The sequence below is a fragment of the Nycticebus coucang genome, chromosome 2 (assembly GCF_027406575.1).
Source record: "Nycticebus coucang isolate mNycCou1 chromosome 2, mNycCou1.pri, whole genome shotgun sequence".
NCBI lineage: Eukaryota > Metazoa > Chordata > Mammalia > Primates > Lorisidae > Nycticebus > Nycticebus coucang.
Genome location: NC_069781.1, coordinates 141588782 through 142165497, shown reverse-complemented (window position 1 = coordinate 142165497; position 576716 = coordinate 141588782). Strand labels below are relative to the sequence as shown.

At 41.6% G+C, this 576716-nt stretch overlaps 1 protein-coding gene and 2 non-coding genes across 4 annotated transcripts; all 3 read left to right on the top strand.

Annotated features, from left to right (window-relative positions):
* Nucleotides 1-63265: 63265 nt before the first annotated feature.
* LOC128580015 (U6 spliceosomal RNA) lies at nucleotides 63266-63372 on the top strand. The gene has a single exon (XR_008378378.1). It is a non-coding gene; the product is annotated as a U6 spliceosomal RNA (small nuclear RNA).
* A 59058-nt stretch (nucleotides 63373-122430) lies between these two features.
* On the top strand, nucleotides 122431-404735 carry GABRB3 (gamma-aminobutyric acid type A receptor subunit beta3). Of its 2 annotated transcripts, none has more exons than XM_053582017.1 (9): nucleotides 122431-122510; nucleotides 123338-123429; nucleotides 123645-123712; nucleotides 339597-339817; nucleotides 366098-366180; nucleotides 368885-369022; nucleotides 381185-381337; nucleotides 388422-388666; nucleotides 400222-404735. In XM_053582017.1, exons 1-9 carry the CDS (start codon nucleotides 122431-122433, stop codon nucleotides 400561-400563), a joined length of 1422 nt encoding a protein of 473 aa, XP_053437992.1. In that variant the 3' UTR covers nucleotides 400564-404735. The 2 variants fall into 2 exon arrangements, with proteins under 2 accessions (XP_053437992.1, XP_053437991.1); XM_053582016.1 differs by lacking the exon at nucleotides 122431-122510 and adding an exon at nucleotides 123040-123208.
* Nucleotides 185165-185271, top strand: LOC128580039 (U6 spliceosomal RNA). The gene has a single exon (XR_008378400.1). It is a non-coding gene; the product is annotated as a U6 spliceosomal RNA (small nuclear RNA).
* Nucleotides 404736-576716: the final 171981 nt, after the last annotated feature.

The following is a 576716-nucleotide window of genomic DNA, read 5'->3' as shown; positions in this document are numbered from 1 at the left end:
GTGCTTTGAGGTTTCTCCATACTTCCTTCCAGAAAGGTTGTACTAGTTTGCAGTCCCACCAGCAGTGTAAAAGTGTTCCCTTCACTCCACATCCACGCCAGCATCTGTAGTTTTGAGATTTTGTGATGTGGGCCATTCTCATTGGGGTTAGATGATATCTCAGGGATGTTTTGATTTGCATTTCTCTAATATATAGAGATGATGAACATTTTTTCATGTGTTTGTTAGCCATTCGTCTGTCGTCTTTAGAGAAAGTTCTATTCATGTCTCTTGCCCATTGATATAAGGGATTGTTGGCTTTTTTAATGTGGATTAATTTGAGTTCTCTATAGATCCTGGTTATCAATCTTTTGTCTGATTGAAAATATGCAAATATCCTTTCCCATTGTGTGGGTTGTCTCTTTGCTTTGGTTATTGTCTCCTTAGCTGTACAGAAGCTTTTCAAATTAATGAAGTCCCATTTGTTTATTTTTGTTGTTGTTGCAATTGCCATGGCAGTCTTCTTCATGAAGTCTTCCCCCAGGCCAATATCTTCCAGTGTTTTTCCTATGCTTTCTTTGAGGATTTTTATTGTTTCATGCCTTAAATTTAAGTCCTTTATCCATCTTGAATCAATTTTTGTGAGTGGGGAAAGGTGTGGGTCCAGTTTCAGTCTTTTACATGTAGACATCCAATTCTCCCAACACCATTTATTGAATAGGGAGTCTTTCCCCCAAGGTAAGTTCTTGTTTCGTTTATCAAAGATTAGGTGGTTGTAAGATGTTAGTTTCATTTCTTGGTGTTCAATTCGATTCCAAGTGTCTATGTCTCTGTTTTTGTGCCAGTACCATGCTGTCTTGAGCACTATGGCTTTGTAGTACAGACTAAAATCTGGTATGCTGATGCCCCCAGCTTTATTTTTGTTACAGAGAACTGCCTTAGCTATACGGGGTTTTTTCCAGTTCCATACAAAACGCAGAATCATTTTTTCCAAATCTTGAAAGTACGATGTAGGTACTTTGATAGGAATGGCATTGAATAGGTAGATTGCTTTGGGAAGTATAGACATTTTAACAATGTTGATTCTTCCCATCCATGAGCATGGTATGTTCTTCCATTTGTTAATATCCTCTGCTATTTCCTTTCTGAGGAGTTCATAGTTTTCTTTATAGAGGTCCTTCACCTCCTTCGTTAGGTATATTCCTAGGTATTTCATTTTCTTTGAGACTATGGTGAAGGGATTTGTGTCCTTAATTAGCTTCTCATCTTGACTGTTACTGGTGTATCACAAAGGCTACTGACTTGTAGACATTAATTTTATATCCTGAGACATTACTGTATTTTTTGATGACTTCCAGGAGTAGTGTGGTTGAGTCTTTGGGGTTCTCTATGTATAAGATCATGTCGTCAGCAAAGAGGGAGAGTTTGACCTCATCTGCTCCCATTTGGATTCCCTTTATTTCCTTGTCTTGCCTAATTGTATTGGCTAGAACCTCCAGCACTATGTTGAATAGTAAAGGTGACAGAGGACAACCTTGTCTGGTTCCAGTTCTAAGAGGAAAAGCTTTCAGTTTTATTCCATTCAGTAAAATATTGGCTGTGTGTTTGTCATAGATAGGTTCAATCAGTTTTAGAAATGTGCCACCTATGCCTATACTCTTCAGTGTTCTAATTAGAAAAGGATGCTGGATTTTATCAAATGCTTTTTCTGCATCTATTGAGAGGATCATGTGATCTTTATTTTTGCCTCTGTTAATATGGTGGATAACGTTTATGGACTTGCGTATGTTAAACCAGCCTTGCATCCCTGGGATGAAGCCTACTTGATCATCATGAATGACTTTTTTGATGATAAGCTGTAATCTATTGGCTAGGATTTTGTTGAGAATTTTTCCATCTATATTCATGAGTGAGATTGGTCTGAAATTCTCCTTTCTGTTTGGGTCTTTTCCTGGTTTTGGTATCAGGGTGATGTTTGCTTCATAGAATGTGTTGGGGAAGATTCCTTCTTCCTCAATTTTTTGGAATAATTTCTGCGTTACAGGAATAAGCTCTTCCTTGAAGTTTTGATAGAATTCTGGAGTGAAGCCATCTGGACCAGGGTATTTTTTAGTTGGAAGCTTTTTTATTGTTTCTTTGATCTCAGTGCTTGAAATTGGTCTGTTCAGGAGGTCTATTTCTTCCTGGCTAAGTCTAGGGAGAGGGTGTGATTCCAAATATTGATCCATTTCCTTCACATTGTCAAATTTCTGGGCATAGAGTTTCTGGTAGTATTCAGAGATGATCTCTTGTATCTCTGTGGGATCAGTTGTTATTTCCCCTTTATCGTTTCTGATTGAGGTTACTAGAGATTTTACTTTTCTAGTTCTAGTTAGTCTGGCCAATGGTTTATCTATTTTATTTATTTTTTTCAAAAAACCAACTCCTTGTTTCATTAATTTTCTGAATGATTCTTTTGTTTTCAATTTCATTGATCTCTGATTTGATTTTGGGTATTTCTTTTCTTCTACTGAGTTTAGGCTTAGATTGTTCTTCTTTTTCCAATTCCATAAGATCTCTTGTGAGATTGTTGATGTGCTCTCTTCCTGTTTTTCGAATGTAGGCATCTAAAGCAATGAATTTTCCTCTCAAAACTGCTTTTGCAGTATCCCACAGGTTTTTGTAGCTTGTGTCTTCATTGTTGTTATGCCAAGGAAGTTAATGATTTCCTGTTTTATTTCTTCCTGCACCCATCTGTTATTCAACAGAAGATTGTTTAATTTCCATGCCTTTGGGTGGGGTCGAGCATTTTTGTTAGAGTTGAGTTCCACCTTTAGTGCCTTATGGTCTGAAAAGATACAAGGTAAAATTTCAATTCTTTTGATTTGTTGATATTTGTTTTGTGTCCCAGGATATGATCAATTTTGGAGAATGTTCCATGGGGTGATGAGATGAATGTATATTCTTTATCTTTGGGGTGGAGTGTTCTATATGTGTCTATCAAGCATAGTTGTTCTAGGGTCTCATTTAAATCTCTTATATCTTTGTTTAATTTCTGTTTAGAGGATCTGTCCAGCTCTGTAAGAGCTGTGTTAAAGTCCCCTGTTATGATGGTATTATCAGATATCATATTGCTCATACTGAGTAAGGTCTGCTTCAAGAATCTGGGAGCATTTAAATTGGGTGCATAAATATTTAGAATTGAAATGTCTTCTTGTTGTATTTTTCCCTTGAGCAATATAAACTGACCATCTTTGTCTTTTTTGACTTTAGTTGCTTTAAATCCACATGTATCTGAAAATAAGATTGCAACTCCTCTTTTCTTCTGAATTCCATTTGCCTGAAAAATTGTCTTCCAACCCTTGACTCGGAGCTTTAATTTGTCTTTTGAAGCCATGTGTGTTTCTTGCAGACGGCAAATGGATGGCTTGTGTTTTTTAATCCAGTCAGCCAATCTATGTCTCTTCAGTGGGGAATTCAATCCATTAACATTTATGGAGATAATTGATAAGTGTGGTAGTATTCTATTCATCTTATTTGGTGAGATTCCATTGCTTAGTTTTATCTTTTGCATCAGTGTGGAGGTTAGGTTCTGTCCTTTGATTTCTGAGTTCTTACTTTGCTGCTGATCCATTGTGGTGGTCAGTGTGCAGAACAGGTTGAAGTATTTCCTGTAGAGCTGGTCTTGTTGTGGCGAATTTCCTCAATGTTTGCATACCCGTAAATGATTTGATTTCTCCGTCAATTTTTAAGCTTAGCTTAGCAGGGTACAGAATTCTGGGCTGAAAATTGTTCTGTTTAAGTAGATTAAATGTAGATGACCATTGTCTTCTTGCTTGGAATGTTTCATTAGAGAAGTCTGCGGTCACTCTGATGGATTTGCCCCTGTCGGTCAACTGGCGCTTACTCCTGGCAGCTTGCAGAATCTTTTCTTTTGTCTTGACTTTGGACAGGTTCATGAGAATGTGTCTTGGAGAAGCTCGGTTAGAGTTGAGGCGACCTGGAGTCCGATATCCCTCTGAAAGCAGTGTGTCAGAATCTTTGGTGATGTTTGGGAAATTTTCTTTTATAATATTCTCTAGTATGGCTTCCATTCCTCTGGGGCATTCTTCTTCCCCTTCTGGAATTCCTATAACTCGTATGTTGGAACGCTTCATAAAGTCCCATAATTCTGACAGTGAACGTTCTGCTTTCTCTCTCTTCTTTTCTGCCTCTTTTACTATCTGAGTTATCTCAAAAACTTTGTCTTCTACCTCTGAAATTCTTTCTTCTGCATGGTCTAACCTGTTGCTGATACTTTCCATTGCATCTTTAAGTTCCCTGATTGACTGTTTCATTTCCTTCAGCTCTGCTATATCCTTTTTATATTCTTCATATCATTCATCTCTGATTTGATTCTGTTTTTGGATTTCCTTTTGGTTATTTTCCACTTTATTAGCAGTTTCCTTCATTGTTTCCATCATTTCTTTCATTGTTTTCAACATGTGTATTCTAAATTCCCTTTCTGTCATTCCTAACATTTCTGTATAGGTGGAATCCTCTGCAGTAGCTACCTCATGGTCCCTTGGCGGGGTTGTTCTGGACTGGTTCTTCATGTTGCCTGGAGTTTTCTGCTGATTCTTCCTCATGAGTGATTTCTTTTATCTGTTTCCTTGCCCTAATTTTCCTTTCACTTCCTCTTTCTCTTTATGTTCTTGTGCCTGTGGAAGTTGTGGGCGGGTTTAGATGGATTTAACACACGCGACCGCTTGCGGTTTTCCACTGTTTTAGTCCTCCTCTTGGGGTCCAGAAGTCTCTCGCTGACTCCCTGTATCCTCATAGGAGTGATGATAGGCAGTTCCCACCAGCCAGAGATGCCTGGAGTCCTATCTCCCCAGACTCACGGTGCCCAGATGCAAGGAAGCTGTTACTCGGCTGCCATCTTGCTCCGCCTCAGGCAGCACAATTCTGAAATAAGGGGAGAGCCAGATAGGTTATTGGGCTTGGGCACAACAATTCACTGACTAGAACTTCAGTCTTCTCTTAGCATTTGATTAAACTTTCAGTCCCTAACTCATTATCTTTGAGGGAACTTTTATGCACAGTCTTCCATGACTGGAAATACCTTTCCATTTTTTTTTTTTTAAAGCAAAAGTGTTATGCAACGAATTACCCAAGAAGAGTGCCTACATTAAGAAGTCATTAAGTTACTAAATTACTTCCAGATCCATTTTCTGAAGAGTAAAAAGTTATAAAGCACAAAGGTAACATACCTTGGAAGGAAGCAGGCTGCCGCCTGTATTCCCACAGGGTATTCCCACCCTGGGGCAGCACAGGGTGTCAGGACCCTACCCGAGTCCTTCCTGGGCTGACTCTGACTATGAGCGCAGGTGCCCACAGCCTGGGCACATTCATGGGCCTCACCAACCAAAGCATCCACCATTTTCCATTCCCCCATCCTGCAACCTGCCCTCTCTGTCCAGTTAGAGTTCTGTGGAAATGTGGCTGTGCATGTTGAAGGTTCCTTGGACTCTTGTCAGGGTTCCTCCTGACACTCACTGGCTTGGGATGGCAGAAGGCGAGGCGAAGGGCCATCCCTGAGACAGTGGCGACTGGTGTCCTCTTTCTCCTTTGAACTGGGCACTCTGCTCTCTCCCAGAAACCTCAGCCCCCCCCCAAAAAAATATTTTCCAATGGTAGAATTCAATGCACTTTGTGGGATCTAAATCAGGAAAAGACATATTTTTAGGGAGGAGTTCTTTCTTAATGTCCCCAAATCATAGAGGAAGTTGGTCTTTAGTTTTTTCTATCCATGAGGCCAGCTTTACTGTTCGCTCATTGTGTGGAAACAATCCTCAAACTCTGACTCTTTGAAATTGAATTTTTAAGTCATTTTTCCCCAACACAAAGTTAATTAAAATTTAAAAATTAATGATGTTAATAATTAATAAATTAATAATTTTATATTTAATGTATATTATAAATATTTAAAACACTTTAAAATTAAATTATTTTATTTTAATTAATAATACATCTGATATCTATTAATTTAACAATTAATCAAGTTACTAATTTTCATCTTATATTTACTTTATATTCCACTTGTGGTTCTCGTAGGTCATATTTTTCAAAGGTGTAATTTTCTAAATTTTTTTATTTTCCTTTTAAATCAAACTTTTTAAATGGGAAGATTGTTAAGGTATAGGTAGAGAGATATGATGTTATTTGTTTATCTAATTCTTTTCTAGTTTTATTGCATGACACATTATTTCTTTCTTCATGACTTACAGTTTTTCTTTTTCTTTCTTTCTTTCTTTTTTTTTTTTTTGAAACAGAGTCTCACTATGTCACCCTGGGTAGAGTACTCTTGCATCACAGCTCACAGCAACCTCAAACTTTTGGGCTTAAGAGATTCTCTTGCCTCAGCCTCCCAAGCAGCTGGCACCACAGGTGCCCACCACACTGCCAAGCTATCTTTTTGTTGTTGTAGTTGTCACTGTTGTTCAGCAGGCCTGGGCTGGGTTTGAACCCACCAGCCCTGGTATATGTGGCCAGCGCTCTACTCACTGAGCAATGGGCACCGAGCCAACTTGCAGTTCTAATGGCAGAGTTTCAAGAGTAACATATTTCCATTAGAGTAACTGTATTGCATAATTTTATATCTTTTAAACCCTACCTAATGTTTTGACTCTTTAACCTGGTTTTGTCTGAGTGAGGTGTTAATAGCTCTTATTATTACTTTCTATTTCTCTCAAGATCTCTCTAACTTTTTGTGTTAAAAATTTGTTGCTTTTTTATTTGGTGCACAGATTTGTTTCTTTTTTTTTGGTGTACAGATATCAATAACTTTAATATATTCTTAAGGCAATGTAGCCTTTTATAAAAACACTCTTCTTTTTCTTAGATTGTATAACTTTTCTGATATAAAAGTCACAATTCTCCACTTAAAAACAATTAGTATATTTCTTTTTATGGAGCAGTTTTATGCTTACACAAAAATTGAGCAGAGAGGACCTGGTGTCCCTGGTCTCCCACATTACTGACATCTTGCCTTGGTGAGGGGCGTTTGTTACTTCTGATGAACTTGCATTTACACATCCTCACTGCCTAGAGTCCTCAGGTTACACTAGGGTTCACTCTTGGTGTTTCCTATGAGTTTGAACAAATATGTAGTAACACTTGTCCTCCATTACAGCCCCATGCAAAATAGTGTCACCCTCCTAAGAATCCTCTGTGCTCCACCTGTTCTTCTCTCCCTGCCCCTTGCAACCACTGATCTTTTTATTGCCTCCATAGTTTTGTCTTTTCCAGAATGTCCTACAGTTGCAAACATATAATATATATCCTTTCAGATTGCCCTTTTTAATGTAGGCACTGTTTTCAATATACAGATCAAAATATAATTAACTGTATCCCACAAGTTTAATAGATAGTTTTCTAATATAAGTCACTTCAAAAAAATACTTTTTATTAAATCACAGCTGTGTACATTAATGCAATCTTGGGGTACCATACACTGGTTTTATATACCATTGACATATTTTCATGACACTGGTTAACATAGCCTTCCTGGTATTTTCTTAGTTATTGTGTTCAGACATTTATATTCTACATTTACTAAGTTTCACAGGTACCCTTATAAGATGCACCGTAGGTGTGATCCCACCAATCACTCTCCCTCCACCCATCCTCCCCCCTCCTTTCCATCCCTCTCCTTCCCAATATTCTTAGGTTATAACTGGGTTATAGCTTTCATATGAAAGCCATAAATTAGTTTAATAGTAGGGCTGAGTACATTGGATACTTTTTCTTCCATTCTCAAATACCTTACTAAGAAGAATATGTTCAAGCTCCATCCATGTAAACATGAAAGAGGTAAAGTCTCCATCTTTCTTTAAGGCTGCATAATATTCCATGGTGTACATATACCACAATTTGTTAATCCATTCACGGATGGATGGGCACTTGGGCTTTTTCCATGACTTAGCAATTATGAATTGGGCTGCAATAAACATTCTGGTACAAATATCTTTGTTACAATGTGATTTTTGATCTCCTGGGTATATATGTATTAGAGGAATTATAGGATTGAATAGCAGGTCTATTTTTAGATCTCTAAGTTTTCTCCAAACATCTTTCCAAAAGGAATGTATTGGTGCGTATTCCCACCAGCAGTGTAGAAGTGTTCCTTTTTCTCCACATCCACGCCAACATCTCTGATTTTTGGATTTTGTGATATGGGCTAATCTTACTGGAGTTAGATGATATCTCAAAGTAGTTTTGATTTGCATTTCTCTGATGATTAAGGATGATGAGCATTTTTTCATATGTCTGTAGGCCATGTGCCTGTCTTCTTCAGAGAAGTTTCTCTTCAAGTCCCTTGCCAAGCCTGAGATGGGATCCCTTGTTCTTTTCTTGCTTATGCGTTTGAGTTCTCTGTGGATTCTTGTTATTAAACCTTTGTCGGACACATAACCTGGAAATATCTTCTCCCATTCTGAGGGCTGTCTTCTTGCTTTACTTACTGTGTTCTTGGCTGTGCAGAGCTTTTTAGTTTGATCGGGTCCCAGTAGTGTATTTTTGAAGCTGCTTCAATTGCCCGGAAGGTCCTCCTCATAAAATATTCACCCAGACCGATTTCTTCAAGAGTTTTCCCTGCACTCTCTTCTAGTATTTTTATAGTTTCATGTCTTAAGTTTAAATTTTTAATCCAGTGAGAGTCTATCTTAGTTAATGGCGAAAGGTGTGGGTCCAGTTTCAGTCTTCTACAGGTTGCCAGCCAGTTCACCCAGCACCATTTGTTAAATAGGGAATATTTTCCCCATTGAATGTTTTTAATTGGCTTGTCAAAGATCAAATAATGGTAAGTAGCTGGGTTCATCTCTTCATTCTCTATTCTGTTCCATACATCTACCTCTCTGTTTTTGTGCCAGTACCATGCTATTTTGATCACTATCGATTTATAGTGTAGTGTGAGGTCTGGTAGCATGATTCCTCCTGCTTTGTTTTTATTTCTGAGTAATGTCTTGGCTATTTGAGGTTTTTTCTGATTCTGTATAAAATGAAGTATGATTTTTTCAAGATGTTTAAAGTATGACAGTGGAGATTTAATAGGGATTACATTGAAATTCTATATTGCTTTGGGTAGTATGGACATTTCCACAATGTTGCTTCCTCCCAGCCATGAGCATGGTATGTTTTTCAATTTGTTTAAATTTTCAGCCATTTCTTTTCTTAGAGTTTCATAGTTCTCTTTATAGAGATCTTACACATCCTTTGTTAGATAAAGTCTCAAATATTTCATCTTCTTTAGCACTACTGTGAATGGAATAGAGTCCTTAACTGTAATTTCATCTTGACTACTGTTGGTATATATAAAGGCTACCGATTTATGAATGTAGATTTTGTAACCTGAGACGCTGCTATATTCCTTGATCACTTCTAAGAGTTTTGTAGTAGAATCCCTGGCTTTTTCCAGATATACAATCATATCATCTGCGGAGAGTGAAAGTTTGATCTCTTCTGACCCTATATGAGTACACTTGATCACCCTTTCTTCCCTAATTGTGATGGCTAAGACTTCCATTACAATGTTAAAGAGCAGTGGCAACAATGAACAACCATGTCTGGTTCCTTATCTGAGTGGAAATGATTTCAGTTTAACTCCATTCAATAGGATATTGGCTGTGGGTTTGCTGTAGATGGCCTCTATCAGTTTAAGAAATGTCCCTTCTATACCAATTTTCTTTCTTTTTTTTCCCCCTGAGACAACATCTATTTATTTATTTATTTTTTTCCTTTTTTTTTTTATTGTTTGGGATTCATTGAGGTACAATAAGCCAGGTTACACTGATTGCAATTGTTAGGTAAAGTCCCTCTTGCAATCATGTCTTGCCCCCATAAAGTGTGACACACACCAAGGCCCCACCCCCTGCCCTCCGTCCCTCATTCTGCTTTTCCTCCCCCCCATAACCTTAATTGTCATTAATTGTCCTCATATCAAAATTGAGTACATAGGATTCATGCTTCTCCATTCTTGTGATGCTTTACTAAGAATAATGTCTTCCACTTCCATCCAGGTTAATACGAAGGATGTAAAATCTCCATTTTTTTAAATAGCTGAATAGTATTCCATGGTATACATATACCACAGCTTGTTAATCCATTCCTGGGTTGGTGGGCATTTAGGCTGTTTCCACATTTTGGCGATTGTAAATTGAGCTTCAATAAACAGTCTAGTGCAAGTGTCCTTATCATAAAAGGATTCTTTTCCTCCTGGGTAGATGCCCAGTAATGGGATTTCAGGATCAAATGGGAGATCTAGCTTGAGTGCTCTGAGGTTTCTCCATACTTCCTTCCAGAAAGATGGTAGTAGTTTGCAGTCCCATCAGCATTGTAAAAGTGTTTCCTTCTCTGCACATCTACGCCAGCATCTGTAGTTTTGAGATTTTGTGATGTTGGCCATTCTCACTGGGGTTAGATGATATCTCAGGGATGTTTTGATTTGTATTTCTCTAATATATAGAGATGATGAACATTTTTTCATTGTTAGCCATTCATCTGTCATCTTTAGAGAAAGTTCTATTCATGTCTCCTGCCCATTGATATATGGGATTGTTGGCTTTTTTAATGTGGATTAATTTGAGTTCTCTATAGATCCTAGTTATCAAGCTTTTGTCTGATTGAAAATATGCAAATATACTTTCCCATTGTGTAGGTTGTCTCTTTGCTTTGGTTATTGTCTCCTTAGCTGTACAGAAGCTTTTTAGTTTAATGAAGTCCCATTTGTTTATTTTTGTTGTTGTTGCAATTGCCATGGCAGTCTTCTTCATGAAGTCTTTCCCCAGGTTAATATCTTCCAGTGTTTTTCCTATGCTTTCTTTGAGGATTTTTATTGTTTCATGCCTTAAATTTAAGTCCTTTATCCATCTTGAATCAATTTTTGTGAGTGGGGAAAGGTGTGGGTCCAGTTTCAGTCTTTTACATGTAGACATCCAGTTCTCCCAACACCATTTATTGAATAGGGAGTCTTTCCCCCAAGGTATGTTCTTGTTTGGTTTATTGAAGATTAGGTGGTTGTAAGATGTTAGTTTCATTTCTTGGTTTTCAATTTGATTCCAAGTGTCTATGTCTCTGTTTTTGTGCCAGTACCATGCTGTCTTGACCACTATGGCTTTGTAGTACAGACTAAAATCTGGTATGCTGATACCCCCAGCTTTATTTTTATTACTAAGAAGTGCCTTAGCTATATGGGTTTTCTTCCAGTTCCATACAAAACGCAGAATCATTTTTTCCAAATCTCGAATGTACGATGTTGGTATTCAAATAGGAATGGCATTGAATAGGTAGATTGCTTTGGGAAGTATAGACATTTTAACAATGTTGATTCTTCCCATCCATGAGCATGGTATGTTCTTCCATTTGTTAATATCCTCTGCTATGTCCTTTCTGAGGATTTCATAATTTTCTTTATAGAGGTCCTTCACCTCCTTCGTTAGGTATATTCCTAGGTATTTCATTTTCTTTGAAACTATGGTGAAGGGAGTTGTGTTTTAATTAGCTTCTCATCTTGACTGTTATTGGTGTATACAAAGGCTACTGACTTGTGGACATTGATTTTATATCCTGAAACATTACTGTATTTTTTGATGACTTCTAGGAGTCTTGTGGTTGAGTCTTTGGGGTTCTCTAAGTATAAGATCATGTCGTCAGCAAAAAGGGAGAGTTTGACCTCCTCTGCTCGCATTTGGATTCCCTTTATTTCCTTGTCTTGCCTAATTGTATTGGCTAGAACTTCCAGCACTATGTTGAATAGTAAAGGTGACAGAGGACAACCTTGTCTGGTTCCAGTTCTAAGAGGAAAAGCTTTCAGTTTTACACCATTCAGTAAAATATTGGCTGTGGGTTTGTCATAGATAGCTTCAATCAGTTGTAGAAATGTGCCACCTATGCCTATACTCTTCAGTGTTCTAATTAGAAAAGGATGCTGGATTTTATCAAATGCTTTTTCTGCATCTATTGAGAGAATCATGTGATCTTCATTTTTGCCTTGTTAATATGGTGGATAACGTTCATGGACTTGTGTATGTTAAACCAGCCTTGCATCCCTGGGATGAAGCCTACTTGATCATGATGAATGACTTTTTTGATGATAAGCTGTAATCTATTGGCTAGGATTTTGTTGAGAATTTTTCCATCTATATTCATGAGTGAGATTGGTCTGAAATTCTCCTTTTTGTTTGGGTCTTTTCCTGGTTTTGGTGTCAGGGTGATGTTTGCTTCATAAAATGTGTTGGGGGAAGATGCCTTCTTCCTCAATTTTTTGGAATAATTTCTGCAGCACAGGAATAGGCTCTTCCTTGAAGGTTTGGTAGAATTCTGGTGTGAAGCCATGTGGACCAGGGCATTTTTTGGTTGGAAGATTTTTTATTGTTTCTTTGATCTCAGTGCTTGAAATTGGTCTGTTCAGGAGCTCTATTTCTTCCTGGCTGAGTCTAGGGAAAGGGTGTGATTCCAAATATTGATCCATTTCCTTCACATTGTCAAATTTCTGGGTATAGAGTTTCCGGTAGTATTCAGAGATGATCTCTTGTATCTCTGTGGGATCAGTAGTTATTTCCCCTTTATCATTTCTGATTGAGGTTACTAGAGATTTTACTTTTCTATTTCTCGTTAGTCTGGCTAATGGGTTATCTATTTTATTTATTTTTTCAAAGAACCAACTCCTTGTTTCATTAATTTTCTGAGTGATTCTTTTGTTTTCAATTTCATTGATCTCTGATTTGATTTTGGATATTTCTTTTCTTCTAGTGAGTTTAGGCTTAGATTGTTCTTCTTTTTCCAGTTCCATAAGGTGGCTTGTGAGGTTGTTGGTGCGCTCTCTTTCTCTTTGTAGAATGTAGGCATCTAAAGCGATGAATTTTCCTCTCAAAACTGGTCTTGGAGTATCTCACAGGTTTTGGTAGCTTGTGTCTTCATTGTTGTTATGCGCAAGGAAGTTGATGATTTCCTGTTTTATTTCTTTCTGCACCCATTTGTTATTCAGCATAAGATTGTTTAATTTCCATGCCTTTGTGTGCGTTGGAGTGTTTTTGTTAGAGTTGAGTTCCACCTTTAGTGCCTTATGGTCTAAGAAGATACAAGGTAAAATTTCAATTCTTTTGATTCTGTTGATATTTGTTTTGTGTCCCAGGATATGATCAATTTTGGAGAATGTTCCATGGGGTGATGAGAAGAATGTATATTTTTTATCTTTGGGATGGAGTGTTCCATATGCATCTGTCAAGCACATTTGTTCTAGGGTCTCATTTAAATCTCGTATATCTTTGTTTAATTTCTGTTTAGTGAATCTGTCCAGTTCTGTAAGAGGAGTGTTAAAGTCCCCTGTCATTATGGTATTATCAGATATCATATTGCTCAGACTGAGTAAGGTCTGGTTCAGAATCTGGGAGCATTTAAATTGGGTGCATAAATATTTAGAATTAAAACATCTTCCTGTTGTATTTTTCCCTTGACCAATATAAAGTGATCATCTTTGTGTTTTTTGACTTAGTTGCTTTAAATCCACATGAATCTGAAAATAAGATTGCAACTCCTCTTTTCTTCTGAATTCCATTAGCCTGAAAAATTGTCTTCCAACCCTGAATCGGAGCTTTAATTTGTCTTTTGAAGCCAGGTGTGTTTCTTGCAGACAGCAAATGGATGGCTTGTGTTTTTTAATCCAGTCAACCATTCTATGTCTCTTCAGTGGGGAATTCGAGCCATTAACATTTATTGAGATAATTGACAAGTGTGGTAGTATTCTATTCGTCTTATTTTGTGAGAGTCCATTGCTTAGTTTTATCTTTTGCATCAGTGTGGAGGTTAGGTTATGTCCTTTAATTTCTGAGTTCTTACTTTGCTGCTGATCCATTGTGGTGGTCAGTGTGCAGAACAGGTTGAAGTATTTCCTGTAGAGCTGGTCTTGTTGTGGCGAATTCCCTCAATGTTTTTATATCCACAAATGATTTGATTTCTCCGTCAGTTTTTAAGCTGAGCTTAGCAGGGTACAGAATTCTGGGCTGGAAATTGTTTTGTTTAATTAGATTAAAGGTAGATGACCATTGTCTTCTTGCTTGGAAAGTTTCATTAGAGAAGTCTGCGGTCAATCTGATGGATTTGCCCCTGTAGGTCAACTGGCGCTTACTCCTGGCAGCTTGCAGAATCTTTTCTTTTGACTTGACTTTGGACAGGTTCATCACAATGTGTCTTGGAGAAGCTTGGTTAGAGTTGAGTTAACCTAGGGTCCGATATCCCTCTGAAAGCAGTATGTCAGAATCTTTGGTGATATTTGGGAAATTTTCTTTTATAATATTCTCTAGTGTGGCTTCCATTCCTCTGGGGCAATCTTCTTCCCCTTCTGGGATTCCTATAACTTGTATGTTGGAACGCTTCAGAAAGTCCCATAATTCTGATATTGAACGTTCTGCTTTCTCTCTCTTCTTTTCTGCCTCTTTTACTATCTGAGTATCTCAAGAACTTTGTCTTCTACCTCTGAAATTCTTTCTTCTGCATGGTGTAATCTGTTGCTGATACTTTCCATTGCATCTTTAAGTTCCCTGATTGACCGTTTCATTTCCTTCAGCTGTGCTATATCCTTTTTATATTCTTCATATCATTCATCTCTTATTTGATTCTGTTTTTGGATTTCCTTTTGGTTATTTTCCACTTTATTAGCAGTTTCCTTCATTGCTTCTATCATTTGTTTCATTGTTTTCATCATGTGTATTCCAAATTCCCTTTCTGTGATTCCTAACATTTCTTTGTAGGTGGAATCATCTGTAGTAGCTACCTCATGGTCCGTTGGTGGGGTTGTTCTAGACTGGTTCTTCATGTTCCCTGGAGTTTTCTGCTGATTCTTCCTCATGAGTGATTTCTTTTATCTGTTTCCTTGCCCTAATTGTCCTTTCACTTCCTCTTGCTCTTTAAGTTCTTGTGCCTGTGGACTAAGGGTTAGATGAGTCCTTTTGGTACAGGACCAGAAGGGTGAGAAGTTTGAAGAGCAAGAAAGGGATGAAAGAAAGGAGGACCGAGTGAGAAGAAAAAGAAATAGAGAAAGGAGAGGGGGTGGGTAAAAGGAATATTGACAAAAAGAAGAGAGGCACAGAAAGAGGGAGACAGAGCAATATAGGTGTACCATAGGGTATTTTGACACAACTTAAGAAAAAAAAAACCACCTCCTGGGTGTGCCCAGTTGGCTGGTTCCCTTGAGGTCAGCAGCTCTTTGCTAACATGATCAGACACAGTACCCCACCTCCACCAAGTAGAGAGGAAAGACAAAAATGCCATAAATCAAAGCAAAGCAAGAAAACAGAGAACTTTATGGGATAAAATTGGGTGAAAAATGAAGTAATAGTGGTAGAAACACAAGCAAAAATGAAGTTCTAATTATTGAAAAAAGCAGCAATGGGAAATTATAATTACACTAGAAACAATTGAGAAAGAAATAAGATCTGTACAGAAAGGGTTGAAATTAAAAAACAAAACAACATCAACAACATCAAAATAAACAAAAAAACAACAAAAAACCCCCCAAAAAACCCACAACCAAAAACTAAGGAGTATGTATATGTTGTTGAATATTGTCTGGGCAATACGTGGTCTTCTGGAGTGCAAGATTTTAATCACAGTTCTGTTACGACTGGAGAATGCTGATTTCTCAAACCCCAGGAGGTACACACCCTAAATCTCTCTTCAGCCCACTTAAAAGGCACTTTGAACTTGTAAACTTACTAAGCAGAAGCTTTCCCAGGAAAGTGCTTGTTTGTGGTATCACTGCTGAAGTGGCTATCCACTTACCCAGTGTGCCAAAACTCATCTCACTCTGCCCCTGAGGGTTAGGGCTGTAAGGCGGCTCAGACCCCACCCTTAAGCTGCTCAGTTGCTAGGTTACCAGTTCCTACCTGTTTCTAGCTCTGCAACCCTGAGGGCGGAGCTTGCCAGGGCAGATCACTCACAATGTCTCCCTGTGGCCCACAGCCAAACACTATTAGATCCGTCTGGCTCAGCGGCTCAGATGGGGGCCCTAGACAACGGCCAAAATTCTCCGCACTCCCTCTCAGGCTCTCCCCAAGGCAGTTCAACTGAGTGCCAAGTCCAAAGATCCCAAAGCAGTTCACAGGTAAGGCATTTCCGGATTGTAGTCTCGCTGCTACTGAACTTACACTTACGGGCAGGTTTAGACTGATTGAACACACGCGACCACTTGTCGGTTTTCCAGTGTTTTATTCCTCCTCTTGGGATCCAGAAGTCTCTTGCTGACTCTCTGTTTCCTCACAGGTGTGATGATAGGCAGATCCCACCAGCCAGAGATGCCTGGAGTCCTATCTCCCCAGATTCACAGTGCCCAGATGCAAGGAAGCTGTTACTCGGCTGCCATCTTGCTCTCCTGCTACTCGGAACAGATCTGCTACACTGTTGTTCTATCTGTCTGGACGTTGTTTTCTTCACCTGTAAAATATATATACCAATTTTCTTAAGTCTTCTGATCATGAAGCAATGCTGGATATTATCAAAAGCTTTTTCTGCATCGATTGAGAGAATCATATGGTCTTTGATTTTTAATTTGTTCCTGTGCTGAATCATATTTATAGATTTAGATATATTGAGCCAGCCTTGAGACCCTGTGATAAACCCAACTTGGTCATGACGTATAATTTGCTTGATGTGTTGCTGGATTCTGTTTGTTAGGATCTTGTAGAATATTTTTGCATCTATATTCATTAGTGATATTGGTCTATAATTTTCTTTTCTTGTTGGGCCTTTTCCTGGTTTGGGGATCAGGGTGATGTTTGCTTCATAGAAGTTGTTGGGTATTCTTCCTTCTTTTTCTATATTTTGGAACAGGTTGAGTAATGTAGGTACTAGTTCCTCTTTAAAGATTTGGTAGAATTCTGACATGAAGCCATCTAGTCCCAGGCTTTTCTTTTTAGGGAGATTTTGTATGGTTGATGCTATTTCAGAACTTCCTGTTCAACATTTCCATTTGATTCTGGCTAAGTCTTGGGAGGTGACGTGCTTCCAAGTATTGGTCAATTTCCTTCAGATTTTCATATTCTTGAGAATAAAGATTCTTGTAATATTCATTAAAGGTTTTGAATTTCTGAGTAGTCTGTTGTATTTCATCTTTGTCATTTCTGATTGATGAAATTAGAGATTTTATTCTTTTTTTCCTGGTTAGGTTAGACAAAGTTTTATCTATTTTATTGATATTTTCAAAAGACCAACTTTTTGATGTATTGATCTGTTGTATAATTCTTTCGTTTTCAATTTCATTTAATTTTGCTCTAATTTTGGTTATTTCTTTTCTTCTATTGGGTTTGGGGTTGGAATGTTCTTCCTTTTTCAGTTGCTTGAGAAATCCCATTAAGTTGTTGACTTCCTGTCTTTCCATTCTCTTGAGGAAGTCTTGCAGTGCTACAAATTTCCCTCTTAGGACTGCCCATGCGGTATCCCAGAGGTTCTGATAATTCGTGCCTTCAGTGTCGTTTTGTTCCAAAAATTTGGCAGTTTCCTTCTTAATATCATCTATGACCCAGCTATAATTAAGCATAACATTATTTAACCTCCATGTTTTTGTATGAGTATGCAGATTCCTGTTGTTAATGAGTTCAACTTTTATTCCATGGTGGTCCGAGAAGATGCAAGGAATAATTTCTATTCCTTTAAATTTACTGAGGTTAGACTTGTGACCTAAGATGTGATTGATTTTGGAATATGTTCTGTGGGCTGATGAGAAGTATGTGTATTCAGTTTTGTTGGGATGAAATGTTCTGTAGATGTCTGTGAAATCCAAGTGTTGGATGGTTAGGTTTAAATCTAAAGTTTCTTTGTTCGGCTTCTTATTAGAGGATTTATCCAACACTGCCAAAGGAGTGGTAAAATCTCCGACTATTATGGAGCTGGAGGAAATCAAATTACTCATGTCTGTTAGAATTTCTCTTATAAGTTGAGGTGCATTTGTTTGGATGCATAAATATTAATAATTCAAATCTCATCATATTGAGTGTCACCCTTAACAAATATGAAGTGACCATTCCTATCCTTCCTTACTTTTGTTGGTTTAAAGCCTATCGTATCTGCAAATAGAATTGTAATACCTGCTTGTTTTCTGATTTAATTTGCCTGAAATTTGGACATCCATCCTTTCACCCGGAGTCTCTATTTGTTTTTTAATGTAAGATTAGATTCTTGTATTCAGCAAATATCTGGCCTGAATTTTTGTATCCAGTCAACCATACTGTGCCTATTTAGAGGACAGTTTAAGCCATTCACATTTATAGAGCATGTTGATAAGCCTGGTAAAATTTTGGGTATCAAGTTTTTCAAAAGTCCAGTGAACATTTTTAATCCTTTCACCACTGTGGAAGTTGGAGTTTGATCAAAAGTTTCTGAGTGAGCTCACTTTTGTGGTAGAGGATTGGGCTGGTCTTTATGGAGGATAGGTCTGAGAATATCCTGAAGAGCTGGTTTGGTTATGGCAAATTTCTTCAACATGCGAATGTCATTAAAGTATTTAATTTCTCCACGATAAATGAAACTCAGTTTAGCTGGATACAGGATCTGGGTTTGAAAGCTATTTTGTTTTAGGAGATTAAAAGTCAACCACCCTCTTCTGGCTTTAAAGTTTTCAGCAGAGAAATCTGAAGTCATTGTAATATTCTTTCCTTTGTAGGTTATGGTTTTCTTACATCTGGCTGGTTTCAGAATTTTCTCCTTCTTACTAAGTTTAGTGAAGTTAATTATGATGTGCCTGGGGGATGTCTTATTCTGGTTGAGTCATGCTGGGGTTCTGAATCTGTCTGCTGTCTGAATTTCAGCATCTCTTGGCATGTGTGGACAATTCTCTTTCATAATTTCATGCAGAAGAGCCTCTGTGCCTTGCGATGCCACTTCATGGCTTTCAGGGATTTCATTGAGGCAGATATTAGCCTTCTTCAAATTATCCCAGAGCTCTATGAAGGAATGATCTGTTTTTGCTCTCCTTTTCTCTTCCTCTTTGAGAGTGTTGGAGTGTTCTAAAGCTTTGTCTTCAATGTCAGAAATCCTTTCTTCTGCTTGCTCCACTCTGTTACTGAGGGATTCTACTGTATTTTTCAGGTCTTTCAGGGCTGCAAATTTTTGCTTCAATGTGTCAAAATCTTGGTGGTTTTGTCTTTAAATTCATTGAATTCTTGAGACAACTTTTGAATTGCTCCTTGAATTTCTAATTCCAACTTTTGAATTGGTCCTCAAATTTCTAATTCCAACTTTTCCTCCATTCTATTGATATTGTTTGCAATCCAAATTCTGAATTCGATTTCTGACATCTCAGCCTTCTGTTTGTGAATGGGATCTTCAGTTACATCTGCCATATCTTTCCTTGGTGTGTGTGTGTGTGTGTGTGTGTGTGTGTGTGATCTACTCTGGTTATTCATGTTACCAGAGTTTTTCTGCAAATTCTGCCCCATGATTATTTTACACCATTTGACTAGATGAGTGGATAAAGCAAATTTGGTTTTGGTGCTCCAGGAGTAGTGATTAACCAGCTCTTTGCCCAGAAGCTGTGACTGGTTTCTGTACCTTTTCCCCTGGAGCTTTGCCGAGGACCTGTACACATCTATGGCCTGAGAAACTGGGGACTTGCTTGATATGGTGGGTCTGTGTTCGACCCTAGTGAAACAGTTACTCTGGGTTGAAGTCTCAGCTGTGGAGAAATACCAGCAATTAAGTCACCCTGCCCCTGACAGGCAACAATTGGAAAAGGAACATCAAACCTTCCTACAACCACACACCCAGGGCACCACTTGGATAGTCCTCAGGCAATTGGCTCAGTTCCAAATTTTCAAATCAGTTGTCTCAGTCAGTATCTGTCTCAGGTGGGAGAGTTTAAAAGGTCTCTGGCAACTAGATTGCAGGGGTCTGCTGAAAACTCAAGTATGACTTACAAATAGATTAGTCTGGGAAGGTTGATTCCTCCTTCCCCATCTTGTACCTCTGTCACACCCAGTAACTGATAACCCTGCAGGGCTGTGACCCATTTGCCTCCAATGAGCAAATGGGAGTTGCTCAGGGGGTTGTGATTCAGGGGGTTGCACCTGCCTGAATCACAAGGAGATGTATGTCTCCTCAGTCAGGCTGCTGCTCTCTGCCACTATCCAGCAGCGGGAGGTGAGACCTGACAACCCTGGACACTTGATTGAGCCTGGGGCTGTTCACTGAGTTCCAGCCCTGCCCCTGATTGATGTTCTGAACAGTGTTGCAGAATTTGTTTTTTCCCAGCTAAATTCCCCTACAGAAGAGAAGCTGTTTTCAGTTCACAAAATTTGTGCCTCAGGTCCTTTCTTTGCTGGTGCCTGGTAGTTTGTATTCATAGCATGGTTAGCTGTCAGTTCTAGCCTCCTGCCCTCCTTTGTCTAGGCTGATGCTCCCCTGAGGGCTGGGTGCGTCTTAGGCTCAGTAAAGCAGTCCTCTGGCTCAGCCCCACCCTGGGAGTCTGCTGGCACTGCATGTGCATTTTCTAGTGCCCGTGCTCCACCCAGGACTGTACCACCTCAAGCAAACCCTTTACTCATAGGGCCTGCATTTATGTCCCAGATCTTTTCTGCCAGTGGCTGGTACCAGAGAGGATGCCCGGCCTCCTCTGGTTGCCCAGAGAGACAGTGGAGAATATCTGGATATTCCAGATATTCTCTCTGGAATATCCAGGGGTGAGCTCTATTGTTGCCAAAAATGGCTGCTGCTCTGGGCCTCAGGGCACTGCCTCTCCTTGTGTGGTTCCCTCTCAGCCAACCATCCTCTCTTCACTCCTGTGCCACAGAATCAGCAGTGACCAGCAGCAGTCCAGGCCCTGTCCACACCTCTCAAGAAAACACTCAAGAATCTGGACTCCTCGGGGACAGGCCTCCAGACCTCAGAGTGAGAGTGGAAGGGAGTGCTGGGAGCTCAGAATTGCAGGTGGAGAATATACAGTTTTACACAGTTTTATGCCTGGCAGGAGAGCACCATGGCACCCTACTAGGGGAAGTAGGTCCAGTTTTTAGAGGGTGTCTCCCGTGGAGTATAATGGGAGGACTTTTGAACTCTGCTTGATTGTTTATAGGGTACTCCAATCCGTTTTCATGGGGGAGGGGACTCCTGTCTGATTGGTGATGGATTATGTACCTTTTGTTTTTATTTTTGGGGTCACAGCTCACCTCAGCAGAGTTGATGTGCATTCTTCAACCTTCTCTCTTTGCGCAGCTCTAATCCCTCAGGTTACTTGCCAAATTTCTGTCCTTTAACTTTCCTTCTGGACGGGAGCCGCTCTCTTTCTAGCAAAGATCCAGTTTTCTCCAAGTGGGACTCTCCCTCTGGGTTTCCATGGATGGGGATAGGGTGGGTGACCACCTACCCGTCTCCCTAGTGTGGCAAACAAGCTAGAGATGCTCTTCACTTCAAATTTTTAAAAATATTTAGTTTTTCTTTGATCCATGTGTTGATTTCCAGCCAATTAACAATTTTGTATTCATCTTTTGCTATTGATTTGACTTTGTTTTTAATATGTTAATTAACTTTAAAATTAATTAATTTAGGGAGATGTTTAGTATTTCTTCTTCCTTTGAAATGTACTGAGGTAGGCATTAAGGAAGTATAACACATGTACATGTTCCACGTGACCTTGCAGAGAACATGTACTGTGCTCTTGCTGGGCAGAGTGTTCTGTCTACACTCATAAGGTCAATCTTTTAAGCATAGTGCTTAAGCTTTCTCTAGCTTCACTAGTATTTTGTCTGTTTACATGCATGGATAGAGTAGTGTAGTCACATTCTCACATCATTATTATAGATTAATCTGTTTTCTCTCATATTCTGTAAATGTTTGCTTTATTACATCCATGAATGTGATTTTACATGAATAAAAATTTTAGAAAGTTTATCTTTTCAGTGAATTGGACAGTTTTTTTATTCTAAAATATCCATTTGACTTTCAATAATGATTTTGCCTTGAAGTCTACTTTATTTTATTGAAATATGGCTATACCAGTTTCCTTTTGGAGAGTCATTCCAGATTTATCTTTCTTCTTTATTTTCAACTTTCTATTGAGTTGAATAAAAGTAGAAATAGCCACATGTATATGTAAAAATAATTAATATTGATAATCAATATATCCTATGGCAGAAGTGTCTTTTATAAACCTTATGTTAGATATTGCTGTTTGTAAAATGTGCAGTCAATCTGAGGATTGTTTCCTCTTAAGAGGATTATTTATGGGTTTCTATTGAGGATATTCCCACTGTCTTTTAGTAATATTTTAGATGCTCCAAAGCATTAAAACAAGAAAGGAAAGGAAGGGCAAGTGTATTATCTTCAAGCGCTGTGATTATATACAGAGAAAGCCCAAATGCTGAACTAAATACTGTATTCGAAATTATTTTTAATAGTTTACAAAGATGCTAGCTACTCAGCTAATTTATGTTTTAGGGAAACCTTGTAAATTGTCCAGAAGCATGTAAAAATACAAAGAGAATAATCTCCTTCACATTCAAGGCATAATTAACAAAACATATTTGGCTCAATGTACATGTGCTACGGTATGAATGACTATAATCACAGACTGTCATGAAGATGTAAATAACTTGACAAAGGAGTGAGAGTGTGTATATTTGAAGGGGAAATCATTGAAAGTATGTTGATTTTCTTAAGTTTTATTTTACTACATCCAATAGGTGAGCAAGGCCTAAGTTACATTATTAGTAGTACCTTCCAGCACGTTCTTTCAATGTGTGCCACATCACTACAGTAAGCTGTATATTAAACAGCACGTTAGTTAGAAGGGGGAAGCCTTGCTTTTAATACTTTGTGCACTGCACACGCTTTCTGAAGCATTAACACTGGTCCTTTCAGATATGGGTATGATTCTGTATCTTACTATAATATTTGACATTTATTAGAACACAAAAAGGAGGGCGAAGGAGAAAATGCTCACAAAGATGCAGAAAAACTGTCCTTTTGGAGAATGAAATTCAGCCTGCTAAGTTTCACCTTGTTGTCATCAACTTGAATTCTGTGGGTCTGGATCTGCTGTTCAATCCTAGTTAGCCCCTAACTAGTCTCTCTACTCCTTGTTCACGTCCCCCACCCCCACTCTCTCCTTGAAGAATCCAGTGTAATCTTTACAAAACAAATCACATCATTCCCCAACCTAAGAGCTCCCAGTCACACTGAGAATAAAATGAAAATAACCATGACAGCCTCCTAGGCCCTTTGTAATTTAGCCCCGGTCTTCGACTCCTTCCTCTCAGCTTCCCAGCTCTCAGCCACCTGTTCTGGGCCTTCCCTTGAGGCCGCGGCGGCATCTTCTGGGGCCACCTTGTGGCCGAGGGGAGAACCAGGCTGAGGATGCCCCGACACCCTCCGGCAGGCGCACCAAGGCAAGAGCTACCACCCAACCATCCAGCAGACGCCCTCGCTCCTGCCCTTGGCCACGCAAAATTGTAGCGTCTCACAGAACAAACAGAAAGATTAACGAAGAGACTCTGGGCCCTTGCAAAGCAGAAATAGCAAAAGGCAAGAGTGAGAACAGGGGCAGAAATTAGGATATTAGTTATGCTTATGAAAAAGCCACCCCAAATAGCCCACAATCAGACATTTCCATAGAGGCAAAAGAACAAAAACAAAAACAGGAGGATCATTCACTAAGGTAAATGAACAAATAGACATAAATAGACACCTATTACTTATTTGTGCAAAAAATGACTATTTGCTAAAAGTGATTATATGCTAGGCCATCAGGAAAAGTAACTATGTTGAGTAGTCAAAAAAGTCAGGAAGAATATATCAGGTTTGAAGAAAAATAACTAGATTCAGATATCTAGAGAATGCTTCCTGTGAAAATTCCAGAGTAATTGCCAGCCACATGCTCTGGAGCTGGTGGGTTCAAACCCACCTGGGCCGGCTAAACAACAACAACAACAACAACAACAAAAGTAGCCAGGCATTGTGGTGGGCACCTGTAGTCCCAGCTACTTGGGAGCCTGAGGCAAGAGAATCACTTAAGCCCAAGAGTTTGAGGTTGCTGTGAGCTCAATGTTTCAGCACTCTACTAAGGGTGACAAAATGAGACTGTCTCAATAACAATAACAATAAATCCAGAATACAGCCAGGCATGGTGGCAGTACCTATAGGCCTAGCTAGTCCAAAGGCTGAGCAGGGAGGCTGGACCTGGAGTTTGAGGTTGCAGTGACATGATCAGTGGTATATGAGCACATGACTGCATTCAAGCCTGGGGGACATAGTGAGACCCTGTCTCAAAAAAAAAAAATCCAAAATATACATTCTTTTCAGGGACACATATAACATTAACCAAAATTTTCAATACAATAGCAGAGAAAGAAAGTATCAATGAATTTGCAAGAATTAGATCACACCGTTTGTGGAATTAAATTAGACGTTAATACTCCACCCCAGTTTCCCAAATCACTAGAAAGTATTTACATGTTTGAGAATTAAGACAATGTTTTAAGCAGTGCACGAGGGAAATAAAAAATCACAATGGAATAAAGAAAATATTGTGAGCAAAATGATAAAATAAAGAGTATCAAATCTCATGGTATGGACCGGGTGTGGTGGCTCACGCCTATAATCCTAGCACTCTAGGAGGCTTAGGCTGGTGGATTGCTTGAGCTCCCAAGTTCAAGACCAGCCTGAGCAAAAAAGAGACCCCATCTCTACTAAAAATAGAAAAACTGAGGCAAGAGGATCACTTGAACTTGAGTTGGAGGTTGCTGTGAGCTATGATGCCACGGCACTCTACCTAGGGTGACAGCTTGAGACTCTGTCTTAAAAAAAAAGCTCATGGTATGTAGGTAAACATTATGCATATACAAAAATTTATAATTTTAAATACATAAGTAAAACAACAAGAAAGGCGAAGATCAATAATTCTGTCAGGGAACTTCTGCTTCCAGTCAAGATGGAGTTTCAGAAATCAGATTTAACTTTCTACCTAAAACAAAGAAAATCAGACAGAAAAGTATGAAAATATTATCAAGGGATATATCTTATAAAAGAATTGGATGAAAATATATAAAGATATTTCAAAACTTAGTAATAAGAAAATAATCAAATAGAACAATGGGCAAGGCCGGCTCACGCCTGTAATCCTAGCACTCTGGGAGGCCGAGGCAGGTGGACTGCCTGAGCTCAGGAGTTTAAGACCAGCCTGAGCCAGAGTGAAACCTCCTCTCTAAAAAATAGCCAGGCATTGTGGCGGGCGCCTGTAGTCCCAGCTACTTGGGAGCCTGACTCAAAGGAATCACTTAAGCCCAAGAGTTTGAGATTGCTGTGAGCTGTAACACCACAGCATTCTACCAAAAAACCAAAAACCAAAACCAAACAAACAAAAAAAAAACAACAGCATAACAAAACAAAACATAACACTTAAATATGTACTTTATCAAAGAAGATATGTACATAGCAATTAAGCATGTCCACATCATAGGCATTAGAGAGATACACAGTAAAACCAGAAGGAGATACCGCTACCCATCTATCACAATGGCTAACATTTAAAAGACAGACTATATCAAGTGTTAGTGACATTGTGAAGACACTGGAATGCTTATATATTATTGTTAGAAATGTAAAATTATAGTCATTTTAGAACACAGTATGCCAGTTTCTTACTGAATTAAACATACTCCTGCCATATGGTACAGCCTTGAGTATAAGATCAGAATGTGGCTATCATTGGGCGGCACCTGTGGCTCAGTCGGTAAGGCGCCGGCCCCATATACTGAGGGTGGCCGGTTCAAACCCGGCCCCGGCTGAACTGCAACAACAAAAAAAATAGCCGGGTGTTGTGGCAGGCACCTGTAGTCCCAGCTACTCGGGAGGCTGAGGCAAGAGAATTGCTTTAGCCCCGGAGTTGGAGGTTGCTGTGAGCTGTGTGATGCCATGGCACTCTACTGAGGGCCATAAAGTGAAACTCTGTCTCTACAAAAAAAAAAAAAAAAGAATGTGGCTATCATTACTTCTACTCAACACTCTATTGGAAAGTTCTGATGATAGCAATAAGGGGAGAGGAAAATATGTTAAAACCACAGAGGAAGAAATAACATGGTTGTGTACTAGGAAAAAAACAAAGAAAGGATAGATAATTAGAATTAATAAAATAATTTAAGAAGCTAGATACCAGTTCAGTATAGAAAAATAGATTGTAATTGTTTTATAGCATCAAGAAAAAATTTTTAAATCACTTGTAATATCAGAAAAAATACATTAAGTACATTGGAATAAACCACCAATTAGACTTAAAACAATAAAGAACATCTCCATGCCCCCCCAACACCAGGCAAGTAAGCATTCAGTATCGAGTATGTTGTGAGAGCCTGACCCTCTCTGGGGAACACTGCAAAGCAACTTGAGACCAAGATCCGGAGCCATAGGGCCCACCTGGGAACATGCCTCTGGCAAACCCACCCCTACTCCAAACATAAGCTATCTCTAGAAGAATTTGAAGCCAGATTTTGGTATACTAAAGCAAACCGTAGCAAGAAGAAACCCTACATTCACCTCAATTCCTGATTAGCTTAACTCAAATCAGAACAGTAATGCTGCAACAAAAGGAAAAGCATACCTATTTCCAGGAATAAAATGCATTTAACTAACATTCAACTGTCCTACAAAAGTTGTCCAACTATTAGCGGAAGGAAGGGAGGGAGGGAGAGAGGAAGAAAGGAAGGAAGGAAGGAAGGAAGAAAGGAAGGAAGGAAGGAAATCATGAAAAAGTAAAAAAAAAAAAAATATATGTATATGGTTTAAAGAGACAAAGTCATTATTAGTTCCAAACCCATAGTTTAAAACTATCAAATGGAATTTAAAATGACTAAGATTACCATGGTAAAAGTTGACAATGGAGAGGATATACAGCTCGTAAGATCAGATTGGTCACTGGAACAAAGAGATAGAAAGTATAAGAAAGAATCAAAGGGAAAATGATGGAAGTGAAAAACACAGTAATAAGAATGAAGAATGCCTTCACTGGGACCATCAGTGAAGAAAGACTCAATCAAGGAACTTGAAGATAGAGGCATAGAAATTACCTGAACTGAAACAAAAAGAAAAAAAAAAGAGTGAAATAAACAAAATAAAAGATCCAAGTTCTATAGTATAATATCAAATGTTCTAACATGTTAATAATTGGAAGATAAGGAGAAGTGAAACAGAATAGGACAAAAGAAATATTTGAAGAAATAATGGCCAAGGTATTTCCAAAATAAATGAAGATACCAAAAGACATATCTAAGAAGCTTAGAAAATATTGAGCAGGAAAGAAAACAGAAACAAACCAAGAAACAACTAGGCATGTTAAAGCCAAAGTGATAAATGTGAAAGATGAAGAGAAAATCTTCAAGGTACCTGCAGGAAAAAAGGCAAGAAGATGAACCTGGCAGCAAACCGAGAGACAGTACAGCTAGAAGACAGTGAAGTGACACTTTTGAAGTGCTGAGAGAAAGGAAGGATGAGAGGGAGAAAGAGAGGAAGGAAAGAAAGAAGAAAGAAAGGAAGGAAGGAGAAAGGTATAATCTATTACTGGCTATCCAGTGATAATATTATTAAAAATCAAAGTTGGTATAAAGACTTTTTTGGTAAGAATTTTTTTGCTAGCAGATCCCTGAAAGAAAATTTAAAGAAGATATATATATCTATATCTATATATCTATATATATATATACAGCAAATAAGCATCTCCAAAGTGATTTGGAGAAAGGAATGTAATACCGAATAGAAAGTAATATACTCAAAGAAATAAAGAACACTATAAATACAATAAATGAAGATAAAATAAAATCATGTATTATTTTCTTTTCTTTTCTAAATTGTTCTATTAGATGACTGACTACCCAGATCAAAAGAAATAAAATATATATTATATTGGTAGCTCAGGAAAAAATAAAACTTAAAACAGTAAGACAAAGGATATGAGAAACATACTGAGAAAATATTTTAATTTTTTCACTGTTTACAAAATGGAATAATATTATATGGCTACAAACTGAATAATTGATGAATATGGAAAAACCCTATAATAAACTGTAAGAGTTGAAATGAGGTATAAATAATATGTAATAAAGAAGGCAAAATGAATAATAAAAATGTTCTAATAACATAAGAGAAGGAAAAAAGTGAGCAAGCACATTGTACCCCATAAATGCATTAATGTACAAAGTTATGATTTAATAAAGAAAAACAAAATAAATCGAAATATTCCTTTTTTTTTTTTGTGACTTTACCGCCTTCAGTAGAGTGCCATGACATCACAGGACTCACAGCAACCTCCAGCTCTTGGGCTTCAGCAATTCTCCTGCCTCAGCCTCCTGAGCAGCTGGGACTACAGGCGCCCGCCACAACGCCCAGCTATTTTTTGGTTGCAGTTCATCCAGGGCTGGGTTTGAACCTGCCACCCTCAGTATATGGGGCTGGCGCCCTACTCACTGAGCCACAGGCGCCACCCAAATCAAAATATTCTTTATAAAAAAGAAATAGGAGAAAACTCACAAGATAGTAGATTTTATATCAGCCATATCAATAATCACATTAAGTGTGAATGATCTAAGCACAATATTTAAAGGAAATTAGCAGATTGCATAAAAATGAACAAGACACATCCATATACTTGTGTATAGATAGACTGAAAGTAACAGACTGTGAAAGACACACCATGCAAATACCAAAAGAAAGAAAACTAGAGTAGCTGTTAACAAACTGGATGTAAGAATGAAGGATGTTAACCAAGATAAAGGGCATCATTCTTACATAAAGAAGCATATACCTCCAAGGAGACAGAAGAATTCAAAATGTGTATGTACCTAATGGTAGAACTTCGGAATATATGAAGCTGAATAATAGGATTAAAAATGAAATAGACACAGCCACAATTCTACTCGAGACTTCAACACTCCTTTCTTAGTAGCTTATCTATTGAACAACTAGGCAGAACACTGGTGAGGAGCTAGTTAATCTGAATAACACTATCAAACCACGTGACTCAATTGGTGACTGTAGCACACTGTAACCAACACTAGCAGACACGTGGCAACCCCTACTTCTCTCCGGAAGTTCACAGACAGCAGAGGAATGGCGGCAACAACTCTATGCCTATCAACTCACCAAATTAGCTGAAATGAAACAATTATTTGAATGACACAAATTATTAAAACTTGCTCAAATGGAAATGTATAAATGAATAGCTCTCTACTAATTTGAGAAGTTGAATTTATGGTTCCAAAGTGTAAGTGAAAGAGAATTCCAGCCTTGTTATTTGCATTGTCAGATTCCATAATCATTTAAGGAAGAAATAATATGAACTCTATAAAATCTTCTCCAGTAAATGGTAAATGAAATAATACGCAAGTCATATTTTTCAGGCCAGAATCACCCTAATATCAAAATCAGACAGTGAGATAAAAAGATAACTATAGGCCAAGATCCTGGTAATATACAAATAAAAAAACTACTAAGGAAATATTAGCAAATAAAATCCAGAAACATATTAAAAAGATTTTACATCACAATCATGGTTTTTATTCTAATGATGGAAGTATTTAAATATCTATCGATGTAATTTATTATACTAACAAACTAACAAGAAAATCATATGATCATCTTAATAGATGCAGAAAAAGCATTAGGCAAAACTCAAAAAGCCATTTATGATAAAAAAAAAAAACTCAACAAATTAAGAATAGATGGGAACTTCCACAACTTCACAAGGGCATCTGTGAAAAAAAATCACAGTTAACATCAGGTAAGATCAGGACAAGATGATCATGTCCCTTCATGCCATTTCTACTCAAAATTTTACTGGAATTTCTAGCCAGGGAAATTAGGCAAGGGGAGAAAGGCACCCAGACTGCAAAGGAAATGAAACTGTCTTCATACACAGATGACATAGTCTTACATGATATAAATATAATATTTATGTAAGTCCTAAAGAGTACACATGCACACACATACCATGAGCAAAATTTTACCTGTACTTCTATACAATGGCAGTAAGCAATCAGAAAATGAAATTTTGAAGGCCAGGCATGGTGGCTTACGCCTATAATCTCAGCAGTTGGGAGACTGAGGCAGGTGGACTCCTTGAACTCACGAGTTGGAGACCACTCTGAGCAAGAGCCAGACCTCATCTCTAAAAATTAGCTGGGCATTGTGGTGGGTGCTGGTAGTCCCAGCTATTTGGGAGGCTGAGGCAAGAGAATTGTTTGAGCCTACGAGTTTGAGGTTGCTGTGAGCTATGACAGCACAGCACTCTACCGAGGGCAACAAAGTGTGAAAAAAAATGAAATTTTGAAAATGATTCTATTTGTAATAGCAGTGAATGGAATAAATACTTTAGGAGTACATTTGTCAAGAAAGTGAAAGTCCTGTACACTGAAAATGACAGAACATTGTTGAAAGAAATTACAGAGAATCTAAATAAATCAGAAGACATTTCAGGTCCATGGATTGACAGATTTCATATTGTTAAGAGGGCGATACTGCGAAATGTGATCTGCAGATTCAATGTCATTCCTGTAACAATTTCAACTGCCTTTTTTTTTTTTTGCAGAAATTATCATGTTTATCTTAAAATTAACATGGAAATGCAATGGATCCCAAATATCCCAAGACAACTTTGAAGAACAAATGTTGAGGATTCACATTTCCTGATTTCAAACCTTACTGGAAAGCTACATTAAGCCAGACTGTGTAATACTGACTCAAGACTAGACGTATAGATCAAAGGAAGCAAATTGAGAGCCCAGAAATAAATCCATTCATCTATGTCAGTTGATTCTTGACAGGGTACCAGGAACATTCAATGAGGAAAGAATAGTTGTTTTCAACTAATGATACTGGGACAAATAGATACCCACATGCAAAGAATTTGGACACCCATCTTACACCATATGCAAAAACTAACTCAAAATGTCCTAAATCTATAAATAGGAGCTAACACTATAAAATTCCTAGAAACAAATGTCTAAATATTTGTGATGTTGGATTACAAATAGTTTCTTAAGCGTGATGACAAAAACATAAGTAACCAAAGGAAAAAAAATAGACAAATTGAGCTTTATCAAAATGAAAAATGTGTGCACCAGTGGATATTATTAAGAAAGTGAAAAGACATCCCACAGAATGGGAGAAAATATTTGCAAATCCTTTATCTAATAAGTGTCTAGTGTCAAAGGTATATAAAGAACTCTTACAACTCAACAATGAAGAGGTGAATAGCCTAATCTTAAAATGCACAAAGGGCTTGAATAGGCATTTCTCCAAAGAAGTTGCACAGATGTCCAGCAACCATGTGCTGGGATGCTCAGTGCTTTTAGCCACTAGGAAAATGAAATGAAAAGTATGATGAGATAGCATTTCACACCCACTAAGATAGCTATAATAATTTTTAAAAGGTCAGTAACAAGTGTTAGAGAAAATACATGTAATTTGCAATACACACATGCCTTGCTGGTAGGAACATAAAATGGTGTATCCACTGTGGAAAATAGTTTGATGATTCTTCAAAATGTTAAAAACAGGATTGCCATAAGCCTCAGCAACTCCACCACTAGATATTCACCCAAAATAATTGAAAACTTTTGTTCCTATAAAAATACGAGTACCCCGAGCTTTTTTATAGATTCCTTTGAATTTTCTGGACTGTCATTATCACATGAGTGTACGTAGGATTTATTTTTTCCTTTACAAAATTTAGGCCTATTCTTTACTTATTGTACTGGGTAAGACTTCCAGGAAAACATCAAGTAGGGATATTGGGAAGGGCCCTCTTAGCACAGTTTACCTCTAAGGGTGGAAACGTTCATTTGTTCTCATTAAGACTGTTGGTACCTGTAGTATTTTTTTGCAGATGCCCTTGTTCAGATTAAGGTAGTGTCTGCCTATTAGTAGTTTTCTGAGAGTGTTGTATTTGCTTATTTATATAAAATTTACATAACCTAAAATTCTTCCTTTTAACTAATTTGTAGTATATGATTCAGTAGTTTTTTAGCATTTTTTTTTTTTGAGTCAGAGTCTCACTTTGTCACTCTTTGGTAGAGTGCTGTGGCATCATAGCTCACAGCAACCTCAAACTCTTGGGCTCAAGTGATCCTCTTGCTGCAGCCTCCTGAGTAGCTGGGACTACAGGCACCTGCCACAACTCCTGGCTAGATTTTTAGAGATGAGGTCTTGCTCTTGCTCAGGCTGGTCTCAAACCTGTGAGCTCAAGGATTCACCTGCCTCTGCCTTCCAGAGTGCTGGGATTACAGGCATGAGCCACCAAGCCAGTGTAGTTTTTAGCATTTTCACAATGTTGTATGACCATCACTGTCATCTAATTCTAGAATATTTGTATATCTCCAAGAGAAACTCATATTTTCCAATCTTCCCTTCCCCAGTTCCCTGTCAACCATGAACCTATTACTACTTCCTACTTGTATGGATTTGCATGTTCTGAACATTCCAGGTGAGTACATTATACACTACGTGGTTTTCCGTGTTTGTCTCCCTTCACTTAGTGTAATGTTTCCCAGTCTATCCTTACTCTACCATGTGATGGGACTGTGATGCTTGCTAAGACATGTATATTCCATTATGTGGATTTGTCACATTTTATCTATTCATCACTTTATGGACATTTGGGTTGTTTTTACTTTTTGGCTATTATGAATAATGCTGCTATGAATATTTACATACCTATACATACGTATATACATACATACATACTTATATGTGCTTGGTTTTGGAAAAATAAATTTTAGATATGATATGATATTAAAAGCACAATTTATAAAAGGAAAAGTTGATAAATTGGTTTTCACTTAAAATGAAAAATTATATTCTTTGAAATTCACTGTTAAAAAAACAAACCACAAGCTGACAGAAAATTCTTTTAAAACCACATATCTGTTAAAAGAATTTATCAGAGTCCAAATCTAACCAGAATTTATAAGAACCTCTCCAAACTCAAAAATAAGAGAACAGAAAAAACAATGTTAAAAAATGGGCAAATAATCTGAACAGACGATTGTTTTACCTAAGAAGATACACGAATGTCTCATAAACATATGAAAAGATACTCAACATCATTAGTCATCAGCAAAATACACAGTAACCTACTATAAGATACAATGGTACAACTTTTGGACTGACTAAAATTTCAAAAACAAAACAAAGCAAAATCAAAACTGAAAATGTGAGGTCCTGGTGAGGATGCAGGGGACTGGAGCTCTCACACATTGCTGCCACTTCCGAATTAAACAGCACTTGGAAGGACAGTTTGGCAGAGTCTTAAAATGAAACACTCTGCCACAGAACCCAGGAGCACACTTCCCGCACTTATGCAAGTAGGATGAAAACTTAAATTCACACTATGCACACACAAAACCCTGTACATGAATGTTTATAGTGTTGTATTTTTTTCTTTTTGAAAGACAGAATCGGCTCTATTGCCCAAGCTGGAGGGTGGTAGCTTGATCACAGCTCACTGCAGCCTCAAACTCCTGGCCACATGCCCCCTCCTGCCACAGCCTCCCAAAGTGCATGATTACAGGTGCGAGCTCCCACACACAGCCTATAGCAGCTTTTAGGTTTTCTGTAGACTGAAACAACCCAGATGATCTTCAGCAGATGGCTGTGTGTGGCACACCTGTAATGCAGAGCACAGATCAGCCATAAAGAGGAACACCACCTCGACACAGACATCAGTGACTCTGCAGTGCATTTTGCTAAGTGAAAGAAACCCAACCCCAAAGACTACTCATTGTTTGATACAATTGGCAGGACATGCTGGAGGAGGAAATCACTACAGGGTCAGGGAATGCTTAGGGGCTGCCTGGGGCTGAAGGGGAAGGAGAGGTGACAGCCAGGGGCAGAGCAGGGATAACTCGGGAGTGCTTTATCTGTTCTGCAGAGGACTTTGCTGGTGTATATATAGCCCATAGAATTGCATATTACAAAGAGTGAATGTGTATTTCGTTGCAATTTTTAAAATTACTCAGGATGCTGATAGGTGTAGAAGTCAAGATTGGATGCAGACTGTGATTAGTGAATCTAATTCTATTAGAAAGAAATGCCTTAATCACATTGAAGGGGAAGGAAACAAAGAGATGTATCCCACCATCTGGCTGCGCTGAGGGAGTCAGTTGTGAGGATGCTTAGAATGTGGAGAAAACACTTTCTCGGTTCCCTTCAGGATGGAGAGATATATGTGTTCTGCCTGGAGACTTCATTTAGTGTGTTCCCAAGAGAGCATTCAGCCTGAGAACAGAAACATCCGAAGGAGGGCAGGGTAGAGAACCCCAGAATGATGGCACAAAGTCTAGATCCAAATGTGTCTCCCACCTGTCCCACTCACAGACCCTTTAAGTAAATAATTATTAAATCCCCATTTTTCCCTCAAACAAATTTAACTACTAGTAATCCAAGCCAACCTATCAAGATTCACCTTCCCTAACCATTTTGAGAAATTTACTAGAACGTATGCTTCTGTTAAACTGGGGAGTAAATCAAGAGAAAAGAAGCCTGAGATTCAGGAAACCGTATCCAACAAATGAATGCAATGATAGGAAGTCCTGGGATCATACTGTGTAGCAGCCTGAAAAACAACAAGTCCCAACAGGAGCAGGAGGCAGGGATCTGGACACGGTAGGATAGTATGGATTACCCTGTTTCCCTGAAAATAAGACAGTGTCTTATTTTAAGGTGTGCTCCCAAAGATGCGCTAGGTCTTATTTTCAGAGGACGTCTTATCTTTCCTGTAAGTAGGTCTTATTTTCGGAGGATGTCTTATTTTCGGAGGATGTCTTATTTTCGGGGAAACGGGGTAGATAGTACATCTCAGGGTTTGATCATGGCAAAGAAAGGATCATATTTCTTAGGAGTCAAATGTCTTGCAGAAGATGCCCTGAAACCCTCCTCTGAGGTTGCAGTGGTAAAAACTGGGTCATAAACTTTCACCTAAACCAGCCGCAGCCAGGGGGACCTCACTGAGCAGAAGCCTAACATCCTTTGACCTTACAGGAGGCTGAACACCCTAAATAGCCATCTGCTGCCATCAGGAAGGCAAGCAGAAGAGGTCAACACTTTCTGTGGCAGCATTTCACCACCATGCCTGAGAAATAAGAGAAAGACTGCAGACTTGGGCCAGAGTCTCGCCCTCCCACAATGCCAGGACAATATCACCTCCCAAACCTCAGGTCACCCCAGGAAACAGGACAGAGAAGGGATGTGGCTCTCCCAGAATTAAGTGTATTTGAATTCCTAAGAGGAAGTTACAAAAGTGCCTGATGGATGTTATAAATTGTTATATATTAGATAAACTGTGCCACTTGAAAGGTAGGGATTTGCAGCCCAATTCATAATTGCCAAGTCATGGAAGCAGCTCAAGTGCCCATCGACCCATGAATAGATTAACAAATTGTGGTATATGTATACCATGGAATACTATGCAGTCATAAAAAATGGAGACTTTACCTCTTTTATGTTTACATGGATAGAGCTGGAACATATTCTTCTTAGTAAAGTATCTCAAGAATGGAAGAAAAAGTATCCAATGTACTCAGTACTATTATGAACCCAATATGTGATCATCCACACTTTCATATGAATGATAAAACACAACCATAGCCCAGAATGAAGGAGTGAAGAGGAGGGGGAGGGGAGAGATGGGGGGAGGCCAGGTATAGGGAGAGTAATTGGTGGGACCTCACCTATGATGCATATTGCAAGAGTACATTTCAAATCTATTAAGAGTAGCGTATAAATGTCTTAACACAATAATTAAGTGAGGTGAAGACTAAGTTCACCAGTTTGATGTAAGCATTCCAAATTGTATATAAAATCAGCACATTGTACCCCATAAATGCAGTAAGGTACACAGTTATGATTTAATAAAAAACATATAAATTTCAAACCTTTTATGGAAATCTCAAAAAAAAATGGTAGAGATTTAGACAGGAAAATTAACTTGAATGAGATATAGAGAAGCTTGCACACTAGAGCCTGTGACCATAAAGTTCATACATAATTCTCCCATAATAAACATGAATTAATTTTATAACTGGAAAAAACGGAGGCCATTTTTAATAAGGTAGCAAGGGGGTTGCAGAAAAAGCCAGAGCTAGTCGTGGAAGTGGAGAGAGAGGATGGCTTTCTACAGATGAAGATGGCAAACAGTCGTGTGCTTCTGTGAAATGTGTTTGGAGAAAGCTGTATCATGCATTAGTACTAATTTCCTTGGCAATAAGCTCTCGTTACTTTAGAACAAATATTTCCATACCGAGATTAATTTTGCAGCCTGACACGTGATGCGTTATAGCTGGTGCTAGACTCTCAAAGGTGGCTTGCGCTCCCACTGCAATTGATTGCATTAAGAGGGCTTCACTAGGCAGAGAAATTCACTTTGCTAGTCATTTACTCCAAAGATATTTTCCTGAGCAAGAAAAAAAAAGTCAAAATGTTTCTCATCACTGAGGCAATTAAGAAAAGTTTCACAGCCTGGGGAGAAAATGTACAATGAGATGGGTCAAGGAATCAGAACCGACATTAGTGAAGAGCGGTTCTGCAGCAGCTATCGGGAAAAGTCCTGATCACTGTTGATTGTCTGACGTGTCTGAAAATTCTGCAGCTTTTGGTAAAAATAAATCCCAGCATGATTGCTAACATATTTGTTTGGGGCTGCACTCATTTTATTAAAAAATACAATTGCTAGTGACAATTGTATCCCCTAATTGTTTTATTTTTTCTGAATTTATGTTTAAAATTACAAGAGTTGTAAAAAATTTCTGAAAGATATTTTCTTGTAATACGTTCAATTCCCTAAGGTTTATCTATAATTTATAGTCACTTTATTATAATGAAATAGCATATGAATTTGGGCACCACAAAAAATAGCTCAGTATTTCCATTCTCAGGAATATGCATTGTTTAAATTTCATCTGTTTACCAACTGTGCATAGGCAAGGTTTTGTATTATGGTGTCATTTAATATTATACATGTACAATGAACATTTTCTCAAGTCATTAAAGATTATTCAATTAGATGATATTATGCCTGCTTAACATGCTATTTTAAGTCTTTACTGTATATATATATATTTTTTAACAATTTCTGTATTGGCTGGGCGCGGTGGCTCACACCTGTACTCCTAGCACTCTGGGAGGCCAAGGTGGTGGATTGCTTGAGCTCACAAGTTCAAGACCAGCTTGAGCAAAACTGAGACCCCTCGTCTCTACTAAAAATAGAAAAACTGAGGCAAGAGACTCGCTTGAGCTGGAGGTTGAACTGGAGGTTGCTGTAGGCTAGGATGTCACTGTGCTCTACTCAGGGCAACAGCTTGAGACTCTGTCTCAAAAAAAAAAAATATCAACAATTTCTGTATTATTTCTGATATTTTAGTAGTAATCATACTTAAATAAGTACTGGCTATTAACCTCTTTAAATTGGGAATTAAATCGTACAACTTTCTATGGACAGAATCCCACATTTGTAATTATTACCCATCTGTTCATTGCTTGCTTTCACCTTTGTTAAATTAAATTTAGCCTAACCTTGTTCCTGACATATTTAAAGTTTGGCCTCGCCAAGAGGTTTGCCTGTAGGGAGTGAAGTGTAACTTAAGTGGGTGTGTGAACAGACTGTAACCTGCTCCTGTCAGCAGCGCAGGCCCCTCCCCACTGTTGAAACCCTGCTCACCCAAACCTGAGCTGCAGCCAGTCCTGCTGTTTCCGTACCTCACTTTCCGTCTCCTGGGTCTCTTTCCTTTTTTTGTCCCTAAATCTTTTGTGGCCAAAAGGCTGCCCTAGAGTCACTCAAACCTACTTTGGTTTGAAGATTGGGGTAGGGGGTGCAGGATTCCTGAATTATTCTTTGTTCAATTAAACTCTGTATAGTTTAATACAAAATTTCTCTTTTAGCATTTTAAATTATTTAAAAAAATATTAACAGTTCAAGATATTCACACATCTTTTCTTTAATCATAATTACTTGGACTATGAAGAAAGTAAAACAAAGATGAAAATATAAATATATTTATTGTGTTAAAATAATAAAAAAAACTCCAGTCCTTAGTTTATTAAATTTTTTCCTAAAAATTAAGAAAAATAAGTGATCAAATACCTCTTCTGGAGCTACTGAGGTAATGGCATAGTTTAGTTTATTTGCTGTTTTGAGGCAATATGCTGTATTGTAAAATCTTTACAATAGCAAACAAAATCATTCATTCAAATAAGCTCTATTTGGTTGTTGAAAATTCTTCTGTAGGCCAGACACAGTGGCTCACTCCTGTAATCCCAGCACTCTGGGAGGCCGAGATGGGTGGATTGCCTGAGTTCAAAATTAGCCTGAGCAAGAGTGAGAAAAACTAGCCAGGTGTTGTGGTGGGTGCCTGTAGTTCCAGCTATTGGGGAGACTGAGGCAAGAGGATCACCTGAGCCCAAGAGTTTGAGGTTACTATGAGCTATGATGACACCATGGCACTCTACCCAGGGTGACAGGTGAGAATCTATTTCAAAAATATATACATAGATGAATGAATAAATAAGTAAATAAAATTCTTCTTTAAAATTATTAAATCAATGTAATTATTTTTAGGATTTTTGTCCAAACAAAACAAAACAAACAAACAGTGTATTTCTTTTTCTTTGGAACTATTGTTACTGGAATTTCTTTCTTCAGTAGGTCCTTGGTCTTGGGGATTTGAAGAATGAATCCATGGATCACAGATCAGTGGTAAGATAGGATTTATTAAACAGAAAGGAATATAGAAGGAATAAAAAAGCATCAGAGCTTTAGGACGGAAGGACTAAAAAGCACCAGACCTTCTGGTAGAGGGAAGAACCCAAGTGTGGACACTCCACATGGGTCCTTTGTCTAGGGGTATAAGGCCTTGAGAATCACACTTGGCCAGGACTTTATGTTAATGAGTTTATTGACAAATAATTGAAGGTAGTCTCTCCAGCTCAGGGCAGAAGGTCAGGGTGGTCCCTTTATGAAATTGCCCAGGTCTAGGAAAACTGGGGTGCCCTGCCCAGCCTTGAATGGGGGAACTCTGTATCACCGTGCTGAGTTTTTGTGTCTTAATAAAATGAATTGATCAGCTCTCCAACCTACTGCATGCTTGGAAACACAACATACAATGTTCTAGAATAGTTGCAAAAAGATTGCCCATGAGGTTTTCCAGACCTAGAATCCATGGAAAGTAATTTTACCACGTTTTTTTTAACTTCAGACCAACTTCAAGGTGATGGTGTCCTTGCAAAACTCCTCTTCTTCGCACCCAGTGAGGACAGTGCATGGGGTCACTTTCTCCCTCCTCCACACCTGAACTCAAACTCTCGTGCCCTGCCATAGGTAGCCATTCAAGTATACTTGATATGCAGTCTTTAATTTGTATTTGTTCTTATAGAATGTGTAGCATTGCTTTCTAAACATGTATTTTTGAGTTCAATGCTGGCTTTCTTTTTTTTCTTGAGACAGAGTAAAGGGCCGTGGTGTCACAGCTCACAGCAACCTCAAACTCTTGGGCTTAAGTGGTTCTCTTGCCTCAGCTTCCCAAATAGCTGGGACTACAGGCACCCGCCACAATGCCCAGCTATTTTTGTTGTTGTTGTTACATTTGTCATTGTTGTTTTTTGGCTGGCCCAGGCCAGGTTTGAACCCGCCATCCTCAGTGTATGTGGCTGGCACCCTACCTGCTGAGCTATAGGTGCCGCCCCAATTCTGGCTTTTGATATAGACCTTAACCTAATTCTTATTTTGCCTGCCAAATTGTGTTCAGAAAATCTGTCTCACATGTCAGGCTTGCAGCTAGTTTCTGTCCTCACTGTACAGTATTTCACAGTATGGAGCCGTCGGGTCTTAAATGTCCCCAAGTTAGTCACACCTTGATAGTCTCTGCCCACAGCTCCACTGTACATGTCCCATTTTCAAAGTGGGGGAGATGTTCTCTGCAGGGGCACAGGAGCTGGGCACGTTGAATTTGGGCAGGGAACCCCCATTCCCTCCAAAGTGGTTACACCTATCCCTATTCTTATTTGCCGTAGATTAGGTTTCCTCAATCTCCTGAATTTTTCTAACACTGCTATTTTGCTAACAGAGCTATTTTTGCCAATCTCTCATGCATAAATTGGTATCTGCTTATTGTTTTAATTTGCATTTTAAAATTTATTGTAAAGTTTAACAACTCTCCAAATACTCTTCAGCTTTCCTGGCTTCTTTTTTGAATTACTTTATCTGCTAATATCTTTTGCTGTAGTATTTTAATGGATGTGCTTTTATTTCTCATTCATTTGAGGGGTCCTTGTGTAATCTAAGCACAGTTGCTTTTCAACATTAGACACAGCAAGCAGGTCACTCCCATCTTTGATCTGTCTGCAGACTTTGTCAGGGGATCCCCTCTGCAGCAGGATTTTTTCCTTTTGTTGTAATCACATGTTCAACATATCACTGTTCTAGTTTATGATTTGGGCTTTTGCCATTTCATTTATGAAGGCTATCCCTGCTTTTAGGTTACAGATGCAATTTTTTCCCTTTAAACACTTAAGTTTTTAATCTATCTGCATATAAGCTTATTGAAAACAACATCCATTTATCGCTTTGTTTGTTTTGAATTATGCTGGGTTTCTGTGCATCAACTGTCTTGATAAAATGAATTGAGTGGTTTTCCCACTTACTGCACGCTTTACAGCACAATATAGATTGTCCTAGAAGAGTGGTCAAACAACTATTCATGAGGTTGTCTAGACCTAGAACCTTATTTTTAAAATATTTTCAGACTAGTTTTAAGGTAATCATGAAATTGGATCTCTGTTGGCAGGGAGCCAATTACAATTTTTCCTCATATAATGACTCAGTTCCCCAAAACTGTGTGCCAGAACATCCTTTGGACTTTAATGTCACTTCTTCCAGATTCTACATACCTATGTGCACCAGTGTATGTCACTGTGACCTCTCTCTGTCCCAGGAATCTTTCCGTGTCTGTGAGAGCCCATACTATACTGGCCTTCCTTTGTAACTTCACAGTGTGTCCCAGTGTCTGTCATGCTTAACCATTATCCTTTGCTCCTCTTTTTCAAAAAAAGTCTCATTCTTCAAAGACATTCTTTGGCTCATAAATTTTTGAATTAGTGCATTGAGGTTCTCAAAAAGCCCTGTGGGAATTTTGATTGGGCAGACACTGAATTTGTAGATTAATTAGAAATTATGAACATGTTTATATTATTAAGTTATGTTATTCAGGTACACAGATGTCTTTTGTCTTTAAAAGCATTTTATGTTACTTTATTTTATGGTATTTCACTTTATTTATTTATGATTCATATGAGGGTACAAACAATTAGGTTAAAATGTTTGTATTTGTTAGGTAAGGTCCCTATTGTAGTTGCTTCCAACACCCAGGTGTGCCCTGTACCCTTACATTATCCCCATTACATGGGAGCACACCAATCCCCCTCCATTCTCCCCTCTCCCTTTGGAAACATTTTGACTGTCACTTAAAAGAGGTTTTTTTGGTGTTTTTTTTTTTTTGACAGTGGTTGTATTATTAATTTTTTTCCCCAGTATTTGTAATAGAGTCTGATTCTAATTTTTGGATGTTTGACTGCTGAGACAGCTTGTAAACCACATCCTTTCCCCTTACCCTGGTTCCTCACTTCTGGGACAGCTGATAAAACAAACAAACAAACTGCCGCTTCCTCATGAGGCACCAGTTGGAGTTTCAAACCATGCAATCACCTGCCAATGTACAGAATTCCTCATGCAGCCCCTGCTCTCCAACCACACACACAAAAAAATCCTCAGCCAGTGCAGGGTATTTGGAGGCTGAGCAGGGAGGACTGGCTGAGTACAGGGGCTGGAGTCCAGCTTGGGCAACTTAGTGAGACCCACCCCTATAAAAACACAACACAGAACAAAATCCCAGCCAGGCTTCTTTCAGCTCCAGCTTGGGAAGGATGCCACTCGCTCCCCCAAAAGCCTCACCATGTGGTAATAGCCCGACTCTGTGTGTGAGTGTGGCTACAGCCAGACCTGATTTTGGAGGGGGTCTCAGTTTCTTTCTGCCAGGCAATAGCAACAATTTCTTGGTAATGGTATTTTTTCTATTATGGCTTTACAGTTTTATTTATTTATTTATTTATTTATTTTAATTTTTTAATTAATTTATTTTTTATTGTTGGGGATTCATTGAGGGTACAATAAGCCAGGTTACACTGATTGCAATTGTTAGGTAAAGTCCCTCTTGCAATCACGTCTTGCCCCCATAAAGTGTAATACATACCAAGGCCCCACCCCCCTCCCTCTGTCCCTCTTTCTGCTTTTCCTCCCCCCCCCCGATAACCTTAATTGTCATTAATTGTCCTCATATCAAAATTGAGTACATAGGATTCATGCTTCTCCATTCTTGTGATGCTTTACTAAGAATAATGTCTTCCACTTCCATCCAGGTTAATATGAAGGATGTAAAGTCTCCATTTTTTTCATGGCTGAATAGTATTCTGTGGTATACATATACCACAGCTTGTTAATCCATTCCTGGGTTGGTGGGCATTTAGGCTGTTTTCACATTTTGGCGATTGTAAATTGAGCTGCAATAAAGTCTAGTACAAGTATCCTTATGATAAAAGGATTTTTTTCCTTCTGGGTAGATGCCCAGTAATGGGATTGCAGGATCAAATGGGAGGTCTAGCTTGAGTGCTTTGAGGTTTCTCCATACTTCCTTCCAGAAAGGTTGTACTAGTTTGCAGTCCCACCAGCAGTGTAAAAGTGTTCCCTTCTCTCCACATCCACGCCAGCATCTGCAGTTTTGAGATTTTGTGATGTGGGCTATTCTCACTGGGGTTAGATGAAATCTCATGGTTGTTTTGATTTGCATTTCTCTAATATATAGAGATGATGAACATTTTTTCATGTGTTTGTTAGCCATTCGTCTGTCATCTTTAGAGAAGGTTCTATTCATGTGTCTTACCCATTGATATATGGGATTGTTGGCTTTTTTCATGTGGATTAATTTGAGTTCTCTATAGATCCTAGTTATCAAGATTTTGTCTGATTGAAAATATGCAAATATACTTTCCCATTGTGTAGGTTGTCTCTTTGCTTTGGTTATTGTCTCCTTAGCTGTACAGAAGCTTTTTAGTTTAATGAAGTCCCATTTGTTTATTTTTGTTGTTGTTGCAATTGCCATGGCAGTCTTCTTCATGAAGTCTTTCCCCAGGCCAATATCTTCCAGTGTTTTTCCTATGCTTTCTTTGAGAATTTTTATTGTTTCATGCCTTAAATTTAAGTCCTTTATCCATTTTGAATCAATTTTTGTGAGTGGGGAAAGGTGTGGGTCCACTTTCAGTCTTTTACATGTAGACATCCAGTTCTCTCAACACCATTTATTGAATAGGGGGTCTTTCCCCCAAGGTATGTTCTTGTTTGATTTATTGAAGATTAGGTGGTTGTAAGATGTTAGTTTCATTTCTTGGTTTTCAATTCAATTCCAAGTGTCTATGTCTCTGTTTTTGTGCCAGTACCATGCTGTCTTGACCACTATTGCTTTGTAGTACAGACTAAAATCTGGTATGCTGATGCCCCCAGCTTTATTTTTGTTACTAAGAACTGCCTTAGCTATACGGGTTTTTTTCTGGTTCTATACAAAACGCAGAATCATTTTCTCCAAATCTTGAAAGTACGATGTTGGTATTTTGATAGGAATGGCATTGAATAGGTAGATTGCTTTGGGAAGTATAGACATTTTAACAATGTTGATTCTTCCCATCCATGAGCATGGTATGTTCTTCCATTTGTTAATATCCTCTGCTATTTCCTTTCTGAGGATTTCATAGTTTTCTTTATAGAGGTCCTTCACCTCCTTTGTTAGGTATATTCCTAGGTATTTCATTTTCTTTGAAACTATGGTGAAGGGAGTTGTGTCCTTAATTAGCTTCTCATCTTGACTGTTACTGGTGTATCACAAAGGTTACTGACTTGTGGACATTGATTTTATATCCTGAAACATTACTGTATTTTTTGATGACTTCTAGGAGTCTTGTGGTTGAGTCTTTGGGGTTCTCTAAGTATAAGATCATGTCGTCAGCAAAAAGGGAGAGTTTGACCTCCTCTGCTCCCATTTGGATTCCCTTTATTTCCTTGTCTTGCCTAATTGTATTGGCTAGAACTTCCAGCACTACGTTGAATAGTAAAGGTGACAGAGGACAACCTTGTCTGGTTCCAGTTCTAAGAGGAAAAGCTTTCAGTTTTACTCCATTCAGTAAAATATTGGCTGTGGGGTTGTCATAGATAGCTTCAATCAGTTTTAGAAATGTGCCACCTATGCCTATACTCTTCAGTGTTCTAATTAGAAAAGGATGCTGGATTTTATCAAATGCTTTTTCTGCATCTATTGAGAGGATCATGTGATCTTTATTTTTGCCCTGTTAATATGGTGGATAACGTTCATGGATTTGCGTATGTTCAACCAGCCTTGCATCCCTGGGATGAAGCCTACTTGATCATGATGAATGACTTTTTTGATGATAAGCTGTAATCTATTGGCTAGGATTTTGTTGAGAATTTTTGCATCTATATTTATGAGTGAGATTGGTCTGAAATTCTCCTTTTTTGGGGGGTCTTTTCCTGGTTTTAGTATCAGGTTGATGTTTGCTTCATAGAATGTGTTGGGGAAGATTCCTTCTTCCTCAATTTTTTGGAATAATTTGTGCAGTACAGGAATAAGCTTTTCCTTGAAGGTTTGATAGAATTCTGGTGTGAAGCCATGTGGACCAGGGCATTTTTTGGTTGGAAGATTTTTTATTGTTTCTTTAATCTCAGTGCTTGAAATTGGTCTGTTCAGGAGCTCTATTTCTTCGTGGCTAAGTCTAGGGAGAGGGTGTGATTCCAAATGTTGATCCATTTCCTTCACATTGTCAAATTTCTGGGCATAGAGTTTCTGGTAATATTCAGGGATGATCTCTTGTATCTGTGTGGGATCAGTTGTTATTTCCCCTTTATCATTTCTGATTGAGGTTACTAGAGATTTTACTTTTCTATTTCTAGTTAGTCTGGCCAATGGTTTATCTATTTTATTTATTTTTTCAAAAAACCAACTTATTTCATTAATTTTCTGAATGATTCTTTTGTTTTCAATTTCGTTGATCTCTGATTTGATTTTGGATATTTCTTTTCTTCTACCGATTTTAGGCTTAGATTCTTCTTCTTTTTCCAATTCCATAAAATGGCTTGTGAGATTGTTGATGCGCTCTCTTTCTGTTTTTCGAATGTAGGCATCTAAAGCGATGAATTTTCCTCTCAAAACTGCTTTTGCAGTACCCCACAGGTTTTGGTAGCTTGTGCCTTCATTGTTGTTATGCTCAAGGAAGTTAATGATTTCCTGTTTTATTTCTTTCTGCACCCATCTGTTATTCAATAGAAGATTGTTTAATTTCCATGCCTTTGTTTGGGGTTGAGCATTTTTGTTAGAGTTGAGTTCCACCTTTAGTGCCTTATGGTCTGAGAAGATACAAGGTAAAATTTCAATTCTTTTCATTCTGTTGATATTTGTTTTGTGTCCCAGGATATGATCAATTTTGGAGAATGTTCCATGGGGTGATGAAAAGAATATATATTCTTTATCTTTGGGATGGAGTGTTCTATATGCATCTATCAAGCACAGATGTTCTAGGGTCTCATTTAAATCCCTTATATTTTTGTTTAATTTCTGTTTAGTGGATCTGTCCAGCTCTGTAAGAGGAGTGTTAAAGTCCCCTGTTATTTTGGTATTATCAGATATCATATTGCTCAGACTGATTAAGGTCTGTTTCAAGAATCTGGGAGCAATTATGAATAGGGCTGCAATAAAGATTCTGGTACAAATATCTTTGTTATGATGTTGTGGTATATGTACACCATGGAATACTATGCATCCTTGAAGAAAGATGGAGACTTTACCTCTTTCATGTTTACATGGATGGAGCTGGAACATATTCTTCTCAGTAAAGTGTCTCAAGAATGGAAGAAAAAATATCCAATGTGTTCACCCCTACTATGAAACTAACTTAGGACCTTCATATGAAATCTATAACCATGTTACAACCTAAGAACAGGGGGAAGGGGAGGGAGGGAGGAGGAAGGTAGAGAAAGGGGGATTGAAAGGATCACACCTGTGGTGCATCTTGCAAGGGTACATGTGAGCCTTGGCAAATGTGGAATGTAAATGTCTTGGCAAAGTAACTAAGAAAATGCCAGGAGGGCTATGTCAACTAATGAGATGAAAATGTGTCAAATATTCTATGAAACAAGTGTATGGTGCCCAATGATTGTATCGATGTACACAGCTATGCTTTAATAAAAAAAAAAAAAAAAAAGAATCTGGGAGCATTTAAATTGGGTGCATAAATATTTAGAATTGAAACATCTTCTTGTTGTATTTTTCCCTTGACCAATATAAAGTGACCATCTTTGTCTTTTTTGACTTTAGTTGCTTTAAATCCACATGAATCTGAAAATAAGATTGCAACTCCACTTTTCTTCTGAATTCCATTTGCCTGAAAAATTGTCTTCCAACCCTTGACTCGGAGCTTTAATTTGTCTTTTGAAGCCAGGTGTGTTTCTTGCAGACAGCAAATGGATGACTTGTGTTTTTTAATCCAGTCAGCCAATCTATGTCTCTTCAGTGGGGAATTCAAGCCATTAACATTTATTGAGATAATTGATAAGTGTGCTAGTATTCTATTCATCTTATTTTGTGAGAGTCCATTGCTTAGTTTTATCTTTTGCATCAGTGTGGAGGTTGAGTTCTGTCCTTTAATTTCTGAGTTCTTACTTTGATGCTGATCCATTGTGGTGGTCAGTGTGCAGAACAGGTTGAAGTATTTCCTGTAGAGCTGGTCTTGTTGTGGCGAATTTTCTCAATGTTTGTATATCCGTAAATGATTTGATTTCTCCGTCAATTTTTAAGCTGAGCTTAGCAGGGTACAGAATTCTGGGCTGGAAATTGTTCTGTTTAATTAGATTAAAGGTAGATGACCATTGTCTTCTTGCTTGGAAAATTTCATTAGAGAAATCTGCGTTCACTTTGATGGATTTGCCCCTGTCGGTCAACTGGCGCTTACTCCTGGCAGCTTGCAGAAGCTTTTCTTTTGTCTTGACTTTGGACAGGTTCATCACAATGTATCTTGGAGAAGCTCGGTTAGAGTTTAGGCGGCCTGGGGTCCGATAGCCCTCTGAAAGCAGTATGTCAGAATCTTTGGTGATATTTGGGAAATTTTCTTTTATAATATTCTCTAGTATGGCTTCCATTCCTCTGGGGCATTCTTCTCCCCCTTTTAGGATTCCTATAACTCGTATGTTGGAATGCTTCATAAAGTCCCATAATTGTGACAGTGAACGTACTGCTTTCTCTCTCTTCTTTTCTGCCTCTTTTACTATCTCAGTTATGTTAAGAACTTTGTCTTCTACCTCTGAAATTCTTTCTTCTGCATGGTCTAATCTGTTGCTGATATTTTCCATTGCATCTTTAAGTTCCCTAATTGACTGTTTTATTTCCTTCAGCTCTGCTATATCTTATTTTATATATAAATTTATATTTTTATATTTATAGCAGATATATTTATATTTATAGCAGATATATCTGCTATATCCATAGTTTATATTCTTCATATTGTTCATCTTTTATTTGATTCTGTTTTTGGATTTCCTTTTGGTTATTTTCCACTTTATTAGCTTTTTTAGCTTTATTATATTCCATTGTTTCCATCATTTGTTTCATTGTTTTCATCATGTGTATTCTAAATTCCCTTTCTGTCATTCCTAACATTTCTTTATAGGTGGAATCCTCTGCAGTAGCTACCTCATTGTCCCTGGGCGGCATTGTTCTGGACTGGTTCTTCATGTTGCCTGGAGTTTTCTGCTGATTCTTCCTCATGAGTGATTTCTTTTATCTGTTTCCTTGCCCTAATTTTCCTTTCACTTCCTCTTGCTCTTTAAGTTCTTGTGCCTGTGGACTAAGGGTTAGATGAGTCCTTTTGGTACAGGACCAGAAGGGTGAGATGGTTGAAGAGCAAGAAAGGGATGAAAGAATGGAGGACCGAGTGAAAAGAGAAAAAAAATAGAGAAAGGATGGGGGTGGGTATAAGGAATATTGACAAAAAGAAGAGAGGCACAGAAAGAGGGAGACATTGCATTATAGGTGTACGGTAGGGTACTTTGACACAACTTAAAAATAAATCACCTTCTGGGGGTGCCCAGTTGGGTGGTTCCCTTGAGGTCAGCAGCTCTTTGCTAACCTGATCAGACACAGTACCCCACCTCCACCAAATAGACAGGAAAGACAAAAATGCTATAAATCAAACTAAAGCAAGCAAACAGAAAACTTTACGGGATAATATTGGGTGAAAAACCAAATAATAGTCGTAGAAACACTAGCAAAAATGAAGTTCTAGTTATTAAAAAAGTCAGCAATGGGAAATTATAATTAAACTAGAAAAATTGAGAAAGAAAAAAGATCTGTACAGAAAAGGTTGAAATTAAAAAACAAAACAACATCAAAATAAACAAAACCCCAAACCAAAACAAACCAAAACAAACAAACAAACAAAAGACCCAACAAAACACAACCAAAAACAAAGCAGTATGTATATGTTGTTGAATACTGTCTGGGCAACACGTGGTCTTCTGGGGTATGAGATGTTAATCACAGTTCTGATATGCTGGAACCTGCTGATTTCTCAAACCCCAGCAGGTAGACACCCTAAATCTTTCTTCAGCCCACTTAAAAGGCACTTTGAACTTGTAAACTTGCTGAGCAGAAGCTTTCCCAGGAAAGTGCTTGTCGCTGGAATCACTGCTGAAGTGGCTATCCACTTACCCGGTGTGCCAAAACTGGTCTCACTCTGCCCCCGAGGGTTAGGCCTGCAAGGCGGCTCAGACCGCACCCTTAGGCTACGGTCGCTGCGTTACCAGCTCCCACCCGATTCTAGCTCTACGACCCTAAGGGCGGAGCTTGCAGGGGCAGATCACTCACAATGGCTCCTTGTGGCCCACAGCCAAACACTATTAGCTCTGTCTGGCTCAGCAGCTCAGACTGGGGCCCCAGACAATGGCCAAAGTTCTCCACATTCCTGCTCAGGCTCTCCCCAGGGCAGTTCAACTGAGTGCCAAGTCCAAAGACCCCAAAACAGTTCACAGGTAAGGCCTTTCTGGTTTGCAGTCTTGCTGCTACTGAACTTATAGTTGCGGGCGGGTTTAGACCAATTGAACACATGTGACCACTTGCCAGTTTTCCAGTGTTTTAGTCCTCCTCTTGGGGTCCAGAAGTCTCTTGCTGACTCCCTGTATCATCACAGCGGTGATGATAGGCAGATCCCACCAGCCAGAGATGCCTGGAGTCCTATCTCCCCGGACTCACGGTGCCCAGATGCAAGGAAGCTGTTACTCGGCCGCCATCTTGCTCTCCTCTCGGCTTTACAGTTTTAAGATATTATATTTTCTAGTAGAAAAGCTTTTGTAGAAAACTACTTGTTTTGGGTAACTGACCAAAATCTAAAATTTTGCCAAACTCTGCTGTTTTAATAATTTGTTGATTTATTCTCTTAGTTTTTCTAATCAAATTAATATGACATCTGTACATATCATATTTACCTGCTCCTTTCCAGGGCTGACACCCGATAATTCTTGTTTTTTCCTTTAACTGTGGTCCAGGTACTGTAGCTGGCATCTACAGTACCTGGTGTTCATCTTACTCTGCTCTTAGAAGACATTAACATTCCCTGATCAGTATTGTGTACATTATAGATTTCAAGTGCTATAGATTTTGGACCATATTGAAAAGTTTTCTTCTATATCTAACTTGCTAACAGTTACATTTTAATATCATAAATAAATAGGCGTTGAACTTTTTAAAAGTTTTCTTTGTCTCTCTTTTTTTTTAATTGCTGAAGATTTATTAAGGGTACAATAAACCAGATTACACTGATTGCATTTGTTAGGCAAAGTCCCTCTTGCAATTGTGTCTTGCCCCCAAAAGGTGTGACACACACCAAGGCCCTACCCCACTCCCTCCATCCCTCTCTCTGCTCTTCCTTTCCCCACCCCTCCCTCTTCCTTTCTGTCTCTGCTCTCCCCTTACCCCACCCCCACCATGAACTTAATTGTCATTAATTGTCCTCATATCAAAATTGAGTACCTAAGATTCATGCTTCTTCATTCTTGTGATGCTTTACTGAGAATAATGTCTTCCACTTCCATCCAGGTTAATATAAAGGATGTAAAGTCTCCATTTTTTTTTAATGGCTGAATAGTATTCCATGGTGTACACATACCACAGCTTGTGAATCCATTCCTGTGTTGGTGGGCATTTAGGCTGTTTCCACATTCTGGCAATTGTAAATTGAGCTGCAATAAACAGTCTAGTACAAGTGTCCTTATGATAAAAGGATTTTTTTCCTTCTGGGTAGATGCCCAGTAATGGGATTGCAGGATCAAATGGGAGGTCTAGCTTGAGTGCTTTGAGGTTTCTCCATACTTCCTTCCAAAAGGATTGTAAGTTTGCAGTCCCACCAGCAGTGTAAAAGTGTTCCCTTCTCTCCACATCCACGCCAGCATCTGCAGTTCTGAGATTTTGTGATGTGGGCCATTCTTGCTGGGGTTAGATGGTATCTCAGGGTGGTTTTGATTTGCATTTCTCTTAAATTTAAGGCATGAAACAATAAAAATCCTCAAAGAAAGCATAGGAAAAACACTGCAAGGTACTGGCCTGGGGAAAGACTTCATGAAGAAGACTGCTGTGGCAATTGAAGAACAACAAAAATAAACAAATGGGACTTCATTAAACTGAAAAGCTTCTGTACAGCTAAGGAGACAACAACCAAAGCAAAGAGACAACCTACATAATGGGAAAGGATATTTGCATATTTTCAATCAGACAAAAGCTTGATAACTAGGATCTATAGAGAACTCAATCCACATGAAAAAAGCCAACAATTCCATATATCAATGGGCAAGAGACATGCATAGAACCTTCTCTAAAGAAGGCAGATGAATGGCTAACAAATATATAAAAGTTTTCTTTTAATTTATTGAAATGAACATATATATTTTTTCTGCCTTTCAACAGGGTAAGTTACACTGATAGATTTTCTGATGTTGAATTACCCATGTAGTTCTAGCCTAAATTAAATATTGTCATGTGGTGTATTCACTGCCATTCGTTTCTAGTGTTTTATAATCCTCCTAAATTTTTTTTTATACTAGGGATCATTTTTCAAAAATATGAAAGATTTTAGCCAGAACATATTTCATTGTATTTAAAAACCAATTTGGTTAATACTGGTTTTTTGGACCTAATTGAAGGTTTTCCTTTATGGCATAAATAATGCATGCTTCACAAGATCATGTAATCTCTCTGTGCCAGATACAACATTCAAGATACACCCACTGGTTCAAGTTTACAAGTGCCATGATTTAGATATTCTATTTCCTTTTTTTTTTTTTTTGTTTGAATTCTGAAAGGAGTGAGTTAAATAGTTGATTCACTCGTTAATCTTACAATTCAATCAAATATTGCTATATACATTAAAAATTTGTATATTTTGGGTGGTGCCTGTGGCTCAAAGGAGTAGAGTGCGACCCCATATACTGGAGATGGCAGGTTCAAACCCGGCTGGGCCAAATATTAACAACAACAACAAAAATTTATATATTTGGAGTATAGGTATTAAAAATGGTAATATCTTTTTTCTAATATTTTTTTAAGAATAAAAACATTATTTTATTATTCAATACCTTTTTGATCATATAATATAGAGAGTTAAGAGCTAAATATCCATGTTTACCTGAAAATCTAGTTGTGGGCTCGGTGCCTGTAGCACACTGGTTATGGTGCCAGTCACATGCACCAAGGCTGGCAGGTTTGAGCCACCCCCCCACCCCACTCCCAGGCCAGCTAAACAATGACAACTACAACAAAAAATAGCCAGGGGCGCCTGTAGTTCCAGCTACTTGAGAGGCTGAGGCAGGAGAATCACTTAAGCCCAACAGTTTAAGGTTGCTGTGAGCTGTGAGGACATAGCACTCTACCGAGGGCAACAGAGTGAGACTGTCTCAAAAAAAAAAGAAAAATCTAGTTATTTATTATATATTTATTTCTGAAACTAGTATTTGGGCTTTGTGATTTTATTCCTTTCAAACTTGAGCAGTTGCAGAATTCAGAAATAAATGGGGTGGGACTAGTAAAAATTCATTTTTATGAACAAGGCAAGAAAGGCTTGAAATTACACTTGGGACTTTTAACTTGGTAGGGACCAAAAGCAAGCCCCAAAGAGTTATGGGATCAGGGGAGAACCTGACAGGCTCTGATTGGATGGAGGTAGCAGCAATCTGGTAGGCATTGGCTACACGTGTGGCGTGAGCTGTTTGCCTTATCAAGCCCCCAGCCTGTAGTAGTAGCTGTTTGTGGAGCGCCACACCAGTCTGTGCAGCTTCCTGACAAGACCAAACACCACAGCCATCTCCTCAGCTATACTTAAGTTGAGTAAGAGGGGGGTTGAAAGCTGTGGGAGCGTCTCTGCTAAGGGTGGGACTGGTGGGGCAGTGACCCCTCCATCTGAGGGAAGTGCAGGTCCAGCGAGGAAAGCCCACAGACCCAAGCTGGAAATGAAGAAAGTTTCGCCACTTTGGTTGATAACGTGTTCAAGGTTAGAGAAGTTGCAGTTTCCCAGGATGTCACTGTGGGAATAATCAGACAAGCAGAGAGGGCTCAACATTGCATTCTTTACAAAATTGATAATATGACCTCGAAGCCGATCGAGGACCGGCATTGGCTTGGCAGAGAGGAAGCCAAGCAGATGACTTCGCTACTGGTCGGAATATATGCTAAAGTGTTTGGTGTCCTTCAAGGTTCTGCAGAGGTGAGTAGTAGACATATTAATAATCCGTGTTGTGAAGAACATGAACGTGGTAACCATGAATATTCTAGACACGCTTAATGCACACATGATTCTGGAGAAAGCTGCTCAAAATACCATTGAGGGAAGTGGGGAAGCCGCTAGGGAATAGACAAACATCACTTCAACTTCCTCCAGAAGACAGAAAGGCATCTGCGAGCTCCAGTGTAAGATCCGCGGCCTGAGCATTAAAGCTATCAAGGAAGCGATTGAGATCATCTAGGGCCACATTTGCTGACTGAGGAAATGAAAGCATCATTTTCTGAAGCCCCTTACTCCAGCTGTTGAGTTATTTTTTTCTGTTGACTTTTAGGAAGTAGAATTTTTCAACAACAAAAAAATCTAGACTGGCATCCTTAGGCAATTTGCTGCTTTTCCAACTGCTTTGAACTCTTTCATTTTTCTAACCATATTTAAAGTTCCGTGGGATATGTCAATGGACAAATTGGACTCTTTGTAGACTTTACCAACAAGATAATGGAAACACTCTAGGATGGATGATTTGGGCGGGAGTGGGGGGACGGAAAGGTTACAGAAAAGATTGAAATTTATTATTTGACTTCTTTTTAAAAACAAAGCTTGGGGCTTTTTTTTTTTTTTTCCTTAAATAGCTATATTCTAGGAGTAACTATTTGTAGTCGGGGAGCCAGCTCTTGGTCTTCATTTTACCCTGACAGGCAAGGAGGTAACCCTGTTGTTTTGTTTTTCCCCCTCCTTTTTTTCTAGTTTTTTTTTTGTTTGTTTATGAGTACATGATATTTATCTTTGCCTATTGACATTTTCACATTGACTTTATTCTACCAGACATTAAAGTTGTTATCATGCCTGGTATATTTTTTCTCTGTATTTTTATTTATTTATTTATTTATTGTTGGGGATTCATTGAAGTTACAATAAGCCAGGTTACAACGATTGCATTTGTTAGGTAAAGTCAGTCTTGCGATAGTGTCTGGCCCCCAAAAGGTGTGGCATGCACCAAGGCCCCATCCCCCTCCCTCCTTCCCTCTCTCTGCTCTTCCTTTCTTCACCCCTCCCTCCTTCTTTCTCTCTCTGCTCTCCCCTTCCCCCACCCTCACTGTGACCTTAATTGTCATTAATTGTCCTCATATCAAAATTGAGTACATAGGATTCATGCTTCTCCATTTTTGCGATGCTTTACTAAGAATACTGTCTTCAACTTCCATCTAGGTTAATATGAAGGATGTAAAGTCTCCATTTTTTTTCATGGCTGAATAGTATTCCATGGTATACATATACCACACCTTGTTAATCCATTCCTGGGTTGGTGGGCATTTAGGCTGTTTCCACATTTTGGCGATTGTAAATTGAGTTGCAATAAACAGTCTAGTACAAGTGTCCTTATGATAAAAGGATTTTTTTCCTTCTGGGTAGATGCTCACTGATAGGATTGCAGGATCAAATGGGAGGTCTAGCTTGAGTGCTTTGAGGTTTCTCCATACTTCCTTCCAAAAAAGTTGTACTAGTTTGCAGTCCCACCAGCAGTGTAAAAGTGTTCCCTTCTCTCCACATCCATGCCAGCATCTGCAGTTTTGAGATTTTGTGATGTGGGCCATTCTTGCTGGGGTTAGATGGTATCTCAGGGTGGTTTTGATTTGCATTTCTCTAATAGATAGGGATGATGAACATTTTTTTCATGTTTGTTAGCCATTCGTCTATCTTCTTTAAAGAAGGTTCTATTCATGTCTCTTGCCCATTGATATATGGGATTGTTGGCTTTTTTCATGTGGATTAATTTGAGTTCTCTATAGATCCTAGTTATCAAGATTTTGTCTGATTGAAATGATGCAAATATCCTTTCCCATTGTGTAGGTTGTCTCTTTGCTTTGGACACCCTTAGCTGTACAGAAACTTTTCAGTTTAATGAAGTCCCATTTGTTTATTTTTGTTGTTGCAATGGCCATGGCAGTCTTCTTCATGAAGTCTTTCCCCAGGCCAATATCTTCCAGTGTTTTTCCTATGCTTTCTTTGAGGATTTTTATTGTTTCCTGCCTTTAATTTAAGTTCTTTATACAGCTTGAATCAATTTTTGTGAGTGGGGAAAGGTGTGGGTCCAGTTTCAGTATTTTACCATGTGGATATCCAGTTCTCCTAACACGATTTATTGAATAGGGAGTCTTTCCCCCAAGGTATGTTCTTGTTTGGTTTATCGAAGATTAGGTGGTTGTAAGATGTTAGTTTCATTTCCTGGTTTTATATTCGATTCCAAGTGTCTATGTCTCTATTTTTGTGCCAGTACCATGCTGTCTTGACCACTCTGGCTTTGTAGTACAGCCTAAAATCTGGTATGGTGACACCCCAAGGTTTATTTTTATTACTAAGAATTGCCTTAGCTATACGTTTTTTTTTTTTTTTTTTCTGGTTCCATACAAAACGCAGAATCATTTTTTTCCAAATCTTGAAAGTACGATGTTGGTATTTTGATAGGAATGGCATTGAATAGGTAGATTGCTTTGGGAAGTATAGACATTTTAACAATGTTGATTCTTCCCATCCATGTGCATGGTATGGTCTTCCATTTGTTAATATCCTCTGCTATTTCCTTTCTGAGGATTTCATAATTTTCTTTATAGAGGTCCTTCACCTCCTTCATTAGGTATATTCCTAGGTATTTCATTTTCTTTGAAACTATGGTGAAGGGAGTTGTGTCCTTAATTAGCTTCTCATCTTGACTGTTATTGGCATATACAAAGGCTACTGACTTGTAGACATTAATTTTATATCCTGAGACATTACTGTATTTTTTGATGACTTCCAGGAGTAGTGTGGTTGAGTCTTTGGGGTTCTCTATGTATAAGATCATGTCGTCAGCAAAGAGGGAGAGTTTGACCTTCTCTGCTCTATCGGATGCCCATTTTTCCCTTGTCTTGCCTAATTGTATTGGCTAGAACATCCAGCACTATGTTGAATAGTAGAGGTGACAGAGGACAACCTTGTCTGGTTCCAGTTCTAAGAGGAAAAGCTTTCAGTTTTACTCCATTCAGTAAAGTATTAGCTGTGGGTTTGTCATAGATAGCTTCAATCAATTTCAGAAATGTGCCACCTACGCCTATACTTTTCAGTGTTCTAATTAGAAAAGGATGCTGGATTTTCTTGCATGCTTTTTCTGCATCTATTGAGAAGATCATATGATCTTTATTTTTGCCTCTGTTAATATGGTGGATAACATTTACAGACTTGTGTCTGTTAAACCAGCCTTGCATCCCTGGGATGAAACCTACTTTCATGATATGACTTTTTGGATGATAAGCTGTAATCTATTGGCTAGTATTTTATTGAGAATTTTTGCTTCTATATTCATGAATAAAATTGGTCTGAAATTTTCCTTTTTAGTTGTGTCTTTTCCTGGTTTTGGTATCAGGGTGATGTTTACTTCATAGAACGTGTTGGGGAAGATTCCTTCTTCCTCAATTTTTTTGAATAATTTCTGCAGTACAGGAATAAACTCTTCCTTGAAGGTTTGATAGAATTATGGTGTGAAGCCATCTAGACAAGGGCATTTTTTGGTTGGAAGCTTTTTTATTGTTTCTTTAATCTTAGTACTTGAAATTGGTATGTTCAGGAGCTCAATTTCTTCCTGGCTAAGTCTAGGGAGAGGACGTGGTTCCAAATATTGATCCATTTCCTTCACATTGTCAAATTTCTGGGCATAGAGTTTCTGTTAATATTCAGAGATGATCTCTTGTATCTCTGTGGGATCAGTTGTTATTTCCCCTTTATCATTTCTGATTGAAGTTACTAGAGATTTTACTTTTCTATTTCTCATTAGTCTGGCCAATGGTTTATCTATTTCATTTATTTTTTCAAAACACCAACTCCTTGCTTTATTAATTTTCTGAATGATTCTTTTGTTTTCAATTTCATTGATCTATGATTTGATTTCGGATGTTTTTTTCTTCTACTGGGTTTAGGCTTAGATTGTTCTTCTTTTTCCAATTCCATAAGATCATTTGTGAATTTTTTGATGTGCTCTCTTTCTGTTTTTGGTATGTAGGCATCTAAAGCGATAAATTTTCCTCTCAAAACTGCTTTTGCAGTAACCCACAGGTTTTGGTAGCTTGTGTCTTCATTGTTGTTATGCTCAAGGAAGTTAATGATTTCCTGTTTTATTTCTTCCTGCACCCATCTGTCATTCAACAGAAGGTTATTTAATTTCCATGCCTTAGTATGGGGTAGAATGTTTGTGTTATAGTTGAGTTCCACCTTTAGTGCCTTATGGTCTGAGAAGATACAAGGTAAAATTTCAATTCTTTTGATTCTGTTGATATTTGTTTTGTGTCCCAGGATATGATCAGTTTTGGAGAATGTTCCACGGGGTGATAAGAAGAATGTATATTCTTTATCTTTGGGATGGAGTGTTCCATATGCGTCTATCAAGCACAGTTGTTCTAGGGTCTCATTTAAATCTCTTATATCTTTGTTTAATTTCTCTTTAGAGGACCTATTCAGGTCTATAAGAGGAGTGTTAAAGTTCCCTGTTATTATGGCATTAATAATGTTATCATATCAATGTTATCATATTGCTCAGACTGAGTGAGGTCTATTTCAAGAATCTGGGGGCAGAGAGACAACATGGCTGAATGAAGCTAGCTTTCCACATAGGCTCCCATCCAGAAGGAGAGTTAAAGAACAGAAATTTAGCAAGTAACCTGGTGGAGTAGAACTGCACCAAGAGAGAAGTTTGAAGAACACACATCAGCCCTGCTGAGGCAAGGTGCGACCCTAAGGATACAAACGAAAGGTACACAATCCATCACCAAGTGGATGGGAGTCCCCTCCCCCATGAGAACGCTTGGAGTACACCATAAACAAATGAGCAGAGTTCAAAAGTCTTCCCATTATACTCCATGGGAGAGACCCTCTAAAATCTGGACCTACTTCCCCTAGTAGGGTGCCATGGCACTCTCCTGCCAGGCATAAAACTGTGTAAAACTTTATATATTCTCTACCTGCAATTCTGAGCTCCCAGCACTCCCCTCTACTCTCACTCTGAGGTCTGGAGGCCTGTCCCCCAGAAGTCCAGATTCTTGCATATTTTCTCAAGAGGTATGAACAGGGCATGTACCACTGCTGGTCAGTGCTGATTCTGTAGCACAGGAGTGAGGAGAGGATGGTCCGTTAAGAGGGAGCAACACAGGAGCAGCAGTGCCCTGAGGCACAGAGCTGCAGCCGTTTTTGGCAATATTAGTGCTCACCCCTGGTATTCCGGAGTCAAACCCCCCTGTTTCTCTGGGAAACTAGAGGAGGCCGGGCATCTTCTCATGTGGCAAGCACAGGAGGACCATATTTGGGACAGAAATGCAGGCCCCATGAGTAAAGGGTTTGCCTGAGGCAGTACCGGCCTGGGTGGTGCGAGGGTACTAGAAAATGCATGCACAGTGCCAGCTAATTCGCATGGCAGGGCTAACCCAGAGGACCGCTTTATTGAGCCTAAGATGCACCAGCCCTCAGGGGATCATCAGGCTAGACAAAGGAGGGCAGGAGGCTAGAACTGACAGCTAACTGTTCTGCAAATACAAACTACCAGGCAACAGCAAACACAGGGCCTGTGGCGCAGGTTCTTTGAACTCAAAACAGCTTCCTTTCTGCAGGGGAATTTACCTGGGACAGAAACAAATTCCACAAATTGTTCTGCTCTGTCCATAACATCCATCAGGGGTGGGGCTGTAACTGAGTGAACAGCCCCAGCCTCCAGCAAGTGTCAGAGGTTGTCGGGCCTCACCTATCCCTGATAGATAGTGGCAGAGAGTAGCGGACTGGCTGAGGACACATAGATCTCTTTGTGATTCAGGCAGGTGCAAACCCCTGGAGTATCTGCTAAATGGAGGCAACTGGGACACAGCCATGCAGGGTTATCAGTGACTGGGTGTGATGGAGGTGCAAGGTGGGGAAGGAGGCATCAACCTTCCCAGACTAAAATATTTGCTGGGTGGGTCCTCCTGACCTCATGGAGCACCAGAGCAAGTCATATTTGAGTTGTCAGCAGACCCCTGCGATCTAGTTGCCAGAGCCCTTTTAAACTCTCCCACCTGAGACAGGTGCTGACTGAGACAATTGATTTGGACCTTTTGAATTGAACCAATCATCCGAGGTCTATCCAAGTGGTGCCCTGGGTGTGTGGTTGTAGGAAGGTTTTATTTTCCTTTTCCAATTGTTGCCTGTGGGTGGTGGGGTGACTTAATGGCTGGTCTTTCTCCACGGCTGAGACCTCAACCCAGAGTAACTGTTTCACTAGGGTCAGATAGAGACCAGCTGAAAACAAGACGGAGCCACTTAGCCCCACCACACCAAGCAGGTCCCCAGTTTTCATACACTGTATGAGTCCTCAGCAAAATTCAACGGTAAAAGGTACAGACACTAGTCCCAGCTTTTCGGCAAGACGCTGATTAATCACTACTCCTGGAGCCTCGAACCCAACTTTTCTTTATCCACTCATCTAGTCAAATGATGTAAAAAAAAATCATGGTGCGGAATCAGCAGAAAAACTATGGTAACATGAATAACCAGAGTAGATCAGCCCCACCCCCAAGGAAAGACATGGCAGATGTAACATAAGATCCCATTCATAAACAGATGGTCAAGCTGTCAGAAATCGAATTCAGAATTTGGATTACAAACAAGATTAACAGAATGGAGGAAAAATCGGAATTAGAAATTTGAAGAGCAATTCAAAAGTTGGAATTAGAAATTCAAGGAACAATTCAAAAGTTGTCTCAAGAGTTCCACGAATTTAAAGACAAAACCACCAATGATTTTGATACATTGAAGGAAGAATTTGCAGCCCTCAAAGATCTGAAAAATACAGGAGAATGCCCCAGTAACAGAGTGGAACAAGCAGAAGAAAGGATTTCTGACATTGAAGACAAAGCTTTTGAACACTCCCAAACTATCAAAGAGGAAAAGATAAATGGAGAGCAAAAATGGATCATTCTCTCAGATTGCTCTGGGATAATTTGAACGTGCTAATATCCACCTCATTTGAATCCCTGAAAGCAATGAAGTGATTATGCAAGGCACAGAGGCCCTTCTCCATGAAATTATGAAAGAGAATCTTCCAGACATGCCAAGAGATTCTGAAATTCTGATAGCAGACAGTTTCAGAACCCCAGCATGACTCAACAAGGGATGCTAAACCAGCATCCCCCAGGCACATCATAATTAACTTCACTAAAGTTAATATGAAGGAGAAAATTCTGAAAACAGCCAGACGTAAGAAAACCATGACCTACAAAGGGAAGAATATTAGAATGACTGCAGATCTCTCTGCTAAACCTTTCAAGCCAGAAGAGGGTGGATATTGACTTTTAATCTCCTAAAACAAAATAACTTTCAACCCAGGATACTGTATACAGTTAAACTGAGGTTCATTTATGATGGAGAAATTAAATACTTTAATGACATTCTCATGTTGAAGAAATTTACCATAACCAAACCAGCTCTTCAGGATATTCTCAGACCTATCATCCATTATGACCAGCCAAATCCTCTACCACAAAAATAAACTCCCTCAGAAACTTTTGATCGAACTCCAACTTCCACAGTGGCTAAAGATTAAGCATGTCCACTGGTCTTTCGAAAAACTCGATACCCAAAATATTATGAGACTTATCAATATTCTCCATAAATATGAATGGCTTAAACTGTCCGACTAAAGAGGCCCAGATTGGCTAACTGGATAAAAAACTCAGTCCAGATATCTGCTGCATACAAGAATCTCATCTTACCATAAAAGATAAATATAGACTCAGGGTGAAAGGATGGTCATCCATATTTCAGGCAAATGGAAATCAGAAAAACGGAGGTGTTGTAATTCTATTTGCAGATACAATAGCCTTTAAATGAACAAAAGTAAGGAAGGATAAGAATGGTCAATTCATATTTGTTATGGATAATACTCAATATGATGAGATTTCAATTATTAATATTTATGCACCCAACAAGAATGCGCCTCAATTTATAAGAGAAACTCTAACAGATGTGAGCAACTTGAATTCCTCTAACTCAATAATAGTCAGAGATTTTAACACTCCTTTGGCAGTGTTGGATAGAACCTCTAATAAGTACTGAGCAAAGCAATTTTAAATTTAAACCTAACCATACAACATTTGGATTTAACAGACATCTGCCGATCATTTAATCCCAATGAAACTGAATACACATACTTCTCATCAGCCCACAGAACATAGTCCAAAATCGATCACATCTTAGGTCACAAGTCTAACCTCAGTAAATTTAAAGGAATAGAAATTATTCCTTGCATCTTCTCGGACCACCATGAAATAAAAGTTGAGCTCAGCACACTCTTGGAAAAACATGGAAGTTAAATAACCTTATGCTGAATGATAGCTGGGTCATAGATGAGATTAAGAATGAAATTACCAAATTTGGGAACAAAATGACACTGAAGATGTGAATTATCAGAACCTCTGGGTTACCACAAAGGCAGTCCTAAGAGGGAAATTTATAACACTGCAAGACTTCCTCAACAGAATGGAAAGACAGGAACTTAACAAATTAATGGGACATCTCAAGCACCTGGAAACAGAAGAATATTCCAACCCCAAACCCAGTAGAAGAAAAGAAATAACCAAAATTAGAGTAGAATTAAATGAAATTGAAATCAAAAGGATTATACAACAGATCAATGAATCAAAAAGTTGGTTTTTTGAAAAGGTCAATAAAATAGATAAAACTTTGGCTAACCTAACCAGGAAAAAAAGAGTAAAATCTCTAATTTCATCAATGAGAAATGACAAAGATGAAATAACCACAGACTCCTCAGAAATTAAAAAAATCCTTAATGAATATTATAAGAAACTTTGTTCTCAGAAATATGAAAATCTGAAGGATATTGACCAAAACTTGAAAGCAAACCACCTTCCAAGACTTAGCCAGAATGAAGTGAAAATGCTGAACAGGCCTATATCAAGTTCTGAAATAGCATCCACCATACAAAATCTCCCTAAAAATTAAAGCCCGGGACCAGAAGGCTTCACGTCAGAATTCTACAAAACCTTTAAAGAGGAACTAGTACCTATATTACTCAACCTGTTCCAAAATATAGAAAAAGAAGGAAGACTACCCAACATCTTCTATGAAGCAAACATCACCCTGATCCCCAAACCAGGAAAAGACCCAACAAGAAAAGAAAATTGTAGACCAATATCACTAATGAATATAGATGCAAAAAATATTCAACAAGATCCTAACAAACAGAATCCAGCAACACATCAAGCAAATTATACATCATGACCAAGTTGGTTTTATCCCAGGGACTCAATGCTTGTTCAATATACGTAAATCTATGAATATAATTCAGCACATAAACAAATTAAAAAACAAAGACCATATGATTCTCTCAACTGATGCAGAAAAAGATTTTGATAATATCCAGCATCCCTTCATGATCAGAACACTTAAGAAAATTGGTATAGAAAGGACATTTCTTAAACTGATAGAGGCCATCTACAGCAAACCCACAGCCAATATCCTATTGAATGGAGTTAAATTGAAATCATTTCCACTCAGGTAAGGAACTAGACATGGTTGCCCATTGTATCCACTGCTCTTTAACATTGTAATGGAAGTTTTAGCCATCGCAATTAGGGAAGAAAAGGCAATCAAGGGTATCCATACAGGGTCAGAAGAGATCAAACTTTCACTCTTCACAGATGATATGATTGTATATCTGGAAAAAGCCAGGGATTATACTACAAAACTCTTAGAAGTGATCAAGGAATATAGCAGCATCTCAGGTTACAAAATCAACATTCATAAATCGGTAGCCTTTATATATATCAACAATAGAGAAGCTGAAAAAACAGTTAAGGACTCTATTCTATTCACAGTAGTGCCAAAGAAGATGAAATATTTGAGAGTTTATCTAACAAAGTGTGTGAAAGATCTCTATAAAGACAACTATGAAACTCTAAGAAAAGAAATAGCTGAAAATGTTAACAAATGGAAAAACACACCATGTTCATGGCTGGGAGGAATCAACCTTGTGAAAATGTCCATGCTACCCAAAGCAATCTACAATTTGAATGTAATCTCATTAAAGCTCCACTGTCATACTTTAAGGATCTTGAAAAAATAATACTTAATTTCATATGGAATCAGAATAAACCTCAAATAGCCAATACAATCTTCAGAAATAAAAACAAAGCAGGAGGAATCATGCTACCAGATCTCAGACTAAACTATAAATTGATAGTGATCAAAACAGCTTGGCACTGGCAGAAAAACAGAGAGGTAGATGTATGGAACAGAATACAGAATCAACAGATGAACCCAGTTATTTACCCTTATTTGATCTTTAACAAGCCAATTAAAAACATTCAGTGGGGTGCTCACTTCAGCAACACATATACTAAAATTGGAACCATACAGAGAAGATTAGCATGGCCCCTGTGCAAGGATGACACACAAATTCGTGAAGCGTTCCATATTTCAAAAAAAAAAAAACATTCAGTGGGGAAAAGATTCCCTATTTACCAAATGGTGCTGGGTGAACTGGCTGGCAACCTATAGAAGACTGAAACTAGACCCACACTTTTCACTATTAACTAAGATAGATTCTCACTGGATTAAAGATTTAAACTTAAGACATAAAAGTATAAAAATACTGGAAGAGAGTGCAGGGAAAACTCTTGAAAAAATCAGTGTGGGTGAATATTTTATGAGGAGGAACCCCAGCCAATTGAAACAGCTTCAAAAATACACTACTGGGAACTGATCAAACTAAAAAGCTTCTGCACAGCCAACAACACAGTAAGTAAAGCAAGCAGACAGCCCTGAGAATGGGAGAAGATATTTGCAGGTTATGTCTCCGACAAATGTTTAATAACCAGAATCCACAGAGAACTCAAATGTTTAACCAAGAAAAGAAGAAGTGATCCCATCGCAGGCTAGGCAAGGGAATTGAAGAGAAACTTCTCTGAAGAAGGCTGTAGGTGCACAGCCTACAGACACATGAAAAAATGCTCATCATCCTTAATCATCAGAGAAATGCAAATCAAAACTACTTTGAGATATCATCTAACTCCCATAAGATTAGCCCATATCACAAAGTCCCAAGACCAGAGATGTTGGCGTGGATATGGACAAAAGGAACACTTCTACACTGCTGGTGGGAATGCAAATTAATAGATTCCTTTTGGAAAGATGTCTGGAGAACACTTAGAAATCTAAAAATAGATCTGCCATTCAATCCTATGATTCCTCTACTAGGTATATACCCAGAAGACCAAAAATCACATTATAACAAAGATATTTGTACCAGAATGTTTATTGTAGCCCAATTCATAATTGCTAAGTCATGGGAAAAGCCCAAATGCCCATTGATCCAAGAATGGATTAATAAATTGTGGTATATGTACACCATGGAATATTATGCAGCTTTAAAGAAAGATGGAGACTTTACCCTTTTATGTTTACATGGATAGAGCTGGAACATGTTCTTCTTAGTAAAGTATCTCAAGAATGTAAGAAAATGTATCCAATGTACTCAGCACTACTATGAAACTAATTTATGCATTTCTTATGAAAGCTATAACCCAGATATAACCTACGAATATGGGGAATGGGGAGCAGAAGTGGAAGTAGAGGGGAGGATGGGCAGAAGGAGGGTGATTATTGGGATTACACCTACGGTGCATCTTACAAGGGTACATGTGAAACTTTGTAAATGTAGAATATAAATGTCTTAACATAACAACTAATAAAATGCCAGGAAGGCTATGTTAACCAGTGTGATGAAAACATGTCAAATGGTATATATAATCAGTGTATGGTGCCCCCCCACAAGAAAATAAAAATAAAAATAAAGAATCTGGGGGCATTTAAATTGGGCACATAAATATTTAGAATTGAAAAGTCTTCTTGTTGTATTTTTCCCTTGAGCAATATAAAGTGACCATCTTTGTCTTTTTTGACTTTAGTTGCTTTAAATCCACATGTATCTGAAAATAAGATTGCAACTCCTCTTTTCTTCTGAGTTCCATTTGCCTGAAAAATTGTCTTCCAGCCCTTGATTTGGAATTTTAATTTGTCTTTTGAAGCCAGGTGTTTTTCCAGCAGACAGCAAAGGATGGCTTATGTTTTTTAATCAAGTCAGACAATCTATGTCTTTTCAGTGGGGAATTCAAGCCATTAACATTTATTGAAATAATGGATAAGTGTGGTAGTATTCTATTCATCTTATTTTGTGAGAGTCCATTGCTTAGTTTTACCTTTTGCATCAGTGTGGAAGTTACCTTCTGTCCTTTAATTTCTGAGTTCTTACTTTGATGCTGACCCATTGTGATGGTCAGTGTGTAGAACAGGTTGAAGTATTTTCTGTAGAGCTGGTTTTGTTTTGGTGAATTTCCTCAATGTTTGTATATCAATAAATGATTTGATTTCTCCGTCAGTTTTGAAGCTTAGCTTAGCAGGATATAGATTTCTTGGCTGGAAATTGTTCTGTTTAAGTAGATTAAAGGTAGATGACCATTGTCTTCTTGCTTGGAAAGTTTCATTAGAGAAGTCTGCTGTCATTCTGATGGATTTGCCCCTGTACGTCAACTGGCACTTACTCCTGGCAGCTTGCAGAATCTTTTCTTTTGTCTTGACTTTGGACAAGTTCATCACAATGTGTCTTGGAGAAGCTCGGTTAGAGTTGAGGCAACTTTGGGTCCCATATCCCTCTGAAAGGAGTGTGTCAGAATCTTTGTTGATATTTGGGAAATTTTCATTTATAATATTCTCTAGTATGGCTTCCATTCCTCTGGAGCATTCTTCTTCTCCTTCTGGGATTTCTATAACTTGTATGTTGGAACGCTTCATAAAGTCCCATAATTCTCTCAGTGTACATTTTGCTTTCTCTCTCTTCTTTTCTGCCTCTTTTACTATCTGAGTTATCTCAAGAGCTTGGTCCTCTACCTTTGAAATTCTTTTCTTCTGCATGGTCTAACCTGTTACTGATACTTTCTATTGCATCTTTAAGTTCCCTAATTAACTGCTTCAGTTCATTCGGCTCTGCTATATCCTCTTTATATTCTTTATATCACTCATCTCTTATTTGATTCTGTTTTTGGATTTCCTTTTGGTTATTTTCCACTTTATCAGCAGTTTCCTTCATTGTTTCCATCATTTCCTTCATTGTTTTCATCATGTGTATATTTCCTTTCTGTCATTTCTAACATTTCTTTATAGGTGGAATCCTCTGCAGGAGCTACCTCACAGTCCCTTGGAGGAGTTGCTCTGGACTGTTTCTTCATGTTGCCAGGAGTTTTCTGCTGATTCTTCCTCATGAGTGATTTCTTTTATCTGTTTCCCTGCCCTAATTTTCCTTTCACTTCCTCTTGCTCATTAAGTTCCCATGCCTGTGACTAGGGTTTCGATGAAACCTTTTGATACAGGACCAGAGGGATGAGAAGGTTGAAGAGCAAGAAGTGATAAAAGAAATAAAAATAAATAAATAAATAAATAAAGAAAGAAAGAAAGAAAGAAAGAAAGAAAGAAAGAAAGAAAGAAAGAAAGAAAGAAAGAAAAGAAAATAGGGAAAGGAGAGGGAGTGGGTAAAAGGGAATATTGACAAAAAGAACAGAGGCACACAAAGAGGGAGACAGAGCAATATAGGTTTATAGTAGGGTACTTTGACACAACCTTAAAAAAAAAACCAACATCTGGGGGTGCCCTGTTGGGTGGTTCCTTTGAGGTCAGCAGCTCTTTGCTATCCTGATTGGACACAGTACCCCACCTCCACCAAGTGGAGAGGAAAGACAATAATGGTACAAATCAAACCAAAACAAGCAAACAGAAAACTTTACGCGACAAAATTAGGTAAAAAACCAAATAATAGGGGTACAAACACTAGCAAAAATGAAATTCTAATTATTGAAAAAGGCAGCAATGGGAAATTGTATTTAAACTAGAAAAATGGAAAAAGAAAAGAAAGCAAAAAAATAGAAAAGAAAATATCTGTAGTGAAAAGGTTGAAATTAAAAAAACAAAACAACAACAAAGAAAGAAATAACCAAAAACAAAGAACAACAACAACAAAAATAAACAAAAATAAAGCAGTATATATATCCTATTGAATATTGTCTGAGCTACAGGTGGTCTTCTGTGGTATGAGATGTTAATCACAATGCTGATATGACTGGAGGCCTCCACTGATTTCTCAAACCACACAGGGTGGAGACCCTAAATCTCTCTTCATCCCACTTAAATGGCTCTTTAAACTTCTAAGCTTGGCTAAGCAGAAGCTTTCCCATGAAAGCGCTTGTCACTGGGATCTCTTCTGAAGTGGCTATCCACTTACCCAATGTGCCAAAACCGGTCTCACTGTGCCCTGGAGGTTTAAGACTGTAAGGCAGCTCAGTCCCCACCTTTAGGCTGCTCAGTCACTAGATTAGTAGCTCCCGCCCGATCCTTGCTCTGCGACCCTGAAGGCGGAGCTTGCTGGGGCAGTTATCTCACAATGGCTCCCTGCGGCCCACAGCCGAACACTATTTACTCTGTCTGGCTCAGGGGCTCAGTCTGGGGCCCTAGACAACACCCAAAGTTCTCCGCACTCCTGCTTAAGCTCTCCCCAAGGCAGTTCAACTGAGTGTCAAGTCCAAAAACACCAAAACAGTTCACAGGTAATGCCTTTCCAGTTTGCAGTCTCACTGCTGCTGTACTTACAGCTGCTGGCAGAATTAGACTAATTGAACAAACGCAACCACTTGCCAGTTTTTCACTTTTTTGTCCTCTTCTTGGGGTCCAGAAGTCTCTCACTGACTTCCTGTGTCCTCAAAGGGATGATTATTGGCAGATCCCACCAGCCAGAGATGCCTGGTGTCTTATCTCCCCAGACTCACGGTGCCCAGTTGCAGGCAAGCTGTTACTCGGCTGCCTCTGTATTTTATTTTTAAACTTTTGTTTCAAGAGAGAGAAGTAGAGATAAGACATTTTTAGATATATGTATTAAAAATAAATTGAATCTGAAAACATTCGTCTTTGAATTTTTGTTTTTTCTCCATCCGCATTTATCACAACACTTTAAAAATTATCATTGAATAAAAGCAAATTTTACATACACAGTTTTATAAATTTTTATATATTTCTGGGTTCATGCAACCACCACCATAGTAGTACACACAGTTAGGTGATGCCTCTATCATCACTTGGTACAGATTAATGTTTGTGTTCTTTTAAAATTCATAGGTTGAAGCCCTAACCCATCATGTGTCTGAGTTTAGAGATGGGTCCTCTAAGGAAGTAATGAAGGCTAATCAATTAATATGAGTGGGGTCCTGAGCTTGTGGGATTAGTGTCCTTATAAGAACAGACACAGAAGTTTTGCTCTCTCTCTCTGTGTGCCCACACTGAGGAAATGCCAAATACAATCGCGGAGAGAAAGCAGTCCTCAGCAGACCCCACTCTGCAGGACTCCAGCACTATGAGAAAGTAAATTTTTGTTGTTTAACGTACAACAGCTTGAACAGACTAAGATGCCACTTGAACTTGGGCTATCCCCAATCTCTGAACCCCAGCAATCACCAATTTGATTTCAATGACCAGAGTTCAGGCTTTATGAAAATGTCATGTAAATGAAGTCAGATAGCACATAACCAACTCAGGCTTGTGTATCTTACTCAGAAATGTGCCTTTGGTGTTACCAGCCACTGTCCACCTGAATGGCCATTTCCTGTGGGATGTTGCTGGTCAGGCCCTAACAAGGCCAGAGGAGCCCTCGTGTTGACATCTGGAGATTGTTTACTCACTTCCAAGGCTGCTGTCATAAAGTAGGGGGGACTGGACTCCGTGGTACCAGGCAAGGACCCAGGGCATTCTGCACACCCAGCGAAGTGTTGACTAACTATGAATTAATCTACAGTAAGAATGCTTTGAAGATAGAACCAGTTTAACATAGGAAGATATTGTGTAACTTTGGATCCTGTGAGGAGGAATCTGTTTGATGAGTAATAACATTGCTTATGTTACTTTTACTGTGAGAATGTAAGTATCAAAGGGAAAGAGGGGCCGGAGCAGCTCATTGGGGGGATATCCCCGCTGCTCTCTGGAATCGCTGGCTTTTCTATAAATAAAAGTGAAACTGATTTCTCATCTGCTTCTTTGTTCATTGGCTCAGGTGGCAGGTGGACGGACTCCTGGGTCCACAACAGCGAAATTCATCCAGTTGCTGTATCAAGGGCTCATTTCTTTTTGTTACTGCCTAGTAGTCCATCAGATGAATGCAGCACAGTTTACTTAGGAATTGCATTGTTACCAGGTTTGGGTGATTATGAATATAGCTACTAAAAAAGGTGTGTGTGTATGTGTGTGTAAGAGAGAGAAAGAGAGAAACAATGTTTTTATTTCTCTAGAGTAAATACTCCTCAAATGTAGTTACTGCTTATATGTTTTTTTTTAATCAGTGTAATCTGGTTTAATGAATCTCCAACAATAAAAAAAAAAATTAAAAAAACTGCTAGAAACATCCTGTGCTGCTTAGAACAAGGTGTGGACATATGTTAACAACTCTATTGGCTGTGTATTAAGGAGTATGATGCTGGGTTGTATGGTAAGTGTGTGTTTAGTTTTTTAAGAAATAGCCAAATTGTCTTCCAAAGTGGCTGTATCATTTTGCATTCCCACAGCAATGAGTGAGAGTTCCTTTTGTTCCACATCCTCTCCAACACTTGATGCTGTAAGTTCTCTGAATTTGGGCCATTCCAAAGTGTGTGTAGTGGTATTCTCATTGTTAATTTAATTTTCATTTCCCTGATGACATATGATATGGAGCATCTTTTCATATGCTTATTTGCCATCTGTACATATTCTTTGATGAGGTGTTTATACAGACTTCTACCTATTTTTAACATAAAATTTTATGGTTGGTTTTTAAGAGTTCTTTGTATGTTTTGAATAACAATCCTTTATCAGATATGTCTCTTGGGAATATTTTTTCTCAGTCTGTGGCTTCTATTTTTATTCTCTTGACTATCTCTTGCAGAGGAAAAGATTTTTATTGAGGTCTAGCTTGTCAAATTTTTCTTTTATAAATTATGCTTTTGGTATAATATCTAAAAATTAATTGTCAAAGTCAAAATCTTAGATTTTTAATATTATCTTTCTTAAGATTTCTTTTTGTTTCTTTTTTCATTTTATTTCCTTGTTTTTTTCTATTTTTTTCTTTTTATTTCCTTGCTTTTTTTTGTTGTTGTTGTTGTGACAGAGTCCCACCCTATGCCCTGAGCAGAGTGCAATGGGATCATTGCTCACTGCAACCTCAGACTTGGGCTGTGGGCATCCTGCCTCAGCCTCCAGAAGCTGCTGGGATTACGGGCGCTCACTGTGGTGCCCTACTGGGTTTTTCATTTTTTTTATCAGTCGGGGTCTTACTCTTGCTTAGATAAGTCTCAAACTCCTGAGCTCAAGCAATTCTCCCACGTCAGCCTCCCACAGTGCTGGGATTACAGCTGTGAGCCTGTGCTGGCTATTTCATCTTTTAAAAATTTTATAATTTTGTGTTTTACATTTAGTTCTGTGGTCCATTTTGAGTTAACTTTATGAAGGGTGTAAGGTCTGTGTCTCGATTCATTTATCTATGAGTGGATGTCTGGTCATTTCAGCAGCATTGGTTGAAAAAAACTATCTTTTCTTCATTGTATTCCATTTGCATTTTTGTATAAGTTGACTATGTTTATGTGGATCTATTTCTAAGCTTTCTTTTTTATTCCATTGGCCTTTATCTTTTCTTTCACCAATCTCATACTGTCTTGATTATTGTAGCTTTATGGTAAGTTTTAAAGTGGAATATGTCAGTCCTCCAACTTTGTTCTGCGCTTTCAATAGCTATTCTGAATATTTTTCCTGTCCATATAAACTTTAGATTCAGTTTGTTGATACTCACGAAATAACTTCCTGGAATTCTTATCGGGATTACAATAAATCTATAGAACAGGTTGGGAAGTACTGACATATTGTTCTCCTACCCATGAACATGGAATTTTTTTTCCATTCATTTACTTTTTGGATTTCTTTCATCAGAGTTTTGTAGGTTTCCTCATAAAGATCTTGTACATATCTTGTGGGATTTACACCTATAGATCTCATTTTGGGGGGTGCTAACGTCAATAGTATTTCATTTTCTATTTTTTTTTTATTGTTAAATCATAGCTGTGTACATTAGTGCAATCAAGGGGTACAATATGCTGGTTTCATATACAATCTGAAATATTCTCATCAAATTGTTCAACGTAGCCTTCATGGCATTTTTTTAGTTATTGTATGTAGACATTTGTATTCTGTCTTTAGTAAGTTTTGCCTGTATCCATTCTAAGATGCATCGTAGATGTGACCCCATCCATTACCCCCTCTCCACCCTAACCTCCCCCCTCCTTTCCCCTCCCTTGGCCCTTTCCCCATACTCTTGTGCTATAGTTGGGTTATAGTCTTCATATGAAAGCTATAATTTAGCTTCATAGTAGGGCTGAGTACATTGGACACTTTTTCTTCCATTCCTGAGATACTTTGCTAAGAAGAATATGTTCCAGCTCCATCCATGTAAACATGAAAGAGGCAAAGACTCCATCTGTCTTTAAGTCTGCATAATATTCCGTGGTAAACATGTACCACAATTTGCTAGTCCATTCATGGGTCAATGGGTACTTGGGCTTCTTCCATGACTTAGCAATTATGAATTGGGCTGCAATAAACATTCTGGTACAGATGTTTTTGTTATATTGTGATTTTTGGTCTTCTGAGCATAAACCTAGTAAAGGAATTACAGGATCGAATGGCAGGTCTATTTTTAGGTCTCTAAGTATTCTCCAAACATACTTCCAGAAGGAACGTATTAGTGTGCATTCCCATCAGCAGTGTAGAAGTGTTCCCTTTTCTCCACATCCACGCCAACATCTATGGTTTTGGGATTTTGTTATCTGGGCTACTCTTACTGGGGTTAGGTGATATCTCAAAGAGGTTTTGATTTGCATTTTTCTGATGATTAAGGATGATGAGCTTTTTTTCATGTGTTTGTAGATCCTGCATCTGTCTTCTTTAGAGAAGTTTCTCTTCAAGTCCCTTGCCCACCCTGAGATGGGATCACTTGTTGTTTTCTTGCTGATACATTTGAGTTCTCTGTGGATCTTGGTTATTAGACCTTTATCGGAGGTATAACCTGCAAATATTTTCTCCCATGCTGAGGGCTGTCTGCTTGCTTTACTTACTATGTTCTTGGCTGTGCAGAAGCTTTTTAGTTTGATCAGGTCCCAGGAGTGTATTTTTGATACTGCTTCAATTGCCTGGGGAGTCCTCCTTATAAAATATTCACCCAGGCTGATTCCTTCAAGAGTTTTCCCTGCACTTTCTTCAAGTATTTTTATAGTTTCATGTCTTAAGTTTAAATCTTTCATCCAGTGAGAGTCTATCTTAGTTAATGGTGAAAGGTGTGGGTCCAGTTTCAATCTTCTACAGGTTGCCAGCCAGTTAACCCAGCATCATTTGTTAAATAGGGAATCTTTTCCCCACTGACTGTTTTTAATTGGCTTGTCAGAGATCAAATAACGGTAAGTAGCTGGATTCATCTCTTGGTTTTCTATTCTGTTCCAGACATCTACTTCTCTATTCTTGTGCCAATAGCATGCTGTTTTGATCACTATCGAATTATAGTACAGTCCCAGGTCTGGTAGCGTGATTCCTCCTGCTGTGTTTTTATTGCTGAGTAATGGTTTGGCTATTCGAGCTTTTTTCTGATTCCATATAAAACGAAGTATTATTTTTTCAAGATCTTTAAAGTATGCCAATGGAGCTTTAATAGGAATTGCTTTAAAGTTATATATTGCTTTGGGCAGTATGGACATTTTAACAATGTTGATTCTTCCCAGCCATGAGCATGGTATGTTTTTCCACCTGTTAACATCCTCGGCTATTTCTTTTCTTAGAGTTTCATAGTTCTCTTTGTAGAGATCTTTCACGTCCTTTGTTAGGTGATATTTCATCTTCTTTGGCACTACTGTGAAAAAAATAGAGCCCTTGACTGTTTGTTCGGCTTGGTTATTGTTGGTATATATAAAGGCTACAGATTTATGGGTGTTGATTTTGTAGCCTGAGACATTGCTGTATTCCTTGATCACTTCTAAAAGTTTTGTAGTAGAATCTCTAGTGTTTTCCAGATATATGATCATATCATCTGTGAAGAGTGAAAGTTTGATTTCTTCTGACCCTATGTGGATACCCTTGATCACCTTTTTTCCCCCAGTTGCAATGGCTAAAACTTCCATTCCAATGTTAAAGAGCAATGGAGACAATGGGCAACCTTGCCTGGTTCCTGATCTAAGTGGAAATGATTTCAATTTAACTCCATTCAATATGATATTGGCTGTGGGTTTGCTGTAGATGGCCTCTATTCGTCAAGAAATTTCCCTTCTATACCAATTTTCTTAAGTGTTCTGATCACGAAGGGATGCTGGATATTATCAAAAGCTTTTTCTGCATCAGTTGAAAGAGTTATATGGTCCTTATTTTTTAGTTTGTTTATGTGCTGAATTACATTTCTAGATTTACGTATGTTGAACCAGCCTTGAGACCCTGGGATAAATCCCACTTGGTCATGGTGTATAATTTTTTTGATGTTTTGTTGGATTCTGTTTGTTAGGATCTTATTCAGTATTTTAGCATCAATATTCATTGGTGATATTGGTGTATAATATTCTTTTCTTGTTGGGTCTTCCCCTGGTTTGGGGATCAAGGTGATGTTTGCTTCGTAGAATGTGTTGGGTAATATTCCTTCTTTTCATATATTTGGAAGTAGTTTAGTAATATAGGTACTAGTTCTTCTTGAAAGGTTTGGTAGAATTCTGACGTAAAGCCATCTGGTCCTGGGCTTTTCTTTTTTGGGAGATTTTGTATAGTTGATGGTATTTCAGAACTTGATATAGGCCTGTTCAACATTTCCACTTCATTCTGGCTAAGTCTTGGTAGGTGGCGTGCTTCCAGGTATTGGTAGATTTCTTTCAGATTTTCATATTTCTGAGAGTAGAGTTTCTTGTAGTATTTGTTAAGGATTTTTTTAATTTCTGAGGGTCTGCTGTTATTTCATCGTTACCATTTGTGATTGATGAAATTAGAGATTTTATTCTTTTTTTTCCTTGTTAGTTTGACCAAAGGTTTATCTATTTTATTGATCTTTTCAAAAAACCAACTTATGGATTTATTGATCTGTTGTATAATTGTTTTCTTTTCAATTTCATTTAATTCTGATCTGATTTTGGTTATTTCTTTTCTTCTGCTGGGTTTGGGATTGGAGTGTTCTTCCTTCTCCAGTTGCTTGAGATATCCCATTAAGTTATTAAATTCCTCTCTTTCTGTTTTTTTGAGGAAGGCTTGCAGTGCTATAAATTTCCCTCTTAGGACTGCCTTTCCAGTATCCCAGAGGTTCTGGTAATTTATGTCTTGATTGTTGTTTTGTTCCAAAAATTTGGTGATTTCCTTCTTAATCTCGTCTATAACCCATTTGTCCTTCAGCATAAGGTTTTTTAGCTTCCATGTTTTTGTATGGGTATGCAGGTTCTGGCTGTTATTGAGTTCAACTTTTGTTCCATGATAGTCTGAGCAGATGCAATGAATAATTTCTATTTTTTTAAATTTGCTGAGGTTAGATTTGTGGCCTAGGATGTTGTCAATTTTGGAGTATGTTCCGTGGGCTGATGAGAAGAATGTATATTAAGTTTTGTTGGGATGAAATGTTCTGTAGATGTCTGTTAAGTCCAGATGTTGAATGGTTAAGTTTATGTCTAAAATTTCTTTGCTTAGCTTCTTTTTGGAGGATCTATCCAGCACTGCTAAAGGGGTGTTAAAATCTCTAACTACTATGGAACTGGAGGAAATCAAGTTGCTCATATCTGTTGGAGTTTCTCTTAGATATTGAGGTGCGTTCTGGTTGGGTGCATAAATATTAATGATTGAAATCTCATCATATTGAGTATTACCTTTAACAAATCTGAAGTGTCCATCCTTATCCTTCCTTATTTCGTTGGTTTAAAGCCTATTGTGTCTGCCAATAGGATTGCAATGCCTGCTTTTTCCTGCTTTCCATTTGCCTGGAGTATAGATGACCATCCCTTCACCTTGAGTCTATATTTGTCTTTTAATGTAAGATGTGATTCTTGTTTGCGGCAGATATCTGGTTGAGTTTTTGCATCCAGTCAGCCAACCTGTGACTCTTTAGCAGACAATTTAAACCATTCACATTAATTAAAAATATTGGTAAGCCTTTTGAGAGTCCGGTGGACATTTTCAATCCTTCTGTAACTGTGGAAGTTGGAATTTGATCAAAATTTTCTGGGTGGTTTACTTTTGTGGTGGAGGATTATGCTGGTCTTTATGGAGGATAGGTCTGAGAATATCCTGGAGAGCTGGTTTAGTTATAGCAAATTTCTTCAACATGTGAATGTCATTGAAGTATTTAATTTCTCTGTCATACATGAAACTCAGTTTAGCTGGGTACAGGATCCTGGGTTGAAAGTTATTTTGTTTTAGGAGATTAAAAGTCGATGACCATCTTCTTCTAGCTTGAAAGGTTTCAGCAGAGAGATCTGCAGTTATTCTAATATTCTTGCCCTTGTAGGTGATGTTTTTCTTTTGTCTGGGTGCTTTCAGAATTTCGTCCTTTATATTAACTTTAATGAAATTGATTATGATGTGTTGGGGGATGTCTTATTTGGGTTGAGTTGTTCTGGAGTTCTGAAACTGTCTTCTATCTGAATTTCAGAATCTCTTGGCATGTCTGGAAAGTTCTCCTGCATAGTCATGCAGAAGAGACTCTGTGCCTTGTGAAGCCACTTCATCACTTTCAGGGAACCCTATAAGATGAATATTGATTTTCTTTGAATTATCCCAGAGCTCTCTGAGAGAGTGATCTGTTTTTGCCCTCCATTTCTCTTCTTCTTTGAGAGTTTGGGAGCATACGAAAGCTTTGTCTTCAGTGTCAGAAATCCTTTCTTCTGCTTGCTCCATTCTGTTACTGAGGGATTCTACTGTGTTCTCAGATCTTTGAGGGCTGCAACTTCTTGTCTCAATGTGTCAAAATCTTTGGTCATTTGGTGTTTGAATTCGTTGAATTCTTGAGATTTCTTTTGGGTTACTGCTTGGAATTCTAATTTGATCTTATTTGCTATCCAGATTCTGAACTCGATTTCTGACATCTCAGCTATTTGTTTGTGCATGGGATCTTGTGCTGTGTCTGCCCCATTGATCCTTGGGGGAGTTGATCTACTCTGATTATTTATATTGCCAGAGTTTTTCTGTTGATTTTGCCTCATGATTGTTTTTCACCATTGCCTCTGGGCATCCTCAGAGTTGGGGAGGTGTCTCTCCAAGATTAGACACCAGTAGGATCACTCTATTATTGATGGATCTTTGTAGGGGGTGACCCTCTGTAGTTTCTCTGGGGATGCCACAGCTGAGGAGTTCTCATTGTGAAAGCAGCTCTGGAGTGTGTCACACCCGGATCGAGCAACAGGCATAAGGTGGTGCACACAGTTCTGGAGTGCCTGGTGCCCTGTGACTTTGGCACAGAGAACTCAAGGCTCCAGCAGTCTCTGGCCAGGAGAAGGGCTCTGCGCAGAGGCAGGGAGTGCTCCAGAGGGCACGCGGCTACCAGAGTTTCTGGCCAGATGAGCAGGCCACTGTTGAGGCAGGGAGGTGACCATGCAAAAATCACAGGTGCTACAGAAGAGCCAGCCACTTTCTTATGAAGGTGGAGATCCACTTAACATATAAGCAACAGGTGGAACAAGATGGCGGCCGAGTAACAGATTCCCTGCAACTGGGCAGGGTGAGTCTAGGGAGATAAGACTCCAGGCATCTCTGGCTGGTGGTATCTGCCTATAATCATCCCTTTGAGGATACAGGGAATCAGGAAGGGACTTCTGGATCCAAGAGGAGGACAAAAACAGTGGAAAACTGGCAAGTGGTTGCATGTGTTCAATCAACCTAATCCCACCGGCAGCTGAAAGTACAAGCAGCAGTGAGACTGCAAATTGGAAAGGCCTTACCTGTGAACTGTTTCAGTGTTTTTGGACTTGGCACTCAGATGAACTGCCTTGGGGAGAGCTTGAGCAGGAGTGCGGAGAACTTTGGGCATTGTCTAGGGCCCCAGACTGAGCCACTGAGCCAGACAGAGCTAATAGTGTTCAGCTATGGGCCACAGGAAGCCATTGTGAGAGAACTACCCCAGCAAGTTCTGCCCTCAGGGTCCCAGAGCAAGGATCGGGCAGGAGCTAGAAACCTAGTGACTGAGCAGCCAAAAGGCGGGGACTGAGCTGCCTTACAGCCTTAACACTCAGGGGCAGAGTGAGACCAGTTTTGGCACACTGGAGCCTTGGGCCATTGCCCTGGGTAGAGTGCCATGGCATCACAGCTCATAGCAACCTCAAACTCCTGGGCTTGGCACTGCCTGGACCTCCACAACAGCTGCGCCGTGACCTCCGACCTGCTACCTACGCCCGCTGGGCCTCTGCATGCCCTGACCAGGATCTGCGGGAGCTGCACAACACTGCATCCTCCCTCCTGTACCCTCCTGCATATATATATATATATATACATATATATATATATTATATATATATATATATTTAATTTTAGAGTTTCTAATCGTTAAGTAGTAGGCTACACTGTGGCTGACCATACATGTCTCTAATGGTCCATGATCCCACACCTCTCCTGTGCCATCTGTGCATATTTAGTGTGGTGTCTGCTCAAAGTATTGTCCATTTTTAATTAGGTTGTTTGATTTCTTACTCCTGAATTTTGAGATTCTTTATATATGCCACATTGAAGTTCTTTGCTGTATATGTGACTTGCAAATATTGTCTGCTGATGCAGACCTTGTCATCTTACTTTCTCAAGTGAAATTTTATTTTTTAAAACATTTTTAATTTTTATTAAGACCATATGATTCTCTCAATCAATGCAGAAAAAGCCTTCGATAATATCCAGCATCCCTTCATGATCAGAACACTTAAGAGAATTGGCATAGAAGGGACATTTCTCAATCTGATAGATGCCATCTACAGCAAACCCACAGCCAACATCATATTGAATGGAGTTAAATTGGAATCATTTCTACTCAGATCTGGAACGAGACAAGGCTGCCCATTGTCTCCATTGCTTTTTAACATTGTAATGGAAGTTTTAGCCACCGCAATTAGGGAAGAAAAGGTGATCAAGGGTATCCATATAGGGTCAGAAGAGATCAAACTTTCACTCTTCGCAGATGATGTGATTGTATATCTGGAAAACACTAGGGACTCTACTACAAAACTCTTAGAAGTGATCAAGGAATACAGCAACGTCTCAGGCTACAAAATCAACATTCATAAATCAGTACCCTTTATATATACCAATAATAGTCACGTTGAAAAAACAGTTAAGGACTCTATCCCATTCACAGTAGTGCCAAAGAAGATGAAATATTTGGGAATTTATCTAACAAAGGACGTGAAAGATCTCTATAATGAGAACTATGAAACTCTAAGAAAAGAAATAGCTGAAAATGTTAACAAATGTAAAAACATACCATGCTCATGGCTGGGAAGAATCAACATTGTTAAAATGTCCATACTACCCAAAGCAATATATAATTTCAATGCAATCCCCATTAAAGCTCCACTGTCATACTTTAATGATCTCGAGAGAACAATACTTCGTTTTATATGGAATCAGAAAAAAACCTTGGATAGCCAAGACATTACTCAGAAATAAAAACAAAGCAGGAAGAATCACGCTACCAAACCTCAGACTATACTACAAATCGATAGTGATCAAAACAGCATGGAATTGGCACAAAAGTAGAGAAGTAGATATCTGGAACAGAATAGAGAATCAAGAGATGAATCCAGCTACTTACCGTTATTTAATTTTTGACAAGCCAATTAAAAACCTTCAGTAGGGAAAAGATTCCCTATTTAACAAATGGTGCTGGGTGAACTGGCTGGCAACCTGTAGAAGACTAAAACTGGACCCACACCTTTCACCATGAACTAAGATAGACTCTTACTGGATTAAAGATTTAAACCTGAGACATGAAACTATAAAAATACTAAAGGAGAGTGCAGGGGAAACCCTTGAAGAAATTGGTCTGGGCGAGTATTTTATGAGGAGGACCCCCTGGGCAATTGAAGCAGCTTCAAAAATACACTACTGGGACTTGATAAAACTAAAAAGCTTCTGCACAGTGAAGAACACCGTAAGTAAAGCAAGGAAACAGCCCTCAGAATGGGAGAAGATATTTGCAGGTTATGTCTCTGACAAAGGTTTAATAACCAGAATCCACAGAGAACTCAAACGCATTAGCAAGAAAAGAACAAGGGATCCCATCACAGGCTGGGCCAACGACTTGAAGAGAAACTTCTCTGAAGAAGACAGGCACACGGCCTTCAGACATATGAAGAAATGTTCATCATCTTTAATCATCAGAAAAATGCAAATCAAAACTACTTTGTGATATCATCTAACTCCAGTGAGACTAGCCTATATCACAAAATCCCAAGACCAGAGATTTGGCGTGGATGCGGAGAAAAGGGAACACTTTTGCACTGCTGGTGGGAATGCAAATTATTACATTCATTTTGGAAAGATATTTGGAGAACACTTAGAGATTTAAAAATAGAACTGCCATTCAATCCTGTAATTCCTCTACTGGGCATATAACCAGAAGACCAAAAATCACATCATAACAAAGATTTGTACCAGAATGTTTATTGCAGCCCAATTCATAATTGCTAAGTCATGGAAAAAGCCCAAGTGTCCATCGATCCATGAATGGATTAATAAATTCTGGTATATGTACACCATGGAATATTATGCAGCCTTAAAGAAAGATGGAGACTTTACCTCTTTTATGTTTATGTGGATGGAACTGGAAAATATTCTTCTTAGTAAAGTATCTCAAGAATGGAAAAAAAAGTACCCAAAGTACTCACCCCTACTATGAAACTAATTTAGGGCTCTCACATGAAAGCTATAACCCAGTTACAACCTAAGAATAGGGGGAAGGGGGAAAGGGAGCGGAGGGAGGGGGGATTTGGGTAGAGGGAGGGGGACCGGTGGGATCACACCTGTGGTGCATCTTACAAGGATATATGTGAAGCTTAGTAAATGTAGAATGTAAGTGTCTTAGCCCAATAACTGAAAAACGCCAGGAAGGCTATGTCAACCAGTGTGATGAAAATGTGCCAAACGGTTTATGAAGCTAGTGATCATATCAATGTACACAGCTATGATTTAATAAAAAATAAATAAATAAATAAAATAAAACATTTTTAATTTTTATTAAGTGCATTTTGTCACTTTATAATGAATTTTGTTTTTGGTGCCATGCCTAAGAATTCTTTGCCTAACCTCAATTCATAAAGATTTTTCTTCCTGTATTTCCTTTTAAAAATTTCTAAAATGGAAAAATTTTTGTATATGAAAATTTAGATATAAGACTAATTTTGAGATAGTTTTTATATAAGATATGATGTTTGGTCAAAATTTGATTCTGCACATGGACATCCAATTGTTCCACCACTATTTGCTGAGAAGCATGTCCACTGTCAAAATCCTTTGACCAGATTTGCTTTTGCATATTGCTGGACACTATCTTTAATTTATTTGATTAATGTGTCTGTCCCATCACCAGTACCATATTGTCCAGGCTTATTATCTGTGGGATTTATGGTAATTCTAAAAATGTAGTGAGATTTATTCACCTTTATTCTTCTTGTTCAACACTGTCATAGCTATTGTATTTCCTTATTTTTTGTGTGTAAGTTTTAGAATAATTTATCTACATGTACAAAAAAAATCACACTGGGATATTGATAGAAATTGCATTATACCTATATTAATTTGGGGAGAATTCACACCTTAACAATATTAAATCTTCTAGTCCATGTATTTACATATTTTTATTTCTGTTTTATAGTTTTATCATATATTCTGTACCTATTTTGCTGCATGCATGTATAAATGTCATATTTGAGAAGGTATTACAGTTGCTATTATTTTCTTAATTTTCGTTTCCAATTGTATGATGCTTATGTAGAAAACTATGACTGAATTTTAGCATATTGATATATCCTGTGATCTTGGGAAACTCATTGGTTTTTGTATTGTTTTTAAAGATTGTGTGGGATTTTCATTTTCATTCACTTTGCAATGTTTTCTAATTTCTGTAGATACTTTCTCTGTGATCCATATGTTATTTTATTTATTTATTTATTTTTTTGAGACCAAGTCTCACTATGTCACCATGAGTAGTGTGCTGTTGGGTCACAGCTTACAGCAACCTCAAACTCTTGGGCTTGAGTGATTCTCTTGCCTCGGTCTCTCAAGTAGTTGGAACTACAGGCACCCAGTTATTTATTTAATTTTTAATTTTTTGCAGTTTTTGGCCAGGGCCGGGTTTGAACCCACCACCTCCAGTACATGGGGCTGGCGCTCTACTCACTGAGCCACAGGCAACGCCCTATTTTTTTTTTTTTTTTTAAGTTGTAGTTGTCATTGTTCTTTGGTGGGCTGGGCTGGATTTGAACCCGCTAGCTCCGGTGTATGTGGCTGGTGCCCTAGCTGCTTGACCTATGAGCACTGAGCCCCAGATACTATTTAGATATGCTTTATTTAATGTTTGAACATATTCCTTTTATTTTACTGTTTTTTTTTTTTTTTGTTGTTGTTGTTGTTGAATCCTACTCAGCTCAGAGAACATATTTTTAACTTGCTAAGTTATCTTTAATGACAGAATATAAGAATAATACGTATTGTGCTTCTGTTGGATGAATTGTTTTATAAATTGGTGGTTGAAAGTGTTGTTGAGTTTTATATCTTTAGCGACTTTATGGCGCCTCTGTCTATTTCTGTAAGAGTAGTGTTAAAGTCCCACTGTATCGCAGATTTGTTTTTCTTTTTTGGGTTTTTTTTTTTTTTTGCAGTTTTTGGCCGGGGCCAGGTTTGAACCCGCCACCTCTGGTATATGGGCCAGCCTCCTACTCCTTTGTGCCACAGGCGCTGCCCATGCAGATTTGTTTATTTCTCTTTTAAGGCTGTCAGGTTTTGCTGGCTGTGTTCTGCCACTCTTGTTCTTAGTTGTGTGTCCATTTAGGATTCTCATCTCTGCTTGATGAAGAGACATTGTTTCTATCACTGGGAATTTTCTCTGCTACAAAGTCTACTTTGTTTGATACCAGTGTAGCTATTCCAGTTTCTTTTTGATTGGTGTTTGCTTGATATATCTTATATCATTTCACTTTAAAACTATTTGTGTTCTTTGTTTTTTTTGCTTTTGTTTTTTCTTTTTTGAGACAGAGTCTCACTTTGTTGCTCTCAGTAGAGTGCCTTAGCGTCTCAGCTCACAGCAACCTCAAACCTTGGGCTTAAGGGATTCTCTTGTCTCAGCCTCCCACGTAGCTGGGACTGCAGGTTCCCACCCCAATGCCTGGCTATTTTTTGGTTGCAGTTGTCATTGTTTAGCAGGCCCAGGCTGGGTTCAAACACGTCTGCCTCAATGTATGTTATGTGGCTGGCACCCTAACCACTGAGCTATGGGTGCCGAGCCACTATTTATGTTCCTCGATGTAGTTTCTTGTGGGTGGTATATACTAGGGTCTTGTTTTATTAATCTATTCTGATAATTCCTTTCTTTTAATTGGTGTGCTTAGACTATTTACACTTAATGTGAATATTTTTATTCCCTGTTTCTCTTTTGTGGCCTTCTGTAGAGTTATTAAACTCTTCTATTTCATATAAAATAATGTTTTAATTTTGAATATATCTCTTTAGGTATTTTAGTGATTGCTCGAGGGATTACAATGTTTATACTGAACATTTTACAGTCTAGTTACAATAAGAATTTCCTGTTCAAATGGTCTTTATTGGTCAGAAACTTTACTGATCTTTTTAACCTCATTTTTGTTTGGGTATATCTGTCTTATACATTTTGTGTATTGTACAAGCCCATTTAATCTAAGATATTTCTCAATGGATTTGGGAAATTTGCTCTCATTTATAAATACCATGTAATTTATTTCATTTTTACCCCCTGCACTTCTGGTACTTTCCATTATTCACACTTTGTCATCTGTGCCTGCACATTCCAATTCTCTTTGTTAACCTTACCTGCTTATTCTTTGGTCCTGCCTTTAAGATTCCTTTAAGTGTGATCTTCCAGCCCATTCATTTGTTCTTTAGTCATTCACATCTTATTTAACAAGTTCTGTATTTCATCATTCACACTTTATCAGATTCCTTTTAATATCTTATTTTCCATGTTACTAATGTTCTTCTGTCTCTTTGATATACTTGTTTTGCTTATTTTATTTTATTGCTCCGTTTTCTTTTCACTAATTTCACTTCATGTGGAAAATGTCCCCTGGTCTATTCTTCAATGTGGACACATTTCTTAGATACCCAGAAATGTGCATGTGTCTGCACGCTCTGTGGACCTGCAGGCCTCAGGCTGTATCCTTCCACACTACTGACACATGTTTATCCACTGAGAGTTATGATTTTACTGGCTTCAATTATAAATTTTTTTCTATTGGTTTACTTGTATTCATTTTTCTTTTTCTTTTCTTTTCTTTCTTTCTTTCTTTCTTTTTTTTTTTTTTTTTAAGACAGAGTCATGGACTGTCACCGTGGATAGAGTGCAGTGGCATCATCTAAGCTCACAGCAACCTCAAACTCCAAGGTTTAAGGAATCCTCCTGCCTCAGCCTCCCAATTAGCTGGGACTACAAGTGTACAATGCCATGCCCGGCTAATTTTTTCTATTTTTAGTAGAGATAGGTTCTCACCCTTGCTGAGGCTGATCTAGAATTCCTGACCTCAAGTGTTCTGCCTGACTTGTCCTCCCAGAGTGCTAGGGTTACAAGCATGAGCCACCTTGCCCAGCTACACCTTTTTTTGGAGAAAAGATCTTGCTCTATTGCCCAGGTTGGAGTGCAGTGGCATGATAATAGCTCATTGTAACCTTGAATTATTTTTCTTATTTTAAATGACTCTTCCAGCATGAGAAGTGCAGTGCCTTCTACGTGGTAATCAATACATAATTTTTTTGTTATGTATGATGACAACAAAGTTGTTGATGACTTTTCTTTCAGACACTACTGGCTCATTCTCACCCTTAGAAATTTTGAACTTTGTGTATTGCCTCTGTTTCCTTACAAATCTTCCATAGCTTAAATTTCAATTAAAAACTTGTTTCCCCAAAGAAATGTTTTTGCCATTCTATTTAATGTGGCTTCTTTCAAGTAATTTACTGTTATATTGCTTTCTTTTATTTTTATCACCAAATATCTACTATTTGAAATTATTTCTTTTTTGTTTGTTTTCTAACTAACATTTAAGCAGTGGTTCAGTAACTGTTTTAGGTGTGATTAGAGCAGTAACCCAGATCTAGAGCTTATCTAATATGATACCTTTTACTTTAAAAAATAGGTGCACAGTTTTAAAAAATGCTATTTCTTGAATTTTACAAATAGCTAGTGGAGATATTTCACCAAGTAGAGACAGTTTGAAAGCATGTTAAAACATATTATTAAAGATATTTTTGACTTTAGCAATAATTTTGAAGCTTTTATTTTATTCCTCTTTGCATCTCTTTTCAGGAATGCAGTCAAAGAACACAGAAAACTTTATGCCATTTATGAAACCAGGTGAGTCTGAAATAATTGCAGTTTGCCAACTAAAAGCTTTCACTTCTCCCTAATACTGTGAGTATTAATGGTCACTGTAATATGAGTCTATAACTTACCTTGCTCTATGTATTTCGTGTTTGAAACATCTGCCAAAATTATTGTGAAGGACATAAAGAGGCTAAGTGATGATGATGATGATGGAATATCACTTGTATAATTGGTATAATTTTAAATACAACTTTCATTGAATTCTATTAGAGTATCTGAATCTAGAAATCAGTCTACCCAAGTTTAAAATACAGTTGTTTCGTGCTGGACAAAGCTTCAGAAATTCTTATTCCACATATTTGGAAAAGAAAGTGAGGCTTGCCCAACGTCACACAATACCCAGAAGGAGGATAAGACAAGAAAATACGTCATTTACCTTTATCATCAAGCTTTCCATTACTCCACATTGTCTGGGAAAAAAAACCTCTCTAACAATTTTGTGCATATAAAGTCATGTTCTCCAATTTTTATTGTCTTAGAAAGAGATTCTGACAAAATAATCTTGCAGCAAATCTTTTGAAGTTATATATTTAAAGGAAATGAACTATCTATTCATTTTTTGAGCCTTAAAAATTAAATTAAATTAATTAATTAATTAATTCATTTATTTTATTGAGACAGAGTCTCACTATGTCACCCTTGGTAGAGTGCTGTAGCATCACAGCTCACAGCAACGTGAAACTCGTGGGCTCAAGCGATTCTCTTACTTCAGCCTCCTAAATAGCTGGAACTACACGTGCCCGCCACAATGCTCAGCAATTTGTTTTTGTTTGTTTAGCAGGCCTGGGCTGAGTTTGAACCCACCACCCCCAGTGCATGTGGTGGGTGCCCTAACCACTGAGCTATGGGTGCCCAGACTAAGCCTTAAAATTTTAGATATGGGCTTGGTACCTGTAGCTATAGGTGCCAGCCACATACACTGGACCTGGTGGATTGGAACCTAGCCCAGGCCTGCCAAACAACAATGACAACTATAACAAAAAAATAGCTAGGCATTGTGGTGGGCGCCAGTCTGAGGCAAGAGAATCACTTAAGCCCAAGAGTTTGAAGTTGCTGTGAGCTGTGATGCCACAGTACTCTACTGAGGGCAACATAGTAAAACTCTGTCTCAAAAAAAAGAAAAACTTTTAGATATGACACAACTTCACAGTTAAAATTGTCCGGACACCAGTGACTCTCAACCTCCAAACTCAATCAGTCTGCATCCCAGGCAGAGTTCATCCTCCCCTGGTCCCACTATTTGTTAAACATTAACAAATAGTGGGACCAGGGGAGAATGTCCAGCCTGTGGCCTGTGGGCCACGTGTGGCCCAGGATGGCTGTGAATTTAGCCCAATACAAAATGGTAAACTTATTTAAAATACCATAAAACTTTTTTGTGATTTTTTTTGGGTGGGATTTGATTGAAAGATGACAATGTGGTGTTGCGATGTCACATGAAATAAACATAAGCACACGCTGGCTGTTTTGTACCCATGTGTGGCTTCAGTTTCCTATGTGATCTTTCAAGAACAGACAGTCAAATTGACACCATCAGACGTGATTTGTGCTTGTGGTGACTTGGCGGGGTAGTGATTGTCAATACTATTTCAACCTGTCATTTCGATGTCGGGCGTTCAGTGTGATTTAGCAGTCAGGTGAGCATTCTTATTGATTATTGAGGACTTCTGCACCATGGGGTGCCACACACATTGCCCGTGGAGATTTAAAGTTGGCCTAAGCCTCGCCCTGCATTGGCAGCCGGGATGTTGAAGGGCCCAAACTTTGCTTTCTATTTTACTGTCAACTGATTTTCATAATAAAAGTAAATATAGTCCCTTATCTATTATTTTTTAAATCCCAAAATGACTTCTACAATGTCTCAAAAACAGAACCCCCCAAAAGAAAAATTATACATGAAGATAGATCATTGAAAAGTGGATAGATAATTACTTTTTTTTTTTTTTTTGAGACAGAGTCTCAAGTTGTCACCCTGGGTAGAGTGCCATGGTGTCATAGCTCACAGCAACCTCCAACTCTTGGGCTCAAGCGATCCTCTTGCCTCATTTTTTAATTTTTAATTTTAGTAGAGACAGGGTCTCACTTTCTGCTCAGGCTGGTCTTGAACTCATGAGCTCAAGCAATCCACCCGCCTTGGCCTCCCAGAGTGCTCTCTCTCTTTTTGTTTTAATGCACCCCTCCCCCAGCTCCTCCACCCCAGAACCTGGACAGAGCTCAACTAGGAGGCCCAAAAATCTGTCTTCTCAAAAAAAAAAAAAATTCAAGTTACAACTCAGATGGATTACATTATAAAAGCTATTTTTGGGGTAGCTCATTTAATAGCAAAAAAAATCAAAACATTGATTGATGGTGAGTTTATTAAGCAATGTATGGAAAGCATGGAAGATATAATTTGCCCTGAAAAAAAAAGGGGGATATTTCTAGAATCAGTTTGTGTTACCAGACAATAGCCAGGTGAACAGGAGAAACTGGAAAATGTATTGAAAGAAGTTTAGAGAGACAGCTGCTAATTTAAAAGTTTATGCTTTGGTGATGGAAAATAGCGCGGCAATGATAAACATGGCTCACTGTGCCCATTTTTATCAGAGGCACCTTGTATTGATGAAAAATACGGTGTCACTGAAGAAATGGCTTCTTTAGTGCCATTAAAAGACATAACTAAATCAAGAGATTTATACGGGACATTAACAAAATGTGCTGAAATGATTTTCTTTGTCCATTGTCAACATATGTGGCACAGTCCGTGATGGTGCCCCAGCGATGGGTGAAGGCAGGACTTGTAAAACTAATGGAAGACAATGCAGTTGCCACCCCAAACTCATATTTGATTAATCATCATTGCACAGCACGTCAGGAAAATTTACGCACAAAAGCTTTAAAAATGGTTAATGTCATGCAAATCGTCATCAAGACTGTGAATTTCATAAGGGCCAAGGGGTTGAGTCATTGTCAATTCCAGGAATTTCTTAAAAGTACTGATGGTGACTATGGTGACATCACTTTCTGTTCAAAAGTAAGATGGCTAAGTTGAGGCCAAATGTTGAAAAGATTTTATAATTTGGGACATGTTATCGACTCATTTATGGTATTGAAAAATAAATTTGTGCCAGAACTTGACAATGAAAACTGATTTACAGATTTAGCATTTTTAGGGGATTTTTAACCAGTCATTTAAATGAGTTAAACATGCATCTTCAAGGTGAAAACCAACTTATCAATACAATGTTTCAAAGCATAACAGCATTCCAAATGAAACTGAAATTATGGCCAGCTGAATTTAAAGCAAACAATTTTATGCATCTTGACACAGTTCACAATCATGTGAACTGCAAAAAATATGCAGCCTTGTTTTTCAGTTTGATACAAGAGTTTGAAAACAGAGTTCAAGATTTCTGGGAAAATAATATTTTGTATTTTGGTGCATCTGCAACTCCATTTTCACTTGACATACATGTAACATATACATGTCACTTGCCAGTTTTCAAGTGGAATCCATAGAACTGCAATTTCTGACATTCAACTTAAAGGAAAATTTGATCATGTCCCAATTTGATCATGTCCCTTTACCAGACTTTTTTTTTTTTTGGAGACAAGAGTCTCTCTCTCTCTCTGTTGCCCAGTCTAGAGTGCCGTGGTGTCAGCCCAGCTCACAGCAACCTCAAGCTCCTGGGCTCAAGCCGCCCTCCTGCCTCAGCTTCCCCAGTAGCTGGGACTACAGGCACCTGCCACAACACCCGGCTAGTTTTTCTGTTTTCAGTAGAGACCGAGTCCTGATTTTGCTCAGGCTGGTCTGAAGCTCCTGAGCTCAAACAATCCACTGCCTCTGCCTTCCTGAGTGCTGGGATTACAGGCTTGAGCCACCGCACCCAGCCTCTTTACTGAACTTATTTATATAGGTACTGTATTGCCAAGGACAAATATCCCTCACTTCACAATCACGCCTTATTCATGTCATCACTTTTTGGCAGCATCTACATCTATGAACAATGATTTCCAAGAATAAGGCATGTTAAGAGTAAAATTAGAACCAAGATATGTGATGAGCACCTACCTTGAGAACTTACTGAGAATCGCAGTTACTTCCATCAAATCAGATATTGATACGTTAGTTTCTCAAATACAATGTCACTTACCCTACTAGTTCTATGTTGCTCACTTTTCTTTTTCTTTTATAATAAAAGATATCAAAAGAAGGTGTTTTATTACTTAGATATGCACATTGCCTATATTAGTGATTACAAACTTGGGACCTGTTCGAAGACTTTAAAAGACAGAATTAGGATTATTATGTGAGGACTTTTTTGCTCAACTCTTGTGGTAGGAATCATGAAAATTATGCAGAGACTTCTTCTTTTCTGCTCATCAGCTTTCACTAGTGTTTGTGTATTTAATGGTGGCCCAAGACAACTCTTCTTCAAATGTGGCCCAGAGAAGCCAAAAGGTTGGACACCCCACGTGAAAGCTTTTTAATGTAAAGACCTAGTAATTCGTCTCTGCCTCCCTTTCTCCTTTCCGACTTTCCTTCCTTCCTCTCTTCCCTCCTTCCCTCTCTCCCTCCTTCCCTTCCTTCCCTTTTTTTTTTTTTTTTTTTGGAGACGGTGTCTAAGTAGTGTAATTTAATCTATTGTAAGTTGTTTATTATTTGGGGTAGAATTCATATTAAATATAATTTAAATGTATAATTTATTGAATACATATAATTTTATTTACTCATCCAAATATTTTCTTAAAACAAAAATTTAAAAGCAGACTTTTAAGGTGAAAGAATAGGCTCACTTATGCCTTTTTAAACTTTTACATAAATTTATACAGAAGTATACCCAAATCACAGGTGTAGAGCACTGGGGTTCCCAGGGAAACACCCCCAGGAGACACCCATCACATTCGGATGCGGAACATGAGAGGCACCTCTGCAACTTGACTGCAGCCTGCCCCAGTCCTCTCCACCCGATGATAACCAACATCCTGATGCCTCTCACTGTCTCTCTCAGGTTGAGTTCCCTACAAGCAAGGTTCTTTCCAAGGTGAGGATTCTTTTGCCCAGGATTTCTTGGGGCACTGCTATCAAGAGAAGATTGTGGGTGTGATAAACAGGCAGGAAAGAAGGAGGGGAACTGCACAAAGACGTGTTTTTGAGAGGTCCAGCTTTTACGTGATCCCACAGGCACTCTGTGACGTGACTCGCAGAAGAAAAACGCCCACCACAAGGCCTGGAGGCCATCCACTTGCATCTTAGGCCCAGAGCAAAGGCCTGACCCTGGGAAGGCACGTGGCTGCCCAGGCATCTGCAAGCCAAGGCAGCACCAGGTCATCTTCTGAGGAAGGGTGCAGGTTAGAATGATGATCAGCAAATGTGGCCTTGAGGGATAGCGAAGCACCACCCATTGCAGCTTTGCACCATGCAGATGTGCTTTGTTCTCACCTTAAGTCTACTCTCTCCAGCCACCATTTCTCAGGGATTCTGACAGTTTCTTAGAAAGCTTACCAGAAGATGCCTTTAGGACAAACTTCAGCCACTGTTGGTATGAGTCCTCCACAGCCCCCTGCCCATGTTCTTAGTGACCTCAGCCACCACCCTGCTGGGCCAGACCAAGTGGGAGGAGACCCTGGCCCCTGAGGGGTCTGAGCCCCTGATTATCAGAACCCCACCAAGCCATTTAGGCTGTCCTTGTCATTTGATAGTAAAAACTTGGCATGTGAGAACCCAGGAGCAGCTCCAGGAGATTTTCTGAAAATCAAACCTACTCCTGTCTGCGATCTTCCTCTTCATGAAGACCTGGACAATTTCCCTGCCCACATGGCAAGTTCAGTTTTAAGCATCTTGTTTACCAGCATGAAACTGCCCAAGAGACTAGGCAACAGCGATGGCTTTATTTTTAATGAGCTTATTAATGTGCCCACTGGTGGCAGTGTCCCTTCTCTGGGAACCAGAACGTACACCTGCAATATTGATTTTTTTTTTTTTTTTTTTGTAGAGACAGAGTTTCACTTTATCGTCCTCAGTAGAGTGCCGTGGTGACACACAGCTCACAGCAACCTCCAACTCCTGGGCCTAGGCGATTCTCCTGCCTCAGCCTCCCGAGTAGCTGGGACTACTGGCACCCGCCACAACGCCCGGCTATTTTTTTGTCGCAGTTTGGCCGGGGCCGGGTTTGAACCCGCCACCCTCGGTATATGGGGCTGGCGCCCTGCTCACTGAGCCACAGGTGCCGCCCTTGATTTTTTTTTTTTTTTATTATTAACTGTTAACTACAATTCATAGTTCACATTAGGGTTCCTTCTTTGTGTTGTACATTCTGTGTGTTTTGACTGATGAATAGTGACATACGTCCACCATGACAGTTTCCAGTCTATCCATCTCTCCTTGGCTTGCCCTGAACCTTTCAGAAGCACTGATGATTTTTCGGTCTCTACCACTTTGCCTTTTCCAGATATCATACGCTTGGAATCATATGTTGCGTAGCCTTCTCAAATGGATTATTCCATTAGCAATGTTCCAGATGTCATACACTTGGAATCATAAGTTACGTAGCCTTCTCAGATGGATTATTTCAGTTAGCAGTGTGGAGTTATGGGTCCCATGTCTCTCTGTGGCGTGATACCTTGTCTCCCTCCATCTCTGAATAATCTTCCCTTTGCATGGATGCACCACAGTTTGTTTATCCATGGTTGCTTACAAGTTTTTACAATCATGGATAAAACTATTATAAACATTCCTGGACACAGATTTTCAGTTAAAAGGAATAATTACTAGGCCAGTCATAGAAGATTGTGCCTGTAATCCCAGCACTCTGGGAGGTAGCGGTGGGTGTATTGCCTGAGCTCACAGGTTCAAGACCAGCCTGAACAAGAACAAGACCCCATCTCCAAAAATAGCCAGGTGTTGTGATGGGTGCCTGTAGTCCCAGCTACTCAGGAGGCTGAGGCAAGAGAATTGCTTGAGCCTAAGAGTCTGATGTTGCTGTGAGCTGTGACGCTACAGCACTCGATTGAGGGTGACAAAGTGAGACTCGGTCTCAAAAAAAAGGAATAAATACAAGGAAGGACAGTTGCTAGATTAGATGGTAAGAACATGTCCAGTGTGTGTTTAAGTGGCTGTGCTGCTCTGTCTCACAGTCTCCAGGGAGTCAGGGCCCCTGCACACCCTTCCTGTCACAGGTGTTCTCAGCGGCTCAGACCTAGCTGTCTTAACAAATACCTGAGGACAAGTGACACTGAGCATCTTTTCATACACTTATTTGTCATCTGCGTATCTTCTTTGGTTGGGCATCTGTTCAGGTTTTTTGCCTGTTTTTAATTGGGTCATTTGTTTTCCTGTTGTGGAGTTTAAAAAGTTTATATATAATATGTGTATTTTGGATAACAGTACTGTATCAGATGTGTGTTTCACAGAGATTTTCTCCTCGTCTGTGGCTTGTCTTTTTATTTTGTATTGTAATGCTTTTATTTTATTTTATTTATTTATTTATTTATTTTTGAGACAGTCTTACTTTCTTGGGTAGAGTGCCATGGCGTCACAGCTCACAGCAACCTCAAACTCTAGGGCTTAAGCGATTCTCTTGTCTCAGCTTCCCAAGTAGCTGGGACTACAGGCACCCGCCACAACACTTGGCTATTTTTTTGTTGTAGTCGTCATTGTTGTTTAGCTGGTCTGGGCTGGGCTCGAACCTGCCAGCATCATTGTATGTGGCTGGCGCCCTACTCACTGAGCTATGAGCGCCAAGCCTATTTTATTTCATTTTTTTTTTTGAGACAGAGTGTCACTATGTCGCCCTGGGTAGGGTGCTGTGGCGTCATAGCTCACAGCAAACTCAAACTCCTAGGCTTAAGCAGTCCTCTTACCTCAGCTCCCAAGTAGCTGAGACTAAAGGTGCCCTCCACAGTGCCCGGCTATTTTTTGGTTGCAGTTGTCATTATTATTTAGCAGTCCTGGGCCGGGCTTGAACCTGCCAGCCTGTGTGTATGTGGCCGGCGCCCTACCCACTGAGCTACGGGCACTGAGCCTGTAATGCCTTTTAATTCTTTTACACAGTGTCTTTCACAGGCCAGACATTTTGAATTTTAATAAAATCCAACTCACTATTTTTTTTCTTTCATGGATTATGTTTTTTTGTGTTTTATCTGAAGAGTCAACACCAAAATTTGAGATTACCTAGATTTCTTCCTAAGTAATCTTCTAGAAATTTATATTTTTTGCATTTTACATTTAGATTATCCATTTTCAAGTTACTTTTTGTAAAAGATATAAGATTTATGCCTAGAACTTTACCTATCTACTTGCCTATATATTTTGAACGTGGTTGCCCAGTAGCGTAAGTATCGTTTGTTGAAAATAGTCTCCTGTCTCCACTGAAAGGCCTTTGCTATTTTGTCTGATATTAGTTGACTACACTTGTGTGAGTCTACTTCTGTTCCCTGTGTCTGATTATTCTTTCCTAATATGCAACCCTAGAAATTGGACAGTGTCAGCCTTTGTTCTTATCCTTCTATCTTCAGTTGGCTATTTTCAGTCTTTTCACTTTCCATATAAACTTTAGAATCAGGCAGTATTTACACAAAAAGAATTTTCTGGAATTTTGACTGGTATTGTGTTGAATCTATAGATGAAGCTGGGTGACATTTTGGCTATGGTGAGTCTTCCTGTTTGCACACTTGGAACATATATTTAGATTGTCTTTAATTTCATTCATCAAGGTGGTAGTTTTGTAGTATTCCTCAGACTGTTTATATATTTCTTAGATTTATCCCTAACCATTTTGTTTTATGCTAATGATATAATAACTTCCTAGTCTTACTGTTTTATCACCATAGAAATTATAATAAAATTTCACATATAATTGTCATTAATATTAATTCTGTCTATATTTTAAACCCCAGTACTATGTTTTACACATTAGCATTAATTTAGATTTACTTACATATTTACCATCAATGTAGCTCTTAATTTCTTCCGACAGTATCATGTTTCTGCTAGCAAGTCTATTCTGTCTGTGGGAAGGACTCCTTTTAGCATATCTCTTATTGTCAGTGTACTGGCAACTGTTTCCAGTTCCTTAATTTTTTTTTATCTGATACATCTTTGTTTTTCCTCCAAAAGTAAAGAATGTTTTCACTGAGTACAGAATTCTTTGTTGGCACACATTTTCTTTCATCACTTTAAAGATTTGATTCTAGAATCTTAGTTTTCCTGTTTCTATTGAGAAGTCACCCACCCTCCGTCTTGTTCTCTGGAGTTAATTTGTTCATTTTGGAAATGTGTTTGCTACTTTTTCTTTTACTCTGATTTCCAAAACCTTTACTACGATTATTTGATTGTGATTTTCTTTTTGTTTAAACTGCTTTGGTTTCATAGTTTTATGAATCTGTGGCTTAATCTCTATTACCAATTTGAGAACTGTTTTAGCCAATACTTCTTCAACTAATACATTTGTTGTCTTCTTCTGGAACTTAAATTACAACTATTGTTACACTTATTTTATCATAGTCTTATATTTTTCATTCCATTTTCAGCTTTTCCCATACTTTTTTTTTCCTCTGTGTTTTCATCTGGTTATTTCTTACCTGTCTGTCTTCATCATATTTCATCTCCTGTTTGAGCCATATTTTGCATTCTTAATTTATCATTTTACTTTTCAGTTCTGGATTTCCCATTTATTTCTTGTATATAGGTTTTGATTCTTGAGGTCTTTCTACATCTTGTCAGCTATGTCTTAATCATTTCAATCAAAGTTGGGTCACTATGGTGATCTTTTCCTTGTGCGCTTTTTATTGAGTCTACCTCTTGGTATGCATTTTAAAGTTGATTAAATGCCAGACATGTGCTTTAAAATGTAAAAACCCCAGGTCAGTGCTGCCCAGTAGAATTTTTCACAAAGATGGAAATGTTCTACGTGGACATGGTTCAAATACAGAAGGTACTAGGCACAGGTAGTGTGTGAACATGATGACTAGTGTGACCGAGAAAGTAATTTTTAATTTACTTACTTTTAATAAATTTAAATAGAAGTAGCCACATGTGGTTTGGGACTGTCTGCACAGTATCGGATAAAGTTTTTCACCTGGCCTTGTATGCTCAGTGCTGCAAATGTTCTAGCTGACGTTTCTCCCACTAGCTCCTCTCAAGTAATGGGGCAAATCGCTTTACCACAGTCTGACACTGAGCTAGGCATCAGTGTGTCCTTGCTCTATCTCTGATCCACACTGCCTGGCAGTTTGCAGCCCCCATGGAGTGTGGACCTGGGCCCTCTGCCTTGTCCTGCTCTGGGGCCCAGTGTTTGTCAGGATGAGAAGCATCTGCATCTCTGTTCAGCCCCAGCCTGTGTCTGCTGGCTGCCGGCTGCTCTGCCATCCAGCTCTGCTGCCTGGGAATCATGGGCCACACACTCAGAATCTCTTCTCTGAACATCTCTTCTTTCCAGGATCTTGACCTCTCAGGTGCCAGCTCTTTGGGAGTTCTGATCCTCAATTTCTGTCTCATTCATCCCATGACAAGTCTGAAAGCTCAACCACCTTTCTACCCCTTTGCAGCTGCTCTCTGCTCGGCTTCACAGCCTCTGCCCACCTGACTTAACGAATCATCATCTGGGCTGCCTTGGTGCAGACCCCGAGCTGAGTATTAGAGTGGAGGTCATCCACACGGAGCATGCGGGAGAAGCCCAATGTACCTGACTGAGCCAGTTATCATGGGAGGCAACTGCAGCTGAGTCCTCCAGAACTTTTGGAAAATAGTGCAAAACATGTATCTCATTTTTATCACACACTGTAGTTCAGGGGCCTATGGTATTTTTATACCAACTCCCCAGGGATCCTTTGGGAGGAAGGCAATGTCCATATCCACCCCTCCCACCTGTGTACAGCCTACCACCTTTAGAGACCCTAAAAATCCCAATTGTCACACACTGAGATGCACACACAGGCAACTTAACATTTGCTGTAGCCCCCCCCAAAAGGCTGACAGGTGAGCAAGAACAGACGTGGCATGGACGGTCAGGGTCACCTCAATGGGTTTGTTTTCTTTCCAGGATTTCAGTTACCTTAATACCTCCAGTTCTGGCTACCTTAATAGCTCTCAAATGCCTGTGTGTGTGTGTGTGTGTGTATAATTTTTTCTATTTTTATCCACTTATTTTCTGCCGGTTCTTAGTGGGAGGATTTGTCTCCTGAAAGCTACTCAGTCTTAGCTGGCAGTGGAAAGTTAGGTTAGTAGATTTTGGACACTGAAAGTATTTTACTGCATGATTTATGGGTCTGGACCCTAAAATATCTTTTTATTGATTGGAATTTGGATAACTGTTATCCAATTCCACCAGTGAAGTGAAGGTATTTTTTTAAAGACCACCAAGCAACCCTCAACAAACATGGACCCTTTGGAAACTCCCCTTCTCATTTCCATGCTGTTATCTAGGGATGTTCTTTCCAATTACAGTGGTCTTGTCATGTTTATCATTCTTTTCATATATGATTATCCATGAAAGATTAAACAGAAGAAAATTCTGCTCCAGTATCATCCTTCCACACAGTTCATTGATGGAATTACTCTGAAAACAAAATGGAAAATGCTAAGTAAGGGGCTGAGCAGGATGGTCTACGCTTGCAGAATTTGAATGTCCTCGGGCTTGGTTCCAGACCACACTATCCCCTGTTACTGAAAGATCCTGGTCTTGATCTTTCTGGGAGCTCGGTTTCCCTTTTGGGTGCTGCTACTGGTATCAGTGTTCGTGCTCTGGGAAGCATTTGCTGTATCTCACTGAGTTTCACACTGAGTAACATGTGTCAACGTACATCTTCATTTGGTGTCCCTGAAACTCCCCACTTAGCTACCTCCTTGTTCCCCCAACAGGCTGCCTCCCCCTGCAAAATCCTGTCAGCGCAGAGCGTGCCCAGTGATGTTTGAAGCTTCTGTGGACTGTCTGAGCCCACTGGGCGGCAGTCCCCACAGCAAGCTCAAGGAATGTGATTACGGAAGGAAGAACTTGATGGACCAATTGCCACCAAACATTTTTGATCGCACATACTAACAATAAAAATAACTCAGTACTGCCCATATATGTGTGTACACTTTATATTCTTTATAAAATACTTTTATAAAGCAGATGTCTCAAATTTCAAATCTCTTATTTGAGATTTTTTAACCTCAAAAAAAGTTCTCAGTCCTCCACCCCACATAGTGGACCATTTTACTGACTTCTTGTGGAAATTATTAATGTAAATGAGAAGAAATCTGGGAACCAGGAAACACACAGGCACTGCAAGTAGAAGAGACCTATTACAAGGGCATCCCAAGGTCATTCCTTGGGATGAAAGGCCCAACAGGGAGAAGACCAGTGTATGCTGAGTTCCGTAGGAGGGGTTCACCAAATTAGTTTCCCCCAGGACAGAATCCAACTTCAGATGACCTTAACCAAGCTCTGTAAGCAGAATGGTTAATAAGCAGCTTTGAATGGAAGTGGAATATTTAGAGAATTAGGGTCGTTTCCAGGGAGCAAAAGCAAATAGATCCCAAGCTTGTGATGAGTTAGTTTCTCTACCTTTAAAGCCCCACATTGAGTGCAATATGTCTGCCCCTCTGCAGATATATTTGTGTCTATTGAACAACACTGAACATACCGGTGAATGTTCTGTGTCTTGTGATGCAATTTAATCTAATTTTACTTACAGCAGAAATGATGGATAGCGTGGCTTTTATAACATTGTTTGGACTGAACGAGTCAGAATCTGATAGGCTCTTGCAGTTAATGTTGAGTTGGGAGAAAAACTGAGCAGTGGCTGAAGGTTGTAATTGCCAGCACAGATTTGCAGGGGAGCTTTGCCGGGACGCTTCAGTCCTGGGTTTCTCACATCACCCATGCTTGGCAGCAATAGTGAAGCCGCAAGTAATTCCACAAAGGTGCTAACAATATTCGTGCACCTTCATGCCACAGGCAGAGTCTGGTGCAAGCCGTCTGCAGGAGGACATGTTTCCAAGGCTGCTTGCAGATACCATGCAGATGGGAGCACCTGATGCCCCCTGCCACCTGGCTTGTTCTCCCTACATTGAAAGTTAGAGCATCAGGTAGCTTCTGACTTTTATTTATGTATTTATCATTGTGAGAAAAAGTCTCAAACTATGGCCCCTGGCTAGAGTGCCGTAGCATCATAGCTCACAGCAACCTCCAACTCTTAGGCTCAAGTGATCCTCTTGCCTCAGTTTTTCTATTTTTAGTGGAGACAGAGGTCTAACTTTTTGCTTAGGCTGGTCTTGAACTCGTGAGCTCAAAGCAATCCACCTGCCTCAGGCTCCCAGAGTGCTAGGATTACAGATATGCACCACCGCACCAGGTCAGCTTCTGAGCGTTAGGGCTGGTGCCTGTAGCTACTATGCTCCCAACAGTTTGCCATCAGCAGGGCCCTGGAATGAGAACTCTTACAGTCACCTCCACCCAGAGCGCCGGGCCGTGAGAAAGTAGCCTCTGGTTCACCCGGCATGACTGTCTGACATACCATCACAGCATCTGAGGGAAAGTCTAGTCTCGACCTTAGAAGAGTGTCTGCTTTCCCCTAGCTTGAAAGTTTCTTTGCATATGTGGTTGAGATTAAGCAAAAAAAGATTTGTGATTACAGCAATTTTTGTGTATGGCTTTTTCTCACTTTCTCTCCACCTGTAAATTTTGCACCTAAAAGTTAGAAAATGAGAGTTCTGTCTAGCTCCTATATTTGAGAGCACTAGGAAACCATCCATAGAATGCACCATAAGGGTTTTGTGGTTCTACACTGGCAGGGGTCCTCAAACTTTTTAAACAGGGGGCCAGTTCACTGTCCCTCAGACCGTTGGAGGGCCGGACTATAGTTAAAAAAAAAAAAAAGCTATGAACAAATTCCTATGCACACTGCACATATCTTATTTTGAAGTAAAAAAACAAAACGGGAACAAATACAGTTGCACTGCCGCATGTGGCCCACGGGCCGTACTTTGAGGACCTCTGTTACAGTCTCCCTCTGTCATCTGATCTGTGTCATCTGAAGCATGTGTGGTGGAATGATGTGGAAGACGTGTTTCCAGCGCAGAGCAGCCAGACGGAGCTGAGTGGTGCCCACACACTCCAGGGAGAGATCCACGGACTCAGTACTGCAATTCCTGAGAGAGTACTGGAAAAGGGGCTGAGACCTGTGATCCCTGAAATTTCTGCCTCAAGTAATTTCCAGGAAAGGGCAGTGTGAAGTGAATCTGGCAGCCTGGCTGAGTTGAGGCACAGGCCAGGGAGTTTCTGAAAGGCTGAGCTTACCATAACTTGAGGGCAGCAGTCTCGGAACAGGGCAGGCAGGCTGAGAAGGAGATTCAGAAATGCAGGGAGGGTGCATGTGAGTCCTGGGCTTGAACATCAGTATGCATGTGCGTAGGGTAGGACTCCACACGGCCAAAGGAAAACTTGCAAAAAAAGACTAATTAATGGGGGATTATCCATTAAAATAAAAAATCTTCAGAGATCATATAGGGCCAAGAATCATCTGAATTCCCCAAATCCAGAGTGGAGAAAACGGCTTGAGTATATGAGGTAGTCGGTAGACCTCAGAGAGATGTCTCAGTAATGGAGCTAAACTAGGCCTGCAGGAAAACCCACCTACACCCAACATGAAAAGAGCTTAGATGCAATTCATAAAAGCATCACACTTATCCTGTGAAGGTAGCCAGACAACAAAGCCAGAACTGAAAAACATAAAATTCACATTATGTGGCATTTCATTTCTTATAAATTATACCTCAATAAAAGTTGATGTTAAAGAGAGAAATTATCTTTAAAAAATTGGTAAAATTTAATATTGGCTCTTAAAAAAATAAAAAATCATTTAGCCATCTAGCAATAGGCTATAGATTCCTAAACCCTGTAAGGGCCATGTGGCTCTCCAACCATCACAGTTAACAATGAAGGATTAAACACATTGTCTTTAAATAATTAATAATTGCTGTCAGCATTTTATTTAGCAGAATACTGATTACTGACCAGCACACTAAGATGATAGAAAAACATTCAAGATAAAGGGAAATGAGATGAAGCATGAAAACTTCTTCTGTGATTATTTTTATGCATATAAAGTTACACATTAACTGTCATACTTTAAAGATCTTGAAAAAATAATACTTCGTTTTATATGGAATCAGAAAAACCTCGAATAGCCAAGACATTACTCAGAAATAAAAACAAAGCAGGAGGAATCACGCTACCAGACCTCAGACTATACTATAAATCGATAGTGATCAAAACAGCATGGTACTGGCACAAAAACAGAGAAGTAGATGTCTGGAACAGAATAGAGAACCAAGAGATGAATCCACCTACTTACCATTACTTGATCTTTGACAAGCCAATTAAAAACATTCAGTGGGGAAAAGACTGAAACTGGACCCACACCTTTCACTATTAACTAAGGTAGACTCTCACTGGATTAAAGATTTAAACTTAAGATATAAAACTATAAAAATAGTAGAAGAGAGTGCCAGGAAAACCCTTGAAGAAATCAGTCTGGGTGAGTATTTTATGAGGAGGACCCCCGGGCAATTGAAGTAGCTTCAAAAATACACTACTAGGACCTGATCAAACTAAAAAGCTTCTGCACAGTAACTAAAGCAAGCAGACAGCCCTCAGAATGGGAGAAGATATTTGCAGGTTATGTCTCCGACAAAGCTTTAATAACTAGAATCCACAGAGAACTCAAACGTATAAGCAAGAAAAGAACAAGTGACTCCATCGCAGGCTGGGCAAGGGACTTGAAGAGAAACTTCTGAAGAAGACAGGTCTACAGACATATGAAAAAATGCTCATCACCCTTAATCATCAGAGAAATGCAAATCAAAACTACCTTGAGATACCATCTAACTCCAGTAAGATTAGCCCATATCACAAAATTCTGAGACCAGAGATGTTGGCATGGATGTGGAGAAAAGGGAACACTTCTACACTGCTGGTGGGAATGCAAAGTAATACATTCCTTTTGGAAAGATGTTTGGAGAACACTTAGAGATCTAAAAATAGACCTGCCATTCAATCCTATAATTCCTCTACTAGGTATATACCCAGAAGACCAAAAATCACATCATAACAAAGATATTTGTACCAGAATGTTTATTGTAGCCCAATTCATAATTGCTAAGTCATAGAAAAAGCCCAAATGCCCATCGATCCATGAATGGATTAATAAATTGTGGTATATGTACACCATGGAATATTATGCAGCCTCAAAGAAAGATGGAGACTTTACCTCTTTCATGTTTACATGGATGGAGCTGGAACATATTCTTCTTAATAAAGTATCTCAAGAATGGAAGAAAAAGTATCTAATGTACTCAGCCCTACTACGAAACTAATTTATGGCTTTCATATGAAAGCTATAACCCAGTTATAACCTAAGAATAGTGGGAAGAGGGAAAGGGAGGGGAAGGAGGGGGGAAGATGGGCAGAGGGAGGGTGATTGGTGGGATTACACCTGCAGTGCATCTTACAAGGGTACATGTGAAACTTAGTAAATGTAGAATGTAAATGTCTTAACACAATAATTAAGAAAATGCCAGGAAGGCTATGTTAACCAGTGTGATGAAAATGTGTCAAACGGTCTATAAAACCAGTGTATGGTGCCCCATGATCGCATTGATGTACACAGCTATGATTTAATATTAATAAAAAAAAGTTGAAAAAAAATAAAGTTACACATTAAAAGTAGAAAAACTGGGGTGTAACCTCAGAGGGTCTAGCTCCAGAGTATTTGAATTCCCTGGTGACAATTAGAAAGTTTATTTTAAAGAAAAGGTACAATTTCTAGTAACCCCCTTACAAGTGAGGAACACACGATCGCTAAAGCACATGCAAAGACCTTGGAGGAAAGATGGAAATTTTATTGAAAGTCAGAAACCAGAATGAATGGAGAAATGTGTTTCTGCTCATTGATGCAAGCTGGCACTCCTCCTCAAGATGACGTAAATTCGACACACACAATTCTAATTATTCGACAAGGCTCTTTATGAAACCTGAACTGAGCTGGTGATACTAAAATGTAAATGAGAAAGTGCAGAACCAAGAATAAGACAGGATAACTGAAGAGGAGGACGTGTGCGGGGGCCCCTCTTACTGCGTTCTGGTCTTACAACAAAGCTATGGTGACTGTGAGACGTGGTATGAAGATGGCAGGAGGGTGGATGAAGTAAGCAGAAAACCCAGTAACAGAGCAACAGGATGACATGGACATGGGCTGAGAGAGAGGTGGTTCACAAATCAGAAATTTTGGACTTTTAACAATGTGATTCTGGGATGACTCCATATACATGGAGAACGATAAAGTAGGTCTTTATCTCACACCTTATGTGAAGTCAGCCCCAGGGGGACTGTGGCCGAAGGGCGGAAACAGATTGCAAAACTCTGTAGAACACAACATTAGAGAGAATCCGGAGGACAGAGTTGGAAGGATTGAGGTTTCTGAACTAGACATGTACAAGCAAGCACACATCTTAAAAGAGAAGATGGATAAATGTGACTTGCCCCAAAGCAACAACTTCTGTGTCAAAATTTTGAAAAGACAATCCCCACTTTAGATGTTTGCAGGTCAGCAAGCTGTGAGTAACAGTATCCACAATATGCACACATATATATGTATATATTTAACTGTTATTTGTTTAATTTATGTTGGTTCTACGCACATATGTAATTGTGCTAGGTTACTGTTTTCTCCCAGGTACTCAAAACTCCTAAATTGATATTTAGAAACTGTATTAATGTCCCCCATTAATTGTATGGGTTTATCAATTTCTGCTGCATTATTTATCATCTCTATTATTTGCATCGCACACACTATATTAGCATTATTAGAGAAGCAAAAGAGGAAATAGAACCCATGTTTTAAGAATATGTTGCAGATTACTCATTTCCAAGATGTCTACCTATTGCTTATTTTTTAGATAAACAATTAGTGATCTTAGAAATAAGGCAACTATTCAAATTAGAAATAATAAAAGCAACAGGCTAAGAAGCAGAATGGTCTCAGCTGAAGAGTGGTGATGTACGTGTGTACTAGGTCAGTCAACTCCATGGTGTATTTTTTCTTTTTTAAGTGTTAAAAATTTACTCTTCTACATGAAAATGGCATGACAAGAACATGTGTGCTAGTATTTAGACACTGACCATTCAGTGACGTGGAGGACAGGCTTTGGGTATTCAACATTGGCTCTGTTTCCAGATACCGTGAGTTTTCCAAACAGCTTCTTTGGACAGCCAGTTTAGGGGAGCTGCGATCCTGCTCAGAGACTGATCACCTGGATGCCAGCACCCGTGACTGTGTCGGCCACCAATCAATCCCCTAAACTATTTAAAGCCTTTCTGACACAGATTTCATCGTCTCGAAAGGTTCTTGCAAATCGGTAAGAAAAGCTACAAACACAATTCACAAATGAAGTACAAATAAGAGGACTGAGTATGTGAAGAAACATTTGTGTGATACACATATAATAACAAATGGATAAATAAATAAGTAAAAAACAGATGCAATAATACAAAGACAAATGAAAACTACAATTCAATTGTACGGGTGATATATGGACTATGCCTTGATAAAAGTGTTATCTCTTTATTTCAAATATGAGTAAAACATATGCATTCACTTTTTGCATGAGGAAAACTGTCAGCTGCCTTCTGGGGCATCAAGCCAATACCTTCTGGAAACTTCTGGAAGAGGCACATCACTTGAACTGGAACTTGCAGTGCCACTTTCAGAAAACTTCATCTCTGGGAAATGAGGGGTCAAGATGGAAGAAATGTTTCCAGAGTGATGACATCATGATGTGGTGGGAAAAGACTGGAAGTGAGCTGTGTGCCAAGCCAACCACAGGAAGTTATTAAAGCAGTATCAACAATGACTTTCAAGTGTATTAATTTTTAAATCCCTATAAACCTCCTTTTATGAAGAACAAGTTATATATTGAAAGTGTACATTGAAAAAAATAAGAATATACACTAAAATGATAATTATTCTGTGTTGGGAATAAGAGCAGTTTTATATTATTTTTTGTTTTTCATGATACTTGTTATTTTTATAATTAAAAAAAGACTAAATGAAAGTAAGATTATATAAAAAGATAGGAGTATATACATTGCGATAGTTTGTTTTCACAAATAATATTTTGCACATCATTTCTTTCCTTTCTTTTCTTTCTTTCTTGTTTTTTTTTTTTTAAGACAGTCTCACTTTGTCACCCTCAGTAGAGGGCTGTGACATCATAGCTCAGATTAACCTCAAACTCTTGGGTTCAAGTGATCCTCTTGACTCAGCCTCCCAAGTATCTGGGACTACAGGCACCCACCACAACACCCAGCGATTTTTAGAGATGAGGTCTTGATCTGGCTCAGCCTAGTCTCAAACCTGTGAGCTCAGGCAATCCACCTGCCTTGGCCTCCCAAGTGCTGGGATTACAGGTGTAAGCCACTGTGCCCGGCCCTTGCCTTTCAATTGTAAATAAAATGATATGTTGGGATGGCAGCCTAGTAACAGCTTTCTTGCAACTGGGCTCGATGAGTCTGGGGAGACAAGACTCCAGGCATCTCTGGCTGGTGAGATCTGCCTATAATCATCCCTTTGAAGACAAAGGGAGTTAGTGAGAGACTTCTGGACCCCAAGAGCAGGACAAAAGCAGTGGAAAACTGTCAAGTGGTTGCGTGTGTTTGTTCGGTCTAATCCCGCTGGCAGCTGTAAGTACAGCAGCAATGAGATTGCAAACTGGAAAGGCCTTACCTGTGAGCTTTTTTCATGTTTTTGGACTTGGCACTCAGTTGAACTGCCTTGAGAGAGCTTAGGCAGGGATGTGGAAAACTCTGGGTGTTGTCTAGGGCCCCAGACTGAGCCGCTGTGCCGGATGGAGATAATAGTGTTCGGTTGTGGGCTGCAGGGAGCCATTGTGAGAGAACTGCCCTGGCAAGCTCTGCCCTCAGGGTTGCAGAGCAAGGATCGGGTAGGAGCTAGTAATCTAGTGACTGAGCAGCCTAAAGGTGGAGACTGAGCCACCTTACAGCCTTATTCCTCAGGGGCAGAGTGAGACCAGTTTTGGCACAGTGGGTAAGTGGATAGCCACTTCAGAAGAGATCCCAGTGACAAGCGCTTTCCTGCGAAAGCTTCTGCTTAACTAAGTTTAGAAGTTTAAAGTGCCTTTTAAGAGGGCTGAGGAGAGATTTCAGCTCTCCACCCTGTGGTGTTTGAGAAATCAGCAGAGGCCTCCAGTTGTATCAGCACTGTGATTAACATCTCATACCCCAGAAGATCACCTGCTGCTGAGACAATATTCAGCAAGATATATATACTACTTTGTTTTTGTTGTTGTTGCTGTTTTGTTTTTTAATTTCAACCTTTTCCCTATAGATTTTTCTTTTCTTTGTTTTCCTTTCTTTTCTTTCTCCATTTTTCTAGTTTAAAAACAATTTACCATTGTTGCCTTTTTCAATAATTAGAACTTCATTTTTGCTAGTGTTTCTACCTCTATTGTTTGTTTTTTTCCTCCAATTTTATTCTGTAAAGCTTTCTGTTTGCTTGTTTGGTTTGATTTATAGCATTTTTGTCTTTCCTCTCTACTTGGTGGAGGTGGGGTACTGTGTCCAAATAGGCCAGCAAAGAGCTGTTGACCTCAAGGTAACCATCCAACCCAGCATCCCCAGATGTTGGGGGATTTTTAAGGTTGGGTCAAAGTACCCTACTGTACACCTATATTGCTCTGTCTCCCTCTTTCTGTGCCTCTCTTCTCTTTGTCAATATTCCCTTTTACCAATCCCCTCTCCTTTCTCTTTTTTCTTTTCTTTCATTCTTTCTAATTTTTTCCTTTCTTTTATCCCTTCTTGCTCTTCAACCTTCTCATCCTTCTGGCTCTGTATCAAAAGGACTCATTGAAACCCTAGTCCACAGGCATGGAAACTTAAAGAGCAAGAGGAAGTGAAAGGAAAATTAGGGCAAGGAAACAGATAAAAGAAATCACTCATGAGGAAGAATCAGCAGAAAACTCCTGGCAACATGCAGAACCAGTCCAGAGCAACCCCTCCAAGGGACAATGAGGTAGCTACTGCAGAGGATTCCACCTATAAAGAAATGTTAGAAATGACAGAAAGGAAAGTTAAAATACACACAATGAAAACAATGAAGGAAATGATGGAAACAATGAAGGAAACTGCTGATAAAGTGGAAAATAACCAAAAGGAAATCCAAAAACAGAATCAAATAAGAGATGAATGATATGAAGAATATAGAAAGGATATAGCGGAGCTGAAGGAACTGAAGCAGTCAATTAGGGAACTTAAAGATGTAATAGAAAATATCAGCAACAGGTTAGACCATGAAGAAGAAAGAATTTCTGAGCTAGAGGACAAAGCTCTTGAGATAACTCAGATAGTTAAAGAGGCAGAAAGAAGAGAGAGAAAGCGGAACATTCACTGTCAGAATTATGGGACTTTATGAAGTGTTCAAACATACAAGTTATAGGTATTCCAGAAGGGGAAGAAGAATGCCCCAGAGGAATGGAAGCCCCACCTCATTCTGTTTGATCAGGGAACATGGAGACTTTGTTCTGAGCCTCCCTGACCCAGGCAGCACTGCAGGCCTGCCCGCAGTAATCCCCAAAGCAGAACCTGCCAGTTCCTTGTCTTAGAAGAGCTCAGAGTAGTCATTGCCATCCTTGCAACAGGAAAAATCTGAACGATCTGAAAATTAACAATTGGGTTTGGGTCCATAACAGAACTTGGGTCACAGGGCCAACCACTTCCCAGAAATCCACAGAGGCTGGGAATTCAGAGGGGCATGTGCTGGAGCCAGAGGCCTGGGATTTCTGTTCCATTGCTGGAGGCCGAGTGTGGACTCACCTGAGTGAGAGAGTCCCGGGGGCTGCAATTGGGGGTGGTGGCCACACTCTTGTGGATTTTATCGTCAGGAGTGTCACCAGATTCTGAAAGGGAAGATCTGAGAAAGATTCGCTAGTGTTTGGGCAGGATGAGTGGAAACTAAATCTGACAAAATATACCCAGAGCCTTCTCTTTAACAGAGCCCTATCCTCCAGCAGAAGATTTTATCAGGATCTTGTCCTGGCTGTGAAAGTACTCATCCCACTAGCCTCCCAGATCAATGCAGTGGGTTAGAAAAAGCCCTTTACCATTTCAGGAAAAAAAATAATAATTGTGAAAGTCATAGCCTTTATACAGGCTGGTAAAACCCGGAGATTTAGTTGTAACATTATAGAGTGTTTACCCCTTTTCACACCTGGCTCCTACCCCCCGCAGGCAGAATAATAGTGAATTTCAGAGGGAAAATCTGGAAAACACTGCTTCTGTCTAGGAAAGAGTAAATAAAGAACCTAAAAACCAAGAGGAGAGACAAAAGCAAGAACCCTGGAAGAATTTGAAAACCCTGGCACCTAAAGCCACAGCATGAGTTAAGGCCCGCTGCCATTCAGATTAATATGAATTCTCACACAAAAGGCGTGTTTATCTCATTTACATATTACATGATACAGGTTCAGCTTCAACAAAAAAACTACAAGGAATGCCAAAGGCAAGAAATAAAGCACAGTGTGAAGACGCAAAGCCAGCAGCAGAAGCAGACCCGGGTACGACAGAGGTGTTGGAGCCACGGGCGGGGAATTTGAATGAGTATGATTGACACAATCCAGTGGAAAAAGTAGAACCTGTCATGGAAGTAGAGAGATGGAGACTCTGAGAAGGAATCAAAAGGAAATGCCAGAAATCAGAAACACAGGCACAGAATTGAAAACTGAACACAGTTGAAGATGCTTTTGCGATGGGCTTTTCAGTACACTGGGCACAGTCGGGGGAAGAGTGGGTGAGCTGAAAGAGGACATTAGAAACTTTTCAAACTGAAAGGCAAAGAGAATAAAAATAAACCGAACAGAACATTCAAGAACTGTGGGACTCTTTTAAAATGTGTAAATACACATAATTGGAATACCAGAGGCAGAAGAAAGAGAAAACAGAAAAGAAGAAACATTTGGAATGAGAATGTCTGAGAATTTTCCAAAATTAGCCACCAAACAACAGATCCAGGAAGCTCAGAGAACAGCAAGAAGGATAAACACCCCAAAACTAAAATAAACAAAAAAAAAATAACCAAAAAGAAACAATAGACTATACCTAGGCATGTCATACTCAAACTTCAGAAGACCAAAACAGAAGGAAAATCTTGAAAGAACTCAGAAGTGGGGGAAACAACTTACCAGAAGAGGAACGAGGTTAAAAATTACAGTGTACTTCTGTTCAGAAGCCATGCAAATAAAAAAGGGAGGAGGAAGAAATATTTACTGGTAACACATTGAACAACAACAGCAAAATCAACCTAGAACTCCATATTCATTGAAATTATCCTTTAACTATGGAGGAGAAATAAATATTTTTGAGACAAGCAAAAATACAAAATTCATCACCAGTAGAGTTGCCTTGCAAGAAAATGTTAAAAAAAATTCTTTAAGGAGAAGTAAAATTATATAGGCTATATTAAGGGTGACAAGTAAGTAAAAAGAGATCACAGAAGTAATAAATAAAGATTAAATAAAATATTTTACTTTTTATCTGTAATCAACCTAAAAGATAACTGTTTCATTAAGGTGATAACAGTAACCACATACTGAGTGATTATAGCATGCAGATAACTGTAGTGACTGACAGCAATGTTATAAAGGAACGGAAAGTATTCAGTATAAAGATCCCTGCATTATACATAAAGTAGGATATTGTTTTTGAAGGTGGATTTAGATTAGTTAAAACATATATTGTAAACTTCAGGGAAACCCTTAAAAATTTTTTTAAAGTAAATAAAAGTGATATGCTAATAAAAGAGACAAATGAAATAATATAAAATGCTCGATTAAAGGACAAAAAGGAGAAGAAGAAACAAATAACAAATGCCATGAACAGAAAACAGGTGCCAAGAGCAGAGATACGAATCCAAGTACTGACATCAGTAATCACTTTCAACGGGAATGGTGTAAAATACCAGTTAAAAGAGAGAGCCCCAGACTAGATGGAAAATCAATACCCAACCATACGTTGTACACAAGAAACCTACTGTAAAAATAAAATCACTGGTTAAAAGTTATACTTTTAAAAAGATTGAGGGAGTAGCATGCTGAATAGTTGATATAGTATTCTCCACAAACTCACTTCCACACAGATCCTCAGAATGTGACCTTGCTGGGAATGGGGTCTTTGCAGATGTAGTTAGTCAAGATGAGGCCACACTGGATGATGGTTGCTCTAAACACAAAGGCTGGTGTCCTCATAAGGAAGACATTTGAATATACAGGGCACAGAGACACAGGGAGAATGAAGGGATTCAGCTACAGGCCCAAGGATGCTGAGAACCACCAGCTGCCAGCAGAGGCCAGCAAGTTCTGCCGTCCAGACTGCAGACGGAGCACAGCCCGCCAGTGCTGTCTCAGACATCCAGCCTCCCCAACCAGGAGGGAAGACATTTCTGTTGTTTCTAAGCAGCAAGTTTGTGGTAATGTGTTACAGTCTCAGGAAACAAGTACTGTGCTAACAATCATGGAAATAAAATTGGAGTAGCAACAGTAATTTCAGACAAAGTGGACTTCAGAAGAAGAGAAATTATCAGGGCTTTTGTAAAGAGTGGGATCATAGGATGACAAGCCAGTGAGTTTCCACAAAGACAGAAATCCTCTACTCTGAGAGCAGTCTAAGGAGATGTGACCACTAAAAACAACGTGGTGTTTAGATGGAATCCTGGCACAGAAGAAGGACGTCAGATAAAACTAGGAAAAAGGCCGATGAGGTGGCTCATACCTTAATCCCAGCACTCTGGGAGGCCAAGGCAGGAGGATTGCTGGAGGCCAGGAGTTTGCATGAGCAAAAGCGAGACCCTCAGAAAAATTAGCTGGGGGTTTTGTTGAATGCCTGTAGTCCCAGCTATTTAGAAAGCTGGGGCAGGAGAATTGCTTGAATACAGGAGTTCAAGGCTGTGACCTGTGATGAGACCACTGTCCTCTAGCCCGGGTGATATAATAATATAACCTTGCCTCAAAAAAAAAAAAAAATTAAGGAAAACTGAATAAAGGATAAACTTTCTGTAATGTATCAATAGTGACTCATTAATTATAACAAATACACCTACATAAAAGTTAATGGCATAGGAGACTGGGGTGGGGGTTACAAGGTAACTTTCTGTACCTTTTTCACAGTTTCTTTAGAAATCTAAAACTGTCTTTTTTGTTTTATTTTGTTTTTGAGACAGAGTCTCACTTTTTTGCCCCTATAGAGTGCTGTGGCCTATTACCTCACAGAAACCTGAAACTCCTGGGCTCAAGAGATACTCTTGTCTCAGCCTCCCAGTAGCTGGGACTACAGGTGTCCGCCACAACGCCTGGCTATTTTTAGAGACAGGGTCTTGCTCTTGCTCAGGTTGGTTTTGAACTCCTGAGCTCAGGAAACCCACCTGCCTCGGCCTCCCAAAGTGCTGGGATTACAGGCAAGAGCCACCCAGCCTGGTTAAAACCGTTTTAAAATCAAGTGTGTGTCTGTTCTTTAGGAGCATATGACTAGATAATTTAAGAAAAAATACAATTTTTTTTTCAATATTTTAAAGGCATTTTACCGCAAGTAGAATATGGTAATTGAAAAAACTTAAGTTATAAATTGTGGTATATGTACACCATGGAATATTATGCAGCCTTAAAGAAAGATGGAGACTTTACCTCTTTCATGTTTACATGGATGGAGCTGGAACATATTCTTCTTAATAAAGTATCTCAAGAATGGAAGAAAAAGTATCCAATGTACTCAGCCCTACTATGAAACTAATTTATGGCCTTCATATGAAAGCTATAACCCAGTTATAACCTAAGAATATGGGGAAGGGGGACAGGGAGGGAGGGAGGGGGGAGGATGGGCAGGGGGAGGGTGATTGGTGGGATTACACCTGCGGTGCATCTTACAAGGGTACATGTGAAACTTAGTAAATGTAGAATATAAATGTCTTAACACAATAACTAAGAAAATGCCAGGAAGACTATGTTAATCAGTGTGATGAAAATGTGTCGAACGGTCTATAAAACCAGTGTATGGTGCCCCATGATTGCATTAATGTACACAGCTATGATTTAATAAAAAAAAAAAGAAAAAACTAAAGTTACTATTTTTCCCATAAATTGGTGAGTGTCATAATTTCTCATGTTAACAAACTTAGGAATTTTGGAAGAAACAATTGGCAGTATTTAAAGACCACTGTTTCAATGTCTATACCATTTGACTAATTTCATTTCTTGAAATGTTTCAGAAGGCAAGTGTCAAAATGAACACAAAGGTTCTGGTCCTAAGATGTCAGAAATGAGGCTTATTCACAATTTTGAATGTTAAATATGACATGCCTTGTATTGTGTCTAGACAGCTAACATTTTCCTAGGAGAAGGCTGCTGGGTTCTTAATATTCTGTCTTTATAGAATATATGTCAAGAGCTGAGCTGAGGTAGAGGGATGTGAGGGCCGGTCGTCAGAACAGTCATTTAAGACAGGCCAAAGTGAAGGAAAGAGGCTTATCGGTGTGAACGGCAGGCTCCCCTCCCGGTTCTGTTTTCCCTTCTGAGCAGTGTCAGGTGAGGGGCAGGTGCGTCAGCTCAGATGTGGAGGGTCATCCCTCTGCCCCCTAGAAAGGCTGCAGGCTTGTGTGGACCTGGGGACTGGGGGTGGAGAAGCACTGACCCTGTGGCAAAGTGGAGAAAATGTCTTCATCTTCAAGTCATCCTCTCCCAATAAGCCACAAGGGGACACCTTAGCTGATGTCCCAAGGTGGGGCCTCCATCTGGAGGGTCCTAGGGTGGAAGTGGAGTCATCTGCTCTAGCAGAGTGGGCCAGGGGGTCCAAATTACTGAGCACAGCCCCCATCAGAGGCTGCCTCACATGGGCAGCTTCCCTACCAGGCCTGCCTGGTAAAGACGCGGTTGGTCGGAAAAATCACACACTGGATTTTTTGGCCAATAATTGTGTTCCTCAACATGTTTATCTCTTAAGATAATGCTTTTGTGTTGCTGTTTTCATGGGAGGTTATGTTTTCAAGAGCAGTATTTTTAAAAAAACGACGTGTGATAAAATTCTTAAGTGATATTCTTGTTACAGTGGACACAACACTAGAATCAAATGTCCATGTTTTGAAATAGTGTTAAGAATAAAAAACCGGGTGGTATCAGGCAGGTGTTGTATTAACTGAGTGCAAACAGCTGTTAGTTAAAAACTGTACTTCTCGCTGGTGGGCGCTGTGGCTCAGCGTGTATCCCAAGCACTCTGGGAGGCCGAGGTAGGTGGCTCCCTTGAGGTCAAGAGTTCTAGACCAGCCTGAGCAAAAATAAGACCCCATTTCTACTAAAAATAGAAAAACTAGCTAGGCTTTGTGGTGGGTGCCTGTAGTCCCAGCTACTTTGGAGTCTGAGGCAAGAGAATTACTCAAGCCCAAGAGTTTGAGGTTGCTGTGAGATGTGATATGCCGGCACTCTACCCAGGGTGACAGAGTGAGATTCTCTCGTAAAAACAAACAAACACCAAGAAACTGCATTTATGGCTATCAAGCACAGGAAGCAGTGTGATAAGCATTTCACATCCTGGAAAAAATAGATGATAATAGCAATAGAAATGTTTAGCAAATCTTTCTCAGATCTTTGCAGAAGAGGTAGGCAAAAATAAATGTCTAAAATATATATCTGCATAATAAAGTCAATGAGTTTCTGCCTAAACTTATCAACTTTGATAATTCAAAAATATTACAAAATTATCTCTGAAGGTGCTCTGAGGCATTTATAATTGTTATTATAAGACAACAATACATTGAAAGTAACAAAAATATTGACCACATTTTCTTTTTTTTTCACATTTTCTGATTACACTGCCAGAATCTGTTAAATAAATACTTACATCATATATTTAAAAAATTAAAACAAAAAGCAAAGTAAAAACTGTCACTTGGTAATCTTTAAAAAATGCATTTTGGATCAAAGATAGAATTGTCCATTACAGAGTACCATTGCCCACAGAATGCTGTTAACATAGCCAGACTCAGAAGAAACTTCATAGCCCTGGACGCAGAAACAAGAAGTAGAAGTTTTAATGATTTTAACATGTAAGTCAGAAAGTGGAAGGAAGTGTAATGACAACTACACACAAGGAAGAAATTAGTGAAAATAATATAAATTACTAATTTAGAAAGCAAAAGAAGACTAGAAATGACATACGAATCTAGTGTCTCTTTTTGAGAAAAAGAAAAGAAGCAATCACAAACTTCTAATTAAAAAAAAGAAAACACGAAATACATGAAATTGCATATGGACACTCTTCCAATGTGTTCATAATTGGAAATCCCGAATTCATAAATCAGTGACTCTACCCACATCACATTCATATACCCCCCCCCCAAATATAATTCAAGATTCATTATCCAGGACTTAAAAAAAGAAGAAAACTTACAATGATGTTTAAATAAACTAGTATTTCCTTAATATGTTAAATAACATCCATTCCTTCACTTAGTGTGTAATACCCAATCTTCATATGAAGAATATCTTTTCTAAGTCCTGTTTATGGTGCACATTAGATTATCAAGAAACCATCAAAGCAAGATGACAAGAACGTCTTCAATTATTAAAGATGTATAACACAGTTCAGCAAATTTGAGGCAATGTGATAGCAACTGGAAAAGAGAGCATACATTTGTCTTATTTCAGATGTTATAAATATTCACCCGATACACCAGGAAGACTAAATTTAAAACATTTTTTGAACTAAATAAAAAAAAAAACTCCGTAAGTTTTTTTCTTTTTTTGACTGCAAAGCTGAATTTTTTATTAATTTTTTTTATTAAATCATAACTGTATACATTGATATGATCATGGGGCATCATACACTCGCTTCATAGAACTTTTGACACATTTTTATCACAATAGTTAACATAGCCTTTCCGGCGTTATCTCAGTTACTGTGCCAAAACATTTACATTCCACATTTACCAAGTTTCGCAAATACCCCTGTAAGATGCACCACAGGTGTGATCCCACCGATCCCCCTTCCTATACCCACCCACCCCCTTTCCCACTTCCCCCTATTGTTAGGTTGTAACTGGGTTATAGCTTTCATGTGAGAGCCCCAAATTAGTTTCATAGTAGGGCTGAGTACATTGGGTACTTTTTCTTCCATTCTTGAGATACATTACTAAGAAGAATATGTTCCAGCTCCATCCATGTAAACATGAAAGAGGTAAAGTCTCTTTTGAAAACTATGAGTTCACTTTGTCAACATTTGACTGCAGTCTCACACCATGGGGAATGTTTGTTACTTGCAACTCCCATCTTGAGGCTTCTACTCTTCTTAACACAGTCCTTCACCTGACGAACCTCCCGCTATGTAGCCACTCTCGTGTTGCTGCCACCACCTCCACATCCATCCCTGTGGCATTCTCCTCTTCCAGCTCACGTTCTGACTCTCTACTTTGTGGCCATTCCAGTGTTTCCACGCCTTCCTCACCCTCCGTGGGCTCTGTTTGACAGTGACCAGTCACCTCCCACGTGGATGCCCACCCCACCTTCTGACCCTGCTTCTGCCCATCTGGGAGGGCTTCCTAGTCTCGCTTCGACTCTCCCTGCTCATTCCAGGCTGCCCCACCCAGTAAGGGTGCTCCACGCCCTGCTCTGGCTTAGACCCTCATGCACAGCAGCTTCCACGAATAAGGAAGAGTCTTCCTTGGCCCTGAAACGCTGACTGCCACGCCAGACCAAGCTTGCACACGGATGTTCTCTTTGCTCTGGTTTGGCTCTGATCTCAGACATAACCTGCTTGCCCACAACGCCTTCATTGTCTCCCATGGTCTCTGATCCCTTGCCTGGATCTCCAGTCCCACCCCTCCTTGTTTTGCTCTGGCTGTGATTTTCAAGCTGAGCCTTCCTTGCAAATTGATGCCTTTATGGACTTCTCAAGCCATGAAGCCTAATTCCCTCAATTGGCTTGGGTTCTGACACCCTAGCCAAAACCTCTGCCTAGGGCATTGCCTGTGGCTCAAAGGAGTAGGGCGCTGGCCCCATATAACGGAGGTGGTGAGTACAAACCTGCCCTGGCCAAAAAAAAAAAACCCAAACTCTCTATCAAGATACACAACAAGCACTTCCCTGCACTAAACCAGACACATACCACGCCCTTCTCGACTTTACAGAGACACACACCACGCACTTCCTCACTCTACAAAGACACACGCCACGCACTTCCGCACTCTACACAGACACACGCCACACACACCCCACTCTACACACACACATGCCACCCGCTTGCCCACTCTACACCAGACACACGCCACCCGCTTTCCCAATCTAAACAGACACACGCCACGCGCTTCCCGGCTCTACACAGACACACGCCACGCGCTTCCCGGCTCTACACAGACACACGCCACGCGCTTCCTGGCTCTACACAGACACACGCCACGCGCTTCCCGGCTCTACACAGACACACGCCACGCGCTTCCCCGCTCTACACAGACAGCCGCCACGCGCTTCCCGGCTCTACCAGACACAGGCCACGCGCTTCCCGGCTGTAGACCGACACACGCCACGCGCTTCCCGGCTCTACCAGACACAGGCCACGCGCTTCCCGGCTGTAGACCGACACACGCCACGCGCTTCCCGGCTCTACCAGACACAGGCCACGCGCTTCCCGGCTGTAGACCGACACACGCCACGCGCTTCCCGGCTCTACCAGACACAGGCCACGCGCTTCCCGGCTGTAGACCGACACACGCCACGCGCTTCCCGGCTCTACACAGACAGCCGCCACGCGCTTCCCGGCTCTACCAGACACAGGCCACGCGCTTCCCGGCTGTAGACCGACACACGCCACGCGCTTCCCGGCTCTACACGGACATGCAGCACGCGCTTCCCGCTCTACACAGACATGCAGCACGCGCTTCCCGCTCTACACAGACACACGCCACGCGCTTCCCGGCTCTACACAGACACACGCCACGCGCTTCTCCGCTCTACACAGACACACGCCACGGCTTCCCCGCTCTACACAGACACACGCCACGCGCTTCCCGGCTCTACACAGACACACGCCACGCGCTTCCCGCTCTACACAGACATGCAGCACGCGCTTCCCGGCTCTACACAGACACACGCCACGCGCTTCCCGGCTCTACACGGACATGCAGCACGCGCTTCCCGCTCTACACAGACACATGCCACGCGCTTCCCGGCTCTACACAGACACACGCCACGCGCTTCCCGGCTCTACACGGACATGCAGCACGCGCTTCCCGCTCTACACGGACATGCAGCACGCGCTTCCCCGCTCTACACAGACACACGCCACGCGCTTCCCGCTCTACACAGACACACAGCACGCGCTTCCCCGCTCTACACAGACACACGCCACGCGCTTCCCGGCTCTAGACAGACACAGGCCACGCGCTTCCCCGCTCTACACAGACACACGCCACGCCCTTCCCCGCTCTACACAGTCACACGCCAAGTGCTTCCCATCTCTACAAGGACACACGCCACGCGCTTCCCCGCTCTACACGGACACACGCCACGCGCTTCCCCGCTCTACACGGACACACGCCACGCGCTTCCCCGCTCTACACGGACACACGCCACGCGCTTCCCCGCTCTACACGGACACACGCCACGCGCTTCCCCGCTCTACACGGACACACGCCAAGCGCTTCCCGGCTCTACACGGACACACGCCACGCGCTTCCCGGCTCTACACGGACACACGCCACGCGCTTCCCGGCTCTACACGGACACACGCCACGCGCTTCCCGGCTCTACACGGACACACGCCACGCGCTTCCCGGCTCTACACGGACACACAGCACGCCCTTCCCGGCTCTACACGGACACACAGCACGCGCTTCCCGGCTCTACACGGACACACGCCACGCGCTTCCCCGCTCTACACGGACACACGGACGCGCTTCCCGGCTCTAGACGGACACACAGCACGCGCTTCCCGGCTCTACACAGACACACAGCACGCGCTTCCCGGCTCTACACAGACACACGCCACGTGCTCCCCGGCTCTAGACAGACACACGCCACGCGCTTCCTTGCTCTAGAGAGACACACACCATGCAGTTAACCGCTCTACACAGACACGCAGCACGCGCTTCCCGCTCTACACAGACACACGCCACGCGCTTCCCGGCTCTAGACAGACACACGCCACGCACTTCCCCGCTCTACACAGACACACAGCACGCACTTTCCCTCTCTACACAGACACACACCAGGTACTTCCCCATTCTACACAGACACACACCACCCACTTCCCCATTCTACACAGACACACACCACCCACTTATCTACTCTATACAGAAACGCACCAGGCATTTCTCCACTCTACACCAGACACACGTCATGCACTTCTCCTCTCTCTGCAGATACGCACCACCCACTTCCCCACTGTACATCAGAAGCATACCATGCACTTCCCCACTCTGCACAAACCCACAACCTGCACTTTCCCACTCTACAGAGACACACGCCATGCACTTCATGGCTCTATGCAGACATGCACCATCGACTTCCCCACTCTACAGCCGAACCACACCATGCACTTCCCCACTCTACGCAGACGCACACCAGGCACTTCTATTCTCTACACAGACATACGCCATGTACTTCCCCACTCTCGGAACTAAATTTTCCAGAACTTTTAAGCAAGAAAAAAAAAAAAAAAGAAGAGGAATGTAAAGGAGAGAAGGAATAGGAAAAAAAAAAAACCCAACACATATTGATTGTAATATTATTCTTAATGGTGAAGGAAAAAATCAATCCAACACTATAAGAACAAAACCTGAGCATTACCCCCAATATGGGAACAAGACTAGCTGTCTCTTCTTACCAGTCTCTTTTTATACTAGACCCCAGCCAGAGCTGTAAAGTGAGAGAAGGAAATTAAAAATATCTAAGAAGATAGAGGAGGAAGAAATAAAACTACCTATATTCACAGCTGACATGAGTTTTTTGTATATAGTCCTGAGGAATCTACAGAAGGATTCTTTAAAATAATTTGTACAGTATAAAAGGTTGCATGGCAGGGTGCAGTGGCTCACATCTGTAACCTTAGCACTCTAGAAGGCTGACACAGGTGGATCACCTGCGCTTAGGAGTTCAAGACCAGCCTGAGGAAGAGTGAGACCCTGCCTTTACTAAAAATAGAAAAACTAGCTGGGCATTGTGGTGCATGCCTGTGAGCTACCAGACCTGGAAAAGAAAATCTTAAATTTTGATTAGAAAAACATTTCTTAGGTAGAATACCAACAGTCTGAACCATACAGGAAATAAAATGGACAAATTGAACTTAATCTAAATTAAATTCTTCTGTCTTTTGAAAGACTCTATTAAATAAATGAAAAGCAAGGGTGTAGAGTGGGAGAAATACTCAGATTGCATATATCTGACAAGGGACTTATATCCAGAATATATAAAGTACACTTATAATTCAATAAAAAACTAAGAATAACACTAGAGATGGGCAAAGGTTCCAAAAAGAAGACATGAGTACCCAACATGTAAATGAAATCTGCTTACTTACATACTTATATGTCACCAGGCAAATGCAAATATAAACCACAGTGAGATACCACTCTATACCCACCAGGATGGACAGAGACAGTGTGGAAGCAGCTATAATCCTCATGTGTTTTTGGTGAGACGCAAAATTCTCCAAGTACTTTGGAGTAATTTGGCAGCTCCTTATAATGATAAACATGAACTCACCATAAGACTCAACCATTCTGCTCTGAGGTGTTTACCCAAGAGAAACGAAACCATGTCTCCATACAAGGACCTGTGTATGATGCTTTATTCATAATCACTAAAACTAGAAAGGTCAAATCTCAAAGGAGTAAATAAACAAGTTGTGGAATAGCTGTACAATGGAATACTAGTCAGCAACAAAAAGGAACCAACTGTGGATCTGCAGAGATGTGAATAATCTCATAAACTTACTTCTCTCTCTGTCTCTCTCTCTTTTTTTTCTTTTTGTTAATTTTTTGAGACAGTCTCACTTGGTTACCCTCGGTAGGGTACCATGGTGTCACAGCTCACAGCAGCCTCAAACTCTTGGGCTCAAGTGATTCTCTTGCCTCAGCTTCCTGAGGAGCTGGGACTATAGGTGCCCACCACAATGCCTCCCTATATTTTAGAGACGAGTCTCACACTTGCTCAGGCTGGCCTCAAACTTGTGAGCTCAGACAATCCACCTGCCTCGGCCTCCCAGAGTGCTAGGATTACAGGCGGGAGCCACTGTGCCTGGTCTCTCATAAACTTTCTGAATGAAATAATATAGACAAGGCTGGGCACAGTGGCTTGCACCTGTAATCCTAGCATGCTGGGAGGCCAAGGTCGGAAGACCACTTGAGTTCAGGAGTTCAGAACCAGCCTGAACAAGATTGAGACCCCGTCTCTACTTAAAATAGAAAAAACAAACAAACAAACAAAAAAACAAAATACTTCAAACTAGCCAGGCATCCTGAAGGGAGGCACCTGTAGTTCCAGCAACTTGTGAGGCTGAGGCAAGAGGATCGCCTGAGCCCAAGAGATCGAGGTTGCTGTCAACTATGATGATGCTTTGGGACTTTACTCAGGGTGACAGAGTGAGATACCACCTCAAAAAAAAAAAAAAAAAAAGGAAGGGGATGTAGAAAGAAAGACGCCAGACATAAAATAACATCCATTGCATAATTTTACTCATATTGAATGCTTATAATAGACAGAAACATTAAAATCTGTAATGACAGAATATAGTTCAGTGCTTTTCTGGAACTGTAAGTGGCATGTGGGTTAAAGGGTCACAAGGGAACTAAGGGATTATGAAAATGTGCATTAGTCTGTACATTTGTGAAGACACAGCTAACCATGTAACATTTTATTCAGTATGTTATACCTCAAGTTGATAGAGGTTTTTTTTTGTTTTTAAAGAGCTTTAAAATTCATTGTCAGAAACTTTGAAACAGCTTAGAAAGATAAGTTGATCCTGTAGAAGGCATAACTATGGCTGAACAATGATAAGGTAGTGTCTCCTAGCTCTCTCTTTCCCTTCCTTCTTCCCACCTTAAGGGCCCCCAAATATTCTATATCCCATTTAAAATTACTTTACTACAAACAAAATGGCATCTACCTCTTTTTTCTTCTGCCATGAAAAATTATCTATGTGGGATTCATGGAGGCTTTTTCTCTTTTAGTAAAAGACAAATAAATGAAAGTAAGAACTGAATGAATGATTTCCTGCTGATTTGGCTAATACATATCACTATCTAGTCAAGGCAGGGAGAGGGTCATGGTTTCAGGACTCCAAGTACAGGAAGGCAGGTATGTGGGGTGCTGGGTGTTCAGTGCTCAAGCATCCTGCCTGATGGCTGTCTGTGTGGCAAGGAGCTGAGACGGGGGAGGCCTGAGTGGTCTCAAGCCTGGATTTCATTACAAGTGCAGGTGCGAGCTGGATGGCAGTTGTGATGAGCAGGAGTCTGCAGGCCCAGGTGTCTTATTACACCTGTGTACATTTAACAGTCTCTTTGATTTTTGCTTCTATATTTTAAAAAGACTTTTAGGTAACACTTTTTAATGACTTGCCAATTGGCACAAGACTTAGCCTGGGTTCCCCAGAAAAAGTACAATTTAAATGGTATGACTTTATCGGGGTGTGCAATACCAGTGAAAACAGGAATGAAAGCAAAAAGGATGGAAGTGTGGAAAGAGGGAATGGGCAGGAGGTCTGTTGTCAGGAGGAGTGTGAAGGAGTGTGAAGCACAATGGTCCACCCGTCTCTGTTGACCATTGTTGATGGTAACTCAGAACACCTCTTAGGAGAAAATGAAGGAAGAATCTTTATGCACCAGGGCTACATTAAATATATCAGCTAAAAGTCCACCCTGGGGCTTTCTAACTTGGTTAGCAGACCCTGTGGCATCTTAGAGCTTGATGTCAGTTTGGAAGCTGAAGGGTGGGAAGTCAGAGACCAGCCCTATGGAGATGCGGTGAGTGGTCAGGGCTTGCTCCCAGGGAAAGCCCATCTCAGCTCCTGTAGAACTGGGTGCTGAGGCAGCAGCAGGGGCAAATACAGCCAAGAGCCCAAAAGATAAACTGAAGCCAAGAAGGGCTGAGGTGGTGCACGGAGGTTGGCTGATAATGTTTGAAATGTGGTTTTACAAGTGTTAGAACATATAAAATAGTGTGTGTGTGTGTGTGTGTGTGTGTGTGTGTGTGTGTGTGTGTGTGTGGTAATTCCTGCTATGTTTTTGGCTTTATTTCAAACTGTTTTCTTTTTCTTCTTCTTCTTCTTCTTTTTTTTTTTTTTTAGAGAGAGTCTCACTTTGTTGCTCTTGGTAGAGTGTCGTGTGTCACAGCTCACAGCAACCTCAAACTCTTGGGCTTAAGCAATTCTCTTGCCTCAGCTGGGCCTGCAAGTAGTGCCTATGGTCCCAGCAAGTAGCTGGACTACAGGCTCCTGCCTGCCACAATGCCTGGCTATTTTTTTTGTTGTTGTTGTTGCAGTTGTCATTGTTGTTTAGCAGGCCAGGGCAGGGTTCAAACCCGTGGTGTATGTGGCTGGCGTCCTACCCACTGAACTATGGGCGCCATTGTCATTGTTTACCTTTTATAGCCATGACTCCCAGCAGAGTGTTTCTCCAAGCCAAGTGCAGGCAAATAGGAGAAATGTGCTGAACTGTGAGTGTGTGAGTGTGTGTGTGTGTGTGTGTGTGTGAGAGAGAGAGAGAGAGAAACAGAGAGAGAGTCGGTATCATTTTTCCAGATAATTCCATTGTACATTAACAGGACACAGAATACAAAGCCATTGTGAATGGACTTTTCCAGAAAATAATTAGGGAGCTATATTTATCTCTGAACCTTTCAGGTACTGTGGTCATATTTTCTGTTCCAAAAATAAAATTGCTGATTTTTTGAAAAGGCAGTGGTATTTAAAATTAAAGAAACGTGCCAACTTGAGAATAGGATCTAGATTTAGATATTGATGATAGAAAAGAACGGCTTAAGCTTTTAAGAAAAAAACGAGTCAATACAGGGAAGTAGTTATCTGTTGTTAACCATTCATTAAGTTCTGGAACAACCGGAAGAAGAATACAGAACACAAAAAAAGAGCCTGATTTGTTACATTTGGTTGGTCCACCGCGGGTGGGATTGCATGCCCACCTCCCTGAATACTGCAACTCTGAGGTACAGAGAAACTTTACTGAGGATTATTCACGAAAACAAACAAATATATATATTTGAGAGAGAGAGAGAGATGTAAATATATACGTGTACACAGACACACTACCTATGGTCTCAGGTGAGCAGCGGATACACAGGGCAGACCTTTTTGGTCACTGAACCCTAGGTCTTCTCATGAGAGAAAAGGGTGTGGGCCTGTCACAGGGAAAAGAAGGACCGTTGCTTTATATAAAGACCTACAAACAGCTGTGGGCTGCACCAGACAAGGAAAGTTATTTTATTTTAAATCCCAGGAATGTCATCGGGTTTGTGTCTAATCGGGTTTCACCTAACCACTCATTATAATTGCGTTTATTTGAGCGGGAAGAGCTGGGGACTCCAAGACACGCTCAGGAGTTTAAAGAATAGATCTCGCAAAATGGTCATTTTTGTAAATAAATGTTCCGGCCGCCATGCAAAGGGCTGGGAGATGGGTCAGGCAGGAAAGCCCGCGGGTGGGGGCGGGGGCGGGGATCCCCACTTCGCCATTCGAATGCTCGGTGGCTGTTGGGGCGAGAGGCTCCCACCCATGTTAGGCCGGAGGAACAGCGCTATGTGCTCCGGGCTCCTGGCCTTCCTGCTGCCAATCTGGCTCTCCTGGACCCTGGGGACCCGAGGCTCTGAGCCCCGCAGGTGAGCCGCAGCCTCCCACCGGGCGGGTGCGGGAGGGCGCAGTGCCGCGGGCGGAGGCAGCGCGCCGCACCCACCGGCCCTCGGGCCGCGCCGCAGCCGGGCGGTGGTCCAGGTGAGGGGCCAGAGTGCAGGTTGTGCGGAGCAGCCGGGAGCGTTTCCGTCTCCGCGGGAGCCGGTGCCCCTCGCTCGCACGGCTGCGGGGTGGTTTCGCGGCAGTCCCCCGGCCCTGCTCGCGCGGCCCCCGCTCGCGGCGTCCGGCCCCAGCCGGCCCCAACGCTTCACGCTCCCCGCGCTCCGAATCCGCGCCGTGGCCACCGAGGCGGGGGTGCGCGCCCTGGGCCCGGGCCGCGGGGCCGCGGCGACCGCCTGGGAGGACCGGGTGCGCGGCGAGGTCTCCGCCCCCGGCCGGCTCTGCTTCTTCCTCCTCCCCTCCTCCGGGGCGCCTGCTCCTCCCCTCCCCGCGCCCGCTCCGCCCCCTCCTCCCCTCCCCCTCTCCCTCCACCCTCCTCCGCTCCCGGCCAGCGCGGCGGCGGCAGCGGCAGCAGCAGGAGCATCCCCGGCTGCTGGTCGCGACGGCGGCGGGGCGCCCCCTCCCCCGTGCCGGGGCGCGGCGGAGGGATGTGGGGCTTTGCGGGAGGAAGGCTTTTCGGCATCTTCTCGGCCCCGGTGCTGGTGGCGGTGGTGTGCTGCGCCCAGAGGTAGGGTCGCGGGTGTGTTGACGGGAAGCGGGCCCGGCGGCGGGCAGGGCGCGCGGTGTGCGCGCCGGGCGCTGGCGGGTGAGCCGCCGCCTGACCCTGTTCTCTGTGCCCCGTGCCCCCCTCCTCCAGCGTGAACGATCCCGGGAACATGTCCTTTGTGAAGGAGACGGTGGATAAGCTGTTGAAAGGCTACGACATTCGTCTGAGACCCGACTTCGGGGGTAAGTGGGGTGCGTGCGGCCGCTGCGGGAAGCGCGACCCCCCGCGCCGGCGGCCTGGGCGGAGGAGGGAGGCGGGGGCCGCATCCGCTGAGCTGCGGTGGGCGCGGGGTGGGAGGCACCTCGCCCGCGCCCCCTCCCGCGGTAGCCCCTCGTCCTCAGAGCCACCGCACCCCACGCCGGAGCCTGGCTGACGCCGTGTCGCTCGCTTCCCGCAGGTCCCCCGGTCTGCGTGGGGATGAACATCGACATCGCCAGCATCGACATGGTCTCCGAAGTCAACATGGTGAGTGCGCGCCCTCCCCAGGGCTGTCCCCAGCCCCTGGCCCGCTGTCTGGGGTGGCAGGCGTCCGCAGCGCAGGGCCGAAGGCCTCCTCAGCCGGAGAGAGCTTCCCCGGCTGCAGAGCTGGGCGTGCTCCGGGGCGCTGGCCTCCGGCTCTCCGGCTCCCTTCACTCGCCGGGGTGTATGGGGGGGCGTCCGGGGCGCGGGAGACGAGCGGAGGGTGCGCCCTTCCTCCGGAAGGGGTCCTGGCTGGCCTCGGGCCCCGCAGTCACGGTCGCCCGCGTGCTCCCAGCTCCGCCAGCTGCTGTCACCTGGTACTGTGGCTTCCTGAGCGCCGTCTCGCCTCCTTAGCAACAGGCGCTGGGGAGAGAGGCGAGCTGTGGGGGTGGCTGGTGTATTCTAGGTAAGAGGTACTTAAGGTTTCCTTTGTTGTAGTTTGGAGAGCGGTGCCGGCGGCTGGGAGCACGGGGGTCTGCGGGCTGTGTGTTCCAGGGACGCGCAGGTCGGTGCTCCCGGGCGGGCACCGGGCTGTTCCCCGGCGCTGCGCCGGGCTCTGTCCGAGGTGCTGACGGCCCGCAGGCTCTGGGGGGCCGCCCTGCCGGGAAGGTCCAAGGCTAGTGACCCAGTGTCGCTTAGGGCTTCTGTGAATAGTGACAGGATTTAATATTCTGACCTGTGGAAAGCACAGGTCAGTATCTGGAGGCGCGGAGCCGGCTGGTGCTGCGACAGCTTTAGAACACGGGGATAATGAGAAAAATGACTCCTTTCCTTTGTTAATTGAGCTGAAAACACCAAGGGATTTGAAAACAGGTTTAATTTTCTGCTGAGGGGCACTTTAGAAATCCTAGGAATGGGCATTGGAAAACATTCTTTGGAAGAACGGACAACATTGAGAGTCTAGCGAGGTGGTTTCAGATACAGGCCCGATTTCCAACTTCGGTGCACATCAGAATCACGTGGCAAACTTGTTCTAAACGCACACTCTCGGGTTCCCCACTTCAAAAGATTCTGATCAGTAGGCTGGAGTCTTGGGGTCTCTGCATTAAAACTAGTTCTTCAAATTATTTTAAAGCAGTTGTTTTGTGGACAGTATTTTGAAAAACATTGCAATAAGTTATAGAAGTAGGGACATATACACGTAGAAATAAACTAAAACTATTATTTTAAGTAGACGTTAGTGAGATATGTTTTTAAATATATACTGCTGAGGATTTTGTAGAAAGAAATCTTTGATCACACCAAAATATTTTCATTGATTTTTCTCTTTTAACTTTAAGATTTTAAAATTACAGTGTATACCTTAAGACAAATGTAACTTTCTTTCAAAGTATATCCTTTAGGACTTTGCATATCAAGGTATTATAATAATAAAAAACTTAGAAACACAGAGGAAATGTGACTTTACATAAATTACCTTACAGTAAAAATTAACATGTATATTTCACTTTTCAGTTTTATAAAAGAATTCATCCAAAAGGTATGTTTTATGGTCTGGAAAAAATAAATTATATAAATTCAAGGTCCATAGTCTGTAATCTGTGATTTTCTCAATTGAGAACTTCATATTAGATAATTTAGTACAGTATTTAATTGGATGTATACATATTTAGTGGATTATTATGTCAAAAATCATTATCTTGAATGTCAAATGGCAGAGAACGTGTTTTGATGTGGTCCTCAGTGAACACTATACAAAGTTAAAACAACCAGCAGAGTGTTCTGTTGGAGTCATTTTTTAAAAATAGTTATCCAGTCATTATGGCATCACACCAAATTTTGGCATATTTAAAAACTTCATCAGTACTTGCCTAATTCATGGACTGTGAATTGAGGGGTCTCCATGTTCTCTGAACCCAATGATGGGAAGACAAATTGAAGATAAAGGCCATTATCTTGAACGGTCTGTAAGTGCATATCCCATATCTAGTAACTATTCCCAACAGCCATAGCATACTTGTATGCATTCTTTTTTTTTTCTTTTGCATTCTCATGATAGCTTTTTTGGCTCTCTAAGTAAAAATTTATTATAAACAAAAATTGAGGATTAATAGGATTGGATAATGCAGGCTGTTGGGCAGATGTGACTGACAGACATTTAAAATACCTTCCTCCCACAAGCAGATTGGTCTATGTCATGTTCTAGAAAAATCTGATTTTTCTTATATTTGTGCATGATAATAGGTATGATATTTCACCTGTTATTATAGGCTACTCATGTAAAGCAATGACGAAGTATCATTCTGGGGGCCACATTGGATAGGGAATGAGCAGAGACTGTGTGAGCATAAGATTATAGCCACCACTCAAATCATGTTGTTTAAAAACAATAAATTCTATTTACGAGCTTTCTTGATAAAACTAGTAAGTTGTTATAAGTTGTGAAAATTATTAAGAAGTGGTCTCCCTTAAAGGGTATTGTAACTATTACAGGAGATTATGTCAAACGGTCCTAACAAGAAGTAGGAAGTGTGAGTGTCATTAGGGAGCAGAGGACAGGGACCAGCAGAAGAGAGAGAGAGGTGGGGGTGGGGTGGGAGGAAGGGAGAAGCTGGAGAGGGAGGTTAATGTTGCTGTGGAAAGCTTCATGTAAGAAATTCTATTTCAATTGGGTGAGGGGGATGAATAAAATCCTGACTGTCATATGCAGAAGATATTCTGGGTTAGGAAAGAAAATAGCAAAGATGTGGATGAAAGGCTGAGCAGGACCAGGGACTGTGAAGTAGAGATTTGAGAGCTGAAATTGGAAGAGCAGGAAGGATTAAGCCCAGTGCACTCAGGACCCTTCTGGGTGACACCAAAAGTATGTCAGACACTGATTTCAGGAAATAAAGAGCCATACCTAGTAAATGTTTTAAATTCAAATTTGATTGACATAATTTGAGATGTGCTTTAAAATAAATGTTTTGTCAAAAGTGTAAATTTAGGGCGGCGCTCATAGCTCAGTGGTTAGGGCGCTGGCCACATACTCTGAGTCTGGTGGGTTTGAGCCGGGCCGGGCCTGCTAAACAACCATGACAACTGCAATGAAAAAATAGCTGGGTGTTGTGGCAGGCGCCTATAGTCTCAGCTACTTGGGAGGCTGAGGCAAGAGAACCGCTTAAGCCCAAGAGTTTGAGGTTGCTGTGAGCTGTGATGCCACAGCCCTCTACTGAGGGCAATGTACTAAGACTGTCTCAAAAAAATATTAAATAAATAAATAAAAGTAAATTTAGACAGAGGAGTAAGGATGCTAAAGTGGAATAAAAAAATTTAAAAGAAAATTAGGGATAAATGGGGCACAGAAGGTCAGGTGTTGGAATTTCCTAAGTTTTCATAGATACGTTTTTGAAAATGTGTATTAATGAAACAAATAAAAATTAACCAATATTTGAAATAAGGATGTTAAGAAACAGGTATTTTAAGGGGGAGAGCTATGTCTATGCACATTGATGAGTTTTTTAGAGGTGATTGCAAAAAAACAGTGGCAGATTCTACACAGTAGAAAGGCTTAGCTTTTTCTTTAAGAAGTTATAAAGTATGACTGTATTTCCTGGTAGGTGATGCCTCCCCCAAAATGTCTTTGACCTCAAATAAACAAACATACAGATAAATTATGTGTGTTCATGTGTATATCACACTCATTTTGGTGTTTTGTAAAAACAATGTAAGAGTGGATTTGAATGCTTTTAATATTTAGCCTTAGGTTTTGCATAGCTTGTTCCATGGATAGTGGAGATATTTTACCTTTCTGTTTTTTTCTAAATCTTTCTATTTTTGTTTTCATAGACTTTATTTTTTTTCTGTTTAAATTAGCTGGACTGACAGTGGTGAAGGTATTTGTTTCATGTCACTTTCCTTGTTTCTCTTAGCTCTTGTTTTAAAATTTTGGATAATCTAAATTATGCATGGTCAACTAATTATTCAGATTTAGTCCATATATTTCTTTAAGTGAGAATGTATATGTGCAAGAACATGGTGTATTGAAAATTATTGCATGTGTGTTGTAATGGTGCTTATTAGCAGTCCTAGTATATAATAATTGTGTTGAATGGATGAATAAATGGAAGAAAATTATTAAAAATATAGTATGCATAAGGAAATATTAAAAACAAAGCAGTTAAAACATTTTAATTTAAAAACAATACTTTAAAAAATAAGTTATTTTTTATATTTACTAGAATGAGCCATTTGTTTGATTTGTTAATTCAGAGCAGAAGTTACATATACAGACTTTTTACTTAATTAACTATAAAGTATCAGGGATGTAAAACTAGATTCAAACTCTAGTAATATTGATACTAATTTCTGTGATTTAACATGGGCCTTGTTACTTTATACTTAATCAGTCTATTAAAATTAACCTTAATGAAACTGCCATTGTAGTTTTTTTTATTTCAAGCATATAAATCATACAGTATTTTCCTTTTTGAAAAATTACAGTTCCTTTTGTGTAACATATAATGTGTATTCTTAATTATTATGAAATGTATTTATTTATTTATTTTTGAGACAGAGTCTCACTCTGTCACCATGGTAGAGTGCTGTGGTGTCACAGCTCACAGCAACCTGAAACTCTTGGGCTTAAGAGATTCTCTTGCCTCAGCCTTCCAAGTAGCTGGGACTACAGGCGCCCACCACAATGCCCAGCTAGTTTTTTGTTGTTGTAGGCATCGCTGTTTAGCAGGCCTGGGCCAGGTCGGAACCTGCGCCCCCGCCTCCCCCCCCCCACCCCACCCCCCGTGTATGTGGCTGTAGCTGTAACTACTGTGCTATGGGTGCTGAGCCTGAAATGTATTTATTATGTTAGTTCTATTGTATTCATTTCTCACTTGTTGCATTTTCTTCTCAAAAAAATCTACTTTTGGTGGGGTCTAGGTGTGAAGTTAAATGTGGTACAAAGAACATAGTTTTAGTACTTTTCAAGAAGCTGTTTTGTAGCTGCAGGGCTATTAAATTGATACGCTATTTCTCACGCTCAGACACACACATTTGCAATATCTCTTTGTGTCTCATTTTCAGAAGGAGAGGGAAGAGAAGAGGGTTGTTCTGGCTAGAGGAAGCTAGGATTAGAAGTTTGGCAGCTTTTAGGCCTTTTAATTTTTTTTTGTTAAGAAAAAAAAATCACACTTATATTAATCAACCCCACTTTCCTGCATGTTAGAGGCCAGAAGTTGCTTTGCCATTAGTGAATGCCAAATGCCGGCTAGGTTCCCCGGAGGACCTGAATTCCAGGGGTTAAGGTAGTGCTCTTGGAAAGAGCCTTATAGGATTGGGAGCTGTGGGTTCTACTTCCAAGTCTGTGGGAACATCTGGCCTTAGGCAAGTCAATTAATCCTCAGTAATTCAGTTGGAGGCTACTGACACAATGGATGCCAAAGTGATATCTTAAAGAGTTTAGCTCTGCAGAGGAAATCACAAGAAAGGAACCTACACAATCATAGGTGTCCAGAAAGTGGTCCTTTACTGATTCCTTCCAGTGGGGCCTGCACCATAGTCAGAGTTTGCATATGAATTGTTATTAGCAGTTTAAGGTGGGAAATGTACTAATGCTCTTATTAGGGAGCAAGCTGGGGGATGACTCAACAGAAAGGAAGAACGTTTCCCTGACCCAGTTGGGACTAGAAAACTATTTACCTGGAAGGTGCTCCGGTGCTCCGGGGTGAGGTCCAGGGAATGTGCTGGTGTTTGGCTCCAGGTTGCAAGCCTTTTGAGACAGGGCTGTTTACTGAGGGCATTACTTTTCACTGGCAGTCTGTTTCATGCATAAGTTAGGATCAGCGCCAGTGCTGGGGCACTGATGAGGAGGCATGTAGTGAACTTCAGAGGTGGATGACAATAATACCTTACATAATGTACTTTTCATGAAGAGAGTTTGTGTTTAATATTAGAATGAATGGTGTGGAGAGCTCAAAGAGAATGCTTTTTGCCTTCCCCCGAGGGAGGTTGTAAAGCTCATGTTGTTACATCTTTTAAAAAGTGGATCTTGCCAGCATGGTCCTGTGGGGAAGGGCCTCCTGCTTGAGCCAGTCCTGAGCTCAGAGCTCTTATGGTGTGTTGCATTCAGCTTGAATTGATGGTGCAATTCACTTATTTATGTGTAGTTAAAGAACAGTTGGGTCTATTAGGTAATTCAGTTTGAGTTGATGAATTATGACTGGTTTTTATCTTCAACCAATGTTTGGGTTTTCCAAAGGAAAAATAGGCTGCTTATATTTCCTTAGATAATAGTAAAATGAGTTAAGAAGTAGCTGTTGCTTCTTGGGCCATTTGCCAAATGAATTTGGTGAGATGAAAAATAGCCTAGATTAGTGGTTCTTGACCTTCCTAAAGCAGTTCCTTCCTAAATATAGTTCCTCGTGTTGTGCTAACCCCCAACCATAAAATTATTTTTGTCGCTATTTCATAACTGTAATTTTGCTACTGTTATGAATTATAATATGCAGGGTGTATTTAGGCGACCCCTGTGAAAGGGTCATTCGACCCCCAACGGGGTCATGACCCACAACCGCTGACCTAGATGTTAATAGAGAGGCATTGTTCTTTAAATGATTTGGAATGTGAAGAAATGCAGAGGTGTCAGTGGCCAGTGTAGAGTGGTGGTCTCGGGTGGTCTCTTTTGGGAAAAAAATAAAACCAAGTCTTCTGGATTTTCACAAGGAAAGCAATATGGGTTCAGTCCCTGATTTTCCACAATCTTCCAGGTGTGCTAGCTCTGAGTTTCATAGGTAAACAGAACCCTTCTTCTTCACATGTGTCTGCCTCTCAAGATGCTTGCCCATCATTGCATTTTGAAGAGTTCTAAATAATTGGAATAAATAAACGAAACCAGGCGGTGCCTGTGGCTCAGTGGGTAGGGTGCCGGCCCCATAAACCCAGGATGGTGGGTTCAAACTTGGCCCTAGCCAAACTGCAACAACAACAAAAAAATAGCTGGGTGTTGTGGTGGGCGCTTGTAAAGTCCCAGCTACTCTGGAGGCTGAGGAAAGAGAATCACCTAAGCCTAAGAGCTAGAGGTTGCTGTGAGCTGTTGGTATATTGGTATTCATGTTGGTATGGACACGATGGTACTTTACTGAGGGCGACAAACTGAAACTGTCTCTAAGAAAAAGAAAAACAAACGATAAAATAAATAAACAAAACATATCAAACATCTGGAATCTTTCGTAATTCATGTTGAAGTTTACCTTAGGGAGTTGATAACTAACAGTTTACACCGGTTTGCAGTTTGTAAAATGCTTCCTGTGTTATGTCGTATTCATCATCGAAACCTGATCATCAGTCTGCTGGAGTAGGTAATAGAGGTGGTGACCTCATCTCCATTTTTCAGATGAGAAAATAGACTGAGGAATAGGACTGACGTTCTCATTCTTACTGCATGGCAAAGCTGGGACTTGGTCATGCAAGCGTGCTGGAGCTTTAAACTGTGGGATCTTGGGAAGAATCCAAAGACACAGCACTAAGGCACGCAGAGCCACAAAAGCAGACTAGGATGGGTGACCGTCCCTTGTCAACAGAGAGCCAGAAAAATATCGCTGCCATCTTCACGGGCTGTCTGTCCACATACCTGCCAGGGAAGTCCTTAAAGCCACAGTAGGGTGTACCCTGGCCAGAGGCTTTTAGTTCACACACCCCTTCTCAGTGGACAGGACAACCAGGATGGAATAAAGACTACATGCCAAGTTAGAGTATTCAGAGTTTATTCAAAGGCATACAAAAGTTAAGACAAAGCTGAACAGCAGAGGGGTGGCTGAAATGGCTCACCAACCTCTACTCAAATCTTTACTTCTTATATACCCAAAGCTACCCTTTTTTAGTGTGGTATTCTTTTTTAATTTTCTTAGTCTCAGCAGCACCCTTTCCACTCCTCTACAAATCCTTCAAAGGCTGTGTTCCTGGGGAGCGCCAGAGTCTCCTGCTCTGGTCCTGGCCCGTATTTGACATAGGCCTTTGTTACCGGGCAGAATAGGGTCTGGCTGCCTGTTCTGTCAGCCAGTATGCAGAGAGGGGGATAGGTCCACAAACTTTGTCAGAAGCCTGGGATTCTGGAGAACAGTGAGAGTAGCCTCCCTAAGACTGTTCTGTTCTTCCATTTCTAAAATCATAGTTTTATGTATAAAAATTCAAAGCAAAGACCACATGAACCCTTAGCATAACTCAGTGACTTCTTATAGCAGTCCAGTTCAAAAGGTAATCTCCTAAATCAGTCCTCCTGAACTACTCAAGATAGGTGTCTTTGGGATGGGAGCTAAATTTACAAAGCAGTAAGAATGGAACATGGAGTGAAAGTCCGGCAGGACCCATACCAGCTGGACCAGCTGTGTGGTGTCGGCCCTGGCGACCTGTTTTGCGACTTCCGTCTTTCTGTGTTACCATGCTGTGGAGCAACTCAAGATGCTGTGCTGGGGCTGGAGGACTTTTGTCTTCTTCGGCCACCTTCACTGCGATCTAAATTATGTCCTCTGCTTTTACTTTTCCTTACTCTTCCCCTGTGAACCCTTACCATAGTGTTGCATTTTATTAGGGTGTGTTTATTTCCTTCCTCTTTCTCTCATTTTCTCTCCTGTGAGGCAGGGCTGTGTCTATAAGCTGTCCTTGCATAGGGTCCAACACTTGATAGGGACCTGCTAGATATTTGTTGAAAGAAAACTTGAAGAATATGAAGAAAGAATAAATAAATGTAGTTTTTCTATGATATTAGGAAATGTACATCCATTTCAGTGCAGTAATATTTACTATTAAAGACTAATACTTTCGAAAAGAATAGATATACAAGTGCATTATCTAATTGTTACGTAAATTTCCAATGAGATAATTTTTGTAACTCTGAATTTGGCCTCATGACTGAGAAGAAACTTACAGACTAAATGTGATATATACAGTTTTTACTTTAGGGGGCTTAATTGAAGCAGAACTTTTGTGATTGTACCCAAAATAATGTCATCAAATGTACCTATTACCCATTTCACTGGGAAGCTTTTATGCTGATTTCATGGCAGAAAGACTGCATGGTCCCTCAAAATTAAAAGGATCAGTCCCTGATCCTTTAGTATATACTCAGAGTTTGGGGTCTGCTTACAAAGTATATATGGGTTGTGGGTTGAGCTTTTCTGTATTATGGGGAAGTTTTGATTGTTCTTTGTGTAGTATGGAATTCGCTGGGTTCTGTCTTCTCTTTCCATCAACCATTCAGCAGTGCAGTGGAACAGTAGTGGTTGTTTTTTTTTTTTTTCCTATCTTTTCAGTGCAAGTTACTTCTGGGCCATTAAAAGAATTCTCTAGATGCACAATTTGGAAGAACAGGGCTCCGATGAATCTTCATCCATTCACAGCACAGAGTTTAGCCCCTTGTTCTCTGTTCCTGATTTGGTTGTCAGGCGACCACTGTTAAAAATAGAAGTTAGGTGAAAGTATTAACTAATATATCTCTCTTTACCTTTTTCCACTGAATTCCAGCATCTCACAGAAGCATTTAATACAATTACCAAAAACCTTGTGCATGCCTGGTGCTCCCATCTCAGGTGAACTCCAGCTCTGAAGGCCCTGACCCGTGTGCTTCTCCTCTCAGGCTGATGGAGGGGGTGGGTTCACCCCAGTTCTACAGTGAAAGAATCTCTTTTATGTAAAATCTTTGCCAAATCTACACGCTATGATTCATGACACGAAATACATTTGTCTCATTTTATTTTGTATTAACTTTAAAGATCACAAAATTTGCTAGATTAAAGCTGTATAACTCTGTATTTTATGCATGTTTCTATGTATAAATATTTGTTTATTAGTTCAACATCACACCACTATTCTTTTAAAATGTAGTTTTTTGAATTAAGAAGTTAACAGTGGTTAATTTTAATGAGTTGAAGGCACAAGTTTTCTTGGTCACTTACTATTCCATGGTGTGTGTGGAGAGTGTGTGTGTCTGTGCAGATCAAAAATTGTTATACTAGAAAAAGCAATTCGGGTAATTTTATTATAATATTATAATTGTTGCCAATCAAACTGACTCTGAGTATCCATCTGAGAGAAAAGTCCCTATGTCAGGTTCAGAGTAGACTAGGATGTTTACAAGCACACTGCCTGCTGTGTAGGATATGCTGGGAAATATTTGTTAAATGAATTTTTGGAGCAAAGGACTAGGTCATCAAGCTGCTTCTTTGATCTGTTTTAACTGCAGAGATTACTTTATTTGGGTATGTTTAGCCCATAAAGTTAACCGTACTTTTAAACATGCGGATCCCTGTGAACCTGTCACAGAAAAATCATCTGAATTATGGGCAATAGTACTATCCTTGCTGTCTAGATCAGTGGTTCCAACTGATGACCCAAGAACCCTTGAGTGGTGTGGACATTACTGCCAGGGTCCAGGCAGCTAAGTGCCTTCCAAGCATAACTTCTCACCATTGGTTTATACTCAGTGTAAAGTCCACAGTCAGAGGTTAAGACCCATAGAAATGGTTTTCTACATGCTAGAAAAAAACGTTGGAGAATGTGTTTGAAGACGGAGAGGTCAAAGACTTAAAATGAAAGATTATTCTGAACCGTGAAACGAAGGGAAACAGAGTCCAGGTTCTGTGTGGGCAGCGTCGGCCGGGTGGGGTGAGCTGTGCTTGAGAAGGAAGTCAACACGTGGGTTAAGGTGGATGGGGATTTGAATGGTCAGAAGGGCAGGGGTGGACACATTCCCTTTTTCTCAGGTGGGGCATTCTATGCATTCATTTCTTCCTGGGTGGGTACCTCCGTTTGACTCTATCAAAAGACCAAAATTGATTGTGTTATATTCCTTTTTAATGCCGTTAAACTTTCTGCAGATAACTCCTTGTTAGAATATTTTTGATTGTACCGTTGAATGAAGTTTTCATATCTGAATCTTTATTTTGGTTTTCTACATCAAAATCCCTGTAAGCTCGTTGTTTCATGTCGTCTGGGCTAAAATAGTGGTTGTTTAAGAAAGCGCCATCCCCTCGAATGTTAATGTGTGCCTCAGAGTCAAAGCCTTTCTGTTCCAGCAATACTGGGAATTATGGTAAACACACACCTAGAACTCTGTGTTGTAGGGATTGTTGGGTTCTTTAATATGCTAATGATTTTGTAAATCTTCTAGAGAGAAGTGAAGAATTCAGCATTTCCAGATATATTTTGTGAGAGATGTTTTGCTTTGTGAGGGGTGCTGTTAACACGTCATCACAAAGTTGTCTGTCGAACACAGTTTAGGAGTTTATGTGCTGCTGAAGGACTGAATCAGAATTGTCTTTTCCATGTCCAGTCCTTGTGAGTGATAACGAGCTGGGAAGACGTGCCAGTATCCACAGTGTGGAAACCGAAATTTTGATGTATTTATCAGTTCACATGGAGATGAGTGATATTTTCTGGAAATGAAGATTAAACACCTGTCACGATCGATTACAAAAATGACATAAATTTTGTTTTACAGTAACAGTCTCTGTCACATTGAAGGGAGATCTGTGTGGGTTAAGGCTCCTTATTTTCTGGTTATAAGACGAAATGGTAAAGAGGCAGAGATGTGTGTGGAAGAGAGTTGTGAGAGGCGCTTGGGTCAATAGCAGTAACTTAATTTGGAGAACAAATCATAGCTCAGGGAGAGTGTTGAACTTGGTGGGGGGGCAGGAGATTTCATCTTGTGGCTGTAATAGCCGGGGACAGTGGCCCGTGCGTGGACACGGCATCCCATTAGGGAGAGTCACTTCCCTCTCTGAGTAGTTTACATTTCACACACAGATATTATGATCTGTAATTTACATTATGTATAATGAGTTATATAGTAGCATAAATAATATCATTTGCATGCCTGTCATAGTTACATGCAATGTAAGATTTTTGTCTACATGCCACACCTTCTGGGGGCAAGACATGATTGCAAGAGGGACTTTACCTAACACATGCAATCAGTATAACCTGGCTTATTGTACCCTCAATGAATCCCCAACAACAAAACAAAACAAAACAAAACCAAAAAAAATTAAATTTCACCTGGAGGAAGTAATCTCTAAAATTCCTCATATAATCTTGTGTAATTCTTTGGAGAGTGTATTCCTATTCATGAATGACCAGTGTCCGTAGCTCACAGGGCAGATGGATTCTCTGCATTTTCTGGACTGTTTCTTAAGGGACAGTCTTATCATAGAGAGCAACATTGATTAAGCACCACTGCTGTGGCCCCTCTGAGGACTTGACCTGTGCTTGTCTCAGGGATCGTAGAAGGCTGGTGATCTGAGTGCAGTAAATAAAAGTAGATTCCCCCCAAATCTAAAGACATTAAAAAATGCTAATTGATTGTAATTTTTTTTGGCTTGCTTATGGGTTTTAATTAATTAATTAATGAATTAATTTTTGACGTTTACAAGCAGATAAAAATGTTTTTTTTTTTTTTTAAATCTGCTTATAAAACAGGTTTTAAACAGGTTCTTGTTTGGGAAAGATAGTGCTTGTTTTTCATCTATCTTTCCTTCTCTCCTAGGCCATGTTTTATTAAGTATGATGCTGTATTGTTTCAGATTTCATCTTATTTTATGATTGAAAAGTGGCTCCCCAAGCTTGAGATTTTAGTTGATCATCATAAACTGGGATTTTAATGATGCAGGTAATTTCTTCCAAAATTTCTAGGGTATTTTGCCTGTAGAGACAGCAAGGGGGATTGACTTGCAGGGATGCCCTCTGCAGTAGACAGGTGATTTGTCAGAACGCTTAGATCCAGGGAAGGGGTTGTGCAAACTTTGGCAGGCCGTCAGACTCAGCAGCCCTCGATTTGATGAGGTGCTGAAATGGATGTTCTCTTAGTTGCCTTGAAGTGCTGGCTTTTGTGTTTCTCAAAGTCAGTGAACAGTTTGAAACCTAAGAGGGCCTTCTATTCACCTTACACAGACTGCTACTTTTTGTCATTTGATGCTGAGTGTGGTTGAAGGTGGTCATCGGTGGCACGGAGCCACTCTGCTCTGGCAGCCTGCAGTCTTGTTTTCACACGGCTGGTGTGAATCCGGGACTGTTTTTTCAGGCTCCCTGTGCTGCATGGTATGAGGCTCAGACGTTCTGCACATAAACTGCAGGGATTTTTAATTTGTGTCCATGCTCAGTGATTTTCAGACCTCAAACATAGTAGTGATTGAGACTGAAACCTGCAGTGGACTCTTCAAATGCATCTTTTGTATCAAAGCATCACTTTTACCATCTAAGGAGAACTGTCTAAGGCAGAAATGTCTTAGTAGTGTTGGATACCAAGTGGTCCTTATTAGATCTTTAAAAACTTTTACAGAAGTTTAATTCATGTGCCATAGTTTGAGTTTTCTGTGGTATTTCAGTAACGTGAGTTAACCTTGTTTGAGTTTAATGTATTCCCAGAGGTAGAAGACGTGGCTTGGTCAATGTCACCTGCAGTGTTACATTCAGCCAACGTGGATGATAAGCCTGTGTGTAACGAAGACAGTTATTTATAAGCTTGAGACCTCAATGGTAGATTTTGGAAGATTATATACCATCTCTACAAATAATAAAGTTTTGCCACTTCTACTTTTTTCTTCATTTCTAGTCTCATTAATAATGAATTTCATAGACATAAAATCCAAGCAAGTGAATCATTGTGGGTGTTGATATGAAGAATATTACTTTCTGGTACTAGAGATATGCAGAGAGATAAAGAAAATTGTTTAACTTTATTCTGGAGGAGGAAAAATGTGGATGTGCAAATCCGCAAACAATTGGGAAACCTATTTAAGATTATGTGGATCAAAATGCGCAGTGTGACCCAAACTCGGAAGTAGTTAATGACCAAAAAAAATCGAAGAGTTTAGTCCACTTTTTCCCTTATAGATGAAATCTAGCTAATAATTGTCTTAGTATTTGGTTAGGGGAAATTATTGCACGGTCTAAAGAGAGTCAATAAGTGACTTGTTAATTTACCTCTTTGACATAATTTGTCTACAGTGGCCCCACACGTATATTATTTTCTTCTTCTTTATCTTCTTTCTCTTTTGGGTGGAAGTAAAAGTGGAATGGCTGCTTCTTGCAAAGTTCAGACATTGAAAGGGGGTGAGGGTTGTCCTAAGCATGACCATATTCTCACACCTGGGGCAGAATCAGCTCTGAGAATGGAGGGGTGGGTGGGCCATGGCATTGCCTGGTTGACAGCATGAGGGAGAAGGCCCCACGGTGTGTTGCTTCTCAGCTGCCCACCCCTGTGCCCTTTACCTCCCTTAGGAGAGCATCTGTAATGGTGTTACTGGCCAGTCTCTCCAACTTTGGATACCTCAAGAGTTCAGTTTGGCTCGGTATTTTTCCTTTTATCATCTCTCAGTTTTTAAAATGATGAACGAAAATTCTCTTTTCTTTCTTTTCCAACATCCTTCAGAGGAAAAATAGGTGAAATTTGTTAAACAGAGGCTGATGGGAAAGCAAACATCTGTTAATTGACGTTCAGTTTCCTGATATGCCAACTTTGCCCAGGATTGTACTTGATTATGCAATAATGTGCAAACAGAAAGTCGTAGCCCATTCAGGTTTTGATAGGAACTGTCAGTTGGCCAGAAAAGGGACTTACATGTCAGCCTCACGTGCTGCTGAACTATTTCCTGTTGTATTATCCCTTAAGTGTGAGTGTTTCTAGATTGTGCTTCTATGGAGCTTTTTTTTTTTTAATTGGTTTGGCTGCCAGCATTTTTACTTTTGCATGTAACTTTTTTTTTTTTTTGAGACAGAGTCTCACTCTGTCACCCTGGGTTGAGTGCTGTGGCATCACAGCTCACAGCAACCTCAAACTCTTGGCTTTAAGCCATCTTCTTGCCTCAGCCTCCCAAGTAGCTGAGACTATAGGCACCCGCCACAACACCTGACTAGTTTTTCTATTTTTAGTGAGATTGTGTCCCTCTCTTGTTCATGCTTGTCTCAAACTCCTGAGCTCAAGTGATCCTTCCGCCTGGGTCTCCCAGAATGCTGGGATTACAGGCGTGAGCCAACTCCCTGGGCCTACTTTTGCATGTAACTTTGAATTACTGAAATTTCCATGCTATTAAATGTATTTCACCAAGATTTTAAGACCTGTATTTTATTGCTTTGCATGGCTGAATAATATATTTGACCTACTATTTTCCTATTTTTGCATATATAGATTATTTGGTCTGATTTGCTGACTACTGCTTTGAATATTCATATGCAGAAATTATTGTATGTATTATGGATTCTGTCCTTGAGATATATTTCACTAAATGGGATTACTGAATCAGATAGCATTAATGCTTTTTAAGGTTTTGAAATGTATAAGCAAGTAGATTTCAAGAAAAGATCTCTTCCTTTGGGTTCCTATTGAATTGTCTAAAAACGTTTATTATTTATAATGTAATATTAGAATAAATTTCTGTTCATAAGTGGAAAGAGAACTGTAGACAACAAAATACTAGCATATAAGGCTAAAATTCAACCCCAAATTATTCTTACTTTTGCCATTATTTTAATATAATCTCATCTAAGAATACAAAATATACAAATAATTTGGCTTTACGTTAAAATTTACTGTATCTTAACTTAGATATTTGGTATTCTGACAGGTATAAACAAGATAGTACACAGGTATAAGTCATTGTTTTGAATGAATCAAGATTAATTCTAATTCCCCAAATAAATCTTAGAATGGGTTAATAAAAATTTTCTGAGAAGTTGAGCTAAGAAGTTGGAAGTAAAATTATTGTTGGATGCTCTGAGGTCACAATGGACTTTTTTAAAGGGGTGGTTTGGGGAGGCTCACTTTATCAGATTCTATCAAGGCATTTTAATCTCCATATGATCATTCATTCATTCATTCATTTCTTTAATACACCCTGGGTAGTGTGCTGTGGCATCGTAGCTCACAGCAACCTCAAACTCTTGGTTTAAGCAATCCTCTTGCCTCAGCCTCACCAGTAGCTGGGACTTCAGGTGCTCCCACAGCGCCTGACTAGTTGTTTCTTTTTTCCATTTTTAGTAGAGACAGGGTCTTGCTTTTGCTCAGGCTGGTCTCTAGCACCTGAGCTCAAGCAGGTCCACTTGCTTCAGCCTCCCAGAGTGCTAGGATTGCAGGGGTGAGCCACTGTGCCCGGCCTATTTATTTATTTTTTGAGACAGAGTCTCTGTTATACTGGGTAGAGTGCCCTGGCGTCATGTTGCACAGCAACCTCAAATTCTTGTCCTCAAGGGATCCCCTTGCCTCAGTCCCCCAAATAGCTTGGACTACAGGCAGGTGCTCCCACACCTGGGTAATTTTTTTCTGTTTTTAGTAGAGACGGGGTCTCATTCTTGCTCAGGCTGGTCTTGAACTCTTGAATCAAGGGATCCTCCCATCTCAGCCTCCCAGAGTGTTAGGATTACAGGCATGAGCCACCACATCCAGCCTAATGCCGTGTATAATCTCAGTAACCGCTGAATCTCAATCTTTTCTTTGAGTATACGGGAGAGCCTGAGGAGCAAATGTGGGGACACTGAGGCGCCCAGTGTGGTGCCAGGAAGAGCTCGTTACCACTGATGTTCCTCCCTGGGAGGGGGGTCCTCAGCATCATAGCCCTCCTCCTTGTCAGGGGTGCAACAAGGTTAAGGAAGTGAGCACCTGGTTTATCAGATGTGCTATTTAATGCATCATTGATTTATTTTGCCCACATGAGTAAAATTTTAGAGGAATATTTTCTATATAGTGAATGAGAAAAAATGTCAGATGTCGTTAAATGTGATTCAGAGAGTTTGGTCTACTGATGCAGAGAAAAAAATGTTAACTGGCTGTTAACATGAAAGGGCATTTGGATGAATTTGGATTTTTCCACCCTGATTATGAAATGAATGGGTGGCCATTTTCCCTCCCTCCCCTGTCTCTGAATCCTTCCAGCCTGCCCAGAAATAGCAGCCCCATGGTGGAGTCAGAGACAACTCCACCTTTCCTCACATTTCTCAACTACTGATTTATTTTTCTTTTCTTTTTTTTTTTGAGACAGAGTGTTACTTTGTTGCCCTCGGTAGAGTGCTGTGGCATCATACCTCAGAGCAACCTCAAACTCTTGGGCTCAAGTGATTGTCTTGCCTCAGCCTACCGAGTAGCTGGGACTACAGGCGCCCGCCACAACGTCTGGCTATTTTTTGTTGTTGTAGTTGTCATTGTTGTTCAGCAGGCCCGGGATGGGTTTGAGCCCACCAGCTCCAGTATCTTTGGCTGGCGCCTTAGCCTGAGCTACAGGTGCTGAGCTTTCATTTCTTTTTTTTTTTTTTTTTTAACATCATGGTAGTGCATTTGACCAGAGGTGCCAGTCTGCTTTCCACAAGAGCCTTTCCTCTGGGCTCCTGTCTCTTTCTCTCTCCCATCCTTGCTGTTCCTTCTGTCAGAAAGCTTAATTTCACTCATCTTCAAGGGCCTTTTTCTGTCTCCCACCCTACACACAAAGAAATCTATTTCAAGGTTCTTTAGTACCTTAAGATCATGGGTGTGCGCAGCTTGTGTCCAAGAATTTGGGGAAAGTGACACAAAGAAGCCTGCCCTTTAGGGAAAAATGGTCTCTCCAGCTACAAGAAGTCTCCAGAAAATTAGTCTCCACCACCACAGACATTCCCTGTTCTTAAAGCCTCATTTCTAACTTCCCATCTTTCCCAATGGTTGTCCAACTCATATTTTGTTTCCTGCAGGAGCTTCCGAGGGCAGGTTTTCTGGCATCCTGCTCATGCCTCAGCCACAGTGGATTAGTCAGAGACACTTCTCCTTTTTGGAATTCATCTTTACCTGGAGTTTGCATTTTGGCTTTTTTTTCTACTTACTTTTTTTTTTAGACAGAATCTACCCTAGGTAGAGTGGGTCAAGTGATCCTCCTGCCTCAGCCTCCCCAGTAGCTGAAACTACAGGCAACGACCACGATGCCTGCTAGTTTTTCTATTTTTAGCAGAGATGGGGTCTTGCTCTTGCTTAGGCTGGTCTCAAACTCCTAAGCTCAAGGGATGCACTTGCCGCAGTCTCCCAGAGTGCTGGGTTCATGGGCCTGAGCCACTGTGCTGGCTTCCTCTACCCCCCTTCACTGTCTTCTTTTTAACATATCTTCTTCTCCATTAGATTTTGTTTCCTTTTGTCTTCATATGGGAAATAGAAAGTGTCTGTGTTTAAAAGACACACACTAGTCCCTTCACTTGACCATCCTGCCCCTAACCATTGAGTTATTTTTTACAGCCATCTTCTATGACTACAGGCTCTTGGACACTATTTCTAGGACCAGTGTTGACCTACCCTGCCCGACCCTTGCTGTTGGCTGACCTCCTGAAGTGTGCTTTACCTGTCTCTCAATCCCAAAGATAATTTCATCTCTTTCTTTTCTCCAACATCCTATAGTTCCCCCAGTCTTGCTCAGTAACTTTGGTAGTAGAGTGAAGATCCATCCTTTTTCTCTGTATCCCTAGTTTGGAGCCTGCAAATGCAGCAATCTGTGTCTGTCTTTAAACTACGATTCTCTTGTGTTCTCATGGCCCTGCAGAGCTGCGGCTCTATTCTTTCTGCTGTTCCCAGGATGGGCACCTTGATGGCTCTCGAGTGCCTGCTTGGTGGGTAGTGATGAGGTGATGGGAGCCAGTGCCTTAAGCAACAGGAGGCTAAGAACAAGGCCCAGGTCAGTGGTCTGGGGAGGAGCGCCTGTGGGTCATGGCAGAGATACCTAGAGAAACTGTAAAGTTAGCACACAGTGGAGCACGGAGCTTAGAAGGGAGCGGCTAGCAGGGCCCTCACCATTTGGTTAGAACAAGGTAAAAGATTTAGGTTTCTTTCTGAGAAAATGTTGTAACAAAGGAAGAACTGTAGACATCTTAAGCATGAGGTTTGATAGCAATGATATTTTTATGGGAAAATCATCACCAGAGAAGACACAGCAGGACAATCCTAGAACTGGATATTGGTCCAAGGGTACCAAGTTTCGGTTAGAAGGAGAAAGTTCTAGAAATACCATATACATCATGTCATGTACCATCAATATGCATGATTTTTATTTGTCAATTATAAATATTAATTGAAAAGCACTTATCAAAGAAAGCAAATGATCCATTGGTGTAGAAGTAAGTCTGAAATTGTAAGAGTGGGCAGGGATTGTGTCTGAGGACTCATTGTTATGCTGACCACTCTTCCCTTAGGTAACTGTGGTGCAGAGGAGGACCAGAGAGAAGAGATGGAACGAGAGGGAGTTGGGAGGAGGCTCTTGATTGCTAGTTCAGTAACACTAAGTTGTTGATTTTTAGAAAATATTCCAGAGCCTGTTTTTTTTTTTTTTAAATATATAGAACAATTTATTTCTTAGGATGGCATCTCAGCTTAATGTCTGTATTTAGTACTTACCCTTCCTCCTTGCCAAGCACCCATGAAAAGTCATGTTATTTAGGGTCTCTGAAAATTAGGGTTGTGTATAAGGTCTCTAGTGTACTGAGTGTGGTTCAAAAGTGTATCTTTTTTTTTTTGCCATTTTTGGCTGGGGCTGGGTTTGAACCCACCACCTCCGGCCTATGTGGCTGGTGCCCTTCCCCTTTGAACCACAGGCACTGCCCCAAAAGCGTATCTTTAATTGGTAAAAAAAAAAAATCTGAAATTAGCTAGAAAAGGAACAAATTTGACAATACAAAACCTAGAAAAGTGATAGCAAGATTCACACTCTTAATAAAACATATTTCCTGGGATGCTAAATCAATAGCAACCCATGGCACCCAAGAAAAGATTCAATGAGTTAGATATACCATTGAAAATTAGGAGCCAAACATCAAACTCCAAACTGAGAGGAAGTGGTGCAAGTGGTTGCTCTTAGATCCTTTATCTCGTGACCTTCTTTGTCTAGAGAGCTCTCTTTTTGTAGAAGGAAATCTGATCACGGCTCTGTTATTACTGTCGGGACTTGTTCCAAGAGTTGGAAGCTGTCGACTTCGGAACAGCGCCGCGTTCCAGATGCAGTTGTTCTGGACCCATTCCTATGCATTTCTGCTTAGCATTTCCACAATGAAATTGTTGCCAGTTGATATTTAAAAGGTTATTATTTTATTTTAAATATTTGATTAACATGAATTGTAAAATGTGCCTTGTTAAAGAAGGAAAGGAATCCTGTGAATTCTGGATAGCTTTATCATCAAAAGATGTTTTTCTCCAAGTTTATTAAAATGCAAAATACAGAAGTTCAGAATTTGAGGAACTCTTGTAAAGACACATTACATAAATCTCAATGTTAGTAGTTCCTGTAATCTAGAAAACTTATAAAAATCTAGAGATTTTTACTATTTTACTATTTCCAGATGCTAACTGCATTTTATCATATGTAATTTTAGAGGAAAAAAGAGGACCAAATACTACCTTGTTAGTCAAAGAACTTAAGGAAAAAATAGGTTACATTATACTGAAATCTGAAAATAAATAAGCTTTGGAACATTTTTAAAATTCATGATATTTTTGAGTTCTATTATGTTATTAGCAAAAAAAATGTACTTTTCTTAGGCACTCAGTATAGTAGCATTACTTTGACCTCTTCACTTTCTAACATACTTCACAGGCTTAAATAGGCTGTTGTGTCTGTGATGGTTCTCTGCCACTTAGCAGGTGAGCATTTCATGATATTCTGTTTTTTCAGTTTATTAGAGCCATCTTACCATAAAGTAACTCCTTGTATTAACCTTTCTTTTCAAAATCAGTAATAGCTTATTTAAAATAGATTTTAGTTAATCTTAATTCTCTCCTCTCTGTGTAACACCATATTACCTGGTCCTTTTGCTTGGCACAAAGCAAAGAAAATGTTAAAAACACAGTTTGTATTTTCATATCAAAAAATGACATGTCCATTTTGTCATGTGGTTTCCATGGAAACCATGGAAAACGCCAGTTTGAGTTGGAAACTCAAACCCATATACTTCTCTGAGCAGTGGTATCTGAAAAGCATTTGAAGGGCAGTCTCTGGGTAGTGAATGGGGTCTAAGCCCTTCTATTCCACAACTGCTAATTGAGGTCTTAGGGCGAATGGACAATTAACACCCACAGTTTACTGGGAACCTCATTTTAGTAAGTAGTTTCCACTTCTTTTTTCACTGAACCGCTTCCAGAGTTGCTAATGAGTAGCAAAATAGACTGATTTGAATTCTAGTTCCTTTTATTTCCCTGCCTCCTTCCTGGAGATGCTAATAAGCTGGAATATAATTGAAGTAATCGAAAAACATGAAGACCCAGGGGAGAGGAGATGGGGAGAAGAATTACTATATATAAAAGAAAATTTCTAGGCTTTGTGCCCGTTGCTCACTGGTTAGGGCGTCAGTCACATGCACCGGGACTGTCAGGTTCAAACTCAGCCAGGGTCTGCTAAACAACAATGACAACTACAACAACAAAAAAAATAGTCGGGCCTTGTGGTGGGCGCCTATAGTCCCAGCTACTTGGGAGGCTGAGGCAAGAGAATCGCTTGAGCCTGAGAGTTTTAGGTTGCTGTGAGCTGTGTCACCATGGCATTCTACCAAGGGTGACATAGTGAGGCTGTCTCAAAAAGAAAAAATTTCTAACAAGATTTCCAAATCTGAAAAGAAAAAGAAAAAAAAAAAAGATTTCCAAATCTGGACAAAATGAAGTAATGTCATTCTTCGCAGGTCCTCCCATTTGTAACAACAAAAAGAACAACCACCATCCCTGCACACACACAAAAATAAACATGGGATGAATCTGAGGGTTAAGGCAGCTTGACTGAGGACCTCAGAACTCGAGGACTGATGTTGTACTGAGTTCTTTCTGTGTGTGTCTTTCCCATCTCCCATCCCTGTGCTAGAAAGTCTGTAGTCTGCCAATGGCGATTGACAGACAAAAATGCCCCCTAAAAAGCCCTGGACAAAGACCCCAAAAAGTGATGGTCTGAGAGTACGGGGAGCTTTTGGATGCTTGCCCTGCCCAGCCAGGTGCTGACAGAAGACTGTGCACACTTCCTCCCTTTGTTTCATCAGAGCAAAGTGAGAACTAATCTTTTGTCCACCACCCTCTAGGAACCGGAAGGTGTGCTCCCAAGATGTGTGAGAACTGAGCAACATCGCCATTCAGTAGGATCTGACTGACGTTTATAGAATGCTGTCCCCAGCAAGAGCAGAATGCAAACTGTTTTCGAGTGACCACAGAACATTCTCCAAGATAAACCATATTTGGAGTCATAAAACAAATTTAAGAGAATTACCATCATACACTTTATGTTTTTCTAAGAATAGTGGACACAAACTAGAAATGAAGGATGGAATGACAACAGGAAAATGCCTAAACACTTGGAAATTAAACAGTAAACATTTACATAATCCAGGAGTCAAAGAGGAAATCTTAGGAAAGAAAGGAACATAACACTGAATGAAAATGAAAATGTAGCGTCTCAAAATTTGGGGGGACACAGTTAAAGAAGTGTTGAGAGGGGAAAGTTATAAAACTAAATGTTTAGGTTAAAGAAAAGCTCACAAATATAAGTCCTCAAAAGCTACAAAAGCATGATCAATATAACTCCAAACCAAGCCGGTGTAAGGACATTAGGTAAGAGCCCGTAAGGGAAGAGCAGAAATAAATGAAATTGAAAACAAGCAAAAAACAATAGAGAAAGTGAATCAAATAAAAAGTGGGGTCTTCTGGAAAACAATCAATTAATTTGATAAGTCTTGAACAAAAAGAGAGAGAAGACCCAAATCACCATCAGGAACGAAGCAGGAACTATCCCTCTACATCCTGCACACATGTAAAAGTAAACAAAGCAATGCCATGCTCAACTTTACACATATGAGTTCAACAACTTGGAAAAAGAATAGCCCCTTAAAACCTATAAATTCCTAAAACTCGCCTAAGATGAAATGGGTATCTGCATAGTGTATTAATGGCTAAAGAAATTAGGAGTTTAAAAAAAAAAAAAAAAGAAAGAAACCAGGAGTTCCCTAAAAAAAGTAATTTCTGGGTTGTGGTGATTTCACTGTAGGATTCTCTAGGGCATTAAAAAAGAATTAACCCTAGTTGTTCATAGTCTTCTCTAGAAAACAGAAGAAGCAGGAACCTTGTGGGCTTATGAAGCCAGCATTACCCTGCTACCAAAACCAGACAAAGACAGGGCATTACAGGGAACTAGAGAACAAAATTTCTCAAGAACACTGGTGAAACACTCCTGGCTGAAATACTTGCAAATCAAAGCCCAGCTGAATACCAAATGAGTCACTCACCATGGCCAGTGTGATTACTCCAGGTAGGCAGAGTGGGTTTGAGGACCAGGATGATTACTCCATAGGTACACAGGGTGGGTTCCAGGACCAGTGTGATTACTCTGGGTACACAGGGCGGGTTCGAGGACCAGTGTGATTACTCCAGGTACACAGGGCGGGTTCCAGGACCAGTGTGATTACTCTGGGTACACAGGATGGGTTCAAGGACCAGTGTGATTACTCTGGGTACACAGGGCGGGTTTGAAGCCCAGTGTGATTACTCCATGTACGCAGGGCAGTGCAAGAACTGAAAATCAACCAACGTGTCTGCCATTTTCATGGGCTGAAGAAGAAAACAACACAGATGTAGAAAAGGCATTTGAAAAACACAGCAATTGTTCATGACACAAGTTCTTAGTGAAGTAAACATAGAGGAGGATTTTCCTTAATTTATAAAGACGGTCTGCAGAAAACCTACATCTGTCATCATAGTTAATGGTGAGTGACTTGTCAACAAGGCATTTTCACCTTTCTTATTCCATTCACTTTAGTAAAGCAAGAAAAAACAGCTAAAAAGCATATAGATTTGTCCCTGTTTGCAGATGACAAGGTGTAAGTAGAAAATCCCAAGGTATTTACATAAAAGTTTCTAGAACTTCTAAGTGAATTCAGTAAGCTTATAGAATACAGTATCAACACAAAACCAACCACACCTATATTACCAACACTTATATTAGCAAGCATATGGAAAGTGAGATTACAATAAAAACTTAACATTTGCAGTCACACCAAGAAAATGAAGCACTGGGGTATAAACTTAATCAAACACCCACAGAACCTGCATGGTGAGAATTACAGAATGCTGATGAGAGAAACGAGAGAGGAGCAGCTACATGGAGAAGTCGCCTGGTTCTAGGAGTTGGAAGACTTCCATAGCAAAACATTGGTTCTCCCCAAATTGATCTATAGTTTTATGGAATTCCTACCAAGATCCTAGGAAAATTTTTCATAGATATAGACAAATATATTCTAAAGTTTAAATTGAAAATCACACATGTAAGAGTAGCTAAAATAATTTCCAAAAAGAACACATGAGGGGTAACACAGCATGGTAACTCTGCTGACTGTGTGGCCAGAGTGCTGGAGGCAGTGTGCTGTGGGTGGGGACAGGTGTTGTGTATGTAGACTGAGGGAGCAGGACAGTGAATTCAAGAATGGACCCACACTCGTACATCCAACTGAGTTTTAAGAAAGGTTCAAAAGCAATTCAGTGGAGTGTCATTTTAACAATGGTAACACAGCAAATGTCTTTGACCTACACTTTAGATTCATGCAAAAATTCACATAAAATGGACTTACATGTAAACGTAAAACTTAAGAAGAAAGCATAGAACATCTTTAGGACCTGAGGCTACAAGAAATGTTCTCAAACTTAACATTAAAAGCATGATTCATAAAAGGAATAATTGATGAGTGGACCTCAGGAAAATTAAAACATTTGTTCTGGCAAAGGTTCTGTGAAGAAGATGAAAAGACAAATGGTATACTCAAAGAAAATAGCAGTAAACTCTGTAGTTGATGAAAGACTTGGATCTGGAGTATATAAAGAATTCTCAATATTTAGCAGTAAGGAACAATCTGGTGAGAAAAATGGGAGAAATAAATGGGCTGATATTTCAGGAAAGAGCTCATACAGGTGTTAAGTATGCACGTGAACAGTTGTGGAACATCATCAGCCATTAGTAGACACAATTAAGTCACAAGAATATCTTTCTAAATACCTATCAGCATGACTGTAATAATAGTAGAAAAAACTGACACCATCTACTTCTGGCAGGGATGTGGAGAAACTGGATCACTCAAATGTTGCTGGTGAAATTGTAAAATTTTTGGAAAATAAATTGGCAATTTCTTATAGAATTAAATATGCAAAAATACTTTATAACCCAGTAACTGAACTCTTGGGCATTTGCTCTAGAGGAATAAAAACCTGTAGTCCCACAAAATCTTATAAACAAATGTTCACAGCATCTTTATTTTTAATAGCCCCAAACTGAAAACAAGTCAGATTTACTGCAGTGGGTGGGTTGTTACACTAACTGTGGTATCTCTGCACCATGGAAAACTACACGGGAATTAAAAAAGGAAGGAGCTATTGATAATAGGCAACAGCTTAAATGGATCTCATGGAATTGTGCTTATCTGAAGAACCTGATATCAAAAGGTAACCCACTGTATTTTATTTACATAATAATTATTATGAAACAATAACATTATATAGAGAAAAGTCACAGTCATGGTTGCCAGTGGTTAGATGTGGCCGAGGAAGGGCAGTGGTGGGTGTGGGTGCAAAGGAGAGCACCCTGGGGTGTTAGAGACTTGCTTATGGTGCCAGGAGTCTGTGCACCTGATATGAATTGCACAGACCCATCATCCCTACAGGTAACAACACAACGCCTGTCTAACTGGCAAAAATCTGAATGAGGTCCTAGATGATACCAGTGTCAGTTTCTTGGTTTTGATATTAAGCTGTAGTTACTCAAGATAGGACCCTCGGGGGAACTGGGTGAAGGATACACAGAACCTCTCAGTACATTTTTTAATTTATATTATTTACTATTATTATTTTTTTGAGACAGAGCCTCATTTTGTCACCTTTGGTAGAGTGCTGTGGCATCACAGCGCACAGCAACCTCAAGCTCTGGGCTCAAGCCATTCTTTTGCCTTAGTTTCCTGAATAGCTGGGACTACAGGTGCCCACCACAACTCCTGCCTGTTTTTTTAGAGATGAAGCTCTCAAACTTAACATTAAAAGACAAGCGGTATACGCTTAGGCTGGTCTCAAACCTGTGAGCTCAGGCAATCTACTTGCCTCGGCATCCCAGAGTGCTGGGATTACAGGCGTGAGCCACAATGTCCAGCCTCAGTACGTTTTTTAAAATAACTTTCTGTGAATCTTTTTTTTATTCCTTTTATTAAGTCATATATACATAGATCGTGAATACATTTATGCATTCAATATGCATAAATGGGATGCAATATGTTGATACATTTGGAGTGCTTACATCAAACTAATTAATATAGCTTTCACCTCATTTACTTAATTAATGTGTTATAAGATATTTATGTTCTATACTTGATAGATTTGACTTGTATCCTTGCAATATGCTCTGTAAGTGTGGTCCCACCATTTACCCTCCCTCTATCAAATGTCCCCCTTCCCTCCCTTCCCACTCCATTTCTCTCCTTCCTCCTGGGCTATAGTTGTGTTCTTTCATAAGAAAGAGTGAGTAATTATAAATTGATTTCATAAAAGTACTGAGTACATTGGATAATTTTTCTTCCATTCTTGAGATACTTTACTAAGAAGAATATGTTCCAGCTCCATTCACGTAAACACAAAAGAGGTACAGTCTTCATATTTTCTTAGTGCTGCACAGTATTCCATGATATACATATACCACAATTTATTAATCCATTCATGGGTCGATGGGCACTTGGGCTTTTTCCATGACTTGGCTATTATGAATTGAGCTGCAATGAACAATCTGGTGCAAATATCTTTGTTGCAAAGTGATTTTTGGTCTTTTGGATATACACCTAGTAGAGGAATTGCAGGATCAAAGGGCAGGTCTACTTTTAGACCCCTGAGTGTTCTCCAAACTTCTTTCAAAAAGGAACTTATTAGCTTGAATTCCCACCAGCAGTGCAGAGGAGTTCCCTTTTCTCCATATCACGCCAGTATGTGTAGTTTTGGGGTTTGTTATGTGGGCTGCTCTTACAGGAGTTAGATGATATCTCAAAGTAGTTTTGATTTGCATTTCTCCGATGATTAAAGATGATGAGCATTTTTTCATGTGTCTGTAGACCATGCACCTGTCTTCTTCAGAGAAGCTTCTGTTCAAGTTTCTTGACCACAATGAAATGGGATCATTTGTTCTTCTCTTATGAATAAGTTTGAGTTCTCAGTGGTTCTGGTTATCAGACCTTTGTCAGAAACATAACCTGCAAATATCCTCTCCCATTCTGAAGGCTGTCTGCTTGCTTTACTTACCGTGTTCTTGACTGTACAGAAGCTTTGTAATTTGATCAGATCCCAGTAATGTATTTTTGGTGTTGCTTCAATTGCCTTTGGGGGTCCTTCTCATAAAGTATTCTCCCAGGTCACTTTCTTCAAGGGTTTCCCCTGCACTCTCTCCAAGAATCTTTAGAGTTTCATGTCTTAAGTTTAAGTCTTTTATGCAGTGAGAGTCAATTTTTTTAGAGGTGAAAGGTGTGGGTCCAGTTTCAGTCTTCTACAAGTCACCGGCCAATTCACCCAGCACCATTTGTTAAATAAGAAATCTTTCCCCAAATTTATATTTTTGATAGGCTTTTCAAAGATCAAATGATGATAAGTGTCTGGGATCACCTCTTGGTTTTCAATTCTGTTCCATATATCTACCTCTCTATTTTTGTGCCAGTATCATGCTGTTTTAATCACTATAGATTTATAGTATAGTCTGAAGTCTGGTAGCATGATTCCTCCTGATTTGTTTTTATTTCTGAGTAATGTCTTGGCTATTCAAGGTTTTTTCTGTTTCCATATAAAATGAAGTACGAGTTTTTCCAGATCTTTAAAGTATAACAGAGGTGCTTTAATGGGGATTGCATTAAATCTGTAGATTGCTTTGGGTAGTTTAGACATTTTAACAATTTTGATTCTTCCCAGCCATGAGCATGATATGTTTTTCCATTTGTTAATATCTTCAGCTACTTCTTTTCTCAGAGTTTCATAGTTCTCTTTATAGAGATCTTTCACGTTCTTTGTTGGGTACACTTCCAGATATTTCATCTTCTTTGGCACTACTGTAAAAGGAATATAGTCCTTGACTGTTTTTTTCAGCTTGACTATTGTTGGTATATATATAAATGCTACTGATTTGTGAGTATTGATTTTGTATCCTGAGATGCTGCTGTATTCCTTGATCACTTCTAAGAGTTTTGAAGTTGAGTCCCTGGGGTTTTCCAGATATATAATCATACCATCTGTGAAGAGCGCAAGTTTGATCTGCTCTGATCCTATACATGGATACCCTTGTTCGCCTTCTCTTGCCTGATTGCCATGGCTAAGACTTCCATTACAATGTTAAAAAGCGGTGGGGACACTGGAACCATGCCTGGTTCCTTATCTGAGTGGAATTGTTTTCAGTTTTACCCCATTCAATATAATATTGGCTGTGGGTTTGCTGTAGATGGCCTCTATCAGTTTAAGAAATGTCCCCTTCTATACCTATTTTCTTAAGTGTGCTGATCATGAAAGGATGTTGGATATTATCAAAAGCTTTTTCTGTATCAATTGAGAGAATCATATGGTCTTTGTCTTTTATTTTGTTTATGTGATGTATTATATTTATAGATTTATGTATATTGAACCAGCCTTGAGACCCTGGGATAAAACCCAGTTGGTCGTGGTGCATAATTTGTTTGATGTGTTGTCTAGGATTCTGTTGTCTAGGATTTTATTGAATATTTTTGTGTCAATATTCATTAGGGATATTGGTCTATAATTTTCTTTTCTTGTTGGGTCGTTTCTTGGTTTGAGTATCAGGGTGATATTTGCTTCATAGAACGTGTTTGGAAGTATTCCTTCTTTTTCAATGTTTTGGAAAAGGTTAAGTAATATAGGTGCTAGTTCCTCTTTAAATGTTTTGTAGAATTCTGACATGAAGCCATCTGGTTCCTGACTTTTTGGGGAGATTTCATATAGTTGATTCTATTTCAGAACTTGATATAGGCTTGTTCAACATTTCTACTTCTTTCTGGCTAAGTCTAGAAAGGTAGCGGGCCTCCAAGTATTGGTCTATTTCGTTAAGTTTTTCATATTTCTGAGCATAGAGTTTTTTTTTTTTTGTAATGTTCAATAAAGATTTTTTGAATTTCTGAAGAGTCTGTTGTTATTTTGCCTCTGTCATTTCTCATTGATAAAATTAGGTATTTTAATGTTTTATTTCTGGTTAGGTTAGCCAAAGGTTTATTTTATTGACCTTTTCAAAAAACCAACTTTTTGATTCATCAATCTATTTTATAATCCTTTTGTTTTCAATTTCATTTAATTTTGCTCTAATTGGTTATTTCTTTTCTTCTGCCGGGTTTGGGGTTGGAGTGTTCTTTCTTTTCCAGTTGCTTTAAATGTCCCATTAAGTTGTTGACTTCCTCTCTTTTCGTTCTCTTGAGGAAGGCTTGCAATGCTATAAATTTCCTGCTTAGGGTACCGCCTTTGGGGTATCCCAGAGGTTCTGGTAATTCATGTTTTCATTATTGTTTTGTTCCAAAAAATTGGTAATTTCCTTCTTAATTTCCTCTATGCCTCAGCAATCATTCAGCATAAGATTGTTTAGTTTCCACATATTTTTGTGAGTATGCAGATTCTTGTTGTTATTGAGTTCAACTTTTATTCCATGATGGTCCGAGAAGATACAAGGAATAATTTCTATTCTTTTAAATTTGCTGAGGTTAGACTTATGACCTAAGATGTGATTAATTTTGGAGGATGTTCCATGGGCTGATGAGAAGAATGTGTATTCAGTTTTGTTAGGATGAAATGTTCTGTTGATGTTGTAAAATCCAATTGTTGAATGGTTAAGTTTAAGTCTAAAATTTCTTTGCTTAGTTTCTTATTGGAGGATCAATCCAACACTGCCAAAGGGGTGTTAAAATCTTCGACTATTATGGTGCTAAAGGATATCAAGCTGCTCATATCTGTTAGGATCTGTCTTATTAATTGAGGAGCATTCTGGTTGGGCTCATAAATGTTAATAATTGAAATCTCATCATGTTGGGTGTTTCCCTGGAAAAATATGAAGTGACCACCCTTATCTTTCCTTACTTTTGTTGGTTTAAAGCCTATTGTATCTGCCAATAAAATTGCAACACCCGCTTTTCTCTCATTTCCATTTGCCTGAATTAGAGATGTCTATCCCTTCATCCTGCGTCTATATTTATCTTTTAAGGTAAGATAAGATTCTTGAAGATAGCAGATATCTGGCCTGAGTTTTTTTATCCAGTCAGTGAACCTGTGCCTCTTTAGAGGATAATTTAAGCCATTCACATTAATTGAAAGTATTGATAAGCCTGGTAGTATTTTGGGTGTCGATCTTTTTGAAAGTCCAGTGGACATTTTTAATACTTTCGCCATTGTGCAAGTTGTATTTGATCAAAAATTTCTGAATGAGTTTACTTTGGTGGTAGGTGGTGGATGATTGTGCTGGTCATTGTGGAGGATGGGTCTGAGAATATCTTAGAGAGCTGGTTACGGCAAATTTCTTCAACATGTGAATGTCATTAAAGTATTTCATTTCTCCATCATAAATGAAACTCAGTTTAGCTGGATACAGGATCCTGGGTTGAAAGTTGTTTTTCTTAGGAGGTTGAAGGTCAATGGCCATCCTCTTATGGCTTGAAAAGTTTTAGCAGAGAGATCTGCAGTCATTCTAATACTCTTCCCCTTGTAGGTCATAGTTTTCTTATGTCTGGCTGCTTGCAGAATTTTCTCCTTCATATTAACTTAGGTGAAGTTAATTATAATGTGTTTGGGAGATGCTTTATTTGGATTGAGTCATGCTGGGGTTCTGAAACTGTCTGCTATCTGAATTTTAGTATCTCTTGCTATGTTTTGGGAAGTTCTCCTTGATTATCTATTGGGGTAGAGCATCTTTGCCTTTTGGAACAACCTTGTCCCCTTCAGAAATTCCTATAACGTGAATGTTTGTTTTTTTGGAGTTATCCTACAGCTCTCTGAGAAAATGATCCATTTTTGCTCTCCACTTCTCTTCCTCTTTGAACGTTGGGAGCGTTCAAAAGCTTTGTCTTAAGGCGCTGCCGTGGCTCAAAGGAGTAGGGCGCCAGCCCCATATGCCGGAGGTGGCAGGTTCAAACTCCCCCCAGCCTACCTCCCCCCCCAAAAAGCTTTGTTTTCAATGTCAGAAATCCTTTCTTCTGCCTGTTCCATTCTGTTACTGAGGGATTCTACTGTATTTCTCATATCTTGGAGGGCTGAAAATTCTTTTCTCAATGTGTCAAAGTCTTTGGTGATTTTGTCTTTGAATTCATTGAATTCTTGAGACAACTTTTGAATTATTCCTAGAATTTCTAATTCCAACTTCACTTCCATTCTGTTATAATTTGCCATCCAAATTCTAAATTCGATTTCTGACATCTCAGCCATTTGTTGATGAATGGGATCTTCTGATGTGTCTGCTTTGTTGTTCTTTGTGGGGAGTTGATCTACTCTGATTATTCACGTTGCCAGAGTTTTTCCTCTGATTTTGCTCCATGACTGTTTTTCACCATTGGGCTAGATAAGCATGTAAAGTGAAATTGGAATGAGGGCTCCTGGAGTTGTGATTAACCAGCCATTTGCCAAAGAGCTGGGACTGGTGACTGCAGCTTTTCCCCTACAGGTTTGCAAAGGACCTGTACAGTACTACAGCCTGAGATTCTGGGGACCTTCTAGGTGTGGTGGGGCTAGGTGGGTCTGTGTTGTATCCAGCTGGTCTCTGTCCAATCCCAGTGAATCAGTAACTATGGGTTAAAGTCCCCCAAATTCTTAATTTTGATAAGGAAGCATAGCTTAGATTCTTAAAAAATTACAAGAACAAAAGATGTGGGAGTTACAAGAGTAGTTAAATGTTCAGACAGCCTATGTGTTTTCTAAGTGAAACATCTGGGAATTCCCATACTTGATCTTGTATCAAATGCAGTTACTCAACTGTGAAGTCCTAAGCCATGTGAATAACAGCATGTAGATTTGGATGTTTTTATGTGCCTCATTTAGAACCTCACCCTGTGTAAAATTCTTTCTCTTTAAATCGTGTTAAGCTGGGCTAGTGTTTTAGTGGGAGGAGAATTAAGTAGGTAGGATTTGGTGTTTGGTGATAGTCCTGTTCTATTCTCTTACCTTCCACTCCTGCAAATGTTTTGTCTTTCCGTCTTAGTGGGGAGAGTTGAGAAAGGAATGTATTTCAAATAAGCATGAAATGTACTTTTCCTAGAGGCACCTTCTTGAAGCATGTGGTTTGCGTCCACACTCATTCATCTCTGGCGCTCAGTCTAATCACAACTCTGAGTCAGTGGCTTGTTGGAGTGATAGAAATGGAAGTGGTGCAAGGTGAAAGTTCATACAGGAAAGTGAATTGGCATCTGGGGGAAGAGAATTGCTGTGGTGGCAGAAGATGGCCTTCCCTTGCTGAGGCTGTCAGATTATATTTTGCTCAGGAACAAAACAGAAAAACTAATGTGAGCTTAACTTTTCCTACAATTTTGGATTTTCATTGTGCTGGATGAGAATTTCCATTGGTCTAATAAAACATTTATAATAATGCACACCAATTACCAAACACCTACAATTTATGGCAGGTACAAGATTATACAGTTAAATATTTAATGGTCATCGGTCACAGTAGAAAACTCAAAGAGATTAAGTAAATTGTTTCAAGCCATATAGCTTGCATGCAACTGGAATTCAACCCGAATCTGAAATTTCCTCAGAGCTGAGAATGCTGGATGGGGGGTGGGGAGCTCTAGGAAGAGCAGAGACAGGAGACGAAAGAAAAGAATATTGTCCATTTTGTGTAGCATTTTCATGAAGAAAAATGAAGTCCGATGACACCGCAATGAGAGATGAGAAGGCTTAACGTACAATGCCAGTCATTTCCCAATTAGCATGTAACTAAAACAGAATCCCAAGAAGAACCTAAAAAATTGGTAATGTTCACAGGACAGAATAAATGGGTGAGAATAAAAATTAAGGTTTTGGAGAAAAAAGATTAATTAGAGAACTTTTCTTATGAGGCTTTTAAATAAAATTTGGAAACGGGCCGGGTCATTCTCAGCAGGGATGTTGTGGTGAATAGGTGGACCAGAAAAGAAAGTTCAGTAGCAGACACATTTGTATCTGGGAATTTAGATAGTTAACAAAGATGGTGTTTCAGACCTGGGGCCAAGGGATAATCTATTTAAGGTTTTGGGTGAAAACATTAGACACTTGACTGTCTGCCTCATGCTGTGTATAAACTGTCTGATGGAATGCACATTTTAAAAGTGTTTGGGATGAGAATACAGGAGAGTATTTGGACTACATCTTGAATATAAGTTATAATCCTAGAGTGGAAGAGGCTTTTGTTTTTAAAGCAAAGTGTAAATACCAGACACTGTATGGAAGAACAGAGTTGAAACTAAAAACTGGGTAAATAATGCAATGGACAATATTTACTGCAGTAAGAGTTCTCCTAGACCTGGAGGTCATCAGAGGGTCAGACCTTGTGAAGGCCCAGGAGGCAAATGGTAGCAGAAACACAGACAGTGGTAATGGATGGGCAGTCAGTATTGGTGACATGCTTAGAGAGAAACACGTGAGCCTGTAAGGATAAGTCACTTTGACCCAGCAGTATGAAGCCTGTGGGAAATGTGCCTTTCAACTGTCATGTAGGAGAGCAGGGGTTGCAACCCATAAGGAGATAGTATAAGAATCCTGTATTCTTTTAACCCAGAGATTGCATTATGAGTATTTTCCTCTGGAAACATTTGCACACTTGTTAGAAAGATGATAATTGCATTATTGTTTTGAACATTAAGAAACTGGTAAGTGACTACATGCTCATAGTAGGGGAGACTGGTGAGAACACACACACACACACACATCCACCTCCCTTAGCCCTAGGAGGTGAGCACCATCATTGTGCCATTTTATAGGTGAAGAAACTGAGGCACTCTGTGAGTTCTGATGCTCCAGCTGGACTTCAGACTTATTCTTCTCATGAGCCTGGCTGTGTTGCCCTGCCATGTATTTCCAGGAACATGTGTGTGTGTCTTGGGGAGTCGGGGAAGATTCTTCATAGCATCTCATTCAAGCCAGGGACCTTGAGACAGAAAGGGGGCATTGTCGGGGCCAGCTTGGGACAAGGCAGGAGTGAGCTGTGGCTGTCCCAGATGAGCTGGGGCCACCGATACCTTCGTCCGTCTGGTGTGTCATTATCTGATGCAGTGTGAGTACATTTTATAAACACAGATTAGAAAATGTCCTGCAAAGATTCAAAGGAGGGACAGTGATGCCCCAGTTGTGTGAGAGGGGAGGCTCTGTGTGGTGCCCATGGGCAGTGTCGAGAGTGTCCAACATCCTGGGTGTTGCAGAGCCAGAGTGGGAACACTTCTGTGAGGGGCTGCAGATGCAGCATAACCAGAATTTCTGCCATAGGTCCTTGGTCTCGGGGATTAGAAGAATGAACCCATGGATCACAGATCAGTGGTAAGATAGGATTTATTAGACAGAAAGGAATACAGAAGGGGTAAAAAGCACCAGAGCTTCTGGCAGAGGGGAAGAGCCACATGAGAAGTCTCCAAGTCGGTCCTTGTCTAGGGGTGTAAGATCTTGAGAAGTACATTTGGCCAGGCTTTGGTAGATGGAAACACTTTTTCAGTGTTAATGAGTATTATTGATGAATGAATGTAGTCTCTCTAGCTAAGGGCAAAAAAGATCAGAGTGCTCCTTTTATGAAATTGCCCAGGTCTAGGAAAGCTGGTCCCCTGTCCAGCATTGAATGGCGGAGCCCTGTGTCTGAAAGACTTCTTTGGCCTTACACACCCTATTTCTCCTTCCAGTAACTCGGCCCAATCCCCACATGCCCCAGCACCATCCTCCTTATCTGCTGGGATGTCTTTTGATTCTGGAAGAACCAGCCTGTCTTCTAAACTCACTGCAGCTCACCCTCTAACTCAGTCAGAACACACCGATGACTCCTTGGGCCACTGAGCCCAGTATTCACCCCACTGCACTTTTCATGGTGTGTAGTGAGTGTTGGCTGGCTGGAGTGTGTCCCCAGCGGGCCAGTTGAGCCTGGGCCCCAGCCCACAGGCAAGGGCAGTGTCCAGGGGGAACGTCGAGTCCCTGAGTCAGCCCTGTGAGGCTTCCCATGTTGTTTGAAGAAGAAAGAGAGGTGGCCTAGACAACCTGGGAGGAAAATTATTTTGTTGACAAGTTGATTAGAAACAAGGAAGTCTTGGAGACAGAGACAAATGAATATCCCCTGCAGGTGTGGAGGCAGGCGGTGGCCAGGTCTGTGTTACGACCATGCTGGCTGGAGGACACCCTCTCACATGCATCTGCTTTAATTTTCTGAATGTAGATTTTATTCAACCCCATTTTCCCCCTTTCTATTTATTAAATCCTTTCTTAGCATAAAGAAAAAAATTAATATTTAAGGTGCTGGATATTCCAATTGCCTGATTTGATCTGTACATGTTGTGTAAATGTATCAAAGTTCATACCCCCCAAAATATGTATTTCTATTATGTATCAATAAAAACCTTTTCCTAATAAATTTTCATATTTCACATCTCCAAATTTATAGTCTTAGCACACCAAATATTTATTTTTTAGAAATAAATAGTACACCTCCAAAAAGACATTTTTCCACTTCTATGAGAAATCACCAGAGTGAGAGTTGATGCCACATAAAGGGTGGCATAACAGAGGAAGAGAAGGTGAGTTTTTCACATTTGTCAAGGAAAATAGACAAAAGGTTAGAAGAACCTAGCATGTGCTCAGCATAGGCAATTCTTTTCTAATGACATGTCTTATTTAAATTAATTTTAACAGCCCTGACAGGTAATTTTCAAAGATAGGAGCTCCAATTTGGCCTTACTGGCCCAAGGTGGCGGTCTCTCCCTGTGCGGCAGCCTCCTCCCGTCCCAGATCAGCTGACCCAGGAGGTGGCCAGGGACCTCTCTGTCCAGCTGTGTTCCACCCATCCCCCTCCATGCCATGTGGCCAATCATGGTCCTGCATCAATAAAACATAAAGGGTGGCATAACAGAGGAAGAGAAGGTGAGTTTTTCACATTTGTCAAGGAAAATAGACAAAAGGTTAGAAGAACCTAGCATGTGCTCAGCATGTTTTATTGAGATGTGTGGCTGGCCAGGAGCGGCGGCTCACACCTGTAATCCCAGCACTCTGGGAGAGCAAGGCGGGTGGATTGCCTGAGCTCAGGAGTTGGAGACCAACCTGAGCCAGAGCGAGAACTCGTCTCTACTACAAATAGAAAAAAATTAGTTGGGCGTTGTGGTGGGCACGTGTAGTCTGAACTCCTTGGGATGCTGAGGCAGGAGGATCACTTGAAATCAAGAGATTGAGGTTGTTATGAGCTATGACGATGCCACAGCATTCAACCCCAGGTGATAGACTGAGACTTTGTCTCAAAGGAAGAAAAGATATATGGCTAATCATTCATGATTAAACACCTGTAACACTCAGGCTGTGATAGCTTGGGGAATTGGCTCTGGTCATCCTGGGAAGTGAGCTGCAGCCTCTCTCATAGTTGTGACCATGTTGCACTTTGGGAGGGAGTCCCAGGTAGGGATGGGGGTGACCACAATTGGCGGAGGGTCATGGAGTCCATATAAACCCGTCAGGTGGCTTGTCAGAGAGCCGGAGCTTTCAGTCTGGAAACTCAGTGTGCACTCTATGAGCCCAGTGCATTTTCCCTGCCAACATTTTGTGTTCTTTATTGAGATCTTTTTACAAAGTTTCAACTGAAAAAGGAATTATTAATATACTTGTGTCTGAAGACAAGAGGGAAGAGACAAAGGCTCTCTCAGACACAGCTGGCAGAGTGACAGATCCCTCTTCCATGTCAATAAGTCCAAGATCCTTAAACAAGTTAATACGTTGATATGAGGACAATTAATGACAATTAAGTTTGGGGGGGGGAAGCAGAAAGAGGGATGGAGGGAGGAGGGTGGGGCCTTAGTGTGTGTCACACTTTATGGGGGCAAGACATGATTGCAAGAGGGACTTTACCTAACAATTGCAATCAGTGTAACTGGCTTATTGTACCCTCAATGAATCCCCAACAATAAAAAAAAAAATAAAAATAAAAAAAAAAAAAAACAAGTTAATACGTTAATAATGTTAATATCCCCAGTCTAGTGATTTCTCTTCCCACTGGCTACCTCACAGGAACATTCAGAAACTTAGTCACAGATCCATGCTACCTTGTAGTTTTAGTAGCAAAAATGCAGAAACAAAGTTAATGTCCAATGAGTAATATACACATTGAAATTTTACATAGTGATAATAATTAATGTCTTCAAAACTATTTCCTGATTGGGGGATGGCTGTATAATGTTAGGATAAAAAGTGGGATGTGAAATTGTGTGAACAGAATGATCCCCCAATTTTTAGGTGTGTGTATATATATTTATCCATATATATCCATCCATACATACATACACTGCAAAAACTCAAAATATAATAGAACCTCCCTAGTTGACCACCTCCCTACATTGACCACTTCTGATTTCCATGGATTGGACATGTACCATGTGTACACTGTCAGTATGGTAGGCCTACCAAGGCCTTGTTTCTATGTTTGCCACCTCTGTATATTGACCAGTTTGTTACAGTCCCTTGGGTGGTCAACTTGCAGAGTCTCTACTATGTTGACACTTCCACCTGGATAGATCACAGGGAGCCTATGTTTTATTCTGTGTAGCTCCTTATAATTTTCTATATTTTTTTCCCCTTCCTTTTCTTGCAGCCACACAGTAATTAAGCACATATATACCAGCAGGTGCATGAGAACTGACCAGACGCATCTCTTTTCATTGGTCTGCAAAGTTCGTCTTTACTTTAAGTTTTTATCCTAATGAAAGTGTAATAGAGCCTCTGTAAGTTGACCACCCAAGGGACTGGAACAAACTGGTCAACACACAGAGGTGGTCAACATAAGGAAATAGGCCTGCCGTACTGGTACGTACACATGGTGCATGTCCAGTCTGTGAAAATTAGGTCAGCTTAAGGAGGTGGCCAGTGTAGGGAGGTGGTCAACTATGGAGGTTCTGCTGTATTTTCTGAAACAAAACTCAGCTTGTTTCAGTCATTTCAGTGGTTGATTTTGTGATCCTTTTATTTTCCATGTTCAGTCCTCTTGCTTGGCAAATTCTTCTTTCCCTTTGCTGGAAAGTCATCCCCACCTCTGAGTTCTCAGCCTTTTGAAGCGAGGCAGCAGAATCACACAAACAGGGATGGCTTCTACAGTCAGCTGTCCACAAACACATCAGGAGGGGGGCAGGTTCCCTCAGCTGTGTTCACAGGGCAGATGTGGAGGGTTTCTCTCATTGTCTGCGGGTGAGACAGCACTTTGGAGGGCAGTGATGTCCCTGGAGGCCTGGTGGTGACATAGGAGGCTGAGAGAGAAAATCAAGAAGGTTAAACCCAAAGGGAATTTGCATTTCTCTGATGATTAAGGATGATGAGCATTTTACATATGTTTTTAGGCCATGCCTTTCTTCTTCAGAGAAGTTTCTATTCAAGTCTCTTGCCCACACAGAGATGGGATCACTTGTTCTTTTCTTGTTAATACATTTGAGTTCTCTGTGGATTCTGGTTATCAAACCTTTGTCAGAGACATAACCTTCAAATATCTTCTCTCATTCTAAGGGCTGTCTTCTTGCTTTACTTACTGTGTTCTTGTGCAGAAGCTTTATATTTTTATGAGATTCCAGTAATGTATTTTTGGTGTAGCTTCAATTGCCCGGGGGTCCTCCTCGTTAAGTATTCTCCCAGGTCAATTTCTTCAAGAGTTTCCCCTGCACTCTCTTCAATATATAATCACCCACACTTCCATATGAAGGGGGAAGGGGGATGGGGGATTAGTGGAGGGAGGGTATCAGTGGGACCACACCTATGGTGCATTTTACAAGGGTACACGTCAAATCTATTAAGTGTAGAGTATAAATGTCTTAACACAATAATTAAGAAAGTGCGTTGAAGGCTATGTTAACCAGTTTGTTGTAAGTACTTCAAATTGTATATAATAACAGCAAGGACATTGTACCTCATAAATGCTTAAGTGCACACAGCTATGATTTAATAATAATAATAATAATCATAAAAGGGAAAAGCTGTGCTTGGCCAGTTCCCCTCTTTGTTGGAAAACGCATTCTTTGCAGACCTAACCTGGAAATTGCTGGGGACTGCATTTCAGAGTATTCCCCTCCAGCTGTCCCAGCCTGGACTTGCTCTGGCTCCTTACTGATTCATTCAGGACATGCTCCTGACTTGTAGTCCTCTCACAAGGACCCCCCTTCTGTGAGGCTGTTGTGGAAACACATGCTAGTGAGTTACTTGGTGTTAGTTTCCAAAGCTGCCCTGTGTCCCTGACCGTCGCCCTGCAGTGTCCCAGTGCAGGAACGCCGACTGTCGGCCCTTCCCTGGAGGAACTGTTCTTCCTTCCTGACCCCCAGGTCTCCACCAAGCAGAGGGGTGGTCGCAGAATGACACAGCCGATCTGCTTTTATCCAACTCCAGATGGAAGTTGGCTGATGGGAACATTTAGCTAATACTTTCAGAAAGAGCACTCAATTTCTGTTGTGTTTTATTGTTTCCTGGCCCACTAACTGTTGTGTTGGGTAAAGGAAATTCTGTTTACTTCAGGTTAAAACAAAGCGTAAATTATGTCTCATAATTTTACCAGGTTATTGGGTAGTGTGTTTCTTATCCGCTTGGTGCCAAGGGGAAAAGGCTTTATGTAATTCTACTGCCTAATGTAAGCAGCACATTTTTAGAATTTAATTTGCCCTGTATTTTTATTGTGATAAAATTTACCATCTTGACTATTGTTTTCAGTGGTATCACATACATTTCTCGTGTTGCGCAGCCATCACCACCAGGCGACCGCATCGCTCTTCTCCTCTTGTAAGACTGAACTTTCTACCCATTAAACACTGACTCCACGTTGTCCACTCCCCCAGGCTCTGGAAACCATTCTGCTTCTCCTCTCTATGATTTTGACTACTCTGGGAACTTCATTTAAATGGAATCACACAGTATTTTCCTTTTTATGATTTCATGCCCTCCAGTTTCATCCACATTATAACATGATGTCAGAGCTTCAAAGAAGAGCTTTTTAAGGTGGAATAATAAATATCACATGATATGGATATTCCACATTTTGTTTATCCATTCATGCGTCAGTGGACACTGGGATTGATTGCACACTTTAGCCACTGTCAGTAATGCTGCTGTTCTATTTTAAGTAGAATTAGTTCCTGAATTTTCTTTTCAGATTGTTCATTGATAGTGAATAAATATGCAACTGATTTTTTGGGGGTGACTGCTATGTTGTTGAATTTATTTATGAGTTCTGTGTGTGTTGTGTGTGTGGGTGTGTGTGCAGTCTTTAGGGTTTTTCATTTAGAAGATTATATCAACTGTGAACAGAGATGATTTTACTTCCTCCTTCCCAATTTGGATGCCTTTTATTTCTTTTTCTTGCTTAATTGCTTTGGCAAAAATTTCTAGTACTGTGTTGAACAGACGTGGTGAAAGTGTGTATCTCTGTACACCCCCGACCTCTGAGTCAGTCTCATCCTTGTGTGTGGTACTCCCTGTGGGGTTTTCCTATATGACTTTTATTATTAATTAGCTTCCATTTGTTAAGGTTCTTCAAACATGTCAGAAGTATTTGTGTTAATGAACAATCACTTTGGAAATTAGACTACAGAAAGAAGTGCAGTCAGGGGCGTGACTTGTCGGCCTGTTTGTCTGTCTGCCCATCTGTTCATCCTCCACACAGCAGCAGGGCAGAGATCAGAAATTGTTTTTATCTTGTAACCTACTCAAATTTTATGTTAACCTTTTCACAAGGAAATAAATGTAATCGGTACATGGATGTCATTAATTCCTTATTTTAACCACATTCGTTTTGTTGAGAAGGCTGAGGTTATCTACTTATATTTTTAAAAGCACAGCTAAGTAGGGTGCGGGGCCTGTTCTTCCCCGTGGAGGACTCTCCTGGGTGTGTCTTCACTGCTTGTTTACTGAATCTATATGTAAACTTTTTGCATTGTGTATAATATTATATGCAGAATAAAAATGCAGAGTGTGACAATGCAAATATGGGGAGGAAAATACCATTATCTCTTTTATTTCATTTATTCTTTTGAGACAGAGTCTCACTCACTCTGTCACCCTTGGTGTCTGTCACAGCTCACAGCAACCTCAAACTCTTGGCTTTAAGGTATCCTCTTGCCTCAATCTCCTGAGTAGCTGGGACTACAGGTGTCCATCACAATACCCAGCTATTATTTCTATTTTTTAGTAGAGATGGGGTCTTATGCTTGCTCAGGCTGGTTTCAAAGTCCTGGCATCAGGTGATCCACCTGCGTCAGCTTCCCAGCATGCTGGGGTGACAGGTGTGAGCAACTGTGCTTGGTCAAGACCATTCATTCTCTTGTGACCTCTGATCTCCTGATCTAGCCAAGTTTCCCAGGAGGATGCAAAAACAGGTCTTGCTTGGGCTGCCTGCCTTGTTTGCAAGCGGCACAGACCCTGCTTGCTATGTGTCCCTAGGAAGAAGGAATGGATTGAAAATCCTCTATTTAAACTCCAGTGTGAAGTTCAGGGAGTGGGTGAAGATTCCAAAAGGTTTTTTTTTAGGTCATTTCTTTTTTTATTATTATAGATCATAAATACATTTATGCCCATTTCAGTGTGTTGATTATTTGTACAAATTGGAGTGCTTACATCATACTAATCAGCCTAGCTTTCATCTCATTCACCCATTTATAGCATTAGGACATTTGTGTTCTACACACGATAGAACCAACTTGTACTTGCAAGGTGCTCCATAGTTGTGTTCCCCCTACTATTCCTCCCACCCCCTCCCCATTCCTCACCCTCCCCTTCCCTCCTTCGTCATAGCCTAAAGTTGTGTTTCATTTTTCATATGCAGTGTGAGTTATCCAAAAGGTTTTATTCAACTCAGGAATGCAACAGAATATCCCTTTGGCTAGAACTGAGCACAGTGAAAAGTAACTGTCTCACTGTTGGGGAGGATTCTTTTGAAAACATTGGTTGAAACGCTCATTGTGGTGAGCAGTGCTTGTTTGTGTGTCTGCTAGTTTGTTTTCTACCTGAGGTTTATTTTTATTATATCATTGTGTAATCGTCTCCTTTGTCATTTTACTTAATGGATAACCTATGTCCTGCAAATTATCTCATTTTTAAACTGGTAGAACTGTGAAATGTATGTCAATCACTGACATAACCTTTCAATGAAAACAGTTATTGATTGGTTAAAAAGATGAAGGGATGTGGTGACAGAGATTGCATCGTTCTTGTGAGTGTTGCTGACAGTGAAAGAAGGCAGGACTGCTACCTGAGGCACCCCTGCAAGGCTGAGCATTGAACCTGAATTTCCTTGTGATTGTCTGATCAGAGCCTGCAGAGGCTCCTTCTGCAGGGTTTGCCAGCTTCTCATGCTGAATTCATTCATTGCTTACAGCTCTCTATGCGGAAAGTATTTCACTGTTACCACTGTTTTATAGATGAGGAAACTGAAGTGGAGTGGAGTGAGAACTTTGTGCCAGCAAGTAGAAGGAAGATTTAACTGTGGACGTTTGGGTCCGACTCCTGTCTTTACCTTCTGTAACACACTACTTCTTACTAGGTTATTCATAAATGCACATGCAAACCCAGAAGAGAATTTTAAAGAACTAAAATGACCTTAAAACATAAAGGAAAAACAGTGGTCTGTGAGGCTCAGCCTCCATGCTGCGGTGTACACTCTGGCCTCTGTGGGCTCAGCTCCCTTCTCTCTGCGGGGCTGTGTCCGCGGCACCCACAGGGCTGTGCCAGGCTGTGCATCTGCGCTGGGAAACCGTTGCTGCATCCTACAAGTTTGACTGTCTCAGGTCTTCCTGGTCCCTGACTTTATGAGCATCAGCGTCTCGGGAAATGGGATGCCACCAGGAGAGGAACAGCGTACTTTCTCAGCTTGAACTAACAAAGCACAAATTTTGGGGCCAGGTGCCGTGGTTCACACCTGCAGTCCTCTCACTCTGGGAGGCTTAGACAGGTGGATTGCCTGAGCTCATAGGCTCGAGACCAGCCTGAGCCAGAGTGAGACCCTGCCTCTAAATAAAATAGCCAGTGTGTGGCAGATACCTGTACTCCCAGCTACTTGGGAGGCTGAGGCAACAGAATCATGTGAACCCAAGAGTTTTAGGTTGCTGTGAGCTGTGATGCCAGGCACTCTATGGAGGGTGACATAGTGAGACTCTGTCTCAAAAAAACAAAAACAAACAAAAAACCCAAAGCATATATTTGCTAGATTCCTCAGAAGTTCAGTAGCTTTGAAAGCCAGGCTTTTTGTGAACTTTGTTCACGTATCTTAGCATTCCTTATGTAAGTACGGAGGCAGTCCACTTTCCTGATATGGCCAGGCCATTGTGTGTTCAATAAGAAGTTTATACCACTTAGTGAGCACCTCCCACATCCCAGCCCTCGTCCAAGGGTTCATGGGGGGCACAGTAGAGCTTCTGTGGGGCTGGAGCTGACTCTGTGCAGAGCTGGATGGCATCAGTGTGCTGGTAAAGCCCACGTGTGACCTGCTGGTGACCTTGCAGGAAATGCAGGGCTGGTGGTGGACTGCTACAGGAAGGGAGGGGCTGAGCCCTGCGGCCACCTGGAGGAAGTGGACTTAGGGGACAGGGAGCAGAATGGGTGAAACGTTCCACCCTGAGAAAGGGAAGCTTGCCCTGACCTGGCTCAGGAGGTTATAGGGAGAAGTGAGATTTTTGAGAATGTGGAAAGTCCCTCCACTTCCACAGGGCATGCTGGAGCCTGGTCCTTGGAGGCCTTAGACACACCTGGAGTGGCCTGATGGCTTCTTCTGCGGGGTCTGTGAACAGAGGCTGTAGGTCATCAGGGAGCGTGGCCACTGGCCTGTGTCCAGCACGGTGTGTGAGGACAGTGTGGCCATGGCAGCTGCTGGGTGGATCAAGGCATGTGTCATAGTCCTCCCTGGCCTCCTTAGATCTGTGTGCTGCCCAGGGGTGCTGTGGCAGAGAGAGATTGGCAGGGGTGCAAGACCGAGGGTGTCCCTCCTGGGACCACATGTGCCTTGTTTGTGGTCTCCAGGCAGAGCAGTCTGAACAGACCATGCAGCCGAGACCACTGAGAATGAAGAGCCCCCAGGCCCTGGTCCAGACCTCATTCCCTCAGTGGGATCAGCAGACACCGTCTTGGAGAGACCAGGGAAGAGCTGGTGAGGCCCGAGTGACTGTAGGGTCCAAGTACATGTCTGGCGGGTAAATGACTGAATCAGACTTATTTGACTCAAGGGTGTTTCTGTGGTACCAAAAGGTGGATGGTGTTGAGGAAAAATCACATTAGGAAACTACACTCTAACTGCACAATGGAGTGTTGTGAGCAGATTTATGTAACCATATGCATTTAACTTGCTTAACGTGGATGTGGAGAAAAGGGAACACTTTTGCACTGCTGGTGGGAATGCAAATTTTTTTTTTTTTTTTTTTTTTTTTTTTTTTACATTTAATCAAGAGTTTTATGTGACATGGAAGCCTTCAGAAATGATAACCCAAAGACTAAGGGAAAAACATCTATTTTTATGCTTAGGTTATATGAAGAAAACACAGGTGTGTAGAAAAGTGATTGGACAGAATCGTGTGATCTGATGGTAATAGAGAGAGGAAAGCTATCAGGATGGGTTCAGATTCTTCTTGGCCCCTCTTTGCAGCCCTCCTTCCTCCTGGGTATGAGGCAGGCCCCCTCTGGAATGAGTGTCTTATGACCTATGATCAGGCCAGGTAGGTCTGAGAATTTCCTCATGGCCAGCTCCTACACAGAAAAGCAGGGGAAAGTTATTGTGGTTTTTCTTCTGAAGCTGCTTCTGAGGCATTCCTATCTTCTCTAGTTCAAAGTACTCAGATGCCAAAGTGCCATACTTTGGAGTATCATTTTCTGTGCCCCAACATCTTCATTATCATTATTGCTATAATCTCTTGCCCTTTCTTTTTTTTTTTTTTTTTTAACAGTTAAGTACATAATGGTATATTTATTTATTTATTTTTTTTTTAATTTTTTTATTAAATCATAAGTGTATACAATGATATGATTATGGGGCATCATACACTCACTTCATAAACCATTTGACACATTTTTATCCCAGTGGTTAACATAGCCTTTCCGGCGTTATCTCAGTTACTGTGCCAAAACATTTATATTCTACATTTACCAAGTTTCGCAAATACCCCTGTAATATGCACCACAGGTGTGATCCCACCGATTCCCCTCCCTCTACCCACCCCCCCTTTCCCACTTCCCCCTATTGTTAAGTTGTAGCTGGGTTATAGTTTTCATGTGAGAGTCCCAAATTAGTTTCATAGTAGGGCTGTGTACATTGGATATTTTTTCTTCCATTCTTGGGATACTTTACTAAGAAGAATATGTTCCAGCTCCATCCATGTAAACATGAAAGAGGTAAAGTCTCCATCTTTCTTTAAGGCTGCATAGTATTCCATGGTATACATATACCACAATTTATTAATCCATTCGTGGATCGATGGGCACTTCGGCTTTTTCCATGACTTAGCAATTATGAATTGGGCTGCAATAAACATTCTGGTACAAATATCTTTGTTATGTTGTGATTTTTGGTCTTCTGGGTATATGCCCAGCAGAGGAATTACAGGATTGAATGGCAGATCTATTTTTAGATCTCTGAGTGTTCTCCATATATCCCTCCAAAAGGAATGTATTAATTTGCATTCCCACCAGCAGTGCAGAAGTGTTCCCTTTTCTCCGCATCCACGCCAACATCTCTGGTCTTGAGATTTTGTGATATAGGCTAGTCTCATTGGAGTTAGATGATATCTCAAAGTAGTTTTGATTTGCATTTCTCTGATGATTAAAGATGATGAGCATTTTTTCATATGTCTGAAGGCCGTGCGCCTGTCTTCTTCAGAGAAGTTTCTCTTCAAATCCCTTGCCCAGCCTGCGATGGGATCCCTTGTTTTTTTCTTGCTGATGCGTTTGAGTTCTCTGTGGATTCTGGTTATTAAACCTTTGTCAGAGTTATACCCTGCAAATATCTTCTCCCATTCTGAGGGCTGTCTGCTTGCTCTGCTTACTGTGTTCTTAGCTGTGCAGAAGCTTTTTAGTTTGATCAAGTCCCAGTAGTGTATTTTTGAAGCTGCTTCAATTGCCCGGGGGGTTCTCCTCATGAAATACTCACCCAGACCAATTTCTTCAAGGGTTTTCCCTGCATTCTCCTCTAGTATTTTTATAGTTTCATGTCTTAAGTTTAAATCTTTAATCCAATGAGAGTCTATCTTAGTTAATGGTGAAAGGTGTGGGTCTAATTTCAGTCTTCTGCAGGTTGCCAGCCAGTTCACCCAGCACCATTTGTTAAATAGGGAATCTTTTCCCCACTGAATGTTTTTAATTGGCTTGTCAAAAATCAAATAGCGGTAAGTAGCTGGATTCATCTCTTGGTTCTCTATTCTATTCCAGATATCTACTTCTCTGTTTTTGTGCCAATACCATGCTGTTTTGATCACTATCGATTTGTAGTAAAGTCTGAGGTCTGGTAGTGTGATTCCTACTGTTTTGTTTTTATTTCTGAGTAATGTCTTGGCTATTCGAGGTTTTTTCTGATTCCATATAAAACGAAGTAATGTTTTTTCAAGATCTTTAAAATATGACAGTGGAGCTTTAATAGGGAGTGCGTTGAAAGTATATATTGCTTTGGGTAGTATGGACATTTTGATAATGTTGATTCTTCCTAGCCATGAGCATGGTATGTTTTTCCATTTGTTAACATTTTCAGCTATTTCTTTTCTTAGAGTTTCATAGTTCTCTTTATAGAGATCTTTCACGTCTTTTGTTAGGTAAATTCCCAAATATTTCATCTTCTTTGGCACTACTGTGAATGGGATAGAGTCCTTAACTGCTTTTTCAATTTGACTGTTGTTGGTGTATATAAAGGCTACCGATTTATGAATGTTGATTTTGTAACCTGAGACGCTGCTGTATTCCTTGATCACTTCTAGGAGTTTTGTAGTAGAGTCCCTAGTGTTTTCCAGATACACAATCATATCATCTGCGAAGAGCGAGAGTTTGATCTCTTCTGACCCTATATGGATACCCTTGATCGCCTTTTCTTCCCTAATTGCGGTGGCTAAAACTTCCATTACAATGTTGAAAAGCAATGGAGACAATGGGCAGCCTTGTCTGGTTCCTGATCTGAGTGGAAATGATTCCAATTTAACTCCATTCAATATGATATTGGCTGTGGGTTTGCTGTAGATAGCCTCTATCAGTTTAAGAAAAGTCCCTTCTAGACCAATTTTCTTGAGTGTTCTGATCATGAAGGGATGCTGGATATTATCAAAAGCTTTTTCTGCATCAATTGAGAGAATCATATGGTCTTTGTTTTTTAATTTGTTTATGTGCTGAATTACATTTATAGATTTACGTATATTGAACCAGCTTGAGACCCTGGGATAAAACCAACTTGGTCATGATGTATAATTTGTTTGATGTGTTGCTGGATTCTGTTTGTTAGGATCTTGTTGAATATTTTTGCATCTATATTCATTAGTGATATTGGTCTATAATTTTCTTTTCTTGTTGGGTCTTTTCCTGGTTTGGGGATCAGGGTGATATTTGCTTCATAGAACGTGTTGGGTAGTCTTCCTTCTTTTTCTACATTTTGGAACAGGTTGAGTAATATAGGTACTAATTCCTCTTTAAAGGTTTGGTAGAATTCTGACGTGAAACCATCTGGTCCCGGGCTTTTCTTTTTAGGGAGGTTTTGTATAGTTGATGCTATTTCTGAACTTGATATGGGTCTGTTCAACATTTCCACTTGATTCTGGTTAAGTCTTGGAAGGTGGCGTGCTTCCAAGTATCGGTCTATTTCCTTCAGATTTTCATATTTCTGAGAATAAAGTTTCTTGTAATATTCATTAAGGATTTTTTGGATTTCTGATGAGTCTGTGGTTATTTTGTCTTTGTTGTTTCTGATTGATGATATTAGAGATTTTACTCTTTTTTTCCTGATTAGGTTGGCCAGAGGTTTATCTATTTTATTGACCTTTTCAAAAAACCAGCTTTTTGATTTATTGATCTGTTGTATTATTCTTTTGTTTTCAATTTCATTTAATTCTGCTCTAATTTTGGTTATTTCTTTTCTTCTACTGGGTTTGGGGTTGGAATGTTCTTCCTTTTCCAGTTGCGTGAGATGTCCCATTAAGTTGTTAACTTCCTCTCTTTCCGTTCTCTTGAGGAAGGCTTGCAGTGCTATAAATTTCCCTCTTAGAACTGCCTTTGCGGTGTCCCAGAGGTTCTGATAGCTTGTGTCTTCATTGTCATTTTGTTCCAAAAAATTGGTGATTTCTTTCTTAATCTCATCTCTGACCCAGCTATCATTCAGCATAAGGTTATTTAACTTCCATGTTTTTGTATGGGTATGCAGATTCCTGTTGTTACTCAATTCAAGTTTTATTCCATGATGGTCCGAGAAGATGCACGGAATAATTTCTATTCCTTTAAATTTACTGAGGTTAGACTTGTGACCTAAAATGTGATCAATTTTGGAGTAAGTTCCATGGGCTGATGAGAAGTATGTGTATTCAGTTTTGTTGGGATGAAATGTTCTGTAGATGTCTGCTAAATCTAAATATTGGATGGTTAGGTTTAAATCTAAGATTTCTTTGCTCAGCTTCTTTCTGGAGGATCGATCCAACACTGCCAAGGGAGTGTTGAAATCTCCAACGATTATGGAGCTGGAGGAAATCAAGTTACTCATGTCTGTTAGAGTTTCTCTTATAAATTGAGGTGCATTCTGGTTGGGTGCATAGATATTAATAATTGAGATCTCGTCATATTGAGTATTACCCTTAACAAATATGAAGTGACCATTCTTGTCCTTCCTTACTTTTGATGGTTTAAAGCCTACCGTATCTGCAAATAAAATTGCAACACCTGCTTTTTTCTGATTACCATTTGCCTGAAATATGGATGACCATCCTTTCACCCTGAGTCTGTATTTGTCTTTTAAGTTGAGATGTGACTCTTGTATGCAACAAATATCTGGCTTAAGTTTTTGTATCCAGTCAGCTAACCTATGCCTCTTTAGAGGACAGTTTAAGCCATTCACATTGATGGAGAGTATTGATAAGTCTGGTGGAATTTTGGGTATCGAGTTTTTCAAAGGTCCAATGGACATTTTTAATCCTTTCGCCAGTGTGGAAGTTGGAGTTTGATCCGAAGTTTCTGAGTGAGTTTACTTTTGTGGTATAGGATTGGGTTGGTCATTGTGGAGGATAGGTCTGAGAACATCCTGAAGAGCTGGTTTACTTATGGCAAATTTTTTCAACATATGAATGTCATTGAAGTATTTAATTTCTCCATCATAGATGAAACTCAGTTTAGCTGGATACAAGATCCTGGGTTGAAAGTTTTTTTGCTTTAGGAGATTAAAAGTTGATGACCAGCCTCTTCTTGCTTGAAAAGTTTCAGCAGAGAGATCTGCAGTTATTCTAATATTCTTACCTTTGTACGTTATAGTTTTCTTTCGCCGGGCTGCTTTGAGAATCTTCTCTTTCATGTTAACTTTAGTGAAGCTAATTATGATATGTCTGGGAGATGGCTTTTTGGGGTTGAATCGTGCTGGGGTTCTGAAGCTGTCTGCTATCTGAATTTCAGATTCTCTAGGCATGTCTGGAAAATTTTCTTTCATAATTTCATGTAGAAGGGCCTCTGTGCCCTTGGCTGCCACGTCATCAGCCTCCGAAATTCCTATAACCCTTATGTTATGTTTTTTCGAATTATCTGAGAGCTCTCTGAGTGAGTGATCCGTTTTTGCTCTCCATTTCTCTTCCTCTTTGAGAGATTGGGAGCGTTCGAAGACTTTATCTTCAATGTCAGAAATCCTTTCTTCTGCTTGCTCCATTCTGTTACTGAGGGATTCTACTGTATTTTTCATATCTTTGAGGGCTGTAAGTTCTTGTTTCAGTGTGTCTAAGTCTTTGGTGGTTTTGTCTTTAAATTCGTTAAATTCTTGAGACAGTTTTTGAATTTCTCCACGAATTCCTAATTCCATTTTATTAATCTTGTCTGCAAACCAAATTCTGAATTCGACTTCTGACATCTCAGCCAGTTGTTTATGAATGGGATCTTCAATCACATCTGCCGTATCTTTTCTTGGGGGGGTTGATCTATTCTGGTTATTCATGTTACCAGAGTTTTTCCGCTGATTCCGCCCCATGGTTTACTCCCTTTGGTTTTTCCCCTGGGGTTTTATCGAGGGCCCGTACAGTGTTGTGGCCTGAGAAACTGGGGCCCTGTCTGGTGTGGTGGAGCAAAGTGGTTCTGTCTTGTTTTCAGCTGGTTTCTGTTCGATCCTATTGCAACTTCTACTCTGGCTTGAAGTCTCAGCTGTGTGGAAAAATCAGCAATTAAGTCACCCCGCCTGCCCACCTCTGGCCCCAGTTGGAAAAGGAGAATCAAACCTTCCTACAATCGCACACCCAGGGCACCACCTGAAAAGTCCTCAGTCTATTAGCCCAGTTCAAAAGGTCCGAATCAACTGTCTCAATCGGCACTTGTCTCAGGTGGAAGGGTTCAAGAGGTCTCTGGGAACTGGATCACAGGGGCCTGGTGACTCCTCTGAGACAGCTCACTCCAGTGCAGCGTGGAGTCAGGAGGAGCCACCCCGCAAACAGAGCAGTCTGGGAAGGTTAACGTCTCCTTCCCCACTTTGCCCCTCCGTCGGACCCAGTCACTGGTATCTCTGCAGATGGCTAACCCAGTTGCCTGCAGTGAACAGACACTCCAGGGGTTTGCACCTGCCTGAATCGCGAGGAAGTCTGCCAGGCCCCCGCAGACTGCCGCTATCTAGCAGGAGGAGATGGGGCCTGACATCTTTGAGTGTTTGATGCAGGTGATGGGAAGGAGGTGTTCACTCAGGCTTAGCCCCGTCCCTGATGGATGCTGCTAACAGAACAGAACAGAACAGACAACTTTGTGAGGTTCTGTCTCTGTTCCTGTCGTCGCCTACAGGAGACGGGCTGTTTTGAGTTCAAACGTCTTTGCTGCTGGAGAATTGCGTCTGAACACCTCTCTGGGTCGGCCCCGCCCTGGAGGCTTCTGGGTTTGTGAGTCGTGACACAGGTGGCCTCCTCTGGTTGCCCAGGGAGACAGGGGGTGTGGCCTCAGAATATCCAGAAGTGAGCGTTCTGCCGTTAAAGAAAAAACGGCTGTTGATCTACCTCCAGGGAACTGCTGCTCTGGTGTGGGCACTCAGGCGACCCTTTTCTCCTCTGTCCCGCGCCCCAGAGTCAGCACTGAGCGGCCGCAGTTTGTGCTGGGTCCACACCCCTTAATAGATCCCCCAAGAATCAGAACTCTTGGGGGATGGGCGCCCAGACCCGGATTGGGAGTGGGGCGGGGGGAAGCTAGAGTTTCATTCAGTTTCACGCAATACTACGGTCCGGGGAGGGCTCCTGCACTGCACCGCAGGGAAGTGCCGCCAAGGCTTGATTTCCCCTCAGTGGAGTGCCCTCTCCTCGCTCACGTATCCCAGAGTCAGCGCTGACCTGACGCAGCTCCGGCACTGTGCACTCCCCTCGAGAAATCACCCAAGGAGCCGAACTCCGGAGGGATAGGCCCTCAGACCCCGAGTGAGAGTAGGGGCTCTCAGCTCTCAGTGGGGAGGCCAGAGTCTTATTCAGTCTTGTGCCCGGGGAGGGCTCCTGCACTGCACTGCAGGGAAGTGCCGCCAAGGCTTGATTTCCCCTCAGCGGAGTGCCCTCTCCTCTCTCACGTGTCCCAGAGTCAGCGCTGACCTGACGCAGCTCAGGCACTGTGCACTCCCCTCGAGAAATCACCCAAGGAGCCGAACTCCTGGGGGATAGGCCCTCAGACCCCGAGTGAGAGTAGGGGTTCTCAGCTCTCAGCGGGGAGGCCAGAGTCTGATTCAGTCTTGGGCCCCGTATGCCCGGGGAGGGTTGGTGCACTGCACCGCAGGGAAGTGCCGCCAAGCCTTGATTTCCCCTCAGCGGAGTGCCCTCTCCTCACTCACGTGTCCCAGAGTCAGCGCTGACCTGACGCAGCTCAGGCACTGTGCACTCCCCTCGAGAAATCACCCAAGGAGCCGAACTCCTGGGGGATAGGCCCTCAGACCCCGAGTGAGAGTAGGGGTTCTCAGCTCTCAGCGGGGAGGCCAGAGTCTGATTCAGTCTTGGGCCCCGTATGCCCGGGGAGGGTTGGTGCACTGCACCGCAGGGAAGTGCCGCGAGGCGTGACTCCCCCTCAGCCCGGTGCCCTCTCCTCACTCGGCGCGCCTCAGAGTCAATGCTGACCAGACGCAACTCGGGGACTGTCCACTCCCCTTGAGAAATCACCCAAGGATCCGAAGTCCTGGGGGACAGGCCTCCAGACCTCAGTGGGCGGGAGGGGAGCGCCGGGGATTCAGGGTTGCCGGCAAAGGATTCCCAAAGTTTTATTCAGCCCTATGTCCGGCAGGAGAACGCCACGGCACCCCAGTAGGGGAGGTAGGTCCAGTTTTTAGAAGGTCTCTCCCGTGGAGTGTAGTGGGAGGGGCTTTAATTTCTGCCCACTTGTTCAATTGTGGGGCTACAGAGCCGGTCTCATGGGGGAGGGGGACTCCCGTCCGCTTGGTGGTGGATTTTGTACCTTTTGTTTGCGTCCTTGTGATCACAACTTGCCTCAGCGGTGTTGATGTGCGTTCTTCAGCCTTCTCTCTTGGTGAGGCTCAAGTCCACCAGGATACTTACTAAATTCCTGTCCCTTAACTCTCCTTCTGGACGGGAGCCTTTGTTGAAAGCTGGCTTCAGTCCGCCATCTTGTCTCTCCTCCCCCGGGAATGCAAATTAATACATTCCTTTTGGAAAGATACATGGAGAACACTTAGAGATCTAAAAATAGATCTGCCATTCAATCCTGTAATCCCCCTACAGGCATATACCCAGAAGACCAAAAATCACACCATAACATAGATATTTGTATCAGAATCTTTATTGCAGCCCTATTCATAATTGCTAAGTCACGGAAAAAGCCCAAGTGCCCATTGATCCACGAATGGATTAATAAATTGTGGTATATGTACACCATGGAATATTATACAGCCTTAAAAAAGATGGAGACTTTACCTCTTTCATGTTTACATGGATGGAGCTGGAACATATTCTTCTTAGTAAAGTGTCTCAAGAATGGAAGAAAAAGTACCCAATGTACTCACCCTTATTATGAAACTAATGTAAGACCTCCACATGAAAGCTATAACCCAGTTACAACCTAAGAATAGGGAGAAAGGGGAAAGGGAGAGGAGGGAGGGGGAAGGAGGGGGATTAATGGGATTACACCTGCGGTGCATCTTACAAGGGTATATGTGAATCCTAGTAAATGTGGAATGTAAAGGTCTTAGCAAAATAACTAAGAAAATGTTACAAAAGCTATGTTAACTAGTGTGATGAAAATGTGTCAAATGATCTATGAACCAAGTGTATGGTGCCCCAGGATCATACTAATGTACACAGCTATGATTTAATAAAAATAAATAAATAAATAAATAAAAAATAATAAAGTTATAATATTAATGCATAAAAAAAAAAACAAAAACAAAAACACAAAGCCTCTCCGTATAAGGCCAGCTGCTGGTCCTTAGGCCAATACATCTGGAGAGGACCAGAGGAATTTTGGGAAACAGCACACAAATGAAAACAAAAGATTCCTTGGAGCTGAAAGATTGGGTGCCCTGGAACAAAGATGTGATGAGAGTTCATGTAATTTAGCAGCAACTCTCAAAGGCCAACGCCCTCACCAGCATTTTGGAAAGGCCATTTATGTGTCTCTCCTTCAAGGGTGTCCTGTGTGGACAGTGTGTGCAGTCTGGCCTGCTCTAGAACCATCAGGAGAGATGAGCCCGTCCTGACCACAGCCCAGGAAGACCCTGTGGGAGGGTGAGCTGAAGTGGAGACCGTTCTGAGACAGGCACTGAAGAACACAGAGGCTCCATGTGCGCGGGAGACAGCATGGGTGGCAGGGACCACCCTGTCCACTGCTGCCCTTGCCCAGTGCTGTGACTTAGGGAAGAAGCGACCTTGATGGTGTCTGTGTTTCTCACTGACTAATACAGTTCTCAGCCTAAGCTAATAAAACAAGATTGTAAAAGCCATTTGACAAGGCATCCTCTGCTTTTCCCTTGTAACAATGTCTCTCCTTCTTATTTAAATGCTATTATATCTTTAGATCCAATGTAGAGAATCAAGGTACATAACTGTGAAAAACAGTTACCATTCTACTCAACTCTTAACATTCCAGTTAGTATAAATATGATATTTGAATTTCTCACTGGGGTTTGTGTTAGAATTTCTGAAAACTATGTGTGTTCTAAATTTGAGGAAGTAAGTAAATATGTTAGGTAATGAGGCAGGTATTCATTGTCAAAGGAGTGATAGATGAAGAAGTCCGGAAAACTGGAATGAATTCACAATGCTGGGTTAGAATCAGGCCCACTGGTGTGAACACACTGGCTCATAATATACACGTATAGAGAGGCAGAGGAATGGAGGTGGCTGTGTGTGCAGGTTGGATGTCCAAACTTTGTCCACTGACATCCCAGCATGACCAGCTTCCATATCTTGGGTCCTACACACCCTTCAGTAAATTGAACCAGGGGTCCTTAGAGTAATGGCTGGTTTTAGGGCTGGAGCCTGGCATATCCTTTGGTACCGTAAGTAAGGGAATGCTTGAAAAGGATGGGCATCTATTGAAATAACATAGGAACTAAGTTGAAGGGTCTCCCAGGGGTCAAATCTGGGGCAATTGGAGCACCAAAACAATGACAGTGTTTTGGACCATAATCTATGGAATGAAAGTAACATGTAAAATAAGGTATTCATGAATCCAGACCGGAAGAAATAAATGATTGAAGATACGAACACGTCATAAGTAAATACTGAAGGGAGGAAGGACATCTCTTTCTTATAGTAGGGGACAATGGAGACAGAAAATCACCATTTGACAGGTGTAATAATAATAATTGTCTCAGGTGAGAGTTACTAGTACACACCAAGTTAGTGTGTGAAAGTTTGCTGAGAAACAAAATACAACTATTTGCACAGTTTCAAAGTGAGATACTTCTTAATAGCAAAAAGAAATAAAGTAGTAACTTTACGGTATAGAAACCCAGAAGATCTTCATCAGCTTAACCTAGTGACAGAAGCTAACTGGGCTGATCGTGGCACACAGAGGCCTCATGTGCCTCCTGGTACAGTGTTCCGGGAAGGGCACAGAATCACCTTAGTGATGTACTTGCCAAAAATGTATAAGATCAGATGAACCTAAATCGCACACATTCTGCAAGATACTCCATAGAAGTGTCGAGAGCAGGGAAGACAAAGCTGAGGCCATGCTACGGATTCAACAGGGCTGCCCAGGGCCTGGTGGTCCTGCCCTGTGTCCTGGTCCAGAAAGGGACAGCTGTGAGGCTGGCAGTGACATTTGACTGAGATCTGTAAATTAGTTGATAATGGAGGACCATTACCGATTTCCTAGTTTTGTTCATTTTTCTGCATTTATGTAGGATGTTAACATTTGAAGAAGCTAGCTTTTAATAAAGGGATTTGTTCCGTGCACCTTGGATCCAGTCAGGGGGCTGCATTTGGGGATCTGGGGGGGCCGCATGTGGCCTTGTGGCTATGGGCTCCAAACTCCCAAATGGGAAATCTTTATACAAGTTGAGCTCCCCTTATCTAAAAGTCCAAAATTCGACATTCTCTAAAATCTGAATAATTTTGAGTCCTCTCGTGATACCACACATGGGAAATTCCACATTTGCCTTTGTGGGATGGATCACACACAGTTTATTCGGTGTCCTCAAGGGAAAAAAGACCCTCCCAGTCTCCTCCAGCTGTGATGTCTTTTCTATGCATACCCAGACCCCCCCATGCATGCACACCCACACAGATAATGAAATGGCACATTTCAGGTTTGATGTACCCACGGCAGGTTCCCCTGTGGTGCCCCATGGAGGGCCAAGACCTGCATGTGTCACTCTGTGTCCTTTTGATGCCCACAGCCGCCATATGGCTGTGACAGCCTGAGCCCTCCATTGTCTGCTGCTCAGAGGACGCATACATCGAGACGGGAGAGGCCACAGAGACATAAATATCACAGGTGCACGTGAGGAGATGGAAGGAATTTCTCAAATCCATCTCTCTGATAATGTGGGAGAAGGGGTTTTTAAAGAGAGTTTGGGAAGCCAAAGGGCTGGGGAAATGGGTCTGCTCATTGGCTGGGGGTGAACTCATAGGGTTGGGAAGCAGGAATTGTCTTCTTTTTCTGAGTCAGTTCCCAGGTGGCAAGACCAGTGGAATTGGCTCCTTGCTTTGGGCTCTGGTCTGTGTGGGTCAGCTAGTCTACCACAATGCAGGGTCTTGAGGATACCTGAAGAACCAGGCTTAGGCTTCACAAGGGTGAGGCTATCTATGGGAGCAATGAAGAGAGCTGAGACTCTTTCTGACCATCAGCTGTGTGGCTCCTGAGCAGTGAGCAGTTATAGGAAGGCAAGAGAGGGGACAGCGGCTGGTTTTTATATACATGAGGTTAGACAGTTAGTTCAGAAACTCATCCTAGAAAAAGTGCTATATGCCTGATTACTGAATATTATTACTATGGTCACTTTGGAGGTACTCCCCTTGGGAAGCTGTCCACCAGCTCCAGTGCCTGGTCCACCCTTCAAAGCAATTTCGGAACTCTTTCTGGAATGGCCATCTGGTGATTATGGTAATATTCAGCACTGAGGCATGTAGCACTTTTTCTAGGATGAGTTCTCAAACTTAACTCGTAGACCTCGTGCAATGACAGCTCTGATGACCATTCCAGAAAAAGTATTCCAAAAGTGCTTTGAAGAGTGGACTAGGCCCTGGCATTGGTGCGTAGCTTCCCAAGGAGCATATCTTGAAGGAGTCACACATTCTGATTTCCAGCAGTGAGGTATGCAGCACTTTTTCTAGGACAAGTTTGTGAACTTAATTGTCTGATCTTACGAAGTTTGGAGATACACTAAAATCAAGAAATGTAACATCCTGCGAGGACAGGAACAAATGAACCTTCCCAACAATCTGTTGAGCGGAGCAAGCTGAAACTTATATGGGTGTATCGGATCAGATTCTGTTGTAGACTGTTGTTTCTTAGAAGTGGAATAATGGGCTGTAACACAGTCTGTCTTAAAACTTTCGTAGTGACCCACGTATACATAGATGTATGTATTTAAAAAACAATATATGTATATACGTGTAAACATAATATATGCCTTTATGTACATGTATTTGTAAACATACACACACACTCATTTTAACTATGCCTTCACCTTTGCAGAGTTCAGACCCTGACCACTGTTCCTTACCGGCTTTTATTAATTTTATAAGGGAGGTTCACAACCACAGATTGTCCGCGTGGGTGACTGAGATAGTGACACCTTTATTTTCTGATGACTCAATGTCCACAAACTTTTTGTCATTCACAAAATTATTATTTTATAAAATTCCTCTTCAGACTCATATAAGGAGTATATGAAGCATAATTAAATTTTGGGTTTAGACTTGGGTCTCATCTCTAAGACATGTTATTGTTTATATGCAACTATTTCAAAACCCTAAATCTGAAACACTTCGGTCCCACACATTTCTGATAAGGGCTAATCCACCTGCACTAGATGTGCAAAATTTTTGTAAGTTTGAAATCATTTTAAAATGGAGAATTAAAAATTATAAAAATTAGAAGGAACTCACCTGTCTGTCGGCATTATTACCAGTTACTTGCTATGTGGTAAAGCCTCAGCTCTTCTTTTGTTCTGGAACCCAGCATGTATCTGAACACCTCGCACAGGATAATGGAAAGACAGCTAAAGTTGTAACCGCTTAGAACCTTTCCAAGAAAATATTTGACTAGTTGAAAGCCCTCACAGGCCAATGAGAATCCAGGCTTTCTGTGTGTATTTGAGGGAATGAGGTACCTTTTCCTAAGAATCAGTTCATTCTGCAGATTTATGTGCAGTGTTGTAGCCTGGCAGGAGTCACCATGAGAGACAGGGATGATAAGAAATGGTGTCTGTCTTTAAGGAGGTTATACCATCCCTCCTTGAATGAGTCCTGGCCAACTTCAGAATGACGGGTTGTGCTACGTGTGTGGTGGACTGTCACGGCCCAGGAGAGAGGGGCCACTGTTAGATTCGTTTTGCAGGAGAAGAGAAGGGTGTCAGAGCAAGTGGCAGAGCAGAAAAATGGGCAAAATGTTCCCTGACAGAAGTGTGTTCTGGGTGAAGAACTCTGTGTAAGTAAAGATAAATGAATACGAAATAGGGAAAGCTTGGTTGTGGGACAGATGTCCAGGAGGACAGAGTGATGTACACATGGACTGCGGCAGCTGGTGACATGTGCAGAAAACCCACACAAAGTGAGTGCTCCAGATGGTGAGATGCCCTGCTCAGGCATTTGCTCATTCCTTGGGGCTAAGTAGGTTCCATTCTTATTTTCAACATTCTTTTTTCTTTTTTTTGTGAGACAGTGTCTCCCTCTGTCACCCAGGTAGAATGCCACGGTGTCTCATAGCTCACAGCAACTCTTGGGCAACTCTTGGGCTCAAGTGATCCTCTTGCCTCAGCCTATAGCTGGGACTACAGGTGCCCACCACAATACCTGGCTAGTTTTTCTATTTTTAGTGGAGACAGGGTTTTGCTCTTGCTCAGGCTGGTCTTGAGCTCCTGAGCTCAGGTGATCCACCTGCCTTGGCCTCCCAGAGTGCTGGGATGACAGGCGTGAGCCACCACACCTGGCTCTAACATTCTTTCTTACTGACAAAGAATTCAGGGAATACTGGCATAGTTGTTCTGTGTCAGGTGTTTGATCCATTTCTTTTCTTTGTCAAAAATCAATGGAGCATCAGGAATTGTGGGCACTGGTCTGCCTCTGAGCAGTCAGAGGGAGATGGTAAGCTGTGACATCCTTTTTCCTGTTCAGCAGTGTGTTCCTTACATTCCTGGTGACGTACCATCATTTTCCTTTAAATCTCAAAGGTTTCCCGAGGCAGGGAGATTGCTTAAGGCCTGGAGTTTGAGAGCAGACTGAGCAAGAATGAGAGAGACGCCATCTGTACAAAAAATAGAAAAATTGGCCAGGCATGATGGCAGGCTCCCGTAGTCTCAGCTACTTGGGAGGCTGAGGCAGGAGGATGGCTTGCACCTGGAAGTTTGAGGTTGCTGTGAGCTGTGATGATTCCACTGCACGCTAGCCTGGGAGACAGAGTGAGACTGCATCTGAAGAAAAACAAAAAAAAAATAAAGTTTTCCACCTAATGTGGTCAGTGAACTAGAACTCTAGGAGAATTCACAGAGACAGTGGCGATAACAAATGAGGCCAGGTGTGTGTCCACATTTTCACAGTTCACATCCCCGGAAGCACGCTCAACTCTGTCTGCATGCATAGGCACATTCTATCTTTGTATGTGTGGAGATAATTATTTGCTTAAATTAAACATGAGTAGCTCATTCTTTGCAAAATTATAGCTGACAAATGCCAAAATGTGGGACTTCTTAGTGTGAAAATAGCTACCCTAGGTAGGGGTTATATTCTAAGTTCTGTACCTACCAGGTACAGCAAGGCAGAATCCAACATTCGAGAGATTCACGTTACTTGAACATAGGAAAAGTTATAAGACATGTATAACTTGTTCAAACCACACATAGTTTTATATTGTGACCTTCTAAAGACTGTTAATGATAAATTAGTTCAACAGATTTCTTTCACAGATTGAATAGTATTCTCCTGAGTTTTTTTTCCTCTGATTTGTGTAAACTTCAAGACTTCCACCTCCTTTTACCCCCTTCTGCTTATCATGATTACAGACTGTAGAACCTTCTCAAGGGAAGTACAGGGGCCCATTTTGAGCCACATTTTGGACGCTAACCTAAATGTCTTAAGGTTGAGAGTTTTTGTATTATTATTATTTTTTTATTATTAAATCATAGCTGTGTACATTGTTGCAATCAAGGGATACAATGTGCTGGTTTCATATACAATCTGAAATATTCTCACCAAACTGTTTAACATAGCCTTCATGGCATTTTCTTAGTTATTGTATGTAGACATTTGTATTCTGCCTTTAGTAAGTTTCACCTGTACCCATTCAAGATGCACCGTAGGTGTGGCCCTACCCATTACCCTCCCTCCACTCTAACCTCCCTCCTCCCTTCCCCTCCCTTGGCCCTTTCCTCATAGTCTTGTTCTATAGTTGGGTTATAGCCTTCATGTGAAAGCTATAAATTAGCTTCATAGTAGAGCTGAGTACATTGGATACTTTTTCTTCCATTCCTGAGATAATTTGCTGAGAAGAATATGTTCCAGCTCCATTCATGTAAACATGAAAGAGGCAAAGTCTCCGTCTTTCTTTAAGGCTGCATAATATTCCATTATTATTATTATGTATTATTATTAATTATTAATAATTATTATTAAAATGAAGTCACTCTCTGGCAAATGAGTAGGAAGCTGATGTGTCCCTGAGATAGTGCAGTGGGCAGAGGCAGTCATAATATCAGCTTCCTAGAGACACCCGATGGAGGGGGGAGTCTAATTGGGGCACCCAGAATCGGGATCAGAGGTGCACCCTTTGGACCCAGCAACCCATTTGAATGAGTAGAGAGAGCATTATAGAAAGTCAGAAGACCCTGATTTTTATGACTCCTCAGCTCTTCATAGTATTCCTGAATGAATAACTTTGCCTTGGGCCTTGGTTTCCTCATCTATGAAATCAAAAGTGTTGTCAAGAAGAAGAATAGAGATGGGGCTGTTGCCAACCTTGAAACCCCATCAAATTACAAGGGCTGAATGTTGATGTAAAGTTCAGTGAATAAACTGCCTTAGAGTTTCCCCTGTCAAATCTGATCATGAAGAAGGGAAGGTCAGAGGCCAGTTTTGGTGGCCGCACCACACCTGTGGTTTACTTTCAATCGAGTGCCTGTTTCACCAAGAACCTAAGCAGGACAGGGCACCAGAAGGCTTCAGTGTCTGTGTCCTCAAATTCCGTTGGTTACAAACAAGAAATCTAAACAGGAATCCAGACGTCGTCCTTCAACTTCACAGAGCATGCGGTGGCACTCAGGTTTCCATGTTGATAAATAGCTCTGAAGTCCTAAAACCATCTTAAAATGGATCCCAATCCCCTGGTTCCACCCCAGCCCAGGTGAGTCCAGTCTGTGGGGTGAGACCTGAGCCTGTGTAAAGGCTCTGCCGGTTCCTGCCAATGAGCCACCCTCATTGAGGCGCCTATTCCAGAAGGAGCAAAAGTCTGAGCAAAGGGAAAAGGAGCAGCTGCAGTTAGGCGAGGCGGAGTCCCGAAGATGCATTGCATGGGGCCTGCATTTGCTGGGGCTCGTTAAAAATTAAATTGCATTCCTGCTCGCTTCGGCAGCACATATACTAAAATTGGAATGACACAGAGAAGATTAGCATGGCCCCTGCGCAAGGATGACAGCCAGATTCGTGAAGCGTTCCATATTAAAAAAAAAAAATTAGGTTGCATTCCAACTTAAAGAAGGTAAAACGTTTTTCCTATCAATATGAGTAGATGGAAAGGCCCACTGCTATGGGCCACTGGTCTCTCTTTGGCGTTTTTAAATACTGCTGAGTCCGTCAGGAGCACGGGTGGCCCCGGCAGTCTCCTGGGTCAGCTCCTCTGTGTGTTTCAGCTGATGTCCTGCCGAGTCTGGTGTAATCTGACTCGGGGTGTCCCACAGGAGTATTGCAGGCTCTTTCCCCCAGGTCAGGAGGATCAGATAATTCTCTCTTTCCCTTTCATAGTTCTTTGCAGACCCTGTAGCAATTAGACAGATTAGTAAGAGAAAAACACACAGAAATTGAATGATGTGTATACTCAAGGGATAACCCAGAGAAATCAGAGCATCTCAAAGAGGTGGCTCAGACCTCAGGCTGAAGTAGCATAGTCTGTTGAAACCGAGAAGGACGGGCGTGGGGAGGTGGCCAGGCAGAGCGAGAGTGAGGTTTGTTACCGGGTTTAGGATTTTATGTAGATTAGGGTTGGTTTAGAGTCATCTTTCTGTTTCTGGTACAGAGGAGGAGATACATGTATATAAATGGAGATTTCCCTTCAAGACATGTTTCCCTTATAAAAAAGTTACTCCTATGTCTGCAGTTTCTCTAACCGGCTCAGAGTAATACTGGTGCCAGAGAGGCATATTTTGGGGTGCACCTTCTCATAGGCTGTGGAAGGTTCAGCTGCTGTGTTCCGCAGCCAGAGCACCCACATATTTAACATTTGGAATGTTGGGGTGTTCTGCCCATCACCTCCCTTGAAGGACCCCATTCCCGTCCGTGTTTGAGTGCTTTATTTGACTCGAAATTGAAGTTCTTTTAATGCTTTCTGGTAAAACAAAGTAAATAGAATCTTGGAATATCATCAGGTCAGGACGATTCACTGTATTTATAGTTCCCGTGTTGCGGAATTTAGGCTTTATTGTTAATTCACCAATTTTTCCTTCAACTTCTATTTCAGTTTCTGTTTTAAGGGCTCTTTCTTCCTTTTGAAGTAACTGGAAAATCCTCGGGACTAAGAGAAAATATTGATGGTTTCAGGAAAATGTGTTGCCTTTTGGTGGGAAGAGGGGGAGGAAATTGGTCAGTTACCAGTTTTTTTTTTTTTTGTTTGTAGAGACAGAGTCTCACTTTATGGCCCTTGGTAGAGTGCCATGGCATCACACAGCTCACAGCAACCTCCAGCTCCTGGGCTGAAGTGATTCTCTTGCCTCAGCCTCCTGAGTAGCTAGGACTACAGGTGCCTGCCGCAGCACCCGGCTATTTTTTTGTTGCAGTTTGGCCTGGGCTGGGTTTGAACCTGCCACCCTCGGCATATGGGGCCGGCGCCCTACTCACTGAGCCACAGGCGCCGCCCAGTTACCAGTTTTAAAAAATGAACCCGGCCCCAGCCAAACTGCAACAGGAAATGGCTGGGTGTTGTGGCGGGTGCCTGTGGTCCCAGCTACTCCGGAGGCTGAGGCAAGAGAATCGCCTAGGCCCAGGAGTTGGAGGTTGCTGTGAGCTGTGATGCTGGGGCACTCTACCAAAGGTGACAAAAAAAAAGTAAATAAATAAAAATAAAAAAAAAATCACTCTTGAGGTTTCTGAGTGCTCTGAAATAATGCCTGCTTGTCCTGGCCCCTCTTCCTCCTCATGGCACCTCTGAAGCCCTATCGTGTGGGCATTTCAGACTCCAGATTCACTATGCTTTGTGATTGAAGCAGTGACCAGACAGCAAAGAGAAAAGTGACCAAATGCAGCTGGTCCAGGTGACAGGGAACACAGATTTTGATGAGCAGTCAGGTTTGGGAATGGCCAACTTTGGTTATGATATCAGCTATAGGTGGTTTAAGTTTTGGATTTAACACTTTCCCTTTCGTGCCTGCGTACCCTGAGTTCTTGAACAGGTGTGTGAAGTTGTAATAAAGGCTAACCCTCCTTTGAGTAGCTGTGTCCGGCTGATAACCTGGCATTTGTCGTGACAGAAGCAGTCAGCATGGAACAGGAAGGCACAGCAGAGAATCAGGGGTCACATCTGGAGGCATTGAAAATTGTGTGTGTGATGATAAATATCTGTTAAGTGGTGTTGTCAGTCATTCACAGCTGAATATTTAAAACTTAGCTTTTACACAGGGATGTTGCAGAACTGAACACGTTAAAGTGTGAGTAAAATGTGAATATCAATGATTTTAGTAGGTCGGCAGTTGTTGGAGTTGCTGTGCCATGGATTTTCATACAATGATTTTATGCCTGATTTGAAATGTGAAATTGAAACCAAGAACATTCAATTTGTGGGGTGCCAATCAGAGTTCCTGGAGAGAAAGATAACACCCGTCAGTGTGTGCGAAGCTTCTGGAGCAGTCCACAGCACACAGGGGTGGTCCTTCCTCCGTGCAGCTGACCTTTGGGGGCCCCTGTGAGCCTCAGTCTGTGTGGAACGCTTCTGCTGGCCGAGGGCATATTTTCCTATTTCCCTCTCAAGGATCACTGAAGAATCAACTGACAGAAGGCAGGTTAATAGAAAAGGCAGATGGATTTATTTGGTTATAGTCTTACCTGATATGGGAGCCTTCGGATTTGAGACACACAGATACAGGGTAACTGTCCATCTTTATGCCTAAGTTCAACCCAGGATGGATAGCCATATAACAATATGATTAGACAAAAATGGTATGCTGTGATGTTAATAGAATGAAGTGGGGGAGCCCCACAAGGGCTGCCTGTCTGGATCCTTCTCTGGATGTGCATCCCTTCAAGCTGGGTGTGGGGCAGGGTCTTCCCTGGAATGGCACTTTCGTGACTTACAATTGACAAGGTTGGTCAGATCATTTCTTTATGACCAGTTTTTACATGGAAAGGTGGGGGGTATGGAGTTAGAGTATTTTTAGGTTTCATGGCTGGCTTTGGTTAAAAGGGTTCTTGTTTCTATGACCCTCCTTGGGGAAGAAGGATTCTAGTTTCTGTGACTAGCCTCAGGAGAGATGAAGGGCCAGAGCAAGTCAGAGAGGAACTTTTGCTTTTGAAGCTGCTTTAGGTGCTTTCATTGTTTGAGCTCCAACACTGGCCTGTGGAACAAAGGCCAGGAAGCTCACCATGTGTCTGTACAGGTAGCGGCTGGCAGGCAGGCTGCTTGTGGGAAGGTCCACTCGCCAGGTGGGTGGATGGTTGGTCCAGAGGGGATGGACCAATGGGCCTGGTGGTGGAGAATGGAGAGGACGTCTCATCTCAGCACACAGCAAGGGTGTCCATGTCCTTAGCAGAAAGCTGGCATCATGGCTACAGGCTAGAGGGGTGGTGTGGGAGAGGCTGGTGGAAGACAGTGGGCTTGTGAGCTGAGCCCAGAAGGACCACCACGGTCATCAGTGTGTGTCCCCTATGGCAGAGCTTCAGGAGGAATAGGATGAAGCTGGCATTTTCCAAAAAAATCATTCTGGCCACTTCATGGAGGATGACGGATGGTGGGTGGTGTTCTGAATATTTGAGATAGCTACAAACACCCAAGGAAGAAAAGTGGGTTATCTAGACCAGCTGGGGAATATCTATAGACGAGGGTACCAATAATAAAAAAAATCCAACACATTGAGCATCATATTAAGCCTCAGTTTGTACGGAAAACGTTCTGTAATGTCAGCATGAGACCTTACAAGTGTTCACAGAAACACCTTTATAGGAGCTATCATACGGCACCCTTTGCCTGTAATTTCCTTTGACTAGGTCTTTAGAAGAATTTATTATTTTTGGCTGTTGGTGGGACCAAGAGCTTCCAAGAAAGAACACCAAACATGATGCTGCTATAGATAGGTTGTTAATAAGACAAATTCAGGCTGGTTGCTTGTCTTTTTCCAAGGTGGAAAAGAGGAAAAGAATGAGATAGAATTAGAGATAAACTTTAACTGATTATGGAGATACTTGGGCTGTGTGTAAGTGAGAATTCTACTGCTTTTAAAATGATTAACAAAGGGTAACATCATTTGGAGAGATTGAGGGAACTCTATGCCTTTGGCCCAGGAGGCAAATGGCTTCGGAATGCTTGAGTTGGTTGTGGCAACCAACCAATGTCTGTTGAGTGCTCATTGGTTAAGGCCAAATGCTAGACTGACAAGACTAAGATCCACTTGTACAAAGAGATGCCTGTTCTGATGGGAGAGAAGAAAAACACAAGGTGCAGAAAATAATATAAGTACTCTTGAGAGAAGCATGAAGCTTTACATCTGCTGGGCGAGAGAGAGTTGGTGGGAGGGGAGAAAGAGAGCTCCCATCAGTAATCAGATCTGAAAGACCATCTTAAAAATGGGCCAGCCTCATGTAGTTACAATGTAGACAAGGGGAGAACTCTAGGTGGCCATCTTCCTTTGGAATCCACAGCATGTCAGCAGTATGGTGATGAGTAAGTCCTGGGTGCTAGGATATGTGACATTCACTCTACACAGGGTCCAAATTGCCAAGTCACTGCTAGCTTTGACAGTTTGGCTGTGATGAGTGCTGGGCTGTCATTGGAAAGATACCAGAACTGAACTGTTATTGGATGGATGCGAGCAGAGCTGGGCTGTCATTGGATGGATGTGACCGGAGCTGGGCTGTCATTGCATGAATATGATTAGAGCTGGGCTGTCATTGGATGGATGTGACCGGAGCTGGGCCATCATTGCATGAATGTGGTTAGAGCTGGACTGTCATTGGATGGACGCGATCAGAGCTGGGCTGTCATTGGATGGATGTGATCAGAGCTGGGCTGCCATTGGAGAGACATTATCAGAGCTGGGCTGTCATTGGATGGATGAGGTCAGAGCTGGACTATCATTGGAAAGATGTCATCAGAGTTGGGCTATCATTGGAAAGGTATCATCAGAGCTGGGCTATCCTTGGATGGATGCCATCAGAGCTGGAAGGTCCCTAGGGTGTGTGTCAGCTGGATGGATATGGACCGCCTGAGAGTGAGAGGGAAGCAATTGGTGCAGTTGGTGATTGACAACATTGAATGGTTCTCAAGGAAGTAGAAGAGACTTAATGGTGGCAGTGTGAGCAGACAGGAGTCTCTGTGGGAGATGGGATTTGCAAGTTGATATGAGGCAGGCTGTGAGAAGATGGTTTATAGGGTTTGAGTCTCGAGCAGCAGAAAAGTGATCTGGTCTTGTCCACTTTGGGAACTTGGGCATATGGCTCAACTCTCCTGAGCCTGCAATCTTTTTCTTTTCTTTCTTTTTTTTTTTTTTTTTTGAAACAGAGTCTCACTCTGTCACTCTGGGTAGAGTGCAGTGGCATCACAGCTCACAGCAACCTCAAACTCTTGGGCTCACCTGAATCCTCTTGTCTCAGCCTCCTAAGTAGCTGGAACTACAGGCACCTGCCATGACACCCGGCTAGTATTTTTATTTTTAGTAGAGACAGGGTCTCTCTCTTGCTCAGGCTGGTCTCAAACCGTTTAACGCAAGGGACCCAACCACATTGGACTCCGTGCTGGGATTACAGGTATGAGCCACCACACCTGGCCAAGCGTACACACATGCATTCTTCACGGCAGTTGTGAGGATGAATCTATTACTGTATGGTGAAACAGAGACAAACTCCGAGTTCTGAGGGACTTGCATGTGCTGTGGCACAAGACGAGAGGGCTCAGGGGATGAACTAGGGGTCTGGGAGGCTGTGGTTCTCTCTAGATTTTTGCTTGATCGCTCCATCTTCATCCACATCCTGATCAGTATCCTGCTCCCTTGGTGGGTGTGCTTCCTTATTCCTCAGGGTGGGGTTCCACCTTGCCTCCTGCACACACCCCATGTCCAGGGGGAAGAGCATCAGGAAGTAGTGTTCAGCTGCTGAGAGTTATTTTGCAGTTTGTATCCTCTGGGCCCTTAGGAGAAAAAAAAAATCAATGACAATCTTACACTTTGAAGATGAGACTTTACTGTTTTCCTTGCTTCAATTCGGAGTATTGATCAGCTCATGTATAGCTGGAGTAGGGTGTATTTGCTTCAGGTATGGGGATTCCTTCATGGCTTAGATTTCCATTCTAATTGAAACCCAGGTCTGTTTTGACAGTGGTTCGGTGTGCTTAACTGCGGCTTGTTCCCAATGCATTTTGCCTTTTGTGTCTGTAAGATGTAGCAACTCTAGAAATTTTAGAGTAATCTGTCTAGTGTTGAGGTCACAGTCTACATTATAAATGAGTTGCAATAAAGAAGGCTCATATGCCGAACCACGGATATTTTTAATATTTGTGCTGATGGCTGGACCTACTTTGCGTGCAAGGCAACAGATGATTCAGGCCATGGAGACATCAGAGTAATCTACTTACTTATTGTGAGTATATGACATTATCGTAGGTCCAATGCAACCAACCAGTGTACACTAACTACATTTTCTAACATTTCACTGTCTATACAGTATAACCTTTGTAAGCTGACCACTTGGACTGTAACAAACTGGTCAGCATATGGAGGTGGTCAATGTAAGGAACTCCATTGAGTACATGTGATGTCTGTCCTGTCTGTGAAAATTAGGTCAACTCAAGGAGGTGGTCAGTGTAGGGAGGGGATGGAGGTGGGGTCAATTGTGGAGGTTCTACTGTATTTTTATTTCAAGAACATAATTTTATGTGCTTTATAAATGGTTATTATTTCATAATTTGTTCAACACAATCACCAAATGCTAAGTCCTGTCCTTTTAGTTCCTGACTTGGCACTTAAGGACTTATTGTCATAATTTGGCATCTTTGTGCAAGTCTTATTACACTGTGTGGGTTTTCTCTCCTCTCCCTCCTGGATGTAGCACATCCCACACGCAGCTGCAGGGGAAAATTCTGTCACCATGATATCTGCTGCTCTGTTTTCTGCTCGGTTCTTAGAGAGGCTCCTGAGGACCTGCCAGACTCAAAGTTAACTTTGCAGCCTGGAAATGGTTGCTTCAAATGATTGCTTTTTTCTGTTCTTTCTCAGATTTTTTTCTGTCCTCCTTAATCACCAGCTCAAGGCTCCCACATTTTCTGCTGCCCGGGTCTGAGGACGGGGTGGTGAGCCCAGCTTGCCGGCCTCAGAGAGCCATGGTCTGTCCTGGCACTCTGGCTGTGTCGTTCGACCTCCCTCCTCCCTGGTCTTTGTGGAACTTCTCACGGTTCTCCCCTGACTTCTTTTTCTCTTGTCTGCGCGCCCTGAGTGCAGACTCATCTAACCAGACATCGTTTTCTGTACCTAACTGCTGTGTGGCTCTTTGATTTTTTCACCTGCTGCTTTGTGGGGGGATGTGTTTTCTCTCCTTTTGAGGCAGTGATGTTTTCTTTTCTCTGTTCTAGGTGTCCATGTTAAGTTCTTCATGGCTTCATATTTGTCTTTGACTAATGTTTATCAAATTCCCCTTGTTCACTAGGGACAGTCCTAGGGGATTTTTTTTAAATGCACCTTTAATAATTACTAACAGTGATAATGATTAACACAATAGATTGGGACATTATTCTATTCCAGACAGTATATGTCATCTCACTTCATCTTCAGAACAATGCTACAGGCAGAGACTTGGCTGAGGCTCTTTGTGCAGGTGCAAACTGAGGCTGAGAGCAGCACCGTGCATTGCTGCGGGGGATGCAGGCCGCACACCGAGTGTTCCCTGTGTGAATGATCACCTGGCGGCCTGTGTTAGGATTTCCTTCTGGGCCAGAGTCTCCCAGGGTGGCCACCTCAGCCCTGCAGGGCAGGCCTACCTCAGGAACACGCTGTGGCTATGGCCTGCGCTGCTGTTACCCCCGCAACGGCCTTGTCTGATCCCCAGCCGCTCTGCTGCTCTCTCCTCCTCCTTGGTCTCCTCACTGGAGGGTTTTCTTTGTTTTTCAGGTATAGACGTGCAGTAAGAGGCTGCGCACTTGTGCGTAAGCTCAGATCAAGGCAGAGTTGTCTCTCCCAGCACAGGGCCGTCACCTGTCCTCGGGCACTAGTGTATCCCCTGATGTGGCCGAGAGCCCCCAGGTGCCCTGGAAGAACTTTTTCTTTTTTGTGAGACAGTGGTGTCACTGTTGTTGCTGCCCAGCCAGCTTCATCTACCCGCTGCCTAGAGAAAGCCAGCATCTGGAGACAGCAGAGTTTACAGCAGAGAAAGAGTTTATTCTGCTAAGCGGGAGATGGGAGACATTGCTCAAATCCACCTCCCTGAGAATTCTGGAGACAGGGTTTTTTAAGGCAGTTCGGTGGGTAAAAGATTAGGCATTCAGGCTCTGCTGACCAGCTGCTTTGAGGTCAGAGCCCTTAGCCCCTTTGGTGTGAACTGCTGTCTGAGTGGTCAGTTACTGGACCTTGGGTGGGGGTTCTAAGACCAGCTGAGTCAGTTCTTTGGTCTGGGTGGGTCCCTTCCTGGAATGCAGGCCCTGGAGGATGTCTCAAGAAACTATTCTAGGTGGGCGGCGCCTGTGGCTCAGTTGGTAAGGCGCCGGCCCCATATACCGAGGGTGGCGGGTTCAAACCCAGCCCCGGCCAAACTGCAACCAAAAAATAGCCGGGCGTTGTGGCGGGCGCCTGTAGTCCCAGCTTCTCGGGGGGCTGAGGCAAGAGAATCGCTTAAGCCCAGCAGTTGGAGGTTGCTGTGAGCTGTGTGAGGCCATGGCACTCTACGAGGGCCATAAAGTGAGACTCTGTCTCTACAAAAAAAAAAAGAAACTATTCTGGGTAAAGAAGCCAATTGAGGCAACAGTGGTTATTATCAAGCAAATGAGGGGACAGCGGCTCCTTAATCTCATTATTTCAACTAAGCCTGCTCCTTCACAGGGTTCTGGGGGTCCTCACTCTTGTTCTTGCCTTGCACCCCTTCATGGCAACCTCCAACTCTGCCTCAGCTCTCAAGTAGCTGGGACTGCAGGTGTCTGCCATCCACTTGGGTAATTTTTCTGTTTTTTTTGTAGAGACAGGGTCTTGTGCTTGCTCAGGCTGGTCTCGAACTCCTGGTCCCAAGTCATCCTCTTGGTCTCTAAGAGTTCTAGGATTATCAGCACCAGCCACGGCACCAGCCCTTGCGGAACCTTTTTGCTGTACCACTCTGATATCTGTCCAGCCTTTCCCCTGCAGCCCCTGGGCGGAACTTTCTGGTGGCCTCCTGAATTCAACACAGCACTCTGCAGCTGGCAGAGATGACTCACCGTACTGGGCCAGCCTTGTTGGTCAGGTCTGTGTCCTCTCTCAGCTATGGCCACGGGCTCCAGGAGGTCCTCTGCCTGCACTATCCGGAAGGCTGCCCTTTTCTTCATCCCATGTCCTTGGTGGGTGGCCTTGGGCTCCACAGAATGAAAAAATAAGGTTTTCTAAAGAGAGTCCCCTTGCGGTCTCCTCCTCTGCCACTGGCCCTTCCTCTACAAACAGGACTTCTTAGACATGTGTCCTGTCCCTGTGGCAGCCTGGCTGGGCTACTCTCAGCTGAGAGGTCACCCTACCTGTAGTCAGGAGGACCCAAAGCCTGTTCCCACTCATGTCCTCAAGCCCAGGACCTTTTGGTTAGCGAGCCTGGCTCTCTGACTTCTTATAAAGCTGAACCCTTCTCTATGCTGCCCCAGCCCTGGAATTCTGCCCTGGCATCTTCCTGCCTCCGGCCAGTGGCCTTGCCCCTCCCAGCCCCTTCCAGCCTCCTGTGTGGCCAGCATGGTGCAGCCTGGGATCGTGCAGCCCAGGGTACTGGGCTTTCGTGACTGGCATTACGTTTCCCTCTGAAGCCTGAGCTTCCTGTCCCTCTCCTCAGATTGTGCTCTGGCCTCTGTGTCTGCTCCTTGTGCTGTCTGCTGGTCTCTGCCAGGGCACCTCCTCTCCCTGCCTAGGTGCAGAGGCAGGCCTCTGCTTCCTCTCCACCCCTCCCGGCCTTCCCCACCACATCCTGCATGCGGATAATACCGCTAACTCCTGAGGGCCAAGTTCACATCCTAAATGGCCAAGTGGAGGTTTGAGCACTGTAAATATAAAATAGAACTCGGGAGTCATTGGCTCTGGGCTCCCTACTCTCTCCAGTCCTTGTTAGTCAGAGAGGACGGCCTTGGGGATGCCTGCAGCATCTGTGCAGACTGGGTCCTGCCTCACCCCAGTTGCAGCATCTCCATCTGGACCCTCCTGCCTGACCTCCTTTCTTGCCCCCCTTGCTTTTCACATGGGAGCCAGAGTGACCAGAAAATCATTCTATTCTCTTTTTCCCAGCCTGTGACGTGGACATCCTCCCTATCCTTTATGTGGTCTGCTTGCTGTGCACCCCCATCCTGGCTCTCAGCTCTCACCTGCAGTCTCACTGATGCACGGAGTTTGCACCCCTCAGGGCCTTCACACCTACTCCCGGGCCTCCCTGCATGCCCTGTGCTTGATCAACGCTAAGCTCTCTGCTTCTCAGTATTCAGATCTCTCTGCAAATGGCTCCTCAAGGAGCCCTGCCTGTCTCTAAACAGCAGCACTGCTCCATCCAGTCCCCTCTCCCCACTCACTTTGCTGTAGTTTTCTTGAATTGACAAGTGTCAAAATTGCATTATTTAATCCTTTCTTTATTTCTTTATATTCTCTGCCCCATTGGAAGATGATGCACTGGGGCAGGTGGTTCCTCCTGCTGCTGAGTAGAGTAAAGGCTTCCTCTACTGTAGCTGCTGCGGGAACAACCCAGGGACGGGCTCAGGTCGCCTCCACAGGTTTGGGGGCTCACACTGGCTGCTCCCACTGTGACGTTGACCTGGTGAACTTTGGCTGAGAAGGAGGTGGGGTGGGGGGCAGACGAGGGGGCATAGGCAAACCTGGGTAGGAGTCAGCACTAACTGCTGTCGTGCAAACACAATAGCACACATCCATGACCAGGAACAAAGAGCCGTGAGCAGCGGAGCTGGTGGGGTTGGGACGTGCCGCATCTGTCATGAAGCTGTAACATGTGTGATCTGCACGTCACCATCCCAGGTGCCAGAGAGCCAGCAGAGAGGAGAGAGTCCCTGTTATCTGGCCGAGTCTGCAGGGAAATCTAACCTACTGCTCAGGAAATGCCCAGTAGAAAAAAAATTCTTTAGCCATATGAACAATGTCCCCCCAAACATCTTTAAAACAAACCTAGGGATGCACTTTATTGGCCCTTCCCCATTAACATAAGCTGGTGGCATCCTTCCAAAAGGACATGTGTGGAATCCTTTTGCCAGAGGCACTGGCTTTATGATGGTCCAGATTTGTTCTGGAGTAGATTTTCTTGAACTTAATAGAATGCACCAAAAATTCAAAAGGTACTGGCAGACTGCAGCCAAGCTCACGAGGCATAATGCATGCTTAGATTAAAGGCCATGACAAAAACAGTCTTCTCGGGGATCTGAGCAATGCAGGAAAACATCGAAGCATTATCCATTAATGAAGTGAAAAGACAGCCTCTTCAGTGGGAGAAAAAAAATCCAAATTGCATGTCTGATAAAGGATTTGCCTCTAGTAGGTAGCACATGGGAAGAACTCTTAAAACTCCATAGTAAGGTGAACAACTGAGTTGAAAACCAGATCTTTCTATCAGTGTTTCCCCCAAAGGTTGGCAACACCGAGTGCTGGCAGGCGTCTAGGGGGATGGGAGTCTTCATGCATTGCTGGTGCAAACATAAGATGATTGTGAAACACTGGACAATTTCTTAAGAGCTTAAATGCAGCGTTACCGTGTGACTCTGCAATTCCATCTCCAAGTCTCTGCCCAAGAGAAATGAAAATACGTGTCCGCATACTAAGGCATCTGTACAAATGTTCACCACAGGGTTATTTTTTAACAGTCCACAACTGAACGACACCAATGTTTATCACCTGATGGACGAGCAAACTAGCACACGGCACATCTGTCCAGTGCGGGACTGTCTAGCAGTGAAGGGGGTGGACACGCAGCAACGTGGAGCTCTGGGAGGGAAGCCAACACACAGAGACCGCGTAGCGTAGGTCCCTTTACATAAGGAAGGACTTGCCTGGGGATGAAGGGCCAGAGTGGCTGCAGAAATGCCTGAGGGAGCTTTTCTGGAGTGATGAAAAATTTCCAAAACTGGTGATGGATGCCGGACTGTATATATTTATAAGAAATTACTGGACAGCACTCTAGAAGGGATGACTGCTGTGGCTATAAACTATACCTCAATAAATTATTTTACAGAAGTAAAAAAAGTTCGTATGGCCATTGACTTTCAACAGAGAGGAAAAAAATTAATTTCATGTGGAAACAGTACAAAAGATCAGAATATGTGACAGTCATAATAGTAATAGCTAATTGGTATCAGGTGTGTGTTGGCTGTGTGTCCTTAACTTGCTCTGTCTAATTAGCCTGTGGAAAAGGTGCTATAGTTACCGTCGTTTTACAGATGAGGGCCCTGAGGTACAGAAAATCTGGCTGGGAATCTTGCCTCAGCGCATACAACTTGTAAGTGGTAGAGACAGGATTTGAACCCTGAAGGTCCCAGCATTTTGGCTGGCGGTCAGGGACTGCATGGACTAACCATGCCATCTTCCACCTCAGGGCTCTGGCGTGTGACTTTTCCTCTGCTGAAACTCTTGCAGGCCTTGCTTCTCTGGGGTGATTCAGCCCACTTTGGAGTTGAGTTTCACTGCCTGTCCACTGGAGATTGCTTTCATCCCTCCCGGTGTGGGACAGTCCCCTCGTCCTGCAGTGCCCAAGGACCCAGGACTCTCCTGTGTGAGGCGGCAGCAGACCTGTGTCCCCTGGAGCGCACTGCTGTGCCCAGGCTGTGTGATGTGTGCCTGTGCTGGGTGTCAGTGGATGGCTTGGTCACTGTCCTCTGCTGACCCTGTCTTTCTGCACCATCATTTTTAGGGAGCCAACTGGGACATAGCATGCATTTCTTAAGGGTGGTTGTCATGTAGAACCATCATTTTACTCTTTCTGTAAAAGATGAAAACTCTAAAACAGTGGTTCTCAACCTTCCTGATATTACTGTGATGTATTTTCATTGTTACAAAGAGGTTGCGACCCACAGGTTGAGAACTGCTGCGCTAGAAGAATGTGAACATTTTTCTCCTGTAGAGCGCCCCTAGGGAAAACTAGTATTTTAGGAATTTTCTTGGAAGTTCTAATCTGGTAATGTGTAAGAGACTGGGCATCCTAGTCTTAAAATCTGAAATCCAAGCTCTGATAGGCTTCAAAGTCTGGAACTTTTAGAGTGTCAGCATGATGCTCAAAGGAAGTGCCCACTGGAGCATTTCAGATTTCGAATTTAGGGGTTGGGGATGTTTCAATAGGTAGAATGCAAATATTTCCAAATCTGAAAAACCTAAAATCTGAGACATTTCCGGTGCTAAGCATTTCATGGAAGGGTGCTCAGGCCATATGGCATTTTACAGGAAGCTCTTTCCTCCCCTCTTCTGTAGCCTTCTCGTCCTGTTAACTTCTGCCCCTTCATTACCCTGAAACTCTTCCTGCTAAAATTGGTTACCTATTTGCCAAATCCAGGGATGTCGTTCAGGCTTGTAAGACTGGATCCCTCTCGGAGCATTTGACACCTGATCACATGGCAGTGAACCCTAATTAAGTCTGCGGCTGAGAAATGTGCCTTGCTCTGTGTGGCCTTAACCATCTCAAGAGCTTCATTTCCAATAATAAATTTATCCTTTTTTTCCTGGATCCACATTCTCACCTTTTCTGTCACCTAAGACAGAAACTCGGGACTCCCTTGACCCCTTGCTGTCCCTCAGCCTGTGTCTCTAATTAAGACATTCACTCGGAGTGACTCAGTGTCCTAGATATTTCTGAAGTCTCTGCCCTCTTTTCTGCCATAAATGACATTTTGTTTCAATTCAACATGTTGCCATGTCTTACCTAGGTTTTATAGCCATTTCCTGACTGGCTCCTTTGCATCTGGGTGTGCACTCTGTCCTCTCTGCTGACATCAGAATATAACTGCCATTCAAAGAGACTTCTGGGAACACAATGTCCAGCTCCTCAGACTGGAACCTCATCCACACTTCTCAGTGCAAATCCCCCTTCTCCACGAACCTCCTCCAGCTTCCTCCACAGATAATTTCTCTTCTCTGATCCTATAGCACAGTGATTTTCAACCAGTGTGCTGAGAAAATATTTAAAGATCATTAAGTAAGTTATTTTCAAAAGAAGTTCAAAGCACAGTAAGTATGATTTTTAACTTTTTTTTTTTTCCTGATCAACATAATTTCAGTGTGCTGCGGAAGTTTAACTATAGGTTCAAGTGTGCCGTGAGATAAGATGACAGACGAATGGCCAACAAACACATGAAAAAATGCTCATCAAAAAAAAAAAAAAGAAAAAATGCTCATAATTCCTAATCATCAAAGAAATGCAGATCAAAACCACTCTGAGATAATCACCTAACTCTTGTGAGATTAGCCCACATCACAAAGTCCTGCCTCTACGGATGCTGGCGTGGATGGGAGAGAAGGGAACACTTTTGCACTGGTAATGGGTCTGCAAATTAATACAGTCTTTATGGAAAGAAGTGTGGAGAATTCTCAAACAACTAGAAGTTGACCTTCCATTTGATCCTGCAATCCCATTACCCAGAAGAAAATTTTTTTTTTTTTTTTTTTTTACCACAAAGACATTTGCACTAGACTGTTTATTGCAGCTTAATTCACAATCACCAAGATGTGGAAGCAACCCAGATGCCCATCAACCCATGAATGGATTAACAAGCTGTGGCATATGTACACCTTGGAGTATGATTCAGCCATAAAAAAGAGGGAGACTTTACATCTTTTGTGTTTACCTGGATGGAGTGAAAACATTCTTCTTAGTAAAGTATCACAAGAATGGGGAAAAAAGTGTCCAATGTACTCAGACTCATATGAAACCAATATATAAACGACTACATTCCTACATGATAGAAAAACACAATATAGTCTAGCATGGGGGATAGGAGTGGGGGTGTTTGGCGGGGTCTCACCTACTTTTTGCACACTTGTGAGGGTGTTCAGCACACCCCGGGTGAAGGGCTCAACTACAACTTGAACTTCACTTTGGAAATGAGAATGTAACCTAAATATTTGTGCCCTCCTATTAATCTGAAATAAAATAAAATATACAAAAGGGTGAAAAACTCTGCTATAGCATTTGGTACATTTTTGTTAACATGTATCTCTCTCCTCTGTGCAATCTCATGTTTCCCTGATTCTTTTCCCTTGATTTTTGTGGGAGCCTCCAATGTGAAAACTACATCCTCATCTTTGCTGGTATTCCCAACTTCTTGCACACTGGCCAGCACATAGCTCGCTGAGGTGTGGATAGAGGAGGATGGTTGGGAGGCTGAGCCTCCCTTTTATTTTCATGCAGAGTGTCTGTATACACGGATTTAATACATATTGGCTGAAAGGATCTCCACTGAATGAATGAACAGGTGATAAATGAACGGGTGAGCTCCACCTTTTCTTCCTTGTTGATCACTTCATCTCACTCATCCCAATTTTGCTTTGTTGGTCTCTTTGCGCTTGGTATTTATGTTTATAAGTAAAGTAAGTGCATTTACTCTTATCTTCTGGTCATTTTATTTTATGTTGTATAAAAAAATTAGCAGATTGCATTTTTTTGATGCAAACTTTTTTCTCCCTAACTGCAGTTTTTACATTTCTTTGTACACATTAGGTGCTAAATGAATGCTTGGTGAAGAAATGAACACATTAACAAAGTATACTATGCCATAGCAGGAAAAGAACTGGAAAAAAAGATTCTAAAGCTGTAGATGAATGTTACCTGGCTTTTTGAAAATAACAGCTAAGTACGAATTTCTAAGGAAGGTTATCTGGGCTCTTGGAATACCTCTGTGTGAAGAACTCTTGTGTATGAAGATTTCATGAATAAGTATATGTCACGTTTAGTTTCTTCTACACACATGGGGAATATTGCTTTAGGGGCTGTGCCCAGTTCAATTTTTGTGCTGAGACCCCAGTTTTGAAGGTGGGTAAAGCCTGAGGCTTCTTTCTATAGAAATGGACTAACATTGAATGGAGTGGGGCATTTTTTGTTTTATTTAACATCTCTCTTATTGTGGGGAAACTGCAGGCTTTCTGTTGTTTGTTTTATGTTTTTAAGTTTTTTTATGAATAATTGTGCATATTTAAATAACACCGTGTTCATAACATGGGAGTTTTGAACACCCATGTAACTGTCTCCCGTCAAGGAGCTGAACGCATTTATTGCTCCCAGAAGATTTCTGTTGTTCCTTTGTAATCTTTTCCTCTCCTGTTTCCACCCCACCTCCTGTCCACACTGACTGGTGATTCCTAGCAATGTTTTATGTATTCAGTCATATAGAATGTCCTCTTGTGTGTCTGGATTTTGGGGGAGGTTGGAGATTTATCTGTGTTTGAGTGTGCACCCGTGGTTTGTGCTGTTTGGTGAAGGGTGTTTTGTTGTACAGGAATACCAGAGTTTGTTTATCCATTCTTCTGTTGGACATTTGGGCTGAACTATGTTTGTGTCTCCCTAGAGAGACAAAAATTCCATATATTAAAATTTCAACTCCAGCGTGATGGACTGTGGTCTGAATGTTTCCCTTTCAAAATTCAGGTCTTGCCATATGAAAGTGTTAAGAGGTGGTGTCTGTGAGACGCAATTAGGCCTTGAAGGTTCCTCCCCGTGAAGGGGATTAGGTGCCCTTACGAAGCTTATAAAGGGTCTCGGTGGTGGAGGGGGTGGCTCTCTCATGCTCTGCCCTCCTCCAGGTACAGGAGGGAGCCCTTACCAGTGCTGGCATCTTGACGTTGGACTTCCAGCCCCCAGAACTGAGGAAATAAATTTCTATTGTTTGTAAATTACCCAATCTTAGGCATTCTGTTAGAATAGCGCAAATAGTCTAAGGCAGAAGTTGGCACCAGAAGAACACCATGTTGCTCTAACAAGTATCCACCCTGGCTAGGCATCTGTGGTCCCAGTGACTCGGGAGGCTGAAGTAGGAGGATCATTGGAGGCCAGTGAAGGCTGCCGTGAGCTGTGATTATGCCACAGTACTCCAGCCTGGGTGATGGAGCAAGACCGCCCTCATCCCCAAATAAATAAATAAATAAATAAATAAATACAATTAAGAAAAAACAAAATACCTAAAAATGTGGAAGTGGCTTTGGAACTGGGCAATAGGTAGAGGCCAGAGCAATTCTGAAGTGAATGCTGGAGAAAGCTTGGGTTGCTGTGAATGGAGTGTTAATGGTGAAGGCTCTGGAGGAAGAAAGAGCAGCAGGGAGCACCTCCTCTTTCTCAGAGATTAGTTATCTGGTCCTGATGGTTATAGTCACTCAGATGAGGTCTTGAGTGGAAATCAGAGACTGAAGGAGAGGCCACTTTGTCATAAAGTGGCAAAGAACTTGGCTGTATTACATCCATGTGCTAGGACTTTGTCCAGGGCAGAAGTTGAGAGCAGAGAACTAGGACATTTGGCAGCTTGGCAGAGGGTTCAGGACCCTGCATGGCTTCTCTCAAGTGTGTACAATAAAATTTAAGAAGAGAGAAACTATTTAAAGAGAGAATTTATAATTAAAAAGGAAGCGGAAAGTAAAGATTTGGAAAATTCATAATGTGGCCATTTATATTACAAAAATAAATAAATAAAAAATAAATAAATAAGTTTAGGGGAAAAAACCGAGGGTGTGGCCAAGCGACTCTGATAGGCTGCGTGCAGTAGCACATGCTTATAATCCCAGCACTTTGGGAGGCCAAGGCAGGAGGATTATTTGGGTCCAGGAGTTTAAGACCAGGCTGGGAAATATAGCAAGACCCTTTCTCTACAAAAAAATTATTTAAAAATCAGCTGGATGTGGTGGGTATACGTCTGTAGTCCAGGCAGGAGGATCCCTTGAGTCCAGGAGTTCAAGATTACAGTAAGTGGTGATTGAGCCAGTGCGCTTTAGCCTGGGCAACAGAGCTATTCCCATTCTCTAAAACAAAACAAAACAAAACAAAACAAAACAAAACAAAACAAAACAAAACAAATAAGGAGATTAGTAGGGTTACGAGAAAGCCAGGTGCGTTCCTCAGGACAACAAGAGTGTAACCCCAAAGGCAATGCACAGATTTCCAAAGCATTCCTTCCATCACAGGCCCACAGTGCCAGAACCTTGAAGCCAGAGTAGTTTTGGGGATGAGTCCAGGGCATCTGTGGGACCTTGTGGCTCACTGCCCAGGGCTTCCTGGGCCTCTGCTCCCTGCAGTCTGGCACAGCACCCTCCTGCCACCCACGCCATTCCTCAGGCAGGCCCAGGTATGTCTCAGGCTGATGCCCCAGACCTTGGCAGTGCACACGTGATACTAATTTTGCAAGTGCACAGAACCCCTGTGCTGTGGAGGCTTGGCCTCCTCCACTGAAATTTCAAAGGACATCTAGGATGAGGCCTTGGGGCCCAGGTTGAGAACTTCCCAGGGACAGGACCACCACAGAGTGTCCCCACTATGGTGGTGCCTGGTGGAGTCATGGGGTCTGGGCTGCCCCTGAGACCCCATCTGCACAGCCTCCCATGAGCAGTGCTGGCCCGGGGAAGCCACATGCATGTGCCTGGAATGTGTGGGAGCTGGAGCGTGGGCTGTCTCAGCTAGCCAGGTGGCAGAGCCTTCCGGGGCCTGGGGCATCTACTCCTACTACACATGGAGTCAGAGATTATTCTTCAGCTTGAAGATTTAATGTGCTTTGCCCTCTTGGGTTTGGGACTTCCTGGAAGCCTGTCACTCCTTTCTTCTTTCCTGTCTCTTTTGCAATGGGAACATCTATCCTATCCCTGCTACTATGGTATTTTGGAAGCAGAGAACTTGTTTGATGTCAGGCTCTCAGCTGCAGTGGGATTTGCCTCAGGGTGAATCCTACCCTGCGTCTCACTCATATCATGTTTGGATGAGAATTTGGACTTTAAAGTTGGTGCTGAGGTGAGACTTTTGGATCTCTTGGGATGGAATGAACATATTCTGTTTGTGAAAAGGACATGAACTTTGAGGGGGCTAGAAGCAAAGTTCCCACATGGTAGTATTGAGAGGTGATTAGATCGTGAAGGGTCCTAACTGGAAGAAGGTGCTCTTATAGAGGCGATTTGAAACAGGTCTCTTCCCCCCTCCCCTGGGAAACTCAAGCAAAAAGATGGCTATTTATAAACCTGGGGGCTCTCATCAGACACCAAGTCTGTTGGAGCCTTGATTTTGGACTCTTGAGCCCCCAGAACCCTGAGGCATTAGTCTGCATTGTTTGCAGATTATCTGGTTTGTGGTGCCGTGTCCCAGCTGTTTTGTTATAGCAGTCTGCGTGGGCTCACACAGGCCATTTCCTTGTTTGACTAGTAAATTTAAGTGTCTGCTTTGAACATCGTGTGCAGGTCTTTTTCCTTTCCCCTGGGTAAATACCTAGGAATGTATTGGTGGATCATAAGGAGGTGCTCAAAATTTAACTTTTTCTGAACTGACTCAATGTTTTCCACAGTGGCAGTATCATTTTATATTCTCACTGGCAGTGGGCGTTTCAGGTCCCCTGTCCCAGGAAATACTTGGTAATAGTAGGTCTTTTTAATGTTGATCGATACAGTGGATGTGCCATTGTTTTAATGTGCATGTCCCTCGTGAAAAGTGATGTCAGACTTCTGTTCATGTGATCATTTGGGCATCTGTGTCTTTTCTGGTAACTAAAATTACCGTATGTTTGCCCGTTATCTTTGGAATTGTTTTCTTATTGTTGATTTTTCAGAGTTTCTTAAATATTTGTAAGTTCTTTATTAGAAATACACTTTACAAATACTTTCTTACCATCTATCTTTTCATCCTATTAATAGTGTAATTATCTTTCAAAATACAGAAGTTTTTCATTGTGGTGAAGTCTGATTTGCTGTGTTTTTTGGTTTTGTTTTGTTTTATACAGATTGTGCTTGTGGTATGGAATCAAAGGTATCTTTGCCTAACTTGTAGAAGGTAGGTCATCCTCTGTGTAGAAGTTTATAGTGGCGGGTTTTTACACTGATGCCCATGATTGTTTTCAATTTTTGTACAATGTAGATGGGACTGGCGGAATTTTTTGCCTATGACTGTTTTTGTCTGTGGATATAGAGATGTCAATTATAGCACTATTTGTTGAAAAGTTAGTTCTTCACTCAACTGCCTTTCTCAAAATGAGTTCACATATGTTTGGATCTACTTCTGGACACTATTTTGTTCTTCTTTGATTTATTTGCCTGTTTGTATTTATGCCAAGACCACACCATCACAATTACTGTAGCTTTAAAACAGTTCTCGGAAAAAAAGGAATGTTAGTCATCAGACTTTGTCCTTTTTTAAAAATCGTTTTGGCAATTCTAGGTTCTTTGCCTTTCTTTGTGAATTTTAGAATATATTTGTCATTTCCTACAAAAAAAAAGTTCTATTGAGATTTGGATCCAAATTGTTTTGAATATATGGGTCACTTTGGGAAGAATCGGTTTTCTAACCCATGAACATGGCATATCTGTATATCCAGGTCTTAAACTTTCTTTCAGATATTTACTGATTTCCATTGTATAGGTTTTTCATATCTTCTGTCATATTTATCTCTATTTTCTGTTTTCGTAGGCTATAATATATGGAAGATTTTCTTTTCTTTTTTTTTAACAAACTCATTTATTTCCTTACTCCACAAACTTTCCTTTTTATTTATTTTTTATTAAATCATAGCTGTGTACATAGATATGATCATGGGGCACCATACACTAGCTTCATAGACCATTTGATATATTTTCATCACACTGGTTAACATAGCCTTCCTGGCATTTTCTTAGTTATTGTGCTAAGACATTTACATTCCACATTTACTAAGTTTCACATATGCCCTTGTAAGATGCACCACAGGTGTAATCCCACCAATCCCCCTCCTTCTACCTCCCCCCTCCCTCCCCTCCCTTTCCCCTTCCCCCTATTCTTAGGTCGTAACTGGGTTATACTTTCATGTGAAAACCCTAAATTAGTTTCGTAGTAGGGCTGAGTACATTGGGTACTTTTTCTTCCATTCTTGAGATACTTTACTAAGAAGAATATGTTCCAGCTCCATCCATGTAAACATGAAAGAGGTAAGGTCTCCATCTTTCTTTAAGGCTGCATAATATTCCATGGTGTACATATACCACAATTTATTAATCCATTTGTGGATCGATGGGCACTTGGGTTTTTTCCATGACTTAGTAATTATGAATAGGGCTGCAATAAACATTCTGGTACAAATATCTTTGTTATGATGTGATTTTTGGTCTTCTGGGTATATGCCCAGTAGAGGAATTGCAGGATTGAATGGCAGGTCTATTTTTAGATCTCTAAGTGTTCTCCATATATAATATATGGAAGATTTTCAATGGTGATTTTCAGTTGTTTATTGCTAGGATATAGAAATAAAGTTGGTTTTTACATATTGATCTTGTATCTTGTAATCTTATTAAATTTATTTAGCTTTTGTAGATCCCATTGAGGAAGGAGAAATAAATCTCATACTTCTTAATGATCCTGAAAAAGCACCAGGCAGCTGTAAAAGAACTTCTCCTCTAAGGATAAGAACAGACTTTATACTGAGCTGAAATAACCTTGAAAAGCAAAAGCAAAAAAAAAAAAAAAAAAAGAGACTGTAACTAATAACAATACCCTGGTTTCTAACATCTGTAGCTGTAACTATGTAGCTGATACTGAACTGAAGGGGAAAAAAAGGTATAAAAGAGTTTGGAAAAAAATCTTTTCCTGGAACTCAGCATTTCACACCTTGAGGCACCTGAGTTCTCCCTGGCAATTAAATGTTCCTTCCTCTATATTGTTGGTGTAAGGGTCTGTTTTAATTCACCGTTCTCTTCTAATACCATGGGATTTTCCAATCATTTGTTGCTAGTATATAAAAATAAAATTTGTTTTTGTGCATCATCATGCATCTGCTATCTTTTAAAACTTATTAGTTCTAGCAGCTTTTCTGTAGATCTCACTGGATTTTCATGCCATCTGTGAACAAAGACAGCGTTACTTCATCATTTCTAATCTGGATGCCTTATCACGCTGGCTGGAAACTGTGGATCTATGTTGAAAAGAAATGTCCTGAACAGTATCCTTGTCTTCTGATCTTAGAAGGAGAATAGTCTTTCCACCGTCGATTCTGTCTGCAGGAGTATTTTTGTAGATGGTTTTGTCAAGTTTAGAAAGTTCTCAATTCCTAGTTTGATGACATTTAAAAATAAAGGAATAGGTGTTAAATTGTCAATTTTTCCCTTTTCCTCTATTGGGATAACTCCATGGGTTTTTTTGTTAATATGTTGAATTACATCGATTCATTTAAAAAAAATGTTGTACTTACCTTGAATTGCTGGAATAAGCTTGACTTGATCAAGATGTATTACCCTTTTTTTATGTTGCTAGATTTGATTTACCAGAATTTTGTGAAAAAAATTTGCATGAATATTCATGAGGGAGAATGAACTATAGCTTTCTTTTCTTGAGATTTATTTGAGATTTGGATATCATGGTAATTTTGATGGCAGAATAAACTGGGAAGTGTTCCCTACTTCTATTATGGAATAGTTTGCCCAGAACTGACATTAATTTTTCCTTTTGTGCTTGGCAGAATTTAGCCTTGAACTCATCTTGGTGGGTTTTAGGTTTTTAACCAAAATTATATTTCTTTAGCGGTTATGAGGTTATTCTTGTTACCTGTCATTTCTTGAGTTAGCTTCAGTTGATGGCCTTTGTAGAACGTATCAGCATTAAGTTGTTTACGACATTCCCCTAGTTTTCTTTTTCTTTTTATTTAAATTATTTATTTTTATTTATTTTATTTTATTTATTTATTTATTTATTTTTTGCATTTTTTTGCCGGGGCTGGGTTTGAACCCACCACCTCCAGCATATGAGGCCCGTGCCCTACTCCTTTGAACCACAGGCACCGCCCTACCCTGGTTTTCATTATATGGACATACTGAGATGATGTCAGCTCTGTCATGCCCAGTGTTGGTTTGTTTTCTCTATTTTTTTATTCTTATGCTTTTTTTTTTTTTATTCTTATAAGTCTGGTAAAAAGTTCATTGATTTTTTTTTTTAAGAACTAATTTGTCATTTTATAGATTTTTCTATGTTTTGTTTTCTGTTTCATTATTTATAATCAGGTCTTTATTATTATCTTCCTCTGCTACCTTTGTGTTTAATTTTATTTCCTTTATCTGTTCTATAAAGAGAAACCTGAGGACAGTGATTTGAAAACTTCTTGTCTGAAAAGAGACATTCTGTAGTGATACATTTCTCAGGTCCTTCACTGGTGCATGTTTCCATTTCCATTCAGTTGGAAGAGTCACTGCGCTCTGTTTTATTTTGAGTTCTTTCTATTATTACGTCTTCACATACACTGATCTTTTCTCCTGCAATGTCTAGTCTATAGCTATTCCCATGATGCTTTTTTCATCTCTGATATTGTCGTTTTCATTTTTAGAAGTTCAATCTTGGTCTTTTTTTTTTTATATCATTTCTATCTCTAATTAACTTTTTGAATACCTAAAAAATGGTTCTGTAACTTTTTAAATGTCCTTGTCTTCTAGTCCTAACAGTTTTTACAAGCTTGGGTCTGTTCCATCTTGATTCACTGATAGAATTCTCTTATAGGTTGGTAATTCCTGTTTAGATGCCAGACACTGCAGATTTTAACTCACTGCATTTTGGGTATTTTTGTCTTCCTGTAGCTAGTCTGGCTCTTTGTGCTTAACATAGTTAAGAGATGGGGACAGGTTTATCCTCTTGGGTCTTGCTAATACTGGGTAGGCAGGACGGGAGCATTGCTACCTAGGTTTAATCATTCCTGTACTGAGACCAAACGTTTCTGCCCCTGTCTCATGCCCTGCCTATGCTCACTGCTCCCAGCCCTAAAAGTTTCTTTTAAAACTCTGACAAATATTCCTCTTGTATTTGTATTCTTGCTTGCTAACTGACTTTAGGTCAGCTCTTCTTTCTTTTGCTATTTTAATGCATTATCTTAATGCAAACTCAAAACTCATTGCACGTATGAAGAATGGCATTCCTCTTCTTAGCTTTAGCACGATTCCAGCGCTTTAATCTACACTCGCTTGACAATTACGTCGTCGCTATTATAGAGGCTCTACCTCACTCTCTCAGAAGTGAGTGTTACGTTTTTGTCATTGTTGTGGTTGTTGGATCAGATTTACTGTATCAGCTTCCTTTTCTGCAGTCTTCTAAACTAACATTTCAACAGATGAAGTTTCTGACAGCTGAGTACAGAGAGAATAAACACGGATCTGCTGACACAAGCTGGGTGGGAGCCTGGGGGAGACACAGGGAAAAGGCGTAATAAACTTGAAAGAGGGAGGACTGGCCCCTAATACTGCTCATCTCTCTTCTCATCCCTCACTGATACTGGTGTTACAGGTTCTTGGTCTCGGCAATTCAGAGAATGAATCCACGGACCACAGATCAGTGGTAAGACCGGATTTACTGACAATACAAAAACTACGAAAACCAAAGCTCCTGGTCCAGGCAGAGAGAACCCAGGTGGGGAACAAGCTCTCTCGCTCCCTCTCCGAAGTCTGTCTCTGGGCTCTCTGCTCTGGGGTACATGTAGTTGCTGGGAGTTGTTTTGCCCCAACTCAATGTTTATTTTTAGGGTTTAGTCTTCTAAAGTTACAGCCAGCCTTCCAATTAGCAGCAGGGTGCTGGAACTCTCAGGCCTTGGAAATGCATGAAATAATTGACCAGCCCTAGAAAAGGTGGGGTTGCCCCTTCTGCAGGGAAGGAGACTCCAAGGCTGCAGGTGTCTCCTGTGCAGTTGTCTGGCCCCTCTGGCTAGTGGAGCCTCCTAGGGCTCCCCTGCCTGCCCTCCAGCCCGCTGGCTCCTCTGCAGGCTGCCACTGCACTGCAGAGGCGGCAGGCGCCACCTGTCCTGTGTCATCATCCGACCTTCTCCCAACATTCCTCTCCCCTCTCTTCATTCTACTTTATTCCTTTCTTGGATGTGTCTAATTTTTAAATCACTTTTTATTTTCATTTTTCTCTTTTCTGTTTTTATTCCTTTGAACATTTTAAGATTTTCCTCCCCCTTTTTCTTGTTGTGGGCCCTTATCACCACACTGTTTGAATTCAGAGAGCAGTACCCTGTGCGTCTGTAACAATGGTGATTCCCAGATTGTTTGATCTTAGCCAGAAGCCTGAGAAGCGATTTACGCAGTGATCATTGAATTCTAATACGTTCCACCCTGGAATTCTCAGCCAGTTCACAAAAGAAATGTAGGAATCTGTAACAAATAGTACATACATCTTTTAGCAAGAAACAAGCCAAAATATTACCCAACTCTAACCTTGTGAAGTCTATGGGTAATACTTTTGCATTTTCTCCCTCTTTCTGATCCCCAGAGGCAAACAGGCTAATGGCATCAGTCACGTCAATCCATCTGTCCCCTTTTCCTCATGGGGTACAATCAGTTGACATTTCCTTGGCAGGCAGGGAGGCTAACCTGGCAGCTCCCTTGGCATCTGTTTTCTCTGCAGATTGCACGGGGGCTGTTTTGTCTTTTTTGCTGGGTGTGATTCATGGATGAGCTGGGTCTCCTTTATCAGCTTTCAGGTGATGAGGGATGTGGGGTGAACTGAAATGCCAAATTATTTCTAAATTCTTTTCTAGGTCTGTAATTCAATGGAAAAATAAAAGCATTCGGTGGTGCCTTTTTAACAAGCGCCCTGAGCCACACCAGGAAGAAGAGTGAATCTGGAGGTAGCAAATGTGAGCAGAACCACATGGTCCTCAAGAAGCTTATGTTTAAGGTTTCTTTCAAGGTGTGGGGTTTGTAGCATTTACCAAGTGAGTGACTAAAAAAATGTTTGCACTAGGGGTATGAGTCTCTTTTCTCAACCTGAGGGAACATACTAGGCTTTCTGCATACCCTCTCTGAAGTCTGGGCTTGGGAGAGGGATGGGTATGGGTTGGCATGTGTTTCCCCTCTGTGCTGTGTTACCTGAGGCCCTATGACCTTGCAGGACTTGAGAAGTACTTGGAAGAATGCTAGTCTAGAGAGGAAGAAGGAGTCTTCTTAGCAGGGGACAGAGGCTTGCTCTTGGTGGTCAGGGGCTGACAAATTAATTGGTCTCTGAACAGATTGTGCTGTATAAACTTCGCTTCTTCCCAAATTATGCATTGTCAAGCAGAAATCCAGTAGCGTGGCTTTTGTTTTTATTGTACAAAAGCATGTGTAAGTAATGTTTGTTTCCAAGGAAATCACATCACTATTTGAGCAGGATAATTATCTCTTCAGAAACATTTTCCTCTAACTGTATGCTTAAAAATAATTGAAGTTTTAGAATTATACTTTTTATGTATTCTGCACTCTAAAGAACGAGACTGGGGATGGTGGCTCTTGCCTGTAATCCCAGCACTTTGGGAGGCCCAGGCAGGTGGATTCCCTGAGTTCATGAGTTCGAGATCAGCCTGAGCTAGAGTAAGACCCCATCTCTAAAAATAGCTGGGCCTTGCGGTGGGCACCTGTAGTCCCAGCTACTTGAGAGACTGAGGCAAGAAGATCTCTTGAGCCCAAGAATTTGAGGCTGCTGTGAGCTACGATGCCATAGCACTCTCCCAAGGGGGACAAAGAGACTGTGTCTCAAAAAAAAAAAAAAAGAATCTTCGGGCATCTGAAAACTGTGAGGCCCACCGTGGGTGGAAATATCTAGAAGAGCCTCATATGCTAACAATGTGTGTTGGTTTGACTGAAATTTGTTTTCAGTAGGTGTTTTCTTGTATCATCTCTCTTTTTTTAATCCCTAAAATTTGATTCCATTGTTCATGCTGATATTCCCTCAAAATCATTGCATGTTGGCCGGTTTCTGGGTACACTTACTGGTGTCAGAACAGGCACAGCAAGGCACTCAAGTACGTGCCTTTCTGGGGAGCATTTTGAGATATAAGTCCTCCACCTGCAGTAGGGTTCAGGCCCTCTCAGTTACATTGTGAGCTCCCCAAGACTCCACTCCTCAGGGCTCAGCCAGATCAGGCTACTGCACAGGGCAGCCCAGCTGTGGGTTAACAGGGACCTGAGAGTAGGATTGTGTGGGGCCCTGCATGGATTGAGGCAGGTCTCTGCAGTGTCCGGTGAGATTGTGCACTGATTTGTTGCACATCCATCCTGACTGTGCACATGGGGTCACACTGCACGTGGTGTGGTTCCACCCCTTGGATGAGGTGCGCCTTTGGGACATAAGATTAATTCTGTACCTTTTGAGCTCCACCCCATTGGGCAAAAGTCATAATTACTTAATAATGGCAATAGTACCTACTTCAAAGGGGTATGTGAGGTTTAGATGGGAAAATGTGCACAGCAAGCCAGAAAAACAGGTGGCTATTATAAAATAAAAAAAAAATAGACAAAAGTATGACATGAATGAACCCACAGTAGAGTGTGAGAGGAGCATGTACTTTATCAAATGTCTTTGCCCCTCGGAAGGAGTTGCATGAGGGAGAGAGGACGGAGGACATCCATGGTTGACCCCTGAAGGTCTGATTAGGGAAAGAACCTTCACTTGGATGGTGTGGAATTTCCACCTTCTGGAGAAATAATTTAAACTCTGAGACACTGTTGGTTTCTGTTTCTGTTTCTGTTTTGTTTTGCATTTCCTCCTGTAGACTTTACTCACTAGCTTCTTTCTTGGACCGTGGAAGGAAAGACTTTGGGGAGTTTCAAAAGCACCGAGAAAAGGCAAATTTTGTTTTCATGCCTGAAGATCTTTTCTTTGGATTTACTGTGTCAGTATCAAGAAAAAGTATCCGTAGTCTCATCAGGTTCCAGGATCCAAGAGAAGCAACCAGGAAGATTGATTTACTTGACCTGTCTCTAAGGTGTCATCACTTAACCCATGGCTGTCGTTATTATTCTGAGCAGTTATCTGTTGGATCAGTTAAGAATAAGAAAAACTAAAGGCTTTATTTTACCATCATCACTTGTCTTTTCTCTAATACTCTCTCTTTCTTTATGTAAACCCGAGTTCCTCATTCTGTATCAATTTTATTCTCACTAAACAAAGTAACATTTCATCATTTCTTACAATGCAGGGCTACTGGCAACAAATTCCTTCAGTTTCTGTTTTGGTTGAGAAAATCTGTTTCTCCTTTGCTGGACAGTTTTGCTGGCTGAAGAATTCTAGATTAGTGGTTCTGTTCTTTGGTGATAAATGTTTCATTCTTGTTCTTAGGGTTTCTAAAGCCAACAATCCCGTATATCAATGGGCAAGAGACATGAATAGAACCTTCTCCAAAGAAGACAGACGAATGGCTAACAAACATATGAAAAAATGTTCATCATCCCTATATATTAGAGAAATGCAAATCAAAACCACCCTGAGATACCATCTACCCCAGTGAGAATGGCCCACATCACAAAATCTCAAAACTGCAGATGCTGGCGTGGATGTGGAGAGAAGGGAACACTTTTACATTGCTGGTGGGACTGCAAACTTTCTGTACAACCTTTCTGGAAGGAAGTATGGAGAAACCTCAAAGCACTCAAGCTAGACCTCCCATTTGATCCTGCAATCCCATTACTGGGCATCTACCCAGAAGGAAAAAAATCCTTTTATCATAAGGACACTTGTACTAGACTGTTTATTGCAGCTCAATTTGCAATCGCCAAAATGTGGAAACAGCCTAAATGCCCACCAACCCAGGAATGGATTAACAAGCTGTGGTATATGTATACCATGGAATACTATTCAGCCATTAAAAAAATGGAGACTTTACATCCTTGGTATTAACCTGGATGGAAGTGGAAGACATTATTCTTAGTAAAGCATCACAAGAATGGAGAAGCATGAATCCTATGTACTCAATTTTGATATGAGGACAATTAATGACAATTAAGGTCCTGGGGGGAGGGAAGGAAAAGCAGAGAGAGGGAAGGAGGGAGGGGGGTGGGGCCTTGGTGTGTGTCACACCTTCTGGGGGCAAGACATGATTGCAAGAGGGACTTTACCTAACAAATGCAATCAGTGTAACCTAGCTTATTGTACCCTCAAAGAATCCCCAACAATAAAAAAAAAATAAATAAATAAGAAGAGAAGTCTGATGTAATTGTTATCCTGTTCCTCTATGGTTAAAGTGTTTTCCTCTGACTTCTTCTGAGATCTAATTTTGGGCTTTGGTTTTCTGCAGTTTGAAGTGTACTTTGGGGGAGTTTCTGGCTATTTATTCTGTTTAGCGTCCTCTGAGCTTCCTGTGTCTAGCATAGTGTCTGTTGTTAATTTCTGAAAAATTCTCACCCATTGTTACTTTCAACATTTCTTTCTTTTTTTTTTTCCTTTTTTTGTTGAGGCAGAGTCTCACTGTGTCACTCTTGGTAGAGTGCTCTGCCGTCACAGCTCACAGCAACCTCAAACTCTTGGGCTCTAGTGATTCTCTTGCCTCAGCCTCACAAGTAGCTGGGATTACAGGTGCCTGCCACAACGCCCAGCTATTTTTTGATTGTAGTTGTCATTGTTGTCTGGCAAGCCCGGGCTGGGTTCCAACTCGCCGGCCCGGGTGTATGTGGCTGACGCCCTAATCCACTGGGCCTGCTTTCAATATTTCTTATTAAGTTCCTGTTTTTATTCCCCTGGCCTTAACATTATGGGTATTTTATGCTTTTAATAATTATTCCACATTCTTGGGTTTCTGTTTCTTTTCTGTCTTTGCTTTTCAGTTTGGGAAGTCTCTAGACATATTTCAAAGCTCACTCATTCTTTCCTTAGCTACGTCTGGTCTCCTGATGAGCCCATCAAAAGGCATTCTTCGTTTCTGTTGCAGTTTTTTCTTTTTGTTTCTAGCCTTTTTTTTTTTTTTTTGAATTTCAGGTTAATGTGAGGGTACATATGATTAGGTTACACTGGGTTTCTAGCATTTTGTTTGGATCCTTATTTGAAGTTTTTATCTCTCTGCTTATATTAATCATCTGTTCTTGCATGTTATTCACTTTTTTCTAGTAGAACCCTTAGCACATTAATTTATTAATTAAAATATTTTAAATTTCTTGTCTGATAATTACAAAATCTCTGCTGTTTGAGTCTTGCTCTGGTGCTAGTTCCATCTCTCAGACTGTGGTTTTTTTTACCTTTTAGCAGGTCTTGTAATTTTTTTTTTTTTTGTAGGCTAGACATGTGCTGGGTGAAAGAAACTATGTTAGATCAGCCTTTAGTGTAAGATTTTGTGACTAGGAGTTTGACAGTGTTGCTCTCCCCTGTGGCTGGAGATATTAGAGGGCTGCCACTTCAGAGTTCTTATTTCTCCTCTTGTCTTTGGGTTTTCGTAGCTACTCCTTTTGAAATAGAATCTGAGCCTTTCAGTTCCTTTAGTTGCAATGTTTCGCTAGCATACAAATACCCTGGTGTGGTCTTGGTAAGGTGTCAGGGAGGAGGAAGTGTTCTGTACATTTATGATTAGGTCTGAGGTTTTAGTGAGCCTGTGCCCCTGGCCGTGACCTTTCCAGGTGCTTTTCAGATGTTTTTCTCCTCCTTCAGGGAGGCAGGAAGGCCAGAGCACTCTATAGTTATCTATTTCCCTTCCTCTATATAGGGTGGGCTCTGGGAAAATAGTTGTCCTTGAGGAGTGGCCTTTGTTTAGGGGAAGGGAACACTGGGTGAATTTCTAGATATTTTCTTTTCTGCTCCCGTCTAGAGGCACAGGGATTTTTCTGCAGTCTTTACTCTGAGAACCGATGACCCTATTGCTGATTAAAATCTGTGGGCTCCCCTGAGACTGGGCTCATAAGAGTTCTTAACTCCCAAGGTTGGTCACGCTCACTTTCTAGCAATTCATCCATACCCTTTCTATCTTCCCAACAGTTGCTAGCAACAGTGGCAGTTTCTGCTTGTAATAAGCTGTACTTCTCTGTATCCATCTGCTTCTCTCTCTGGTTCCCAGAACACTTGTTTGTCCTGTGGCCTCTGTTTCTAGATTCATCTAATGAGAGCTGTTGGTTTTGTTTGTTCAGTTTTCTTCTTGTGAGAGCAGAAGTGATGAATTACCAGCTCTTTACATACATGCTGGAGTAGGAAGCAGTAATCACTTCAGGATTTAAACGCTCTCGCTCTTTTTAAATTTTAGGCTAATGTGAGAGCATAAATAACCAAGTCACAAGATTTGAATTTATTAGGTAGAGTCCCACTTCTAGTTACGACCTGAACCCCAAAGGTGTGCCATACACCCCTACACTGTGCTCATCGAGTGGGAGCACCACAAACACCTTCCCTTCTTCCCCCACCTTCATTTCCCCTCCTCCCAACTTGAATTGAAATGAGTTTTTCTTCTGTGTGGGCATGAATTAGCTCATCTACTGGCTTCATGTTAGAATTGAGTAAGTTGAATTCTTGCTTCTCCATTCTTGTGATACTTTACTAAGAAGAATATGTTCCACCTCCATCCAAGTTAACACAAAAGATGTAAAGTCTCTGTCTTTGTTAGTGGCTGAATAGTATTCCATGGTGTACATATACCACAGCTTGTTAATCCATTCCTGGGTTGGTGGGCATTTAGGCTATTTCCATATTTTGGCCATTGTAAATTGAGCTGCGATAAACAGTCCAGTTCAAAGGTCCTTATGATAAAATGATTTTTTCTTCTGGATAGATGCCCAGTAATAGGACTGCAGGATCAAATGGGAGGTCTAGTTTTTGTCCTCTGAGGATTCTCCATACTTCCTTCCAAAAAGGTTGTATTAGTTTGCAGTCCTAACAGCAGGGTAAGTGTTCCCTTCTCTCCATGTCCACGCCATCTGCAACTTTGAGTCTGTGATGTGGGCCATTCTCACTGGAGTTAGGTGGTATTTCAGGATGATTTTGATTTGCATTTCTCTGGTGATTAGGAATGATGAGCATTTTTTCATATGTTTGTTAGCCATTTTTTTGTCTTCCTCAGAGAAGGTTCTATTCATGTCTCTTGTCCAGGCATATGAAGTGTAGCATTTATGTGACAGAAATACCGCACAAGACCACCTCCATAGCACCATCTCATAGGAGAAATTCACTTCTAGCTCCTTTCTTGTGTTTCCTCTTGCTGTTTTAGTGTTCTGGGAATGTGGGCCAGCTTGGGACTCTGCTATTAATCTTCTGAGTGAATTCAGGCACCACAGTGATTTCTCTGTGCTTTGGATGTTTCTGCCTGTGAAAACAGTTGTTGATGTTTGTGTTTTTCACCTGGTTGCTGTGAGAGTGGAATCAAAATGTGTCTGGTCTCTTTAAGATGGCCGTGGATTTCTCTGTGGCCATGCATTTCCCTGTGGCTATGGATTTCTCTGTGGCCATGGTTTTCCCGGTGGCTGTGGATTTCTCTGTGGCTGTGGTTTTCCCCATGGCTGTGGATTTCTCTGTGGCTGTGGTTTTCCCTGTGGCCATGGATTTCTCCGTGGCCATGGTTTTCCCTGTGGCTGTGGATTTCTCCATGGCTGTGGATTTCCCCGTGGCCGTGGATTTCTCTGTGCTGATATTTTTTTGTCAGCTAGAGCTGTTGTGACATTAGTTCCTCAACATTTGACAGGCAAGCAAGGCCTTCCTGTGATGTCCTGATCTTCTTCAACTCTTCTGCTTTTGCATAAATTCTGCCCCCAATCCCTTGTGTGTGACCTACAGTTCTTCTCAAAGTTAGAATTGAAATGCCCTGCTCTATAGGGAAAAATTTTTGCTAATAAAAAAAGAAGTGAACTTTACTCAAAATTGGAAATCTTAGAAATAGATTAAGTAAAATGATCCTATTCTGATTGTGCATGGTTATAATTCAGAAAGCACTTTGGTTTATGTGAATTTATTTACATTGTCTCATTACGGAAGTGGTATAAACAGTTTGGAAAAGATCACAGTTTTCATCCTCTGCCTTCATTGAAAAAGCTATTGATATTATCACAGGAAGATCAGGGTCTCAGGTAAATGTGCACATATGTTTATTAACTAGCCTCAGATAACAGCCAGCCATGTCAGATGCAGAGCATAAGCCTTTAACTGCTTCAAGGGCCTCCAAGCTAGGGTCAAATACTTGTTCTTCTCAGTTGACTCCAGTCTTAGAGGGATAGAATTATTATTTACCAAATACTTCTACCTAAAGATTTTGCAGAAATATAAAGGAGAGCTTTGTGAAGTGCAGGCATGGGGATGATTGCCATCTAAAAAGGGTCTTGCTGCCAGGAAGGAAAAGTAACTTAGCTGCTGCTATCTTGCATTTGGTGTCTCATTTCCATCTGACATCACACTGTGTTTTAGTTAGTTACTCTATCACTTAGACTACCACAAACCAGGAAAGGGATGGTCTCTGAGAGGAAGCTCTCTGTGGCATCAGGGCATGTTTGTGGAAAAGTGGACTCATGTGTCTTGAAGACAGGCCACACTGAGATGACCAGTGAGGGAGCTATTCAAGCAGAGGTGAGAGGTAGAAATAGAATGTTACTTTGGGTCATTTCTCAGTGCCATTTAAAAAATAATTATATTGTCTTTAGTTCAGTTTACTGTAGATGATTTACACCAGACTACTGAGAAGGATCAGTAAGTGCTAATCATAGCCACTTAAACCAACATGTGACCCTTCTGGTAAGGTCAGTGAGCAGGTTTGTTATAACGGGAGTAACACAAACAATACATTTTTTATTAAGGATGGTAAAACTGGAAGATAATTTCAGGATCCACATACCCTCATTAGTGGATCGGGAGGTGCACGTAAGGAATGGGGCTGAGGGGGTAGATTGTTGGGTCATTGGCAAGGCCTTTGTTTATTTGTTTCTTTTCTCAACTTGGTGAGAATTTTAAAATGACCTATTGGGACCTGATTTCAGTAAGTAGGAAATTAATTAAGTACAGGGGAAGAACGCTAAGGGAAGAGCAGATAAACAGCCTCAGTCCTTGTAATTCCTTTTTTGTGAGATTGGGTCCTTCAGCAACTGGATTCTTTCTTCATCCCCTTCCCCAGACACCCTGCTTGCACTGTCCCTCAGCTGTGGTCATTTATACCTCTGATCTATCCTCTCCCCTCTGAGGCTGCTGGCCCAGCTGGGATAGCTACCTGGACACAGAGTGGATGAAGTGAACGGCAGTGATATTTGGTGGGGCCACAGGCTTCCGGGGGTGGTTTTTTTGGGGATTCGGTTCTTGTTTCTTTCTTCTGCCCGCCACCCCCCCCTTGGCTTTTTGGTGTGCTCTTTCCTTCCATTTTAGGGCATTTATTGTTTATCTTTATTTCAGATTAATATGAAGGTACAAATGATTAGTTACAATATTTGCATTTGTTAGGTGAAGTCCCTGTTGTAGTTGTGCCCCTCACCCAGGAGGAGGTGTGGCATGTACCCTAACATTGTGGCCGTTAGGTAGGAGCAAACCCATCCCCCTCCCATTTCCTACTCCCCAGTCCCTCATTCCCCTGCCCCCCACCTTGAATTAACTTGCGTTTTTCTCTTCTGTGGTGTGAATTAGATCATCTACTAGCTTCATATTGGTATTGAGTACTTTGGATTCTCGCTTCTCCATTCTTGTGATACTTCACAAGAATGTTTCAACTCCACCCAGGCTAATATAAAAGATGTAAAGACTCCATCTTTTTTATGGCTGAATTGTACTCCATGGTATACATACACCACAGGTTGTTAATCCATTGATGGGTTGGTGGGCATTTAAGTTTTTTGCCTATCTTGGTGATTATAAATTGAGCTGCAGTTAACAATTCATTGCAAATGTCCTTATGATAGAATGATTTTTTTTTTTTCGTCTGAGTGTTAGGCCTAGTAGGCCAAGGCTTAGACAGAAAAGTGTCAGGCCTAGGCTATAATCGCAAATTTCTGGACTGCAAGTTTTCAAAAAAAAAAAAAAAAAAGAAAAGAAAAAGAAAGAAAGAAATAAGTCTAATTCACTCCCAGGATAGATGGGAAAGTACTAATTGATTTCTTGTTCTAGTTCATTCCAAGTTTCTTGCTTGGCTAACTCCCTGGGAAACAGACCAGGAGGTACCAACTATTCCCAGACTGACTTTTAAATAATACCAGGTGGGGAAAGTCCTGAAATTGAGATGTACAGGGGAAAATATTAAAACAAATATGTATAACATATGACTAACTAACTGCAAAATTCTGCTTCTATACAATGCTTGCTTGCTACCCTACCCCAATGCACCTGGACAGCATGTGTGCCAACCAAGATGCAGACCAAGCCTTAAAAACCCAACCCCTTAAGCACTTGGGGCTGCTCTCAAAAACCCCATGTTGGGACACTGAGGCAGCTTCTGGCTGGCTCTTCAATAAAGGGACACCTCTTTAGATTTAACTTGTTTGGCAGTGTGGTCTTTGTGGAACTCCTGTGCATAACATGAGTAGATGCTTAGTCATGGGATTGCAGGATCCAATAGAAGTTCTTTGAGGATTCTCCATACTTCCTTCCAAAGAGGCTGTTAATAGTTTGCAGTCCCACCAAAGGTGTACACATTAGGATATTTATAACTAAATTGTCATTGCTCCACATCGCTGTAAAACTTGTATACAGAACAACAGAGAAGATAGCAAAAAACAAGTGGATGCCAGAGGCATACAGGGACCTTTGAGCAGATGAGCAGAGACGGAGCAGGGAGCACAGGCTGCCATCTCTGCATCCCAGTACCTACTGAAGAGGTGTCTGCTGTCAGCCCCGGGCTAAAAATGTCCCAAAGAAAGTGGAAGTGGGGGGAGAGAAGGGGACGCAGGGTGGCGATGGGAAGGTCCTCTGAGAGGAGGAAGATGAGGAGAGGGGAGATGGGGCTGAGCCATGCTGGATGTGAAGGAGGGGGGAGTCTTGAGAACAAACACATTTGGTCATGACTCTTGCCTTACAACTGAAGTGGTCAGGCACCTGATGAGGCAGGTTTGGCTCAGTTCCTCACAACAGAGATCAGAATTCTCATTCCCTTTATCTGTCCCCTTGCTTGTGTCCTGAGAACGTCTGCCACCTGGTCTGCATTTGGTCCCAGTGTTCATGCTGACACAAACCAGCACGGCAGGGCTCTGAAGGGTGATGAGACTTGGCTTGGTGCTTGAAGAACCATTTCTCTGTCACTTGCCTACAATAAAACTGTTAGTTTCTCCTGTAGTTTACCTGTTCCTAAGTCTTTGTACTGGCTCAGTGTACTGTCTCTTTTTCCAGACTGGTACAAGTTAGAGCTGCGTCTGGGGGTGTGTGGCCAGTCTTCTATGGCAGGTGTGTTTCAGAGCTGCTGGTTTGGGTTCAGTTGTGCGGCGATGCGAGGCTGAGTGAGTGTTCAGTTTGCACCCTTCCTGTGGCTGTGAACAAAAGCATCTGGGGCATCACAGCAAGCCTGTAACGGCGGTCACAGGGGGCTAGATGGGAATATCTTCCCAAGCTGGGTATTGGGAGACCTGGCTTCTGACACCGGCTGTCCTGGGTCAGTGCCGTAAGGGACAGCCCCCTGAAGTCATTCTGTAGAATGGCCTTGGAATTCCACCACCCCACCCTCATTCTTCAGGAATGTTGTGAGAACAGATATGAGTTAAAAGTCTCTGAAAGACAATTCTATAAGAGTGATCCTGTTTTAGCACTCACACGAGAAGTGGGGCTTTAATAAAGATGATGAGAAGCAGGAAGCTGGTGTGTTACCACAGGCTCATGCTTTGTAAGGCTTATCAGCGGCAGAGACAGGTTCTGAGGTCTGGCAGAGCAGCTAGACAGCCTAAGCTATTCATGTAAACCGTTTTAGGGTTTTTAAAATATTAAAATCTGTAGCCAACCATCTGTGGCTAGTTTTACTTATCAGAATTTCTCAGCTACTCCTCGAAAGGACCTAGTGTGATTCCTGCCTCCTAGAAGGAATTCAGTGAATGTGGGTTACTACAACCTTTAACCCCTAGGGTTAAAATCTGACTTGGAATAGGCATTAATGGGAGATGGGCCACCGAAACCCCATCAGTGGCATCAGTGGCATACCTTGTGGCACTCACAATTTATTAATTCCTTTGGCACATCTTAGAAGAGTCTTCTACGCCTGTGATTTCCTCATGGTCCTTCCTCGAAGAAACACAAGAGGGAAACAATTCACAATAAAACCAGCATTGGTGTAAAGTCACAGAAGTGCGGTTCATGGAAAGAAACCCATGAGGAGCTAGATCAGCTTCCATCAAATGAGCTCCCCTGGAGGGCTGCAGTGGCCAGGCTGTCTGGTGCACAGAGCTGGTGTGAAGAGGGGCACCTCTGGGCACCTGGTGCCTGTGGCTGGCCTTCATTCTCTCTGTCCAGTTGACAGTGTGGCTGATGTTCCCAGTCACCGTTTGTCATGTGGCCAGTCAAGTAGTCTGCCTGATAACAAGGACTTTGGGGCAGGAAAACGTTTGCTGTCGCCTCTGAACTATGCTACATTTCTGATTTTAGTTTATGATTATCAGTGACTAATTCTGAGCTTCCCCTCACATTACCAGTCTTGTGGCCATTATGTAATAGAGCAAAAATTCATTTTCAATTTGAGTTTCTTTTCTTTGTTGGCTGAAGATGATATCTAATAAAGTCAGAGTACCTCCTCCGGGAATGGATCATCCATTAGACACAAAAAGAATGTTTTTCAAAGATGGAATTGTTGTTAAGGTTCAGTAATTTGTAACCTACTGAAAATTAAAATAATATGTGCTTTTTCCAGATAATTATTTGGTTTGAAGCAAGGCTTCTTTTTAAATACACCTCCTCTAATGATGTGAAAGGAACATTCATTTCAAAAGTGTTTATTAAAATGCTCAGCAAGCACGTGTAACGAAACAGGTCCAGTCGGGCTGCAGGCCGCAGAAGCAGCTCTGAGTGAGGAAGGCAAGACCTGCTTTCTTTTCATCTTGTCAGTCAGGCTTTTATCAATTAAATGAAGAACAAAAGACTTTCGAGTGTGATGGTTGTAAATATTTTATTATTCAACATTTTGAAAAGCACTTGGGAAGGAAGGAAGAAAATGAAGAAGAAAGGAGGAACAGAGAGAAAAGAAAAAGGAAGAAGATAAAGACACATCAGGTTGCTCAGAGGCGGGCATTGCACTCAGTTTTTCCTGTTGGCTTTTTCTTTCTTTCTTTTTTTGCAGTTTTTGGCCGGGGCTGGATTTGAACCCACCACATCTGGCATATGGGGCTGGTGCCCTACTCCTTTGAGCCAAAGGCACCGCCCCTGGTTAGCTTTTTCTCTCCTTCTGTAACTAGAGGGTTTCTTCTATGAACAGTTAGTTGTTTGTATGCCTGACTTAATAAAGCACTTTGAAATTTTAAAATCTTCAGCAGATTCTGAATCTCACATGCATATATATAATCTTGGTCTTCCAAAAAAATGGCACTGATAAATTTCATGGCAAATAAACTTCAAAGTAAATTCTTAAGCTTAGTCTGAAACAGAATGCTAAATAGGGACGAATTCAGTCTAGACCTGTCCGAGTGCAGTGGAACGAAGGAGGAAGATGTGGGTCTGGGCCAGGCTCAGGACACCTGCAGAGATTCCTCTCAGCACACCCAGCCCCAGCCTGGCTAGGGGAGTGCCCCCCAGGCCGAGAGCACCTCGAGGTCCCACCACATCTCAGGACACCTGCAGAGAGTCCTCTCAGCACACCCAGCCCCAGCCTGGCGAGGGGAGTGCCCCCCAGGCTGAGAGCACCTCGAGGTCCCACCACATCTCTTGTATGGAGCTCTGTGGTGCCCAAAAGCTGTTGATAGCTGTGTAGTCATTGAATTTTGGCCCTTTTGCTGAGGTGGCTGGTTCCACCTTAGCACTTTCCCAGATGTAACTGTCATCTAAAAAAGATCTTCTGTTTAGTGAAGAGGTATAATGCTACAGACGAGCTTTCATTAAACTTGGTCTTTCCAGGCCAGGTGTGGTGGCTCACACCTGTAATCCCTGCACTCTGGAAGCTGTGGTGGAGCTGATCCACCAAGGCAGGTGGATCACTTGAGCTCAGGAGTTCAAGACCAGCCTGAGCTAGAACAAGACCATGTCTCACCTAAACAGTAGAAAAACTAGCCCAGCATTGTGGTGGGCACCTGTAGTCCCAGCTACTCTGGAGACTGAGGCAGGAGGATCTCTTCAAGGTTGCTGTGAGCTATGATGCCACAGCACTCTACCCAGGGTGACGGAGTGAGACTCTGCCTCAAAAAACAAACAAGAGCTCTCTCTCTCTCTCCTCCTCTCTCTTCTCTCTCTGTCTCAGTCTCTCATCTCTCTCTCCCCCTCTCTCCCCTTTCTCTCTCTCTCTCTTTTCTCCCCCCTCTCTCTCCTTTTCTCTCCTCCTTGGTGCTGCTCTGCAGCATCCCTCCCTCACCAATAAAACCTTTCATACAAGTAAAAGCAAAAAAACAAAACAAAACAATAATTAAAAACCTATTCTTTCCAAAGCAGTATTGGTGTGAATTGATTTATAGCCACCCCTTGGTGGTGTCCCAGGTGAGTCTGCCCTGTCCCCTTAGTGTAAAGGCGCTAGTTAGCACACCGACCATGCTCTTGTACATGCCATTCCAGCACTTTCCCTGGGACATTGCCAACTCGTCTAAGGCAACACCGCTGATGTGTTCTCTTAGCTGTGTGAAGATCCTTTGACCTGGGGTATGTTTTCATGAATTACTTATCTATCATCAAATTAGTTGTTAAAGTTACAACAAAGTATGACCGTCTGGATGTTTTGAACTTGTCAATGCTATTACGGCTCCTGAGGGAAGTCGTGTTGAGTATTGTGAAGGATTTCATGCTCTCTTATTTACCAGTATAAATACTTCTGCTGGGGGAACTAAAATATTCTCACCAACAGCAAAGAGCTGAAAATGTCCCTGGAAACTCTAATGATGTATCATCCTCCTCACCTGTTGTTTAAAATGTATTTTTATATCCTGTTTATTTTTCTTAAAATAGTTGAAGATGTTTCTTTTCTGTGTCATTTTTATTTTAGGAACATAAGAACCACCTTACTTCTGAGATTGTGGTGGAGCTGGTCCAGTATCCCAGGCATCAGTAATGCTTTTATGGCTCTTGCATAGTGGTGATGCTGACCTGCTAGAGGTCTGCTCCTGCTGTTCCTAGATCTATGTAATCATATATGTGGGGTAAGCTTTTTCATAAGTGTATAGAAACTGTTCTTGAAAGTAATTTCTTTTATCCTGGACTACCTTTTGAGATCATCTCTGCTACTGCCTAACTTTTTTTCTAAATTACATATACATGTATTTATTTTGTTGAGACAGAGTCTCAATCTATTGCCCCAGGCTAGAGTGTTCTGGTGTCACAGCTCACAGCAACCTTGAACTCCTGTGGTCAAATGATCCTCCTGCCTCAGCATCCCTATAGGTGCCCACCACAATGCCTGGCTCATTTTTCTATTTTTTAGTAGAGATGGGGTCTCACTCTTGCTCAGGCAGGTCTCAAACTCTTTGTCTCTCTCTCTCTCTCTTTTTTTTTTTTTATTAAATCATAGCTGTGTAAATTATTGCAATCATGGGGCACCATACACTGGTTTTATAGACCATTTGTCATATTTTCATCACACTGGTTAACATAGCCTTCCTGGTATTTTCTTGGTTATTGTATTAAGACATTTATATTCTACATTTAGTAAGTTTCACAGGTACCCTTGTAAGATGCACAGTAGGTGTGGTCCTACCAATTACCCTCCTCTCCACACCCCTCCCCTCCCTTTCCCCATATTCTTAGGTTATAACTGGGTTATAGCTTTCATGTGAAAGCTATAAATTAGTTTCATAGAAGGGCTAAGTACATTGGATACTTTTTCTCCATTCTTCAGATACTTTGCTAAGAATATGTTCCAGCTCCATCCATGTAAACATGAAAGAGGTAAAGTCTCCATCTTTCTTTAAGGCTGCATAATATTCCATGGTGTACATATACCCACAATTTATTAATCCATTCGTGGGTCGATGGGCACTTGGGATTCTTCCATGACTTAGCAGTTATGAAATGGGCTGCAATAAACATTCTGGTACAAATATCTTTGTTATAATGTGATTTTTGGTCTTCTGGGTATATACCTAGTAGAGGAATTATAGAATTGAATGGCAGGTCTATTTTTAGATCTCTAAGTGTTCTCCAAACATCTTTCCAAAAGGAATGTATTAGTTTGCATTCCCACCATGAGTGCAGAAATGTTCCCTTTTCTCCACATCCATGCCAACATCTCTGGTCTTGGGATTTTGTAACATGAGGTAATATTATTGGAGTTAGATGATATCTCAAAGTAGTTTTGATTTGCATTTCTCTGATGATTAAGGATTATGAGCATTTTTTCATGTCTGTAGGCTGTGCACCTGTCTTCTTCAGAGAAGTTTCTCTTCAAAAGTCCCTTGCCCACCCTGAGAAAGGATCACTTGTTCTTTTCTTGCTAATACGTTTGAGTTCCCTGTGGATTCTGGTTATTAAACCTTTGTTTGAGACATAACCTACAAATACCTTCTCCCATTCTGAGGGCTGTCTGCTTGGTTTATTTGCTGTGTCCTTGGCTGTGCAGAAGCTTTTTAGTTTGATCAGGTCCCAGTAGTGTATTTTTGATTCTGCTTCAATTGCCCGAGGGGTCCTCCTCATAAAATATTCTCTCAGGCCAAATTCTTCAAGAGTTTTCCCTACACTTTCTTCTAGGATTTTTATAGTTTCATGTCTTAAGTTTAACTCTTTAAACCAGCAAGAGTCTATCTTAGTTAATGGTGAAAGGTGTGGGTCCAGTTTCAGTCTTCTACAGGTTGCCAGCCAGTTCACCCAGCACCATTTGTTAAATAGAAAATCTTTTAATTGGCTTGTTGAAGATCAAATAATGGTAAGTAGCTGGGTTAATCTCTTGGTTCTCTATTCTGTTCCATACATCTACCTCTCTGTTTTTGCGCCAGTACCAAGCTGTTTTGATCACTATCGATTTATAGGATAGTCTGAGGTCTGGTAGCATGATTCCTCCTGCTTTATTTTTATTTCTGAGTAATGTCTTGGCTATTTGAGGTTTTTTCTGTTTCCATATAAAACGAAGTATTATTTTTTCGAGATCTTTAAATATAATAGTGGAGCTTTAATAGGGATTGCATTAAAATTGTATATTGCTTTGGGTAGTATGGACATTTTAACAATGTTGATTCTTCCCAGCCATGAGCATTGTATGTTTTTCCATTTGTTAACATTTTCAGCTATTTCTTTTCTTAAAGTTTCATAGTTCTCTTTATAGAGATCTTTCATTTCCTTTGTTAGATAAACTCTCAAATATTTCATCTTCTTTGGCATTACTGTGAACAGAATAGAGTCCTTAACTGTTTTTTGCAGCTTGACTATTGTTGGTATATATAAAGGCTACCGATTTATGAATGTTGATTTTGTAACCTGAGATGCTGCTGTATTCCTTGATCACTTCTAAGAGTTTTGTAGTAGAATCCCTGGCGTTTTCTAGATATACAATCATACCATCTGCGAAGAGTGAAAGTTTGATCTCTTCTGACCCTATATGGATACCCTTGATTGCCTTTCCTTGCCTAATTGCTATGGCCACAACTTCCATTTCAATGTTAAAGAGCAGTGGAGACAATGGGCAATCTTGCCTGGTTCCTGATCTGAGTGGAAATGATTTCAATTTAACTCCATTCAATATGATATTGGCTGTGGGTTTGCTATAGGTGGCCTCTATCAGTTTAAGAAATGTCCCTTCTATGCCAATTTTCTTAAGTGTTCTGATCATGAAGGGATGCTGGATATTATCAAAAGCTTTTTCTGCATCAATTGAGAGAATCATATGGTCTTTGTTTTTTAATTTGTTTATGTGCTGAATTTTATTTATAGATTTATGTATATTGAACCAGCCTTGAGACCCTTGGATAAAACCCACTTGGTCATGACGTATAATTTGTTTGATGCGTTGCTGGATTCTGTTTGTTAGGATCTTGTTGAATATTTTTGCATCAATATTCATTAGTGATATTTTGGTCTACAATTTTCTTTTCTTGTTGGGTCTTTTCCTGGTTTGGGGATCAAGGTGATGTTTGCTTCATAGAATGTGTTGGGTAGTATTCTTTCTTTTTCTATATTTTGGAACAGGTTGAGTAATATAGGTACTAATTCCTCTTTAAAGGTTTGGTAGAATTCTGACGTGAAGCCATTTGGTCCCAGGCTTTTCTTTTTAGGGAGATTTTGTATGGTTGATGCTATTTCAGAACTTGAAATAGGCCTGTTCAACATTTCCATTTGATACTGGCTAAGTCTTGGAAGGTGTCATGCTTCCAAGTATTGGTCAATTTTCGTTAGATTTTCACATTTCTGAGAATAAAGTTTCTTATAATATTCATTAAGGATTTTTTGAATTTCTGAGGAGTCTATTGTTATTTCATGTTGGTCATTTCTGATTGATGAAATTCGAGATTTTACTCTTTTTTTTTTTCTGGTTAGGTTAGCGAAAAGTTTATCTATTTTATTGACCTTTTCAATAAACCAACTTTTTGATTTATTGATCTGTTGTATAATCCTTTTGTTTTCAATTTCATTTAATTCTGGTCCTATCTTTTTTTTTTTTTATTAAATCATAGCTGTGTATATTGATATAATCATGGGGCATCATTCACTAGCTTCACAGACAGTTTACCAAGTTTCACATATACCCTTGTAAGATGCACTGCTGGTGTAATCCCACCAATCCCCTTCCCTCTACCCACCTCCCCCCGCCCTCCCCTCCTTTTCCCCCTTCCCCCTATTCTTAGGTTATAACTGGTTTATAGCTTTCATGTGAAAACCCTAAATTAGTTTCATAGTAGGGCTGAGTACATTGGATACTTTTTCTTCCATTCTTGAGATACTTTACTAAGAAGAATATGTTCCAGCTCTATCCATGTAAACATGAAAGAGGTAAAGTCTCCATCTTTCTTTAAGGCTGCATAATATTCCATGGTGTACATATACCACAATTTATTAATCCATTTGTGGATTGATGGGCACTTGGGCTTCTTCCATAACTTAGCGATTATGAATTGGGCTGCAATAAACATTCTGGTACAAATGTCTTTGTTATGATGTGATTTTTGGTCTTCTGGGTATATGCCCAGTAGAGGGATTACAGAATTGAATGGCAGATCTATTTTTAGATCTCTAAGTGTTCTCCATATTTCTTTCCAAAAGGAATGTATTAATTTGCATTCCCACCAGCAGTGCAAAAGTGTTCCTTTTCTCCACATCCACGCCAACATCTCTGGTCTTGGTATTTTGTGATATAGGCTAGTCTCACTGGAGTTAGATGGTATCTCAAAGTAGTTTTGATTTGCATTTCTCTGATGATTAGAGATGATGAGCATTTTTTCATATGTCTGAAGGCAGCGCGCCTGTCTTCTTAAGAGAAGTTTCTCTTCAAATCCCTTGCCCAGCCTGCGATGGGATCCCTTGTTCTATTCTTGCTAATGCGTTTGAGTTCTCTGTGGATTCTGGTTATTAAACCTTTGTCAGAGACATAACCTGCAAATATCTTCTCTCATTCTGAGGGCTGTTTGCTTGCTTTACTTACTGTGTTCTTGGCTGTGCAGAAGCTTTTTAGTTTGATCAAGTCCCAGTAGTGTATTTTTGAAGCTGCTTCAATTGCCCAGGGGGTCCCCCTCATAAAATACTCGCCCAGACCGATTTCTTCAAGGGTTTTCCCTGCACTCTCCTCTAGTATCTTTATAGTTTCATGTCTTAAGTTTAAATCTTTGATCCAGTGAGAGTCTATCTTAGTTAATGGTGAAAGGTGTGAGTCCAGTTTCAGTCTTCTACAGGTTGCCAACCAGTTCACTCAGCACCATTTGTTAAATAGGGAATCTTTTCCCCACTGAATGTTTTTAATTGGCTTGTCAAAGATTAAATAACAGTAAGTAGCTGGGTTCATCTCTTGGTTCTCTATTCTTTTCCAGACATCTACTTCTCTGTTTTTGTGCCAATACCATGCTGTTTTGATCACTATTGATTTGTAGTATAGTCTGAGGTCTGGTAGCGTAATTCCTCCTGTTTTGTTTTTATTTATGAGTAATGTCTTGGCTATTCGAGGTTTTTTCTGATTCCATATAAAACGAAGTATTGTTTTTTCAGGATCTTTAAAGTACAACAGTGGAGCTTTAATAGGGATGGCATTGAAATTATATATTTCTTTGGGTAGTATGGACATTTTAACAATGTTGAATCTTCCTAGCCATGAGCATGGTATGTTTTTCCATTTGTTAATATTTTCAGCTATTTCTTAGAGTTTCATAGTTCTCTTTATAGAGATCTTTCACGTCCTTTGTTAGATAAATGCCCAAATATTTCATCTTCTTTGGCACTACTGTCAATGGGATAGAGTCCTTAAATGTTTTTTCAACTTGACTATTGTTGGTATATATAAAGGCTACCGATTTATGAATGTTGATTTTGTAATCTGAGATGCTGCTGTATTCCTTGATCACTTCTAAGAGTTTTGTAGTAGAGTCCCTAGTGTTTTCCAGATATACAATCATATCATCTGTGAAGAGCAAAAGTTTGATCTCTTCTGACCCTATATGGATACCCTTGATCGCCTTTTCTTCCCTAATTGTGGTGGCTAAAACTTCCATTACAATGTTAAAAAGCAATGGAGATGATGGGCAGCCTTGTCTGGTTCCTGATCTGAATGGAAATGATTCCAATTTAACTCCATTCAATATGATATTGGCTGTGGGTTTGCTGTAGATGGTCTCTATCAGTTTTAGACATGTCCCTTCTATACCAATTTTCTTAAGTGTTCTGATCATGAAGGGATGCTGGATATTATCAAAAGCTTTTTCTGCATCAATTGAGAGAATCATATGGTCTTTGTTTTTTAATTTGTTTATGTAATGGATTACATTTATAGATTTACGTATATTGAACCAGCCTTGAGACCCTGGGATAAAACTGACTTGGTCATGATGTACAATTTGTTTGATGTGTTGCTGGATTCTGTTTGTTAGGATCTTGTTGAATATTTTTGCATCTATATTCATTAGTGATATTGGTCTATAATTTTCTTTTCTTGTAGGGTCTTTTCCTGGTTTGGGGATCAGGGTGATGTTTGCTTCATAGAACGTGTTAGGTAGTCTTCCTTTTTTTTCTACCTTTTGGAACAGGTTGAGTAATATAGGTACTAACTACTCTTTAAAAGTTTGGTAGAATTCTGATGTGAAACCATCCGGTCCCGGGCTTTTCTTTTTAGGGAGGTTTTGTATGGTTTATGCTATTTCCAAACTTGATATGGGCCTGTTCAACATTTCCACTTGATTCTGGCTAAGTCTTGGAAGGTGACGAGCTTCCAAGTATCGGTCAATTTCCTTCAGATTTTCATATTTCTGAGAATACAGTTTCTTGTAATTTTCATTAAGGATTTTTTGGATTTCTGAGGAGTCTGTTGTTATTTCGTCTTTATTGTTTCTGATTGATGAGATTAGAGATTTTACTCTTTTTTTCCTGATTAGGTTGTCCAAAGGTTTATCTATTTTATTGACCTTTTCGAAAAACCAGCTTTTTGATTTATTGATCTGTTGTATTATTCTTTTGTTTTCAATTTCATTTAATTCTGCTCTAATTTTGGTTATTTCTTTTCTTCTACTGGGTTTGGGGTTGGAATGTTCTTCCTTTTCCAGTTGCTTGAGATGTCCCATTAAGTTGTTAACTTCCTCTCTTTCCGTTCTCTTGAGGAAGGCTTGCAGTGCTATAAATTTCCCTCTTAGAACTGCCTTTGCGGTGTCCCAGAGGTTCTGATAGTTTGTATCTTCATTGTTGTTTTGTTCCAAAATATTGGCGATTTCTTTCTTAATCTCATCTCTGACCCAGCTATCATTCAGCATAAGGTTATTTAACTTCCATGTTTTTGTATGAGTATGCGGATTCCTGTTGTTACTCAGCTCAAATTTTATTCCATGGTAGTCCAAGAAGATGCATGCAATAATTTCTATTCCTTTAAATTTACTGAGGTTAGACTTGTGACCTAAGGTGTGATCGATTTTGTAGTAAGTTCCATGGGCTGATCAGAAGTATGTGTATTCAGTTTTGTTGGGATGAAATGTTCTATAGATGTCTGCTAAATCCAAATGTTGGATGGTTATGTTTAAATCTAAGATTTCTTTGCTCAGCTTCTTGTTGGAGGATCGATCCAACACTGCTAAAGAAGTGTTGAAATCTCCAATGATTGTGGAGCTGGAGGAAATCAAGTTGCTCATGTATGTTAAAGTTTCTCTTATAAATTGAGGTGCATTCTGGTTGGGTGCATAGATATTAATAATTGAGATCTCATCATATTGAATATTACCCTTAACAAAAATGAAGTGACCATTCTTGTCCTTCCTTACTTTTGTTGGTTTAAAGCCTATTGTATCTGTAAATAAAATTGCAACCCCTGCTTTTTCCTGATTACCATTTGTCTGAAATATGGATGACCATCCTTTCACCCTGAGTCTGTATTTGTCTATTAAGATGTGACTCTTGTATGCAACAGATATCTGGCCTGAGTTTTTGTATCCAGTTAGCTAACCTATGCCTCTTTAGAGGACAGTTTAAGCCGTTCACATTAATGGAGAATATTGATAAGTCTGGTGAAGTTTTGGGTATCGAGTTTTTCAAAAGTCCAGTGGGCATTTTTAATCCTTTCGCCATTGTGGAAATTGGAGTTTGATCCAAAGTTTCTGAGTGAGTTTACTTCTGTGGTATAGGATTGGGTTGGTCATTATGGAGGACAGGTCTGAGAATATCCTGAAGAGCTGGTTTGGTTATGGCAAATTTCTTCAACATATGAATGTCATTAAAGTATTTAATTTCTCCAGTATAAATGAAACTCAGTTTAGCTGGATACAAGATTCGGGGTTGAAAGTTATTTTGCTTTAGGAGATTAAAAGTTGGTGACCACCCTCTTCTGGCTTGAAAAGTTTCAGCAGAGAGATCTGCAGTCATTATAATATTCTTCCCTATTAAGGTAATGGTTTTCTTTCTCCTGGCAGCTTTGAGGATTTTCTCCTTCATATTAACTTTAGTGAAATTAATTATGATGTGCCTGGGGGATGTCTTATTGGGGTTGAGTCATGCTGTCCGCTATCTGAATTTCAGATTCTGTAGTCATGTCTGGAAAATTTTCTTTCATAATTTCATGCAGAAGGGCCTCTGTGCCCAATGAGGCCACTTCATCTGTTTCTGGAACTCCTATGATTCGGATATTCACCTTCTTCAAATTATCCCAGAGCTCTCTGAGAGAATGATCTGTTTTTGCTCTCCATTTCTCTTCCTCTTTGAGAGTTTGGGAGCATTCAAATGCTTTATCTTCAATGTCAAAAATCCTTTCTTCTGTTTGCTCCATTCTGTTGCTGAGGGATTCTACTGTATTTTTCGTATCTTTGAGGGCTGCAAATTCTTGCTTTAGTGTGCCTAAGTCTTTGGTGGTTTTGTCTTTAAATTTGTTAAATTCTTGAGACAACTTTTGAATTTCTCCTCGAATTCCTAATTCCACTTTGTTAATCTTGTCTGCAATCTAAATTCTGAATTCGATTTCTGACATCTCAGCCAGTTGTTTATGAATAGGATCTTCAATTGCATCTGCCATATCTTTCCTTGGGGGGTTGATCTATTCTGGTTATTCATGTTACCAGAGTTTTTCCACTGATTCCGCCCCATGGTTGTTTTACTCCCTCTGATTTTTTCCCCTGGGGCTTTGTCGAGGGCCTGTACAGTGTTGTGGCCTGGAAACTGGGGCCCTGTCTGGTGTGGTGGGGTTAAGTGGTTCTGTCTTGTTTTCAGCTGGTTTCTATTCCACCCTAGTGAAACAGATACTTTGGATTGAAGTCTCAGCTGTGGAGAAATATCAGCAATTAAGTCACCCCACCCCCCACCGGAAAACAATTGGAAAAGAAAAATCAAACCTTCCTACCACCGTGCACCCAGGCACCACCTGATTTGTCCTCAGGGGATTGGTTCAGTTCAAAAATGTCCAAATCAATTGTCTCAGTCTGCACCTGTCTCGGGTGAGAGAGTTTAAGAGTTCTCTGGGAACTGGATCACAGGGGTCTGGTGACTACTCTGGTGTGGCTTGCTCCAGTGCTGCATGGAGTCAGGAGAAGCCACCCAGCCAATTAATCAGTCTGAGAAGGTTGCTGCCTCCTTCCCCACCTTGCACCACTTCACACCCAGTCACTGACAGCCCTGCAGTTGGCTGACCCAGTTGCCTGTAGTGAATCGGTACTCCAGGAGATTGTATCTGCCTGAATCACAAGGAAGTCTGCTAGGCGGCTGCACTCTGCCTCTCTCCAGCAGGAGGAGGTGAGGCCTGACAACCTCGGGCGCTTGATGAAAGTTGAGGGGTTTTCACTCAGGTCCAGTCTCACTCCTGATTAATGTTACTGACAGAACAGAACAGAACTACTCTGCATTTCCCCTGCAGAAGAGAAGTTGAATTGAGTTCCAAATCAGCTTGTCTTTGCTCTTGTATTGTCTATAGGCTGATGATCCCCTGAGGGCCAGGGGCATCTTAGGTTTAGCAAAGCAGACCTCTGGGTTAGCCCCGCCCTGGGAGTTTCCCTGGTTTGCAAGTTGGAGTTGCCTTAGGCAAACTCAGAGTCTCTGGTTGCCCAGGGAGACAGGGGTGTGGCTTCAGAATATTCAGTAGTAAGCCGTATTGCTAGCAAAAGAGGGATGCTGTTTTATGGCTCAGGCAACCGCTGCTCCGGTGTAGCTCCCTTCCGGACAACCGTCCTCTCTCTGCTCCTGTACCCCAGAGTCTGCACCGACTGGCTGCAGCGCAGCACTGTCTACACCCCTTGAGCAAGCACCCAAGAGTCTGGACCCCTGGGGGACAGGCCTCTAGACCTTAGAGCGAGAGCAGAGGGGAGTGTGGGGAGTGCTGGGAGCCTGGGGCTGTGGGCAGAGAACACACACAGCTTTATACAGTTTTATGCCTGGCCGTATTGTCACCAAAAACGGCTGTTGCACTGTGCCTCAGGGAACTGCCACGCAGGTGCGGTTCCCTCTCCGCCAACCCGGGACTGGCCTCCAGACCTCAGTGTGAGTAAAGGGGAGCGCTGGGAGCTCAGAATTCCAGGTAGAGACTATATACAGTTTATACAGTTTTATGCCTGGCACGAGGATGCCGTGGCACCCTAGTAGGGGAGATAGGTCCAGTTTTTAGAGGGTCTCTCCTGTGGAGTGTAGTGGGAGGACCATTGAACTCTGCCCTATTGTTTGTGGGGCACTCTGAGCCGTTCTCATTGGGGAGGGTACTCCCATCCGCTTGCTGATGGATTTTATACCTTTTGTTTGTATCCTTGTGGTTGCAGCTCACCTCAGCGGGGTTGGCGTGCGTTCTTCAACCTTCTCTCTTAGTGCAGCTCAAATCCACCAGGTTACTTGCTGAATGTTTGTCCTTTAACTCTCCTACTGGATGTGAACCTCTGTGGAAAGCTGGCTTCAGTCAGCCATCTTGTCTCCTCCTCTCCAATTTTGGTTATTACTTTTCTCCTACTGGGTTTGGGATTGGAATTTTCTTCCTTTTCCAGTTGCTTGAGATGTCCCATTAAGTTATTAACTACCTCTCTTTCCATTCTCCTGAGGAAGGTTCACAGTTATATAAATTTCCCTTTTAGGACTGCCTTTGCAGTATCCCAGAGGTTCTGATAATTCTTGTCTTTGTTGTTGTTTTGTTCCAAAAATTTGGTAATTTCCTTCTTAATCTGATTTAAGACCCAGCTATCATTTAGCATAAGGTTATTTAACTTCCATGTTTTTGTATGAGTATGCAGATTCCTGTTGTTACTGAGTTCAACTTTTATTCCATGGTGGTCCAAGAAGATGCAAGGAATAATTTCTCTTCTTTTAAATTTACTGAGATTAGACTTGTGACCTAAGATGTGATCGATTCTGGAGTATGTTCTGTGGGATGATGAGAAGAATGTGTATTCAGTTTTGTTTGGATGAAATGTTCTGTAGATGTCTGTTAAATCCAAATTTTTTTTCCTTTTTTTTATTGTTAAATTATAGCTGTGTACATTAGTGCAATCGCCTGTACCCATTCTAAGATTCACCATAGATGTGGCCCCACCCATAACCCTCCCTCCACCAAAACTTCCCCCCTCCCTTCCCCTTCCTTGGCCCTTTCCCCATAGTCTTGTGCTGTAGTTGGGTTATAGTATAAATGTTGAATGGTTAAGTTTATATCTAAAATTTCTTTGCTCAGCTTCTTATTGGAAGATCTATCCAGCACTGCCAAAGGATTGTTGAAATCTCGGACGATTATGGAGCTGGAGGAAATCAAGTTGCTCATGTCTGTTAGAGTTTCTCTTATAAATTGAGGTGCATTCTGGTTGGGTGCATAAATATTAATAATTGAAATCTCATCATATTGAGTATTACCCTTAACCAATATGAAGTGACCATTCTTACCCTTCCTTACTTTTGTTGGTTTAAAGCCTATTGTACCTGCAAATATAATTGCAACACCTGCTTTTTTCTGATTTCCATTTGCCTATAATGTAGACGACCATCCCTTCACCCTGAGTCTATAATTATCTTTTAAGGTAAGATGAGATTCTTGTATGCAGCAGATATCTGGCCTTAGTTTTTTATCCAGTCAGCCAACCTGTGCCTCTTTAGAGGACAGTTCAAGCCATTCACATTAATGGAGAATATTGATAAGCCTGGTAGAATTTTGGGTATTGAGCTTTTCAAAAGTCCGGTGTACATTTTTAATCCTTTCACCACTGTGGAATTTGGAGTTTGATCAAAGATTGATGAGTGAGTTCACTTTTGTGATGGAGGACTTCACTGGTCATTGTGGAGATAGGTCTGAGAATATCCTGGAGAGCTGGTTTAGTTATGGCAAATTTCTTCAACATGTGAATGTCATTAAAGTATTTAATTTCTCCATCATAAATGAAGCTCAGTTTAGCTGGATACAGAATCCTGGGTTGGAAGTTATTTTGTTTTAGGAGATTAAAAGTTGATGAGCACCCTCTTCTAGCTTGAAAGGTTTCAGCAGAGAGATCTGCAGTCATTCTAATATTCTCCACTCTGTAGTTTATGGTTTTCTTATGTCTGGTTGCTTTCAGAATTTTCTCCTTCATATTAAATTTAGTAAAGTTAATTATGATGTGCCTGGGGGATGTCTTATTCATGTTGAGTTGTGCTGGGTTTCTGAAACTATGTGCGCGCTGAGTTTCAGAATCTCTTGTGATGTCTGGAAAATTGTCTTTCATAATTTCATGAAGAAGAGCCTCTGTGCCTTACGAAGACAATTTGTCACCTTCAGGGATTCCTCTGAGGTGAATATTAGTTTTCTTCGAATTATACTAGAGCTCTCTGAGAGAATGATCCATTTTTGCTCTCCATTTCTTTTCCTCTTTGAGAGTTTAGGAGCGTTCAAAAGCTTTGTCTTCAATGTCAGAAATCCTTTCTTCTTCTTGCTCCATTCTGTTACTGAGGGATTCTACTGTATTTTTCATATCTTTGAGGGCTGCAAATTCTTGTCTCAATGTGTCTTTGATTTTTGTATTTTTGTCTTTAAATTCATTGAATTCTTGAGACAACTTTTGAAATGCTCCTGGAATTTCTAATTTCAACTTTTCCTCCATTCTATTAATTTTGTTTTCAATCAACATTTTGAATTTGATTTCTGATATCTTGACCATCTGTTTATGAATGGGATCTTCAGTTGTGTCTGCTATATCTTTCCTTGGCAGGGGTTGATCTACTCTGGTTATTCGTGTTACCAGGGTTTTTCCTCTGATTCTGTGCCATGATTATTTTACACCATTTGAGTAGATGAGCTGATAAAGAGAAGTTGCGTTGGGGGCTTCAGGAGTAGTGCTTAATCAGCCCTTTGCCCAAAAGCTGGGACTGGTGTCTGTACCTTTTTCTCTGGAGCTTTGCCAAGGACTGGTACAGTGAAACAGCCTGAGAACCTGGGGACCTGCTTGGTGTGGTGGGGCTAAGTAGCTGTGTCTTGTTTTCTGCTGGTGTCTGTCCTACTCTTGTGAATCAGTTACTCTGGGTTGAAGTCTCAGCTGTGGAGAAATACCAGCAATTACATCACCCTGTCCCCCATAGGCAACAATTGGAAAGGAAACTCAAACCTTCCCACAACCACACACCCAGAGTACCACTTGGATAGTCCTCGGGTGATTGGCCCAGTTCAAGAGGTCCAAATCAATTGTCTCAGTCATCACCTGTTCTAGGTGGGAGAGTTCAACAGGTCACCGGCAAATAGATTGCAGGAGTCTGTTGGCAACTCAATTATGATTCCCTCTGGTTCTCCGTGAGGTCAAGAGAACCCACCCAGCAAATGGATTAGTCTGGGAAGGTTGATGCCTCCTTCCCCACCTTGTACCTCTGACACACTGAGTAACTGATAACCCTGCAGGGCTGTGACCCAGTTCCCGCCAATGAGCACATACTCCAGGGGTTTGCGTCTCCCTGAATCACAGGGAGATCTATGTCTCTTCAGTCAGGCCACTGCTGTCTGCCACTACCCGGCAGGGGTGGGTGAGGCCTGACAACCTCGGGTGCTTAATGCAGGCTGGGGAGGTTCACTCAGTTCCAGCTCTGCCCCTGTTTGATGTTGCTGACAGAACAGAACAAGTTTGCAGAATTTGTTTGTGTTCCGGCTATATTCTCCTGGAGATCAGACACTGTTTGAGTTCCCTGAAACTGCGACTCAGGCCCATCTGTGCCGCTGCCTGGTTTTGGCTGCAGTTTGTATTGGGCTGGCAAGGTTAGCTGTCAGTTCCACCCTTTGCCTGCCCTCTTTTGTCTCAGCTATGATACCCTGAGGGCTGGGTGAGTCTTAGGCTCAGTAAAGCTGTCCTCTGGGTCAGCCTGTCCCTGAGAGTCTGCTTGTCTCTGCACATGTGTGTGTTCTAGTCCTCCCACTCTGCCCAGGCTGCTACTGCCTCAGGCAAACCCTTTACTCATGAGGCCTGAGTTTCCGTCGCAGATCTGTTCCACCAGTGGCTGCCACCAGAGGAGATGCGCCGCCTCCTCTGGTTGCTCAGAGACACAGGGCATGTGACTCTGGAATATCCAGGGGCAAGCCCTATTGTTGCTGCTGCAGCTGCTACTCTGTGCCTTGGGGCACCGCCATGCCTGTATGGTTTTCTCTCAGCTGATTGCCCTCTCCTTACTCCCATGCTGCAGAATCAGCACTGACCAGCAACATTCCATGCCCTGTCCACACCTCTTGAGAAAATAACCAAGAATCTGGACCCCTGGAGGACAGGCTTCCAGACCTCAGTGTGAGAGTTGAGGGGAGTGCTGGGAATTCAGAATTGCAGGTAGAGAATATATACAGTTTTAGACAGTTTTATTCCTGGCAGGAGAGCACCATGGCACCCTAGTAGGGGAAGTAGGTCCAGTTTTTAGGGGGTTTCTCCCGTGGGATATAATGGAGGACTTTTCAACTCTGCTCGCTTATTCATACATAGTACTGTGAGCCATTCTCTTGGTGGAGGGGAGTCCTGTCCGCTTGGTGATGGGTTTTGTACCTTTTGTTTGTATCTCTGGGGTCGCAGCTTGCCTCAGCACGGTTGATGTGCATTCTTCAATCTTCTGTCTTGGCTCAGCTCTAATGCACCAGGTTACTTGTTAAACTTGTGTCCTTTAACTCTCCTTCTGGATGGGAGCCTCTGTGGAAAGCTGGCTTCAGTCAGCCATCTTGCCTCCACCCTAGGTCTCCAACTCTTGAGCTCAGGTGATCCATCCACCTCAGCCTCCCAGAGTGCTGAGATTACAGATGCATGAGCCACCCTGCCTGGCCAAATTATATCTTTTTAATATGTAGGTGGGGTAACCCATAGTCAAATATTTTCAAAAATATGCAAAACAAATCTGAATTCACCCTAAGGGAAATTGTTCTGTTGTGAACTTGGGTCATTTCTCTCCATCTTCCACTGTTCTACTCATTAGCCATGAGTGCATTTGTCCTCTCATCACAACTCTGTCCCTGGAAGGCTTAGTTAGCCTGTGTCTCATTGCCTTAACTCTGGTATTACTTATATGAGTTTGGCTCCCCTGTAAGTAGACCCAGAAATGACAATCTGAGAGAAAGTGGCTTTATTGTGGAGGCCCTTAAATGCTGACAGGGAAGCTGGGCAGTGATGCAGATGGAAAGGCAGGCAAACAGGCCTCGTTACTAATCCATTTACCACTGAGCATGACTAGTAAGTTGTCAAAGACTGAAAGTAAAAGATTATTCAGAAACATGAAAGGAAAGGAAAGGTTCTGTGTGGGCAACATTGGTCTTTATTCCACCTGGTTGAGGTGAGCTGAGCTTGAGAAGGAAGTCAGCACATGGGTTAATGTGGATCAGGATTTAAGGGGTTGTAAGGGTAGGGGTTGGGCACATTCCCTCTTTCCTGCGTGGCATATTCTGTTTGGGCAGGTCAATTCTATTTGGGTGGGTCCCTCCACTTGACTATCAACTGTCACTTAATTCCACGGGAGACCGGGTTAAGGTGTAAAAGCCGTGCCTCAGAGGCACCGTACTCGGAAGTGGGGGGATGACCTGCAGGTGCACCTCAGTGGGAGCAGAGGGGGATGACCTGCAGGTGCACCTCAGTGGGAGCAGAGGGGGACAACCGGTGCACCTCTCTTTGCTGTGCTCCCCTTTATTGCACTTCACTGAGACTCCATTTTTTACACATTGAAGGTTGTGGCAACTCTTCCTTGAGCAAGTTTGTCGGTACTATTTTTCTAATAGCCTGTGCTTACTTTATGAATGTGTCATGTTTTGGTAATTCTCTCCATATTTCACAATTTTTCATCATTGTTACATCTGTTAGGGTGATCTGTCATCAGTGACCTTCAATGTCATTATTATAATAGTTTGGGGGCTCCATGAACTATGTATAAGGCAGTGAACTTAACCTGTAAAGGCTCTGTGTGTTCTCACTGCTCTGCCAACTCCGCCATTCCCCCACAGGCCTCCGTATTCCCTGAGACAGAATAGTATTGAAATTAGACTAATTAACAGCCCTACAATGACCTTTAACTATTCAAGGGAAATGAAGAGTCACACATCTCTCACTTTAAATAGAAAGCTAGAAATGAGGTTGAAAGCTAGACTTCTAGCACTAAAGAGCCAAGTTGTGAATGCAGAGGAAAGCAGAAGTGCTACTGCAGTGAACACATGCATGTTGGGAAAGAAAGACAGCCTTGCTGCTGATGTGGTGAAAGTTTGAGTGGTCTGGATAGAGGATCAGACCAGCAAAGGATTCCCTTAATAAGCAAAGCCAAATCCAGAGCAAGATCCTAATTCTCCTCACTTCTCTGAAGGCTGAGAGAGGTGAGCAAGCTGCAGAAGAAAGGTCTGAATCTAGCAGAGGTTGGTCCATGAGGTTTAAGGAAAGAAGCCGTCTCTATAACATAAAAGTGCAAGGTGAGGCTGGGCAGCCAGCACTTGGGGAGGATTGCTTGAGGCCAGGAGTTCAAGCCTTGCCTGGGAAGTGTAGCAAGGCCTGGTCTTTACTCTCTCCCTCCCCCAAAGTTAGCAGGATATGTTGGTGGGCACCTGCAGTCCCAGCTTTTTAGGAGGCTGAGATGGGAGGATTCATTGAGCCCAGGAGTTGTGAAACAGCACATGTTGATGTTGAGAAGCTGCAGCAAGTTATTCAGAAGATACAGCTAAGATCAGGTGAAGGTGGCTGCCCCAAACAACAGACATTTCAATGTAGACAAAATCATCTTCTGTTGGACAAAGACAACATCTAGGATTTTCGTAGCCAAAGCGAAGAAATCAATGCTTTATTTCAAAGCTTCAAAGAACAGACTGACTCTGTTGTTAGGGCCTAATCTATATGGTGACTTCAGTTTGAAGCCAATGATCATTTATCATTCCAAAAATCCTAGGGCCCTTAAGAATTATGTTAAATCTCCTCTACCTATGCTCTATAAATGAAACAAATGTTGATAGAATGGTGTACTGAAAATTTTCATAGCATTGTTGAAACCCATTATTCATAAAAAATAATTACTCCTTTCAAAATATTTCTGCTCACTGGTCACCCAAGAGCTCCCATGGAGAGGTATAAGGAGATTAATGCTGTTTTTTCATGGCTGCTGACACAGCATCCATTCGGCAGCCCATGGATGAAGGAGTAATTATGACTTTCAAATCTTGTTATTGAAGAAATTTTTGTAGGGCTATAGCTGCCATAAACAGTGATTCCTCTGGATATGCAAAGCAAATTGTGAACCTTCTGGAAGGGATTCACCATTCAAGATGCCATTAAGAGCATTTGTGATTCATGGCAGGAAGTTAAAATATCAACAATACCTACTACTCATAACTTAGTAGCATGATAGGAGACTAATGTGAAGAAGTTGATTGCATTCCTCATGTTTAACTTTGAGGAGTTTAAGATGAGGTGGAAATAGTAAGAAAACTAGAATTAGAAGTGGAGCATGAAAATGTGACTGAATTGCTACAATCTCATGGTGAAACTTGAACACATAAGGAGATGTTTCATATGGATGAGCAAAGAAAGTGGTTTCTGGAGATGGAGTCTACTCCTGGTGAAGATGCTGTGAACATTGTTGAAATGACAATACAAGATTCAGAGTAGTAACTAAACTTCATTAAGAAATGGGCAGAGTTTGGGCAGCGCCCGTGGCTCAAAGGTGTAGGGTGTTGGCCCCATATGCCGGAGGTGGCAGGTTCAAACCCAGCCCTGGCCAAAAAACTGAAAAAAAAAAAAAAAAAAAGAAAGAAAGAAATGGGCAGAGTTGGAGAGGACCAACTCCAATTTCAAAAGAAGTTCTACTGTGGGCAAAATGCTGTCAAACAGCGTCACATGCTACAGAAAATCTTTTATGAAAGGAAGAGTCAATTGATGCAGCAAACTGAATTGTTTGCTTATTTTAGGAAAGTATCACGGCTATTTTAACCCTTTAGGAACCACCACTCTGATTGATCAGCAGCCATCAAGGCAAGACCCTCCACCAACAGAAAGATTAGGTCTCGCTGAAGGCTGAGATGATGGTTTGCAATTTTTTAGTAATAAAGTATTTTTTAATTGAGGCTTTTTTTTGGCATATTGCTATTGTGCACTTCATAGACAACTTTTATTTGCACTGGGATACCAAAAAACTTGTGTGACTTGGTTTCTGAATGTTATTGCAGTACTCTGGAACTGAACTTGGAATGTCTTTGAGGTAGGGCCATACACAAGTGAGGCATTGCCAGGCTGGCTATGATAGTCTGTTAACAAGGAAGAAATACATGATTATGTGGAAGATACTCTGAATATGAAGGGTCTGGCACATGGCCGAGTGCTCGATATCTGCTAACTGTTAGCATTGTTCACTTTGAATTTGTAGCTGTTTATAAGAGCTGTGCATATCTGTTGAATGCCAGTGTAGGCAAACACTCTGTAGGATCTTATGATTACCCAAATAATTAACTGTATCTACTAAGCTTATAACTGAATGAGGAGACAAACCTGATAAAAAACTAATGTGAAAAAAAATGAAATAAAAATTTAAAAAAATAAAGTGATTTTGCCCAATAGATTAAAAAAAGGGAGGAGATTAGTGTGGTGACTTCTAAGAGAATAGAGGCATGACATTCTGTCTGAGAAGAAAATGAAATCCTCCTTAAGACCTGGGGTACGGAAGAAGGGGTATTCACGGCTTCCTAGGGAAAGACCACTGAACCTGGCAGGGCTGGGGAAGGTCATATTGTGCAGAGAACACAGTAGGACAAATATGGAAATGTGGCAAAGATGCCACGTTACAAGCCAACAAAGCTTTTGTCATGGTTGGAGCAGTGAATTTGTAAAACCAAAGAAAAGAGTTAGCTTCAAGGGCGTGTGACCCATGCAATTCCCCACAACCCATGTTTGGAAGAATTCCACTCTTTGGCTTAATACTCTGCTCTCACCATCTTAAAATTCTCAATTTTTGAACAAGAGACCTTTTATGTTAATTTTCACTGGGCCTTGTGAGTTGTGGGCCCAGCTCTGTAGAACATTAATTTTGGCATAGATTATAAACCCAGCTGTGGTGGTTAATTTTATGTGTCAACTTGATTGGGTCATTGTGTGCCCAGATATTTGGTGAGACATTATTCTGAATGTGTCCGTGAAGGTATTTTTGAATGAGATTGACATTTGAATAGGTAGGCTGAGTCGAGCAGACTGTCCATACTCTGTGGATGGCTCCCAACTGATCAGTTTAAGACCTGAATAGAAGAAAAAGTGCATGTGAGAGGGAAGTACTGTCTGCCTGCCTGCTCAAACTGGGACACCAGTCTTTTCCTGTCTTTAGACTCAAACCAAAACCTTGGCTCTTCTTGGGTCTTAAGCCAAATGTCTTTTGGACTAGAACTTGGACCATTGGCTATCCTGTTTCCTAGTCTTTGAACTCAGCCTAAAATTATACCACCTGTTTTTCTAGGTTGCCAACTGCATGCAGATCTTCAGATTTTCCAGTCTCCAGAATCGCGTGGGCCAATTTCCTATTACATGTGTATCTCCATTTCTGTTGGTTTTGTTTCTTTGGAGAACCACCAACCAATTCCTAATGTATCTGCACATGAGTTGATAGTTTTCTGTAAGAAATATGGTACCATTTAAGATTTTTTTTGTATAAGAAAGGGACATGTACCCTAGATAAAAATGCAACGGGGGGGGGTTGCACATATTTTCTGTCAGTGTCAGTTCCCATCCTGATGGGTGATCAAGCCTTACGTGCATGCATGTTTCTGACTTAAGGAAACGTTAGAGCAGCGATTTTCAACCATTGTGCCCTGAGAGTATTTTAGGTGTGCCACAAAATTTTTAAAAGATTATTAATTAAATCATTTTCAAAAGAAGTTTGAAGCACAGTAAGTATATTCTTTATTTTTTTTTAACTCTTTTAAATCAACATAATTTAAGTGTGCTAGGAAGTTTAACTCTAAGTGTGCTGTATGATTAAAAAGGGGGGGCGGTTAGAAAACACTGCATAAGAGTTTTCATGAGGCATCTTGAGAGTATTCCTTACTTCTTTTCCTGGATGGAAAAATGAGAGCTTGAGGCCATTCATTTGCTAAATAAGTATACTACCCTAAACATGCATTTCCTAGAAAAGATCTACTATGTCTTTTTCCTGCCTCTCCTTCTCTAGGGTTCTCCTGTGGTTCTTACTCTGATCAGGTGTTTTAGTTCCCACAATAACTCAGTAGCATCTGAAACTGTGCCCTCCTTCTAGGTCAGTTATGAAAATGTCAAAACAATCTCCACACCTCCCTTGAGAGTTCTTACATTGACGGGTCTCTATCCAGAGACATTCAGCATTAAATTAATAATTTTTATTGGTTTCCCCCGTCTTTGGGCTCCAGGAAACAGGAGTAGCAGAATGTCTGCTCACGGAGATTAGGTCTGCTTAGGTCATCTCTCCTATGGCAATCACTTCTGCATCTAAAGGTCAATGGAAAAGTGTTAATTTCATTCATCAACAGTTCAAAGCATTTACCATATATCAGAAGCTGGGCTGGGGCTGCTGGAAATGAGCCATTTTGTCACCAGGAGTCACAGTGACATCAGGAGCTCCGAAACTTCAGGTAGGAACCTGCTTCAGATATCTAGAGCAAGTTATAGGCCACAAATGTTGTCAGTGTTTTTATTATTTGCTGCTACAGAGAGCATATCAGTATAAGAGTGCTTCTATCAACAGAAAAGAAGCCAAACTCTGTAAAATAATTTAAAGAGGTTTATTCTGAGCTGGATGTGTGTGACCGTGGCCCGGAGAGCCATGCCCTAGATGTCTTGAGCAAATGCTCCTGCCATGGTTGGGTTAAAGTTTGGTTTTATACATTTTAGGTAGATAGGAATCCTATGTAAAACCATAAATCAATATGTGGAAAGCATGTATTGGTTTGGACCCAAAAGGCAGGACATTTTAAAGCAAGGGCTTACAGATTATAGGTGGATTCAGAGAGTCTTTGATTTGTGATTGGTTAGAGAAATGAAGCTTTCTCTAAAGGCTTGCAATGTTTAAAGTTAAGGTAAGGAAGTCTGTTAATCAGAGAGACAAGCCACTGGACATTTACTGAAACTCATGATCCATTAAGTAAATTGATGGCCTGAAGTTGTGGTTTAATCTTTGTCTTACATGGCCTTAGGCTTGTTAATGATTTAATATCTTACTGTTAGAAAGAAGAACTCTAAAAGAGACAGGGCATAACCAGATTATGTCTGACTTTCCTTCTCCTCATGGCTGGCAACTCTGTTTTAGGGTATTTCTTGGGTTCCCTTGGCCAAGGAGGGTGAGGAAAGTCCATTCACTTGGCTGAAGGGCCCAAGATTTCATTTTAGTTCACAAAGCCACATGATGCAGACATGTCGTGTTTGCAGCCAGCAAACTTGTTGATCTGGGTGTTTTTTGAGCATCTGTCACCCTGTTGGCTTGGGATGCCTGTTTGGAAGCAGAGACCAGGGCTAGGTACTGGTGCCTTTTCTCAGTTTAAACCCAGTGCACTTGCTGCCTGGTACTCTGGTGGCTGACTGTCATCTGGGCCACAGCAGCATGAGCCCTTGGATTATAGGGCTGCAGACTAGTGGGCAATGTCCCAGCTCCCAGAGGGTCCTACAGAGGCTGAATAGTGTGTATGCAGGGTGGTGACAGGGCTCCAGGGTGGTGCCATGTGTATAGAGAAGATAGGGAGGTGTCTTTTCAGAGCTTCTGTCTTCCCACCTCATTGTCTAACAATACTAGGCCTCCAGGCATCAGGGATGTAAACACTGAGTTGGTACATGCCTGCCATCATGTCGCATGCATTAAGGTAGCAGAGATGTGACCTGTCCCATGTCACCTTGCTAGTTATTGGCAAAGCCAGGACGCAAAACTCCCTCCTTTCACTATCAGGCTCCTGCCAGCTAAAGCATGAGTTTTCTATGATGCTGAGTTTATATACTCCTTCATTTTGGTGGGAGTTGAGGGCCTCTGGGGAGGTCTCACCATGCGTGGAGCCTGCATATGCTTAGGTGAGTGCTAACCTTTTCATGGGCTGCTCATATTTCATTTTGCTCCATGGTGAGATGAATGCTTGCTGCTTATGGAAACCCGCCTGGGCTTTGTTCTTTAGAATAACAGTGAAGAGGGATCATTGCGCTGGGAGAGCCAAGGGGGAGGAAGATACTGAAACACTTGTCCCAGGATTTTATACAAACTTTATTGAGGACGCTGTGAATGTGGAGGTGAAAGTAGGCTCCCGCTCACTACCAGTGAGTCATCACTGCCCTCACATAAAAGTAGGAAAATACAAGAACCTGACAATCGGATATCAGCACAAACCTAAGGGTAGAATATTTGCAGTGAACACTCAGTAAGCTTTCTTAAGAAAAATGCAAGGACTCGGGAAGTGTTCAGGGGAAACAGAAACAAGTTCACAAGTAATTTTGAGGTTATTTCTCTCCATGTTGTGATCATTTTATATAAAAAATTCTTTTCTGTCAGTAGAAATATATTTCCGAGTGTCAAGACCTGGGAGTGTCTGATGCTAATTAGAACCAACATAAACATATGGTTTCTGTTTTGTACTGTGGAAGACTAGACAGAAAGGAGTAATCCATGCTGTGTCACACATGGAGAGCAGGGGTACAACGTAAAGGGGAATTCCGTTTGTGGTCAGATGGAGCAACTTGGATATAAAACTATGCCTACATTTCCCATGCTGGGAGGCAACTTAGTCTGGATATTATTTGTGTTTCTAATATTCTGATTTTGAGGGGAAATAATAGGTGTTTAGAAGTTTACATCGATTTTTTTCCCTGAAGATGGAAATGGAGAGGAAAAGTATCATTGCTTAACCTTAGTTCATTTTGAATCTATGTTCTGAAATAAATGAGCAATGAATCTAGGGTGATTTTATCCAGTAAGGCTAATATTAGAACTACTGATGGCCATTTTGATTCGTTTTGCATTTCATCTGAAAGGTTTAAGGCAGCTTACAAAAATATATAATGAGCAATAAGATTTTTAAAAGGAAGAGATTTGAAATCAGGTCTAAATAAAAAAGTAATATGAATCCATGAGGAAGGTTAATCTTAAAAAAAAAAAAAATGCATGCATTAGCCAGACACAATGGCTCATGCCTATAATCCTAGTACTTTGGGTAGGCCAAGGGAGGATTGCTTGGGAGACCAGGAGTTGGAGACCAGCCTGGGCAACATACTAAGGTTCTGTCTCCACCAAAAATAGAAAAATTAGTATGTAGTTGCAGCTACTCGGAGGTCTGAGGCAGGATGATCAATTGAGCTCAGGATCTGGAGGCTGCAGTGAGGTATTTTGATGCCACTACACTCTAATCTGGGTGACAGAACAAGACCCTGGCTCACTCCTATAATTCTAGCACTCTGGGAGGCTGAGGTGGGTAGATGAACTGAGCTCAGGAGTTCAAGACCAGCCTGAGCAAGAGCAAGATCCCGTTGCTACTAAAAGTAGAAAAAGTTGTTGGCTGTTGTGGCAGGTGCCTGTAGTCCTAGCTACTCAGGAGGCTGAGGCAAGAGGATCTCTTGAGCCCAAGAGTTTGAGATTGCTGTGAGCTATGACACAGGAAGAGAGAGAGAGTGAGAGAGAGAAAGAAGGAAAGGAAAGAAAGAAAAGAAAGAAAGACGTGTACTAATGGTTGCTAGAGGAAGGATACAAGTTTGACTTTTCTTAGTGTTTTTTCTGGCAGAGAGCACAAAAAAGGACACAGGGAAGTTATTCAATAAGAATGTGGTATTTCTGGATCCGGTCTCGGGAAGGCCCATCTGTGGGGTTCATGCATTTGTGGAAAGTGGCACTTCTGAAATCTGCAGGGCAGGTTGGCAGGCTGGTGCCCAGAGGGGAGATGATGTTGCAGCTCTAGCAGTCTAAGGGCATCTTCCTTGTGGGGAAGCCTCACTTCTTTCTCTTAAGGCCTTCAACTGATTGGATGAGGCCCACCTACATTATGGCATGTAATCTGTTTTATGCTATCTAAATATAATCTTTCTTTTTGAGACAAGAGCCTCACTGTGTCGCCCTCAGTAGAGTGCTGTGGTGTTACAGCTCACAGCAGTCTTGGGCTTAAGCGATTCTTTTGCCTCAGCCTCCTGAGTAGCTGAGACTACGGGCGCCTGCCACAACGCCCGGTTATTTTTTTGTTGTAGTTATGGTTGTTTAGCAGGCCTGGGCCGGGTTTGAATCCGCCAGCCTGGTGTATGTGACCAGTGCCCTAACCACTGAGCTATGGGTGCTGTGTCTAAATATAATCTTTGTAGCAAAATCTGGGCACTATATCTTACTTGAGTTGATACATAAAAATTAATAATCATGCCATGTTATGAAGGTACTGGAGGGAAGAGGCTAAGAATCTGCATGTGTGGAGTAAACCTCATTGGCCTCAAAGAGAGCTAATTTTTTCTTTGAAGGGTGTCTCAGGGTTAGGGCTGAGCAAGGAGCTAGATTTACACCATGGACACCACAGGGAACCTAGCCAGTGGGTACTGGCTGCAGGTCTCAGTCTGACAGAAGGAAGAGCAGCTGCCCTGCTTGCTGGGACAGACTGATTTCCCTATCTCTGGGAGCTTTCCAGAAACAGTGCGATTGGCCCTGGGCTTTTGTGGAAGGAACCATGTCTGGCTCTGGGTGGGCCTAGGTCTGGTTCTCATCTTAGAGAATGGAGTAGAGCCTCTGTGAATTGACCACTGAGGGGCTATGACAAACTGGTCAACATATGGAGGTAGTCTACAGAAGGTTGACCATCACATTAAGTGCATGTGGGACATTTCCAGTCTATGAGAATTAGGTCAACTTGAGGTGGTCAGTGTCGGGAGCTGGTCAGTATGGAGAGGTGCTCAATTGTGGGGAGGTGGTCAGTGAGGGGAGGTGGTCAGTGTGGGGAGGGGTCAGTGTGGGGAGCTGGTCATTGTGGGGAGCTGGTCACTGTGGGGAGGTAGTCAGTGAGGAGAGGGGGTCAGTGGTGGGAGGTGGTCAGTGAGGGAAGGTGGTCAGTTATGGAGATTCTACTGTATTTAACTTATGTCTTGTAATGATCAAAAATTCAATTATGTCTATCCAAAATAGACTTGGTTGTGTGGGGTAGTCAGTGTGTGGAGGTGGTCAGTTATGGCCAGTGTGGGGAGGTTGTCAGTTATGGAGGTTCTACTGTATTTAACTTAAGTCTTGTAATCATTGAAAATTCAATTATGTTTATCCAAAACAGACTTGGGTAAGTGTGCCACAAATGCAAATGAGATAAATAGGTCAAACCCCAATTTGAAGACGGGAGGTGGGGTGATGTGGGAACAGAAAACTGCGTTGTTGTTGTGACGTGAGCATGTGGCAGGCAGCACCACAGACAATAGCTTGGCCTCAGCAGGGCAAAATGCTAGCGAGGATGTGTGAATTCTCAGGTGCAGGTGAGTGTGAGTCTCAGTTTTTTTCTGAAAGTCCCGGGAAGGTATTTCAGAAGTGCTGACATCAGCCAGTGCTCACCCTAATGGGGCCAGAAAGGCAGCACCTGTGGCTCAAGGAGTAGGGCGCTGGCCCCATATACCGGAGGTGTGGATTCAAACCCGACCCAGCCAAAAATTGCAAAAAAAAAAAAAGGAAGATGTTAGTGGGCAGTGCAGCTACATTTATTAATTGTGGGATGGAACGTTCCCCTGGAAAAAAAGTCTGTGTGGTTTTATTTATGTTATTTAAAACAAGACTAATAAGCTGTACCCCATGTCCCATAAGACACCAGTGAAGTGTTTTTATCACCGGCTATGTGGGCAGGAATGGAGGCTGGTGGCCTTCATGCTGTCTCTGAGGCCATGCAGGCTGCCCGGGAGGTCCTGCCCCTCCGGGCTGCAGGAGGCACTCTGCCGTCCAGGGGAGGCTCACCTCACTCCTTGTGGCAACTTGGGCTAACATTTCATGGGTTTCTACCTAAGGAAAATTTTACAAACTAGGCTCTTCTGGCTCTTGAAAGGAGCCTGGCCTTGTTGAGATGCGGTTCATCTAAGACAGAGGGGCACCACCCGTGACTGCCCTGTACTTCCAACAGCCAGGGCTGTAGGCGAGCAGCAGTTCCGTCCAGAGGGTGCATCCTGGCTGTCCATATCCTGCCTTCATGGGCGTGTGGGGTTCACCTCAGAGTTGGTTCACCCACAGTTCTTTCAGACTCTCTCTCCCTGTCGCTCTCTTTCCCCTGTCCTTTGTCCCCTGTTACTCTCTCTCCCTCCCTCTCTTCAGCACCCACCCAAATCCCCTTCCTATCACTGTGGCTTTCTATATATACAGAAGAGCTTCTGTAAGTTGACCACCCAGGGGACCAAACTGGATCAATGTATGGAGGTGGTCAACAGAAGGAACCAGGCCTAATGTGCTGATATGTATATGGGGCATGTGGCCTGTGAAAATTAGATCAACTTAAGGAGGTAGTCAGTGTAGGGAGGCGGTCAGTGTAGAGAGGTGGTCAGTGGGCAGGGAGCTGGTCAGTGTAGGGGCATGGTCACTGGGGGGAGCTGGTCACTGTGGGGGCATGGTCATTATAGGGCATGGTCAGTATAGGGAGGTGGTCAGTGTAGGGGCATGGTCAGTGTAGGGTGTGGTCAGTATAGGGAGGTGGTCAGTGTAGGGGCATGGTCAGTGTAGGGAGCTTGTCGGTGTAGGGACATGGTCAGTGTAGGGCTTGATCAGTATAGGGAAGTGGTCATTGTAGGGGCATGGTCAGTGTAGGGCATGGTCAGTATAGGGAGGTGGTCAGTGTAGGGAGCTTGTCAGTGTAGGGACATGGTCAGCGTAGGGCTTGATCAGTATAGGAAGGTAGTCAGTGTAGGGGGTGGTCAGTGTAAGGGGTGGTCAGTGTAGCGCTTGATCAGTATAGGGAGGTGGTCAGTGTAGGGAGCTGGTCAGTGTGGGGAGGTGGTCAATATAGGGACATGGTCATTGTGGAGCCTGATCAGTATAGGGAGGTAGTCAGTGTAGGGGGTGGTCAGCTATTACAGAGGTTCTATTGTATTTCTCTCTCCCTCTCTTTCTCTCTTTGCAACTCTTCCTCTCTCTTTCTCTCCATCTTTCCCTCTCTCTCTTCCCCTCTGGCTGCCTCTTGCTTCACTCTCACGCAGTATGGTTCTGAGAAGCAGGAAGGACAAAGGGCCTGGGGAGGATGTTGCCAAGATCTTCCTTACATTGTGCAGCTTCCTCACACAGTGCAGTGTCAACACAGTGCTTGCCTCATGCAGGGAAAACAACACTCCCAGGAGCGTTAAATAAGAGTCATCTGCAGAGGAAGCACAGAGGTCCACATGGCCAGCTCACTGTCTCCTTGGAGTCAGCCTTCCCAGGTGGCAAGTCATGATAAAGGCCTTGCTCTGGTGGGTGAAGATAGAAACCAGAGGATGGGGAGGGTCTCACGAAAATGTTCCAGCAGAGTGTGAGTGAACGCAGCCCCGGCGTGACTCCACTCTGCCTTTCATTTTGGGTTCTCTTTTGGTTGGTACTACATCTCTCTTTTGTGTGTGTGTGTGTGTGTGTGTTACTAGCACAAATCAAATTGCTGAGATGCAAGTCATGGAAGCAGCCCAAGTGCTCATCAACCCAGGAATGGATTAACCAATTGTAGTATATGTACAGCATGGAATACTATGCAGTCGTAAAAAAGAATGGAGACTTCACATCTTTTATGTTTACTGGATGGAGCTGGAACATATTCTTCTTAGTAAAGTATCTCAAGAATGGAGGAAAAAGTATCCAATGTACTCAATACTATTATGAAACCAATATATAATCACCTACACATTCACACAGATTATGAAACATAACTATAGCCCAGAATAGAGGGAAGAGGAGAAGAAGAGGAGGGGGGAAGAGGGAGGGTATTTGGTGGGACCTCACCTAATGTGAACAACACAGTGGTACATTTCAAAATTATTAAGAGTAGAGTATAAATGTCTGACCACAATAAGTGAGTGAGGTGATAGTTATGTTAATCAGTTTGATGTAAGCATTCCACATGGTATATCAAATCAGCACATTGTACCCCATAAATGCGTTAATGTACATAGTTATGATTTAATAAAGAAAAAAAATTGCTGAGATACCCACACTGCCCACTTTTGCCTCGAGCTACCTCCTATCAGTGCTTAATTGGAAGGTAAGTTCTTACCTATCCTATTACAGATGGTGGGTACTTTTTTAGATAACTTAGTCTCTCTTCCTTCTGTGTGCTGATATCAGGGTGAAATTGGAGGACAGTTTTATTTTTCTGATTTACAAATTCTTATGGGAACTTCACTATACCTCTTAAATAAGGACTAAAAAGGAACCCAAACTATTAATTATTTAAGCAGTTTCATAAGTCAACTTCAAAGTAAATAAGCAAGAATTTAGAGCAAAGAGATAGTTCAAAAAGAAAATGCTCCATATTAATATGTTGTTGCAATTTTTGTTCGCTTTACTGTTAATTTTACTTTACTGTAATTTGTCTTTCTTTTCTCTTCTTTGGAATATGGAAGGAAAACTGTTCTCCTTTTCTTCCTTCTGGAAATGTGGTGGGCTTACTGACTTCAAGTTTGAGCCCTAGAATTGAGTTAAGTACATACATGGTATCTCCAGGGCTGGGGACCCACAGAAGAGGCAGAGCCGGTGGTTTCCTGTTTTCTCTCTTCCACAAACTGGCTGACTTTTAAGAAAGGTTCTGATTAACTCAGTCTTCAGCATACCAGTGAAAGAGAAAACTTAAAAATTTATGAATGGTGAACTCTTTTTTGGTGACGGACTCTCACTCTGTTACCCCGGGTAGAGTGCTGTGGCGTCACAGCTCATAGCAACCTCCAACTCCTGGGCTCAACCTCTTTCTGCCTCGGCTTCTTTGAGTAGCTGGGACTGTAGGCACCCGCCCCAGGGCCTGGCTAGTTTTTGCATTTTTAGTAGAGATGGGACCTCACTCTTGCTTAGGCTGGGCTAGAACTCATGACCTCAAGTGATCCTCTTGCCTCCACCTGCCAGAGTGCTGGGATTACAGGTGTGAGCCACCACCTTGGCCAACCATAAATAAATGAACAGTGTTTGTGTTATCTCTTCTCTAGCTATTTGCATTTCAGTAGTCCACGTTAGAAGTAAACTGAGGGACTGTGTTCTAACTGGGCAACGGGGGCATCTTTCAGCTAACAAGGAGTGTATTTGGGAGACAGAGCAGCTTTTCTATCCTGAAATTGCAACCTTTTTCTCTTTTGCCTTTTGAACAGAAAGACTTAACTTCTGGATGTTTCAGGTGAACCCCTCCCCTCAGAAGTGAAAGTAATATCAAAGACAGAAGAGGAAAGTGGGACATAGCTAATCAGTGTGATGTCATGTCTGGCTGCTCCAGTTAGGGTAGAGAGTCCTTCCTTGAACAGGGCCGAGGCCTGTAACACCCTGTGCGCTCCAGGGCACAAGCCTGGAATTAATGGGCAGGAGCTGATAGTCTAGTTGCTGTCATTTTACTAGAATGTTTCTTTAACTGAAGTCATTACATACGTTAAAAAAATTCACTGAAAAAAATATTCAAGTAAAACATTGGGTGCCATATGGAAATCTTAATCATTTATTTTATCTTGAAATTGTTATTTAATTATACTAGTCATACTTAGGTCTCTTAGTGGGAAAGGAAAGTGTGATGTAAGTGATGGTACAGGCAGTCCCCAGGTTCTGAATGGGATGTGTTTTGTGTGTTTGGTGTTGAGTTGAATTTGTACCTAAGTTGGAACAGTAACAGGTATATTTACCTAATACCTGTGCAGACCTCCGGTCTAAGGGTGAGTTGCTGGATGTTTGTAAGCTGGGGAATGCCTAGGTTCACAAGACTGATTTATTTGAAACCTATTGGAGATGATGAAGGTGGGGAATTTAGGAGTGTATGTCCACGAAATTGAAACCTACCATAGTAGGATGGACAAGCTCCCCAGGTTGTAAGCTTTTTAAATTCTTGTTTTAGTAGCTTGAGCTTATTTATGTTTTGGTGAGAACTTTAGCACTTACAGAGGCAGGGCACATGCGCCTGTGCGTGTGAGCCTGGTACTCTGAGGCCCTGTGGTCTGTCCAGATGATAGTTTTAGCCCCACCAGGTTCGGTTTGGTCGCTGGCAGTGTTGCCTTTGTGCGTTCTAAGCAGGAAACCCGTCCACCCGAGTCATTCCACCCTCATCTCATCAGAAAGACAGACAGACGATGGCCAGGAACCACAGTCTTCCTCCACTGTGGGTTTGTCAGGAATGGAAAGAGCACTGTCAAACCATGGACAGTGTTAGAGACTCAATTTTGTGTGAGCCAATCAAGATGCAGTCACGAGAAGCCAGGCTCTGGGACAGAATGAGGAGCCCAAGCAGGTGCAAGCAAAGGTGGGGTGCGTCCTATGGGGTGGGGTTAATTGGTCAGCAGAGGTGGGGTCAGAGGGTGTGTCCTACGGGGTGGGGTTAATTGGTCAGCACTTTTCTTACAGAGACTGTTGTGCTGTGTGAGGTCTGAAACAGTCTCTTCCTCACCAAACTCCAGTCCGACTCTGGAACTCTTTGTCTTATCTAGGCCTTGACTTTTGGGCATCGCTGTTCATCTCTGTGTTATTCAGTTTTAGCAAGAGCACTGCTGAGTCAGCGTAATGAGAAAACACACATACCCCACCCACCCCCAATCTGATCACCTTCCACGTCTGGCTGGGTCCTTCATCCTCCACCACCTCCAGGTGGTGTCTGCTTAGTCTGGTCCGTCTTCAGCAAGAATCCTGTTAGACCAGTTTAGTCTGAAGCCGCCTCACCCCGATGTTAGCCCTTAGAATTTTCCTTCCCCTGATCCCTCTACCCCCATGCTCTGCCCTTTGCTGTAAGTCCTTGTCATGTTGGGAAATGAGCCTTTCTCTCCTCCTGCGTCACCCATTGTAGTGGTCCCTGTTCCTGCCCCAGTGCTCCTGAATAAAGTCTGCCTTGCTGGTGTTTAGTCTCATGAATTTTATATATGTGTGTATATATATATATATATATATTTTTTTTTTTTTTTTAGACAGAGTCTTGCTCTGTCAGCCAGGCTTGGCATCATCATAGCTCATAGCAACCTCAAACTCCTCAGCTCAAGCAATCCTTCTGCCTCAGTCCCCTGAGTAGCTGGGACTACAGGTGCCCACCACAATGCCTGGTTAGTTTTTCTATTTTTAATAGAGACAGGCTTTCACTCTTGCTAAGGCTGGTCTTGAACTTCTGAGCTCAAGCAATCCACCTATCTCAGCCTCCCAGAGTGCTGGGATTTTAGTAGTAAGCCACCGTGGCTGACCAATGAATAAATGCTAACACTCTTCCTCTTTTTTTTTTTTTTTTTGCATTTTATTTTATTTTATTTTTTTTATTAAATCATAACTGTATACAATGATATGATTATGGGGCATCATACACTCACTTCATAAACCATTTGACACATTTTTATCACAGTGGTTAACATTGCCTTTCCGGTGTTATCTCAGTTACTGTGCCAAAACATTTACATTCTACATTTACCAAGTTTCGCAAATACCCCTGTAATATGCACCACAGGTGTGATCCCACCGATTCCCCTCCCTCCACCCACCCCCCCCCTTTCCCACTTCCCCCTATTGTTAAGTTGTAGCTGGGTTATAGCTTTCTTTTTTTTTTTATTTTTTTTATTAAATCATAACTGTATACAATGATATGATTATGGGGCATCATACACTCACTTCATAAACCATTTGACACATTTTTATCACAGTGGTTAACATAGCCTTTCCGGCGTTATCTCAGTTACTGTGCCAAAACATTTACATTCTACATTTACCAAGTTTCGCAAATACCCCTGTAATATGCACCACAGGTGTGATCCCACCGATTCCCCTCCCTCTACCCACCCCCCCCTTTCCCACTTCCCCCTATTGTTAAGTTGTAGCTGGGTTATAGCTTTCATGAATCCAGCTACTTACCGCTATTTGATTTTTGACAAGCCAATTAAAAACATTCAGTGGGGAAAAGATTCCCTATTTAACAAATGGTGCTGGGTGAACTGGCTGGCAACCTGCAGAAGACTGAAATTGGACCCACACCTTTCACCATTAACTAAGATAGACTCTCATTGGATTAAAGATTTAAACTTAAGACATGAAACTATAAAAATACTAGAGGAGAATGCAGGGAAAACCCTTGAAGAAATTGGTCTGGGTGAGTATTTCATGAGGAGAACCCCCTGGGCAATTGAAGCAGCTTCAAAAATACACTACTGGGGGGCGGCGCCTGTGGCTCAGTCGGTAAGGCGCCGGCCCCATATACCGAGGGTGGCAGGTTCAAACCCGACCCCGGCCAAACTGCAACCAAAAAATAGCCGGGCGTTGTGGTGGGCGCCTGTAGTCCCAGCTACTCGGGAGGCTGAGGCAAGAGAATCGCTTGGGCCCAGGAGTTGGAGGTTGCTGTGAGCTGTGTGAGGCCACGGCACTCTACCGAGGGCCGTAGAGTGAGACTCTGTCTCTACAAAAAAAAAAAAAAAAAAAAAAATACGCTACTGGGACTTGATCAAACTAAAAAGCTTCTGCACAGCTAAGAACACAGTAAGCAGAGCAAGCAGACAGCCCTCAGAATGGGAGAAGATATTTGCAGGGTATAACTCTGACAAAGGTTTAATAACCAGAATCCACTCTTCCTCTTAACACACGCACACACTCACTCATGCACGAGGTGGATGTGTGTGTGTTCAGAGGCTTCAGAGCCTCGTGGGAGGAGCCTGAGCATGGCCTGGCCGTAACCTGGACTCCCTGCTGGGGTTCCTTCTTTGCCCCAGTACTCCACTCTTGAGCAGAATAGGGCGCTGAGTAAAAACCAAAGCTTTGACTTTATGAGCTGTGAAAGATCTCTAATATTTTTGTTGTTCAGAAAATTGGGAAAAGCAGTGGTTGTACATGAGAAATGAGCTTCACGATCTTAACTGGAGCCCGGGCTCTGGAGTGTAATTTAATATTCAGTGCCTCATTAAGAGACCCAGGGGGACTCCTGAGACTTCTGAAGCCACACATGATTATTGCACAGGAAGGTCCACTAGCTAGATCAGTTTGAGCCTCTTTCTCAGCGAGAAGGAAGGCAGACACTCGATTACACAAGGTTAACTCTTTGTGACAACTTGGTTTCATTCGATATGTTATTCCCTTGCCTTCAGGGAGAAAACATTGCATCTAAAATGGAGATAGCCTTTCCATTTCGGCAGGAGTGTAATACTGGTCCTGTGAGCCTTGCCTTTCTTAACGCTGGCGTTCTTCTGTTGAAATCCTCATCCAGAATTTTGCAGCAGTTCTGTTCTAATTTCACTACTTTAGGCTTGTAATTGGACACACGCCCTCAGTTCTCTGCTCACAGTTGTTCCCCAGAGAGGCACCTGTCAGGCTCGTCGTATATTCCATGCTTAGTTATTTACTTGTTTCTCATCTTTTCATAGAATCTCAGTGCCCCTAGAGCAGAATCTTACAACCCTCTTCGACATGGCCCACAAACGGGGTCTCAGGAAACACCAGCAGACAAAAGAAGGAATGATAGTGAATTAATGCAGTGTCGTGTCCACTCCTGGAACTCGATCTAGCTTTTGCTGCCAGATAACACATTTGATAGATCAGGTATATATGTCCTTAATAAGAGAGGGCTTACATAAAGATACTGTTCAGGTGAGAGATAAAAATAGAAAAAGAAATCTGCTTTAATGTGGAGTTTTTCCTATAATGGGTCATTAGTTAACTTGTCACGTTCTATTTCTATTTCATCTCAAGAATAAAAGCTTTGGATAGAGGTTTTTAACACTACAGTGTATTTCTAGATTTATACCTATGAGAAGTGGCCAGGGGGTGCTGACCCCTCTGTCCTCTTTGGGACTTGTGTGAGGCTACTCCTGGGGCTCTCATGGGTACCATGGCTGGCTCTTTGGGCCTGCTCTGTGGCTAAGAACTGCAGAGTCATTTGCTTCTTCAGTGGGGCTGTGTGGCCAGGTGTTTGAGGATATTGTCACTTCTCACTGCTCCATGTGTCTTCTGGGAGGAAGCAGAATTTTAGGTGAGCAGGTGCCACCGCTGACACCGTTCTGTAAGCAGCGGAGATAGTGGAGAAGCCGCCAGAACTCACCTGCCTGAGAGAGGATGTGAAGGGAATAAGTACGCTGAAGCCTGAACTCAGCTACTCAGTCCCCTTTGGTTTAAATAAGTATTCAAATAAACATGCATCTGTTCTCTAAGAAAGAAGGACAGAGAGAAGAAGTGAGATATAATTTGACCTTTTTTTCCCTAGCAGTATTAATGAACGTTGCCTTTCGGGAATTCCATGAGTTTTAAGAAATGCCTACATCTGTGCCAAGCTTGTTTTCTTCAAAATGAGTTGGAATTTAATCTCAGCAAGAGTGGCCCCAGGAAAACACCATGGGAGGTCAATTTGTAGCTTCCCAAGGAGGACATGCCCTGATTTTTGCTTAAAATGAAGATTCTTCCATTTTGAGTATTGGCTTTGGACATTTAAATGTTACAAACTCTTAAGATTTTCTTATGGACTGGAGTTTAAGACTGGGTCACACTAGTTACTGAATCCTAAGAGGAGCAACTTGCCCCCCCCTTCTTTAATCCCTTTTCATCATTCTTCCCCTGTCATGTATTTTTCACCTATTTTCCTAAACAACATATCTCCGTGCCAGTCACACAGTTTGAAGCCCAGGGATTTTTCCCATTGTGAAAACTTTACTCGGTGTGTGCAAATGGAAAGTTACGGCAAGAAAGAGTTAAATGGAGGGCTGTGAATTCAAGTGACAGACAACAGACATGTGAACAGAAGAAAAGGCATACGCATTTATAGGGGACAAATGCCCAAAGGGCAGGTGAGATTTGGGTGCTTACTCTCGGGTTAATAGGCGGAAGGCAGAGGGGACAAGGCCACTTATGGGGGAAGCACATGATTTTTACGGAAGATAAAAGGGCCTGAGGAGAACAGACGAAGTGTGGTCTGTGAGGATGGGTGTCTGCCTGGGTACTGGCCTCTCCTCTCCTGGAGTAAGATTCAGTCTTCTCTGGTTGGTGAAATCCTGAAGAGGGATTTATGATGGTGTGACAGTTGAGCTCTTTTTTGCTGGGAGGAGGAAGATCTGTTTTCAGGTAAAAATAAGAATATAGAGGAAGCCTCTTTCTGCATGTATTTATTGATTCTCAAATGTCTTCAGCTCAAAGACACCTTTATGTCATTGTAGCACATTCTGGAACCTTCTGGTGGTCTATGAAGTTTTAAGGACCCCCCCCTAGAAAGGTAGTGGAGATGGGAGAGGGAAAGGGGAAAGGAAAAGTATAGCAAAGGAAAAAGAAAACCACACACACATTAAGCAAAATGAGTAGGACACAAGGTAATTATTCCAGATTTCTCTTGGTAATAACTTCCTGCTCCTACAATAAACCATGTGTTGATATGAATCAAAGTAAATTAGTGAATTTATAGATGTGAAAATGAAAACATAACTTTTTTTCCCTTGGATGAGTAAGATCAAACTTTTCTAGACAGTGATGTGGAGAGAGAAAATGGAGTTTCTGGCATGTGCTCTGCGGGGAGTGCTTAGAGGTCTCCCTCCCTGTCCCTGTGGCACTGGGGGTGGGGTGGGGGGAAGGCATGAGCATCCACTTGCAGAAACTCATTTCAGCTTTTTAATAGTTAAAAGCAAATCGAAAGCATGTCAACCATAAAATTGATGAAGCATAATAAAAATCATTCTGAGATTCTAGCAATAGAGCCTACCCAAATTGATCAAATAAGAAATGTATAATTCTTAAATACGACTCATCTGTAAAGCACCCCCAGCATTTATGAAGTGTACAACTCTATTTCAAATTCTCTTCGTCTCTGGATGAATGCACTTTCAGAACAACCAAGCAGGGGCGCAGGCCTCACTTAGAGATGCTTTCTCAGCAGGGAACTTGGAGGAGGAATTCGTCCTGAATCCAGCCTTGTTCAATCTTCTGCCACTCCCAGTACAACCAAGGTCATTGATGCCACTTTTTCTTAGACATATTTGAAAAATGAATTTGCATCCTTCTATGAATTTGTGAAATATTTGAACAGCGTAATGAATTCTGTTTATTTCAAACCACATAGTGATGGAAATTTCTTCTGATTTGTTTTATTATGGAAAAAAAAAAAAGTGAAGACATCAAGAGCCCAAAAGGAAAATTATCACTTATTTCGATTCTGTTTTCAGCACATTTTTCAAAGTAAAGCCCCAAATTGCTATTCTTGGCATAATGTCAGGGAAGATTTTATTGTCTGTTCTTCTTACATCACGATATTTTATACTTCAGTTTATGACCTTGGTATTGCAGCATGTATCTCGGAGTAACTGACCGATGAGGACCTTTCATTGGGAAAGGTTTTTGGAGGAAAAGGTGAGGGCTTAAAAGTAAGAAAGGATGGTGGCACATTTTATTTTATATTATTTTATTTATTTATTTTTATTAAATCATAGAGGTGTACATTAATGCCATCATGGGGCACCATACACTGGTTTTATATACCATTTGACATATTTTCATCATACTGGTTAACATAGCCTTCCTGGCATTTTCTTAGTTATTGTGTTAAGACATTTATATTCTACATTTAGTAAGTTTCACGTGTACCCTTGTAAGATGCACTGCAGGTGTAATCCCACTCTACTTTGAGTTAGATGGTATCTCAAAGTAATTTTGATTTGCATTTCTCTGACGATTAAGGATGATGAGCATTTTTTCATATGTCTGTAGGCCATGCGCCTGTCTTCCTCAGAGAAGTTTCTTTTCAAGTCCCTTGCCTAGCCTGCAATGCGATCACTTGTTCTTTTCTTGCTTATACGTTTGAGTTCTTTGTGGATTCTGGTTATTAAACCTTTGTCAGAGACATAACCTGCAAATATCTTCTCTCATTCTGAGGGCTGTCTGCTTGCTTTACTTACTGTGTTCTTGGCTGTGCAGAAGCTTTTTAGTTTGATTAGGTCCCAATAGTGTATTTTTGAAGCTGCTTCAGTTACCCAGGGGGTCCTCCTAATAAAATATTCACCCAGGCTGATTTCTTCAAGTGTTTTCCCTGCACTTTCTTCTAGTATTTTTATAGTTTCATGCCTTAAGTTTAAATCTTTAACCCAGTGAGAGTCTATCTTAGTTAATGGTGGAAGGTGTGGGTCCAGTTTCAGTCTTCTACTCGTTGCCAGCCAGTTCACCCAGCACCATTTGTTAAATAGAGAATTTTTTCCCCACTGAATGTTTTTAATTGGCTTGTCAAAGATCAAATAACAGTAAGTAGCTGGATTCATCTCTTGGTGCTCTGTTCTGTTCCATACATCTACCTCTCTGTTTTTGTGCCAGTACCATGCTGTTTTGATCACTATCGATTTATAGTATAGTCTGAGGTTTGGTAGCATGATTCCTCCCACTTTGTTTTTATTTCTGAGTAATGTCTTGGCCATTCCAGGTGTCCATACTACCCAAAGCAATATACAATTTTAATGCAATCCCTATTAAAGCTCCACTGTCATACTTTAAAGATCTTGAAAAAATAATACTTTGTTTTATATGGTGGCACATTTTAAAGTTAAGGCTTGTGACGGGTAGCGCCTGTGGCTCAAAGAAATAGGGCACCGGCCCCATATGCCGGAGGTGGCGGGTTCAAACCCGGTCCCTGCCAAAAATTGCAAAAAAAGACAAACAAAAAGTTAAGGCTTGTGTGGTGTGCTTCTGGATACCAGTTTTACCGACTTTCTCACAATGCAGTTACTGTTCCTATTGATTTTTCTCAGCATCAATAGTTGTCATCCTCCTAAATCCAAGGAATTGTAATTTCATTGTGTCAGTATTTATTGGAAAAGTTAGAGGTAGGGTGTGGGAAACACACCCAGAGAGCTCCGGGAGGTACAGGCCCTTCTCGGGAACAGACCGCTGCTCCTGCTGTCCTGACCTTCTCCGAAGCTGTTTCCTCATGTCTCAGTTAGCAGTCACAACTGACCTGCACCAGGCATCTCCCAGTCCCTTCTCTTTAACCAGACCTGCCCCTGCTGCTGCAGGCTCCATACCAGGGGCTCTCTCTTTCTCTCCCCCATCAATCTCCCTCTCTCTCTCCCCTGAGCCTCCACTGCCATGTGGAGAAATGTCTCCTTGGCCTCCTTCCTGCACCCCACACTGCAGTCCCTGCCCCACTCTGCTTCCCAGTAGGGCATCTGCCCCTCACTGCATCTGGGGCAAGTCAGCCTCTTGACTGGATAGGCCCAGCCTCCTGAGCGCTCCTGCACGGCCTACTAAACGAGGTTCCCAGAAGCTCCCAGGTGAGGTTCCCATTGCTCCCAGGTGAGGATCCCAGATGCTCCTAGGGGAGGTTCCCAGATGCTCCCAGGTGAGGGTCCTGGATGCTCCCAGGTGAGGTTCCCAGTGCTCCAAGGTGAGGTCCGGATGGTCCCAGGTGAAGTTCCCAGATGCTCCCAGGTGAGGTTCCCGGGTGCTCCTAGGGGAGGTTCCCAGATGCTCCCAGGTGAGGGTCCCAGATGCTCCTAGGGGAGGTTCCCAGTGCTCCAAGTTGAGGCCCGGATGGTCCCAGGTGAGGGTCGAAGATGTTCCCAGGCGAGAGTCCCAGATGCTCTCAGGTGAGGTTTCCGGATGCTCCCAGGTGAGGGTCCCGGATGTTCCCAGGTGAGGGTCCCGGATGCTCCCAGGTGAGGGTCCCAGATGCTCCAAGGTGAGGGTCCTGGAAGCTCCCAGGTGAGGTTCCCACATGCTTCCAGGTGAGGTTCCTAGTGTTCCCAGGTGAGGGTCCCACATGCTCCCAGGTGAGGGTCCAAGATGCTCCCAGGTGAGGTTCCCAGATGCTCCCAGGTGAAGGTCCTGGATGCTCCCAGGTGAAGGTCCCGGATTCTCCCAGGTGAGGGTCCCAGATGCTTCCAGGTGAGGTTCCCAGATGCTTCCAGATGAGGTTCCCAGTGCTCCAAGGTGAGGGTCCCGGATGGTCCCAGGTGAAGTTCCCAGATGCTCCCAGGTGAGGTTCCCAGATGCTCCTAGGGCAGGTTCCCAGATGCTCCCAGGTGAGGGTCCCAGATGCTCCCAGGTGAGGTTCTGGGGTGCTCCTAGGGGAGGTTCCCAGAAGCTCCCAGGTGCGGGTCCCAGATGCTCCCAGGTGTGAGGGTCCCAGATGCTTCCAGGTGAGGTTCCCAGTGCTCCAAGTTGAGGCCCGCATGGTCCCAGGTGAGGGTCCCAGATGCTCTCAGGTGAGGTCTCTGGATGCTCCCAGGTGAGGGTCCCGGATGTTCCCAAGTGAGGGTCCTGGATGTTCCCATCTGAGGATCCCAGATGCTCCCAGGTGAGGGTCCTGGAAGCTCCCAAGTGAGGTTCCCACATGCTCCCAGGTGAGAGTCCCGGATGCTCCCAGGTGAGGGTCCAAGATGTTCCCAGGCCAGAGTCCCAGATGCTCTCATGTGAGGTTTCCGGATGCTCCCAGGTGAGGGTCTCGGATGCTCCCAGGTGAGGGTCCCAGATGCTCCCAGGTGAGGATCCAAGATGCTCCCAGGTGAGGGTCCCACACGATCCCAGGCGAGGGTCCCAGGTGCTCTCAGGTGAGGTTCCCAGATGCTCCCAGGTGAGGCTCCCAGATGCTCCCAGGTGAGGGTCCCAGATGCTCCCTGGTGAGGTTCCCAGATGCTCCCAGGTGCTCCCAGGTGAGGGTCCCAGGTGCTCCCAGGTGAGGTTCTGGGTTCTCCCAGGTGAGGGTCCAAGGTGCTCCCAGGTGAGGGTCCCAGGTGCTCTCAGGTGAGGTTCTCAGATGCTCCCAGGTGAGGTTCCCGGGTGCTTCTAGGGGAGGTTCCCGGATGCTCCCAGGTGAGGGTCCCAGATGCTCCCAGGTGAGGGTCCAAGGTGCTCCCAGGTGAGGTTTCCAGGAGCTCCCAGGTGAGGTTCCCAGGTGCACAGTTCCCTCCCTAATTGGCTGCTTCCCCGAAAAGAGCCCTTTTGTTGTGGCCAGAGCACCAAATGAATGAGCGAAGCTAGTCTCTTTGTTTTTTTTTTTAAAGCTGAAGATGATGGTTCTTTGTTTGCGTATTTGTTCTTAAAAGCATTGCCCATGTTTACTACATGCTGGCTGTGTGTGAAATGCCTGCCAAGTAAGATCCAGTGAGGCTGGAGGAGACAGGTCTGTTCTCCTCTGGGAAGATCATCCTCAGTTGGTGGCAAAATGTATGGGAAGGTTTTACTTGAACTTTGCTCAACATCTGTTAGCAATAAAGACTCCAAACCATCTGTGTGCAAAGTTCATTGTTGGCAAATGGCAGTTGTCTGAGTACCAATGGATTTTGTGTAATTAGCTGATTTTGCTTTTCCTATATGCTTTATTATAGTAAGTTTCCACAGTCAGCCGAGATGTTTAGGTACGTTAGTCTCATTATCTCCAATCTGTATGTGGAAAATCAAAACAAATTTCATCTTTCAGTCCCAGATAAAATCTTTTGAGAAAGATTAGGCATTTAAGAGTAAGGTTATATTAAGTTAGAAGTTTTAAAACTAAGTTTTATGTTAAGCTTGCAGAAGCCCACTTAAATAGACTCCATTTAAATAGCATCTGAAAGTATTTCACATTCATGCGTCTCTCACCTAGAGCTTCTCTCCTGTGCAGGGAGCTTCGAGCTAGTTAATACAGTTTAGGAAAGCGTGAACTTTATCTTGCCGAGTTTCTAAACATAGCAGAAAAACTCTAAAACACGCTGAGTTGTGAGGCTAAATGTAAACTTGTTTCGTCTCCATGGCCCCTTTGCATAAACGACCAATGTTCCCGATGTCCCCCACACCGGCTGCCCGTTGCAGGCCCTCTGGCAGGCCTCTTCTTTGCTCTGTTCCTCCTGAGCAGAATGAAGGGATGACTCGGCGTCTGGGCACATCGTCTCTGGAAGTGACACTGTGGATCTAGATGTGCACAACGGAGGTGCCGTGCACAGGAGAGACGAGATCAGGGCTGAGGAAGGAGAACCCGGGGGACTCAGAACGCCCAGAGAGAGGCTGAGCCGCATTGGTTGTAAGAAAGGAGACACTGAAAGGAGGTCTTGGGCCAATCTTTAAGTTGTAAGAGAGGGACATTTTATATCAGAGTAGGAATACTGAGGGAACACAAGCTGTGGAGGAGGGAAAGGAGAGGGGAAGACAGGGAGATATCTAGAAAGGGCCTCGGAAAGAGGTATGTGTGTGTTGGGAGTGTGACAAGGACGTTATGCACCCTTACCTTGGGGATGCAGGGTGCACTGTGGACTCTCAGTAATTAAGGAAGCGGCATGATGATGGTCAACACTGATGGAACACTTACCCCAGGGCAGATGCTTCAGGAAGATGGTAACACTGAGCGCTCCCAGCAAGGCAGCTGAGAAGGCATCATTACGATCCCAACAAACTGATGAGGATGCCACACACTCAGAGAATATGTAGCTGGGATTTGGAGTTGGAAGTGCTTCCCTGAGCAGTAAAGACATCATGGAAATGAAAGAGAAGATTCCTGTGAGGAGGAAAGGCCAGGTTACAAAGCAGATGTTCCAGGGGCTTGGGAGGTGGAACAAGAGATGAAGAAGCCAAAGGAAGAAGAGCAAGCAGGGAGAGGGAGACAGACGGGCAGTGGGCAGGCCTGAGTGTCGGTGCCCGTCCGGCTGACCCCGGGACCGGGACTCACAGTTGCTGTCAGGGAGGGGCAGGTGCGGAGGCTACCCAGGTCCAGACCTGCCCTTGTGTTGAACATGGTTTGATTATTATCCCTAGCCTTGCTTCTTACCAGAGGGTACTCAGAAGGGGATAGGCTCAGTTAGGAATGAATCACCCCTGCATTTGTTTAAACTTTGTTTGCATTGGTTAAATCATAGTCCTGTATAACCTTGGGGAAGACCAGGGTTGGTATTCTGAATACCTACCGTGTACAGTTTTTGCATAGAGGTTTTATCACTTACTTCCTGAGATGATAGGGTCGTAGAATTCACTGCCCTTGATTAGTGAAATCTGCGGACATATTTTTTAATCTTAACTAGGTATTATTCTCTCAGATAAACGTCAGTCCTTCAGTAGCATCTATCAAAGAGCTATGTCGTGAAGAATGTTGCTTGAAAAGGGAGAGGGCTTAGGGACTTCCTCCTCTGCACAGGTGGCTGTTCCAATTGATAGATAAAGCGCACAGAAATGGCATCTGTTCTGTAGGGAAGGCCGGGTGTGGGGTTGAGGAGTCACAAGAGGAGCTGGAGCCGTGGGCTGATGAGCGGCTGTCTGCCCTGCTGAGCTGGGGACATTCCCAGGACTCCTCTGGGGTTTCTGACTGTCCTTCTGCAGGGCCACCTTCTGTGGTGGCCCTTACCTGTTTTTCTGTGGCCCTTCACCTGCCTGCCACATTTTGATTCATCCTTTAGTTTTCCTTCGGGGACTGGGGTTTGGATGTACCCTTGGGTTCGCAGGGATTTTTGGTAGACTGCTTTGTCAAAGTTTCATGCCTTAGAACCAGCGCAGTTAGATGATGCCCTGACATGGAACGCAGAGAGTGAAAGAGGAGGGAATAAACCTTCTTTCAGAGAATCGAAGGGTAAAATGAGAGAAGCCTCCTGTAGCACACAGAACCCGCTCCACAGCCTGTGGTGACCATTCTTCACCTGCAAAGTGAAAGCCTTGTCTTTAGAACTAAAAACCTCTCACCAAACAAAAAAAACTAAAATAATGCTTCATACAGTAAGATCTTATACCAATTTAGTCATAGCATATTTTCTTTCTACCAATCATAGCATCAAATATTATTTTCCCATTTTCTAGAGCACATTACATAAAAATATCCTTTAAAATATCTTAATTCCTATTAACTTCACTAAGTTGAGCAACTACATTTATTTTGAGGAGGCATTTTCCTTACCTCCTTGTTTACAAAAGCCAGTGGCGAGGTGGGGACCAGGTACCCTCCTATTTTACAGGTGGGGAGACTGAGGCTCCTGGAGAAAGGGCTGCATATGGACAAAGGAGCAAAGGTGGCACTCTGACACTCGTCTGGGGGATTCCAGAGACTGTGCTCTTAAACCACCGTTAAGCAGAACCTCTTGTTTCCTTTTTCTAGAATTGTCTTTCTCAAAGCTGGTTTTGATTATTTTATTTCCCCGCTGGAGATAGCTGTAGCACATCATGAGTAGGTTCACAGCCTACTGCTCTGAGCCTGAACCCAAGCTTCCTACCTCATACTTGATTCTCGGAGTGAGGGTTGCTAAGCTGAAGCTTGCATTCTGGGTCACCTGGGGGGCTTGTTAACACACAGCTTGCTAAATCTGACTTTCAAATAAACTGGTCTTGGGGAGGGCCTAAGAATTTCATTTCTAGTACCTTCTTGGGGAATGCCAATGATTCTGGTCTGGAGACGTCACTCTGAGAATCACTGTGACCGTGGCACAAACAATTAAAATAAGACTTTTTCAGGCAGGGCGTGGTGACTCATGCTGTAATCCCAACACATTGGGAGGTTGAGGCAGGATTGAGGCCAGAATTTAAGTCTAGCCTGAGCAACATAGTGAGATCCCCCATCACTAAAAAAAAAAAAAAAAAGAAAGAAAGAAAGAAAAATCAGCCAATTGTGGTGGCCTGTGCCTTGTAGTTCCAACTACTTGGGAGGCTAAGGCAGGAGTATCTCTGGAGCCCAGGAGTTTGAGGTTACAGTGAACTATGATTGTGCCACTGCACTCCAGCCTGGGGGACAGAACAAGACCCTGTCTCAGAAAAAAAAAGACTTTTAACTCAATAATTAGTGGCGGTCACATTTTTAGTGTAAAAGAGAATACATTATGAATTTATGAATTTAAAATAAGCCTGACTAACTCATGCCTTTTGCAGAGGACTGATGCAGTTTAAAATAGCCACTGACGTCACCCTGTCTTTGAGGCTGCGTGTTCTGGGGAGAACTGAGTTGTGCTTTAGGGGTTACTTTCCTGAACTGGCCCCATGCGGCCAACTGTGCACTCCACTCCGGGGCCACTGTGGCCACAGGTTATGATGAAAAGCAGCAGGTGAAAGGACCTGGAGTTGGTCACGCCCAGATCCCACCAGACATAGAAAAGCCCTGCTGTGGTCCTGGAGGGCCGGGGGCTGCACAGCCCAGTCGGGCACCCATGGGCACAGTGGCTGGAGGCTTTAGCTTGAATCCTGGTTCTCCCCTAGCCTGGCTGTGAAACATGCAATGTCAGTCCTCTGTTTTCCTTCATTATAAAACAGGGACATTAACACATGATGCTTTAGGAGCCTGAGGGGAGACAGTGCTTCTGGACCACAGGGTGGGGTGTCGGTCAGTAACTGTCCTGGTGTTTACACACCAAACCATACCCCACAGTGTGCACAGGCCTGCAGTTCTGTCCTGGCTGCATCCTTTTAAGGAGATCGGATGAGCCCTGAGCCTGCCTGGGAGAGGGCAGAGATGAGTGTGCAGGCCTGGGGCGGCTGTGTGGGAAACAGAGAGCCCTGAGTCTTCTGCCCAGTGCTGTCTGGGCCTTGAAGTGACCAGCTCCCTGCTGCTTCTTCCTCACACGTCGTCCCTCTCCCAACTCGGGCTGCCTGCGTCTTCTCTAGGACCAAAGAACACTGCCCCTGCACACATCCTTTGGCTTTCGGGGAGGGAGGCACCCAAGGCCTTGAGCCCCACAGATGTCCTGAGTCTCATCGGGGACCCAGGCCTGCAGGTGTCTCAGGAATCCCCGAGGAGACATGAGCTTGTCTTCCCTGTTCCTGGCACTGCCTTCAACACGTGCTCATGATTAATAGTGTAAGCAGCACCTGTTAAGCTCTCTGTGCCTTGCAGACCATCTCATATGCCTCCATGTTTGCCTGTTGCTTCTGGATGGCCTCATGCAGAGTAGCTGATGGCCCATGACAAGCCTGGCAGGGGTCACCACAGCCCTCCGCCTACCCCTCCTTTACGACCCTAAGTGACCCCTGCCCTGTGAGTACAAGAAGCTGGGTGTGCTGCTGGCGAGCGGAAAATACATCACTGCTGACAAATTACTTTTCAGAAAGACTTACATTAAAAATATTCAGTTCTTGCTTCCCATCTGCCGAGTAATAGAAATACACTACTCAGTGGAAACTGTTTGACCATAAGTAATGTGGCACTTGGGTAGCACAGAGGAGTGATGCTTTCATCCGAGCGGTTCATTTCCCCATAAACCTAAAAATAGCATCGCACTTGGACAGATCATTGAGGAGCTTCACAGAGGCCATTTTTCAGTGCTGTTGCAATACTTATATAACCCTGCTTTCTCTTAGACTGTGGCTTCAGGCTGAAGAGCAACTCAGTGTGTGTGTGTGTGTGTGTGTGTGTGTGCGTGTGCACTTGATAAAGTAGCGGTCTAAGGTCAGAGGGTTTCAATTTTGAATCGTCCCAGATAAAGGTCTTACACTCATCTCAGTGGCTCACCATACATGCCGTTCTGTTGTTAATCTTCCACTTGAAAGAGTCATGTTTATACTTTTTAATTACACGTTTATAGTTTTCCTGATGCTGTCATATCAAGTAGCTCATTAGCACCTTAAACACACACACCCATACATCTATGTGGCAGTGAGATGAAGTTTTGCCATTTCCATTTTGAAGATTAGGCAATAGTGACCTAGAAAGATGAAACAACTCATGAGACGTCTCCAGCCTTCCAGCATGGGTGCTGGTGTGGACGTTTGGGGTCCCATCCGAGCTGACACCGTCGCTTTCTCCTACCTTCTTTTCTGTTCCTCTCTTGTCTTATGTGGGAAACAAGAGGTCATGTTAGTAAAAGGCAATAGATTATTTTATCTGAAGAGAAACTACCATATAGCAGAAGGTCATTTTAGATGGAACAGGGGGGTAAAAACAAAACAAAACAAAACAAAACAAAACAACAACAGCAAGAACAAAAAATATATATATATTTAGAGACAGAGTCTTACTTTGTCGCCCTTGGTAGAGTGCTGTGTCATCATAGCTCACAGCAACCTCCAACTTCTGGGCTTTAGGCAATTCTCTTGCCTCAGCCTCCTGAGTAGCTGGGACTACAGGTGCCTGCCACAACACACAGCTATTTTTTTATTTTGTTGTTGCAGTTTGGCTGGGGCCAGGTTTGAACCTGCCACCTTAGGTATATGAGCTGGCGCCCTACTCACTGAGTCACAGGCGCCGCCCCCAGGGGTAAATATATATTTTAAGAGATTTTATTTACTATTATTACTACCATTACTAATACCATGACTACTACTATTTAAAAGATACTCTTAGTCCTTTAATTCTAATTCTTTAATTTTGTATTTGTATCTGGCCTTTTAATAGCACTTTGATAACCTACACTGCTTTTACAATTTTGCTTTATGATTTGGTTTGGCATTTATTTAAATGAAAAGATTTAATTCTATGATCTTTAAGTTTCCTTCTCACAGTAAGAGGTACAGTATGAAGATCGCATGAATTTATAAATGAAGACTAGCTTCCGATTCTGTCCAAAATAGAGTAGCCCTGTTCCTCCTCATCCTGCCTCTCACAGCTAGAACACGCTGGACATCACACAACCAAAGCGTAGGGAGACTCTGATAGGTGGGAAAGGTAGTGACTGCTTTGGACATCGGGCCTGAGGAACACTGTGGGGTGAGTTGCCTGGGGGTTTTGTTGTTTCCTCTCCATCCCAGACAGGGAACTGGAGAAGACCTCAGTCTGGAAGCACTAACAAAATAACAGCTCCAGTCGAAGAAGCCTAGTTTGCCAGGCAAAGAGCCAAGAAAAGGGTAGCCTTATAGAACAGAAAACTTCTTTTTTTTTTTTTTTTCTTTTCACAGCAACGTCAAACTCTTGGGCTTAAGCAATTCTCTTGCCTTACCGTCCCAGATAGCTGGGACTACAGGCGCCCACCACAATGCCTGGCTATTTTTCTGTTGAAGTTGTCATTGTTGCTTAGCTGGCCTGAGCTGGGTTTGAACCCGCCAGCCTTGGTGTATGTGGCCAGCGCCCTAACCACTGTGCTACAGTTGCCAAGCCCAGAAAACAGTTTTTGGTAATACTTCCCCTGGTCCAGGCAAACACCAACAGAAAATCTTCCTCTTCCTCATGGTTACATTGTGGTGGACCTGGAAGCAAATCGTCCACCTGTTCCTAAAGCAAGAGAAACAGCAGCACCCTATGACTCCCCTGCCCTGCCAGGCAGGGTCAGTGAGCAGAACAGAGAACTGACCTTCCATCCCTTATCTGGCTGAGCTGACGGGCCTCAGGAGGACTTTGATTTTCTATCCAGTTCCCCAGTAGGGTAGAGTCAGTAAAGTCCAGGAGGAGACAGCTAAACTCTACCCTGGCCCAGCAGCCCAGAAGATATTTGTAAAAGATCTAACACATGAATCAGTAGAGAATTAGGGGAAAGGAGAATGGGCCCGAACAATTAAAAACAAAGATATAAAAGCTGGAAAATACCCCACATTTGGCAAAAGGGATAAACCTATATGTTGAAGAAGCTGAGTAAATCTTGAACAGGATAAACATGAGGAAATCTACACAGAAATCATCATCATTAAACTTCAGAAGGAAAAAAAAATCTTAAAAGCAGCCCGAGAACAACAGCCAAAGCAAATAGACACCCTACACCCTGGGAAAGGATATTTGCATATCTTGAATCAGACAAAAGCTTGATAACTAGGATCTGTAGAGAACTCAAGTTAATCCACATGAAAAAAGCCAACAATCCCATATATCAATGGGCAAGAGACATGAATAGAACCTTCTCTAAAGAAGACAGACGAATAGCTAGCAAACATATGAAAAAAATGCTCATCATTCCTAATTATTAGAGAAATGCAAATCAAAACCACCCTGAGACATCATCTAACCCCAGAGAGAATGGCCCACATCACAAAATCTCCAAGTTGAAGATGCTGATGTGGATGTGGAGAGAAGGGAACACTTTTACACTGCTGGTGGGACTGCAAACTAATGCAACCTTTTTGGAAGGAAGTATGGAGAAACCTCAAAGAACTCAACCTAGACCTCCCATTTGATCCTGTAATCCCATTACTGGGCATCTATCCAGAAGGAAAAAATCTTATTATCATAAGGACGCTTGCAGTTCAATTTACAATCGCCAAAATGTGGAAACAGCCTAAATGCCCCCAACTCAGGAATGGATTAACAAGCTCTGGTATATGTATACCATGGAATACTATTCAGCCATTAAAAAAATGGAGACTTTACAGCATTTGTATTAACCCGTATGGAATTGGAACACATTATTCTTAGTAAAGTATCACAAGAATGGAGAAGCATGAATCCTATCTATTCAATTTCTATATGAGGAAAATTAATGACAATTAATGACATGGTAGGGATGAGGGAAGGGGAGAGCAGAGAGAGAGAAGGAGGGAGGGGGTGGGGTCTTGGTGTGTGCCACACCTTTTGGGGGCAAGGCACAATTGTAAGAGGGACTTTACCTAACAAATGCAATCAGTGTAACCTGGTTTCTTGCACCCCCAATGAATCCCCAACAATAAAAAAAAAAAGCAGTCAGAGAGAAATAAAAACTTTACCTATAGGAGAAAATCAACTTGAATGATGGTGAATTAGTTTCTTAATTAAAGCCATGGTAGACATAAGGATGAGACACAGCATTTTCCAAGGGCTGGGAAAAAACAAAGAATGTCAACCATGAATTTTATATCCAGCAAAAATATTCCTCTAGGAATGAAGGGGAAATAAAGGTATTGTAAGATGAAAGAGAATATAAGAGAATTTGTCCCTGGCAGATCTGCCTACAAAGAATGCCTACCAGGTGTGGTGGCTCACACCTACATAGTCCCAGTGCTTTGGGAGGCTGAGGAACATTGCTTGAGGCCAGAAGACTAAGACCAACCTAAGCTTCATAGTGAGACCTTCTTACATAATGTTTTCTAAAAAAATTACAAGAAAAATTAGCTAAGTGTGCTGGCATGCATTTGTAATCCCAGCTACTTGAGAGGCCGAGGCAAGATTATTTATGCCCAGGAGTTTGAGGCTACTGTGAGCTGTGATCATGCCATGGCTCTCCATCTGGGGCAGCAGAGTGAGACCCCATTCTTAAAAAAAAAAAAAAAAAAAAAAGAGAGAAGAGAAGAATGCCTAAAAGGATTTTGGCATATCCTGAAGGAAGACAGAATAATGGAATGAATAAATGAGGGGTAAATATAAAAGGCTACCCTTCACCTAATTTATTTTTAAAAATTATGAGTCTGTTTGAAGGTTAAGGTTGAAGCAAAAAATTAATGATACCACCTTATGTGGTGCTTCATGACACTAGAAGAAATGGACATTTCTATTAAAAGATGGGAGAGTAAAAGGACTTAATAAAAATAAAGTTTTTACATTTTGCTCAGTAGACTCTGATGTCTTACTTACATATGTGTTAAAACTTAAGATAATCACTAAAAACCACACAAAAACATGTCATCAGAAACACTACATGATCAAAATAGACTTCTAATAGATGTTTATGTAATCCAAGAGAAGGCAAGAACAAAATTAGAGATATAGAAAATAGAACAAACAGAAAACAAGAAATAAATTGGCAGGCTGAGCCCCACCTTATCAATATTTACTTCAAATATAAAATGTCTAAACATCACAATTATTTAATAAAATGGAATGTCAGTGTGGATGTGACCCACATACCATACATGCTTTGTAACAAGCTCACTTCAAATATAATGGCACAAGTAGGTTGAAAGGAAAATGATAGAAAAGATATATCATCCAAACACTAACTTTAAGAAAAGCAGTCATGCTTTTTTTCACATTGACATCAGATAAAGAGCAAAGCAAAGAGGGACTTTATATAATAATTATTATAAAATCAGTCTGTCAGTTTAGACATAGTAATCCAAAATGTGCATAAACAAAAAAACAAGAAATTCATGAAGCCAAAGTTAATAGAGCCAAAGGAAGAAACGGACAAAGCTGCAACTATAGATGGAGACTTCAACACACCACTCTTAGTAGTCTGTAGAGGTATTAGACAGAAAATCATACAATGTCCCTAAAAATTAAAAAGTTGAAGAATGAATGTGTTAGTCAAAGTGGGGGTTAGGAATGGAGGGCAGAGAGTTTGTTGTGGCTACAAATGGGCTATGAGGGAAAGCTGTCACCCCGACACAATCTGTGTCGATTATGGTGGTTGCACAAATCTACACATTTGGTAAGATTGCACAGAATTGCACCCCCACTTTGGATAAGATTGCACAGAACGGCACACACACACTGGACAGGATTGCACAGAACTGCACATACACACTGGACAGGATTGCACAGAACTGCACACACATACACTGGATAGGATTGCACAGAACTGCACACACAGACTGGACAGGATTGCACAGAACTGCACACACACACTGGACAGGATTGCACAGAACTGCACACACACACACTGGATAGGATTGCACAGAACTGCACACACACACACTGGATAGGATTGCACAGAACGGCACACACACACTGGACAGCATTGCACAGAACTGCACACACACACATTGGACAGGATTGCACAGAACTGCACACACACACACTGGATAGGATTGCACAGAACAGCACACACACACTGGACAGGATTGCACAGAACTGCACACACACACACTGGATAGGATTGCACAGAACTGCACACACACACACTGGAAAGGATTGCACAGAACTGCACACACACACTGGACAGGATTGCACAGAACTGCACACACACACACTGGGTAGGATTGCACAGAACTGCACACACACACTGGACAGGATTGCACAGAACTGCACACACATATACTGGATAGGATTGCACAGAACTGCACACACACACTGGACAGGATTGCACAGAACTGCACACACACACTCGATAGGATCGCACAGAACTGCACACACATACACTGGATAGGATTGCACAGAACTGCACACACACACTGGATAGGATTGCACAGAACTGCACACACACACACTGGATAGGATTGCACAGAACTGCACACACACACACACACTGGATAGGATTGCACAGAACTGCACACACACACACTGGATAGAATCGCACAGAACTGCACACACATACACTGGATAGGATTGCACAGAACTGCACACACACACACACACTGGATAGGATTGCACAGAACTGCACACACATACACTGGATAGGATTGCACAGAACTGCACACACACACACTGGATAGGATTGCACAGAACTGCACACACACACACTGGACAGGATCGCACAGAACTGCACAAACACACACTGGATAGGATCGCACAGAACTGCACACATATACACTGGATAGGATTGCACAGAACTGCACACACACACACTGGATAGGATTGTTCAGAACTGCACACACACACACTGGACAGAAGTGCACAGAACTGCACACACACACACTGGATAGGATTGCACAAAACTGCACACACATACACTGGATAGGATTGCACAGAACTGCACACACACACTGGATAGGATTGCACAGAACTGCACACACACACTCTGGATAGGATTGCACAGAACTGCACACACACACACTGGATAGGATTGCACAGAACTGCATACACACACACACTTGATATGATTGCACAGAACTGCACACACACACACTGGACAGGAGTGCACAGAACTGCACACACACACACTGGATAGGATCGCACAGAACTGCACACACATACACTGGATAGGATTGCACAGAACTGCACACACACACACTGGATATGATTGCACAGAACTGAACACACACACACACTGTATATGATTGCACAGAACTGCACACACACACACTGGATATGATTGCACAGAACTGCACACACACACACTGGACAGGATTGGACAGAACTGCACACACACACTGGATAGGATTGCACAGAACTGCACACACACACACTGGATAGGATTGTACAGAACTGCACACACACACACTGGACAGAAGTGCACAGAACTGCACACACACACACTGGATAGAATTGCACAAAACTGCACACACATACACTGGATAGGATTGCACAGAACTGCACACACACACTCTGGATAGGATTGCACAGAACTGCACACACACACACTGGATAGGATTGCACAGAACTGCATACACACACACACTGGATAGGATTGCACAGAACTGCACACACACACACTGGATAGGATTGCACAGAACTGCACACACACACTGGATAGGATCGCACAGAACTGCACACACACACTGGATATGATTGCACAGAACTGCACACACACACACAGGATAGGATCGCACAGAACTGCACACACATACACTGGATAGGACTGCACAGAACTGCACACACACATTGTATAGGATTGCGCAGAACTGCCCACACACATTAGATAAGGTTACAGAGAATTGGCTGTGTATGCGCACACATACCCACCATTGCCCAGATAGCTGGTGAAATCTGAATAGAATCCGTGGATTGTACCAAGGTCATTTCCTTGTTTTTGTATCGTACTGGAATTATGCCAGGTGGCAGCATTGGGGAACACGGTGCTTAGTGGACATGAGACCTTCTTGTGCTTTTTTGTTATTCCTCTCAACTTTTTTGCAAATTCCTGTAAATCTGTAACTACTTCAAAATAAAACAAACAAGAATGCTGACACTGTAGGATGCCGGCAAGTGTCATGGTAATGCTTTTCTTGTCCTCACATAAATGTGTCCCTCTTTCTTGACTCTATTGGGGTTGGAGTTGTAATGACACTGCCCTTCAGTGTGCTCCTCTCAACTGTGAATTAGAAGTGATTCCAGGGGCAGAGCTGCCTGAGTGGGGACTGGGGTCAGGGGCTCTGCTGGCTCATTGGAGAGCCATGGTGGCGATAGAACTGCTCGCAGTAATTAGGCCTAATTGTTGTGGGGTTTCACTCAAAGCCTGGGAAGCTAAAAATAGGGCCATTTGTTTCCTGATGCAGGTGTGACAGCTGTGGAAATGCCCCTGGCTGTGAGAGGGATAGCGTAGCTCCGTGAGGAGGACAGGCAGCTGGACGTGTCTATGGTTGACAGGGGCTGTGGCCGAACATCCCTGCTTGGATAAAAACTCCTCTGTGCCACACCAAATAGAAAGCTCACCGTTTATCAGGCCAGCCCACTGCTAGAGCTGTCTTTGAAAGCACAGAATCTTTGAAAAATGTAGCATTCATGCTTTGCTGAAATAACAAATGCCTATTTTATTTGTACGAAATATGGATAAAGATGAAAAGGGGTAAGCAAATTAGATGAGGAGATGTGTTGCTGGCCAACACACATTCTGTGTCTGTACTTCACAACTTCTAAAGTGTCTCATTCAAATGGATTGTATTTTGCTAATTATTAAAGATGGCATCTGATTAAAGTTGAGAAACACAATGGTGGTGAGTCACTCCGTAGGTTTCATTTTTGTTTGACTATCTTGCCTGAATTTACTTGGATACTTAGTGTCTATTATATAACAAATTTTCACGTGGTTTGTGGCAGTCAGGGCCATGCTTCAGGTGGTCAGATACCATGTTATGAGCTTAGCACTAAATGTAGCCAAATACGGTACTTGGGCTGAGAACTGGGAAGCCACTGTGCTCTGAGCTGGCCTAGGTCTGCACCTCTGCTTCCTGCCCTCCATCTGGTTCAATGCGCTTCTTCTTTTCCATGGGTGTCCCGACTCTGGTAGCCTCTCCTGCTCCCACCCCTATCTCTGAGTCCTGGATGTGTCCCCTCATCACACCTGGAACGCTGAGCTGTACCTGGGTGAATGGGCCAGGTCCTATTCACTGCTGGGCCTGTCGCAGGGTGTACAGGCGCACTTGGTCTGTGAGCACCAGCCAGGCCTCTTCTGAACTGCACAGATGCACTGGATAGCATTGCACAGAACTGCACACACACATTAGATGAGGGGCCTGTCCCAGGGCGCACAGGCGCACTTGGTCTGTGAGCACCAGCTGGGCCTGCTCACAGCTGGGCCTGTCCCAGGGTGCACAGGCACACTTGGTCTGTGTTATCCAAGGGCATCACGGTATGCCTGGCCCAGAATAAGTGTCCAGTGTACTTTTGCTGACCGATGAGCAGATATGGTGAATATACTGCTGGTCCTCCGGGTGGGTGTCCAGCAGAGGTCTTGCCTGGAGGTACTCAGAATTGAACGAACCTTCACTTGGCTTGGATTTCAGGTACCGTCTTAGTCTGTCTCACTTCATGAGAAGTTTACAAAGCATTAGTGTGAGGAAGAGAATTGTGTGTGTGCACGTATGAGTGTGTTTGGGTGTGTGAGGGTGTTTCCGTTTTCCCCTGAGTGTATCACTGCAGAGAATTCAGGTGTCCTTCATTGTGCTCATCTCACACAACTGGATTCACCTGTTTCACCTCCCCTGTTTGTCAGGGAGGAACTATTTCTTTAAATATATATATGTATATATACATATATATACATTTTTTTTTTTTGACCGGGGTTGGGTTTGAACCCACCACCTCTGGTATATGGGGCCGGTGCCCTCCTCCTTTTAGCCACAGCCGCCGCCCTAAATATATATATTTTTTGAGAGAGGTTTTCCTTCTGTCACCTAGGCTGGCCTGCACTGGTATCACCACAGCTCGCTGCAGCCTCAAGCTCCTGAATTCAAGCGATCCTACTGCCTCTGCCTCCCAGAGCTGGGATGACAGGTGTGAGCCAGCATGTCTGTAAATATTTTTATAATTCTGTACTGTTTACCAAGTGTGGCTACTTTGGCACTTCACTTTAACATTGAGCAGATTTGTGTGGTGGGCACGGTGGTCCCCACATCACTCTCCTGTGAGGAAACTGAGACTTCAGGAGCTGTGACTAGAAAACACAAAACCTCCTCAAGAGCCCAGGCCCTCTGCTTCCCAGGGACTCGTCCCAAAATGTCTCACAGGGTTTGACTGCTGTGTGGTGGTGGTTCTCTTGTATGATAAACAGGCCTGGGCTTTTGCCAGGTTTGGGGAATAGTCCCCATTGTCAGAGCGTTTTGGATAGCTGCCAGTCACTATTCCTTCTCAATCAGGCACCAGTTCTTTCTCACACGTGTGCCCTCTGTGTGTGGACGTTCAGAGAAGAGCGAGGGGACTTGGGACTTGGATACCATCTCATGTCTGAGGACCAAGATGGCAGTCCACAGACTTGCTCGCAGGGAAACCGTAGTTCTTACGGCGCCCCGCTGCAGCCACACCTTCAGCCACGTGTGTGTTTTCCTTTCACACTGCCCGCTACGAGCATGCTGGCAGCAGGGCACGTTGGCAGGCTGCTTTCTGTGACTGTGTGTGTCCCTCCCTGGTGTGCACACGGGGTGCGGGGCATTTTCTCTCGGGCAGTGCTCCAGGTTGTGCTTTTCCTTTGGGTAAAGAGGACTTGTTTCTTTCTCGTTTCTACCTTCTTTTTCCCACATGCTATTCAAACCACCAGGTGAACCCATTTGGAGGATGTAATGGCTTTCACCTCAAAACGTGCCCAAGCTAGGTGTCGCTGCCTCTAGCTGCCCCCCACCCCTGGCCAGGCAGTCACATGCTTCGGAGGGCACTGTGATCTCCCCCACCCCCAGGTCACAAGAGCAAACAGAGTGGACATCGGCTCTGTGTTCAGGGGGCTAAATGTGAAAGTGAAAATAAATTCCAGGGACTGAAATGGAATTGCTTGTACAACAGTTTAACCAGTTTCCCTTAGCATAGTTACTCTCACCTGTGACATACTGTCAAGTGAACATCCTGACACCTTCTCTGTTGATGAGTTCTAGTTTTCTGTGTTCCATTTCAGCTGGCAACATAGTCCTGGGGATGTTCAAGATCAGGACATCCAATTTTCACTCAAATGCAAACCAGCTGGGTGTAGCAAGTGTTAGAGCAGGTCACAGATGAGCGAGTACCTGGCAGGTCTGCACTCACCTTACCAGCAGCATCATGCAATCAGTGACTATGGGATTTGGAGGCCGGGCTGGGTGGCTCACTCCTAGAGCCCCACTCTGGGAGGCCAAGGCAGGTGCACTGCTTGGGCTCAGGAGTTCGAGACCAGGCTGAGCAAGAGCAAGACCCCATCTCCACCCAAAATAGAAAGATTAGCCGGGCATCATGGTGGGTGCCTGTAGTCCTAGCTACTCAGGAGGCTGAGGCAGGAGGGTCTCATGAGCTCAGGAGTTTGAGGTGCTGTGATGATGACATGACACTCTACCCAGGACAACAGAGTGAGACTCTGTCTCAGAAAAAAAAAAAAAAAAAGAATATGGGCTTTGGAACCAGATATGTGTGTGTGTGTAGGTTTGGACAAGTTTGTATTAACCCCATAACATAGGTTAATAAAACTCTTTGCAATTCAGATACCTATGAACTGGAAATGATGACACCCCTCCCTCATATGTCTGCTTTGAGATTTTAATGAGACCATCCATAGAAAGTTCCTAAGACAGTGTCAGGGATGTCCCATGTTCTTGTTAATATTCATTTTTCTGTTTTTTAGCTCATGGTGTTTATTTTCTGCAGTTTTGCTCACACTTGGGTATACTGGGCAGCTAGCTTGTCACCCAACATCCCACCCTACATTTGCCATAGGTCTCTATTACTGTGCTAGAGCCTGTGAGTAATGTGTTACCATTTCATTGTCCAGATCACTTTGGATTCCATTTGGCAATTGGAATTCAAGTCTGACAATTATAAGTCATAGATCACCAGTTTTCTCTGTCATCTTCTGAATATCAGTGGGGAGAGAGAAGGCACCTTTAGATACTAAAGCTCAGAGGTGAGGAATGTTCTGTTAAACAAAGGACAGAGTGAGAACAGCTTCTCTGCAGGAGACTAAAGGTCAACCTCAGGGAAGCCAACGCCCCTGGTCTTAACACCACCTGCCCATAATGAACTTGGCACTTAAGCTGAAGGGAGAAGTCATTGTTTCCTGGAGACCACCGTGAAAAAGCTGAAGAACACACCAAAGTGATGGCCTGTGTTCTCCCTTCTTCCTAAGTATGAAAAGAGAGGATGTTGCTTTGCACCCTAAGATGAGCAGAGCTCTAAGGCAAAAGCATCATTATTGGTGATTCAATCCCTATTTGAAACATCGTTTGCTGGGGCCTAGATCAACAAGGGTCTCAAAACTCAGGCAAGAATTAACCAAAAAATGTGTGTTTCATGATAGTCAAGTGTAAAATTAACAAAGGCCAACCATGTGTAAGGCACTTACAGAAGGATCTGGTTTGCAGCAAACAAATCATACGCTCAGTTTTTCTGAGGTCTCATTTTAGCAGTGACCTTTAATACTTATTGACAACATTGTTATTTATGAAGTTTGGGAAGGATGAACTGAATTTTGCTTCTCATGCTGCAGTCACCATATAGCTCATCCTTTTGGAGCTGAGAGGGAAGTGACGCGTAACTGGCTTTCTTGTTTTACAGTCGAGGACGCTGAGGCTCAAGCAGGTGAGTCCCATCCTGCAGGCAATGCCAAAGCCCAGCTCAGGGCTGGCCCTGGCACCGTGAGGCCTCACAGAAGAGGCAGGCTGTTAAAACATGCGTGTCCAAGAGTCACAGAAAGATGAAAGAAGATAACACAAATGGAATACTGACTTGCCAGCGTGTGTTAGTCAGAGGTTTAATAACCGTAAAAGTGTTCCCATAACAATAATCCCAAATCTTGAGAGCAATCTAGCCAAAGGAATCATTTTGTCTACTCACAGAAGAGAAAATAGTGGTACAGATTGCCTGTACATGGTATAATTTTTTGAAATGCAAATTAAAACAATAATGAGCTTTCTTTTAGTTTTGTTAAATGGGAAGACTTAAAATGCAGATGCCTGAGTGGGGAAGCTGCGCTATGTACTGGGTCCATACAGGGACCAGGGGGCAGTCCCTGGAAGGTTTTTCCATGTGATCCTAAGCCAGAGCACATGCATTCACTTCCACTGTGCACCCTACAAAGTCATCGATAGCATGGAAGCCTATCTTTATCTCTGTGAATGTTTCATCATGATGTTATTTAGAAGTTAAAAGGGGAATGGGTTAAATAAATTATGGTACATCCATAGAATATATTATGCCTGGAAAAAAGTCATATTTAAAGAATTTTTAATGTAGAAAGATGTTCAAATGCAATTTCATGTAAAATAGGTTACAGAGCACAAAATTCACTATAAGCATGAATAATTTATTATATTGAATTATCCACATGTACAACAAAAAAATATATGGCAGTTTCACAGCTGTTACCCTGCAGTAGTGGGGGTTTTGATTTCCTTATTTTTCCAGACTTTTGATAACAGGAATCATTTTACAATCAGAAAAAGTAATATATTTATTTTAAAATCATTTACAAGGCTTAATTTAAATTAAACTAATTTTTAAAACACCTTGATTTGCCACATATTGATAAGTTTTGAAGCTGTTGGGGCCCCTCTTTCTCCTCCTCCCCCTTCCTCATCCTCTCCTAGAAGAGAAGGCCTACTTGGCATCTCCCCAAGAGTTCCCTGGGTGGAACTTCTGCAAGCTCTGGAATCTTCCTCCCCCTATGCCCAGTGTAAAAAGAGGCCTCCAACCACCCTTGGTGCAGACACCATCTTTGAGTTCTCAGTCCCGACCCATCAGACTTGACCTGAGCCCCTCCTGGGCTGGTGTCTGGGCCCCCCTGCACCCCTTTCAGAAGTTACTAGCTTTCTGTGTTTATGGTGTATCTTCTGTTAGGTGCGCAGAAAGGCTCTCTCACACCCCATGCTGGTGTCATTACCTGCTAGTCCATCGTATTGGGGATTTATTGTTTTAACATTTATGCAGTTTACCAGTCCTAATAAACACTTTCTTTCTTTTCTTTTTTTTTTGAGACAGAGCCTCACTCTGTTGCCCTGGGTAGAGTTCAGTGGCGTCATCATAGCTCACAGTAACCTCAAACTCTTCGTCATCCTCTTGCCTCAGTCTCTCAAGTAGCTGGGACTACAGGCACCTGCCACAACACTTGGCTAGTTTTTCTATTTTTAGTAGAAAAGTTTAAGCTGATCTTGAACTCCTAAACTTAAGCAGTCCACCCACCTTGGCCTACCAGAGTGCTGGGATTACAGACGTGTGCTGCTGCGCCCCACACCAGTCCTAATAAACATTATATTCATAACCTGGTTGAGTACTTTTTCAGGCTGCTTCCCAAATTTTCCATGACTCTTAAAAAGGGAAACTTATCTAAAAATGCAAATACTGCAATTTATTCTTTCTTCGCTTCTACATTTTTTTTTTTTGAGAAAGGCTAATGACCAACATTTATTTGGTGTACCAAGAACTTCCCATGCATAATTTTATTTAATACTCAAAATAACCCAGTAAGGTATACTCTTGTTACCCTAAAGATGAGGCAGGGGAGTTTCGTCTTCAGGCTGCCCCTCCCTCCCTTTGCTGTCCCACACTGTTCATTCTCTGTTTTCCGTATTCTGGGCACAGAATAAGTCAGTGGGCACAGAATAAGTCAGTGCAAATAAATACATTCCTTGTTGCTGTACAGATACATGCATGACCCTCCATCCAGGAGCCCCTGGACAGTCCAGGAAATTGCAGAGCTCCACGACTTGGTCTTTCAACATATATGTTGAAGGGGATGGAGAGTTTTCACCTATCCTGAAGTTCAACTTCAATGTGTGAACTAAAATAAAATCTTATTTTCCCCCCCAGGAGCTGGCTGACTGGACTTCCTCTTGGCCAAGGGGATCCCCTAAAACTGAGTTGCTGGCCACGAGAAAGGAGATCAGTTGTCCCTCGTGGTGTCCCCCTCCCTCTTAGAGACCATCTTCGTGACTCCTTAACAGGCCCACCCTGACACTGAGTGCGTATATCGTTTGCAGTGAAGGTGATGGGTGGGCATTCTTCCCAATAAAGACTTAGTGCTTCTCTCCCAGAAAAAAAAAAAAAAAAAACAGGCCCAAGGCTCTGCAAGACACCCAGCGGGTCCTCAACACAAACCACCTCAGTCTGGACACAGGTCCGGTAGTTTCTCTCTGATTAACAGACATTTATCTTAACTCAGCGTTCTTTTTCACTGACTCCTACTTCATTAGAAGGAGCCTAACTCTTTTAGCCAATTGTCAGCTGAAGAATCTTTAAACCCACCTATAACCTGCCCCCACCATCTTGAGATGTCTCACCTTTTATGTCAAACCATAAACCAAAGTACTCCTTCTGTGTCTTGATTTATGACTTTACCTGTAATTCCTGTGTCCTGGAAAAGTATAAAACCAACCGTCACCCCACCACAATGAGTCCACTATCCGGGTATGGTCCTCAAATTTGGCTCAGAATAAACTTCTTTAAACTATTTTACAGAAAATGGCTTCTTTTCCATCAACAAATGTCTCCAAGTAGGGCTGATGGCCTCTATTTATACTTCTATATATACATTTATATTTTAGTATGTTTCTATTAATATTAAATAGACATTTGTATTATCATGGGGTTATGGATTAATCTATTTTTACTGTATCACACAGTTAAAATTCTGGCGAGGCTTAGGTTGTGTTTCTCATTATCTTTGTTTTTGGTAGTGTGTCATCAGCTTTGGGGGCAGTAACAGTGTATAAGAATTATTTCTCCTTGTAATAGACTTCAAATTCTCTCTCTTAACATTACTGATGTTTCCTCAGTTGGAAACAACCAATACAAATAAACAAGATTTTTATAGTTTTGAATATACTTGACTGTTCCTACAACTCAGTACCTTTGATTATTTTATAAGCAGGTAGCTGAAGGCAGAAGAATGGGACCTAACATTGAAATTAGAGGAACTATTTTCATTTGCTTCTGAAGACAGAGGGATCCTCTGAAAATGTGCTTCTCTTTCCCTAACATTTAATCTTACAATAGCATTATACAACATTAGTACAATTAGATAGAGTGTGAAGTCTTGTTTGCTGTGTATATTTTTACTTAAATGCACTGATCATACAAAAAAATGTTCATGGGTTGGGAGTTTATGAGGGGAGATTGAGCTCTGGTCTCCAAGCCCAGAATCCATATCTTTATTTATTTATCTTTTCTTTTATGGCTGCAGATTCCCCCTTCAAAGTTGTAAAAATTGGCACACACTTCCCTGCAGGCCTGACTTCTACGTGTAAAGTAAACGATCTTAGTACACAGTGTTGGTGGAATTTCTTTCTGCAGTAGGTCCTTGGTCTGAAAGATTTGAAGAATGAACCCACGGACCACAGATAAGTAGTAAGATTGGATTTATTAGATAGAAAGGAATACAGAAGTAATAAAAAGCATCAGAGCTTCTGGCAGAGGGAAAGATCCAAGTGGAAAATCTTGAAGGGGTCTCTGTCTAGAGCAGGGGTCCTCAAACTTTTTAAACAGGGGGCCAGTTCACATGTTCCTATGCACATTGCACATATCTTATTTTGAATTAAAAAAACAAAATGGGAAAAAATACAATATTTAAAATGAAGAACAACTAAAGTTAAAGCAACAAACTTACCAGTATTTCAATGGGAACTATGGGCCTGCTTTTGGCTAATGAGATGGTCAATTTCTGGTTCCATATTTGTCACTGCTAGTTGTAACAAGTGATGCAAGTGTGCATGAGTTAGTCCCGAGACTGAGAGGAGTCGTCGAGAGACAGAGAGGAGGGGAGTTGGAGAGTGCAACGACACAGCACATTCCACACATGCACACTGTAGCAGGACAGGCAGCGGTGGCAAAAACACCCAGAGGGCCCTAATTTGAGGACCCCTGGTATAGAGGGATATAAGGTCTTGAGAATTCTCTTTGGCCAGGACTTGGAAGATGGAGCCACATTTAGATGTTGATTAGTCTATTAACAAATGAATGCAGGCCCTGTAGCTCCAGCTGCTGCTGTGGAAAGTGGTTGGGTTTACTTCAAAGGGCCCAGGCCTAGGAAACTTACTTGAAATTGCCCAGACCCAGGAAATGGAGGTCCATGTTCCTGTATCAACAGGACAGACCTCCTTTGAAGTTTCCTCCTTGGTGGTGTGAGATCTACCCTGCTGAAGTCATTTAAAATGCAAATTGGTGAAGTTGGGTAACAGAGAATAGCATTTACAAGATAATCCCATAAAATTTCCTGGTTTGGATTTAGGAAGATTCCCAAAGGTTAGGAGTTGGAGGAGAAGAGAGGGAGATAGTCCTCAGGAAGGGAGCCTGCCTAGGTGGGTGCAGGGGTGGTCTGTGTAACTGACCACCTGGGAAGCCTGGGGACTGTGTGTGGTCTTGGCAAGAGCCCTGGTCTGGGGTGGCAGCGGAGGGGTGTGGTCGGGGAAGGGGCTGGACAGGCCCGTTGCCCTTGCTCTGCCCCCTCAAGTGGGCTCACTTAGGGGCCAAACACCTAGTTTGCAGCCCTGGGAGCAGGGCAGTGGGAGAGCACTTGCCTGAAATATGCGGGCTAATGGATTCCTCTAGGATAGAGAGCAGGAGATGAAAAAGAAAATACCAGCAGCCACAGGGGAAAGGCCCTGTGTGGAACAGGTGACAGTTTTCACACTTGGATCTGACTTATCAGATATGCCTTTGCTGGATATCTCCTTGTAAGCAGATTTTCTAGAACCCCCCCCCCCATTTCTGTGCAAGAGAGGCTTCTTCTGCAACACAGATCCTCACTTTGAGGAAGGGCCCAGGGCTAGAGCCAGAACTGGGGTCCACGCAGAAGGTGGTTCTGGAATTTCAGTTTCCGCAACCTGCAAAATGAGAATGTTGTACCTAAAAGAAGAAACCATGGCAATGGTGATATAAGTAGAGTGTATTTGGGCCAGGTTTGAGAATTGTAACCAGGGAGATAAAGATTCAAATGCCCTGAATATATGCTCTGATTAGCAGCGGTAACAAGAGGATTTTTAAAGGAAAAAAGAAGGGGCAGTTTTTAAATTCTTTGCCAGTAATTTACATTGGCTCATTAAAATAACGTAAGGTACTTATTGGCTATCTATATCTATATCTGTATCTGTATCTATATCTATATCTGTATCTGTATCTATATCTACACTGTTCTTTGTATCACAAATGCCAGGAACTTGCAGGTGAAGGGTGAGGGTGGCATTGTGCACCTTGTAACATTTTAGGTGATTTATCAGCTTGTCTGGAAAGCACAGGGAAGGAAAGGAAAAACCAAAATGCCTTTAAATAATAAATCCAGGGCATGGGTTCAGGGGTGGGGTGGAGGGAGGCATAGCTGAATTCTTACTCTTTGTCTGGGCCTCACGGATTTTTTATGCCTTTCATTTCTCTCACTGCCCTTAGCCAGTTTCCTTTCTCACCAGTTATAGTTCTAACGGTGCAAATGGTGTTGTGGGGAAATAATCCAATCACTTCAAATATGTTGATTTTGTTGCATGAAGAATTGTTTGGAAAATGCCATTGTTCCCTCTGCAGAACACAGGAAAATAGTCTCCTGCTATGTTTCTTTGTCTGTTCTTTAAAACCCTCTGCAAAGTCCATTTAAGAGTTTGATGTTGCAGTATTAGAGGCAGTATTGCAGTATGGAGGCAGTATTAGAACAAGATGTGTCAGTGAGTTTAAGAGCAAGTCTGTTATCTTTGCCTGAAGAATGTTAGTTTTTAAATGGGATAATCACTGTTTGCTTTTTACCTGCGAGTTCTAATTGGGCATGCTGAATACAGTTCTTCTTTGGGAGTTCTGATTCTCAAAGGATTTTGAGCAACTCAGTAATTTTCCTATAAATTGCTGAAGCAGAGGATCTTTTTGTTCTGCTCTGTTGAAGGAAACTTTGAGAATGTGTGGTGTCCTTTCCCACTGTTGAAGTTACTCAAATTATTATCCCTTAGGGTTAAAAAAGAAAGGAATGAGATGACTCCTAGCAGTTATTTGATATTCTTTGTTATACGAATACATTACAAAATATTTTTACTATGACAACACTTTCATATTTTCTTGTAGGTGAATTTAGAAAGTGTTTGGTCCCCCTCAACATGAACTTAAAAAAAAAAAATGAATATCCGAGGCTCTAGTAAGGAAAAGGTAAGATCTAGAATGCCTGAGCAAGACTGGTATTTGTGAGTGGGGCCTGCTAGAATGAGCCCACGCTCCCTAGCCACGTGTGGGTGGCCAGTGTCCAAATAAGCTTATCATTCCTCTGTGTGCAGAGCAGGAGTCGAGGGACCAGAGGTGGTTCTGCAGGCTGCCCAGAGATCAGGATGGCTGCAGGAAGGGCCCCAGGGCACGAGCTCCAAGGATGGTGCTCTGGGAAGGGGATGAGAGCTTTGGTCTCAGCTGGGGTCCTCATTTTGGGGCCTTGGTTTCCTTCCTGGAGGAGATTACTCCTGAGGTCCCAGGGATGTTCTGCAGTGAATCTGCCTTCCTCTTGTTGAGAATGGTGGGAGAGCCAGGCACGGTGGCTCATGCCTCTAATCCTAGCACTCTGGGAGGCTGAGGTGGGTGGATTGCCCGAGCTCACAGGTTCGAGACAAGCCTGTGCCAGAGTGAGACCTTGTCTCGAAAAATAGCCAGGTATTATGGCGGGCACCTATAGTCCCAGCTACTTGGGAGGCTGATGTAAGAGGATCACTTTAGCCCAAGAGTTTGAGGTTGCTGTGAGCTATGATGCCACAGTACTCTACCAAGAGCAACAAAGTGAGACTCTGTCTACCAAACAAACAACAACAAAAAAACAAACAAACAAATAAAAGTGGTGGGAGAAAATCCACAGACAACACACACAAGCCCTGAGATGGAAGCCTTGTCCCTGGAAGTTCCAGGGGGCAAAGTTTGTGCTGCTTCATGTTGTTGGGGCCTTACCTGGCCTCTGTCTTCCTCATCGTGTAGAAATTCCATTCTGAGGTCATGCTGGACACCTTCAAGACTAAGAGAAAGATGGACCATCCTCCCCTCTCCAGTCCTGTGTCCCCAGCGCCTCACCAGCCACTTGCTCTGTTCTTTTGGGATTCCCGCTTCGAGTCAGATCCAGAATCCTGGCCCTGGCCTTCACAGCCTTATGCAAGCTGCCCTGTTCTATGCAACCCCAGCTTCTGCCCTGGCAACTTGCTTTGTGGTCTTCTCAGCTTCTGGTGTGGTCCCCTGCACCAGTCCGAGGGCCCATCGTCACCCCAGTAGTGCTTAACTGTCGCCTTTTCAGAGGGCCTTTCTCTGACCACTCTGTCAACAATGGCATTCTTCACAATTATTCTCTGCTTTGTTTTAAAGCACCTGACCTATACTCTGGTCTCTGTTTGTCACTGTGGTTGATCTGTCCGAGCAGCTTCTGCACTGGGCCCGGCCAGCAGGGTGTCTCTTGAAACTGATACTTTAATGAATTATGATTGGCCGCCTCAACCTGATGTGTTATCCATCACTTCTGTTGAAAAGCTGAACTTGTATCCCTTAGCTCATGTCTGTGTGGAAGTTACTACAGGCAGCCCTTAAAGAGCATGGGTCTGGACAGTGTGGTTCACTCACACACAAGTGTTCTTTGGCCTCCGCCGCCCCCGAGTCAGCAAGGCCAGCCCGTCCTCTCTCTCAGCATTCTCAGTCCTGCTCAGAGTGAAGACAAGGATGACGAAGGCCTTCACCATGACCCACTTCCACTTAATTAACAGTAGATGCATTTTCTCTTCCTATGGTTCTAATGACATTTTCTTTTCTCCGGGATAATTGTAGGAGTACATAGAACACACACAACAGGTGTTACTCGGCTGCTGATGTTAATGCTGAGGCTCCCAGGGGTGGGCTATTGGGAGTGTGTGTGGGGGGGCAGTAGCAGATTTGGCCTGCACAGGGGCTTGGGTGCCTAGCTGCTGCTTGTTCAAGGCGCACCTGTACTTCCCTTCCTACTCTTTTGTTTCCTTGCCATTTCTGTGATTCACCAGCTCTGCAAAAGTCTAGCCAGGTGACATCCCTTTGGTGGAGTGGCCTCGCCAGGCGGCCTGTGACATCCCTTTGGTGGAGTGGCCTCGCCAGGTGGCTTGTGACATGTCTTTGGTGGAATGGCCTCACCAGGCAGCCTGTGACATCTCTTTGGTGGAGTTGCCTCACCAGGCGGTTTGTGACATTCCTGTGGCGGAGTGGCTTCCCCAGGCGGCCTGTGACATCCCTTTGGTGGAGTGGCCTTGCTGGGCGGCTGGTGACATACCTGTGGTGGAGTGGCCTCACCGGGCGGCTGGTGACATTCCTTTGGTGGAGTGGCCTCGCCAGGCGGCTTGTGACATGTCTTTGGTGGAGTGGCCTCGCTGGGCAGCTGGTGACATTCCTGTGGTGGAGTCCAGGCAGCTTGTGACGTCCCTGTGGTGGAGTGGCCTCTTTTTTCTCAAGTGTTCTCTGTCCAGTGGGACAGTCTTTCTGTCCTTGTTTCTGCTGCTGCCAAGCCCAAGACCACTTTTAGCACTTCCTGCACTGGTGCAGGACGAGTCCCCAGCTGTTCCCTTCTTCTCTTGGATTTGGTTTGCAGCTCCCCTCTGGGGCTTCCGGGTGTGGCTACAATTCACTATGATGCCTGTGCTGCCGTGACCTCACACAGCTTCCTCTTGGGGTCAGTCCCTTGGCGGTGTTCATTACTTCATTCATTCACCAGGAGACAGAGATCAGCCCCTAGGCTGGAGGTCAAGGAATCAATAGGGCTTTTCTACTTTTTTTTTTTTTTTTTGAGACACAGTTTCACTCTGTCACACTGGGTAGAGTGTTCTGGCATCTTAACTCACATCAACCTCAAACTTTTGGGCGTGAGCAATCCTCTTGCCTTAGCCTCCTGCGTAGCTGGGACAACAGGCCCCACCATCACGCCTGGCTAGTTTTTCTATTTTTAGTAGAGATGAGGTCTCACTCTTGCTCAGGCTGGTCTTCAAATCCTGAACTCAAAGGATCCTCCTGCCTTGGCCTCCCAGAGTGCTGGGATTATAGGCCTGAGCCACCGCGCCTGCCTCAAAGGGGCTTTGGATGGACAGTCAGGGTCCCTCCAAAAGATCCTGGTCTAACAGGGAAAGCCTTGGTGATGAGTCTGTGCAGGATGCTACTAGTTGCTGGAGGGGCCCCAGCTGCTTCTGGGACCCGTGGAGAGTGGGGGAGCTTGGCTGGTCCTCAGGGGATGGACACAGTAGGTGAATCTAGGGGGCCGGTTGAAATAAAGTTTTAGAGACCCCACTCCACGATCTAGGTCTAGTGGGTTTAGGTCAGGGTATGTGTATAGCATTTTTTAAGCAGAAAAAGGACACTCTGGTCATTCCATGGGCATGCAGCCTTCCAGACCACCAGTGACAGCTGACCACAGGCATTTTGTCAACTCATGATTCATAAAGGAACGGCCTGAGTCACATTCAGGAGGAGGCGTGTTGGGTGGGCAGCTCACCTGCAAACTCTCCATCTAGTCATCAGATTCTGCTAAAAGCAAAGATGATTTTGTGATGTAGATTAGGAGAGTATAATCTGCTTTTTGAGAACATAAGTAGGGGATTCTATATACAGTGGTTTTCAACCTTCCTAGTGCCTCCTAATGCCACGACACTTTAATATAGTTCCTCATGTTGTAATCACCCCCAACCATAAATTATTTTCATTGCTACTTCATAACTGTAATTTTGCTACTGATATGCAGGATGCATTTTCATTGTTACCAAGAGGTCACAACCCATAGGTTGAGAACTGCTGATATACAAGGTATGATTTCTATGTTCAGACAGACGGAGATGTAGAGCTCTCTGTCTAACCTTGATGAAAAATCAGTTGTAGGTCATAAATTAGTATGGGGGAAATACTTCCCAGAACATGGCAGCAATGTCATGGACATAAAGTATAAAATTGGAGGAGAATATAGCACATTTACAGAAGGCACGGGGCTGAGCTCACAGCTTCTGGGCAGACCCGCAGGCAGGGTGATGTGCCCAAGTGTTCCAGCCCTGTCCTGTGCCAGCTGCCCTGCCTCCTCCCCTTATGGTTCCCGATGCTCATTTGTGATGTTTAGTTGCAGTGCTTTTGTTAATTTTTAAATGCAGTTCATTACCCTATGGCTTCTGTTGGCATAAGTGGTTCTAAAACATCTTTTATTTTTGTGACTTAATTGCATGAAGTCATAAAACATGTTGAGTTCTGCAACTATCACTCAAAAAGAAGGACCTTTTATTCGCTATGATTTTAAATATAGGTATTAGGTTTTTATTTTTCTTTCTCTCATTCCTTTGTTATATATATATAAGAAAGCTTCTCGACTTACAGTGAGATGATAAACAGCATTTTTAATTTGAAAATAATCATGGTTGAAAATGCATTTAAAATACCTGACCTAGCAAATCTCACACTTTAGTCTATCTTTTTTTTGGTCGTGTTTTGCCATCATCTTTTTGTTAGTTAGGCTCAGGTGAAGTTCAAATCTGCTGCCCCTGGTGTGTGGGGTCAGTGCACTAACCACTTAGCACGGTGCCCAGCTAGCCTAGCCTATCTTGAACATGCTTGGAACACTTACATTGGCCTAGAGCTAGGCAAAAATTTTCTAACACAAAGCTTATTTTATGATAAACCTTTGACTATTTAATGTGATTAATTGGAAAGATCAAAATTCTATGTGTGATTTTTACTGAATGTGTATCCTTTTTGCGCCATCATAAAGTTGGAAAGTGTTGAACCATCAGCAGTCAGGGCTTCTCTCTATCTGCATGTGTGCAGTCTACGAGCACAATTTACGTCCCCAGCTCAGTGGCCAGCGAGAGTCACTCTGTCATACACTGGCCACATCTGTTGGTTGGAAGGAAGAACCAGATGAGTAGGTAGCTGGGCCAAAGACACCCCGTGGGGGGACCTGTGGGGCTTTAACTGTGGGTGAAGAGAGTTGAGTAGGTTTAGAAGTCAGAGGGAAAGAAGGCAGAATAAAGAGATGAAAGTTACAAAGAGAACCCTGAGTGAGGAAGGGGACTGGCGCAGGGGACGGTTTCCCGACTCTCCTGCCTCCTTTTCGTAGGTCCCCACTTTTGTCACTTGCATTTCCCTTGCATGTTACACGTGAAAGTGGGTGGCTCACGGTCCTGAGTCATGTGTGTGGTGGCTCACGGTCCTGAGTCATGTGTGTGGTGGCTCACGGTCCTGAGTCATGTGTGTTATTCTTCACCTGCCAGCTACACACGCTTACAGTTGCCCAAAGCTCAGCCTGCATGCTGCCCTTGTCTCTGGAAGGCTTCCTGACACTTGGGACACAGATCCACCCCCTTTAGCCTGAGTCCCTCTCTCAGGACAGTAGTCTCTTCCTGCTTTGTTGTGTACTTTTGTGCATCTTCCACACACGGACAGCTCGATACTGGAGCGTTTACTTCACATCTCAGCTTGGCTTCTGTCTCCTCTCTGAAGTACCTGTGTCCACATGGCTTCTGTCTTTCTCTGACATTTCAAAACTCATTTTTTTTTTAAAAAAATAATGAATTCTCCCCTCTTCCGGCAGGGATCACAATCCGTCTTCACTATTTCGGATATTTAAGATTGTCGCCCCACGAACTTCTGAGCTCAGGGAGAAATTTTAGCCACTGACAGCTCTCAATACGTGCTTGAACCCAAGATAGCCTTTAAGATCATTTTATTTATACTTGTATGTCTACTGTTCTAGGAAGACTAATAAGCAATCTGCAGAACCAGATATTTTAGTTACTATCCTTTGAAGATTCCACTGAAATGCTAGATTAAGGGACTTAAAAAGTAATCAACTATGGTAGAATCAACTTAGAGTGTGGTAACGTCGGTGCGTCATTTCGTACCCGTATTACTAGTCATGTGTGTAATGAAAGAGGATGCAGCCTGTGAAAGGATTTCCTGTGTTGAAGAAAAAGGTGGGGGCCTGTATTTGAAGCAGTAAAGGTCTGTACATTGACAACAGAAAAAGACCTAAATAAACTCTGTAAAATAATTTAAAGACAGTTATTCCAAACAGAATATTTGTGACCATGGCCTAGAAAGCCACACCAAAGTAGCCTTGAGCAAGCCATCTCTGTGGTTGGGTCCCAGTCTGGCTTTATACATTTCAGAGACACAGGAACTACATGTCAAGTTGATAAATTAATACCTGGAAGGCATGTGTTGGTTTGGCCTCAAAAGGCAGGACATCTCCAAGCAGGAGATTACATGTTATAGCTGGGTTTGAAGATTCTTTGATTTCTAACTGGTTAAAGAAATTGTTTTGCCTAAAAGTTTGGAATGTTTTAAGTTGAGGAAGTCTCCTGATGAGACAGCGGGCGACTCCAGGAGCCAAAGAGGCCACTTCAACACCCAAGCACAGAGGCAACTAAATTAGCTTATAACATTTCTACTCAAGTAAGTAGCTGTGGGATTCCATAAGGAAAGTAAGAAAACAAACAGAGCCACCCCCTGTGATTTACAGGGCCAAAGGAATTTTTTAAGAGCCCCTGAGTATTATTCTGTTGCTAAAAAGAACCATAAAGATTTTATTTGGAACTTTCCTGTATAGAGAGAGGCTGCTTGGGAGTAACCATGGCCCGGTGAAGCAGATGTCTCCTCTGCCTACTTTGAAGGCCAGGATGTGTCTATCTCTCAGGTGCATGGTTTGTTCGGCCTTTTTAAGTGGCAGAGCCCTTGACTTTGTTTGGATTCAGTATGTTTTAGTTGAACTCATGGAAACAGAGTAGAAAGATGGTTGCCAGGGGCTGGGGAGGTGTCAGAAATGGAGAGATGTTAGGTGTTGGGTAAAAGGGTACAAACCTTCAGTTGTAAGATGAATAAGTTCTGGGGGTCTGTTGTGCAACATGAGGACTGTAGTTAGTAATAACGCATCATCTGTATATGCTGGAAATTTGCTAAAACAGTAGATATTAGGAGTTGCAGTGAAGTGGCACCACACAATAAGCTAACTATGCGAGGTGATGGGCATGTTAATTAGCTTGATGCTGTTCATTATCTCATAATGTATATGTATATTAAAACATCATGTTATACACTTTTAATATGTACAGTTTTTACTTGTCAGTTGTAGCTCAATAATGCTGGGGAAAATAAATTCAATATATTTTTTAAAATTAAAAATACATATTTCTTGGAGACTAGGTTGCCATATGTTACCCAGAATGGCCTCACACTCTGGGGCTCAAGTGGTCCACCTGCCTCAGCCTCTTGAGTAGCCAGGACTGCAGGTGTGAAATTATATGTTAGCAGACCCTTTAATCTCTTCAGAATTTCCGCATAATAAATAACGGCTGAACATCTATTTTAGCCTGAAAACAATAATCTTTAGTTTCCTCAAACATTAAGGTGCTTCTTAGCATCATCAAAGACTTTTAAATATCCACAGAAATATTTGGCTTAAAATGAGTAGAGGAACAAGGTTACATGAAAGTCCTTTAACATATTATGTTTCGTGAGTCAATTACCTGATTCTTTTGTGCACACAGAGGGAGGGAGATCTATTCTGCTGTGCTAAATAAATGATCTGTTCTGATTTGTAAAAAATGTATTTGCTATTTCATAATTTCTCTTCTCTCCCTAAAAACGTTTCCTCCTTGCAGCTTTGAATGGCCACTAAGATGTCTGATGTCCTTAATGCTGAGGCACTGTGGTTGCCTGTGCCCTAGAAAGCAGGGACCAAGTGGGAGCTGTGGTGAAATGGAATGACACTGTTGTTTTGTACTTGGGAAAGCTGTGTAATGATGGCACAGGCAAAGAAAGATCCTTGGTGCTTTCAGAATACAAACAGGAGATACAGGTGTGTGTATACAGGTGGTACTTAGCGGGTACAATGCCTTGCCATCCTCCTGAGGAGACCCAGATGCAAAGACAAGAAGCTGAGGCCCAGCTCAGCTCTGCTCCCCAGCAGCCCTGGTAACTCATGTTCAGCTCAGTGAGCATTATATTATCCGTGCATGATTAGAGGGCACCTGCCCAGGGTTCCTCAACAGTGTCCTTACTGCCCAGGTGCTGAGCAAGGTGTACCATCCTCTCAAAGGAACCTTTATCTAATTCTTAAGATAATTTTTCGATAAACATTTCATGCTAAATCTGTTCATGGTAATTAAGCCACATTCTGTACCCAAACCAGCCCGCATGTCTGCACCGCTGAGGTGGCCCAGCCTGTGAGGATGCTGTGGGGACGCAGAGCAGAGCTGATGTGGTTTGAGGGGTTGGGAGACTGGAGAAGGTGCAGCAGTGCCTGGGAGCTGATGAGCTAATGATCTGGCTGTGCAGGGCCCCTCCTCTCCCAGATGACATCAGCAGACACGTGGCATCCAGGATGCTGCAGAAGGTCTGGCTCAGCAGGGAAGGGCTTTGTGCATGCTCCCGCCCCTTGCAGTAGCTCTTGTGATGGACCTAGACTTAGCAAGGCTGTGGGGAGGGGTAGGTTACCAAGCCAGCACCTTGCCAACTTCAAAAACACCTCTGCATATTCACAAGGAAAACAAAAATCAGAAACTATGCTTTGCTAAATGGTTGAATACCCTGTGGTCACCAGTCCTATGACCACACCTGACTTATACCTTTTTGTCTGACACTTAGAGCATGCCTATTTGGCCTTCTCAGCCTCTGTTTCGTTACTTGGTATTTATTAATAGTTGTTCATGTGTCAGGAACAATCTTAGATAAATTGGTAGGTAAAAAACAATTCACATAAACAAGCCAGGTGATTTCAGATTCTTGATACTGAGCGCAACATTACTTGATGTGTTCTTACTGAAGCAACGTGTGTGATTATCAAACTGTGTCTAGGTGTGAGTGTGTGCAAATGTGGGGACAGGTGAAGAGCCTTCTCCTGGCTCTGTTTGCCTAGTGATGCTTAGTTCTCTCCTCTCTAACTAGGGCAATCCATTCCTAAACACACAGGACTTTCCTATATAACAGCTGTTCTCAACCTGTGGGTTGTGACCCGCAGGAACTGTATTAAAGGGTCGCAGCATTAGGAAGGTTGAGAACCACTGCTGTATAAAGTGCTTTTTCTGTTGTTCATCTACACAACATACGTGAAAGATGAAACTGATGCAACATGTGCTCCCATGTGCATACTGGAACCAACTAATGCCCAGTCCATGTGGTGGAGATTTGGGAATTTCTACTGAACAAAGTGTGACACCATGCCCCTGGTTATTTACACTCCACACACAGGGATCCAGCAGTTCTGAGACTACTGCAGGCTGGGCCAGGCCTGGACAAGCCACACCCTTGTGACTGAAACTGGCAGCCAGAGACTTCCCTCAACTGTCTACAGGATTGATTTGTGAAATAGCTCCTTAATCCACCTCCTTGGTTGATAAGGAGAATCAAATCAGATAAAAAATATAGATATGTTTGGAGAAAATACAGAATCTGCTAAAAATGGAAAGAACATAATTAAATTATAATGATTCTGGTAATAGACAAGAGGAAGTAACAAGAATGGGATTGGTTGTTTGTTTTCTTTTTCTTTTTTTTTTGGTGAAAATAAAACAAACCCTCTAAAAATAAAACATATGAAATGATAACACCTGTATTCGAGGCACTGAACAAAGATCGTGGTACTAAGAGACAAGAAAGAACTGAGTGAGCCCGGTGATTGCCCCTGCTCGCTGCCTTGGGAGAGTTTCCAGGGTGTGGTGCAGGGAGGCAGCCCTGTGGGCTGTGCTGGTCTGCATAAGTGGAGAAGGTAGAGTGGAGAGTTGGGGGAGGACAAGACATCTACTGTTCATGAGACAGTACAAACAAGCAGAGAGTTGTCCAGAGGATCCTGGAGCTCTGCAGAGTATTACTCAAAAGAATATTCAGATCAGTGCACCCATGTAAGAAAAATACCTGAGACCAGAGAAAGAACAGCCCCAAATGAGCCTGCAAGCTCATTTGAGATGCCTCAACTCTGAGAGATGCCTGCCCCTACCAGCCAGACTGGAAATTTCATGACAAGTAGGGTATGGGGGACAGAGTTTAACCTCAGTTATGGGGGATAATTAACCATAGATTGAGCTCTACTCTAGTCTTACCTAATAAAATTTTTAAAATTTTACTTTTAGTTGACAACATTTAATAAATTTTCAAAATGAGATTCAGACTGTTTGCTAATAAATAAACTGCATCTCAGAACAAAGATTGAGAGTATTTAGAGGGAAACAAAAACATCTGGCACTCAGCAAAGTAAAAATCTTAAGGTCTGGAATTTAATCAGATTTTACCAACCATGCACAAAAGCCTTAAAATATGAACCATAATAAGGGAAACAAAATCAACCAATCAGAATTGACCCAGGATTGACACAGACGTTAGGATTAGAAAACATGTGCATTAAACCAGTTGTTGTAGGACTTCTTGTTCAGGCCAAGATAGAAGCAGCCCTGTTTCTCCAAAGTTCTCTTTCTCACAACTAAAAATCCCTGAACATAATACAACAAACACACATCGGAAGTCTCTGAAAGGGAGAAGAAAGAAGTAAGGCTACCTAGAGATCGTAACAAGATAGCAGGAGTAAAGGTTAGTCTCCGCTCTGCCTCGCTCCCACACACTGGGGAGCTGGGCGTCCTTCCATCCTGTAGCAGTAAAGCCGCATGTAGCCCTCTGCATTTCCCCTAACCAGTGTCATTGACAAGTAACAGAACTCTCATCTTTCATACCAACTCACAGCCAACAAGACATTGTGAGCCCATGTTCCTTTATTCCCCAAGAAGATTTCAATGGGACCAAGAAAGGAGCAAACTTCTACTGCGATCTATTCTCAATGTGGCACTGTGGGACCAAGAAGAGAGCTGAACTTCCACTGCAATCTATTCTCAGTGTGGCCCTGTGACTCAATGTCCCACTTTTGTTGGGTAGTTTAGATGGGACCCAGTAGGAAACTGAACATTCACCGGACCTCCTTCTATACCAGTGCATGAGAACTGTCTGCTGAGAAGTGAGATTAATAAGCTCTAAAGTGTCTCACTAAAATACCACAAATATGCAGGATATATTGAAAAATTTCTCATCATTCCAAGAATAGGACAGTCACAACTTGGGGATGAGAACAATCAACAGATAGCCAATACTGAGATGAATTTGATGGTGGAACTATCTGACAAGGATTTTAAAGCAGCTGCTGTAAAAGTGCTTCAAAGAACAAGGGTAGAGATTCTTTAAATAAATAAGAAAATAGAAAATCTAATGAAAGAAACATACTTTTTTTAAAAAGGAAATTATAGAATTGAAAAATATAATAACTAAAGTGAGGGAAACAAAACATGCTGGGTGGGCTCAGTAGTAGAGTGGGGATGATGTAAATGAAATCAGTGATCTTGAGGACAACTCTGCAGAATTACCCAATCTGAACAGCAAAGAGAAAATGTACTAGAAAACAAAAAGCAGTGTCACAGGGACCTGCGGATAATAACAAAGGAGATAACATGCATGTTATAGGAGTTCCGGAAGAGGAGTAGCGATGAGAGTTGGACCAAAAAGTATTTGAAGGTATAATGGCTGAAACAACTTCTTTTTTTAAGGGTCTTTTTGGTTTATTTATTTTTATTTACTTGTTTTTTTATTATTTGGGATTCATTGAGGGTACAGAGAATTAGGTTACACTGATTGCATTTGTTAAAGTCCCTCTTATAATTGTCTCTTGTCCTCAAGATGAAACTTCTTAAGTTTAGCCAAAAGTATAAACATACAGATTAAAGACTCTAATCTGATCCCAAATAGATAATCCCAAAGATGCATCATAATTAAATTCCTAAAAACTAGAGATAAAGAATACATCCTGAATGCAACCAGAGATGAAATGACGTGTTACTTGTAAGGGAAACATGAATTCCAATCACAGTAGGAAGTGGTACTGAAAAAATAAAGAACTGTCAACTGTGAATTGTGTGTCCAGTAAGAAGATAGTTCAGGAATGAAGGAAAATAAATACGTTTTCAGACAAAGAAATACTAAATGAAGTTCTCTGGATAAAAAGGAAATCACATATTTTAGAAGCACAGAAGGAAAAGAATGTTGGAATAAATTAAAGATAGGGATAAACATAATAGATTATACTACCTGTGATTATTATCCTAAATCTTATTAGATGGTTGAAGCAAAAAATTGTAACACTATTCAATATGAGGCTTAATGTATGTAGAGGAAATATTCAAGAAAATTGTGTTTTAAAAGTGAGAGGAAAAAGGAACTTACATGAAACTAAGATTTCTACATGTCAGCTGAGGTGATAAAATGTTGACATGAACATACTGAATGTATGTTAACTTGCATTTGTGTATTGCAGTATCTAGAACAGAGGACCTCAAACTTTTTAAACAGGGGGCCAGTTCACTGTCCCTCAGACTGTTGGAGGGCCAGACTATAGTTTAAAAAAACAACTATGAACAAATTCCTATGCACACTGCACATATCTTATTTTGAAGTAAAAACAGAATGGGAACAAATACAATCACACCGCCTCATGTGGCCCCCACAGTTTGAGGACCCCTGATCTAGAACATCTACTAAGAAAACCACAGAATGTGTGTATTCAAAAACACTATGAATATATTCACATGGAATTCTAAAAAATTTTTACATAACCCACAGGATAGTAAGAAAAAGAGGAAACAAAAACAATAAAATACCAGACTTAAGTTTTAACATCAATAATTTCCTTTCAATGTGAATTGTCTGAATAAACCGCCTAACAGGCAGGAATTGTCAGAATAAATTAAAAAAGAAAAAGTGATATAATAATGTAATTCATACAGGAAACTCACTTTAAACACAATATTTACATGGGCAGGTTGAAAATAAAAGGATGGAAAAAGATACACCACACAGACACAAAGAAAGAAAGCAGGGTTCCCTACGCTATCATGTAAAATAGAATTTAGAGTAAAAAAAGCACTTGAGGGGGCGGCATCTGTGGCGAAAGAGTAGGGTGCCGGCCCCATGTGCCAGAGGTGGCAGGTTCAAACCCGGTCCCGGCCAAAATAAGAAAGAAAAGTATTTGAGACAAAGAAGCCTATTATATAAGCAATCCAGCAATGAGATATAATAGTTCTAAATGTATACACCTCAAAATACATGAAACAAAAGCATAGAGCTGAAGAGGAATATAGATCCATAGTTAGTTACAACTGGGGGGTTTAACACCCCATTCTGTAGTAAAGAGGAAACTTGCTAAGGATATAGGTGAACTGAGCAACTCCGTCGTGTTTTTTAGCATTTACATGTACTACAACACACCACCCAGCAAAAGTGGAATACACACTTTTTTCAAGTACCCGCACAGCATTCACTAAAATAAACCATACCCTGGGTCATAAAACAAACCTTAGCAAATTTGAAAGTACTGAAATCACATAGATTATGTTCCCTCACCACAATGGTATCAAAATGGAAAATCTCCAAATATTTATCAATTTATTAACAAGTTTATAAAAATCCACAGATCAAAAATGAATTATCAAAGGAAATAAAAATGCATAAGCAAATTAAAAATCTAAATATGATACAGAATTTGGGGGATGCAATTAAAGCAGTACTGAAAAAGAGAATCCTAGCACAAGATGCTTATGTCGGAACAGGGTCTCCAGTTAATGATGTAAGATCCTACCTCAGGAAACTAAAATAAAGAATAGCAAAGTAAACCCCAAACAAGCAGAAATATGGGACTAACAAAGGTAAAAAGCAAAAGTTAATGAAATAGAGACAATCAGTGAGCTAAAAAGATGACTCTTTGAAAAAAGGTTAATTGGATAATCATTTGTCAAGACTGATAAAGAGAACACACAAATCATCAATATTATAAATAAAACAGGAGCTATCACTACAGATCCTGTAGCCATTGAAAGGAATAATGAAGGAATAATGTAATATAAATGACCTTATATTCCTTGAAAGCAAGGAATATAAGGAGCTGTGGAAGGGCTCCAACCAGGGGAAAACCTGTTCAGACTGTCTGAAAGTGTTTACTGGGAATGGTGTGGAGTATGGATGTGTGTTTCAAGAAGTGAATTGAAATGCCCTGGAAATGGTCCAGCTGAAAATGTCAGGGACCTGCACTGAGGAAGCCTGAGAACAGAGGAATTGATTGGAGAAAATGGGGATGGAGAAACTCATGGGAATTTGAAATAGTGGTTGAAGCAAGAGAGAGTGATGAATGATCCTTTCTAGGTTTGCAGCTGATAGGAATGGAAAGATGCCACTGCTTAACACAGAACTCAGGAGGGCAGGCAGGCTTCAGGAGGACCACGGCTCCATCTGAGGGTAGGCTGCAGGGTTTTAAGTGTGCTGCAGAGACCCAAACACACGTCTGCTAGAGTCTATTGAAAACAGGATGCTGCGCTCTGGGAAGAGGTCAGGGTAAGCTTGCAGCAGGCCTCAGTGTATGGTGGGTAGCGGGGTCTCGAGTGGTTCTCCAGGAGTAGCAGTGGACGTACAGTGCAGGGGGCACTGGAGTTTATCCTCTCTGCAGAGGTCAGGAAGGTGCAGCGTTCCAGATCGAGAAACAAGGGCCTTTCTTTTTGTCGGTAACTGTGAAGGAGGTGAGTTTTCTGCCCTGCCTTACTGAGCAGGACATCAACTGCAGAATGCCAGACTGGTGAAGCCGCGCTGGGACGCACCTTTGAGGATAATCCCAGCTGGAGCCTCTTCTTAGTCACAGCTTGAGCCTCTGCCCCTTCCAATCTATTTTTCATTCTCTTCCTGTAGTGAAGCCAGGAGTGCTGATGTCTCACAATGTCAGACACGTTCAGCTTGGCTCAGGTGCTTTCTCTCTGCCTCCCTGAGGTGGGCCTGCCTGAGATGGGATGTACTGGGGCAGGCCGCTTCTCCTTTCTCCCTGCAGCCTCAGCGTTCGGCTCTGGCCCCCTCCCTGTCCTGGAATGTTCTTTTTCATCCCTCTCTGCACACCCCTTCCAGCCTGGCCTCTCCTTTCCTCCGAGCCTTCAGCACTGTACAGGAGCCGAGGGTCCTCCAAATCCCTACCTTGCTCTGCGTAGGCCCACAGGGCTTCTCTCCCCCATGACTTCAGAATCAGCTAGGAGACACACTGATCAGGAGATGGCCAGGTGAGCTTTAATTAAGTTTGGCCAGAATAAGCAGACCTTCCCTAGCATGTATATGTTGGTCTGATCTGTGTCCAGACCTTATGTACTGCCTTGTTCAGGGTAGAGGGTTTGTCTTCACTGTAGATAAGGGAGACAGTGTATGGGAAGGAGATTCCTACATAGCGGTTGAATTAAAATTGTTGGAACAACAGCGGTTGCCTTAAAAGTCTTTTTTTTTTTTTTTTTTTTTTGCCCTGGGGCCTTATTTCTTCACTAGTATGACAGATAAACAAGCTGCTAATGATACTGACTTCAGGGTTTAGATCTTTGAGATCCATCAATGAATGGCAGAATTAAACATCAATTAACCTCTTTAATTACTTCAGCTGTGAAATTAAGGACCTTCCAAAGCAACTTGTAACAAACTTTTATTAAAAAACTGAATATACACACACACACGTGTATATGTTCAGTTAAATGCAATGGACGATGGAGAGTCACAAGGCAGCTTTTTAATGCCTGTGCCCTCTGCTGTGTGCACCTCTATGTCACATTTGAAAACACGAAATTTAGGACTGGGGGCAAATGGTGGTGGAGATGGTCAGTGTGACTGCTGGACAGGCTCTCCTATCCATCTGGCTCCCTTTGTTTACTCACCCTTCCCACCTCATGTTCCGTTTTTATAATCAAGAGAAGGAATAAAAATGACAAGTAGTGTGCGCTAACTCTGTGCAAGCACCTGTCTGAGCACTTTGTATGTGTTGTCCCCACAACATGCGTCTGAAGAATCAGGCAATGTTGGCTCCCAGCCACGTCATCTTCCTTCCCATATGATTGGCTCACAGAATCCCATGTTTGTTCATTTCTTACCCACTGATAAGCAGGCTCTGTCCTCACCTCTGGTTTAAATTCTGTGTAGTCATGGCCCCCGTTCCCCTTGCCAGTGATTTTGTTAGATGATCACCATACAGTGCCATTTTAACCAGAGATGTGGGCAGTCTGATGGGCTACCCGTGCCATTCATCTTTCTTTTTATGTTATTTGATTATTTAATTTATTTAATTTGATTATTTTAATATTTTTTGAGTCAGAGTCTCACCTCATCTGACAGGATGTTGCTGTCATCCTGGGTAGAGTGGCTGTGGTGTCATCATAGCTCACAGTACCCTCAAACTCTTGGCCTCAAGCGATCTCCTTTCCTCAGCTTCCCCAGTAGCTGGGACTACAAGGTACCTGCCAGGATGCCCGGCTACTTTTTTCTATTTAGTAGAGATGGGATCTCACTTTGCTCAGGCTGGTCTTGAACTCTTGAGCTCAAGTAATCCACCCACCTCGGCCTCCCAGAGTGCTGAGAATATAGGCGTGAATCAATGTGCCCGGCCTGTTTGTCTTTCTTTTAAATGTAAGTCAAGAGGAAGACCTGGTACTGCCCGTGGGAAGCTGTGACGTGTCTTGATGTCCCTGACCATACTACAGCCAAGCAGGATGCTACCCTAAGGAATAACACAACTTCTGGGAATGAAGAAAAAAGAAGGACCCCAGGTCTTTGATGATATCTGTGGGCCCTAATGAAAGAACTCGGATGCTGTCCTACTTCAAGACTTCTTATGGGAGATGACCAGTTAGCTATTGACCTAATTATGCTGCATGATAATCTGCTTAGAGCGTGGTGGTTTCATGCCACAATCATTTCATCCACTTCACATGTCTGCAGGTTGGCAGATCTGGACTGAGCTCCTGTGACCTTGGCTCCCACCTGCGAGTTGAGTGCATGTCATCTTCTATCCACTGGGCTGATGGGTCCAACATGGGCAGAAGTGCAAGAGAACAAGGCCAGCTCTGCCCACACATTCCCACGCTTTACTTGGGTCATGTCCCCTGGTATCACAGTGGCCAGAGCAAGACCTGTGGCTGGCCTCATGTCTGGTGGCAGGTGAGCATCCATGGTGAAAATCTCTGAACGTGATGGGGAGAAAAGTTGGGAACCATAATGCAGTCTACCAGAACAAACAAGTTTTCTTATTGTTTAAGCCAAAGGGCATAGGCTGTAATGTTGTTAGCAGCTGGAGGAATCCAGAGGTAGGTGTTGCGAGTTTTTTGAGTTGTAGCTGGGAAAGGCGGCAGGGATCTCACCCTGTGCCTGTGCTTTCAGGCCATGTTGAGTGAGATGAGGATGACCATTTCTAGGGCAGTCGCCGAGCCCCATTGTATAGATTCCTGTCCACCCACTGACTTCTTAAATATCACTTGGGGCAATAAAGAAAAAGGCATGTTTTATAAAGAGGAGGAAATGGGGGAGAGAAAGTATCAGTGAGGGTAAAAGAAACACGCAGACAAATGTGCACGCGCGTGCACACACACACACACACACACACTGAGGGATGATGTAAGAAAATGCATGCACAGTCTGAGCCATCCTGAATTGGATGTTCTGCTGTTACCTCCTGTTAGATTAGAAGTTCAATAGAAGACCCCCTTCCTTTCTTTCTGGGGACCAGTTGAGAAACAGATTAAATTAACTGAGTAGAAATCAAACTTTCAGGCTTATTACTGGTGAAATCTGAACTGGAGAACAGCCTTTGAAATGCGAATACTTCTCGTGGCTTCCTGACACACACCTGCTCCTAGGAGGGAGGCAGGGCTGGATGACCCACGTGTCTCTGCCCTGAGCTCCCACGGGAGGCCTGATAGCAGCCTGGCTCGCGATGTTGAAGGGCCCAGGCAGAAATTTTTCTCCTGGCAGCTGGGGGTCAGAAAGTCCAGAATCTGGCAGAGAAACAAATGAAGAAATACAGGCCCAACCTAAACAAGACTATCTTTTTAAAAAAATGATTTGGATGGGATATATAGCAGTAGTAGTTTTAGGAAGTCTTGTAATAAAGATCACATTTTAAGAAAAGTTAACATGATTATTTAGGATTGAAATTTAGGTGGAGGGTTTATGCTTCATTTTTGAGCTACGGGATCAAGTATGCTAAAAACTGAGGCCTGTGTCTTGGGTTGGGGACTCCAGCGTCCCTGACTATGGTCTTCATCCCCCCTTTTAGCCCCTTCTCTCCCTGGCCCGATTGCATCTTCAGTTTGACATCTTCCCCTCCAAATGTCAGTCCCTCCCTCAGCATCAGCCCCTCCAGCCTCATTTCCCAAGTCTCAGAATCAGTCATCTGTCCAGGTAGAGATGAGGGCACAGGGCTGGGGTTAGACCGCGTGGGGTTGACTTCACAGGTGAACTGCTGGGAAATGTGCAGGGAGTGTGTTGACCCCATATGCAGTTTTCTCACTTGAGAACTCAGACAATAACAGTGTGAGCCTTGGCAAGTGACAGGGGTGATGTATGCAGAGCATGGGGCATGGCTCTGGATGTGAGTCTTGATTGTCTCAGAAGTGTACAGTCACGGCCTGGCAGTTATTACAAGCTCATTGTCGGTAGGCTGCTGATGGTAGCTGAAAAAGCCTCACAGAGTTGCTGACTGGCTCCACTACAAATGTACAGTGTTAGTCTCCTTTGGTTATTCAAAGCTACTCAGCATTTTGTTTTGGTTTTGTGCCCAATTACCTCTAAACGTAGAACTGGACTGTTTTATCTCACTAATAAAATATCCCCTTTGTAGAAAGTTTGGAAATTATGAAACATTATTAAAGACTAAAATTAAAACCCATGATCTCACTCCTCAGATAGCTATAATTCCGTATTTCTATTGTTAGGTCTAGGCTAAAGAAGAAAAATACCAGTCAACTCCTGACAACTTCCTGGGCTGCAAGCCCTCAACAAAATGGAGTAAGTCTGGTTCACTCCCAAGATAGATGGGAAGTACTCACTAATTTCTTGCTTGACTAACTCCTGGGCCTGGGAAACAACCTCACTATCCCCAGACTGACCTTTAAACAATGTCAGGAGGAGACAATACTGAGATAAAATGTATAGAGGAAAGTACTGGAACTAAGATGTATGGGAAAATATTAAAGCAAAGATGTATGATGTATGGCTGACTAACCACACAATTCTGCTGCTGTACAATGCTTGCTTGCTACCATTACCCCCCTCCCCCACCTCAATGCACCTGGACAGCCTTCATGCCAACCAGGATGCAGACCAAGACTTAAAAACCTGACTCCATAAGCACTCGAGGCTGCTCTCAGAAACCCCATGTAGGGGCACTGAGGCAGTCACCAGCTGGCTCTTCAATAAAAGGACTCTGTTGTAAATTTGACTTGCTTGGCAGTGTGGTCTTTGTGGAACTCCTGGGCACATCAATATAACTTCAGTCTAATTTCATATCTATGTCTGTGTAACTATTATTTATCTATATGTTCATTTATCTAACCATCCATTCATCCATCCATCCATCCATCTATCTCTATCTACCTATCAATCTATCCACCTGTAATCCATCTATCAATTTATCTATCCTTCCTTCCTTCCTTCCTTTCTTCCATTTGTCTATGTCTGTCTACCTACCTATCAATATATCTACATATCCATTCATCTATCTGTCTTCTCATTGTCCATCCATCCATCCATCCATCCATCCATCCATCCATCCATCCCTCCCTCTCTACCTACCTATCAGCTATCTGTCTGTCAATTCATCTATCTATCTATCTATCTATCTATCTATCTATCTATCTATCTATCTATCTATCTATTCATCTATCTATGTATCTCCTTATGCATCCATCTATCTATCTATCTATCTATCTACCTACCTACCTATTCATCTATTTATGTATCTCCTTATGCATCCATCCATCCATTTCTAGTTTCATCCTGCTTTTTTTTATGGGCTCAGCAGATTTTCCTTTCTCTTCTTCAACTCACTGTTCAAGAACCTGGAATGTCTTTTTAAGCAATGTGCATTCATATATGTCTTTGTCTGTTTCCTTCCACTATAACAAAATACCTGAGACTAGGTAATTTATGAATAATGGACATAAAGTTTTCACAATTCTGGGGGCTGGGAAGTCCCAAGACCAAGCTTCCAGCAGGTTTGGTATCCGGTGAGAGCTGCTTTGTTGCTGGGGAGAGAGAGATGATACGTCCTCCATGGCGGAGAGACAGAAGGGTAGAAGCAGGACTATGCTAGTTCCCTCAAGCCCTTTTAAGGGGATGAATGCCATTTATGAGGGCAGAGCCCTTATGACCTAATCACCTTTCAAAGGCCATACTTTCCAAAACCGTCAACAAGATGAGTAGGCTTTAAAACACGAATTTTGGTGGATCCATACAGTCAAACCCTCACAGTACTCCCACCTTACCAAACAACCCAGCTTCTTGATCCACCAGGAAGATACAGGGAGACAATCAGATGGTTCTGCCAGCTCCCTGTCACCTAGACCCTCTGTTATCTTTTCTCACCTCTCAGCTCTTTGGCCTTCTGTTTTCACACTTGCAGGACTCAGCTCCTTCTGTCAGGAGGTACCCCATCCAGCAACAACAGTCCCCATCTGCCCACCCATCTGATGCTCAGAATCTCAGCCCATCAGAGAGGAGCCACAGTTTCCACTTCATGATTCCCTTTCCCTTCTGACCTGCTTGGGCTTCTGCTTAATGGTTTTGTTCTTACTGAGGCCTCCTGCATCCTCCATGGGGCCCCAAACCTATGGTCTCTTTCCAGACACCATGTCTCAAATTTTCTGCCCTGTGAAATCTGGACTACCAGAGATTCCCACTGCCTGGTTCTCCTGTTGCTTTGTCACTGTTCCCTTGCAGCATTTTAAATTAATGGGTCCTCCTCTGCCCCTTTCTTCAGGGTCATAAGGTTCTCACCCCACATCTTCTTCGTGATTATTTCAGCCACATCAAAGGCTCCTCCTATTTTCATTTTAAAGCTTTAGAGCTTCCATATCCACAGTAACTGCTGCTCACTGCCTTGCCCCATTGGAACCTGCAAATTTCTGCATGCTAGACAGAACATTCTTATCATACATTATTATTGAGCCTTGAACAGGAAAGAAATTCTAATACCTGCTACAACATGGACGAACCTTGAGACATTGTGCTCCATGAAATAAGCCGGCGGTCAAAGACAAGGATTGCATGATTGCACTTACATGTAGTACCCAGCGTGGTCAGAGTCAGAGACACGAAGTGAAATGATGACTGGGGGTGGGGAATGGGGAGTTTTTTAGTTTAGGAAGATGAAAAAGTGCTGGTGGTGATGGTTGCACAATGGTGTGAATGTGTTTGATGCCACTGAACTGCACATGTAGAGATTATTGAGCTAATAAATCTGAATGGTTTTTATTTTTATTTTTTTACCACTATTGGGATAAAACTGAGAATCTATTTATTGTAAAAACAATTTATCATCAGGATCTTCTGGGCTGGACATGGTGTCCTGTAATCCTAACACTCTGGGAGGCTGCCACGGATGGATCCCTTGAGCTCAGGAGCTCGAGATCAGCCTGACCAAGAGTGAAACCCTGTCTTTACTTAAAGAAGAAAAACTAGACAGTTGTAGTGGTGGACACCTGTAGTCCCAGCTACTCAGGAGGCTGAGGCAGGAGGATCGCTTGAGCCCAAGAGTTTGAGGTTGCTGTGAGCTGTGATGCCAAGGCAGTCTAACCAGGGTAGAGTGGATGGAGGTTTTTCCTTGTCTTCTGATCTGTTTACTTCCGTGACAGTGTAGGGAAAGTCTGGGTTTTGAGTATGCTGCTGACTGTCGTGCTCTCACCCAGCATTCCTGTCTCTCTGTAGAGGGCCTGGTCCTGATCTGCGCCCTTCTCTTCACCAGGACACAGTACACATTCTGTTTTCTGTGATGTACACGTGATCAACACACATAAACAAACTCTGGATGCATCCTCCACATAAATGAAAGAGCCAAAACTATAAAACGTTTAGAGAAGAAAACCTTGGATGAAATCTTTCTGATCTTAGCCTCAGCAAGGATTTCTTAGATACGTGTGACATCAAAAGCCCAAGTGATAAAAGGAAACATGGTAATTTGGGCTTCATCAAAATTTAAAACATTAGCTCTTTGAAATACAGTTAAGAGACAGAAAAACAATTCACAGACAGAGAGAAATATTTTCCAAGAATATAACTGATGAGGGGCTTGTTTGCAGACAACATAAATACTCTTACAACTTACTAATAAGAAAAACAAATTTTAAAATAGATTGGCAAAGGACCTAACTAGACATTTTGGACAAAGGAGTTATATGAATGGTGAACGAGCAAAAGACAAGACTGTCAACATCATTAGTCATTAAGTAGATGCAAATTAAAAACCACAGTGAGTTACTGCTTTATAGCCACTATGTTGGCCATAATTAAAAAAGAAAAAACAATTGCAAGTTTCAGCAAGGCTGTGTAAGAAACTGGAAACCTCATGCATTCTGGGAGAAATGTGGAATAATGCAGCTACTTTGGAAAAACAATTTGGTGGTTTCTTATGGCACGTTTACCATTTGACTCAGCAATTCAATGCTAAGCAAGAGCCTCCCAAAAGTAAAAACATTCGTGCACACACAGACTCATAATAACCCACAGTGGAAAAAACCCACATGTTCAATAACTTGGCAAATGCCTGAATTAACTAGCTGTAATCCATGCGATGTAATGGTGCTTGGCAGTGGAAAGAAGGGAAGCAGTGATGTGTGTTTATACCCAGACGTGCCTCAGAAACCCCACGCTGTGTAAGAGTGACAGGACACAGAGTGCCTCTGCTGTGGGACCCCGGGTCTCAGTGTCCAGAAGGGCACATCTATAGGAAGAGGTGATGGGGGTGAAGGGAGAGTCACTGCAAATGGGCCCATGGTTTATTTCGGGGGTGACAATGTGTTTCAAAATTAGATTGTGGCGATGTGTGCACCACTTTGTAAAGTAATTTAAAAAATGATTTAACTGTACCCTTAAAAATAAATGAATTGGGGGAGAGGCGGAGCAAGATGGCGGCAGAGTAACAGCTCCTTGCATCTGGGCACCGTGAGTCTGGGGAGATAGGACTCCAGGCATCTCTGGCTGGTGGGATCTGCCTATCATCACCCCTGTGAGGATACAGGGAGTCAGCGAGAGACTTCTGGATCCCAAGAGGAGGACTAAAACAGTGGAAAAACGGCAAGTGGTCACGTGTGTTCAATCCGTCTAAATCCACCCGTAACATCCACAGGCACGAGAACTTAAAGAGCAAGAGGAAGTGAAAGGAAAATTAGGGCAAGGAAACAGATAAAAGAAATCGCTCATGAGGAAGAATCAGCAGAAAACTCCAGGCAACATGAAGAACCAGTCCAGAACAACCCCGCCAAGGGACCACGAGGTAGCTACTGCAGATGATTCCATCTATAAAGAAATGTTAGGAATGACAGAAAGGGAATTTAGAATACACATATTGAAAACAATGAAAGAAATGATGGAAACAATGAAGGAAACTGCTAATAAAGTGGAAAATAACCAAAAGGAAATCCAAAAACAGAATCAAGTAAGAGATGAATGATATGAAGAATATAAAAAAGATATAGCAGAGCTGAAGGAACTGAAACAGTCAATTAGGGAACTTAAAGATGCAATGGAAAGTATCAGCAACAGGTTAGACCATGCAGAAGAAAGAATTTCAGAGGTAGAAGACAAAGTTCTTGAGATAACTCAGATAGTAAAAGAGGCAGAAAAGAAGAGAGAGAAAGCAGAACGTTCACTGTCAGAATTATGGGACTTTATGAAGCATTCCAACATATGAGTTATAGGAATTCCAGAAGGGGAAGAAGAATGCCCCAGAGGAATGGAAGCCACACTAGAGAATATTATAAAAGAAAATTTCCCAAATATCACCAAAGATTCTGACACACTGCTTTCAGAGGGATATCGGACCCCAGGTCGCCTCAACTCTAACTGAGCTTCTCCAAGACACATTGTGATGAACCTGTCCAAAGTCAAGACAAAAGAAAAGATTCTGCAAGCTGCAGGAGTAAGCGCCAGTTGACCTACAGGGACAAATCCATCAGAGTGACCACAGACTTCTCTAATGAAACTTTCCAAGCAAGAAGACAATGGTCATCTACCTTTAATCTACTTAAACAGAACAATTTCCAGCCCAGAACTCTGTACCCTGCTAAGCTAAGCTTAAAAATTGACGGAGAAATCAAATCATTTACGGATATACAAACATTGAGGAAATTCACCACAACAAGACCAGCTCTACAGGAAATACTTCAACCTGTTCTGCACACTGACCACCACAATGGATCAGCAGCAAAGTAAGAACTCAGAAATCAAAGGACAGAACCTAACCTCCACACTGATGCAAAAGATAAAACTAAGCAATGGACTCTCACAAAATAAGACAAATAAAATACTACCATACTTATCAATTATCTCAATAAATGTTAATGGCTTGAATTCCCCACTGAAGAGACATAGATTGGCTGACTGGATTAAAAAACACAAGCCATCCATTTGCTGTCTGCAAGAAACACACCTGGCTTCAAAAGACAAATTAAAGCTCTGAGTCAAGGGTTGGAAGACAATTTTTCAGGCAAATGGAATTCAGAAGAAAAGAGGAATTGCAATCTTATATTCAAATACATGTGGATTTAAAGCAAGTAAAGTCAAAAAAGACAAAGATGGTCACTTTATATTGGTCAAGGGAAAAATACAACAAGAAGACATTTCAATTCTAAATATTTATGCACCCAATTTAAATGCTCCCAGATTCTTGAAACAGACCTTACTCAGTCTGAGCAATATGATATCTGATAATACCATAATAACAGGGGACTTTAACACTCCTCTTACAGAGCTGGGCAGATCCTCTAAACAGAAATTAAACAAAGATATAAGAGATTTAAATGAGACCCTAGAACAACTATGCTTGATAGATGCATATAGAACACTCCACCCCAAAGATAAAGAATATACATTCTTCTCATCACCCCATGGAAAATTCTCCAAAATTGATCATATCTTGGGACACAAAACAAATATCAACAGAATCAAAAGAATTGAAATTTTACCTTGTGTCTTCTCAGACCATAAGGCACTAAAGGTGGAACTCAACTCCAACAAAAATGCTTGACCCCACCCAAAGGCATGGAAATTAAACAATCTTCTCTTGAATAACAGATGGGTGCAAGAAGAAAGAAAGCAGGAAATCATTAACTTCCTTGAGCATAACAACAATGAAGACACAAGCTACCAAAACCTGTGGGATACTGCAAAAGCAGTTTTGAGAGGACAATTCATTGCTTTAGATGCCTACATTCGAAAAACAGAAAGAGAGCGCATCAACAATCTCACAAGAGATCTTATGGTATTGGAAAAAGAAGAACAATCTAAGCCTAAACTCAGTAGAAGAAAAGAAATATCCAAAATCAAATCAGAGATCAATGAAATTGAAAACAAAAGAATCATTCAGAAAATTAATGAAACAAGGAGTTGGTTTTTTGAAAAAATAAATAAAATAGATAAACCATTGGCCAGACTAATGAGGAATAGAAAAGTAAAATTTCTAGTAACCTCAATCAGAAATGATAAAGGGGAAATAACAACTGATCCCACAGAGATACAAGAGATCATCTCTGAATACTACCAGAAACTCTATGCCCAGAAATTTGACAATGTGAAGGAAATGGATCAATATTTGGAATCACACCCTCTCCCTAGACTCAGCCAGGAAGAAATAGACCTCCTGAACAGACCAATTTCAAGCACTGAGCTCAAAGAAACAATAAAAAAATCTTCCAACCAAAAAATGCCCTGGTCCAGATGGCTTCATTCCAGAATTCTATCAAACCTTCAAGGAAGATCTTATTCCTGTACTGCAGAAATTATTCCAAAAAATTGAGGAAGAAGGAATCTTCCCCAACACATTCTATGAAGCAAACATCAACCTGATACCAAAACCAGGAAAAGACCCAAACAAAAAGGAGAATTTCAGACCAATCTCACTCACGAATATAGATGCAAAAATTCTCAACAAAATCCTAGCCAATAGATTACAGCTTATCATCAAAAAAGTCATTCATCATGATCAAGTAGGCTTCATCCCAGGGATGCAAGTGTGGTTTAACATACACAAGTCCATAAACGTTATCCAACATATTAACAGAGGCAAAAATAAAGATCACATGATCCTCTCAATAGATGCAGAAAAAGCATTTGATGAAATCCAGCATCCTTTTCTAATTAGAACACTGAAGAGTATAGGCATAGGTGGCACATTTCTAAAACTGATTGAAGCTATCTATGACAAACCCACAGCCAATATTTTACTGAATGGAGTAAAACTGAAAGCTTTTCCTCTTAGAACTGGAACTAGACAAGGTTGTCCTCTGTCACCTTTACTATTCAACATAGTGCTGGAAGTTCTAGCCAATACAATTAGGCAAGACAAGGAAATCAAGGGAATCCAAATGGGAGCAGAGGAGGTCAAACTCTCCCTCTTTGCTGACGACATGATCTTATACTTAGAGAACCCCAAAGACTCAAACACAAGACTCCTAGAAGTCATCAAAAAATACAGTAATGTTTCAGGATATAAAATCAATGTCCACAAGTCAGTAGCCTTTGTATACACCAATAACAGTCAAGATGAGAAGCTAATTAAGGACACAACTCCCTTCACCATAGTCTCAAAGAAAATGAAATACCTAGGAATATACCTAACGAAGGAGGTGAAGGACCTCTATAAAGAAAACTATGAAATCCTCAGAAAGGAAATAGCAGAGGATATTAACAAATGGAAGAACATACCATGCTCATGGATGGGAAGAATCAACATTGTTAAAATGTCTATACTTCCCAAAGCAATCTACCTATTCAATGCCATTCCTATCAAAATATCAACATGGTACTTTCAAGATTTGGAAAAAATGATTCTGTGTTTTGTATGGAACCGGAAAAAACCCCGTATAGCTAAGGCAGTTCTTAGTAATAAAAATAAAGCTGGGGGCATCAGCATACCAGATTTTAGTCTGTACTACAAAGCCATAGTGGTGAAGACAGCATGGTACTGGCACAAAAACAGAGACATAGACACTTGGAATCGAATTCAAAACCAAGAAATGAAACTAACATCTTACAACCACCTAATCTTCGATAAACCAAACAAGAACATAACTTGGGGGAAAGACTCCCTATTCAATAAATGGTGTTGGGAGAACTGGATGTCTACATGTAAAAGACTGAAACTGGACCCACACTTTTCCCCACTCACAAAAATTGATTCAAGATGGATAAAGGACTTAAATTTAAGGCATGAAACAATAAAAATCCTCCAAAAAGCATAGGAAAAACACTGGAAGATATTGGCCTGGGGAAAGACTTCTAGAAGAAGACTGCCATGGCAATTGCAACAACAAAAATAAACAAATGGGACTTCATTAAACTGAAAAGCTTCTGTACAGCTAAGGAGACAATAACCAAAGCAAAGAGACAACCCACACAATGGGAAAGGATATTTGCATATTTTCAATCAGACAAAAGCTTGATAACTAGGATCTATAGAGAACTCAAATTAATCCACATGAAAAAAGCCAACAATCCCATATATCAATGGGCAAGAGACATGAATAGAACTTTCTCTAAAGATGACAGACGAATGGCTAACAAACACATGAAAAAATGTTCATCATCTCTATATATTAGAGAAATGCAAATCAAAACAACCCTGAGATATCATCTAACCCCAGTGAGAATGGCCCACATCACAAAATCTCAAAACTGCAGATGCTGGCGTGGATGTGGAGAGAAGGGAACACTTTTACACTGCTGGTGGGACTGCAAACTAGTACAACCTTTCTGGAAGGAAGTATGGAGAAACCTCAAAGCACTCAAGCTAGACCTCCTATTTGATCCTGCAATCCCATTGCTGGGCATCTACCCAGAAGGAAAAAAATCCTTTTATCATAAAGACACTTGTACTAGACTGTTTATTGCAGCTAAATTTACAATCGCCAAAATGTGGAATCAGCCTAAATGCCCACCAACCCAGGAATGGATTAACAAGCTGTGGTATATGTATACCATGGAATACTATTCAGCCATTAAAAAAAATGGAGACTTTACATCCTTCGTATTAACCTGGATGGAAGTGGAAGACCTTATTCTTAGTAAAGCATCACAAGAATGGAGAAGCATGAATCCTATGTACTCAATTTTGATATGAGGACAATTAATGACAATTAAGGTTATGGGGGGGGACAGAAAAAGGGACGGAGGGAGGAGGGTGGGGCCTTGGTGTGTGTCACACTTTACGGGGGCAAGACATGATTGCAAGAGGGACTTTACCTAACAATTGCAATCAGTGTAACCTGGCTTATTGTACCCTCGATGAATCCCCAACAATAAAAAAATAAAATAAAAAATAAATAAATGAATTATTGTTGTTATATAAGTTTTACCTCACTAAAGCTGTTAAAAAAAGATCTGATTGTTTGGTAAGGTATTGAAATGTGGAAAAAAAATTAGTATGTGCCTTAATGAAAATCTCAGGCATGTTGGAGACGCAGTTTAGTCTCTGTTAACAAGTCACTTTCTTTGGGTTTGCACATCCTGCCACACAGAATGGACCAGAAGGCTGCTCATCAGAGCAGGAACAAACGTAGTTTTTGATTGGAGATATTCGAGATGTTTTTCATTTTCTGTCCTCTTAGCTCATTCGTAAATTTTGCTACAAATCTATAGATTAAAATTTTCCTTGTGGCTCCTTCCTGTTGTGATGTGACCCTGAGATAGAATGGGTCTCACCATGGGCCGTCTGTTCTTGAGGCTTTGGTCCTCAGCCTATGTATGAACCCCAACCAAGGCCTTTTGTGTAAACAAAAGAGGTTATGGGGCTGGAAGTGTGAGACCAAGGTGTCATGGGCAGGTCCCTTCTTGGGAGCTGGATTCCAGGCCTCTGCCCTGCAAACCAAGGGCTTTGCTTGGGCCCTGGCTTTCCTCGACTTGCGGAAACTGTGCCCCAGCCTCTATCCTCTTCCTCACGTGTGTGTGCTTGCTTCCAGAGTTCCTCTTTTAAAAGCACACCAGTCGCCTTGAATGAGGGCTCACCCCAACGCTGCCTCCTAACTCAAGCTCTCTTTAAACACTTTATCTCCAAATAAAGTCCCATTCTCTGAGGTTTCCAGGGTTAGGACTTCAATGTATGAATTTGAGGAGAAGACATTTCCAGTCATAACAGGCATTTACCTCTATTTCCCACATAGCAGCAAGACAGATTTTCAGGGCAAATTAAAAATACCCAGTAGCTTCTCAGTGCTCTCCAAACAAAACCAAAAATCTTATGGAGCTTCTAATCCCAGAGTGACTAATCCTCCCTCCTCCTCTGGCTTCAACAGCCACCCCTGCACCTGCCCCATGGGTCCACTGGCCTGGAATTCCTGCCCTCCCTTCCTGCCTGGGTGTCCCCAGACCTTGGCTTCAGCAAGCCACCTGACCCCCCATCTCCTCCCCCTGTGTGACTGTTCTATGGGTGCCTATCAGTGCCCGGCTCTCCAGGGGGAGTCCGTGAAGCCCTGCCAGGTCAAACAAGCATCCATCGTCTGCAACACACGTAGTGGCAAAAACTTGTTGAGTGAGTGAGCAAAGGAGGGGTTTGCCGTTTACATCTTCACATGTTCTCCCCTTTTGCTAGACTGTGAGCAACATCCTGACAATGTCTTATTTTCTTCTTTTAATGCAAATCCCCAGCACCTCTCCCAGATACTGGCAGTGGTCCATCAGTAATGTCTGTTGGGTGAATAAATGAAAAAGTAACGGAGAAGTGAGAAAGTTTGCACTTTGAAGTTCACATTGAGGTCTTAGCAGGACTGACTACTCCTGTGTCAGAACTGGGGGTGTGAAGTTCCAGGACTGCCCCCACCCCTGGCCTTTCATTAAACCAACAGAATGTGTGTTGAGTTGCACATTGGTTCTGTCACATCCCCCTTGTTCAAAGGGAATGTCAAAGAGAGCAGCATGCACCTCCGCGTGCTGGAAGGGACTGCGTGCTGGAGGGGGGACAGCAGAGTGGAGCTCTGTGTGCTGGAGGGGGGACAGCAGTGTGGACCTCTGTGTGCTGGAGGGGGGACAGCAGCGTGAACCTCTGCGTGCTGGAGGGGGGACAGCAGCGTGGACCTCTGCGTGCTGGAGGGGACCCTAGCGTGGACCTCTGCGTGCTAGAGGGGACTGCAGCGTGGACCTCTGCGTGCTGGAGGGGGGACAGCAGAGTGGACCTCTGTGTGCTGGAGGGGGGACAGCAGCGTGGACCTCTGCGTGCTGGAGGGGACTGCAGCGTGGACCTCTGCATGCTAGAGGGGACTGCAGCGTGGACCTCTGAGTGCTGGAGGGGGGACAGCAGTGTGGACCTCTGCATGCTGGAGGGGAGACAGCAGTGTGGACCTCTGCATGCTGGAGGGGAGACAGCAGTGTTGACCTCTGCGTGCTGGAGGGGTGACAGCAGCGTGGACCTCTGCGTGCTGGATGGGGACAGCAGCATTGACCTCTGTGTGCTGCAGGGGGGACAGCAGCGTGGACCTCTGCGTGCTGCAGGGGGGACAGCAGCGTGGACCTCTGTGTGCTGGAGGGAGACAGAAGTGTGGACCTCTGCGTGCTGGAGTGGGGACAGCAGCGTGGACCTCTGTGTGCTGGAGGAGGATCAGAGACACCACATTGTGAAAGTCTGTCCCGCCCACAGTGGAAGACCACACTTTGGCTGATGGTTAGACAAGGGCTGTTTCTCTGGAATTTGCTGTTCTAAATGACTCTGCCCTTGAGGACTTAAGACCACCTGGTGAATGTGCTGCATACAGGCTGTTCCATCTAGGATTGCTCCTTGTCTCTCTGCATTCTCTGCTGCTCCACTTTCTAGCACCCCACAACACTGCAGCGACATTTCAAGGTGATGACAGTCAGACTCCTGTAAGTAGGATGGATGCAAGGCGGGGCACTCTGTGACAGGGCTTGCGATGTTGTGGAAAAATCACAAAATCTTGGGGTTGAGAAGAATCTTGCTGGTCATTAAGAATAATCTTATTTTAGGCAAGGAACTGACCAAGCCCCAGGATGAAAAAGAAAAGCTTGGTGGTGGTGAAGGTGGCAGTTGGGGGTCCTTTGCAGTGACACGGGAAGGTGGGGAAGGCAACTGATGAAAACATGAGGATGGAGGAGGGAAGAGGGGAACAGGAGAAACACAGGTTTCCTCAGCATAGCCAGTCTTTTATGGATAAAATGGCCATGTCAACACTGTAGAGAATTCAAACTCAGTGTCGGCCTGAGTTTACAGCTCATGTGTGGGCAAGGGAACAGGTGTTCAGCTTGACAGGGACGTGCTGCAGGCCAGGGATGTACAGGTGCAGGGCAGGTCAGTCAGAGCCCAGGGAACACTAAGGGCTTCAGGAAGTCTCTGGGTGTGCAGCAGGCAGGCGCTTCAGGAGAAGAGACCTCAGCCTGCTCCTCTGTCTTGCCTAAGATGCACACCCAGAGTGAGCTGGGGCTGACTAGCAAGATCCCCGGACAGTTCTCACAAGGTAGCCTGAGGCAGGGGGATGTCTGTGGGCTGCACTGCCTGGTGCAAGGAGTGAGGGCACCAGCCTGGCGGGGGCAAAGGGAATGAAGGAAAGATTCTAATGGAAGATGACAGGGCTGAAGCGTGTCTACGTGAAAATATCAAATGCCTGTGACTAACTCCGTAACATGCGTTTCTTTTATAAAGTTGGTGAGGCAATTTTATAATGAATAAACGAATAGAAAATGATGAATGAATAAGCCAATAACTGAATGACTGGGTTCATAAATCATGGAATTTACTTAATCAATGCTTCTGTGTTGACTGATGATCTTTCCTGCAAATAACTCACAATATTTGAGAATTACATGTCCACACAGCTGTCTGTCACTCCCTTGGTGTTGATACCCACACATGTGTGCATTTTTGTGTAGCTCGGTGGGAAGGCAGGTATAGACACAGGATAGTAGTTAGATTGTTTTTTTTTTTTTTGCAGTTTCTGGCCAGGGCTGCTTTTGAACCCGCCACCTCCGGCATATGGGGCCGGCACCCTACCCCTTTGAGCCACAGGCATCGCCCAGTTAGACTGTTTTTTAGTGAAAACAATAATCCCAAGTGTCCTTTTTGCTTCTCATTTCTTCCTGCACAGCTAGGAGTCAGCCACTGTGAGCTCTAGGTGTTTGCAATGGACCGGCTAATTCAGTTGTTTCTGGATACACAGGAGATTGGTCCTAGGACAACCCCCGCCCTACATAAACCAAGAGTCTGGCAGTGGCCTGTGTGTGGGAAATGTTGGCCCTCTGAATATTTTCTGAGTTTGGTTGTGGTCGTGGGCCTCACAGGTATGGAGGAGGGCCTGCTGTATTCATTGAAAATAAATCTGTGCATGAGTGGACCTGTGAGGTTCAAGGGTCAACTGTATGTCCCCCCAGTTTTTACTCTCAATGTCACGTCGCTGCTGCAGCGTCCTCTGTCACCACGGCCAGGGATGTTAGGTGGCATCTGGCCCTGGCCCTGATGGGCAGGCTGGTGTTAGCGAGCAGTGTGGCTCACGGGCAGTGCTGGTGGAGTTGGCCAGAGGCACACGTGGTCTTCCTGTTGTGTCCAGCCCCTTTAGTCGTGGACAGTTAGGGGCAGAAATGAATGCCAGGGACCTTCATTCTGACCAGGGGTTTGTATTCCACAGGAATCCTGATCCTAAAACCTCAGTGCCCCATCCCTTCATGTTGTCTTTGAACGTCAGCCATGTGCTGGTCTCTTTCCTCTCCCTTCATTCTCTGCCCTCCCCTGGCCAGGGCCACCGGAAGGCCTCTCTGAGAAGTGGGAGCTGGGTCTCTGCAACACGCCCCTCCTGACGTGAGCTGGAGCCTTGGGACGTCAGAGCAGGTAGTGACAAGTTCTACATGTCATTTCTCCAGCTGATGTCCTGTATCCAAAGGCAATCAGGTCATCACAGGGGGCTATGCAGAAATGGCTACAGGGACTGAGAAGGGGGTCTGGTTCCTTGCACGTGTCTGCCATCCCTGGTATCGGTCTGCTGAGCCTTGCTCCACCGGCCTCCTCACGACAGAACCCAGCAGGAGGCAGACAAAAGGGTTGTAGCTTTTGTGACACCACACCCTGTACGTTCATTCGTTCTAGGTGACAATGGCTCCACCATCTTAAAGGTGAATGCAAACCAAGTGAGTCGTGACTGATTAAATTACCAGCTGTTGATTGTATTGCTGATTGTAAATATAAACCTTAACTCTGATTACCACAGCAGCTAGTGGACTACATCTTTGGTTACGTTACAGCTGAATCAGGCACACACATGATTCCAAACTCAAGGGAAGGAGAAAGTTTGTCCGTAGGCTGAGCAGTCAGCTGCGTGGCGGCTGGATCCTAGCTGTGCAATTCCAGCAAAGGAATGAGAGACGCAAAGGACATTCTGAATTATTGTTCTCAGGCTAAAAATAGTCTAGTTGCTGTCCAACCCAAGGAGCTCACATATGGAAAACCTATATTTTAATATGCAGCATTACTCACAAAATCAGGAAAATGTACAATTAACTTGATGGTTGATGCCCTAACCAGTGCCTTGGTGAATAGAGACCTTTTGCTACTTTAAATCACCATCTGGATGCTGCATAAAATTTTGCTTTCAGTTGTCTCCAGGCGGCTTGGCGGGTCCACAGCGCTGTGTCAGAACTGCTCTGAGCTCATTTGAATATGAATAGCGTCAGATACTGTGTTTAAGTTTAACAAGACCACAGCTCTCAGCGAGGGAGTGCCCTGGCTTTGTTAAAACAGTGCTCTTCCTTTTGAGTAATTTACTAGTTCTTGTTTATTTGTCAACTTTTCAAACCTAAATATGGGCATTTTTACAATCAAAGGCATCCATTCAGGATTCCTGTTGGCACCAGGGAGGTGAAACACCTCCTTTTTGTGAACCCCAAATCTTCTGCCTCCATACAGGAGACGTGTGCATCAGCGCTGAAAGGGGATAATTAGAAACATCTGTTTATATTTACCAGGAGCAGTTATTAGAGGAATTAAAATAGAAATAACCATCACCCGACAGCATAACGTAGTTGTGTGTATGAGAATGTCTGAACATCCTTAGAGGCATGGATTTCTGTATGAATATACCGTAGCAATACACCATGCCTCTGTGGGAGTACAGTGTATGGTATGCAAAGTACAAAATGTATGTAAATGTACAAAATGATATAAAGAAGCAAGCGAAGTTAAAGTGTCCTGAATAAATACAGTTATCCCTGGATATCCCTGAGAGATTGGCCCCCTGACACGTCTTGGCTACCCAAATCCACAGATGCTCAAGTCCCTGATATAAAATGGTGCAGTATTCACCAGAATACTTTAAATCATCTCTAGATTCTTTGTAATTCTGAGGGCAATGCAAATGTTATGTAAATCATTGTTATATTCTATTGTTTAGGGACAAAGTGACAAAAAATTCTGTGCATGTTCAGTATGACACAGCCATCCCTTTTGTCCTCAAATGTTTTCAATTAAAGTTGATTGAATCCATGAAATGTGGAACCCATAGTTACGGAGGGCATACTGTATTCAGAACTATTTGTTTCTGTTCTTAATTTTACTGAAACAGCTAGTCAGTTTGGAGTTAACAGCCGTGTTGGGTTGGTGGCCCTGGTTATTGATAGCCCGAGGCCCTGGACAGAGGCTGAACGCAGACACCTGTGGTGTGGCAGGCCCTTTCTGAAAACTTGTGATGCCACAGCTGTGACCCGTGTCTTCCTGCTGTCAGGTCAGATGTGGACAGAGAGTTGATGGTTTTTTTGAAACGTGCTTGAAGTGGTTTGCAGCAAGACCACTCTGGTATCCGCTAGAACCCTGGAGCAAGCAGAAGACTTGGAAGACTGTGTTCTTATACTTCACCCAGCACAGGCTCCCGTCCCTGGCAGACAATGGCCCCACCCCATTCAGGACATATATGTGTGTGTTGTCTAAATACAGACTGTTGATTTTAGGAAATAAAGTTTCCTGGTTTTGATGATTGTGAGAGGTTTAAATCAAAATAGTGACCAGAATATATAATAATGTAAAAAAATGAAAAAATAAGAATTGCAAATAGAACTTAAAAAAAAAAATACTAGATACCAACCCTGGGCTCTTCCCTTCTGGAACTCTGACACACTACAGCTAGAATGGGTCTTAGAACTGGATTAGGGAACAGGGGAAGAAAAACAAGACAACCAAGAGACTACAAAACAGAGCTTCAAGAAAGCTGTCAGCTCAGGAGGTGGTGCTCAAATGGGAGTCCTCAGCTGTGGGTTTTGTTGAACATCTTTGTAATGAATGAGGTCAGCTTGGAAGAGAGGCAGGAGGGGAGAAGCCGGGATCTAGCCTGAGACAGTCTGACTAACGTCTTAGACTTGGGGGCGGGGACCAGCCTAGGGACCCTGAGCAAAGCAGCCAGTGGTATGGAGAGGACTCTCAGTCCTGGGTCATCTGCCTGGACGAGGACAAGAATTCCCCTTGGAGGTCATCCCATGACCTTTCTGGGACCAAGTAGAAGGCAGAAGCAAGTCCCAGGTGACCTGATGAGGGATGGGGACACCTGTGTCCAGTAATATGGGTGAATACGAATTCTAATTCTAATTTATTTTCCATGTAAAGCCGCTAGAAATGGCAAATAAATTATAATGTACACTATTTTACTGCATCACTTAATTCACAGGAAAATAACAGAAATCCCTAAGGGAAGGGAGTCTTCCAAGAGGAAGCTGGAAATGAAGGCATTGTGAAGTTACACTTGGAGGCTGGAAGGCCGGGGGCTATTCGCCCTTGGTAACCAAGCGGCCTGCTGTTGGTGGCCAGGTGGAAGTGGGAGCCTAGGGGATCCACAAGGCAGAGGGTTGAAATGCAGCCTTCACAGAGCTGCTGCCCTCCACGGCCAGATAGGGAAGGGCTGCTCTAGAGCAAATATCCGGCCATCCAATGGATATGACAAGGAAATGTGTCTGTCTCATCTGGGCCTCAGGTGGCCACAGAAATGTCTGCCTTGAGCATTTGTATCAGATGCCCGTCTGATCTGGATTTGAGGTTTGACTTTAAAGTACAGAGAGATTTCCATTGAAAGTGATCCAAAGCTGACCAGCTGATCTGGAGTACTTGTGAAAGGGACACGTCAGCAGCCTGGGTACATAGGACTTGTGCTCACTTGCTCTGCTCGTGTTTATGCAACTTCTGTTCTGTGCTGGGCGCTGTCCTGCATGCTGTGGGCACACTGGCACTTCCCATGCTCATGCAGCAGGGGAGAAAGGAAAAATCATGATAAATAAATGCAATCAACAAACATTTAGAACAGTGTTTTTCAACCTCTTTATCTCACGGTACACTCGAACTTATAATTAAACCTCTATGGCACACTAAAACTATGTTGATCCAAAAAAAAAAAAGAGTTAAGAAAAAGAATATACTTACTGCGCTTTGAACTTCTTTCAAAAATAATTTTATTAATGATCTTTAAAAATGTTCGCCACACACCTAAGATCCTCTTGCGGTACATTGGTTGAAAATCACTGATCTAGAACATAATGACCAGGACGTGAGGGTTAAAAGGATGGGAGATGCAGGGAGTGAAGGTTGCCACCATCACGAAAAGCTTGCTGGAAAGGTGGACTTGAGCAAAGACTCGACTGAGGTGAGGAAGTCAACTGGAGGATTGTTAGTGGTGAGTTTGAGCCAGAAGGACCAGAGAATGCAAGGGTGGGAGGATGTCTGGGATGTTTGAGGAGCAAGAAGGAGGTTGCCAGGGCTAAGTAGAGGTAACAATAGAAAGACGTGAGGCCGGTGGAGTGGTGAGTGGTCCAGAGCACGTGGCCTTGGGCTTTACTTTCTACAAAGCAGGGAGCCATTGTACTGTTCTGGACAGAAAAGAACAAATGATCTGTCTGAAGTTGTTCAATCACTCTGGCTGCTCTTGGAGAACTGGACCTTGGGAGGAGGGCGAGGAACCAGTTAGGAGGCTCCCAGAGCATGGGGAGCTGGGGGGAGGGTTTGATTAGGGTGTTGTCGGCCCCTGTGATGAGCTGTGGTGGAACTTCGGTCTGTGTCAAACACAGAGTCAGCGGAATTTCAGATGGATTGGTGTAGAGAGTAAGAGAAATAATGAGTGAAAAATCCTCCAGGGATTTTAGCTTGGGTAATGCAAAGAGGGAATGCCCAACTGGGAGACTGGAGGGGGGGGAGGGGGGTTTGAGGGTGAAGCCAGCAGTCCGTTTGTGCGTGTTCAGCTGGTTGTAGAGTTGGGTTTATCAATTTGGTTGGAGATAAAATTTTGGAATTCTAAGCATACAGATGGAATGCAAAGCCAGGAAACTGATCCCCGAGGGAGGGAGTACAGAGAAGGGGGCTGGGCTGGCTGAGTGGTTGGTGGGTGGCGGTACAAGTGCAAAATGAACTAAAAGGCTGTTTGTTAAAAAAATAAGAATAAAGTGCCATCACATCCAACCTGAAGGTTAGCACCGTGTCCCCCCTTCTCTGGGCACCGTGCTTGTTGGGGTGTATAAAACCCATTTTTTAGTTTCTCTCCGACTACCAAGGCTGCTCTGTGCAATTCTCCACAGAGATATGCATCTGAATAATATTTTTGTGGCGATTAGTAGTCATTCAGAAAACAACTGTCAAACTAATATTTTTCAGTTATGTAAAGTTGCACTGTAGTTAATATTATGAGTTCCCTGACTGCCTTAACCTCACGAGTTCCAGGCAGAAACCAGAAATAGACATGATCTCAGAAACGAATGGGCTTGATGTCTAAAAATAGCACATTTTCTCAGACATTGAAAATGTGTGGCATCACTCATCCTCATGATTTGTCTTTGAGATGAGGAAATCCATTGATAAATCCTGATTTAGAGGCACATATATAAAATCAAAGGGCAATTGAATTCTCACAGCAAAAGTATATAAGATGGGCCCTGGTTTAAAGCAGAAATATTCATTTTCATTTTATGATAAATAAATGCCCTTCTTTCTGTTTAAGCATTTTTTTGCCTTGTCTTCTCTTGTGGAGGGATTCAGAGAGCTTAAGTGATACTCAGTTCAGCAAATCTAATAATGGAAACTCTATAAACCATATCACCCAAGAGATGACTGTCACTGAGAACTTAGAATTCTTAACCTTATGGTCATCTGCAGGCACTGTGCTTGAACGAGGGCAGAGCACAGCAGCATTAGCTAGCGCAAGGAATGTCTCACGGTCAGAAAGTGCAGGAGTTGTTCAAGTGCCTTTCAGATATAAAGCTGAAGAAGCTTTGTCCAAGAAACATGGGTGTTTACCAGTCAGTTCTCTGAGCACCTTTGGAAGAATGATCAGTTCAAGAGTGATCGTATTCCCTTTTGGAAGCCTCTTCATTGAACTTAGGTGTTGGAAAATGAAACCATAGAACTGATGAGACACACACGTATATTTTGCAGGCAGAGATACATATGCATATGTGTATGTATATACAGAGGGCACCAAAACTCTATACACATTTTAAGAGATGTTATACATGTATTAGATTTCAAATTTGAATTGAAGATACTGTTACTGGTCAAGTATACCCAGACATGCCACACACATCTGTTTTACCTGGGATTCATATACCTTTTGACAATGACTAGTTTTACTTCCAACAAGATCTCTTAAAATGTGCATGACATACATATACCGCCCAGTTTACCGCTGTGTTCCCAAAGTTCATCCACACCGCACCGTGTGGGGTTGGAACATCTATTCCCGTAGAAAGGAGTGTGAGACATCTATCTGATCATCCCACTTCTTTTGATTTGCCCATGCTGTGCCTCAAAGTCTGCTGTTAGGCCTGGGGGGTAAGAGTTCTTCCTGGGCTACAATCTGGCAGTCCCGGACCTTGAGGGCTTATCTGTTGCTATGGCAATATCCATGACAACATTCCAGCCCGCTGTGCTGTGGCTGTTGACCTTGTGATCTGCTTCTAGACATGGAAGACTTTTAGGAAAGTATCAATAGGACATAGTGACTGATTGAGATTGGAGTGAGAAACAAAGGTGAGGCTGGCATACTGCTTCTTTTGGCTTTGGTTGAGTGGGTGTGTGGATGGGGCAACAGATTTGGGGTAGGAAGATAAAGAGTTGATTTTGGACATGCTTGGGTTGCACATCTTGGGTTGCACATGGGGCTTCTGGGTGGAAATGTTCAGAATGAAGCTGGACCCATTCATTGGGCTCTCAGGAAAGTAGCATGAGCCCAAGAGACTGATGCTTCCAGGGACCTGGAGGGTAATTGGGAGTAGGAAAGTGGGGATGCTTCTCTCTCTCAGCTCCTTGGTGCCTTGTTTGGGAGAATAGGTCTGCAGTAGGGCAACAACTCACAATGGAAAGAGACTCCAGAAGGGCCGTTTGGTGGAAGGGCCTTCTGACTGTAGGATGGAGCTTTCCGAAGGCACAGTGGGGAGGGTGTTCAGGGAGGCCAGCCCTGGAAGCTGGCAGGGTGGCCAGGCTCGCAGTCAGCCACAGCAGGCCAGGCTTGGGCAGGGTGGCTGGTGGTGTTTTCATCAGCCATGACAGCTCTTTTACAAATTTCTGCTTAATTTTAATTTGTGGTTTCAAAATAATTCACAGAAGAAAAGCAGTTTGATGAAAAAAATCTAATAACCTCGTACATTTCAGGAAACAAGCTTGTGTCTGTGCTGAGTTTGGATATTGGGTGGGAGAAGGGGCTTGGGATTCAAGCTAAGGGTGGAGCCTGTTTCCAATAGTATTGTGAATTCTGTACCAAAGCCTTAGGCTGAGTTTTCTTTACCTGCTTCTCAAGAAAACAGAACATGTTTTCCTTTGTGGTTTGGTGCTATGGAACAAAGGGGTTGGGGGTTCCACTGATAAAGAGGGTGTTGGGGGGGGCTCATCTCAGGGGCGACTAGCCCTGTTCCCAGATGCGGGAAAGGAAAGTAGAATTTTCCAAATGCCTGTTATGACTCCAGCACTGTGCTAAGCATTGTTAGCTCAATTAATGGCCATAGCTTTTTTGCAAAATGAGCATTTTTCATCTCATTTTTACACAAGAGGTAGCTGAGGCTCAGAGTGATTAGGTAACTTTCCTAAGTAAGGCACATGGTGCAGGGTGCTGCCCTGCTGAGTCTGAGGCATCCTGCTCCACTCCCCCCTCCACAGCTGGCCAACCAGCACCTGCTCGGAGAGTTGATGTAGCTAAAGGCAGCTCTCTTAACATTTTCCAGGTTCTCATTGACTTAGGTTCAATTCTCCCAATTTCTTCTGATATTACAATTTATTTGTCCTTTGACAGTACAGGTCAGTACAGTCACTCCTTGCTTTTAAAACTTTATTTGGCTCCAAAAAAACATCTGTGGTATTTTTACATACATAAAAAGAAAATAATGTTTTCAAAATAATTCCTATCCTATGCTAGTTTTTCAGGTAGCTTTAGGGGCCTGGGAGACCCTGTATCTATTTCCACCAGCCCTTCCACATTTACATCAGACAGCAGTGACTATTTCATCTTCTGAATAAATTTCACATTTAGAGGATGAAGGCAGAGCGGGAAATCTCCGTGCACGGCTCCTCCATTTGCATCCCAACCTGCTCTCTGCTGGCCTGAGATTAAGTGAGATGGCCTTTAAACAAATATACAGGCTTCTGCACTTTGCTCCCCCTCTCCCCCTTGCTAAGGGCTGCGGAGTGTGGCAGGCTATCTTTACAGATGGAGTGGCCTGGTTTGGGGCAATGAGGTGGTTCCCTGCACTTGCCAGGCCAGAAGGACCCTGACTTGACTCTGACATGTTGGGGTCCACAGTTTATTCTCTCCACCACTCTAATCTTCTTTGGCTCCATTTTCTGTCTCCTCACTGGACTGTGATTGGCTTAAAGGTACCAAGTCTGTCTTCCTTATCTATGGGACCCTCACTCCCACTGTGGTTCCTGGCCCATGGTTAATACTCAATGAATCCTTGAAGCAACAAGGGAGCAGAAGCGTGTGGATCATGCTTTGTTATTAAACGACACTGCATAGATTCAACAAATAGAAACCTGGGTGCTGTCCAAGTCTTTTGTAGGAAGAGAAATGGTTGCAATATCAGGTGTTTATTTCTTGGTCATCAAATGGAATAGGTTAGAATTTCCTAAACAAACTTCGTTAATAGCAGTGCCAAGATCCACCCTAGCCTAACCTGAGTTGTGGCCATGTCTGCAGGGGAAGTCACTACCACCTAGGGTTTACCTAAGCCTCTCAGAAGGCTTTTCCATCTTCCCTAACCTAACAACAACTTACCTGCAAGGTTTTGTATCATAAACTTGCTGAACCAGATGCAAATGCAGGTGTCCTGTGGTTTTCACAGCTGCAGTTAAATATTTAAATTTGGTCTGGTGATTGCATTTCCTACTTCGGGAATAGTATATTTTTTTCTTCATTTCCTGTGCTGAGGAGTGTAGTCAATTTCTTAATTGCAGAATAATGAGCAGTATTTCCAGTTTCAAATATATATATTCTTGTCATTTTACTGTGATAAATGCCAAGAGATTTGTAGGAGCAGGAAGAAGCTTTGTTGTTTAGGCGTTAACAATGCCTTACTGCCGTTCATCTGAGCTGCTTGAACTACACACCTAAGGGTGAGCTGGGGTTTCATTTTGTTTCTTTGTTTTTACTATTTGTCAGTTTTCAGGAGATTTCAAAGGACAGTAACTTGTGAGTGGGTCATAGTCAAAAGAAATTCAAAGCACTTCTTTTGAAGAATATATAGTAAGTATATTCTTTTTTTAAATCAACATAATTTAAGTATTCCATGGAAGTTTAACTACACATTCAAGTGTGCTGTGAAATAACAAAGGTTGAGAAACACTGACCTAGGGCCATCCAGGTGTCTGGTGCCAGCCCCATTTCAGGCGTGGGCCTGCACCTCAACCAAAAGGCAAATCCTTCTCCAGCTGTTGAGAGACCTGCTAACAAAATGGGTGTGAGTGCCCATGCTCACGCACTTAGTGTATCCACTCATTAGTTGATTGAGGGATATTTCATAAATGCTTGAATGGCTGCGAATATCAGTGCTCACTCGGGTATATAGTCTTCTCTTTTATTTTGTAGAGACAGAGTCTCACTGTACCGCCCTGGGTAGAGTGCCGTGGCGTCACACAGCTCACAGCAACCTCTAACTCTTGGGCTTACGCGATTCTCTTGCCTCAGCCTCCTGAGCAGCTGGGACTACAGGCGCCTGCCACGACGCCCGGCTATTTTTTTGTTGCAGTTTGGCCAGGGCTGGGTTTGAATCCGCCACCCTCGGCATATGGGACCGGCGCCCTACTCCTTGAGCCACAGGCGCCGCCCCGGTGTATAGTCTTCTAAAAATCAAGATACGACCAGAAGGAGCTCAGAAGGAGTCTGGGGCGGTGAGGGCAGTGGGGTGTTCTTCTCCTCCCTGTGCTGGCCCAGCCTCAGCAGGAGGGGACTCTGTGTCTCCTGGGCCAGGGGCTGTGCTGCTACAGCCCCACAGGCAACTGCTATTTCTGTGAGCTCTGACCTCTCGGTCAATACCCCATGCTCCTTCTACCAGAACTTTCTGTCTAGGTAGGCTGACAGGGCTGCCTGTGCCAGGAGGCAGTGCCAGCAGGCAGCCTGTCTTCTCATATGTGCTGAGCTACTCGCCCCTCCCAGAGCTGCGCCCACCGTGCAGCCTGCCCTGTGCCCCCCAATGTCAGAGCTTGGGTCTTACCTATAAAAGGCCGGGATGGGAAAGGGACTACAGTCACCACTTCCTGCTACCTGTGCCCTGGTGGTGGCTCTTGGTGCCTCGGGAGCTCAGAGGCCCGAATGCCTGAAGAGTCCTCCTTGCTCTCATGGGGATCACAGCCAGAACAGAAAAGAGAGCAGGGACATGGGGACCTCAGTGAAGCCACAAGCAGCAGAGACCAACACCATCACCAGTGCGCCCTGATTCTAATTTCTGTGACATTAGGAACCTCTGGAAGAACCACACTTGGGGGCTTTAACTGTGTCCGTTAGCTGCACCACAGTTGGGGTAGGGTAGCCACCCTTGTTTGGGAGCCCTCCTTGTCTGCCACCTCCATCTAGTACTTTTTGTTCATATAGCTGTGGTGTTGGTGCCTTCAGGAGAACCTCTGTAGGGCTGGCCTAGGGCAGCACTGCTCTGCCCTTCACACAGGTGGAACCTTTTTCTTCAAGGGTTATGTCACACGATGCTTTTTCCAGGAAGTCATCCTTGGTCATCCTACCCAGAAAAGCTTCTTTTTCTGACTTTTATATCCCTTCATGTTTAGTATCACTTCACCTAGATTGCTTTTGAATTATGGGTTCCCGCATCATTTGCTCTGCTGCAGGCCCAGATTGCCTCCAGCTCATCTCTATCTCCAGACATTGCCAAGCACGCCCTGGGCACTCCATAAATACTTGTTGAAGGACTGAATAAATACAGGCATGCCCTCAGAGATACTGTAGGCTCAGTTCCAGACCACTCCAATAAAGCAAATATGGTAATAGAGTGAACTGCATAGTTTTGCTTTTTTTTTTTAATTTTGGTGTCTAAGTGCATAAAATGATGCTTATGCTATACTACAGTCTATTAAGTGTGTGGTCACATCATGTCTAAAGAAGGTACACATCTCCATTAAAAAAACCGTTTGCTAAAAATTACTTACAATCGTCTGAGCCTTCAGCAAGTCCTATTCTTTTTGCTGGTGGCTGCTGACTGATCAGGTTGGTGGGTGCTGAAGTCTGGGGTGGCTGTGGCCATTTCTTAAATTTCTTAAAATAAGACAGTAATGAACTTTGCTACATCAATCGACTCTTCTTTCTTGAAAGATTTCTCTATAGGCAACCAATGCTATTTGATAATATTTTATTCACCATAGAATGTTCAAAATTGGGGTCAGTCCTTTCAAAGCCTGGCACTGCTTTCTCAACTAAGTTTATGAACTATTTGAAATCCTTTGCTGTCATTTCAACTATGTTCGTGGCCTCCTCCCCAGGAGCGGTTTCCATCTCAAGAAACCTACTTCTTTGTTCTTCCAAATGGAGGAACTCCCTATCTGTTCAAGTTTTATCCTGAGATGGCGCAATCCAGCTACATATTCAGGTGCCACTTATAATTCTGGTTCTCTTGGTATTTCTGGGATATCGTAGGCTCTTACCTCCACTCAAGTCTTCAACATCATCCATGAGGGTTGGAATCAACTTCTTCCAAACTCTGGTTAATATCCACTCCGGTGGATATTTTGACATCTTCCCACAAATCATGAATGTTTTCAATGGCACCTAGAATGGTGAATCCTTTCCAGAAGATTATCAGTTCACTTTGTATACATCCGTCAAAGGAATCGCTACCTATGGCAGCTGTCGCCTTAAAAAAGGTATTTCATAAATAATAAGAGTTGCAAGTTGAAACTATTCTTTGATCTGTACGTGGGCTATAGAAATTCATATTGTATCAACAGACATGAAGACAATTTAAAACTCTACATACATCTGCAGCAGAGCTCATGGGTCAGTAAATAGTAATATATTGAAAGGAATCTTTTTTTTTTCCTGATTAGTAGGTCTCAACTATGGGCTTAAAATAGTCAGTGAACCATGCTGGAAACAGATGTGCTGTTATTCAGACTTTGCTGTTGCACTCTGCACAGGCAGAGTAGTCCTAGCATCATTCGTAAAGGCCCTAGGATTTTTGGGCCTTCAAATTGAGTACTGACTTCAATTTAAAGCCATCAGCTGCTTTCGCCCCTGTCAAGAGACTCATCCTGTCTTTTGTAGCTAGGCATTGACTTCTCCTCTCTACCTATGAAAGTCCTAGATGGCACTTCTTTCCACAGAAGACTGTTTCATCTACTTTGAAAATCTTTTTTTCTTATTAATTTTTTGAGGCAGAGTCTAACTTTGTTACCCTTGGTAGAGTGCTGTGGTGTCATGGCTCACAGCAACTTCAAACTCTTGGGCTCAAGCAATCCTCTTGCCTCAGCCTCCTAAGTAGCTGGGACTACAGGCACCCGCAACACCTGGCTAGTTTTTTCATTTTTAGTAGAGATGGAGTCTCACTCTTGCCCAGGATGGTCCCAAACTCCTGAGCTCAAGGGACCCACTCACCTCAGCCTCCCCGAGTGCTGGGATTACAGGCATGAGCCACCGCACCTGGCCTACATTGAAAATCTGTTTTTGGTGCAGCCACCTTCACCAATGACCTTAGCTGGATCTTCAGGATAACTTTCTGCACCTTCTACATCAGTACCTGCTGCTTCACTTGCACTTTTATGTCATGGAGATAGCTTTTTTCTTAAATTTTATGAACCAATCTTTGCTAGCCTCCAACTTTTTTTCCTGAGACTTCCTCACTGTTCTCAGCCTTCCTGGAATTGAGAGTTAGGGTCTTGTTCTGGGTTAAACTTTTTAAAGGAATGTTGTGGCTGATTTGATCTTCTGTGCAGACCACTGAAACTTTCTACATAAATGAAGCTGTGTTGCCTTCTCATCATGTGTGTGTTCAGTGGAGCAGCACTTTTACTTTCCTTCAGTAACTTTAAATTTGCCTTCACAACTTGGCTAACTGTTCGGCACAAGACGCCTGACAGTTTAGTCCTGTGAGCTTTCAACATGGCTTCCTTCCTCACTGAGAAAGTGGAATCATTTCTAGCTTTTAATTTAAAGTGAGACATGTATAACTCTTCCTTTCCTTTGAATACTTAGAGGTCATTGTAGTGTTATTAACTGGCCTAATTTCAAAATTGTTTCCAAAGGAGAGGGAACAAGATGAGAGAATGGTTGGTCATTGGAGCAATCAGAGTACATACATTTATATTAGTTTTGGGGTCTTGTGTGGATGTAGTTCATACAAAACAGTTACCATCGTACTGTCAGAGACCACTTAGTGCACATTGCCGTAACAGATACAATAAATAGTGAAATGTTTGGAATATTGTAAAAATTACGAAAATGTGACTCAGAGACACAAAGTGAGGACAGGCTATTGGGAAGATGGTGCCTGTAGATTTGCAGGGTCGCCACAAAACTTTGTGGAGAATGTCTGGGAAGCACAGTGAAGGGAAGCTTGGTAAAAGGAGGTGAGCTGTCTTGGGCACACTCTTCTGTCTCTTTGAGCAGTCCAGGTGTTTGGCCAAAGGCAGGGGTTCTGCCAGCCTCACTGGTGGGGGGCGTGGGCCGACTCTGTGAACAGTGCCAGCTGTCTGCTGCTTCCTCCCAATGCCCCTTGTCAGTCATCCACAGGATCCCTGGAAGCAGGGGCACCTCTTCCAGCCATTTCTTATTTTTGTGCCCAGATGACACCTGAATCTACCTTGAGCTTAAGGTTAAAGAACAAAAACTTATTCCCTGGTCTCCTTTTCTTGTTCTCTGGATGTCCAGTGCTTTCCCCCAAGACAGCCAAGATGCCTTTAACTCCTGGAGCTTCTCTAGTCTCTGGTGTCATCTGTTTCTGCACATGGGCTGGAACTTCCACAGCAGGTTCTCCTTCCCACAGGTCCCATCTCCTCGTGGCTGTGCTCTTTTCTCTGGTGCAGGTCACATCATTCCAAATTTGAACAATGCCTTGAAGAAGATGATTCCTTTACAAAGCACCTTGATGAAGCATCTGTCTAGAGCAGTGGTTCTCAACCTTCCTAATGCTGCAACCCTTTAATACAGTTCCTGTGGGTCACGACCCACAGTTTGAGAACTGCCAGTCTAGAACATCTGTGCTACCTGTCCGGGGAGTGGGCCTTGGAGGCAGCCAAGATGCCTTTCCCTGTGCAGAGCGCCCCAGGCCCTGATTGCACCCTCAGAGACGTTCTTCTTCCCCCCCACCTGCCGGGATCGCTCCCCTCTATTATGCAGAGCTGGCCAGGGCCCAGCTTTCAGAGCTTCCAGGTGGGGAGCCAGGCCCCAGGGAAAGTGGCCCCAACTTCAAATGTCCCTGTCCCTGGTTCTTCATGTTTAAGGGGGGTGGAAGATGCAAAAGAGAAACAAATTACTTCAGCGCTTTAATTTTTTGTTTCTTTATCAATATGGGATAGTAATAATAGAAATAACAAAAATACCCGCTTTACACTTAAATGAGACGGCAGGTAGCGTGAGGTCTGGAGCTGCAGCAGGATCAGAACATGTGGTGGGGGGGTTCTTCTCTTCTCAGCGCCCCCCCCCCCCGTCTGGACATCACAAGAGGAAGCAGGAGAGTAGTGTGGCCCCCGGAGCAGTGAGGTCCTCCACTTCTTGCTCCCAGCAGCATAAGAGGACTGGGGTGGGGCTTGGGCTTTTCCACCAGCTTCTGTCCACCAGTTGCTAACCCAAAAAGCTAGTGGGAATACTAATTTTTATCCCTGCTGATGTAATTGTCGCTGCCATACGGGACACAGCAGATGCAAGGGGTTTGGATCTAAATAGCACTTTTCTCCTCCTGTGTTACCCAAGCTTCCCCCCACCGCAGTCCAAGCAAGTCACCTCAACAAACACCCAGGACCCCAGCTAAGCAGCATTGCAGATGGTGTGGAGAGAGACGTAGTCCAAATAAGATGCCATCAAGCCGTCGGGCTGTGATGGGGGCCTTACCTTATGAGAACCCCTCGGAAGGGCCCTGGACTCCATGACTCAGGTGCGAGGGTGTGGGGTTAGGAATTAAAGACAGGAGCAGGAGAGACTCTTCTGTTGTCAAAACAAATATAATCTGGAGGCTGATCTTCAAGCAGAAAACTCCCTTGGTTGCTATTGCTCATGTGTCCCCTGCACAGTTCAGGTCAGGTGCACCAGCCGCTGCAGTGGAGGGCTGGGACTGTGCCCTGCCAAGGACCCTTTTCACCCTGACCTCCATTGACCTGGTACCCTATCCGCCAACCCCAAAGAGTACCCAAGGCCCTAGGTCTTCCTTACACACCCTTTGTGTGTTAAAATGTACTTTTGTTACTATTAGGTATGACAAGAACAACTGTCCCTTGAAAGGAGAGTTTCTGAGTCACAGTTCCCAAGAAAGGGGGTGTGCTACACCATGGGGGCCACAGGTATGGGGACTCAGGGCTAGTTGGGATGCAGAGAGAGGGTCAGCTCTGCTTGAGGAAATGGCCAAGGCTGGGCAGGCAGCTGGAGACTGGCTGGTTAGAATAATTCCAGGGCTCTGGGGCACACTGTGTTTTAGTTGTCTAGTCCCCAGACATGGGGCTACTGGAGCAGGTGGGTGTTGACTGCAGAAGGGGAAAGCTCAATGAGAGAGGTGACTGGGAAGGGGGCTCTTGGTTTGCACAGCAGGGGCACTCCCAGGGGAGTTTAGATGCTCCTTAGTCCCTAGGAGTGGTAGCCTTGGGAGAGGCCGTCCCTCTAGGGTCAGCCCAGTTCCAGATGCCAAAGAAATAAAAGACACCATTAGAACACTTGGTTCTGTCTCTCTCTTCCACAAGAACTGCCCGTGGCTTTCATGGCTGTGACACTGGCATTCCAGTCTCTCCCCCTTCTGGTAACTGCTGTGGGGTCCACCCTCATCCCCTGTGCCACACTTTCCCCCCCAGGAACCCACATTGCGGGGGGGGGGGAGTTCTCAGCAAAACTGTGCTTCTCAGGGTTTCCCATAAGTCCTGCAAAAGCAATACCCCACAGTGTTTTTTGTCCTGCAAAAACAATACCCCACAGTGTTTTTTTTTTTTCTTTCTCTCTTTTTATTTCAGGTTAATGTGAGGGCACAAACAACCAGGTCATAATTTTGGATTTGTTAAGAAGAGGCCCTCTCATAGTTGTGTCCCACACCCAAAAGGTGTGCCACACACCTCTACCTTGTGCCCTTTAAGTGGGAGCACACTAGTCCCCTCCCCCACGCTCTCCCTCTACCAATACCCCTTCTGTCAACTTCAATAGGATTAAGTTTTTCTACTATGTGGGAGTGTGTTAGATTGTCTGCTGGCTTCATAATAAAATTGAGTACTTTGGATATTTGCTTTCCATTCTCATGCTAACTTTACTAAGAAGAACGTGTTTCAACTCCATCCAGGTTAATACAAAACATGTGGAGTCTTCATCTTTTCTTATGCTGAATAGTATTCCATGGTATACGTATACCACAGCTTGTTAATCCACTCCTGAGTTGATGGGCATTTAGGTTGTTTCCCCATCTTGGCGATTGTAAATTAAGCTGTGACAAACATTCTAGTGCAAATGTCTTTATGATAAAATGATTTTTTTCTTCTGGGTAGATACCTAGTGGTGGGGTTGTGGGGTCAATGGGAGGTCTGATTTGAGACCTTTGAGGACCCACGGGAGTGGATTCTGATGCTCCCTACCTGCTCTCTGGCTGACCAAGGCTCATCTTTAGTGTCTCTGATCTACTGTGTGACAACAATTTGGGGAGGAGGTGGTGAGGCCCCCCTCAGGTGATACTAGGCACACCGCTCTGTCCCCAGAAGTGCCTGGAAAAAAAAAATCCTGTTTCTTCTTTAAGCATTCGCTTAAATGTTGCCTCTCTAAGTTGCAGATAAAACGTCTGTAAAGACGTCTAGATTGTTTTTGCCCCTTTCCCTGTCTCTGGTTTTGTGAGCACAGTGTACAGTTGTGCAGTATGCATTGAGCTGCAGTCCTGAGGCTGAGTGCCTGTGTGCTGTCCATCCCTCCGCCAGCCTCCCCGGCACCTCTGACAATAGTCGGTAAGCAGGCATGTTGGGTCACCAGCCCTGAGGCTGCTTCAAGGCAGCCTAAGGAATATCAGGTGGGTTGTCAGAGACATGTGTCTCTAATTGGTTCCCAAGTGACTCGCCACTCACTGTCCATGGAGTGGGGACGTTCACAGACTTGGCCTTAAAGTGCGTAAACTCAGAAAGCTCCTTGTGCGGGGTGGCAGTGGTTTGTCCCTCCCTTGATTGGAGAGTTCACTTAGTAACCTTTGATTTTCCAGCTGGGGTTTCAGTATGTCCTGTGAATGTCACCAGATTTTCAGACTTGATCGTTTTAGAATTGAATAGAGATTGCAAAAATTTTTAGAATTTCCTTTTTGCCATGCCCAGCTCTGATTTGCTTTTTTCTTCCTTCTCACTGAACGAACTGCTTTGCATAAACAACAACAAAAAGTAGATTAATCTATGTTGATAGTTGCTCGTTTTGTGGACAAGGGTATGGCCAGGGGTCTTCTCCCACTTCCCACCTCCTGTTTTAGCTTCGGGCTTTCATTTCTCCCAGGTGATTTGATGACCTGGTTAATGTAGAAATGGCCAAGGCAAAACAAGAGAAAGAAAATACAGCTAGATGTTAGGGCATAGAGACCTCCCAGGGCTGTGGTGTCTCCAGGGGGTGTTTATGGAAGGTTTGTGTTTACAGCCCTCCCCGAGGGCAAAGCAAGAAGAAAGTGGCTTAAATTGCAGAGAGCATTTGCAGCTCAGGTTCATCTGTCAGGGGTGGTAAAGTGCCTTTTGGCCTGGTGGGAAATAGAGGATCTCAGGGGACAGTCAAGTTCCCTGCTAGCAACCTGATTTTACTATGGCTCTTTTTTTTGTTTTTATTTCTGTGTGTTATCTCTAAAATACCAATTTTTCTGGTCTGCTGCTTACCCAAATAAAACAGGCACTGTATCCAGGCCACACAGCAATTCATATACCTATTAAAGCTAGGATTTGCATTTGCAAGTAAGCAACCTCTGCTTCCTATGCTGCGTGAAAATCAATCCATTTCTCCTGGATGTTTACTGTGGATGTTAGATATCAACCTGAATCTGGCCGGTCATGGAGGAAATATACCTGTGGCTAAGCACAAACTAATTTTCTTTCTTTTCTTTTTTTTTCCCTCCCAGGATTATACCTTAACCATGTATTTTCAACAATATTGGAGAGATAAAAGGCTCGCCTATTCTGGGATCCCTCTCAACCTCACGCTTGACAATCGAGTGGCTGACCAGCTATGGGTCCCCGACACATATTTCTTAAATGACAAAAAGTCATTTGTGCATGGAGTGACAGTGAAAAACCGTATGATCCGCCTGCACCCTGACGGGACCGTGCTGTACGGGCTCAGGTCTGTGGGCCTCTCAGGGCCAGTTTTGCAGTTGCATGGGGCATGGTGTGGACCTTCTCACTTGAGGTGGATGCAGTGAGGCCGCGTCCTCAGATTCATTAGGCAGCATCTGTGAAACACTTTGAGCTTTGGAGGAAGGAAACAAAAATCTCATAGCCATAAGATTTGGGACATTGCAGTTACTATGAATAGTCACCAGGCAGTTGAAAACCAGCCTCCTTCGGATTGATTGTGTATAATTGTAGTGCCACATCTAAGAACACAGATTCCCTCAGGATGGACTTCCCGCTCCATAGCCCCAAAGGCCTGTCATAAATAGCAGCCTGACATGGCAGCAGCTTTAATAAAGTTTCTTCAGAGCTTTCTGCACAGTCAAAAAAATGTCTGCTGGCCTGGGAGCAGCCTGGGAGCTTCACTGAGATGGGGCCTCAAGTGTTGATGGGGATGAATAGGTAGGAGGCCTCCTGGTGAGACAGGCTTCTCTCCAGGTCCCATAATGTCATTCACACTGAGAAACCAGGCTTCCTTCCTGAGCCCAGGGAAGAGGACCTGGGCTTTCCTGGTTGCTCTGGAAACCACCAGACCTTTCCATGGTGTTCCCTCACTGCTGCTGTTTAATTATTTTGCACATCATCTTGCTAAATGATGTTCTTAAAACCTGTCTCTTGGGTTGATTTTGCGCTGATTTTTTTTTTTTTTTAGACAGAGTCTCACTCTGTCACCTTGGGTAGGGTGCCTTGGCATCACAGTTCACAGCAGACTCAAACTCCTGGGCTCAAGCGATCCCCTTACCTCAGCCTCCCAAGTAGCAGGGATCACAGACACCTGCAACCACACCCAGCTAATGTTCCACTGATTTTTGTTTTGTTTTAGAATAGTGTTTTTTGTGTGTGTGCCTTTCTCGATCTCCTGGCCTAAAAGCACAGCGGCTCACAGTGCCCATGAGGGCACATGTGGACAGCCCTGAGAAAAGGTGTCTCTTAAAATGTGAGTCCAGAGGCTTCAAACTCGGATTCCAACAGTTCTAAACAGAATCATAACAGTATACATTTAAATTCATTCCCCTGGCAATTTCCATGTCTCAAGATGGGTAAAAGGAATTATTTAACATTGACTTAAAATAGAAAATATTGACTTTCTCAAATCCACAACGTATAAAAGCAGAAGTTGGAATTTAAGCAAAGACAGATGTTTTTAGTGGTAAGTGGCCCATGTCAGCCACGCCATGGTGTCACTTTAGGAAGAGTCTAGCCTGAGGTTTCTTTGGGGGATTTCCAACATTTTATGTTTTTGGCTCAAAATGAGAGATGAGGATATAATATTCTGGGGTTTCTGACAAGCACATCAGCTGTACAGAGGATTATTCAGAAACCTTGTGAACATAGAGTAAGGGGGCATTTGTCTGCCCCCAGCCCCACACACAGAGAAAACCAAAGCAGAAAAATGAATATGTGACGAGTGGTGTGTATGTGGGTGGTGTGTGGGTTTACTGTGTGGCATGTGTAGTGTGTGTGGTGTGGTATTTGTGTGTGGTGTAGAGGTGGTGTGTCACCTGCTAGTAATGTATCCGGCACATGTGTGCTGTGGCTGGTGTGGTGCACGTGTGTGTTGGGTTTGGGGTGTGTGTGGGCCATGTGGGGTCAGTGGTATATGGAGTGTGGGTTCGTGTGATGTTTGCGTGTGAGGTGTGGGTGGTTGGGGGAGAGCAAGAAGATGGTTTTCTCCATTTTGTATTTTTACATTCTTCATCATCTTACCGGAAGCAAAGTGTGTTATTATGTCTCAGTTAAAAGCAAAGCACTTAAACTATTAGAATGGAATTCTATAATATACATAAAATATCTATAATGAATTTCCACTTTCCTTGAAAGTGTTAGATTTCAGGTAAGAGAAAGAGAAACCAAGGTAATAAAAATATTATACCTTTAACACTTGTCCTGTAAAAGTTGTAATAATATGTAAAAGTTAAATAAGGATGTAAGAATAACGGGAAACTTTTAGTAATAAACTTGGCACAACCTAACAATCTCTCTTTAGTAAAATCTGTTTATTATGCCTCTCATACAGCTTTTAAAGCAATAAATGAATTTCTGAATAAGTAGCTGTATGTAGCCTCAATATGCTTCTTAGATCTTTATTTAGAACCTCATGTATTTTTAAAAATTCTTCAGTTTTCTGAGGACCTGGACAAGCTGTCATAAAGAAAATTTCTCACTACAGGCTGACCGTCAGATTCTGTGTGTGCTTGGCAGCTCCCCTGTGTCATTTGACTCCTTAGGAATTGGCTAATCTAGAAACTTCTGACTTGATTTTTAAAATCACTCTTAGCTGTGGAGATTGAATTGAACTTTTGGACAAAAGGCACATTAGTAATTCAAAATACTGATCATTGTATGAAACTCAAATACATACATATTCTTTGCTAATCCATGTAAATTTAAGTACAGTTTATATTTGATAAATATCCACACGAGGAGAGATGTGCTCACATGGGTTGCCCTCTGTCCTCTCACTGGCCCAGGCCCCCCCCTTCCTCCCTCTGCCTCTTTTACTGTTGAACTTGACAGGAAGAGCCAGGAGCACACAGCATATGTAACTCTGTCAGGGGTGTCCAACCTGCAGCCCGTGGGTGGAGTTTATAAGGACTTTAATGTGTAGTCCAAGACAACTCTTCTTTTTTCAATGTGTGGCAGAGGACACCCCTACACATCATGTCTGGGGGTCCCGCCTGGCACAGCTGAGAACTCTGAAGTTAGGCTGCCCTGAGGAGATTTAGACAGCTGGGCTGTCACCGCTGCCCTGCCTGCAGGGTACTGCCAAGGGAGATCCCCACCCCCCGGGATGACTTTCTCACTGCCTGTGTGCTTGAGATACTTCTGGCTGTCTCCCCAGACCTCAAAAAAATTGAATTTTCCTCCCCCGGGGCCTAGAATCGGTCCCCACCCCGTTGACCTGGCAGTAGCCTGCTCTGGTAGGTGGTAGGTGGGCCACCACTTAGCTCTGTGTTCTGCTTGTCTTTTGCTTGCTCAGCCATCACAGCCATAGAGGCAGTGAGGATTCGTGCTTGATCTAGGCTGGATGAAAGCCCTGGCTTTGACTACAGATGAACAGTCCTTGACGCGGGTCTATACGTCAGCTCAGCCTTATTCTGGGAAATCTTTAATCCTTACCTCTAATGACTCGGCAAAAGAGGCGGATGGCCACTCGTGCAGATGCTTGAGAGGGATCACATTCTTGTAGCCATAAAAGGTTGTTTTAAATCATGAACCCTTTCCTTTGTGACTGTTGGAGCTCCTGGAGCCTGAAACCTGGGCCAAGGCTCCCGTGGGTGTGAGCTCAGCTGAACTGACAGTGAACTGAACCTCCTGCATAGGCCAGGTCAGCAGGCGGTGGAGGAGAATGCTGCGGGCATGGCATGAACATCATCCTGAAATAAAACACGAGTTCTTTGAAAATTTCCTCTGGGAAGCTAAACCTTTTAAGAAACAAGGAAGATACTGGCTGAGAGACTCGTGGGCTCTAGTCCTGTCCTGATTACAGATTTTCTGTTGTTTTCTTTTTGATGCTGTCCATGAGAAGGTGGAGTCATTATCCTTCTTCCTGACTGTGTTTCTCAGTCTCCTGGTCCTCTGCTGCCATAATGTCTTACCTTTCACCATTAAGCACACTTTGGAGCATGATTTTTGCTTCACACCATGCATTTCCTATTTTTGGACTATTTTTCTGATGCTGAGAATTGGTGAGCGGGGTCACAAAATAGTATTTGATGTGGTCTCAAAAGTACCTGGGTGTCCGAAGTTGAGTCATCAGAACAAAGTAATCCACATCTCGCGTGAGAAGCTTACTACAAAATCTGTTGGACAATATATTGCAAGTTCTACCTTGCGGCTAAAAAGTGCTTAAAATTGTCAAAGCAGCCATTTCTAATGTTTAAAAGATTGAACGCAATATTAAAATAAAGCTAGAACTTATATCAGAACATTCAGATAAGGCCAGGCCAGCATCTGATTCTGAAACTGTGTTCTTGTTCTGAACATGGTTCTGGGTCAGTAGCTTTTTCCCCCAGAAAAAAATGGAAACTCACAGAGGTGTGAGCACAGGTGTGCCTAACTCCAATTCCTTTGTTTTGTTACTCTCTTCCAATTGCTGTTATGTAACTAAATAACATATTGATGAATCGCTTTCTTGACAAACAGGATTATGCCAATTCACACTCCCTTCAACCCTAAAGTATTAATATACGTTAGCTTTAGGATTGCAATACCTGCTTTGGAATTTGTTATTACTTAGGCCACTGTAAATAATCATCCATTCTCTTCATCCCTCAAGGTTGGTGAAAATCACCTTTCTCACCTTGAATCCAGGCTCAGACATTTCTCTGCGCCCATCCCCTGCCCCAGCATTGTGTCCCTCCCTCCCTCACTTTGAACCCAGGCTCAGACCTTTCTCTGCGCCCATCCCCACCCTAGCAGCACTGCGACCCTCCCTTCTTCTAAGGGCTTTCTCTGCTTCTCTTCAAACTCTCCCCTGCGCTCTCAGTTGATGAGCTTAATTGAAACATGGTGACTTCTTCATTTTTCCACTGAAAAGAGACCACCTGACCTGCTTGTTCCTCGCTCCCTCCCCCCCCTGGAGACAGGGTCCCTGACCATTTTGAGAGTCAGTTTCCCCTTGCCGTCCTGTCAGAACCTAAGTTCTAGCCCAGGCGTCCTCAAACTTTTTAAACAGGGGTCCAATTCACTGTCCCTCAGACCGTTGGAGGGCCAGACTATAGTTTTAAAAAAAAACAAAAAACTATGAACAAATTCCTATGCACACTGCACATATCTTATTTTGAAGTAAAAACAAAACAAACAAAAAAAAAAAAACAGGAACAAATACAATTCACACTGCTTCATGTGGCCCGCGGGCCACAGTTTGAGGACGTCTGTTCTAGCCAGTCCTTTTCTACAGCACCCCTACCATGTTCCCAAGTATGCAGACTCCCCTTCTGCTCTTCAGAAACAGTGGGGATGTCCCTCTCGTAGGGTCTTTGCTGGACACTGTAGAGACTCATAAATGTTTTAACGTTGTCATAACGTACTTGTGGAACGTTCAGCTGTCAGTTTCCCAGGGTAACCCCTTCTCTGATCATCTATTCACCTTCTATTACATCAACTTTGTTTGATTTTTAACATGGCACTTATCCAGATACAACCTCATCTTGCCAATTTCTTGCATTTCTCATTGATTCTCTGTCCCATCCATGATGATGGGGAAGCGATGGCCAGAGTATAAGACTTCCAGGGAAAAGACCTGTTTCTGTCATGGTCATTATTCCAGCCCCCGTATCTAGAGTGGTGCTTGGGGAAAAGAATAAAATAAGTATTGCACAAGGGCTAACCTAGAACTCCAGCTCGTCTTTCTACAGTGCTTACATTTTCACGTAGATTTTCAATTTGTCGGAGATACCTTGGTGTAGGATGTAAGGTGGCTATCTGAGTTTTTTGTTCCTTGTTGCTTAGGTATTTGCCCCAGTACTTGCTGGTTTATTCTTTCACATAAATTTTAGAATCATTTATAGTTTGTGGTGTTTGCTAGAATTACACGCATTAAACATTACTTTGGGAAGAACCAAAGCTGTACCACAGGTATCTTCTTCTGTCCTACATGAACAGGATGCATCTGCCATCATTCTTGTTTTTGTTTATGGCTTTTACTAAATATGTGTCATTTTCTCCTTCAAGGGCTCATTCATTTCTTGGTGACTTTATTTCTGTTTTTTGAAAGTGTGGTGCTGTTAGGAAAGGGATCATTTTTCCATTATTCTTCCAGCTGGCTTTCCCTGGCATGTGGGAAAGCTGGTGTTGTATTTGTCTATCACTGTCTTTATGTCCAGCCAGGCTCATCTGTTATTTTTGACAGTTAAGCCTCTTGAGGATTTTAGTCTTATAATCATATTGCTTATAATGATGATTTTTTTCTCCTCATTTTCAGTAGGTTTTTATTGTTTTTATTTATTATTATTATTTATTTTTTTTTGAGACAAAGTCTCACTCTGTTGCCCTGGGTGGAGTGCTGTGGCATCATAGCTCACAACAACCTCAAACTTTTGGGCTCAAGGGATCCTCCTGCCTCAGCCTCCCAAGTAGTTGGGACAACAGGCATCTGCCACAATGCCTGTCTATTTTCTTTTTAGAGACAAGGTCTGTCTCTTGCTCAGGCTGGTCTCGAACTCATGAGCTCAAGCAATCCACCTTCCCCGGCCTCCCTGAGTGTTGGGCTTAAAGGTATGAGCCACCATGCCTGGTCACGTTTGTATTCTTATTTCTGTTTTCTGTTTTATTGCATTGATTTCAACTTCCAGAACAATGATAAATGACAAGGGTAACAGTGTGTAATATCAGCTCATTTTTCATAGGGGTGTTTCTTGGGCCTCCCCATAAAGGATGATTTGCACTTTTACTTTAACATAATTATCACTTCATCTTTTATTTCCATTGTGTGTGTGTGTGTGTGTGTGTGTGAATTACTTTCTGGTTTCTGGGAATGGCACCATAGATGGAGATACAGTGGTTAATAAAACAGGTACCACCAATTTATGGCACTTGTATTCAATAACTAATTATCAATGAGATGGCCAACCATAGATTTTCAAAAAAATCTGAAATAAAAATAATTTTATTTCAGTCTCTATTTATATGATCATTTTTCTTATTTAACTTGTCATTTTGATATGTTAACTTCATACTTTGATCCAGTTTTTAAATTTTTTATTGTAGTTTATAATAATTTATAGTTGTATATATTTATGGAGTATATAATGATGTTATAATTTCTGAATACACCGCAGAATAATTAAATCAACTCAGTTAATTCATTTCTCACTTTAAATTCTAACTTTTTGTGGTAAGAACATGTGAAATTTACTCTCAGCAACACTGAAATTTGTCATACTCTTACTATCTGTGCTCACCATATTCTGTACTAGATTTCAAAAAGAACATATTCCTTCTGCCTAAGATTTTATGTCATTCAATCATTCCCCAATTCTCCCCAGCCCCCTCCCTCTGTAACCATCACTCTACCCTCCGTTTCTATGGGTTTTATTATTTTAGTTCCACATGTTAGTGAGAATATGTGGTATTTATAGTTCCATGATTGGCTTAATCCATTTAACATAATGTTCTCCAATTCCGTCCCTATTATTACAAATGACAGAATTTCTTTCCTTTTTTATATAGCATTCTATTGTCTATTATACATATATCACATTTGGTTTAATATGGCTATCACATTTATTTATCCATTCATCCATTGAGACATACTTTGGTTATAATTTTCCATAATTTGGCTACTGTTAATAGTTCATCATTGAACATGGGGGTGCAGATTATCTCTTCAACAAACTATTTCAAACCTTTTGGGTAAATACCCAGAAGTAGAAATTACTGAACTGGATAGTAATTCCATGTTTAGTTTTTTTTTTTTTTAAACTTTCATCTGGTTTTCCATAATGAATGCACTAATTTATATTTTCATCCTTCAGTGTATATGGGTTCCCTTTTCTTCACATTCTGACCAACACTTGTTATCTTTCATGTTTTTAATATAGCTGTTATAACTGGTGTGAGATGGTATCTCGTTGTGGTTTTAATTTGCATCTCCCTAAAACTTAGTGATGTTGAGCATTTTCTCATATATCTTGTTGGCCATGGGTATATCTTCCTTTGAGAAATGTCTAGTTAGCTCTCTTGTCCATTTTCTAATTTTTGTTGTTGTTATTTTCTTGCTGTTGAGTTCTTTGAGCTCTTTATTTTGGATATTAACCCCTTCTTGGATGTATTTCTCCCAATGTGTAGGTTACCTCTGTACATTAACTCTTTTCTTTGCTGTACTGTAAGCTTTTTAATCTGATACAAACCTATTTATCTATTTTTAATTTTGTTACCTATGCTTCTGGGGTCAAATTTTTAAAAAATGTTGCCCAGGCCAATTTAAGGTAATTAGTCTTCTATGTTTTCTTCCAGTTTTATAATTTCTGGTCTTACATTTAAGTTTTAATCAGTTTTGAGTTGATTTTTGTATATGGTGGGAGGGAATATTCTATTATTCTGCATGTGGATATCTAGTTTTACCAACACTATTTATTGAAAAGACTATCCTTTTCCAATTGTGTATACTTGCTATCTTTATAGAATAATCAGTTGACTGAACATTCACTTCTGAGCTCTCTATTCTTTTCCACTGGCTGACGTATGTATTGCCAGTGCCATGCTGTTTTAATTAGTGTAACTTTGTAGTATAGTTTAAATCAAGTAGTGTGATGCTTCTACCTTTAGCTCATGCTTAATTTGGTTATTTGGGGAGAGGGGCGTATGCGTTTCCATGTGAATTTTAGAACTTTTTTCCTACTTCTAGGAAAAATAACCTTGGAATTTGAATCTGTATACCACTTTGACATTTTAATGCTATTAATTCTTGTAATCAGTGAAAATGGATATCTTTCCATTTGTTTGTGTCTTCTTCAGTTTCATTAATGTTTTATAATTATCAGTGTATAGATCTTTCACCTCTTTAGTTAAATTATTCCTAAGTATTTGATTTTGTTTCACAATTATTGTAAATAGTATATATATTTTTTGAGATAGAATCTCACTTTGTTGCCCTTGGTAGAGTGCTGTGGTGTCATAGCTCACAGCAACCTCAAACTCTTGGCTCAAGTGATCTTACTTCAGCCTCCCAAGTAGCTGGGACTATAGGCGCCTGCCGCAAAGACTGGTTATTTGTAGAGAAGAGGTCTCACTCTTGCTCAGGCTAGTCTGAAACTCCTGAGCTCAGACAATCCACCTGCCTTGGCCTCCCAGAGTGCTGGGATTACAGGCATGATAGGATTGTTTTGTTGATTTTTTATTTCAGATAGTTCATTGTTCTTCTGGTTTTTGTATGTGGATTTTGTATCCTGTGACTTCTCTGTATTTTTTAAAATTAGATCTGTGGATTTTGTATCCTGTGACTTCTCTGTATTTTTTAAAATTAGATTTTGTATCCTGTGATCTTCTCTGTATTTTTTAAAATTAGATCTCTCTTTTTGGTGGAGACTTTTATTTGAGTCGTCTTTTTTCTTTTTTTTTTTTTTTTTTGTGGTTTTTGGCTGGGGCTAGGTTTGAACCCGACACCTCCGGCATATGGGACTGGCGCCCTACTCCTTGAGCCACAGGCGCCGCCCAAGTCGTCTTTTTTCTTAATCTAGCTAAAGGCTTGTTGATTTTTTTAATTTTTCAAAAATCCAGATCTTAATTTTATTGATCTTTTGTAATTTTGTTTTTTAGTCTCTATTTCTGCTCTATCTTTATCATTTTCTTCCTTCTGCTAACTTTGGCCTTAGTTTTTCCTCTTTCTAGTTTTTTGAGGTACAATATTAGACTGTTTATTGGAGATCTTTCTTCTTTTTTGATGTAAATATTTGTTATACACTTTTCTCTTGAAACTGCTTTTGCAGTATCCCATCATTTTTTGTAATTTGTGTTTCCATATTTTCAAATTTCCCTGTTAATTTCTTCATGACCCATTGGTTGTACTTGAGTATGTTTTTTGATATCCATGTATTGGCAAATTTTCTGAAATCTTGTCATATAGCAATATATCTCACCCTTCAGATCCTTCAATATTTGTTTATATATTTAATCCCCTTCTCTTGGGTGCATATATGTTTACAATTGTTATATCATCTTGGTGAATTAACCCCTTTATTATCATAAAATGTCCTCCTTTGTTCCTTTTTAGAGTTTCTGACTTAAAAACATTTTGTCTGATGTAAATGCAGCCGCCCCATTCTCTTTTGGTTTGTGTGTGTGTAGAATATCTTCTTCTATCCCTTTAGTTCCATTCTATGTGTGCCCTTAAAAGTGAGGTGATTTTCATGCAGGCAGCGTATAGTTGGGCCCTGGTTTCTCCCCCCCGCCCCCACCACCCCCCAACTCAGTTCCTCTGTCTTTTTATTGGAGAATTAATACATTCGTGAGTTCTCTAGTTGGCTGGGTCACTGCCTTTGCTTTGATGTTGGGTGGAACTGCTAACTGGGCTCCACTATTTGGCGAAACCACGGACTAGACTCTGTTATCAGGCAAAGCTGCTGGCAGGGTACTGTGATGACTCCTGTTTAGGCTCACATGATGTCTTCTCCAGCTGGGAAACTCACTATTTGGGACTTGGAGTTAAGTAGGGCTGTAAGCCCTGCTCCACGCTTATGTGGAGTTGCTCCTTGGGAAGGGTGGTACCAGAGGCTGTGCTGCTTAGAATCGCATAGTTAAGGATTGCCTCCCTGCCAGGTTGGAACCATGTGGTCAGTTGTCAGTCTTTGGTTGAACTGAGTGTTTGACCTGGGTCAAGCAGGTCTTGACCCTTTGCTTCTCTGGAATGTATGGAGTTTGAAATTCCCTTGCCTGGGTGGGGTGATTCATTAGCTTTTGGCTGAATAGAGCCACTTTTTGAATCTCACTACTTGGACAGGGTCATTGCAGAAGCTTTTTGGCTGAGTGGAGTTTCTACTTGACTTTCTGGGTCAAGCTGGTCTAGCCTCTGTGCTTCTGCAAAGTGTGCAGGGGTGGGAGTCTCCCCAGCTGAGTATGCTCCCAGGCTGGACATGAACACTAGCCATCTAGGGATTTCCTCTCCCACCTTGATCTATTTTTCAATTCTTGCAGTAAATCCTATTTTATCATGGTGGATAATGCTGTTTAAAAAATTATCATTTCCCTCATGGTTAACTTATAACTGCCCTATAAAATCATTATTCAACCAGCCTATTGGAAATGGGCTGGTTGAATAATGCACAATGTCCCCTATTACTTAGACATTTTGCTCAGTAAGCTTTCAAGTTTTTCTACTCTGGTGAAATATGGACCAATCTCATGGTGCTCTTGCCAGTGTTTTAGTGATTTATCTTTTCTGTATGTAACACAGACATTCTCAATGCTGTGTTTAATACAAAATTCAGATTTAGCATTAACATTTTCCTTTTCCATAGCCCACCCCTATTTCAGGCTGGATTCTACACTGGCAAAGGGAGGGGACTTGGCACCTCACCCTCTACTCCCGGTACATCTCTTTCCCCTCCCCTACCAAGTTTGATAGATTATATATGACTTTTCTAATTTTGGAGGTTTATTTTGGGAGGTGAAGAACAATGGATAAAAAGTTTTATTTTAACTGGTACCATTTTTTGGTGGCTTCAGTGACTCTTCTCTAGAAGATTCCTTGACCAGCATTGGCTGATGGGGATGGAGAAGGCAGGCTGTTTTTCTATCCATGGAGTCTCTTGGGACTCCTCCCCATAGCTCTGGAAATACATCCTTTAAGTCATCATTTCTCCCTCTGTTCATCTAGAGAGGTGGGCCTTCTCATAGAGGAAATTGCGGGCCCTTCATTTCTTTCATGTAGCTCATATGTGCTCATCAGGAAATAGGCCTGCATGTCTAGCGTACAAGGCTAATTTCTATTCAGTCTCTCTCTTGCAACTTCAAGACTAGTTTTCTGACATATGAAGCAGGCACTGTTAACTTCTTGAGTTCTACTTGGAAGGTGCCACTTCTCTTAAAGATAGATATTAACTCTCTCAAGAAATTTATTCCCAAGTTTCCTTTCTTAGTAATCTAACCCCTATTGACATCATGGCTTGCACGAAGTTTCCAAGAAACAGGAACCAATTTACTGATACTTCCTAGGTACCTTATCCAATATAGAGGTGATGGACAGAACCCTGCTGTGGTTGAATGTCCCCTCCAAAACTCATGTTGAAACTTAAGCCACATCATGGCAATATTGTAAGATGAGACCTTTAACAGATGATTGGATCAAGAGGGTTCTGGCCTCACAAATGTATAATCCCTTCATGGATTAATGCGCTTCATGGGAGGGGAATGGTGGTTTTATACGAAGAGGATGGACACGCAAGCTGTCACATGAGCACATCACCCCTCTTTCCATGTGGTATCCTATGCCACCTTGGAGCTCTTCAGAGTCCTCGCCAGCAAGAAGGCTCCCAGCTCCTTCAGGTGGGTCCTCTCAACCTTGCACTTCAACCTCCATAACATTAAGAGATAAATTTCATTTTTTACAAATTACACAATTCCAGGTATTCTTTTATAAGCAATGAAAAATGAACTAATGCAGGCATTCTTATATATTCATATGTGAGCCATACCATATAGACTCTGTTAAATACATTAATGGATTATATGTCTTTATGTTTCTTTTGCGTTTTGTCATAACATGAATCAAGTAGATTTCTCCTTGTTTGTTCTGTAATAAATTACATGGGAAATATCTAATCCTAAAAGGGTTGGTGATCTTGTAAGTATTTAAAGATTTACCCATAACTATATACTAAATATGAAATATTTTTGAATCAAGCTTTTAATTAATGCATGCTACTTTGAAAAGCATCTTGAATAAGATTTTCTACTCTGACACACATGGCTTCAGTTTCTGAAATACTTACGGTTGTTCTCTTTAGGTTTTCTTCTTATATTGATCTTGAGAACTTATATTTTTCAGGGAAATATCTTTTTTATCTGAACTTTGCAATAATTAGCATGCATACTTGCATTGTTTTATATTTTTAAGCTGCTAAGAACATATTTTTATAATCTATTTATAATTGTGTTCATTATAATCCAGAAATATTTATCTATTATATTTATATTTTTAAACGTCTTGCCCTTGATTTTATAATTCTGTTCATCAATTTCTATTATATCTTTATAAACACCTTCCTACTTTTATTTGTAAAGATCTTATGTTGGGAAGCAATACCAGCAAAATGGCAGACTAAAAAGCTCTAAACTGTTCTTCCTCCATAGAAATATCAAAAGGTACCTAGAAGTTATCTGAACCAACCTTCATGGCCTTTTTACTTGCCATTTTCCCCATCCACTCCCTGGAGGAGCAGTTCAGTCTTGAGCATGTGGCCTTGTTCCCAGTTCTCCCTCTCACATCAGAGGGAGCAGACCAAACCTTACCATGTACATATGTTCTAAGCTGTCTAGATGATGCCTGGGGGACTAAGCAAGATGCTCATCCCTGTTCTGCACATCTCAGAATGTAAGCAGAGAAAGAGTAAGGCGATGCTTACAAAGGCAACAAGATGAAGACAAACCCTGTGGAAAGAGATTTTAAGTGGAAAACATAAAATTGACCATCTAAAGCTCAAAGGAGAAACTGGGATCAGACTTTTTGGGTCATTCAAAAGCAGCCACATATACAGGAGAAGTTAGAAAGCCATGTACATGTCTGTGCAAGACGCATGCTCATGAAAGCCCCAAGAACACCTATGTTTTTGCTTCCACGTGGTTCCTAGGATGAGCCTAGCTGAGTGGTTACAAAATGCTCTAGAACACAGCCAATCTGCAAAGACTGAGAGAGATGGCTATTCTCTCTTTTTTGTTTGTGTGTGGGTTTTTTGTTTATTTGTTTCAGCTCTTGGCACTCAAAGAAATTCCTGTAAAAACACTAGCTGAACATCAGCTAAAGGAACAGAGATTTCACTGATAGCACTTAACAAGGAATCTTCTTTCGAAGTGTCTCAAAATAAATGGACTACTAAATATGGAAACAGTAAACCTTGGGGAAAGCAAAGATTCTGATTTTCAGAGTTATTACGTTATAATAATTACATGCCCAGTTTTCAGGGCAAAAAAAAGTCAAAGCATATAAAGAAAAAGGGAAACATGGTTTATTCAAAGGGGTGGAATAAATTGGCAGGCATCCAGATTTTGGACTTCAAAGACTTTAGATAACCTGTCTTAATTACTCAAAGAGGTAAGGGAAAACATGGACTAAAAAACTAAAGGATGTGGGGGAAATTATATATGAATAAAATTAACAGAATAAAATTAACAAAATAATATAAACAGATAGAAATTATGAAAGGGAAACAAACAGAAATTGTGAAATTGCAAAAGACAGTAACTGATATAAAACATTTGCCAGAAGGGTTCAGTGGCAGATTTGAGAAGGTGAAAGAAATAATCCCCAAGCTTGAAGATCAGGCAATTAAAGTTGATTCTGAAAAACAAAAAGAAAAAAGCGGTGATTCAGGGACAAGATGGCTGACCAGAGACACTGACTATGTAGCTGTCTCATAAAGAAGGAAAAGTTTTAAATGAAAAAGAAAAAAAAAAAACTAACAAACTAGCAGTCATACAACAAGTGTGATAAACACCAGGACTAAAAGATTCCGTGAGAAGAAGTGGCAGAGCTAAACAAGAAGGAGCAAGTATCAGCAGAAGACAACCCCAAAGACACTTATAGCCCAGTAAGAAGGATTTGGAAGGAAATGATCTGGGCTTCGTGTGGAAATAGGGGGGACCCTGAATAGCCAATTTAACCTTCTGTAATAAGAATGAAGCAGGAGGCATCATGTTACCAGGCTTCAGCTACCAGTATAGCATGGTGCTGGCATAGGGGCAGAGGCATAGACGGATGGGAGCAGAGAGCCCAGATATGAAATCATCCTCATATTCCCATCTGATTCTTGACAGAGTGGTTAAGAACATATACTAGGGAAGAGCGTGCCTATCCAATCAGTGGTGCTGGGAATACTGGATAGCCATGTGTGGAAGACCGGGGCAGGCTTTGCACCTTCCTTCACTCACAAATATTGACTCATGATGGATGGAAGACTTAAGCCTGAGGCAGGAAACTATGGGAATCCTGGAGAAGAATGACTCTTACAGATATTGGCCTGGGCAGGGAGTTTATGAAGAGGACCTCAGGGGTAATCACAGCAGCAGTGGAAATGGGACTTGATCAAATTGGGAGGCTTCTGCACAGCAATAGACAGACAGTTGAAGGAGTGGGTAGACAGCCCAAGAGTGGGGGAGAATATTCACATGCTGTCCAGCTGATAAAGGACAGATAAACAGAATCTATGGGAAACTTAAGCAAATCAGCAAGAAGCAACCGGACAACCCTATTAAGGGGTGGTTGGAGGACATGAACAGAGACTTTTCAGGGGAGGATATACCAGTGGCCAAAAAATCATGGAAAAATGCTCAAGATCTCTAATCATCAGGGAAATGCAAATCAAAGCCTATTGAGATATCACCCAACTCCAATGAGACTGGCTCGTATTAAAAAGTCCTGAAACAATGAATGCTGGTATGGATGCAGAGAGAAAGGAACTCTTACATGCTGTTGGTGGGACCGCAAACTAAAACAAGCTCTGTGGAAAATTATGGAGATATCTGAAAGAAGTGAAAGTGGACCTACCTTTTGATCCATCAATCCCACTGCTGAGTATATACCCAAAGGAAAAAAGGTCATTTTACCAAAAGGCCACCTGCACTCAAATGTTTATAGCAGCACAATTCACAATTGGAAAGATGTGGAAACAACCAAAGTGCCTGCCAATACATGAATGGATTAATAAAATGTGGTATGTGCTTACCATGGACTACTACTCAGAAATTTTAAAAAATGGCAATCTCGTATCTTTTGTGACAACCTGGGTGGAATTGGAAACCATTCTTCTAAGTGAAACATCATAAGAATGGAGAAAGAAACACACATACTCACTACCAAACTGGAGCTAATTGATCAACACTTAAGTGCACATATGGAAGTAAAATTCAGAGGGAATCAAGCTGAGGGGGAAGCCACATATTGGCTACAGTGCACATTATCTGGGTAAAGGACACACCTTAACTCACTCTGTACAAAAACAAAGTAAGCAAAACTTATGTACCCCCTAATATTCTGAAATTTAATGAAAGGAAAAAAAGATTGAAGAAAAGTGGATAGAACTTAAGGAACTCATGCAAATCATTGAGCAGATCAAAATTGTGGAGTAAAAATCAACATATAAAATTCAATTGGATTTCTATATACTAATGAACAACTCAAAAAGGAATGAAAAACTTAGGAAAAATTTAATTATAGAGTCAAAATACTTGCATGTTAAAAATATAAAACACTGTTGAAAGTATTTGAAGAAGAAAAATAAATGGAAAGCCATCCCATGTGCATGGATCAGGTGGCCTACTGTTAGGATGACAGTGCTCCCTCAGTGATCCACTTTAATTCCATTTCTATCAGAATCCAGTGTCATCCTTTTGCAGAAATGGAGAAACCCATTCTAAAATTTATGTGGGATCCCAGATATTCAGAACAATCTTGAAAAATTTACAACTGCAGGGCATCTTACAAGGATACATGTGAAACTTAGTAAATGTAGAATATAAATGTCTTAACACAGTAACTAAGAAAATGCCAGGAAGGGTATGTTAACCAGTATGATGAAATGTGTCAAACAGTCTATAAAACCAGTGGATGGTGCCCCATGATCGCATTAACGTACACAGCTATGATTTAATAATAATAATCATAATAAAGGAAGATAAGAAAAATGAAGGCAGTGGAGTACTCATATCACCTGATTTCAAAACCTACTATAATCCAAGCAGACTGGTCCTGGAAGAAGACAAGACAAAGGAAACCAGTGTAACAAAATAGAGACCCCCACTTAAATCCCAGCCCTTGAAAAGTGCGCTCAGACTGTTCAGTGGGTAGTGGTAGTCTCTTTAACAATCAGTGCTGGGGCAAACTGAATATACACATGTATAATACTGAATTTGGGCCTTACTTCATACCATGTACAAAAATTTACCAAAATAGATCAAATATCTAAACCTAACAGCTAAAACTATAAAGCTCTTAAAAGAAAACAGGAGAAAAGCTTCATGACATTGGATTTGGCAATAATTTTTGGATATTACAACAAAAGCTTAGAGAAAAAATTAGAGAAATTTAATAAAAAATTGTTAAGAGAAAAAGTGAAAATTACATGTTAATATAATTAACATGTTTTATGAAAATTATATTTTACAAAAAAATAAAAATAAAAAATGGGTGATGGACTCTAACAGATATTTTTCCAATGAAGTTGTACAAATGGCCAATAAGCACATGAAAAGAGGGTCAACATTTTTAGTCATGAAGGAACTGCAAATCAAAACTACAATGAGATATTATTTTACATACATTAGCATCATGGCTATTATTAAAAAAAGGAAAAGAAAAAGCATTGGCAGAGACAAAGAGAAACTAGAATCCTTAGGGACTCTGCTGGTGGTGATTTAAACAGATTCAGTCACTGTGGAAAACAGTACGGTTGTTCCTCAAAATTTAAACATAGGGTGGATTGCCTGAGTTCACAGGTTCGAGACCAGCCTAAGCCAGAGTGAGACCTCATCTCTAAAAATAGCCAGGTGTTGTGGCAGGTGCCTTTGGTCCCAGCTACTCAGGAGGCTGAGGCAGGAGGATCACTTGAACCCAAGAGTTTGAGGTTGCTGTGAGCTATGATACCATGGCACTCTACCCAGGGTGACAAAGTGAGAATGCCTCAGAAAAAAAAAATTTTTTAACATAGGATTCAGGAGTGCCACCTCTAGATATATACCAAAAGAAGCAAAAGAAGTGATTCACACATGGTGCACCAGTGTTTATAGCACCGTTACTCACAGGAGCCAAATTATAGAAACAACCCAAATGTCCACCAAGAGATGAATAGATAAACAAGATGTGGTTTTATACATTCTATGGAATAATGTTCAGTCTTAAAAAGAAATGAAATTCTGAAGCATGCTACGACACGGATCAACCTTGGAAACAATATGGTAAGTGAGCTAAGCTGGAAGGAAAGGACAAATATTGTATGATTTCATTTGTAGAAGGTATCTAAAATGGGTCAATTCCTAGAGACAGAGTGGACTAGAGATTTACCAAGGCAGGGAGGTGGGGTGAGTAGGGGCTCATGGGTGTTACTGTTTGGGATGATGAAAAAATTCTAGAAATGGACCAGTGGTGGCTGTACCTGAGTGTGAATGGGCTTAATGCCACTGAGTGAAATGGCACATTGTATAATGCATATATTTTATTCCAATTAACGGTGTTTCTTCATGGTTTTATGTTTCATTTCATCAATAATTTGTTGATGTGGATGCCTTTTATTTCTGCCCTGTTTAATAAGGATTAGTTACATACCTGTTTTATCTCCTCTATGTCTGTCAACTTCTCACTGTTTTCGGAGCTTTGTTTTTTACCTCTGCCTTTGGGAAGGTTTTACAAATTTTTCCTCTCCTTTCTCCTCTGACTATGGTCTGCAAGCCAGCAGCAAAATCACCTGGGAACATTTTCCGGGAAATTCAGAATATAGGCCCATCCACAACATTCTGACTCAGAATCCGAATTGTAACAAGATCTCTCAGTGATTCGTGTGCCAATAAAATTTAAGAAGCCTGCCGTGTCATTAAATGATTTTCAGCCATGTTAATTCTACTGTCTTTGTGTTTAATTCGGCACAGTGGGCCGAGGCAGACAGATTGCTGGAGCTCAGGAGTTCGACTAAAATAGAAAAACTACTGGGCATTGTGGTGGGCACCTGTAGTCTGAGCTACTCAGAAGGCTGAGGCAGGAGGATCACTTGAGCCTAAGAGTTTGAGGTTGCTGTGAGCTATGATGACACCAGGGCACTCCAGCTCTGTCCAAAAAAAAATAAGTTCTGCGGCTGGGCCTCCTTTATCCCTCCCAGCATGGCAGCCGCTTTTGTCTTTGCCTTCCTCTCAGATGCTCTTTCATTCTGTCCACTCTCATTTCAGAGATGCCGTGTGGGCTCTTACCTTTTGATACTCAGATAAGTAGCTTCCAAATTTTTCAGCTTTCATTTTCTATGCTTCCATAGCTTTTTAAAGAAGACCTTTCTGTTGTATTCAGAATGCTTATTCTTAGACAGGAAAGACCATTGGAGCACAATAGTTTTCTAGGGACAGTATGGATGTGATAATCTTGACCATTTCAGGCTCATTGTCATGTGGGAGCTTTAGCCTTTCCGGTATCAATCTGAAGATCAGGTTAAGGTGCTCCGTTTATTACACTTAATCGCCATTTACTGAGAATAGGTCTTTCTCTTTGAGGGCTGGGTCAGCTGGCAGGCCATGAAATCAGACAGGCTGTGGTGTGGTACTTGAAGCAGGGACTTGACTGACACACATGTGGTGTCTTCTAGCGGTGGCTTTCCTTCAAGCCTCTGTGTCGCCTGCTTTTGCCAACATCTTCCCAATCACCTTCATCCAGGGAGTTTTGTTTTTAAAGTAAGAAAGACCAAGTGCCTGCTATGGTTTCAGCCCCGTCCAGTGGAACTCCCTGTGGTCACAGAGACGGGCCTCATGTATGCTGTAGATTAGCAACCCGCCACTCACACATAGGTGGCTACTGAGAACTCGAATGTAGCTAGGACCTCAGGGGAACTAAATTTTGATTTAATTTAATTTAATTTAAACTGTAGGTATAGCCACACATGGCTAGCAACTGTGATTTTGGGCAATGCAGTGTTAGACTGTGAAGCCCCCAAGTGCTATAATTAGATCCCTATAGTTAGACTTGAAGTACTTTCCTGATTCTCTCAAACTGTTTCCCCCCTCCTCTTCAGAGGGCCGAATCTGAGGTGTTTTCCTTAAGAACGTCTCAATCTATCTATCCAGACAGTTCCTTTCCTGGGAGGCATGCTAGGATCTAAGATTTTGATTTTTTTAAATTTCAGTTTAATATGAGGGCAGAAACAATTAGGTTACATTTGTTAGGTAAGGTCCCTGTTGTAGTTGTGTCCCTCCCTGAGGAGTGTGGCATGTACCGTTACATTGTGCCCATTAGGAGGGAGCTTGCCAGTCTCCTTTCCTCCTCCCCTCACCTCCTCCCTTCTTCCCCCTCCCTCCAAGTTGAATTGAATTGAGTTTTTCTCTTATATTGCCGTATATTAGTTCTTCTTCTGGCTTCATATTAGTATTGAGTACATTGGATACTTACTCTTCCATTCTTGTGATGCTTTACTAAGAAGAATGTGTTCCACCTCCATCCAGGTTAATACAAAAGATGTAAAGTCTCAATCTCTTTTATTGGCTGAATAGTATTCCGTGGTGTACATATACCATAGCTTGTTAATCCATTCCTGGGTCGATGGGCACTTACATTGTTTCCACATCTTGGCAATTGTAAATTGAGCTGTAAACAATCTAGTGCAAATGTCTTTATGATAAAAGGACTTTTTTTCTTCTGGATAGATGCCTAGTAATGGGATTGCAGGATCAAATGGGAGGTCTAGTTTGAGTTCCTTGAGGATTCTCCATACTACCTTCCAAAGAGGTTGTTTTAGTTTGCAGTGTCACCGGCAGTGTAAAACACACTTCCGTTTTAATAGTCAGCACCATTGCCAGCTTTGACCTTTGCATGGGCATCACTATATTCCTTGAAAATTAGACAGAGGCACATGAGGCTTCCCTTGCCTGATATGAATACTGATTTCACAAAGATTGGTCTTTGTAAGTGACGGCAGATTTATTTATGCATAAATACAGAAAAAAATGTTCCAACTTTAGAAAAATGCCATCTAATAAGGGTTTTACTATCCTGTGCCACTCCTGAGAAGTAGCAGTTTGTGATTCCTATTTGTAGGTTTTCTAGCGTGCAGTTACTGGTATCAGGTGTCCATTGCTGCTTGAGTGCTGCGTAACATCCAGCCAGTCTGAGTGCCATCCATGCCCCTTGCCTGTGTATCTGGGTGGTGAATGAGCATCTGTGGATCCTGGCTGGCTCCCTCATAGGTTGGGTGTGTGGGACCTGTTAGCTCATGAGGTCTCTGAATGGACGAGTGGACCTCTCAGTCCTGCTCTCTGTGTCCCTTCTTCTGGAGGGACCAGTAGCTTCTTCTGGGCATTATGGTCTCACAACAGAGGCAGAAGCTCAAGAGAAGACCAGAAACACAGAAGGCCTCTTGGGTCCTAAGTGTGAGACTAGCACACTGTCAAGTCCAAAGTCAGCTCACATGCACGAGGTGGGCAAACAGAGGGCTTAAATTTGAAGAGAAATACAGATGGCCTGGCTAACAGAGTGGGTCCTGAGAAGGGGGTAGCAATGGGTTGCTACCATGCTCAGATGGCCCCAGTGACTTTCTGAAGTACTTGCTTCAAGAAAACGTTTAGTGTGAATCATTTAACTTAGATCCTTCATCCTAGCCTCCAAGTTCCTAGTCCTGGAAACATGATAGCCACTTGACACCCAGTGCACCCAGCATCTGGGAACCAGGAAAGAAGACCGTGTGAGTTGCCATGGAGTGGTGGCAGAGGGCCCAGTGGTCATGTGTGAATCAATACCCGGGCTGTGGCACTGTCTCATAGCCAACTCTTGGCCAGATTGCTCAAACATTTGAGCATTCCAAATGCAAGGTAGAAGTCACACAGAAAATGCTGCCAGCCTGTTTCCTGGTACTGTTCATTTACCTTGACTGTGATCACAGAACCTGGGACCCCAGAGAAGGCAAGCATTTCATTGCAAGCCTCACTGCAGCTGAAGCCGTGAAGCTCCTGAGTGTTGATGTTGGATTCGATTCTGCAGGGCTCAGTTCTGCAGCAAAAGGATCCACATAGACCACTGGGCCCTAAAAATAGTGGGTATTGCCCAAGTGTCTTGACCAGTGCTCCTGCTGGGAGTGCCTGTGAGGGGCCACGTGTCCTCACCGACTCTTACATTTGGGACCTTGAAGCCAAGAAGGGTAAAACTACCTCTTTCTCTTTCCACATTTTTCTTGCATCCCACTCTTGCCGCTTACCCATGGGCTTCGTGTCTTCAAAGTTGTCTGTTCAGTGAGTGTTTGCAGAACTCCTGCTGGGTGTGGAGGTGCTATTCTAGGTCTGGAATAGGGGGCCGTTGACAAGAGAGATGACGTCCTGCCCTCATGGGCTCTCCTGGGAGTGACTGAGGGGCCAGCAAGTCAACAGATTGGCACTCTCACTTCTAGACAGTGGTAACTGTGATAAAACATGAGCGGGAGGTAAGGTGTGCAGAGAGAACTAGAGACCAGCATATTTTATTTCTAAAGGCTTCTCTGTGAACTCTGCTCAAGCATCTTGCCATCCATTGATCAGCCAAGGACACCTGAAGCCATGCTCGCATTGGACATTTTGATCTGTCCTCTCCAGTATTGGCAGTGAATCAGGAAAGTTCGTACAAGCGAGAGAAGGGAATATGTAGATTGCTATGTGTGCATCCCAGACTCTGTATGTGTGCATCTCAGACTCTGCCCCTGTCCAGCCTTCCCCAGTAAGTTTAACAAGGAGTGATTTTTGCACCTAAGCCAACAAGTGGACGTTCCAGACAGATGTTTGCAGTAGCATGTTCCTGACCCAGCGATAGCGGCATTTTCGGCAGCAGCCCTTAGCAGGTAGTTTGTAGAGGAATCTGCACTTGTGCAGTGACAGCCCCAGTGATGATTTGTAAATTGATGGATATTTAAAAATAGCAGTGCTGATGCCAAAGAATATTTGAGAAGCTTAGTTCAGTTGAGATAAAATGAAAAACCCTTCAACACACTGGAGACCACAGACCTTGACCTTGTGATTCAGGCTTCCTCACTCAGCTATGCAGGGAAGGGTCTCCCCGGAGAGTCGGGAGACAGTGTGCAAAGGTGGTGCGTCACCAGACATCGCATAATGACTTTGAAGCTACTGGGGATGGTGGTCTCCATATTTCAAATTTATTTCTTGCATGTTCAAACTTTTAACTCTTGAACATGTCTTCAGAAGTGTATTGTTTATAAAAGCAGGATGATCTGATAAACTACCCTATCTACAATGGGTGGGAGACTGGATTGTCGCTACACTTACTATGGGAACAGCATGTAGAATACGTTCTCCATTTACCTAAATTTATTTCCAACCATCACACACACATACATAAAATGGGAATATTGTGGGTATGTGTTAATAGACATGCATATGATCCGTGCGTATCTATATTTATCTATATGAATTGTCCCACCTTATTGCTCTTCACTCAAAACAACAACTTTGCTTTCTGAGTAGATCTTCAAAAGTTAAATATGTTTTGTGCTTTTTAAAGTAAAAGAGGTGGTAAAGCCACAGTCATGTAGGGTCCATGCTGCCTTGATCTGAAGCCCACGCTTCCCTTCCAGTGTTTGTGAATATGGCAAAGCTGTTTATTCTTTCCGAACCTTGGTTCGCTCGTCTGCAAAATGGGAACAATAATAATAATATTGACCCCTATACTATAGTTGTCATGAGGTTAAACGTGGGTGTATTCCAGTGTGTAGCACAAAGCCGGGCACTGAGCAAGGGCTGAGCCAGTGTCAGTAAAGCACAGATGAGACTGGCAGTCATCTGGGGCTGAGCTGCTGAGTCACATCCATTCCTACAACGTCCCATCTGGAAGTCCTCCCTTCTCTCTTCATTCGTGTTCTTTATGATGATTTTTATTTTCTACCTTCAGTATCTTTGAAGTGGGACTATATTTTTAAAAAGGGCATAGTGAATGCAGGGTCCCGGGGGCACAAAATGTGGTTGATTCACTCAGAAAGTCCACTCCCAAGCCTGATAGGCTCAGCCAAGGTGGGTGTGGGTTTGGTGGTGGAGGATGGGTGCTGCGGGCTGAGCCGCCGGCTCCATCCCCTCATCTGCCCCACCTCACTGCTTCCTCTGGTCCACCAGGGGAAGCCAGGTGCATCAGGAAAAGCTAAGGGGATGTTGCTTAGTACAGTTGAGATATGGTGCCACACCACACACAGATCACTAGCCGGCTGCAAGTTACCTGTCCTTTTCTCTTCACCATCTTTGTGCCTGCTTCCTGCAGCACCAGCAAGCGCTTGTGTTTCACTCTCCATCCTGAGAGAGTTTTCTGTGTATTTCTTCCAGATGAAGAAAAGTAGCAAATAGATGTATCTAGCTTATTTCTCAAGCAAATGGAAAAAAGCCTCCAGAATGAGAAGACCTGAGCAACAGCTGTTCTGTGGAAAAAACATAATAGTTGCCTTGTTGGAAAGGAGGCATCTCCCACCAATTCTTTTAGCCTCCTGCCCTCCCCTCTTGGCATTTCCCATGGAACATTCCACAGGACTTCTGGGCTGGGTGTCCCCGGGATCTGTGTGTGTGTGTGTGTGTGTGTGTTGGTGGGGGGGGGGGAGTTGGACGGGGTGGGGAAAACAATAAGAAGTAGTAATCTCAGTTATTGACTCTGCTCAAGTGAATAGGTACCAAAATACGCAGGAAAATATAAAAATTTGAATGTCGCCATAGAGGTCTTTTTCTCTTCTTCATAAAAAGTCCATGATTTTAGTAGAACGTTTTCTCTTTTTGTCTTGGAGATACTTTGTGTGGATGTTAGGTTGCCCATATGCCATTAAACATGCTGAATTTAAAAGTGAGGCTGGAACTTCCGCTAGCTAAAAAGGCAAGTGCTGTAGACAAATATCTCAAAGAGCCACGTGTTGATTTCAGATTTCAGGATGCAATGTTCGCCTTGACTCAGGGGTAACTGGAGGTATCGTGACATTTGGGAGGAACACACTTTTGCCATGGTGTGGGTCCTGCAGGGAGTCTGCATAGCACACACAGGCTATTTCTATACAAAAAGTCAGCATTGGCCCATTTGCTACATGTGTTGATGTTTTTCCTCACTTCTTTTCTCCGGCATTGAGAAGTAGAGCTTTCCTCAGCTTGCTTGCCTGATGAGATGCTAGTAAGACGTGCCTTATTTCCTTAGCACCTGTGCTGGGGCTGCATGAGACAAGCCTCTTGGGGGTGGTGCATGCCTGGTGTCTTGTGGGTGTTTGGATTAGGGTCTGTTGGCAGAAGCATGATTTGCTCACATTTCCTGAAGTATTAGTTGGTTTGTTGTTGAATATTCAGAATGAAGGCCCATCACAGAAAGCTAAGTACTGGACTTCCAGGACGTCGAAAGCTGGAGGATTGTTGAGGATTCAAGGTGACCCCAGGGATCCTGGAAAAAAGCATTCCTACAATCCATTGTTGAGTAGGCATAGTTGGGACACCTATTGCACAGTCCTTCCTAAACTTTGGGAAGCCACTTCCTGGAGATGTGGAGGACACACCCAGCACGCCAGAGCCTGGGCAGAGCGGCTGTCCCCACAACTTCTCTGCCTCCGTTCTGCTTTCTCGTACTCGGCCTCTGGGTCATGCCTGGCAGATCACTTTCATTTTGTGAAAGGTGCCCCCTTTAGCTGCACTCTGCCTGTCAACTTAGGCCACACCACACACAGATCACTAGCCAGCTGTAAGTTACCTGTCCTTAGATCAGGGGCCCACACCACTGCAGTCAGCAGGGGCAGGAGAGGTAAGGGAGGGGTCCTAGAGAAATGTAGTATAAAGCACAGAGTCTGAATAGATGCGTTTTCAACAGCACCTTAGCTTTTCCTGAAAGAAGGTTGTAGACAGAGTAGGGAAGTGGACTTGGATTTTCTGGAAGCCTTGTTCCTCAACGTATGGTTGGTCTAACCGTTGCATGGAGGAAGTTTCACTGTCTTTGAGTGGAAATTATTTGCAAGCCTTTAGCCAGCCCCAAGGGAAGTTAGGCCACTGGATTTTGATTTATAATCCACATAGAAGGCAAATATTCTCTTTGAAAAGATGGATGGTCACGTGGCGAAAAACTCTAGAATGTTGGGATCTAGCCTAATGCACAACTGTGTGTTACACAACTGTAATGGAGTAGGGACAAGCAGAAGAGTGACTGAGAGTTTCAGGGTGCATAGAGATCTTGGCGCTAATGCCCAGTGGGTCTGGTCCCTCGGGAATGATACATAAATTCTCTCTGTAATAGAGAGGCTAGAGCACCATTACACAGGAGACAAAACAAAAGTTAAAGATAAGAACTTCCTTAGAAACTCCTTTCTCTGGCCTTGATTATTCAAAGTCAGTAAGACATGGTAAATAATTTTATAGGATTTAAAGTTTTGGTACCACATGGTACTATAGTTAATAACCATGTATATCAGAGACTCAAAAATTGCTAAGAGCATAGATTTTGTTTTCCCATCACAAAAACGATAACTATTTGATATGTTATATTACATATGTAATGCATATATAAATATTAATGTATATAATGTATATGTTAATCACCTGAATTTAGCCATCCCACGGTGTATAGATCTTTTAAACATCATGCTTTACATCACAAATATATACAATTTCTACTTGTCAATCAAAAGTTAAACTTCTGAAAAAAATGAAATAAAGTTTTATGTTGTTTTTCTTGATAAACCTGGCTTATGGTGTACTGAAAACAGTTTCTATGGATTCAGATTTCTCAGTATATACTGTGAAGATGTTGTCAGGTGGACTTTGGGAAAGGGGCTCCTGGCGGGGGTTATGCAGTAGCGGTTGGTGTGAGTCCCTCTCCTCCTCTGTAATGCCTTCCCTCCCCTGTGTGTTTCAGAATCACCACGACGGCCGCATGCATGATGGACCTCCGGAGGTACCCGCTGGACGAGCAGAACTGCACCCTGGAAATCGAAAGCTGTGTGTATCCGTATCCGGGCTTCTTTCTCATTCACTCTGTATTCTCTGTCTTTGTCATTATTTGGCATCTTTTCCAAGGCATCCATAATTTTCTTGCTACAGTTTTTAACTAAATTAGAGATTTAATTCTCCACTCTTGCAAATTTCACTATGAGAGAGAGAGAGAGTCAGTATGAAAGAGCTCTTCATTCTAATCTGATTAAGAGAGTCTCTTTGCTGTGCTGAAATATAAGAAAACAAATGCCCGTCATCTCAGTCCATTCACTGCAGAGCTCGCACACAGCGAGATGCAATTTTCTTAACAATATGCTTCATCACACGCGAGTGGCTGTGCGGCTGGGACCTGGGCAGCCGGAGTAAAGCTCATCTCCCATCAGGACCCCAGCTTTACAGAGGCTGTTTCTGCATCTCGGCAATTTTCTTCAATTTGAGTAGCATTCACATGCTTTATTGATAGTCCAGCGCTGAGCACTTCTTTTTGTATGATGAGCAAGAGCCGCATTCACAACCTCTGATGGGGTGTCCCTCCTGCTACCCGAACGGCACCTCCTGGCATGTCAGGGGACTGTTGTCCCTGTCACTTATCTTGGCCTATTACAGACTGGCTCATAATTAGTCTCAACTGGACTCAGGTTTGTCAATATTTGTACTAAACTTTTGGTGGATAAATGACTTTGCAATATCATTTGGTTCAATGTGGTAAGAAGAGAATGTCTTTGTGAATGATATTGCTGAGAAATTGTGCTGGTGACAGTGTCCAGATCCTGGACAGGGTGGCCCATTTTGCCCACACCCTGCCTCCATCACTGTCATGCGTTCTGAGAACTGTGTTTTCAGGGAAGGTGAGGCACATAAAGTTTCGTCGAATGATGCATAGTTAAATTGGGGACATTTACTGGAGAGGGCAGAAGGCTGGGGAGTGAGCTGGTGATTTCCCAGTAGTTGAAGGAATCTACTAACAAGTGAAATGGAGTCTGTGCCACCAGGGGGCACAGCTCCAGTGAGTCAGTGGAAGTTTTAGGATGGCAAATTAAGTACTACAGGAGCAGCTCCCATTTCCACCATCTGGTCATGCACTGAGTGACTTCTGAGAGTGCTGTCACAGAGACCTCGTCACAGTGTGCCAGCCCCACACCCTCTGCTGAAAATCTGTGGGTTACGCACTTCTGTGGAAGGAGGAGTCTCCCAGTCTTCTGGTGGCCTGACTACACACAGCTCTGTGTCAGGAACGCACAAGAGAAAGGTGTATCTTTTTATTTCTGTGCTTGAGGGCAGATTCACTGACCTGAGAATCCATCCAACAGTACATCTGGACAGCCACCGCATATGGTGCTGTTGCTGCACAGGGGTTCATGGAGGGATGGACGGCCTGCAGAGAACAATTAGACAAAAAAAAAAAAAAATAGGGATAAATGCTTTGAGAAACTGGTAAGGAGTGATTGTGAGGTTGCTTCTGAGATGGCATGTCAGGGAGGTCTTCTGCAAAGAGGCTTTGTTTAAGTCAAGACGCAAATGTGGGGAAGAATAAGCTACATGAGGATTTGGAGGAAGGTTCCACAGAGCATGTAGAAGCCCTGGGCACAGCACGCTGGTCTGAGCTGCAACAGGAGACTGGAGAGGCCGGGCTGGGTAAGGGAGTGGAGGCCACAGGGGCCAGGCCTGGGCACTGTCCAGGTCCTCTCAAGGGGTTTGGGCTTGTTTTGCTAATTGCATTAGGGGCATGTGAGGTTTTTTTCACAGAGGAGTATGCCACCTACCTTGTAGTAAGTTGTGTTTTTATTGAAGAGAAAACTACAGAGGGGACGAAGGAGAAGGCATTAGCTGTGGGGAGCAGTCATCCTCACAGCTTGGTCCATATGTTTGGTCTAACACCCAATATTGAATGAATACCCCAGTGTTGTATTATATGCTCAATCAAAAAGTGTGACAGTGAGATGATGTTTTTCTACAGATCTGTGTTCTAATTGATATCATGGTAAAGTTAACCTCATCATTTATGAGACTCTTGGGTGTTACAAGTCACAGCCAACTTCCTTGCTCTATTTACTCATGTTCAGTAAGCACTGGTGAGTGTACAGAGCTGGGTTTAGAGCTGTAATCCAGCTGGTGACCTCTCCTCTTTCTGAGGGAACCACTTGTGAAAATTTCTAAGGGTCAGGAACATCCCAAGAAAAGACATTTCTAAGGTAGCAAACTTCGTGACCAGCAGATGTAACCTTGCAAAAATGCCAACATGAGCACCCCTCTTGCTCTACGAGTTCTCTTCTAGAATCAACCGTTGATCAGCTGAATTCACCCTCGGGCTTTGAACTTTTCAGTAGCTATTGAGAGGAGTTTATCCTTTCCAAATTCTTCATACTTGAGTTCTCTTAAACGAATGTCTTATTCATCACACTTAAGATATATTTTAAATTCCTCTCGACGTGATTTCTGGGCCACCCCTGAAGACATAACTTTGCAAATAGAATTTTGGTTAAAGCACTCAGCCTCTATAGTTTCTCTACTTTTCAAGAGCAGCCTACAAATCAAATAGCAGAGGAAACACAAGAATATTTGAAAGTTAATTGTTTGATGCCGCGTCTCATAGACAAGCACGTTAAGCGAATCGACTTCAAATATGTCCATTGTATTAGTGACACTTTATTTAGGCATCCATTTATACAAAGTGGTGGTGTTTCATATCCTCAATCTCTTCTCTTGACAGATGGCTACACCACAGATGACATTGAATTTTACTGGCGCGGCGGGGACAAAGCTGTGACGGGAGTGGAAAGGATCGAGCTCCCTCAGTTCTCCATTGTGGAGCATCGTCTGGTCTCGAGGAATGTCGTCTTTGCCACAGGTGAGTCCTGTCTCCACTAACAGTCCCTTCAGGGACACCCGCTGTGCTGGCGCCATTGCCATGAGGAAATACTCTACAATACTGGGTAATCCAGAAATCCAGAGAAGGACCATCGTCAATCATACGTCATCATTGCCTTTCTTGATATCTTAGGGCATTGATAAACTTTGGTGGGAATGACAGATTAGCTGAGAAAGAGATGCTCTCTGGGACTGGTTATTAAAAAGTAAAAAAATAGAGGGCAAATGTAACCAAGTGATGTTTGGTAACATTGGAAATGCTCATCCTTAGGGAGACAAGAGGCCAGGGCAGGCCTTGGAAGCAGGAGGGCAGGAAAAAGAGGAAGAGCAGAGGAGGTGGGCACTGTTCTCCTCCTGGAAGTAAGCCTCCTGTGCCGCAGTCTGGGCTAGCAGCCAGGCTGCAGTACAGGAAGTAGTGTCGGTCCTCAGATGTGGTCACCTTCTCCTGATAATATCTGGTGAATGTTTCCCTGGCCTGTGTTTCTCTATCCTCTCTGTATCAATTGCCCCAACACTCGATGCTAATTTCTGTTCTTCAGACTCCTTTTGCTGAGGTCTTACTAAATCACAACCGTGTGTATTTTACCACATGCAGTGCTGTCTTATAGCTTTGTACTCACTGCATGCTTTGCATTGTAATTGAGATAATAATGAAAGTGCTTCATAAATTATGAGGTGTTACAAAGACCACAAATGCTGGGTTGAAAATGCTCAGTGAAGGCAGAGCTACAGCAAGTGGGTAGAAATTAGCCCTGATCCTGTGCTGGAACCTGTGAAACCAGCAGGTAGTTTGACTCTCCTTGCCCACAGCCACTGGCCTCCCATTCTTGTGGCCAGTGTTGAATCGTTCCTTACCTTCATCTGATGCTGTGTCCTCTGGAGAGCCTTTTGACCCACTTGGGCCACCACACTGTCCCCTGTGCTGGGCGAGGTAGCTGCCGCACATACTCAGCACTGTGCTGAGCACCCCAAGCCCTGCTCACAGCTCACTGTGCCTGCACCCTCAGGGGCACATGTCTTGGTCACAGCTCCCCTCCTCCCCACTCCCATCTTGAGTAATGCCAGACATGCTGTGTTTATGTGGCTGTGTGAGTCAAAGTTGTCACCAACATGCCTCCTTCCTGCTCCTGCCTCTGAGACACACACAAAAACCTGAGTGTTTAAGACACCAGTTTGATCTGCTTTTATGCAGGGATGCTTTATCCCGCCTCAACAGCTCCTGCAAATGTCTGTGTAGTCCCCTGTGGAGAGCACACCAAGGTGCTCACCCTGGGTAGACAGTGAGAGGCAACAGAAACATGAGCTTATGAGGAAAAGCATCCACAGCCAAGAAAATTGCCATGTGATGCACTGAAGGAAATGATATATTACTTCTAAAACTGGGATTCAAACTGTTTCATGCTCCAAATTGTATAAGCAAAAGGTATACTCAGAACATGGGAATCGTATCCTCTCAGTGGAATAATTGTGCCGATCCCTGCCTTTGCCTAGAAAATTGCAGTGACAGCCATTAGGGTGCTGCTGCGAAGATTTCTTCTACAGCCTCATCAGACAGCCAGATGAAGTATTTGCAGAGGGTGCCCCAGCTTCCACGGGGGTACTGTATCCACTTTAACGGCCTTCCTGAATCCATCAACTCAAAACCACTCTTTCTAGGTGCAATCTCTGCCTTCCTTTTAAGTATGTACATGGTAGAACATATACTAAATGCATCTGGAGAAAATATATACCATGGGCATGGGCAGAACCCTCAAACTGATCAGACCCACAGGGTGTCAGAGTGCAGCGTCCTGTCCTCTCTGCAGTGTGTCTGAGCTCCTGCATTTTGCCTTCATTATCAGTCAGTAGGAAAACCTCCCCACCTTCAAAGGGCTTCCACTTAAAAATTATTCCAATTTATCTATGGCAGAAGCCACACCCTTTAAAAAGTAGTTTAATATCAAACCTTATCCTAATTTTACTTTCTATACTTTTCTGAACTCATGAGTTTCTGATCAGTAAACAGGGTTAAAGGACTTTCTAGTCTGAGATAGAATTCTCCAAGGATGGATTAGAAAAGAACAGATACTCTAGAAGTTTACTGAGACCAGGCTACCATATCAGCAGACCATGGGAAGTTTTCATCCCCATTATGGGCTTATGGGGGCCCTGCCCTGCATGTGTCCACAGTTGACCAAGACATCATTATGGGGTGCATGACTGCAGTCTGTTTTTCTTTTCTTTCTTTTTTTTTTTTTTTGTGGAGACTGAGTCTCACTTTATCGCCCTCAGTAGAGTGCCGTGGCATCACACGGCTCACAGCAACCTCCAACTCCTGGGCTTAAGCGATTCTCTTGCCTCAGCCTCCCGAGTAGCTGGGACTACAGGCGCCCGCCACAACGCCCGGCTATTTTTTGGTTGCAGTTCAGCCGGGGCCGGGTTTGAACCCGCCACCCTCGGTATATGGGGCCAGCGCCTTACCGACTGAGCCACAGGCGCCGCCCCTGCAATCTGTTTTTCTTCTCTCTCTAGATGAGTTTCTGATTTTCTCCTTGTCTTTGGAGTTCCTTGGCAATATGGTGGTGTGCCATGTTGTAGTTTTCTCTGTGATCATCCTCTTAAGTCTGTGGATCTCGAATCCTTGTTTTGAAGTGTCTTGGCACTTTTGGAGCGTGATCATCCATCATCTCTTCAGATACAACTTTTGCTCTGTTCTGTCACTGCTCTTCTGGAATTCCAGTGACACACATCTCAGTTTCTTATATTTGCTGTATGTCTCATGCTTCCTTCTGTGTATTGCATTTTATTTTCTTGTTTCTGGAAATTCTCTCTTGCCTTACCTTTCTGGTAGGCAGTCAGAGGCATTAGCAATCTAGGATAAGCTTCATCGACTTTCTGGGCTGTGGGTAATTGTGACTTCAGATTCAGTCTTTGAACGTACATGAAACCTTCTGGTTTATCTTTACATCTTGAGCAGGACTCTGTATAAGCATAACCAAGCCAAACTGTAAGAGGTTTACTATGGTTCCCTTCTTAAGTCCCTGTCTCCAGTTTTTGCCCATCCGAGTCTGTCAGATGTTCTAATTAACTTCTCATTTTTTCTCTTCTAAAAAGTATTGCTACCCAAAATACAGGGTTCTCTTCTCTGTTTCCTTTTTTTCCAAGATCTTGGTACAGATTTTAACTGGCTTACTATCTCTCCAGTACCTTCAAGGGAATGTATTTCAATTTGTTCCATTTTTCTAGTCATTTTCAGTATATGTGTTCCCCATACTGTAGTACCTAACATGGTTTATTTTTTGCCCCTCTTTATTTTTTCAGAAAAGCTTACCATTGTTTCTATATTTAATTCTTATTCAGTTTGGGCTATAAACGCATGAGAGTAAGAAAGAAGAAAATTTATGGAACTTTTTTATGATCATATTTCAGAAAGTACAAATTACTTAATTCTCTATTTTTCTAAAAACATTAAACAGAGGAAATATTGATACAGAATAGTATGATATTGAGGAAAGTATTTCAAAATTCAAAGTCAGGATATTTGCATCTTTATAACAGTAACAAGGTATGAAAGTATGAGGTGGCGCCTGTGGCTCAAAGGAGTAGGGTGCTGGCCCCATATGCCAGAGGTGGCGGGTTCAAGCCCAGCCCTGGCCAAAACTGCAAAAAAAAAAAAAAAAAGATACGAAAGTATGAAGAAAGCACAGGTAAAGGGATCAAGTTAAAAGAAAAATTGGATTACATCTATTTAAATAAACATACTCAGCTAAAAATGAAAGAGCCCCTGAAATGTCACTCTAGATACACAGGTCATCAGATTGGGACTTCAGTTTCTTTTTGGCTTTGAATATGTGTCCTGCTGACCAGAAAAATTTGGGATGCATGGTTTTTGCCAAAACTGAAATTTACTCCTAACTTTTTAATTGCCTTTGAGCTGAAAGATTGAGATTTTTTGTAAGATTCATGGAGAACAGATTATTTAATATGCTTCTTTAATTATGTGGTGTTTTTATTTCTCTTTTTTTTCTTGTGGTACATTTGAACAGTAATATATTCTGACTTTATTTCAAAATACTCCAGCCAAGATTAGAAGAAAGAAACAAAAAATGAGAGAAGGATCCAAAATGAATGATGATGAAACGTTTCAGTTAAGATACGTGAATTTTCTATTCTTCAAAAATCAATGTTCAAAATACTATTTTGCCTCTTCATTAATGATCATGACAAATTATGTAATTTTTTTTTTTTTTTTTTTTGTAGAGACAGAGTCTCACTTTATGGCCCTCGGTAGAGTGCCGTGGCCTCACACAGCTCACAGCAACCTCCAACTCCTGGGCTTAAGCGATTCTCTTGCCTCAGCCTCCCGAGTAGCTGGGACTATAGGCGCCCGCCACAACGCCCGGCTATTTTTTGGTTTTGCAGTTTGGCCGGGGCCGGGTTTGAACCCGCCACCCTCGGTATATGGGGCCGGCACCCTACCGACTGAGCCACAGGCGCCGCCCCAAATTATGCAATTTTTAAAAATCCACCCATCCCTCGCTTAACACGTACACTCAGATTTCTTTTTACGAGTCCATTTGTGATCTCCAAGCTTTAGTTTTTATGTGAACTAAAGTCTCTTGATCAAATTATTGCTGGGTGTATAAATCCCATCTACTAGAGGTATAAGGAAAACACATAAAATAGGCAAAGAAGGAATGACTGTCTCCTTTCCATACAGTAGAACCTCTGTAAGTTGACCACCAGTGTACTTTACCAAACTGGTCACCATCTGGAGGTGGTCAGCGTAAGGAAATAGGCTTCATCTTTTGGAATTGCCTTTAAGACATCCAGCAGAATTTTAAAAATATGCTCAGTGGCAAACCTCTTTGATGACAGAATCAGGAGAAGAGAATTCACTCTACAGGGAGAAAAAGAAAAGAAAAAAGAAACTTGTATTTTCTGACTGTGCATTTTGGGTCAGATAGTATGTTTTATATTGGATATGAATGAAGCCGTTACCTAGTAAAATAACGTAGTACATAATTTTTCCTTAGATTTGTTGACATGACAATTCACAAGCTACATAATTCACTCATTTAAAGTGTACATTCAGTGACATTTATGTATTTACAGAGTTATGCAATCCTGATCATAATTCATTTAATTTAATTTTTTATTTTGCTTTTTTTTAAGTATATAAAAGTACAAGTTTATTTTACTTGTAGAGAAGAGAGTGGGGGAAAGAGAGAGAAGGGAACAGAAAGCCAGGAGTGTGAGTGAGGAAAATACGGGGGAAGAGACAGATTCAAAATTCATTTATGGATATTTTTATCACCCCCAAAATATACACTGTACTCATTAGCGGTCATTCCCCATTTCCCCCACCCTGTGTCCCCAATCTGAGGCGACTGCACTAATCTACTATCTGTTTCTATGAACTTGCCTGTTCTGTGAAAACATTTCATTACTTCATATAATGGAATCATCTAAGGTCGCTTGTGACTGGCCCATGCTTGTACTTCATTCCTTTTTATTACTGAATAATATTCTGCATTTTGTTTATCCATTTGACAAACAAATAGGGATTTCACTTTTTGGCTACATGTAGTAGGAATAAGGCTGCATTCAAGTTCAAGTTTTAGTGTGGGCATGTGTTTTTATTTCTCTTAGGAAATGAACTCCTGAGTACTCTTAGGAGTGGAATTGTTGAGTCATATGATAAATCTATGTTTAACCTTTTGGGGAATTGTCACACTGTTTTCTAGAGCGGCGGTGTTATTTTACGCTCCTACTAGGAGTATTACGAAGGTTCTCATTTGCCAGTGTCCTCACCGACACATCTTGATGTTTTTCTGTTTTATTGTATCTATTCCAGTGGATATAAAATGGTATCTCATTGTGGCTTGGATGTGCATTTTTCTAATGACTAATGATGTTAAGCATCTTTTCATGGGCTTTTTGACCATTTGTCTGTCTTTGGAAAAATAAATATTTTGAATATTTTATTCAAAGCCTTTTCCCATTTTTAAATTTGCTTATTTGTCTCTTTTGGAAGCCTTCTTTATATGCAGTAGAACCTCTACCATTGACCACCTCCCTGTGTTGACCACCTCCAAGCTGACCTAATGTTCTAAGCACAGGAGCCTCGTTCCTTATGCTGACCACCTCCGTATGCTAACGAGTTCGTGCAGACCCTCGGTGGCCAGCTCATAGAGCCTCTACTCTATTCTGTATCCAAGTTCTTTGTCAGATATGTGATTTGCAAGTATTTCCTCTCATTCTGTGGTTTTTCTTCTTACTTTCTTGATAGTATCCTTTGCAGCATAATAATTTTCAGTTTTGATGAAGTGTAATTTATTTATTTTTCTTCTTTTACCACTTACGGTCTTCTTGCCCTGATTTTATACAACTAGGATACAGAGGGTCTGGGAGAATAGTCATCTTGCCAAAAAAGAAGTACCCCAAATACACTGTGGGGCGGGATTGTTCAAACATCTCCATTCTTTGCTGCCATGTCATGTTTTCAACATTGTGATTTTACTGGAAGCTCAGAAAAGAATGATGGTCTGGTTGAGACAGTCTTTGAAACAGATTTTTTTTTTTTTTGCTCTAATGCTATATAGTTTTCCTCTCTTTTTTTTATTTTCTATATTCCCTTTCCTTCATGAATTCTTTGGTCAATATATAATAAGGTAACTAGTAATGGAAGTGAGAATTAGTAACATTCTTAAATTTCAGGCCGTGAAAGGAATACAGGAATACAGGAAGGTGAAGGAATACATTTTATAAAACATGGATTGTCGTCATGTTTGTGAAGTGATAGAGACTCTTTTATAAACTGCTGATAGTGGCAGGGTACATTGGTGTGAGTCTTTTGCACAGTGATTTGGCAGTGGAAAGATGGTGTGATGAAGGACCCAAGCACAGCAGCGTGTGAGTGCTCACAGCATTCCCAGTAGGAGTCCCCAGAGTGGCTGCCTGGATGGGGAAGAAAGGCACAGGTCAAGGTGAGCTCGGCTGTAGTTGCTAAAATACCAACTCATTACTTTACAGACACATCTGAGGAGCTCTTATCATTCTGCAAAACTAGAATTCTGTAATCCTCTGTGCCCATCTTTTAATGAGTTCTTCAAAAACATTAATACTTAGAGAGTGATATAAATTTAGGCTGGAATAGGGAAGAGAGCTTTGTTTGGGGCATAACTTTGAACACATCTGGGAAGAAAGTGTTGGGATCAGCATTTACGGTATTAGCTGGTTTTGCCAAGGAAGCCCTGAATCAGAACAGCACCCTCGTATTCAGGACGGTGGCTTTGTTTGTTGGTTCAGCATCCACAGGGGGACCTGACCATGTCTGCACTGACACTCAGGCATTAGAGTTTCAGTGCCTTTCTGTCACTGTTTTAAAGTGTCTGTTGCTGTTTTGAAGGGGATGCCTTGGTGCAGCTGACTCACTGCTTCTCAGCTTTGAGTGACTAGCCACTAGCTGTGATTGCTTCGGAGTTTCTCCATAGATACAGCACATACCACACCATTCTGTCCTGCCAGTGTGAGGACTTTGTCCAATGGATGCAAAACACTTTTTATGTGCTCGTGAAGAAGTCAGATCAGGTGTCAGAAGCTTTTGCCTAGAAGAGCAGATCTCCTACCTCTGGTGATTCTGGTGCGTACTGACAGTAGAGGTCTGCCTCTCCTGCCATCTCTTCTGCATTTGGCTCTGCTGGGCCCATCACCATGAAAGCTTCCTTTCATCCCTGTCTGAAGAAATCCTATTTGACCAGGAATATCTCAGTTCAGATACCATGAAACCTTTCCTAAAGCACCAAATCATGTGCCCTAGAATATTTTTGTATCTTTAGTATAGCACGTACCTTAGCTTTACCCAGGCCAGGGAGACTCTGCCCGAGTCTCCCTTTGACATGGACTAGGAGCTGGTTGAAAGCAGAGAATAATGCTTTCATTTATCTTTGCTGTTCTTTCCATCACCATTGCCACCTCAGAGATTGAAATGTTTGTGGCACATGTTGAATGCCTAAAATTTTGTTGATTTTGGGAGCCATTTCACTTTTAAGAAATAGAAGGTATTTGCTAGACATATATGGAAGCAAATGATATATATTTTTAAATTCCAAATTCTGTGCCAATGATTATTTTGGCAAATTTCCAGAGGTTTCACATACTTTTGAAATGAGATTAGCATTCTCTTTATCATGGTCTCTCATGGTCTTCCAAATGTTTGACTATGCACTTGAAGCATTGCCCCCCCCCACCCACAGTGCAGGGACAAGGACTCCAAAGAAAGTGTCATCGTACTTCATTGGATGGATGTCACTGTTGACGTCTTTTAGGAATAGTTTCCCTGAAGATATGCATTGGAAAAAGTTGACTTGGAAAATGAAAAGTTGGGGAATATGGCAAATTGCATCATCATTCAAAAATATTTGCTACTCTTTTATGGGAGAAACATCCCCATTTGGATGACGGAAGGGATGAGATTTGCTCTGGCCAATGAAACGCGAGGTGGAAATGTGTGTAGCACTTTTCTAGTACAATCTCCACTAGTGCTGTAGACAGAGAGAGTTAAGTGGAGATACAGCCAAGAAACAGAAAATCTGTTATGAAGTACTACTGAGGTTCAGATTTTGTTACTGCAGCCTATGCCAGCTTGGGCTGACTACTACCGAACTGTTCCAAGCATAGTGATACAGTGAAATTCATCTGAAACAAAGAGAAGAAATGATAAGTGACAAGAAAGGTCTGAGATTGCCACGAACTCACAAACTAAGAGCCAACATTGAAGTGAATTCAATAAAGACATTGAAATTGGCATGGGATTTCAAACTAAATTTCAGTAAAGTCCAGGTCTGATGACTCATGAGGCCAAGGCAGGAGGATCCATTGAGTTTAGGAGTTTGAGACTAGCCTAAGCAAGAGTGAGACCCATCTCTACCAAAAATAGAAAATAATTAGCTGCGTATTGTGGCGCACACCTGTAGTTCCAGCTACTTGGGAGGTTGAGGCAGGAAGATCACTTGAACCCAGGAGTTTGAGGTTGGTTGTGAACTAAGCTGACACCACAGCACTCTACTTAGGGTGACAGAGTGAGATTGTATCTCCAAAAATTAAAAAAGATTTAATAAAGACAGTGAATATTATGTGTGTTAGAGTCAACTAAAGAGTTACACAAACAAAATAAATTTTGCTGTTCTCATTCATTGAGCAAACAGATTTATTTATTCACAATGTATGGTGGTTTTAACATTTACGTAGGCATTCCAGTATGTTAAAAATGCATCACTTCCCAGACTCTGCCTTGGGGACTGTGCAACTTACTAAAGAGGATCTTACCTTGCTAAATATAATAATTATATTTTTAATGAGAAATAAAATAATTTAAGAAGGTAATCACCACTATTTGGAGGGAGGAAGAAGATATGATTCATGAAAGATGGGGCATTTGACCAAGAACTTGAGGTATAGGTAAGGAAAGACATGTCTGAGAACCGTGGGTGTAAACCAGCAAAGGCAGGGAAGATGGAGAATTATTTTGAGGTAGTGAAAACGTTTAACTTTTAACTAGAAAACGTTAGGCTTAATGCAGAGATATGGTGGAAAACAAAACTGAATTTGATTTGGGAAAACATGGAGAAACTAAACTCCCTGGATGAGTATTTTGATGTCTGTGGGAAACAGTGAGCCCCCAAAGATTTTAAGTATGGCAGGACAGTGCTTATCGGTAGTGATGTGATTCCAGAATGAGGAATCAGAGAGCCCTGCGAGCACAGGCGCTGGGAGAGGGCAAGGCCCGTGAAGAGGGTCTGACTCACCTCACTGGCACATCAGGTCAATGGTCCAGATTTACGTGGAGTGGAATCTAAAACAACAGAGCTGTGTTACATCTGTGTGAAGAGAAATCTTACTTTACTTTATTGACGGTGCTGGGAGAAAAATCAGTTAGGTGTTATCTCATGTTAAACACTGAGATAATTACCAACCCTCAAATTAGGCTTGTGCAGAGATCTTTGTTAGGGATTATCAAAAGCTGTTTATAAAACAGATGATGTCGTCATGTCTGCAAGGTGATACAGACTCTTTTATGAACTCCTGATAGTGGCAGGGTACACTGGTGTGATTCTTTTGCAAAGTAATTTGACGATACATATCAAAAGCTTTAAACCTTGGCCTACTCCTTTTTCAGCGTATTCAGCTTATGTCTAAATATAGCAAAGATATTCTCAAAACTGCTATTTATAGTTTTATAAAAATGGAAAGCATCTAAGTCTACAACACTCAGGAATTTACATTTATAAATTACAGAGTCCATTTGTGTACACTTGATGGAAAATTAGGAAGAACTAAAATTTATATTTACAAATAATTTGCAACAGCTATGAGAATTTTTATACTGTGGTGATTAGATAAAATATGCATTTGATCAGAACCATGTAAACTGTGTGCACACACATACACACACACAAGCCGAGGGAAATCTCCCAGATTGTCAGTCTGAAGTGTGGGATTTGTTTTCTATTTTATATAATCCTGGTTGAAATTGTGATTGATACAGAAGTCAGAGACCTGGAGATAAAATCATCCATCTCCTATGCAGTGGTAACAATCATGGGGGTGAATCAGGCTGCTAAAGAAAAGAATATAGGGGGTGGCACCTGTGGCTCAAAGGAGTAGGGTGCTGGCCCCATATACTGGAGGTAGCAGGTTCAAAAAGGATAGGGACCAATGTCTGGAAAGTATGGATATTTGGGGTGGGAGGAGGACAGGAGCCTGTCAGGCCTGGGTAGGAGGAGGTCAGGAAAGGCCTCAGGAGGAGAGAGCTCCAACCATGGGGGTGGCAGGGTAGAGTCCAGAGAGGTGACTAGAGAAGGCTGCTGGGTTTCCGCTGGTTGGCCTTCGGCTAGCCTTGTCAGAATGCAGAGGCCAAGGAGCTGAGAGGATTCAAACTGATGAAGCAGACTGTTGACGTGGACAGGAAGAAATGAAGGTCATGATTGCCTTGCTCTGAGAAAAACAAAATAAATCAGAAACAGCTAATTTAACAGTCCGTGTGGCATCATCAACGGGCTGGCTTCTCACTCTGCAGTGGTGGTGGTGGGGTTCCAAAGTGTGCTAAGGAGAGCAGTCACATCGAGGATTACCGTGGGATGAGCATGCAGGAGAACAGACCCCAACAGGGGCTTCTGCGAGGCTCTCCTTTGTGTCTTTTCCAAGGCTGGAGCAAAGCAGCTGAGCGTGCGCCTTGCTTTCCCTTGGACGAGACTTGCTCCTCTGCCCTCTGGTTCTTAATTAAGGTGCCCTGAGCTACTGTGGTTGGTCCAGGGACAATGCTGCCAGCACCCATATTCAAGGTCATGCTGGATGGGTTAAGAGGATGTCTGCTAAAGGCTTTTTGCCCAGTAAAGCCTCGAGCCAAATAGCCCCTGTCTACAGTGAAGAAGATGCCAAGTAACTGGATGGAGAAGCCACACGATTGCTGAACGTCAGAGGGAAGTTCTCAGTCCCATCAGTCTAACCTCTGGGCCCTCTTCCTTCACCATCACAGACAGCTACATAGAAGAATCATTGCGTCTACTGTCTTGTAAAGAACATGGATTAGAAAAACAGAAAGAAAGCTAGCTAAGCAAGCACGGTTATTCATAATAATTACGAAGAAAGATCCCTCAGAGCCTTTCAGATGTTGCTGTGCTCTTTGTCACAGTAAGGGGCTGTGGCCATATTTGGAGGGCTTTCATCGCAGCAGTTCCCCAGTTCCCCTTCCCATCCCTCCTGGACAATCTGGTCTCGTGCCACATGTTTTGAAATGCTCACAATGCTTTTTGTATTTATCCATAAAGGCTGCACTGTGACAAATACACATCATTTCTAAATAAAGAAGAAATTGGTATTATTCTGTATTCCAAGCTAAAAAATTCCCCCCAGTTTTCCCAGGGTTAGTTCTCAGCTGAGTTTTTAGCCTGAGAAGAGTAGTAACCTTATCATTATCTTATCAAAAGATGAAAAATAGCCTCTGCCCCCAACTCTTTGGCCCGTAGAAGTAGACTGCAGGGTTGTGGTCCCCACCTCTGTTCTTGGGCTTGTCAGTGCGTGCGGTTGACCCTGCACACCAGGGCAGCCTCTGTGTCCTTAGCGCCTTCTCTCCAGCATAATCCTTGTCTGTTCACCGCAGGTGCCTATCCTCGACTCTCGCTGAGCTTCCGGTTGAAGAGAAACATTGGTTACTTCATTCTTCAGACTTACATGCCCTCCATACTGATAACTATCCTCTCCTGGGTGTCCTTCTGGATCAATTATGATGCATCTGCTGCTAGAGTTGCCCTTGGTATGTGCTCTTTTTAAGTGATATTTGAAATGTAAAGTAACCGTATCATTACAGTATTAAGAGAGTTCAGAGGCTGTAGTTCAACTACAATTTTTTGACATCATGGCACAAGCGTTGTTGCCCATATAGTCACTTTTTGTCTTGAGACACTAATTTCACGCACGATTCTCTTGATATGTTAATTTAATAAGGCTCAAATGTGAATTTTCATGCCCATGAAAGGGAAAATATGCTTGCAGAATATTTGCATAATAAAACTATTTTTGACACCAATTTTAAAGCAAGGATTAACATCTCCTGTTCAAAATTATTCCGTGGCTCAGAAAGAAGACTTGATTAATTGTGCATTCTTCTTTTTTAAGTCAAAAAAGTAGTCAAATATTACAGCGTATAATTAGAATTCCACAATTTAACGAGCATTAAAATATGCAATTAGATTCTGAGTGATTCTCGAAAACTCTAGTGATCTTTCTGACCATTAGCTACTTGATGAGTGAATTATTAAGTCAAGGTACAATATATATATTATGGGTTCCAATATTATTTTTAATATTTTCATTATGAAGGGAAGGCTTATACTTTATAAAACATTATTCTCTACTTAGCTAATTATTATGAAACAACACAGAAAAAATAATAATTTAAAGACATTTATGTAAATACAGAGCTTATGAGCAATCTCCAGTCCATCCCTTCTTTGGTCCAGGTTGGATTTAATTCCTGAAAGTGAAATTCTAAATGGCTCTTAACACAGTTACTGGGAGAGGAACTTACAGAAAAACAAGAGTTCAAGGTTCCGGTTGTTGCCTCTTTTCTTCCTCTCTCTGTTTACCAACGTTTCACAGGATTTTAAGTTGATTAACTTTTTTTTTTCTTTTTGAATGTGGGTACATATGTATATGTAGGTGATAGGTTTGTGTCTTACACAATTGTGTTCAAGAATAGATTTTCTTCCAGGAAATAACACATAACTATGACTTGAGACAATCAGATAAATTACTCCTCCGGGTGAATAAAAAAGTAGTCAAGTAAAAGTGAATCAAAAAACCAAAAGTGCTATATTAATTGTTACGGTTTTCTAATAAGTATAGTAAGAAAAATTTTCTTAAAAATAATCTCAAGGATTTCTGTACAGTCTGCATCAATCTTTTTGTGGGTTTTACATTTTTTTAATATGACTGGATTTCTCATTGTTAAACTATTTTCTGACTTAGAAAATTCAAAGATACAATGAATTTCTAGGGACAGGTCAAAATTTTGCCGAGCCCTTAGCTTATACAATTTCAGGTGCTCTTTTTAAAGAAAAGTGACGTAAAATATACAAACACAGAGCTGCTGGGACCACTCTCTGAGGCTGACAGAGGCCTGTGCAAATGGAGACCCAAAGTTGAAACTTCACAGGGCTCACCTACCCCGCTCATGAATTTGCTATTATCGTGATAATTAGAAAACATAGTATGGAAGAACGGTGATTATTTGCCAGCACATTGGGGGTGGGGGGGGGCTGAAAATGTAAATAACTGAATTTCCCAGCTAGTACAAATCCTATCCCTCTTTAATTGTAAAGTAGTGTCTTCCACCACATTGAACAGTGGGTTATATTCCACCCGACCTCATTAAGGGATGTGAAAAGTAGATTCTACTTTTTTGTAACGAGGTGGCATTATTGTTACAACCTAAATCATGCATCTGTGCCTTAGCTGGGTAAAGGCATGGTCTGGCCGGGTGGCTAACCTCCCACTGGACAATGTCAGGATCTCATTGATGGTTGGGCTCTGGAAAGCAGAAGAGAGTGGGTTTCATCAGAGTCAGGGTGACTCTGAAGCCAAGGGGTCTAGAAGGAAGCTAAGATTTAGGGCCACGAGGTCTAGTCAGACAAGAGTCTCAGAATGTGCTCCCTGCACTCTCATGCCCTCACTCCCCCTGCACACTCATGCCCTCTGTCCCCCTAAACACTCATGCTCCCTGTCCCCCTGCACACTCATGCCCTCTGTCCTTCCTGCACACTCATGCCCTATCTCCACCCTGCACACTCATGCCCTCTGTCCCCCTGCACACTCATGCCCTCTCTCCCCTGCACACTCATGCCCTCTGTCCTCCCTGTACACTCATGCCCTCTCTCCCCTGCACACTCATGCCCTCTGTCCCCCCTGCAATCTCATTCCCTCTGTCCCCCTGCACACTTATGCCCTTTCTCCCCCTGCACACTCATGCCCTCTCTCCCCCTGCACACTCATGCCCTCTCTCCACCCTGCACACTCATGCCCTATATCCCCTGCACACTCATGCCCTCTGTCCTCCCTGCACACTCATGCCCTCTGTCCTCCCTGCACACTCATGCCCTCTCTCCCCCTGCACACTCATGCCTTCTCTCCCCCTGCACACTCATGCCTTCTCTTCCCCTGCACACTCATGCCCTCTCCCCCTGCACACTCATGCCCTCTCTCCCCCTGCACACTCATGCCCTCTATCCACCCTGCACACTCATGCCCTCTGTCCTCCCTGCACACTCATGCCCTCTCTCCCCTGGACACTCATGCCCTCTGTCCCCCCTGCACACTCATGCCCTCTCCCCCTGCACACTCATACCCTATATCCCCTGCACACTCATGCCCTCTGTCCTCCCTGCACACTCATGCCCTCTCTCCCCCTGCACACTCATGCCTTCTCTCCCCCTGCACACTCATGCCCTCTCCCGCTGCACACTCATGCCCTCTCTCCCCCTGAACACTCATGTCCTCTGTCCTCCCTGCACACTCATGCCTTCTCTCCCCCTGCACACTCATGCCTTCTCTTCCCCTGCACACTCATGCCCTCTCCCCCTGCACACTCATGCCCTCTCTCCCCCTGCACACTCATGCCCTCTGTCTCTCCTGCCAATATAAGGTGTGTCTCTGTGTCTGCGTTCACAGGTCTTGGTAAACAGCAGTCAGTTAACCCCAGTTGGCTAAGGAAAAGTATGTCACAGAGTTTGACACATCTCCCTCCTCCTCCTCAAAAGAACATGATCTTGAGGGCTGAAGCGTATCAGATACCAAGCGGCACGTTCTCCGTAGGTTGAAGTTGTGGTCATGTATTCCACAGAAGACCCACGCAGAGTGGGCAATGTCGCTGCTCCCATTTTAAAAGAGCAGGAAAAGAGCCACATCTCTGTTATTGGGATGCAGAAGTTGCATGACCAGTGGGCATCAAGGGAAAGATTCCAGTACAGTCAGTCTCACTCCTGGGAGCTGCTCCCCTGACCACCCCAGATAATCCAGAAGGTGTCAGTAGACACAGCACAAAGAATCATGTGGTCTGTGACCTCGTAGAAACCATGAACCAATGAGGGAGTGAGCAAGCTGGGCGAGCGCTGTTTCTAATGAATTATTTTGACTGAGGGATCCCTCAGAACCTTAAAGATGCTGCTTTGTTCTTTGACTCAAGAGGAAATGCCTATGTGTGGAGGGCTTTCATTAGAGAAGCCTCCCTCCAGGCTCTCCTGAGACTCTTGTCTCATATAACACCTTGCGAAGTGCTCAGAGCACCCTTGGCCTTCATCCTAAAGGTCTGTGCTGGGATAGACACATCGTTTCTAGATGGTTGCTCAGCGAAGACCCTGTGGGGTGCTCTGGCTTGGATGCTGGGCCAGGTGGGACCCAGACTCCACCAGGGGAGGGCTTCTCCTGCTCTGCTGGCTCCCTGACAGCTGCTAGTTGCCTGGTATGTCTCAGAATTTTGCTTCTGCTGCCCCGGGTATGACCCCCAGAAATCTTGAACTGTTGACTGTCAGCAGCCCGAGACTTCAAAGAAGGTTTTAACTGAGCATCTTCCTCAGAGCCCTGCTGATTAAGTTTCTTTTATCCAAAATGCTTGGGGCAGAAGTATTTCCAATTTCAGATTCTTTTTAAATTTTGGAATATTTGGGTATTTTTATTTGTTCATTGGGACCGAATCTCACTCTGCCACCCTGGGTTGAGTGCCATGGCCTCGTTAGTTCATAGCAACCTCAAGTGATACTCTTGCCTCAGCGTCCCTCCCGACTAGCTGGTACTACAGGTGCCTACCACAACTCGTGGCTAATTTTTCCATTTTTAGTAGAGACAGGGTCTTGCTCTTGCTCAGGCTGGTCTCAAGCTTGTGAGTTCAAGGCATGCTGGATTTATACATACAGGTTGAGCATCTATAATCTGAAGTATGAGATGCTCCAATGAATATTTTCTTTGTCAGCATGATGTCGGCACTTAAAAGTTTCAGATTTTGGAGTATTTTAGATTTTGGATTTTCAGATTAGGGATGCTCAGCCTCTACTAGTATTGGTACATCAGAAAGTGAAAATGTTACTGATGTAATAATGTAGGCCAGATTATTTTGACCATAAGGAGGTAAGATAAAATGTTTTTGTATTAAATGGTGCAAAGAAAGTATATTTTTATTTCATTGTCAACTTTATGACAGTTTTTCAAATACAATATTTCATTCACATAATGTCCAGGAAAAATAAATTGAGTTTAATGACTTGTGGACAGACAACCGGCCTGGTGAAGGTACCAAGAGCATGAATGGCACGCAGCTGTCTCTGTGCTACAGTTGGGTGGGTGACATCCCTTTAGAGGCCAGGAAAACTAGAGGTTATTGAAGAATTATTTTTCTGTAACAATGATAATACGTGAGTATTTGTTGTCAGTGTTAATAATGCCAGGTGCCACTTACTGGCACATCACCAATGTTTTTTAGGCATTGCCTTTAGACTTCCCAACACCTCCAGGCAATGGCTGTGAGCCCATCAAGGCAGAGCTGCACTTGGGGCCTGGCCTGTGTGGCTCTACCATCCAGGGTGTGGGCCGGCACCACATGACACCAATAACAGAAGGAATTAGTAAATTCACAGGCCCTCGTGCAAGACCAGACTAGGAAGATGGGGGCTCTCACAGCCAGCTCTCACCATTAAGGGACTCTGAGCCTGTGTCCAGGGTCTTGCCTGATTCCCTTTGAGTGCCTGTGAGATGTGTGGCTGCCCCTGCCTCTGCGTGCTTGCAGCCCACTTCCTGGGACACCACCTGAGGCCTGTGTTACACATGTCCATTCAAAATAGCTGGCTGGACAGATAAAAAAATTCCCCAACAAAGCATTCAGGTGATAAAAAGGGTGTGGGGGAAGCATTGCAACTTTTTTGGAATAATGGTGAAGATGCCTACTTTTGTAGCATTTAAGCGGTGTTTTCACGTTGATTTGTAAACCACACTTATCCTGATGCCATTTTCAAATTCAAAAATTCCCCAGATGCACATGAATGTGATGTTCAGGAGAACCTTAAAATATTCTGACCTCCTAGATTGTCACATGTTCTATCAGCACCCGTGGTTTGCAGGATCTGAGCCCACCAGCTCCCCTCTCTGCCCTCAGCAGCAGTTCAGAAGTCAGTGCAGGGAGATGAAGCACCGTACCGTCTGGCCCTGGGGAGCTCTGCAGGGCTGAGGTCCTCTCTGTGGGCCACAGAATGGGAGGATACTTCCTCCAAGGCTGAGAATCCAGACAGGATCAGACAAGGGTGCTGAACAAACGCGAGCAGCCTGGGCTGTGTCCCAGAGCTGCATCCCGGCAGTGCTGGCTTCTTGGGCTTGTACCATCTCCTTGGATTACTGGAGATGAAGGACTAGGGTTAGGCTCTCTGCTTTGAAAGTCTCCTTTTCAAGGGCAGGCCTGCTGTCGCAGTGCAGAGGAGGGTGCCCCCTGTAGTGTCCGGAAAGACACAACTGAGCACCACTCAGTGGCATCAGTTGTGTGAGTAGAAAAGAGCTGACCCCGTGAGGCTGCATTGCTGCTTTGAGTCTTCTTAATATTTCAGAAGTGCAGCAGGCCAGCTGCAGAGTTGCTGTCCTGCCAACCTGTGAGCCACGGTCTGTGTTTCTCCTGCAAGTGTGGCTTAATTCAACACACTCTGCTAGTGTCACTAAGCGACGTGGGCCCTGGTCACTGTAGCTTCAAACGATTCAGTACAGAATCTTTGTAGAATAAGAACTGTCAACTGCCAGGGGAGGGAGAATTGAGAAACACAGCCCTTTCATGGCTTTGTTTATTTATTGATGAAACTTTATCTTTTTTTAAATTTCAGATGAATACGAGGGTACAGATGATTATATTACATTGTCTGTGTTAGTTAGGTCGAGTACAGGTTGCAGTTGAGCTCCTCACCCAGGGGGTGTGCCACGTACCCTTACCTTGTGCCTGTCGGGTGAGAGCACACCAGGGTTCCCTGCCCCGTCCCTCCCACGTGAATTTAAGTGTATTTTTCTCTTGTGTGGGTGTCCTTACATGGCTTTAGACTAAATCATGTTCCACTGGGTGAAAGTGAGATCATTCACACAACACTATGTAAAGAATTCAATCTAGTAACATTAAAAAAAAAAAGCATTTGGTCAGTTGCCCCAGAGTATGGGATTCTTTGTAATGAGTAAAATCATTAACCCTTGACTTGAGCAAACATTTCTTAAGCAGCTTTATATGGAGGTGTACACTGTTTCTTAGTTGAGGAAAATTGATGTATAAAGTCATTTGCCCTAGGAGCTTCATCAACTATTCTTTTGTCTTCGAGTCCAGGACTGGAGCAAGTTATTAATAATTTTAAAAATCATTGTCTCATCTCTGCTGCTTCCATGAGCCTCGTGCTGGCTCCTTGATGGGCGGTCTCCCTCCAGCTCTAGCTTGCAGCCTTGTCCCTCACTGCAGCCTCCGCTGCTGCCCCCAAAGCATTCCTTTTCCTGGAGGAATTTCATCCAGACTCTTAGTGCTTCGTGTGAAATTCTGGGTGTGTTTTCATTTCTCCCAGTGTTCATAAAGAGCACATTCTTCCTTTCTGTCCTGCACATCTGTTCACCCACTCTGACAATTCCATCCTCTGTGTTAGCGAGGTGCAGCGGGAAGGATGGCCTTGTGTCCTCATGGCCCTGCTTCCTGGCCTGGGTGTGACACACCGCTTGCTCAGTAATAGTCAACCTGTCGACTCCGACTACTTCAGGCTGTTTGAGAAAATATAAAAGGAAGGTGAAAAAAGCAGAGTGGTGTGGTGGAGCTGCCACCTCTCACCACTGCGTTTCTTCCCCAGGGATCACGACCGTGCTGACGATGACCACCATCAACACCCACCTCCGGGAGACCCTGCCCAAGATCCCCTATGTCAAAGCCATCGACATGTACCTAATGGGCTGCTTCGTCTTTGTTTTCCTGGCCCTTCTGGAGTACGCCTTTGTCAACTACATCTTCTTTGGAAGAGGCCCTCAAAGGCAGAAGAAGCTTGCAGAAAAGACAGCCAAGGCCAAGAATGACCGTTCGAAGAGTGGGAGCGACCGGGTAGGTTCCTGCTGCTGCCCCCGCCAGGCGCCCGCAGCTTCCCGGCTCCTTCACTCCTTTGCTTCACCGTTGCGTGGGAGTCGTGTGGGCTCATTGATCGTGATCTAAAATATTTCCTAGTGTGGGTCACTGGGCTTCATCTAAAACCAAGGTCAGTACAGATGCTGGGAAGCCAAAATCTCATATCCTTTCCTGTAAGGAGACTAGAGGGCTGTGGATCCTGGAATGAGTGAAACTGGTGTGTGGGGCCTGGACTTGACACACCAAGCTTTTTTCCAAAACGTTTTGGTATTCCTTTAGTTGTTGAGATACCGATTTGATGATCTGGCATGCTGTCATTCATTGCGCTGGAGTGGGCAGACCCCTCTGATGTCCACCCTCCCACTGGTCCCAGGCCCTGGGGAAAAGGAAGATGTGCCAGGAAGCAGGAGGCAGAGGCAGCAGATCTGGCCTTGTCCTGGCTCCGGCCAGCGTGTTCTGCCAAACGCCAGGGCCGGGCAGACTGGAGTACTGGCCAGGCCGTGAGCTGTGGGGTCCTGGAGTGTGCACGCCCCACGCCACCCTGGCTCAGCGAGCAGGGCCAGCAGTTCCCTCCAAAAGTCACTTCACCTTTAGCTGTCATCTCAGCCCATCTTTAACAGAAGCAACACATTACTGTGATTACAAATAATGTACTTTTTATTTAATAATTAAATTATAATTTATTTAAGTCATACATTCAAAAATCATATTTTAAAAAAACTTTATTTCTGGTTACAACTCTTGTTATAACATTTAAATGCTAGCAAATTCCAACACTTTTAGAAAGCCATTGATTAAATTTGGTTCCATTTAAAAAAAACTTAATGAATTATTTGCCATTAACAATAAAATCTCATTTATAAGTTAAAGACAATCATTTTTATTTTAATGTACTTTAATAGTCTGAGTGATAAAACTTCCAAAATACTTAAATAATTCTTTTAGTCCTATAAAATTAAACTGATAAGTATAGAAAACTAATTCTCTTAAATGTTTAATAGTGTATTTCAACTTGAGACTTTTACTTAAAAGCATAAAACTAGAACAATTATTTCTACAAACAGTATTTAAAGGAAAGCACATTATAGTTTCAACACATTTTTGTAAATGTATCGTTCCATCTTTTATGCCCTCCCTTGAATCCTCAAAAAATGTATTTCTACCTGTTGATGTTGTGGGTTTGTTCCTCCACTCTGGGTTTACTTTTTAAGAAAATTCTTCTTGTTAGACTTACTTCCCAAACCTATGGAACGTCCCTCGCCCTTTCTGGTTCCCTCAGTACCATCGCAGGTCCACACCTTCCAGGGGGAGCCAGTGCCTCCTTCCAATACTGCCTGTGCCCAGAGGCCCAGGGTAGGTCCACAGATGTCCATGAATGGATGCAAGCATGCTAAAGTGAATGTAAATGGCTTCCTTCCTTTCAGCAAAACATAAATAGAGTTGGTCAGAAAAGCCCAGGATCTATGAATAAACCAGGCTTTCCATGGGCAAAATTATCTTGAATTTCTTACTGGGAAATAGACTTAGTACCATACTGTTATGTTTCTAAATAGGTCTGCATCCTACTAGGGATACATAGGCTGCTTCGGTCATGCTGTTTCCAAGGAAACTATAATTCATTACATCATTATTGTTCCCAGCACAGAGCACACTCACACATGTATCCATATGACGCTGTCTTCCCAAATTCCCTCTTACTAAATGCTCTATAAATTTACTTCCATTCTTCTAAATGACACTAGTTAGAATGGTCAAATTGTTGTGTTATAAAAATACCTTTTTGAGTGTGAAGCTTAAAATTCAAAACAAAGACAAATTAAAAAAAAAAAAAAAACCTTTAACAGCCACAGAGAAAATTAGCAGAATGTAGAAAGAACGTATGGTGGAGCCTTGGTAAGTTGACCACCCAAGGCACTGTAACAAACTGGCTGGCGTGTCGTGGTGTCAGCATGAGGGGCCAGGCCTGCTGCACTGAGACGCACACGCAGAGCATGTCTGCTCTGTGAAAATTAGGCCAGCTTGCCGTGCTCAGTGTCGGGACCTGATCAGCTGTGGGGGTTCTGCTCTGTTATAATGCAGCTGCAGAAGAAATGTTCATTTGATTCTTAAGTCCATTGTTATTGTTTTTTCTAAAAATTTGTTTCTCTGCTTTCTCAACAATTTTGGTAAAGCCTTGACATGTTCATAGTTTTAAGAATCTGTAACGTACGTAGATCAGTTCTTAAGGATTGAAGTCAATACACAAATGCATGTATTCTAATTTTAAATGCATATTTGATACTTTTAAGGATAAGCGCAAGAATAGGTTTCTGACTGCATCTGACAATGTAGTGATAAGTTGTTTTTTTTTTTTTTTTTTGCAGTTTTTGGCTGGGGCCGGGTTTGAACCCACCACCTCTGGTATATGGGGCCAGCGCCCTACTCCTTTGAGCCACAGGTGCTGCCCTGTAGTGATAATCTAAATAGAAATGAACTTCCAAAAAGTTTATGTCAAACGATATATGAGAAATCAATCAAATTTTATGCAAAACAGAAGTGGCACTACAGTCCAGAAGCTCTGCTCTTTAATTTTCAGTGATAATACTGGCGTCATTTGTCAGCATGGAGAACAGCCCACAGGTTCCGCCCACTGACAGCCGCTGGCTGGGCACAGGGACTTGGCTTGTCATTGTCTTCCTGAAACCAGTCTCTGTAGGGCTTGTTGGGAGAGACAGTGCCCCAGGGACACTGTAGGCAGCTCATGGCTATGACTTTATTTACCCTAATGTAAAACCATGAATAGACTTTACTTACACTCAGCAGTTATGTGATAATTTAACTTAGCAGTTGATTCATGAATGCTCAAAATGTTCACTGTTCGTGTGGTGTCTCCTCAGACTGGCAGTACCGTGTAAACTGTGACCTTAGTTTATCTGTGCATACCATCTACTTGTTCCTGGGCTGTTTCTGCACTCAGAGTTTGTCTCTTGTTGTGGTGCGTGTTATGGTTACAAGCCTTGTGGTATTTTGCAAGTGGGCCAATTGCATTTGGATTTTGTGAGGTGGCAAAAAGTCATAATTCTTGGCAAAAAATCAGAGCTGCAGACTCAACCTCATTCTAACAAAAGAGCAAGATTTCACAGCTCACATGACAAATCCTTTCCCATTCTCCTAAAACTATTTTACTTAACTAGAAGCTAGAAGGTAAGTAGAAAATGAGATAGCAATTGCGTGTCAATCTGGTGACGTATTTTGAGGGAAAAACAAACAAAAATCTCTCTGTGATAAATTCAGAATGAGATGGTTTTACTCTTTGAATGTTTGTATCTGTCAAGGTTATAGAGCAGGAGGAAAAACTACATTGAAATCAATGATTCTAACTATAGAAGATATGAGATGAACCCTTCAAAATAAGCAGTATTCATGAAATGATTTAAAAATTGCAAGTCATCTGTCATTCCATAAAGGGCATTTCAGCCTTGTATTCTTCCCCATCATCATGTCTTTCTATTTTGAGACTTAAATTCTAGATAATAAAAAAAGATTAGCATCTCTTTTGAAAATATTTGCTTAAAATATTTGCTTTCTAAGATTTAACAGATTTTAATAACCTTTTATTTCTTTCCCCCTAAATCTGCTTATACGTTTGATGTAAATTTTCTACACATTGCTTTGTGTTTAAATGAAACCATGTGAATGTAAAACTATAAGCAATAGCCAAACTATTCAAGCCGCCTCTTTGCCTCTGTCTAATGTGCACACCGTGGCTCAGACAGGGTAAATGCTCACGGGACATGTGTCCAGTCATGAGTGGTATTCATCCCACCTGACCGGTACGTTTTTCAGCTTTCCTCCTGGAAAGAGAACAGGCTCCTAAGTGTCATCTTTTTGAAACCAGGTGAAACTGAGACAGAATCATCATGATAAATGGGTGGCAAAATATTCCTTTCCTTTAAGAAAAGATATTTCTTTACTTGGTAATTCATTCCACAAAGTTATGAATTCTGATCTCCTAGATTTTGATAAAGAGATTTTTCCCCCCTTTTATTTCTTTTCTTTTTATTTTCTTTCTTTCTTTCTTTTTTTTTTTTTTTTTTTTAAGACAGAATTTCACTTTGATGCCCCAGGTAGTGGGCAGTAGCATCATCAGAGCTCACTGCAACCAGAGACTTCTCCCAGGCTCAAGCAGTCATGTCTCAGCCTCCTGAATAGCTGAAACTATAGGCGCATGCCACCATGGCTGGCTAATTTTTCTATTTTTTGTAGAGGTGGGGTCTCACTATGCTGCTCAGGCTGATCTCGAACTGCTGGCCTCCCACCTCACCTCCGAAAAATGCTAGGATTATAGGTGTGAGCCACCAAGCCTGGCAGGATGAGTTTTTTATATGTTATTCTTAATAACTAAAAAAGAGGTGCTATCTAAAAATGTTTTAAAGGGCAATATGCAATATTTAAAAATGCTTTTGCTCGGGCAGCACCTGTGGCTCAAGGAGTAGGATGCTGGCCCCATATACTGGAGGTGGTGGGTTCAAACCCGGCCCCAGCCAAAAACTACAAAAAAAAAAAAATGCATTTGCTCATTAAGCTGTCACCTATCAGATCCTCTGACGGAGAGGGCCTTCCTCTGTGGGGCCTGTACCTAGCTGGTGTACAGTTAAGAAGAATCTCAGATAACCCCAGATTTTCCAGGTACGGCTCTCGTGAGGCATCTTGCCGACTGAAGTGGATGACTGGAGCTGTTTCCATCTCAGTTTGTACTCTAAAACATTACAAGGGTTATTTCTAGAGCTAAATAATGTTTCCTATTTTTTCCTACCTTCAGGAAGATAATTTCAGTTTTCTGAGATACTAATTCATATGTAATAAATCACTTATTATTTATTGAAAAGAATACATTTTACATAATTATAAAAAAAAAAAACCAAAAACCCTAACAAGCATCTACCACAACATTTAGTATTTTTGGACTCAACTTCAGATCAATAGTTTTAAACATACCAGACTAACATTGGGGTAAATCTGTTTAAAATGTTGGGTATTTAGGCTGGGTGCAGTGGCTCGTGCCTGTAATCCCAGCACTCTGGGAGGCCAAGGTGATGGACTGCTTGTTAGGAGTTGGCGACCAACCTGAGCGAGACCCCATCTCGACTAAAAATAGAAATATTAGCCAGGTGTTGTGGCAGGCACTTGTCCCAGCTACTCTGGAGGTGGAAACAGGAGGGTCACTGAAAGCCAGGAGTCTAAGGTTGCTGGGAGCTGTGATGGCTCCACGGCACTCTGCCCAGGGCAAAAGAGTGAGACTCTGTTTCAAAAAAAAAAGATTTGGACATCTAAATAAAATCTAATTGAGTTTATTTGCAAAATGACCTCAATTTATTAAATTTCTGTAAGTAGTAACTGAGCATGTTTTCTCTCTTGATGAGAAGCCAGCCCGGGCCATGCTATGGCCTGGTCACCCTTTCCAGCCACACCTGAATTCACCTGTGAGTGTGTCTGCCCACATCCTCTTGGTACCGTGATAGACTAGGGCTCCCAAACAACCAGATGCTTCCTTGATCCTGAAGACACAAAAGTAGACTTCATTGGAAGGGCTTTACTGCTGATCATTCCAGGGAAAGATTTAAAAAACGAAGAGACAGAGAACAGAAGTTCAGAAGGTCTAACATCCCAGGGACTTTTTAAGATTCAACACTATTGGAATTTTCCTTCCATTGTATGAAAAAAAAAAAAAATGCTAATGTTTTCCTGCTGACCATCCCTCTTTCTCCACTTTGCTCCCATAAAATAATCTGGTGAAAGGCTTCCTCCCAGTACAGGTAGCAATGTTATCTTGGTCCATCGCCAGCCTCCAAGCACCCACGCCTGCCTGGCTTCTAGCCTAAGGAGTCTGTTCCATGCAGGGCAGTCCCCACTGTGACAGTCTCTACTCTGTAGTCATCCACGGGCAGCATGAGCTTAGCAGCATCGGGCCCCATCCGGCTGCCAGCCTGCCTGCTGCAGGGTGGCGTTCCTGCTGGGACCACAGTGAGGGGCAGGGGTCCACAGCCCAGGGGGCATCCCAGTGCTGTGTAGTTCCCACATCCTTCCCGACTCCTAACCATAGACACTCAGGATCTGCCCAGCAGTGGCCAGGAGTGGCCAGGAGGCTTAGAGGGGGTGCAGTTATGCTCAAGCCTTTGGCCTTTCTCTTCCAGACAGCCCTAAAGGACACAGAAACTCAGCAGTGTAATCTCTAGAGTCCCTCTCTTCATTCTCACCTCTCAAATTCACCTCTTTATCCAGCAGCTTGAGCTGTGCTTCAGAAATCTGTCATTTTTCTACCTCGAAATCACTTCCACTTCTGTAACCTAAATGGTCAAGTTGAAATTCTTTCAAGAATCTAGGAGCACTTAACTTGGGTGCATAAATATTCAGAACTGAAATGTCTTCTTAATTGTATTTTCCCCTTGACAATATGAAGTGACCATCTTTGTATTTTTTGACTTTAGTTGCTTTAAATCCATAGGTATCTGAAAATAAGATTGCAACGCCTCTTTTCTTCTGAATTCCATTTGCCTAAAAAATTATCTTCCAACCCTTAACTCTGAGTTTTAATTTGTCTTTTGAGGCTAGGTGTATTTCCTGCAAACAGCAAATGAATGGCTTGTGTTTTTTAATCCAATCAGCCAATCTGTGCCTCTTCAGTGGGGAATTCAAGCCATTAACATTTATTGAGATAATTGATAAGTATGGTAGCGTTCTATTCATCTTATTTTGTGGAAGTCCATTGCTTAGTTTTGTCTTTTGCATCATTGTGGAAGCTAGGCTCTGTCCTTTAATTTCTGAGTGCTTACTTTGCTGTTGGTCCATTGCGATGGTCAGTGTGTAGAACAGGTTGAAGTTTTTCCTGTAGAGCTGGTCTTGTTGTGGCAAATTTCCTCAATGTTTGTATATCAGTAAAAGATTTGATTTCTATGTCAATTTTAAAGCTTAGCTTAGCAGGACATAGAATTCTGGGCTGGCAGTTGTTCTGTTTAAGTAGATTAAAGGTAGATGACCCTTGTCTTCTGTCTTGGAAAGTTTCATTAGAGAAGTCTGCAGTCACTCTGATGGATTTGCCCCTGTAGGTCAATTGCGCTTACTCCTGGCAGCTTGCAGAAGCTTTTCTTTTGTCTTGACTTTGGACAGGTTCATCACAATGTGTCTTAGAGAAGGTCTATTTGAGTTGAGGCAACCTGGGGTCTGATATCCCTCTGAAAGGAGTGCGTCAGAATCTTTGGTGATATTTGGGAAATTTTCATTTATTATATTCTCTAGAATGGCTTCCATTCCCCTGGGGCATTCTTCTTCCCCTTCTGGGATACCTATAACTCATAGGTTTGTTCAAACATAAGTCCCAGAATTCTATCAGTGAATGTTCCGCTTTCTCTTTCTTCTTTTCTGCCTCTTTAACTATCTCAGTTATCTCAAGAGCTTTGTCCTCTACTTCTGAGATTCTTTCTTCAGCTTGGTCTAATCTGTTGTTGTTCTATTGAGTTCTTAAGTTCCCTAATTGACTGTTTCAGTTCCTTCAGCTCTGCTATATCCTTTCTATATTCTTCATATCGTTCATCTCTTGTTTGATTCTGTTTTTGGATTTCCTTTTGGTTGTTTTCCACTTTATCAGCGGTTTCCTTCATTGTTTCCATCATTTCCTTCATTGTTTTCATCATCTGTATTCTAAAATCCCTTTCTGTCATTTCTAACATTTCTTTATAGGTGGAATCCTCTGCAGTAGCTACCTCATGGTCCCTTGGGGATGTTGTTCTGGAATGGCTTTTCATATTGCCAGGATTTTTCTGCTGATTCTTCCTCATGAGTGTTTCCTTTTACCTGTTTCCTTGCCCTAATTTTCCTTTCACTTCCTCTTGCTCTTTAAGTGACTGTGCCTCTGGCCTAAGGTTTCAATGAGTCCTTTTGGTAGAGGACCAAAAGAATGAGAAGATTGAAGAGCAAGAAGGGAAAAAAGATTTTAAACAAAGAGAAAAGAGAGAGAGAGTAAAAGGGAATATTGACAAAAAGAAGTGAGGTACAGAAAGAGAAAGACAGGAATAATAAAAGTGGGGTACTTTGACCTACCCTTAAAACCTCCCCAACCTATGGGGGTGCTGGGTTGGGTGGTTCCTTTGAGGTCAGCAGCTGTTTGCCAGCCTGTTCAGACACAGTACCCCACCTCCACCAAATAGAGAGGAAAGACAAAAATACTAAAAATCAAACCAAAACAAACAAACAGAAAACCTTTTGGGATAAAATTGGGGGGAAAAACAAATAATAGGAGCAGAAATGCTAGCAAAATGCAGCTCTTACTGTTAAAGAGGGCAACAATGGAAAATTATATTTAAACTAGAAAAATGAAGAAAGAAAAGAAGAAAAATTAAAAAAAAAAGAAAAATCTGGAGGGAAAATGTTGAAATTAAAAAAAAAAAAAAAAAAACTAACAACAACAACAAAAACACCCAAACCAAAGCAGTATATAAATCTTGCTGAATATTGTCTGGTGTCTGGGTAACAGGTGATCTTCTGAGGTATGAGGTGTTAATCACAATGCTGATATAGCTGTATGAGATGGAGACTGGAGGTCTCTGCTGGTTTCTCAAACCCCACCGGGTTGAGAGCCTAAACCTCTCCTTACCCTGCTTAATTACACTTTAAACTGTTAACCTTGGCTAGGCCGAAGCTTTCCCAGGAGAGCACTTGTCACTGGGATCTCTTCTGAAGTGGCTACCCGCTTATCTAGTACACCAAAACCAGTCTCAGTCTATGCCCCTGATGGCTGAGGTTGCATGGCAGCCTTTCTACTTCCAAACCCTGAATGCTGCACTCTTTTCCAGCATTTCAATCCCAGCCATTGACCTGCTCAGTCACAAGAGCATTTGCCCAAGGTCTCTCAGTCCAAGCCTAGTTCTGCGACCATGAGGCCAGAGCCTGCAGGGGCAGAGCTCCCACAGTGGCTGCAGGGCCCACAGCCAAACAATATTATCTGCCTTCTGGCTCGATAGCTCAGTCCAGGGCCCTAGACAATGCTTAAAGTCATCTGAACTCTCATCAAAGTTCTCCCAAGGTAGTTCAACTGAATGCCCAAGTCCAAAAAAACAAAACCACCTACAGGAAAGGACTTTTCTGTTTCTAATTTTGCTGCTGTGGTTGACACAGCAGTGGCAGCCACTACCCGAACACAACAACTTGCCTGTTCTCCACTGCTTTTGTCCTCATGGGGTCCAGAAGTCTCTTGCTGTTTCCCTGCATCCCCAAAGGGATGTGGGCTCTGCCCACAAGCCAGAGATGCCTGAAGTCTTCTCTCCCTAGCCTTGCCGTGCCCGGTTGCAAAGAAGCTGTTACTTGGCTGCCATCTTGCTCTGCTCCACAAGTTGAAATTCTTTAATGTACCATCCTACAGAATACCTTGCTGGCCTGAGTCTAATCAACCCCCACCCCCACTGGTGCTGGGTGTGCTTTTCTGTTGTGATGAGAAGATGGGAGGATGATAATGGCAGTGGCCCGGTCCCTGCTGGCCAGGAAGGGTGTTTGCGTCTCTCAGAACCCAGCAGGCATTCCTCAAGTCTTTGCTTGTAATGTTTTTTCTGCTTTTTGCCTGGAAAATTTCTCCTAATTCTTTGAGGCCCAATGCAAAGGCCTCCTTTCCCCTCCTGTAATCGTTGATTGCTGCTATAACAGATGTCCACAAGTTTAGTGGCTTAAAATAATATTCATTTTTTTCTAATCTCACAGTTTTGTTCAGTCTGTGGCTAGAGTGGGACATGTCTGGGCCCCCCTCCCCTTAGGGTCTCACAGGCTAAAATCAAGGTGTAATAGGTCTGTAATCCTTTCCAGAGGAGCTGGGATAGGTGTGCTCCGGGCTCCTTCTCGAGCAGACCACATGCAGTTCCTTGTGGTTGCAGGACTGAGGTCCCCTTGCCTCTGGCTGTCAGCAGGGGCCGATCTTTACTCCCAATGTGTGTCCTAGTCCTTCCTGTTTTCTTTGCATCCCCTCCATCAAGTGCACATCGCGTTTTCTCAGGCTCACATCTCTCTGACTTTCCCCTCTGTTCCCGGATAGAGAAATGTCTCTCCTTTTGAAGACTCATGTGGTTGTATCAGACCCACTCTGATAATCCAGGATAATCTCCTGGTCTATATCCTTAGTGACATCCACAAAGTGCTTTTTGCATGTAGGGTTAACATACTCACAGGTTCTGGTAAGGTGTGACCTCTTTGGGAGTCATTATCCTGGTGACCACACCTCAACTCCCCCAAACATAACTAAGTGACCTTGAATGCACCACCCTCTCCCCCCGCCATGGTGGGGACATGTCAGAGTCTTCTTTGGTATCTTTGTGATAAGCCCAAGTGGGCCAAGCGGGCCTGAATCTTCATAGTCCTTCCTGTGTCCCCACCACCTTGGTATCTGGGGGCCATCCCACCTGGGGTCCTGACCCTGCTCCCCCCAGTCAGGAGTGCCCTCTCCCCACCTCACCTCCTGCTCATCTAGCTGAACACCTTTAATGACACGAAAGAATGAACAGACGATGGGAGACACAGATTAACACAGCCACGCGTCATTCTTCTGCAGAGTAATTAGGCTTGGGAAAGGATCATGGCAGAAGTCACAGACACTTAATCTTGTGCTAGAAAAAGGGGTAGGCTTTCTGCATAGAAAGGACAAAGGAGGTGTCCCTCCAGGCAAAGGAATGTGAGAGAGGTGGGGACGTGGAGCCAGTGCTGGGGACTATGCAGCGGGGCTGTGGCAGGGTGAATACTGATCAGAGGTGAGAAGCTACAGCCTCGCCCCAGGAAGGACTCCACAGAGACCCCAACCCCAGGATGTGCTGTGGAAAGGTTGAAAGTTCCCTGGCAGACCAGCCAGCCAATGAATGGACCATTGACATCACAAGAGGTTTGAAGCTATGGTTAACACCAAATTAAATGTTATTTAAAAGTTTGGATCCATTGTGGGAAGGGACTGATACAGCCCTTAGCAAAGAGGTCTCTTTCCAGGACCCAGGGTGGGGTGAGGGACGGAGTCGGGAGGTAGGTGGGGTCTTTATCTATTCCACAGAGTCAGCAGGTGTGTCCTTTGGTCACAGGACTATCCACGATAATTTGGATATTTTATATCATGAGGAAAGGGGACAAGCTGATTTCCAAAGAAAGAGGGGAGAGCATAGCTTCTATCCATCATGAAAAAAAAATGGCTGTAACACTGGGAGTTAACATTATGAAAGTCATTTGTATGTTAATTTTCTCTTCAGTGAGAACTTGTATCCATAATGTGAAATTTCAATTTGAAAAATCCCCACCCCCACATTTTACCCAGTCTCTTACATGAACATTTTTAAATCAAGGCAGTAAAATCTAAACTGCAATTAACCTCCAAAATGAGAGTTTTTGATAGAAAGGAGTGCCAGGTTTGGCAGATGAACAGTTTCTCCCGTGGCACAATGGCGTGACGTCACTGTGCCCAGGGATGGCAGAGGGTGAAGGTCGGGCTCCTCGGGAGCTGGCTGGCTGTCTAAACACATGCTTTCCCTCCCCGCCAGGTGGATGCCCACGGGAATATTCTGTTAACGTCGCTGGAGGTTCACAATGAAATGAACGAGGTGGCAGGCGGTGTCGGCGACACCAGGAATTCAGCAATATCCTTTGACAACTCAGGAATCCAGTACAGGAAACAGAGTGTGCCCAGGGAAGGGCATGGGCGGTTCGCAGGGGACAGAAGCATCCCACACAAGAAGACTCACCTACGGAGGAGGTCTTCACAGCTCAAAATCAAAATCCCCGATCTAACCGATGTGAATGCCATAGACAGGTGGTCCAGGATCGTGTTCCCATTCACTTTTTCTCTTTTCAACTTAGTTTACTGGCTGTACTATGTTAACTGAGTGACTGTACTTGATTTTTCAAAGACTTCCTTTAACACTGAGTGAAATATTACTCTGCCTGTCAAGTTTTTATACCTGTACACACACAGACAGACACACACGCAGACACACACGTGTATACATACGCAATTGTATATATATGTGAACTTTCTCAGCATATATATAAAATACTGTGTATATGAGGATGTGTGTGTATATGTTTATACACATGGGTTGTAAGTACCTGTGTGGACAGAAAACAAATACACATACATGCATACATTTTGCAGCTACGGACAATTTAACACAGGATGCATATTAAAGAAAGAGTTGTTTTTTTTTCTTTTTTAATGGAAAGGGACAAGTTGTCATCTAATATTATGCCTTGAGAATGAGGGCGTGAAACACAATATCATCCCCAAGTGTGTCTTTTATTATCATTAAGTTAGATGTTTTAGTTTAAAGATCAGAAAGACATTCTTAGTTAATCTTTGCAAACACACACAGTGGTACCGCTTGTTGACAATGAGTCACACACTTCACATCCTCTTTCAGTTTAGCGAGCGCAGGCTTTCTGGCTGTGCTGGTGGTGGGTTTATTTTCGCCAGGCATACTTTTTCTGTAACGGTTTAGGGGACAGGTGAGCTGCGGGCAGTGTGCTCACTCAATCGTAGAGAGAGCCTACGCAGATGTCTGAATGGCCATCTTTTGAAAACCCATCCAGAGCAAATGGCATCTGGTTGTGAGTACTCTAATACACAGTGTGTGGGATTTTCGTTGTTCATTTGGAGTGGATCCAGCTCAGCTGTCACATGGGAACACCATGGCACGTTTTGGCAATGACATTTCAATCGCCAAAAAGTGCTCTACATCTAGTGCGGATTTCTAGCGCTGACATCCAATGGAAAGCATAGACAACTCAGGTTATTTGTTCCTCTAAGGTAAAAAAAGAAACACATCTAGGATGATTTTTCCCCCCCTTGCAGTTATGTTATCGATCATTCTTATAACATTGTATGTTAATAGAAAATATATTTGCATAATATGCATATATATGTATATTTACCAGGATTTTGTTTCTTATGCTTGCTACCATGGCAGCATGCAAGGTCGTATTTTTCCTTTATGTGATGTATAACTACTTTCTGTTACCTAGAAATTAAGATTGAAGCGAAAACACTTCTGCTGTTCAATTTCAGAAACTAAGAGACACCCTCATGCCTGTATTTCTGTACCCGACATATTTCATAAGCACATCCAGCTACTTCTAGGCTGACTAGGATTCTGCAGGAGCATGACCCCCACACACCACGCATCACCTCACCACCCATGACCGTTTTCGGAGGCAGAGGAAGGCAACCAGGCAACACACGCAGTCGCTCTGGGTTCCTTCTGCTCCACAGCCTCATCCGTATTTGGACTTTTTAAAGCTTATAGAACGAAGACATGGTGCACCGGTTTCATAGAAGCAACCTTAACTTACTATTTAGATGAGATCTTTCTAAAGAAAAAAAAAGAGATGATATATTTTTTGTAAACAATATTTCTACCACAGGCATCCATAAACTGCAATGACTAAGGTGTGCTAACAGGTGTCACAGTGAAGTTGAGCATTTGGAGAAAAAAATTAAAAGCAAAATACACAGGAAGAACTGCTAAATTAATACTTTATCCCAAAATGCCAAATATGCCTCACCCCCTCTGTTCTATACAAAACAAATGACCAGAGTCTAGCGCAGCACCCTTTTGGCTGGTACCAGTGTCCTCAGAGGGAGGGAGAGGCACCACCCTTCTGGGGATGTGTATGGTGTGGACGATCGCCATGAGCCAACCGCTATTTGATCTTTTTTTTTTTTTTTTCTTTTTTGGTGGACGTAACAACTTTTAGTTTGTGAGCATCCATAACAGCCCACCATCAGACAAAACATGATCCACAAAATCTCATGCTAGAGGCAACTAATAATTTTTATGCCCTTTCCCTTCCTTCATTCTTATCTCTCTTCAACGTCTTCTCCCGGCCGCTGCTCTCTGGTTTTATTTTTACCTGGAGATGAAGCCAGTGATTTTTTTGTTTGGGTTTTTTTTAGTCCTTGGCTTTTTCTCTGACAATTATTTTTCATGGGTAACAATGGGGGATCCTAAAGGTTAAACAGATTGGGAAAAACCTTGTAAGTGGCCTTATTGTTAACATGTTAAAGAAAAAAAAAATTGCAAAGACCTTATCCCTTTCAGTATATCAGGTATCTTTTTCTGTATCTGGTAATTTGAAGTGTGAGCTCCACATGCAGAAGAGGGACCCCAAAGTGGAAACGGCCGTGGGAAAGAAGCAATCGGTGGTCTGTTTACGTGTGTGATTTATACTATTCAGAACTGTGACATTACTTACTACTGGGAGAAAAGTGATCTAAAACCTTTTCAATGCATAGTTGAGGTACCCAAATATCAAAGGCAGAGACCCCAGGGGCTCACAGAGCTGCAGTCTACTTCCCAAGGTTTTCTGGATATAAATTTGCATGGTATAGTCATAATAGCTTTTGAGCTTTTTATATGCATTTGCCACCAAGACTGGGATCCACAACTTTGTAGACACTGCGATGAAGTTAACATAATAGCTATAGTATAAATAGTGTTTGTAATTACACACACACACATACATACATATATTCTGGAAAAAAAAAAAAACTTTTTAAGATCCTTGGGTATGTGTTTGCTTTACTCCATTTCAGAAGAAATTACTTTTCTTCTAATAAAAATTATTTTATAGCTTCTCCATTTTTTAAAGTTATGAGAAGTATTGAGACGAGAGCCCTGTGCTAACAGAACAGAGTTGAATTTGATTCTCTGCTCTGTTAAAAAGATCTCTCATCACTTCACGGTAGTCACACGGGCCAGTGCATGAGCTGTGTTGAGGAATTCTGAGCCTGGACCTCTGAGGTTGTGAGGTGGCCATCACCCACACCCAGACCTCTTGAGTAAGGAGAGGAAAGTTTAATTGGTAATATAAGGAGATTTCTTTCTAAACAACTGAAAGTAATGAAAAGTTAATTTTGTAATTGTTACAACCTGTGTTCAGATATGCTTGGGACACATCCAGAGCCCTGCTACAAGACTCAAGCTGTCCTTACAACAGTGTCACTCTTCTCAGTTGCCAACCCCAGGACCGTAGTGGGGTTTCACTGTCTATACCATGAGACATTCATTTTTCCTTGAACCTCAAGTGAACTAGAAAGTACATCGTGATGATACTCTCATTAGATTTGAAAGGTACGTGTACATCAGGTGTTTTTAGTGCCAGCACCCAGAACTTGACAGGCTCACTCACTCCCATCAAAGGCCCTTGTCTTCTGTCCATACATGGAATGGACATTTCCCCCAAGGAGATCATCTCGAGGGTGACGCCCAGCGAGTCTGGGCCTGGTCCTCAGGGGACAGGCACATTGCACTCACAGGCCTTCCTTCTCAGCATCCAGCAGCTAACGAATCCCTTGGTGTTGGTCCCACAAGGCTGTGTTCTGAAAAGAGAATGTGTCTACCTTTGAATCTCCTGGCTTGAAAGTATAAACCATTCCATAATTTTCACCTTAACTGTCCACCTGAAAACAAGTTCATATTCCCGACCATTCTGTGTAAGCAAAACTAAACAATTGGTGAAACATTGTGTTACTCTTGAAATGGACTCTAGCTCTTATCTAAGTGGGGGCCATCGGTCGAGAGTGACATTAAATCTTGGGGCAGAGACCTGCCCAGGTGGATTAAATTTTTCCAGGGCACTAGCGTGCCTTGGATTGATTACCTCTTCTACTGAATTGAAAGGTGCCATGTTTCCTGAAATACTAAATTCCCAACACCTGGGTAAACGGTGACCTCCCAGAGTGGCTCATGTGTGCCTCTCCTGAGGACCAGCCCTGTGAACGTGTTTTGTCATTTCGGTCTCGCGTTTCCACTTCACAAGTCAGTAAGTGTGTTTAAGGTAAGTGCGGGATTATTCTAGTAGGAATAGGCAATTGCTGTCATGATCAATTCCCATGTTGATTTCATTTTATTGTAAAGATAAATTCAAACCCAGTTTTGCTTAAGCACATTGATGTAATTTTTTGGTATTATTTGACATGAAAAAAAGCAAAATTGAGTGATAGATACAATATGAAACTTGTTGATGAATGAATTCAAATTTATTAAAAAAGGACGAACTGGCTTAAATGTGAAGACTGGCTTTTTTATTCTTCCTTGGCTACCTATCATTAAAATGGTGTGGTTATTCTAATTTTTAGTAGTATGTGTCTGTTTATGTTGTGATAAAAGTAAAAAGAAATAAGCCTCGAATTGACAGCATATGAGAGAGACCTATTGAACTATGACTTGTTATTAAAAAAATAAAAATCGCCAGGTGCAATGGCTCACACCTATAATCTGGAATGCAGAGGTGGGTGGGTTGCCTGAGCTCAGGACTTAGAGACCATCCTGAGCAAGAGTGAGACCTCATCTCTAAAAAATTGCTGGGTGTTGTGGCAGGCTCTGTAATCCTAGTTACTGGGGAGGCTGAGGCAGGAAGATCACTGAATTCTAGGGTGACAGTGAGACTCTGTCTCAAAGAAAAAAAAAAATCCAAAATTTACTCCTTACCTCAAAGGACAACTAGACAAGAGCTTTTAACTCATCCCTGTATTCAATAAGTATTTTAAGAAAGAAATAGGGAGCCCTTGGCTAAGCTCTGGCCACTCTGATATTGATCCTTTCCTATAGTTCATTGATTAATTATAATTAGATTTTTTGTAATTTGAGAAAGTACCAAGCAATGTCTTAGAATGAATGAATTCAGATCTTGGACACCTCCAACCAGGCAGAACTTTAAGAAATATATCTCGAGGCTTCCAAGGAAGCTATTGGATCACCTTTAAATGCCCCAACAGTGGCTGTAAGCTCCACAAAATGCCCTTACCTCGTTAGTGTTCAGGTTTACCTCTAAATCACTCTAAGCAAAATAATGCAAATTATTCAGTAATTATTTACAGGTCCTGATTGCATTTTTTTTCATCGTATGGACAAGTTGCTTATAATTCTGGCCACTCCAGGACCCTGTCTTGGACAGGCTCTGCACTAGTTCTCTGAAGCTAGAACATCACTGTGGAGACATTTCTCACCTACTTCATTAGACTAACATACTATCCATCCCATGTAACAAGTTTAAATTACCGATAGCTGTAGAAGAAAGAATTGTAACAATCTTAACTTACTTTCTTTAAGCTTCTTTTACAAAGCATCCTGCTTTTTATTTTCTTTTTTCCCCGTAGCATCCAGCTTTTGATGGACCAAGGAAGCCTCATGGAATGTGGAGTCCAGTTATACCTAGAGATTTTCTGGCCAGTGTACCAACTTCTGGCCCATGACTGTGGTGCCCACGTGCACATATGGCTCCATTTTGCAATTCTTGATTTAAATATCTTTTTTACCAGCTTCTGCAGGGGTCCTCAAACTGCGGCCCACAGGCCACATGAGGCAGTGTGATTGTATTTGTTCCTGTTTTGTTTTTTTACTTTGAAATAAGATATGTGCAGTGTGCATAGGAATTTGTTCATAGTTTTGTTTTTTTTTTTAAACTATAGTCCAGCCCTCCAATGGTCTGAAGGACAGTGAACTGGCCCCCTGTTTAAAAAGTTTGAGGACGCCTGTGGGGCTTGTCAACTCTCCTTTGAATGGAAATGTTGTTCTTCAAAAGAATCTGACCCTTTGAGACCCATGATACCATTTTCTTTTTCTTTTTCTTTTCATTAAATCATAGCTGTGTACATTAATGCAATCATGGGGCACTATACACTAGTTTCACAGACCGTTTGGCACATTTTCATCACTCTGGTTAACATAGCCTTCTTGGCATTTTCTTAGTTATTGTGCTAAGACATTTACATTCCACATTTACTAAGTTTCATATATACCTTGTAAGATGCACCTCAGGTTTAATCCCCCCAATCCCCCTCCCTCCACCTACCTCCCTCCTCCCTCCCCTCCCTGTCCCCTTCCCCCTATTAGGTTGTAACTGGGTTATAACTTTCATGTGAAAGCCATAAATTAGTTTCATAGTAGAGCTGAGTACATTGGATACTTTTTCTTCCATTCTTGAGATACCATTTTCTTAAGGTAGAACATTCATCTTCTTGTAGCCAGCAATGGCTGTTGATGGAGACTCAAACTCGTGCCTTTTGCTTTTTCTTACAAATAAGAATCAACAGGCCAGCAATGTAGGGGGAACTTACAAGTAAAATACAATTCACTGAAATGGGTGTGGGTGGGTGTGTCTTTCCTAGTAATAGGAAACTAGCTAGCAGCTCCTAGCCAAATTGTAGGAAATGTCCTCACAACTTACATCTCCATTTCTCTCTTCTTTCTCCATGTTTTAGATCAGCATTTTTTTCAACCTGTGGGTTGCGACCCCTTTGTAACTATGGCATTAGGAAGGTTGAGAACCACTGCTTTAGATAAAGATACTCACACACAGTTCTTTCTTCTTATCTCTTTTTACCTCCCATCTTTTGTTAATAGTAACTATAATTTCATCAAGGTTCAAAGCCTTTACTCTCAGCCTACAATTGTAAAATCCTATATCAGCATTTGACACTGTTTACAGACTGGTCCTAAGAGTGGAAAACTAAGAACAGACAGATGACTGAGCTGTATTATGTAAGTATGGTTCAAGTTTCAGTATTTTATTTGTATAAAGATAACTGGGAGAAGAGAAAAATAGAAATATTGTAGTTTCTCTTGCCTGTAAAGTGAGATCAGTCCACGGCATGTAAGAAAAGAGATTCCTATCAGCTGTTAACTGCATCAGCGGGGATGTTACTGTGTCAAGGAGGTTGAAAGCTTTTATAGCCAACATGCTAACCGTACTTTTAGCCTTGAGGATTTCACCTATAAATTCTGAAAGTTAAAAACAAATCAACAACTTTGATGTTGTTGAGACTCTATAAAAATTATTCAAAGTAGAGCTAAGTAGTTTGCTTAGGTTTTGTTCTGAACTTCACAAGTCCAGCGTCTCAACTTTGGGTTATTTGAAGGAAAATATTCCTAAGGTTCCCGTCAGACAATTGCCTTTCTCACATTCTTCCTTTTGATCCAAACCACATGTGGTTTATGTCTGCATCAAGACTTTCTCAGGTTTAATTTCTCCCCGTCACCTGCAAACACCCATCCTGGGGGTTCTAATTTGTTTTCTCTTTTTTTCAATTAAGAAAGAATGATATGCTTTCTTGACTGTGTGCCCAAAGATATCTATGATTTTAGTCATTAAATATATTGTTGGGAATGTTTTCCATTTTTATTCATGAAGATATTCTCAGCATTGACCGATTAACCACACAATCTCTGATCCTGTGATTGACGTTTGGACTTCTGGATTAGTTCCGTGAGTTTTTAAATAGCCCACGTTTGCCCTTTCCTGGTTTCTCCCTCATTTTGCCCCAGGTCATCTTCAGTTAACATCCCAGGAATGGTGTAAGTGGCAGAGGTTACAGACCTAAATTCAGTCATTGGTCCTTAATGTTTAATTGGTAGTTAGCAAGGTGTTGCCTCGCATTGAAAAGTAATCTCCCCAGAATTTTGAAATCATTGCACCATTGCAGTTTCCATTTGGTGATGCTGATGACAAGTTTGATGTCAGAAGATCTTTTTTTTTTTTATTATTGGGGATTCATTGAGGGTACAAAGAGCCAGGTTATACTATCTTATTTAATTATAAATCACTCACCTCCAACTCCTCACCCAACCCACACCCAGATGACCTTGTTCAGTGATGTTTTTCTGAAGATTCATGAAGGTGAACCTACTGTCAATCTCTTTTTGTTGTTTGTGGTGTTAGATCTTGGTGTTAGAACTTCTCCATGCTGAGTTCTGTATCTTTTATCTCTGAGCACCTCTATTATTTTCCAGAAAATACCTCCTGCCTTTTTCATGTTCTCTCACTAGTCATATTTTGTACTGAACGGCTCCATCTTTAATACATATATAATCTTTCCATCCTAGGTTTGTATTTTTTGGATTGGGCTTTTTTGGTCTGTTAGCTATGTATTCTGGGAGATTATTTTTGTCTTTCAACAATTCTATCTCATTTTCTAAGTGGCATTTTGAGTTATAAGTGACATACAGAAACTGCACGTATTGAAAGTCTGTAATTTAATATTTTGACATGGTGAAGCCACCATCACAAGCAAGAGAGGGAGCACATTCATCACTCTGCCGTGGCTCCACCCTTCTCTAAGATTCCCAGTCCTGTCTCCAACAACAACTAATGTGCTTCCGGCAGCTGAGGCGCTAGAGACAAGTTTGCATTTTCCAAAATTTCAGATAAATACGATGAAGTGGGAGGCACTCTGTTTACTCTTCCACTCAGCATAACTATTTTCAGATTCTTCCTTGCCATTGTGTGTATCAGGCGTGTGCCACGTTTTCCTGCTAGTCGTATTCCCTCATATGTGACTACCACAATGTGCTGGTCTGTTCACCTGTTGGTAGGCACCTGCACTCTCTCACCTCCTCAGTTGCAGTGAGCGTCCGTGTACGAGTCTTCACACATGCCTGTGCCATTTTTCTTTGGTAAATACCTAAGAGCAAATATGTACAGTGACATATGTCTAACTTTTCATGAAATTACCGAACTGTTTTCCAAAGCGATTTCACCATTGCACATTTTACCAGTTGTGTATGAGAATCCGAATTCTTCCACATTTTCTCCGACACTGGTCTGGTCCGTCTTTTAAATTTCAGCCTTTGTAAGACTTGTATAGTGGCATTTCTTTTGGTTTAACTTGCATTTTCTTACTAACTGATGTTGTTGAACATGTTTCCTTGTATTTACTTGCCATCTGTTTGTCCTCATTAATAAAGGGCCTTTTAAAATCTTCTGTCCATTTTTTAATTGATTTGTTTTTTACTGTGTTTTGAGAATTCTTTATACATTTTGGATACAAATCCTTTATAAGATGTATGTTTTGTAACTTTTTTCTCCTAGTCTGTGGCTTTTCATCAATGAATTTTCAGAGAGCAGAAGTTTTGAATTTTGATAAAGCCGTTTCTTTACTTTTTCTTTTATGTATCCTGCATTTGGTATAGTGGCTGAGAAATCTTTGCCTAACCAAAGTTCCCAAAGATTTTTTTCTTATGTTTTCTCCTAGAAATTTTATGGGTTTAAGTATTACATGTAGACAAGATACATTTTGAGTTAAATTTTGCATGTGGTATGAGATATAAATGAAAGTTCATTTTCCTCATATCAATGGCCAATTATTAAATACCATTTGTTAAAAACAAACAAACAAAAAAAGACCTGTATTCTTCCCTCCACTAAACTGCCTTTCAGTCCTCCATATAGATGTGGATTCATATTTAGATGATCTTGTTCCATCTGGTGCTGCTGAGATCAGTACCACACTGTCTTAACCACTGTAGATTTATAATAAGGCTTAAAATCACACAGGGTTAGTTTACCCAATTTGTTATTCTTTTTCAAAGTTGTTTTAGCATGGACTTTCTATTTCCATGTGATTTTCAGAATTGGCTTTTGAATATGTACTTTTTTAAAAGCCTTTTGGGAATTTGATGAGAACCGCATTGAATTTACAGACCAATTTGCAGACAACTGACATCCTAACAATGTTGAATCTTCCGACCCAGGAACAGTATTTCTCTGCCCCTATTATGCCAGGGCTTCTTCACGTAGGCACATTTACATTTTGGACCACATAATTCTTTGTTGCAGGGCTGTCTGTACACTGCTAGATGTGTAGCACCATCCTTGGCCATAAACTCCTTCTCCCACACCCTGGTTGTAGCCACCAGAATATCTCTAGACATTGAATGTCCCCTGGAGCAAAACCCTGATTGAGAACCACAGCTTAAATCTTTAATTTCTCTCAACAGTAGCTTTTGGTTTTAAATGTAGAGGCCTTATTTACATATTGTCACTTTTACCCTATTATTTTATACTGTATTTTAGGATGCTATTGTAAATGGTAATTTTAACATTTCAATTTCCAATTGGTTGTTGTAGTATGTAGAACTGAAGTAGACTTTTGTATATTGACCTAGTATCTTGAAATACTACTAAACTCACTAATTAATTCTAGCAGCTTTTAAAAATAGGCTCCATCAGATTTTCTACATAGGTAATACTGCTGACTCTCAACAAAGAGAATTTCACTTCTTTCTTTTCAATCCGAATGACCTTTATTTCTGTTTCTTGCTTTGTTGCACCGGCAACAACCTCTCGTATCATACTGAATAAAAATGTGAAGAGCATTCTTGCCCAGCTCCTGATCTAACAGAAAAGCATTTATTTTTTCACTGTAAAGCTTGTATTTACTGTGGGCTATCCAGAGAGGCCCTTTATCAGATGGAGAAAGATCCCTTCTATTCTTAGTTTTTTGAGAGTTTTTATCAGAAATGTATATTAGGTTTTGTCTCATGCTTCTCTCTGCTTCTGGCATGTTTAGTTTTCTTTCTTTCATATGGTGAATTACAATGATTGATTTGAATGATGTTAGTCCTCTTCCATTCTTGGGCTAAGCCCTACTTGGTCATAATGTGTTGCTCTTTTTTTTTTTTTAATTAAGCGATAATAATAATAATGCAAAGAAAGTAACATTCACATCGTCAAATAAGAGTATGTCTATTATAGAATGTTTTGACTCTGAGATTCAGTATAGAGTCATCAGTTAACTTCTTATTATTATTTTTAAGTGACAAAATTAGACAGCTAATATTAATAAATAAAAGTAAAAGATAATTTCAAAAAACAGATCATGCTAAATCTTATAGACAATACAAAAAGAAGAAATACATCAAAATCATTCTACTTGATCTGGGCACACCTGATATTAAAATTGGAGAAAATATATTATTATAAGGGAGAAATTACAAACATATGTCACTTATAAATTAGGATACAATATCCTAAACAACATATTAACAAGTTGAGTTAAAAATTAATGTTTAAGTAATATACTTTGGTCAAAATTCAAAACAATTTATGTGAAAATTAGTCACTATTTTCTTTTCTTTTCTTGTTCTTTTTTTTCTTCTTTTCCTTTCCCTCACCCCTTCCCTCCTTCTCTGTCTGAATGAATCCCCTTCCCCCATGCCCCACCGTGTCATTGTCTTCAAATCAAAATTGAGTACATAAGATTCATACTTCTCCATTCCTGTGGTGCTTCACTAAGAATAATGTGTTCCACCTCCATCCAGGTTAGTACAAATGCTGCAAAATCTCCATTTTTTTAATGGCTGAATAATATTCCATGGTATACATATACCACAGCTTACCGATACATTCCTGGGTTGAAGGACATTTAGGTTGTTTCCACATTTTGGCAATTGTAAATTGGGCTGCCATAAACAGCCTAGTACAAGTGTCTTTATAATAAAAGGGTTTTTTTTCCTTCTGGATAGATGCCTGGTAATGGGATTGCAGGATCAAACGGGAGGTCTGGGTTTAGTTCGTTGAGGTTTCTCCATACTTCCTTCCAAAAAGGTTGTATTAGTTTGCAGTCCCACGAGTAGTGTTCCCTTCTCTCCACATCCGCGCCAGCATCTGAAGTTTTGAGATTTTGTGATATAGGCCATTCTCGCTGGGGTTAAGTGATATCTCAGGGTGGTTTTAATCTGCATTTCTCTAATAATTAGGGATGATGAGCATTTTCTCATATGTTTGCTGGCCATTCACCTGTCATCTTTGGAGAAGATTCTATTCATCTCTCTTCCCCACTGATGTATGGGATTGTTAGTTTTTTTCTTGTGAATTAATTGAAGTTCTGTATAGATCCTGGTTATAAAGTGTTTGTCAGATTCAAAATATGCAAATATCCTTCCTCCTTGGGTAGAATGTCTATTTACTTTGGTTGTTGTCTCCTTGGCTGTACAGAAATTTTTCAGTTTAATTAAATCCCATTTGTTTATTATTACTTAAAGTCTTTCCCCAGGCCAATATCTTCCAGCATTTTTCCTATTCTTTCTTTGAGGGTTTTTATTGTTTCATGCCTTAAATTTAAGTCCTTTATCCATCTTGAATCAATTTTTGTCAGTGGAAAAAGGTATGGGTCCAGTTTCAGTCTTTTACATGTGGATATCAAATTCTCCCAGCACCATTTATTGAATAGGGAATCTTTCCCCCAGTGGACGCTCTTGTTTGGTTTATCAAAGATTAGGTGGCTATAAGTTGTTGATTTCATTTTCTGGTTTTATATTTGATTCCAAATGTCTATGTCTCTATTTTTGTGCCAGTACCATGCAGTCTTGACTACTATGGCCTTGTAATACAGCCTAAAATCTAGTATGGTGATACCCCTTGCTTTGTTTTTATTACTAAGAACTGCCTGAGCTATACGGGTTTTTTTCTGGTTCCATACAAAATGCAGAATCATTTTTTGCAAGTCTTGAAAATAGGATGTTGGTATTTTAATAGTGATGGCATTGAATCGGTAAATTGCTCTGCGAAGTATAGACATTTTAACCATGTTGATTCTTCCCAGCCATGACCATGTTATGTTCTTCCATTTGTTAAAGTCTTCTGCTATTTCCTTTCTTAAGGTTACATAGTTTTCTTTATAGAGGTCCTTCACCTCTTTTGTTAAGTATATTCCTAAGTATTTCATTTTCTTTGGGGCTATGGTAAAGTGAGTTGTGTCTTTAATTAACATCTCATCTTGGCTATTGTTGGCGTATACAAAAGCAATTGACTTGTGGACATTGATTTTATATCCTGAAACATTACTGTATTTTTTAATGACTTCCAAGAGTCTTGTGGTTGAGTCTTTAGGATTCTCTAAGTATAAAATCATGTCATCAGCAAAGAGGGAAAATTTAACCTCCTCTGCTCCCATTTGGATTCCCTTTATTTTCTTGTCTTGTCTAATTGTATTGGCTAGAACTTCCAGCACTCTGTTGAATAGTAATGGTGACAGAGGACAACCTTGCCTGGTTCCAGTTATAAGAGGAAAAGCTTTCAGTTTGACTCCATTCAGTAAAGTATTAGCTGAGCGTTTGTCATAGATAGCTTCGATCAGTTTGAGAAATGTGTCACCTATGCCTATACTCCTCAGTGTTCTAATTAGAAAAGGATGCTGGATTTTATTGAATCCAGCATCTATTGAGAGGATCATATAGTTTTTGGTTTTACTTCTGTTAATACAGTGAATAACATTTATAGACTTGCATATATTAAACCAGCCTTGCATCCCTGGGATGAAACCTACTTGATCATGATATGTGACTTTTTTGATGATAAGCTGTAATCTATTGGCTAAGATTTTGTTGAGAATTTTTTCATCTATATTCATTAGTGAAATTGGTCTGAAATTCTCTTTTTTAGTTCGGTCTTTTCCTGGTTTTGGTATCAGGGTGATGTTTGCTTCATAGAACGTGTTGGGGAAGATTCCTTCCTTCTCAATTTTTTGGAATAATTTCTGCAATATAGGAATAAGCTCTTCTTTGAAGGCTTGATGAAAATTCTGGTGTGAAGCCATCTGGACCAGGGCATTTTTTTGTTGTTGGAAGTTTTTTTTTATTGTTTCTTTGATCTCATTGCTTGAAATTGTTCTGTTCAGGAGATCTATTTCATCTGGGGTAAGTCTAGGGAGGGGGTGTGATTACAAATATTGATCCATTTCCTTCACATTGTCTAATTTCTGGGCATAAAGTTTCTGGTAGTAGTCAGAGATGATCTCTTGTATCTCTGTGGGATCAGTTGTTATTTCCCCTTTATCATTTCTGATTGAGGTTAGTAGAGATTTTACTTTTTTATTTCTAGTTAGTCTAACCAAAGGTTTATCTATTTTATTACTTTTTCCAAAAAACCAACTCCTTGTTTCATTAATTTTCTGAATGATTCTTTTGTTTTCAATTTCATTAATCTCTGATTTAATTTTGGATATTTCTTTTCTTCTGCTGGGTTAAGGCTTAGATTGCTCTTCTTTTTCCAATTCCATCAGATGGCTCGTGAGTTTGTTAATTCACTATCTTTCTGTTTTTTGAATGTAGGCTTCTAAAGAGATAAATTTTCCTCTCAGGACTGCTTTTGCTGCATCCCATAGGTTTTGGTAACTTGTGTCTTCATTGTTGTTATACTCAAGGAAGTTAATGATTTCCTTTTTTATTTCTTCCCACACCCAACTGTCATTCAGCATAAGGTTGTTTAACTTCCATGCCTTTATGTGAGGTTGAGCATTTTTGTTGGAGTTGAGTTCCACTTTTAGTGCCTTGTGGTCTGAGAAGATGCAAGGTAGGATTTCAATTCTTTTGATTCTGTTGAGGTTTATTTTGTGTCCTAGTATATAATCAATTTTGGAGAATGTTCCGTGGGATGATGAGAAGAATGTGTATTCTTTATCTTTGGGATGGAGTGTTCTATATACGTCTATCAAGCATAGCTGTTCTAAGGTCTCATTAAATCTCTAACATCTTTGTTTAATTTCTGTTTAAAGGATCTGTCCAGCTCTGAGAGAGGGGTGTTGAAGTCCCCTGTTACAATGGTGTTAGAGGATATCATATTGCTCAAACTAAGCAAGGTCTGTTTCAAGAATCTGGAAGCATTTAAATTGGGTGCATAAATATTTAGAATTGAAATGTCTTCTTGTTGTATTTTTTCCTTGACCAATATGAAGTGACCATCATTGTCTTTTTTGACTTTAGTTGCTTTAAATCCACATGTATCTGATAATAAGATTGCAACCCCTCTTTTCTTCTGAATTCCGTTTGCCTGAAAAATTGACTTCCAACCTTTAACTCTGAGTTTTAATTTGTCTTTTGATGTGAGGTGTGTTTCCTACAGACAGCAAATAGATGGCTTGTGTTTTTAATCTAATCAGCCAATCTATGCCTCTTCAGTGGGGAATTCAAGCCATTGACATTTATTGAAATAATTGATAAGTGTGGTAGGGTTCTATTCATCTTATTTTGTGAAAATCCATTGCTTAGTTTTGTCTTTTGCATCATTGTGGAAGCTAGGTTCTGACCTTTAATTTCTGGATGTTTACTTTGCTGAAGGTCCATTGTGATGGTCAGTGTGTAGAACAGATTGAAATATTTCCTGGAGGGCTGATCTTGTTGTGGCAAATTTCCTCAATGTTTGCGTATCAATCAAAGATCTGATTTCTCTGTCAATTTTAAAGCTTAGCTTAGCGGGATATAGAATTCTGGGCTGGAAGTTGTTCTGTTTAAGTAGATTAAAAACAGATGACCACTGTCTTATAGCTTGAAAAGTTTCATTAGAGAAGTCCGCAGTGACCCTGATGGGTTTGCCCCTGTAGGCCAGTTGGCGCTTATTCCTGGCAGCTTGCAAAATCTTTACTTTTGTCTTGACTTTAGATAGATTCATCACAATGTGCCTTGGAGAAGCTGTATTTGAATTGAGGTGACCAGGGGACCTATATCCCTCTGAAAGGAGTATGTCAGAATCTTTGGTGATATTAGGGGAATTTTCACTTATAGTATTCTCTAGAATGGCTTCCATTCCTCTGGGACATTCTTCTTCCCCTTTTGGGATACCTATAACTCATATGTTTGAACACTTTATAGAGTCCCATAATTCTGTCAGTGAATGTTCTATTTTCTCTCTCTTCTTTTCTGCCTCTTTAACTATCTGAGTTATCTCAAGAGCTTTATCCTCTACCTCTGAGATTCTTTCTTCTGCATGGTCTAATCTGTTATTGATACTTTCTATTGCATCCTTAAGTTCCCTAATTGACTGCTTCAGTTCCTTCAGCTCTGCTATCCTTTCTATATTCTTCATATCTTTCATCTCTTATTTGGTTCTGTTTTTGGAATTCCTTTGGCTATTTTCTACTTTCTCAGCAATTTCTTTCATTGTTTTTGATTGTTTTCCACTATCTCAGCAATTTCCTTCATTGTTTTCATCATCTGTATTTTAAATTCCCCTTCTGTCATTTCTAACATTTCTTTATAGGAGGAGTCCTCTGCTGTAGCTACCTTGCAATCCCTAGAAGGGGTTACTCTGAACTGGTATTACAGTTACCAGGATTTTTCTGCTGATTCTTCTTCATAAGTGCTTTTTTGTATCTGTTTCCTTACCCTAATTATTATTTCACTTCTTCTTGCTCTTTAAAGTTTTAATGAGTTCTTTTGATAGGGGACCAGAAGGATGAGAAAATTGAAAAGCAAGAAGAGAAAAAAGATTTTAAAAAGAAAGAAAAAAGAAAAAGAGGAGGGGGTGAGTAAAAGGAAATATTGACATAAAGAAGAAAGGCACTGAAAGAAAGAAACAGGAATAATATAGGTGTATAGAAGGGTACTATGACCCAACCTTGAAGACCTCCAACCTCTGGGGGTGCTGGGTTGGGTGATTTCCTTGAGATCAATAGCTCTTTTCCAGCTGGATCAAACACAGTACCCCATCTCTACCAGGTAGAGAGGAAAGCCAAAAATACTATAAATCAAACCAAAACAAACAAACAAGAACCCTTATGGGGTAACATTGGAGGAAAAAAAAAACAAATAATAGGGGCTAAAACACTGGCAAAAATGAAATTCTAATTGTTAAAGAAGGTGAAAATGGAAGATTGTATTTAAACCAGGATAGTGGAAAAAAAAAAAAAAACAAGAAAAATACCAAGGAAAAATGTTGAAATTAAGAAAAAAAAAAAAAAAAAGAACACCCCCCCAAAAAAACCCCCCAAACCGAAGAACCAAACACTATATAAATCTTGCTGAATATTGTCCAGGGAACAGGTGATCTTCTGAGTTATAAGATGTTAATCATAATGTTGATGCAGCTGTATGAGATGGAGACTGGAGGCCTCTGCTGATCTCTGAGACCCTGCAGGCTTGGGAGCCCCAAAATGTCCACAGCCCACTTAAAAGACACTCCAAACTATGAACCTTGGCCAAGCCAAAGCTTTTCAAGGAAAGCACTTATCCCTGGGATCTCCCCTGGTGTGGCTGCCAGCTTATCCAGTGCACCAAGTCCAGACTCCCACTGTGCCCCTGAAGGCCAAGGGTGTTAATCTGCTACACTTGGAACTCCGCACTTCCCCACTGTCTCAGTACCCTCCTTTGGGCAGCTCAGTTACTAGATTGCTCGCCCAAGGTCTCCTGGCTGATCTCCGTGCTGCAACACACGGGGGCAGCCCACAGCTGAACGATATTAGCTCCCTTCCGGCTCAGACTGGGGCCCCTTAGACCGGGGCCCCACACAATGCCCAAAGTCGTCTGCACACAGAGGCCCAAGATCTCCCAAGGCAGTTCAATGGAGTGCCCAAGTCCAAGAAAACCATAACAGCCCACAGGTAAGGCTTTTCCTGCTTGCAGTCTCGCTGTTGCTATGGGCACAGCTGCAGGCAGCCTCCGACCGAACAAACGCACCTACCACTTGCCAGTTTTCTGCCGCTTCTGTTCTCCTCGTGAGGTCCAGAAGTCTCTCACCAGCTTTCTGTGTCACCAAAGGGAAGCCTCTGGGCAAAACCCACTGGCCAGAGATGCCTGGAGTCTTCTCTCACCACTCTCACTGCGCTCGGCTGCACAGAAGCTGTTACTTGGCCGCCATCTTTTTTCCTCTCCAGCAATGTGTTGCTCTTTTTACATATTTTTGGATTTGATTTGCTAAAATTAAAAAAACAACAACAAAACATTCATTCATGACCACAAGTCTGTAATTTTTTTTCTTGTAATATCTTTGTCAAATTTCAATATCAAACTATTCTGGCAGCCTCATAGAATGAGATGAATTATTCTCTCTTCTTCAATTTTTATGAAACATTTAAAAATATTTGGTAGATTAAAGTCATTTCATTTCTTAAATTTTCTTTTCTTTTTCTTTCTTTTTGAAACAGAGTATTACTTTATTGCCTTGGGTAGAGTGCCCTGGCATCTTAACTGACAGCAACCTCAAACTCTTGGGCTCGAGTGATTCTCTTGTCTCAGTCTCCCAAGTAGCTAAGACTACAGGTGCCCACCACCATGCCTAGCTAGTTTTTCTTTTTTTAGTAGAGATGGGGTCTTGCTCTTGTTCAGGCTAGTCTCAGACTCCTGAGCTCAAGTGATCCACCTGCCTCGGCCTCAAATTTTCTTTAAGGGAAGATTTTGAACTATAAACTCAAGTATTTAATATAATAGTTCCTAGGTGATTTAAGTGATCTATTTCTTCTCGAGTGAGCTTTAACAGTTTGTAAGTCTAAGGGACTCTTTCCATTGAATCTCATGAAGTTGTTCATAATATCTTATTATTCTTTTAATATCTGTAGAATATGTAATGATATTACCTCTCTCATTCTTGATGCTGTGATCTATGTCTTATCTCTTTTTATTCTGATCAGTATGCCCTAAAGGTTTATCATTTTATTTATTTTCTGGGAAAAAAAGGCTTTTGATTTTATAGCTTTTTGTATTTTAAAATATTTTCTATTTCATTAATTTCTTATCTTTATTATTTTCTTTCTTTTCCATTTGGGTTATTTTGCTCTTCTTTTTCTAGTTTCTTAAAGTACAAGCTGAGGATATTGATTTGAGACTTCTTCTTTAATATAAATATTTAGGCCTATAAATTTCTGCCTAAGTACTGTTCTAGTGACATCCCACACATTTTTATTATATGTTTTATTTTAATTTTTATGCAACTCCAAAGATTTTTCAGTTTCCCTTTTGATATCTTTGTTGATTGATGAGTTATTTAGAATTACATTTAAGTAATTTGTAAGTATTTGGTTGTTTTCCAGAAATCATTCTGTTAGTTTTTTCTAATTCATTTCATAGTGGTCAGAGAACATATACTATATGGTTTGGAACCTTCCAAATGTATCAAGACTTGTTTCATGGCCCAGGATATGGTCTATCTCAGTCAGTGTTTCATGAGTCCTTGTGAAGAATGTATATCCCGTTGCTGCTTGGTAGTGTATTTGAAATAAGTCAGGTCACTGGGTACGGGTGGCTCACACCTATAACCCCAGCACTCTGGGAGGCTGAGGTGGTGAATCCCTTTAGCTCAGGGACTCAAGACCATCCTGAGCAAGAGTCAGACCTCTTCTCTACTACAAATAGAAAAACTAGCCAGGTGTTGTGATGGGTGCCTGTAGTCCCAGCTACTTGGGAGGCTGAGTCAGAAGTTTGAAGTTGCCATGAGCTAGGATGTTGCTACTGCACTCTGGCCTGGGCAACAAAGCAAGACCCTGTCTCAAAATAAATAAATAAATAAATAAATAGTCATGTAAGTGATAGTGTTGTTCAAACTTTCTGTATCTTTACTGACTTTCTGTCAGCTTATCTTTGTTATCACTGAGAGAGTTGTATTGAAATTTCTGCCTATAACTGTGGGTTTGACTGTTCCTTAATTGCATTTCTATTAGGTTTGCTTCTTGTATTTTTAAGGTCTTTTACTGGATGCACAAAAATTTAGGATCATTATATCCTTTTAATGATGACTTCTTTAGTATTATAAAATGACCTTCTTTATTTCTGCTAATTTTCTTGGCTCTGAATTGTACAGTGTTTCACATTGATAAGCCCACTCTAGCTTTCTCTTGTTTGGCACTCGTATTTTTCTTTTCATGTACTTTTAACTTATGTGTATCATTCTTGTGGCATGCATTTCTTGTAGATATATGTATACATATATATATATAGTTGCTTTTTAAATCCAATGTAATAATTCCTGCCTTTTAATTGTGATATATGGATCATTTACATTTAAAGTGACTCTTGGTAGGTTTATATCTATCAACTTTCATTGTTCTTTTTGACTATGCCATTGTCATGCAATCCTGGTCCTGATTTATATAGTCTACATTTTCTTATATCTCTCCAAGAATAGTAAAGAAGTTATTGGATCCACAAATTATTTATTGTAATGCTAATTATTCATTTTATTTATTGCAGTTATTTTCATTCTAGTGGTTTTATTTCCAAGACCTTTTGTGACCCGTTCATTTTTTACATAAAAGACTAGTTTGAATTTTTGAGGTAGCTTTCTTTCTCAGGTTTTTCATGAGCACATATCCTTCTTTTACAACCAGGTTTTTCCTATAAATATTAAGACTAAATAAAAGGTCTGGACATGTCGCTGGAATTTTAGCAGACATGTTTTATTTTAATGTAAGCAAACAGAAAGCTGAGCTAAATAATGAAGGTCCCCAATGTCAGAATAAAAAGAGCTTTGCTTTTCTAGATTACTTTATCCCTCTATCTGGAAGGCCAGCTTTTCATAGGCAATTCTTTTCCAATTTCTTTATTAAAGATGTCTGTGAAGATTTTGGGGTTGTTCCTTATTTATTTGTTTGTTTTATTTTGGTAATAAAATACACAGTGCAGAGGTTGGAGGGAAGGCTAGGATGGTGGTGAGCTTGGCAATCCAACAGCACTGAGAGTTTCAAGTAGACTTATGTGGGAACTTCTCCAATTTTTGGATACCTCTTTCTCATTGCGCTAACATCCATTATGTTCATAGTCGGATTGAACCAATTCTCTTGGCTGCAATGCTCTGTTTCATGCTCTGGGAGTGTTCTCTTCATTTTCATCGTCATGAGGTACCATCCACACTGCTTCTTTATGAGCTTACTTGAAATCCATTGGCCACTGAAGGTTAGCCTTATTATAATGTATGTATTCCTTTTCATAATCCCATTTCAATGAGGTAACATGAAGGAGGGAATTCAAACCCTTGTGCTCAGTTGGTCAAATTAATTTAAGACTTCAAAAATCAGAATTGAAGGATAGGGAACTAGTACTTTCATATATTTGTTTGTGGCTATAAGAGATATTAGAAAAATTAGAAAGAAACATTTTTTTTTTTTTTGGCTAGGGCTGGGTTTGAACCCGCCACCTCCAGTATATGGGGCTGGCACCTTACTCCTTTGAGCCACAGGCGCCACCTGAAAGAGACATTCTTGAAAGGAAAGCAGGGTTTGCAGAGGGCTTAATCCTTTTTACTTTTCTTTTCTTCTTTTTTTTAGCAATAGGGTCTTGCTCTGTTACCCCACCACAATAATACCTCCAACTCCTGGGCTCAAGAGATCCTCCCATCTCAGCCTCCTGAGTGGCTGGGCTTACAGGTGCCTGGCATCACACCTGGCACTATTTTAAATGTTTTTTCTTAGCTATTGGCTCTCACTATGTTGCCCAGTGGGTCTTGAACTCCTCGGCTCAAGCAATCCTCTTGCCTTAGCCTCCCAAAGTGCTTATTTCTATATGTACCTTGGTAACATATTCCTACAAATCAAACTTACTATAGCCAGTGAGCCAAATCCAGTCAGTGTCAGAAGTTTTGTTGGAGTGTAGCCACACTGTCTCATCTACACGTTATCTATTCCTGCTTCTATGCTACAATGGCATACTGAGCACTTGTCACAGAGCTCTCGAGGCCTGTGAAACCTAACCCCCCCCCCAAAAAAAGTAGATCCCAGCTTTATATGAATCTGTAATCAGAAGCAAATAGTAATCAGAAGCAGAGTTCAGAATAGCTTTTGGTTAAAATCACACTCCAGTCCTAGGTCCTAAGTAATGATTTGTGTCTTCATTGTTATGAACTGAACACAGTGAAGTTTTTCAGTACGGTACACTGAGTTAGAATGCTCTTTCCCCATCAGACCTATGTTAGCTCTTAGTTTTAGCCAACTCCTTGTCTTGCGGTTTCTTCATTCATTCTTTGAGCAGTAAACAGTTCCTCTAGAAGAAAAGTTTAACAGCGAGACTTAGAATAAAAGTCCAAATTTTATATTTTTTAAAAACCAAGTAAAAATTATAAAATTATTTAGTATTACTGCTATAGAACTGAAATTACCTTATTGTCCTAAGTAAGCAAAAATTACTGCTGGACTCACCCAAGTTGGTGATTCATCATTCTCAACAGAAAGGAAAAAAAAAACCTATTTTTGTAGGGTCTACTATGTTGGGTTATTTATAAGCATTATACATATTACCTTCACAGGAAAAAATTGTTTATTTTTAAACTATTTTTTTATGTTGGGTTATTTATAAGCATTACACATATTACCTTCACAGGAAAAAATAGTTTATTTTTACAAATAAAAAGTAAATGTGAACTAACAAACCAATTTCGGAGGCTTGGGTCTTTGATAGACAAGGTCCTGCTTCCATGCTCTATCCAATAAAGGTAAAAATGATTTTTTGTGGCGATGTCATAAAGCATCAACTTTTACTCTGAATGTCTCTAGGTATTACAGCTAATTTAAATAAAGATGATTTTTCTGTACTAGTAAGAATTAAGTTTGAATGCAGAAAATCAAGGGAACCAAAAGCTGGTTCTTTGAAAAGATTAAAAAATTGACCAAACTTTAGGCCAAGGTACCAAGGAAAAAAGAGACTGTAGTTAAGCACTAGAATACAAAATGAAATAGGAGAAATTACTACTTACTTCACAGAAATTTAAAAATACTTATAAAAGAAAACAATGAACAACTGCATATAGCACAGATGAAATGGACAAATTATTAGAAAGAGACAACCTACCAACACTGACTCAAGCAGAGCTAAACAATGTATTCTCAGTTTGAATTAAGCTGTCACAAACAAGGAAATTGAATTAAAACTAAGAACAAAATTACCTACAACACAAAGCCCAGGGCCAGAAGGAATCGTTGCTGAATTCTACCAAACATTTAAAGAACAAGCAACATCAAATCTTCACCAACATTTCCAAAAAGTACAAGAGGAAAAAATATTTCTCAAATCATTTTACAAGTTCACTATTCTCCTAATATCAATACCCAAGATACCATAAGGGAAGAAAACTGCAGATCAATACCTCCTATGAATTAAGATGCAAAAATCCTCAATAAAATTTTAGCAAACCAAACTCAGCAGCATATAAACAAAATTATACACCTTGATCAAGTGAGATTTATCTTGTAAATCCAAGGTTGGTTTAACATCCAAAAATAAATTAACGTAATACCTTATATCAATAGACTAAGAAACAAAATCATATGATTGTCTCAATGCAGAGAAAGCATTTGGCAAATGCTGCACCTATTCATATTTAAAAAAAAACACACACAACACTCGACAGACTGGAACTAAAAGGAACTTCCTCATTCTGGTAAGGGACAATGCAAAAACCACAGCTAACACCCTCCTAAATGGTGAAATCTGCAGCTTTCTTCACAAAATCAGTAGCAAGTCCAGAGTATCTTCTCTTGCCATGTCTATTTAACATTGTAATAGAGGTTTTTGCCAGAACAATTAGACAAAAGAAAGGAGTAAGAGACCTTCGTTGCAATGTTTGATAAGAAGAAGTAAAGCAGGTGACATTATCATAACTACAGAAACCTAAGGAATTTAACTAAAGCCTAATAGAACTAATAATGAATTCAGTGAGGTTTCAGGATACAAGATCCAAACATAAAAATCAATTGCATTTCTATAGACATGCAAAGAATAATTCAAAACATAAAGTTAACAAAATGATACCATTCACAATAGCATTAAAAGGAATAAAATAGGAATAAATTTAACAAAGAAGTACAAAACTATGCTCTGAAACTTTCAAAACATTGTTAAAAGAAATTAAAAAAGTTCTAAATAAGTGGAGAAACATCCATGTTCTTGTACTGGGAAACTTGACATTATTGAAATTGCAATACTCCCCAAATTGGTCTATATATTTAGCACTATCTCTATCAGAATCCCAGCTGATTTTATAGAAATTGGCAAGATGATTCAAAAATTCACATGGGATTGCAAGAGACCCCGAATAGACAAATAATCCTGAAAAAGAAGAACAAAGTATGAGGATTCATACTTCCTGATTTGAAAATACCCTACACCATCATGACATTCGAGACAGTGAGGTTCTGGAACAAGGATAGACATATAGATCAATGGACTCGAGTCTAGAAGTAAATTTATTGCATCAACAGTCAACTGATATTTGAAACGGGTGATAAGATCATTCAATGGGGAAAATAATAGTCTTTCCAATAAATGGTGTGGGGGCAATTGAATAGTCTCAAAAAGAATTAAGATGAACCCTTACCTCACATTATATGTCAAAGTTAACTAAGCTATACAACTCTTAGAAGAAACATGGGGATACATCTTTACAACTGTGGGTTTGGCAAGGGATTTTTAGATATGGCACCAGAAATGGAAACAACAACAACAACAAAAATAGATAAATTGGACTTTCTGAAAATTAAAACCTTCTAGTTGGGTGTTGTGGTGGGTGCCCCTAGTCCCAAATACTCAGGAGGCTGAGGCAGAAGGATCACTTGAGGTTTGAGGTTGCTGTGAGCTGTATCACCATGGTACTCTATGCAATGTGACAGAGTGAGAGTCTATCTCAAAATAATTAATTAACTAAAGAAAAAAAATTTAAACTTTTGTGCCTCATAGGACATTAGCAACCAATAGAAAGTGCATAGACAGCCCATAGGATGAAAGAAAACATTTGCAAGTATTGTATCCAAAAGGACTTGCATCCAAAGATCTAAAGAATCTTATAAATTAGTGACAGAAAGACAAATGACCTAATTTAAAAATGGACAAAGGATCTGAATAGACACTTCCATAAAGAAGAAATACAAATGGCATAAAAGCACTTTCAAAGATGCCCAGTTGTTGCGTTAGTCATCAGGGAGACAAACCCAGATCTCTCTGACATAACTGCTTCATACCCACTAGGACAGCTAGAACTAAAGAGTCGATAGTGTTGGCAGGGATGTGGGGAAACTGGAATGCACATAAACTGCTGGTAGGAATGTAAAACTGTACAGCCACTTCGGAAAATAGTCTGGCAGTTCCTGAAGTGATACAACATAGAGCTAAAATGTGATACAGCATTTCTGCTCAAGGGTTTATGCCCAAGAGAAATAAAAATTATGTGCACACAAAAACTTGTACATGAGTATTTATAACAGAATCATTCATAACAACCCAAAGGTAGAAATAGCCCAGATGACCATCAATAGATGAATGGATAAACAAAATGGGGTGTTTCCATAAGCAGAATATAATTTGGTCATAAAAAGGAAGGAATTACTGACACCTGCTTCAATGTGGATGAAACTTGAAAACATTATGCTGAGTGAAAGAAGCCACACCCTGAGGGCTACACACTGTGTGATTTCATTCCTATCAAAGTCTGGAACAGGAAAACCTGTAGGGAAAGAAAGAAGATTGACTAGTGTTTTTGTAAGGATGACTGAGGTTAGGGTCACGTATATCTGCAAATATACAGAGGGCGCCCCCAAAAGGTATACACATTTTAAGAAAGGAAAAAAAAACTTTTAAATTTGTAATACTCAAGTCACGTTTGACTTCCACAATTACAAGAGGTGCTCAGAGGGATTTGTATTTATCTTTTGTTACAGGTGTATATTGAGTATTACAAATTTTAATATAGTTTTTTCCTTCCTTAAAACAGCACCCTCTGTATTTTAAACATTGAGTTGTATAATTTAAATGGATGAATTTAATGATATATTAAGTATTTCTTAATAAAGCTGTTAAAATTGAGTTTGGTTGGTAATACAAAAGATTAAAGTAATAGTGTTGTTAATAGATATATTTAATTTTTTTCCATTCTAAAGGTCTGAAAGTAGCCAGCCCAGAGCAAGTAGAGAAGCCAAAAGTATCAGGGATCCCACCTGCCTCTGCCTCATTGTTCTCAGGTTACCTTATAGTAATAAGGCTGCCTCCTGGCCATAAATCTGACTTTTATTTTATTTTTTTATTTAATAATTTTTTTTTCTTTTTAGACAGTCTCACTCTGTTGCCCTGGGTAGAGTGCAGTAGTGTCAACCTAGCTCACAGCAACCTCAAACTCCTGGGCTCAAGTGATCCTCTTGCCTCAGCCTCCCAAGTAGCTGGGACTACAGGCACCTGCCACAATACACAGCTAGTAGAGATGGGGTCTCACTCTGGCTCAGGCTGGTCTGTAACTCCTGAGCTCAAGCGATCTACCCACCTTTGCCTCCCAGAGTGCTAGGATTACAGGTGTGAGCCATCTTGCTCAGCCCATAAATCAGACTTTTAAATAACAGAAAGGAGGAAGAGGGGAAAAGGTTAAACTTCTCCCCTTTTAATGACATCCCAGAATTGTATATGCCAAAATTGGCCATGATTTGGTCATATGGTTGTACTTACATAAAAGTGAAGATGGTGAATGTTGTCTTTATTCCAGGACTACTATTCTAGGGAAGAAGGACAGTTTTAAGTGGACATTAGCAATCTCTGTCATGTTAACAAAACAAATATTTGATCAGGTGACCATAAGAAATGTAATGCTCTATGAAAACCTAAGATGGCTTTTTTACTGGCTTTTTTTTATGGAGTCGGGGGCAGAGAAGGAGAGATAGATAGAGATTACTTATTTAAAAATACAAAAGTAAAAGCAAAATTCTGTGTCAAGGATTCTGAGTAGCACATATTCATTATAATCGGTTATCAAGCATAAAGATGGTATCAGCTACAGGGAACCAAGCTGAAGCTTTAAGAAAGCGCCTGATTTAAAGCAGCACTGGGGTAATAGGAAGAAATGAAGTTTGGCTTCATCATGAAAAAGAAAATTAAGATATTGGAGTATAAATATCAAAACATTAAGTAAAGCTTATTTAGGTCAATTAAAAGTTCAAGAAAGATCTTGTCCATTCTATTGTGAAATAGAAATACACACTGAGGAAAGCTTTTCTGCTCTGTGATAACATTTGGGAATAGAATTTCTTTATAACAAAAGCATGGGAGCCAAACCAAATCAGACATAGGAGAGCAGTTAGCAACATAATTGAATCTACAGCCCTTAACTTTTTTCTGATTCTTTTTTTATTTGAAATTAATACGAGGGTACAGATTTTAGGTTACATTGTTTTCAATTCTAAGGTAAAGTTCAAGTTGTAGTTGAGCCCTTCACCCGGAGGTGTGTTGAACACCCTCACAGTGTGCACATTAGCTGAGACCCTGCCAATTGCCCTCTCTCCACCCTCTCCCCTTTTTTCTGATTTTTTAAATTCACAAAACTGATGAGGTGTTGGGAAGATTTAGCATCCAAAAGTGTTAACTTTAGCTTGAATTTCTCATTTATGTTGTGGTGTCAATATTGCCCTTACTTCTTTTAATAACCAGAAAGATGTCGATATTTAATATTTAGTATGCATCATTTTTAATTGCATATTAAAATAAGTAAAATGATCAATCGGTATCCTCAAACCTATAAATTTTAAAATAATTAGCATAATTTGAATACAGTATTACAAACACTGTGTGTGGGGTGTGTGTGTGTGTGTGTGTGTGTGTGTGTGTTTGAGACAGAGTCTTACCCTTTTTCCCTGGGTAGAATGCCATGGCATCATAGCTCACAGCAACCTCAAACTTTAGGATTCAAGAGTTTCTCTTGGCTCAGCCTCCCACACAGCTGAAGGCTACAGGTACCCACTACAATGCTCAGCTAGTTTTTCTATTTTCAGTAGGGATGAAGATCCTACTCTTGCTCAGGCTGGTCTTGAGCTCCTGAGCTCAAGCAATGCACCTGCCTCAGCTTTCCAAAGTGCTGGGATTACAGGCATGAGACACTGTGCCCAGGATAATTACAATCATTGTAAATAGGGGCTTACAAAAATATTCTATTGAAGGAACTCATTTCTGGGTAGAACTTATTTGCAAGTGCTTGGGAAAAGAAGATAAATAATGTAAAAACAAAGAAACAAATTTCCCCAACTTTTCATTAGCTCTAGAAAGATGTTACTGGAATTACATTTAAGAACTTTTGATAGACCCAAAGAGACCTGGGTTTAATATTTTCTGACCATTAGTGAGAAAAGGCAAGTTAGTGAACCTTTCTGAGTCTTAGTTACCTCTGTCAGGATGAGAATCCCCATCTCATAAGGAGAAGGGATCATTGATATGCCCAGAATATTCATAGTATGTCAGATACAAGGTATTCCTCACTTGTTCCTTTTTTATGGAAATTTATCAAGATTCTCAGTAGACTATAAGGCATAGGACAGTGGAAAAAATTAAAAGTCCAAATGTGTAGGCCATGGTCATTTATTTTTCCCATAACTGGCTCCCAAATATTTGGTTTACAATTTGGTTTTGGACAAGAATTAATGGAAGATACAATGACCAAAAGGCACTTCCAGCTGACATGGATTCTGGAGTGCTGGCTCCCTTAATGCAGGTTGTTTTATTTTGCATCTTTTTGTCTTGGTCCTGAGTGTATACACATCTCATCGGTTTCTGGAAGGCTTGTGCTGACTAGACTGGTTTAGAAGCCAGATTTCCTTCCTCTCCTGTAGGTTGGCAGGTTGAGTGTCACCAGACCTTTCCATCCACCCTCTCCTTGTCTACATGGCATTAAGTACTGCCACAGGACTAATAAGCACATTCAGATGAATGATTAATAATCTCCCTACCATCAGCTCTCATTTATCACAGCCAGATAATTTGAATTTCAAATTATCTGCAGAAAGCCTCCCTTTTGAATATTTATTGACATTCCAGCAACTCTTCTTAATTAAGTACTTTATTGGAATGAACAAGATCTTTGTTTACTCTAGTCCAGCAGAAGCATGAAGAGTCAAAACAACAGCATCACTGCTCTGTAGAAGACACCAAGGAGGACTCTGCCAAGAAATCCTGGGTCTGCCTTCAGTTGTCATCCATCCCTCCCCTGGATAGCAAGTGCCCTCGTGGGCTGGACATGATGCTGGGAACATGTAAACAAATAAGACACTTCGTTCACCTTAGGAAATAGGCAGACATGCCAAAAATGATAATGCGGAAAGAAAAGTATCTCACAGGAGGTGCAGCAGAGAACGGGAAGACACATGTAGCATCAGGCAATCCAAGTGAGGGCAGAGGAGATGGTCCTTGGGCGTGCCTTGAGACAAGAGTTAGTTGACAACTGGGAGAACAGGTGTGTGTGTCACGTCGACAGTAGAAAGGTGACGCAGGGTGACTTAAACGGGACAGATCAGATACACAAGTTTTCTACAGGGTGCTAAAAGCCTTTCTGAGAGAGTGGATGACAAAAGATGAATGCCCATGGTGGTTTCCTGTTTAATGTAACCTATTGTGAATCTTCAGAATATCTGAGGCTCCTGATTTCATACCTTGATGCTAAATAAATAAAAATAACCTAGTTATATTTGCATGGTTTACTATTTCAAGTGTTTCGTGCTGCTGTGGAAGGTCACCTTCCCTCACTGTCGCCCCCTATCAGGCTCTATTTGAAAGGTCATGTTGTACTGCTCTTGACCCAGGACGAAAACACACACCTGGATACCTTGGGTGGCATCTAAGTAACTCTGCAAAAGGGGCAATGAGGAACTGTGTGTTCAATGTGTATTGAATTTCACATAATCTCATGCTAATAATTTTTATTTGCCATTATAGAACGATATCTATAAATTCCATTGCCACAAAAACAAAAACAAAAACCAAAAAACAGTCAACCCAGCTGTTTTTCTCAAAGCAAACTTTAGTTTTTAAACAAAAATGATTTCCTTTTAATTGCACCAACAATTCTACTCAGGTTTTGTATGGTCTAGAAATACATCATTAATATAAAATTATTTTCCTGGTGTTCATTGACCATTGAATTAAGTACCATATGTGTTTCTTTCATGTTTTCAATTATTTTATTATTTGTGTATTTATTTCTTTTGAGACAGAATCTCACTGTATTGTCGTTTCATAGCTCACAGCAACCTCAAACTCCTGTGCTCAAGAGATCCTCCTGCCTCAGCCTCCTAAGTAGCTGAGAGAACTATAGGTGCCTGCTAGTTTTTCTATTTTTAGTAGAGACAGGGTCTTGATTTGTTCAGGCTGGTCTTGACCTCCTGATCAGAAGATCTATGCACCTCAGCCTCCCAGAGTACATGTTTTCAATTATTAATAAAAGAAATTTTTATAAAAATGTTTTTATGACTGATAAACATGACTGCAGAATAAATGTGTCTGGAGAGGCACCCACTCGGTGAAGCATGAAGACATTGTTTAGATACAGTCCTCGGAGCCAGGCCATCAGGGGGGGTAAAGAAACGTAAAGGTCATATTTCTCGCACCTACCCAGGACCTGTGTGAAACCATAACCCTTCTTTACTCCATCTCACCTTTCCGTTCAGAATTTTTTTTTAAAGCAAGTCATATTTAAAACCTTGAACAAGAGGAGGAGAGCAAGATGGCGGCCGAGTAACAGGTCCTTGCATCTGGGCACCGTGAGTCTGGGGAGATAGGACTCCAGGCATCTCTGGCTGGTGGGATCTGCCTATCATCACCCCTGCGAGGATACAGAGAGTCAGCGAGAGACTTCTGGACCCCAAGAGGAGGACTAAAACAGTGGAAAACTGGCAAGTGGTCACGTGTGTTCAATTACTCTAAACTCACCCACAACTGTAAGTTCAGTAGCAGTGAGACTGCAAACCGGAAAGGACTTACCTGTGAACTGTTTTGGTGTCTTTGGACTTGGCACTCAGTTGAGCTGCCTTGGGGAGAGCCTGAGAGGGAATGCGGAGAACTTTGGCCATTGTCTAGGGCCCCAGTCTGAGCCGCTGAGCTAGACGGAGCTAATAGTGTTTGGCTGTGGGCCACAGGGAGCCATTGTGAGTGATCTGCCCCAGAAAGCTCTGCCCTCAGGGTCACAGAGCTAGAAATGGGTGGGAGCTGGTAACCCAGCACCAAGTAGCCAAAGGGTGGGGTCTGAGCCACCTTGCAGCCCTAACCCTCAGGGGCAGAGTAAGACCGCTTTTGGCACACTGGGTAAGTGGATAGCCACTTCAGCAGTGATTCCAGTGACAAGCACTTTCCTGGGAAGGATTCTGCTCAGCAAGTTTACAAGTTCAAAGTGCCTTTTAAGTGGGCTGAAGAGAGATTTAGGGTGTCTACCTGCTGGGTATGAGAAATCAACAGCCTCCAGTCGTATCAGAACTGTGATTAACATCTCATACCCCAGAAGACCACGTGTTACCCAGACAATATTCAACAAAATATACATTCTGCTTTGTTTTTGGTTGTGTTTTGGGTTTTTTTTTGGTTTGGTTTTTTTTTGTCTATTCTGATGTTGTTGATGTTGTTTTGTTTTTTACTTTCAACCTTTTCTGTACAGATCTTTTTTCTTTCTCAATTTTCCTAGTTTAATTATAATTTTCCATTGCTGCCTTTTTTAATAACTAGAACTTCATTTTTGCCAGTGTTTCTACCGCTATTATTTGTTTTTTCACCCAATTGTATCCCGTAAATTTTTCTGTTTGCTTGTTTTGGTTTGATTTATAGCATTTTTGTCTTTCCTCTCTACTTGGTGGAGGTGGGGTACTGTGTCTGATCAGCTTAGCAAAGAGCTGCTGACCCCAAGGGAAACACCCAACTGGGCACCCCCAGAAGGTGGGTTTTTTTTTAGGTTGTGTCAAAGTACCCTACTGTACACCTATATTGCTCTGTCTCCCTATTTCTGTGCCTCTCTTCTTTTTGTCAATATTCCTTTTACCCATCCCCTCTCCTTTCTCTATTTTTTTTTTTCACTCAGTCCTCCTTTCTTTCATCCCTTTTTTGCTCTTCAACCTCTCACCCTTCTGGTCCTGTACCAAAAGGACTCATCTAACCCTTAGTCCACAGGTACAAGAACTTAGAGACCAAGAGGAAGTGAAAGGAAAATTAGGGCAAGGAAACAGATAAAAGAAATCACTCATGAGGAAGAATCAGCAGAAAACTCCAGGCAACATGAAGAACCAGTCCAGAACAACCCCGCCAAGGGACCATGAGGTAGCTACTGCAGAGGATTCCACCTGTAAAGGAATGTTAGGAATGACAGAAAGGGAATTTAGAATACACATGATGAAAACAAAGAAAGAAATGATGGAAAAATGAAGGAAACTGCTAATAAAGTGGAAAATAACCAAAAGGAAATCCAAAATCAGAATCAAATAAGAGATGAATGACATGAAGAATATAAAAAGGATATAGCAGAGCTGAAGGAACTGAAACAGTCAATTAGGGAACTTAAAGATGCAATGGAAAGTATCAGCAACAGGTTAGACTATGCAGAAGAAAGTATTTCAGAGGTAGAAGACAAAGTTCTTGAGATAACTCAGATAGTAAAAGAGGCAGAAAAGAAGAGAGAGAAAGCAGAACGTTCACTGTCAGAATTATGAGACTTTATGAAGCATTACAACATACGAGTTATAGGAGTCCCTGAAGGGGCAGAAGAATGCCCCAGAGGAATAGAAGCCATACTAGAGAATATTATAAAAGAAAAATTCCCAATTATCACCAAAGATTCTGACACACTGCTTTCAGAGGGATATTGGACCACAGGTCACCTCAACTCTAACTGAGCCTCTCCAAGACACATTGTGATGAACCTGTCCAAAGTCAAGACAAAAGAAAAACTTCTGCAAGCTGCCAGGAGTAAGCGACAGTTGACCTACAGGGGCAAATCCATCAGAGTGACCACAGACTTCTCTAATGAAACTTTCCAAGCCAGAAGACAATGGTTATCTACCTTTAATCTACTTAAACAGAACAATTTCCAGCCCAGAACTCTGTACCCTGCTAAGGTAAGCTTAAAAATTGACGGAGAAATCAAATCATTTACGGATTTACAAACATCGAGGAAATTCGCCACAACAAGACCAGCTCTACAGGAAATACTTCAACCTGTTCTGCACACTGACCACCACAATGAATCAGCAGCAAAGTAAGAACTCAGAAATTAAAGGACAGAACCTAACCTCCACAATGATGCAAAAGATAAAACTAAGCAAAGGACACTCACAAAATAAGATGAATAGAATACTACCACATTTATCAATTATCTCAATAAATGTTAATGGCTTGAATTCCCCACTGAAGAGACATAGATTGGCTGACTGGATTAAAAAACACAAGCCATCCATTTGCTATCTGCAAGAAACACACCTGGCTTCAAAAGACAAATTAAAGCTCCGAGTCAAGGGTTGGATGACAATTTTTCAGGCAAATAGAATTCAGAAGAAAAGAGGAGTTGCAATCTTATTTTCAGATACATGTGGATTTAAAGCAAGTAAAGTCAAAAAAAAACAAATGGTCACTTTATATTGGTCAAGGGAAAAATACAACAAGAACATGTTTCAATTCTAAATATTTATGCACCCAATTTAAATGCTCCCAGATTCTTGAAACAGACCTTACTCAGTCTGAGCAATATGATATCTGATAATACCATAATAGCAGAGGACTTCAACACTCCTCTTACAGAGCTGGACAGATCCTCTAAACAGAAATTAAACAAAGATATAAGAGATTTAAATGAGACCCTAGAACAACTGTGCTTTATAGATGCATATGGAACACTCCATCCCAAAGATAAAGAATATACATTCTTCTCATCACCCCATGGAACATTCTCCAAAATTGATAAGATCCTGGGACACAAAACAAATATCAACAGAATCAAAACAATAGAAATTTTACCTTGTATCTTCTCAGACCATAAGGCACTAAAGGTGGAACTTAACTCTAACAAAAACTCTCCACTCCACACAAAGGCATGGAAATTAAACAATCTTCTGTTGAATAACAGATGGGTGCAGGAAGAAATCATCACCTTCCTTGCGCATAACAAGAATGAAGACAGAAGCTATCAAAACCTGTAGAATACTGCAAAAGCAGTTTTGAGAGGAAAATTCATCGCTTTAGATGCCTACATTCGAAAAACAGAAAGAGAGTGCATCAACAATCTCACAAGCCATCTTATGGTATTGGAAAAAGAAGAACAATCTAAGCCTAAACTCAGTAAAAGAAAAGAAATATCCAAAATCAAATCAGAGATCAATGAAATTGAAAACAAAAGAATCATTCAGAAAATTCATGAAACAAGGAGTTGTTTTTTTGAAAAAACAAATAAAATAGATAAACCATTGGCCAGACTAACAAGAAATAGAAAAGTAAAATCTCTAGTAACCTCAATCAGAAATGATAAAGGGGAAATAACAACTGATCCCACAGAGATACAAGAGATCATCTCTGAATACTACCAGAAACTCTATGCCCAGAAATTTGACAATGTGAAAAAAATGGATCAATATTTGGAATCACACCCTCTCCCTAGACTCAGCCAGGAAGAAATAGAGCTCCTGAACAGACCAATTTCAATAACTGAGATCAAAGAAACAATAAAAAATCTTCCAACCAAAAAATGCCCTGGTCCAGATGGCTTCACACCAGAATTCTATCAAACCTTCAAGGAAGAGCTTATTCCTGTACTGCAGAAATTATTCCAAAAAATTGAGGAAGAAGGAATCTTCCCCAACACATTCTATGAAACAAACATCACCCTGATACCAAAACCAGGAAAAGACCCAAACAAAAAGGAGAATTTCAGACCAATCTCACTCATGAATATAGATGCAAAAATTCTCAACAAAATCCTAGCCAATAGATTACAGCTTATCATCAAAAAAGTCATTCATCATGATCAAGTAGGCTTCATCCCAGGGATGCAAGGCTGGTTTAACATACGCAAGTCCATAAATGTCATCCACCATATTAACAGAGGCAAAAATAAAGATCACATGATCCTCTCAATAGATGCAGAAAAAGCATTTGATAAAATCTAGCATCCTTTTCTAATCAGAACACTGAAGAGTATAGGCATAGGTGCCACATTTATAAAACTGATTGAAGCTATCTATGACAAACCCACAGCTAGTATTTTACTGAATGGAATAAAACTGAAAGCTTTTCCTCTTAGAACTGGAACCAGACAAGGTTGTCCTCTGTCACCTTTACTATTGAACATGGTGCTGGAAGTTCTAGCCAATACAATTAGGCAAGACAAGGAAATAAAGGGAATCCAAATGGGAGCAGAGGAGGTCAAACTCTCCCTCTTTGCTCATGACATGATCTTATACTTAGAGAACCCCAAAGACTCAACCACAAGACTCCTAGAAGTCATCAAAAAATACAGTAATATTTCAGGATATAAAATCAATGTCCACAAGTCAGTAGCCTTTGTATACACCAATAACAGTCAAGATGAGAAGCTAATTAAGGACACAACTCCCTTCACCATAGTCTCAAAGAAAATGAAATACCTAGGAATATACCTAACGAAGGAGGTGAAGGACCTCTATAAAGAAAATTATGAAATCCACAGAAAGGAAATATCAGAGGATATTAACAAATGGAAGAACATACCATGCTCATGGATTGGAAGAATCCACATTGTTAAAACGTCTATACTTCCCAAAGCAATCTACCTATTCAATGGCATTCCTATCAAAATACCAACATTGTACTTTCAAGATTTGGAGAAAATGATTCTGCATTTTGTATGGAACTGGAAAAAAACCCATATAGCTAAGGCAGTTCTTAGTAATAAAAATAAAGCCGGGGGCATCAGCATACCAGATTTTAGTCTGTACTACAAAGCCATAGTGGTCAAGACAGCATGGTACTGGCACAGAAATTGAGACATAGACACTTGGAATTGAATTGAAAACCAAGAAATGAAACTAACATCTTATAACCACCTAATCTTTGATAAACCAAACAAGAACATACCTTGGGGGAAAGACTCCCTATTCAATAAATGGTGTTGGGAGAACTGGATGTCTACATGTAAAAGACTGAAACTGGACCCACACCTGTCCTCACTCACAAAAATTGATTCAAAATGGATAAAGGACTTAAACTTAAGGCATGAAACAATAAAAATCCTCAAAGAAAGCATAGGAATAACACTGGAAGATATTGGCCTGGGGAAAGACTTCATGAAGAAGACTGCCATGGCAATTGCAACAACAAAAATAAACAAATGGGACTTCATTAAACTAAAAAGCTTCTGTATAGCTAATGAGACAATAACCAAAGCAAAGAGACAACCTACAGAACGGGAAAGGATATTTGCATATTTTCAATCAGACAAAAGCTTGATAACTAGGATCTATAGAGAACTCAAATTAATCCACATGAAAAAAGCCAACAATCCCATATATCAATGGGCAAGAGACATGAATAGAACCTTCTCTAAAGATGACAGACGAATGGCTAACAAACACATGAAAAAATGTTCATCATCTCTATATGTTAGAGAAATGCAGATCAAAACAACCCTGAGGTATCATCTAACCCCAGTGAGAATGGTCCACATCACAAAATCTCAAAACTGCAGATGCTGGCGTGGATGTGGAGAGAAGGGAACACTTTTCACTGCTGGTGGGACTGCAAACTAGTACAACCTTTCTGGAAGGAAGTATGAAGAAACCTCAAAGCACTCAAACTAGACCTCCCATTTGATCCTGCAATCCCATTACTGGGCATCTACCCAGAAGGAAAAAAATCCTTTTATCATAAGGACACTTGTACTAGACTGTTTATTGCAGCTCAATTTACAATCGCCAAAATGTGGAAACAGCCTAAATGCCCACCAACCCAGGAATGGATTAACAAACTGTGGTATATGTATACCATGGAATACTATTCAGCCATGAAAAAAATGGATACTTTACATCCTTTGTATTAACCTTGATGGAAGTGGAAGACCTTATTCTTAGTAAAGCATCACAAGAATGGAGAATCATGAATCCTATGTACTCAATTTTGATATGAGGACAATTAATGACAATTAAGCTTATGGTGGGGGGCGGAAAAGCAGAAAGAGGGATGGAGGGAGGGGGTGGGGCCTTGGTGTGTGTCACACTTTATGGGTGTAAGACGTGATTGCAAGAGGGACTTTGCCTAACAATTGCAATCAATGTAATCTGGCTTATTGTACCCTCATGAATCCCCAACAATAAAAAAAAAAAAAAAAAAGCCAGTGGAAGAAAACTGAAATTTCGGGCAGTGCCTGTGACTCAATGGGTAGGGTGCTTACGCCATATACTGAGGGTGGCAGGTTTGAACCCATCCCTGGCCAAAGTGCAACAAAAAAATAGGGAAGTGCCTGTAGTCCCAACTACTCAGAGGCTGAGGCAAGAGAATCTCCTAAGCCTAGGAGGTGGAAGTTGCTATGAGCTATGACACCACTGCACTCTACTAAGGGCGATAAAGTGAGACTCTGCCTCTAAAAAAGAAAAAAGAAAGAAAAAAACCCCTGAAATCTCAATAAAATGCCTGGAAAATTAAAAACAAACAAACAAACAAACAAAAAAAGCTTTGTAGAAAAGGGTGGGAGGGAGGAAGGTGGTGAGGTGAACCAGAGGGCATTGTGAGTTGCATGAGTTTGCCTCCCCAGCCTATTTCTAATTTCTGTCCCAGTTTATTTCTCCAAATACAGAACTGTGAGTGGCAGAGGGTGTGTGTACGTCCTCACAGCCTGATGCATATGGGTCTGTAGCTGCATTACCTCTGCCTGATGGGTGCCGGGTGCATTGTTTGGTGAATTACTAAATATACTCCATCAGGACAAATATGAGCAGTGGGATCTTCCATGACAGAAATGAAATCTTTTGAAACAGAATGTAAAGGTCAAACCAGGCCATCTGATTTTACTGACAGTACTGTGAGGCAGAATTTTTCCCTTGCCTTAGATTTTTAAAAATATTACTGTTGAGTAATTATAATGTGATAAATGGATCCTTAACTTACATAGGTTTACCTAGTATGTATGATTCCTTTTTTGGAACAGTAAGTCAATAGAGTAAGATCAACTCTGTTAATAGGAAAGTATATTAGCTTCTCTCTGTCAGTGAAATATTAAGGGTTAGGAATATAATTTTTTTTGCAGTTTTTTTGGCTGGGGCTGGGTTTAAACCTTCCACCTCTGGCATATGGGGCTGGTGCCCTACTCCTTTGAGCCACAGGTGCCGCCCAGTAATATAATTTTTCAAACAATGGCACAGCTCTGATGAAAATCATAGTCTTTAGTTGTCAGTTGCCTGGGTTTCAGAATCAGTCAACATGAATCTAAAGAATAGCCACACACAACAAATGGAACAAATCTTAAAATATACCTGGATGGTTTTCCTTTAAAGATCATCTTGTCCTTGTCTTGAGCCCTGGAAGCAGAGCCTGAGGCAGGGGTTCAGGTTCAATTCATTTTCTGGGGATGGTGTCAGGTGCAGGTGCTTGAGGATGGTCTAAGGCAGCGGTTATCAACCTGTGGGTCACGACCCACAGGAACTATATTAAAAGGCCACAGCATTAGGAAAGTTGAGAACCACTGGTCTAAGATCAAGAAGGAAATTGCCAAATTTTGGGAACTAAACGACAATGAAGACACGAACTATCAGAACCTCTGGGACACCGCAAAGGCAGTTCTAAGAGGGATATTTATAGCGCTGCAAGCCTTCCTCAAGAGAACGGAAAGAGAGGAAGTTACCAACTTAATGGGACATCTCAAGCAACTGGAAAAGGAAGAACACTCCAACCCCAAACCCAGTAGAAGAAAAGAAATAACCAAAATCAGAGCAGAACTAAATGAAATTGAAAATAAAAGAACAATACAACAGATCAATAAATCAAAAAGCTGGTTTTTTGAAAAGGTCAACAAAATAGATAAACCGTTGGCCAACCTAATCAGGAAAAAAAGAGTAAAATCTCTAATCTCATCAATCAGAAATGACAAAAACGAAATAACAACAGACTCCTCAGAAATACAAAATATCCTTAATGAATTTTACAAGAAACTTTACTCTCAGAAATATGAAAATCTGAAGGAAATGGACAGATACTTGGAAGCTCGTCACCTTCCAAGACTTAACCAGAATCAAGTGGAAATGTTGAACAGGTCCATTTCAAGTTGGGAAATAACATCAACCATACAAAACCTCCCCAAAAGAAAAGCCCGGGACCAGATGGTTTCACATCAGAATTTAAAGAGGAAGTAATACCTATATTACTCAAACTGTTCCAAAATGTAGAAAAAGAAGGAAGACTCCCCAACACGTTCTATGAAGCAAACATCACCCTGATCCCAAAACCAGGAAAAGACCCAACAAAAAAAGAAAATTATAGACCAATATCACTAATGAATATAGACACAAAAATATTCAACAAGATCCTAACAAACAGAATCCAGCAACATATCAAACAAATCATACATCATGATCAAGTTGGCTTTATCCCAGGGTCTCAAGGCTGGTTCAATATACGTAAATCTATAAATGTAATTCAACACATAAACAAAGTAAAAAACAAAGATCATATGATCCTCTAAATCAATGCAGAAAAAGCTTTTGATAACATCCAACATACCTTCATGATCAGAACACTTAAGAAAATTGGTATAGAAGGGACATTTCTTAAACTGATAGAGGCCATGTACAGCAAACCGACAGCCAATATCATATTGAATGGAGTTAAATTGGAATCATTTCCACTTAGATCTGGAACCAGACAAGGCTGCCCATCGTCTCCATTGCTTTTTAACATTGTAATGGAAGTTTTAGCCACCGCAATCACGGAAGAAAAGGCGATCAAGGGTATCCGCATAGGGTCAGAAGAGATCAAACTTTCGCTCTTCGCAGATGATATGATTGTGTATCTGGAAAACACTAGGGACTCTACTACAAAACTCTTAGAAGTGATCAAGGAATACAGCAATGTGTCAGGTTCCAAAATCAGCATTCATAAATCAGTAGCCTTTATATATACCAACAATAGTGAAGTTAACAATTAAGGACTCTATCCCATTCACAGTAATGCCAAGGAAAATGAAATATTTGGGAGTTAATCTAACAAAGGATATGAAAGATCTATATAAAGAGAACTATGAAACTCTAAGAAAAGAGATAGCCGAGAATGTTAATAAATGGAAAAACATACATGCTCATGGCTGGGAAGAATCAACATTGTTAAAATGTCCATACTACGCAAAGCAATATATACCTTCAATGCAATCCCTATTAAAGTTCCATTGTCATACTTTAAAGATCTTGAAAAAACAATACTTCATTTTATATGGAATCAGAAAAAACCTCGAATAGCCAAGACATTACTCAAAAATAAAAACAAAGCAGGAGGAATTACGCTACCAGACCTCAGACTATACTACAAATCAATAGTGATCAAAACAGCATGGTATTGGCACAAAAACAGAGAAGTAGATGTCTGGGACAGAATAGAGAACCAAGAGATGAACCCAGCTACTTACCGTTATTTAATCTTTGACAAGCCAATTAAAAACATCCACTGGGGAAAAGATTCCCTATTTAACAAATGGTGCTGGGTGAACTGGCTGGCAACCTGTAGAAGACTGAAACTGGATCCACACCTTTCACCACTAACCAAGATAGAGTCTTACTGGATTAAAGACCTAAACTTAAGACATGAAACTATAAAAATACTAGAAGAGAGTGCAGGGAAAACCTTTGAAGAAATTGGGTTGGGTGATTTTTTTATGAGAAGGACCCCCCAGGCGATTGAAGCAGCTTCAAAAATACACTTTTGGGACTTGATCAAACTAAAAATTTTCTGCACAGCCAAGAACACCATAAGTAAAGCAAGCAAACAGCCCACAGAATGGGAGAAGATATTTGCTGGTTATGTCTCTGACAAAGGTTTAATAACCAGAATCCACAGAGAACTCAAACGCATTAGGAAGAAAAGAACAAGGGATACCATCACAGGCTGGGCAAGAGACTTGAAAAGAAACTTCTCCAAAGAAGACAGGCGCGTGGCCTTCAGACATATGAAAAAATGCTCATCATCTTTAATCATCAGATAAATGCAAATCAAAACTACTTTGAGATATCATCTAACTCCAGTGAGACTAGCCTATATCACAAAATCTCAAGACCAGAGATGTTGGTGTGGAAGTGGAGAAAAGGGAACACTTTTGCACTGCTGGTGGGAATGCAAACTAATACACTCCTTTTGGAAAGATATATGGAGAACACTTAGAGATCTAAAAATAGATCTCCCATTCAATCCTGTAATTCCTCTGCTGGGCATATACCCAGAAGACCAAAAACCACATCATAACAAAGATATTTGCACCAGAATCTTTATTGCAGCCCTATTCATAATTGCTAAGTCATGGAAGAAACCCAACTGCCCATCGATCCATGAATGGATTAACAAATTGTGGTATATGTACACCATGGAATACTATGCAGCCTTGAAGAAAGATGGAGACCTCACCTCCTTCATGATTTACATGGATGGAGCTGGAACATATTCTTCTCAGTAAAGTGTCTCAAGAATGGAAGAAAAAATATCCAATGTATTCACTCCTACTATGAAACTAACTTAGGAGCTTCACATGAAAGCTATAACCAAGTTACAACCTAAGAACAGGGGGAAGGGGGAAAGCGTGGGAGGGAGGGGGGAGGTAGGTGGATTGAAAAGAGGGAGGGGGATTGAAAGGATCACACATGTGGTGCATCTTACAAAGGTACATGTGAGCCTTAGCAAATGTGGAATGTAAATATCTTGACAAAGTAACTAGGAAAATACCAGGAGGGCTATGCAACTAATGAGATGAAAATGTGTCAAATATTGTATGAAACAAGTGTATGGTGCCCCATGATCATATTGATGTACACAGCTATGATTTAATAAAAAAAAATTTAAAAAATAAAATAAAATTTCTTTGCTCAGCTTCTTGTTGGAGGATCTATCCAACATTGCCAAAGGAGTGTTGAAATCTCCAACTGTTATGGAGCTGGAGGAAATCAAGTTGCTCGTGTCTGTTAGAGTTTCTCTTATAAACTGAGGTGCATTCTGGTTGGGTGCATAAATATTAATAATTGAAATCTCATCATATTGAGTATTACCCTTAACAAATATGAAGTGACCATTCTTACCCTTCCTTACTTTTATTGGTTTAAAGCCTATTGTGTCTGCAAATAGAATTGCAACACCTGCTTTTTTCTGATTACCATTTGCCTGAAATATGGATGACCATCCCTTCACCCTGAGTCTATATGTATCTTTTTTTTTTTTTTTTTTTTGTAGAGACAGAGTCTCACTGTACCGCCCTCAGGTAGAGTGCTGTGGTGTCACACGGCTCACAGCAACCTCTAACTCTTGGGCTTATGCAATTCTCTTGCCTCAGCCTCCCGAGTAGCTGGGACTACAGGTGCCCGCCACAACGCCCGGCTATTTTTATGTTGCAGTTTGGCCAGGGCTGGGTTTGAACCCGCCACCCTTGGCATATGGGGCCGGCGCCCTACTCACTGAGCCACAAGCGCCGCCCCCTATATTTATCTTTTAAGGTAAGATGTGACTCTTATATGCTACAAATATCTGGCCTGAGTTTTTTTATCCAGTCAGCTAACCTGTGCCTCTTTAGAGGACAGTTTAAGCCGTTCACATGAATGGAGAATATAGATAAGTCTGGTAAAATTTTGGGTATTGAGTTTTTAGAAAATCCCGTGGACATTTTTAATCTTTTGCCACTGTGGAAGTTGGAGTTTGATCAAAAGTTTCTGAGTGAGTTTACTGTTGTGGTATAGGATTGGGCTGGTCATTATGGAGGATAGGTCTGAGAATATCCTGAAGAGCTGGTTTCGTTATGGCAAATTTCTTCAATATATGAATGTCCTTAAAGTATTTAATTTCTCCACCATAAATGAAACTTAGTTTAGCTGGATACAGGATCTGGGGTTGAAAGTTATTTTGCTTTAGGAGATTAAAAGTCGATGACCACCCTCTTCTGGCTTGAAAAGTTTCAGCAGAGAGATCTGCAGTCATTCTAATATTCTTCCCTTTGTAGGTAATGGATTTCTTATGTCTGGCTGCTTTCAGAATTTTCTCCTTCATATTAACTTTAGTGAAGTTAATTATGATATGCCTGGGGGATGTCTTATTCGAATTGAGTCATGCTGGGGTTCTGAAACTGTCTGCTATCTGAATTTCAGAATCACTTGGCATGTCTGGAAAATTCTCTTTCATAATTTCATGGAGAAGGGCCTCTGTGCCTTGTGAGGCCACTTCATCACTTTCAGGGATTCCAATGAGGTGGATATTAGCCTTCTTTGTATTATCCCAGAGCTCTCTGAGAGAATAATCTGTTTTTGCTCTCCATTTCTCTTCCTCTTTGAGACTTTGGGGGCATTCAAAGGCTTTGTCTTCAATGTCAGAAATCCTTTCTTCGGCTTGCTCCACTCTGTTACTGAGGGATTCTACTATATTTTTCAGATCTTTGAGGGCTGCAAGTTCTTGTTTCAGTGTGTCAAAATCTTTGGTGGTTTTGTTTTTAAATTCATTAAATTCTTGAGGCAACTTTTGAATTTCTCCTCGAATTTCTAATTCCGACTTTTGAATTGCTCCTCGAATTTCTAATTCTAAATTTTCCTTCATTCTATTAATCTTGTTTGCATTCCAAATTCTGAATTCGATTTCTGACATCTCATCCAGTTGTTTATGAATGGGATCTTCAGTTACATCTGCCATATCTTTCCTTGGGGGGGTTGATCTATTCTGGTTATTCATGTTACCAGAGTTTTTCCGCTGATTCTGCCCCATGATTATTTTACACCGTTTTATTTTTCCCCTGGAGCTTTGTCAAGGACCCATACAGTGCTATGGCCTGAGAAATTGGGGACCTGTTTGGTATGGTGGGGCTAAGTGGTTCTGTCTTGTTTTCAGCTGGTCTCTGTTCAACCCTAGTGAAACAGTTACTCTTGGTTGAAGTTTCAGCTCTTGAGACATACCAGCAATTAAATCACCCTGCTCCCACAGGCAACAATTGGAAAAGGAAAATCAAACCGTCCTACAACCACACACCCAGGGTATCACTTGAATAGTCCTCTGATGATTGGCTCGGTTCAAAAGGTCCAAATCAATTGTCTCAGTCTGCACTTGTCTCAGGTGGGAGAGTTTAAAATGTCTCTGGCAACTAGATCACAGGTGTCTGCTGACAACTCAAATATGACTTGCTCTGGTGCTCTGTGAAGTCAGGAGGACCCACCCAGCAAATAGTTTAGTCTGGAAAGGTTGATGCCTCCTTCCCCACCTTGCACCTCTGTCACACCCAGTCACTGATAGCCCTGCAGGGCTGTGACCCAGTTGCCTCTAGTGAACAGATATTCCAAGGGTTTGCATCTGCCTATATCACAAGGAAATTTATATCTGCTCAGCCAGGCCGCTGCGCTCTGCCTCTATCCAGCAGGGGGAGGTGAGGCCTGACAACCTCGGACACTTGATGGAGGCTGGGGGTGTTCACTCAGTTCCAGCCCCCCCCCCACCAATTTATGTTACTGACAGAACAGAACAACTTTGTGGGAATTTGTTTCTGTCTCTGCTAAATTCCCCTGCAGAAGAGAAGCTGTTTTGAGTTCCCAGAGCTGGCGCCTCAGGCCCTGTCTTCGCTTCTGCAGGTTTGTATTCAGTTAGCTGTCAGTTCTAGCCTCCTGCCTTCCTTTGTCTATAGGCTGATGATCCCCTGAGGGCTGGGTGTGTCTTAGGCTCAGTAAAGTGGTCATCTGGGTCAGCCCCACCCTGGGAATTTCCTGGCTCTGCGCGTGCATTTTCTAGTCCCCGCGCTCCATCCAGGCTGGTACCACCTCAGGCAATCCCTTTACTCAGGGGGCTGCATTTCTGTCCCAGATCTGTTCCACGGTGGTTGCCACCTGAGAATATGCCCAGCCTTCTCTGGTTGCCCAGGGATACAGGAGGTGTGGCTTCGGAATATCCAGGAGTGAGCCATATTGTTGCCAAAAATGGCTGCTGTTCTGCGCCTCGGGGCACCACTGCTCAGGTGTGGTTCCCTCTCAGCCAACTATCCTCTCCTCACTCCCGTGCCGCAGAATCAGTACTGACCAGCTGCAGTGTAGGCCCTGTCCACACCCTCGAGAAATCACCCAAGAATCTGGACTCCTGGGGGACAGGTCTCCAGACCTCAGAGTGAGAGTGGAGGGGAGTGCTGGGAGCTCAAAATTGCAGGTAGAGAATATATACAGTTTTATGCCTGGCAGGAGAATGCGTGGAACCCTAGTAGGGGAGGTAGGTTCAGTTTTTAGAGGGTCTCTCCCATGGAGTGTAGTGGGAGGACCTTTGAACTATGCTTGTTTTTTTGTGGGGCACTCTGAGCCATTCTCAAGGGGGAGGGGACTCCCATCCTCTTGGTGATGGATTTTGTACCTTTTGTTTGTATCCTTGGGTTTGCAGCTCACTTCAGCAGGGTTGATGTGTGTTCTTCAAACTTCTCTCTTTGTGCCGCTCTAATCCACCAGGTTACTTGCTAAATTTCTGTCCTTTAACTCTCCTTCTGGATGGGAGCCTCTATAGAAATCAGTCAGCCATCTTGTCTCCGTCCCTCAATCCCAGAGCTGGGTTTAAACCTGCCACCTCCAGCATATGGGCTGGCACCCTACTCCTTTGAGCCACAGGCGCTGCCCAGGAAAGTCCTTTTTCTTTACTGCGCCGTCCTTGAGATAATTTCACAGCAGTGACCTCATTGATGTGCAAGCTCTCTTTTTTTTTACTCTTCTACCAATAAACATTGAAATGCAGATGACAGTTTTGACATTCGCAAAAATGTAGTTTTAATTAGCATGGTGATTGCTTGATCTAAAAAGCCAGATGCTTAAATATCCTGAAAGGTCACAGGAACAATTCCTTAGTTTTCATGTTTGATATTCTAATTCTATTGAATTAGAAGTGATTGAGTTTAGTCACATTAGATGATTTTATTTAGCTCCATGCTCTTTGTTTAATGCTTTAGGATAAGTAGAGGAATTCAATTCTCATAAAAGGGAGGAAATAAAATTACCCAAGCCCTACTCACATCAGTTTTCTTTGCTAATAGTGAACACTTACAATAAAAGCTCAGTGACTTCCTTTCTAAACAGAAAGTCTGTAACAATAACCATCATTGAGGTTGAGAATTGAGATTTGAGAACTAAAATGCAAAGAGAATAGAAAAGGAATATTCCCAGAATAGACCATTTAAAAACTGTGCTAATTTTAAAAGGTGCAACACATGCATAATTTGTAATCCATTAAGAGAAGAAAGGGAGACTGCAGTAGAAAAAATATTTGAGATAATAATGGCTGAAAACTTTCCACAATTAATAACAGAAACCAAGTCACAGTGCCAGGAAGCTCAGTGAGCACCAAGCAGGACAAATGCCTTAAGAAAAAGGTGTAGAATATAAATGTCTTAACACAATAACTAAGAAAATGCCGTGAAGGCTATGTTAAGCCAGTTTGGTGATAACATTTCAAATTGTATATAAAACCAGCACGTTGTATCCCATGACTGCATTAATGTACACAGCTATGATTTAATTAAAAAAAAAAAAAGGAAAAACCACAATAGGGAAATTGCTGTATTAAACTGCAGACAGGCAAAGAGGAAAATCTTAAATGAAGCTGTGGGTGGAAGAACCAGAATAAGAATGATAACAGATATACCATTAAAAGCCAAGCAAGACAAGAAAAATGGAATAAACCTTAGTGTTGGAAGGAATAAAAATGCCAAATTAGAACTCTATATCCAGAGGAAGAATTCTCCAAAACTAAAGGAGAAATAAAGAATTTTTCACACAAAGAAAAACTGAGGGAATGTGTCACCAGCAGCCCTCCTCTGCAATAAATGTAAGAATTTCTCCAAGTGGAAGGAAAATTGATATAGGTCATGAATTTAGAACTATGTAAATAAAGGGAGTGTGTCATTGATAAATGTAGGTCACATAATCTCTTTCATTTTTCTATGCTTAATTTATCTAAAAGAAAATGGTTTAAATAAATGAGAGAACATGGCATTGGGTGAGTGTAGCATTTGGATGAGTGAGGTGAATTATGATGATATCACAGGGATGGAAAGGAAGGGCTGGGACTATTCTGCTGTGAGATACGTGTGCGAAACATAAAGTAGTACAGTGTTACTTAAAGCTGGACTTTAATTAGTTAAAATGTACATTATAAACTCTAGCAAGAATTATTTTTATAAATAAAGTATAATTAAGGTACACAAAGTGCAATCATATGAAATGCTTAATTAAAATCAAAGAGAGCAGAAAATGAGAGCAGGGGAGGAATAAACAAACGTAATATATAGAAAACAATTGGAAGCATGGTAGAGTTAGTTCATCTGTATAGAGAATTTACAGTTTGTTGTCTTTAGAATGTTAGTCTCTTCATTGATATTCTTTATTTGTTGAATTATTATTATCATTCCTTCATGTAATTTTATAAACATAATTTTCTTTAGTTCCTTGAACATTTATAAGAGCTGTTTTTAGGTCCTGTGTCTATTAAATCCAATATCATGTTCCCCTCCTGGGCAATGTCCCGTGCCTGCTTTATTTCCAGCACACACATTCTTCTTTGCATGTCTCAGAATTTTTGGTTGTAAACTGGAAGTTTTAGCTAATGACACCCCCTCCCTGCTTTCTGGAGTTCATAGTTTTTGCTGCTGAGTGATTGCACTGGACCAGTGCTGTGAAGTCTCTCTTCCCCACAGTGTACAGTCTCTGATGTCACCGCTCAGAATTTCCCCCTTATTTTTATATTCTAGGGGGTCACACCCTGGGTCTGCATTCACTACTTTTTGGCCAAAAATTGTGCTTAACCCCCTTATTTAGCTGTATTTTCACACTTCGCTGTTGGCTGTGTGTGTGGCTTAGAGACTTTCTCCAGGGAATTTACAGTTCCGAGTCTTCCTCTGTACTGACCTTGGTGGAGAGACCAGTGGCTCTGAGGTCGCCACCCTGATGCTCCAGGGAGCACAGCCGTGAGCTGACCTTCCTGGGGACAGCGGATGGCTGTGATTTGATTTTTTAATCTTTGCTTCCTTTCACCTGCCCTGGAGCCAGGTAGTTTGGTTTTCTGCTGGTGTTTGCTCACAGGTTGTTTTTAAGCTCCCAGAGCCTTGAAGGCTCCAAATGCCTTGCTGAGGGATCTGTGGGTGGCTTGGGGAGGTTGTGTAGAGTCTTCACCACATCTTGTTCACATGCTTATGGTCCCTCAGGATGACAGGGGCCCCAGGATGACTCTACTTGCCTGTCTCTTTTCTCATTTTTTTCCTGGCAAACCACCAACTCAGACAAGAGGAATTTTTGGATTTCCTTAAGTGTTCTTTGCTTGTGTACTGGTCAGATCTACCTGTTTTATGAGTTGATAACATGTAATGTGATTCTCTATGTTCAGCACGTTTTCTTCCGCTGTGCTCTTCTGGGCAGCAGTGTGTGAGTCTCAGTGATTTTGAATAGAAGGACGTACGATACATTGCTTCTAGCACTCGACTCACCTTCACCCTTACGACAACACGCATATATGCTGAGATTATATTCAAGAGAATATACTGCATCTTCACTTCTCCCTAGTCTCTGAATAATGAAGGAGGAAGGGTGAGAATAACTTTTCCTAATGAGAGAGAGGAGGAAAAGAGAGAAAGAGAAAGGGTGAGGGAAAGAGAGAGACAGAAGGATCTTATAATTAACCCTTTCATTTCTAATGGTTTTGGTGAATAACTGCCTTTTGGAAGTTGGTTTCCCAGCCTCACAGTGGTTTCTCAGCATCGCCGAGTGTCACCTGTCAGCTGATGACCTGTAGCCTTGGTCTGTTGTGCTTAGATGTAAGGTTGTTCATATTTCCCCCCTTCATTTGGTGAAGTGAGGAGTTGTGTTCATATGGACGTCAGAGTGAGCGCAGAGTTTTCTGTTTACTTATGACTATAATGACTATATAAACTGAGATGCTTCACTTGTTTTGAAGGTGTATAGAATTTGAAGTTTCAAATTGTTTGTGTTATGGTAAGTCATTATTATGGTGAGAATTCATTAAAAGTCACAAAATTAGAGCCAGGTGTGGTGGCTTACACCTGTAATCCTAGCACTCTGGAAGTCTGAGGTGGATGGATCCCCTGAGCTCAGGAATTTGACACCAGCTTGAGCAAGAGTGAGATCTCGTCTCTGCTAAAAATAGAAGGACTAGCCAGGTATAGTGGCCCACACTGGTATCTCAGCTGCTTGGGAGGCTGAGGTAGGAGGATCACTTGAGCATAAGAGTTTGGGGTTACTGTGAGTTGTGCCTCCATGGCACTCTACCTAGGGTGACAGAATGAAGCTCTGTCTCAAAAAAAAACAAAACAAAACCCTGTCTCAAAACATCTCAAAATTGGATGGCTCAGGTCATAACCATTGGGGTGTAAGCGACCGTCTGTCACATAGCCTCCAGAACCGGACTGAGGCAACCAAGTGCTACTGGAGGGAATAGCGAGAGTGTGTGAAACACCAAGTGATGACAGCTCATGGATATCTGAAAGGGACAATGAAGGTGAATTTGAAAATCCAGAAGGACACTTATTTGGAGATGTGGCTGATGAAACAGAAGATTTCGAAGGTGCTACCATGCACTGACACAGCAGCGCCAGCATGTGAAAATTATGGCTTTGCAGGATGTGCAGAAACAGGTGGTGTCGTCAGGTGTACACAGAGGTCTCTGAATCTTCAGAGAAGTCGGGCCCAGGATTCCAGACTAGAGGTCTGTGAGTGCTTATTTCCTTCAGACATTGCTGGACGTCACAGTGGGAGATGCCAGCATTATCTTCAAGAAGCTAAATCCAGAGGGAGGCAGGAACCTTCCTGCCTTCCTGCAATTCCATGAGCTATAATTGCAGGATTTATAGGAGTACAACTAGATTAGCCCAGAAACAGAACATCAGTAACTCACCCAACAGCCTTGAGCTGGATGTTCCCTGGGGAAACCATGACACAAAGCTGCCGTGTGGCTGATCCTGCAGCTTCTGAGAGGACAGCACAGCTGGACTGCACACTGCACGGACTCCACACGCTGAGAAGGAGAACCGTGTGCTACCCCTCACAAAAAGTGCACAACACTTGCTTCCCCGGCCATTTCATCATGGAAGCACATGTCAAAATTAATTATGCAAAACTATTTTTACTAAAAAACCTCTGTAAACATATTCCTTAAGTGTATACATTGAAGATTAAAATAAAAAATAGATACTGTGTATAATGCTTTCACTTCTTGGTGATCATAGGGTTAAATGGACAGTCACCTGCTGTTGTGACTAATATACACACTTACTCATTGGGTCTGGGATGCAGTCCCAGACAACCCTTGCTGAACACCTTCAGTCTCTCAGCCATTTTCCATTTTTCACTCTCCCCTTCTCAATAATTTGTGAAATTCTTGGAGAACTTGGCCCTTGTGTTGTCAATCTTGCTTTTTAGTATTTCTATAATAAGATGAATGTTTTGTTAGACATTATTTTAGTAATAATGTTTTGAGGTATTAAAAGGTATGTTAGTGATAAGTCAGAAGAGATTATGATCAAGAATCTCAGCGGCAGCATTTCCAATCAGAATCCTGGCACACAGGTTTTGTCATTAAGCACAGCCTACAGGCCTTGAACCGGGAAGGATTCACAAGTCAGGTTGGTATTTCTCACAGGGAGCTCCAAGGTCACGCAAGTCTTTAATTTTGTGCCTTCGCCAATGGCAGGAAACTGAGCATGTTTTTGGTAAAGCTTCTGAGAAAGCCGGTAGTGTGAAGACGTTTTGAGTTTTCTATACCTGGCGTGTACTTCGATTGCTATTTGAGTTAGTCCAGATAAAAAGGGATTGAGAAGGTGTAAGGAACAGGAAGTGCCGATCCCCCCACCTATTGTATCCTCCAGTTTCTCAGGTAGACAGACTTCCTCTACCAACTCTGCTCTTCCCGACAGTGTGTGTGATTTTGTTTGCGAAATGAACTGGGTATATGCTAGCTTTTAGTTCCAACTTCCATCCCAGTTTAACTGGCCCAACCTCTCCCCATCTCGATTCCAAAGTCCACTCCTGGTAGGTTGGGTGACACATGGAGCTTTCAGAGGAATTGGGTTTCAAAGATGGAAATTTTTTTTTTTTTTTTTTGCAGTTTTTGGCCAGAGCTGGGTTTGAACCCACCACCTCCAGCATATGGGGCTGGCACGCACCCTACCCCTTTGAGCCACAGGGGGCAGATGGAAATTTGAGTATGAAGATGATTGGCCTGACTGTCTATTTTCCACCACGCTGTAGCCCGGATGATTTGACAGTGGACATTTCTTTCACATGAATGATGCCTGTAATGTCCACTGGGGAAACACCAGTGTAGATCAGACAGTAGCCTCTGGAGGTGACCAAGGAGACGTGTCGGTAGATCTAACACAAGAGGGTTCTGCTGGACCAGGTTTGAACTGTCTTTGCATTAGCCTCCAATTTTATTTGAGAAAATTGAAGGTACTTCCATATAGCAAGGGGTGTTGTACATGTAGTGAAAAATCTGGATGGTGGGAGATGATATGTCTTAATAAAGAAATTTGTTCAGGTACCATTCACTCCTTATTCCACTGACCTCTTTGCTTAGGGAATTGATGTTAAAAAGAAAAAAAAAAGAAAAACTAGATGGGAATCTAGGGACTTAAATTTTATTAAAAACTAGGAAGATGGGCTGGGCACTGTGGTTCACACCCATAAACCTAGCATCCTGGGAGGGTGAGGCAGGAGGATTCTTTGAGCTCATGAGTTCAAGACCAGCCTGAGAAAGAGCAAGACTCTGTCTCTACTAAAAATAGAAAAACTAGCCAGTGGTTGTGGCAGGTGCCTGTAGTCTCAGCTACTTGGGCAGCTGAGGCAGGAAGATCACTGGAGCCCAAGAGTGTGAGGTTGCTGTGAGCTATGACACTTTGGCACTGTACCCAGGGTGAGAATGACTCTATCTCAAAAAAACAAACAAAAAAATTAGGGAAATGCCTGATAATATAATTTGAAATTTTCACTAAAAGTTGAATTCTTCTCTGTGGTCTTAGCTAAGAAGCTTCAGTGAGATCTCAGATTCCTTGCTTCCTTCCCTGAATGTTCTGTGCCCACTTCCACAAGCGCTTATTATATAAGATCTCACCCACTGAAATCTGGGCAAAGGCTCATCCAAAGCACATCTGCAAGTGTCACAGAAGGAGGAGCAGGTATATGGTAAACAAAAAAGAATTTCTCCAGTGCTTGAGATCAAGCAGCTCTCTGAGACCTCATGGCCTGAGAACAAGTTTGTGTTATTGTGGCTTGAAACATTCCAAAGATAAAGTGTGTTCCTGTATGTGAATGTGTGTGTATCAGTAGGCTGGATGACCATGAAATATTGTGATGGATACATGGGACAGAGAAAATCAGATTATGCTTTAACATAATTTCCCAAAAATATGCATTATTTTAGCCAAAGATGGAAGTGTGACAATCAGTCATATAAGTTCTAAGAAAATTATCAGTTTCCACTGGAACTGCATTTAGTTTTTCAGTATTTGGGGGGAAGTTCTAACTGTTCATAAGCTTTTATATTTTATAAAAGAATAGAACAAGTTTACCTGTTTTTTTTATTTTTTTTTTTGAGAGAGAGAGGGTCTTACTCTGTTGCTCTTGGTAGAATACAGTGGTGGTGATTATAGCACACAGAAATCTCGAACGTCCAAGTTCAAGCAATCCTCCCAACTTGGCCTCCCCAAATGCTAAGATTATAGGGATGAGCCAGCCACCATGGCTGGACCAATTTTACTTATTTTTACTACAGTTTATATTAAAATTACTATATTAGGTCCATTGAACCCTTTAAAAAATCTAAGATAAATATGAAATCTTAGTGATTTTATCTTAGTGAAATATCTTTCATATTTAACTATCGTAGAAATTATTTTATCGTTGCCCATTAATTATTTCTAATTATGCTACAAAAATTATAGAATAATAAGATAGTGGAAGTATGATGGTATGACAGGCAGAACGAGCACCCCCCCCCCCACAAACGTCCATACTCAAAATGCTGGACCTTGTGGCTATGTCCTGCTACATGAAAAAAGTGATTATGAACCCTTGAGCTATGGGAACAATTCTGGATTATCCAGATGGGCCCGTCTGATCACATGAGCCCTTTAAAGCAGAGATCCTTCTCGGGTGAAAGTCAGAGAGATGGGGCTGAAGGAGACTGTGGAGGATGCGTGTGTTTGCTCCTCCACTGAGAGAGAGTCATGAATAGTGCCAGTGGGGCTGCTGGCATTATGGGAAGTACTCAGAGAAACCAGAAAGTCAGCTCCTAGTCTGTTTCTCTCCTCCCTAGTGATATGAATCACTAAAGCTGTGCGTACTCCCCCAAGTCATTACAGGTCACACAGAATAAAGGGCTTTCTGTGGTTTGTGATGGAGAATACAATTACGAGATAGTAGTATGGCCTTGAAAATTATCATCTCTGCTTGTCGTCCTCAGTTTTTGATTTATGCACTCATTTTTTTTTCTTCACCCATTTGAGATCCCTGCTCACTAAAACATTTATATGATCTCACTTTACTTTCCTACGTTGTCAGATACCTTGGCACATAAAATCAGTGAAATGCAAGTACTCTTCACTCAGAATCACAGCGACTGTTACCTAGCACTTTGTTAGGACAGAATTATGTCACCAAGTCAGAATTTCTGATATAAATACGTAGATTGACTTTTTCTTTTCTAATTAATATCTAAGCTTATATTTACCTGCTACCTCCCAATAGGTAAAAATAAACAAGAAAACCATAAGAAACACACACACCTGTCTCTTTAAATACATAGCAGGTTTTTAAAGGAAATACACAAATTATTACACAGCCTTTTATTTTTCTTCCCTATGTTTTTAAACCTATATTTGTATGACATTGTGATAGTGTTAAATGTTTTATAACACAGGCCTTAGAATCAGTTTACCCCAGTTAGAATCTGGGTTTGCTACCTTGAGCAGAGTACTGAACATTTATAACCTCAGTTTCTTGTCTTTTCTTTTCTTTCTTTCTTTTTTTTTTGAGAGAGTCTCACTATGTCACCCTTGGTAGAGTGCAGTGGAAACACAGCTCACAGCAACCTCCAACCCTTGGGCTTAAGCGATTCTCTTGCCTCAGCCTCCTGAGTAGCTGGGACTACAGGTGCCCACCACAATGCCCGGCTATTTTTTGTTGCAGTTGTCGTTGTTGTCTTAGCAGGCCCAGTTGGGTTCGAACCCGCCAGCCTCGGTGTATGTGGCTGGTGCTGTAACCACTGCGCTATGGGCGCTGAGCCTATAGCCTCAGTTTCTTTCTGTGAACAGTGTTGAGAGGATAAATTAGATGGTGCACGGTGATGATCCAGCTTGGTACACTGTCGGTGTCGCAGGGCCACTGACCAGCAGGGACGAGGACACCAACGGAAGGATTAAGGGCACTTTATTGTAGAGATGATACAGCTCGGGAAAACAGCAAGCTCTCCTCTTCCTTCCTCTTCTTTGTCCTATCAATCGATCCTCCCTCCTTACAAACTCTCTGGTACTTATATCCCCCGGGCTTCCGCCTCCCCCGCATCCGGTGCTAGCTCTCGGACTTTCCAGCCACTCCACCTAATGGGAACCCTAGGGGAGGCAACCTCAACAGTTGCTAGGGAAGGGGCTCCATTACAGGTTGCCTAATGCAGTAAGCAGTTAGCGTGTCATCTGTTTCTGGGGAGCAGCTATCTCTACAGGTTAGGTTTTTCCCATCCCTCCGCCATTTTAGACCAGCGGCCATCGCCATCCTACAGGTCTCTCCACAGTACACATAAGTAATCTATTAATACATCTTTGCTTTATTACTGTTGTGTAGACATATGTGCTATAGTGATAATTCAAAGTCCATGATCGTTAGTAAAAGGAAGTAAAGATAAGGGTTATGTTTTGTTTTTTTCTTGTGAAATACTGTCCTGTATTGGTCAAAATTACCTGTTTCAGAGGTAAAATTACCTTTTACAAGAGGTAAAGTTTAAAAAGGATTATTCTTTTTTACTAACTTTAGTCACTTGAATGACGAAGACGTATCTTAATTTAAATAATGTGGGGAAAGAATAATGAAGTATTTGAAGATCCAGGTTAGCTGTGTGAACACATGGAGTATTCCCTCTCTCTACTGATGTCTTTTCTCTTTTTTTTTTAGTTCAGGTTAATGGGCGGGTACAAACAACCAGCCCACAACATTTGCATTTGTTAGGTAGGGCCCCTCTTGTAGGTGTGTTCTACACCCAGGTGTGTCACACACCCCTACATTGTGCCCATTAAGTGGGAGTACCCCGAACCTCCCCTTCCCTCGCCCCCTCTCTCTCCCCGCAACTTGAATTGAAATGAGTTTTTCTCCTCTGTGGGCATGCATTAGATCATCTACTGGCTTCATCTTAGTATTCAGTCTTGGATACTTGCTTTTCCATTCTTGTCCCTGGACACCTTAAAATTATCATTTGGCCTCTCACAACAATATTTTCTATGACACCGAGTTTATGTCTATTAGGCTATAAATGTGCTAGGATTTTATGAAAATTCAAAGTCTCAAACATTTTGAGGAAAGTCAAATAGGGAATTTTGAAGCTTTTAATATTTAAATATTAGAAAGGAAACATTTTTAACTTTTGGGGTGTTCGACGCTACTCCTCAAGAGTAGCAAAAATCCAGTGGACACGTTACCAGTGATCTAGAGTAATCAAAAACTGCCGAAGTTTGTCAGATCCAAATGAACATGATTGTGCCATCTTCCCATGATCTATGGAAAATGTAGCGGGAACTCTTCCCGTTTCACATCATCATTCTCTTCCAAATCACTGCAGCTTATAGAATAGGAATACATATCGTCTTTCCTCTTTCCAATCATTTCTAGGCCAGTTGTAGGCTTTACAAGTGAAAAAGTATGGGACTTACGTAGGATGCTATCCTTATGCCATCAAAACAAGTATTTCCAGAGCCACAATATTACTTTTGAAAAGCTCTAATGTTCTTATATCCTTTCTTTACCCAGGCATTTATTTTGCTAACTTTTTTGTTAGCCACGAATTTATTCAATTTATTTGTCTATTTCGTGCCAAAGTATCTCCTCATTTCAGTCTAACATCATTGCCTTTGAGATGTCCAGAGTCTCTTGTAGAAGGGAGATTGATGGTAAGTGCTGCGTATTTTTTGGAAACAAGTAATTTAGTTTAATCCCTGAATTTGTAAAAGACACAATTTTGAACTGAAGTAATGAAAAATTCCTTCATGATTCTCTAAGTATTCTGTTTCTTTGCAGTAGACTGTGAGAGAAAAATAGATGTTCATATGTTAAAGCTACTGAGATTGTGGAATGGTTTGTCATAGCATGAAAGCTTAATGTTCTGACTAACACACAGCAAGCCAGCACAGAAAGGTGTGCCATCCTGTTTTCTACTTCAGAATGCCTTCCACAGTTTCATGATGCTACATAATTATGTAGTTGAAAATATCCCTAAATAAGTTGTAGTAAAATGAATGAAATGGCATGTATGAAGGAAGGCAGAGCCTGGGAGAAATGATGATTGTTTTCATTATGGGGTAAAGAACTTACCTATGACAAGCAACAATTTGTTAACTGTGCACCGGGTATCCCTCAAGAGTTAAAGTTTGATGTTAAAGGTAAAGAGAAAAGCCCCAAATGCCATCTCCGAGGCTCTAGGCAGACTATTTTTGGGAAAAGTGACTTCATCTTGTTGTTTGGAGGGCTTGCAATTCCAAAGTGATGTGACCTTAAGCAGGAGCATTAACTAAGAAATTATGTAAGACAGGAGAAGAAGTCCCTCTATCTTAGTTTTTACTCCCTCTAATAAGATGTATTCAGATGCTTTAAAACAGTGGTTTTCAACCTGTGCTCCATGAGAGGTTCTTAGGTGTGCCTCAAAAATTTTTAAACGATGTTTAAAATTGTTTTTTTAAAAACAAAAATTTTTAAATAATTTTAATGAAATTATTTTTGAAAGAAGTTCAAAGCACAGTAAGGATATTCAAATGTGCCGTGGAAACTTAACAATAGTTTCAAGTTTGCTGTGAGATAAGTTGAAAAGTTTTGGTTTAAAAGAATCAATTTTTACAAGGCCTATTATTGAAAAAATTCTGCCCCAAACTTTCCCAATCTCCTATTCCATGGAGCCCTTAGCATTTTTAAATGTCCTGTTTGGTTTTTATTTTTATATTTCTATATTGCATGAGTATATTGCCACTTCCTGATTTTTCAGCTTTTAGAATTATCTATGAGGTTTTATCTCTTACTCTTATTGCTACCAACATACACACACTCACGCACATCCACACACCCACACACCAACACTCACACACATTCATACACCCACACTCACATGTACACACACACACACTCATCCACCCACACACTGACATATGCACCCTCACACACACTCACACACACATTCAGACTCACACGTGCATGCTCACACACATGCACACACTCATGTGCACACTCATATGGTCACTCACACACACGTGCACACTCATACACTCTCACTCACACAGACTCACATGTACACACACGTGGACACTCACACTCACACACTCATACTCACACATTCAGACTCACATGTGCATGCCCACACACTCACACTCACATGTGCACAATTACAAGATCACTCACACCCACACTCACACATGCACAGTCACACACAGATGCACATATGCATGCTCACACACTGACTTACATGTGCATTCTCACACACATGCATGCCCACACACTCACATGCTCACACACTCATAAGTGCACACTTGCACACACTTACAGACTCACATGTGCACACTCACACACCTGTGCAAGTTTACACACACTTACAAACTCACATGTGCTTGCTTACACATGCACTCTCACGCATACACTCACATGTGCTTGCTCACACTTGCATGTGCACACTCACTCTCACACACTCAGACTCACATGTGTACTCACGCACACACGCTCACATACAGACTCACTTGTGCATGCTCACTCACGCATGCATGCTCACACATACTCTCACACACTCACAGACTCATGTGCATGCTCACACATACATGTGACGCTCACACAGATTCATGTGCATGCTCACACACTCATGGTCACACACTCACATGTGCACATTCACACACAGACTCACATGTGCATGCTGACACACTGTCACACTCACATGTACACTCACACACTCACACATGCACAGACACGTGCGTGCTCACACTCACACATGCACGCTAACATACACTCACATGTGCATAATCACACACATTCACAGACTCACATGTGCACACTCACATGGTCACTCACTCACACAAGTGCATGCTTATACACTCTCACACTCACATGTGCATGCTCACACACTCCCAGACTCACATGTGTATGCTCTCGTAAATACTCACATGTGCATGCTCCCATACATACATGTGCATGCTCACACTCACACATGTACACACACACTGACATGTGCACACTTACACACACTCACAGGTGCACACTCACCACTCACACTCACATGTTCATGCTCACACACTGTCACACTCACATGTGCATGCTCATACACATGCTCACTCACACATGTGCATGCTCACACTCACACATGCACACTCACACACATGCACACTCATACATGCTCACTCACACACATGTGCATGCATACACTGTTTCCTCATCTCCAATTCTCCCAACATAATTATAATTTGTTAGTTTAGATCAGTAATTACTATTTATGATACTGCTATGAAAAAGGCTACTCATAGCTGAATTGCTTAGTATATGACAATGACTTTTCCTTTTTTGCATTTATTGTTGTTTCCAAAAGCAATAATTGTCTTGTTTTCATTTCCTTAGTTTTCTATGAATGGATCAGCATTCCAATCCCAAACTTCTCCCCAAATATCTAAATCTCATTAAAATATATCAGTTATGTATTCTTTTATTTATTTATTTATTTATTTATTTATTTATTTATTTATTTATTTTAGAGACAGTCTCACTCTACTGCCCTGAGTAGAGTGTCATGGCATCGTAGCTCACAGCAACTTCAAAGTCTAGGGCTTGAGAGATCCTCTTGCCTCAGCCTCCTTGAGTAGCTGGGACCACAGGCGCCCACCACAGCATTGGCTGGTTTTTCTATTTTTAGTAGAGATGGGGTCTCGCTCTTGTTCATGCTAGTCTCAAACTCCTGAGCTCAAGGAATCCACCACCTCAGGATTCCAGAGTCCCAGGGTTATGGGGTGAGCTGCCACACCCACCCTAATTGTGTATTTTTAAAGAAAGTTCTCCAAGAGATGTCAGCCTTCTAGTGGTCTCTGGATCTTCCCCAGTTGCCAAGTTAGAATATGTTCCCATTGAAATCCTGAGGATGCTCTCTGCCTCCTCCTGGACTGTTGTCCCCACAGCCACAGCCCTCTGGCTCCTCCTGGCCTGTGGTCCCCGCAGTCACAGCCCCCTGGCTCCTCATGGGCTGTGGTCCCCTCAATCACAGCCCCCTGGCTCCTCCTGGGCTGTGGTCCCTGCGGCCCAGGACTTTGGGCTGCTGCACTGAATCACACTCTTATCCGGGTACAGCAACTTTTCAGGTATCTTCCTGAGGAAAGGAAGGGAGGTATATTTATCAACCCCCACACTTAATAGAGCATTTTTCTAGGTTTAAAGTTGGAAATAATTTTCCATCAGAACTTTAAAGGTTTTGCTCCATTGTTTCCAGCTCTCAATTCTGCTACAGAGAAATACAAAGGCATTTTTAATCTTCATCTTTTGAATCTGACATCTTTTTTTTCTGTCTTTAAACCTTCAGATATAGTTGTTCCTAGAATTGTGATATTTCAATGTTAGGCTTGATTTCATTTTATTTTTTGAGATCTATCATGTTGGGTACTTCATCTACCTTTTCAATTTGAAATCCATGTTCTTCAATTTGGAGAAACTTCTTTGAAGATTTTAAAAATAATTTTCTACCCTCTGAATGCTTTTTGCTATTTCTGAAACTCTTTTTGGAGTTTTCGGTGTCACACCTCCTGAACTCTGCTGCTGTTACCTTTTCTTTCTTATTACTCATGTATTTGACTTTTTGTTCTAGATGTGAACAATTTCCTAATCTTAACGTGCTGAATTTTCCATGTATCTTAATTTTGATTTACAAGAGCTCTTTCTTGCCTTGTTTTTTAAAAGGCTTTATTTTTCTAAGAGGGACTCTATCTAACAAATACAAACACTGTACTCTAATTCTTTGTACCCTCAAATTAACCTGAAACAATAATAAAATAACATAAAATAAATTGAAAAGGCAGCCTTTTTTTTTTGCAGTTTTTGGTTGGGGCTGGGTTTCAACATGCCACCTCCGGCATATGGGGCCAGTGCCCTACTCCTTTGAGCCACAGGCACCACCCTGAAAAGGCCATTTTTCTTTGGAGTAGTTTTAAGTTCATGATAATATTGAGAGTACAGTACAGAGATTTCCATCTGCTCCCTGCCCCCACACATGCACAGCCCTTCCCCATTAGCAACATCCACCAGAGTGGGCTGGGGGTGGTGGCTCACACTTGTAATCCCAGCACCCTGGGAGGCAGGGTGGGAGAATCCCTTGAGCTCAGGAGTTTGAGACCAGCCTAAATAAGAGGAAGATCTCGTCTCTAGTTAAAAAAAAAAAAAAAATTACCCAGGTGTCATGGCAGGTGCCTATAGTCCTAGCTACTTGAGAGACTGAGGCAGAAGGATCACTTGAGCCTAGGAGTTTGAGGTTGCTATGAGCTGTGACACCAGAGTACTCTAGCCTGGGCAGCAGAGTGAGATTCTGTCTAAAAAAACTAAAATAAAATTCCAGCAATACCATAAGAGTGGTATGTTTGTTACAACCGATGCGCCTACACTGACACGCCACCACCCATAGTTCCTCGTTCACATCGCTGTACACCCTGTGGGTATGGACAGGTGTAACCTCAAGGATCCACTGTGATGGTGCCGTTCAGAAGCCTGCCCCGCCCTGAGGCTCCTCTGTGCTCCCTCCCCTCTAATCTCCTGCTCCAGTTCCTGTCTGGGCACTTTTGTCTTTTCCAGGATGCCACACGGTTAGAGTCCTGCCCATGCAGCTGTTTCAGACGGGCTGCGTTGACTTAGCACTTACAGTTCCTTCCAGCTTTTTCATGGCGTCATAGCTCTTTCAGTTTTCCCCTTTTCCTGGTACTGAGTCATATTCTGTGGTCTGGGTGTCCCACTGTTGACTTATTTGTTGGCTCACCTGCTGAAGGACTCACGGTTGCTTCTAAGCTTTGGCACCTGTGAATAAAGCTGCGGTGGACACAGGCCCAGGACACGTGTTTGACTTCTCCGAGGAGAATCAGGGAGCATGATTATAGGATCAGATGGTAGTAACGTGTTTAGTTTTGTAAAAAACTGCCAACTATCTTCCAGAATGACTGCCACGTCTTACATTCATGCCAGCAATTGCCTTTTTCTCTAATAATAGTTTTTAAAACAACATCCTGTTCCTATTTCATGGATGCAGTGTCTTTCCCTTTCCTTGTAAAGCTGCTATAATCGCACAGTACAGATGCTGCAGTAATGGCTTCATTCTTGTTAAGGTTTTATTTCTCTGCATGCTTTCTGTTCTCTTCAAGAAGATTTTTCCTATTGGTAGATTTTGTTCATTATGTTTGATAGGACAAGCTTCCCTCAGAGAGCTAGTCATTCTTTCTAGCTGTTCACATTTAAGAATGGGCTACTGAGATAAGGAGTGGTAGGTCTGCACGTGAAGTGGGGGGCTTACAACACGCACAGGGGTGGGCGCTTTCATCAGGAAGCCCCTGACCTCACTGTAGGTTTTTCTTCTCAGGCTGTTCAGAATCTCTGCAGAAGTCTCTTCCCAGCTCCTGCTTGGAGTTACTAGCCTGCTGTAGAGGTTTCTGGGTATCAACCGGTAAAGGGGAGGAGGGGACTCAATATTCAGCATACAAATTTTCACCCTGTGTCCCTGTGTTTAGAGCTATGTCCCATTCCCCTGCCCCACCTGCTCCAGGCACCTGGTGTCAAATGATGTCTCTGTTCTGTCCTGAGAGTGTCACCTAGCTGTGTGTGACTTCTGGGGGGGGGAGGGGAATATTTGCTAGTGTAACCATTTCTTAAACAACTTTTTTAACTAATCATACTTATTATCTGCTTTCATTTCCAAAGCCATCTGGATGCTTCAAATTCCTGAGTTTTTTTGGAAAGCGGAGTTGAAATGAGATTTTTTGTTTCTTGGCATTCACCACTATATAGACTTAGGATTCAGGTTTCTTGATTCTCTAAATCTGTTTTTTTCTCTTGTAGTTTTAGTAATATTCTCTTTCTTCTGCACTCTTTGACCTATTAGCTACCTGTATTACTTTAAAATGTATTTTTCTATTGTTTTAGTGAAGTTTTTGTGGGAAAAAAAATGAAGTTAGGCCAGCCATGGTGGCTCACATCTGTAATCCTAGCACTCTGGGAGGCCAAGGCAGGTGGATTGCCTGAGCTTAGGAGTTCAAGACCAGCCTGAGTAAAGCAAGACCCTGTCTCTAAAAATAGAAAAAATAGCAGGTGTTGTGGCAGGTGTCTTTAGTCCCAGATACTTGGGAGACTGAGACAAGAGAATTGCTTGAACCCAAGAGTTTGAGGTTGCTGTAAGTTATGACACCACGACACTCTACCAAGGATAACAAAGTGAGACTCTGTCTCAAAAAAAAAAAAAAAAAGTTAAATTAGTGTGCCTAGTCAGCAACAGTTTGGCAAAGGGAGGTAATATCTTCAAGTTTTATATGGATGTCTTAAAGTTGAGTAATGCTGTGGGTCTACACTGAGAATTTTTTAAAATTTTCAATTACCTGCATTTACAGGTACAGGTAATTGATTAATGGTGGACTTTGCAACAAAAACTAAATCAAATTGCCTTTTGCTGTTTCAGTGTCCCATCCAGGATAGCACAGCACTTCTGTAAAATTGTGTCTTCTTAGGCTTCTGTGGACTGAGACAGATTTCCTGGTTTTTAACGACTTAGAAATTTTCTACAGTTCTTAGTGGCATTTTGCAGAAGGTCCCTTAGTTTGGGCTTGTCTGATGACTTTCTCATGGCCAGGTGACATTATGTGTTCTTCAGAGGAAGACCAAAGACATAAAAATGCCATTGTCACTCACATCACACCAAGAGTACAGGATAGCAACATGACATGCCACACCAACTAGCACAATCTATTCTTCAATCCATTTTGTTTCCAATCTTAATAGTCACTAGTTCTTATCAGGATGTAACAAGAGGTTGGTTTGCCCATCCACTCTAAATAAATTTTCTCACCTGGTTAAGATGGTGTCTATGTTTCTCCATCATAGTTTTGTTTTTTTCTGTTGTTTTTCCTTTCTTCCTGATGGTCTGAGGGTTTTTTTTTTTTAATTTTGTTTCTGTTTCAAGATTGTCCTTATATATTCTTTTACGATAGGTCTGCTGATGAAAAATTCTCTTCATTTTCTTGTGTCTAGAAATGTTCTTATTTTCCCTTCATTCCTAAAGGACAGTTTTGGCAAACATAGCATTCAGAGTTGGCATGTCTTTTCTTTTGGCACTAAACATGTTGCACCACTTTTTCTGGCTTCTATGGTTTCTGATGCGAAACCGGCTGCAACTCAGATTGTTTTGCCCCAGTAGATAAGGTATTATTTCTCTCTCACTTCTTTCAATATGTGTTCATTGTCTTTAGTTTTTAGAAGTTTGTGGCCTGACATGAATTTCTTTCTTTCTTTCTTTTTTTAATCCCAGCTTTTCGAATCTGTGAGCTTATACACACAACATAGCTAGTTTAGGAAAATTTCAGCTATTATTTCTTCAATATATTTTTATACCCTTATTTTTCTCCTTCCTGGGCAATGCTGGCACAAATATCAAAACAGATCTTTTGTTAGATTCCTGCAATGCCCAACATTGTTATTTTTTTCTTGCAAATAGGGTCTTACTCTGTTGGCCCAGCTTGAGGGCAGCAGCACAATCATAGCTCATTGTACCCTTGAACTCTGAGGCTCAAGTAATCCTCCTGCCTCAGCCTTCTGAGTAGCTGGGACTATAGGCTTGTGCCACTAATTTTCTATTTTTTGTAGAGTTAGGGTCTCACTATGTTGCCCAGGCTAGCCTTGAACTCCTTGATCTCAAGTGATTTTGGGGCCCCAGAATGCTGGAATTACAGGTGTGAGCCACCATGCCCCAACCTTCCTTTTCAGACTATTTTTCCTCTATCACATAGATTAGATAATTCCCACTGTTTTGTCTTCAAGTTTCCTGACTTTCCCATGTCATCTCTGTTCCGCTGTCAAGTCCACCTCATAAGTTTCTTATTCCAGTCACTTTGTTGTATACTTCTACAATTTCCATTTGGTTCTTTTGTATATCTTTTTTTTTTTTTTGCAGTTTTTGGCCAGTGCTGGGCTTGAACCCACCACCTCCGGCATATGGGGCTGGCACCCTATTCCTTTGAGCCACAGGCGCCGCCCCTTCTGTGTATCTTTTATTTCTTTGCTGAGACTTCTATTTTTTCATTTATTTCAAGTATATAGCAGAACCTCCATAGTTGACCACCTCTCTACACTGACCACCGCCTTAGTTGACCTAATGTTCGTAGACCAGATGTGCACCACGTGTACATATCAGCACAGTAGGCCTCGTTTCTTACACTGACCAACTCTGTATGTTGACCAGCTTGTTTCAGTCCCTTGGATGCTCAATTTACAGAGGTTCAACTGTATTTATAATTAACATGTTGAAGAATTTTTACAATGGCTGCTTTAAATTTTTGTCAGATAATCTCAACATTTGTATTATCTGGATGTTGGTGTCTACTAATTGCTTTTTCTCATTCAAGTTCATATTTTGCTGTTTCTTGCTATGATGAGTGAGTTTCTATTGAATTGTGAACAGTTTGGGCATTATGCTATGACAGATTAGATCTTATTTAAATCTTTCATTTTATCAAGCCTGTTATGACACTGTGCTCATGGGCAATGGTGGGTCTGCCTCCTTACTACCAGATCATGGTAAAAGTCTAGCTTCCTTCATCAACTTCCTTTGACACTCTGGGGGCAGCAGGTGCCTCTTTTCTGATGAGCAGAGGTAAGAATTCAGGCTCCCTACCAGACCCCTCCTTCTGGGGAATGGGTTGGGGTGGATGTCCAGCCTCCTCACGCAGCCTGTCCTGGCATTACAGGGATTGAGAGCACCTCCTTTGGACTGGATGGTGGTGACATTCTAGCTTTCCACTCAGCCTCCTCTTTGTTTCTGTATATATATTCTGCCAAGAATACATAAGGACAATATATAAGCGGGAGAGAAGGAGCACCTCCCTCCTGTGTGGTGGTGGCAGGAGTCCCGGATCCCCTCGTGGCCCCCACTGACATTGTGGGAGTGCCTCATTGGGCAGGGATGAAATCCGAGCTCTCCATATGTCTTCTATGATGCCACCCTGGTGTGGGGGCTCATTAAAGCTGCATGAGCGTGAAAGTCTAGGGCTCCCACTTTGCCTTTGTTAATGGAGGTAAATATCTGTCCCAAATTTTTCCATGGTGTTTGCCTGGGATAGGGTGGTTGTTGTCTAAGTTTTCTGTCTGCTAGATCGTCCTTTTCCTCGTACTTTGTCGAGGGCAGCTGTTCTCAATCTGTGGGTCGTGACCCCTTTGTAACAATGAAAATACATGATGGCATTAGGAAGGTTGAGAACCACTGGTCTAGGGAGAGCACATGTTTCTTAGGAATGTATGTGTGAGTGTGCTACTGTGTTGTTTCCAGCGGCTCACTTGTCCAGTACCCAATCCAATCAATAATGTATGTACATAAAATAAAGAATATACTGCCACGTTGATTGCTAAGACCAACATTCTTGACATGTGTGATTTTTCTCCACCTTTCAGAGAGACCTTATTTTGTTTTGTTTTGTTTTTACAATGTCCAGTTTTAGTACTTGTTATCAGAAAAAATAAAGAGAGATGCACTTACTGGAACCAGAATCAGCCACCCTGCTCGTTTTTAACTTGGATAGTTTTCCTTTCAGAGCTCTTTGTGTTTTCCTGACACAATCTCTTTATCAGATATGTGATTTACAGATAATTTCACCCAACTTGTGGCTTGTCTTTAAATTTCTTTCATGGAGTGAATGGTTTTAATTTTGATAAAGTCTTTATAGGTCGTACTTTTTAATATCTAAAATCTCACAAACCAGACAGAAGTGTTGTTTGATTTTGTCAAATGATTTTTCTGTGTCTACTAAGATAATTACGGGATTTTAGATTCTCATTATTTTGGTGTGATGTATTTACTTAGTTGATTATGAGTGTTAAACCAACCGTGCATTCCTGGAATAAGTTCAATTTGGTCCTGGATCATAACTCTTTTTACATAGTGCTTGATTCGGTTTGCTACTTTGCTAGATATTGCTGAGGATTTTGTGCCCATGTTTATGAGAAATGTTGGTCTATAGTTTTTTTACTTCTCAGAATTTCTTACTTCTATATTGGGACACAGAATTTGTGCACATCTGATTAGCTAAGATGTGTCATACTTGAACAATGTGGGTCTTAAGCCAATGACTTGTGCCCTCACAGAAAAAAACATACAGAAGCAGACACAGAGGGAGAATGTCATGGATTGCAGAGGCACAGATCAGAGTGATGGGTCCACATGCCACAGAACCCCAAGAACCATGAAAACTAGGAGAAGGCAGGAAGACGCAGTCAGGATCCCTCCCAGAGGCTTCAGAGATAGCAGAGCTTTGCTGACAGCTTATATTCTCAATGTCAGCATTACAGATAAAAGAAATCACCCATGAGGAAGAATCAGCAGAAAACTCCAGGCAACATGAAGAACCAGTCCAGAACAACCCCATCAAGGGACCATGAGGTAGCTACTGCAGAGGATTCCACCTGTAAAGAAATGTTAGGAATGACAGAAAGGGAATTTAGAATACACATGATGAAAACAATGAAAGAAATGATGGAAACAATGAAGGAAACTGCTAATAAAGTGGAAAATAACCAAAAGGAAATTCAAAAACAGAATCAAATGAGAGATGAATGATTTGAAGGATATAAAAAGGATATAGCAGAGCTGAAGGAACTGAAACGGTCAATTAGGGAACTTAAAGATGCAATGGAAAGTATCAGCAACAGGTTAGACCATGAAGAAGAAAGAATTTCAGAGGTAGAAGACAAAGTTCTTGAGATAACTCAGTTAGCAAAAGAGGCAGAAAAGAAGAGAGAGAAAGCAGAGCGTTCACTGTCAGAATTATGGGACTTTATGAAGCATTCCAACATACGAGTTATAGGAATCCCAGAAGGGGAAGAAGAATGCCCCAGAGGAATAGAAGCCATACTAGAGAATATAATAAAAGAAAATTTCCCAAATATCATGAAAGATTCTGACACACTGCTTTCAGAGGGATATCGGACCCCAGGTCGCCTCAACTCTAACCGAGCTTCTCAAGACACATAGTGATGAACCTGTCCAAAGTCAAGACAAAAGAAAAGATTCTGCAAGCTGCCAGGAGTAAGCACCAGTTGACCTACAGGGGCAAATCCATCAGAGTGACCGCAGACTTCTCTAATGAAACTTTCCAAGCCAGAAGACAATGGTCATCTACCTTTAATCTACTTAAACAGAACAATTTCCAACCAAGAATTCTGTACAATGCTAAGCTAAGCTTCAAAATTGACGGAGAAATCAAATCATTTACACATATACAAACATTGAGGAAATTCGCCACAACAAGACCGGCTCTACAGGAAATACTTCAACCTGTTCTGCACACTGACCACCACAATGGATCAGCAGCAAAGTAAGAACTCAGAAATTAAAGGACAGAACCTAACCTCCACACTGATGCAAAAGATAAAACTAAGCAATGGACTCTCACAAAATAAGATGAATAGAATACTACGGCACTTATCAATTATCTCAATAAATGTTAATGGCTTGAATTCCCCACTGAAGAGACATAGATTGGTTGACTGGATTAAAAACCACAAGCCATCCATTTGCTGTCTGCAAGAAACACACATGGCTTCAAAAGACAAATTAAAGCTCCGAGACAAGGGTTGGAAGACAATTTTTCACGGAAATGGAATTCAGGAGAAAAGAGGAGTTGCAATCTTATTTTCAGATACATGTGAATTTAAAGCAACTAAAGTCAAAAAAGACAAAGATGGTCACTTTATATTGGTCAAGGGAAAAATACAACAAGAACATGTTTCAATTCTAAATATTTATGCACCCAATTTAAATGCTCCCAGATTCTTGAAAAAGACCTTACTCAGTTGAGCAATATAATAGCTGATAATACCATCATAACAGGGGACTTTAACACTTCTCTTACAGAGCTGGACAGATCCTCTAAACAGAAATTAAACAAAGATATAAGAGATTTAAATGAGACCCTAGAACAACTGTGCTTGATAGATGCATATGGAACACTCCATCCCAAAGATAAAGAATATACATACTTCTTATCACCCCATGGAACATTCTCCAAAATTGATCATATCCTGGGACACAAAACAAATATCAACAGAATCAAAAGAATTGAAATTTTACCTTGTATCTTCTCAGACCATAAGGCACTAAAGGTGGAACTCAACACTAACAAAAACGCTCGACCCCACACAAAGGCATGTAAATTAAACAATCTTCTGGTGAATAACAAATGGGTGCAGGAAGAAATAAAACAGGAAATCATCAACTTCCTTGAGCATAACAACAATGAAGACACAAGCTACCAAAACCTGTGGGATACTGCAAAAGCTGTTTTGAGGGGAAAATTCATCGCTTTAGATGCCTACATTCGAAAAACAGAAAGACAGCACATCAACAATCTCACAAGAAATCTTATGTAATTGGAAAAACAACAATCTAAGCCTAAACTCAGTAGAAGAAAAGAAATATCCAAAATCAAATCAGAGATCAATGAAATTGAAAACAAAAGAATCATTCAGAAAATTCATGAACAAGGAGTTGGTTTTTTGAAAAAATAAATAAAATAGATAAACCATTGGCCAGACTAACAAGAAATAGAAAAGTAAAATCTCAATCAGAAATGGTAAAGGGGAAATAACAACTGATCTCACAGAGATACAAGAGATCATCTCTGAATACTACCAGAAACTCTATGCCCAGAAATTTGACAAAATGAAGGAAATGGATAAATATTTGGAATCACACCCTCTCCCTACACTTACCCAGAAAGAAATAGATCTCCTGAACAGACCAATTTCAAGCACTGAGATCAAAGAAACAATGAAAAATCTTCCAACCAAAAAATGCCCTGGTCCAGATGGCTTCACACCAGAATTCTATCAAACCTTCAAGGAAGAGCTTATTCCTGTACTGCAGAAATTATTCCAAAAAGTTGAGGAAGAAGGAATCCTCCCTAGCAAATTCTATGAAGCAAACATCACCCTGATACCAAAACAAGGAAAAGACCCAAACAAAAAGGAGAATTTCAGACCAATCTCACTCATGAATATAGATGCAAAAATTCTCAACAAAATCCTAGCCAATAGATTACAGCTTATCATCAAAAAAGTCATTCATCATGATCAAGTAGGCTTCATCCCAGGGATGCAAGGCTGGTTTAACATACGCAAGTCCATAAATGCCATCCACCATATTAACAGAGGCAAAAATAAAGATCACATGTTCCTCTCAATAGATGCAGAAAAACATTTGATAAAATCCAGCATCCTTTTCAAATTAGAATACTGAAGAGTATAGACATAGGTGGCACATTTCTACAACTGATTGAAGCTATCTATGACAAACCCACAGCCAATATTTTACTGAATGGTGTAAAACTGAAAGCTTTTCCTCTTAGAACTGGAACCAGACAAGGTTGTCCTCTGTCACCTTTACTATTCAACATGATGCTGGAAGTTCTAGCCAATACAATTAGGCAAGACAAAGAAATAAAGGGAATCCAAATGGGAGCAGAGGAGATCAAACTCTCCCTCTTTGCTGACGACATGATCTTATACTTAGAGAACCCCAAAGACTCAACCACAAGACTCCTAGAAGTCATCAAAAAATACAGTAATGTTTCAGGATATAAAATCAATGTCCAGAAGTAGCCTTTGTATATACCGATAACAGTCAAGATGAGAAGCTAATTAAGGACACAACTCCCTTCACCATAGTCTCAAAGAAAATGAAATACCTAGGAATATACCTAACGAAGGAGGTGAAGGACCTCTATAAAGAAAATTATGAAATCCTCAGAAAGGAAATATCAGAGGATATTAACAAGTGGAAGAACATACCATGCTCATGGATTGGAAGAATCAACATTGTTAAAATGTCTATACTTCCCAAAGCAATCTACCTATTCAATGCCATTCCTATCAAAATAGCAACATCGTACTTTCAAGATTTGGAGAAAATGATTCTGCATTTTGTATGGAACCATAAAAAACCCGTATAGCTAAGGCAGTTCTTAGTAATAAAAATAAAGCTGGGGGCATCAGCATACCAGATTTTAGTCTGTACTACAAAGCCATAGTGCTCAGGACAGCATGGTACTGGCACAAAAACAGAGACATAGAAACTTGGAATCGAATTGAAAACCAAGAAATGAAACTAACATCTTATAACCACCTAATCTTCGATAAACCAAACAAGAACATACCTTGGGGGAAAGACTCCCTATTCAATAAATGGTGTTGGGAGAACTGGATGTCTACATGTAAAAGACTGAAACTGGACCCACACCTTTCCCCACTCACAAAAATTGATTCAAGATGGATAAAGGACTTAAATTTAGGGCATGAAACAATAAAAATCCTCAAAGAAAGCGTAGGAAAAACAGTGGAAGATATTGGCCTGGGGAAAGACTTCATGAAGAAGACTGCCATGGCAATTGCAACAACAACAAAAATAAACAAATGGGACTTCATTAAACTGAAAAGCTTCTGTGCAGCTAAGGAGATAATAACCTAAGCAAAGAGACAACCTACACAATGGGAAAGGATATTTGCATATTTTCAATCAGACAAAAGCTTGATAACTAGGATCTATGGAGAACTCAAATTAATCCACATGAAAAAAGCCAACAATCCCATATATCAATGGGCAAGAGACATGAATAGAGCCTTCTCTAAAGATAACAGATGAATGGCTAACAAACACATGAAAATATGTTCATCATCCCTATATATTAGAGAAATGCAAATCAAAACAACCCTGAGATATCATCTAACCCCAGTGAGAATGGCCCACATCACAAAGTCTCAAAACTGCAGATGCTGTCGTGGATGGGGAGAGAAGGGAACACTTTTACACTGCTAGTGGGACTACAAACTAGTACAACCTTTCTGGAAGGAAGTATGGAGAAACCCCAAAGCACTCAAGCTAGACCTCCCATTTGATCCTGCAATCCAATTACTGGGCATCTACGCAGAAGGAAAAAAATCCTTTTATCATAAGGACACTTGTACTAGACTGTTTATTGCAGCTCAATTTACAATCACCAAAATGGAAACAGCCTAATGCCCACCAACCCTGGAATGGATTAACAAGCTGTGGTATATGTACACCACGGAATACTATTCAGGTATTTTTTTTTTTATTAAATCATAACTGTATACATTGATGATCATGGGGCATCATACACTCGCTTCATAGACCATTTGACACATTTTTATCACAATTGTTAACATAGCCTTTCTGGCGTTATCTCAGTTACTGTCAAAACATTTACATTCTACATTTACCAAGTTTTGCAAATACCCCTGTAAGATGCACCACAGGTGTGATCCCACCGATCCCCCTCCCTCTACCCAGCCCCCCTTTCCCACTTCCCCCTATTGTTAGGTTGTAACTGGGTTATAGCTTTCATGTGAGAGCCCCAAATTAATTTCATAGTAGGGCTGAGTACATTGGGTACTTTTTCTTCCATTCTTGAGATACTTTACTAAGAAGAATATGTTCCAGCTCCATCCATGTAAACATGAAAGAGGTAAAGTCTCCATCTTTCTTTAAGGCTGCATAGTATTCCATGGTGTACATATACCACAATTTATTAATCCATTTGTGGATCGATGGGCACTTGGGCTTTTTCCATGACTTAGCTATTATGAATTGGGCTGCAATAAACATTCTGGTACAAATATCTTTGTTATGTTGTGATTTTTGGTCTTCTGGGTATATGCCCAGCAGAGGAATTACAGGATTGAATGGCAGATCTATTTCTAGATCTCTACCTGTTCTCCATATATCTTTCCAAAAGGAATGTATTAATTTGCATTCCCACCAGCAGTGCAGAAGTGTTCCCTTTTCTCCGCATCCACGCCAACATCTCTGGTCTTGAGATTTTGTGATATAGGCTAGTCTCAGTGGTGTTAGATGATATCTCAAAGGAGTTTTGATTTGCATTTCTCTGATGATTAAAGATGATGAGCATTTTTTCATATGTCTGAAGGCCGTGCGCCTGTCTTCTTCAGAGAAGTTTCTCTTCAAATTCCTTGCCCAGCCTGTGATGGGATCCCTTGTTTTTTTCTTGCTGATGCATTTGAGTTCTCTGTGGATTCTGGTTATTAAACCTTTGTCAGAGATATACCTTGCAAATATCTTCTCCCATTCTGAGGGCTGTTTGTTTGCTTTACTTACAGTGTTCTTAGCTGTGCAGAGCTTTTTAGTTTGATCAAGTCCCAGTAGTGTATTTTTGAAGCTGCTTCAATTGCCCGGGGGGTTCTCCTCATGAAATACTCACCCAGACCAATTTCTTGTGTTTTTTTTTGTGTTCGTAAGGGTTTTCTGCATTTCTCTAGTATTTATGTTCATGTCTTAAGTTTAATTTTAAGGTGAGTTGATCTTTTGTTAATGGTGAAGGTGTGGGTCAATTTAGTTTCTGCAGGGTGCCAGCCAGTTCACCCAGCACCATTTGTTAAATAGGGAATCTTTTCCCCACTGATGTTTTTAATTGGCTTGTCAAAAATCAAATAGCGGTAAGTAGCTGGATTCATCTCTTGGTTCTCTATTCTGTTCCAGATATCTACTTCTCTGTTTTTGTGCCAATACCATGCTGTTTTGATCACTATCGATTTGTAGTAAAGTCTGAGGTCTGGTAGTGTGATTCCTCCTGTTTTGTTTTTATTTCTGAGTAATGTCTTGGCTATTCGAGGTTTTTTCTGATTCCATATAAAACGAAGTATTGTTTTTTGAAGATCTTTAAAATATGACAGTGGAACTTTAATAGGGAGTGCGTTGAAATTATATATTGCTTTGGGTAGTATGGACATTTTGATAATGTTGATTCTTCCCAGCCATGAGCATGGTATGTTTTTCCATTTGTTAACATTTTCAGTTATTTCTTTTCTTAGAGTTTCATAGTTCTCTTTATAGAGATCTTTCACGTCTTTTGTTAGGTAAATTCCCAAATATTTCATCTTCTTTGGCACTACTGTGAATGGGATAGAGTCCTTAACTGCTTTTTCAACTTGACTGTTGTTGGTGTATATAAAGGCAACTGATTTATGGATATTGATTTTGTAACCTGAGACACTGCTGTATTCCTTGATCACTTCTAGGAGTTTTGTAGTAGTCCCTAGTGTTTTCCAGATACACAATCATATCATCTGTGAAGAGCGAAAGTTTGATCTCTTCTGACCCTATATGGATACCCTTGATTGCCTTTTCTTCCCTAATTGCGGTGGCTAAAACTTCCATTACAATGTTGAAAAGCAATGGAGACAATGGGCAGCCTTGTCTGGTTCCTGATCTGAGTGGAAATGATTCCAATTTAACTCCCTTCGATATGATATTGGCTGTGGGTTTGCTGTAGATAGCCTCTATCAGTTTAAGAAAAGACCCTTCTAGACCAATTTTCTTGAGTGTTCTGATCATGAAGGGATGCTGGATTTTATCAAAAGCTTTTTCTGCATCAATTGAGAGAATCATATGGTCTTTGTTTTTTAATTTGTTTATGTGCTCGATTACATTTATAGATTTACGTATATTGAACCAGCCTTGAGACCCTGGGATAAAAGCAACTTGGTCATGATGTACAATTTGTTTGATGTGTTGCTGGATTCTGTTTGTTAGGATCTTGTTGAATATTTTTACATCTATATTCATTAGTGATATTGGTCTATAATTTTCTTTTCTTGTTGGGTCTTTTCCTGGTTTGGGGATCACGGTGATGTTTGCTTCATAGAACGTCTTGGGTAGTCTTCCTTCTTTTTCTACATTTTGGAACAGGTTGAGTAATATAGGTACTAATTCCTCTTTAAAGGTTTGGTAGAATTCTGACGTGAAACCATCTGGTCCCGGGCTTTTCTTTTTAGGGAGGTTTTGTATAGTTGATGCTATTTCTGAACTTGATATGGGTCTGTTCAACATTTCCACTTGATTCTGGTTAAGTCTTGGAAGGTGGTGTGCTTCCAAGTATCGGTCATTTCCTTCAGATTTTCATATTTCTGAGAATAAAGTTTCTTGTAATATTCATTAAGGATTTTTTGGATTTCTGATGAGTCTGTTTTTATTTTGTCTTTGTTGTTTGTGATTGATGATATTAGAGATTTTACTCTTTTTTTCCAATTAGGTTGGCCAGAGGTTTATCTATTTTATTGACCTTTTCAAAACACCAGCTTTTTGATTTATTGATCTGTTGTATTATTCTTTTGTTTTCAATTTCATTTAATTCTGCTCTGATTTTGGTTATTTCTTTTCTTCTACTGGGTTTGGGGTTGGAATGTTCTTCCTTTTCCATTTGCTTGAGATGTCCCATGAAGTTGTTAACTTCCTCTCTTTCCGTTCTCTTGAGGAAGGCTTGCAGTGCTATAAATTTCCCTCTTAGAACTGCCTTTGCGGTGTCCCAGAGGTTCTGATAGTTTGTGTCTTCATTGTCGTTTTGTTCCAAAAAATTGGCGATTTCTTTCTTAATCTCATCTCTGACCCAGCTATCATTCAGCATAAGGTTATTTAACTTCCATGTTTTTCTATGAGTATGCAGATTCCTGTTGTTACTCAATTCAAGTTTTGTTCCATGATGGTCCGAGAAGATGCATGGAATAATTTCTATTCCTTTAAATTTACTGAGGTTCAACTTGTGACCTAAATTGTGGTCAATTTTGGAGTAAGTTCCATGGGCTGATGAGAAGTATGTGTATTCAGTTTTGTTGGGATGAATTGTTTTGTAGATGTCTGCTAAATCTAAATATTGGATGGTTAGGTTTAAATCTAAGATTTCTTTGCTCAGCTTCTTGCTGGAGGATTGATCCAACACTGCCAAAGGAGTGTTGAAATCTCCGATGATTATGGAGCTGGAGGAAATCAAGTTACTCATGTCTGTTAGAGTTTCTCTTATAAATTGAGGTGCATTCTGGTTGGGTGCATAGATATTAATAATTGAGATCTCATCATGTTGAGTATTACCCTTAAGAAATATGAAGTGACCATTCTTGTCCTTCCTTACTTTTTATGGTTTAAAGCCTACTGTATCTGCAAATAAAATTGCAACACCTGCTTTTTTCTGATTACCATTTGCCTGAAATATGGATGACCATCCTTTCACCCTGAGTTTGTATTTGTCTTTTAAGTTAAGATGTGACTCTTGCGTGCAACAAATATCTGGCTTGAGTTTTTGTATCCAGTCAGCTAACCTATGCCTCTTTAGAGGACAGTTTAAGCCATTCACATTGATGGAGAGTATTGATAAGTCTGGTGGAATTTTGGGTATCGAGTTTTTGAAAGGTCCAGTGGACATTTTTAATCCTTTCGCCAGTGTGGAAGTTGGAGTTTGATCCAAAGTTTCTGAGTGAGTTTACTTTTGTGGTATAGGATTGGGCTGGTCTGAGAATATCCTGAAGAGCTGGTTTACTTATGGCAAATTTTTTCAACATATGAATGTCATTGAAGTATTTAATTTCTCCATCATAGATGAAACTCAGTTTAGCTGGATAGAAGATCCTGGGTTGAAAGTTATTTTGGTTTAGGAGATTAAAAGTTGATGACCACTCTCTTCTGGCTTGAAAAGCTTCAGCAGAGAGATCTGAAGTTATTCTAATATTCTTACCTTTGTACGTAATAGTTTTCTTTCGCCGTGCTGCTTTGAGAATCTTCTCTTTCATGTTAACTTTAGTGAAGCTAATTATGATATGTCTGGGGGATGACTTATTGGGGTTGAATCATGCTGGGGTTCTGAAGCTGTCTTCTATCTGAAATTCAGATTCTCTAGGCATGTCTGGAAAATTTTCTTTCATAATTTCATGCAGAAGGGCCTCTGTGCCCTTCGAGGCCACTTCATCATTCTCAGAAATCCCAATAATTCGTATATTGCTTTTTTTCAAATTATCTGAGAGCTCTCTGAGTGAGTGATACGTTTTTGCTCTCCATTTCTCTTCCTCTTTGAGAGATTGGGAGCGTTCGAAGACTTTATCTTCAATGTCAGAAATCCTTTCTTCTGCTTCCTCCATTCTGTTGCTGAGGGATTCTACTGTATTTTTGATATCTTTGAGGGCTATAAATTCTTGCTTCAGTGTGTCTAAGTCTTTGGTGGTTTTGTCTTTAAATTCGTTAAATTCTTGAGACAACTTTTGAATTTCTCCTCGAATTCCTAATTCCATTTTATTAATCTTGTCTGCAATCCAAATTCTGAATTCGATTTCTGACATCTCAGCCAGTTGTTTATGAATGGGATCTTCAATCACATCTGCCGTATCTTTTCTTGGGGGGGGGGTGTTGATCTATTCTGGTTATTCATGTTACCAGAGTTTTTCCGCTGAATCCGCCCCATGGTTATTTTACTCCCTTTGATTTTTCCCCTGGGGCTTTATCAAGGGCCCGTACAGTGTTGTGGCCTGAGAAACTGGGGCCCTGTCTTGTGTGGTGGAGCTAAGTAGTTCTGTCTTGTTTTCAGTTGGTTTCTGTTCGATCCTATTGCAACTTCTACTCTGGCTTGAAGTCTCAGCTGTGTGGAAAAATCAGCAATTAAGTCACCCTGCCTGCCCCCCTCTGGCCCCAGTTGGAAAAGGAGAATCAAACCTTCCTACAACCGCACACCCAGGGCACCGCCTGAAAAGTCCTCAGTCTATTAGCCCAGTTCAAAAGGTCCAAATCAACTGTCTCAATCGGCACCTGTCTCGGGTGGGAGAGTTCAAGAGGTCTCTGGGAACTGGATCACAGGGGCCTGGTGACTCCTCTGACACGGCTCATCCCAGTGCAGTGTGGAGTCAGGAGGAGCCACCCAGCAAACAGAGCAGTCTGGGAAGGTTGACGTCTCCTTCCCCACTTTGCCCCTCCATCAGACCCAGTCACTGGTATCGCTGCAGATGGCTAACCCAGTTGCCTGCAGTGAACAGACACTCCAGGGGTTTGCACCTGCCTGAATCGCAAGGAGGTCTGCCAGGCCCCCGTAGACTGCCGCTATTTAGCAGGATGGGGCCTGACATCTTTGAGTGCTTGATGCAGGTGATGGGAAGGAGGTGTTCACTCAGGCTTAGCCCCATCCCTGATGGATGCTGTTAACAGAACAGAACAGAACAGACAACTTTGCGGGGTTTTGTCTCTGTTCCTGCTGAAATTGCCTACAGAAGACGGGCTGTTCTGATTTCAAATGTCTTTGCTGCTGGAGGTTTGTGTCCTCTTTGCTGCTGAACGCTTGCGTCCGATCACCTCTCTGGGTCTACCCCGCCCTGGAAACTTCCCGGGTTTGTGAGCATCAGGAAATCCCCCGCTCACTGGTGGCCTCCTCTGGTTGCCCAGGGAGACAAGGGGTGTGGCCTCAGAATATCCAGAAGTGAGCCGTTCTGCCGTTAAAGAAAAAAACGGCTGTTGCTCTGCCTCCAGGGAACTGCCACTCTGGTGTGGGCACTCAGCCGACCCTTTTCTCCTCTGTCTTGCGCCCCAGAGTCAGCACTGAGCAGCCGCAGTTTATGCTGGGTCCACACCCCTCGAGAGATCCCCCAAGAATCCAAACTCTTGGGGGACAGGCCCCCAGACCCCGAGTGGGAGTGGGGGGGAAGCTAGAGTTTCATTCCGTTTTATGCCTGGCTGTATTGTTGCCCGCCCGTGGAGGGCTGCTGCACCGCACCGTAGGGAATTGCCACCAAGGCTTGATTTCCCCTCAGCAGAGTGCCCTCTCCTCGCTCATGTTTCTCAGAGTTAGCGCTGACCTGACGCAGCTCAGGCACTGTGCACTCCCCTCGAGAAATCACCCAAGGATCCGAACTCCTGGGGGATAGGCCTCCAGACCCCGAGTGAGAGTAGGGGCGCTCAGCGGGGAAGCTAGAGTTTTGTGCCCGGCCATAATGTTGCCCAGGGAGGGCTGCTGCACCACACGGCAGGGAAGTGCCGCCGAGGCGTGACTCCCCCTCAGCCCGGTGCCCTCTCCTCGCTCACGTGTCTCAGAGTCAGCGCTGACCAGTTGCAGCTTGGGCACTGTGCGCTCCCCTCGAGAAATCACCCAAGGATCCGAACTCCTGGGGGACAGGCCCCCAGACCCCGAGTGAGAGTGGGGGGGAAGCTAGAGTTTCATTCAGTTTTATGCCTGGCCGTATTGATGCACGGGGAGGGCTGCTGCACCGCACCACAGGGAAGTGCCGAGGCATGACTCCCCCTCAGCCCAGTGCCCTCTCCTCACTTGCGTGCCTCAGAGTCAATGCTGACCAGTCGCAACTCGGGGACTGTCCACTCCCCTTGGGAAATCACTCAAGAATCCGAACTCCTGGGGGACAGGCCTCTAGACCTCAGTGGGCGGGAGGGGAGTGTTGGGGATTCAGGGTTGCCGGCAAAGGATTTTTAAAGTTTTATTCAGTTTTATGCCCGGCAGGAGAACACCACGGCACCCCAGTAGGGGAGGTAGGTCCAGTTTTTAGAAGGTCTCTCCCGTGGAGTGGAGTGGGAGGGCCTTTAATTTCTGCCCGTTTGTTTAATTGTGGGGCTCTTGAGCTGGTCTCATGGGGGAGGGGGACTCCCGTCAGCTTGGTGGTGGATTGTGTACTTTTTGTTTGTGTCCTTGTGATCACAGCTTGCCTCAGCGGTGTTGATGTGCGTTCTTCAACCTTCTCTCTTCACTATTCAGCTATTAAAAAAAATGGAGACTTCACATCCTTCGTATTAACCTGGATGGAAGTGGAAGACATTATTCTTAGTAAAGCATCACAAGAATGGAGAAGCATGAATCCTATGTACTCAATTTTGATATGAGGACAATTAGTGACAATTAAGGTTATGGGGGGGAAGCAGAAAGAGGGACGGAGGGAGGGGGTGGGGCCTTGGTGTGTGTCACACTTTATGGGGGCAAGACATGATTGCAAGAGGGACTTTACCTAACAATTGCAATCAGTGTAACCTGGCTTATTGTACCCTCAATGAATCTCCAACAATAAAAAATAAAATAAATTAAATTAAATTAAAAAAAAAAGAGAGAGTAAGAAATACAAAGAAAGCTACGTCACTCATTGAAGACTTAAGTCTTGCTGGACATGACGTTGGGCTTGGACCTCTAGCCAGCTTAGCAAAGCTCAAAGATGCACGAAGAAGTATCGAGAATGTGCCTTTTCTCTTCTCCCTGCTGCCCCTTCTCCGGTTTGCTCGACCTGTTTCCTTTCTCGACCATTCTCTTACCAGGACCTTGTCCATTTTCACTCTGTTTCTTTTTATAGACTAGCTCCTCACTGCTTCCTCATGTGAGATAAACTAATGCTCATGTGAAAAGTACATCAGTCTTGGGCAACTGAAGCAAAGGGAGATGTCCTTGGAGTTATCTCAAGAGCTGAGAAATTAGGCGACTCTATTAAACTGTGCTTAAGGCAGGAGAGCAGACACATGATAGTGAAGAACTTGGAAAAGTCTTCCTTATAGGTGAGCAAATACTTTCTCCTTTCAGTCCAATAGCATAGTGGAGCCCTTTGGGGCACAGGGACTCACTAATGTGGATGTGACAGATTAAGAACAATTTTTACAGGCCTGGGAATTAAAAAAAAAAAAATCAAAGATCTTTAACCATAAGATCATGAATAAAGACAAAATTACAAATGAGATCAAATTAGACCAGCAGCAGGCAGTTCTATATTTCACTGGAACCCAGCAGCTGGCTCTTTCTCCAGCATCTGTCAAGTCTAGTTACCACCAATTCCAAGAGGCGTCTCTAATTCATTCTCTTTTCCCATAAGAACAAGAGGTTAGGTAACATAGCCAATTGGAGTGAGATAAAAACATATGTAAAATACCAACCAGTGAATGTGATTATCCTTTGGTTCAAACGCAGTTTCTCTTGTTCGCACAGTAAAAATAGCACCTCGCGTGAATCTCTCACTCGAGGATGGGCGGGCTTACGCTGTGGCAGCCCTTGGTGTTTGTGTTACCTTTTTAATTTAAAAAAAAAAATCCTAGTTCAGTTTGGCACATCTTAACAAAAATGCATATAATTGAACATTTTCCTTTTTTTGCCTCCTGCCTCTAAAAAGCCTAAATGGGAGGAAATTTTGGCAGTGGCAGCATTAGGAGCTGAGAGCATTACCTCAAGTTAGTCTCACTAGAACACTCACTGGAAATCTCATCCTGCTCCCAGAAAACCTCCAGATACTGAAGCCTATCTCAGAGTGCCCTTAGGGATGCTTCCTTCAGCACCTCAGCAGAAAGGGAGAGTCTCACAGTCATACCCGTGAGCATGGTGGTCACACAGGGGCGACTGTGGGTCCTGTCTCACCCCAGTTCTTCCTGGGATACAAAGAAAAGACTGGGAAGTTCACATTTGTGACTCACCAAGTGGCATGACTGCCAACAGAGAGCATCAGAAGTGAGTCCAGGGGCAAGTTACCTTTTAGAGTAGAATATTTTGTGCTGTTTTTCCAAGCTTCTTGTAGAATTTGTACTTCTGGTTTGTAGTTGGAAGACATCTGGGTGGGAAGAGGAAAAATGCACCAAAAAATGAAAGGAGTTTCTAGGAAAAAGTTGCCTTTGGTTGGAGTCATTCCAAGAACCCTGAGTTAGAAGCTGTGAGCCTTAGGATTAGACAAAGTGCTCGCCTACACTTGGCATGTTCTTCCCTTCTGACTCACTAGATTGCACCCAAGGGTGTCCCCAGGCTTCCGTGCTCTGAAGGGCCCTGTGACTTTCAGCTTGGTCTTTTCTTCTAATCATCTCCAGGTTGGCCTCTAAGCAAACAGTTTTATTCCGACCAAGTCTCACTCTTTCACCTTGGGTAGAGTGTTGTGGCCTCATCACAGCTCATAGCAACCTCAAACTCCTGGGCTCAAATGATCCTCTGGCCTCAACCTTCCAGGTAGCTGGGACTACAGGCACCTGCCACAATGCCCAGCTAGATTTTCTATGTTTTGTAGAGATGGGGTCTCTCGCTCTTACTCAGGCTGGTCTTGAACTCAAGAGCTCAAGGGATTTTCCTACCTCCTAGAGTGCTGGGATGACAGGTGTGAGCCACCGTGCCCAACCTTGGCCTTTTGTTGTTGTTGTTGAGACAGACTCTCAAGATGTCGCCCTGAAAAGAGTGCTGTAGCATCATAGCTCACAGCAACCTCAAACTCTTGGGCTTAAGCAATTCTCTTGCTTCAGTCTCCCAAGTAGCTAGGACTACAGGAGCCTGCCACAATGCCTGGCTATTTTTTGGTTGTAGTTGTCATTATTGTTTGGCAGGCCTGGGCTGGGTTTCAAACCGCCAGCTCTCATGTACGTGGCTAGTGCCCTAGCTGCTGAGCTATAGGTACTGAGTTTGGCCTTAAAAAAAAAATCAGGATGGCTTCTGTGGCTCAAAGGAGTAGGGCTCCAGCCCCATATGCCACAGGTGGCGGGTTCAAACCCAGCCCTGGCCCCAAACTGCAAAACAAAAGAAAAAAGAATCAGCTGAAGGTCCCCAGCAAGGATCAAAGTCATCACCCCCAGTTTATAAGACCAGTACTCTAACCACTGAGCTATGGAGCCCAGCAAGGAAACTTTTTTTTTTTTTAAAGACTTTCAAAAAAGTTTTTAAAAAACTTTTCTGGAGACATTTAAAAGGGAGGCGGAGCAAGATGGCAGCCGAGTAACAGCTTCCTTGCATCTGGGCACCGTGAGTCTGGGGAGATAGGATTCCAGGCATCTCTGGCTGGTGGGAACTGCCTATCGTCACTCCTACGAGGATACAGGGAGTCAGCAAGAGACTTCTGGACCCCAAGAGGAGGACTAAAACAGTGGAAAACCGGCAAGTGGTCGCATGTGTTCAATCCGTCTAAACCCGCCCACAACTGTAAGTTCAGTAGCAGCGAGACTGAAAACCAGAAAGGCCTTACCTGTGAACTGTTTTGATGTCCTTGGGCTTGGCACTGAGTTGAACTGCCCTGGGGAAGGCCTGAGCGGGAGTGCGGAGAACTTTGGCCGTTGTCTAAGGCCCCAGTCTGAGCCGCTGAGCCAGACGGAGCTAATAGTATTTGGCTGTGGGTCACACGGATCCATTGTCAGTGATCTGCCCCTCTGCCCCTCAGGGTCGCAGAGCTAGAAACGGGTGGGAGCTTGTAACCCAGCAACCAAGTAGCCTAAGGGTGGGGTCTGAGCCGCCTTGCAGCCCTAACCCTCAGGGGCAGAGTGAGACTGGTTTTGGCACACTGGGTAAGCGGATAGCCAATTCAGCAGTGATTCCAGTGACAATAACTTCCCTGGGAAAGCTTCTGCTCACCAAGTGAACAACTTCAAAGTGCCTTTTAAGTGGGCTGAAGAGAGATTTAGGGTGTCTACCTGCTGGGGTTTGAGAAATCAGCAGCCTCCAGTCATATCAGAACTGTGACTAACATCTCACACCCCAGAAGACCACGTGTTGCCCAGACAATATTCAATAACATATACAAACTGCTTTGTTTTTGGTTGTGTATTTTTTTCTTTTTTTTTGTTTGGTTGTTTTTTTTTTTTTCTGTTTATTTTGACGTTGTTGATGTTCCTTTGTTTTTTTTTTTTTTAATTTCAATCTTTTCCATACAGATCCCTTTTTCTTTCTCAACTTTTCTAGTTTAATTATAATTTCCCATTGCTGCCTTTTTTAATAACTACAACTTCATTTTTGCTAGTGTTTCTACCACTATCATTTGGTTTTTCACCCAATTGTATCCCCATAAAGTTTTCTGTTTGCTTGTTTTGGTTTGATTTATAGCATTTTTGTCTTTCCTCTCTACTTGGTGGAGGTGGGGTACTGTGTCTGATCAGGTTAGCAAAGAGCTGCTGACCTCAAGGGAACCACCCAACTGGGCACTCCCGGAAGGTGGGGTTTTTTAAGGTTGTGTCAAAGTACCCTACTGTACACCTATATTGCCCTGTCTCCCTCTTTCTGTACCTCTCTTCTTTTTGTCAATATTCCTTATCCCCACCCCCTCTCCTTTTTTTATCTTTCTTTTTTTTCTTATCACTCAGTCCTCCTTTCTTTCATCCCTTTTTTGCTCCTCAACCTTCTCACCCTTCTGGTCCTGTAACCCTTTCCACAGGCACAAGAACTTAGAGACCAAGAGGAAGTGAAAGGAAAATTAGGGCAAGGAAACAGATAAAAGAAATCACTCATGAGGAAGAATCAGCATAAAACTCCAGGCAACATGAAGAACCAGTCCAGAACAACCCCGCCAAGGGACCATGAGGTAGCTACTGCAGAGGATTCCACCTATACAGAAATGTTAGGAATGACAGAAAGGGAATTTAGAATACACATGTTGAAAACAATGAAAGAAATGATGGAAACAATGAAGGAAACTGCTAATAAAGTGGAAAATAACCAAAAGGAAATCCAAAAACAGAATCAAATCAGAGATGAACGATATGAAGAATATAAAAAGGATATAGCAGAGCTGAAGGAAATGAAACAGTCAATCAGGGAACTTAAAGATGCAATGGAAAGTATCAGCAACAGGTTAGACCATGCGGAAGAAAGAATTTCAGAGGTAGAAGACAAAGTTTTTGAGATAACTCAGATAGTAAAAGAGGCAGAAAAGAAGAGAGAGAAAGCAGAACGTTCACTGTCAGAGTTATGGGACTTTATGAAGCGTTCCAACATACGAGTTATAGGAATTCCAGAAGGGGAAGAAGAATGCCCCAGAGGAATGGAAGCCATACTAGAGAATATTATAAAAGAAAATTTCCCAAACATCACCAAAGATTCTGACACACTGCTTTCAGAGGGATATCGGACCCCAGGTCGCCTCAACTCTAACCGAGCTTCTCCAAGACACATTGTGATGAACCTATCCAAAGTCAAGACAAAAGAAAAGATTCTGCAAGCTGCCAGGAGTAAGTACCAGTTGACCTACAGGGGCAAATCCATCAGAGTGACCACAGACTTCTCTAATGCAACTTTCCAAGCAAGAAGAGAATGGTCATCTACCTTTAATCTACGTAAACAGAACAATTTCCAGCCCAGAATTCTGTACCCTGCTAAGCTAAGCTTAAAAATTGACGGAGAAATCAAATCATTTACGGATATACAAACATTGAGGAAATTTGCCACAATAAGACCAGCTCTACAGGAAATACTTCAACCTGTTCTGCACACTGACCACCACAATGGATCAGCAGCAAAGTAAGAACTCAGAAATCAAAGGACAGAACCTAACCTCCACACTGATGCAAAAGATAAAACTAAGCAATGGACTCTCACCAAATAAGACAAATAGAATACTACCACACTTATCAATTATCTCCATAAATGTTAATGGCTTGAATTCCCCACTGAAGAGACATAGATTGGCTGACTGGATTAAAAAACACAAGCCATCCATTTGCTGTCTGCAAGAAACACACCTGGCTTCAAAAGACAAATTAAAGCTCCGAGTCAAGGGTTGGAAGACAATTTTTCAGGCAAATGGAATTCAGAAGAAAAGAGGAGTTGCAATCTTATTTTCAGATACATGTGGATTAAAACAACTAAAGTCAAAAAAGACAAAGATGGTCACTTTATATTGGTCAAGGGAAAAATACAACAAGAAGACATTTCAATTCTAAATATTTATGCACCCAATTTAAATGCTCCCAGATTCTTGAAGCAGACCTTACTAAATCTGAGCAATATGATATCTGATAATACCATCATAACAGGGGACTTTAACACACCTCTTACAGAGCTGGACAGATCCTCTAAACAGAAATTAAACAAAGATATAAGAGATTTAAATGAGACCTTAGACCAACTATGCTTGATAGACGCATATAGAACACTCCACCCCAAAGACAAAGAATATACATTCTTCTCATCACCCCATGGAACATTCTCCAAAATTGATCATATCCTGGGACACAAAACAAATATCAACAGAATCAAAAGAATTGAAATTTTACCTTGTATCTTTTCAGACCATAAGGCACTAAAGGTGGAACTCAACTCTAACAAAAATGCTCGACCCCAGCCAAAGGCATGGAAATTAAACAATCTTCTGTTGAATAACAGATGGGTGCAGGAAGAAATAAAACAGGAAATCATTAACTTCCTTGAGCATAACAACAATGAAGACACAAGCTACCAAAACCTGTGGGATACTGCAAAAGCAGTTTTGAGAGGAAAATTCATCGCTTTAGATGCCTACATTCGAAAAACAGAAAGAGAGCACATCAACAATCTCACAAGAGATCTTACGGAATTGGAAAAAGAAGAACAATCTAAGCCTAAACTCAGTAGAAGAAAAGAAATATCCAAAATCAAATCAGAGATCAATGAAATTGAAAATAAAAGAATCATTCAGAAAATTAATGAAACAAGGAGTTGGTTTTTTGAAAAAATAAATAAAATAGATAAACCATTGGCCAGACTAACTAGAAATAGAAAAGTAAAATCTCTAGTAACCTCAATCAGAAACGATAAAGGGGAAATAACAACTGATCCCACAGAGATACAAGAGATCATCTCTGAATACTACCAGAAACTCTATGCCCAGAAATTTGACAATGTGAAGGAATAGGATCAATATTTGGAATCACACCCTCTCCCTAGACTTAGCCAGGAAGAAATAGAGCTCCTGAACAGACCAATTTCAAGCACTGAGATCAAAGAAACAATAAAAAAGCTTCCAACTAAAAAATGCCCTGGTCCAGATGGCTTCACTCCAGAATTCTATCAAACATTCAAGGAAGAGCTTATTCCTGTACTGCAGAAATTATTCCAAAAAACTGAGGAAGAAGTAATCTTCCCCAACACATTCTATGAAGCAAACATCACCCTGATACCAAAACCAGGAAAAGACCCAAACAAAAAGGAGAACTTCAGACCAATCTCACTCATGAATATAGACGGAAAAATTCTCAACAAAATCCTAGCCAATAGATTACAGCTTATCATCAAAAAAGTCATTCATCCTGATCAAGTAGGCTTTATCCCGGGGATGCAAGGCTGGTTTAACATACACAAGTCCATAAACGTTATCCACCATATTAACAGAGGCAAAAATAAAGATCACATGATCCTCTCAATAGATGCAGAAAAAGCATTTGATAAAATCCAGCATCCTTTTCTAATTAGAACACTGAAGAGTATAGGCATAGGTGGCACATTTCTAAAACTGATTAAAGCTATCTATGACAAACCCACAGCCAATATTTTACTGAATGGAGTAAAACTGGAAGCTTTTCCTCTTAGAACTGGAACCAGACAAGGTTGTCCTCTGTCACCTTTACTATTCAACATAGTGCTGGAAGTTCTAGCCAATACAATTAGGCAAGACAAGGAAATCAAGGGAATCCAAATGGGAGCAGAGGAGGTCAAACTCTCCCTCTTTGCTGATGACATGATCTTATACTTAGAGAACCCCAAAGACTCAACCACAAGATTCCTAGAAGTCATCAAAAAATACAGTAATGTTTCAGGATATAAAATCAATGTCCACAAGTCAGTAGCCTTTGTATACACCAATAACAGTCAAGATGAGAAGCTAATTAAGGACACAACTCCCTTCACCATAGTTTCAAAGAAAATGAAATACCTAGGAATATACCTAATGAAGGAGGTAAAGGACCTCTTTAAAGAAAACTATGAACTCCTCGGAAAGGAAATATCAGAGGATATTAACAAGTGGAAGAACATACCATGCTCATGGATTGGAAGAATCAACATTGTTAAAATGTCTATACTTCCCAAAGCAATCTACCTATTCAATGCCATTCCTATCAAAGTACCTACATCGTACTTTCAAGATTTGGAAAAAATGATTCTGCGTTTTGTATGGAACCGGAAAATACCCCGTATAGCTAAGGCAGTTCCTAGTAACAAAAATAAAGCTGGGGGCATCAGCATACCAGATTTTAGTCTGTACTACAAAGCCATAGTGCTCAAGACAGCATGGTACTGGCACAAAAACAGAGACATAGACACTTGGAATCGAATTGAACACCAAGAAATGAAACTAACATCTTACAACCACCTAATCTTCGATAAACCAAACAAGAACTTACCTTGGGGGAAAGACTCCCTATTCAATAAATGGTGTTGGGAGAACTGGATGTCTACATGTAAAAGACTGAAACTGGACCCACACCTTTCCCCACTCACAAAAATTGACTCAAGATGGATAAAGGACTTAAATTTAGGGCATGAAACAATAAAAATCCTCAAAGAAAGCATAGGAAAAACAGTGGAAGATATTGGCCTGGGGGAAGACTTCATGAAGAAGACTGCCATGGCAATTGCAACAACAACAAAAGTAAACAAATGGGACTTCATTAAACTGAAAAGCTTCTGTACAACTAAGGAGACAATAACCAAAGCAAAGAGACAACCCACACAATGGGAAAGGATATTTGCATATTTTCAATCAGACAAAAGCTTGATAACTAGGATCTATAGAGAACTCAAATTAATCCACATGAAAAAAGCCAACAATCCCATATATCAATGGGCAAGAGACATGAATAGAACTTTCTCTAAAGACAACAGACGAATGGCTAACAAACACATGAAAAAATGTTCATCATCTCTATATATTAGAGAAATGCAAATCAAAACATCCCTGAGATATTATCTAACCCCAGTGAGAATGGCCCACATCACAAAATCTCAAAACTACAGATGCTGGCATGGATGTGGAGAGAAGGGAACACTTTTACACTGCTGGTGGGACTGCAAACTAGTACAACCTTTCTGGAAGGAAGTATGGAGAAACCTCAAAGCACTCAAGCTAGACCTCCCATTTGATCCTGCAATCCCATTACTGGGCATCTACCCAGAAGGAAAAAAATCCTTTTATCATAAGGACACTTGTACTAGACTGTTCATTGCAGCTCAATTTACAATCGCCAAAATGTGGAAAGAGCCTAAATGCCCACCAACCCAGGAATGGATTAACAAGCTGTGGTATATGTATACCATGGAATACTATTCAGCCATTAAAAAAAATGGAGACTTTACATCCTTCGTATTAACCTGGATGGAAGTGGAAGACATTATTCTTAGTAAAGCATCACAAGAATGGAGAAGCATGAATCCTATGTACTCAATCTTGATATGAGGACAATTAATGACAATTAAGGTTATGGAGGGGGAAGCAGAAAGAGGGATGGAGGGAGGGGGGTGGGACCTTGGTGTGTGTCACACTTTATGGGGGCAAGACATGATTGCAAGAGGGACTTTACCTAACAATTGCAATCAGTGTAACTGGCTTATTGTACCCTCAATGAATCCCCAACAATAAAAAAAAAAAATAAAAAAAAATTTACATTTAAAAGTAAAGGAACTAGAATACTCAAACAATTCTGAAAAAGAACGAAATTAAAGATCCATACTGCCCAATTTTAAGACATAAAATAAAACTATAGTGATCATAACACTATGGAACTGACTAGAAGGTAGACACAGAAATAAATGAAAGAGAATAGAGACTCCAGGAATAGACCCATACAATAGTTTTAAAGAGCTTTTTTGATGTACAATTGAGTTATAATAAGCTGCATATATTTATAGTTTATGGTTGTTGGATAAGTTTTAACATACGTCTGTATCTATAAAACCATCACCCTTATTAAAATAATGAACTGTCCATCAAAAAAAAAAAAAAAACTTTTCTGGAGTCAAAAGATTGGTCTTTGCCTCACTGTCTCTTCTTGTAGGCTTTAAAATCCAGTTTTGGAATTCAATAAAAACCATTTCCCCTCATGAGTTTGGAGTAAAGTGGAAGTTCTGCATAACGAAGGGAGGAGAATCCTTCTAGCCTGTCCTCAGGAGCTTTCTTCTTCAACCCAAAGTTCTCCTGTGGCCTTGAAAGCCTCTTAAGGAATTTATGTATACAGAAAGCTAACTTAGGCACTAACTCTCAAATGTAGGACCAGAAAGTTCTGCAATTCATTTCTTAACATGTCTTTACATACAGGAGATGTTTATCGCTTGGTGCATCATGTGTGATTACTCCAGGAACTGTCATAGTTTAAGTCTTCTTGTCTAATACCTCAGAAAAATATCATCCCTACTGTTTCCTGAGACTGAGTCCAGGGTAGTGAAAATGGACAATGTCTAGGTCCCTGTCAAAGGGTCAAGGTTCACTGCAGGAGATAGGAGTCACTGCAGGGACTATAGTCGGGAAATGGTTTAATACTTAGATGTATATAATTATAGAACTGATATAATAACTGACAGTACAGGTGAGGAGGAACTGGCATCCGGGAGAGACCCCCTGGGCGATACAGGTCTCCTCCATAGGGAAGTTCCCACCGATGAGGCCATGATTCAGGGCCTCCAACTTGCCCTTATGATTCAATCCAGAGGTCACTGCTGCCTCTTCTTTCACTCGGGAACAGGGGAAGGGCATCTTATAAGCAGGCTCCTGTCCAAAGCCCCCGACCTGGAGGACCCTGCTTGCACACAGAAGCAGGTAACAAGGGCTAATCTTAACTTACATGATTTCACAGCATTACCTGTAGCCATGGCACTATTCCAACAGAAAGTTTTAATCATTCTGTTACAATTAGTTGAACCAGCACCAGCATAGTTACTAATCCTTTTCCTTTGGTTTGATAAGACCTGCAATTCTTCAAAAAGAATAGAAACTTAAATCCTCCTGTGAGTTGTCAGAAAGTAAACATTTCAAAGATCTTGGCAAAAGCAAGATTTTTCACTATATGAAATATAAAGTGTGGATACTTTCTCTATATTTAAGTGAAAAGAACATGACTTTTTTTTTTTTTCCTGTAGAACAAGATGCCACAGAAACCAGACATTTCAAGATTTTAACATCAGACCTCTATTTTGGTAATGTGGTTTATACGTGATAAACTTTCGTAGTGCTTCATTTACAGAACGCTTTTCTCAAACACAGGGGAACCACATACATGTTTAATGGACGATGATGGCAATTTAAAAATGTGTCAACCTAAAGATAGAAACTGAGGCAAAATTAATATAAGTGGAGAGTGTCTATGGGCCAAGTGTGAGGACAGCCCAGCAGACGGAAATTTGAGCTTGCCTGGATATACAGTCTGATTAACAGCAGTTACTAGTAGGTTTTTACAGAAAGAAAAAGAAGGGCTAGTTTTTACATTGGTTCATTAAAACAACAGAAACTATTGATTGGCTACAAGGGTTTTTTCTTTGATTCACAAATTCCAGGAACATGAAGCTAAGAGGTGAGCGTCACATGGTGCAACTTGTGATAACAGCTTTAGGAATGTTAATTCAACAGCTGTCTGGAAAGTACATGGAAGGGCTGTCTGGGATTCTGTTATCCGATCAAGTAATCTTCTTTATTGTCATTAGTCCCTTCCCTACAATGTCATTATCTATCACAGAGGACTGAGGAAGCTCCTGTTACCAGACACAAAGGATCCAGCTGCCTGTCGCTGTCAGCCAGATACACCGAGACTGGGGTGGGTCCGCCACACTTTGTCAGAAGGCCGCCAGTTTTGGAGAACAGCCTTTCAAAGACTGTTCTGTTCTTCCATTTCTAAAATCGCAGTTTTATACTTACAAGTTAAAAGCAAGGACTGTACTAACACTTATTTTAAACAGCACTAATTAACAAATCTTAAACAACACTAATCACCATAACCCATGACCCATAATAAACAATAATTGACATAATCCATGAGCCATATATCAACATTCCATGTCAAAAGTTAATCTGCTGAATCAGTTGCCCTAAACTACTCAAGATATACACTTTCAGGTTAAAGCTGAAGTTACAAAACAAGGATGGGGACAGGAGGTGACGGCTGCGTAGGCCCTAACCCTCCTGGAGCCCTGTGTCATCTTGGCACATCTCATTTTCACTGCATGTGCTCCCACCACCAAGCCCAGATGGACATTTTCATAAGGTAACTCCTGCCCGTGGGCTAAAATGTCATTATCTATCAAATTCCAGAGAAAATCATTTCTAAGTTAATTTCTGCCTCTAGGGCCCATTCACTCTCCCTAATAATCATTTACTGCCCCTCAAAAGAGTATTCTACATTTCCCATCTCCCCTGTCCTATGAAAAAGGGTGTATAACTTTCTCTCCCCACTGGGTTACTGGGCAATCATTCCACCGCATCTATCCTGTACCAGACATGACGAATACAATTGTGTAAGCTTTTTCTCCTATTAATCTGCCTTTTGTCCACTGATTTTCAGCAAACCTTCAGAGGGTGAAGGGAAAGCTTCTGTCGGCCCCTGCATATGCTGGTGTTGGGGCTCAGGTATTAGTATCCCCAAATGTGGCCCATCAGCTTGTTGAACTGAAGACGAAGGCTTAAGCCTCCCCTGACCTTCTGTTCCCCCCCAGTGCTGTCCCAAAGCACAGGATAAAATTGGCATTCCTTCATCTGCGTAAGCAGGGGTGTCCAACCTGTAGGCCAGTGGGTCCCCCGCAGGTTGTCTGGGGGCTGTTTTGCTTCTCTGGGGTGTCGGACATTGCGAAAAGTATACACAGACCTTTTCTTTTCCTCATCAGCTTTTGTCAGCATTTGCGTATTTACTGTGTGGCCTAAGTCAACTTTTATTCTTTCAATGTACATCAGAAAAGAATTTGGAAACCTCTGGTCCTGACCACAAAAAACAATTGTATTTCTTCCTCTCCTTAACCACACATGCACAGACCCTTTCGCTGTCAAAGACAATGATTTATAAGTTCATCTCTGTTCCCAGATCCATTCCTTCTCCCTAGTAAACCATTATTCCCCTCAACAGAATTCCTCATTCCCCGCCCTGGTGAGCTGTGTGGCAAGGGTGGCATGTAATCCTCTGAGCCTTGCTGTGGATGATGACACACTCAAACAAATTAGTGAGAAGACAGTGAGTGTGACGGATACCAGAGAACAAGCGTGCACGGCCGGCTGGCAGTTCTCTAAACTTGTATACCTGCTCCGCTCATTGGCAAAAAGGCTGAAAAGGTGAGCCTCTAGTATTATCAAGGGGAGGTTAAAAAAAAAGTACCTAAGACACTATGGCTGAGGAAATCGGGGTGATCTGTAGCTTATTTTGTTAGTCTCTCCCTCATTGCCTTTGGATCTCTGCTGGACTGTTACCCCACTAACCCTAACCCTAACCCAGCAATTATTCCTCGGCAATTGCCCTGCTGGCTGTCGCTGCAGGAGCACGTCCTCTGCCATCTCTTTCCCGCTAGCAGGAGGGCAGAGATGGTCTTTCCTGTTCCCTGCTGTGGCCAGCCCTCAGCCCAGCATGAGGCCTCACCCCCAGGCAGGCATCCCAGACACGTTTTCACGGCTGAATAGATACTTGAGAGCCCCTGCTGTCGTGACTGTGGGTGCGTCAGGCCTTCCAAGTCGCTTAAATTCCTGCCTCTGGTGCAATCATGACATGGCAGCTGTAAGGGGCTGCTTTCTAGAACGGATCAATCAATGCGTTTGTCCAAGTGAATGTTGTCCTCCCCAAGGAGTCATCGTGGTAGGGTCCACATGCACTGATCCCACAGCAGCAGCCTTCATCAGAATGCCTAGAAATGCCTTCTCACAGATGACTTTGGGGCCCTGGACACATTTAGAGGTGGTAAATATTTGAGCTTCTAAGAACATATTACACTTCTAGAGACAGGATAATGAGTTTTGAGATTATGTTATTTGATTTGAATAATTTCTTTCTCTTTTTTTGTAGTCAAAATGTGATCTGAAAATAAAACACGGAGGCCAATCAGTTTCCGTACGGCATATACATTGGATAAGAAGGTATTATAATAGTTACACAAAAGATACTCTGACTGTGTTGTGATTAGAGGCAGGAGTCTCACGGGAGGTTGCAGCCAGAAGGAGGACTGTCTTTATAGGATGAGCATTTTTGTTTATATTCGATTGTCAAATAATTTTGAAAAACTCAATTGCTTCGTAGTTAAAACTAATGACATACATTCTACCTCTAAAGACCTCTAAATCTTGTATGTTGTGATAGTTTCAAAAGTTGTTAGATACGGTGTTTTCTTTAACCACCTAACATAAAACCAAAGAGTGACATTGGAGTGAAGGAACCAGGCAAATATAGTAGCATGAGCAATGAAATTTTGGAAAACAAAATATCAACCATTTCAAAATAGGATTCAATCCCTTATGTATTTCATCTTCATCATTATCCTCTACCTTTATTCACACCTGTTGTTCTGGGCCAATGACAATTTTTTAAATATTACGTAGGAAAAAATGTGGATAATAACAACCCTGTCTGTGGACAATAAAAGTATGGGTGCAATCAATATCTTAATGATGGCATTTCCCCAAATTAATCTAGAGATTTAAAACAATTCCACTCAAAACACGAAGACTTGCTTTTTTTTTTTCTTTTTTGGTGACAAAATGAGAATACCAACATTTATTAGCCAGGGCTTTCCAGAGAATAGGACCAGCAGGAGAACAAATAGGAGATTTATTCCGAGATGTGCTCACCTGATTATGGAGGTTCCCAAGTCTCATGCTACGCTCTCCGTAAGCTGGAGAACCAGGGAAGCACACTGTATTAGTTCAGTTTAAGCCTGAAGGCCTGAGAAGCCGAGTTGGGGCAGAGGATTGGAGTTGGGGTGCTTAGCCATGCTGAGTTAAGGGCAGGAGAAAGTGGATGCCTTAAATCCAACAGAGAAAGTAAGTTTTCCCTCCCTCTGCCTTGTTGTTCTATTCAGACCCTCAATAGATTGAGTGATGCTCAGCCACATTGGGGAGTGCAATTTCTTTACTCAGTCACATTCAAAGGCCAATCTCCTGTGCAACCCCCCTCCTCCTATAAATAATAACCAGCTCTCTGGGCATCCCTTAGCCCAGGCAAGTTGACATATAAAATTAATCATCATAAAGCATCTTTCTAACCTTGTGATAAAAAAGAACTTCTTGAGTGAGATAAACATTGTACTTACTAAAATAAATAGGTATATCGTGTTCTGTTAAAATTAGAAATTTTCCTTATCAAAGTTTATGTAGAAAATGTTAACTTTAATTCTCTAATTGTTAATGGTATACAATGGATATTTGTATATTGAACTTTAATCTAAAAAAAATTAACACACAGTATATATTTTGTAGAAGTATTTGAGAATACAGGATAGACATGCTACCCTAAAATATATATATATATATAGTAACAGGGATTAAGAGTAGCAAAAGCCTATCCACAAACCCCGATTCTACTAAGGAAATTGTCTGTATCTTCCAGAAAACCTCTTAAAACTACATGTGATAAATGTGCAGGTCTGGGCCATCTTAACAGAAACCTGATGAGTGTTTTTGGTTAAGGAGTACAGGAAGTGACTGTCCTATTTTTCCTTTATGTCTCAATTTACATGACCTGTGTTGTTCTCTGAAGGCTGAAAAGGATTCAGGCAAATAGAGATGTGTTCAGAAAAGAGAAGCAGGATGCCAACAGGACAAGAATTTGTGTTGAAAGAACTTGAGAATGTCAGCCTGGAGAATAGAAAGTGCAAGGGGAAATAAAAATCTCTTCTCAGATGGCAAATAAATAAATAAATGTCTCTTGTGTTTTGTCTACCTGGGAGAATTATAGGCAGACCTCAGTAGAAACAGGAAATGTACAATAAATCCCCCTTTAGTGACTATTAGTGAATATATTTTATGATGTTTGCAATAGTCACTTGTGGAGGAAACAAGTAAATTAAATTAAATTACCTATTCCAAAAAAAAAAAAAAGTAAAATCTGAAACACTCCTGGAACCGAGCATTTTGGACAGGCGCACTTGGCCTATATAATAGACCCCCTGAGTTTACTGCTCCTAAGTGAAATTTTGTATCCTTGACGAACATCTGCCCGACTTCTACCCTAGACAATTTTTTCCCTCAGCTTTTCCATATTTCTATTATTTTCATAATAAAAATAAATTTTACTTTTAAGAAAGTCTGAGGAAGAAAATGTGAAAAGAAATTAGAAATTGGCCAAGTTACAATGTAGCAATACTCCATGTTGCAACATTTCTCAAGGTAAACGGTATTAAGCAACTTTACTCATATCCACCAAGAGACACATATGGATAAATTTACAGCAGCATAATTTATAATACTAACAAAGAAACATACAAAAGCTAACCCGAGGTAGGTGATAAAGTTGTAGTATACTTGCAGAATGGAGTATTCAATATCACAGGTCGGGAAACTTTTCCCTACAACACACCACGTAAGTGTTTTTGGTTTTGTAGGTTGTCTGGTTACAACACCTCAGTCCTCTCATTGTGAGGGGGGAAGCCATAGTCAGTGCTAGATAGTGTGTGGGAGAATGGAGAAAAAGAGAAGAAAAGACCCTGCAGATTCCTCCCGCTGTCTCTGAGTTGTAGGGGTCCCTTTTCTGCCGCTCCTGCCCACACTAGAGGATTCCATGTGTCTCACTGTATCCTCTCCACAGCGTTCTTTTCTATGTAGCAGGCTAGGGATACCAGACCCCAAAGTGTTGATGAAGCTCACGGTTTTTAGGGGTATTTCTGATTCTGCATTCTCTGATCTGCTCACGGCTACTTCTCGGTTTCCAGTAGCTGCTTTTGTGTCCTTGCCAAAACTTTTTGCTGAGTTAGTAGAAAATAAAGGTATGTCTTCCCCATCTCTAGAACCTGGAGGACTTACTTTAATATTCTATTTTTAAGACAACAAAAAAAGTCATGGAAGAAAAGAAATTTGGCAATTATTAGAGCCATTTATCAGTGTGAGCTCACTTGATAATTCACAACCTGAATGGGTTTTCTAAGCATGTTAAACAATGAGAAGTAAGGATTTAGTAATGGATTTTCTAAGCATGTTAAACAATGAGAAGTAAGGATTTGTGATTTATTTAATTGGGTAACGATTCTTGTGAATTGTGCAAGTTCTCTTTACAAGTCACTATTGTTTGCTTTGAGGAAAAAGTGAATGATGCTTCTAGTCATATCTGGGCCACAAAGTCTCACCATGTTGCCCAGACTAGAGAGCAGTGGCATCAGCCTAGCTCGCAGCAACCTCAAATTCCAGAGCCCCAGCAATCTTCCTGTCTCAGCCTCCCAAGTAGCTGAAACTATAGGTAACCACCACAATGCCTGGCTAATTTTTCTATTTTTATTTGAGACTGAGTCTCACTCTTGCTCAGCCTGGTCTCAAACTCCTAAGCTCAATGGATCCTCTGCCTTGGCTTCCCAGAGTGCTGGGATTATAGGTATGAGCCACTGTAGATGTGGGGCCTTTCCAATGCCCATGTGAATGCACAGATTTCCAGGAGACACAAGACATATATCCATAAGGCACAGTGAACCCTGAGGCTTCTATTTGATTTTTTAAAATGTGTTTAGAGGAGTCTTACTATAGAGAAAATTCAGTGTGATCAGTTAATACTATTTTTTTAATTTCTAGTCTGTGGGCTCACATTTAGTTTCATTATTGACACTGTTAGTCGAAGGCCTAAAGAAGAATACAAAGTAAGTTGGGAAAATACATAAGCTAAGTGGCTGAACGTTATGAGTTTGAATTTATTCCCACCCCCCCCAAATTTATAAGTTGAAATCTTCACCACAAGGACCTCGAGCCGTACCTTTTTGGAAACAGGGTCATTGCACATATAATTAAGGTGAGGTCTTTCTGAAGTGGACTGGGTCCCTAATCCAAAATGCCTGGTGTTCTTTTAAAGAGGGAACATTTGAATGCAGACAGTTTACAGGGAGAAAAACCTGTGAAGATAAAAGCAGAGACTGCAATGATGCTTTTACAAAGTAAGTAACACAAAGATTGCCAGCAAACACCAGAAGCTGGGGTAGAGTCATGGAACAGATTCTCTCGCCCTGCCTTCAGAAGGAGCCAACCCTGCTGACATCTTGATCTTGAACTTTTAGGCTGCAGAACTATAAGAGAGCAAAGTTCTGTTGTTTGAGTTACTCTATTTGGGGTACTTTGTTACAGCTACCTAGCAAACCAATATACTGAAATGCATTGGTACGCAAACAATTTAGAGATTCTTTTTGGCCAGCAAAATTATATCTTTGGGAAATCATGATAAATCCTATTGAAAATAATAACAGAGTAAAGATAAAAAATTGTATGTTGGCTATTTTAAAAGTAGATGTGTGAAGAAGCCTTCAGAGTAGCTAGCAGAAAAATTCTAGGGTCTCAATGTTGCATGGTGCAAAAATAAAATGAAATAAAAAGTCGCTCACATATGCAGCCTGTATGGAAGGAAGCCTGGCAGGACAGGAATGCCTCTGCTAATAATTACACCCTAAGTGGAGGCAGACCACAGCTGGAGCTGGAGAACATGCAGGTAACACAGGGAATGTGGCACAAGAGCTTACAAATATCAGAAGGGGGTGTGTGCTCTGAATGGTGTGTGTTGGGGTGGGGATCTTAATAATTTAGGAAAATAAATGCCAGAACCCAGAAATTCAGTGGCTCAGATGGATGAGACAAAGCATTTATATAATAACATTAAAAATATTCTTGCAAATGTTTCTGTCTTTATTAATGTTACTCTATGAAAAGGTACTATACAAAAATTGTAATAAGGAGAAAATATACTCTCACAATAGTGATATAAGGAGTTTGAGGAAGCCTGTCCTGTAGAGACACATATTAAGTTGTTAAAAGTAGTGAAGACAATCATTTAATATTTGGAGAGTGTAATCAAGGGCTTAAAACTAATGGAGAACCAGTCATAACAAGCTGAGAGCCATTTACTTGGAGCTGTGGGAGGGAGCCATCTGGGCTAGGAACTGCCCATTTCCCTCGGCTGTGCTTTGTGACCCAGCTGCAGTCTATACCTAGCTAGCTCCCTTGGGGGGTACCTAGGGAGTCTAGCTAGAGTAGGGGCTATGCTTGATGGTCTTGGCAGCCCTTAAACATTGGAAAATTCCACAGCTTAGTGTTAAAGATGGGCTTTATCACATGAGCACCAGCAGCAGGATCTGGGAAGGGCAGCTGGAAGAGTACAGTCCTGCTTCCCTCAGCTCTGTGCTGCAAGGTTGTATCCCTCTGGGTGTGGGAGTGCCAGTCCAGTGCTAGCTCCCATCTCTCCCGGATCCCTAAGGCAGAAAATCTGTTCCCAGTAGATTTGGCAGCCAGAAAACATTCCTCCATTTCACCTTCTCTGCCCAACTAGTGGAAGACCCATAGTGGGTGACATGGTAATAGATGATAACATCACCACCACCCCCGCCCCCCGAGCTTGCTGCATAGAGAGCATCTATGTGAAGTAGCTAGCAAAGAGCAAAATTCTGCCTCCACTCACATCCTGCACCACAGCATGGAGATTCTGCCCCAGGGAGGGTAATTCTTTGCTCTTGCCAAGGGGGTTGCTTCAATCAGATCAGACTGTAAAACAACTTATGCTCTATGGCATTATCAAAATAATACATTAGCCAGCAATTGGTGGAAGCTAAGGCTGAGTATGGTAACAATAGATGCAGACCAACCAGTTGCTGAATGAGAAAATGAGGGTAGGAGATAGTGAAAAGAACACAGCTAAAATTACAGTCACCTCTGGTGGGCAGGAAAACAATGTGAATACCAAAGGCTGAGTCCTGTGAAGAGTAACCTCAGAGGCTTCCATTGCAGAGGAAATAGGTATCACTAGAATAGACAGCAAACAGACAAAGACAACACACATGAGACTAAAGGCTGGTAAAAAAACCCTGAAAAATCTTTAGCTAAACTGATGATAGAAGAATAAGGAGACAAAAATCACTAATATCAGGAATTAAGAAGGCACATGACTACAGACCCTACAGAAATACAGTGGATAATAAGGGAATCCTATGAGTTATTATATGCCAACAAATTAGATAACCTGTGTGAAATAAATTCCTAGAAAGGTTTTAATTACTAAAATTAAATCAAGAAGAAATATAAAATCTGAAAAGGCTTATATAAGTAAAGAAAATAATTTATAAGCTTCTCCCAAAGCAAAGCTCAGGGACAAATGCTTTCTCTGATTAATTATATTAAATATTTAAAGATGAATTAACACCAATCCTTTGCTATCTCATCCATAAAATAACAAAAAGTATAAATACTTTTCTTCTTATTCTATGAGGTAAGAAGTAGTACCCTCATACCAAAATGAAAGACATCACAAGAAAAGAAACCTTTAGTTCAGTATCTCTTATGAATGTAAATGCAAAATACTCATCAAAAATACTGGTAAACATAATCTGTCAAAATATAAAAAAAGATTATACTCCATGGCCAACTGGAATTTATCCCAGAAAAGCAAGGATGGTTTAACATTCCTCAAGTTATTGTACTATATAATATTAACAGAATAAAGTACAAACTGTATGATTTTTAAATAGATGCAGAAAAAGCATTTGACAAAATCCAATGCTCTTTCATGATAACATGACTCAATGAAGTAGGAGTCCTACGTGATCTCAAACTCAAAAGAGGAATCATGAAAAAGTCTACAGCTAATAAATATATAATGATAAAAAATTGAGTGCTTTTACCCTCATATACCCACTTTTCAAAATATAAAATGGTAAAAAACTGAATGCTTTTCCTCTCATATATTCATTTTTTCCATTTCTATTCAACAGTGTAACAGAGGTTCTTATCAGAGATATTAATCAAGTAAAAGAAGAAAAGGCAGTCAAAATGAAAAAGAAGTGAAGCCATTATTTTTCAAAAATTGCATGATCTTTATAGAGAAAATTTCCATAAAGGATTCTAAAATTCATATGGACTTGCAAGACAAAAAGAATACAAAAAAAAGTCTTCAAAAAGAAGGACATAATAGGTGAACTCATGCTTCCCAATTTCAAAATTTACTACAAAGATACATAATCAATATAGTGATATTAACATAAAGCAGACATACAGATGAATGAAATAGAATTCAGAGTCCAGAAATAACTCCTTACATTTCAACTTGTTTAATTTTTAACAAAGGAGTTAAGACCATTCAAGGTGGAAAAAACAGTCTTTTCAAGAAATGTGTTTGGGCCAACTATATATCCTCGTGCAAAAAAAAATCATTTTTTTTTTTTGTTGTTGAATTGTTTGAGTTCCTTAAATATTTTTGAATGTTTGCTCTTCATCAGATGCATGGTTTCCAAACATAGTCTCCCATTCTGTAGGTTCTCACTTCATGCTGTTGATTCTTTTGTTCACTGTGCAGAGGTTTTATTTGTCTATTTTTGCTTTTGTTGCTTGTGCTTTTGGGATCATATCCAAAATATCATTGCCCAAACCAATGTCATGGAGCTTTCCCCCTGTTTTCTTTTAGTAGTTTTATAGTTTATGGTCTAAATTTAGGCCTCTAATTCATTTGGAGGTAGTTCTTGCATATGATATGAGATAAGGGCCTAATTTTATTCTTCTGCATGTGGATATTTAGTTTTGTCAATACCATTTACTAAAGAGACTATCCCTTTTTCATTATGTGTTCTGAGCATTTTTGTTGAAAGTTAATTGAATTCAATTCAATGTCAATTGAAATATATATGTGAATTTATTTCTGGACTCTATTCATTGGTCCATATTTTATGCCAATAGTGTAAATAGCTTTTGCAATTACTATAGCTTTGTAATATATTGTGAAAGTAGGTAGTGTGATGCCTCCAGCTTTGTTCTTTTTGCTCAAGATTGCTTTGGTTACTCATGGTCTTTTGTGATTACCACAAAGTAGATAATAGGCCTAAATGTAAAAGCTAACTTTTAAAAATTTTAGAAAAACACATAGGAATGAATGTTCAATATCTTGGTTTACAAAATGATTTCTTAGATATAATCCCCAACCACAAGTGATATCAAGGCGTCTGGATGGATTAGACTTCTTCAAATTAAAAACTTAAAAACAATTGTGCTTTAAAAGGCAAAAAAGAATAGAAAAGAAAACCCATGTGTTGGGAAAAAATATATACCATCCATATATCTATAAATAAACTTAAATCCAGAACATATAAAAATACTTATAACTAATAATGAAAGACAAATGGCCCAAATAAAAACATTCATGGCTAATAAGCAACATAAAAAGATGTTTAAGATCATTACTAAAAGTATAAATCAAAACCACAATGAGATGACACTTTGCACCCACTATGATGGCTAGAATAAAAAATATACACAGTAACAAGTGCTGGTGAGGATGTGGAGAAATTGGAATTCTCATATATTGATGTTGGAAACATAAAAAGGTCCAACTTCTATGGAAAACAGTTTTGCAATGCTTTAAAATGCTGACTAGAGACTTACCACATACTGGCAGTTCCCACCCTAAATATATGTGTCTATCCAAAGGAAATGAAAACATATGCAAACACGAAAACCTAAACATGAATATTTATAGGAGCATTATACATAATAGCCAAAAAGTGGAGACAAGCCAAATGTCCATAAATGAAGGGATAAATTATAGTATATCTATAATAAAATACTACTTGGCGTTAAAAAGAATAAAGTACTGACATCTGCTGAACTCTCAACACTTCATGCTGAGTGAAAGAAGCTAATACAGGACCCCACGTATCATGATCTAATCTATATGAAATAGCTAGAACAAATTTGATGGGGGGGGAATGTTTTTGCAGTTGCCTCCATCTGGTGGGAGAGCCAAAGGGAAGGAGGATGGGAGTGATTGCTACTGTGGGTGGAATTTTTATTTGGAGACAATAAAATTGTTTGGAAATTTCATTGTGGAGATGGTTGCAAGGCTGTAAGTATACTAAAAACTATTGTACACTTTAAATGGGTGAACATTTTTGTATGTAAATTACATCTCAGTAAAGTTGTTTAAAAAATTCTGGCAAGGGCGGTGCCTGTAGCTCAGTGGGTAGGGTGCCCACCACATACACCGGAGCTGGCAGGTGCAAATCTGGCCTGGGCCAGCTAAAACAACAATGTCAACTGCAACAACAAAAATAGCTGGGCTTTGTGGTAGGTGCCTGTAGTCCCAGCTTCTAGGGAGGCTGAGGCAAAAGAATTGCCTAAGCCCAAGAATTGGAGGTTGCCGTGAGCTGTGATGCTATGGCACTCTACCGAGGGCAACAAAGACTCTGTCTCTAAAAAAAAAAAAAAAAAAAAAGAAAGAAGCGAAAGACAAATATTGTGTGATCTGGCTCATGTGTGGAATCTATTTAATAAAAAAAGTTGATCTCATAGAAGTGGAGAATAGAATGGAGGTTACCAGAGCTCCTAAGCTGGGATGGTTAGGAAAAGGGTGGTTGGGGGGATGCTTGTCAGAGAATACATATTTACAGCTATCCAGGAGGACTGAATTCAAGCAATCTATCGGACAGTATGGTGACTACAGTTAATGAAGAAAAATGCTAAAAGAGTGAATGTTAAGTGTTCTCATCACAAAAATGATAACTATTTGTGGCAACGCATTCATTAATTAGCTACATCTATCCATTCCACAATGTTTGCACACTTCAAAACATTGTCTTGAATATTATAAGTACTATGTAGCAATATAACTTTATGTAGCAATTTATAAAACAAATGCACACATTTGTGGAAAAAGGTTAAATAAATAGAGGTGAGATAAAATATTTTTATAATTTTAAGTTGCTCTAAAAATAACAGACTATTAAAGAATTTGCCTTCCTCTAATGACAATGTATTGAATGTTTCTTACACATGTAGGAATGAAATGTACAAGGGATGAGCAGAGAGAAGGGGAATGTACCCCTACAAGATGCTCACTCCACACACTATGTGTGAAAATGTCATCGAAACACAAATTCAAATTATTTTATCTATTAAAGTTTCTTCATGACCCTGACATTGTAAACATACTAGATTACTTTAAAATGAATATTTTAATCACTAGGCCAACTTCTAAAACTATTACAAATTAAATACAAATAAGCTTATAAAGGAGTCATACAAATAAGCTCAGATACATTAGTAAAGGAGGAAAAAAGAGACCTCAAAGGAATGAAACAAATAGACATCATTTACCAAGAAGAATTACAAATAATACATGTAAATCTTCTCCTCTCTAAGAGGTGGACTTAATTTCCTTCCCACTGACTGCAGGCTGGACTTAGTCTTGTTTCTAAATAATTGAGCATAGCAGAGCGCAGTGGCTGATGCCTGTAATCCCAGCACTGTGGAAGGCTGAGGAGGGAGAATTGCTTGAACTCAGGAGATCCAGAGTTGCCTGAGTGAGAGTGAGACCTAAACTCGTTAAAAAAAAAAAAAAAAAAAAAAAACCCAGGCGCCAAGGTGAGAGCCTGTAATCCCAGCAGCTTATGGAGGCTGAGACAGCAGGATGCCCACAGCAAGAGTCTGAGGTTGCAGTGAGCTATGACACCATTGCACTCTGCTCAGGGCTTAGGGTGGGACTCTGTCTCAACAACAACAACAAAGCAAATAAATAAAAAAATAAGCAAGAACATAAAAAAAAAATAATTGAGCATAGCAAAAGAAACAGAAACTTTCGGAGAAGCCTACAGGAAACTACCTACCATAAGGGATCAGAATGAATCTTTTTCAAAACCTCCTAATCTTTCTCTAATCATGGGAATACATCAGACAGATTTAAATTATATTATGACATTGCTGCCTGTCATCTCACCTACGTACATTCTGTATTTGCCACAATTCTGATACTATTATTTATTGAAACAGTTATTTTTTCACTTATCAATTAAGAATAAGAAAAATAAAACATTTCATTTCAACTCCAGAGCTCTTTCTTTCTGTATATAGAACCAAATTTCTGACCTGTATCATTTTCCTTGTGCTTGAAGAAATTCTAACATTTCTTGTAGGGCAAGTCTGCTGGCGACAAACTACCTCAGTGTTTATTTGGAACAAGTCTTTATTTCCCTCTCATTTTTGAAGAATAATTCCTCTGAATATAGAATTTTAAGTTGGTATTTTTTCTCTCAACACTTTAAATACTTTATTCCACTTTATCTGTGTTTGGACTGTTTTTAAGACACTAATTTCCATTCTTATTCTATAGAGAAGGTGACTATTTTCCTCTGGCTTCTGTATATAGTGCCTTTGTTTCTCTGCAGTTTGAATATGATGGTATGCACAGGTGTCTTTTTGTTGTTGTTTTTTAAAGATAATTGTCCCGCGTGGTGTCCTCTGTGCTTCTTAGTTCTGTGATTTGCGTTCATCGTTATTTTTTTAAAGTTCTTAGCTGTTACAAATAATTAATTGAGTGAATTCTGTTCTGGTACTCTGATGATACATATCTTACACTTTTTCAAATTGTCCCTCAGTTTCTGGATATTGTGCTCTTTTTTTCATTCTTGCTTTTCTCTTTGTCTTTCATTTTTGGAAATTTATATTGACAGATCTTCCATCTTGCTGATTCTATCTTCCCTTATTCATGTCCAATCTACTAATGAGCCCATCAAAAGCACTTTTCATTTCTATCAGTGTATTTTTAATTTCTGTATTTCTTTTTGATTCTTCCCCAGCGTTTCCATCCCTATGTACATTATCTCTCTTCTTGGTGTCCTAAATATATTATCATATTAACATGATCATTTTAAATTATTGTATTTTAAAATTATTTTCATCTTTATCTGACAATTATTTTAAATTTTCTCTGTGATAATTTCAACATCAGTGTTGTGTCCGAGTCTCTGACAGTTTGGTGGTTACTCAGAATGTTAAACGTAGAATTGCCATGTGACTCAGAATCCCTGCTCCTCAGTATACTGTATATCCAAGAGAGAGGAAAACATGCTCACACAAAAGCTTGTATAAGAATATTTGTAAGAAACGTTTTTTATAATACAGGAAAGTTAGACCAACACAAATATCAATCAAATGATGATGGATAAATAAAATACAGCATATTACTTGGCAATTGTGGTAGGCAGAATAATGCCAGTGCCGAAGAGTTATCTGCAACCTTATTCTGAGAATCTTTGAATTAAATATCTTATCTTACATGGCAAAGAGACTTTGCAGATGGGATTAAGGTAAGGATTTTTATGACAAAAATTTTTTCTGAATTATTTGAGTGGGGTCAATATTATCACCTTCAAGTGTCCTCAAAGTGGAAAGGAGAAGGAGAAGAGAGCTGATGGGAGATATGACTATGGAAGGATGGCCAGAGAGTTGCAAGATTGCTGGATCTGATGATGGATGCAAAAGGCCACTAGCCAAGGAATGTGAGAAGCCTTCAGAATCTAGAGAAGGGGAGAAAATGGATACTTCCTCGAGCCTCCAAGTGGAAGTCTGCCTTGCTGACAACTTGGTTTTGATCCAGTGAGATCCGTGTCAGAGTTCTAATTTATAGAACTATACGGTAGTAAGTTTGCGTTGTTTCAACGCTGAATTTGTGATGATGTGTTACAGCAGTGTCTTGGCCCACTTTGTGCTGCTATAACAGAACATCACAGACTGGATAACTTATGAAGAACAGAAATTTATTTCTTACAGTTCTGGGAGCTGGGAAGTACAAGATCAAGGTGCCAGCATTTGGTGTCTGGTGAGGGCCTTCTTGCTGTGCCCTCATAGGACAGCAGCCTGAGCTGACCCGATGCTTTGGAGACCCAGTGCACAACTCCCAGTAAGGGGGAAGGAGCCCCCAGGCTTAATCAACTCTTAAAGGTCCCACTTCTTAATGCCATCGCGTTGGCCACAGCTCAATTTGGAGGGGACTCGTTCAAACCATAGCAAGCAACAACAGAAAACTAATACAACCATAAAAAGGAAAGAAGTGTGACTTAGGCTAACATAGATGAAACTGGAGAACATCGTGCTAAGTGAAAGATGCCAGTCACAAAAGACCACACATCTATACTTCTATTCATGCGAGAGTCCCTAATAGGCACGCCTATACACACAGAAAGGAAATTAGTGGTTTCCAAGGGCTGGGGGTGGGCCAGAATGGAGACCAACTTCTAATATGTACAGCATTAATTTTAGGGGTGATACAAATATTCTGAACTTATATTGCAGTGATGGTTGAATAACTTTGTAAATATAATAAAAAGCATTGAATTGGCTCGGCACCCCATAGCACAGTGGTTGCAGCACCAGCCACATACACCAAGGGAGCTGGGTTCAAACCCAGCTCAGGCCAGCTAAAAACAATAACAACTGCAACAAAAAATAGGCATGCTTTGTGATGGGCACTTGTGGTCCCAGCTACCTGGGAGGCTGAGGCAAGAGATTCGCTTGAGCCCAAGAGTTTGAGGTTTCTGTGAGCTGTGATGCCATGACACTCTACCGAGGGCAACATAGTGAGACTGTCTCAAAAAAACAAATTAAAAAACATTGAGTTATGTAGATTAAGGAGTGAATTTTATTGCATGAGAATTAAGTAAATCTGTTTTTAAAAGAGTTTTGAAAGAAAGGAAGGAGAGACATAAGGATTGATTCAGTCAATCTTTCATTTTAATGTTACTGCAAAGAATAAACAGTCTGGGAGTATCAGTACTCTGAAACATTGGAGCGCTGTGATCCCTAAACTCGCTGGAGGTCCTTCTCCCGGCTCCTGTGGGCACATCTCTACCCCATTACTGAACTGATGGTGACAACTAACATACTGATTTCTTTGTCAGCCTCATCCTTCAGGCTATGAAGTCCTAGAGGAAAGGAAGTGTGCTAACCTTTTTATTTGTAATGCTTTGCATATGGAGGGATCGAGTCAGCGTTTTGTGAAAAATAGGAGAGAAAGGAAAAGAACAAAAGAGAATTTAGGAGGCCATGAAAGAAAACCTTTGTGAAAAAAGCAACCCCCGTTCTAGGGGCCTCTCACCTTCTCCAGAATGCAAACTGTCTGTTCCCAGTGGTAGAAGCATGACCTGCGTGATTGGTTTAATACACGCAGATTTCTCTCCTGGATGAGCTGGCTGGACAGGAGGAAATAAGCAGGGACTGAGAGGAATTAGAATGACCCGCATTCCCAGTTCCTGGTAAGGAAAGGGAGCTGGAGCAGCAGGTTAACAATGTCTGAGAGTCACAGCTGGTAGATTTGCTAAGATGGAATCATATTTCTACACTACTACCGGAGTGATTGCTCTCATCACTGCTTCAGGACAAGTACTAGTCAGTATTACTGGTGCCCGTGCTACTAGCATTATGCTGCTGCTCCCACCGCCACTAACCCGGGCTGTCGCCGGGATGCGCGCTGTTTGCTGCGGGATTTGTGCGGCCGGCCGGCGGAGTCCTGGCGACAGTCACTGCGGAGTTACCGTGAACTCAACAGTACAGGTGGAAGCTGAGGCTTTCAGCGTGGTCAGCTCGTTGGCCCCGGGCTCTATGGCTGGCCCTGCCCTGTCCATCTTTCTCAGACCCGGTGCTGGGGCACGCCATCAGAGAAGATTAGGCTTGGTGTGGAGGCGCCCAGGAGAGGGATTAACTTTGGCAGGCAGCTGAAAAATGACACGATACTTTCCACAGTGTCCGAGGAGGTGGCAGGGATGAGAAAAGCAAAATAATTAGAAGAAGACACAAGCACAGCACGGAGGAAATAAGGCTGAACTGTGTCTGAGGCTGAACTGAGGCCGGCGCGGGGCGCGGGGCTGGATGTGGCAGTGGGCGCAGGAGGCCGCAGGTGCTGCTGGGGACCGCGCTCCAAACGTGTGTGCCCCAGACTCACTGCTGGAGCCTAATCCCCCGTGTGAGGAGACCAGCAGATGGTGCCATACGGGTGGTTATGTCCCATGACAGGCTCCGTGCCCTTGTTCAGAAGTCCTGGAGAGCCACCTGGTCCCCTTGCTCGCGCCAGGGCACAGAGCTGCCCACGACCCGGGGAGCGGCCCCTGGCAGACCCCGCGCTGTCAGGGAAACGTTCCCGTGGTTGGAGCCGTTTGTTACACCAGCCAGTCCGACGAAGGCATTGGGGGAAATCCCAGAAACGGGGGATGGTGAATTAGCAACTTCATCCTCCTGGACTCACTTTACGTTACCATTTCTGTTCACTTAGGGGAAGGGGAAATCCTTACCCAACCCGACACGAGGGCCGCAGAAGGGAAGGAGATGTTTCCGGGGACCGTCATGTGCCCATCATCCTTCCCGGGCGGCTGCCACACTGTCTGAAGGGCTATTTGCCTGTGTCTAGGGAGAAAGATGCCGTTTTGAATGGTTCGTCACCCTTTGCGTAGTAACCGGCCAGGCTCATTGCTCTTTCTGTGCAGGGGAATGGAGCCTAGACAGGGCCTTGCTAGGTCTGAACTGGGTCTACAGGCGGCTGCTGCGTGGAGTGAGGGCTGCGGCTGTGCCCTGGGGTGGCCCCTTGAGGCTCTGGAGCTGGCTCAGGGGCTGGCGTGTCACACATGGACACTGTGTGAGCTCAGTATCATCCATACTCTCTCTGCATGCTGGTGGGCCTGAGACGTGGCTTTCCCCATCACCCTACCAAGGTGGATTCTGCTTCACTGCACTTGGGCTGGCTGTGTGACTTCCTGTGACCAGCAATATGTGGCCGCCCAGGCACATCCAGCTCCTACCTTCCCCCTTGCAGAATGCTGCCCATGGGCCCATCTGACCTGCAGGAGGTGAGCAGTGCAAAGGAGAACCAAGGCATTTGGCCAGAAGCCACCAGCAGCTGCCAGGCACGTGAGTCTGGCTGTAGTGGGCCTAGCAGCCCTGACGACCCTAACCTGGTGTGGCTGCATGAGTGATCCCGGGCAAAGCCAGCAAGAAACCAACCCATAGAATTGTGAGAAATACCATACGGTGGTTGTTAAAAGCTACTAAGTTTTGAGATGGTGTGTTTGCAGCTATAGGCAGCTAACACCTATCCCGAAGGGTCTGTTGCCCAGCCTCCTCTGCTGCTCTCTCCTCCAGGCCCACAGCTGCCCTGCCCACAGCAATATTGCAGACTTTAGATGGGCAGGCCTGTAGTAGCCTCAGTACTGAGATGGAAAAAAATAGTACTTCTAACATGTATTTTTTTCCTAAATAAATTTGGGTGGTGGTGAGGGAAGAGGTAGGAGTGAGATAAATCAATGCAATGTATATTTATGTAATTGGTCCTGTGTGTCAGTCTATTAGTTGGTGCTATACAAAATAACATCATGAACCCTAAAAATGTTTCAGTCCATAGGGTGAAATAATTAAACATCAATAAGTCTGATTCCAGGCAAAACGTGAAATGTGCTCTAATATAGACAGCAAGGAAGAGACTGTCTCACGGGACATGGAGGGAGAGTAGGCAGCATGCAGAGAGAGCACACACGCCCCAGTGCTACCGTGAAGGGGAAACTTTGCCCCATATGGACCAATTCATGCAAATATGCTAAATCTTTTCATTTTTTGCCATTCTTTTGGTGGGTTCTGTGCAGCTCTCATTGGGGCTCAACCGGCTGACCCATTCTGATGCCTGATGTCAGTCCTAAAAATAAGTGTCAAACACACACAACACATGTGTACACACATGCGTGGAAAGCTCTGGAAGAATGCTCAAGGCAGTACAAGCCAGAGAAACAAAACTACAAAGAAAGGAGCAGGGTCAACAAATAGGGGGCAGTTGTGGAAGTAGCAGAATCAGGCAGGAGTGTTGAGGAGAGTGTGGAGCCCTGGGCCACAGCCTGGGGGTGGTGCCCGGGACGTCTGCACTGCCCAGCCCAGCTCCTCGGTGGGGGCCCCAAACAGCCATTGGCACCAGAGCTGCTGCCGTCACTCATGCCCAAGTTTTAGTTCTCTGTAGGTCCTGAATGTGTGGCTGCTGTGGGCCAAATGCTTGGGACCCCTGACAAAGTGAAGCTAGCAAGGAAATGTCCACAATTCTGTGCCTCCCGGACTGTGCCCTGGGTTTCCTGAGTCTGGTAATCCTGAGCTGGCTGAATGTTCACGGGTCCCAGAGTCGACCGTACCCTGCAGTATGGTAGAGGTGGAAGGGAATGGTCATCATATCACTTGTCTAGGGATTAGGGACAGTCTGGGACAGGAAATAAACTGGAGACTTTTCTCCTTGAGCCTGTTGGGATGGAACGCTGTGCTGCCCAGGACCAATCAGGAAGTCGGGAGGGGGCAGGAGCTGGGCGGCACGAGATCCCTAGAGAGCCTGGGCCTGTCCCTTCTCCTCTCAGGCAGTTCTGTCCTTCCCAAGTCCTCATCAGTGTCCTGCACGGTGCTTTTAGGACCACGGATGGGTTGGTCCACTGAGGGGAGAACAGGGCTTTGACCTGCCGGCTGGTCTCAGGCACAGGGTTTACTCATGTTCTCAGAGGCAGCACAGTCACATCCAGGAGTACAAGTGGGGTGTAGGAAGTGGCCAGGGATACGACCAACTCAGTAGTGACCATTCTTAACTCACATATACATTCTTGTGTGAATTTTAAGGGAGGGTTTGATTCTTATTCTTTTTAAATGGGGGTATAAATGATTAGGCTACGTTGTTTGTGCTTGTTAGGTAAACTTCAAGTTGTAGTTGAGCCCCTCACACAGGAAGTGTGCTGTAGACCCTTACAATGTGCCCACTAGGTGAGAGCAAACAAACCCCCCCTTGTTTGCCTCCCACTTGCTTGAATTTAATTTTGTTTTTCTCTCATGTGGGTGTGTAGCTATTTATCTATTGGTTTCATATTAGTATTGAATACATTGGATACTTGCATTTCCATTCTTGTGATACTTTACTAAGAAGATTGTTCTTCAACTCTGTGCAGGTAAACACAAAAGATGTACAATCTCCATCTTTCTTTATGGCTGACTAGTACTCCATGGTGTATATATACCACAGCTTGTTAATCCATTCATGGGTTGATGGGCGCTTGGGTTGCTTCCATGTCTTGGCAATTGTGAATTGAACTACAATATAAAATGATTTTTAACACAGGTTGGACAACTACGGCATCACATTAGAATGACAACTGCTTTAGTAGTGCCTTTCACCAGGTCCTACTGATTTTTTATGATTTTTATGTTGTTGGGCCCATCTATCTCAAATGCCTGGGCCCACTGTTTATTCATTCATTTATGATTCTACCACCACTGTTATTGAGCACCTACAACGTGCCAGCCACTGTGTTTTCTATCAGGAAATATAAGCAAATTATATTCCTGGCCTTCTTGTATGTAAGGCCTTTGTTTTAATTATAAATTACTTTAGCTTCATTTTTCCTATTACAAAAAGAATATTAATTCACAAATTCACATGTATCTTAGATTTTAGAAAGAGCAAAATGCTTTTTCTTCCAAATGAGAGATGCCTTTAGTGTTCCTCTCTCAAAGATATTTATTGATTTTATTTTGTTAATTGTTGTCATTTGCATTTGTTTTCTTTTAATATTTTTCTGGAAAGATACCATTATGTAACCATTTGGAGGAAGGAGGATTGGGAATTATGGATGAACAGAAAGCACATGAATTTTGGGGTTCAGCCTATGTGAACCACATGCACTTGCATCACAGGAAAGAAAACAATATATTATTTACACTGTCAAATATATGCACAAAATACATAAACCAGAAACTAAGGGACAGAGAAGGAAAGAAAATAAATGACTGAATCTAAAGCCGGGAGGTGGATCTTTTGAAATTGTTAATACTTTATATTTTTAAACAATGTGAATATTTATTTGCTTAAAAATAAAAAAAATATATATATATTTTTTGCAGTTTTTGGCTGGGGCCGGGTTTCAACCTGCCACCTCCAGTATATGGGGCTGGCACCCTATTCCTTTGAGCCACAGGTGCTGACAAAAAAATAAAATAAAATTTTAAAGAAGAAATCTTATGGATGGCTCTGCGCCTGTGGCTCAAGCAGCTAAGGTGCCAGCCACATACACCTGAGCTGATGGGTTCGAATCCAGCCTGAGCCCACCAAACAACAATGATGGCTGCAACCAAAAAATAGCTGGGCATTGTGGCGGGTGCCTGTAGTCCCAGCTACTTGGGAGGCTGAGGCAGGAGAATAGCTTGAGCCCAGGAATTGGAGGTTGCTGGGAGCTGTGAAGCCACAGCACTCTACCCAGGGCGACAGCTTGAGGCTCTGTCTCAAAACAAACAAACAAACAAAAAAAAACCCAAACAAACAAAAAACTTACAGATGCTTAGGGTTCGGAAACCAGCAGAATCAGAGTCCCTGGGGAGGAGGCCCAAGGAGACATCTTCAGCACCGCTCCCCGACTCGGAGGCACCATGAGGGGAGCCCGGTGTGCCCTGTTAAACTCCAGGCTTCATATCACGGGGTGGAGGGGACCATAGGCAGGAGGCCCAGCACCACCAGATTTCACCTCCATAGTTGAGGAACAGAAGATAGACTGAGGTGAAGAGTCTCATTAGGAGGCCCTAGATAGAAGTGGTCAAAATAGGAGATTGTGAAGATCTGACCAAGGACATTGACAGCTCCAGTGTCCATAGCTCTTCGGGGCCCCCACTGAGTAGCTGAGCAGTGCAGGCCTCACCGGTACCACCTCGAGGCTGTGGCCCAGGGCTCTGTGCTCTCCCAACACTCCTGCCTGGTTCTGCTGCTTCCTCCACTGCCCCCTACTTTTTGGCTCTTTTCCCATCTTTGTGGTTTTGTTTCTCTGGCTTGCACTGCCTTGCGGATTCTTCTAGAACTTTCCATGCATGCATGTACATGTGTGTTGTGTGTGTTTGACACTTATTTTTAGGACTGACATCATACATCAGAATGGGTCAGCTGGTCCAGTCCTTAATGAGAGCTGCACCCGCCCCGGTGTCTTTCTCACCAGGCTGTCATCAGGACTGTGGCATCTGGAGACAGAGGTCAAGAAGACCCTGGAGGGGGCAGGGGGCAGAGCAGGTCCAGCTCATCCTTGGCTTAGCTCCAAACATAGAATACACTTATGAAATGGCAAAATGAGAAGATTCACCATGTTTAAGAAAATGTTCAATGACGCCTGTACTGACATTTCTTTGTTGTCTCTTTTTTAATTTTTTAGAGGCAGAGTCTCACTCTGTCACCAAACCATGAAGACAGTGGCATGATCACAGCTCGCTGCAACCTCAACCTCCAGGGGCTCAAGCCATCCTCCTGCCTCAGCCTCCCAAGTAGCTGTAACTACAGGTAGGTGCCACCAGGCCAAACTAATTTTTCTAGTTTTTGTAGACAGGGCCGGTAGAGAGGCCATGTTGCTCAGGCTGGTCTCAAACTCCTGACCTGAAGCAATCTTCCCACCGAGGTCTCCCAAAATGTTAGGATTACAGCCTATATTAACATATTAGGATGAAACTGACCTACTGAGAACTGAAATTCCCTTTTGCTATGACCATCATAAGACAAAATATTTGATTCTTGAAAAAAATCAAATGCACATAAACCTGCCTCCTCCCAACCTGTCTTTCTTGCTTGTTCATTCCTATAATAACTTTCCTTAAGACCATTTCTTGAAGAGGACATAATTATATATGCTTAGCATTTAACTCATATGAACGAAATGGCATTTCCCAAAAGTGAAATGTGGCTCAGCCTGTGGCATTTAGTCCATAGGGCATTGTACATCACGACTGAGCATTAACAAATGTTTCCATCCTGAGAGCTGACTAACTAAATGTTCTTTTTAGCATTGTCATAAGGCAGAGCTCTTTCTCTGAGAAATAAGTCGCTATTACTAGGAGGGAGGAGTCATGGATCTAGAACAACTTTACTCTTTTTTTAAGTGAAAATGTTTTGTGATAATGGTAGAGTTGCATGCAGCTTGTAGTATTAAAGCAGAAAAAACACTTCATACACTTTGCTCTGTTTTCACTAAGGGTTACTTTTGGCAAAATTATAATTTTAAAATCAGAATGTTAACATTGATTAAACCCACCAGTCTTACTCAGATTTCCCAGATTTCACTTGTGTGTGTGTGTGTGTGTGTGTGATTAGGTTATTGGCTGATGGAGATCGGCATAACCACTGACACTCGTGTGTGTGTGTGTGTGTGATCAGGTTATTGGCTGATGGAGGTCGGCATATCCACTGACACTCGTGTGTGTGTGATTTGGTTATTGGCTGATGGAGGTCGGCATATCCACTGACACTTGTGTGTGTGTGTGTGTGTGTATGTGATTAGGTTATTGGCTGATGGAGGTCGGCATATCCACTGGCACTCGTGTGTGTGCGTGTGTGTGAGATTAGGTTAGTGGCTGATGGAGGTCGGCATATCCACTGACACTTGTGTGTGTGTGTGTGTGTGTGTGTGATTAGGTTATTGGCTGATGGAGGTCAGTATATCCACTGGCACTCGTGTGTGTGTGTGATTAGGTTATTGGCTGATGGAGGTCGGCATATCCACTGACACTCGTGTGTGTGTGATTAGGTTATTGGCTGACGGAGGTCGGCATATCCATTGACACTTGTGTGTGTGTGTGTGTGTGTGTGTGATTAGGTTATTGGCTGATGGAGGTCGGTATATCCACTAACACTCGTGTGTGTGTGTGTGTGTGATTAGGTTATTGGCTGATGGAGGTCAGTATATCCACTGGCACTCGTGTGTGTGTGTGTGTGTGTGTGTGTGATCAGGTTATTGGCTGATGGAGGTCGGCATATCCACTGACACTCGTGTGTGTGTGTGTGTGTGTGTGATTAGGTTATCGGCTGATGGAGGTCGGCATATCCACTGACACTCGTGTGTGTGTGTGTGTGATTAGGTTATTGGCTGATGGAGGTCAGTATATCCACTGGCACTCGTGTGTGTGTGTGTGTGTGTGAGATTAGGTTATTGGCTGATGGAGGTTGGAATATCCACTGGCACTCGTGTGTGTGTGTGTGTGTGTGATCAGGTTATTGGCTGATGGAGGTCGGAATATCCACTGGCACTCGTGTGTGTGTGTGTGTGTGTGTGTGATCAGGTTATTGGCTGATGGAGGTCGGCATATCCACTGGCACTCGTGTGTGTGTGTGTGAGATTAGGTTATTGGCTGATGGAGGTCGGCATATCCACTGACACTCGTGTGTGTGTGTGTGTGTGTGTGTGTGATTAGGTTATCGGCTGATGGAGGTCGGCATATCCACTGACACTCGTGTGTGTGTGTGTGTGTGTGTGTGTGTGTGTGATTAGCTTATTGGCTGATGGAGGTCGGCATATCCACTGACACTCGTGTGTGTGTGTGTGATTAGGTTATTGGCTGATGGAGGTTGGAATATCCACTGGCACTCGTGTGTGTGTGTGTGTGTGAGAGATTAGGTTATTGGCTGATGGTGGTCGGCATATCCACTGGCACTCGTGTGTGTGTGTAAGTGTGTGTATGTGTGATCAGGTTATTGGCTCATGGAGGTCGGCATATCCACTGGCACTCGTGTGTGTGCGTGTGTGTGAGATTAGGTTATTGGCTGATGGTGGTCGGCCTATCCACTGGCACTCGTATGTGTGTGTGTGTGTGTGTGTATGTGTGATTAGGTTATTGGCTGATGGAGGTCAGCTTATCCACTGGCACTCATGTGTGTGCGTGTGTGTGAGATTAGGTTATTGGCTGATGGAGGTTGGCATATCCACTGACACTCGTGTGTGTGTGTGTGTGTGATTAGGTTATTGGTTGATGGAGTTCGGCATATCCACTGGCACTCGTGTGTGTGCGTGTGTGTGTGTGTGTGTGTGTGTGATTAGGTTATTGGTTGATGGAGGTCGGCATATCCACTGTCACTCATGTGTGTGTGTGTGTGTGTGTGTGTGTGTTGGCTGATGGTGGTCGGCATATCCACTGTCATGGTAAATTAACAGCAGTTCCAACACTGCACAGATCTCTGATGTTGCCCCTTCGTAACTTCATCCCCATTCTTCCCTCCTACCCTCTGCAGCCACCACTCTCTTCCGCATTTCTAAAACTGTTTTCATTAGAAAGGACGTTATATCATTGAAAAATACAGTACGTTCCTTTTGGGGTTTGGCTTTTCCCCCCAACAAAGCATAATTCCCTGGAGATTCATCCACGTTGCTGCATATATCGAATGTATGGTCCTTATTTTCTGAGTGTATTTCACGTGTGCTCGTAGAACAATTTGTTCCTCTATTTTTCTGTTCAAGGACATGGGGGCTAATTCCTGTTTTTGGTGACTACAAATAAAGCTACTTTCGAAGATGGCTGACTGAAGCCAGCTTTCCACAGAGGCTCCCGTCCAGAAGGAGAGTTAAAGGACAAAAATTCAGCAAGTAACCTGGTGGATTTGAGCTGCACAAAGAGAGAAGGTTGTAGAACGCAGGTCAACCCCGCTGAGGCAAGCTGCAACCACAAGGATACAAACAAAAGGTACAAAATCCATCACCAAGTGGACAGGAGTCCCTCCCCCATGAGAACGGCTCAGAGTGCCCCACAAACAACCGGGCAGAGTTCAAAGGTCCTCCCACTACACCCCACGGGAGAGACCCTCTAAAAACTGGACCTACCTCCCCTACTAGGGTGCCACAGTGTCCTCCTGCCAGGCATAAAACTGTATAAATTGTATATAGTCTCTACCTGGAATTCTGAGCTCCCAGCACTCCCCCTCACTCACACTGGGGTCTGGAGGCCAGTCCTGGTCCGTCGGCGGAGAGGGGACTGCACCGGAGTGGCAGTTCCCTGAGGCACAGTGCGACAGCCGTCTTTTGGTGACAATACGGCCAGGCATAAAACTGTGTAAAGCTGTGTGTGTTCTCTGCCCGCAACCCCAGGCTTCCAGTGCTCCCCGCGCTCCCCGCTGCTCTGGCTCCAAGGTCTGCAGGCCTGTACCCCAGGGGTCCAGACTCTTGGGCGATTGCTCAAGGGGTGTAGACAGTGCTGGGCTGCAGCCGGTCGGTGCAGACTCTGGGGTATGGGAGTGGAGAGAGGATGGTTGGCCGGAGGGGAGCTATACCAGAGCAACAGTTCCCTGAACCATAAGGCAGCAGCCCTCTTTTGCTAGCAATACAGCTCACTACAGAATATTCTGAAGCCACACCCCCTGTCTCCCTGGGCAACCAGAGACTCTGAGTTTGCCTGAGGCAACTCCAACTTACAAACCAGGGAAACTCCCAGGGCAGGGCTGATCCAGAGGTCCGCTTTACTAAACCTAAGACGCCCCTGGCCCTCAGGGGATCATCAGCCTATAGACAATACAAGAGCAAAGACAAGCTGATTTGGAACTCAATTCAACTTCTCTTCTGCAGGGGAAATGCAGAGTAGTTCTGTTCTGTTCTGTCAGTAACATTAATCAGGGGTGAGACTGGACCTGAGTGAAAACCCCTCAACCTTCATCAAGCACCGGAGGTTGTCAGGCCTCACCTCCTCCTGCTGGAGAGAGGCAGAGTGCAGCGGCCTGGCAGACTTCCTTGTGATTCAGGCAGGTACAATCTCCTGGAGTACCGATTCACTACAGGCAACTGGGTCAGCCAACTGCAGGGCTATCAGTGATTGGGTGTGAAGTGGTGCAAGGTGGGGAAGGAGGCAGAAACCTTCCCAGACTGATTTATTGGCTGGGTGGCTTCTCTTGACTCCACGCAGCACTGGAGCAAGCCACACCAGAGTAGTCACCAGATCCCTGTAATCCAGTTCCCAGAGACCTCTTAAACTCTCTCACCCGAGACAGGTGCAGACTGAGACAATTGATTTGGACCTTTTTGAACTGAACCAATCACCTGAGGACAAATCAGGTGGTGCCCTGGGTGCACAGTGGTAGGAAGGTTTGATTTTTCTTTTCCAATTGTTTGCCGGTAGGGGGTGGGGTGACTTAATTGCTGATATTTCTCCACAGCTGAGACTTCAATCCAAAGTATCTGTTTCACTAGGGTGGAATAGAAACCAGCTGAAAACAAGACAGAACCACTTAACCCCACCACACCAGACAGGGCCCCAGTTTCTGAGGCCACAATACTGTACAGGCCCACGACAAAGCCCCAGGGGAAAATCAGAGGGAGTAAAACAACCATGGGGCGGAATCAGTGGAAAAACTCTGGTAACATGAATAACCAGAATAGATCAACCCCCCAAGGAAAGATATGGCAGATGCAATTGAAGATCCCATTCATAAACAACTGGCTGAGATGTCAGAAATCGAATTCAGAATTTGGATTGCAGACAAGATTAACAAAGTGGAATTAGGAATTCAAGGAGAAATTCAAAAGTTGTCTCAAGAATTTAATGAATTTAAAGACAAAACCACCAAAGACTTAGACACACTGAAGCAAGAATTTGCAGCCCTCAAAGATATGAAAAAATACAGTAGAATCCCTCAGTAACAGAATGGAGTAAGCAGAAGAAAGGATTTCTGACATCGAAGATAAAGCCTTTGAATGCTCCCAAACTCTCAGAGAGGAAGAGAAATGGAGAGCAAAAAAGAGCTCTGGAATAATTCAAAGAAGGTGAATATCCGAATCATAGGAGTTCCAGAAATAGATGAAGGGGCCTCGCTGGGCACAGAGGCCCTTCTGCATGAAATTATGAAAGAGAATTTTCCAGACATGCCTAGAGATTCTGAAATTCAGATAACGGACAGCTTCAGAACCCCAATAAGACATCCCCCAGGCATATCATAATTAACTTCACTAAAGTTAATATGAAGGAGAAAATCCTCAAAGCTGCCAGGAGAAAGAAAACCATTACCTTCCAAGGGAAGAATACTAGAATGACTGCAGATCTCTCTGCTGAAACTTTTCAAGCCAGAAGAGGGTGGTCACCGACTTTTAATCTCCTCAAGCAAAATAACTGTCAACCCCGGATCTTGTATCCAGCTAAACTGAGTTTCATTTATGATGGAGAAATTAAATAATGACATTCATATGTTGAAGAAATTTGCCATAACCAAACCAGCTCTTCAGGATATTCTCAGACCTATCCTCCATAATGACCAACACAATCCTATACCACAAAAGTAAACTCACTCAGAAACTTCGGATCAAACTCTAATTTCCACACTGGTGAAATGATTAAAAATGCTCACTGGACTTTTGAAAAACTCGATACCCAAAACTTCACCAGACTTATCAATATTCTCCATTAATGTGAATGGCTTAAACTGTCCTCTAAAGAGGCATAGGTTAGCTGACTGGATACAAAAACTCAGGCCAGATATCTGTTGCATACAAGAATCACATCTTAACCTAAAAGACAAATACAGACTCAGGGTGAAAGGATGGTCGTCCATATTTCAGGCAAATGGTAATCAGAAAAAAGCAGGTGTTGCAATTTTATTTGCAGATACAATAGGCTTTAAACCAACAAAAGTAAGGAAGGACAAGAATGGTCACTTCATATTTGTTAAGGGTAATACTCAATATGATGAGATCTCAATTATTAATATCCATGCACCCAACCAGAATGTACCTCAATTTATAAGAGAAACTCTAACAGACATGAGCAACTTGATTTCCTCCAACTCCATAATAGTCAGAGATCTCAACACTCCTTTGGCATTGTTGGATCAATCCTCCAACAAGAAGCTGAGCAAAGAAATCTTAGATTTAAACCTAACCATCCAACATTTGGATTTAGCAGACATCTACAGAGCATTTCATCCCAACAAAACTGAATACACATACTTCTCATCAGCCCATGGAACTTACTCCAAAATCGATCACATCTTAGGTCACAAGTCTAACCTCAGTAAATTTAAAGAAATAGAAATTATTCCATGCATCTTCTCGGACCACCATGAAATAAAACTTGAGCTGAGTAACAACAGGAATCTGCATATCCATACAAAAACATGGAAGTTAAATTATGCTGAATGATAGCTGGGTCAGAGACGAGATTAAGAAAGAAATCGCCAATTTTTTGAAACAAAACAACAATGAAGACATGAACTATGAGAACCTCTGGGACACCGCAAAGGCAGTTCTAAGAGGGAAACTTACAGCACTGTAAGCCTTCCTCAAGAGAACGGAAAGAGAGGAAGTTAACAACTTAATGGGACATCTCAAGCAACTGGAAAAGGAAGAATATTGCAACCCCAAACCCAGTAGAAGAAAAGAAATAACCAAAATTAGAGCAGAATTAAATGAAATTCAAAGCAAAAGAATAATACAACAGATCAATAAATAAAAAAGCTGGTTTTTCGAAAAGGTCAATAAAATAAATAAACCTTTGGCCAACCTAATCAGGAAAAAAAGAGTAAAATCTCTAATCTCATCAATCAGAAACAACAAAGACGAAATAACAACAGACTCCTCAGAAATCAAAGAAATCCTTAATGAGTATTACAAGAAAGTTTTTTCCAGAAATATGAAAATCTGAAGGAAATTGGCCAGTACTTGGAAGCATGTCACCTTCCAAGACTTAGCCAGAATCAAGTGGAAATGTTGAACAGGCCCATATCAAGTTCGGAAATAGCATCAACCATACAAAACCTCCCTAAAAAGAAAAGTCCGGGACCACATGGTTTCACGTCAGAATTCTACCAAACCTTTAAAGAGGAATTAGTACCTATATTACTCAACCTGTTCCAAAACGTAGAAAAAGAAGGAAGACTACCCAACACATTCCATGAAGCAAACATCACCCTGATCCCCAAACCAGGAAAAGACCCAACAAGAAAAGAAAATTATAGACCGATATCACTAATGAGTATAGATGCAAAAATATTCAACAAGATCCTAACAAACAGAATCCAGCAACACATCAAACAAATTATACATCATGACCAAGTCGGTTTTATCCCAGGATCTCAAGGCTGGTTCAATATTCGTAAATCTATAAATGTAATCCAGCACATAAACAAATTAAAAAACAAAGACCATATGATTCTCTCAGAAAAAGCTTTTGATAATATCCAGCATCCCTTCATGATCAGAACACTTAAGAAAATCAGTACAGAGGGGACATTTCTTAAACTGATAGAGACCAACTACAGCAAACCAACAGCCAATATCATATTGAATGGAGTTAAATTCGAATCATTTCCACTCAGATCAGGAACCAGACAAGGCTGCACATTGTCTCCACTGCTCTTTAACATTGTAATGGAAGTTTTAGTCACCACAATTAGGGAAGAAAAGGTGATCAAGGGTATCCATATAGGGTCAGAGAGATCAAACTTTTGCTCTTCACAGATGATATGATAGTATATCTGGAAACACTAGGGACTCTACTACAAAACTCTTAGAAGTGATCAAGGAATACAACAGCATCTCAGGTTACAAAATCAACATTCATAATTGGTAGCCTTTATATATACCAACAACAGTCAAGTTGAAAAAACAGTTAAGGACTCTATCCCATTCACAGTAGTGCCAAAAAGATGAAATGTTTGGGAATTTATCTAACAAAGGACGTGAAAGATTTCTATAAAGAGAACTATGAAACTCTAAGAAAAGAAATAGCTGAAAATATTAACAAATGGAAAAACATACCAGGCTCATGGCTGGGGAGAATCAACATAGTTAAAATGTCTATACTACCCAAAGCAATATATAATTTCAACACAATCCCTATTAAAGCTCCACTGTCATACTTTAAAGATCTGGAAAAAACAATACTTCGTTTTATATGGAATCAGAAAAAACCTCGAATAGCCAAGACATTACTCAGAAATAAAAACAAAGCAGGAGGAATTATGCTACCAGACCTTAGACTATACTACAAATCAATAGTGATCAAAACAGCATGGTATTGGCACAAAAACAGAGAAGTAGATGTCTGGAATAGAATAGAGAACCAAGAGATGAATCCAGCTACTTACGGTTATTTAATCTTTGACAAGCCAATTAAAAACATTCAGTGGGGAAAAGATTCCCTATTTAACAAATGGTTCTGGCTGAACTGGCTGGCAACCTGTAAAAGACTGAGAGTGGACCCACATCCATTAACTAAGATAGACTCTTACTGGATTAAAGATTTAAACTTAAGACATGAAACTATAAAAATACTAGAGTAGAGTGCAGGGAAAACCCTTGAAGAAATCGGTCTGGGCGAGTATTTTATGAGGAGGACCCCCTGGGCAATTGAAGCAGCTTCAAAAATACACTACTGGGACTTGATCAAACTAAAAAGCTTCTGCACAGCCAAGAACACAGTAAGTAAAGAAAGCAAACAGCCCTCAGAATGGGAGAAGATATGTGCAGGTTATGTCTCCAACAAATGTTTTATAACCAGAATCCACAGAGAACTCAAACGCATTAGCAAGAATAGAACAAGGGATTCCATCGCAGGCTGGGCAAGGGATTTGAAGAGAAACTTCTCTGAAGAAGACAGGCGTGCGGCCTTCAGACATATGAAAAAATGCTCATCATCTTTAATCATCAGAGAAATGCAAATCAAATCTACTTTGAGATACCATCTAACTCCAGTGAGACTAGCCTATATCACAAAATCCCAAGACCAGAGATATTGGCGTGGATGTGGAGGAAAGGGAACACTTCTACACTGCTGGTGGGAATGCAGATTAATACATTCCTTTTGGAAAGAGATATGGAGAACACTTAGAGAGCTAAAAATAGATCTGCCATACACTCCTGTAATCCCTCTACTGGGCATATACCCAGAAGACCAAAAATCACATCATAACAAAGATATTTGTACCAGAATGTTTATTGCAGCCCAATTCATAATTGCTAATTCATGGAAGAAGCCCAAGTGCCCATCCATCCACAAATGGATTAATAAATTGTGGTATATGTACACTATGGAATATTATGCAGCCTTAAAGAAAGATGGAGACTTTACCTCTTTCATGTTTACATGGATGGAGCTGGAACATATTCTTCTTAGTAAAGTACCTCAAGAATGGAAGAAAAGGTACCCAATGTACTCAGCCCTACTATGAAAGTAATTTAGGGTTTTCACATGAAAGTATAACCCAGTTACAACCTAAGAATAGGGGGAAGGGGGAAAGGGAGGGGAGGGAGGGAGATGGTGGGTAGAGGGAAGGGTATTGGTGGGATTACACCAGTGGTGCATCTTACAAGGGTATATGTGAAACTTGGTAAACGGTCTGTGAAGCTAGTGAATGATGCCCCATGATCATATCAATGTACACAGCTATGATTTAATAAAAAACAAAACAAAACATAAAGCTACTTTCATCTGCAGGTTTTGGATTTTTAAAAAAAAACTATTTATTTATTTTATTATTATTTTCATTAAATCATAACTTTGTACATTGATGCATTTGTGGGGTTCAGTGTACTGCTTTCATATACAATGCAGGTTTTTGTATAAATATAATTTTTATTTATGTGGGATAAATGCCAAGGAGTGCCATTGTTGGATTACATGGTAATTGAATGTTTACTTTTATAAGAAACTGACAGAGCGGCTGTATTATTTATATTCTCACCAGAACAGGTATGGGCATCCTTGCCTGCATTTGGTGCTGCCAGTATTTTTTCTTTTAGCCATTCCAATATGTACATAGTGACGTCTCGTGACTTTCTCGTGCTTTTTGTTGATGGCTAATGAGATAGACATCTTTTCCTCTTCTTATTTACCATTCATACTGTGCACTCTTGGATGAAGAAAATCTCTTCATGTATTTGGCCCATTTTCTAGTTAGATTGTTTGAATCACTCATGAATTTTAGGAGCTCTCGGTAGCCTAGGTGAGTGGTTTGCAAGTATTTTCTCTCATCATGCAGCTTTTCTTTTCATCCTCTTCACAAGAGGTTTCACAGAGTGAAGTTTTCCATTTAAACAAGGTCCAGGGTGCTGATTTTTCCTTCTCTGTGTAGTGCTTTTGCGTCAAGTCTGACAATTCTTTTTTTTTTTTTTTGAGTCAGAGTCTCTAGCTGCCACTCTGGACAGATTGCTGTGGCTTCATAACTCACAGCAACCTCCGACTCTTGGGCTAAAGCAATCCTCTTGTCTCAGTTTTTTCTATTTTTAGTAGAGACAGGGTCTCCCTCTGACTCAGGCTGGTCTTGTCTCAGTTTTTTCTATTTTTAGTAGAGACAGGGTCTCCCTCTGACTCAGGCTGGTCTCAGACTTGTGAGCTCAGGCAATCCACCTGCCTCAGCCTCCTTGAATGTTAAGAACACAGGTGTGAACCACCGTGCCCAGCCCAAGTCACAATTCTACTACTAAGTCTTCTGTTGCAAAGATTTTCTTCTGGATTTTTTAAAACTCTAAAACATTTATAGCTTTACTTTTAAAATTTAAGTTAATTTTGAGCTGAGTTCATTTGGAGTGAATTTTTGTAGAAGGTGTGAGGTTTATATTTATTTTCTGCCTAAGGATGTCCCATTGATCAAGAGCCATTGGTTGAAAAGGGTACCCTTCCTTCACTTAATTGCTTTTGCATGTTCATTAAAAATCAATTAAAGGTGTCCATTTATTATGTGTCAGTTATAAATAAAATAACACTTTAAAAAAATCAATTGATCCTCTGCTTGTGTGGGTGTATTTCTGGGTTTGGTATTTTATTCCATTGTTCTGTTCTTTCACGGCATCTACTATTTCATAGGAAACTTTCCCATAAAGTAGAGGAATTCTTCTTACTTTATTCTTTTGTTTTTGTTTTGAGGAACTGCCAAACTATGTTCCACGGTGGCTGCACCATTGTACGCTCCCATCAGCAATACATGAGAGCTCCAATTTCTCAAAATCCTGGTTAACACATGTTATTTTCCAAGTTTTTTTTTAAATAATAGCCGTCTTACTTGGAATGAAGTGGTATTTCATTGTGCTTTTGATTTGTGTTTGCCTAATAACTGAGACATACATCTTTTCATTTGCCTATATTTTTGGTTTTGTTTTAGAGACAGGGTCTCACTTGGTCACCCAAGCTGGAGGGAAGTGGCCTGATCATAGCTCACTGTAATGTCCAATGCCTGGATTCAGACCATCCTCCAACTTCTGCCTCCCAGATATCTGAAACTAAAGGCCTGCACCACCAAGCAACATTGATTAGTAATTTTTTTTTTTTTTAGAGATGGAGTCTTGCTTTCCAGGCTGGTCTTGAACTCCTGGCCTTAAGTCATTTTCCTGCCTTGGGCTCCCAAAGTGCTGGGAATACACGTGTGAGCCAACACACCTAGCTATTCCTCCTTTTCAAGATTGTTTTAGCTGCTCCATAGTCTGTTCCTTTTCATATAAATGTTAGAATAATCCTGTCTATATCTACAAAAAGCTTTGTTGGATTTTGATAGGTATCGCATGAAAACTATAGATCAATTTGGTGAGACTCTACGTCCTTCAGTCCGTGAACACAATATACTTTTATACTTACTTAGGGCTTTGCTTTTTTGCATCAGCTTTTAGTAGTTTTCATCATGTGGATCTTGTGGATCTTTGTTAAGTGCATACCTAAGTATAACATTTAATTTGAAGTGATTGTGAACAGTATTGTGTTTTTAATTTTGATTTTCACATGTTTTTATTAGCATATAGATATGCAATTGATCTTGTATCCTGTGATATGCTGAAAATCTTTATATGCTGAAAAGATAATGACTTTTAAGACCAACAAAAACTCAGAATTTTTACCCTGACAGATTTTCTCTATCAAAATGAGCAGAAATTATATTTTGACAAGAAAGAAAGAACAAGAGAAAGAAATGGAATATAATAAAATAGTGATGAATAGCATTAGCGTAAGAATCCCTAAATAAATTGCTTTTTAGATTTACATTGTAAATTGAGCAATAAAATACCCGAGGAGGTAGAACAGAAGTAGTGGGATATCCTGCTGAGACTGTCATCCTGTTTGGAAAGCTATGGACATTTGGTGGTTTATTTTTTTCAATTATATATGTTAATAAATTATAGGCAACAGCAAGAAAAGAAAGAGAATATAAAACTTCCAATTAGTAATTTAAAACTAAAAAAGCAATTATGAAAAATAAAATTAAAAATGCACTGAAGTTTTTATTTAATTCTAAAATGTACTTTTTGGTGCACCTTTCCATTTCTTTGAAAGGACCCAATTATATGAAAATGGTACTGGCCATTGAGATTACCCTGCAGGCAATAGTTTTCATTATTTTGAATGCAGTAACAAAATTCTTACCTGGTATCTGATTTGTGTTTATTAAAATATCTCTCAAGAGGGTGGCACGTGTGGCTCAGTGAGCAGGGGGCCAGCCCCATATGCCAAGGGTGGCGGGTTCAAATCCCTGGCCAAACTGCAACAAAAAAAGTAGCTGGGTGTTGTGGCAGGTGCCTGTAGTCCCAGCTACTCAGGAGGCTGAGGCAAGAGAATCACCTAAGCCCAAGAGCTGGAGGTTGCTGTGAGCTGTGTGACACCACGGCACTCTACCAGGGGCAATAAGGTGAGACTCTGTCTCTATAAAAAAAAAAAAAAAGAAAGAAAGAAAGAAAGAAATATCTCTCAAGAGACTCAAAATGAATTTCTGAATATGGGTTCTCTCACAAGTTTAAACTCTTAAATACATAGGAACTCCATTAAAATCACTAAACTTTGAATGTTAGAAATCAAAGAAGTTCTTTTTTTCCTCCTGTACTGGTGCTGTAGTCAGTGGAAATAGACTGCAGAGTAAGCTGGACCGGAGCTGTTCACACTGTCTGATGGTTGTAATTAATGAGCTGTATTGTTATCTTACAAAGCTCACACGGAGTAAGCAAGTCATATTAATAGCCATATTAACAACTTCCATATGAAATTTTGAATACATTATCATTTATATGGAGAAATAAAAGATAAAATATTATGAGAACATAGGGACTTAAAGGACCTTTAATTTTTCTTTATAAATATTGGGGAAAGTTGACCAGACTTAAATGTCCATTGACAAAAGATAATATTGAAAGTATTTGTACAAAATAGCCACTTAATGAGATGATTTGGATATATACTTTTTGACAGAAAATGTTTTTAATAAGGGCAGTGCCTGTGGTTCAGTGGGTAGGGTGCCAGCCCCATATACCCAGGGTGGCAGGTTCAAACCTGGCCCTGGCTTAACTGCAACAAAAAATTAGCCGGGCGTTGTGGCGGGCACCTGTAGTCCTAGCTGCTTGGGAGGCTGAGGCAAGAGAATCGCCTAAGCTCAAGAGCTAGAGGTTGCTGTGAGCTGTGATGCCATAGCACTTCACCCAGGGCGATGAAGTAAAACTCTGTCTCTTAAAAAAAAAAAAAGTTTTTAATAATAGAGTAAATGGGAAAAATCAAGTTACAAAACCAGGTATGCAGAAGGGTTCTATTTCTAAAAACATGAACTCTAACAAACATAGTTTATATCCATAGCCATGTCTGTATACAGAGGGAAGACAGGGAACAAATGTATGCACATGGTGCTGCATTTTGATGTTGAATTCTTTTATTTCATTTTCTTTTCCATTTTCCTGTTTTTTTAATCTGATGAAGTTATATTACCAGTATATGAAAAACAAAGGAAGGAGGGTAACCACCAAAAAAAAGTGAAAGAGACCATGGCAACTGCCTATATCCATATCTCTCTTTGAAACACAAAACAAGCAGACAATAAAACCATGACCGGCAACTATACAGATCAATAAGAAAAATAAAACTACAAAAAAACAAATCCCACAAAAATTATAACTAGAAAGTGGGAAACCCTAAAAAGGTCAAAGTGCTTGTAAGCAATAAACAAACACGGAATTTAACAAAGCCTTAGCTCAGGTTTCCACTCACAAGAATGTGGGGCAAGCAAGAAGGGTCTAAAATAAACCCCGTGGAAGGAAGAAGAAATGAAGGGCGAGCCCAAGATTGAACTGAAATCCACACCCTGAGGAAGAGACCTTGTGTATTAGAGAACTGATTTCATGGAAGAGATTTAAAAGCCCTCAAGGTTTTTTTAACAGCCCCCAAATTTCATTGTTTCTAGAGGTAGGAAGTGGATAAAAATGTTGAAAAGGAAGACGAGCCCTTTGGGTAAAAGAAAGAAACGAGAGAAAGTTTAAGATACTGAAAAGCAAAAGAAAAGAAAAAATTCCCCCCAAATCCCATTGTCCATCCCTTCTTATGAAGGCAAGAGTTAACTCAGCAGATCTAGTTTGCTCAAACTCCGCATACTCCAAAAAAAGGCCTGTGCTAATCACTGGCCCTTGGCTGCCTCCTGGGAGGGGAGCTCTGAGCCTTTAGAATATTAAATGTAGAATATAAGTATCTTAACATAATAACTAAGAAAATGTCAGGAGGGCTATATTAACCAGTGTGATGAAAATATGTCAAATGGTATATAAAACCAGTGTATGGTGCCCCAGGATAGCATTAATGTACACAGCTATGATTTAATTAAAAAAAAAAAAGAATATTCTTTCAGACAAGAGTGTTTTCCTATGCCTGAGGCCTTGTGCCGCGTGACCTTCTTTTTGATCGGAGGGTTTATGCTAACATGTGTGGCTCCTGGTGAATGCCTGTGTTTGTTGGGGGAGGCTGGAGTCTGGGGAGCCCAGGTAGGTGGTACTGTAGTTGTATGCCTACTTGGCTGACCCCCAGCAAAAACCCTGGACACAAGGTTCCAGTGAGAGCAGATACCTGAGAAGGGTGAGGTCTAGGAGAACAGATCTTCTCAAGGAGACCACAAGGATCCACCTGCAGGGTCCTCTCCATAGTGACTCAGCTGTTGGGAATTTGTAAACCTAACTTCCTGGAACTCCAAGTTCCGTAAAATCCTGTAATTCTATAGGGGCTAAATAACACCTCCTGCTTGATTCAAACTGGCCAACGAGAAGGGTACTTGTGGGTTGGAACTTTTCGACTGTCAATAAAAAGGGAAAGATCAAGCCAGTCGGGGAGTGTGGCCATTTGGAATTCTTCTATGCTGTAAGCTTGCGGCCGATAAATAAAGCCCTTCCTCTTATAAACATGGTGTTTGGGTGCTCTTTCTCTCAGTTGGGCCTCATCTTCCTGCAATACCAGGAACTTCCCTGGCTGGGACCACTGTGCACCTGTTTTCAGGCATCAGTGCTGGGATCATAAACTTCATTGTCCTCATGGAAAGGACACCCAAAAGCTTGCACTTGATAGACCAAGACTATCCCAGATTTTCTGAGTTCTGTGAGTCCTTCCAGCAAATCATGGAGACTAAGGTGGTCTTGGTGACCCCCAGCACACCAACCATGTTCATAATATGAATAAAAAAACTTTAATCTTTATCTGTTTAAAGCTACTGTGAGAAAATTTTCTAATAGAAAATTAAAATCAACATATATCAATTAAATAAAATTTCTATCCCAGTGAAGCAGCTGATCTAACACTGTGGCCCCCAACCTGCCGGCTGAGGACCAGTACTGCTCCGTGGCCTGATGGAACCAGCTGCAGAGGCAGAGCAGGAGGTGAGCAGGGGGGAGTCAGTGAAGCTCCATCTGCATTTACAACCCCTCCCTAGGCTCACATCACCTGCTGAACCCTACCTCCTGTCAGGTAACAGGCAGCGTCAGATTCTCACGGGAGCAGAAACCCTTTTGTATACTGTGCTGGGAAGGATCTAGGCTCCTTATTAGAATCTAATGCCTGATGATCTGAGGTGGAGCTGTGGCTACAAGTACAGATCATCATTAGCAGAGAGGCTTGACTGCACAGAGACCATACTAAATCAATTGCTTGCAAACTTACATCAAAACCACCCCTCCCAACCCCAGTCCATGGAAAAATTGTTTTTCATGGAACCAGTCCTTGGTGCCAAAAGGTTGGGGACCACAGCAATCTAAATTGAATTAAAGATCCTTAAATTTTGAATCAGAAAACAGAGACACTATTATGCCCCAACTCCATCTTGCTAAGGGCTTTCAACACTCCCTTTAAGATAGGAAGCTCAGCTGAAAGAGTTTAGTAATAACTGCAAAACCCCCTTGTAAGCACTCCCCTTACCAGCTGTTGGCTCTTGTCAAATTTGGCTTGCATTAAGGACTCCCCCTCCCCTACTGAAAGCCCCTTAGAAAAGGTTTCCACCCCTGTTTCTAGGGGTCGAGAGACTTTGAAGTGTGAGTCTGCTCTCGGCCTGGCTGATTAATAAAGGATCCTTGCTTCATTTGGACTGGGTGTGCTGGTGTTTCTCTCTTCCACTCGTTTCAGGTATAACAACATTAAGAGCTGAGGTGGAAACACACACACATACACATACACACACACACGCACACACATACACACACACACGCATACATACACACACACACATGCACACACATACACACATACACTCACAAACACTATACACACACAGAGGAAAAGAAATGGAAAGTTTTTAAACTTAAGAAAAAAATGGGAGAAAAAAACCCTCCCAAATCAAATTAGAAATGAAAACCAGCTTATAAGTTGCTCAAAGGAGAACAGAGTTAAATGTCTTTGAGTTTTTAGAAAGGACAGAAAAACATTGAAAACATTTTAATTTTTTCAAAAGGTGAATAAATTCTACCAAACATTTTAAATAAGAACTAACACCAATCCTTCATAAAATTTCACAAAATTAAAAAGGAGGTAATGTTTTCAAATTCTTTTACAGGGCCAGCATTACCTTATATCAAAGGCAGACCAGGACATAACAAGAAAAGAAAACAGACCAATATTCTTGGTAAACAATAGATGCCAATACCCTCACCAAAATACTAGCAAACCAAATTCAGCAACACATTAAAATGATCATTCACCATGATCAAGTAGGATTCATTCCTGGGGTGCAAAGATGATTTAATAATTGCAAATTAATAAACTGATACATCACATTAACAGAATAACGGACAAAAAAGGTATGATCATATCGTTAGATGCACAAAAAAGCATTTGACAAAACTTAGCATCCTTTCTTGATAAAAACTCTCAACAAATCAGATATAGCAGAATTGTACCACCACGTAATAAAGGCTCTATATAAACCCAGAACTAATATTATACTCCACAGTGCACAATTGAAACCCTTTTCTCTAAGAACAAGACAAGGATGGCCACTCTCATCACTTCTATTCAACATAGTATAGTATTGAAAATCCTTCTCAGAGCAGTTAGGCAAAAGAAAAAAAATCCAATAGGAAAGGAAGATACGAAATTGTCACTGTTAGCTGTTGACACAATTTTATATACAAAAAACCCTAAAATGTTCAAAGCAAAACCATGCTAACCCTTATCTTAAGCAACAACAATTAACCCTTGTCTTAAACAATAATTGGCATAACCCAGGACCCCACACAACATTTCTTTTAAAAGTTAATCCCCCTTGAACTGCTCAAGATATATACTTTCAGGTTAAAACTGAATTTACAAGAAAAGAAGGCTGGAAGACATGAGTTGAAGGTCACATCGGACCCAAACCAACCAGCCCAGCTGTGTCATGCAGCCCTAGCCTGACTGACCCATCTTATTCTCACTACATGTGCTCTGAATTATAAAAAAAATACTTAGCAATAAATTTAACCAAGGAAATGAAAAATCTGTACAACGACAACTATAAAATGTTAATGAATCTGGTTTCCAGATTAGTGGCAATATTCTGTTTCATGACCAGAGCAAGTATTTACCTGGGTGTTGACTTTGTGATAATCAGTACAATGGCTACCTTTATTTTGGGTATTTTTCTGTACATAGAATAAAAGAGGAGTAGATAAGAACTGTAAAATGGTAAAAGCCCTGCTAACAAAAAAGCAGCCAGGGGAAGCACCGTCCCTGTCTGCTGTGACTGAGACCCTCTTCCTCAGACTCTGGGCAGCTGGCCAAGAAGCACTGGTAGGGCAGATCCTGGCATGGGTGCCCAGCCCATGAAGACATTTTCCCCTAAAGGCGGGCCTGAGACTCCCCTCTCCCACAGAGAGACATCAGGTGGCTAGGAATTACCCTTACAGAAATTTCTGTCCCAGCAATTACTTGGGCTAGAAAACGTCTTTGCCTGGGACTCCAGGGACCCTGGGTGTCAAGCAGCCCTGCAAAGGCAATCCTGAGAAGTCTCTTCTTCCCTGCTGTCCAGAGACTCTCTTCCTCTTGTAGAGGGACCAGGAAGGCCAGCCTCCAGAAGCCCTCTGTCTCAGGAGGGCCTGTGAGAGCCTCAGCAGCATCACAAAACCCAAGCCAACTGAAATAGCTCTGGAAAGGTTTTGAACTCACATCAGAACCCTGGCTCATAGAAAGAGGCCATGATCTATGCGCTAACCCCAAGCAGTGAAGCTGCCTGCTCACAATGAAGCTTAGATGGGGTCCCTGGTCTCACAATGTATCAATTTTTTCTTTCGTGGATTGTGTTTTTGTTTCTTTAATCTAACAACTTATTGCCAAGTATGAGGTCACATAGATTTTCATTCTATATTTGCTAGAAATTTTGTAGTTTTCAAGTCTATTTAGGTTTAGAATCCATTTTAGCTCATTTTTGTATAAGGTATAGGGGCTACGTCAGGGCTCCTATTTCTGTATATGGACATCCAATTTCCCTAACACCACTTTTGGAAAAAACCGTCGTCTCCATTGAAGTGCTTTGGCATCTTTTTAAAAAATTGATATTTATCCAGGCTTATTGGTGGAGGCTCTCTTTTATGTTCCATTGGTAAATAGGACTATTCTCTTAGAAATACTCTGGTGTCTTGATTACTATAACTTTATACTAAAGTACTGAAATCAAGGAATGTGAGTCCCTCAACTTTCTTTCTTTTTTTTTTTTTTATTAAATCATAGCTGTGTACATTGATATGATCATGGGGCATCATTCACTAGCTTCACAGACCATTTACCAAGTTTCACATAAAAATTGTGTTTTTTAAACAATTGGTCCATTTTGTATAAATTATCAGATTTATGGGACTAGAGTTGTTAATAACATTCCTTTACTATTATTATTCTTTTAATGACTATGGGATAAGGAGTAATTGGTAATTCATACCTTTTCTCTTTTTTTTCTGGATTAGCCTGGCTAGAGGTTTGTTAATTTTATTGATCTTTTCCAACAACCAACTTTTGATTTCATCGAGTTTCTCTGTTGCTTTCTTATTTTCATCTTTAGTGATTTTTAATTCTAATATTTATTATTTAATTCCTTCTGGTGTGTTTTAGTCTTAATGTAATCTTTTTCCTCTTGTTATGAAGGTAGAAGCTTAGGTTATTGGTTTTAGATCATTCTTTTTTGTTAATAATATGTACATTTAATGCTACAAATTCCCTTCTCATCATGGTCTAAACTATATCTCACCAATATCGATAAATTGAATTTTAATTTTCACTTAGTTTAAATTTTTTTTTTTTTTTTTTTTCCAGTTTCTGGCCGGGGCTGGGTTTGAACCACCCACTCCCATCTTATGGGGTGGCGCCCTACTCCTTTGAGCCACAGGTGCCACCTTAGTTTAAAATATTTTTAAAAATTTCTCCTGGAACTTCTTTGAGAAGTTTGGAGTTTGAGAATTTTCAAATATTTGGGAATTTTGCATGTATCTTTCTATTGTTCATTTCTAGTTTAATTCTGTTGAGATCTAAGATTATACTTCATATGATTTCTATTACTTTTCATTTCTTTAACAGTGTTTTAAACTCAGACAGTGGTCTGTAGGTGAATGTCCGATGTACTTGTAAAAAATATGCATTTTGTTGATATTGGAAGAAGTGTTCTGTAAAGGTCAATTAGATTAGCTGATTGATCATACGGTTCAGATCATCTCCATCCTTACAGCCTTCTTTATCACTTACTGAGAGAGAGATGTTGAAGTCTCCAACTATCATTGTGGATTTGTCTCTTTTTCTTTCAGTTGTATACATTTTTGTCTCATGTATTTTGATGCTCTGTTTGTTTGATACACTTTAGGATTGTTAAGTCTTTTTGGAGAATTGATTCCATTATGATTATGTAACATCATTCCTTATCCCTGATAACCTTCATTGTGCTAAACTCAGCTGTGTCTTTTGTATTATTTTAATATAATTCTCTTAGCTTTCTTTTGATTAGTGTTAGCATAGTAGATGTTTCTCAATCCACTTGCAACATATCTGACTTTTACATTTCATGTGGGTTTTCTGAAATAGCATATACTTAAGTCTTTTAAAATATATTCTATCTGGCAATGTCATCTTTTAACTGATATATTTAGATGATTAACTTTTAAAGTAGTAATTAATATAATTGGACTAAAATCAGATATCTTAGTAATTGTTTCCTATTGTATTCTTTTTCTTTCCTTCTTTTTTTCTGCCTTTTGGGGTTTAAATTGCATTTTTTATATTAACGTAATTTCATCTGTTTTCCTCATAATTATTTATACTTGCATTATAAGCTTCTTCTAATGATTGTTATAGGGCTTACAGTATATATTTTAAAATAAGTCCCTTTTCTTTTCTTTTCTATTTCTTTTATTTTCTCTTCTCTTCTCTTCTTCCTTCCTTCCTTCTTTCTTTCAGACAGAGCCTCACTTTGTTACCCTGGATAGAGTGCCATGGTGTCACAGTTCACAGCAGCCTCAAACTCTTAGATTCAAGCAATCCTCTTGCCTCAGCCTCCTGAGTAGCTGGGACTACAGGTGCCTGCCACAACACCCGGCTATTTTTAGAGATGGAGTCTCACTCTTGCTTAGACTGGCCTCGAACTCCTGAGTTCAGGTGATCCACCTACCTCGGCCTTCCAGGGTGCTGAGATTATAGACATGAGCCACTGCTTCCGGCCCTAAATCCATTTTCAAATACCACTTCATGTGAACTGTTGGTACCTTATAACACAGCATTCCAATTCCCCCTTCTATGCCTTAGGACATTGTTTATTTCACTTTTCCCATTTGTTATCAGCATCAGTATGTTATCGGGATTATTGTTTTAAACAGTTTATTTTAGATCATTTTAGAATAGAAAAAATAAACTTATTTATTTTGCCTTTATTTATTCCCTTTGATACTTTTCCTTTCTTTAGTGAATACATGTTTCTGACCTATATCATTTTTTTATGCCTGAAAACATTTGAACACTTTTTTGCATGGCAGGTCTATTGGCAATGAATGCCCTGAGATTTTCTTGGCTGAGGAATATTTTTCCTTCACTATTAATGAAAAATCAGATACCAAATTCACTAGAGATCAAATTCTAGATTGGTAGGTTTTTTTTCTTTTAATAAGTTTAAATACTTTACTCCAATATTTTCCTGCTTGAATGGTGGTTCCTATTATTTGCGTTCTTCTTCCTCTGTAGAAAAGATGTTTTATGCCTTCTGTCTTCTCTCTAGGTTTTCTGTTTTTTTAAATTGTTTGAATATGATTTTTGTGCTATTTTTCTATATTTTATATTCTGCTTGTTATTCTGTGAGCTTCTTGAATTGGCAGTGTAGTGCCTGCATTAATTTTGGAAGTTCTTCGACATTTATCTCTTTAAATATCTCTTCTGGCCCTTTCTCCTTCTGCTTCTTCCAGTATCCCATCTACCTGTCTATATGCATGTCATACCTTTCTATCCTGTGCCACAGTTTGGGGCAGATTTGTTCTGGTATTTGCATTCATTTTTGTGTTTATGTTACCATCCGTGAAGTTTCTCGTAACCCGTCTTCAAGTTCACTGATTATTTCTCCAGCTGTGTTGATCTACAAATGAGTCTGTCAAAGATACTCTTCATTTCTATCACTGCCCTTTTTATTACCAGCATTTCCTTTTGATTTTCGTAAGTTCTATATCCCTGCTAGCATTCCCGTCTGTTCTCATATATTGTTTACTTTTTCCAGCAGCAAGTTCATCATATTAGCCATCGTCTCAGTCCATTTGTGTTGCTATAAGGGAATACCTGGGGTTGAGTAATTTATAAAGAAAAGAGGTTTATTTGGCTCATGCTTCTGTAGGTTGTACAAAAAAACATGGTGCCAGCATCTGCATCTGGTGAGGACCACAGGCTGCTTCCACTTATGGCGGAAGATGAAGGGGAATCATTGGATGCAGAAATCACGTGGCAAGAAAGGAAGCAAGAGAGAGAGGCAGTGGGCAGGTGCCAGGCTCTTTTTAACAACCAGCTCTTGAAGGAATTAACAGATGGAGAACTCACTCACCACCACCCCCAGGAGGGCATTAATCTATTAATCTAACCCTAGGACCAAACATCTCCCATTATGCCCCACCTCCAACATTGGGGATCAAATTTTCTTTTTAAATTTTTATTTAACTATTTTTTTATTTTGAAATATTAATCAAGAGGGTACAAGTGTTTTGTTACATGGGTACTTTGAATAATAATTGAGTCAGGTTTTTTGGTGTGCCCATCCCCAGAATAGTGTTCATTGTACCCCACAGGTAAATTTTTATACCAGTTCCCCTTTCTTGGTTTCTCACATCCTTCATATCACTTTGAGGTTGTGTTTAGCTCCTGGTTCTTAGTGAGAATATGAGGTGTTTGGTCTCCATTTCTGAGATACTTCACTTAGGACAATGGTCTCCAGTTCTATCCAAGTTGCTGCGAAAGACAACATTTCATTTCTTTTTATGGCTGAGTAGCATTCCACAGTGTATATATACACCATATTTTCTTTACTCATACATGAATTGTTGGGTACTGAGGTTGATTACACATCTTTGCAATTATGCAATGTGCTATGGTAATCATTCACATGCAGGTGTCTCTTTGATGAAATGACTTCACTTCCTCTGGGTAGATGCTTAGCAGGGATTGCAGGATCAAATGGTAGGTCTGCATTTATTTCTTTATAGTCTCCATTCTTTCTTCCATAGGGGCTGTACTAATTTGCAGTACCACAAACAGTTTATAAGCATTCCTTTCTCTCTGCATCCATGGTAGCAACTATTGTTTTTTGATTTTTTTTTTTTTGAAAACCAGAGTCTCACTATGTCACCCCAGGTAGAGTATAGTGGTGTCATCATAGTTCACTACAACCTCCAACTCCCAGGCTAAGTGATTCTCCTGCTTCAGCTTCCCAAGTAGCTCAGACTACTGGCATGAATCAGTGCCAGGGAAATTTTTCTGTTCTTACTAGAGATGGAGTCTTGCTTTTGCTCAGGCTGGTCTCAGATTCCTGAGCTCAGGCAATCTTCTTGCCTTGGCCTCCCAGAGTGTTAGGATTACGGATATGAGCTATCACACCTGGCCTGACCTTTTTGATAATAGCCATTCTCACGGGGGCAAGGTAGGATCTCACTGTAATTTTAATTTGCATTTCCTGATGATTAGTGATGTTGAACATTTTTCATATGTTTATTGGCCACTTGTCTGTCTTCTTTGAAAAACTTCTGTTCATGTCTTTTACACACTTTTTGCTGGGATTTTTTTTTTTTTTTTTATTGTTTGAGTTCTAGGTAGATTATAGATATTAGAGACCTTTGCTAGATGTATAGTTTGAGAATATTTACTCCCATTGTGTAGGTTGTCAATTCGCTCTGTAGATATTTCCTTTGCTATTCAGAAGCTTTTTCATTTAATTAAGTTTCATTTATTTATTTTTTTATATTTACCTTTGGGGTTTCAGTCATAAGTTCTTTGACTAGGTTGATGGTTAGAAGACTTTTTCCTGTGTTTTTTAAAATGTTTATGGTTTCATGTCTTACATTTAAGTCTTTTATCCATTTTGAATTAATTTTTTTTTTATGGTGAGAGATAGGGGTCCGGTTTTATCTTACTGCATGTAGCTGTCCAATTTTCCCAGCACCTTTTATGGAGTAGAGCTTTCTTTCTCCGTTGTATGTTGTTGTCGGCTTTGTGGAATATCAGCTGATTGTAGGTGGCTGGTTTTATTTCTGCATCCCCCATTCTGTTCCAAAGGCCTATGTCCTAATTTTCATCCTAGTACCACACTGTCCTGGTTACTGTGGTCTTGTAGCGTAATTTGTAGTCAGGTGACGTGAGATGTCCAGCTTTGTTCCTTTTACTTATGATTGCTTTGGCTATTTGGGCTCTTTTTTTTGGCTCCAGATGAAGCCTGGGTTTTTTTTTTTCTAGATCTTTGAAATATGATGTTGGTATTTTGATGGGGATCACATTGACTCTGTAAATCACTTTGAGCACATTTTGATGAATAAGAGGTATTTTTTCACTTGTGTCATCTGAGATTTCTTTCACCAGTGTTTTTTAGTTTTCCTTGTAGAGCTGTCTCACCTCCTTGGTCAGGTATAGTCCTAAATATTTTATTTTCTTTGTAGCTATTGTGAATGGTAATAATTCCTTTATTTCACTTCCAGCTTAACTATTATTAGTATATAAAAATGCTACTAATTTGTGTGCATTGATTTTATAACTTGAGACTTTCCTGAATTTGTTTATCAATTCCTGGAGTCTTTTGATGGACTCTTTAGGGTTTTCTGGATTCAAGATCAGATCATCAGTAAGTAGGTGTAGTTTTAACTCCTCTTTCCTAACTTGGATACACTAATTTCTTTCTCTGGGCTGATTGCTCTATTGAATAGAAGTGGCGACCCTTCTCTTGGAGGGTTTGTAGAGGGAATGTTTTCAGCTTTTCCCCATTCAGTATGATATTGGCTGTGGGTTTGTCAGAATGGCATTTATAATTTTGAGGTATGTTCCTTCTATGCCTAGTTATTGAGGGTTTTCGGTCTATATGGAGATGATCAGTTGGTCTTTGTTTTTGTTTCTGTTTATATAGAGAATTATATTTAAATTTGCATGTTTCAGAACATCCTTGCATCCCTGGCATGAAATTCACTTGATCATGATGGATTATCTTTTTGATGTGCTGTTGAATTCGAATTGCTAATATTTTGATGAGGATTTTTACATTTGTGTTCATAAGGGATCTTGATCTGTAGTTTTCTTTTTTCATCATGTCTTTTCCTGGCTTTGGTATCAGGGTAAATTGGCTTCACAGTATGAGTTAGGGAGAATTCTCTCCTTCTCGATGTTACCGGATAGTTCCATAGCATGGATACCAGTTCTTTGTAGGTTGGGTAGAATTTGGCTGTGAATCTGTCTGGTCTTTGGGGCTTTGTTTCTTTTTTTTTTATTACTGCTTCAGTCTTGCTGCTCATCATGAATCTATTCAGGATTTCTACTTTGCCTTGATTCAGTGGGAGGTTGTGTGTTTCCAGGAATTTATCCATTTCCCGTAGGTTTTCTAGTTTGTTTGTTTGTTTGTTTTTTTTTTTATATTTTATCTTATAGTTTATTTTAAGTAACAACATAAATCAGATGTAAAAACTCTACAATTTTTCCTCACCCCCATTTTAGTCTATCAATGTCACATTTCATATAAGTGTGTACTAACAAATTATTGCAGCTATGGTTACTTTTAATACTTTTGTCTTTTAACTTTTATGCTAAAGTTAAAAGTTATTTACATATCATTTTTACATTATTAGGGTAATCTGAACTTTACTATATATTTACCTTTATCAGTGAGTTTTATGTTTATATGTTTTCATGTTATTTCTTAATGCCCTTTTATTTCTGAAGAACTTTTAGTAACATTTCTTAATGGTGATGAACTTCCTCGGATTTTGTCTGTCTGGAAATGTCTTTATATTTTCTGTTTTTGTAAAGGTTTTCATAGTAGCTGAGAATCACATTTTGTATTTCTGTAGGATCACAAGTGATGACTCCTTTTTCATTCCTGATAGAGGTTTTTTGAGTTCTTTCTCTTTTATTTATGGTTTTCTATCAACTTTCAGAGAACAAACTTGAATTTCATTGACACTTTATACTGTTTTTTTTTGTTTGTTTCCATTTTGTATACTTCTGCCCTGGGCTTTGTTATTCATATTTCTTTTCTTCTTCTGGATTTGGGCTTGGTTTGTTTTTCTTTAAGAGGTGACATGAGGTTGTTAATTTGTGATCTTTCTGTCTTTTTGATGTAGAAATTTAAAATTGATATAAGCATATAAGCATATAAAATTGATATAAGGACTACTTTCACTGTATCTCGTAGATTTCAAAAAACTTGCATCTGCTTTGTTATTCACTTTGAGAAATCTTTTGATTTCCATCTTAATTTCATCATTGGCCCAAGACTCACTCAGCATCAGTTTGTTTTATTTTCATGATAGATGATGTGTGGCTTTGAGTTGTTTCTCTTGGGATTGGTTTCTAGTTTTATTTTGCTGTGGTCTGAGAAAATACATGGTCTGATTTTGATATTTTTTTAATTTTCTGTGACTTGTTTTGCCTAAGATATGATCAATCTTGGAAAATGTTGTTAGTGCTAAAGAGAAAAATGTGTATTTAGTACTTTTGGGGTAGAATGTTCTATAAATGTCTGTTAGGTTCATTGGTTCTAGAGTCCTTTTAAGTCTACTGTTTCTTTATTCATTTTTTATTTCAATAATTTGTCGAATTCTGTCAGTGGGGCATTGAAGTCCAGGCAGTTAGGATAGACTCTTTATTTATTTTTGCTTAGATCTAGAAGAATTTGCTTTATAAAACTGGCAGCTCCTGTGTTAAGTGCATGTATATTTAGCATTGTTAAGTGTTCTTGTTGAATTTCTCCCTTTACCATTACACAATGACCATCTTTGTTTTTTTAACCATTGTTGATTTAAAGTCTATGTTATCAGATATAAGAATGTCTAAACCTGTTCCCTTTTTGTTTCCAGTTGTGTGAAATATTATTTCCTATCCCTTAACTTTGAGTCTGTGTGAGTCCTTGTGGTTTAGATTTGTTTCTTGCAGACAGAAAATAGCTGGGTTGCATTTTTTTCATCTATTTAGCCAGTCTATGTCTTTTAAGTGGGGTGTTCAGTCCATTCACCTTGTGTGTTATCATTGGTATGTTCATCATGTTGGATGATACCGTATTGTTTTCTTTTCCCTCTTATGCTTTTGTTGTATAAGAGCTGTGAGTTATAACTTTTGGGTGTTTTTACCCTTGTGTGTATCGAAGCATGCTGTTATTTGCATAATGCACTTTTGAGAATTTCCTGTAAGGCAGGTCTAGTAGCAACAAATTCTCTTAGTGTTTCCTTGTCTGAAAAAAATCTTTATTTTGCCATCAAAATGTAGTTTTGTAGGATAGAAAATTGTTGGCTGGAAGTTGTTTTCTTTAAGAATATTAATAATGGGGCCACAATCTGTTTTGGCTTATAAGATCTCCATTGAGAATTCTGTTGTTATCCTAATGGGTTTTCCTTTATGTGTTAGTTGTTGCTTTTTCTTCCAGCTTGTAGAATTTTCTCCCTTATTTGGACATTGGCCAGGTTGATGACTATGTGTCTTGGGGTTCTCCTTTGGTTATGAGTCTTCTTAGTATTCAATGATCATCTTGTATCTGGATATTGGAATCTCTGGTGACACCAGGGAACTTATCCTCAGTAATTCCCTCAAATAGGTTTTCTATGCTTTTTACTTTTTCTTTTTCTCCTTCCAGGATACTTAAAATTTATATATTGGCTTGTTTCACATTATCCCATATTTCTCTGAGTGATAGTTCATTCTTCTTCTTCTTTTTTTTTTCTATATCTTTGACTGACTGAGTTCATAGAAAAGACTTGTCTTCAAACTCTGAGATTCTTCTGATAGGTTCAGGTTGTTGTTGAAGGTTTTTGCAGTATTTTGTCTAAATACTGCAAATGACTATTTAAGTTCTGTTATATCCTTTCTTATGTTGTCTCTCTTTTCAACAAGTTTTTCTTGTTTTCCATTCATGTCCTAAAACATATTTTTGGCTTCTTTATGTTAGTTTTCAACTTTCTCTTCAATTCCATTCATCTTATTTGCCATCATATTCCATGAATTCCATTTCTGGCATTTCCTTTAGGTTGGGGTCCATTGCTGTGGATTTATTGTGATCCAACAGGGCTATTGAACTAGCTTGTTTTTTCATGTTGCAGAACTTTTTATTTTTTTTTGGGGGGGGGTGGTTTCTTCTCACCTGAAACCTCTTTTCTCATCTCAGGGCTGTCAGGTGTCAGTGCACCTGCTTGCCTTTGCTGGGAACTCTCCTACTCATGAGAAGGAGATAACACTTTTGTATCCTATCTAGAGGGTCGACCTGGCAAGAGAAGGGAAGATGCCCTGAAAGTCTATAACACAGATGTCCTCCTGCACTGACTCAACCCCATGTGTTTGTCACCATCTATGCTGAGGCTGGGGAACATTTGTTCAGATTGGTGTATTGATCTGCATACCCCTGCTGGGAGCACAGGCAGTGTTAGTCTCTCTCCACAGAAGTAGGTGGCCACGACTTTTGTCAGCAGCTAGGGGTTGGGGTGGTAATAGGACTTTGGTGGGTGCCTGGGCAGGTAGGATCTAGGCCAGTGCTAGACATCTTCATGCTGAGTTGGTTGGTTCCCAAGCCACTGTTAGAAGCTCAGGCAGGGGTCTGGTTAAGTTCCTGTCCACTGAGGCTGATGTTGTGGGAGACTGCTCTGCCTGGGTCTCTCTGCTGTGGTGGGAGTGGCTGTTAGGCAAAGATATCCAGGCAGTGACCCCAGGTGTCATGGCTGCGGGTGTTTGCTCCACCTAGGACTACATGTAATGGCAGGATGTGGCGGGGTGGCTTGTAGGCTAGCATGTTTATAGTGCAGAGCTAGACTGCAGGCTTGTCATCTAACAGTGCCCTGGAGGTATGCCCCACCTACTGGTGCATAGGGCTAAGGGGCATTCCTTTGGTGGTCTGTGTTTCAGGCTGCACAAAGGAGCATCTGGGCGGGGGTGGGGTGGGGGGTTGCTGCTGGACCACACAGGGCCAGGGATACAACCCACTGCAAAGCATGCAGGGTTGTGTGTCAGGGGGTATCCTGCTCATCTACCCGCCAGACTGGGGAACGCGGCCCGCTGCACAGAGTTCAGGTCTGCAGGAGTGTGGACATTGGTGTGGCAGCTCACAGGCCCCAGGGCTTGCTCTATACATTGGGTATGGAGCTGTGGAGGCCAGGATGCTAGGCAGTAGAGGATCTCTTCCCTCCCTGGTCCTGCCAAGGCTGCTACTGTGTGACCCCTCAGTCTCTGCTAGAGTTCCCTGGTAGGGGGCCCCTGACGCCCAGTTGTGGGTATGTGAGTGTGTCTGCTCCCCCTGCTCCCTCATCAGCCTGACAAGGGGTGATGTGGAGACTACTGGAGTGAAGCAGATCCCTGTATAGACTGGAAGCTCTGGACACAAGAGCTCAGAGTGGCACCAGCTGCAGCAACCTGGGAACAGAAGCCTGCTTCAGTCCGTGCTAATCTGCAGCTTCACTGCGTAGTCCCTAAGCAGCAACCCGATCAGCATAGAGCCCCATGGCGAGAGTGGTGGGGGCTCAATAGCTCGAGTCCAGTGCCTGTCTGGGGAGCGTGGAACCCTGGGATTCTCTCCCTTCTCACTGACCCATATGCAGCAATCTCCCCAGGGACCTTCTGATCTTGATGGATGGAACTCTCCATCAACATCTCCCTCACTCTGCATGTCTCAAACGCTAGTTCTCTGATGATCAACAATGCTCTCTACAAGAGGGTCCATGTGCAGGTGAGCATCTGTGTGCAGGTGAGCATCTGTGCGCAGTGTGCAGCCCTTTCTCAGACAGCAGCAGTGTGGTTGCTTCTATCTACTGTGTGGGCCCCTCTCTGAGATCAAATTTCAATATGAGATTTGATGGGAACAAATCACATTCAAACTATTGCTGTCATGGTAATTTCAAATTCCTCTTCTGGTAATTCTAGCATCTGGGTCCTATCTGAGTCTGGTTCTGTTCATTGCTTTGTGTCATCAGGCAAGCCATCTTGCCTATTGGGATGGCTTTTAAAATTTGTAGAAACCAGTGCATGTTTTATAGGACCAAGTGCACCGGGATAAACTCCTGTAGTGTGTGATCTGAGTATCCATCGGGCCAAGTTTAGTGTTTGATACAGGCGTAGGTAGCAGAACCTTTAAACTACTGAGAGGGGTTGTTTTTCTCCCCTCTGGGGTTTGGGATTTCCTTCTGCACTGCTCCTCAGTGAGCGTGGGACTTGGCAGCGCTTTAGACTGTGATCCACTGTTTTTCTTTTTTTTTTTTTTTTGTAGAGACAGAGTCTCACTTTATGGCCCTTGGTAGAGTGTCATGGCATCACACAGCTCACAGCAACCTCCAACTCCTGGGCTTAAGTGATTCTCTTGCCTCAGCCTCCCGAGTAGCTGGGACTACAGGCACCCGCCACAACGCCCAGCTATTTTTTGGTTGCAGTTCAGCCAGGGCTGGGTTTGAACCCACCACCCTCGGTATATGGGGCCAGCGCCTTACCGACTGAGCCATAGGCGCCGCCCTGATCCACTGTTATTAATAGAGGGCGGTGTGTTTGCTTCTTGTTATGTGAGGAAGAAGATATTCTCTAATCTTGTGATTAAAGATCAGTCTTTTATTGGGCTTGTGACTCAGGGAGACAGCAATCATCTCCAAGGTGTCAGTCCTTTTTACTCCTTGACCCTCAGTTCTTTTCTTGGCTCCAGCATTCCCAGTCTGTTTCTTTTATGCTTTCTCTTCCATTGACTATGGAAGATAAAAAAAAAATAACATTCTGTATTCCTTTGACGAGACAGGCAGACTGGGGAAGCCTGCATGGGCTGAGGTTCATTTGCCCAATAAGAATTGGGGTTCAGAATTGCTCTGTAATGGACACTCCCACTGCCAGGGCTGTGCTGGGAGCTCTCTGTGACCCCACCCCATGATGACCTAGTGGGGAGCCCAGAGGCAGAGCCTGCAGAGATGCCACCCCCAGGAGGCATTACAACTGCTATTTAAGTGTTTCCTCTCATGTCCGGCATCGAAGTAAGCAAATCTTGAGTGCCCTGCCTCTCAGGATGTGCCAGATGATCCTGATTCTGTGGTATGACTTTCTCTGCGACCTCAGTTTTCTAGTGAATTCAAGAAAAGTAACCAATTTTCAGTTCATCCAACTTTTTCTTATTTTAAGGAAGACTTCCAACTGTTCTACACATTTGAGCAAAAATTGGAAGGCCTCCCTGTCTTTTTATGACACTTGTCTGGCTGTCTTCCCACCATACAGGCCATTATTTCCCACCCAGTCTCTCTTTTTGCCTTTTCTTTCTTGGTGCCCTATAAATGCTGGTGTTCCTTTGGGGTCTGGCTTTGGAGCTCATCTTTATAAGAAAACATCTCTTTGGCCCAACATATTTACCCCCATGACTTCATCTGTAATATATTATAAAACATTTCCAGATTTCTCTTTCCAATGCTGCCCTCCTTCCTCCACTTTAGACGCAATTTTTCATATTCATCTCAGTATCTTACAAACATTCTGAGCTCATTGTACCCTAAACTGAAGTTGTAATGTCACTTTCTCCTCAGCCCTCAAATACTCCTTCCCTAGCCCCATCTCCCAATCAGTTATCGAATCTACCCAAGAGGCAACCTTGCTCTTTGGTCCCACATATCACGTTAATTGCTATGCTTAAATCCATCCCTGCTACTGACTTTTCCAGTTTAAACTCTCAATGTGATTTTATCACAGGCCAAAACAATAGTCCTATAAAATGCTTTTCGCGAGCCTCAGTTTTTTTGGCACAGGATCTGTATTTATCGCACAGTTGTGCCAATGAGACTGCCATCATCTCCGCAGTAACGTTCCTCAGGGCTTCCTGGTCACATCCAAGGCAACTTCTTTCAGATCTAGTCCCCCCCTGTCATCCTGTCATGCTTCAGTCTCATCAAGTTTTTTGAGCAAGTCCTTCTGATTCAAAGGATCCTCCTGCCTCCCAAGTAGCTGGGACTCCAGGTGTCCACCACAATGCCTGGCTAATCTTTCTTTCTTTTTTTTTTTAGTTTATGGCCAGGGCTGTGTTTGAACCCGCCACCTCTGGCATATGGGGCCAGCACTCTACTCTTTGAGCCACAGGTGCTGCCCCGCCTGGCTAATCTTTCTATTTTTAGTACAGGGGGGTTCTCATTCTTGCTCAGTCTGGTTTCCCAACTCCTGAGCTCAAGGATTCCTCCTGCCTCAGCCTTCCAGAGGTCTGAGGTTACAGGTGTGACCACCACATTGGCCGCAGGTGATGTTTTCTTAAGCCTTCCACCTGCTCTGCCCTCATCTGGAAAGCATCTGTCCCTTAGGGTCCTGGCTGCTACTCTCAGTTCCTTCAGACTCAGTACCAAGTGGCCTCTTGAGGGAAGGCTTCTGTGGTCCCTTCTGTGTTCCGAAGGCACCTAGGAGTGACTCTGTAGTCACTCAATCGTTTGAACATCTTGAGGGCAGGGGCTGTGTTGCTCGGCCCTTACACGCTCAATGAACCTGTAGAGTGAGTGGAAGATGAGTAAGGGATTGGGCCCTTGAAATCTTTATCCTAACTTAAATCCCCAGGAAAGCAGCCTGCAGCGAGGCTGTGAGGAGATGCTTGCAGCTGTCTGCTGCTCACCCCCAGGGCGTGCAGTGGGCTGGCTGTGAGGTGGGCATAGCGCTCCACCCTGCTGCACAGCCCAGGGTGCACAGACAGACCCCCGGGCGGGCACGTTAGCCTGCTTCCCCTATCTCTGTGACCCTGTACATGCCACATCTGTGAGCCCGGAATGATGGTGGTGATAACAGATTGCATAGCCTTTCCTTTGATCCAATTAAGAAGGGGAAACTTCCAGGAGCATTAACCCTGTCCCTTAAAGTAGAACACATGAAAAAACATCACCTGAAATGGGACAGAGGGGAAATGCTTTAATCTGCGCAAGTGCGTTACTTCTTGGGGCCTTGTGAAGTAACTTGCCAGCATGCCAGATTCCTTTTGCCGGAATACTGCAAGAGGGATATTTGCCAGGAAAAATGCTTGGCTTCTGGGTACGGGCTGTCTTTGCATAACGATAGTTGTGTAGCCAGCTGTGAGGTAAGGGAGGGGACAGGTGGAGGAGGGAGAGGTGCTGAGTGCAACGGCAGGTGTGGTCAGCTGCCATATATTAGAATTAGGAACATCCAGATATAACCAGTTTTAGAGTATATACAGAAACTTTGTGTGTGAAATTCTACTGTGTTTTTTGAAAGCAGGGAAGAGAAGAGTGCAGATATTTGACAACATATTTGCTATTTAGGATAGCATAAATTTAGGGTTGCTGTCTGGGTTATATTTCTGTCCCTACCATTCATAGCTGTGTGGCCTCGGGCAAGCCATTTAATATCCCTGAGCCCCAGTTACTGGAAGGAGATATTATAAGGCAATACCTGCCTTGTACAGTTGTTATGGGGAGTAAAAGGAGGTAACTCCAGTGAAGTTCTTAGAATGGTGCTTATTCATAGCATGCAACTAATAAATATCATCATCATCTTTATAATTTTCACAACACAGTCTTGACAGTTTGGGAACATAATCCTGACTTGGCTCCTCTCTGAGGGTCCACAGTGCAAGCTGAATAGTGCTAAAAACATTGTGTTACATACCTTCACATATAATGCCAAAGTTTTCTTCTGTAACCTGCTATTATTACTAAATTATATATTCTTATACTACTTTAAGGAAAAAATAATTATTGCCTTGGTCCTTCTACTGCCACTCATATTTTCTTGGTCCTTCTATTGCCACTCATTTTCTGTCTGCCAAGTCTTTTTCTTCTTATAGAATTAACAATTAGAAATATCTGGTACTTCAAGTTTTTTTTTTTTTTTTTTTTTTTTTGAGACAGAGCCTCAAGCTGTCACCCTGGGTAGAGTGCTGTGGCATTACAGCTCAGCAACCTCTAACTCTTGGGCTTAAGTGATTCTCTTGCCTCAGTCTCCCAAGTAGCTGGGACTATAGGATCCCGCCACAACACCTGGATATTTTTGGTTGTAGTTGTCATTGTTGTTTGGCAGGCCTGGGCTGGATTCTGACCCGCCAGCTGTGGTGTATGTGGCTGGCACCTTAGCTGCTTAAGCTATAGGTGCCAAGCCAGCACTTCACATTTTAATGCTGCACTTTTGTTTTTTATTTCCCATTAATATGAGTGCACATATGATTGGTTACATTGTTTGCATTAGTATTAGTTAGGTAACGTCCCAGTTGTAGCTGAGCCCTATAGATGGTTCACCCAGGAGCTGTGCCCTACACCCCTTATGCCTGTTAGGTGAGAGCTTACCAAACCCCTCCTCTTCCGCCCTCCCTACTTCTTGAATTTAATTGTGTTTTTCTCTTGTGTGGGCATGTGCTTCTTCATCTACTTTTGTTTATTGGTATTGAGTATGTTGGATGCTTGCTTTTTCATTGTTGTGATACTTTACTTGGGAGGATGTTCACCAAATCCATCAGGTAAAAACAAAAGATATGAAGTCTCCATCTTTCTTTACGGTTGAATAGTATTCCATGGTATACATGTACCATAGATTATTTATCCATTCGTGAGTTGATGGGCACTTGTGTTGTGAAATGAGCTGCGATAAACATTCTAGAGAAATGTCCTTATAATGCCACACCTCCTATGAAGAGGACATGTTTGGTCTAAATACCTTTGGAAGCTATTAATTTTAGATGTTCTTAGTGAAGCAAGAATCGCCCTATCCAGCCTTGCAAGGCCAACAAGCAAGCCTCCAGGATGCATCCTATTCCTCATTTGAACATGTCGACTAAGAAACAGAGTAAGTCCTGTTTTAAAATCTAGTGAGAATATTTCTGGTGGGCTTTAGTCTCTTAATTTGAGTCCAAGTAATTCTTCTTAAAAGGCCAATCTTATTTTATTGTTGGCTCTTGTCTATCTTAAGAAATCTGTTTGACAGTTTCTGAGTAAACTCTCCTTGCTGTCAATAATATATTAATAGAATAGGGCATTGAAGGTGCTGGTTGGGCTGCACTCCACTTTTCTCTGTATTTGATGCATTCTGAGAATATTTTTCCTCTTTCTGGGTAAATCAGGACCAATCAGTCTTTATAGGGTATCTTTTGACAAGGTGACTATTCAAAGTGTTCAAGCCTGGTGGTGTTTGTGGAAGCTCCTGTTATGAAAGCCAGCGGTCAGTGCATTTATCTGACAGCTTATATGTTGCAAAGACAGAGTTTAAGTTGAGAGCCTCATGCAACCAGATAGCTTCCGCATTTACTGGCATTTCAGTGGCTACAGTTAAAGGCAGTTCCGTGGATTCTTGAATTAGAAAAATGATTTATATATACACATAAGCATATAGATAATAAAAACAAGAATAATTGCTTCATATTCCCAGAAATACACTTTTTGAATTAACTGTATAAAATAAATTCATGTTAAGGAATTGTGATAGAATAACTGAAAAATCCTGATATAAGCAGAACACAGTCCTAAATCAATCTTGATTTATAGCTGATAATAGAAACCAATAAATGTATAGGAACAGAGCTGTGCTGAGGAAGCAGTTCAGTCCCCCCCTCCCAAGGTATTTTATTTGATTGTGCTATTTTCAGCACATTCGGCTGATAGCAGAGGAGCTCAGGTGAACCTGGCTATGGTGCAATGTCATACCCCTGGCCTTCCCTCCCTACCTTCCAGCTATTGACAACCTTATCCTCTTCATGGAAGGTAATTACTTGTCAGAGAATGCCTGTTTCCAGCCTTCCTGCACACACTAATGGAAGAGACTGTGACGGTGGTATTCTTATGAAAAATTGGCAAGAGTTTTGGGTATTAAAACTTAATCTCTTGATTCACTTTCGTTGAATAAAAGCAAAGTGTACCATCCCTGGGTGCACATTAAAATCACCAAAAGGGCTTTGAGAAAATATATGTGGCTTCTCTTTGCACCATCCTCTACCCCTAGACATTCTGGTACAGTCAGGGTCCAGGCACCAGTATTTTTAAAAAGCCCTCCCCAACCCCTGAGATTCTATTGTAGGGTCAGAATCGAGAACTCTGCCAGCTTGAAGAAACATGTACAACAGCTGTTACTCACACTGTGCTTCCTAGACTTAGGCCTATACAGCTCTTGAATTTCAGCATTTATTAAGGGTTTTAAAATAATTAGGTACAGTGTCTTTAAAAGTACTGTTGTACAAAATTGTGGTTTATAGGATATGATAAGTCTAAATGCCCTGGAGGAATTGAATTATCTTAGAAATAATATTCTGTAAGAATCAAGACACTAAAAAATAAGAGTAAATTATGTTTTATTAGTGACAGGTGACTATTCTTCAAAATGTCTTGCATTAGATCAGGATAGCATTCTGAATACTTGTCTGAGGACAGATGTAAGCGTGCAGCGTCCTGAGATTCAGATAGAACTTCACCTCCCAGGCTACTAAGAAATACCTCAAACTGATAGATCCATTTCAGAGAAATGTGGTAAGTTAAAGGCATTCTTGCCAAAAACATTGCAAAATGATTTTTATTCCCACAAGTAATGTATTTCTTCTGTCTTTAAATATCTTTGCATGAGTGTGACCCCGAGAAGACAGAAGAGCATGGCAGGGCGCTGGGTCACCACACAGGCAGGATGGGTCTCTGCTCAAAACCTCTTCATGAACAATGTGCACAACCCGGCTCTCACTGGAGGAAAAGGAGACCCGCAGAGGGCCAGAAGGGGCTTGGGCATCCTTAGTGAAATTACGTGTGTGCGATTACAATGGAAGAAATAAAACATACAAAGGGAATGTAAAAATAAGAAGTTTCTATCACTTTGTGGGATCACTGGGGCAACGGACCATGGCATTGTACTTTGCAATGATCTTTTCTTGGCTCTCTGATTAACAAGTGCTTAACGACCATGTTGTCCAGGGTGATGAGGCTAAAGGATGCAGAAGACATGTGAAAGTAAGAAATGAAATCGAGGGTGGCCTTTTGAAGATGAAGAGAAAATCGAAACCTTCCTTGGTTGTCTTTCCCCTCTACCTCCCTGCTTCCCCTCAGCATGTGCCTGGCATATATTGGCAGCCTCTCAGATGCCTGTGGCAGAGTTTTGGATATGCGTGAGAGAGGGCAGTCCTTTCTAACACCTTTTCTGCCATAACAAACAGAAGTCAACTGCTTTGCATGATCACTGATCTTCCTTATAATGTGACGCAGGTATGCTGATCACAACACGAATTATTTGGCTCACTTCCACAATTTCATTTTGTTTTTTATTTTATTATTATTATTATTATTATTTTGCAGTTTTTGGCTAGGGCTGGGTTTGAACCCACCACCTCCAGCATATGGGGCCAGCGCCCTAACCCCTTTGAGCCACAGGCGCTGCCCCACTTCCACAATTTTAAATAGAAATGCCATTCTTCCATGGAGCCAATGCCTATGGATAACTTACTACATATCAGATGCTGTTCTAGATACAAAATGACAAAATATCATACTTCATGATACAGAAAACCAAAGATCAGAAAATAAAGTCTTCTGTAATTACATAAGATTCATTTCCTAATTTCACAAAGTATAGTATTACTGGTTCTAACCCTGGCTTTGCTTAATCTTTCTTTTCAACATGCCTCCAGCCCCACTACTGCGTCTTCTGCTAAGCTGGTGAAGAGTGAGAGAGAAGCATTACGTATCACACAGTCTAATCTGCCCTGCATACTTTGCACCATGGAATCTCTACTCTTTATTCCTCAATTTCTATTCTTTTTATTATTCATCCTTGACCAGCGTCTCTGAGCTGCCTTTTTACAATGGAGACAGAATAGATCTTCTGTGTCTGTCCCCAGATCTGTTGCCTCTCCGTTCCTGCCTGGGGAGCCTGGTGTGATTCAGCCTTACACTGCCTGCCTCATATTAGATACTAGAGCCTTTTACTATCAAAACCAGATTCTCATAAGTGATCATTTTATACATGTTTGGTTAAAACAAGTGAAAAGAGCCCATAAAAGCAATTCCTGAAGCCAGATGGGAACCAGTCTGTGCTAGGGTCAGAACAATAAAGCTCATTAGTTCTGTGAGGATCCTGGCCTGAGGGCCTTTCAACCCATCTGAATGAAAATCTGGTGGAGGAGAGCTCAGAAGACTCCAGGTGTTTTTGTTATTGTTTTTTTTTTTTGTTTTTTTTTTTTAATGGTTACTTTCTGATACTATGATGTTTCACTCAGTCTCCTGACAGAAACAGGTGGCATGCTGAGGAGAGTTTTAATAAAAACAATAGCTTACAGTGACCTGGGGAGGTGATGAGGACAATGACGCACAGGACCCAGGAGCAGCAGCCGCAGAGAGCAAATAGCCCCGCAGGTTTGCAGCACAACCAGAGAGGGGCTGCGAACCTCAGCAAGGACACAGAGTGCTGTGCTACCACTGGAGGAAAGCAGCCCCGCCATGGTGGGGGGTTGACACCTGGCTGGGGGAGATGCGCTGTCCCTGCATCCTCTGCAAGCCCAGCTGGAAGCCAGGAGACCAGGGCACAGGTGCATGCAGACAGCAGAGGGTGGGTCTGCAAGGGCACAGGTGGACAGTCCAGGACAGCTAGTCACTTTCCTTTGTCAATACGCAGTATTTTTGTGTTTGAAAAACACAGGTCCTGAACCAGGGAAATGACAAAGTCCCATCAGCTGCAGGATCAGAACGGAATTAGTCATACGTGGCTGAAACCTACAGCGCCAGGAGCCCTAGTGTGAACCTCTTCATCTGCCTGTCACTTCAGTGGCCCACCAAACCCCTTGCTGCCACCGTGCCCATGTTCCCCAGTGAAAGCATTTCCCTTCATCACCAGAACCCCCAAGGCTATTAAGGCCAAGAAAACAGAGATGGAAACCCTGATTCCTGATGTGGGCTACATATGGGGCAAAACAGACACCCTTCCTTTCCTGTGCTATGGCTATGTATCTCACAGACAAGTAAAAAAATAAAATAAAATAAAAGCTTTGTGCCCTGAGACCAGAAAATACACCAAAAATGATAAAACTAGAATTTCCTGTCAGTCGCTGATTCCCTAACAAAAAGAAATTTTCAACCCAGACCTCTAATAACTGAAGATATCTGAAGATATGCCGTGTCTTTGTGGGGTGATAACATGTGAGAAAATTACTCTTTCTCTGTCATAAACAGGTGGGTGAAAGCTCATTAGGCTTGACAGTTTTGCAGGAGATTTTTCGATTAAAATGCCTGCTACGTTCTGACTTGCTGGGTCTTCTGAAGCCTGGCTCTCTTGCACTTCTATAAGAACTCTTTTTTTTTTTTTTTCTAAATGCGTTTGTATTTGATTCTTTTTTTCACTTGTCCTTGGATACTTCACTGATGTATCAGGTCCCTGAACTTTTTTTTATAGAACTTATTTCCCTGGAATAGGAAATAAGTGTCTTACAAAGTCTGTTTGCTGCATCTTACCTTCAAGATCCAATCAGTGTGATGACACTACTGTAATGCACTGGTGTGAGGTCCTACGGGTAAGTAACATAATCAAAGTCTCTCAAAACAGTATATTGAAAGATAACAGGGGAGCAAACTTAGCCTGGAGTAAAGAAACTAAAAGTATATTGCGCCCCTGTTGGAAGAAAACTGCATAAAACAATTATTATCTTTGCTGATAAGATGTAGGGGAAAAATGCAGTTCAATAGCTAAATAGTAGGTGCCAAGCACTACACTGATTCACTCCGGTTGAAATATTATATTCTGAGTAGTTTCACTGTCTGGTTAAACGTGTCAGTCCTGGACCATTCTCTAAGATCTTTACAGTTTCTGTCCTAGTCATGAAGGAGAGTTAAATGAAATATGTTAGAGTCACGATACCTTTATTTTTCACAAACTTTATTATGGCATTAACCTCTGAAATTTACCCCATTAATGTGGTATTATTTTTTAAAACAACTTGGAGAGTCAGGAATTCAAGCAAAAACCTTCTATCTGTCCTTTTCTATCAAAATAACATTCGGTGCACAACAGGAAATTAATGTGAGAACCCCGCATGTTACCGTGTGTGACTAGTCCCAGTTCCATTCTGGGACTCACAGAATTACCTCAGGGTGTGTCCACAATACCACAGGATCCAGTATGAGTTGAAATCAAGTCAAGACTCCGCTCTGCTGTACTGTCTACGGCACACACTCTGGATGATGGGCCATGGCAGCTTTCCAGGCATGTGGGGATAGGAAGTGAATATTTTCCTTCCCCAAGTGCGGTGACTGGCAGGTGGCAGCATGCCCTTTCAGGGCAGAGGTGGCTCACCATGCCTGTAGCCATGTGGCAGGGTTCTCCCTCATGTTTCTGCCCAATGGACTTAGAGTATGTCTACTTAGAACACTTTTAATCAATAGTGCTTTCATTCTTGAGGAATTAATGGTCAACTAACCACACCATAGGTACGCACGTCAAAACAGTGGTTATTCAGGGAGCAGGTATGTCCTACTTCCCCATACTGGCATGATAACAAAGATGGCATAAAAATAACAGGGAAATACACCTGGACAGTGACAGAGTTAGAAGGCACAGACCCTCTTTTGCAAGCTGCACATATGCTATACACACACACACGAAGATGCAGATATATATCTCACATTTTCTTTATCTACTTCCCTGTTGATGGACACAGGTTGTTCCACGTCATGTCCCTTCTGCGTAAAGCTTCAGTGAACTTGGGAGTGCAGAAATCTCTTTAATATCCTGATTTCATTTTCTTTGGATACACGCTCAGATGTGGAAGTGCTGGATCATACTATGTTTAGATTTTTGAGGAACCTCCATGCTGTTTCCCATAGTGGCTGTACTAATTTACGTTCCCATCAACAGGGGTACAGTGCTCCCTTTCCCCACATCCTTGCCAATGCTTACTATCTTTTGTATTTTTGATCATAGTCATCCTGACAGGTGTGAGGAGGTATTTCATTTTGTAATTAATTTGCATTTTCCTGAGGATTACTGATGTTGAACATTTTTTCATAGAAGTGTTGGCCATTCTTCTTTCAAGAAATGTGTATTCAGATCCTTTAGCCATTTGTAAATTTAAGTTGTTTGTTTTCTTGCTGTTAGCGCTATTTGAATTCCTTATATATTTTGGAAACTAACTCTGTTGGTTTGGAGACAGAATCTCATTCATTGCTCTAGGTGAAATGTGGAAATTAACTCTTCATGAGATATATGGGTTGCAAATATTTTTTCCCACTCTGTAGATTAAGAAATTGAAGAAGACACAAATAAATGAAAATGTAACCTATTTTCACAAATACGTTGGAAGAACCAATACTGTTAAAATGTCCATACTTCCCAAAGTGATCTACGGATTCAATGAAATCCCTATCAAAATTCTGATGACACTTTTTACAGAAATAGGAAATACAATCCTAATATTTGCACAGAACCATAAAAAAATCTCATATAGGCCGCGCCTATAGCTCAATGGGTAGGGTGCTGGCCACATACACCCAAGCTGGCGGGTTCGAACCTGGCCTGGGCCAGCCTAACAGCAAGGACAACTGCAACAAAAAAATAGCTGGTTATTCTGGCAGGTGCCTGTAGTCCCAGCTACTTGGGAGGCAGAGGTAAGAGAATTGCTTAAGCCTAAGAATTTGAGGTTGCTGTGAGCTGTGACCTCATGGCACTCTACCTAGGGTGCCATAGTGAGACTGTCTCAAAAAAAAAAAAAAAAATCTCAGATACTAAAGCAATCTTGAGCAAAAAGAATAAAGCTGGAGGCATCATACTACCTGCATTCAAATGTACTACAAAGCTATGGTAATAAAACCAGCATGATCCTGGCATAAAAATAGAAACATAGACCAATGAAATAGAACATTAAAGCCACAAATAAACCCATGCAGTTATGGTCAATTGATCTTTGACAAAGAGCCAAAAACACACAATGGGAGTCTCTTTTAAAAATGGTGTTAGGAAAACTGGATATCCACATTCAGGAAGATGAAATTGGACTCTTATTTCACATCAGACACAATAATCAGCTCAGAATGGTTAAATACACATAAGACTGGAAACTATAAAACTACTAGTAGAAAATGAGGGAAAAAAGCTTTTTGACATTGGTCATGGCTAAGATTTCTGGATATGACCCCAATTGCAAAGGTGACAAAAGCAAGAATAGACAAATGGGATTGCATTTGGGATTGCATATAGAAACTTCTCTGTAAGAAAGGAAATGACTGATAGAGCAAAGAGAAAACTTAGGACACGAGAGAAAATCCTGGCTCAGTGCTCATACCAGTCACTCCCACACAGGCTTCCTTGTCTAACTCCTACAGACAAAACCCATCAGACTGTTGCACCTCCTTCACTCCCTCTCTGTTTGGGCTCTTCTGGGACCTACCACACATCATGGACCGGCAGCAACATGGGAGTGCTGGGGGCAGATCTCAGGAAAATGAGCAACTCCCTCTGAGCAAACTGCCCTGGGTGCAGTCACTGGAGGAACATTTTACCGGAGAAACTGGGTCCCCCTGGACTTGGGGGTAGTAGGGTAGGTTAAGAAAGAAAATTCAAGTGGAATTTGGGATTCAACATTCTCAGCTTCAACTGTCCTTGGCCAAATTTTATGCATGAGTTATCTATAGCTGTGTAACAAGATGACCACAAACCTAGTGGCTTAAAACACAAATTTATTGGCTGAAGGTGTCTGTGTGTCAGGAGGCTGGGCTTGGTGTGGATTAACTGGGTTCTCTGCTTCGGGATTGTACTAGATGAAATCAAGGTGTCAGCTGGTGCTGCAGCCTCATCTGAGGCTCAACCAGGGAAGGATCTGTTTCCAAGATCAGCAGGTTGTTGACAGCATTTCTTACAGGATGCTGGGTGCAGGGGTTTGGTTTTGTGCTAATTGACAGCCTGTGGCTCCCCTCGGCTCACTGCCCCTCTCCAGGGCAGCTAATAGCATGGCACCTTTCTCTCCAAAGTCACCCAGGGAGAGGGAGCAAGACAGATTTGAGTCTCCGTAACACCGCCCAGCCCGGTGCTCCTGTCACCTTTGCCATAGGCCCCTGGTTGGAAGCAAGTCAGGGGTTCTGCTCACACCGAAGAGGAGGGACCCACACAAGAGCATGGATACCAGGAGGGTGGATCTCAAAGGCCTCTAGTCTGTCCTGTACAGCCCCAATCCCTTACCTTAGATTCTCCCTGTATCCACCTCCATCCTGATATTAGCCGAAGAGACCTGGGAGTTGGGGGTGAGTGGGTATTGCAATAAAAGTGAAACTCCATAAATTACGATCAGAACCCAGGCTGGGTCCTCACCACATCTGCCCCGCAAATAAAGAAAATAAGGACATCCTTTCTTGCTCTTACAGACTCTTTCTGATTTTTCTATCCGTGTTTTGAGTTGGGTATTTAAGCCCTTCAAAATACTTTTTTCCTTTTGCACTAGGCCCATCTAGAGCAGAGCTTAATGCCGCATCATTGTAATTATCATTGTCACCATAGTAACTTAAGTTGCATAGTGACCCCACTGCTCAATGCCTGGCCCTCATGTTTCTTTGTATTCATAATTAAACATATATTGTATAAAGTCCCTTCATGCCTGAAGGTTTGTTTTTTCATTTCCACTACTAAAAATTAAGTCTACTTATCATAAAGCATAGTAACTCAAGGAAAATGGTCCTTATGGAAATTTCACATTTTTAAGAAAAGGAGTAAATACCTGCAGTTTTATTAATGTGGAATTATACCCTGCCATGGGATGCTACAGCTTTTCCAATGAACCATAGAAAAGCTCTTTTAATTCTTCAAATAAGTGCTACGTTTATGTTCCAGGGTAAGCCAGGCACGTCCCTCCTCTGCACTGTCTCCAAGAAACAGCAGTGAGCTTTGGAAGGAACATTCCCTGGCTTCTGGGCCTGGGCCCTTTGCTAAACCAGAGAGGGAGGATCGTGAAAAGGAATGAAGTCCTCTTGGGTTTCTGTGAGATTCTGTGTGAAGGCCATTCTGTGTAGTAAGAGAGGAGGTGGTGAGTTAGGCAGGAGAGGCCACAGCAAGCAGCCATCGAGCTTCTGGGAACCTCAAAAAATGCCCTTTCTTCAAAGGGGGTGGGATTTGACCTTCTCAGAGCTGCAGTTCCCTCATCTGTCCATCACCCACTGAACTGGGACCCCTGTACTGACTGAGGGTGTCCGTGGTGATTTCTCAGGCTGGTCGCCTTTGGAGTCCTGGTGGTCACTCAAAGGGACACCGTTTGGTCTCTGCCCTCAAGAATTGCACACTCTGGGTGGTGCCTGTGGCTCAGTAAGTAGGGTGCCAGCCCCATATACCGAGGGTGGTGGACAAACCTGGCCCCAGCCAAACTGCAACAAGAAAAAAAACATAAAAAAAAAAAAAAAAAAGAAAAAGAAAAGGAACTGCGTACTCTAGAAGAGGAAAGCCAGTGAGAGCAGCACAGCAACAGAAGGTTGAAGCAAGTGCTTGGCCTTGGCCGGAGTGGAGCTGACAGACAGTGCCAGAGGCCGGTGGGACAGGGGTCTGAGCGGGAGAGGTCCCGGCAAGCAACAGAGGCCAAGGGACCCTGCACAGAGAAGCCAGGCTTTGAATTGGAGGACACAAAGATAAGAAAATACAGGAATTAAGCCTGCTTGCTAGAAAACTGAATGAGATTGGGAATCAGGAGCTGAGAGCGCAGTGCCCAGCAGCTAAGCATCGGCAGGCCACCCGCGTCCCCTTTGGGGCCATCGCAGCAGGTGTGTGGCTACGTGGGCAGTTTTCAGTTTCCTTCCAGCCCAGCATTTTGTGCCTGGGTCTTCAAAGGACCAGCTGAATATATCGTGGATGTCACACTTTTTTCAGTTTCTCCTGTTGTCTAATCTTCTCCAACGTGTCAAGCACACAGGTGTCCCCTCCTCAGGTGGTTCATTTCCATTGTGGCCTTACTTTTACCTTGCTTTGTATTCCGTGGCGCTGAGTCCTATCTGTCACACCCAGTCTCTCTTTATTCAGAATCATCAACCTGACTGAGGGCCAAAGAATGCAAACTCTAAACCTGATCCACTTTAAATCTTTAAAACAAAATGGTCAAATGGGCTGTCAGTCCCATTTGAGGTCCAGTCCCAGAATGAGGACGCATTCATAGAACTAACATCCCCAGTCAGTACTTCTCAGCTGTCCACCACCTGAACCCGCCTCCGGCAGGGGCTCCCCGACTGCACAGCTATCTCCTGCTGCAGCCGGATGCTCCAGATAACAGCGCACACCTTCTCAGGAAAACCCCTCTGCTAGCTTCAGGATTATTTCCTGCAGTTCTAGGATAGCGGTGAGCTCAATGATTTTGGTGTTAGTTAACACAACTTAAAAAAAAAATCATTTCTCTCTTTCTTTCTTTTTTTCTTCAGTCTCACTCTGTCACCCTGGGTACAGGGTGCTATGGCATCACAGCTCACAGCAACCTCAGACTCCTAGGCGCAAGATCCTCCTGCCTCAGCCTCCTGAATAGCTGGGGCTATAGGCGCCCACAACAACACCTGGCCAGTTTTTCTATTTTTGGTAGAGCTAGGGTCTTGCTCTGTCTCAGGCTGGTCTCAAACTCCTGAGCTCAAGGGATCCTCCCACCTTGGCCTCCCAGAGTGCCAAGATTACAGGCATGAGCCACTGTGCCTGGCCTCATTTTTAGTATTTTTTCTTTTATGTTTAGTTGACACACAATGATGTATATATTAATGCGATGCAGAGTGGTATTTTGATATATTTGTGGTGTGTAATGATCAAATCCAGGTAATTAGCATATCCATCACTACAAACATTTTACCATTTCTTTCTATTGGGAACATTCAAAATCCTCTCTTCTAGTTTCTCAAAAATATATAATAAATTATTAACCATATTCACACTATAGTGCTATAGAGAGAACTTATTTCTCCTATTGAGCTGTAATTTTAAGTTTGTACAATTTTAATATGCACAAATTAGGAGAACCAGTTTATCTAAAAAAAAGTGCCATCTATCAGCCTGACCTAAGAGAAGTCCTAAGATTCCAGCGGGTGGAGTGCCATACAGTCCCCCTGGTGGGCCCTCCACCTCCTTGAGAGAGGGCCGCCTGTGAACGGCCTCACAGGATTCTCCCCAAGATGGGAAGGACCGATGGGAAGCCGCTGCCCACCATGGCTGCAGCCTCACGAGGCCAGCAAAGGAAGGGTCAGTCAGGCTCAGCCTGACATCAGCCTTAGCTTTCACTCTCACCCACGTCAAGTGATTTTATGAGGCAAGAATTACCAACATCTCCATGTTACAGATAAGAAAACAAAGGCTCTGGGAGACTGTGGCTTTCCCAGATCACAGGTGGATGGGGTGGCTGTGGGCCCAGAAGCAGACTGGAGTCTGGGCAGCAGAGCCGTCCCCTCGGATGTCCTGTGGACACCAGAACTCAACGTATTGTCCCCAAACTTGTGACTCGGCCTTTTGAGTCCTTTCCTTTCTTACAAGTACTAGAAGGTTCAATCTCCACCAGAAGCTTGGGCATCTTTCTTCATTGCCTCTTAATCTTTCCTGCTTACAACCAAGGACTTTGCAAGTTCTGCTGGTTTACTCCCTTAATTCCAACCACTGCGTTTTTTGCCTTTGTAATATTCCATTTAAATGCAGTGCTGACCACAAATTCTGGACTGGACTTGTCTTGCTGTGACTTCTCCCTCCTTCTGCCTCTGAATAGGAGTGTGGCCACGGGTGAGGTGCTTAACTTCTCTGTGCTTCCATTTACTCCATTGAACACCTTTATAAGGTTGTGCGAAGATAAATATATTGAAAAATTTTGGAATAGTATATGCAAAAGTGAGCCCTTATAGGTGTTCACTGCTGTTACTGTTTGACTGTGACTGACTTCGGGGACTTGTACTTTTTCTGCATTCAGAGCAAGATTAAGAAGTAAGACCTCTGCGGTCACATTTCTGAAGATGCTGATAGGCAGCCAGTTTAAGAACGTGGGGCATGCTGATCACAGCACTTGTGGACTGGCTGGGAGGCAGCATGAGGCCTCAGTGACACGGACTAAGAGGAAGAACCAGGCCCGAGAAGAACAGGAGCTGGAGGCAATGGCCTGAAATAGAGGCTGGAGCCCATGGGGAGATCCCGCCCAGCACAGGCCCTGGAAGAGGGGACAGATGCCACTTGGGTCCCTGGCTGGGGTCACAGTTCTGGAGAACCTAGGTGCTTTTATCAGCAGGAATAGTTGGCCCAGGTTCTCTGAAAAGGAGCCTGATAATCAGCACCCATTAGGGCACCTGGAGGCTGGTCAGCTCCCAGGGCAGGGCCCTGAATTAGCAGGACGCCAATGTTGAGGAGCAGAGCAAAAGAGAAGGGGCTGGACAAGTGTGTGATGTACGTGCATGAAGGGGCTGCGCTCAGCACACCTGCCAGGACCTCAGGATAGCAGCAATGAGGGTATCACAGACCTTCCACATGCTTCTTTACCCAGCCAGGGTGAGCCCTGGTCAGGCTTTTCTCCCCATCACCACACCAGGTGCTCAGGCTGATACCTCCCCTCACACCACCAAGCCCCACCTGTGCTGCGGCCTATCTCACCCACACAAGCATGAGAAGGCCATGCAAACTGTAACCTTCCCAGTCTCCTGTGATCCCAGGTTTTGTACAGCCAGCATTATTCCTGCATAGACAGAGTTGGACAGAGGGGTGGTGTCACCGAGGGGACTGCCATGCGGTGTCTGCTCTGGGTGCCAGGGTCTCCAAGGGGAGGGCTGAGCCCAGGCTGAGAGTGAGGGTGGTTTCTCCTGAAGGCTGGAGAACTGCAGAGAAGCAAGGTAGAAAGAGGATGCTCCCTGAGTTTGGTCTTTACCAATATGTAGTGGGGGCGGCAATTTGCCTGCATCTATTAAAACTTAGAAAATTTATAATGTTCACAGAATGTAAGCGCCTTGACCGCAGGAACCTGGTTTCCTTCACTGCGGTTCTCTCTGGTGATCCCTAGAATCCAGAATAGTAGATTCAAACTATCCGTCTTCAGAACATTTACAGAAGGGCCTTCACTTAGGACTCAGTGATCTCACTTCTTAGGACTCAGCTGCACCCCTCTTTCACATCTTAGGATTTAGCTGCACCCCTCTTTCACTTCTCAGGATTCAGCTGTGCCCCTCTTTCATGTCTTAGGAGTCAGCTGCACCCCTCTTTCACTTCTTAAGATTCAGATGCACCCCTCTTTCATGTCTCAGGGTTCATCTGCACCCCTCTTTCACATCTTAAGATTCAGATACACCCCTCTTTCACTTCTTAGGATTCAGATGCACCCCTCTTTCATGTCTTAGGGTTCATCTGCACCCCTCTTTTTCTGTATGGCCTGGAGGGTCCCTATCTTCTCATCCATCATAGCAGCAACTATCCTCACCACTACACATGGGGGCCGCAGGTCCCCCCAGTCCAGCTGTGTGTGTCTGTCTGTGGGACCCAGCCTGGAGGAGGAGCATCCCTGGTCTCAGACAGCCTGCTCTGGGGTGGAGGGTGAAAGTGAGCCGAGTCCTCATGGCTGACCTGCCCTTCTACAGCCCCCAAGCCCAGCACAGGACAGGGAGTTTACCTCATCTGCTGGGAGGTGTGCAGGGGGCCTGAGGGAGATGATTAGATATGCATCATCAGGATACGATCTTACCATACTACCCTAAGGGACCGCTCCAACACAAACAGGCAGGCAGGGCCCAGGATTTTTCTTTTTCTTTTTTTTTTTGAGTTTTGTTTGTGAACAGTAAAAATTTGGAAAATATTACCAATCAGGTGATATTGATGGATATTGCTCACTAGGGAATACTGTGGCTATTGGACATACTAAGGTAGATATTTGTGGCATAAGCCAACCCCCTGTAGAGTGAAAAAAACACATTGCCCAATGATATGTTTTTGAAAAAAGTACAAAACACTCCCTTCAGTGGATGGGTTTATGTCATATGACCAGCCACGAAGTACAGCAGATATTACTGGTCTGATGGTCAGGGAGAGGCCAGGACCACTACTTTTTCTGATGTGAGGTAAAAGTCCAACCTAGCTGCCAACTTTTACGGAGGCTCCTTTTTCACCTGGTAAGACAAAAAGGGCAATTTTTAAAAATGGCCAGATGGCTTTGCTTGCCAAACGCAACTCACATGCTAACAAGGTCCTTTTAAAGGTGAGCCTGAAACAGGAGACTAAATTTAGTTTAGTGAAAGATGACAATTTCTGGGGATGATTTTCTTTCTTGCATGGAAAGAAGCCCCCAAGGACCCAGACCTTTGTTTGACCCTGGGAGGTTGTGGATCAACCACACGAGTGTGTGGCTGCCACGGTTCACTCCACGTTGCTTCCCAGACACTCCATGTGGAGTTTCTGGGCACCATGCTCCTAGACTAAGAGATCCGTTTTCATTCTGGTAACTGTGATTTTAAGAAAAAAGGACAGGCGACACCCGTAGCTCAGTGGGTGGGGCACCAGCCTCGAGGCTGGCAGGTTCAAACGTGGCCCCGGCCAGCTAAAACAACAATGACAGCTGCAACAACAACAACAGCAACAACAACAAAATAGCCGGGCCTTGTGGCGGGTGCCTGTAGTCCCAGCTTCTTGGGAGCCTGAGGCAAGAGAATTGCTTAAGCCTAAGAGTTTGAGGTTGCTGTGAGCTGTGACGCCATGGCAGCTGGAGATTCTGTCTCAAAAAACAAACAACAACAAAAAAAAGAACATGTAACCCTTTCTATCCTAAATGAACTTTGGTTTTACCTGACACATGTATAAGCCTTTGATTGTCTCCTCCAGCCTGGCTGAGTGGAGACTTTGTTACAGGGTAATCGCTCACCCCATTTGCTCTGTTAATCTAGGCTGTCTACTGCACTGTGGATACACATGTATGGCCTAACTATCCATTTTTCCAGGGACTTTTCAGCTCCTGTTTTCATTTTGTAATTTTACTCATTAATATCAGTTCATAATTAAACAACAACAACAACAAAAATCTTCAACTGCCTTTGCTCTAAATAGCATACCTGGAAAGAGGGATTTTACCCGTTTTTTTGAACTGCTTCAACAATATGATTTTGATGTAGCCAAAAACTTCTCAAGATGACCCAGCTTCAAAATTGCACAGACCACAGTCCCCTTTGCTGGTTTACCCATTTTCTAACCAGAAAAAAGAAAAAAAAAATCATTTGACCTTTGGGAGCTTCTGTCTCCTCCTCTGTAATATATGCAGGTGACAACTGCCTCAAACAAGGTAATTAGAAGGATTAAATAAGATAATATGTGTGTGAAAAATACTAGGCTATTGCACAGAATACAAGACACATTCCATGAATGTTTGTTCCCAAGATTCTGCCATGTAACCCTGATTATCTACGGGAAGATGGGAAATGACCTTCCAGTGTGGATTGAATTGGCATGGATTAAATTACACCCTGCGTTCCATCACAGTGAACGCAAGAGTATACCCCCAAGAACAGGTACACAAGTAGTAATAGTTGCATAAGAACGATGTGGTCAGCCCACACTGCTCCACACACTGATGAGACCAGGTGACTTCAGTCACCATGGACCTCAAAGGTGCCATCCCCCTCTCCCAGCCAGTCCCGAGTGCTGGCCACCTCTGGACTGCAGGCTGAAGATGGGAAGGGGTTCTAATCTAGTGGGAATAGAGGTAGCACAAGCAGCTGGCAGGAGCGGTGGAGCTGGGCAGCAGCTTGCCTGCAGTGGGCTCTCAGGCGTTGGGAGCTGTTCCTTTCTGAGATCTCACTCCTAGGAAACCATAGCTGCTTTACTAATTTCTAAGCATCCTCCTCCAGATACTTGCTTCTTTTTGTTTAAAAAACTGTAGTAGGGTACACTACTGATTAGGTCTACCCTGCTAAGAATACTGTGTGAAATGAACTGACAGGGAATGGTAGATTCCCAGTGCTTCAAAATTGAATGACCAAACAATTTAGCTAACTCTAGTTGAATTGTATGACCTGCTTGTCTAAGACTAGACAGAAAAGAACACCAATATTTGTTCAGCATTTGCAATAAACAACTTGCCACATCGTAAACTTTGTAATCATATTGATATCAGTGTATTTAAAACAACAACAATGACGACAAAGGTCTTATATATTCAAAGTCAGGTAGACCTGTGTTCAAGTTCTGTATTTTCCATTTGCTCACTGCGTCATCTTGGAAGAACTACTTGGGTTCCTGAGACTCAGATTTCTATCAGCAAGGTAAGAATAACTCCACCTGCCTTACAAAGGTTTGTGTGGATTAGAATTCAGGTCTGTGAGCCATGGCGTACTTTTCAGTGGCCAGCAGTACCATTATTGAGTGCCACATGGAAATACAGGGCGCTGTATGTTTACATCTCTGCTTTCTAGTCCTTATGTGATATTCAGCAAGAGGCTTAATCTGTCAAAACCGATCTCCTCATCTTTAAAAATATTAACCGCAGCATATATCTCTCAGGGGTGATGTGACGTGCTCCTGGCAGAGTCCTGGCAAATAGTGCTCAATCAACAAACACTAGTACATAGCATGCTTCACTCTCTCCCCCACACTTTCTACGAGGTGGGATAGTGCCACATTTAGTAAGATCTGTGTCAGCTAACACACATCTTTCTCCACACCATTTTGTTAAATTCTGTTCCTAAAATAGACTAAAAGCCAGCAAACAGGCTGTGATTTTTTTCTGAGGTGGTGTTAGGAGTTAGAAACGCCCTCTCCTACCCTGCTGACATTTCCTGCTCAATAGGAAAAATACTGCACACATTTTTATCTGCTGAAAAACAGCGAATGTACATTTGCTGCTGATTTTTACCAGGTGGTATGCAGTACGTCTCATTTGTCACTCATGGGGAAAACACGAAAAGTAAGGTGTGTGACAAAAGGAGATCTAACTAGAAAGTTGCATTTCAAGGTTGATTTTGAAATGGAAGGGCTCTTTAAAGAACAAGTAGATTTAAAAAAACACATTTCTGCTATGAGTTTCTCCTCTGAGATTAAAAGGCAGTCAGCTTTCAGGCGGTTTTTCTTGCCTCCGTGTGTGCTATTTTTACACTATTTTCCTAGTACCCAGCCTGCCATTCCCTTTTGTCTCCCCAGTTGTCTCCTCACTTTTGGCACATTATTACCACTTCTGTATTGGGAGCTCGTCCTTAGGAAGCTCTGAGTCTCACATCTTCGTTTCTAATCCAGCCTCTGCCTTTTCACCTTTGACAGTCTGCCTCTGATTTAACTTTCCACTCGCTTCTGCTTCAGATAGGTGGCTTTTTTTCATCAAACAGACTTTATTTGAAATGTTTTCTACTTCCTCTTTGTAGATGCTGGAAGCTAAATACCTGGGCTCATTCCCTAGGAGAGGGGTCAGGGTTAGGGTCTTACATCGTGGCTCATTAGACGCTTCTTGTGGGGGAATTTAAGAACCAGGTGGCTTAAAGACAAGAGGCGCAGATGGGCAGACCCCTGGGATGTGGCTTATTATGGAGAAGTTGGTTTCATTTTCTTTACTAGTGTTTCCTTTTATGTCATCTCATGTTTCCAGTGGTTATTTGCTGAGGTAAGAATGATGTCTTAAGTTGGGTTGCCTAGAAATCCGTAGCAGAAGTAACACATGACTATTGAGAGACTGTGATCTGGGGAGGCAGCAGTGAGGACAGAGGGCAGCGAGGCTGGTAAGGGGTGTGAGACTGGGATCCAGCCGGCCAGCTGACGCGGTCACCACCTGACTGCCCTGCCTTGGGTGTCTGTCTGGGTCTCTGGTCTCTGTGCCCGAGTGGCTGTGTGGATGTCCGTGCCACAGGACAGCCCAAACAGGAGAGAGGAGGGAGAAGAACGTGCCCCCGGCCTCCACCTCCCATCAGCCGGACGATCTCCCAATCGTGCTGTATTTCCAGGGTGCACAGATGTAGGAACAAAGCATGTCCCATGGCATCTCATGCTTTAGCATCAAGAGGAAAACCCACAACAGGGGGGGAAAAGAGATCATTATGGGCAGTAAGTCGGGGCAGTTGCCGTTGGGTCACGCCCACATGACTCTGATCTGAACCAAGACAGCTGGGCTGGAACGGTCAGGTAGAAACCTGGTGGCAGAGGAGGCCAGGAGCATCTGCAGCAGCACAGCCAAGCAGGTGGCAAGGTCTGGGCAGTTTTTGAGGGGACTGAGTATAAATCACAGACAGGAATGGTCACCTTACACCAACAATCTGGCTAAAACATGGTCAAATCCAGATTTGATACACTGACAACCACAAGTAAAGGAGCCCTCAAAGATCACGACCAGCTGCTCTATAAAGATTTGCATTGTAATTCTGCAAAAATGAACAGGACGATGGCTAGCTGTGTGGTCCATCTGCTTGCCTCATAGTCTAGGATGATGGCAGAGAACCACAGAACACAACTGTGTCGGGGTAGGACCTTTGCTGTCTTCTGCTCACTACAATATTCTTAGCCTGATGCTCAGTAGGTACTCAGGAGATATTTGTGAACGACTAAATGACAAAATCAAATGAATCTGTATAAATGCACATAGTAGGAAGCCAGCTCCGTCAGCCCACCTCTGTGCATGCTGGGTGGAGAGGAGAAAAACTCTGCTGGTCAGAAGCCAAACAGAGCACTGGACACCTAGGAAACTGGTGCCCTCATTGAGCACGGGGGAGGGAAGACTCCCAGCGCTGAAAATAGGAGTAACCTCAGGAAAGTGCAGGCTCAGGAACTGAGGGGCAACTTCTTCAGGGTTATACTAACGCTGCCAACCACCCAGGCATGAATAGTATTTGCAGCACAAGCTGCTAACTGACCACAGAAAGCGCTCTCTTCTCAAATGCACACTGAGACAGGTGACGTTGTGTGACCCGAAACAATCCTTGACAAAGTGAAAAGGATAGAAATCAGACAAACCATAAACGGTGTATCAGACCATAAATCAAACTTGAAAAGTATCTGAAAACTTTTAGAATATTTCAATGATGACACTTTATTTATTTATTTTTATTGTTGGGGATTCATTGAGGGTACAATAAGCCAGGTTACACTGATTGCAATTGTTAGGTAAAGTCCCTCTTGCAATCATGTCTTGCCCCCATAAAGTGTGACACACACCAAGGCCCCGCCCACCTCCCTCCTTCCCTCTTTCTGTTTCCCACCCATAACCATAATTGTCACTAATTGTCCTCATATCAAAATTGAGTACATAGGATTCATGCTTCTCCATTCTTGTGATGCTTTACTAAGAATAATGTCTTCCACGTCCATCCAGGTTAATACAAAGGATGTAAAGTCTCCATTTCTTTTAATGGCTGAATAGTATTCCATGGAATACATATACCACAGCTTGTTAATCCATTCCTGGGTTGGTGGGCATTTAGGCTGTTTCCACATTTTGGCGATTGTAAATTGAGCTGCAATAAACAGTCTAGTACAAGTGTCCTTATGATAAAAGGATTTCTTTCCTTCTGGGTAGATGCCCAGTAATGAGATTGCAGGATCAAATGGGAGGTCTAGCTTGAGTGCTTTGAGGTTTCTCCATACTTCCTTCCAGAAAGGTTGTACTAGTTTGCAGACCCACCAGCAGTGTAAAAGTGTTCCCTTCTCTCCAGATCCACGCCAGCATCTGCAGATTTGAGATTTTGTGATGTGGGCCATTCTCACTGGGGTTAGATGATATCTCAGGGTTGTTTTGATTTGCATTTCTCTAATATATAGAGATGATGAACATTTTTTCGTGTGTTTGTCAGCCATTCGTCTGTCGTCTTTAGAGAAAGTTCTATTCATGTCTCTTGCCCATTGATATATGGGATTGTTGGCTTTTTTCATGTGTATTAATTTGAGTTCTCTATAGATCCTAGTTATCAAGCTTTTGTCTGATTGAAAATATGCAAATATCCTTTCCCATCGTGTAGGTTGTCTCTTTGCTTTGGTTATTATCTCCTTAGCTGTACAGAAGCTTTTCAGTTTAATGAAGTCCCATTTGTTTATTTTTGTTGTTGCAATTGCCATGGCAGTCTTCTTCATGAAGTCTTTCCCCAGGCCAATATCTTCCAGTGTTATTCCTATGCTTTGTTGGAGGATTTTTATTGTTTCATGCCTTAAATTTAAGTCCTTTATCCATCTTGAATCAATTTTTGTGAGTGGGGAAAGGTGTGGGTCCAGTTTCAGTCTTTTACATGTAGACATCCAGTTCTCCCAACACCATTTATTGAATAGGGAGTCTTTCCCCCAAGGTATGTTCTTGTTTGGTTTATCAAAGATTAGGTGGTTGTAAGATGTTAGTTTCATTTCTTGGTTTTCAATTCGATTCCAAGTGTCTATGTCTCTGTTTTTGTGCCAGTACCATGCTGTCTTGAGCACTATGGCTTTGTAGTACAGACTAAAATCTGGTATGCTGATGCCCCCAGCTTTATTTTTGTTACAGAGAACTGCCTTAGCTATATGGGTTTTTTTCCGGTTCCATACAAAATGCAGAATCGTTTTTTCCAAATCTTGAAAGTACGATGTTGGTATTTTGATAGGAATGGCATTGAATAGGTAGATTGCTTTGGGAAGTATAGACATTTTAACAATGTTGATTCTTCCCATATATGAGCATGGTATGTTCTTCCATTTGTTAATATCCTCTGCTATTTCCTTTCTGAGGATTTCATAGTTTTCTTTATAGAGGTCCTTCACCTCCTTTGTTAGGTATATTCCTAGGTATTTCATTTTCTTTGAAACTATGGTGAAGGGAGTTGTGTCTTTAATTAGCTTCTCATCTTGACTGTTATTGGTGTATACAAAGGGTACTGACTTGTGGACATTGATTTTATATCCTGAAACATTACTGTATTTTTTGATGACTTCTAGGAGTCTTGTGGTTGAGTCTTTGGGGTTCTCTAAGTATAAGATCATGTCGTCAGCAAAGAGGGAGAGTTTGACCTCCTCTGCTCCCATTTGGATTCCCTTGATTTCCTTGTCTTGCCTAATTGTATTGGCTAGAACTTCCAACACTATGTTGAATAGTAAAGGTGACAGAGGACAACCTTGTCTGGTTCCAGTTCTAAGAGGAAAAGCTTTCAGTTTTACTCCATTCAGTAAAATAATGGCTGTGGGTTTGTCATAGATAGCTTCAATCAGTTTTAGAAATGTGCCACCTATGCCTATACTCTTCAGTGTTCTAATTAGAAAAGGATGCTGGATTTTATCAAATGCTTTTTCTGCATCTATTGAGAGGATCATGTGATCTTTATTTTTGCCTCTGTTAATATGGTGGATAACATTTATAGACTTGCGTATGTTAAACCAGCCTTGCATCCCTGGGATGAAGCCTACTTGATCATGATGAATGACTTTTTTGATGATAAGCTGTAATCTATTGGCTAGGATTTTGTTGAGAATTTTTGCATCTATATTCATGAGTGCGATTGGTCTGAAATTCTCCTTTTTGTTTGGGTCTTTTCCTGGTTTTGGTATCAGGGTGATGTTTGCTTCATAGAATGTGTTGGGGAAGATTCCTTCTTCCTCAATTTTTTGAAATAATTTCTGCAGTACAGGAATAAGCTCTTCCTTGAATGTTTGATAGAATTCTGGAGTGAAGCCATCTGGACCAGGGCATTTTTTGGTTGGAAGCTTTTTTTATTGTTTCTTTGATCTCAGTGCTTGAAATTGGTCTGTTCAGGAGCTCTATTTCTTCCTGGCTGAGTCTAGGGAGAGGGTGTGATTCCAAATATTGATCCATTTCTTTCACATTGTCAAATTTCTGGGCATAGAGTTTCTGGTAGTATTCAGAGATGATCTCTTGTATCTCTGTGGGATCAGTTGTTATTTCCCCTTTATCATTTCTGATTGAGGTTACTAGAGATTTTACTTTTCTATTCCTCATTAGTCTGGCCAATGGTTTATCTATTTTATTTATTTTTTCAGAAAACCAACTCTTTGTTTCATTAATTTTCTGAATGATTCTTTTGTTTTCAATTTAATTGATCTTTGATTTGATTTTGGATATTTCTTTTCTTCTAGTGAGTTTAGGCTTAGATTATTCTTCCTTTTCCAATTCCATAAGTTCTCTTGTGAGATTGTTGATGTGTTCTCTTTCTGTTTTTCGAATGTAGGCATCTAAAGCAATGAATTTTCCTCTCAAAACTGGTTCTGCAGTAACCCACAGGTTTTGGTAGCTTGTGTCTTCATTGTTGTTATGCTCAAGGAAGTTAATGATTTCCTGTTTTATTTCTTCCTCCACCCATCTGTTATTCAACAGAAGATTGTTTAATTTCCATGCCTTTGGGTGGGGTTTAGCATTTTTGTTAGAGTTGAGTTACACCTTTAGTGCCTTATGGTCTGAGAAGATACAAGGTAAAATTTCAATTATTTTGATTCTGTTGATATTTGTTTTGTGTCCCAGGATATGATCAATTTTGGAGAATGTTCCATGGGGTGATGAGAAGAATGTATATTCTTTATCTTTGGGATGGAGTGTTCTATATGCGTCTATCAAGCACAGTTGTTCTAGGGTCTCATTTAAATCTCTTATATCCTTGTTTAATTTCTGTTTAGAGGATCTGTCCAGCTCTGTAAGAGGAGTGTTAAGGTCCCCTGTTATTATGGTATTATCAGATATCATATTGCTCAGACTGAGTAAGATCTGTTTCAAGAATCTGGGAGCATTTAAATTGGGTGCATAAATATTTAGAATTGAAACATGTTCTTGTTGTATTTTTCCCTTGACCAATATAAAGTGACCATCTTTGTCTTTTTTGACTTTAGTTGCTTGAAATCCACATGTATCTGAAAATAAGATTGCAACTCCTCTTTTCTTCTGAATTCCATTTGCCTGAAAAATTGTCTTCCAACCCTTGACTCGGAGCTTTAATTTGTCTTTTGAAGCCAGGTGTGTTTCTTGCAGACAGCAAATGGATGGCTTGTGTTTTTTAATCCAGTCAACCAATCTATGTCTCTTCAGTGGGGAATTCAACCCATTAACATTTATTGAGATAGTTGATAAGTGTGGTAGTATTCTATTCATCTTATTTTGTGAGAGTCCATTGCTTAGTTTTATCTTTTCCATCAATGTGGAGGTTCGGTTCTGTCCTTTAATTTATGAGTTCTTACTTTGCTGCTGATTCATTGTGGTGGTCAGTGTGCAGAACAGGTTGAGGTATTTCCTGTAGAGCTGGTCTTGTTGTTTTGAATTTCCTCAATGTTTGTATATCCGTAAATGATTTGATTTCTCCATCAATTTTGAAGCTTAGCTTAGCAGGGTACAGAATTCTGGGCTGGAAATTGTTCTGTTTAAGTAGATTAAAGGTAGATGACCATTGTCTTCTTGCTTGGAAAGTTTCATTAGAGAAGTCTGCGGTCACTCTGATGGATTTGCCCCTGTAGGTCAACTGGCGCTTACTCCTGGCAGCTTGCAGAATCTTTTCTTTTGTCTTGACTTTGGACAGGTTCATCACAATGTGTCTTGGAGATGCTCAGTTAGAGTTCAGGCGACCTGGGGTTTGATAGCCCTCTGAAAGCAGTGTGTCAGAATCTTTGGTGATATTTGGGAAATTTTCTTTTATAATATTCCCTAGTATGGCTTCCATTCCTCTGGGGTATTCTTCTTCCCCTTCTGGAATTCCTATAACTCGTATGTTGGAAGGCTTCATAAAGTCCCATAATTCTGACAGTGAACATTCTGCTTTCTCTCTCTTCTTTTCTGCCTCTTTTACTATCTGAGTTATCTCAAAAACTTTGTCTTCTACCTCTGAAATTCTTTCTTCTGCATGGTCTAACCTGTTGCTGATACTTTCCATTGCATCTTTAATTTCCCTAATTGACTGTTTCAGTTCCTTCAGCTCTGCTATATCCTTTTTATATTCTTCATATCGTTCATCTCTTATTTGATTCTGTTTTTGATATTCCTTTTGGTTATTTTCCACTTTATTAGCAGTTTCCTTCATTATTGCCATCATTTCTTTCATTGTTTTCAACATGTGTATTCTAAATTCCCTTTCTGTCATTCCTAACATTTCTGTATAGGTGGAATCCTCTGCAGTAGCTATCTCATGGTCCCTTGGCCGAGTTGTTCTGGACTGGTTCTTCATGTTGCCTGGAGTTTTCTGCTGATTCTTCCTCATGAGTGATTTCTTTTATCTGTTTCCTTGCCCTAATTTTCCTTTCACTTCCTCTTGCTCTTTAAGTTCTCGTTCCTGTGGACTAAGGGTTACAGGACCAGAAGGGTGAGAAGGTTGAAGAGCAAAAAAGGGATGAAAGAAAGGAGGACCGTGTGATAAGAAAAAAAAAAGAAAAATAGACAAAGGAGAGGGGGTGGGTAAAAGGAATATTGACAAAAAGAAGAGAGGCACAGAAAGAGGGAGACAGAGCAATATAGGTGTACAGTAGGGTACTTTGATACAACCTTAAAAAAAACCACCTTCTGGGGGTGCCCAGTTGGGTGGTTCCCTTGAGGTCAGCAGCTCTTTGCTAACCTGATCAGACACAGTACCCCACCTCCACCAAGTAGAGAGGAAAGACAAAAATGCTATAAATCAAACCAAAAGAAGCAAACAGAAAACTTTACGGGATAAAATTGGGTGGAAAACCAAATAATAGCGGTAGAAACACTAACAAAAATGAAGTTCTAATTATTAAAATAGGCAGCAATGGGAAATTATAATTAAACTAGAAAAATTGAGAAAGAGAAAGGATCTGTATGGAAAAGGTTGAACTTAAAAAACAAAACAACAATCAACAAGATCAAAATAAACAAAAAAAAACAACCAAACCAAAAAAAAAAAAAAAAAAAAAACACAACCAAAAACAAAGCAGTATGTATATGTTATTGAATATTGTCTGGGCAACATGTGGTCTTCTGGGGTATGAGATGTTAATCACAGTTCTGGTACGACTGGAGGCTGCTAGTTTCTCAAACCCCAGCAGGTAGACACCCTAAATCTCTCTTCAGCTCACTTAAAAGGCACTTTGAACTTGTTCACTTGCTGAGCAGAAGCTTTCCCAGGGAAGTGCTTGTCGCTGGAATCACTGCTGAAGTGGCTATCCACTTACCCTGTGTGCCAAAACTGGTCACTCTCTGCCCCCAAGGGTTAGGGCTGCAAGGCGGCTCAGACCCTGCCCTTAGGCTACTTGGTCGCTGGGTTACCAGCTCCCACCCAATTCTAGCTCTGTGACCCTGAGGGCGGAGCTTGCCAGGGCAGATCGCTCACAATGGCTGCCTGTGACCTAGAGCCAGACACTATTAGCTCCTCTGGCTCAGCGGCTCAGACTGGGGCCCTAGACAAAGGCCAAAGTTCTCCGCACTCCCGCTCAGGCTCTCCCCAAGGCAGTTCAGCTGAGTGCCAAGTCCAAAGACACCAAAACAGTTCACAGGTAAGGCCTTTCTGGTTTGCAGTCTCGCTGCTACTGAACTTAACAGTTGTGGGCGGGTTTAGACGGATTGAACACACGCGACCACTTGCAGGTTTTCCACTGTTTTAGTCCTCCTCTTGGGGTCCAGAAGTCTCTCTCTGACTCCCTGTATCCTCTCAGGGGTGATGATAGGCAGATCCCACCAGCCAGAGATGCCTGGAGTCCTATCTCCCCAGACTCACGGTGCCCAGATGCAAGGAAGCTGTTACTCGGCTGCCATCTTGAAAGGTTTCCCCCTAAATGATGACACTTTTAAATAACTCAAAGGTCAAGGGGGAAGTCTCAGGGAAACTAAAAAAAAATGAAGTCCAGGAAAATGAAAATATAGCATATCAACATTTGTGGGACATTACTAAAAGCAGTGTTTACAAGGAAATTTATAGTATTAAGTGGATAGAATAGAAAACAACAAAGTTCTCAAGTCATTATTTATCTAAACAACTATCGTAAGAAACTAGTGGAGAAAAAAGCAAAAGAAACCCAAAGCAAACAGGGGCCTTGTGAACCTCAGTGCACAAGTCATGGAGCAGAAAGCTGGCTCTTTGAAAAGATAAAATTGATAAATCTCTAGCCAAATTAACAGAGAGAATGCAGAGTACCAATGTTGGAAATGAAAAAAAGGCACATTAATTTTGACTTCATAGTCATCAACGATAAACAGGTAATATTACTAACAATTCTATGGCCTTAAATTCAGCAAATCAGACAAAATGGACTAATTCCTTAAAGGTCAAAGGCTATAAAAAGGCACTAAAAAAGATTAAATGAATAGTGTTATCTTTATTTCTTTTAAAATCGATTTTGCAGTTAAAAACTCTCACTCTTCTCCCCCAAAGAGAAAAAGGAAAATCAAGGCCTATATTTTCATCGAACTGGTTAACATAGTCTTTATGGCATTTTCTTAGTTATTAAGTTCAGACTTTTATATTCTACAAAACCAATATCCATTCATGTGAGATCTGTAAGCACGTAGAATTAAACATAATGTCTTTAACATGGTAAAGCCCATCCACCAAATACCTTTCAGCTAACACCATGCTGGGTAGCAAAAGACATGACACCTTTTCCCATTCCTTGGAATAAGAAACAAAGTTGTCCTGGAAGTCTAAGTCCGTGAAATAAGGAAAGAAAAAAGAAGAAAAAGAAATAAAATGGTCTCAATAGTGTCTACTCACTAGGCACACATGTAGAAAATCCTAAAGAATCAATAAAAAAAGCTATAAATTAATAAGTTTGTTTAGCAAGTTTGAAAAGTCATTTGTATTCTTATTTATCGGCGATGAACAACTGAGATTTGAAATGATAAAAAAGACCATTTCCAAGAGCACCACACACAAATCAAACAGAACCTATGTGGGATGGGACCTGTACGCTGACAACTGAAAAATGCTAATTTCTTTCATCCTTTTTAAAAAGTTTCAAATTAGGAAACTCAGATGTTGTTAGGATGCTAATTCTTCGCCACATGATCTATAGATTCACCACATGAGCTTTTTTCAGCGATTGGTCCAACAGTTCTAAGATGTACATGGCAAGTTAAAGATATTAGAAGCGCCCCAAAAAATCTGAACAAGAAGAACAAAGCAGGAGGATTCAGACTGCCCACGCTGTTTATAAGGAAGGACAGTCACAGATTGGACAGAATGCAGAAAGAGAACCACACAAGTACAGGTAACTGATTTTTGAAAAAGCACTAAGGCTTTTCAATGAAGAAAGAACATCTTGTCAGTAAATCTCATCAGATGTCGAAACAACTGAACATTCACATACAAAAAAAAAAATTAAATTGTGCCACCCTACTAGCTTATACATTTTCAATTATAAATATAATTTTTAAATTATGAATTTAAAATACTATATGTAATTTAAACCAGAAGTTAAAACATGCATTTTCCAATATAGAATTAAAAATTTTTAAATTATATATAAAAATTTAAATTATAAAACATCTACAAGAAAACATAGGAGAAAATCTGATACAATAACAAAAAGTGCAATCCATAAAAGAAAAAACCGAAAAATTGTCTTTCATTAGAATTAGAATCAATGCCTTTCTTGACATTGTTAAGGAACTGAAAAGACAGACCACAGATTGGGAGAAGATATTTTAAAAATCACATATGTAATAAGGGACTTCTATCTAGAATATATAAAGAACTCAACATTTAACAATAGGAAAATACTCAATTTTAAAAATTGGGCAAAATATCTGAACAAACACTACACCAAATGAAATACAAGGACTGTAAATAAGCACCTGCAAGATGCTTCCTTGGGAACATACAATATTGATCATTAGGGAAATGAAAATTAATGCCACAGTGAGACACCACTACACACTTAGTAGGATGGGAAGTGAGCAAACGACGATCGTACCAGTGACGCAGAGGATTAGAAATCCCACTCATTGCTACTAGAAATGCAAAACAATGCTGCCACTTTGGAAAACAGCATTGAACACACTCTTTATCTCACAACCCAGCACCCTCACTCCTAGGGATTGCAAGAACTCGTATATAAATATTCATAGCAGCTTTTTCATAAGAGCCCGCAACTATAAGTAAGCAAGCCACTCCTCAGATAACAGATAAACGAGCTGTGGTACGTCCATAGAACGGAGGATTACTCAGCAGTGCTTAAGAGTGGACTGTTAATTTACTCAAGGACATGTAAAGATCTTAAATGCATTTTTATAAGTGACAGAAACCAGACCCCCCAGAACTCTCCCCCAACATG

Coding starts and splice junctions, on each gene's coding strand:
- GABRB3 (XM_053582017.1), top strand. CDS start 122,431: ATGTGCTCCGGGCTCCTGGCCTTCCTGCTGCCAATCTGGCTCTCCTGG. Junction 123,713..339,596: donor TGGTCTCCGAAGTCAACATG/GTGAGTGCGCGC, acceptor TTTCCCTCCCAG/GATTATACCTTAACCATGTA. Junction 381,338..388,421: donor TGCTGCTAGAGTTGCCCTTG/GTATGTGCTCTT, acceptor TTTCTTCCCCAG/GGATCACGACCGTGCTGACG.